This window comes from Rhinopithecus roxellana, chromosome 11 (genome assembly GCF_007565055.1).
Source record: "Rhinopithecus roxellana isolate Shanxi Qingling chromosome 11, ASM756505v1, whole genome shotgun sequence".
In the NCBI taxonomy this organism is placed as follows: Eukaryota; Metazoa; Chordata; class Mammalia; order Primates; family Cercopithecidae; genus Rhinopithecus; species Rhinopithecus roxellana.
In genome coordinates this window covers 22,833,902-23,398,322 of record NC_044559.1, presented here as the reverse complement: position 1 = coordinate 23,398,322, position 564,421 = coordinate 22,833,902, and the positions used below count along the sequence as shown (strand labels likewise).

General features: G+C 48.4%; 15 protein-coding genes, 1 long non-coding RNA gene, 1 other non-coding gene and 1 pseudogene across 40 annotated transcripts in view; 12 read left to right on the top strand and 6 right to left on the bottom strand.

Moving 5' to 3' along the window:
• The window catches only part of PPRC1 (PPARG related coactivator 1), a 17,554-nt gene extending 1,595 nt beyond the window's left edge, over window positions 1-15,959 (top strand). Inside the window, exons 2-14 of one of the 4 annotated variants that reach the window (XM_030940445.1) lie at window positions 3,235-3,423; window positions 4,005-4,151; window positions 4,264-4,365; window positions 4,482-7,380; window positions 8,435-8,488; window positions 9,575-9,632; window positions 10,350-10,417; window positions 12,298-13,021; window positions 14,014-14,163; window positions 14,271-14,337; window positions 14,460-14,581; window positions 14,805-14,956; window positions 15,553-15,959. In XM_030940445.1, the coding sequence (XP_030796305.1) occupies window positions 3,235-3,423; window positions 4,005-4,151; window positions 4,264-4,365; window positions 4,482-7,380; window positions 8,435-8,488; window positions 9,575-9,632; window positions 10,350-10,417; window positions 12,298-13,021; window positions 14,014-14,163; window positions 14,271-14,337; window positions 14,460-14,581; window positions 14,805-14,956; window positions 15,553-15,656 (4,836 nt within the window). In that variant the 3' untranslated portion in view covers window positions 15,657-15,959. Of the gene's footprint in view, window positions 1-3,234; window positions 3,424-4,004; window positions 4,152-4,263; window positions 4,366-4,481; window positions 7,381-8,434; window positions 8,489-9,574; window positions 9,633-10,346; window positions 10,418-12,297; window positions 13,022-14,013; window positions 14,164-14,270; window positions 14,338-14,459; window positions 14,582-14,804; window positions 14,957-15,552 lie in introns of all 4 variants that reach the window. The other 3 variants (XM_010356148.2, XM_030940446.1, XM_010356149.2) reach the window with 3 other exon arrangements.
• A 2,370-nt stretch (window positions 15,960-18,329) lies between these two features.
• On the top strand, window positions 18,330-30,194 carry NOLC1 (nucleolar and coiled-body phosphoprotein 1). 2 transcript variants are annotated; one of them, XM_010356152.2, is made up of 13 exons: window positions 18,330-18,510; window positions 22,778-22,833; window positions 22,944-23,089; window positions 23,192-23,316; window positions 24,121-24,286; window positions 25,226-25,332; window positions 25,455-25,590; window positions 26,232-26,360; window positions 26,569-26,679; window positions 26,783-27,433; window positions 27,898-28,004; window positions 28,167-28,259; window positions 28,443-30,194. In XM_010356152.2, exons 1-13 carry the CDS (start codon window positions 18,391-18,393, stop codon window positions 28,599-28,601), a joined length of 2,106 nt encoding a protein of 701 aa, XP_010354454.2. In that variant the 5' UTR covers window positions 18,330-18,390; the 3' UTR covers window positions 28,602-30,194. The 2 variants fall into 2 exon arrangements, with proteins under 2 accessions (XP_010354454.2, XP_010354455.2); XM_010356153.2 differs by having other exon boundaries at window positions 18,343-18,510; window positions 22,947-23,089.
• A 75,557-nt stretch (window positions 30,195-105,751) lies between these two features.
• On the top strand, window positions 105,752-109,056 carry ELOVL3 (ELOVL fatty acid elongase 3). The gene is made up of 4 exons (XM_010356154.1): window positions 105,752-106,124; window positions 107,104-107,235; window positions 107,893-108,044; window positions 108,300-109,056. Exons 1-4 carry the CDS (start codon window positions 106,024-106,026, stop codon window positions 108,725-108,727), a joined length of 813 nt encoding a protein of 270 aa, XP_010354456.1. The 5' UTR covers window positions 105,752-106,023; the 3' UTR covers window positions 108,728-109,056.
• Window positions 109,057-109,651: 595 nt separating this feature from the next.
• On the bottom strand, window positions 109,652-121,584 carry PITX3 (paired like homeodomain 3). The gene is made up of 4 exons (XM_010356155.2): window positions 121,286-121,584; window positions 111,418-111,547; window positions 111,042-111,244; window positions 109,652-110,565 (listed from the first exon to the last, which is right to left on the bottom strand). Exons 2-4 carry the CDS (start codon window positions 111,533-111,535, stop codon window positions 109,978-109,980), a joined length of 909 nt encoding a protein of 302 aa, XP_010354457.1. The 5' UTR covers window positions 111,536-111,547; window positions 121,286-121,584; the 3' UTR covers window positions 109,652-109,977.
• Window positions 121,585-125,172: 3,588 nt separating this feature from the next.
• Window positions 125,173-267,505, top strand: GBF1 (golgi brefeldin A resistant guanine nucleotide exchange factor 1). 5 transcript variants are annotated; one of them, XM_010356163.2, is made up of 40 exons: window positions 125,173-125,451; window positions 139,733-139,838; window positions 140,881-140,947; window positions 228,747-228,878; window positions 235,340-235,458; window positions 235,927-236,035; window positions 236,543-236,603; window positions 237,681-237,735; window positions 242,184-242,331; window positions 242,651-242,874; window positions 243,416-243,581; window positions 244,325-244,536; window positions 245,177-245,275; window positions 245,875-246,069; window positions 246,308-246,497; window positions 247,082-247,222; window positions 247,536-247,624; window positions 249,546-249,748; window positions 250,490-250,613; window positions 251,262-251,387; window positions 251,649-251,731; window positions 252,389-252,625; window positions 252,910-253,003; window positions 253,383-253,559; window positions 253,886-253,950; window positions 254,036-254,159; window positions 254,352-254,423; window positions 254,562-254,656; window positions 254,885-255,038; window positions 260,012-260,237; window positions 260,912-261,072; window positions 261,200-261,440; window positions 261,575-261,768; window positions 263,896-264,046; window positions 264,133-264,263; window positions 264,465-264,566; window positions 264,860-264,973; window positions 265,116-265,296; window positions 265,738-265,866; window positions 266,665-267,505. In XM_010356163.2, the coding sequence occupies exons 2-40, from the start codon at window positions 139,743-139,745 to the stop codon at window positions 266,943-266,945; spliced, it is 5,568 nt and encodes a 1,855-aa protein (XP_010354465.2). In that variant the 5' UTR covers window positions 125,173-125,451; window positions 139,733-139,742; the 3' UTR covers window positions 266,946-267,505. The 5 variants fall into 5 exon arrangements, with proteins under 5 accessions (XP_010354465.2, XP_010354464.2, XP_030796282.1 ...); XM_010356162.2 differs by having other exon boundaries at window positions 261,575-261,780; XM_030940422.1 differs by having other exon boundaries at window positions 243,413-243,581; window positions 261,200-261,437; window positions 261,575-261,780.
• Window positions 171,117-171,879, top strand: LOC104656514. Its single transcript, XR_747141.2, has 2 exons — window positions 171,117-171,330; window positions 171,645-171,879. It is a non-coding gene; the product is annotated as an uncharacterized LOC104656514 (long non-coding RNA).
• On the top strand, window positions 230,396-230,941 carry LOC115900349 (guanine nucleotide-binding protein G(I)/G(S)/G(O) subunit gamma-5). The gene has a single exon (XM_030940425.1). The coding sequence runs from the start codon at window positions 230,490-230,492 to the stop codon at window positions 230,694-230,696; it is 207 nt and encodes a 68-aa protein (XP_030796285.1). The 5' UTR covers window positions 230,396-230,489; the 3' UTR covers window positions 230,697-230,941.
• A 10,263-nt stretch (window positions 267,506-277,768) lies between the features above and the next one.
• Window positions 277,769-286,139, top strand: NFKB2 (nuclear factor kappa B subunit 2). Of its 8 annotated transcripts, none has more exons than XM_010356167.2 (23): window positions 277,769-278,254; window positions 279,527-279,619; window positions 279,891-279,972; window positions 280,088-280,128; window positions 280,368-280,466; window positions 280,543-280,694; window positions 280,950-281,056; window positions 281,150-281,308; window positions 281,606-281,710; window positions 281,839-281,924; window positions 282,006-282,144; window positions 282,355-282,480; window positions 282,915-283,124; window positions 283,204-283,345; window positions 283,708-283,822; window positions 283,906-284,119; window positions 284,282-284,451; window positions 284,573-284,675; window positions 284,805-284,956; window positions 285,074-285,143; window positions 285,358-285,530; window positions 285,663-285,774; window positions 285,870-286,139. In XM_010356167.2, the coding sequence occupies exons 2-23, from the start codon at window positions 279,599-279,601 to the stop codon at window positions 285,989-285,991; spliced, it is 2,700 nt and encodes an 899-aa protein (XP_010354469.1). In that variant the 5' UTR covers window positions 277,769-278,254; window positions 279,527-279,598; the 3' UTR covers window positions 285,992-286,139. The 8 variants fall into 8 exon arrangements, with proteins under 8 accessions (XP_010354469.1, XP_010354467.1, XP_030797061.1 ...); XM_010356165.2 differs by having other exon boundaries at window positions 277,774-278,254; window positions 285,867-286,139; XM_030941201.1 differs by having other exon boundaries at window positions 278,232-278,428; window positions 285,867-286,139.
• A 93-nt stretch (window positions 286,140-286,232) lies between these two features.
• On the bottom strand, window positions 286,233-303,156 carry PSD (pleckstrin and Sec7 domain containing). The gene is made up of 18 exons (XM_010356169.2): window positions 303,102-303,156; window positions 301,938-301,996; window positions 299,665-300,401; window positions 299,297-299,399; window positions 298,137-298,503; window positions 297,073-297,501; window positions 295,675-295,869; window positions 295,441-295,521; window positions 295,001-295,113; window positions 294,346-294,404; window positions 294,145-294,234; window positions 290,508-290,551; window positions 288,631-288,821; window positions 288,468-288,538; window positions 288,197-288,354; window positions 287,885-288,029; window positions 287,456-287,599; window positions 286,233-287,044 (listed from the first exon to the last, which is right to left on the bottom strand). Exons 3-18 carry the CDS (start codon window positions 300,316-300,318, stop codon window positions 286,814-286,816), a joined length of 3,075 nt encoding a protein of 1,024 aa, XP_010354471.1. The 5' UTR covers window positions 300,319-300,401; window positions 301,938-301,996; window positions 303,102-303,156; the 3' UTR covers window positions 286,233-286,813.
• Window positions 303,043-306,373, top strand: FBXL15 (F-box and leucine rich repeat protein 15). Of its 2 annotated transcripts, XM_030941036.1 has the most exons (5): window positions 304,024-304,189; window positions 304,284-304,414; window positions 304,588-304,741; window positions 305,030-305,535; window positions 306,046-306,373. In XM_030941036.1, exons 2-5 carry the CDS (start codon window positions 304,362-304,364, stop codon window positions 306,233-306,235), a joined length of 903 nt encoding a protein of 300 aa, XP_030796896.1. In that variant the 5' UTR covers window positions 304,024-304,189; window positions 304,284-304,361; the 3' UTR covers window positions 306,236-306,373. The 2 variants fall into 2 exon arrangements, with proteins under 2 accessions (XP_030796895.1, XP_030796896.1); XM_030941035.1 differs by having other exon boundaries at window positions 303,043-304,414.
• A 106-nt stretch (window positions 306,374-306,479) lies between these two features.
• Window positions 306,480-317,070, bottom strand: CUEDC2 (CUE domain containing 2). Its single transcript, XM_010356170.2, has 9 exons — window positions 316,928-317,070; window positions 308,365-308,448; window positions 307,899-308,042; window positions 307,749-307,810; window positions 307,505-307,635; window positions 307,237-307,419; window positions 307,039-307,100; window positions 306,893-306,953; window positions 306,480-306,807 (listed from the first exon to the last, which is right to left on the bottom strand). Exons 2-9 carry the CDS (start codon window positions 308,436-308,438, stop codon window positions 306,661-306,663), a joined length of 864 nt encoding a protein of 287 aa, XP_010354472.1. The 5' UTR covers window positions 308,439-308,448; window positions 316,928-317,070; the 3' UTR covers window positions 306,480-306,660.
• Window positions 317,071-320,225: 3,155 nt separating this feature from the next.
• On the top strand, window positions 320,226-360,342 carry MFSD13A (major facilitator superfamily domain containing 13A). Of its 7 annotated transcripts, none has more exons than XM_030940078.1 (9): window positions 320,226-320,284; window positions 351,483-351,746; window positions 352,602-352,684; window positions 353,265-353,720; window positions 353,876-353,999; window positions 356,085-356,181; window positions 356,798-356,969; window positions 357,047-357,240; window positions 358,987-359,383. In XM_030940078.1, the coding sequence occupies exons 2-9, from the start codon at window positions 351,579-351,581 to the stop codon at window positions 359,247-359,249; spliced, it is 1,557 nt and encodes a 518-aa protein (XP_030795938.1). In that variant the 5' UTR covers window positions 320,226-320,284; window positions 351,483-351,578; the 3' UTR covers window positions 359,250-359,383. The 7 variants fall into 7 exon arrangements, with proteins under 7 accessions (XP_030795938.1, XP_030795942.1, XP_010354475.1 ...); XM_030940082.1 differs by lacking the exons at window positions 320,226-320,284; window positions 358,987-359,383 and adding exons at window positions 343,884-343,972; window positions 359,992-360,342; XM_010356173.2 differs by lacking the exon at window positions 320,226-320,284 and adding an exon at window positions 343,884-343,972 and having other exon boundaries at window positions 353,268-353,720.
• Window positions 332,371-333,609, bottom strand: C11H10orf95 (chromosome 11 C10orf95 homolog). Its single transcript, XM_030940083.1, is given in 2 exon segments — window positions 332,371-333,366; window positions 333,368-333,609. Coding segments are annotated over 2 exon segments (636 nt in total). The 3' UTR covers window positions 332,371-332,972.
• Window positions 360,343-362,541: 2,199 nt separating the features above from the next.
• ACTR1A (actin related protein 1A) lies at window positions 362,542-387,332 on the bottom strand. Its single transcript, XM_010356172.1, has 11 exons — window positions 387,104-387,332; window positions 374,181-374,245; window positions 372,385-372,460; window positions 371,484-371,609; window positions 369,249-369,373; window positions 367,803-368,019; window positions 366,674-366,766; window positions 365,660-365,834; window positions 365,496-365,557; window positions 364,469-364,509; window positions 362,542-364,296 (listed from the first exon to the last, which is right to left on the bottom strand). Exons 1-11 carry the CDS (start codon window positions 387,149-387,151, stop codon window positions 364,194-364,196), a joined length of 1,131 nt encoding a protein of 376 aa, XP_010354474.1. The 5' UTR covers window positions 387,152-387,332; the 3' UTR covers window positions 362,542-364,193.
• A 1,136-nt stretch (window positions 387,333-388,468) lies between these two features.
• Window positions 388,469-522,191, top strand: SUFU (SUFU negative regulator of hedgehog signaling). 2 transcript variants are annotated; one of them, XM_010356175.2, is made up of 12 exons: window positions 388,469-388,854; window positions 393,704-393,838; window positions 435,282-435,418; window positions 480,387-480,529; window positions 481,444-481,529; window positions 481,805-481,877; window positions 485,202-485,355; window positions 487,483-487,594; window positions 503,971-504,105; window positions 506,010-506,148; window positions 515,983-516,051; window positions 518,817-522,191. In XM_010356175.2, the coding sequence occupies exons 1-12, from the start codon at window positions 388,673-388,675 to the stop codon at window positions 518,904-518,906; spliced, it is 1,455 nt and encodes a 484-aa protein (XP_010354477.1). In that variant the 5' UTR covers window positions 388,469-388,672; the 3' UTR covers window positions 518,907-522,191. The 2 variants fall into 2 exon arrangements, with proteins under 2 accessions (XP_010354477.1, XP_010354476.1); XM_010356174.2 differs by having other exon boundaries at window positions 485,199-485,355.
• LOC115900364 lies at window positions 459,852-460,618 on the bottom strand (annotated as a pseudogene).
• On the top strand, window positions 479,332-479,435 carry LOC115900499. Its single transcript, XR_004060183.1, has one exon. It is a non-coding gene; the product is annotated as a U6 spliceosomal RNA (small nuclear RNA).
• Window positions 522,192-533,772: 11,581 nt separating the features above from the next.
• Window positions 533,773-547,702, top strand: TRIM8 (tripartite motif containing 8). Its single transcript, XM_010356176.2, has 6 exons — window positions 533,773-534,543; window positions 544,040-544,135; window positions 544,465-544,698; window positions 545,502-545,533; window positions 545,666-545,781; window positions 546,143-547,702. Exons 1-6 carry the CDS (start codon window positions 533,974-533,976, stop codon window positions 546,748-546,750), a joined length of 1,656 nt encoding a protein of 551 aa, XP_010354478.1. The 5' UTR covers window positions 533,773-533,973; the 3' UTR covers window positions 546,751-547,702.
• The last annotated feature ends 16,719 nt before the right edge of the window (window positions 547,703-564,421 follow it).

The window sequence follows — 564,421 nt, the reverse complement described above, 5'->3', positions numbered from 1 at the left end:
AATCCAGGCCCTTGCCCAGGGGAGAATGGTTTCTGGGACAAGAATTTGGGAGCGCTAATCCCTTCTCCCCTACTTTTTCAGAGGTCACATCTTTTGGGGCTGGTGCTGCCTACCTACCAGAGCCCCAGGGACTAGGCTGGAATCTCAAGACAATGCCTAGCTCTTTATGAACCACTCATCTTCACCTCCATCAGGTGTCCAGTCAGAGAGACACCCTCACACCTCACCTCACCCATCACTCAATTCCTAAATAGCACAGGGAGAGGCAGGAAGGATCCAAGGTCCAGCTCTAATAGGCATTAACTGGTAATTTGGGATTGGAGAAGATCTCATGGAGAGATTGTCATTCCCTTCCCCCCAAAACCAAAGATGGGTATATGTGAGCTGGTCAGTCAACCAGTTATTGATTGAAATACCATTATGTTTAGGCACAGGGGATACACAGGTAAACCACACAAACATGGTCTCTATCCCTCAGGATCTATGTTTGAATTAGGGTAGATGATAAATAATAGTGAATGAGACAAAAGTGCAAGATATTTGGGTTTATGTAATTGGCAGTAGTGATCTACTTTGCACAGTCTGGGAAGGGACATTTAAAGCTGAGATGTTAAGACTGGAAAACATTTAATCAGGGAATAGTGAAGGCCTCAAGGAGGAAGAGAGCATGGCTTATTGGAGAAACCGAGACTGTACTGCAGAGTAGTGGGAGAGGACACGCTGGAACAGAAGTCTGGTGGGGAAGACTTTGTAAGCTATATTAAAGAGTTTAAACCTGCCGGGCGCGGTGGCTCAAGCCTGTAATCCCAGCACTTTGGGAGGCCGAGGCAGGTGGATCACGAGGTCAGGAGATCGAGACCATCCTGGCTAACATGGTGAAACCCCGTCTCTACTAAAAATACAAAAAAACTAGCCGGGCGTGGTGGTGGGCGCCTGTAGTCCCAGCTACTCTGGAGGCTGAGGCAGGAGAATGGCATGAACCCGGGAGGCGGAGCTTGCAGTGAGCTGAGATCGCCCCACTGCACTCCAGCCTGGGCGACACAGCGAGACTCCGTCTCAAAAAAAAAAAAAAAAAGTTTAAACCTAATCCTAAGAGCAGTAAAATGCCATTGAAGCGATTTAGGGAGGGTCTCAGGCAGTGATCAGATATGCATTTAAAAAGCTTCTGGCTGTTTTTGAACCCTGGAGGGAGAAGGTTTGGTGGGGGAAAGCTAGTTGGGAGGTTTTTGAAGTTAGAGGTGCTGATGGCTGGCTCACTTTTAGCCTGAGCTTAGCACTTGGATGATCTTGATACTCTGGGAGCTGTGCAAATAGCTTTGGAATTGAGTGATGGGTGAGGTCAGGTGTGAGGGTGTGTCTGACTGGACACCTGATGGAGGTGAAGATGAGTGGTTCATAGAGAGCTGGGCATTGTCTTGAGATTCCAGCCTAGTCGCTGGCGCTCTGGTAGGTAGGTGGTGGCAGAGGAAGTGGAGTTGCAGCCTCTTGGCTCATCCTGGAGTGTTTGCTGAGCCAGGTGCTATTCAGGTGCTGGTTTGTAATTATAGGATTGTGAAGGCCTGGGAGGAGTTAGTGCCTAAAACCTACCACCTTTCACTTATTCTCTGTGCCTGGCCTCCTAACGTGTCCTTAACCAACCTTTCCTTTCCCTGGGCATTGGTACCCAGCTCTGTTAGGAGGGTATATATTGTGGGGGCGGGGAGGGGGGAGATACCTGTTGCTTTTTTCTTTTGGAAGTGGTGCAGAATTTCACTTTGTTGCAGAAGGGGAAAGGGAAAGTCTTGCCTGTCTGTATGTGATCCTGTTCTCAGGCCTTTTTACTTCACGTTTCCTATACGGTAGTTTCCCCTTATCCACAGTTTCTGTTAACCTGCCGTCAACTGGGGTCTAAAAATACGTGAGTACAGTACAGTGAGATATTCTGAGAGCCAGGGAGAGACCACATTCACGTAACTTTCATTATAGTATATTGTTTTAATTGTTCTATTTTGTTATTTCTTATTGTGCCTAATTTATAACTTAAACTTCGTCGTTGGTAGGTATTGTATGTATCAATACATACCAATGTATTGGTAGTATCTGTGGTTTCAGGCATCTACTGGGGTCTTGGAACTTATCCCTCTAGGATAAGCGGGGGACTACTGTAGCGGAGATCCCTGTGGCTCTGGCCTCACCACTACCATTCTAGTCCCTTCTGGCCCTGCCAACACCCACACTCTTGACAGGTCTGGGCGGGCTGCTTGATGCGTGACACAAGAGACCATAAATGCTGCTAGTTCTTAGAGGAGTGTTGGGCAGGGCCTTTCCATCTAGGGAATCAAGCTTTCTCTTCACTTGCTCTCACCTGGTAGGAGTGGGGAAGTGGCCTTTTGCTTGGAATTACCATTGAGAGGAGGTTGAGTGTCTCACTGTTGAGCTTTCAAAATAAGTATCTGCCAGGCATGGTGGCTCATGCCTGTAATCCCAGCACTTCCGGAGGCCGAGTCGGGTGGATCACTTGAGGTTAGAAATTTGAGACCAGCCTGGCCAATATGGTGAAACCCTGTCTCTACTAAAAATACAAAAATTAGCCGGGCATGGTGGTGGGCGCCTATAATCCCAGCTGCTCCGGAGGCTGAGGCAGGAGAATCGCTTGAACCCAGGAGTCCGAACCCGGGAGTTTCATGGGGCTGGAGGTAGTGGGGTGGGGTGTGATTGCCAGAAAACTTAATGGTACAGAAAAGTCTATGATTTTAGAGTTGTGGGGAGAGATCACCGTGGGCTGGAAGCTGGGGTGTCTTCTTGAAGAAGATAGGATTTGCACTAAGCAGAGGGCAGAGACCTAAATGGGGTTTGAGGTAGGTGAGGTTGTTGCAGCTGAAGCTGTCTCCTTGCTGACCTTTTTTGCTTTGGTGAGCCCCTCAGACTGTTAACTTCACTGCTGCCAGTAGATGATTCTGAACAATCTTGATTTTTCTGATGTTTTTACTCCCGGGTTTTAATCTCCTGTGACTTTAGCTGTTTCTGGTTAGAGCCGAAATGTTTTTCTGCCCCAGAAGGTCCTTGAAAACTATCATCCTGGCTGGGGCTTTTGCTCATAGGTTGTACTTCTCTGCCCTGCTAGCCCAGAAGTTTGGCAACAGTGGGGCAGCTGCTGAGTTTGGGCCCAGCAGTGGAGGGTACCTGATTTATGGAGCATACCAATCAGCTGCTGCCAGAGGGCTCTTACCCTTCTCATCTTCTTCTCTGCTCCAGGTGCTGCTGCATGAGGAAGGGGGTGATTCTGGCTTTGTCAGTCTATCTCGGCTAGGCCCATCTCTGAGGGACAAAGACTTGGAAATGGAGGAGCTAATGCTGCAGGATGAGACGCTGCTGGGGACCATGCAGAGCTACATGGATGCCTCCCTCATCTCCCTCATCGAGGATTTTGGGAGCCTTGGAGAGGTGAGCTGAGGCTGGGCTTGGATATCTTCAAACAGGAGCTTTACATGGGAGGCTCTAGCTAAAATTCTTGGCATGGCTCTGCTCTCCCAGCACCTTAACTTCTTCCTGGGTGCCCAACCTGAACCCTTCAAGTGTATTTTTTGTCTCTAAGAGGGAACTAGGCTGCAGGCTGCCAGATTATGTCCCATATAAGAATTCCTTGCCTAACTTGGACTGTAGTCCAAGGCCTTTCCCACTGTCTAGGCCTCTGAACTACATGTCCAGAGGGTTCTGATCTCTGTTTTTGAGCTCATTTCTAGCCTGGCCGATGGTTGTCTGCTGAGCGTCCCACGTCTTATTTGAGGGTAGGGGAATGTGTGAAACCCAAGCTTGAGTCAAGTCTGACAGGTCTCTGTTGACACCAGAGAGCTGGTGGATGGTAACTGAGATTGGAATCTATGCCTTCTGGTATTCAGATCCCTCTTGCCCCATTAGCTGAGTTGAACCTGGGAGACTGATTCTTTCAATATCCAGTCCTTAGTAGGTCCATAGTAGGTCATTAGGGATGTTGGTGGGACCTTATGGTTGTTTTTCTGGAGCAGAGCAGGTTATCTCTGGAGGACCAGAATGAAGTGTCGCTGCTCACAGCTCTGACGGAGATCTTGGACAATGCAGATTCTGAGAACCTTTCTCCATTTGACAGCATTCCTGATTCGGAGCTGCTTGTGTCACCCCGGGAGGGCTCCTCTGTGAGTGTGGGACCAGGGGAACGGGATTGGTATGAAGTTTAGACCTGTGCCTGTGGACCTACTCATATAGCTCTGAAGCATAGACTGATCTCAGGTCTTTCTTTCCTCTTAGCTGCACAAGCTGCTTACTCTCTCTCGGACACCCCCAGAACGTGACCTCATCACCCCAGTTGACCCATTGGGGCCCAGTACAGGCAGCAGTAGAGGGAGTGGGGTAAGCCTGACCTAGGGGGCTTCAGAAACTCCCAGGTGGGAGGAATGTGTGGGGACAGGTCTGGAAAATACTTTTGCAAAGAAAACTCCTCCTGAGACTTCTCTTCTCTCCTGCAGGTTGAAATGTCTCTTCCAGATCCCCCTTGGGACTTCTCCCCTCCTTCTTTCTTAGAGACTTCTTCCCCCAAGCTTCCCAGCTGGAGGCCCCCAAGATCAAGACCACGCTGGGGCCAATCCCCACCTCCCCAGCAGCGCAGTGATGGAGAAGAAGAAGAGGAGGTGGCCAGCTTCAGTGGCCAGATTCTTGCTGGGGAGCTTGACAACTGTGTGAGCAGTACCCCGGACTTCCCCATGCATTTGGCCTGCCCTGAGGAGGAAGATAAAGCAACAGCAGCAGAGATGGCAGTGCCAGCAGCTGGTGATGAGAGCATCTCCTCCCTGAGTGAGCTGGTGCGGGCCATGCACCCATACTGCCTGCCCAACCTCACCCAACTGGCATCACTTGAGACTGAGCTTCAGGAGCAGCCAGATGATCTGGCGCTGCCTGAGGGCTGTGTAGTGCTGGAGATTGTGGGCCAGGCAGCCACAGCTGGCGATGACCTGGAGATACCAGTTGTGGTGCGACAGGTCTCTCCTGGACCCCAGCCTGTGCTCCTGGATGACTCACTAGAGACTAGTTCTGCCTTGCAGCTGCTGATGCCTACACTGGAGTCAGAGACGGAGGCTGCTGTGCCCAAGGTAACCCTCTGCTCTGAGAAGAAGGGGTTGTCATTGAACTCAGAGGAGAAGCTGGACTCAGCCTGCTTATTGAAGCCCAGGGAGGTCATGGAGCCAGTGGTGCCCAAGGAGCCTCAGAACCCACCTGCCAATGCAGCACCGGGTTCCCAGAGAGCTCGAAAGGGCAGGAAGAAGAAGAGCAAGGAACAGCCAGCAGCCTGTGTGGAAGGCTATGCCAGGAGGCTGAGGTCATCTTCTCGCGGGCAGTCTGCCATAGGTACAGAAGTGACCGCTCAGGTAGACAACTTGCAGAAACAGCCTCAGGAAGAACTTCAAAGAGAGTCTGGGCCTCTCCAGGGTAAGGGGAAGCCTCGGGCTTGGGCTCGGGCCTGGGCAGCTGCCTTGGAAAATTCTAGCCCTAAGGACTTGGAGAGAAGTGCTGGACAATGTAGTCCTGCTAAAGAAGGCCCTCTAGACCTCTACCCCAAGTTGACTGACACTATCCAAGCCAACCCTGTACCAACCCATCTCTCATTGGTCAACTCTGCCCAAGCCAGCCCCATGCCAGTTGACTCTGTTGAAGCTGATCCCACTGCAGTTGGCCCTGTTCTAGCTGGCCCTGTACCTGTTGACCCTGGGTTGGTTGACCTTGCTTCAACCAGTTCAGAACTGGTTGAGCCTCCCCCAGCTGAGCCAGTGCTGATCAACCCAGTCCTGGCTGACTCAGCAGCAGTTGACCCTGCAGTGGTTCCCATCTCAGATAACTTGCCACCAGTTGATGCCGTCCCGTCTGGCCCAGCACCAGTTGATCTAGCACTAGTTGACCCTGTTCCTAATGACCTGACTCCAGTTGACCCAGTGCTAGTTAAGTCCAGACCAACTGATCCCAGACGTGGTGCAGTGTCATCAGCCCTGGGGGGTCCAGCCCCCCAGCTCCTCCTGGAGTCAGAGTCCTTGGACCCACCAAAGACCATCATTCCTGAAGTCAAAGAGGTTGTGGATTCTCTGAAAATTGAAAGTGGTACCAGTGCTACAACCCATGAAGCCAGACCTCGGCCTCTCAGCTTATCTGAATACCGGCGACGAAGGCAGCAACGCCAAGCAGAAACAGAAGAGAGAAGTCCCCAGCCCCCAACTGGGAAGTGGCCTAGCCTTCCAGAGACTCCCACAGGGCTGGCAGACATCCCTTGTCTTGTCATCCCACCAGCCCCAGCCAAGAAGACAGCTCTGCAGAGAAGCCCTGAAGCGCCCCCTGAGACTTGCCTTGTGCCTGTAGGTCCCAGCCCTGCTTCTCCTGGTCCTGAGCCACCTGTAAGCAAACCTGTGGCCTCAGCTCTCACTGAGCAGGTGCCATCCCAGGAGATGCCATTATTGGCGAGACCTTCCCCTCCTGTGCAGTCTGTGTCCCCTGTTGTGCCCACACCTCCCGCAATGTCTGCTGCCCTGTCTTTCTCTGCAGGTGGGCTGGGCATACCCCCCAGTCTGCCGTCATCTCCCTTGCAGCCTCCTAGTCTTCCAGTGTCTGTGGGGCCAGTCCTGCCTGATCCATTTACTCACTATGCCCCCTTGCCACCCTGGCCTTGTTATCCTTCTGTGTCCCCTTCTGGCTATCCTTGCCTGCCCCCCCCACCAACAGTGCCCCTAGTGTCTGGTACTCCTGGCACCTATGCCATGCCTCCCACTTGCAATGTGCCTTGGGCACCCCCTCCTGCCCCAGTCTCACCTTACAGTTCCACCTGTACCTATGGGTCCTTGGGATGGGGCCCAGGGCCTCAACATGCTCCATTCTGGTCTACTGTTCCCCCGCCTCCTTTGCCTCCAGCCTCCGTTGGGAGAGCTGTTCCCCAAGCTAAGATGGAGTCTAGGGGCACTCCAGGCCCTCCTGAAAATATACTTCCCGTGTCGATGACTCCTCCCCTCAGTGGGCTACCTGGCCATGGAGCTCCACAGATAGAGCCTACCAAGGTGGAGGTCAAGCCAGTGCTTGCATCTCCCCATCCAAAACACAAGGTGTCTGCCCTGGTGCAAAGTCCCCGGCTGAAGGCTCCAGCATGTGTGTCTGCTGAAGGTGTGACTGTTGAGGAGCCTGCTTCAGAGGGGCTAAAGCCTGAGACCCAAGAGACCAGGCCCAGGGAGAAGCCCCCCTTGCCTGCTACCAAGGCTGTTCCAACACCAAGGCAGAGCACTGTCTCCAAGCTGCCTGCTGTGCACCCAGCCCGTCTAAGGAAGCTGTCCTTCCTGCCTACCCCACATACTCAGAGTTCTGAAGATGTGGTACAGGCTTTCATCAGTGAGATTGGTGAGTGCCACACAGTTCCCCTACATAGTCCCCAAGTTGGCTGGGGGACTCTTCTCTGTAGAACAGGATAAGCCACCCTGATGAGGCTGGCCTTTGTTGTATTTGTTTGGGGGAGTTTTTTGTTTTCATTGTTTTGTTTTGAGACGGAGTCTGACTGTGTCACCAGGCTGGAGTGCAGTGGCGCAATCTCGGCTCACTGCAACCTCCACCTCCCGGGTTCATGCTATTCTCCTGCCTCAGCCTCTCAAGTAGCTGGGACTACAGGTGCCCACCACCATGTCCAGCTAATTTTTGTATTTTTAGTAGAGACAAGGTTTCACCATGTTAGGCTGGTTGGTCTTGATCTCCTGATCTCGTGATTCACCCGCCTCAACCTTCCAAAGTGCTGAGATTACAGGCGTGAGCTGCCGCGCCGGGCCTTTTTTTTTTTTTTTTTTTTTTTTGAGATGGAGTCTCCCTCTGTCGCCCAGGCTGGAGTGCAGTGGCACGATCTTGACTCACTGCAACCTCCGCCTCCTGGGTTCAAGCAATTCTCCTGCCTCCGCCTCCCCAGTAGCTGGGATTACAGGTGCTCACATCCACGCCTGGCTAATTTTTGTATTTTTAATGGAGGTGAGGTTTCACCATGTTGGCCAGGTTGGTCTCAATCTCTTGACCTCATGATCCCCCTACCTCAGCCTCCCAAAGTGCTGGGATTACAGGTGTGAGCCACCATGCCTGGCCTGTTTTTGTTTTTAAGAGATGAGATCTCACTGTGTTGCCCAGGCTGGACTTGAACTCCTGGGCTCAAGTGGTCCTCCCACCTCAGCCTTCCAAGTAGCTTGGATTTATAGGCACAGGTGTGTGCCACCATGCCTGGCTGTGGAGGGTTCTTCAGAGGCAGAGCTCTGGGTTGGTTTGAATCCTTCATGCTTTGTGCTGCTACCTTGGTTCACTTAGTACAGAGGGCAGGGGGAGTGGAAAGGGAGAAGTGAGATGATTCGGGGGCTTCCTGGGACCTGTGTACTCAGTTGATAGGGGCTCGTTTTCAATCCTGTGTTGTGTGCCTCCACAGGAATTGAGGCATCGGACCTGTCCAGTCTGCTGGAGCAGTTTGAGAAATCAGAAGGTGAGGGAACATGGGTAGTTTTGCTCCAACTCTTTTTTTGGTGATACTTCTTTTGGGCCTAGCCCTGTAGTTGCTTTAACTAGGGTGAGAGGGGACAGCCTTAGCCACTAAAGCAGCTCCCTAATTGGAAGATGGAGACAAGATTGAACTGTGATGGTAATCTAAGCCAGGGACGGCAGTGATACAGCAAGGAAGGTATTAAAATGAGTAGACTGAGAATCCAGGCCGGGCGTAGTGGCTCATGACTGTAATCCCAGCACTTTGGGAAGCTGAGGCGGGCGGATCACAACGTCAGGAATTTGAGACCAGCCTGGCCAACATGGTGAAACCCCATCTCTACTAAAAATACAAAAATTAGCTGGGCGAGGTGGCGGGTGCCTGTAATCCGAGCTACTGGGGAGGCTGAGGCAGGAGAATTGTTTGCACCCAGCAGGCAGAGATTGCAGTGAGCCGAGATCGTGCTGTTGCATTCTAGCCTGGGTGACAGAGTGAGACTCCGTCTCAAAAAAAAAAAAAGGGAATCCAAGCAGGTTGGGGTTGTTTAGAGACATTTTTATAGAGAGAAGTAGCTTTCAGGCTGGACATTGAAAGACAGGTAGGAATTCACAGAGAGAATATGTGTGGCAACTAAAGGCAAAGGGTAGGTATAGGAAGAATAGCATATGGCCATTCGAAAGGCAATGAATAGCTGGCTTTCTCAGTATAAAGCATGGATGTAGGTGCTATGGGGGACACTGAGTTGGTAACAAGGCAAAATAGAAAATGTGATTTGTAGAACGAGAGTAGGCTGTGAGGCCAGGAAGCTAGTTAGTCAGATCGTAGATCATCTTGAACACTAGGCTTATACATTTGGACTTTATCTCACATTCAGTGGAGGAATGTGGGTGTTTCTGAGCAGAAAAGAGACATGATTAAAAATAGTACTTGGTAATCCACTGGAGGAGACTGGATCTCTTCGAGGAGATCCCAACAGGGAATATGTAGGCAAAGTGGATTCTCCTCCTTTGGGTCTCAAAGCAAGCCCTTCTGTGCCACCTCAGTCTAGAACATCTGGTTGGGCTTTTAACTAGTATGGTTTCTTTGCAGCCAAAAAGGAGTGTCCTCCTCCGGCTCCTGCTGACAGCTTGGCTGTAGGAAACTCAGGGTAAGTATGGAGATGTGAGCGAGTTACCCTACAGCTGTTGGTCAGCAGCCGGCTGACACTCCAGGACCATCAACTGGATGCCTCTGTTGCAGGGACGTTGTAGACAGCTCTAGAGTCTTTCCCTGTTTCCCCACCCCTAACTCTGCCCGTCACTACTGGGCAGTATCTTGGGTGGTGAGGTGAGGATGGGCATGTTCACTGCCCTCCAACTGATTCCAATCAGGGGTTCCAAATGTCCTGGAGGTGCCTTTTATCTCCTGGCAAGTCATGCCTTTGGGGATTTCTTTCCTTCATTTAATAACACTTCAAGTTCACTCAGTGCTGGTAATGGTGTAACTTAAAGTGGAGGAAGATATTAATGGCTAGGAATCATTTTTCATGTTCATGGTCCTCCATCCTGTTCTGCCAAGCATGTTCCCCTCCACATTGATTTCAGGTTGGTTTGAGCTGGGCAGGTGAGATTCCTGATGTGAAGGAGGTGGCGGGTATTCAAGGTCATGGCCAACCTGCCTCTTGGAATTGGGCAGGGCTGAGTTGAGACCTAATCTGTAGTTCAGTCAATAAGACCCTTTTGTGCAGGAAGAAGATGATGGGGGCAATTTGTGCATCCCATTCTTCTCTGCACCCACCCCCTCCCATTGATTTGTGAGAAAGGCAAATGTACAAGATGTTGAGGAGGCAATGAATCAGGCTTTCCCTTTTCCCCCCCGCCAGCAGCGTTGACATTCCCCAGGAGAAGAGGCCCCTAGACCGGTTACAAGCCCCAGAACTGGCCAACGTGGCAGGTGGGTTCAGGGTGGGGAATTCTGCCTGTGATTAGTCTATGCAGCAACATTTGCTGAGCCTACTCCAAATCAATTGTGTGTAGGCATTAAGGATATAGAGATCTGATCTCCAGCCTTGAGGTACTCACAGTCTAGAGGGCAGATGTGTAAACAAATGAGCATGTTGAGTATCAGGTGCTATGTTACAGCCTATGGGCCGGGCGCGGTGGCTCGCGCCCGTAATCCCAGCACTTTGGGAGGCTGAGGCAGGTGGATCACTTGGAGGTCAGGAGTTTGAGACCAGCCTGGCCCACACAGTGAAACCCTATCTTTATTTAAAAAATAAAAAAATTAGTTGGGCGTGGTAGTACATGCCTATAGTCCCAGCTACTTGGGAGGCTGAGGCAGGAGAATTGCTTAAATCTAGGAGGCGGAGTTTGCAGTGAGCTGAGATTGTGCCGCTGCACTCCAGCCTGGGCGACAGAGCAAGACTCCATCTCAAAAAAAAAAAGAAAGAAAGGCTGGGCGTGGTGGCTTCACGCCTGTAATCCCAGCACTTTGGGAGGCTGAGGCGGGCGGATCACGTGGTCAGGAGATTGAGACCATCCTGGCTAACAGTGAAACACCATCTCTACTAAAAATACAAAAAAATTAGCTGGGCGTGATGGTGGGCGCCTGTAGTCCCAGCTACTTGGAAGGCTGAGGCAGGAGAATGGCGTGAACCTGGGAGGCGGAGCTTGCAGTGAGCCAAGTTCGTACCAGTGCCCTCCAGCCTGGGCGACAGAGCGAGACTCTGTCTTGGAAGAAAAATAAAAGGCCGGGTGTGGTGGCTCACACCTTTAATCCCAGCAGTTTGGGAGGCTGAGGCAGGTGGATCATGAGATCAGGAGATTGAGACCATCCTGGCTAACACAGTGAAACCCGGTCTCTGCTAAAAATACAAAAAATTAGCTGGGTGTGGTGGCGGGTGCCTGTAGTCCCAGCTACTTGGGAGGCTGAGGCAGGAGAATGGCATGAACCCAGGAGGCGGAGCTTGCAGTGAGCCAAGATCGCGCCACTGCACTCCAGCCTGGGTGACAGAGCAAGACTCCATCCCACCAAAAAAAAGAAAAAACCCTATGGATTACAGTGAGATGTGAAGAGGGACAGTCAGGGTAGGGTTATATAGAAACTAATACCCTAAGCTGAAACTTGAGAAACTATCAATCAGGTGGTAGATTTATGGGAGAGGACATTCTAGGAAGATGGAGCAGCTTGAATGAACTGAAGAAACAAAACCAGCCAGGTATGTTTTGGGGAATTGAGAGTGGCTTGGTTTAGCTGGAGTGTAGTAGCTGATCAGGGCAGTGGGCAGAGGTAAAGCAAGAGACAAAATTGGAGTGGTAAATAGAAGGTCAGATTATAGGGACCTCAAGTGCCATATTAAGCTCTTTGGACTTTATCCTATGCATTGAAGAAACTTTGGCAGATTGGTTTTTGGGTGCTCCATCTAGCAGGAATATAGAAGACAGGTGGATGACTCTGAAACTGGAAGTGGGGAGACCATCAGAATATGACTACATGAGTAGGCAAGATGCAGCCTAGAAGTCAGGCAGTACTGGGTGGAGGGGGCGGATCTGAGAATGGAGAGCTAGACTCTAGGACCTGCCTGCCAGCTAGGTTTGGGTAGTGAGAGGATGAGGGCTTCAGGAAGACCCTAGCTGGCTGGATTTCTCTTGCTGGTCCCCAAGTTGGGGAACATGGGGAAGGAACAGTTGAAGCAGTGGGAGAAGTTGGGCTGCTTACCTTGCTTGGTGTACTTTGTGAGATGAGGTGGGGGTTTCTGGAGGCTATATACACAGTATTTGGAAGCGTAGAATCGGATCTCACCCTGCTATCTCCATCCTCCCTCCCTACCACAGGGCTCACCCCTCCAGCTACCCCTCCCCACCAGTTATGGAAGCCCCTGGCTGCTGTCTCACTGCTGGCCAAAGCCAAATCTCCTAAGTCCACCGCCCAGGAGGGAACCCTGAAGCCTGAAGGAGTTACGGAGGCCAAACATCCAGCTGCAGTTCGCCTCCAAGAAGGGGTCCATGGCCCTAGTCGAGTCCATGTGGGCTCTGGGGACCATGACTATTGTGTCCGGAGCAGGACTCCCCCAAAAAAGATGCCTGCCCTAGTCATTCCAGAGGTGGGCTCCCGATGGAATGTCAAGCGCCATCAGGACATCACCATCAAACCTGTCTTGTCCTTGGGCCCAGCTGCCCCTCCGCCCCCATGCATAGCTGCCTCCCGGGAGCCACTTGATCACAGGACTAGCAGTGAGCAGGCAGATCCCTCAGTGCCCTGCCTTGCCCCATCCAGCTTGCTGTCCCCTGAGGCCTCACCCTGCCGGAATGACATGAACACTAGGACTCCCCTTGAACCCTCAGCCAAGCAGCGGTCAATGCGCTGTTACCGAAAAGCCTGCAGGTCAGCCAGCCCTTCAAGCCAGGGCTGGCAGGGCCGCCGAGGCCGCAACAGTCGTTCTGTCAGCTCTGGGTCCAACCGGACCAGCGAAGCATCTTCCTCCTCATCCTCATCGTCGTCTTCCTCATCCCGATCTCGGTCCAGGTCCCTCTCCCCCCCACACAAGAGGTGGCGAAGGTGAGCTTTGATGGCCCTGTAGGTTCTCTCCATTTAGGAAGTTGACGTACTTCTGTGGTTTACTTTGAAAGCTTTTACACATTGACTTTGGTACTTTCAGGCGCTAAGTCTTCTATTTCTGTCTTTGGCTTTTGTGTTTTCCCTTTTCCTGGATTGTTGAAGGAGGCAAGCTGTGAGACGATTGCTTCTGTCCCCTGTTGGAGTTTGGGGTATCAGTGAGGTCTCCTGCTTCCTTGAGACCTGCCGTGGGGAGACTTTCAGGGTTTGAGTTTGACCATGTTGATTTTTTTCACATACTGTATCAGCCTTCATTTTTGGTATTCTGGGTGCTATGTGAGGTAGTGGGTTACCTGTTAATAGAAAATAGTTCTTCCCTTAATCATCTGCTGAGGAAGGTGCCTGGGGCAGTTCCTTTGGATGTCGCTATGGCCTCATCTATTTCCTGGCAATATCTTTTTTTCTCAGTAACCAAGTTTTCCCACTTAATGAATAATTCTTGGGTTTTGGAGATGATAAATATCTTCAGAACTGGCCCATACTACAAGTCTAGCAGTTACCTCTCTCTTTACCATGGTCACAGTATTTCCATGAGACCTGGTAGGGGAGCAATAGTAACCCAAAAGACCCAGCATTGGCCCCAGCACCACAGATAGCTGGGTGTGAGACCTAGGGCTCAGCCCTCTCCCTGAGTCTCCATTTATTGTTCTTCCTCTTTCTGATTTGTTAAGTATTTTTCAGTTTTTAATTGCACGATTGAAAATAAATGTGATCTCTTCCAAAACACTCCACAACATTCCAGGTACACCTAAAGTTCCACGAAGGGCTTCAGTTTGTTCATCTGTGAAGGAAAATTGTTCTTCTAGACCTCTTCTACTCTGCTTTGTCTTTGGTCCTGAGCTTCCTGAAAGAAAGATAGGACTGGGGCCTGGGTGAGATAAGCAGAGTATACTTGAACCACTCCCAGCATTCCTGCATGCCCTCTTTTTCTTCAGGTCCAGCTGTAGTTCCTCTGGACGTTCTCGAAGATGCTCTTCCTCTTCTTCGTCATCATCTTCCTCTTCGTCTTCCTCATCCTCATCATCCAGTTCCCGAAGCCGCTCACGCTCCCCATCCCCCCGCCGGAGAAGTGACAGGAGGCGGCGGTGAGCACGTGTTTAGGGAGCACCATGCACCTGGGATGCAGGTGCCTAAGAGTTCTGAGTCTTGAATTGTCTTATGTTGGGGGGCTGACAACACCTTCTCTTGTCAGGTACAGCTCTTATCGTTCACATGACCATTACCAAAGGCAAAGAGTGCTGCAAAAGGAGCGTGCAATAGTGAGTAGAGGAACAGGTCATGGGAGGAGGGCACTTACCTGCTGAACCTTGAGCTCAGAGAGCTGCCTGCAGCTGTAGCCCTGGCTCATGGTGTGCTGATTTTTTTTCGTTTCCAAACAAAGGAAGAAAGAAGGGTGGTCTTCATTGGAAAGATACCTGGCCGCATGACTCGATCAGAGCTGAAACAGAGGTTCTCCGTTTTTGGAGAGATTGAGGAGTGCACCATCCACTTCCGTGTCCAAGGGTAAGCTTGAGCCCCAAGGTCAGGATGTTCTTTCTATCCCATTCATCTACCTTGATGTTTCTTTGTCTTGCCTCCTTGCTCTGGTGTGCTGAGCAATATGGGGCACCTTCATTTCTGCAGTCAGAAGGTTGGCCACTGGGAATGAGAAGAACCACCCCTGTACCCTGGGGTGCTGTGTCTCCTCCATGGCACTCCAGCCCCTGCCTTACCCTCCTCCTACCAGGGACAACTACGGCTTCGTCACTTATCGCTATGCTGAGGAGGCATTTGCAGCCATCGAGAGTGGCCACAAGCTGCGGCAGGCAGATGAGCAGCCCTTTGATCTCTGCTTTGGGGGCCGAAGGCAGTTCTGCAAGAGGAGTTATTCTGATCTTGGTGAGTGGAGGGAGGGCCTAAAGCTTTGGAATACTTCATCCCCTCCCCAGAAGGGTTCCTAACCCTTTGTGAGTGGGGCTAGGCAGACTCATCTTAGTTTGACATACAAAGAACCCCAGGGGGCTGGGTGCAGTGGCTCACGCCTGTAATCCCAGCACTTTGGGAGGCCGAGGTGGGCAGATCACGAGGTCAGGAGTTCAAGACCAGCCTGGCCAACATGATGAAGCCCCGTCTCTACCAAAAATAGAAAAAATTAGCTGGAGGTGGTGGCACGCACCTGTAATCCCAGCTACTCGGGAGGCTGAGGCAGGAGAATTGCTTGAACCCGGGAGGCAGAGATTGCAGTGAGCCGAGATCACAACACTGCACTCCAGCCTGGGCAACAGAGCGAGACTCTGTCTGAAAAAAACAAAAAAAGACCCAAGGGGTGAAAAAACAAAAAAAGACCCAAATGGGGACTGGGGACTCTCCTATCTCTGACTTAAAGTTAGAGCAGTTTTCACTCCATCCGTTTTTGGGATGGGAGATAGCCATTTTTAGACCCTGTGGTTGGGAAGTGTGGTCAGAGACCTTGAAGTTTGTCTTTACCTTTATAGACTCCAACCGGGAAGACTTTGACCCTGCACCTGTAAAGAGCAAATTTGATTCTCTTGACTTTGACACATTGTTGAAACAGGCCCAGAAGAACCTCAGGAGGTAACCTTGGGCCCTTCCCTGCTACCCTTTTTCTCCTTTGGAGGTGCCCAACCTCCTCCACCCCTTCCCCTACTCTAGGGGAGAGAGCTGCTAGTGAGATGACTGTTTTATAAAGAAATGGAAAAAAGTGAAATAAAAAATGTGTTGAATCAGATTTTTTAAAAAGGGTATTTGTTTTTTTATAACAGGTGTTGAAACAAGTTAACTTGCATTCCTATGTAAGATAGGTGGGGCTGAGGGGATCCCCAGTGTTTGGAATATAAGTCACTATGCAGACTAATAAACATCAACTAGAGAGAACTCCCAACTGCTGTTGTGCTTCTTTGTATGGTGCTAATGCCAAATGTATTCACTTTTCCTATCTGAACATGGTCCAGGGACATGCCTCTCCCTGGTCAGGTGCAAAAATCCCACTGGATTTGAAACTTGGTTCCTCAGATGTATTATCTGAAATGAGTCATTTAGGACAGTACTTCTCAACTTTAAAGGGAATTTGAATCATCTAGTGATCTTTCTAGAATGTAGATTCTGACAATGGGATGATGACACCGTCCAGGAAGGGTTTTTGATAACAAGGACCTAGAGAAGCTCACACTTGTTCCAAAGAAAGGTTTTCTAAACTGGGACTGGTGTATACATTCATCATGTCAGTTATGTTCATCATGTTATAATAGTTTGAGCACACTGCATGGCACAACAGGTGCTCAAATGTTTTAAATAATGCATGTCAGGCGCAGTGGCTCACGCCTGTAATCCCAGCACTTTGGGAGGCAGAGGCGGGTGAATCACGAGGTCAGGAGATCGAGACCATCCTGGCCAACATGGTGAAACCTTATCTCTACTGAAAGTACAAAAAATTGGCCAGGTGTGGTGGCGGGTGCCTGTAGTCCTAGCTACTCAGGAGGCTGAGGCAAGAGAATGGCATGAACCCAGGAGGCGGAGCTTGCAGTGAGCCCAGATTGTGCCACTGCACTCCAGCCTGGGTGACAGAGCGAGACTCCGTCTCAAAAAAAAAGAAATAATAATAATGCATGCATGTGGGTAGAATAGGAAGCATGGGGAAGAGGGAACTGTGGAGTTTTTTGTTTTTTTTTGCCTTTTTTTTTTGTTTTTGAAATGGAGTCTTGTTCTGTCTCCCAGGCTGGTGTGCAGTGGCACAATTTTGGCTCACTGCAGCCTCTGCCTTGTGGGTTCAAATGATTATCCTGTCTCAGCTTCCTGAGTAGCTGGGATTACAGGCACCTGTCACCATGCCTGGCTAATTTTTTTGTATTTTTAGTAGAGAAAGGGTTTCACCATGTTGGCCAGAGCTGTTCTTGAACTCCTGACCTCAGGTGATCCACCCACCTTGGCCTCCCAAAGTGCTGAGATTACAGGCGTGAACCACCGTGCCTGGCTTTGTTTTTGATTTTTGAGATAGGATCTCACTCTGTGACCCAGGCTGGATTGCAGTGGCAGGATCATGGCTCATTGCAGCTGTGACCTCCCTGGCTCAGTTGATCCTCCCGCCCCAGCCTCCCAAGTAGGTGAGACACAGGTGCATGCCACTACACTTGGCTAGTCTTTAAAATTTGTAGAGGGGGGGTTTCACTGTGTTGTCTAGGCTGACCTCTAACTCCTGGGCTCAAGGGATCCTCCCATCTCGGCCTTCCAAAGTGTTGAGATAACAGGTGTGAGCCACTGTGTCTGGCCAGTTTTATACAGGACAGGGGAGTGTCTGGAGAAAGGCAAAGGAGAGGTGTGTTCCATGAGAATCCTTATCCTTCTTGAGCGGCATTAGTGGGAGGTAGCCAAGGGGTAGTGGGTAGGATTGAAGCGATTGCTAACTGCTAATATGATCTGAAATGTGGCAGAACTTGGAATTAACTTGGTAGATGTGAGCATTGATATTGGAGTTACTCATGACAAAGGGAGAGTGTGAACTCTGACCCCGGAGAAAGAAGGGTTATTTTCAACAATCTCTTCAGCTTGAAGAGATTGTTGGTGTGTGTGATTCAGGTTTGGTGCATGACATCTTTCCTCTTCATGGAGCTGACCTAAGGCGGAATATAAAGGGAATGGGAGGGGCGGCTTGGAAATCAACACTTGCCACCCTCACGACCGATAACCTGAAGGATCCTCTGAACAACACCTCCCACCCTCACGACGGATAACTTGAAGGAGCCTCTGCAGCAGAGGCAGGAATCTGGAGGCTGGGATGGTATCAGAAAGGGCCTCCCTGGGTGTTGGAGGCAATGAAGATGAAGGGCGAGAATCCATTGGCCGCGCCAGTGCGCTAGTGGGGGCGGTTAGGAGATCTTGTAGACCAAGTCTAGAACGGGGAAGGACTGTTCGAGCGCGCTTGCCCACTCATTACTCTGGAATCCGAATCCCAGCAGGGGCGCGGGAAACCGCTGCTCTGAGAAAAGGTACCTCCCCCAGAAAGACAGCGCGGGAAGTCCCGAGTTTCCCGCCATGCCGAGGGCGTGACCCTTGACGTCAGAGCTCCACCTCCACAAACTGGCGGACAGTGGGCTCCGCCCTTAACCAAGATGGCGATACGCGTGGGACCGGAAAGAGTTTATAGATTTCCCGTCTACCCTACCCCCTGAAGTGGAGGTGGGACTGTCCTGTGGAGCCCCGCCCTTTCCGCTATGCGCCCGCGCGGCGCAATGATGTACATGGGCCCGCCCACTGCCCCTGTTGGGTTCCTGAGTCGTGCTGCGTCCACGACGGTAGTGACGCGTATTGCCGGCAGGATGGCGGACGCCGGCTTGCGCCGCGTGGTTCCCAGCGACCTGTATCCTCTCGTGCTCGGCTTCCTGCGCGATAACCAACTCTCGGAGGTGGCCAATAAGTTCGCCAAAGCGACAGGAGCTGTGAGTTCCGGGCTTGGGGTGGGGACCGGGCTGAGATGACCACAAAGCTTCAGGCCCTGACGTGCTTAGGTTTCCCGGTGGGGAAGTCTATGGGGTCCGTCAATCCAGTGTCTGCAAGGCCTTTACGCCGACCCCTGGGCAGTGCCCAGAGAAAGCCTGCGGCCTTGGTCGCTCCTCTTCCCCCAGTCCTGACTAGATATCGCTGAGTTTTGTTGCTTTTTTTCTTGTGGAGCCGTGCAGCGTCGGCAGCGTGGGAGCCTCGTGGCCCGAAGTCACATGGCTGGCAGAGTGCAGCGGGGAGCTAGAGCCTTGTCCCACTGAGGACATTGGTTCTTCGGCATCTGGTTCTTCTGGGGTGCATTTCGTTGGGTGAGGCAAACCGCGATTTGACCTTACCCTCAGTCACATTTACTGGGCTTCAAAAGCAAGTGAAATTGCTTTAGAATGAAGGCCGGGATTTTCGTTAGTAAAGAAGAAAATGAATGAAAGTAGAAGCAGAGTTTTGTTTTGAGTTACACCGATGAGAATTGAGCATCATAAACAGCCCTACCAAGCAGGCATAGTAGTGGGCTTGGAGCTTTGGCTAATGGAATCAAACAAACCTAGGTTTGGGACCAGGCTCTGTCACTTTTTAGATACGTGACCCGGGCAGTTTATTTAACCTCTCTGAGTCTTTCTACAGGGATGTCATCATCCACTTTATAGGATTTTTGTGAATTTCAGTAAGATGATGTGTAAGAGTAGCAATCTCAGTGCTGGTGCAGAGGAATCTTGTAGAAGTTAAAGCTGTACCATAATTATTGCAATTTAGGATGCTCCAAACACATGTGAGAGTAAGAGAACCAGGAATGTGAAAGGTTTGTAATCTTTCACATCAACAGACGTCCCTGCATGGGAAGCGACCTTGAGGGAGGAGAGGGAGAAGGTCTTCTGCGGGGATGATAGCATGACTAGAAAGGATGGCTTGCACTTTTAGCAGAATCAGGCTGCAAAAGCAAAGAATCAGATCAGCTTCAGAACTTCCTTAAGCTGGGACATGCTGCCATGTGATCTAACTGCTTTCTTAATGAAACTGTTTAGAGTTGACTGTTAAGGAGACTGCAGAGAGTACTTTCACAGTGGACTGAATTAGGATTCATTTTTTTTTTTTTTTTTTTTTTTTTTTTGAGACAGAGTCTCTGTTGCCCAGTCTGGAGTGCAGTTGCCCAAGCTGGAGTGCAATGGTGCGATCTCGGCTCATTGTAACCTCCGCCTCCCAAATTCAAGTGATTCTCCTGCCTCAGCCTCCCGAGTAGCTGGGATTACAGGCGCGCACTGCCACGCCCGGCTAATTTTTGTATTTTTAGTAGAGACAGGGTTTCACCATGTTGACCAGCTGGCCTTGAACTCCTGACCTCAAGAAATCCACCCGCCTCGGCCTCCCAAAGTGCTGGGATTACAGGCGTGAGACACCATGCCTGGCCTCAGAATTAGGATTCTGAAATGGTTTTATGTGAGAAAAGCTAATTTTTGTGAAGAGTTTACTAAGGGTCAGGAGCTAAGCCCTTTACATGCATTTAATTTTTTTTTTCTTTTTGAGGTGGAGTCTGGCTCTGTTGCCAGGCTGGAGTGCAGTGGTATGATCTCAGCTCGCTGCAACCTCTGCTGAAGTGATTCTCCTGCCTCAGCTTCCCAAGTAGCTGGGCCTACAGGTGTGCCCCACCAAGCCCAGCTAATTTTTTTTTTGTATTTTTAATAGAGACGGGGTTTCACCGTGTTGGCCAGGCTGCTTTTGAACTCCTGACCTCAAGAAATCCACCACCTGGGCCTCCCAAAGTGCTGGGATTACAGGTGTGAGCCACTGCACCCGGCCAATATGCATTATGTCTTATCCTCTCAATAACTTAATGAGATGTGTAGTATTATCTCCATTTTATAGAGAATAAAATAATCTCAGGGAGACTAAGTAATTTGTCCAAAGGTGAGTTCTCATGTGTCCTGACTCTGGTCCTTTACTCTTTTTTGTACCCCAGAGTCTCACTCTATTGCCCAGGCGGCAGTGCAGTGGTGCAATTTCGGCTCACTGCAACCTTCGCCTCTCAGGTTCAAGCGATTCTTATGCCTCAGCCTCCCAAATAGCTGGGATTACAGGCGCCCACCACCATGCCCAGCTAATGTTTGTATCTTTAGTAGAAATGGGGTTTCATCATACTGGCCAGGCTGGTCTCAAATTCCTGATCAGGTGATCTGCCCATCTTGGCCTCCCAAAGTGTTGGGATTACAGGCGTGAGCCACTGCGCCTGGCCTGATACTGTACTCTTACGTGTATTGTTTTGTGTGTGTTTGTTTCTTTTAGAGGGTCTCTGTTACCCAGGCTGGAGTACAGTAATGCAATCATCGTTCACTGTAGCCTTGAACTCCTGGGCTCAGGCAATCCTCCTGCCTCAGTCACTGAAGTAGCTAGGACTACAGACATGTGCCACCACACCTGGCTAATTTTTTTTTTTTTTTTTTTTTCGAGACAGAGTTTCGCTCTTGTTGCCCAGGCTGGAGTGCAGTGGCGCAATCTCAACTCACCACAACCTCCACCTCCCGGGTTCAAGCGATTCTCCTGCATTGGCCTCCCAAGTAGCTGGGATTATTACAAGCATGTGCCACCCCGCTTGGCTAATTTTGTATTTTTAGTAGAGACGGGGTTTCTCCATGTTGGTCAGGCTGGTCTCCAACTGCCGATCTCAGGTGATCCACCTGCCTCAGCCTCACAAAGTGTTGGGATTACAGACGTTTAGCCACCACAGGCCGCGCCACTGCAGTGCCATTGCACTCCAGCTTGGGCGACCAAGAGCGGAACTCAGTCTCAAAAAAAAAAAAAAAGAGAGAGAGAGAGATGGAGGTCTCACTGTTTTGCCCAGTGGTCTTGAACTCCTGTCTTTAAGTGATCCTCCTGCCTCAGCCTGCCAAAGTTTTAGATTATAGGTGTGAACCACTGCGCCTGGCCTAAATGCAGTTCTTTTTTTTTTTTTTTTTGACACTTGCTCTGTCGCCCAGGCTGGAGTATAATGGTGTGATTTCAGCTCACTGGAACCTCAGCCTCCTGGGTTAAAGTGATTCTCCTGCCTCAGCCTCCTAAGTAGCTGGGATTATAGGTGTGCACCACCACGCCCAGCTAAGTTTTTGTGTTTTTGGTAGACAGGGTTTTACCATGTTGGTCAGGCTGGTCTCGAACTCCTGCTCTCATGATTTGCCTACCTCAGCCTCCCAAAGTGCTGGGGTTACAGGCCTGAGCCACCGTGCCTGGCCCCTAAATGCAGTTCTTTACATTCAATACAGTACTCACCAGTCTTGTTTGTTTCTTTCTTTCTTTTTTTTTTTTTTTTGAGACAGGGTCTTGGTCTGTCACCCTAGCTGGAGTGCAGTGGCGCGATCTCAGCTCACTACAGCCTCCGCCTCCGGGGTTCAAGCGATTATCCTGCCTCAGCCTCCTGAGTACCAGGGATTACAGGCATCTGCCACCACACCCAGCTAGGAGACGGGGTTTCTCCATAGATAGTACATTGCTAAAGTAAAGAGAGTGAGCTTTTTTTTTGGCATATGGAGGTCTTGCTGTGTTGCTCAGGCTGATCGTGAACTCCTGGCATCCAGTGATCCTCCTGTCTCAGCCTCCCAAAGTGCTGAGATAACAGGCATGAGCCACTGTGCCCAGTCAAAAGTGATTTTTTTTTTTTTTTTTTTTTTGAGATAGAGTTTTATTCTTGTTGCCCAGGCTGGAGTGCAGTGGCGCGATCTCGGCTCACTGCAACCTCCGCCTCCTTGGTTCAAGCGATTCTCCTGCTTCAGCCTCCCAAGTAGTTAGGATTACAGACGTGTGCCATCACGCTGGGCTAATTTTTGTTTTAGTAGAGAGGGGGTTTCACTGTTTTGGCCAGGCTGGTCTCGAACTCCTGACCTCTTGATCCGCCTGTCTCAGCCTCCCAAAATGCTGGGATTACAAGCATGAGCCACTGTGACTGGCTGATTTTTTTTTTTTTTTTTTAGGACTTTGGTCAATATAGATTGGCGAGCAGGGGGTTAGATGGTGCCACAAACATGGGAATAGCCCAAGTTTTTTAGATCAGAAATTGGGAAATCCACAAACAATATTTTTTTCCTGATTTATGCACGTAGCAAAAGTTTTATGAAGATGTAACATTTATACCAAATTTAGTAATTATGTATATAACGGGCCACATTTAATGAAAGCATAAGCAGGATAAAATAATTTCCTTACCCAGCTCTTTTTCTTCTACAGACACAGCAGGATGCCAATGCCTCTTCCCTCTTAGACATCTATAGCTTCTGGCTCAAGTAAGCCTTTCCTGTTCCATTTTGGCTATTTCTTCTCCAAGGTGGGCTGGGCTATGTTTCTTGGTGTGGGAAAATTCCAGTCTCCTAGAAATTGGTCTAATCTACCTTAGCAGGTCTGCCAAGGCCCCAGAGCGAAAGTTACAGGCAAATGGACCAGTGACTAAGAAGGCTAAGAAGAAGGCTTCATCCAGTGACAGTAGTGAGGACAGCAGCGAGGAGGAGGAGGAAGTTCAAGGGCCTCCAGCAAAGAAGGCTGGTAAGGCAAAGTAGCGGGTGGGCTCGGTGGTGCCAGGAAAAGAATTTACAGCCTGCTTGTTTCACATGGGTGGTTCTTACTGGGACCTGTGTTTTTGTTCAGCTGTACCTGCCAAGCGAGTCGGTCTGCCTCCTGGGAAGGCTGCAGCCAAAGCATCAGAGAGCAGCAGCAGTGAAGAGTCCAGTGATGATGATGAGGAGGAGGACCAAAAGAAACAGCCTGTCCAGGTTTGCAGCTCTGGGAAGAAAAGGGGGTTTAAGGATTGGAAAGGAAGAAACCAAAATCTTGGCCTCTAACTTGTAACCAAGGAGTGATGCCGGCAATACAATAGGTGATTATGAGGAAGAAAATCTGGGGATTTTCAGGGAGCTGATAAAAATATGAGGTCCAGGCCGAGCGCGGTGGCTCAAGCCTGTAATCCCAGCACTTTGGGAGGCCGAGACGGGCGGATCACGAGGTCAGGAGATCGAGACCATCCTGGCTAACACGGTGAAACCCCGTCTCTACTAAAAAATACAAAAAACTAGCCGGGCGTGGTGGCGGGCGCCTGTAGTCCCAGCTACTCCGGAGGCTGAGGCAGGAGAATGGCGTAAACCCGGGAGGCGGAGCTTGCAGTGAGCTGAGATCCGGCCACTGCACTCCAGCCCGGGCAACAGAGTGAGACTCCGTCTCAAAAAAAAAAAAAAAAAATATGAGGTCTGGAAGGGATTTGTGAAGTTGAGGTCAGGATCGGAAGCTAGAGGAAATTAAACCCATTCTGCTTGAGGAGTTTGGGTTCTTCTGGGACACTATTCAGGGCTCCAAGAATAAGAGAGTGTGTTTTCTTGGGAGCTTTGGCAGGAACAGGGCCAGTGTATCAAGTGGCTGAACTTTGTTGTTTCTTAAGAGTTTTTTGCCCTTTCTATATCCTGTCCTTAGCTTTCTCTTGCTCTTACTGCTGCATTAAGCCCCTAAAAATAAAAGGAACATAGGATGCCCTTTGGGTACCTGGAAGCTTTTGTTGATTTCTCTCCTTGTGTCTTTTCTAACAGAAGGGAGTTAAGCCCCAAGCCAAGGCAGCCAAAGCTCCTCCTAAGAAGGCCAAGAGCTCTGATTCTGATTCTGACTCAAGCTCGGAGGATGAGCCACCAAAGAACCAGAAGCCAAAGATAACACCTGTGGCAGCTAAAGCTCAGGCTAAAGCCCCTCCCAAACCAGGTACTGTTTCCGTTCCCAAGAGGCTGGGCTGGGGACCAGATTGCTCTGGGGACTGGTGTTAAAACTGCTGATTTGGTACTGTTTATTGAACTGGAGGTATTGATTACTGGTCTTTTAATTTTAAAGATTTTACTAATAACAAGATTTCATAGGAGCTGCTAAATAAACAGTTATTGCAGCAAGGAAAAATGTGTATTTTTAAAAATGATGTCCATTTGGTATTTTTTTGTGACATTTCATAGACATTTTATGTTCTCACACATCCCATTCCACTGTAACCACTTAAATATCTATTTGTTGTGCTTTTCACTGCCTTTTTTATTCTTGTACGTCATTCTATGAGACAAATGAGAATTTTTCTTTTTTTCTGTAACTTGAGGGTTAGGTTATTTCTCTGAATGGAGGTTGAAGTGAAAGATTTTAGAGGGCATATTGAGATTATTTATGTCATCTTTTCTTAGTTTTATTCCTGCCATGGGATAGGAAAGGCATCCTTTGATGTGGTAAACCATGGCATTCTCCTTGATGGCTGCTCTAAAGTTGAAAGAATTGGTGGACTCCTGGCCAGGCACAGTGGCTCACGCCTATAATCCCAGCACTTTGGGAGGCTGAGGCAGGCTGATTGCTTGAGGTCAGGAGTTCAAGACCAGCCTGACCAACATGGCGAAACCTTGTTTCTACCAAAAATAAAAAAACTAGCTGGGCATGGTGGTGGGCACCTATAATCCCGGCTACTCCAGAGGCTGAGGCAGGAGAGCTGCTTGAACCACTGCACACTGCTCTGTGCGACAGAGTCAGAGCCAGACTCCATCTCAAAAAAATAAAATAAAATAAAGGGAATTCGTGGACTCCTAAGTTGTCTGCTCATAGGAAGGAGGTTTTTCATGGTCCTGACTTGCCCTAATACTCCTTACTCTTTCTTTTTCTTGGGTATTCCAGCTCGAGCAGCACCTAAAGTAGCCAATGGTAAAGCAGCCAGTAGCAGCAGCAGCAGCAGCAGCAGTGATGACTCAGAGGAGGAAAAGGCAGCAGCCACCCCCAAAAAGGTCTGGGCCATAACTTGGGTCAGGGAAGAGGTGACTAGGGTGGGATGTGTGTGTCTCCATTCCCTGGCAGGATTGGTTGGATCAGCATTTTCCTATGGTAATCAGTTTTCTTTCCAATGCAGACTGTACCTAAAAAGCAAGTTGTGGCCAAGGCCCCAGTGAAAGCAGTTGCCACCCCTACCCAGAAGAGTTCCAGCAGTGAGGATTCCTCCAGTGAGGAGGAAGAGGAGCAAAAAAAAACCCTGAAAAATAAACCAGGTGACTGGACATGGAGAGTGAAGCTGGATGACTGCGGTCAGGGCCCAGCTTCAGTAATCACATGGACCTCTCCATAGAGCTGCTTGAGCGTCCTCATGACATGACAGCTAGCTTCTCCCAGTACTAGTGATCTGGGAAAGCAAGGAGGAATCTCCAGTGCTTTGTAAAACTTAGAACTCAGTAGTGACACCGTCTTCTGTTAGAACTGAGTCATTGATTCTGGCCCATACTCAAGGGGAATTAAGCTTAATTTCTAGAAGAAAGTAGTATCAAAAAAATTTGTAGACCTATCTTAAAACCATCACACTAGGCCGGGCGCGGTGGCTCAAGCCTGTAATCCCAGCACTTTGGGAGGCCGAGACGGGCGGATCACGAGGTCAGGAGATCGAGACCATCCTGGCTAACATGGTGAAACCCCGTCTCCACTAAAAATACAAAAAACTAGCCGGGCGACCTGGCGGGCGCCTGTAGTCCCAGCTACTCGGGAGGCTGAGGCAGGAGAATGGCGCGAACCCGGGAGGCGGAGCTTGCAGTGAGCTGAGATCCGGCCACTGCACTCCAGCCTGGGCGGCAGAGCGAGACTCCATCTCAAAAAAAAAAAAAACAAAAAAAAAAACCATCACACTATCCTTTTTAAACAGGTCCCTACAGTTCAGTCCCCCCACCTTCTGCTCCCCCACCAAAGAAGTCTGTGGGAACCCAGCCTCCCAAGAAAGCTGTGGAAAAGCAGCAGCCTGTGGAAAGCAGTGAAGACAGCAGTGATGAGTCTGGTGAGTCAGAGGGATGCAGTCTCCCCTCAGTGTGGGTCTGAAGGAGGGGATGAGGAATAAGGGAGAGAGAAAGCCTTCCATTCCTCCATTGCATTTTGCTTAAAGCAAGACAGAGCTAAGGCTCTGTGTGTGTCTTCGCATTCTTTTTATTGCTGTCCTGGTTGGGTTGGGACTCTGGACCCAGCATAATGCTACAGGTTCTCCTCAGATTCAAGTTCTGAAGAAGAGAAGAAACCCCCAACTAAGGCAGTCATCTCTAAAGCAACCACTAAACCACCTCCAGCAAAGAAAGCAGCAGAGAGCTCTTCAGACAGCTCAGGTAAGGCATATGGAGGCCCTCAGTTCAGCTGCTCTCAGGCAGCTGCTAAGGGCTCCCCTGAATCTGAATCGGGGAGCTGTTGATTCCATCCCTCTGTATCTAGACTCTGACAGCTCTGAGGATGATGAAGCTCCTTCCAAGCCAGCTGGTACCACCAAGAATTCTTCAAATAAGCCTGCTGTCACCATCAAGTCACCTGCAGCAAAGCCAGCTGCAACCCTCAAGCAACCTGTGGGCGGTGGCCAGAAGCCTCCGATGAGAAAGGCTGACAGCAGCTCCAGTGAGGAAGAGAGCAGCTCCAGTGAGGAGGAGAAGACAAAGAAGACGGTGGCCACCAATAAGCCCAAGGTGACTGCCAAAGCAGCTCCACCTCTGCCTGCCAAGCAGGCTCCTCAGGGTAGTAGGGACAGCAGCTCTGATTCAGACAGCTCCAGCAGTGAGGAGGAGGAGGAAGAAGAGAAGACATCTAAGTCTGCAGTTAAGAAGAAGCCACAGAAGGTAGCAGGAGGTGCAGCCCCTTCCAAGCCAGCCTCTGCAAAGAAAGGAAAGACTGAGAGCAGCAGCAGTTCTTCCTCTGATGACTCCAGTGAGGAGGAGGAGGAAGAGAAGCCCAAGGGCAAGGGCTCTCCCAGACCACAAGCCCCCAAGGCCAATGGCACCTCTGCACTGACTGCCCAGAATGGAAAAGAAGCTAAGAACAGCGAGGAAGAGGAAGAAGAAAAGAAAAAGGCAGCAGTGGCAGTTTCCAAATCAGGTCAGTACCCAGTAAAAATGCCCTCTGGGTTTTGTCCCCCCAAATCAGGATGGGATATACTCTTTGAGAGTAGGGTAGTGAGAGGAGGCCCACGACTGGGCTTCCAGTTGTGGAAACTGGGAGGAAGAACAGGAAACTGGTCTCCTTTTTTTTTTTTTTTTAATAGAATCTTACTCTGTCACCCAGGCTGGGGTGCAGTGGCATGATCACGGCTTGTGCAGCCTTAACTTCATGGGCTCAGGTGATCTTTCCACCTTAGCCTCCTGAGTTGCAGGGACGACAAGCATGCACCACCATGTCTGGCTCATTTTTTAACTTTTTATAGAGACAGAATCTCACTATATTGCCCTGGCTGATCTCAATTTCCTGGGCTCAAGCAATCCTCCTACCTTGGCCTCCCAAAATGCTGGGGTTACAGTTGTGAGCCACTGTACTTGGCCTGAGTCTGGCTTTCTGTTTTGTAGGTTCATTAAAGAAGCGGAAGCAGATTGAGGCTGCCAAGGAGGCAGAGACTCCTCAGGCCAAGAAGATAAAGCTTCAGACCCCTAACACATTTCCAAAAAGGAAGAAAGTAAGTTGTCTCACTTTCCTCTCAGGAACCAGCTCTTTAAAAGTAGAAAAATCTAGGATCATCTTGACAGCTCTGCCTGGCATGACCTGGCACATGTGTCCATGTGTATCACTCAGAAGAGCTGTTACATGACCACTCTGTCTTTCGTTTCCTCCTTTTTAGGGAGAAAAAAGGGCATCATCCCCATTCCGAAGGGTCAGGGAGGAGGAAATTGAGGTGGATTCACGAGTTGCAGACAATTCCTTTGATGCCAAGGTGAGAGAGAGATCTGTGCCATTCTTGAGAGGGAGGATAGGTAGTGTCAGAGGGGATAGCTCTTGGTTCAGGTTGGTGGGAATCTTCTCTGGGTTCAGGTTGCCTTGAGCAGGGAGTAGAAAGAATAAAGGGACGGCCCTGGCATGGTCTTCCTCTGTGTTAATCCCCCTCTCTACTTACCAGCGAGGTGCAGCTGGAGACTGGGGAGAGCGAGCCAATCAAGTTTTGAAGTTCACCAAAGGCAAGTCCTTCCGGCATGAGAAAACCAAGAAGAAGCGGGGCAGCTACCGGGGAGGCTCAATCTCTGTCCAGGTCAATTCCATTAAGTTTGACAGTGAGTGACCTGAGGCCATCTTTAGTGAAGCAAGGGTTATGATCGGAGACTACTCACTTTCTCCAGTGGACCTGGGAACCTATCTCTCTAGGTGAGGGTCTCAATGAGGACAGAAGTTTAGGGTAGGTCCTAAGACTTTACAATGTAACATCCTCTCTGGTCCTTTTCTCTGTTCCTAGTTTTGTACAGACTTGTTTTTGAGTGTTGAGTAGCAGGGACAAAATAAGGGAATGTTATTTTTAAAGAAAATTCATTTTCATTGTTGTCTCCTTTTCTGTGAAAGTCCTCATACTGAGAAATTTGTATATTTTATATTAAATCATTTCCTATTGATTTTTGTTGTGATTTTCAAAGGTGGATTCCCACAGATAAAATCTTGGCTGTTGCCCAAAACATAGTAAAGGGTCAGGTGTGACTTTTTATAATTGGAAGAAAATTCTGCCTTTGTGAGTGCACATGTCCACATTTCATCCCTCCTTCCCTCAAAACCCTAGAGAGGGGCATTAAAGAATTATTGATGTATATGCAGTGTCTGTTAAGCATGCAGTATGTATTTCATCTTCATTTATTGGGTCTGGGACTGAAGTTTTTAGCCAGCATGGACCTGACCTACTTTTTGGGATAAAATTCACTGTTTTGTTACAGGCAGAATTCTGGTGTGGCATGTGCCATGGGTCATACTGAATAAATTTTTTTCTGTAATTTTATCATTACGTGATGTTTGCAAAACATGCCTTGTTTTTTAATTTGAAAGCAAACTTTTCTACTGTTGAAAGACATTTTTTGACAACTTCACCCTCCCTAGTATTGAGTACTAAGTTGAGGACTGCATCTTCTCGTTTTTTACAGTATAGAGAACAAAATGACATTAGTTTGAAAAATACATATTACTTGGTATCGCTATCTTGGTTGCAGTGGTGATACAGAATTGGTTTCATTAATTCCTACATGGTTTGAAATCACTGATCAAGAAAGTGGGGAAAAAAAAAGTTAAAACCTCAATCCTCAGTAGGAAGGTAGATTACATTAGGTGAAATTATAGGTAATCTATGTATGTGCTAATGGGGTTGGAAAGAACCTTACAGAGCATATTTACCTGATAAACTTGAGTGGAGTGGGTTTGGGAGAACAAACTAATAGGATTATTGTGTCTCGTAGTTGGTACCTGGGAGCAGTTGACATGCCCCCTTCAGAACCTTAACTGTTAATAACAGTGGCTGTAACAACACAAACCAGTGACCAGAGATACAGCTCTTAGGCCAAGCTGGCCTGACGGTATGGCTGAAGGAAGTGACTGAGCAGTGGTGGTACTCAGTGAGACCAAGATGGAGAGGCAAGAGTCCACAGCTTTCTGGAGGCTAAGGCATTCCGGTGGTAGGAAAGTATGCCCCAAGCCTTCATGGATGAGTTACAGGTCTTAAAATCAGTCTCCTCTTATTTGGATTCTATACTTGCTAAATAACCTGATAATAACCTGGTTTTCCATGTTAACTGCCTCTAGGAAGACAATGTACTGTTCATGCTGACACAGATATTTCAGTCTGCATGGTAAAAGTTCTACATCTTACTACAAAATAATAAACTGGCTGGTTTATAACGTGTCTTGGGAGTTTTATTATTGTGAGTCTAAACCCCTTCCACCCCCTACTCAAACCAGAAAAACTTTGGTGCCAGTTATAGGAGTCTGGACCTGTGATTTCACTGCAGAGGCTTTTTGGCAGCAGCTTGCAGGGTTTTCTTGGCCACAGCTTGTCTCACGGTGCCTTTTCCAGGCTATATTCTAGCCTGTGCATAGTCCAAATTGGGGGTTGGCAAAATGGCCTATGGGTCAAATCCAGCCCATGGCTTGTTTTTATATTACTTAGGAACTAAGAATGGTTTTTACATTTGTAAAGGTCTTTTAAAAAGAGAGAGAATATGTGACAGATCTTATCAATGGCCCACAAAGCCTACGATATTTAGGATGTGGCCCTTTACAGAAGAAGTTTGCCAATTCCTGGTCTAAATCAGTAATTCCTAAGACATCAGCTGAAAATCAGAATCATCTGGGGAACTTAGAAACATGGATACTCGCAAATCAAAACCACAAAGAGATACCATCTCACACCAGTTAGAATGGCAATCATTAAAAAGGAAACAACAGGTGCTAGAGAGGATGTGGAGAAATAGGAACACTTTTACACTGTTGGTGGGACTGTAAACTAGTTCAACCATTGTGGAAGAAGTATGGTGCCTCCTCAAGGATCTAGAACTAGAAATACCATTTGACCCAGCCATCCCATTACTTGGTATATACCCAAAGGATTAGAAATCATGCTGCTATATAAAGACACATGAACACGTATGTTTATTGTGGCACTATTCACAATAGCAAAGACTTGGGGCCGGGCGCGGTGGCTCAAGCCTGTAATCCCAGCACTTTGGGAGGCCGAGACAGGCAGATCACAAGGTCAGGAGATCGAGACCATCCTGGCTAATACGGTGAAACCCCGTCTCTAATAAAGAATACAAAAAACTAGCCGGGCGACGAGACAGGCGCCTCTAGTCCCAGCTACTTGGGAGGCGGAGGCAGGAGAATGGCGTGAACCTGGGAGGCGGAGCTTGCAGTGAGCTGAGATCCGGCCACTGCACTCCAGCCTGGGCGACCACTGCACTCCAGCCTGGGCGACCGAGCCAGACTCCGTCTCAAAAAAAAAAAAAAAAAAAAAAAAAAAAAAAGACTTGGAACCAACCCAAATGTCCATCAATGGATAGACTGGATTAAGAAAATGTGGCTCATATACACCATGGGATACTATGCAGCCATAAAAAAGGATGAGTTCGTGTCCTTTGTAGGGACATGGATGAAGCTCGAAACCATTATTCTTAGCAAACTATCGCGGGACAGAAAACCAAACTGCATGCTGTCCCTCACAGGTAGGAACTGAACAGTGAGAACACTTGTACACAGAGTGGGGAACATCACACACCAGGGCCTGTCGTGCGGTGGGGGGAGGGGGGAGGGAGAGCATTAGGAGATACACCTAATGTAAATGATGAGTTAGTGGGTGCAGCACACCAACATGGCACATGTATACATATGTAACAAACCTGCACATTGTGCACATGTACCCTGGAACTTAAAGTATAATAAACAAGAATCACGGATACTTGGGCTCATCCTGAGACCTATTGAGTCAGACCCTGGTGCTCTCTGGTGAGGCCCAGGAACTAGGATATTTTAAAGCTCCCAGGTGATTCTAGTGAACAGCCGGAGTTGAAAACCGCTTATCTAAAGAGTATTTGAAAAGAAGTGAATTGGTATTTCCCACCTTCATGCTTCCATTTTCAAATATAGTTGTTAAAAATAATAGACCGGGCGCGGTGGCTCAAGCCTGTAATCCCAGCACTTTGGGAGGCCGAGACGGGCGGATCACGAGGTCAGGAAATCGAGACTATCCTGGCTAACATGGTGAAACCCCGTCTCTACTAAAAAATACAAAAAAACTAGCCGGGCGAGGTGGCGGGCGCCTGTAGTCCCAGCTACTCGGAAGGCTGAGGCAGGAGAATGGCGTAAACCCGAGTGGCGGAGCCTGCAGTGAGCTGAGATCCGTCCACTGCACTCCAGTCCGGGCAACAGAGCGAGACTCTGCCTCAAAAAAAAAAAAATAATAATAATAGTATAGGCCGGCCGCGGTGGCTGACGGCTGTAATTGAAGCACTTTGGGAGGCCGAGGTGGGCAGATCACAAGGTCAGGAGATCGAGACCATCCTGGCTAACACGGTGAAACCCCGTCTCTACTAAAAAATACAAAAATTAGCTAGGCGTGGTGGTGGGCGCCTGTAATCCCAGCTATTCCAGAGGCTGAGGCAGGAGAATGGCGGGTGAACCCAGGAGGCGGAGGCTGCAGTGAGCCGAGATCGCACTCCAGCCTGGGTGACTAAAAATACAGAAAATACAAAAGTTACCTGGGCGTGGTGGCGCGTGCCTGTAATCCCAGCTACTTGGGAGGCTGAGGCAGGAGAATTGCTTGACGCCGGGAGGCGGAGGTTGCAGTGAGCTGAGATCGTGCCACTGCACTCCAGCCTGGCGACAGAGCAAGATTCTGTCTCAAAAATTAAAAAAAAAAAAAAATTAATCTCAGCCCTGTTTCCTGGAACCTGCTTCTGTGTCTCCTTCCAGACAGTTTCTGCGTATGCTGCTATATGCGTCCTCCCCTCCTTTTTTTCCTGGTACAAATGGGGCAGTTCGTCACGTGCAATGTTTTGCAATTTCAGAGCGCATTTCATAGAACACAGCAGCTCATTTTTAATGGCTGCATGGTACTCCATTTTAAGTTATTTAAATTAGTACTTTAGGGGCAGAAGTTTACGTTAAGTATTTTGCTTTTACAAATAGTGTTACACTGGATAGTCTTATACATGAGACTGAGTATCTGTATGTTTTTATGTAGGAAATATTCCTAAAAGTGATTGCTGGATATTTGCATTTATTAATAACATTTTGATCATTATTGCCTTCCAAAATCGTTGTACTAATCGTATAGTTCCAGCAACATTTTATCAAAGTGCCTCTTTGCCCTCTTGCTAACGCTAATTACCAAATTGATCTTTACTACTTGGATAAATGAAAATGCTCTCTCAGTTTTGTTTGTTTTTGTTTTATAGTGGTAAAGCACAACATTAAATTTGCCTTTTTAATTGTATGGTTTAGTAGTGCTAAGTATATTCACATTGTGTAACAGATACCTAGGACGTTTTCGTCTTGTAAAATTGAAACTATATTCATTAAACACTAATATCCCCTCTTCCCCAGCCCTTGGCCACCATCTTTCTACTTTGTTTTTATGATTTTGACTACTTTAGATACAACCTCATGAGTGGAATAGTAGTAATTATCCTTTTGTGGCTGGCTTATTTTACTTAGCCAAATGTCCTCAAGGTTCATCCATGTTATAGCAGGTGACAGGATTCCCTTCCTTTTTAAGACTGCATGATATTCCATTGTATGTCTATACCACTTTGGCCCAGACTGGAGTGCAGTGGCGCGATCTCAGCTTACTGCAACCTCCACCTCCCGGGTTCAAGCAATTCTCTGCCTCAGCCTCCCAAGTAGCTGGGATTACAGGCACCCGCCACCATGCCTGGCTAATTTTTGTATTTTTAGTAGAGATGACATTTCACCATCTTGGCCAGGCAGGTCTTGAACTCCTGACCTCGTGATCTGCCCGCCTCGGCCTCCCAAAGTGCTGGGATTACAAGTGTGAGCCACCACGCCTGGCCTTGGCATTTTTATTTATTTTGAGACAGGGTCTTGCTCTCTCACCCAGGCTGAAGTGCAGTGGTGCAAACTTGGCTCACTACAACCTCCACCTCCCAGGCTCAAGCAATCCTCCCACCTTAGCCTTCCGAGTAGCTGGGACCACAGGTATGTGCCACCACATTTGGCTAATTTTTGCATTTTTTGTAGAGACAGGGTTTCGTCATGTTGCCCAGACTGGTCTCGAACTGAGCTCAAGCTATCTGCCTGCCTTGGCCTCCCACAAGTGTTGGGATTACAGACGGGAAGCCACCTTGCCCAGCCCATTTTCATTTTCAAGTTGAATATGACATACATCCATTAATTTATTCTCCTTGAAACAGATAAATAATTTGTGAGGTTGCTGTTTATTGTTTAAAGCTATGGCTTTTCTTTTGCATTTTACAACCCTTCCCAGAGCCGGGCGCGGTGGCTCACGCCTGTAATCCCAGCACTTTGGGAGGCCAAGGCGGGCAGATCACGAGGTCAGGAGATCGAGACCATCCTGGCTAACATGGTGAAACCCTGTCTCTACTAAAAATACGAAAAATTAGCCGGACGTGGTGGCAGGCGCCTGTAGTCCCAGCTACTGGGGAGGCTAAGGCAGGACAATGGAATGAACCTGGGAGGCGGAGCTTGCATTGAGCCGAGATCGCCACTGCACTCCAGCCTGGGTGACAGAGCAACACTCCGGCTCAAAATAATAATAATACAATAAAAACTCTTCCGAGTCTTGTTTGCTTTTTTCTGACAGAACTCATTTCCTCTTAGGCCTTGCAAAGCTGAGCGTGCTATGTTTTGCAGCTAGAGTGTTACACAAATGAGGCGGTTTAGCAAATTGCCTAACAGTATTAGGAAGGTTAACCTAAGTCTACCTTTGTTTGTTTTTGAGACAGGGTCTTGCTCTGTTGTGCAGGCTGGAGTAGAGTGGTGTGATTACGATCACGGCTCACTGCAGTCTCAGCCTCTGGGGCTCAAGCAGATACTTTGACCTCAGTCTCCTGAGTAACTGAGATCCTCCCACCTCAGCCTCCTGAGTAGCTGGGACTACAGTAGTCACTACGCTTGGCTAGTTGTTTTTTGTTTGTTTGTTTGTTTGTTTTGAGACGGAGTCTCGCTCTGTCGCCCAGGCTGGAGTGCAGTGGTCGGATCTCAGCTCACTGCAAGCTCTGCCTTCCGGGTTTACGCCGTTTTCCTGCCTCAGCCTCCTGAGTAGCTGGGATTACAGGCGCCCGCCACCTCGCCTGGCTAGTTTTTTGTATTTTTTAGTAGAGACGGGGTTTCACCATGTTAGCCAGGATGGTCTCGATCTCCTGACCTCATGATCTGCCCGTCTCGGCCACCCAAAGTGCTAGGATTACAGGCTTGAGCCACCGCGCCCGGCCCTGTTTTTTTTTTTTTTTTTTTTTTTTTTTTTTTTGAGACAGAGTCTCGCTCTGTCGCCCAGGCTGGAGTGCAGTGGCCGGATCTCAGCTCACTGCAAGCTCCGCCTGCCGGGTTCGCGCCATTCTCCTGCCTCAGCCTCCAGAGTAGCTGGGACCACAGGCGCCCGCCACCTCGCCCAGCTAATTTTTTGTATTTTCAGTAGAGACGGGGTTTCACCGTGGTAGCCAGGATGGTCTCGATCTCCTGACCTCTTGATCCGCCCGTCTCGGCCTCCCAAAGTGCTGGGATTACAGGCTTGAGCCACCGCGCCCGGCCCTGTTTTTGTTTTTAATTTTGTTTTGTAGAGACAGGGTCTCCCTGTGTTGCCCAGGCTACTCTCAAACAATTCTCCCACCTCAGCTTCCCAAAGTGCTGGTATTACAGGTGTGCATCACTGTGCCCAGCCCAGAGTGTACCTTCTCATGTAAAATGAAAATACGGCCGGGCCTGTAATCCTAGCACTTTGGGAGTCCGAGGAGGGCAGATCACGAGGTCAGGAGATCGAGACCATCCTGGCTAACACGGTGAAATCCCGTCTCTACTAAAAATACAAAAAAATTAGTCCGGCATGGTGGCGGGCGCCTGTAGTCCCAGCTACTTGGGAGGCTGAGGCAGGAGAATGGCATGAACTGAGGAGGCAGAGCTTGCAGTGAGCTGAGATTGTGCCATTGCACTCCAGCCTGGGTGACAAAGCAAGGCTCTGTCTCAAAAAAAAAAAAAAAAAAAAAAAAGAGAATACTATCTTTTGACTCTCTCAGAGGCTTGTTGTAAGGACTGAGAATTTGAAGCACTTAGCACAGTCCCTGGCATATTATAAAGCACTCCATAACTGCCTCTTGCTCAATAAAAAAAGCTTTGGAAATGATGTTCCTTGGTTTCCTTGTGATGTGCAACATGCCGTTTCGGCAAAGGCATCAAGCATATGTTAATGATTATTTCCCTGCAATGGTTTTTTGTTGTTTCACGTTTATCATCTTCATTCCTGGTACAAAAATGGATATGCAGCATTGGTCCTATTAGAAACTTTTTAGTTTTGTGAAGGATCCGGAATTCCCACCTCTTGCTGACAGGCTCTGGCACTGAAATCCGCAAATTCAGTCAACCAGACACATTGCTCATGCCCGTCTGCATCATGCTTCATGGACACAGGCAGGAGACTTCCTAATTTCCTGTTGGGGACTTGCCCTTCTCCTGGTGTAGCCTCACTGCAACCCTGTTAGGTGGGTATCGAGTAGATCATTCCATTTGGGGACAGGTGAGTCTTTGCTTTTGAGGACTGCCCTGTGTGTTGTAGGATGTGTGGCAGTGTCCCTGGCCTCTAACACTGCATGCCAATAGTTTCCCCTAGTTGTGACAATCAAAAACGGCTCCAGGCATTGCCAAATATTTCCTGGGAAGGAAAACTGCCACTAGTTGGAAACCACTGTGGAAACAGCCCAGAGTATCAAATGATTTACTTAGGGTTGATGAAACTGCAACTTAGTGGCACATTGAGACAAGAGCCCAGGTCTCTGTATGTCCAAACATGGAGCTACCTGTATCCAATAGTCTTTGTGAACCTGCTATGTACTCGTCATAGAACTCCCAGAGAGTTCAGTGTCTAATGGGGGAAGTCAGGCATGGGAGTGGTTTCTGTGCACTGAGCTGAGTTCTGTCCCAAACTGAAGGTCAGAGTAGCACCTGTAAAGGTACAAGCAAGAAAAGACTTGGCTTGGCTCGGCGCGGTGGCTCACGCCTGTAATCCCAGCACTTTGGGAGGCCGAGGCAGGCAGATCACGAAGTCAGGAGTTTGAGACCATCCTGGCCAATGTGGTGAAATCCCGTCTCCACTAAACATACAAAAAAATCAGCCAGGCGTGGTGGCGGGCGCCTGTAATCCCTGCTACTCGGGAGACTGAGACGGGAGAATCGCTTGAAACCGGAAGGCGGAGGTTGCAGTGAGCCGAGATCGTGCCACTGCACTCCAGCCTGGGCAACAAGAGCGAAACTCCGTCTCAAAAAAGAAGGAGAAGGAGAAGAAGAGACTTGGCTGATGTTGACCTAGGATTCTGAAGACAGCAGCAGTTTGCCAGGTGTGAGAAAGGTGCATACCGTGTAAGGAAGAGTGCCTTTTCCAGTGGGAGAAGAGGGCTGTTAGAATGGGTCAAGGAGAGGTGTGCGGGAGGTGGGGGCGAGATACTGCGAAATTTTACTGAGGGTTCAATATCAATGGCCTTTTGTACCTAAGTTAGGAGTTAGTACTTTATTTTGGCCACCTGAGTATGTTAGGAGATTTGATAGTCTAATACAATACTCCTGGCACTAATCTGGTCGTGGTGAAAGCAGTATTTCTGCCGGACCACCAAGTTCTCAAATCGGTGGTGCAGAGCCTGTCTGCAGTTACTGATGTAGCCAGTAGGTGGCGATCTTGTCCCCCGTTCAGGGAGCTGGGCTAGACAAACAGAAGCTTAACTCCTTACTCCAGTTCTATTCAACAAACTTTGCTGGGCGCGATGGCTCACGCCTGTAATCCCAGCGCTTTGGGATGCTGAGGCGGGCGGATCACGAGGTCAGCAGATCGAGACCACGGTGAAACTCTGTCTCTACTAAAAATACAGGGTGTGGTGCCAGGGCATGGTGGCTGGCGCCTGTAGTCCCAGCTACTCCGGAGGCTGAGGCAGGAGAATGGCGAACCCGGGAGGGGGAGCTTGCAGTGAGCCGAGATTGCACCACTGCACTCCAGCCTGGGTGACAGAGTGAGACTCCGTCTCAAAAAAACAAAAAAACTTGAAGAGCCTGCCGTGACAGCCTTTGGATACACAGATGAGTAAGACACAGGCCCTCATTTGAGGCCCTTTAGTTTTGGAAATTAGAGAAGGGAAGCTTTTCTGATCTCTGGTCTGTACTGGTTATCTATGAGAGGTTACCTGATACCTGAAAGCCAGTGGCAGGCAACATGGCTTGTAGAAGATTCATGTTCCCCGTGGAACCCCAACCCTACCCCCAGGTCCTGGCAGGGTCTTGGGGCTCCTGCAACGGTGACTGACTGCAGATCCCACTGCTGATGGAAACTACGGGCCTGTGTTGTTCCTAAGTCTGGGAGCTCAGAGGCTCTCCTCTCTCGTCTGTCTTCCCTCCTCTCCCAGCATAATCTCAAGGAGCTCAGGATTGAGGAGAACAAATGCCAGGCTTCCGCTTTGGAAGTGGATACTTCCAAGTGGCAGAGGGAGTACAGAGTAGTTCCAGAAATTAGCCTGCCAAACAGAAATTTATCCATTCAGCAAAAATTCTTCGATTCAGAAAATATGAGTGGCTGCCATGTGCCAGGTGCATAACATGTGATCCTATGTGGTAGCTGTTGAGGATACAATCCTGAACGAACAAAAAACACAGTCCCAGCAATCAAAGTTTACTCAGACTAGTGAGGGACAAAAATATTAATCCACACAAATAAATGTGTAAATACAAACTTCAGTGTGTGAAGGCAGGTTGTACAGAGCTATGAGAGCATGTAACAGGGGCAGCTGACCCATGTGGTGGTGGGACTTCCTCATGGATAACATGACCATGTAACTTTAAAAAATTTTTTTTTTTTGAGACAGAGTCTCACTCTTGTCGCCCAGGCTGGAGTGCAGTGGCGCGATCTCCACTCATTGCAAGCTCCGCCTCCCGGGTTCACGCCATTCTCTTGCCTCAGCCTCCCAAGTAGCTGTGACTATAGGCGCCCACCACCACGCCTGTTTAATTTTTTGTATTTTCAGTAGAGACGGGTTTTCACCATGTTAGCCAGGATGGTCTCAATCTCCTGACCTCGTGATCCACCCGCCTCGGCCTCCCAAAGTATTGGGATTACAGGCGTGAGCCACCACGCCCGGCATGACCATGTAACTTATTGTCTGAACTGAGATGCTTTTGAGAGGGAGAGGGAGGGAAATTAGGCTGAGATGAATAGGTGTAAAGTGAGGCTATGCTAGTCATGCCAGGACATATGGTCACTCTAGTAATAGAAATCTAAGAATAGGAAGTGATGTTTCAGCTGAAACCTGAAGGTAAGAGTTAATTAGGTGAAGGTAGGGGGTTGGAAGTGCAAGATGTGTGAGTTTTCCAGTTAGAGGGAATTGCATGTGCAAAGGCCTTTTGGTGCCTTGGGAGGATGATGGAGACCCCCACACTGAAAGAAGGTCTATGCAGCTGGAATGCAGAGTGAGGAGAGAGAGCAGTGTGACATGAAGCTAGAGAGGTAGGCAGGGGCAGAGCAGGCAGAGGCTTTGTAAGGCATATTTAAAATGTTGGTCTTTAATAAGGTAATAGGGGCCGGGCTTGATGGCTCATGCCTGTAATCCCAGCACTTTGGGAGGCTGAGGCGGGCGGATCCCCTGAGGCCAGGAGTTTGAGACCAGTCTGGCCAACATGGCGAAACCTTGTGTCTTCTAAAAATACAAAAATTTAGCCGGGTGTGGTGGTGGGCGCCTGTAGTCCCAGCTACTCGGAAAGCTGAGGTAGGAGAATTGCTTGAACCCAGGAGGTGGAAGCTGCAGTGAGCTGAGATTACACCATTGCACTCCAGCCTGGTCGACAAGAGTGAAACTCTGTCTCAAAAAAAAAAAAAGGGCAATAAGAAGCCATTAAAGGTGTGCGTGTCTTAGCTTGGGCTGTGATAACTAAATACCAGACTGGGTAGCTTAAACAACAGAAATTGATTTCTTTTTTTTTGTTTGTTTTGAGACGGAGTCTCGCTCTGTCGCCCAGGCTGGAGTGCAGTGGCCGGATCTCAGCTCACTGCAAGCTCCGCCTCCCGGGTTTACGCCATTCTCCTGCCTCAGCCTCCCGAGTAGCTGGGACTACAGGCGACCGCCACCTCGCCCGGCTAGTTTTTTGTATTTTTTTAGTAGAGACGGGGTTTCACTGTGTTAGCCAGGATGGTCTCGATCTCCTGACCTCGTGATCTGCCCGTCTCGGCCTCCCAAAGTGCTGGGATTACAGGCTTGAGCCACCGCACCCGGCCTAGAAATTGATTTCTTACATTCTAGACTCTGGGAAGTCCAGCATCAAGGGGCCAGCCAATTTACTTCCTGGTGAGGGCTGTCTTCCTGGCTTGCAGATGCCTATCTTGCTGTGGCCTCACATCATGGGGGCAGAATGGGGTGAGCACATTCTTTGGTGTCTCTCTTTTTTCTTTTGTGTTTGTTTTAGACAGGGTCTTCCTATGTTGTCCAGGCCAGAGTGCAGTGGCTATTCACAAGTGCAATCGCAGCGCACTACAGCCTCAAACTCCTGGGCTCAAGTGATCCTCCCACTTCAGCCTCCTGAGTAGCTGGGACTACAGACACGTGCCACTGCACCTGGATCTTTTGTCTCTCTCTCTCTCTTTTTTTTTTTGAAATGGAGTCTTGCTCTGTTGCCCAAGCTGGAGTGCAATGGCACGATCTCGGCTCACTGCAACCTCCACCTCCTGGGTTCAAGTGATTCTCCTGCCTCAGCCTCCCAAGTAGCTGGGATTACAGGCACGTGCCACCACGCCCAGCTAATTTTTGTACTTTTAGTAGATATGGGGTTTCCCCATGTTGGCCAGGCTGGTCTCAAACTCCTGACCTCGTGATCCGCCCGCCTCAGCCTCCTGAAGTGTTGGGATTACAGGCGTGAGCCACCGCGCCTGGCCCATGGTCTCTTCTTTTTTTTTTTTTTTTTTTTTTGAGACGGAGTCTGGCTCTGTCTCCCAGGCTGGAGTGCAGTGGCCGGATCTCAGCTCACTGCAAGCTCCGCCTCCCGGGTTTTACGCCATTCTCCTGCCTCAGCCTCCGAGTAGCTGGGACTACAGGCGCCCGCCACCTCGCCCGGCTAGTTTTTTGTATTTTTTTAGTAGAGACAGGGTTTCACCGTGTTAGCCAGGATGGTCTCGATCTCCTGACCTCGTGATCCGCCCGTCTCAGCCTCCCAAAGTGCTGGGATTACAGGCTTGAGCCACCGCGCCCGGTTTGGTCTCTTCTTATGAAGTCACTGATCTCATCTGACTCTGCACCATCATGAACTCATCTCAACCTAATTAGGTGGTGATTAAAGGCCCCATCTTCCAACATTCCACACTGGGGATTAGGGAATCAATATATGAACTTGAAGACTTCACAGACATTCCGTCCGTAACAGTTAATGTGTATGCGTGTGTGGGTTTTTCTTTGTTTTTTGTTTTTTTGTTTTTGTTTTTGTTTTCAGACGGAGTCTCGCTCTGTCACCCAGGCTGGAGTGCACTGGTGCGATCTCGGCTCAGTGCAAGCTCCGCCTCTTGGGTCCACGCCATCCTCCTGCCTCAGCCTCTTGAGTAGCTGGGACTACAGGTGCCCACCACCATACCTGGTTAATTTTTTTGTATTTTTAGTAGAGACGGGGTTTCACTGTGTTAGCCAGGATGGTCTCGATCTCCTGACCTCGTGATCCGCCCTCCTCAGTCTCCCAAAGTGCTGGTATTACAGGCGTGAGCCACCGCGCCTGGCATTGTTTTTTTTTTTTTTTTCTTCTAGAAACAAGGTCTCACTATGTTGCCCAGGCTGATCTGAAACTCCTGGCCTCAAGTGATTCTCCTGTCTTGGCATTCCAAAGTGCTGGGGTTACAGGCATGAGCTACTGTGTCCAGTTATGTATGTATGTTTTTAAAAAGGATTTTATTAGGGAAATTTTCACATATATATCAAACTAGGAAGAGCAGTATAATAAAGCCCCATCTGGCCGGGCGCGGTGGCTCAAGCCTGTAATCCCAGCACTTTGGGAGGCCGAGACGGGCGGATCACGAGGTCAGGAGATCGAGACCATCCTGGCTAACACGGTGAAACCCCGTCTCTACTAAAAATACAAAAACTAGCCGGGCGAGGTGGCGGGCGCCTGTAGTCCCAGCTACTCGGGAGGCTGAGGCAGGAGAATGGCGTAAACCCGGGAGGCGGAGCTTGCAGTGAGCTGAGATCTGGCCACTGCACTCCAGTCCGGGCGACAGAGCCCTCAAAAAAAAAAAAAAAAAAAAAAAAAAAAAAAAAAAAAAAAAAAAAAAAAAAAAAAAAAAAAAATAAAGCCCCATCTTCCCATCCAGCTCTTAACAATACACAGTCCATCTTATTTCATCTCTATTAGCCCAACTCATAGCTTCCCCTTCCTACTTCCCACTGGATAATTTAGAAGCAAAAACAAGACTTTTTTTTTTTTTTTTTTTTTCTAAACAGTCTTACTCTGTTCCCCACACTGGAGTGCAGTGGTGCAATCTTGGGTCACCGCAACCCTGTAACCTCCAGCCAGGCTCAAGTGATCCTCCCATCTCAGCCTCCCGAGTAGCTGAGACTACAGGTGTGCACCACCACGCCCAGCTAATTTTTCATCCCACCAGAATATGTAATACATCAGAATACGGCTCTTGTGGGTACTGTCTCCCTCATGGTGAACAAGCCTCCTGGTGTTTCATCCAAGAAAAGGAAGGGTGTCAGCGGAACCACAGTCCTTCTTCATTTATAAACTGCCTCTTCATGTTATCTGCTCAAGTTTCCACCTAGAATTGCTATCACTGTGGCTCTTTCTAAAAATCCTTCTATTTAACTGGCTCACTGAAATTAGCCATAGGAAACTTGTGATTTGGTGAAGAATCATTCCTTGTAATAACCAAATGATGGGATGGTTTGAATAGCAACAGTGTAACACTTATGGGGGCCAACTCTAGAATCCAGGAAGTCTCTGCGTCTGAAGGATGGACAGTTCTTCCTGCTATGAATAAGAGTGAACTCTTCCCCTCACCCCCAACTGAAACCACAAATACCCGAAATCTTCTGGGATTCTGACTTAAGAGTCCTTGTTATAGAAGACCTGGTTGCTATGGAATATGAAACTGTGTGTGTCAGATGGAGAGATCCCCTTGAGCCTTAAATAGCCCTGAGAGTACACTGGGACAGTTTGCAATGGAATTAAAATTGGAAGTGAATATTTTTAGGTGCCCTTGAAGCTTTCTGGGGACTCAAAATTATCAAGAGTCAGGGACAGTCCGGAGGAAGAACATCTGCAAAACTGGGTTCCTGGAAGTACGGATGGATTGGTTTTTTGTAGACTTGGTGAGGAGCAGTGCCTCGTGAGAGCAGAATGTCCTGGCATAGCCAGTGCTTCCCGGCAACACGCTGCTCTGCCAGCCTCCAGAATTCCCCCGTTCTGAGTTTGATACCCTTAGCCTGTCCCCCACCTACTTCCTCCCCTCCCCTCCAGCCCTCTCACACGGGTGATTGCTACCTCTCTTTTCTTGGGCCTAGGAGTTCCCAAGCATTGTCACATGCCAGTGTGTTCTCTGGGCTGAATGGCCTGAGCTTGTGTGTGGTGTGAGGGCTCTCCTGGGGCCTTCCCTTTTCTCAGTCACCGTCCAAGCCACAGGAGCAGTGCACTCACTGGATGTCTGTTCTTAACATAGCTCAACCGCTTCTCTTTCTATGTTAAAAAAAATCATTGCATTTTGGAAAGCAGTGCTCATCAAAAGCAACTTTTTTTTTTTTTTTTTTTTTTTTTTGAGATGGACTCTAGATCTGTCGCCCAGGATGGAGTGCAGTGCCCCACCCGGCCCAAAAGCAACTTTTAAAACCTATTTCATTGTTCCTTTAAATGTTCTCTCCCACTGAAACTGCCCTGGGGAAGCTAGCTACTGCTCTTCCATTTCCCCACATCAGGGTATTCTCCATGTCACTGAGTGGAGATGACTCCAGATATGTTTAAAGACTGAACAATTCACCTATACTGTGTAGGAAATTACCTCCTTAATTACCTGGTAGAATTGTCAGCCGACATGTTTATCCGATGATAGTAGTGTAGTTTTCTATTAATAATTTGCTGACTTTATCTAACCTGCACTCATGTACAGATTATTAGAAGTTTTAAAATGTAACTGATCAGTATTGATCAATCATTGTCTTGATTTTTTTTTTACAGTGTATATTTCTTTTTTCTTTTTCTTTTTTTTTTTGGGACGGAGTCTTGCTCTGTTGCCCAGGCTGGAGTGCATTGGTGCCATCTCGGCTCACTTCAAGCTCCACCTCCCAGGTTCATGCCATTCTCCTGCCTCAGCCTCCCGAGTATCTAGGACTACAGGTGTTCGCCACCGGGCCCGGCTACTTTTTTGTATTTTTTTTAGTAAAGACGGAGTTTCCCCATGTTGGCCAGGATGGTCTTGATCTCCTGACTTCATGATCCGCCCACCTCGGCCTCCCAAAGTGCTGGGATTGCAGGCGTGAACCACCAGGCCCGGCCTACAGTGTATATTTCTAATCATGTTTTTTAAAGCCAAGAGAACTGGTTACATGAATGTTTATTTTCCTGAATATATTTTTAAAATAAAGCTTCCTAATGGCCTGTAAACTTTGCGTATATATAGTTTGATACATAGTGTCACATTTGAAAATCTTGTGAGTTGTAACTCGTTGTATACAAAATATCGAATAGTGGGCCGGGCGCGGTGGCTCAAGCCTGTAATCCCAGCACTTTGGGAGGCCGAGACGGGCGGATCACGAGGTCAGGAGATGGAGACCATCCTGGCTAACACGGTGAAACCCCGTCTCTACTAAAAAGTACAAAAAAATTAGCCGGGCGAGGTGGCGGTCGCCTGTAGTCCCAGCTACTCGGGAGGCTGAGGCAGGAGAATGGCGTGAACCTGGGAGGCGGAGCTTGCAGTGAGCTGAGATCCGGCCACAGCACTCCAGCCTGGGTAGCAGTGCGAGACTCCGTCTCAAAAAAAAAAAAAAAAAAAAAAAATCGAATAGTGGAAATTGTATAATTACAATCATGTAATTTAAAAACCCCCCAAAAATACCAAAATTAGTCGGGCGTGGTGGCATGTGCCTATAATCCCAGCTACTCGGGAGGCTGAAGCAGGAGAACCGCCTGAACCTGGGAGGTGGAGGTTGCAGTTAGCTGAGCTCTCACCACTGCAAGCCAAGGTGGGCAACAAGAGGGAGACCCCATCTCAAAAAAATTTAAAAAGTTAAAGCCTTCAAGGAAAAAGGCTTTACTTTTCACACTTAAAAGAATTATCAGGCCGGGCATGGTGGTGGGCACCTGTAGTCCCAGCTACTCGGCAGGAGAATCACTTGAGCCCGGTAGGCGGAGGTTGCAGTGAGCTGAGATTGCGCCACTGCACTCCCACCTGGCGACAGAACGAGACTCCGCCTCAAAAAAAAAAAAAAAAAAATTATCAGTATAGTAATTAGTTGGTATCATTAAACATCCAGTCAGTACCAACATCCAGTCAGTAGAGATGGGATTTCACCATGTTGCCCAAGCTGGTCTCAAACTCCTGGGCCCAAGAGATCTGCACACCTCCGCCTCCCAAAGTGCTGGGATTATAGACATGAGCCACCACACTGGGACTTAAAAAAACTTTTTTTCTTGAATTGAGTAGTGCTTTAGAATTATCCATTAAGCTTCATGTTTATGCTTGCTGTATTTCACACACACACACACATACAAAGTGCTGTTGTTTTAAAGAAGAATGCTGTGTTTCCTTGGGACAGGTGAAGTGGGAGAAGAAATGTAGAAGGAGAAAAGCAGAGAGATGGAGCAAAAAGGGCTCTGAGGAATACGAGACCTGCAAGACAAAAGGGAAAAGAATGGCTATGGGGGCCGTGGGCCCTGAGAAGGTGTTTCCAGGTTCTCCACAGAGGGACCCCAGACCTTGCATCTGCAAGCCCACTCAGGAGCTCCAGGCTTCTGGAGAGGTCTCCAGAGAGTGGGACTAGAAAGGCAGCCCCAGGAGCAATGATGGTGAGCCTGCCTGGGCCAGGGCAAATCCAGGACAAAAAGCAAAGGGGCCTGGGAAGTTAGAGAAAGTTTCTTTTCATTTTCTCTTTTTCATTTGAGGAAGGCAGCAGAGAGCAGTAGAAAGGACCAAAAGGCCCCATGTCTGAATTGTAGCACTAGTAGTTGTGTGATACTGGGTTATGATATTCCGTTAAATTTTTTTCTTTTCTTTTTTAATCTCTTCAAATGTATTTTACCAGACTCCATTAATTTTTTTCTCACCTTCATTATACAGGTTGAGTATCCCTTATCCAGAAGGGCTTCAGATTTTGTGTTTTTGTTTGTTTGTTTTTGGACTTTGGAATATTTGCATGTACATAATGAAATATCTTGGGGATGGGACCAAAGTCTAAACAAGAAATTCATTTACGTTTCATATTCATTTTATGCACGTAGTCTGAAGATAACTTTATTATATATTTATGTATATAAACATTATGAAAATATGTGTATATGTATATATTTTTGAGATGGAATCTCACTCTGTTGCCAGGCTGGAGTGCAGTGGCATAATCTTGGCTCACTGCAACCTTTGCCTCCCAGGTTCAAGCGATTCTCCTGCCTTAGCCTCCCAAGTAGCTGGGACTACGGGCGTGTGCCACCACACCCGGCTAATTTTTGCATTTTTAAATAAAAACAGGGTTTTGCCATGTTGGCCGGGTTGATCTCGAACTCCTGACCTCAGGTGATCCACCCACCTTGGCTTCCCAGAGTTCTGGCATTATAGGTGTGAGCCACTGCACCTGGCCAATTTTACATTATATTTTAAAACAATTTTGTGGCTGGGCAGGGTGGCTCACACATGTAATTCCAGCACTTTGGGAGGCTGAGGTGGACAGAGTGCTTGAGCCCAGGGGTTTGAGACCAGCCTGGCCAACATGTTGAAACCCCGTCTCTACTAAAAATACAAAAATTAGCTATCAGTGGTAGCCGGCGCCTGTAATCCCAGTTACTCGGGAAACTGAGGGAGGAGAATCTCTTGAGCTTGGCAGGTGGAGTTTGCAGTGAGCCCAGATTGCGACACTACACTCCAGCTTGGGTGACAGAGTGAGACCCCATCTCCAAAAATTAAAAAAAAAAAAAAGAAGCTGAGGTGGGCGGATCACTTGAGCCCAGGAGGTCGAGGCCCCTGTGAGCTGAGATACACCACGGCACTCCAGCCTGGGTGACAGAGCAAGACCCTGTCTCAAAAAATAAAATAGTTTCGGGAGGCTGAGGCAGGAGAATGGCGTAAACCCGGGAGGCGGAGCTTGCAGTGAGCTGAGATCCGGCCACTGCACTCCAGCCCGGGTGACAGAGCGAGACTCCGTCTCAAAAAAAAATAATAATAAATAAATAAATAAATAAATAAATAAAATAGTTTTGTGCATGAAACAGAATTTTGACTTCATTTGACTGAGACCTATCACATGAGGTCAGGTGTGGAATTTTTCACTTGTGGCATCATGTTGGCACTTTAAAAGTATCAAATTTTGGAGTATTTTGGATTTCAGGTTTTGGATTAGAGATGCTCAGCTCAGCTTGCATGTAAATAATAACAACAGCCACGCTTTATTATATGCTTACGATAAGGCAGGCCCTGTAAAGCTTGTAAATATGTCTCATTTGACCAGGCGCGGTGGCTCACGCCTGTAATCCCAGCGCTTTGGGAAGCTGAGGCAGGCAGATCACAAGGTCAGGAGATCAAGACCATCCTGGCTAACACGGTGAAAACCCGTCTCTACTAAAAAAAAAAAAAAAAAAAAAAAAAAGCCGGGAATGGCGGCGGGCGCCTGTAGTCCCAGCTACCTGAGAGGCTGAGGCAGGAGAGAATTGCTTGAATCTGCAAGGCGGAGCTTGCAGTGAGCTGAGATCGTGCCACTGCACTCCAGCCTGGGTGACACAGACAGACTCAGTCTCAAAAAAAAAAAACTTTTGGAGAAAGCATTTTAGAAGAAAATGAGTCTCTGGTCTCAGGTTTCATCTGATCTCTTATGGCTATTTTAGGACACTTTATTCCTAGATGGGTAGGTCCCGGAAGCTCATTTTTAGCAGGTTGTGAAGTCTCATGTCCTATGAAGAGAAAATGCAGGGAGGAAGAAAGAAAAAAAAACAACAAACAAAAGAATAATCTTGGAAAAATTGATGTAGGCCACTTACTCTGAAGTCCATACATTAGTAGGCAAGTATGAAAGTGGCTTATGTATATAAATAGGTTGCTGCTATTTTCTTCTGACATTTAAATTGTCTAGCTTCAGTTCACAGGGTATTAAGAAAGCACAGGCTGGGCGCGGTGGCTCAAGCCTGTAATCCCAGCACTTTTGGAGGCCGAGACGGGCGGATCACGAGGTCAGCAGATCGAGACCATCCTGGCTAACGGGGTGAAACCCCGTCTCTACTAAAAAATACCAAAAAAAACTACCTGGGCGAGGTGGCGGGCGCCTGTAGTCCCAGCTACTCGGGAGGCTGAGGCAGGAGAATGGCGTATACCCGGGAGGCGGAGCTTGTAGTGAGCTGAGATCCGGCTACTGCACTCCAGTCCAGGCGACAGAGCGAGACTCCGCCTCAAAAAAAAAAAAAAAAAAAAAACAAACAAACAATAAAAAACATTATTTTGAAGACTTGTAGCTAAAAAAAATTAGAATTCGGTTCAAACTGTAAAAAACAATAAAAATTGAAAAAATATTAGGCAAGACTAGAATCTAACAACAGGTGTACTATAGTTTTAAAACGTAATTTTTCTCTCTCCAGTTTCCCATTTTTACTAAAGACAAATCATGGTAGGACTGGTTTCCTTTATTACACTTGGCATAATTATTTGTATACAGTGCATAAAGAATAATCTTTTTTTAACATAGGCTTTTAAATTGGCTTTGATGGAACTTGTTCCATAGGAGGAATCTCAGATAAGACTTTTTAAAGCTAAGCCCAGCCATGGATTACAGGCATGAGCCACCGCACTCGGCTGCTTTCTGAGAAACTTTTACTATAATGGATTATAAAAATAACCACTTTAAGGACAGTATCAATAATTTAATTTTATTATTATTATTATTTTTCCCCAACCCCCTCTGCCTCTTAATTATTTATGTATGTATTTATTTATTTTTTGAGATGGAATCTTGCTTTGTTGCCAGGCTGGAGTTCAGTAGCGCAATCTCGGCTCACTGCAAGCTCTTTCTCACAGGTTCAAGCGATCCTCCTGCCTCAGCCTTCTGAGTAGCTGGGACTATAGGTTCACACCACAATGCCCAGCTAATTTTTGTATTTTTAGTAGGGATGGGGTTTCACCATGTTGGCCAGGCTGGTCTCAAACTCCTGACATCAAATGGATCTGCCTTCCTTGGCCTCCCAAAGTGCTGGGATTACAGGTATGAGTCACTGAGCCTGGCCAATTTATTTTTTTTCTCCTCTTAATTTTAAATGCTACAGAATGAAAGAACATATTTGTTTGTTTATTTATTTATTTATTTATTGAGATGGAGTGTCGCTCTGTTGCCCAGGCTGGAGTGCAGTGGTGCGATCTTGGCTCACTGCAACCTCCGCCTCCTGGGTTCAAGCAATTCTCTGCCTCAGCCTCCCGAGTAGCTGGGATTACAGGCATCTGCCACCATGCCCAGCTAGTTTTTGTATTTTTAGTAGAGACGGGGTTTCACCATCTTGGCCAGGCTGGTCTTGAACTCCTGACCTTGTGATCCACCCACCTTGGCCTTCCAAAGTGCTGGGATTGCAGACATGAGCCACCGCACCCAGCTCATATTTGTTTATTTTTATTATTTTTAATTTATTTTTGAGATGGAGTCTTGCTCTGTCGCCCAGGCTGAAGTGCAGTGGCGTGATCTGGGCTCACTGCAAGTTCCACCTCCCAGGTTCATGCCATTCTCCTGCCTTAGCCTCCCAAGTAGCTGGGACTACAGCCGCCCGCCACCACACCCAGCATATTTTTCTATTTTTAGTAGAGATGGGGTCTCACTGTGTTAGCCAGGATGGTCTTGATCTCCTGACCTTGTGATCCACCCACCTCGGCCTCCCAAAGTGCTGGGATTACAGGCACGAGGCACCGCGCCTGGCCTTGTTTATTTTTTATTTTTATTTTTTTAAATTGAGACACAGCCAGGCTGGAGTGGTGAGATCTCGGCTCACTGCAACCTTCACTTACAGGGTTTAAGTGATTCTCCTGCCTCAGCTCCCAAGTAGCTGGGATTACAGGCACTCAGTCCCTAGGCTGCAAACAGCACAGGGACCCTTGGCCCAGCCCACAAAACCAATTTTTCCTCCTAGGCCTCTGGGCCTGTGATGGGAAGGGCTGCTGTGAAGACCTCTGACATGCACTGGAGACATTTTCCCCATTGTCTTGGGGATTAACATTCGGATCCTCATTACTCATGCCAATTTCTGTAGCCAGCTTGAATTTCTCCTCAGAAAATTGAATTTTCTTTTCTATTGCATTGTCAAGCTGCACATTTTCCAAACTTTTATGCCCTGTTTCCCTTTTAAAACTGAATGCCTTTAACAGCACCCAAGTCACCTCTTGAATGCTTTGCTACTTAGAAATTTCTTCCACCAGATACCCTAAATCATCTCTCTCAAGTTCAAAGTTCCACAAATCTCTAGGGCAGGGGCAAAATGCTGCCAGTCTCTTTGCTAAAACATAACAAGAGTCACCTTTGCTTCAGTTCCCAACAAGTTCCTCATCTCCATCTGAGACCACGTCAGTCTGGACCTTATTGTTCATATCACTATCAACATTTATTTTTTTTTTGAGATGGAGTTTCATTCTTTTTGCCCATGCTGGAGTGCAATGGCATGATCTTGGTTCACCACAACCTCCACCTCCTGGGTTCAAGTGATTCTCCTGCCTCAGCCTCCTGAGTAGCTGGGATTACAGGCATGTGCCACCATGCCAGGCTAATTCTGTATTTTTAGTAGAGATGGGATTTCTCCATGCTGGTCAGGCTGGTCTTGAACTCCGGACATCAGGTGATCTGCCTGCCTTGGCCTCCCAAAGTGTTGAGATTACAGATGTGAGCCACCACGCCCAGCCCATTATCAACATTTTTGTCAAAGCCATTCAACAAGTCTCTAGGAAGTTCCAGTCTTTCCCACATTTTTCTCTCTTTTTCTGAGCCCTCTAAATAGTTTCAGTCTCTCTCTTTTATCCAGTTCTGAAGCTGCTTCCACATTTTCAGGTATCTTTTCAGCAACATTCCACTCCTGGTACTAATTTACTGTATTAGTCCATTTTAATGCTGCTGATAAAGACATACCTGAGACTGGGCAATTTACAAAAGAAAGAAGTTTAATGGGCTTACAGTTCCACATGACTGGGAGGCCACACAATCATGGTAGGACAAGGAGGAGCAAGTTACAATTTACGTGGATGGCAGTAGGAGTAGGCAAAAAGAGAACTTGTGCTGAGAAACTCCCATTTTTAAAACCATCAGATCTTTTGAGACCCATTCACTATCATGAGAACAGCACGGGAAAGATCCACCCCCATGATTCAACAATCATCTCCTACTGGGTCCCTCCCACATCTCATTGGAGCTACAAGATGAGATCTGGGTGGGGACACAGAGCCAAACCATGTGACTGCATGTTCTCACAAGTGGGAGGTAAATGATGAGAACACATTGGCACAAAGAGGAGAACAACAGACACTGGAGCCTACTGGAGTGTGGAAGGTGGGAGGAGGGAGAGGATCAGAAAAAATAACTAATGAATACTAGACTTTATACCTGCACGAAGAAATAATCTGTACAACAAACCCCTGTGACAAGTACGAATTTGCTTATGTAATAAACCTGCACATGTACCCCTGAACTTAAAAGGTAAAAAACAAATGAAATCAACCCAATAGTTCCAGAGACTATTATTTTGGATAAACATAAAAATTGACCTTTCCGGTCTTAAAGCTTGAAACTTATATTTGTTTTATTTGAGTTCCTTCCTCAGGAAATGACCTTCAGGCCTCTCCCCCCAAAAAGAAAAGTATCAATGAACTGAAACTCACCAGATCACTACATCCAGACAACGAGACTTTGGATCCCTCATTCATCATGATTACTTCCTTGGCCCTCCCTACTTCCTGTTTTCTTACACGCTACATTTCTTCCCTGCTGTATAAAACCCTTGTTTCAGTTGGACAGGGAGATGGATTTGAGGTTTTGAGCTCCCATTTCCTTAGCTGCAGCACCCAATTAAAGCCTTCTTCCTTGGCAATACTTGTCATCTCAGTCATTGGCTTTCTGTACGGCAAGTTGTAGGACCTAGACCGAACCCCGATGTTTCAGTAATGTATTTTGGTTCCCTAACTGGGAACGTGTTGCTTGTAGCTCGGCTGCCATGGGTAGAGTCTCAGAAGCCCTCCTACGCAGCTGCCTGACAAATTTTATTTCATTTTATTATTTTATTTCTTTTGAGATGGAGTCTCACACTGTCACCCAGGCTGTAGTGCAGTGGTGCAATCTTGGCTTACTGCAACCTCTGCCTCCCAGTGGTGATATAGGAGTTAGAAGAAATCACTTAGGCAGATAGCAAGGGTATGGGAGTTCTTGGTAAGGCTTTTTTTTTTTTTTTTTTTTTTTTTGAAAAGCAGCCCCTAGATCATTTTCTAACAAAGAACAGCCTGAAAGCTGGGAGTTTACAAGGGTGAATGCCAGCAGGAACTAAGGAGTAGACATGTTCAAGATAGCGACTTCATCTTCCCTTCTCTGCCAGTTATGTGTACTCTAAGGAGCAGACCACATGGTGTGGATCACCTCGCCTCTACTAAAAATATATAAAAATTAGCTGCATGTGGTGGTGGGCGCCTGTAGTCCCAGCTACTCAGGAGGCTGAGGCAGGAGAATCGCTTGAACCCGGAAGGCAGAGGTTGCGGCGAGCTGAAATCGTGTCATTGCACTCCAGCCTGGGTAACAAGAGCAAAACTCCTTCTTGAAGAAGAAAAAAAAAAAGATGATATCGATCAACTGGAAAGCCTATTTGCATAAGAAGATTAGGGTGGGGGCAATCAGCCTTCCCTGAGCATTATGTAAACATCATACCTGGTCAAATCAACCTGTGAGCCCTATGTAAATCAGACACACTAGAACAGTCCACACTAAATCAGACACTGCCTCCTCAAACTGGACTATGAAACTTGGTGCCTTCACTACCAGCCGGTCCTTTCCATTCAGAGACCCCTTCTCTATAGAGGAAGCTGTTTCTCTTCTCTTCTACCGATTAAACCTCTGCTCCTAAACTCCTTGTGTGTGTCCGTGTCCTAAATTTTCTTGGCCCACGACAATGACATATATATACCCGAGGGCATATACCCCTGACAATGTAGCCACTTCACCAGGTTCAAGTGATTCTCCTGCCTCAGCCTCCTGAGTAGCTGGACTACAGGAATGTACCATGCCCAGCTATAGACCAATTGTAGCTGGAAGTGAGTTTCAGTTTCTCTCTGGCCCCACCATGGTCAGCCCCAACTGTGCTCCTGATTGCCTTGGAAGAATAGCCTTTGAAATTGGACATCTGCATCCGGATAGGTGAGTATCCTTTGTGGGTCCAGACAGCAGGATATACTCCTCTCAATTTGGGAAATTTTTAAAAGAATTTTCATTTGCAGGTTGAACAAGCCCAACTGACTGAGGGAGGGAAACACCCTGACTGTTTTAGTGTGGACACTCTTGGGGGCTTGTTTATAACTGTATGTTGTGTCTGGGCAAGTGAGTGTCTTGTGTGTGTACCGGACAGTGGGATCAGTTCCTCTCAATTTGGGAAATTCTTAAGGAATTTTTTTTTGCATTTGATCAAGCCCAACCAATGGAGAGAGGAAGCATCCTGACTGTTTCAGTTTGGACACTTCTTGGGGCTTGTTTTTTGCTGCAGCAGTTGGATTGTGTTTGGTGATTGTGTGTGTTTTATATAGTCATGAGAAGTTAGAATTTGGTAAACTGATATTCATTTGCAATACTGTTTGGCCCCAGTGTTGTTTGGAATCTGGAGTTTGCTGTTTGGAATCTGGAGTTTGCTGCTGAATGGGAAAGTGGGATGGAGTTGTATGTATCCAGGCTTTTGTGCTGCTGTTCTAAGCAGGGTTGGGCCCGGCAGGTGTGTGACGTTCTCCTTTTTTGGTGTTTGACCGCAGTGTTCTTTGGAGTCTGAGGAGGTTTGGCCTTTAAAAATTAAACTGCCATGGAAACTTCTGTACCCAAAATTTTGGTTCACAGCCTTCACTGGATTACCCATTTGGGGCAAAGTGTAACCAAGTGAAACCAGTAAGCCTGTAGTGCTATCTCATAGCTATAGTTCCAGGGTAAAAGCTATTGGATCTCTGTTTATGTGTGTGTATACACGTTTACATGTGTTTATTTGTATGTACACTTAGTGGTATATGTTGTGTCTACCAAATTGCCTTATAAGTAAAAGAGCACTCATAAATTAAATAAGTCAAAGCAATTTTCAAGTTCATGTGAGTTAAGTACATTTTTACTAAACCAACTGGCTTTAAAATTATTGGTAAAATGAAAATAGAAATGTCTTCAAAATTGTGAGCATACATTTTTGTCTGGATTTTATATTTGTCTCTGGTAGATATTTTGAGGTTTCAGGGTTTGGCATAGAAGGTTATAAAATTATAAACTAGCCAAAACAAATGCTATTCATGCACATTTTTTGAAGAGTAGTATTATGGGATCACTGGATGTCAATTTTTCTGGCCAGAAACCTCTGTGGCTGGTAGCGCTTTTGCCTGAGTTCTTGCCCTGCATTCAGGAAGAATGAAGAACACAGACAAAGAGAAGCTTTATTTAGTATTGGAGCAGCTCAGGGGAGACCCACAGTGGGTAGTTCCTCTCTGTTACTGGTTGTTCCAACGTCTGCTGCTCTCAGCAGAGAGGAGGCCCTGGGGAGGGTGGCTCCTCTCTGCAGCTAGTCCACGCAGTGTCTCTTCTGGTCTCTGAAGGTCTTAGCAGAGAGGGTAGCTTCTCTCTGCCAGCTGGTCATTCCATTGTCTCTAGCTATCAGCAGGGAGAATAGCTCCTCACTGCAGCTGGTCTTCTTGTTGTCTCCCAATCCTCTGCCCTGCTATGGCTGAGCCCAGAGCTTTTATGGGGCTCGGGGGAAGGGAGTGTGTGTTGATTGGTCCACAGGAAAAAGCACCATGAGTTCCTCCTCCAATCAGCAGGAATGGCAGCCTGGCCCCCCACACTTCAGGCCTGTCCTGGCATGAAAATGGGGCTTCACTGGGGACTTGCCCCCTTCCACCCAGGAGCCTGTCTGCCTCCCACAGCCATCCATAGTGCCCAGGCTGCTGGCACCAAGGGTCACCCGCAGGTCAGCACCAATCACTCTCAGCACCTCTCAACTTCACCTCCTGCACTCCTCAGTGCCCAAGGGGGGCAAGGCAGCAGGGTACTGGCATGTCAACACTGCCCTGAGCTTGCACACACCTGGCAGCACTGTGACAGCCCCCGGACTTGGGCCCAAGCCTCCTCCAAGATCGGAGTGGGCACCAGGAGCAGGGAGAGGCCAAGCAGCAAGAGCAGGCACCTCTGAGCCTTCAAGGGCAAAGAGGGGGCCTTCTCAGGTCCCCCAAGAGTGCAGGGATGCCTGGGACTGCAGCCCCAGTTTGGGCAGCTGCAGCACCCCACAGCGGGGTGGGATTCCTGCCTGCTCTGTGGAACTGGAGGCCTGTATCTGCAGCTGTGGACCAAGTTGCTGCAGCTGCACCCAGGAAGGGAGGGATCCTGCCTGCTCCCAACCCCAACAAGAGCACAGGGAGGCTCAGATCTGCAGCGAACACCTGTAGTCCCAGGTACTTGAGAGACTGAGGCAGGAGAATTGCTTGAACCTAGGAGGCAGAGGTTGCAGTGAGCTGAGATTGTGCTACTGCGCTCTAGCCTGGGTAACAGCAAGACTCTGTCTCAAAAAAAATAAAAGACTTTTGTCAGCCACAATCGATGTTTTGCTTTGATTCTTCTCAAAAAGTGACTTATAATCAGCTACAGTTGAGGGCTTTCTTCTTTGGAGGAGTTCATGAAAAGGACTCTTGATTGGCAGGTTTCTGATAACTTTGGAGTTTGTGCCACTGAATTAGAGAGAAAACTTCCAGGACTGTAATTGAAAAGCTGGTGTGTTCATAAAGATTGCTAACTCAATATGAAACAGAGCAAGAGTTGATTGCATGAATTGAAACTGAAATAGTTGTTATGGCTTTGTGTTTGAAATATTGCTGATTCTTTTTTTTTTTTTTTTTTTTGAGTCGGAGTTTCCCTCTTGTTGCCCAGGCTGGAGTGCAGTGGCGGATCTTGGCTCACCGCAACCTCCGCCTCCCAGGTTCAAGTGACTCTCCTGCCTTAGCCTCCCGAGTAGCTGGGATATCAGGCATGCATCACCACACCCAGTTAATTTTGTATTTTTAGTAGAGACAAGGTTTCTCTATTTGGTCAGGCTGGTCTCGAACTCTCGACCTCAAGTGGTCCACCCGCCTGAGCCTCCCAAAGTGCTGGGATTACAGGTGTGAGCCACCACACCCAGCTATATTGCTGATTCTTTTTGTTTTTTCAGAGTCTGAATAATTTTTCTTTTTGAGCTATTTATAGTCTTTAAGCATACTTTAAGTATATTAAGTGGAGTATACTTTTTTTTTTGAGATGGAGTCTCGCTCTGTTGCTCAGGCTGGAGTGCAGTGGTATGATCTTGGCTCACTGCAACCTCTACCTCCTGGGTTCAAGCAATTCTCCTGCCTCAGCCTCCTGAGTAGCTGGGATTACAGGTGTGCACCACCACACCCAGATAATTTTTGTATTTTTAGTAGAGATGGAGTTTTGCCATGTTGGCCAGGCTGGTCTTGAACTCCTGACCTCAGGTGATCTGCCTGCCTCAGCCTCCCAAAGTGCTAGCCACTGTACCCAGTGAAAGTGCAGTGTGCTTTTCATTTTTTTGAGATGGAGTCTCACTCTTGCCCAGGCTGGAATGCAGTGGTGTGATCTTGGCTCACTACAGCCTCTGCCTCCTGAACCCAAGTGATTCTCCCACCCCAGCCTCCCAAGTAGCTGGGATTACAGGCGTGCACCACCACGTCTGGCTAATTTTTGTATTTTTGCTGGAGATGGGGCTTCACCACGTTGGCCAGGCTGGTCCTGAACTCCTGACCTCAAGTGATTCACCAGCCTCAGCCTCCCAAAGTGCTGGGATTACAGATGTGAGCCATCGTGCCTGGCTGAGTATACTTTTGTAAACAGAATTTGAGTCACATATCTCTCTGCCTAATTTCTCCAGAATTTGTAAACTATTTGTGAATATTTTTAATTCATGGCAATGTGTATGTTTGCATATACTTAACAACATATTTTCTTTTGTAATGGCGCACAATTGAAGGAACTGGTTATTTTCTCAGGGCTTTGACTGAAATGGTCTTGTGAGATGTTCCAGCAAAGCTGATTTGGGAGAGTCTATATGGACAATGATTCTTGCTGCACTTTGTGTGGGTAATCAGGCCGAGTATATGGGACTGCAGCTTATTTTGCAGGTAGATTGGTCCTGCTGTGATTTGTCTTTGGTGGAAATAATGGCCTGTAAGAGAAATATATGTCAGAAGAAACTCTATATTAGATTAACCTTTGATCCCTCGATGACTACATGGTCACCCATGGTAATGGAGCTTATGGAGGTTATGAAGCAGCCAGAAAGACAACCAGATTCCTCATGATTGAGGAACTGATCAATAGAAAGGGGACACTGAAACCAACCCAATAGTCCCATAGACTGTTCTTTTGGCTAAACATAGAAATTGACCTTTCTGAACTTAAAGCTTGAACCTTGTATTTGTTCTACTTGAGTTCCTTCCTCAGGAAAGGACCCTTAGGCCTCTCAAAAAAAAAAAAAAAAAAAAAAAAAGTATCAATAAACTGAAACTCATCCGATTATTACATTATAATGAGACTTTGGACCCCTCATTCATCAGGATTGCTTTCTTACCCCTCTCTAGTTCCTGTTTGCTTACACATTGTTACATTTCTTCCCACTATATAAAACCTCTTGTTTTAGTCAGGCAGATGGATTTGAGGCTGAGCTCCCATCTCCTGAGCTGCAGCACTTGATGTAGCCTTTTTCCTTGGCAATACTTGTCATTTCAGTCATTGGCTTTCTGTGTGGCGAGCAGCAGGACCTGGACCAAACCCTTGGTGTTTTGGTAACACAAAAAGAAGATGGCTGACTGAAGGCATCTTGCACTTGCCTCCTCCACAAAGAAGAACCAAAATAGCAAGTAGATAATCATACTTTGAATCAAGCATCTAAGGGAGTCCACTGGAGCTCAACAGGCAAGTGACAGGAAACACCTGAGGCACAGGAGGAGAGGGAAGCGAGACAGCCAGCTCTGCAGGCCAGGATTGGCTGGGAGGCCAGAGAGTTTCCCCAGTGTGGGAAAGTGTAAATGAGAGATCCCTCGTGATCCACATTCCCACCTGAAACCCAAGATATGGGAAAACCTCATGACCCTTGCAGTCCCTGAGAATAGCATAGGAGCTGCCTGGAGACTGCGTGAAGTCAGTGCTCTAGAGAGGGAGTTCACACCGGGTCCCATACCCCTCCTCCCCGAGTCCTAAGCAGCTGCAGCATGGGGCCATTTTGAGAGCTAAGCATCTATCAGACTGCATTCTGTCCTGGAGCCCAGCAGCCCTTGCATCTCCACATCCCTAGAGCCCCACTGGCATCCACCTGTGTCCACCTGGAGGGTTGAAGCAGCAGACACGGTTGGACCCAGTGGAGGTTCCCTCCAATGTGGTTGCTCTAGCACACACTATCCTGCACCCTAGGGAACAGGTAGTACAGCACACCAGGGAAGCTGCCCCTGGGGCAAACAGCCAAAGCCCAAGGTCCCTAGAGCCTGAAGGAGATTGGTTAATGGACACAAACATAAAATTAAATAGAAGGAATAAGTTCCAATATTCCACAGCAGAGTAGGGTGACTATAATTTGCAACAGTGTATTGTGTATTTCAAAATAGCTATTAGAGAGGACTTTAAAGGTTCCCAACACATAGAAATGATAAATACTTGAAGTGATTGTGAGAAACCCTCACCTGTCCAAAATCAAAGAATGGACTCAGAGACCCGAAATGCAGCAGAACGAGACTTAATTGTGGTCTTGGAAGATCAGGTGTCTGGTAGGCAGGCACACCTGGGGCAGTTACAGCAGGTAATTTACCTCCCAGCACGCAAGGCCCTCCCCCAGCTCTTCACTGGTCCAGTACTATGGGGTTACAATCTTCCCAGATGTCGCCTAAGTTTCATTATTCCCATATAAGGTTATACCCCAGACCCCTTTCTCACTTAAGTTTCAATTTCCCAATAATGAAACTTTCTTCCCTTTTATGGGCTGACCCCTCCTCTACATTCTGTTCTCTCATCATGACTTTCTAGGTGCATGAGCCGTTTGGTTTGTCACATCTGCAGGCTGGCTGCTAGTACACAGATTTATCATGCCTTGAAAATAGACCATTTAAAATATTTTCTCACAAATTCCCTCTTTTCTATTTACTTTCCTCGGTCTCATTTTTATCTAAACCTTTTGGTCCTCAAATTGCCCTAGAAGTCATTTACTTTCTTCCTCATAGGAGAGTGAGTTTAATTTCGTTTCTTTTCTTTTCTTTTTCTTTTTTTTTTTTTTTGAGACGGAGTCTCGCTCTGTCGCCCAGGCTGGAGTGCAGTGGCGCGATCTCGGCTCACTGCAAGCTCCGCCTCCCGGGTTCACGCCATTCTCCTGCCTCAGCCTCCTGAGTAGCTGGGACTACAAGCGCCCGCCACCGCGCCCGGCTACTTTTTTTTTTTTTTGTATTTTTAGTAGACACAGGGTTTCCCCGTGGTCTCGATCTCCTGACCTTGTGATCCGCCCGCCTCGGCCTCCCAAAGTGCTGGGATTACAGGCGTGAGCCACTGCGCCCGGACTTTTTTTTTTTTTTTTTTTTTTTTGAGACAGAGTCTCGGTCTGTCGCCCAGACTGGAGTGCAGTGGCGCAATCTCGGGTCACTGCAAGCTCTGCCTCCCAGGTTCACGCCATTCTCCTGCCTCAGCCTCCCGAGTAGCTGGGACTACAGGCGCCTGCCACCACGCCTGGCTAATTTTTTGTATTTTTGGTAGAGACGGGGTTTCACTGTGTTAGCCAGGATGGTCTCAATCTGCTGACCTCGTGATCCGCCCGCCTTAGCCTCCCAAAGTGCTGGGATTACAGGCCTGAGCCATTGCGCCCGGCCTTTTTTGTTTGTTTGTTTGTTTTTTGTTTTTGAGACGGAGTCTTGCTCTGTCGCCCAGGCTGGAGTGCAGTGGCCGGATCTCAGCTCACTGCAAGCTCCGCCTCCCGGGTTTATGCCATTCTCCTGCCTCAGCCTCCCGAGTAGCTGGGACTACAGGCGCCCGCCGCCTCACCTGGCTAGATTTTTGTATTTTTTAGTAGAGACGGGGCTTCACCAGATTAGCCAGGATGGTCTCGATCTCCTGACCTCGTGATCCGCCCGTCTCGGTCTCCCAAAGTGCTGGGATTACAGGCTTGAGCCACCGCCCCCAGCCTGCATTTGTTTTTTAACAGCTGTTTCAGGTCAGGCACGGTGGCTCATGCCTGTAATCCCAGCACTTTGGGAGGCCGAGGCGGGACAGATCACTTGAGGTCAGAAGTTCGAGACCAGCCTGGCCAACATGACAGCACCCCATCTCTACTAAAAATATAAAAATCAGCCTGTCGTGATGGTGCACGCCTGTAATCCTAGCTACTCCAGAGGCTGAGGTAGGAGAATTGCTTGAATCTAGGAGGCAGAGGTTGCAGTGAGCTGAGATCATGCTACTGCACTCCAGCCTGGGCGATAGAGGAAGACTCCAGAAAAAAAAAAAGAAAGAAAAGAAAAAATAGATGTTTCAATTAATCTCTGTGTTAGTCCCCTCACACAAAGGATAATACAACATCCCACTGCTGTTAAGACTCTTGGTACAATTATGAGAGATGTAAGGATTGAAGCTACCATGCCTTTCCTTTTTTTTTTTTTTTTTTTTTTTTGAGATGGATTCTGTCGCCCAGGCTGGAGTGCAGTGGTGCAATCTCAGCTCACTGCAATCTCTGCCTCCTGGGTTCAAGCGATTCTCCTGCCTCAGTCTTCCAAGTACCTGGGACTACAGGCACCCACCACCACGCTCCGCCAGTTTTTGTATTTTTAATAGAGACGGAGTTTCATCATAGTGGCCAGGCTGGTTTCGAACTTCTGAACTTATGATTTGCCCCATTTGGCCTCCCAAAGTGCTGGGATTATAGGCGTGAGCCACTGTGCCTGGTCACCTTTCCATGTTTTAAATCGTCTTTCTAGCCAGCCTGTAAACGGGTCATCAATCCCGGCCAGTTCGTTGGCTAGGCTTGTTAGCCCTTGTAATGCCTTTGCGATAGTTCTATGTGGGGCAGTATTACTGGGAACTAAAGTCCAACATTTTCCACCCAGCATAACATATACATCTCTTTTTTCTGCTAATATCATGTCTAATGCAAACCTGTTTTCCTAGGCCATTAGGCTGGTGGCATCTAACTGGCTAGCCACCCCCTTGAGGGCATCTTGAGTATAATTAATGAAAGTCTGCTGATTATAATAGATATAATTAATCCAATCTACTTTTTTGCTAATAGTTGACCAGCAGAAGAGTGCTGACTCAAACCCCACAGCTATTAGGTTTTGGGCCTTGAATTAATTAGGCACCCCCCTGGGGACTCACTGAGTCAATGTAGATATTGGGATTAAAGGAATTTGTTAAATGTCTCCGGTTTTGGTGGCCATGTGAATTTTCAGGTATCTTATGGAATGCCAGGGTAAAGGGAATAGCCAACTGGACTAAAGCACAAGTCCTGGTCCAGGTGGACCATAACAGGTTATGGAGGTTCCTCTTCCCACAATACCACCAGATATCAGCCCAGGGTATATGGAGAACTGAGTAATTGCCATTGCCTGACTCACCAGTGATGTTTAGGATGTGGGTACAAGTCGAGAGTTCTCCCATGGACTTATTGAACTTAGCCCCCTACCTAGAGAGTCAAGAGGAGTGGTTCATACTTCCTATAGGGAATGAGGGGATTGCTGTGGGATCCAACCTCTGCAATGCAGGAAAGAGCAATGACAGACTCTTACAAGTCTCACCTCCCATGCATTCTTGTCCTGCTATAGAGCCAACATGCAACGCATTCCTTCAGGATCGGTATCCCATCCTAGGGGAAACAGAACCACCTGTGTTTGAGGTCATCCTGCAGCACACATGTGGCAGTTACTCTTGTTGAGGGCTTATACCGAAAATTTGACCTATTTAATGCAGGCATTCACATCTCCGTACCTTGTCTCAATTTCTCTCTTTCTTTCTCTCTTTCTCTCTCTCTCTCTTTTTTGGAGTCTCGCTCTGTTGCCCAGGCTGGAGTGTAGTGGCACGATCTCGGCTCACTGCAACCTCTGCCTCCCAAATTCAAGCTGTCCTGCCTCAGCCCCACTAGTAGCTGGGATTACAGGCACGCACCACCATGCCCAGCTAATTTTTGTATTTTTGTATTTTTTTTTTTTTTGAGACGGAGTCTTGGTCTGTCACCCAGGCTGGAGTGCAGTGGCCAGATCTCAGCTCACTGCAAGCTCCGCCTCCCGGGTTTACACCATTCTCCTGCCTCAGCCTCCCGAGTAGCTCGGACTACAGGCGCCCGCCACCTTACCTGGCTAGATTTTTGTATTTTTTAGTAGAGACGGGGTTTCACCGGATTAGCCAGGATGGTTTCGATCTACTGACCTCGTAATCCACCCGTCTCGGCCTCCCAAAGTGCTGTGATTACAGGCGTGAGCCACTGTACCCGGCCCCCGTCTCAATTTCTAAGGTTTGCCTTAAATCCTTCCATTATTTCTACTCTTTTAAGATCATTGTTGGGTGAACTAGAGTGTTTTTTGGGGTCTGGAGGTGGAGTGGTCCTAGGCGAATGAGAGGCTGAGGTCTTGACTAACTTGAGGATAAATCAATCTAGGGGCCGGGTGCGGTGGCTCAAGCCTGTAATCCCAGCACTTTGGGAGGCCGAGGCGGGCGGATCACGAGGTCAGGAGATCAAGACCATCCTGGCTAACATGGTGAAACCCCGTCTCTATTAAAAAATACAAAAAACTAGCCGGGCGAGGTGGCGGGCGCCTGTAGTCCTAGCTACTCGGGAGGCTGAGGCAGGAGAATGGTGTGAACCCGGGAGGCGGAGCTTGCAGTGAGCTGAGATCCGGCCACTGCACTCCAGCCTGGGCCACAGAGTGAGACTCCGTCTCAAAAAAAAAAAAAAAAAAAAAAAAAAAAAAAAATCAATCTAAAGGATCCCTCCCTGTAATATCTGCCCCTAACCCATATACCCAAGATGCTACCTCTGGCTTTTGGTTTAAAATAGCTGGATTGTCAATAGTGATGAGTATAGGGTTACACTGTAGATTCTGACAATTATTTGGTGGGGAGCCCTTGGACAGATGTATTTTGTTATTTAGGGCCCTCCAAGATGGGCTACCCACCCCATATTGACAGTCCAACCCTAGTATTGGGTGGTCCAGCAAACATCATCCCAGCTAGGTCAGGGACTTGCCCTACTGTAGCCTGTGTCTGGTTCAGGGCAGAGATACACTTATCTGCCTGTGAAAGCTGCTTCTGGTTTTCTAAACTCCTGCAGGATAAAATCTGGCAGGCATCAAACTTTATAGTTTGGGGTGCTATTGTTCTAGTCACATTAATCACCAATTTGATCAGGTAGGAAGGGGTCCCCTGCCAGTTTCCATTTAGACCTTCCACCCTTTGTATAGTAAGCCATCCCAACCATATTAATTTCCAAAGTAGGGCCTTCCCATGGTCTTCTTTTTAAGTTTTTTTCAGAGTCAACTTTAAAGATTTCTCGGGTAACTGATACACTTTCCACTGGTCTGTCTTCATCCCTTCTGGGGTTTCTTTTACCAGTCTTTTAACTCGTGTATAGTGAGTCCACCCCCGTTCAGCTGTTCATACAGCTGTCTTGGTGGTCAGGAGCACTTAATAGTGACCGTCCCAGCTGGATTGGAGCATATCTTCTTTCCAAGTCTTAATCAGCACCAAGTCACTGGGTTGGAAGTGGTGAACTGTGAACTCAAGAAGCGGGGTTTGAGTTAGAAATCCTTTTAACCTAAGGGATGACAAGGTAGAGGATATGGCCAGTATATAATTTATTAAGAATTGGTCCTTGGTTTCCATAGTAGGAAGATCTGTAGCCCTGCCCAAATGTTGGAATCCGTATAGTAACTCATATGGGGACAGTCCCAAGTCTGTTTTGGGGCTGTCCTTTACCCTAAGGAGTGCTATTGGAAGATATTTGGTCCAAGGAATTTTAGTTTTTTGTTTGTTTGTTTTGTTTTGTTTTTTTGAGACGGAGTCTTGCTCTGTCGCCCAGGCTGGAGTGCTGTGGCCAGATCTCAGCTCACTGCAAGCTCCACCTCCCGGGTTTACACCATTCACCTGCCTCAGCCTCCCGAATAGCTGGGACTACAGGCGCCCGCCACCTCGCCCAGCTAGTTTTTTGTGTTTTTTTAGTAGAGACAGGGTTTCACCGTGTTAGCCAGGATGGTCTTGATCTCCTGACCTCGTGATCCACCCATCTCAGCCTCCCAAAGTGCTGGGATTATAGGCTTGAGCCACTACGCCTGGCCAGGAATTTTAGTTTTAAGATTAGTTTGGTAATATGCTTTTTGAGAGTTTGATTCATTCTTTCTACCTTTCCAGAGGAAGGGGGATGCCAAGGGGTGTGATAATCCCATGTAATTTGTAAACTTTCCATAATTCCCCTTAACACCCTTGAGGTAAAATGGCTCCCATTGTCTGAATCAGTATTTTCTACCAAGCCAAATCTGGGTGTAAGATTATTTTGATCACATTGCCGGCAGTGGCTGTTGGAAGGGGAAAGGCTTCCACCCTGCTGAAAAGGTAATCTACGATCACCAGCAAATACTTTAGTTTTCCTACTTCAGTCATTTCTGTGAAATCTATTTGAATGCTATGGAATGGTCTCAGTCCGGGAGGTCTTCCTCCTGTGGCCTGTTTTCTAATTAACTTTTTGTTTGTCCCTTGACAAGTTACACGACTTCCGCATATTTGTTTAGTGAGGATGTGGATCCCTATACACCCATTATTCCTAAGTATTCCATCACACAGAGCCTGGGGTTCCCAATGACTCCCTTTGTGTAATACAGACATCAGTTCTCTCATCAGGAGTTTACTTATCATTTCTCTCTCATCAGGAATTACCCATTTCCCAGCTTTAGCTTGAGTGACCCCCTATCCTGTCTATTTCTTCTTTCTCCTCTCTGATAAACTGGGGCCTTAATACTACCTTAGGGATGTCTGGGATCAGGCTAAATAGTCTAATTTATTTCTCCTGGGAGGCTTGCTTAGCAGTTTCATCTGCAAGTCCGTTTTCTGCAGCTTCTATAGTGTTTCCTTTCTGATGACCATTCATTTTTATTTTTATTTATTTATTTATTTATTGAGATGGAGTCTCTCTCGTCTCCCAGGCTGAAGTACAATGGCATGATCTCAGCTCACTGCAACCTCCACCACCTGAGTTCACATGATTCTCCTGCCTCAGACTCCCAAGTAGCTGGGATTACAGACCCCTGCCACCACGCCTGGCTAATTTTTGTATTTTTAGTAGAGACAGGGTTTTGCCATGTTGGCCAGGCTGGTCTCGAACTCCTGACCTCAGGTGATCCACCCACCTTGGCCTCCCAAAGTACTGGGATTACAGGCATGAGCCATCATGCCCAGCCTGTCTGATGACCATTTATATGAACTATGGTTACTTCTGCTGGAAGGAGGCTTTCTAAAACCCATCTAACCAGTTCCCCATGTACCAATTTTTCCCCCCTGCTATTTATTAGGTCCTGCTCTGTCCAGATTTTTCCAAAACTGTGTACTACCCCATAGACATATTTAGAATCAGTATATACAGTGCCTTCTTGGCCTTCAAGGAGCTTTACGGCCTGGTTAAGAGCATATAATTCACAAGTTTGGGCTGACCAGCCATTAGGTAATCTGCCTTCCTCACATAAGGAGTGTTTATTTTTATTTATTTATTTATTTATTTATTTATTTATTTATTTATTATTTATTTGAGTCTCACTCTGTCGCCCAGGCTGGAGTGCAGTGGTGCAATCTCGGCTCACTGCAAGCTCTGCCTCCTGGGTTCACACCATTCTCTTGCCTCAGCCTCCCGAGTAGCTGGGACTACAGGTGCCCGCCACCACGCCCAGCTAATTTTTTGTGTTTTCGGTAGAGACGGGGTTTTGCTGTGTTAGTCAGGATGATCTTGATCTCCTGATGTCGTGATCCTCCCGCCTCGGCCTCCCAAAGTGGTGGGATTACAGGCGTGAGCCACCGCGCCCGGCCAGGAGTGTTTATTTTTATTAATGACAGCATGACCATTATGTGTCTTGGCATCTATCACTTTGGACAACTCATCCACAAGCAGGCTAATCCTACCATGTAGTAGAGCTTCTCTAAGCTCTGGTGTAACTTTGATTTGGTATTCTGTGATATCTAAGCAGTTATGGACTGATGCTGCTTTGTTCTTCTCGCTTTTCCATAGGAAACTGGCTGGATTCAGGCAAGTATCTGTTGTTATGACCAAATCTTTTTCTAGTAACATGGCTTCATATTTTAGAATCCGAGAATCCATTAACCATCTCTCAGCTTTTTAATATATTCCTGACCTGATGTGGGGTGCTCACTGTTAGGGCCCCAGCAGAGGTTAGCTTTTGACTCTCCTCTACCAGCAGGGCTGTGGAAGCTACTGCTTGCACACATTTGGGCCACCCTCAAGAGAGAGGATTGAGAAGCTTGGAGACAAAAGCAACAGGTTGCCTCTTCCCTCCCCAGGTTTGAGTGAGCATCCCAAGAGCCACACCCTGGTCTACTGTTACAAATAGATGGAATGGTTTCTCTAAAGATGGGAGGGCCAGGACCAGGGCTGTAAGAAGGGCCTGCTTTAGCTCTTTCACTGCCTGAATTGCCTCTGGGGACTATTGCAAGGGATCAGGTTCCTATTCTAGTAACTTGAGATTACAAGTTACTAGAAAAAAAATACAGGATCTTTTGTCTTTTGAGCACGAGTCAATCCATAACCTACAGTAGCCAGTTAACCCTAAAAATTTTCAGAGTTCTTTCTTTGTCTTAGGCAAAGGCCCACTATTCCTGGTATTCTTTCTGGGTTTATTCTCCACCTCCCTTCACTAATCAGGTGTCCTAAACATTTAACTTATTTTTCTACAAACTGCAATTTGTTCTTAGAGACATGCAACTCCGTTTCTCCTAGGAAATTAAGCAAGCTTATGGTGGTTTCTGATACTTCAGTCTTCCTCTCCGTAGAAATTAAAGGATCATCTACATATTGTAATAACTGGGTTCCCCTGGAAGGTTGGAAATCCTTCAGGACTGTTTCTAAGATTTGACCAAATAAGTTTGAGGCTTCTGCGAAACCTTCTGGCAGCACAGTCTAGTAGGACTGTTGTTTTCTCCCAGTTATAGGATTTTCCCATTCAAAGGCAAAGAGATCCCTACTCCTAAAGTCTAGGGGACATCTTTTCTTTCCTCCTCCTCTGTTAGGAGGCCCATCATTACTTTTATTTATCCCTCCTCTATTCCTAGTCCTAAACCCAATCTCACAATCAGGTCTTGACCCAGGAGGTTAATGCCTGCTTCAGGAACATATAAGAGTGATCCCTCAATTTGTTCTGGTCCTAATCTAATTAACATTTTCTTGAATATCAGAACCTGGAATCCCTCCCCTTTTACCCCTGATACTGTCAATTTTTCCTTAGAGTTCTGTACCCCTTGGTTGATTAATTAGGGAGGAGAGAGCCAGCCTAGTATCAATCAAAAATGTTACTTCTTCCACATCAGGTCCCACCCTCAAATTTATCAAGAGTTCCTGGTGAGACCTACTTAGAAGGAACCCCTGACCCCCCTAATCTTCATCAAAAGTCATAAAGGGGATTACTTCTCTTCCTTTTTCCATTCTGGACATTCTCTTTTAAAATGTCCTGGTTTTCCACACTTGTAACAAACATCCACTTACAATCTTAGGAGTTTTTCCTTGTATTTCTCTTCTGTCTTTTTTGCTGAAACCTAGTATTTCCTTGTTTCCTCTAAGAGGGGTCTTGATCTGACTTCTTCCTGACTGCCTCCTCTACAGTAGAAACCATTATTTTCACTTTTTGTTTCTCCCCCTCTCTTCTGACAAAGACCTTTTTGAGCTTCCCTCAGTAATTCCTCAATTGATTTTTCATTCCAACCATCAATCTTTCGTAATTTTTTGGTAATGTCAGGCTAGCTCTTAGTTACAAAGTTAACCTTCAAAAGGCCTTGCCCTACTGGGTCCTCCGGATCTAATCCAGAGTATTTTCTCATCTGATCTCTGAGCATTTGCAGGAATGCAGAGGGAGTTTCCTCTTTTTCTTGAATCTTTGAGACAGTTGAGACATTCTGTGTCCTAGAAAGGAACTCTTTGATCCCTTTAATTATTAGTTCTCTGAGGTCCTGCATTTGGACTTGGTCCCTGGGATCATTATTATCCCATTCAGGATTGACATTTGGAAATTTTTTCTTTGGCTGACAAGACTCGCTGCCCAGCAGGGTGTTGCCTCTCCCAGATGGTCATTGCCGCCCTCTTAATCATTCCTCTTTCTTCTCCTGTGAATAGGATATTCATGATAGGCATTATTTCAGCCCAGGTACAAAAGCTGGGTCCTAGGAATTGGTACAGCTGATCTGCTAAATCAAGGGGATCCTCCAGGAGTGGTTTCATTACCTTCTTGAAATTCCTAATTTCAGTACTTGTAAGAGGAGTGTTTACAAAGCCAATCTCTTTTTGTCCTATGGGAACTTCCCTAAGAGGAAACATGCTAGATGTTTGCTGTTTGGAGGGGATAGGGAAGTTTTCAATATCTCTTTTACATTATTCTAATTCTTTTCTTAAATTTGGATAAGGTTCTAAAGGAGCAGTTGGTTCAGCTCCCCCATGATCTCCAGGTCTTTCTTTCTCTAACTCTCCTGCTGCCCCTTGATCTTCCTGTCCCCTATTTTGTGAGACATATGGAGAGGGCACCCATGATAGCGGGTCCTTTTCACTCGCAAGGGCTTTGTACTAGGCTCTTTTTCTTCTTCTTTGATGGGGGACCATGGGGGTTAATTCCTTGATCCCGCAGACAGCATAACCTATCTTCTACTGTGAGGATAGGGTTTTATCATTCACATAGAGAATTAATGTTTGGCACGCCCAATCCTCATCTGAGCCAAACTTAGGCCAAAAGACTGAAGGGTTATGAATGGGGTCTTCGGGTCAGATAAAACAGCAGTACTTTATCAACTTTTGCTTTTCCTTGTCCCTGGCTCTAGGGTTGTCCCTCCAAACCTGCAACATTCATTCACCCCAAAGGACTTTCTGGGGGAATGTCAGAGGGAGTCTCTTTGGCTCCCTCTTTCCTTTGACCCTAGGCCTAGAATTTTTGTTTCCCATTTTTGGCCAGTCTGTGTGTCTGAGTCTTTCCCTATGTACTCAGCCCCCCTACTGGAGGTTTCTTGCACACCCTGAGAATTGCTTCATCTGTCTCCTGCCACTTCCCTTGCAGGAGAATGGAACTGTGGATTGGGACTCCACGCTTGCTTCATATCTAGGATATGTCTCAGTCACACACACTTGACCTCCAAAAATGCCCAACCACCAAGGTGGTACTTATAGTCTGGTTTTCCTACCTTGGTTCATGCACAAGTTTGCCTGGTTGTTGTGGTGTCTGCTTTTCTCCCTGTGTCACCTCCGCTGCCTCCTGAATAACAGTCTCAGGTTTGTCTATAGCCTATGTGGGGAGCTGGGACATCCAGACAGAGCAGGCCACCTAAAATTGGGTGAGATGTGTCTCCCCTCTTGGCTGGAGTCCCATTCCATGCAGGCATAGAGATCCTAGATGAGCCCCCAAGTTTGTGAGAAACCCCCACCTGACCAAAATCAAATAATAGACTCAGAGACAGGAAGTACAGCAGAAGCAAGGCTTTCAATGGCAGTCTTGCAAGATCAGGTGTCTGGTAGGCAGGCACACCTGGGGCAGTTACAGCAGGTAATTTATTTCCTAGCATGCAAGTCTTTCCCCCAGTTCCTTATTGATCGAGTACTATGGGGTTACAATCTTCCCAGATGTCGCCTAAGTTTCATTATGCCCTTATAAGGTTATACTCTGGTCCCCTTCCCTGCTTATGTTTCAACTTCCCAATAATGAAACTTTCTCCCTTTTTATGGGCTGACCCCTCCTCTATATCTTGTTCTCTTATGATGACTTTCTAGGTGCATGAGCCACTCAGTTTGTCACATCTGCAGCGTGGCTGTTAGTACACAGATTTATCATGCTTTGAAAATGAACCATTTAAAATGTTTTCTCACAATGATGTATACCCTAAATGCCCTGACTTGATCATTACATATTCTATGCATAAAGCAAAATACCACATGCACCCCATAAAAATATACAAATATTACACATCAATAAAAATAAAAAAAAAGAAAAAACAAGAAAGATGTCAAATCTACAACCACACTTTACAATCTAAGGAAGTAGAAAAAGAAAAACAAATCATTGCAGAAAGAAATAAAGACTAGAGCAGAGATAAATGAAATAAGAAATAGAGAAAGCAATAGAGAAAATTAATAAACCCAAAAGTTGTTTCTTTGAAAAAATCAACAAAAGGTCGGGCTGGATGGCTCACACCTGTAATCCCAGCACTTTGGGAGGCTGAGGTGGGCAGATCACAAGGTCAAGAGATTGACATCATCCTGGCCAATATGGTGAAACCCTGTCTCTACGAAAAATACAAAAATTAGCTGGGCATGGTGATGTGTGCCTGTAGTCCCAGCTACTTGGGAGGCTGAGGCAGGAGAATCACTTGAACCCGGGAGGTGGAGGTTGCAGTGAGCCAAGATTGTGCCACTGCACTCCAGCCTGGCGACAGAGCGAGATTCTGTCTAAAAAAAAAAAGAAAGAAAGAAAAAAGATCAACAAAAATAACAAACTTTAGGCCAGATGCAGTGGCTAACAAAATCCCAGCACTTTGGGAGGCTGAGGCAGGCAGACAACCTGAGCTCAGGAGTTCGATGATAACAGCCTGATCAACATGGTGAAACCCTGTCTCTACTGAAAATATAAAAATTAGCCAGGCATGGTGGTGCATGCTTGTAATCTCAGCTACTCAGGAGGCTGAGGCAGAAGAATCACTTGAACCTGGGAGGTGGAGGTTACAGTGAGCTAAGATTTCGCTATTGCACTCCACCCTGGGTAACAAGAATGAAACTCTTCAAAAAAAAAAAAAAAAATGGTCGGGCGCAGTGGCTCCAGCCTGCAATCCCAGCACTCTGAGAGGCCGAGACGGGCGGATCACGAGGTCAGGAAATCGAGACCATCCTGGCTAACACGGTGAAACCCCGTCTCTACTAAAAAATACAAAAAAACTAGCCGGTCGAGGTGGCGGGTGCCTGTAGTCCCAGCTACTCGGGAGGCTGAGGCAGGAGAATGGCGTGAACCCGGGAGGCAGAGCTTGCAGTGAGCCGAGATCGTGCCACTGCACTCCAGCCTGGGTGACAAAGCAAGACTCCATCTCAAAAAAAAAAAAAAAAAAAAAGAAACAAGACTATAGGTTAAGGTTACTGAAGTAATCCAGGCTAAAGATCATCTTCTGTTTGTCCTTCCAGGTGCACACTGCCCTCTTCCCTGCTTTGTGCTCCAGGATGCTGACCTGTGTTGACTGACTAGCAGATTCTTAGGCCCTCTGGCTTCTGGTTGAATTTGACCAATGTGGAGCACTGGCAAGTGATCCAAGAGTGAGAGGAAAGTGACAGTAGAGTAGTTCCCTGGCTCCCAGTCTTCACATTGCTGTGGGCTGCTGTATCCCTTGACCAAAGCTCACAGCTCTTGTCAGGTAGCCTTCTCCACAAAGCTCTGTCTCTGTATTATATTAATAGTAATGGCTCGGCTGGGTTCGGTGGCTCATGCCTGTAATCGCTGCACTTTGGGAAGCCGAGGTGGGTGGATCACCTGAAGTCAGGAGTTTGAGACCAGCTGGCCAACATGATTAAACTCCATCTCTACTAAAAATACAAAAAAATTATCCAGGCCTGGTGGCCAGCACCTGTAATCCCAGCTACTTGGGAGGCTGAGGCAGAAGAGTCACTTGAACCTGGGAGGTGGAGGTTGCAGTGAGCCGAGATCGTGCCACTGCACTCCAGCCTGGGCAACAAGAGCGAAAATCTGTCTCAGAAAAAAAAAAATAATAATAATAATAAAATAGTAATGGCTCCCTCCTCCGTTTCTCCTAGGGGAAAAATGGCCCTAACTAGTCTAAGGCAGGAAATGGACAGCACGGTCCGTTTGTGTGTTTTCCTTTATGTGTTTTCCTACATGAGTTTATTAGTTTAATAATTCCTTTATTAAACTTTCATCAAATTACCCACTTTGACCATGCTGTCTATTTCCTGCCTTAGACTAGGATGGAGAGAGAGCACTAAATCTATGTGGAGGTAGAGCCTTGAGGTTTTGATAGGTTGGATGGTTTGGCAAACTTGGCCCCTGGCTCTCAGAAAAGTTCTCATAAATTGGGGGAGACAAGACACATAGCTTAGAAAAAACACAAGATTCACACTCATAGCAAGTAATCATAGTGAAGTCCAGTATAGGCTCAATTTGCAAAGTGGTTGATAGGAGGTACTTAATGCACTAATTCATCTATTTTCCTATGTTGGGGACAGAATTGACTCTTCTTCAAGTAGGAGAGAGGTTAGAAGGGTTTGGCTAGCTTCCACAGAAGACTCGGCAAACTGAGGTTTCCCAAGAAGCAATGGAAATATAGGTTCTTGGAAACGATCCCAGAAAATAGGTCTAATCATTTGGGTGAAGTGTCAGAATCCAGCCAATGACTTACAATGGCTCAGCCTCCAAACCAGTGATCCTGAGATAAATGGGAACAACACCTGAACTGTGCAGGTGCACCGGCCTCAGGGTTTTTGAAACAATACCCTGTTACATCCATTAGCTGTCCTTCTGAGCCTGTTCCCTCCCTGAAGCCATATATGGAGCAAAAAGGGTATATTTCTCTGTTGCAGGCCCTGCCTCACTTATCTCCCCCATACTACTTCCCCACTTTCCTCCTTTTCCCCAAAGGCCTCTCTACCACTCTGGCTCTTCCAGCTGCACACATCAAACCTACATCTCTGCTAGGAGACAGGGTGTCTATGGTAGAGGAGTGACCCACACATTTGAGATTTTCCTGGGTCACACTGGAAACCCTGGATTCCTGCCTGGTTTATTTCCCTTTGATTCAATCCAGAAAACCCTGATTGGTGTGTAACTCCCATAACATGATCCTTAGCTCTTGGGCCCAGGACCCGTCATCTGGGGCCTGCCAGCTGTTTCAGCCCAGGCTTTCATGCCAAGCTCTCGAGTAGATGTGGCCAGTAGAATACAGTCTCCTTTTTTTTTTTTTTTTTAATTGAAAGGCAAAACTCAATAAATGTTAGCTATTATTATCATTACTAGATTTTAAAAATACCAATATGCTCATATAATAAATATGAGCCGGGCATGGTGGCTCGTGCCTGTAATCCCAGCACTTTGGGAGGCCGAGGCGGGCGGATCACCTGGTTGGGAGTTTAAGACCAGCCTGACCAACGTGGAGAAACCCCATCTCTACTAAAAATAGAAAATTAGCCGGGCATGGTGGCACATGCATGTAGTCCCAGCTACTCAGGAGGCTCAGACAGGAGAATCGCTTGAACCTGGGAGGCGGAGGTTGCAGTGAGCCGAGATCGCACCATTGCACTCCAGCCTGGGCAAAAAGAGTGAAACTCTGTCTCAAAAATAAATAAGTATGACCCACTTCACCAAATTTGAGTCTAAAAGAATGGTCACATTTCTCCTCTCTCTTTTTTGTGCGACGGAGTCTCACTGTGTCACCCAGGCTGGAATACAGTGGTGCAGTCTCGGCTCACTGTAATCTCTGCCTCTTGGGTTCAAGCGATTCTCTTGCCTCAGCCTCCTGAGTAGCTGGGATTACAGGCATGCACCACCACACCCAGCTAATTTTTTTTGTATTTTTAGTAGATACGGGTTTTCACCATGTTGGTCAAGCTGGTCTTGAACTCCTGACCTGATGATCTGCCCGCCTTGGCCTCCCAAAGTGCTGGGATTATGGGCGTGAGCCATTGCGCCTGACCTCTCCTCTCTCTTTTTTAAAAATTCAAAGTTCAGTTTATTTTTATACCTGTTTTACTTTGTTTTATTTATTTCTGACATAAGTAATATGTGCACCCAGAAAAATTCTAAGAAAGTCAAAGGCCTGCCACTTTTCCCAACTCCCAAGTTTCCCTCTCCACAGATGCCAGTCTTACCAATTTCTTCCATGGACTTCAAGAGAGTCGATGCAATTACAGACACTGATATGTTTTTCCTTGTACACAAGTTATATATTTTGGAGAGTGTCAATTCTTATTGAGTTGCCTAATTCTTCCCTTAAATTACTCCCAAACCTTTTGAGGTATGTATGTACTTTCCTTTTATTCTTTTCCTTCTTTTTGTTCTTTTTTCGAGACAGAGTGTCATTGTGTCACCCAGGCTGGAGTGCAGTGGCATGATCTTGGCTCATTGCAGCCTCGACCTCCTGGACTCAAGCATTCCACCTGCGTTGGCCTCCCAACAGGCATTAGCCGCCACACCTGATGAGGTATAGTTTTCTTTCCTCTCCTCTCCTCTCCTCTCCTCTCCTCTCCTCCTCCTCTCCTCTCCTCCTCCTCTCCTCTCCTCCTCCTCTCCTCTCCTCCTCCTCTCCTCTCCTCCTCCTCTCCTCTCCTCTCCTCTTTTCTTACGGAGTTTCGCTCTTGTTGCCCAGGCAGGAGTGCAATGGCATGATCTTGGCTCACCACAACCTCCATCTCCCAGGTTCAAGTGATTCTTCTGCCTCAGCCACTCTAGTAGCTGGGATTACAGGCACCTGCCACCATTCCCGGATAATTTTTGTATTTTTGGTAGAGACAGGGTTTCTCCATGTTGGTCAAGCTGGTCTTGAACTCCCGACCTCAGGTGACCCACCCACCTTGGCCTTCCAAAGTGCTGGGATTACAGGCGTGAGCCACCGTGCCTGGTGAAGTATAGTTTCATTAAATAAAATCCATCCATTTTAACTGTACACAGTTTGATAGATTTTGGCAGTTGTGTACTATCGTGCAACCATCACCACAATTAAGATATAAAATGTTTCCATCACCCTAAAAAGTTAGCTCCTGCCCTATTACAATTCAATCTCCTCACATAACAGCTGTAGGCAACCAATGACCTGCTTTCTAACACTGTAGTTTTGCTTTTCCTAGGATTTCTTTTTTTTTTTTTTTTTTTTTTTGAGATGGAGTCTTGCTCTGTCGCCCAGGCTGGAGTGCAGTGGCGTGATCTTGGCTCACTGCAAGCTCTGCCTCCTGGGTTCATGCCATTCTGCTGCCTCAGCCTCCCGAGTAGCTGGGACTACAGGTGCTCACCACCACGCCCGGCAAATTTTTTGTATTTTTAGTAGAGACGGGGTTTCGCTGTGTTATCCAGGATGGTCTCGATCTCCTGACCTCATGATCCACCTGCCTCGCCTTGTTAGCATTGGCAGATGCTAACAATTGGTGAATATAGATAGAGTATGTGGATGTTTGTTTTATTATCAATCCCATTTATTTTTTGAGACAAGTTCTCATTTTGTTGCCTAGGCTGGAGTTCAGTCGTGCGGTCATGGTCCCTGAAGCCTCAACTTCCCAGGCTCAGAGGATACTCCTCCCTCAGCCTCTGAAGTAGCTGGGACTATTGATGCATACCACCATGCCTGGCTAATTTTTTTGTACTTTTAGTAGAGATGGGGTTTCACCATGTTGGCCAGGTTGGTCTCAAACTCCTCATCTCAGGTGATCGGCCCGCCTTGGCCTCCCAAACTGCTGAGATTACAAGTGTGAACCACTGCACCTGGCCTACATTATTAATTTAAAAATTATGGCAAAATATATATAAAACATAAAATTTATCATTTTAAGTGTACAATTCAGTGCATCAGTTATATTCACAATGTTGTACAATCATCACCACTGTCTAGTTTCAAAACTTTTAATTACCTCAAACAGAAACTCTGTACTTATTAGGCAATAACTCTCCATTGATCCCTCACACTAACCACTTGCAAGTTGTAGTCTACTTTTGGTATCTGCGAATTTGCCTAGTCTAGATATTTCATGTAACTGGAATCATACAATATTTGTCCTTTTGTGTTTGACTTCTTTCACTTGGCATAATGTTTTCAAGGTTTATCCATGTTGTAACATGTATCAGAACTTCATCCCTTTGTATGGCTGAGTAATATTCCGTTGTGAGTATACACCACATTTGGTTTATCCAGTCATCTGGTGATAGTGATTTGTGTTGTTTCCACTTTTTGGCTATTGTGAGCAAAGATGCTATGAATATTCACATACAAGTATCTGACTGAATCTTTGTTTTTAATTCTTTTCGGTATATACATAGGAGTAAAGTTGCTGGGTCATAAGGTTTAGCTCTTTGGGGAACCATCAGACTGTTTTCGATAGCAGTTGCACCATTTACATTTCCACCAACAATGCAGAAGGGCTCCAATTTCTCCATATCCTTGCGAACATTTGTCGTTTTCCTTTAAGAAAAAAATAGCTATCCTAGTAGGCATAAAATGACCTCTCACTGTATTTTTGATTTGCATTTCCCTAGTCTAAGGATGTTAAGCACATTGTGCTTATTGGCCAGTTGTATATCTTCTTTGAAACAATGTTTATTCAAGTCATTTGCCCCCCGTTTTTTTTTTTTTTTTTTGAGACGGAGTCTCGCTCTGTCGCCCAGGCTGGAGCGCAGTGGCACAATCTCCGCTTACTGCAAGCTCCGCCTCCCGGGTTCACGCCATTCTCTTGCCTCAGCCTCCCGAGTAGCTGGGACTACAGGCATCCACCACCATGCCCGGCTAATTTTTTGTATTTTTAGTAGAGACGGGGTTTCACCGTGTTTGCCAGGACGGTCTGGATCTCCTGACCTTGTGATCCGCCCATCTCGGCCTCCCAAAGTGCTGGGATTACAGGAGTGAGCCACCACACCCGGCCTGCCCTTTTTTTTTTTTTTTTGAGATGGAGTCTTGTTCTGTTACCCAGGCTGGAGTGCAGTGGTGAGATCTCGGCTCATTGCAAGCTCCGCCTCCCGGGTTCACGCCATTCTCCTGCCTCAGCCTCCCAAGTAGCTGGGACTACAGGTGCCCACCACCACGCCCGGCTAATTTTTTGTATTTTTAGTAGAGATGGGGTTTTACTGTGTTAGCCAGGATTGTCTCGATCTCCTGACCTTGTAATCCTCCTGCTTCGGCCTCCCAAAGTGCTGGGATTACAGGCGTGAGCCACTGCACCAGGCCTGTCATTTGCCCATTTTTAAATTGGCTTGTTTGACCCAATTATCCCTTTAATCTATCTGGTTTTTTGTTTGCTTGCTTTTGTTTTTTTGAGACAGAATCTCACTCTGTCACCCAGGCTGGAACAGGCTGGAACAATCTCCGCTTACTGCAACCTCTGCCTCCCGGGTTCAAGTGATTCTCGTGCGTCAGCCTCCAAATACCTGGAATTACAGCCACCCGCCACCACACCTGGTTCATTTTTTTGTATTTTTAGTAGAGATGGAGTTTCACTATGTTGCCCAGGCTGGTCTCAAACTCCTGAGCTGAGGCAATCTGCCTGCCTTGGCCTCCCAAAGTGCTGGAATTACAGGTGTGAGCCACCATGCCTGGTCTACTCTGTTTTTTTTTTTTTGACATGGAACCTTACTCTGTCACCCAGAGTGGAGTGCAGTGGCGCAACCTCGGCTCACTGCAAGCTCCGCCTCATGGGCTCAAGCTATTCTCCTGTCTCAGCCTCCCCTGTAGCTGGGATTACAGGCACATGCCATCATGTGCCCAGCCCGGGTCTCAGGGTTTTTATAGGCACAGGATGGGGGCATGGCAGGCCAGGGGAGATCTTGGGAAATGCAACATTTGGGCAGGAAAACAAAAAAGCCTGTCCATCCACACTTAGGTCTCTGGGTACAGGACGTAAGGGCGGAGCCTTAGCCAGGGACCACGCCCTTTCCTTCCCCCTCTTTCTTATCATTTAAAGGGACCATGCCCTTCCCTTCCCAGCACTTCCCTTTCTCCCTCCTGTATCACAGTGAGCCTTGGTCATGCCACTGCACTCCAGCCTGGGGGACACAGTAAAACCCTGTCTCAAAAAATAAAAAGAGATCAGAGACCTTAATAGACACCTTAACAAAGAAGACAGAGAGCAAAGAAGCATATGAAAAGATGCATCCCATGATATGTCAGGGAAATGCAAATTAAAACAATAGGATACCACTACACACCTATTAGAATGGTTAGATCTGAAACACCAACAAACACAAGATGCTGGTGAGGGTATGAGCCATAGAAACTAACATTCGTGGCCGGGCGCGGTGGCTCAAGCCTGTAATCCCAGCACTTTGGGAGGCCGAGGCGGGCGGATCACGAGGTCAGGAGATCGAGACCATCCTGGCTAACACGGTGAAACCCCGTCTCTACTAAAAAAATACAAAAAACTAGCCGGGCGAGGTGGCGGGCGCCTGTAGTCCCAGCTACTCGGGAGGCTGAGGCAGGAGAATGGCGTAAACCCGGGAGGCGGAGTTTGCAGTGAGCTGAGATCTGGCCACTGCACTCCAGCCTGGGTGACAGAGCGAGACTCCTTCTCAAAAAAAAAAAAAAGAAACTAACATTCGTTATTGGTGGGAATACAAAATAGCACAGCTACTTTAGAAGACACTTTGGCAGTTTTTTACAAAGCTAGACATAGTCTTACCATAAGATCCAGCAATCACACTCCTCGGTATTTACCCAAATGAGTTGAAAACTATGTCCACACAAAAACCTGCACACAGATGTTTATAGCAGCTTTATTCATAATTGCCAAAAACTAGAAGTAACCAAGATGTCCTTCACTAGATGAATAAACTCTAGTACATCCATACAATGCAATATTGATCAACAATAAAAAGACATGAGCTATTAAACAATGAGGAAATGAGAGATCTTAAATGCATATTATTAAGTGACAGAAACCAATCTGAAAACAGTTGTGTGAATCCAACTATATAACATTCTGGGAAAGGCAAAACCATGGAAACAGTAAAAAGATCAGTGGTTGTCAGAGGTTTGCAGAAAGGAAGAAATAAATAAGTGGAGCCCAGAGCACTTTTAGGGCAGTGAAAATATTCTGTATGATACTATAATGGTAGATACATGTCATTATACACTTGTCCAAATCCATAAAATGTACACCAAGAGTGAATCCTAAAGCCAAGGGTGGTGGTGCACACCTTTAGTCCCAGCCACTCAAGAGACTGAGGCAGGAAGATCGCTGGAGCTCAGGAGTTCGAGACTGCAGTGTGCTATGATCACACCTGTGAATAGCCATTGCACTCCAGCCTGGGCAACACAGTAAGACCTCATCTCTGGAAAAAAAAAAAAAGGAGTGAACCTTAACGTAAACTATGGACTTTGGCCAAGCGCAGTCACTCAAACCTGTAATCCTAGCACTTTGAGAGGCTGAGGTGAGAGGATTGCTTTGAGGCCAGGAATTAAAGACAAACCTGGCCAGCATAGTGAGAACCTCATCTCTGTTTTTATTTGTTTGTATGTATGTATGTATGTATGTATGTATGTATGTATGTATGTATGTATTTTTTGAGGCAGAGTCTTGTTCTGTTGGCTAGGCAGGAGTGCAGTACGATCTCGGCTCACTGCAACCTCCGCTTCCCGGGCTCAAGCAATTCTCCTGCCTCAGCCTCCCGAGTAGCAGGGATTATAGGCGTGTGCCAAGCCCAGCTAATTTTTGTATTTTCAGTAGAGACAGGGTTTCACCATGTTGGCCAAGCTGGTCTCAAACTCCTGACCTCAGGTAATCCGCCCACCTCAGCCTCCCAAAGTGCTGGGATTACAGGCGTGAGCTACTGTGACCGGCCTGTATTTTTAAAAACTATAAAAAGAAATTAAAAACCTGTGAGCTTTGGGTGACCATGAGGTGTTAACAAATATACCACCAGCTGGAGATGTGGTGAATGGAGGAGGCTGTACACGTGTTGGGGCACGGGGCATATGGGACAACTCTGTACCTTTCTCCCAATTATGCTGTGACCCTAAAAACGCTCTAAAAACTAAAGTCGGCCGGGCGCGGTGGCTCAAGCCTGTAATCCCAGCACTTTGGGAGGCCCAGACGGGCGGATCACGAGGTCAGGAGATCGAGACCCTCCTGGCTAACACGGTGAAACCCCGTCTCTACTAAAAATACAAAAAACTAGCCGGGTGCGGTGGCGGGCGCCTGTAGTCCCAGCTACTCGGAGGCTGAGGCGGGAGAATGGCGGGAACCCGGGAGGCGGAGCTTGCAGTGAGCCGAGATCGCGCCACTGCACTCCAGCCTGGGCGACACAGCAAGACTCCGTCTCAAAAAAAAAAAAAAAAAAAACTAAAGTCTAAAAAATAAAAAGCAGAGAAGGCAGGAAAAAAAAGAACAACTGTGATGAATAGAAAACAGTTATAAATATGGTAGCTGTTAATCCAACTTTATCAATAATCATTTAAAATATGAATGGTCTAGGCCAGGTGCAGTGGCTCACGCTTGTAATCTCAGCACTTTGGGAGGCGAGGCAGGCACATCACAAGGTCAGGAGATTGAGACCATCATGGCTAATACGGTGAAACCTCGTCTCTACTAAAAACACAAAAAAAATTAGCCAGGCGTGGTGGTGGGTGCCTGTAGTCCCAGCTACTTGGGAGGCTGAGGCAGGAGAATGGTGTGAACCCGGGAAGTGGAGTTTGCAGTGAGCTGAGATTGTGCCACTGCACTCCAGCCTGGGTGACAGAGCAAGACTCCATCTCAAAACAAAAACAAAAATAAAAAACCCAAGACCCTATCAGGCAGACACACAAGCTGCTGGACGTGGAGAAGAGCAGATCTGTGGTCTACAAGCGGCTGGATGTTAAGAGGACGTCGAGGAGAGCGCTGCTGGAAGAGCACAGGATAGATGTCGGCACACCCGCAGGCCACCGACCAGGCGGAATCAGGCGGAGTTTGGCCGGGGCAGTCGGAGGAGAGCCCAGGCGGCTGAGCGGCAGACCCCAGGGGAAAACTTTACCACTACACCTCCCTCCTGGCGCCCCCATTTGCTGAGAGCTACCTCTGCTCAATAAAACCTTGCACTCATTCTCCAAGCCCAGGTGTGATCCGATTCTTTCAGTGCACCAAGGCAAGAACCTGTGATACAGAAAGCCCTCTGTCCTCGCGACAAGGTAGAGGGTCTAACTGAATTGGTTAATACAAGACGCCTATAGACCGCAAAACTGAAAGAGCACACAGTAGCACATGCCCACTGGGGCTTCAGGGGGTGTAAACATCCACCCCTAGACACTGCGACGGGTCGGAGCCCCGCAGCCTGCCCCTTTGTTTCCCCTAGAGGCTTAAGCTGCAGGGCACTGAAGAAACGAGCCACTCCCCCGCCACACGCCCTGGGAGTGGGACCAGGGAACCTTTCCCGTTTCAACGGCAGCCTCAACCTCCTGAGCTCAAGTGATCCTCCCCACTCAGCCTCCAGAGTAGCTGGGACTACAGGCCCACACCACCATGTCCAGCTAATTTTTTGTAGAGACGAGGTCTTACTTCATTCCTCAGGCTGGTCTCGAACTCCTGGGCTCAAGTGTTCCTCCCGCTTCGGCCTCCCAAAGTGCTGGGATTACAGGAATGAGCCACCAAACCTGGCCCCTCTATTTTTTTGAAAGAAAAAATTATTTAATGATTGATGAATACAAAACTATATACGAATTTGACCAAGTATTTCCCATAACATCTAAGATCTCATGATGTGTCAGTTTCCGAGGGCTGTTGTAACAAGGAACCACAAACCAGTGGCTTAGGACAACAGCAATTTGTTCTCTCTCTGTTCTGGAGGCCGGTAATCTGAACTCAAAGTGTCAGCTGGGCTATGCTGTCCTTGAAGCCTCTAGAAGAGGACGTTTCGTTGACTCTCTCTAGCTTCTGGTTCCAGGCATTGCTGGGTTTGTGGCAGCACAAGTCCAATCTCTGTCTCCATCTTCACATTGAATTATCCTAGTGTCTCGATGACTTCACGTATCTGACCCAATTTCTAATGAGTTGTTTGTGTTCTTATTGTTGAGTTTAAGCGTTTTTTTTTTTTTTTTTTTTTTTTTTTTTTTTTGGCGGGGGGGCGGGATGGAGTTTTGCCCTTGTTGCCCAGGCTGGAGTGCAGTGTCACTGTCTCGGCTCACTGCAACCTCCACCTCCAGGTTGAAGCGATTCTCCTGCCTCAGCCTCCTGAGTAGCTGGGATTACAGGCATGCACCACCACGCCCAGCCAATTTTGTATTTTTAGTAGAGACCCACCTCAGCCTCCCAAGTGCTGGGATTACAGGCATGAGCCACTGTGTCCAACCAAGAGTTCTTTATAGGCCGTGCTCACACCTGTAATCCCAGTACTGTGGGAGGCCAAGACGGGCGGATTGCTTGAGCCCAGGAGTTGGAGACCAGCCTGGGCAACGTGGTGAAACCCCATTTCTACTAAAAATGCAAAATATCAGCCCAGCATGGTGGCTTTATGCCTGTAATCCCAGCACTTTGGGAGGCCGAGGTGGGTGGATCACGAGGTCAGGCGATGGAGACTATCCTGGCTAACACGGTGAAATCCCGTTTCTACTAAAAAAATACAAAAAAGCCAGGCGTGGTGGCGGGCACCTGTAATCCCAGCTACTCAGGAGGCTGAGGCAGGAGAATGGGGTGAACCCAGGAGGCGGAGCTTGCAGTGAGCCGAGATCATGCCACTGCACTGCAGCCTGGGAGACGAGCAAGACTCCATCTCAAAATAATTACATAAATTTTTAAAAAACTCATCACCAAACCCAAGGTCATCTAGATTTTCTCTTGTTATCTTCTAGTTTTATAGTTTTGCATTTCACATTTGTGCCTATGATCCATTGTGATTTTGAGTAAATGTTTGTGAAAGATATAAGATGTTTGTCTACATTTTTTTTTAAGCAAGCAGAAAACATATTTATTCTTTTCCATTGATAACTCTTTGAATCCTTTCTGCTAAATCGTTCTTCCTTTCCCTTGGGTGAAATTTCAGGCAGACTCCATAGCTTTTCAGGCCATGTCATATTCAGTATTATTTCCAGGTAATAAAACAGTTTAATTCAGTTCAATATATAAGCTTTAATCTCAGTCCGTTCATCCCATCTCAGTTCTGGCTAAAACTCTGTAATGGGAAGGAGTATGGTGGTTTCTTTGACTCTTTTACCCTCCTTCCTCATTATCTTTGGATTCTCTGAGAATGGGGATAAGAAGGATGAATGGGAGAAATACAGACACGGAAGAGGTCTTCCCTGGCTCTCTCGGCTCCCCACCCCACCAAGGCAGACATTCCAATACTGATTCATGCTGAGACTTTATGAGTGATTAGAAAAGCCCCACAGATGTGGCTTTTCCACCTGCAGGTCCCTGACACAGGTGACACCTCCTGCAATTGGTCATTTACAATTTCCTTCTTGGCCTCTGACTTCTAGTGGCTCATGTTTCTCAGATTCTGTGGGTGTTGCTTCATCCTTCCAGGTGGGCTTCTTATTCCACATCCTTGAATTCTGAAGCTCCCACAAAGAGACTTATGACTGTGGATGGATGTAGAATTCTTGTTGTTGTGGGATGATAGGAGTAGGTTATCTTTTCTTCCACCACTGTGGTCCTATTTTCTTCATTTCTTTTCTTTTTTTTTTTAGATGGAGTTTCGCTCTTGTTGCCCAGGCTGGAGTGCAATGGCCCAATCTCGGCTCACTACAACCTCCGCCTCCTGGGTTCAAGCGATTCTCCTGTCTCAGCCTCCCAAGTAGCTGGGATTACAGGCATGTGCCACCAATGCCCGGCTAATTTTTGTATGTTTAGTAAAGATGAGGTTTCTCCATGTTGGTCAGGCTGGTCTGGAACTCCCAACCTCAGATGATCTGTCCGCCTCGGCCTCCCAAAGTGCTGGGATTACAAGTGTGAGCCACCGCGCCCGGCCAGGAGTTTATTTATTTTTTTTTAACCCTCTCTTAGTAAAGAAAGAAGAGTAGAGGGAGCTAGGGTTGTCCAACTACCCTTCCCTTATCTCAGATATGGCTCCAGTAAATTACACTAGTTTTCCTTGAGGGCAGGTCTTTGTTACGCAGAATAGAAGGCTCTGGGCCTATTTCACAAGGGTTATTTCTTCTCTGGGTGTATTTCAGAGTAGTTAGCTTTCTCTTCTCCCTGCCAAAAGTATGGGAGATGTTTCTCAAACCTTCACCATGAGAACATAGTGGGTCTCTTGGAGGTAAAACACGAAAAGTGTTGGCCAGGAACAGTGACTCACACCTGTAATCCCAGCACTTTGGTAGGCTGAGGCAGGAGGATCACTTGAGGCCAGGAGTTTAAGAGAAGACTGGGCAACAAAGTGAGACCGTATCTCTTTTAAAAATTTCTAGGCTGGGCGCGGTGGCTCACACCTGTAATCCCAGCACTTTGGGAGGCCAAGACGGGCGGATCACGAGGTCAGGAGATCGAGACCATCCTGGCTAACACGGTGAAACCCCGTCTCTACTAAAAACACAAAAAACTAGCCGGGCGACGAGGCGGGCGCCTGTAGTCCCAGCTACTCGGGAGGCTGAGGCAGGAGAATGGCGTAAACCCAGGAGGCGGAGCTTGCAGTGAGCTGAGATCCGGCCACTGTACTCCAGCCTGGGTGGCAGAGCGAGACTCCGTCTCAAAAAAAAAAAAAAAAAAGAAAACATTGGGAAAAATCTCCAGGACATTGAACTGGGCAAAGATTTATTGAATAACAACCCCAGAAGCACAGGCAACCAAAGCAAAAATGGACAAATGGGATAATGTCAAGTTAAAAGGCTTTTGCACAGCAAAGGATACGATCAACCAAGTGAAGAGACAACTTACAGAATGGGATAAAATATTTTCGAACTACCCAGGTGACAAGGGAATAATAACCAGAATATATACGAAGCTCCAACAACTCTATAGGGAAAAAAATCTAATAATCTGATCAAAAAAATGGCAAAAGATTTGAATACACACTCATCAAATGAAGACATACAAATGGCAGACAGCCACATGAAAAGGTGCTCAACATCACTGATCATCAGAGAAATGCAAATCAAAACTACAATGAGATATAATCTCACCCCAGTTAAAATGGCTTGTATCAATAAGGCCATAACAAATACAGGCAGTAACAAATGCTGGTGAGGATGTGGAGAAAAGGGAACCACTTTACCACTGTTGGTGGGAATGTAAATTAGTACAACCACTATGGGGAATAATTTGAAGGTTCCTCAAAACACTAAAAATTGAGCTACCATATGACCCAGCAGTCCCACTGCTGGGTACTTGAAGGAAAGGAAATCAGTGTATTAAAGATACCTGCATCAGGCTCGATGGCTCATGCCTATAATCCTAGCACTTTGGGAGGCCAAGACAGGTGGATCACCTGAGGTCAGGAGTTTGAGACCAGCCTGGCCAACATGGTGAAACCCTGTCTCTACTAAAAATACAAAAATTAGCCGGGCGTGGTGGTGGGTGCCTGTAATCCCCGCTACTTGGGAGGCTGAGGCAGGGAGAATTGCTTGAACCTGGGAGGTGGAGGTTGCAGTGAGCTGAGATCGCGCCACTGCACTCCAGCCTGGGAGACAGTGAGACTCCGTCTCAAAAAAAAAAAAAAAAAAAGTGGTATCTGCACTCCTGTGTTTGTTGCAGCACTCTTTATAATAGCCAAGGTTTGGAAGCAACCTAAGTATCCATCAAAAGATGAGTGAATAAAGATAATGTGGTGCTTATATACACAATGGAGTACTATTCAGTCATAAAAAAGAATAAGGTCCTATCATTTGCAACAATATAAATGGAATGGGAGATCATTATGTTAAGTGAAATAAGCCATGCACAGAAAGACAAACATCACATGTTCTCACTTATTTGTGGTATAAGTGAGAACAAAACAATTGAACTCATGGACACAGAGAGTAGAAGGATGGTTACCAGAGGCTGGGAAGGGTAGTGAGGGGCTGGTTGGGGGAGGTGGTGATGGTTAATCCGTACAAAAAAATAGAAAGAATGAATAAGATCTATTATTTGATAGCCCAACAGGGTGACTATAGTCAATAATAACTTAATTGTATATTTTAAAATAATGTAATGAGAGTAATCAGATTGTTAGTAACTCAAAGGATAAATGCTTGAGGGGTTGAATACCCATGTTCCATGATGTGCTTATTTCACATTGCAGGCTTGTATTGAAATATCTCATGTACCTCATAAAAATATATGCTTACTTTGTACTGACAAAAATTAAAAATCAAATTTAAAAAAATTTTCTTTTTTCTTTTTTCGAGACAAGGTCTCACTCTGTCACCCAAGCTGGAGTACAATGGTGTGATCTTGGCTCACTGCCACCTCTACATCCTGGACTCAGATGATCCTCCTGCCTCAGCCTCCCAACTAGCTGAGACTACAGGCAAGCACCACCATGCTTGGCTAATTTTTATATTTTTGTAGAGACAGGTTTTGCCATGTTGGCCAGGCTGGTCTTGAACTCCTGGACTTAAGTAATCTGTCTGCCTCAGGCTCCCAAAGTGCTGGGATTACAGGCGTGAGCCACCATGCCCAGCCCCCCAAAATTTTTTCATTAAAGAAAATATAGAAACCTGCTACCCCTTAAGTTATATACAAACATACCCTTTCTTTTTTTTTTTTTTTTTTTGAGACGGAGTCTCGCTCTGCCGCCCAGGCTGGAGTGCAATGGCCGGATCTCAGCTCATGCAAGCCCCGCCTCCTGGGTTTACGCCTTTCTCCTGCCTCAGCCTCCCAAGTAGCTGGGACTACAGGCGCCCGCCTCGTCGCCCGGCTAGTTTTTTGTATTTTTTAGTAGAGGCGGGGTTTCACCGTGTTAGCCAGGATGGTCTCGATCTCCTGACCTCGTGATCAGTCCGTCTCGGCCTCCCAAAGTGCTGGGATTACAGGCTTGAGCCACCGCGCCCGGCCCAAACATACCCTTTCATGCATAGATGATATTGGAAAGGGTACACAGGCCTATTCTTTTTAAGCATTTTTACCATTCACTTCAATTTCATGTGTATGCGTGTGTGTGTGCACATACATGTTAGTAATGGAAAAAACACCATTTTTCCTTTCTTCTGATTAATTTCAGAAGACTTTCTGGATAAGGAAAGGATAATTCTAAAGTATTCAGAAGAGACAGGTTTTTCCTAGCCATGGGAGAGGGGAGAGGCTTAGGACAGGGCTTCAGAATAAGTTTTGAGGGTCATCAAAAATGGTAGAACAGGCCGGGCGCAGTGGCTCACGCCTGTAATCCCAGCACTTTGGGAGGCCGAGGCGGGTGGATCACCTGAGGTTGGGAGTTTGAGACCAGCCTGAGCAACATGGAGAAACCCTGTCTCTACTAAAAATGCAAAATTAGCTGGGTGTGTGGCGCATGCCTGTAATCCCAGCTACTCGGGAGGCTGAGGCAGAAGAATAGCTTGAACCTGGGAGGCGGAAGTTGCGGTGAGCTGAGATCGCGCCATTGCACTCCAGTCTGGGCAACAAGAGTGAAACTCGGTCTCAAAAACCAAAACAAAACAAAACAAAACAAAAGTAGAACAGGCAGCTTCAAAACCCCATCCCTCCATTAGAGCAATGATTAAGCTGCAAAAACTGTCAGAATCTACTTTTTTGGAGTTCCGGAATCTAATAATAAAAAACCTGACAACCACCAGAGGAATTCTTTTCTTTTCTTTCTTTCTTTTTTCTTTTTTTTTTTTTTTGAGGCAGAGTTTTGCTCTTTTTGCCCAGGCTGGAGTGCAATGGCGTGATCTCAGCTCACTGTAACCTCCATCTCCTGGATTCAAGCTATTCTCCTGCCTCAGCCTCCCGAGTAGCTGGGATTACAGGCAGGCACCACCACGCCAGGCTAATTTTGTATTTTCAGTAGAGATGGGGTTTCTCCATGTTTTTCAGGCTGGTCTCGAACTCCCAACCTCAGGCGATTCTCCCGCCTTGGCTTCCCAAAGTGCTAGGATTACAGGCCAGGTGCGGTGGCTCACGCCTGTAATCCCAGCATTTTGGGAGGCTAAGGCAGGTGGATCACAAAGTCAGGAGATCGAGACTATCCTGACTAACGTGGTGAAACCCCGTCTCTACTAAAAATACAAAAAAAAATTAGCCAGGCGTGGTGGTGGGCACCTGTAGTCCCTGCTACTTGGAAGGCTGAGGCAGGAGAATGGCATGAACCCGGGAGGCGGAGCTCGCGGTGAGCTGAGATCATGCCACTGCACTCCAGTCTGGGCGACAGAGCAAGACTCTGTCTAAAAAAAAAAAAAAGTGGTGCGATTATAGGCATGAGCCACAGCGCCTGGCTCAACCAGAGGAATTATTAATGACAAAAGAAGCTGCTAGATTTTGGTAGAAGAGCATTGTGGGCCAGGCTCAGTGGCTCACACCTGTAGTCCCAGCACTTTGGGAGGCTTAGGTGGGAGGGTCACTTGAGGCCAGGAGTTCAAGACCAGCTTGGAAACATAGCAAGATCCTGTCTCTTTAAAAAAAAAAAGAAAAGAAAAGAAAAGAAAAGAAAATTAGCTGGGTATAGTGGTGCATGCCTGTAGTTCCAGCTACTCAGGATGCTGAGGCAGGAGGACCACTGGAGCTGAGGAGATGGAGAGGCTGCCGTAAGGCACGATCAAGCCACTGCACTCCAGCCTGGGCAACAAAGTAAGAACCTTTCTCTAAAACAAACAAACAAAAAAGAACATCGTGACATTTTAAACTTACTTGCCTACCATCCTTCACTGCCCATCTTGGTGTCAGTGGGAATAGTGGCCCACGTTTGTGTGTGACTTGCTGGTGCCAGAGGAACAATATGGACCTTATTCTCAAATAATTGTTCTATGTTTCAACCTGTGTAGTGGTTTTCTGTAGGACTGGCTTTGGGGCTTGTCTTTGTTTTGGAACTTTCTCAGGTCTGTAGTGGCCTCCCAGGCAATATTTGTTGAAAACGTTTAGAAGAAAATGTATTAGCCACAGTGGCCTTGGAAAAGGATAAAAGACAAGGCAAGCAACAGGCAGACCAAAAAGGCTGGCAAAGGAGATACACAGAAGAATAAGAGTTTTAGAAAGCTCCTCTGTATATTGCGGAATCTACAAGGCCTTACGCATGCCCAGACTTGGACACATGCTAGAAAAACCCACAGAAGACCCTGAGTTTTCACCTCTGGCTGACCTTTAGATTCCACTCAAGCAGGAAGTTAAAGGTAAGACAGAATTATAAATGGCCTGGCAAAGTGTTGGCACTTACATACAGCCGATCTGCAAAGAGCAGGAGAGTATTTTCTTTCTTTTTCGTTTTTTTTTTGAGACAGAGTTGCACTCCTGTTGCCCAGGCTGGAGTGCAATGGTGCAATCTTGGCTCACTGCAACCTCCGCCTCCTGGGTTCAAGGCATTCTTCTGCCTCAGCCTACCAAGTAGCTGGGATTACAGGTGTGTGTCACCATGCCTGGCTGATTTTTTATATGTTTAGCAGAGATGGGTTTCACCATGTTGGCCAGGCTGGTCTCAGACTCCTGACCTCAGGTGATCCAGCCATCTCGGCCTCCCAAAGTGCTGGGATTACAGACATGAGCCACCATGCCTGACCTCAGGAGAGTAGTTTTCTTCTTCTCTTTTTGCTTTCTCCTTTCTCCAATTCCACCCATTTTTTGGCTCTAGATGAGACTAACAGCTGATTTCTCAATAGAAGCCATGGAGGCCATAAGGTTGTGAGATGACATATTTAAAGTGCAAAATGAAAAAAATAAAGCTGTCAACCCAGAATTCTATTTTCAGCAAAACTATCCTTAAAAAATGAAGGAGGATAACAAAAACAAACAAACAGAAAAAGGCTGGGCTCAGTGTTTCACGCCTGTAATCCCAGCACTTTAGGAGGCTGAGGTGGGCGGATCACGAGGTCAGGAGATTGAGACCATCCTGGCTAACACAGTGAAACCCTGTCTCTAGTAAAAATACAAAAAAAAAAAGTAGCCAGGCGTGGTGGCGGGCATCTGTAGTCCCAGCTACTTGGAAGGCTGAGGCAGGAGAATGGCGTGAACGTGGGAGGCAGAGCTTGCAGTGAGCCGAGATCGCGCCACTGCACTCCAGCCTGAGTGACAGAGTGAGACTCCATCTCAAAAAAAAAAGGAGGAATTGAGGTAACCCAGATAAACAAAAGCTGGAGGATTTCATTTCTAATAAATGGTAAAGGGAATCCTTCAGGTTGCAATGAAAGGACATTAGGTATAAACTAGAAGCCATACCAAAAACAAAACAAAAACAAAGAACAGTAGTAAAAAGGTAATTACAAAGGTAAATATAAATCCAGTATTATTATATTTTTGTGTTGACACTTCTCTTTTTTTCCTATACTATTAAAAGACAGATGCATAATACCATAATTATAAATCTATGTTAATGAGCACGCAATGCATAAAGATGTAATTTGTGGCCGGGCGCGGTGGCTCAAGCCTGTAATCCCAGCACTTTGGGAGGCCGAGACGGGCGGATCACGAGGTCAGGAGATCGAGACCATCCTGGCTAACACGGTGAAACCCCGTCTCTACTAAAAATACAAAAAACTAGCCGGGCGTGGTGGCGGGCGCCTGTAGTCCCAGCTACTCGGGAGGCTGAGGCAGGAGAATGGCGGGAACCCGGGAGATGGAGCTTGCAGTGAGCCGAGATTGCGCCACTGCACTCCAGCCTGGGCAACAGAGCGAGACTCCGTCTCAAAAAAAAAAAAAAAAAAAAAAAGATGTAATTTGTTACAAACAATAACAACATAGAACTGCATAGGAGTAGAGTTTGTATACTATGAAAGCTAAGTCGGTATTAATTCAAACTAAGTTATTATAAATTTAAGGTATTATTCATAATGCCCAGGGTTACCACTAAGAAAATAACTCTAAAAAATACAGAAAAGAAGCTGGGAGCAGTGACTCACACCTGTCATCTCAGCACTTTGGGAGACTGAGGCAGGTGATCACCTGAGGTCAGGCGTTCAAGACCAGGCTGATCAAAATGGTGAAACCCCCGTCTCTACTAAACATACAAAAAATTAGCCGGGCGTGGTGGCGGGCGCCTGTAATCCCGGCTACTCAGGAGGCTGAGGCAGGAGAATCCCTTGAACCCAGGAGGCGGACCTTGCAGTGAGCCGAGGTTGCACCATTGCACTCCAGCCTAGGCAACAAAAGTGAAACTCCGTTTCAAAAAAAAAAAAATTACAGAAAAGGATATGAGAAGGCAATCAAAACAGAATATTAATTACATCCGATAAGACATAAAAGACAGCAGTAATGGAGGAATTGAGGAACAAAAAATAGACGTATAAAAAACAGTAACAAAATGACAGAAGTAAGTCCTTTTTCATCAGTAATTACTTTATATGGATTCAACTTCTACAATTAAAAGGCAAGGATTGGCATAATGTAGTTCAAAAATGAACCAACTTCATACTATCTACAAGACATTCACTTTAGATTCAAAGACACAAAAAGGTCAAAAGTGAAAGGATACAAAAGACAGCCCATGCAAATAGTGAACCTGGGGATATTATGCTAATATACGAAACAGATTTTGAGTCAAAAAGTGTTACCACATGGCCAAGCGTAGTGGCTCATGCCTGTAATCCTAGCACTTTGGGAGACCGAGGTGGGCAGATAACTTGAGGTCAGGGGTTCAAGACCAGCCTGGCCAACATAGTGAAACCCCGTCTCTACTAAAAATATAAAACGTAGCCCAGCATAGTGGTGCATGACTGTAATCCCAGCTACTCGAGAGGCTGAGGCGCGAGAATCACTTGAATCCTGGAGGAGGAGGTTGCAATGAGCCGAGATCGTGCCACTACACTTCAGGCTGGGTGATAAAGCGAGACTCTGTCTCAAAAAAAAAAAAAAATTTGTTACCACAGACAAAGAAGGACATTATGTATTGATATGGGTCTATCCATTGAGAAGATATAACAATTATAAACATACATTCCCCTAACAACAGAACTCTAAAATATATGAAGCAAAAATGAACAAAATTAAAGAGCAAAAAAGACAGTTTGACAATTATAGTTGAAGACTTCAATACCTCACTTTCAAAAATGGATTGAACAACTAATCAGAAGATCAATAAGGAAATAGAAGACTGGAAGAATTTCATAAACAAACTAGAATAACAGACACCTACAGAACGCTCCACCCAACAACAACAACAGAATACATATTCTCAAGTGCACATGGAACGTTCTCCAAGACAGACCATATATTGGGCCAGAAAGCAAGTCTTAATAAATTTTTAAAGATTTAAAGAGACAAATTATCTTCTCTGGTCACAGTGGGATGAAAGTAGAAATCAGTAACAGAAGAAAAACTGGAAAATGCATAAATATGTAGAAATTAAACAACATGCTTTTTTTTTTTTTTTGAGCCTCATTCTCGCACTGTTGCCCAGGCTGGAGTGCAGTGGTGAAGAAGCAATTATCCTGCCTCAGTTTCCTGAGTAGGTAGGATTACAAGTGCATGCCACCACGCCCAGCTAAGTTTTCTATTTTTAGTAGAAATGGGGTTTCACCATGTTGGTCAGGCTGGTCTTGAACTCCCGACCTCGTGATCCTCCCGCCTCGGCCTCCCAAAGTGCTGGGATTACAGGCATCAGCCACCATACCCGGCTGGGCTACTTTTTTGTTTTTCAGGCTCAACTCAATTTCTTGGACTCCTAATGAAAAAGGGTGACCATATTGACAGTAACTGGATGGGAGACAGGCTGGGGACAGGCAGGCCTTTTTAAGAGGTGGGCAGGACAGAGAGAACCCAAGCAGGACTGATTAGCAACTGCCAAAGGCGAAGACAGAGCAGCATCTCTCCAGACACTTCCAATGTCCCTTTTAGTGCCTACATTGAACAGTGCTGCCCATCTGCCAGAGCCTTTTTGTGGCCCGGCTGGTGGCATGGGCAGAGGAGGTCGCTGTGCACTCGTGGCAGAGCAATGGCTTTCATGCATTCATTCATCCGGACACAGTTCTTACATGTGAAATACTGAGTGAACTTTGAAGATGACTCAGATGCAGGCTTGCTCTCAAAAGCTTTGAAATGTGGTAATTTAGACTCTGAATAGCCTGATGGAGAGTTTACATTTTCTTTTTCCTGTCTCCGGACCACATGGTCTCTCTCTGACAACTCCTTAAAACACTGTTTTCAAATTACAAGGATAGGCCGGGTGCGGTGGCTCACGCCTGTAATCCCAGTACTTGGGAAGCTAAGGCGGGCTGATTACCTGAGGTCAGGAGTTCGAGACCAGCCTGGCCAACGTGGTGAAATCCCATCTCTAGTAAAAATACAAAAAAATTAGCTGGGCGTGGTGGCAGGTGCCTGTAATCCCAGCTAATCGGGAGACTGAGGCAGGAGAATCACTTGAAGCTGGGACCCACTTTGGAAAGTCCTGCTGCTTGACAGTCTCTCCCTGGCCAATTTCACCTACAGTCAGCAATTCAACAATACCCTCTACCCTGAGTATTGGACCCCAGACTGACAGCCTGGATTCTATGTACATAACTGTATAATGGATAATTTTACCTGGATGTTCCATTGGCACTCAGTATTCACAGGGCCCAAACTGAACTCATTACACCCCCTCTCATCCCACTAGTCAAATGTATTCCTCTTCCATTATTTCTCATCTTTGTGAGTGGACGCACTGTCTACCGTGTTAACTAAAGATTAAAGGTGAGAGAGGGAGCCAGGTGAGGTGGCTCATGCCTGTAATCCCAGCACTTTGGGAGGCTGAGGTGGGCGGATCATTTGTAGTCATTTGTGGTCAGGAGTTCGAGACCAACCTGGCCAACATGGCGAAACCCCGTCTAAAAATAAAAAAATTAGCCAGGCGTGGTGGCAGGTGCCTATAATCCCAGCTACTTGGGAGGCTGAGGTAGGAGAATCTCTTGAACCCAGGAGGCAGAGGTTGCAGTGAGCCGAGATTGTGCCACTGCACTCCAGCCTGGGCAACAGAGCCTGTCTCAAAAGAAAAAGGAGAGAGAGGAGTCAAAGGTCAAAGATGAACCCCAGGGCCAGGTGCAGTGGCTCACACCTGTAATCCCAGCACTTTGGGAGGCCGAGACGGGCAGATCACGAGGTCAGGAGATCGAGACCATCCTGGCTAACACGGTGAAACCCCATCTCTACTAAAAATACAAAAAATTAGCCCGGCGTAGTGGTGGGCGCCTGTAGGCCCAGCTGCTTGGGAGGCAGAGCTTGCAGTGAGCCGAGATCGTGCCACTGCACTCTAGGCTGGGTGACAGAGTGAGACTCCGTCTCAAAAAAAAAAAAGATGAACCCCAGTCATGGAAGTACAGTCTATGCAGTTACACAGGGCTCCGCAGTTAGCACCCTGCACTTGGTTTGATGCTCTGCTGTTGCTATCTTGAAATTATTAATAATTTTTTAAGAGACAGGGTCTTGCTCTGTTCCCTAGGCTAAAGTGCAGTGGTGAGATAATAACTCACTGTAGCCTCTATCTCTAAGGCTCAAGTGAGCCTCTCACCTCGGCCTCCCGAGTAGCTGGGAGTACAAGCACATGCTGCTGTGGCCCTGCTTATTTTTCATTTTTGTTTTTTTGTAAAGATAACTGTCTCACTCTGTTGCCCAGGCTGGTCCCAAACTCCTAGTATTAAATGATCCTCCCATCTGAGCCTCCCATAGTGCTGGGATTACAGGTAGGAGCCACCATACCAGGCAAATTCTTCATAATTTTTGAGCAAGAGGCCTTACATTTTAATTTTGCACTAGGTACCACAAACTTTTAGCCAGTCCTGCCTAGGAATCTGATGGTGACTTTAATATAAACAAGGAATTCCGCAAAAGAACAGGTCGGGGAAGAAGGTAAACTGGATTTCTCCACACTGAGCTGTCAGGTCACCCAGGTGGAAAAGCCCAGTGGGCAACTGGAACATGACCAAGCAGATAGAGGAGAGGTCAAGATAGAAGATAGGCTGGGCACAGTGGCTCACGCCTACGATCCCAGCCCTTGGGAGGCCAAGGCAGGAGGATTGCTTGAGCCCAGGAGTTTGAGACCAGCCTGGGCAACAAAATGAGACCCCATCTCTTCAAAGAATAAAAGATTACCTGGGCTTGGTGGCTCATGTTTGTTGTCCCAGTTACTCAGGAGGCTGAGGTTAGAGGATTGCTTGAGCCTAGGGGATTGAGGCTGCAGTGAGTCACGATCATACCACTGCCCTCCAGCTTGGGCAACCCAAAAAGACCCTGTCTCTAAAACAATTAATTGCTTAATAAAAATTTTTAAAAACAAGATAAATCATTTGAAGTGATAGGTAAAGTCATGAAAATGGGTTAAATAGGAAAGAGAGCACAGTGTGAGAACGAGGAAGTCTCAGGGACAGGACTTTAAAACCAAGCATTGGACTGGGCGCAGTGGCTCACGCCTGTAATCCAAGCACTTTGGGAGGCCGAGGTGGGTGAATCACTTGAGGTCAGGAGTTCGAGACCAGCCTGGCCAACATAGTGAAACCCCACCTCTACTAAAAATACAAAAAATGAGCCAGGCATGGTGGTGGGCTCCTATAATCCCAGTTAATCGGGAGGCTGAGGCAGGGGAATCACTTGAACCCAGGAGGTGAAGGTTGCAGTGAGCCGAGATTCCACCACTGCACTCCAGCCTGGGCAGCAGAACGAGATTCTGTCTCAAAAAAAAAAAGAGAAGAAGAAGAACCAGCATTAAAGAAGCGGAAAGAAGGGGAAGAAAATCTCACAAAGGCACAGCCAGAAATATCAAGAAAAAAACAAGACAGTAAAATACTGGGTAAACTATGAGTTTAGGAGGGAATGCAGGATACCAGGGTGGGGAACTGGAAGCAGAGAAGTCAATTAGTGACAGAGCACATGTCAAAAAAAAAAAAAAAAAGACTTAAATCCAAGAAATTTCAATATATTTATTATTACTTTTGAACATTTACTCATTATAAGAATAATTTTAAAATTCTGCCATTCAGAGACAAATTCCATTAGCATCTTGGTATATTTCCTTCCAATCTTCTTTCTCTACATGGTTTTCTTGCATATTTTTTCCTTACAAAAATTTTACAAACATTCTTCCCATCTGAATTGCCTCCACATTTTTAGTCAACAGATTTGAGACCATACTATACATATCGTCTCATATCCTACATTTTGAAACTTAACATAATATTCTGCACATTTCTTTTTTGTTGTTGTTTTTTGTTTTTTGTTTTTCGAGACGGAGTCTCGCTCTGTCGCCCAGGCTGGAGCGCAGTGGCCGGATCTCAGCTCACTGCAAGCTCCGCCTCCCGGGTTCACGCCATTCTCCTGCCTCAGCCTCCCAAGTAGCTGGGACTACAGGCGCCCGCCACCTCGCCAGGCTAGTTTTTTGTATTTTTTTTAGTAGAGACCGGGTTTCACCGTGTTAGCCAGCATGGTCTCGATTTCTTGACCTCGCGATCCACCCGTCTCAGCCTCCCAAAGTGCTAGGATTACAGGCTTGAGCCACCGCGCCCGGCCTATTCTGCACATTTCTTATGCCATTAAAAAGCATTATTTCTTGGATGCAAAGCATTCCAAAATGTATATCAGTTTTAAAACAACATGAAAGAAAATTTAAAATACTTCTAAGTTTATGCCTATAATCTCACCCACACCATCAACTGATTTCACATTTTAGTGCTTCTTTTCAACTTCAGTCTTTAGGAACATTATTGCTTTTAGATAATTGAGGTAATAGGATAGGTACGGTTTTGAATATTTTTTTTTTTCACATTATTTTATAAACATAGTTTCGGCCGGGCGCGGTGGCTCAAGCCTGTAATCCCAGCACTTTGGGAGGCCGAGACGGGCGAATCACGAGGTCAGGAGATCGAGACCATCCTGGCTAACACGGTGAAACCCCGTCTCTACTAAAAATACAAAAACTAGCTGGGCGAGGTGGCGGGCGCCTGTAGTCCCAGCTACTCGGGAGGCTGAGGCAGGAGAATGGCGTAAACCCGGGAGGCGGAGCTTGCAGTGAGCTGAGATCTGGCCACTGCACTCCAGTCCGGGCGACAGAGCGAGACTTCGCCTCAAAAAAAAATAAAAATAAAAAAAAAAAAATAAATAAACATAGTTTCATGTTTCTCCATATTCTGATAGATGCAAGCTGTTCTGTGATGTTAGTTCAATGTTTATTGTGATGCTAAATTCAATAATTTAATTATTCATCGGTGGGTTGTTTCTAGCTGTCTTTTTTTTTTTTTTTTTTTGAGACAGAGCCTCACTGTCACCCAGTGACAGAGTGGGTTGGAGTGCAGTGGCTCAACCTCCACTCACTGCAACCTCCGCCTCCTGGGTTCAAGCGATTCTCCTACCTCAGCCTCCTGAGTAGCTAGGACTACAGGCACGCACCACCACGCCCAGCTAATTTTTGTATTTTTAGTAGAGACGGGGTCTCAACATGTTGGCCAAGCTGGTCTCAAACTCCTGACCTCAAGTGAGCCACCTGCTTCGGCCTCCCAAAGTGCTGGGATTACAGGTATGAGCCACCGCACCTAGCCTTCCAGCTTTCTATTATTTTAAGTCCCACTGACTTAATATGTGACTTAAAATATGACTTTCATATATATATATAGTTTGTTTGTTTTGTTTTGTTTTTTTCAGATGGAGTGTCACTCTGTTCCCCAGGCTGGAGTGCAATGGTGCTATCTTGGCTCACTACAACATCTGCCTCCCAGGTTCAAGCGATTCTCCTGCCTCAGCCTCCTTAGTAGCTGGGACCGCAGGAGTGGGCCACCACGTTCAGCTGATTTTTGTATTTTTAGTAGAGATGAGGTTTCACCATGTTGGCCAGGCTGGTCTTGAACTCCTGACCTCAAGTGATCCACCCACCTCAGCCTCCCAAAGTATTGGGAATACAGGTGTGAGCCACCTCACCTGGCCTAAAATATACATTTTAATAATGGTGAACTAATTTGGTAGTCAAAGAAACTCCTTTGAGGCCGGGCGCGGTGGCTCAAGCCTGTAATCCCAGCGCTTTGGGAGGCCGAGACGGGCGGATCACGAGGTCAGAAGATCGAGACCATCCTGGCTAACATGGTGAAACCCCGTCTCTACTAAAAAAAATACAAAAAACTAGCCGGGTGAGGTGGCGGGCGCCTGTAGTCCCAGCTACTCGGGAGGCTGAGGCAGGAGAATGGCGTAAACCCGGGAGGCGGAGCTTGCAGTGAGCTGAGATCCGGCCACTGCACTCCAGCCCGGGCGACAGAGCGAGACTCCGTCTCAAAAAAAAAAAAAGAAACTCCTTTGAATGTTCCAGGCTATTGGGCCATTGATGGGGAATTGAAGTAGGTTGAAATTTAATCAGTTGGTATTACTTTGTAAAGGTAATTTTTTTCCTTTTTGAAATGATTTCATTAATAGCTAACATTTATTTTGCAACAATCTACTTACAGTAAAGGAATAATAGTCTATTTATGCATTACTTATGATTGACCGTTCACTACAAATCAAATCACAAATGCCACTAAATGAAAGCATTTACAAAAGGTTTACAATCCAGTCTACAATCATCAGAAACCTGCTCTACAAATCATTACTTTTTAAAAAAGTATTTAATCGTTTTTTTAATTGACAAGTAAAATTGTAGATGTTCATGGGGGCAAATAGTGATGTTTTGATACATATAATGTATACTAATCAGATTGGGGCAATTAACATCCATCATCTGGAACATTTATCATTTCTTTGCATTTGGAGCATTCAATTTTTTAAACAAGTTGGTTTTCAAGGGGAAGAAAACCACACTTATTAATATTTTCTGTGGCTAGTCAAGTACTCTTTATATATAATCAACAGTCTCAGCTGGGTGCAGTGGCTCATGCCTATAACCCTAGCACTTTGGGAGGCCAAGGCGGGAGGATTATTTGAGCCAGGAGTTCAAGACCAGCCTTGGCAACATAGCGAGAACCTGTCTCAAACAAAAAAAAAGCTGATGTGGTGGCATATGCCTGTCATCCTAATTATTCGAGTGAGTGGATTGCTTGAGCCCAGGAGGTCGAAGTTGCAGTGAGCCATGATTGCACCACTGTACTCCAGCCTAGGCAACAAAGCAAGACCTGCCTCTAAGACAAAAAAAAAAAAAGGTCTCATGTTATCTTTTTTTTGAGACAGAGTCTTGCTCTGTCGGGATCTTGGCTGACTGCAGCCTCCACCTCCTGGGTTCAAGTGATTCTCTTGCCACAGCCTCCAGAGTAGCTGGGATTCCAGGTATGTGCCACCACACCCAGCTGATTTTTGTATTTTTAGTAGAGATGGGGTTTCACCACATTGCCCAGTTGGTCTTGAACTCCTGACCTCAGGTGATCCACCTGCCTCAGCCTCCCAAAGTGCTAGGATTACAGGCGTGAGCCACCTCACATGGCCTTTTTTTTTTTTTCTTTTAATCTTCCCAGACACTGATAATAGGCATCTTTCAAGCTGATACTCACTCGAGTTTATAGGTGGTTTGACAGCTGCTTCTCCTCAACATTGCATCTGTTATGATGGTTTAATTATTGAGTCAGAGCCAGTGAACATTTATATTTCCTACCAACCACCTTGAAGTAAATATCTTGGGAGCTGCTGACCTGGAATGGTTGTAAGAAGGCTCCTGGCTGCTTCTTTGTCTCACTTAACATTTATTTTAAGGTCAAAGCAATATCTGCACACTACTTTCTCTTTGGTCCCCCAGATACAGTGAGCCCCTTGGTCCAGTCGTCCTTTCCACGTCTTATATGTAGTTTCACCCTAGATCAGATTTTGTGTCTTGGTTCTCAGACCAAAACAGGAGCACTGCATGATTGTTTTCTGGAGCCCATCCATTGTGGATGCCAGCCTTGTCTCCACATAGGAGTCGAAGCTCCTTTTGTATTGTATTTCCTGAATCACCAGTAAGAGAATACAGTCTTTTCTCTTGTAGGCTGGGGATGTTGAAAATGCTCAGCCTTCTATAGAAATTCTTAAGTTCCCATTAAACACATTTCACAAAAGTAAATGAATATTATCTGACATGGTTCAGATGGTGTTTTAATGGTCAGCATTTGAATAAATAACTTGCATTATAATTTGTCCCTTTAAAAAGTTGTAGCTGACTGTAACTTATTAAATGTTCAGTGGAATGTAAAATATATATATATTTTAATACATACAGTTTTTTTTCTTTTGGATTATTTCACTGAGTTGAATTCCTAGGTGAGACACTGGGTCAAAGCATGCCAGCGACTCTTGCTAAGTGTTGCTTAAGTGTGTTTCTACAAGGATTATATCAATTTACTTGGCCACTAGCCAGGTGTGAATGCACCTGTTTCCCAAAGCTTTGGCTGGCATTAGGTATTTAATTTCTGCTTGGCTATTAATTGGAACCACATTATACACACAGTCTTTAATTTGCATTTCCTTAATTACTAAGAAAGTTGAGTCTTTTAAAAAAATGTTTATTGTTTGTATTTCCTCTTAGGTGCCTACTCAATTCCAAGCAATAGACGTATTTTGAGTGTCCACCATGTGCCAGGTAGTATGTGCTACCCTCAAGGATGAGTGACCTAGTGAAAATGACCATTTGGCATAGGGTGAGGGAACCAGAATAGTATCGAAAATATATGACTGACTGTACTCCACAGGTAGAAGCACAATACTGGCAGGCAGTTTGGGCAAAGGTTTTTGAATGAAAGACAAAGAAAGAAGGGCCTGACTCTGAAATATATTAGGTTTTTGCAGGGCAAGTGACTTTAGAGCTAGAGCTAGAGTTAAGATTTGTCCAGGTGAGAAAATGATGTTTGGGAAGAGGGAAAAATGCGTAGAGAGGTAAAGGGGTAGGTATGTAGAGTTGTCCATTATGGCTACAATGTGGAATGCTGGGGCTGAGGGATGGTGGGATTTTGGCTGGAAATGAATGGTCAGGGCTGAACTAAGGAATCGGATCTTTGTCCTGAGGATTATTTTTGTTCTTAATGAGGAATGACATGAGTTCATGTGTTTTAGAAAGGCTTTCCGGCAGCAAATGAGAGGCAGATTTGGAGACACTGGAGTCTATGAAATGAGCTTGTCTGTATCCTTAGCCATTTACCAAGGGTTGAAGATAAGACTATGAATAAGCTTTTTATGTAGTATGCACATTAACCCTTTATCTGACCTACTTAAAACAACATTTCAGGCCGGGCGCGGTGGCTCATGCCTATAATCTCAGCACTTTAGGAGGCCAAGGCATGTGGATCACCTGAGGTCAGGAGTTCAAGACCAGCCTGGCCAACATGGCGAAACCCTGTCTCTACTAAAAATACAAAAATTAGCCAAGTGTGGTGTTGCACGCCTGTAATCCCAGCTACTCTGGAGGCTGAGGAAGGAGAATTGCTTGAAGCCGGGAGGTGGAGATTGCAGTGAGCTGAGATTGTGCCATTGCACTCCAGCCTATGCAACAGGAGCAAGATTCCATCTCAAAAAAAAAGGAAGGTGAAATTTGTACAAAGTCACTTTTTTTTTTTTGGTAAATAATTACTGATGCTTACTTAACACTTTACATTTTATAATGCTATTTGTTTATTTATTTATTTATTTATTTATTTATTTTAATTGAGACAGAGTGTCACTCTGTTGCCCAGACTGGTCTTGAACTCCTGGCCTCAAGTGATCCTCCTGCCTTGGCCTCCCAAAGTGCTAGGATTACAGGCATGAGCCACTATGTCCCGCCAATGCTCTTTAACATATATTATTTCATTTGATCCTCATAAACATCCTTCTGAGGTAGTTATCTCCATTCTACAGATGAGAAAGCTGAGGCCATGAGGCCATGAGATGTTTGATGATGTCTTCACCAAGGTTACCTAGGCAGTAAGTGGCAGAGATAAAATCTGAATAGAGGCATTCTGATGACCATGCCACCTCCAGAAGAAATTACAGCACCGTGTGTCCTATAGAAGAATGTAACATGACCTCACAATTTCTAGCCTGAGAAATTATATAAATGGTGGCTGGTAAAAACAGTCTATTTTGGAGGTAGATAACAAATTCTATTTGGGGTGTGTATTTCTAAGGATGCTAGCAGAACATGCTGGTAGAGCTGCCCAACAGGCAGTTGGAAATAGGGAGAGAAGTTGGGCTGAGAACTCATAGATACAGCAGGCAGCTACTTGGCACCAGGTAATACAAGTGATTGGTGTTCTATAAACTTCCAAAGCCTGCTCAGTTATTCATCTGCTCACACCACCCCATGCTTACCACATCTTCCTCTAGGCTGAGGCTTTCAGGAGGGCTACTGGGGGGGAAAAAAACAAAAACAAAAACAAACAAACAAAAACCAGTGACATCACAAAAGATAGGCTTGAAGTATTTATCCTGGAGAGCAAAGAATGTCACTCAGGTTGATATGCCAAGGATTTCCTCCATTTAATCACTTGCACAACAAATATTACCTGGGTTATGCTCAGGGTTAGGAGAATGATGAAAAAAACAGACATATTTCAGCTGGATGCAGTGGTTCACACCTGTAATCTCAGCACTTTGGAAGGCCGAGGTGGGCAGATCACTTGAGGTCAGGGGTTCAAGACTAGCCTGGCCAATATGGCGAAACCCTGTCTCTACTGAAAACACAAAAATTAGCAAGGTGTGGTGGCACACACCTGTAGTCCCAGCTACTCAGGAGACTGAGGTACGAGAATCGCTGGAACCCAGGAGGCGCAGTGGTTGTGGTAAGCGAAGATCAGGCCACTGCATTCCAGACTGGGCGACAGAGCAAGACCCTGTCTCAAAATAAAAAATTTTAAAAAAATAGACATAGTCCCTGCATTCACGGAGCTCAAGGACTAGTAGGAAAAATGGGGATTGATCAATAAATCACAAAACTAACTGATTATAAACTCTTATTGAAGAAAAGAAATACCATGCTCTGAGAACAGTTTGTATAAAATAAGGTACCAGACCAAGTCCAAGGGTCAAGGAACATTTCCTCTAGAATATAATTTCTAAAGATTTTTCTTCTTCTTTTTTCTTTTTTTCTTTTTTCTTTTTTTTTTTTCTTGAGATGGAGTCTCGCTCTGTTGCCCAGGCTGGAGTGCAGTGATGCAATCTCCATTCAGTGCAACCCACGCCTGCCAGATTCAAGCAATTCTCCTTGCCTCAGCCTCCCGAGTAGCTGCAATTACAGGCATCTGCCACTACACCTGGCTAATTTTTGTATTTTTAGTAGAGATGGGGTTTCACCACGTGGGCCAGGCTGGTCTTGAACTCCTGACCTCAGGTGATCTGCCCGCTCAGCCTCCCAAAGTGCTGAGATTACAGGCATGAGTCACTGTGCCCAGCCCGATTGTTCTTCTTTCCCTTTTCCACATACACCTCCTCCAAGCCTCACCATTAAACCTCACAGGGAAAGACAATGTAAAATATCTTTATAGAGAAATCCAGGATTGAGTATATATTCTCCACATGCATTTGTAAACCTCCTGTAATGATTCACCTTGCCATTGCCATGTGTCTAGTCCATAGTATCATTTCACCTACATTATCTGGCTTGCATACTAATCACAGCCTTGTGAGATAAGCAGGCAAGTATGACTATATGCATTTTTTTCTGAAGTAGAATGTGAGTCTCACAGAGGTTAGGTAACTTGCCTAAAATCACATGGCTCATTAATGGGGGTGCTGGGACTTGAACTTGGGTCTTGTAACACCTAGATGGCATTATTCTTGTAATATTCATTTTTAAATTTACTCATTCATCCATCAGACATGTGTTGATCACCTTCTGATTAGATGTCAGGCTATATATGGAGCCATCAGGAACAACGGAAGGTTTTCTCTCTTTTTTTTTCTTTTTTTTGAGATGGAGTCTCGAGTAAGGGGGTGCTATCTCAGCTCACTGCAAACTCCGTCTCCCGGGTTCACGCCATTCTCCTACCTCAGCCTCCCGAGTAGCTGGGATTACTGGCGCCCGCCACCACGCCCAGCTAATTTTTTGTATTTTTTAGTAGAGACGGAGTTTCACCGTGTTAGCCAGGATGGTCTCGATCTCCTGACCTCGTGATCTGCCCGCCTCAGTCTCCCAAAGTGCTGGGATTACAGGTGTAAGCCACTGCGCCTGGCCGAACCACTGAAGGTTTTTAAGCAGGAAAGCAGAACTGTTTTTTGGATGAGCAAACAAAGTGGTGGTTTTCCAAGTACAGTCTGAGACAACCTATAGGACCAGAATCTCTGCAGCTGAGGCTCAGGGATCTGGTAATCAGCCAGGTACAGGAACTCTTTTCTGATTGCAATTCAGTGAAGAGCAGGAGCACTGTATTAGAGAAGGAGGCAGTGCGACCAGGTAACGTGATCAGGTGAGAGGTGATGAGGTACACAGACAAAGGGATGCACTTTTGAGTCACTTAGATGGCACTGATAGGACTTTCACTACATCCTCCCATAGACAGTGGCTGAGGTTCAGGAAGTAGAGCTGGGGTTCCTACCTGGATCCTCTGGCCTAGAGCTTTACTGCACGTAGCCATTTATACCCACATCTTGATTTCAATTACTTTGTATCTATGTTTCTTAGAACTTTTTGCAAATCTCCACCTTATCTGAAACTGCCCTCAAGCCTTGTATTTCTCCTTCGCTTTCACAAAACCTAGGAAAGAAATAAGGGACGGTCAAGTAAAACTTTAAAAGTTTTAGAACATTTATTTCTTTGGGGCTGGTTACACAGGCGAAAAAGAAGTAGATTTGGTTAGGGAGAGAAAGCAGCAGGCCTTGGGGAGATACAGTGGCTCTCCCCCTCCCTAAACCCTAAGAGGCCTCCAGGAAACCTGAAGACAATAATTCCAGAAGCCCAGAGGGTGACCCCATTTCCTCTCTCCATGGTTATTACTGTCAGTCTGGAGCAGTTCAGGAATTCAGGAAACTATAAAGAAACCACAGTAGCCTTCACAACCCAAACATCAACATCAACAACCTCAACAATAAAATTTATTAAAATTCATCTCCTTCCACCCACTCACAATTGCAGACTCGAAGCTAGGAGGTGGAAGGGACTACAGGAGAAGCTCTGCGTTGCCCAGGTTAGTGTTTCTTCATCACAGGCCTGGGTTTCCCAGGATCTCAGGGAGCCTGGAAACTGACGCCTCCATTTCTGGGTGGGAGCATCAAAGCCTAAGCACACCTTCCCTCTCTCCTCACTGCTAAGCAGGTTAAGATTAAAGCAAACGGAGGCAAAGGCCACGGTTGACAGTGCCAAGGGAAGACTGGCCTGTCCAGGTACACACACAAGGCCACACAGGATTGGGGAGACGTGTTAAGGGAGAAAAGGCTGGGGAAGCGAGCGGGCGATGGCCTAAGATGGGACTTGGGGCGGGGCGTGCGAAACGCCTGGCAGGCGGGCCCATGAGGATGACCAATCAGAATGCGGACTGCGTCCCAGGGGCGGAGCAGAGGCTTATCTTGGTCGAGATTGGATAGCGGCGCGGCGCAGGGAGGGGGCCGCGCGCCGTCCAGGCCGGCAGCTTTGCAAGTCCGGGTTATATATCGCAGTGGCTGCGCTCGGGAGAGCTGGCAGCGCCGCCGCGCACGTGCCTAGGTCCGACGTCCTCCTCGCTTTGCCCAGGGGTTCCTTCTGTGCCGGCTCTGTTCCATCTCGCCCCGAGGTTCACGACATCCTCAGAGCCCCAGGCTTTCGCCCAGCGCCTCGAAGCTTTGGACCTCGACGTCTGCAAAACTAGATGGTCACAGCCATGAATGTCTCACATCAAGTAAATCAGCTGTTCCAGCCCTGTAACTTCGAGCTGTTCAAGGACATGAGGCCCTTTTTCGAGGAGTATTGGTGAGACTTGGGAAGAGGGAAAGGCCATGTCAGGGCCCCGGGGCCAGGGTGCGAGGGGGTGGCATTGAATGCCCGCAATGATTTTCTTACAGAGCAGAGTTACGGGACTCCCTCGTACTGGTTTCACGCTACCTTTGTCCGAGGTGCAGGTAGTATGTGGCACCTCAAAGACATTAGAGCTGAAAGCAAGGAAGCAGAAATAAGATGATGAGGGAGAACGTGGAAACATACAGAAGCCAAAGACAGCGTGTAGTGAGAACTGGTCTTGGAGGCGTGAGGTTGATCTGAAGCCTTACTAGATGACTTCCACGTCCCCTATGGCTGTGGGTGTAAGGGTGTGTGCACAGTGCAGGGCCCGGGGACAGCCTACCCTTTACAATTATCCCATCGTTCCCCAGATGCTCCACCGTTCCTGCTGCGGAGAAGGAGGCAAAGTCAGAGAGCTCTTCCAAGCTTTCCCCTGGAGGAGCTCTCTAGCTTTGCCCTAAAGCTCCCCAGAGGTTTTTGGGTCTGACTTTATGCTCCAACCAATTTGCCATGACCCAACCAGAGAGAAGTTATTGCCACATTCTTCTTACACCACAGCCCTGGGCTGCTTCTAGGCGCCCCAACCAGGGAGAAGCTATTGCCACACTCTTTTTACACCATAGCCCTGGACTGCTTCTAGGCGTGGGCCAGACAGCTGTCACCCACCTCTAACCCCACTGAGAGAGCAATAATCACAGAAACCTTGGACATAGCCCCTGCCCCGTGCTAGGTCCTTTGTATACATTAATACTCCCAGGAGAGATGTAGTATTCCCCCTTTACAAATTAGGAAGCCAAGGCTCAGAGAGTTAAGTTGTTTTTTCCAATGTCACACAGCTAGTAAGTGGCAGAACTGGGACTCCAACCCAGAGCACTCACCTGGAGAGATGAGTGGGCATTTCTCTAATCAGCACCCACCCATGAGCCCATCCCCTCTGCCTTCTGCTTGCCAGGGCAACCTCTTTCCCCATAGCCCTGATCTACCTGCTTCTCATCGCTGTGGGGCAGAACTACATGAAGGAACGCAAGGGCTTCAACCTGCAGGGGCCCCTCATCCTCTGGTCCTTCTGCCTTGCAATCTTCAGGTAAGACCCCATCCCACTCACTCCTTGCCTCTTCTCTAGACGTTAGACCTCCATTCTATGCCTTAAAGCTTTCCCGATTGCATCAACCTCCATCCTGTCCCCAAGTTGCCCTGTAACACTCTCCCCATCTCATTCTCAGCTTTAGTTCCCCTCCCAGCCTTCACCCTCTTCTATTATATTATCCTGTTTTCCTTCTTTTTTAGACCCCTACCTGGTGGTCTCTGCTTTTTCCCTCTTGCCTTCATAGTCTGTACTCGTAAAACATTTCTCCAGCCTCTAATGCTCTCAGCTCCTAACACCCTCTCTCAGGACCCTCCAATAACTTCCCCATATTTTCTCCCCCAAACTCCTTCAGTCTTCCCCTATCCCTCCACACATCTCCTCCTAGGCTCCTAACCCCTCCCAAGAACCCCATTCCTTAACTCAACTTTCAATCCCATCCCCCTGCATTCCCTGATCTTTCTCCAGCCCTCATCTCCTCTAGACTACTGGTTGGATCTACCAGATTGGCCTCAGGCTCTCAGGAGCTTTGACCCCGCCCCATGGACAGGTGGGGAGGTGGTAGAGCTTGGAACACAGTAACCTGGCCAAGCCGAGGGAAGGGTGGATTGGTGCCTGGGGATGACACTTACACCATCTTCCTTTGTCCCATTTCAGTATCCTGGGGGCAGTGAGGATGTGGGGCATTATGGGGACTGTGATACTTACCGGGGGCCTAAAGCAAACCGTGTGCTTTGTCAACTTCGTTGGTAATTCTACAGTCAAATTCTGGTCCTGGGTCTTTCTTCTCAGCAAGGTCGTAGAACTCGGTGAGTGGCAAGGCTTTGTCTCTCTGGTGCCTTGTGAACTGCATCCCTCCACAGGGCCCTCCCTTCACCCACACCCTTGAGAGTCCCTTTCCTACCCTGGGTCCCAATAATACCTCTCACCCAAGCCCCTCTACAGATTCTCTGCCACAAAGACCCCCTTCCCTCCCCTGAGAATTTCTCCGGTGGCCCTACACCAGGTACAGAGGGTGGTCCCAGCACTGGGTGGTGTGCCAACTATGATTCTCCATCTCCCAGGAGACACAGCCTTCATCATCCTGCGTAAGCGGCCACTCATCTTTATTCACTGGTACCACCACAGCACAGTGCTGGTGTACACAAGCTTTGGATACAAGAACAAAGTGCCTGCAGGAGGCTGGTTCGTCACCATGAACTTCGGTGTGCATGCCTTCATGTACACCTACTACACTCTGAAGGCTGCCAACGTGAAGCCCCCCAAGATGCTGCCCATGCTCATCACCAGCCTGCAGATCCTGCAGATGTTTGTAGGAGCCATCATCAGCATCCTCGCATACATCTGGAGGCAGGAACAGGGATGCCACACCACGATGGAACACTTATTCTGGTCCTTCATCTTGTATATGACCTATTTCATCCTCTTTGCCCACTTCTTCCGCCAGACCTACATCAAGCCCGAGGTCAAAGCCAAGACCAAGAGCCAGTGAAGGGTTGGAGAGAACAGTGAAGCTCCAGGCTTTCTCTTCTCCAGGGCACCAAGAGGCTGGGCTTAGTTTTGGGAGAATGATTAGGTTGCCTTACCTGCATGGTTTCCCCAGAGGATGTGTGCCCCAAGGTGGCTGGAATTTTTGAGACAAGAAGGGTGACCCTGGGATGGGGGTGTGGTCTGTTACTTTGATGTTTCTATTTTTAATGTGAAGGCCAAGAAGGCCCTGGGATGGAGGTGGGATGGAGGAGGGTCCCAAGAGCTGAGTTGTTTAATTTCTATCCAGTCTTCTTCTTTCTCTATTTTTTAAAATTAAAGATTTCAACAAAATTTTGAGAGTTTGGGGATTTGGGGGGAAAGAGCGCTGCTGTGATGGCAAGAGGCTGCTACTAAGGGGATGATCGGCAGGTGGGACGCCTGAGGGTGTGTGGAAGGGTGAGAGGCACACACACAGACACTGAAAGAATCCTAGGCCTGGTAGGCACTTAATAAATGTTGTTACAGACCAGAATTTTATTGCTGTTAGAGGACCAAGGCCCTCATAGGAACAGTGAGAAACAGGCTCAGAAAGGCGGAGTAACTTTATCTAAAGTTATAGGCTCCCTGAATAGCAGAGCTGACACCTACAAGCGTTGGAGACCAGATCTACCAGCTAGCCTCCCTGAGACCACGAGGTGGCGCTGCAGCACCGGCTGTGGCCGATGCCAGCCAGGTAGCTGGTTTCCCACGTCCCGCGCACTCACGCACCTCTTTGCTGCAAGAATCCCGGGCTGCCCCGACCTGGAGTGGGGGCAGGTGGTGAGTGGGACTGAATCCCTAGAAGCCTGGACCCTCACTTCGTTCCTGTACATCCAGCTCGCCTGTAGACAGTGGGGGAGGATGAAGGGAAGAGGACTCAACCGCGACTCTGAATCATCACGCCTTCGACAGTCCGCGCACGTTTATTTCATTTATCTTTGAAAACGAGGGAGGGGAAGCCTGGAGAAGGCGGGATGGGCCAAGGGTGAGTTGGCCCCCGGGAAGCTGGTCCCTGTTCCTGGCTTTAGTCCCAGGGGCGCGGTCTGTGTGTAGGGCCCAGTCCACCCCTCAGGGCTGGGAGGGGAAGGGCCCTCTCCTGAGCCGGCGCCCCCCAGCTGACCAAACACCCCTTTTAGACCCTGGGGCGGGCGCAAGCCAGTCAAAACGACCCCAGTCCGAGGAGGCTGTGAATCGTCGCCCCCGCCCTGGGGGATGATCTACGGGCGGGGCCGCTCATACGGGCCTTTCCACGGCGTACTGGCACGGACTGAGGTTGGCTGCTGGGGGCGGCCCGTGCACGGTAGGGTAGCTGAAGGAAGCGTGCTGTTTGGCTTTGAGCCGCAGGCTAGCCAGGCTCGAGTTACACGGGTCCCGATAGACGTAGGGGGAGGAGGCGGCAGCCGCGGCGGCGGCGGCGGCCGAGGCGTAAGGGCAGGACACGGCCCCGGAGGACACGGCTGCCGGAGCCAGCCCGGGGGGGCCCCCGCCCAGGCCCTGCAGGGCCCCAGGCCCTGGCACGGTGCCCGGGGCAGCCGCGGCGGAGGGCACCATGGAGGCGGCGATGGAGCTGGGTGGCGAGAAGACGGGCTGCGAAGCCAGAGGCCCCACGTTGACCGAGTTGAAGGCGAATGGGAAGGTCTTGGCGGCGAGTGGCGGGGCAAGCGCCTTGGGCGGCCAGTTGCCGTACGAGTAGCCGGGGTACACCTCCTCGTAGGGCGGCACAAGCCCCCCGAGCGGTGCCGCGAAGCTGCCCTTGCACAGCTCGGCCTGCTGGCTGCGCTCGCGCTTCCGCCATTTGGCGCGCCGGTTCTTGAACCACACCTGCGGGCACGGGAGAAAGGCGGTCAGGGCTCTGGGCCAGGTCCCAGCGGCTGGAGGGCGGGCCACCCCGACGGGGCTACCAGCCGGGGCCCTGCGGTCAATAAACGAGATGAGGTGGCTGGAGACGGGGTGGGAGGGAAGGAGTGCACGGAGTCCGGGGTCGGAGAACAAGGCGCGGGCGGCAGGACCGAGTCATCGGCGCCAGAGTCTGGGGGGACAGTAGGATGAGGTCGAGGAGGGGTGAAGAGGGGAAGGAGAGACGGTGTCAGGGCCAAAGAAGCGCGCGGTCCGGGTAGTAGGGAGCAGTGGGAGCAGAGGCTGGAGGTTGGCGGGCAAGAGGCCGCGTGGGGCTGCGGCCGGGAGCCAGGGTCCGGGGTCCGGGGGAGGGGAAGGTGGGGTGGAACCGCTGGCCGCCGGGTCGCAGGCTGAGTGCAAAGGGCCCGCGCGGGTGCGAGTTGCGGTTCTGGAGAGCATACCCGCACGCGGGCCTCGGTGAGGTTGGTCCACACGGCGATCTCCTCGCGCGTGCTCATGTCGGGGTAGCGGTTCCTCTGGAAGGTCGCCTCCAGCTCCTGCAGCTGCTGGCTGGTGAAATGCGTGCGCTGCCGCCGCTGCTTCTTCTTCAGTGAGCCGTCCTCGGGGGAGGCGCCAGGCAGCGAAGCCGAGGCCTTCTCTGAGTCTAGGGGGCCAGGGTGGGGGCAGGTCACAGGGCGCCCAAGCCTGCGCGGATTCTCCGGCTCCGGGACCTCCTAAGCCACCCGCTGGCTCCCACCTGAGCTGCCCAGCCGGGGTCCCACCCGCACTGGGGATGAAGCTGTTATCTCCTGCACTCCCGGAAGGGGGCGCGCTTACCGCTGTGCTCCTGACCCTTGCAGCCGTGCTCTGGGAGCTGGGGGTGCGGAGTGCCCGCGTCTGACAGCGACAGGGCAGGGCTCCGGGCCTCTGCCTCGCTGAGCAGGCCGAACTCCATGGAGGGAGGTCTCTGGAGGCGAGAGAAGACAGAGACCAGGGTAACGGGGGTAAAATCTCTGGCTTTGCTGGGTCCCAGCAGCGCTTCCCCGTAAATTCCCTGCCGCCTTTCTCAGCCCCAGCCATAAAGCTGGGGCTGCGTGGGGCTCCTTAGGATAGAATGGGGAAATAGCAGCCTAAGGGCACAGAGGTGCATGCTGACAGGTTCTCTGCATAGATATATAAACTAGACTTTGTTTTGTTTACTGCTGGGAACTAGAACCGTGCCAGGTATACAGTGGGGTTCAATATTTATTGAATTAATAAAAATGTAGACTACAGGCCGGGCGCGGTGGCTCACACCTGTAATCCCAGCACTTTGGGAGGCCGAGGTGGGTGGATCACCTGAGGTCAGGAGTTCGAGACCAGCCTGGCCAGCATGGCAAAACCCCGTGCCTACTAAAAATACAAATTTGCTGGGCGGGGTGGCACGCACTTGTAATCTCAGCTACTCGGGAGGCTGAGGCAGGAGAATCGCTTGAACCTGGGAGGTGGAGGTTGCAGTGAACCGAGATGGCGCTACTGCACTCCAGCCTGGGTGACAGAACAAGACACTGTCTCAAAAAACAACAACAAAGAAATCTACACTATAGCACACTACATACCCTATACTATATCTGCAAAACTTTAAAATCCTTCTCACCTGAATGCTCAGTATCCCCTCATACTCATACATGGTCCTCAGCCAATCATACCTGAGACAGACCGGATGTCTGTTATCCTTTCTCCTTGGGACAGATTGTATTTTGAACCAGACCTGATATTTCTCCTTTAAGAATAATGGCTGCTATCATTTATGTGTACTTACTGTGAGCCTTTACCTCATTCTCTCTCCCCTCACAAGAATATGTCAAGCATGATCATCCTTTTTCTGCTGAGGAAACTGAGACTTGAAGGAACTTGATGAGGCTCACAGAGCTTGTAAGCAGTGGGATTGAGATCTGAACTAGGTCTGTGAGACTCCTAATGCTTTTTCTTTGTTTGCTTTTTATTTTTCTTTTATTATTATTTTATTTTTCTGATTCAGTCAACTCAGAACGCTTGTTTTCTCACACTGTGCTCTTTGGGGCCTTCCCTCGAGTTTCCCTCAGGGACTCAGCTACAGTTCTAACCTGGCCTTGCTTGGGTCTGCTTCAGCTAGGGCAGCTCTGCTTTGGTCTGTTCGTTTATGATTTCTTTCTTTCTTTTTATTTTCTTTGTTTTTGAAATGGAGTCTCGCTTTGTCACCCAGGCTGGAGTGCAGTGGCATAATCTCGGCTCACTGCAACCTCCACCTCCAGGGTTCAAGCTATTCAAGCTATTCTCCTGCCTCAGCCTCCCGAGTAGCTGGAACTACAGGCACATGCCACCACTCCTGGCTAATTTTTGTATTTTTAGTAGAGATGGGGTTTCACCATGTTGGCCAGGCTGGTCTCGAACTCCTGATCTCAGGTGATCCACCTGCCTCGGCCTCCCAAAGTGCTGGAATTAGGCGTGAGCCACCATGCCCAGCCTGTTTTGTTTATTATTTCTGAAGAGGTTTCATTTGAAAGAAGGTAACAAGATCAAACACAAGTGTGAAAACCACTGGGTGCTTGGGCCGGGCCTGGTCTCCTGCCTGTACCAATATACACTGCATCCCACCCATGGACGGCCTCTATCAAGCCTGCTCCAGGCCGTAGGCAGAAGCTTCATAAGACCAGCTTCCTACTCATAACTTCCTATCCCAAAACCTAGCCTCACATTGCCCAGGAGCCTCCCTGGGTCCCTCTCCAAGTTTCCCCCACAGAGTCCCCTTTTCTGCCTGCTCTCCCAGGACCCCTCTGCTGGGAGGAAGGGAAATGGGCAATACTGGGGTTCAAGACTCTGGGTGCCTTTTGGTTGGAGGAGAACAGAGGCGGCTAGGGACAGAGGGAAGGGGTAGAGAGCTGAGTGGGAGGGGCCTCTCTGCCTCTGTCACCCCTTCCCCATTAACAGGGGCTTAATGCAGGCTACACGGGGTGGCATTAATGTAGTGGATTAGCCTAGATTGAGATGTGTGTCACTTGGCTGCTCTGGATTTATTAGGAGCCTTTCTCAGGGAGGTGCAGATGGGCAGCGGCCTGTATTTGCACATGGTAACGCCCCCTTCAACCAGCTCAGAGATCACAGCTGTGCCCCCACTCCCCACCCCACCTCTCAAGCCAGGTTGGAAGTGGAACCGAGGTCAAGGCAGGAGGTTGAGAAAGAGTCCCTGCTCTTTCTACAGGCAGAGGGGTCTAGATCTTGGACCTTTTACTGGATGTGAAGAGACAGGGCTGGAGGGAACCCAGGACAGGAGAAAAGTCAGGCCAGAACTGGAGGTGTGCTCAGCTTACTTCCCCTTCCAGGTCAGGTCAGGGGGTTTGGAGCTGGAAAACTTTGGCCAACAATGCTCTGATGGAAGGGAAATGTCCCTGAGAAGGAACTATGGTAGCCTTGGCTGGGAAGATGAGGGAGGAAGGGTTAGAACTGAGAGCTGGAAAAAGGGGTGCTCTGAAGTCTCCCTTTACTTCATACCCAAGATGCCCTTGAAATGCAAATCATCCCCCTGACTTTTCCAGAGGCCATGGGAGCAACACGAAGCTGGCAAAAAACACAGAGAGGGGTTTACCTGTGGGAAAAGCAGTCCCACCCTTGCCACCTAGCCTTCCAGTCAGCTTTGGCTCCAGACTTGCAGTTTTCCAAATTACCCTGCCCCCGGCATTCCATACCTGCATCTTACTTTCACTCTATTTCAGCAGAGGGAGACAGGGTAAGAAGGGATATGGGCGAGGAAAAGACGAGGCCAGAAAGCCGAGTTCAGGCTGCGTGTTCCCAGAGATAGACGGACACGTGCAGACACACACAGGCCCCCACTCAGACATAATAAGCACTTGGACTTGGAGCTAGGGGCACACAAACACACACTCTCCCACACATGTGCTGCCACATCCAGGCAGACAGATACGTACCGTCACACAGTCTCCTTTCTGTGACAGGGACAGCTGCTGGGGCTGTTTTGGAGCTAGCCATTATTACCCTCCCCCCACGCCCCCACCACCTCCCTGGCCCCTCTGAACCTCAGCTCTCCGTCCCAGGAGCTAAGGACTCTGTGTGGGGGAGGAGCAGGCCAAGGGGCCAGGGGAGTGTTCTGCACTGGATGCTGCTGAGTGAGGAGAAGACAGGAGCATGCTGGAGCTAGAGGATGGGGTGGGGAGGAGGGGCAGAAAGTGCCCAGGCCCTCTGGGGAAAGTCATCTGGTATAGCCCAAAGAAATTAGGTTTGGAGTCAACAGATCTAGGTTCACGGTCCTGGCTCTACAACTTACTAGCTGTGTGTCCTCGGCAAGTAACTTTACCTTTCTGGGCATATTTCTTCATCTCCGAAAGGAAGTTCATGATCCCTTCCCTACTTGCCTTCAGTATTGTTACAAGGTTTAGATAAAAACAAACATGTAAATATGAGTAGGGATAAAACTCTACCTGAGTAGTTTTTTTTCCCCTCAATCATTAAACAAATGCTATTTAGCACATTCTATGAGCTGGGCATTGAGTTATGCCCTGAGGGTGGAGTAGTGACTAAGATCTCATCCCTGTGTCTGCCCTTCCTCGAGTGGGTCATCTCCCCAGACTCTGTATCCTGCAGTGAACTGTTTCCCTGGTGAATGAAGGTGAGTACACTGCATTGCTGAGAGATAGGCAGCACATGCTGTGAACACTCGGTCCTGAGCATAGACAACCCAGTCAACAAGGCAACAGCAAAACAGGCAGAGTAACCCAAGCTGGGAGCCACTTTGGGGACGAGGGACTGGTAAAGGAAAGAATGAAGCCTTTAGGCTCTTGCATGGGCTAGTAACAGCAGAGAGAGGAGCCATGGCTGAGAAGGGACCTGACTGTGAAACTGAAGAGAGAAGGAAAGAACAGTAAAGCCAGGCAGGCAATAAGAGAGATGGAAGGGTGGGGGCATAGACCTCTAGCCGACTCACGTCCGGGTGGGCTGGTCAGGCAAAGGCTGGGGGCGCCAAGCTGTTGTCTGAGCTGGAGACAGGCTGGCTGAAGATTAAGCTCCCCCAAACTGCTGGAGGTCAGGAAGCTAGGGAGTTGGGACTGAGGCCAGGGACTTCGCCTCACTCAGTGGATAGGGAAGAACAAGCAGTAGGTCTGGAAGCTGCAGGATTAGTTGATGCTAGTAAAAAATGCCCAGGCAGGGACAGAGAGAGTCAGGAGATAACAATGATGGTGAGTCCAGCTCTGGGAGGGGGCTGTTGGCCCCACCCCTAGCCTTTTTGCCACACCCTGCTAGGGATGTATGGCCCAGTCCCACTGGTGTCAGGGTGGCAATCCCAGGCCCAGGGAGTACAGAGGGCCTACAGATATGCTCTGATTCTGCAGTACAGGCTGGAATTAGAGGAAGCCTGGTCATGGACTGCAACAAGAATGAAATATCCAGGACATATGAAGGTGGAGAGCAGATCTCAGGCCAGGGAGGCCACAGTGGGGAGGTCATGGTTTCCAAGAGACACAACCCCATGGCAATAAGTCAGCTGTCATGTGGACCCACTTAAGTCCTGAAGCCAGAGGGGTAGACCAGGGACATAGTGAGAGCCCACAATCGGTTGCACTAATAATGCTTGAGGCTGGAGGCATAACCTGGAACTCAAATAGGAGAAAACCTTTCTCTTTCAGGGGCTAAATGGCGAGGAGATGAGAGGAGCTGGAGTTATGATGTTTTCATCTTATAAACGTGAAACAGAAGTGAGGCCCTTAAGTGGACATGGCCGCATGTTCATTTGGGACGCTGAGCACCCAGACTGTATGGTCTGCTGAACTGCAGTGTGCAAATGCGAGCAAATCGAGACACATTTGCAGCAAAGATTTGAAGCATTCAAGTTATCAAGGGACAAATCGGGGATCAGAGAAATGATTCCACAGTCTTCCTGCTCTTCCTTGCTTCCTTCCTGGGGATCCCAAGAACAGTAAGGCACATTCCCTAACTTGTAGGAGTCTGCAGTGTAGGGAGGCAAACAGAGCACAGGATGGAAAGATGGGATGCATGGGTCTGACTCCCAGACTGGGAGATCAGAGAGAGGGAAACCCATGGAAGGTGGTACCAAGTGTTGGGGGCTCAGAGAAGATAGGCACGCAACTGAACTGGGAGTTCAAGAGGCAGAGAAGGTGTATGGCATTCTAAATAATCAGCAGTGTTGGGAATAAGCTGGCAGGCTGGGAGGGCAGTGGTGAGCCTAGGTTAGTCGGAGTCTCAGTGTAGGCCACGGGAGATCTGCAGAGAGAAACAAGTCAAACCGAGGGGGGCCTCCAATCGGGGACAAGGGTTAGTGATTCAGATTTGACAAAGTCTAGGCTAGAGTATGTCCAGCTTTTTCATCAAAAACCCCTAAGGTTCACACTGAACAACAGCCCTGAATAAAGAAAAAAAACCCCTAAGAACAGTCAAAAACAGTATCTACTAGAAAACTAGAGGCATGACCTGAAACAGCTGCCACTAGTATGAAATTGTTTAGAGTTCGCCAGCTTTATGTTTAAAATGCAAGCAAATTTTTCATTCTATTCCATACTTTAGTCATGGAATATAAAATATTTTAATATACAAATAAATATTATTTTAATATAAAAATAAACCTCCCAATCTTCAAGTGATATCACCCACCAGGAAGATGGGCCCTGTTTAGACTGTGTGTCATGCCTCCCCCACCCCTGTTCTGCCCTCCTCCCACCCCACCCCACTATGAGAAGCAATGCACCAAAGAGTGGGGGTCACTGGAGGCTTGTAGCCAGGGGTGTGACAAAAGACAGCATCTTTGTGGCCTTTATTTGACCATGGTGAGCAGAATGGGTTGGGCAGGGAAGAAATAGGAAAGGAGAAACTATTAACTGAAAGGTGCAAAAAAGGCCCCGGGGCAGGACAATGGGAAAGGAGAGACAGAGTTTTGAAAGTTATTCCTCTCTGTCTTCCCCCAACTCTTACCCAACTGATGATCTTTTCCTTTTCCGCCCCCTCATTCTTTTCATGAGACCCTGGCAGTGGCCATGGACACCCTAGACACCCCAAAGCTCAGGACCTAATGGATCCTTCATGTTAGTCTAGGAGGCATCATTTAGTGTGAGTGGAGAAGAAAAGATTCCACTGGTCCCATGCTTCTGTCACCACAAGTCAGCTTTAGCCTGCTGCGTTTGCCCTCCCTTCCTGAACCCGAGTCTGGGCCAATGTTCCCATCCCTGAGCAGAAGGCAGGCAGAGATATTTGGCCTGGCAGGCAGGCTAAGCATTTGGGGAGCTCCCCAGAGTTCTTGGATAGGGACAGGGGTAGTGGCCAGCATCTGAAGCCTGCGATAGCGTGGCCCATCTATCATTAAGATCCCTCCTATGGCTGCATCAGGAAGGTGGTTAGGCTGCTCTAAGGCTCAGCCCCACTTTTCCAAACAAAGATTCTGCAGTTTGGGCATAATAATAGTGCTTATTTCTATGGTGCTCCTTCATTTGCAGAGGGCTTTCACAGACATGATTTCATTTAGCTTGCACAACTGCCCTGCATGGCAGGAGTGCCTATCCCCATTATACCTCTAAGAAGGCAGGATGCAAGGTTACACAGTTTGAAGAGATTCAAACCACCTAGTTCTGCTCTTTCCATGCCTCACTCCCTCTACCCTGCAGCCATTTGTGACTCTCACATGTGCTGATCCTTCCAAGCCCTGAAGGATTCCATTTCTACTTCCTGCCTCTACCATCTCTCTGGAAATGAGCTCTGGAAGTATGCTGCCCACTGTGTGCCAAAGAACATTTTTCTATTCATCCTGAGCTTGCATCACTGCAGTTCTAAAAGGCCCCCTCATCTCCAGTTTCAAGATTTGGGGAGCAAGCAATTCTTCTGCATATCTAGGCTTTTTATTATGCTGTAGATTTCCATCTTGTCTCACCTTCCAGAGGACTAAACTTTGACATTTGCTCTCGCCAGCAACCCCTGGCTCCCCATTCTGCCAACCATTCTCTGACCCTACTCTAGGCCCATGACATTCTTCCTAAGAGCCAGTGACCAGGCATGCATTCAGCTACATGGCTTTATGCAAGGTTGGGAAAAGGTTCTGTTTTTTGTTTCCAGTCATCTTCATTATGATACCATCTCTTTGGCCTTTTTGACAAAAGCCAACTTTGAGCTAAAGTCTTCAGGGAGCCATCTGTAATGCTTTCCCTATTCCTTTCCTGACACAGAGCCCTTCATTTCACCTATAATTTCAGTGATTTTTATGGGAGCACAAGCCCCTGAAAAGTGTATCAGAATGTGATGGGGATAATTGTGGTGTGTCTTTATATTGCTCAAAATAGAGCAAATGAAAAAAAAAAAAAAGTTGCGAATCCTAGCCAGTAATAAGCAAACTTTAGAACTGAGAAATGGACATGGGAGTGTAGAGAATACCTAGTGTATGTCACTCATAGGTGAAGGGTGAGAAAGGTTGAAACCACTGTTTAGATTGCTCATTGCTAAATACAGTGGCCTTGCGCTTGTCCTTGTGAAAACTCAGTCCCCAGCTGGGCTATCTTGCTCACTTATATGGACTCATTCTCCCTGCTCTGTCCTCTTCATAATTGAGCTCTGTTTAGAATTGGGGTCAGGATGGGCCGGGCGCAGTGGCTCACGCCTGTAATCCCAGCACTTTGGGAGGCCGAGGCGGGTGGATCACGAGGTCAGCAGATCGAGACCATCCTGGCTAACACGGTGAAACCCCGTCTCTACTAAAAATACAAAAAATTAGCCGGGCATGGTGGCGGGCGCCTGTAGTCCCAGCTACTTGGCAGGCTGAGGCAGGAGAATGGCCTGAACCTGGGAGGCGGAGCTTGCAGTGAGCAGAGATAGCGCACTCCAGCCTCCGGGACAGAGCGAGACTCTGTCTCAAAAAAAAAAAAAAAAAAAAAAAAGAATTGGGGTCAGGGTGGATGGTCACTGTAGGAGCCCAGCAGAGTCAGGCTGTATCTCAGCTGCAGGGAAAGTAAACCCGGCTGTTAGGTAGGGCCAAGACATCCTTCCCAACCAGACTGAGAGGGCGAGGTAGTCCCCTATTGGACTCCAGAGTCTGGATTCCATGAGCCTCCTTCCCACCTCTGCTCAGCCACCAGGGTGGTGCTGGGATTGGTAGGGCTGAGAAAGCAAAAGGGAAATAGGACCACAGGGTTTGCTTTGCTAATGGGGCTGTAGTTTTCTCTTCTGGCCTGGGCTCCTGCCCATTGTAGGGAAGGAGCCATTGGTCGGCTGATACTCCAGCAAGGAGTCTGGGGGGGGGGTGTCTGGTTAATTGTATTGGAATTAGGAGGCAACTGAGGCTGCCAGGGGTTTGTGCCCAGCTCCTTCCTGTTTTCCCATTGCCTTTTGTCACCTATTCCTTCCTTTCCTGTGTGTTTTTTTTTTTTTTTTTTTTTTTTTTTTTGCTTGTTTTTGTTTTTGTTTTGAGATAGAGTCTAGCTCTGTCGCCCAGGCTGGAGTGCAGTGGCGCGATCTCGGTTCACTGCAAGCTCCGCCTCCCGGGTTCACACCATTCTCTTGCCTCAGCCTCCCGAGTAGCTGGGACTACAGGCGCCTGCCACCACACCCGGCTAATTTTTTGTATTTGAAGTAGAGACAGGGTTTCACCGTGTTAGCCAGGATGGTCCTTTCCTGGTCTTGATTCCCACTAGCAGGCTCCTCACTGGCCTTCTGTCCTCAAATTTGGATTCTGGAAGTACAGAGTGATGCTCTGATCTATTCTGAATTGAAGGGGGCATGTGTCCCAGCCCACCTCACCCCAAGTTCAGGCTGCAGTCTTTACTCTAGCTCCCTGCTCGCAGCTTCGCAGCCCGAAGGAGCTGAAACAAGTTTGCAAAGTGTGAGCTGGGATTTGAGGTGACCCACCGCAGCCGACCCCATCGCACACGCAGCAGCTGGGCAGGTGCTGCTGGGTAGATGGACATGCCACCTAGCCAGGGACATTCTGTCCGCCACTGCCCGACACAACGCCCGCTCCGGAGAGACCCACTTCGCTACCCTGGACATTCTGTCCACTCCGAGCCCCATGCGCCGCGGACATTCTGTCCGATTCTGAGGCGGCCTCAAGTGAGGACCCAGCTGGGCTCAGACACCCCAAGCCAGATCCACCATACCCGCCGCCTGGTCACTCTGATCTGCACAGCGGCCATCTGACTCAGTCGCGGCCGGGCTCTCACAACACGGCTCCTATTCCAACTGCGGAGCAGCTGGGAAGAGAAGCTTGTGTGACCAGGGGCACCCCGGCTCCCAGCCCCTAGAGTCTGAGCCTGGGCCGAAGGGCGTCGGGCGCCGCCAACTGCCCCCACACTGGGGGCCGCCGCCGGCTCCCCAGCTGGCCAGGGCCTCTGCAACCCCTTTCGCTCCCTGACCGCCTGCCCTGTGCCCTGGGATTCCAGGGCGCTTTCTGGTAATGGTTTCCAGACTCCCTACTCCCTGCCTCGCGAAGCCCCTATCCTGGCTTCAAGTCTCCGGCTTCGTTCCGGATCCTCTGAGTCTCCCTCTTCCCTATCCCCTGGTTCTTACCCTGAGTTTCCCTTTTCCCAAGTCCTGGCCCCAGGTCTGCAGTCCGCCCTCCCTGTTCTCGACCTGTTCCCCAGGCACCAGAGTTCAGCTGCCCCAGGTCCCGTTTTAGGGATTCCAAGGTCCAGCAATAGCTCCTCGGCCCCATGAGCCCCTGTCCTTAGAATGGTCAAACACTCACAGTGCGTCCCGCAACAGGCAGGCAGACTCCCAGCGGCGGCGGCGGCGGCGGCGGCGGCGGCGGCGATCTAGAGGGCAGGCAGGGGCCAGGGGCCGGGCACCCGGCCGGAGTGGGGGCCGCCCCCCTGCTCCCGGGCCGCCTCTCCGCTCCGACTCTCTCGGACTGGAGGAAGGAGTGAGCCTCACCGCGTACTGCCACCCCCAGCCGGCGCCCATTCACTTTATGGCAGACCAGTGCGCCCCCAGCCCGCCGCAGCCAGCCGCGCGCGTCAGGCCCCGCCCCTTTCCAGCTGCGCTGTCGGGGCTCCGCCCTTTCCAGCTGTGGATCTCCAAGCCCCGCCTATGAGGGAGGGATCTGGCCGGCGAGACGCCAAGAACCCCGCCCTCTGGCCAATCAGAAGCGCTCCTCAGCAACTGGGCCGCGCCCCTCCCCACGTGGCAGACAGCGCGCTCCGGCTAGGACGCTTAGGCAGAGCCAAGCGGGAGAGAGTAGAGTGGTCCCGGTAGTCCTGGGTAAAAGGGATCGACTGGCAGCGAAGTGGGGCTGGGCCGCTACCCGGAGCAAAGTGGATCGGCGCCAGCTGGGAAGGCGCACGGGGCCGCCGGGTCTCAGCGCTCAGACTTCTCTGCCGCTCAAGTTTCGCCGATTTTCTCCACTTGTCGCTGTCCGTCTCTCCTCTCCCTTTTGTCTCTGTTCCAATCCTCCCACGTCTCGCCTTTCTTTCCTCTTCTTTCTCCTCAGCCGCTTCGCTCCTGCTGTTTACCGTTCTCCTTCCTCCAATGCCACTTTAAAAGACTCATTTCTCTTTCTCTCTGCTCCTCTTTTTCCTCATATCTTTCCTCCTCTTCATTTCCCCCTTCTTCTCCAAGGAAGGTGACTTCGTGGAGACAGCAGGGTTTGGAATGAGACAAACCAAAGTGGTATTCCAACGCCGCCACGAACTGCATCATCACTGAGTGAACTTGGACAAGTAACTATCATTTCCCTCCCCACACAAAACAATTAAGAGGAGGTTCCTGCTGGATCTCAGGGCTTGGGCTGGGCACTCCAAAGGCATGGACCGATTGCCTTTCAGTCTGTACCCTTGTCTTGCTTGGGCTGTGCTCTCCCTCCTTCAGCAGGGCTGGTTTCCCGCTGGTGGTACCAGGTTAAGTACTGTGGGCAAGGTGTAGCCTTGGTGCCTGCTGGTTAGGAATTTGCAAGGGACAGGACAGATGACCAAGTCGCAGATGACCAAGACTCCTGGCAGACTGTGACTTCGGCTCTCCCTGACTTAGGCCTCAATTTCCAGGAAACAGGCTCCTTCTCTTCTTTCAGTTAGGCTGTGTTGCTTGGATGCTCCTAAGAGCCTCAGCCCAGTCACACAATATGCCCCTAAGGCAAATCTGAACAGTCATGTCTTTACTGTTCAGTGACTCCTATTGCCCTTAGGATAAAGGTCAAGCTCCCTAGTCTGGCATACAAGACCTTTTGGATCTTGTCTTCATCTCCAATTTCCTAGTAGTTTCCTGCACACCTTTGGCCCTTCCTGTGAAAGTAACCCATCTTTGTATTGTCAATTCCTACTCCTCCAATGTTCCACTCAGGCCTTGTTTTCTCTGGGAAGCCTTTTCTGAACTCTCAGGTTAGCCTCTTGCTCCTGTGACCCTCTGTGTATACCCTCTATTACACCACCCACCATATTTAAGGGATCAGCTTATGTGTTGTCTGCTATGAGAATAAAATTTAGGAGGGTAAGGACCATGTCTATTATTCCCAGGTATAATGTAGAATCTCAATAAATATGTCACACTGAAATCTATGAGGAAGATGTTCTGCCTGGTAAGATGATGATTAGTGGTTAGGAGGGACTAGGGAATTGTCTTCTCTCTCCTCCCCATCTCTATTGCACAATCACATACTTTTAGAATGATAAATTTCTGGAGATAGGTAGAAGTAGATATTGGCGAGCAGGAAGTTTTGGCCCACTTAGAGGATTTTCCAATTGGCTTTCCAGGACCTCTCAATCTGAGACAGGCCCAGGACACCAACTCTCAGTTTTCAAATGAAGAAGAAAATGGCTCTGAGATAATGTGGAAAGAAGTGCTATGATGGTATATCCTCTTTCCCTGACTCTCTTTAGGTGAGAGAGGCTAAATCCTTAGCTGGACCCACTGACCAGAAGCCCAATGTGCAGGTGAAGGGAGTTAATAAGGGGTTCTTCAGGTCTGATGTCTGATGGGTATTTTACACTACAGCATCGTGGCCAGGCATGGTGGCTCATGCCTGTAATCTCAATACTTTGGGAGGCCAAGGCAGGCGGATCACCTGAGGTCAGGAGTTCGAGACCAGCCTGTCCAACATGGTGAAACCCCGTCTCTACTAAAAATACAAAAATTAGCTGGGCGTGATGGCAGATGCGTGTACTCCCAGCTACTTGGGAGGCTGAGGCAGGAGAATCACTTGAACCCAGGAGGTGGAGGTTGCAGTGAGCCAAGATCACACCACTGCACTCCATCCTGGACGACAGAGCAAGACTCTGTCTCAAAACAAACAAACAAAAAACAAACAAAAACTAGAGCATCGTAGCACATGGATAGTCTTTGGATGTCTGGGTTTGAGACTACATTCCTATGTGGTTAGTTATGGAGCTTCCCTGGACTTGGGTCATCCATAATTGGGAGGAAGTATGGAGAGAATTGTTTTTTTTTTTTTTTTTTTTTTTCCCCCATTGCCTCCCAGCAGCTTCTCCAGGTCTGCAGGGACACTGGGGCTCTAGTGTCCCAAATAGGCTGGAAATTTCATGATTCAGTCTGCTAGAGAAAACCCATCCTCTTGTCCTCTTCCCACATATTCTCACTTTCAGGTAATACAGGTAATTCTAAATAGTTTAGTAACCTCTATAATCTCTTGCAAGGGGAGGAGGCAGCTGGGGGCAAGACAGTGAAAACAGGTGGGCATCCAACCCTCAGGCCCCTTAGCGTTTCTAAGGCAAACAAGACTTCTGATTCCTATCACTGATGAGGTGGGCTAAGCTGTGTATTTAGCCTGGTGGATAAGGCCTGTCCAAGGCTTGGTATGAAAGGCAGACCAGGAGTCAAAGCCCGATATACTAAGGCATAAGAGGTGACAAAAGGCGATGAAAAGAGTTGGCCTGGGGGTGAGGAGACCCAGGGGTTCGTCTCTCTGCTCTATTTACTAGTTATGTGAACATGGGCCCAGCCTTCCACTCCTGGGCTGTTTCCTATAATGTAAAATGAAGAGACTTAAATTAGATATCCAGGGCTTCTGCTACGTCCCATTTTCTCTATTTCTGGATGTTGGGGATGGTGCAGAAGACGCTGAAACAGAGCTGGGACGTGACAGACACAACTGTGAGAAGCCACAACAGGGAAGGTGGACGAGAGGGCGAGGAGAGCAGGGTGTGGAATAAATCGCTGGACTTGTTTTTAGAATGAAGGGAGCCCAGAGCTGCCTCGAAAAGGAGTGATTCCTCAAGGGGCATGGTCTTGGCCCAGATAACTTTGATAATACGTGGACAGGGGAGTAGGAATGCCCGCTCAAGTTCTCAAAACGGACCCCGCCCCTTTCCAGCCAATTGTAGCCTTCCTCCCCATAATGCCCAGCAGCCACTGCCAAACCGCGCACTGCAACCGAACTCTACCTAACTCCACCTCTCTAGCCGCCCAGCACAGTTCCTCATTTTTTATTGGTTTTCTAAACTGTCACTCAGAGAGTACTCGTATGCGTTGGTTGTCCCCTAACCTACCCTTTCTTTCCCTAGTAATCTCGCCTCTTGAGGCACTACCCGCCTCCTGAAGCCAATTTCCTTTATTCGATTGGATAGTCGGAATGCTACTTTTCATGGAGCAAAGCTATGATTGGCTGCATGCGGCAAGGCTCGCACAGTTACCAGGCAGCGGGCTAGACTGAGGCTAGTTACCACGTCAGTGAGCTGACAGGGAAGGTAGCCGGCTCCGCTGCCTGTCCCGGCCGACTCATCCTGGCGGACTGTGCAGTCCCACCCTGACTTCGGCCATAATTTCCAGGAAACAGGCTCCTTCTCTTCTCCCATCTGCTACCAGAGCTGGGAGAGCTGCTCGGAGACGCCTCCAGGGTGCGGGCTGGACATGAGCAGCGGCTGCCGGTCCTGGGACTAGGCCCCGCCATTTTGGATCCGCTGACAGGTCAGCGAAGTCTCTTCTTAGAGTTCCGGTGTGGTGAAGGCCGCCCTGACTTCGCAATAGGGAATTAGAAGGAAGGGCCCTTAAATTGGGCGAGCCAGGGTGGGCTAAGGACGCAGCGAACAGGAATAAGACGCGAGAAGGGTTGTTGTGGGAGGGAACAGGAAGGTAGCAGGGGCAAAGGTCAGGCCCCTGCCGCAGGAGGGGCGATTTCTGCCCTCTTTACTGATCCTTTGCAGGTGTCCAAATCTATTTTCCCAGGCTTGACCTAGTCTTTAGCTTCTCTTTTCCAGCGCTTTCTGCATCCTAAAGAGCCCAGTACTCAAAAGCTGAAAGCAAACCTAAGGAGCATTGTGTCTACTTTTATGGGTTTTCAGACTTTAGATATGAAAGTCTCTCTCTAGATTCTGTACAGCGTCTACTTCTTTGTGACTACCTCACTAATACAAAGAAACTGCTTCATTTATACTGAATGATGAACTAGTGCACCCTAGAATCAGGTTGTCACCAGACGGACGTGTGGAAGGCTTGAGGTTATAGCAGCACAGGGAACTGGGCTATGAGAAGGCTTTCCTCTTACAGGACAGCTCAACTGCCAGTCTGGATCTGTATGTAAACACTAGACCTATCTTCTGGGCCTATTTGTTCCTTTATACAATCTTTCACAGACATTCTTTTCTGGTGTATGTTTTTGTTGACATTTCTCTCCCAGATCTTCTCTTCTCCAAGGAGATAAGGCTTAATCATAAGGAAACCACTCTGTTAATGACATATTTGACTGAGAGCAGAGAGATATTTGAGTACTGGCAAAGTTTGGTATTGTTGGCCTGTTATTTTTAGTGGGCAAAAAGAGTCATGAGAGATTTTCAGCCAGTTGTAGGGTCAGAGCCCCAGAGTGAGTGATGGAACATAACCCTGGAGAGTGTAGTTTATGGCACTGTGATGACCTTTGATAAACTGCTGTGTTGTAAAGCTGTAAAAGTCCACCAAGGGTAAAGAATGCTTTTAGAAATAAGGAATAGTGTAGATGGTGTTTTTTAATGCACAATGTGGAAACTTGTATGCCTTTAATTCAGGTATACAAGGCACTCTAGGCCCTGTGGAGGATACAAATGGAAAGGTCTGCTTTGGGATTGCTCAGTTAATGCACTTCTTAAAAGTAGCAGCGTATATGTGCAGTGGCCTAGCTAGAGCAAGCAGTAGGTTAAGAGCAGGATCAACCTAATGCCTTTTGGTATGTAGTGGGCACTCAATAAATGTTATCTCTATCTGGGATTAGTTTCAATATGTGATCAGGACTTGTGGCCTGCTTTTGGTCCTGGCAGTCAGGAACACTTTGCACTTTTGCATGATGAGGTAGTAACAAGGAGGATCAAAACGTCATAGTGTTAGAAGAGAAAACTATTTAGGATCTTGGAATGACTCAACTCAGTTTTTCCTACCTTTGTCCTTAATTAAATTGAAATTTCATAATTTCCCTTTTCCCTTCCTATGTTTATCCTTATGAAATTGAAATTTTTGTATGTGTTGGGAGGAGGGGGATGGCATTATTTATGCTTCACATGTGTTGATTTAGAATTAGTGGGATGGAAATGGTACAGGAAACTATTTGCACTTTAACTTGCTGATCTAAGTGTAGAATTCCTCCCCTCTCCCCACCCCCAAAAAAGTAGTTGAACGCAGCAAATGAAATGACATAGCTCAGGGGGTACCCAGGTTTGATGATCCTGCCTTGCTCACTTGGGCCATTGCCCTGTTGAGTTGATATGCTTTGCATAACAGGCAGTCTAGCCTCTGGTTAGGCAGTGGGATCAATCCAGGATCCAGTCATCCCCACTTGAGCCTGAGGGTGACTGTAGAGGCATCAAAACGTTTTCTCTTTCTCTCTCTCTCTCTTTTTTAATCCTAAATGTCATTTCTAGATAGGAATAATTTTCTAGATAGGAATAATTCCCACTCCTACCCACAAATCAGAAAATTCATCCTTCAAATACAAGTTCTAAACTTGTATTTGAGCTTCTTTTTAATGGTGTTTATAGACAGTGTGTTCCAGTCTTGACAGTGATGCTCGTTGGCACAGTGGGAACTCAGGTTATAGACATATCTCCTCAGTAGCCGGGCACCAATCCCAGTTTCAGCTCAGAGTTCTCAAAGTTCCACTACTATTTTATTTCCCTGTGTTCCAGAAGTCAGGATGACTGCCACTTTTACATAATAACCTCATTGATAGGGTACTTAGGCTGGCTACTGTGGGCAGCTAGAGAGGAAGAAGACACAGCTCTTGCTTTTGAGGAGACTCTATTTATAGAGTACTCACTGCAAGGATCACCCTAATCTTTGTGTGACACTTCTCATTGGTTGATCACACTCCATATCCCTGTGGCTCTGTGTGACTGATTAGAATGATTCTGTTGTTGGGTTAATGGTGGGATTGAATTTAAGGGTGTATGTTTTTATTGACATTTTATCCTCAGGCTGGAAGAGCTATGGGCTACTGTTTAGCTGTTACTCTTTTTTTTTAATATTTCAGTATGTTCAACTGCAGTTGTTTAACTAAATGAAAATATAATAAAGCAATGTGCTGATTTGGAACCCCAGTAATAATAGAAGTGATCATAGAAGTGATTATTTGTTCTAGTAGTAGTGGAAATTATCATAGATGCAATAGTCGTATGGAAGTATGATGGCAAAGTAATGGTTTGCCAGTCATATAAACCAGGGGCTACAAGCTCACATGCCTAAATGCCGGTAATGTAAATGAGTGAATTGAGTCCCATGGGAATGTATTTGGATTAGTGGGGACTCTGGTATACTGGAGAACCCATGCCTTTTTTTTTAATCTTTCATTTTAATTTCTTTTTATTGAGACAGGGTCTTGCTCTGTCACCCTGGCTGGAGTGCAGAGGAGCAATCACAGCTCACTGCAGCCTTGACCTCTGGGCTCAAGTGATCTTCCCACCTCAGCCTCCCAAGTAGTTGGGACTACAGATGTGCACCATCATGCCCAGCTAATTTTTTAATATTTTGTAGAGACAAGGTCTCACAGTGTTGCTCAGGCTGGTTTCAAACTCCTAGACTCAAACAATCCTACCACCTTGGCCTCCCAAAGTGCTGGGATTATAGGAGTGAACCACCATGCTCAACCCATTCCCTTATTTAAAAGAGCCAACTGTTCCTTTTTCAACAGATTGTTACTGTTTTAGAATGCGGGCACAGAATGACCACTCTATTTTTCAGGAGAAACTGGAAATTTAAATCATTGTGTTTTCTAATTGTTGGAAACTAGTGAAAAATATTTTTAAGCCTTTTTCAGGCCAAACAAAATCCAGTCTGTGGACTGGATTCTGCCCAATGGCTACTGGTTGATGACCCTCAATAAACAAAATGGGCAGGCCTTATGAGACTTAATCACTGCAGTTCTCTATGCATAATCACATAGACTTTTTTTCTTTGTCCTACTCTGCCAGCTGTCACCTTTATACCTTGGGTGCCCCGAGTGGCTAAAAGATGGAGTGAGATAGAGAAACTTTGTTTCATTTTTCATCTCATTTTTCATCTCTAAGCTGGAGTAGCTTGATTAGTACATGATTCTTGACATACTCTCAGAATCTCCACAGTGGGAGGAGATGGCATGCCAGAGCTGAGGTACACTGTTCACCTGATTAGCAGGTCTAGGAGGATTTTCCAGTGATGCCTTGTCAGGGCACCAGCTTTTTTCCCAGTTTAACCTTCTTTTACTTCCACCCTTTGAGTAAATTTCTTGAGCTCAGTAAGTTGTTTCCTAGTTTAGTAACTTTGGTTATTCTCAGTAAAGCACAGAACTATGGTGTGTTCCTAGGCCAGCTCTGGAAATGTTAAAAGATCTGCATCTTTAGTGTTTCTCTGGCTTTTTTTATTTTTTAGATGGAGTCTCGCTGTGTCATCCAGGCTAGAGTGCAGTGGCGTGATCTCGGCTCACTGCAACCTCCGCCTCCCGGGTTCAAGCAATTCTCCTGCCTTAACCTCCTGAGTAGTTGGGACTACAGGTGTGCGCCACCACACCCAGCTAATTTTTGTATTTTTAGTAGAGATGGGATTTCACCATATTGGCCAGGCTGGTCTTGAGCTCTTGACCTCGTGATCCGCCCGCCGTGGCCTCCCAAAGTGCTGGGTTTACAGGCGTGAGCCACCGTGCCCTGCCTTCTCTGGCTTTTAAATGGATCGAGTGAACATAAACCTTAGAAGGGCCTATTGCTGGTCCTTTAGCTCCCTACTACCATCTACCTTTTCGGAAGGTCTGTCGGTTTTCTTGATTTGCGCAGCTCTGTATTAGACACAAAGGCATCATGAAAAAGGAAAACAAACTTGCACTTTTGCCTCTGGAGAATTTATTTGCTAGTTGGATAAGGGTCTCTCTCTGCCACCCAAGCTGGAATACAGTGGTGTGAGATCTCGGCTCACTGCAACCTTTGCCTCTCAGGCTGAAGTGATCTTCCCATCTCAGCCTCCTGAGGCTTGCCACCAAGCCTGCCTGATTTTTGTATTTTTTGTAGAGGCAGGGTTTTACCATATTGCCCAGAGTGCAGTGGTGTCATCATAGCTCATTACAGCCTTGATTTTTTGGGCTCAAGTGATCCTCCTGCTTTAGCCTTCCTAGTGGCTCGGACTATAGGCATGTACCACTATGTCCCACTACTTTTTTTTTTTTTTTTTTTAATTTATGTTGCCTAGGCTGGTCTCTGACGCCTGAGCTCAAGCATTCCTCCTGCTTTGGCCTCCTACAGTGCTGGGATTACAGATGAGAACTACTGCACCTGGCCAAGGACAGTGTTTAAAAGTGATTAAGAGGCCAGGCGCGGTAGCTCATGCCTGTAATCCCAGCACTTTGGGAAGTCAAGGCAGGCAGATCACCTGAGGTCAGGAGTTCAAGGCCAGCCTGGCCAACAAGGTGAAACCCTGTCTTTACTAAAAAAATTAAAATTAGCTAGGTGTGGTGGTGGGCGCCTGTAATCCCAGCTACTCGGGAGGCTGAGGCAGGAGAATCACTTGAACCCTGGAGGTGGAGATTGCAATGAGCCAAGATCACGCCACTGCACTCCAGTCTGGATGACAAGAGCAAAACTCCGTCTCAAAACAAACAAACAAAAACCAAACCAAACAAAAAAACCATAAAAGCAATTAAAAAAAAAAAACTTAAACACTAATGTACTAAAAACAGCTATTTACAGCCAAAGAAAATAAGACATATATGAAGAATTGACAGTTACATTAAAAATTATATATTTCACAAAAATATGAATGTGTGAATAACACTTGAGGAGATGTCAGGAAGATAGATGTGAAGAAAGAAGCATTATGATTTAGCTGGTAGGTAAATGTGGGTTCTTTTTACCTGTATGGAAGGTTTGTAACTTCTGGTAGAGAAGCAAATACAGAACACCAAAAAAAGGTTTGCCAGTGTGGCTCAGAGTCATTGTCTTCTACGAAGTCATTTTTATCGTGAGGTGGATGTGTGCTGTACCACTCTTTTTTTTTTTTTTTTTTGAGACGGAGTCTCGCTCTGTCACCCAGGCTGGAGTGCTGTGGCCGGATCTCAGCTCACTGCAAGCTCCGCCTCCCGGGTTCACGCCATTCTCCTGTCTCAGCCTCCCAAGTAGCTGGGACTACAGGCACCCGCCACCTCGCCCGGCTAGTTTTTTGTAGTTTTTAGTAGAGACGGGGTTTCACCGTGTTAGCCAAGATGGTCTCAATCTCCTGACCTCGTGATCCGCCAGTCTTGATGTTAGTTAATTCATTTGTTCATCCAGTATTTATTTACCATTTTTCTTACTATGTGTCAGGCTTTGGAGATAAAAAGGTAAATAAATCATGGTCTTTCCCCCTGAGATAGAGCCTGATAGTCCCATGGTGGAGGTATACTAAATAAATAATTATAAATTGGTATGAGATGTGTTTATTTTTATTTTCATTTATTTATTTGAGGCAGCGTCTCTGTCACCCAGGCTGGAGTGCAGTGGCACGGTCATAGCTCAGGGCAACCTGGAACTCCTCGGCTCAAGTGATCCTCCTGCCTTAGTCTCCCAAGTAGCTGCGACAACAGGTGTGCGCCGCCGCACCTGGCCAGTTTTTCTTTATGTTTTGTAGAGGCAGAGTCTCGCCATGTTGCCTAGGCTGGTCTTGAACTTCTAGGCTCAACTGATGCTCCTGCCTTGGCCTCCCAAAGTGCTGGGATCACAGACATCAGCCACTGTGCCTGGCCAAGATATGTTTAAATAGAGATAGGTACAAAGTACTGTGGGTGGCCGGGTGTGGTGGCTCATGCCTGTAATCCCAGCACTTTGAGAGGCTGAGGCAGGCAGATCACTTGAGATCAGGAGTTTGAGACCAGCCTGGCCAACATGGCCCAACTCTACTGAAAATACTAAAAAAGTGGAAAAATGGGCTGGGCACAGTGGCTCACGCCTGTAATCCCAGCACTTTGGGAGGCCGAGACAGGCAGATCACCTGAGGCTGGGAGTTTGAGACCAGCCTGACTAACATGGAGAAACCTCGTCTCTACTAAAAATACAAAATCGGCCGGGCATGGTGGTGCATGAATGTAATCCCAGCTACTCAGGAGGTTGAGGTAGGAGAATTGCTTGAACCTGGAAGGCAGAGGTTACAGTGAGCTGAGACTGTGCCATTGGACTCCAGCCTGGGCAACAAGGGGGAAACGCTGTCTCAAAAAAAAAAAAAAAAAAAAAAGTGGAAAATAAATAAATAAGTGGTTATAAGCTTGTTCTTAGAACCACTGTGATGTTCTGACTCCCTTGTTGACTTTTGGATGGAATGAGTAAGAGTTTATCAGGTAGACAAGAGTGAGAAAAAACATTCAGAATAGAAAGGGAACTTCATATTGAAGCAAAGGCAAAGAGGCAGCAAAGACCATGACTTTAAAAAGTAGGAATGACGGGGCACGGTGGCTCACACCTATAATCCCAGCATTTTGGGAGTCTGAGGCAGGCAGATTGCTTTGAGCTCTGGAGTTTGAGACCAGCCTGGGCAACATGGCAAAATGTTGTCTCTACAAAAAATACAAAAAAATTAGCCAGGCTTGGTAGCTTGTGCCTGTATTTCTAGCTACTTGGGAGGCTGAGGTGGGAGGATCACTTGAGCCTGGGAAGCAGATGTTGCAGTGAGCCAAAATTGTACCACTGCACTCCAGCCTGGGCGACAGAATGAGACCCTGTCTCAAAAAAAAAAAAAAAACAAAAAAAAAAAAGAACTTTTTAGGGTCTTTTATTTTATTTTATTATTTTTTAAGCCGGTGTCTTGCTGTGCTGCCCAGGCTGTAGTGGTGCAATCTTGGCTTACTGCAACCTCCACTTCCTGGATTCAAGCAATCCTCCTGCCTCAGCCTCCTGAATAGCTGGGGTTACAGGCCCCTGCCATCATGCCCTGCTAATTTTTGTATTTTTAGTAGAGTAGGGATTTCACCATGCTGTCCAGGCTGGTCTCAAACTCCTGACCTCAGTTGATCTGCCCGCCTTAGCCTCCCAAAGTGCTGGGATTACAGGCATGAGCCACTGCCCCCAGCCGAGGGTCTATTTTATACAAAGAATAAATATGTGTAGCATATATGGGGCACCAATGGCTGCCACCCAGCTTGAAAAACAACATTACCAAAACTGAGGCTGCATGTATGCCCTTCCCTGTTAGTTCCCCGAAACTCCCTGCCCCTTGCCACTATTCTCAGTTTTTTTTGTGAGCTTCTCTGGGGTATAGTCCTAGAAGTGGAATTGCTGAAATACGGGGTATGAAGTGCTTTAGCTTTGTAAGATAATGCCAAATTGTTATACAAATTCATATTAATTTAGATACATAACAGCCATTTGGTCTGCATTTTTTTACCAACTTAAAAATAATTTTTTTTTTTTTTTTTTGAGACAGGGTCTTACTCTGTTGCCCAGGCTGGAGTACAGTGGTGTGATCATGGCTCACCGCAGCCTTGACGTCCTAGGCTCAAGTGATCCTCCCACTTCAGCCTGGCAAGTAGCTGGGACTGCAGGCACGTGCCACCATGCCCTACTAATTTTTAAATTTTTTGTAGAGATGGAGTTTTGCCATGTTGCCCAGGCTGTTCTCAAACTCCTGGGCTCAAGTGATTCTCCTGCATCGGTCTCCTGAAATGCTGGATTACAGGCGTGAGCATCTGGCCTTTTAAGTATTATCAGATTTAAAGTGTTTTGCTATTTCAGGAATATAAAGTGGTATATCATTATAATCTTATTTTGTAATTTTCCTGATTATTAATGAAGCTAATAATCTTTTCATGTATTTATTTGCTATTTATGTTTCCTATTCTATGAAACGCCTATGCATGTCTGTTACCAATTTTGGGGAGGGGTTATATGTCTCATTCTTATAGTTTTGCAGCAGTTATTGTATGCTCTGTTTATTATTCCTTTATTAGTTATATGTGCTACAAATATTTTCTTCCGGTTTGTGCCTTATCTTTTCCCTCTTTTTTATGGTATCTTTTGAACAGACATTTTTAATTTTTAACATGGTTGAATCCACCGATTTTTTAAAGAGGTTTTACTTTTTGTTTCCTGTTTAGGTACTTCTCCCTTATGCTGAGTTTATTAAAATACTGTCCTGTAGCCAGGTACTGTGGCACACACCTGTTGTCTCAGCTATCCAGGAGGCTGACGTGGAAGGATTGCTTGAGCCTAGGAGTTTGAGTCCAGGTTCGGCAACATAGCAAGACCCTATCTCTAAAAAAAAAAATCGAAAAGAAAATATTCTCATATATAAGCTTCTAAGAGATTTCAGGTTTTGGTTTTCGTATTTAAATAACCTGAGATATATTTTTGGTATTCCATTAAATAAGAATCCAACTTATTGTTTCTGTTTCTCCTGCTTTTGTTTGGATATAGACAGAGTTGCCAAGTGATACAGTGACTCCTCTTTGGATCCTGTTGAGGTAACTGGGATGCCACAGAGCACTAGGGGAATGTTCTAGACCCAGCTTTAAATGGACAGTGCTTTCGGCCGGACGCGGTGGCTCAAGCCTGTAATCCTAGCACTTTGGGAGGCCGAGACGAGCGGATCACGAGGTCAGGAGATCGAGACCATCCTGGCGAACACGGTGAAGCCTTGTCTCTACTAAAAAATACAAAAAAACTAGCCGGGCGAGGTGGCGGGCGCCTGTAGTCCCAGCTATTCGGGAGGCTGAGGCAGGAGAATGGCGTAAACCCAGGAGGCGGAGCTTGCAGTGAGCTGAGATCCGGCCACTGCACTCCAGCCTGGGTGACAGAGCGAGACCCCGTCTCAAAAAAAAAAAAAAAAAAAAAAAAAAACCAAAAAAATAAATGGACAGTGCTTTCAAGGGTACATGTTACTCAGAGTCTCTGGACCAGTGGCTTATCTGGCTAAGGGTATTAGTTGGTATTTATTTAGTTGTTCCCTCTCATTTATTTTTTTCTATTAATTTTTCATTTGTGTGAGTATATAATGGATGTATTTCTCTTGTTATCTCTGACACAAGATAAATCTTAAGTTTGTTTCTACTATACTTTTATGAGGTTTCTGCAGGCCTTTATGACCTTGTGACAAGAGATTTCTCGGCCATTGGCTACCAGACAGCAAGTGGTTCATCAATTTCCCATCTGAAGCTGAAGGGCACAACTGTTTGGAGATTCCCTGAGTGAGGAGACATACACTCAGAGACCTAGAAGGAGATTAGGCAGCTCAGCATAATACTTGAAAATAATTCCTCTTCATTCCCTAGATGTTTCTTTTTTTTATGAGACAGAGTCTCACTCTGTTGCCCAGGCTGGAATGCAGTGGTGTGATCTTGGCTCACTACAACCTCTGCCTCCTGGGTTCAAGTGATTCTCCTGCCTCAGCCTCCCAAGCAGCTGGGATTACAGGTGCGTGTCACCACACCTGGCTAATTTTTGTATTTTTAGTTGAGGCAGGGTTTTACCATGTTGGCCAGGCTGGTCTTGAACTCCCAACCTCAGGTGATCTGCCCACCTCAGCCTCCCAAAGTGCTGGGATTATAGGCGTGAGCCACTGCGCCCAGCCCTGGATGTTTCTTTTTTACAATGATTTTTTGCTTAGACCTTTGCTATCTTAGAAAGTGGTTAGTTCTTTCCTAAAGAGCTTATTCATTTTTAGTAAATTCGTTGATTAAAATGTAAAAGTAGTTAATAGGTAATATATGTTTGTGACACAAAATTCAAAAGGTAAAAAAGAATATACAGAGAAAAGTTAGTCTTCCTTTCACTCCTCCACCACTCAGTTCCCTAGTCATCTGGTTTCTTTCTCTGGAGGCAGCAACCTCTTAGCAGTTTCCTACAAGTCCTTCCAGAGACCTAGAGCATATTCATCTTGCCTACATAATTTAAGGAAGGGAAAATACCAGGAGAGATTTAATATTTTCTCTTTTGATTCTTCAAATCATTTTTGAATTTGTCTTTCCTTTATTTCTAAGTTCTCCTCCTCCTCCTCCTCCTCATAAGAGAGGATGGTTGTACATTCATATCATTGAACCTTCTCAGAAGAGAACATTGTTGTATTCCTAGAGCATGTGGAAAGCAGATAGTCTTCTGAGACTAACCTAGTTCTTTAAATTGTCATTAATATAAATCTTGTGTTGGATTACCTTGTGGACTGGGGACGTGTTGTGGGCATGGACACATTATTATTATTATTATTTTATTTTATTTATTTATTTTTTTGAGACGGAGTCTCACTCTGTCGCCCAGGCTGGAGTGCAGTGGCACAATCTCGGCTCACCGCAAACTCTGCCTCCCTGGTTCATGCCATTCTCCTGCCTCAGCCTCCCAAGTAGCTGGGACTACAGGCGCCCGCCACCATGCCCGGTTAATTTTTTTGTATTTTTAGTAGAGATGGGGTTTCACTGTGTTAGTTAGGATGGTCTCGATCTTCTGACCTCATGATCCGCCCACCTCAGCCTCACAAAGTGCTGGGATTACAGGCGTGAGCCACCGCGTCCAGCCTATTATTATTTTTTTAAGACAGAGTCTCGCTCTGTTGCCCAGGCTGGAGTGCAATGGCACAAACGCAGCTCACTGCAGCTTCGATCTACCGGACTCAAGCAATCCTCCCACCTCAGCCGCCCTACCAGCTGGGACTACTGGTGTGTACCACCACACCTGGCTAATTTTTGTATTTTTTGTAGAGACAGGGTTCACCATGTTGCCGAGGCTGGTCCCGAACTCTTGGACTCAAACAATCTGCCCACCTCAGCCTTCCAAAGTGTTGGGGTTTAAAAGTGTGAGCTACTGCGCCTGACCCCTGGACAAAATTTGTACCAGTTTCTTTTTTCTTTATCATGGTGGTTTTCATGCTTTTCACTTTCTGGGGGGCCTCATGTTATGCAAAATATGCTGATCGAGCTACTTGCTGGGTACATTTCTTTCCTATATCTCTGGCTGTGTCTCAGTTTTCGTATCTATTCCACTAAACTGTGTAAATGCCTCAAGGGCAGAAATTGTATACCTCTTATCATTGTTAATGTTTAATTATATTGATAGTATGGTAATACTTTGTGAAAAAAGAGAAAGTATTTTTTTTCTCTTTTTGAGATGGAGTCTGGCTCCATTGCCCAGGCTGGAGTACAGTGGTGTAATCTCGGCTCACTTTAATCTCTGCCTCCCAGGTTCAAGCAATTCTTCTGCCTCGGCCACCCGAGTAAACTGGGATTACAGGCGCTCTCCACCATGCCTGGCCAGTTTTTGTATTTTAAGTGGAGATAGGTTTCACTATGTTGACCATGCTGGTCTGGAGCTCAGGTGATCTACCCGCCTTGGCACTCCTGAAGTGCTGGGATTACAGGCGTGAGCCACAGTGCCTGACCTTTTTGTAAAAAATTGAAACATTACAGATCCATCCTGGGCAACAAAGTGAGACCCCATCTCTACAAAAAATACAAAAATTAGTTGGGTGTGGTGGTGTGCGCCTGAAGTCCCTGCTACTCAGGAGGCTAAGGCAGGAGGATTGCTTGAACCCAAGAGTTCAGGTCTGCGGTGAGGCATGACAGTGCCACAGGACTCCAACCTGGGTGACAGAGTGAGACCCTGTCTCAAAAAAACCCCAAAAGACAAAAACATTACAGGTAGGGCTCAAGTATCCTCTGATTGCACCCTGATTTCATAGCACCTTCTTTAGGGATAATTATGGTTATAAGTTCGGGTATATTAGCACAGACCTTTTATTTTATATTTACATATCATATTAATGCTTTCTTGCTGTAAGTTAATAGGAGTTTTCAGAACTTTTCAAAGGTCTTGTGACTGTCACTGTCCAGTTTTCTGGAACTGACTGGGACAGTTGGATGCAGTCACTTATTTATATTTTATGTTTATATTTATATTTATATATTTTTAGAGATAGTGTCTTGCTCTGTGACCCAGACTGGAGTGCAGTTGCGGGATCATAGCTCTCTGCAGCCTCGAACTCCTGAGCTCAAGTGATCATCCCGCCTCAGCCTCCCCAGTAACTAGGACTACAGGTGTATGCCACTATGCCTAGATAATTTTTTAGTTTTGTTTTTTTGGTAGAGACTGGGTCTCACTGTTTGCCCAGGCTGGTCTCAACTCTTGGGCTCAACTGATTCTCCTGCCTTGGATTCCCGAAGTGCTGAGATTGCATGTGTGAGCCACTTCACCTGGCCTGGATGCAGCCTTTAGGGTGACATTGCAATTGTGGTTCTAAACCAACGCTATGCTTCCAACAACCTTTACTCTATTCTTTAACTTGAATCTTCACTGTTACTTTATTGAGTAGATAAAAAAGAACAAAGGGAAGGCTATGTATTTAGGAGAGAGCGAGAGAGAGTATCTTGTTATGTTGCCCAGGCTGGTCTCAAATTCCTGTACTCAAGCAATCCTCCCGCCTCGTCCTCCCGAAATGCTAGGATTATAGGCATGGGCTACCACGTTTGGCCAGAAATACTGTTTTTAACAGGCTGACATTATAGTTGTATCTGTGTACTTAAAGGCATCATAGGACTTTGGGAACAGTTGACTTTGAAGAATTTGACATGCTTCCTGAGGACTGTTGAGGTGCTTTTGAAAAGTTTTCTGGATTGATTTGCTTTGAGTTGTATCTTGAACTGCCTTGAACTTCTAAAGACCCCCTAGGAGAGCCAGATAGTTGGATTCATAACATAAGATGGACTTCATCTCATTTTAGTATTACAGATTTTTTTTTTTTTTGAAATGGAGTTTCACTCTTGTTGCCCAGGCTGGAGTGCAATGGTGTGATCTTGGCTCACCACAACCTCTGTCTCCCGGGTTCAAGCAATTCTCCTACCTCAGCCTCCCGAGTAGCTGAGATTACAAGCATGCGTCACCTTGCCTGGCTAATTTTTTGTGTTTTTAGTGGATAGGGGGTTTCTCCATGTTGGTCAGGCTGACCTTGAACTCCCGACCTCAGGTGATCCACCAGCCTCGGCCTCCCAAAGTGCTGGGATTACAGACCTGAGCCACCGCACCTGGCTAACAGATTTTATGAGTATAGAAAATCTTGGTACTGGCTAGGCGCCTGTGCTGGCCCACGTCTGTAATCCAAGCACTTTGGGAGGCCCAGCCGGGCAGATTACCTGAGGTCTGGAGTTCGATACCAGCCTGACCAACACGGAGAAACCCTGTCTCTACTAAAAAAACTACAAAATTAGCTGGATATGGTGGCGCATGCCTGTAATCCCAGCTACTCGGGAGGCTGAAGCAGGAGAATTGCTTGAACCTGGGAGGCAGAGGTTGTGGTAAGCTGAAATTGTGCCATTGCACTCCAGCCTGGGCAATAAGAGTGAAACTCCGCCTCAAAAAAGAACAAAAACATGGGCCGGGCGCGGTGGCTCAAGCCTGTAATCCCAGCACTTTGGGAGGCCGAGACGGGTGGATCACGAGGTCAGGAGATCAAGACCATCCTGGCTAACATGGTGAAACCCCGTCTCTACTAAAAAAAAAAAAATACAAAAAACTAGCCGGGAGAGGTGGCGGGCGCCTGTAGTCCCAGCTACTTGGGAGGCTGAGGCAGGAGAGTGGCGTAAACCGGGGAGGCGGAGCTTGCAGTGTGCTGAGATTCAGCCACTGCACTCCAGCCTGGGTAACAAAGTGAGACTCCATCTCAAAAAAAAAAAAAAAAAAAAGAAAGAAAATCTTAGTACTGAAAATCTTAGTACTGAAAAGTTAAGTCACAATTCTAACCTTATCAGGTACTGATTTTTAAGCTTTGGTATGCTTTGGGTAACCAAATATTAACCAGACTATTATCTTAACTGTTTTGGTAGGTTTGCCAAGATGGTGGATAAGAATATTTACATCATTCAAGGGGAGATTAACATTGTGGTTGGGGCCATCAAACGAAATGCCCGATGGAGCACCCATACACCACTGGTAAGTAGGAAATGGATAAATAGCCTGGTCACCAAGTTTTTGTAGGGGATCTGTTGGCGTGGTTAAAAGAGTAATCAAATTCCTAGTAATGAGAATAGTAGGAATTCAGAGTTGTTCTTGATATCTTGTTTTTTGTATCCCAACTAGCATCAGATATATAGGCTGTCTTTTTTTTTCTCTGGGACCCAAAAGATCACACATTCTTCTTCTAAATATTTTTGTAAACAGCTTAAGCTAGTCCTGTGCTTGGGACCTCTTTAGTATGCCTAAAAGTGTCGGAAAGATTCCTTATTTTCTAATTCTTTAGGACTATAATTAGCTATCAAATTTATTTAAATCAGGGTAGTTACTGATACATAGAACATGACTTAGTGATGGTTCTCCTTCTTGGGGGTTCAGCAAACTTCCATGTATAGAGTAGGCCATATCTTACCAATCAGATGAGTAAGAAACTTACCTGTTATACAGTTGGCTTTCTTTGTTATATGTGTTTGAGGATTTTTTTTGTAGAATTGTATAAAACAATTTTTGGCACAGTTGTAAAAACAAGTTTAGAAATTGCCATCTTGGGAGTTTATATGAACATAACTGGTAAGTGCATTTGGAAATTTCTCAGATTTTTTCATAAAAATATATTGATTTAGAGGTGAGAATGGCATCAGGAGTATCTTTGAAATGAATATGTATGATGACATAATGGTTGAAATGAATATGTATGATGACATACTGGGTATGAAAAAGGAGAGAAGACAGAATAATACACATAGAAAGGACCTGGCAATCTGTAGTAGCTTGAGTGCTATGGTGATGATATAGATTAGCACTTAAGGATTCGCTATTTTGGATAAGCCCAGAGTATCTCTATGAAGTAAGAGATTAGGGAACAGAAAAATATGAACTATGGCTAATTTTCTTTTCCTCAGAAGGAAAACTTACAGGATTTTCTGATTGGATTCAGAGAAAGAGCCCTTGATCTGTCCTTTATTTTCCTTTTCTTCTTTTGGCCCAATAATGACTTACTTTTAATCTATGTGTCCTACAGGATGAAGAACGGGATCCTCTGCTGCATAGTTTCGGTCATCTAAAAGAGGTTTTAAACAATATAACTGGTAAGTCTCCATATGTATGTGAATTACTAATTTTGGTAAAAAATATGTGTTTGATTTATTGAAAGGATGGAAAAACTTTTTCTATAAAGGACTTTATAGTAAATAATATAGGCTTTGTGGGCCATGCACAACTGCACAACTACTTAATTCTGCCTTTGTAGCTCAAAAGCAGCTGTAGATAATACATAAATGAATGAGCAATATATTTTTTCTTTTTTGTTTATTTTATAGAGACAGGGTCTTGCTATGTTGCCCAGGCTGGTTTCAAATGCCTGAGCTCAAGGAATCCTCCTGTCTTGGCCTCTCAAAGTGTTGGGATTCCAGGCTTAAGCCACTGTGCCTGGCCTATATTTTCTTTTTTCTTTTTTTTTTCTGAGGAAGAGCCTCGCTCTGTTGCCCAGGCTGGAATGCAGTGTCGTTAACTCAGCTCACTGCAACCTCTGCCTCCTGGGTTTAAGCAAGTCTCCTGTCTCAGCCTCCTAAGTAGCTGGGATTATAGGCGCATGCCACCACACCCACCTAATTTTTGTATTTTTAGTAGAGACGGGGTTTCACCATGTTGGCCAGGCTGGTCTCAAGCTCCTGGCCTCAGGTGATCCACTACCTCGGCCTCTCAAAGTGCTGGGATTACAGGAGTGAGCCACTGCACCTGGCCTATATTTTCTTTAAAAAAAGAATCTGCAAGCCAGATTTGGCCCATGGGTGCAGTTTTCCAATCCCTGGTTTATTGCATTGGTTTCAGTCTTCATGATCTTTCAATTTTCATGTGTTCCAGAATCATTTGTCCCTTTGTTTGCCCCTTATTTTCCTAAGCATGATAACCTTATATAATATATTCATATGTTTAAACTTTTCAAAGCCATTTTCAAATTTATTACCTAATTGAACTTTTATACAACCCCATGAGGGAGGCATGGCAGCTATTGTCCCCTTTTTGTGAAAGAAGTTGAAGCCCAGAGGGGTTTAAAGTGATTTAGCTGAGGTCACACTAATCCTGGGAGGTGGAGTCAAAACTAGAAATCAGGCCTCTGATGCCTGGTTTAGAGTTCTTTGCTCTATATTGCTTCTGTACATGTGACTAGAGGAGAATATACACATTAAATGCCTTATATTTGTGTGTGTGTGTTTATTTTGCATATATACATATACATACACACACACACACACTGGCAGGGAAGGAGGAAAGTGTCAAAACCAAGGGGATGTAGATACAGGCTGAAAGGGAAAGCTTCAGAGCTGTGTTCCTTTGTTGACCATAAAGGGCTCCTGCAGTGTATAACCCTGGGGTGCTTTTTGCTAGTGACATATGTCAGACTGTAATTGGATAGTGTTTAGGCTTCTGCAAATTAAACAAACAATAAATAAGAAAATTTCTTCTTTTCATTAGAAATATGGGAGAATATCTGGAGAAAAATTTTTTTTACTTTCCTAAACATGGGCTAAAGTTGAGACAGAGTCTCGCTCTGTCACCCAGGCTGGAGTGTGCAGTGGCACAGTCTCGGCTCACTGCAAGCTCTGCCTCCTGGGTTCACACCATTCTCCTGCCTCAGCCTCCCGAGTAGCTGGGACTACAGGTGCCCGCCACCTCGCCTGGCTAATTTTATGTATTTTTAGTAGAGACGGGATTTCACCATGTTAGCCAGGATGATCTCGATCTCCTGACCTTGTGATCCACCCGCCTTAGCCTCCTAAAGTGCTGGGATTACAGGCGTGAGCCACCGCGCCTGGCCTTTTTTTTTTTTTTTTTGTTTTGAAATAGTGTGTCTCTCTGTTGCCCAGGCTGGAGTGCAGTGGTGTGATCTCGGCTCACTGCAAGCTCCATCTCCTAGATTCAAGCGAGTTTTATGCTGCAGCCTCCCAAGTATCTGGGATTACAGACATGCACCACCACACCTCTCTGATTTTTGTGTTTTTACTAGAGACGGAGTTTCACCATGTTGGCCAGGCTGGTCTCAGACTCTTGGCCTCAGATGATCCACTTGCCTTGGCGTCCTAAAGTGCTGGGATTACAGATGTGAGCCACCGCGCCCAGCCCATATTTTCTTTTTGTGCAGTGGCGCCATCTCGGCTCACTGCAGCTTCTGCCTCTTGGGTTCAAGCAAGTCTTCTGCCTCAGCCTCCTAACTGGGACTATAGGCATGTGCCACCATGCCTGGCTAATTTTTGTATTTTTAGTAGAGATCATGTTTCACCGTGTTGGCCAGTCTGGTCTCGAACTTCTGACCTCAAGTGATCCTCCCACCTTGGCCTCCCAACCATATTTTCTTCAAAGGAGCAAATTTCACTCAATTGAAACAGCTTTGGAAATATTAGCCAAGAAGGATCAAGTATAGAGGAGGCAATTGTTAACTAGTTAGCAGGGCAAATACTGCTACTAGGTGGCATGTTCTTATTTTATGGCCTGTACCGACTGGTACTTGACTGCTTTAGAATGTTGGCTACTTGCACAGATTTTTTTTTTTGATTTTACAGATAAAGCTTACATATCCCAATTAGAAAAGAAATATAATGAATGGAGATTTATAGTTCTTTTTGTTTGGTTTTGAATTCAGAGTACTATCTTCTTAAGAGATATTAAGAGGATCAAACAAGTTAATATAATTGGAAACACTTGGTAAATATCTTATACACAGTGAAGGATTGTTGTTATAAGTGGCTGGCAATACCCTAAAATGACTGAGATCACTCTGGAGTAGCCTTGTAGGCCTTTTGGGCACTCTGCAAACCTTGAGGAGCTGAGGTGGTGCTGCTATCCTGACAGAGCCACATTTCCTGCCTGCCATCAAATCCAGATCCCATGCTTATTTTCTTCATGCTAACATGTCCCAAGATTTTACCTCAGAGACCATACCTGCGGCGAGTGATGCAGTCTAGGAATTATAGACTATTTAAGAGCTATTGAAGTTGAGTCTGCCGCCTGATTTTCTTATGTTGTTGGGTTAGAAATCCAGCCAGATTATCTGCTCTTGGAACTAGTAAAACCAGAGTGTGTTCAAGAGCCAGTTCTCTCATTGGTAGCAGGAATATCTCTGGGTGTTGCTAAGCTTTCCCCTAGAGTGAGAAGGAAGGTAGTAGTGTTTTCCAAGGCCGACAGCTGTGGCATATATTGAAATGATGCCTGCCAAAGTTGCTACATTGTTCTTGGTTTTTAGCATATTACCTGCCTGAGAAAATGACAGAGTAGACCTAAAATAGAGCATTTCATGATCTTCATATTGCTTCTGACCCCACACACAGTGCTGGCTCCCGGGAACAGGTTTATGGGTCAGCTGTCCCTGTGGTCCTGGACTCTACAACCCATGACTAATTTCTTGTTTCTTTTACGGAAACAAACAGATTTTTCTGATTGGCAGTGTCAGGAGGACTGCTTTCCTGGAAGCTTATTAATGGTAGGAGGCTGGGAAAGGGTTTTGAACTTGGAGAGAAAACTGAAGGAAATGTGCTTGTGTTATATGACCAGTTAAGGTGTACCCTTAGATTGGAGGAGGGATGGCAGGAATTCTAGGACTTCTACCCAGTTTCTCATGAACCTGACTTGGACGTGGTTCTTTTTTGCAAAGGCTTTCTGTTTGCATTTTTCTAGGCTTTCTGCTGGCTTGATTGGTAAGACTATCACTGTTGGAAATGGGTGGTTCACTGGACATTGTCAGTAAACCAAAATGATTTTTTTCTTTTCTTGTAGAAGGAATCTTTAAAGTATAGGCTGGGCGCGGTGGCTCAAGCCTGTAATCCTAGCACTTTGGGGGGCCGAGATGGGTGGATCACGAGGCCAGGAGATCGAGACCATCCTGGCTAACGCGGTGAAACCCCGTCTGTACTAAAAAATACAAAAAACTAGCTGGGCGAGGTGGCGGGCGCCTGTAGTCCCAGCTACTTGGGAGGCTGAGGCAGGAGAATGGCGTAAACTTGGGAGGTGGAGCTTGCAGTGAGCTGAGATCCGGCCACTGCCCTCCAGCCTGGGTGACAGAGTGAGACTCCGTCTCAAAAAAAAAAAAAGTGTGTAAGCACTACCTACACTACTTTTCCAGGAATATCATCTGATTATTGTGAAGGAAATAAGTCCTTTTCTCCAGTAAGGTTGGCTAAGTCCATACTAGTTATTCTCACAGATGTATGTTGTTGGACCACATTTACGGTCAGTAGTTGCCCAAACTTCATGATGACTACAAGGTCTATAGCATTTAGAGTAATAAGATATGCTAATAATACCAGATTTGAAAAGAGGATTGCTCTTGGAAGTAAAAGGGTGTCCAAGAGCAAAGTTTGCATACTGTTACTTTGGATAAAGCCTTAGCTTACCACCAGTGAGAGAGACTTGACTGCTCGCCCTCATTTGGTCTTGAAGTCCTCTCAGGACTCCTTTTAGATTATTCTGAAGGAGTTAAAACAGATGTGTGGTTACCAGGGGCTGGGAGGGGTATGGAGAGTGACTGCTAATGGCTACAGGGTTTCTTTTTGGGGTGATGAAAATGTTCTAGAATTAGATAGTAGTGATGGTTGCACAACTTTGTGAATATACAAGAAATCACTGAGTTGTATACTTGAAAAGGGTAATTTTATAGTATGTGAATCATATCTCAGTTTATAAAGGAAGCAAAGGTAGGCTGCAGAAGTTGTGAATTTGCCAGTTTTTTCTCAGGTCTCAGAGCTGTGGAGGGAAGTCTCTGTAGTCATTGCTGTGCTTTGGACCCATTACCCAGCAAAGGCAGCATAAGGCTCTGTTCAGCTTCTGGCCCAGTTTGTCCTTTTATGTCTCTCTCATTAACTCAAGGAAGCACATGGCTTTTATATTTAAATTTATTCAAACTGTAATCTTTGACATTTGAGTTAGCTTTTAGTACAGTTTTGCATTTATAGTAATATATATTATGTATTTTCTCTATCCCCAAAGAATCCGTTTTAATCTTTTCCGGATGCAAATTTCAGGCTGTCTTGTCCTATCTCCCCTCTCTTGCTCTCTTTCCCCTCCCCCCACGGAGTGTGTTTGATCAGGTGTGGCAGGAATATCCACTGTCAAGCTGCGCCCTTTATATTAGTCAATATTATCCTTCTCCCCCCTCCCTGTCTGTCTGCCCCTTTGGGCTTTCCCAGTTGATTTATAATTTTGGAATTCTCATCGGAGTCTGTAATACAGTTTGTTCATTATTTAACCAAAACCTGTTTAATGAGCAGAGAGAGGCAATGTAAATGTTAGGCATGTTGCAGTGATGTACCTTTGTGCTTCTCAAAGCGGGTGGGTAGTTAACTCTGTGCTGCCTGCAGGACTGGGGTGTCCTGGCCTTAGGGGCAGAAGGGCCACTGCCTCTCTCTTACATCTGACCAAGCCCTGCCATTAGATTCCAGAGACACATTTCCTTTTATCCTTCTAGGAATCTTTTCGGGCTCTTGCATGTGGGAGTTATCTCAGTCTCGCAGCTAGACCTTGTGGTAGGATCTGTGGCATGGGATGGGGCATGGAAGGGAAAGTGACATATCAGGATACTTGATATTGCTCTTGGTTTTTAGATCTGACAAGATTAGACAGTTTATAGGAATGCTTCTAGCCCATATGGTCTGTGGTCTTTGATCTCTTTGTTCCCAGACTAGATAAGCCCTTGCAAGCCTTAGTTCCCTCTATCCAGTATAGCTTTATGGGAAGGGCTATAGTCAGTTTTGAATTGTGGTGTTTGGTTGTGGTTATTACCTCCAGATATAGTCCGTCTTTGTCCTTGGTCTTTAAACTTAGATCATTACAAAGAGATTCTTTTCCAGGAGATTTTTGGTTTAAAGCAGGAGAGGAACAGTCTAAAAGTATCACAACCAGGCTAGATACAGTGACCCACATCTGTAATCTAGCACTTTGGGCGGCCAAGACAGCAGGATTGCTTGAGGCCGGGAGTTCAAGACCAGCCTGGGCAACATACCAAGATTCCCCCCATCTCTACAAAAATAAAAATAAAAAAATTAGTTGGGCATGGTGGCGCACAACTGTAGTTCCAGCTACTTAGGCTGAGGTGGGAGGATCACTTGAGCCCAGGAGTTCAAGGTTACGGTGAGCCATGATTACACCACTGTGCTCCAGCCTGAGTGACAGAGTAAGACCCTATTTCAGTGAGTGAATGAATGAATGAATGAATGAAAGTACTACAACCAAAATCTTCTCTTATGGGATCATCTTTTAATGACTTACTTTAAAGCCTTCAGGGTCAGGGCTTGAGGAGGACTTCTTAGGGTATGCATGTGTCTATGTGCGTATGGGGGTGTGTGGTGAGGAGTTTGCCTTTAGAGATTTAGTCCCAGGTCTTTTTAGCTCTGAGGACCTAATGTCCAGTTTTGGTTATCAGGACTGGGGGTTCTCAGTGTAAGACTAAGGTGGTCTTGAGGCCTAGTATAGGTACCTGTATTAACTGTAACATTGTTCTAGTTTCTTAGACCTTTTCTTTTGGGGATTCCCCAAGATTTGAATTCTTTCAGGACCTAGCTTATTGAGTTGCTTCTAACCGATATTTATTGACTATCTGGTATGTGCCAGGCATTTTTCTTAGGTACTTAGGAAGTGGGTCTATAATGGTAAACAATCAGTCAGACTTCCTGCCCTCATAGCCACTGGTTTGACAGTACTAATGACTCTAGCTGATCATTCCAAAGCTAACGTTTTGTAGCCTCTACTTTATGCTGTCAGGCATGGAATGGATGACCGTGAGTGAGAGCAATCTGCTGCCATCTTTTCTTATTCCTGCTCTTTCCTTAAGAAACAAGCCAAAGAAATAAGCAAAAACAATAGCTTGTAGCTTATTATTTGCTTGTTTGGCTTTCACATGTAAAGCTGTTATGGCCAGAGTTTAGCTATTCTCAAAGACATTGGTGGGTTGCATAGCATAATTCTGGGGGATAGGATATTTTTTTACAGAGCTTACTGGGACAGCAAGTTACGGTGTGCTTGAGTTTTAAGAGGGAGAAGCAGGTGCCAGGAGAAAGTGGATGTGTCAGGAGTTTATTTAAATATAGTTTATCCTGGACAAACACACCTGTAGGGTACTGTCTGTCTCCAGCTTTGTGAATTCAGAGTCTGAGCTAGGACGTTTGAGTCCATCTAACCTCCAGAGGTTTGCAGAGAACATTTAAACAGAGTCTGGAAGCCAACCTGGGAGGAATTATGACTTAACACCTGTCTGGCCTGGGTCTCTTAGCAGTAGCCACTTAGGTAGAAAAGAAACTGTTTGAGAATGCCTGATACCTCAAGTTTAATCTGTTTCATTTGGAAAATGGGGAGGTGTAGAGAAAAGAGATTTTAGCAGTCATTGTCAGGAAAAAGATTGAATAAGAGTATATTATATGGGCCAGGCATGGTGACTCACATCTGTAATCTCAGCACTTTGGGAGGCTGAGGCAGGTGGATGACTTGAGGTCAGGAGTTCAAGACGAGCCTGGCCAACATGGTGAAACCCTGTCTCTACTAAAAATACAAAAATTAGCCAGGTGCAGTGGTGCACGCCGGTAGTCCCAGCTACTCAGGAGGCTGAAGCAGGAGAATTGCTTGAACCCAGGAGGTGGAGATTGCCGTGAGCTGAGATCATGCCATTGCACTCCAGCCTGGGTGGCAGATCAAGACTCCATCTCAACAACAACAACAACAACAACAACAAAAGCGAGTATATTGCCGGGCGCGGTGGCTCAAGCCTGTAATCCCAGCACTTTGGGAGGCCGAGACGGGCGGATCACGAGGTCAGGAGATCGAGACCATCCTGGCTAACACAGTGAAACCCTGTCTCTACTAAAAAATACAAAAAACTAGCCGGGCGAGGTGGCGGGCGCCTGTAGTCCCAGCTACTTGGAGGCTGAGGCAGGAGAATGGCATAAACCCGGGAGGCGGAGCTTGCAGTGAGCTGAGAACCGGCCACTGCACTCCAGCCCGGGCGACAGAGCAAGACTCTGTATCAAAAAAAAAAAAAAAAAAAAAAAAAAAAAAAAGCGAGTATATTATATGAAAAAAATTTGCTGGAGTCCTATTGATTAAGTGCGTACTCTTATTTTTTCCTACAGGGTCTATAGTTTAGGGAGTAAGTAATATATCATTATTAATCAACATGAGAAGAAAGTTGAATGAGTCATTAGCTTTTGTCCCACTTGGAATTGAGCTTGTAAATTGTTCAAAGCCTAAGTAGAAACTAAAAGAACCAAATGTGATAAAATTTGGCAGACAAATTTTGTGAAGGACTGAGTGTTAGGAAAGGCAATGGGCACACTTAAAAGTATCCATTTCCTGTGCCATGTTTTACTTTCTTGGTTTATAATAAAATATAAAACTGTAATTGAGTAATGCATTAGAATGTAACTTGAATTTGAGTCAGACTGACTTTGGCACCTTAGAATCTCAGTAACTTGAGTGGCCACAGGCTTGTAGACATTTCAGCACAGTTACAGTAAATAAAGGTACTGTGATTCTTTTTTTCCCTAGGGACTATTCATATTAATAGGGTGGCTCCAAGAGGCCTATATTTTGATGACTTGACTTTGCCATTTCTTTTTACTGAGGCCGTCCCCAAATGATTTATGAATGCTCTTCACTTGACACTTCTAAACCAAGAAGTTCTTCCAAACATTTGTTTGTGCTCAAGGTTAGAAAATGAAGACTCATGAGAAGAAACAGCTCGGCATAGTCTGGCTTCTCATGGGTTCAGCTCTCTCTTTTTCTCTTCCTCATACCCAGGCACACTTAGCCATCGGAACTAGTTTGCTGGCTGGTGGGAGGGCACATTTTCTATTGCATGTATCAGAAAAGGAGTTGTGAAAAAAAGAGGAAAGAGCACTCTTAATAGTTTAGCTCTCAAAAACAGGAAAACCTAATTTCTTTGTAGCAAAGGTTAGGGGGCAGTGTAACAGTGTGGTTTGTGGTGGGTATCAAAGTTGCTGGTGGTGTTACTGCTTTTGTCCTCTTTAGCACAGCTACCTCTTGAGGCCTGAAACTTCTGAGTATATACCCAACTTATAATGACAGCAGTCAGATGAGTAAAAAGAGAGAAAGCCAGCTGCTGTTTTTTTCTAACAAGGAGGCAGGCAGAGTCCCTTCCTGCTTTTCCACCCATTCAAACTCAGGACAAGTGCCAAAAGGGTTTCAGAAGAAGCCAAATGCTTGAAATTCAATGTGTTGTTTTGATCAGGAGAGATAGTGAAGAGTTTGTCTTAGCCTTGTCCCTCTCTGACTTCCTCTCTATGTTCATAGATACTTAGTTGATACCCCAGTTTCTGAAGTGATAGTAGATATGTTTATGGAAAGGGTGAGTACATTTGTCTTTTCTCTCCTGGCATCAGTTAGAAGATAGAGTCGGCTATAGAGCAAAATGGAGATAAGATCATTTCAGCTCAGATCACTTCATTAAGAAAGGGTGATAGATGGAGAGCAATGACTACTTTAGGCTCTCAGTTTTACTCTAGGAAACCAGGAGATAATTTGCACCTCACCAGTTTAGGGGCCTTTATTCCTTTCCTTTATACTTTGAAGATCCTAAAGAACTTAGATGGACAAGCACTTCTGGCTCTCTGTTGGCTGGGTTCTCATGACATGTCTCTTCTGTAACATCAGCATTCTGTTACCACTGTTACCACTGTAGGTTGAGTTGTGAAGGGCTGCCACATGTGCACAGATCACAACTGACCTTTCCTTGTTCCACGCTTATTGAGCAATTACTTGCCCGTTTGTGGAGCTCACATTATTGTCTTGCATTTCTGGCCCAGTGTGAAGTGGGGGCATCCAGGAAGTGGCCTAATGGACTGTACATCAGAGGGCAATAAATTGGCATATGATTTGGTGGAAAGGCAGGGCCAGATGTAGTGTGGGAGCTAAGGTTTTTCTGCATTCAGCCATGCAGCTTGCTTCCAGGTGTCCTGGAAAGCAGCTTGGGAACTAGAGGGTAAGGGTAGTTGAGGACATTCATTGGGGAAGAAAAGGATCAAAAGCACTTCAGTTTTATCTGGGATTGGCCCTGAATTGAAAAAAAATCCTCTAAAAGTAGAGGGACAAATGAAATTTCCCTGACACTGACAGGGACTTTTCCACTGATTATTTTTTGTTTTCAAGTAAAGTGAGTTATTGTAAGAAAAAAAATCTACAACTTGAGAGACCCTTGACAAGAGGATGTAGAATGAGAAAGCCTCATTCCAAATGAGTTTTTGCATTTAAGAAAACTGGTACCAAATTGATTAAATGAAGTGAGAGCTGATATGCTATTACAGCTGCCCTGGGCTAGAGTGGTGTTTTTCAGACTGTAGGTTGCTTTCCATTAGTGAATTATAGCACTGTAATGGGTTGCATGGCATTCTCTCCATTTTTTTTTTTTTGAGATGGAGCCTCGCTCTGTCACCCCGCCTGGAGTGCAGTGGCGTGATCTCGACTCACTGCCAGCTCTGCCTCCCTTCTTGGTTCATGCCATTCTCCTGCCTCAGCCTCCCGAGTAGCTGGGACTACAGGCGCCCACCACGCCTGGCTAATTTTTTGTATTTTTAGTAGAGATGGGGTTTCACCATGTTGACCAGGATGGTCTCAATCTCCTGACCTCATGATCCGCCCGACTTGGCCTCCCAAAGTGCTGGGATTGCAGGAGTGAGCCACCACGCCTGGCCTTTTTTTTTTTTTTTTTGAACTAGAGTCTAGCTCCGTCACCCAGGCTGGAGTGTAGTGGTGCAATCTTGGCTCATTGCAACCTCCGCCTCCCAGGTTTAAGCGATTCTCCTGTCTCAGCCTCCCAAGTAGCTGGGATTAAAGGTGCATGCCATCGTGCCCAGCCAATTTTTTGTATTCTTTGTAGAGATGGAGTCTTGCCATGTTGCCCAGGCCTGTCTTGAACTCTTGGGCTCAAGTGATCCACTTACCTCAGCCTCCCAAAGTACAGGGATTACAGGTGTGAGCCATTGCGCCCAGCCTTATTTCATATTATATCACCACAGGAAGCACATCCTGTCAGGTTGTCCTGCAATTATTGATTTTTTTTTTTTTTTTTAGTCAGAGTCTTGCTCTGTCACCCAAGCTGGAGTGCAATGGTGTGATCTCAACTCACTGCAACCTCCGTCTCCCAGGGTCAAGTGATTCTCCTGCCTCAGCCTCCCCGGTAGCTGGGATTACAGGCCCCCACCACTGCACATGGCTAATTTTTGTATTTTTAGTAGAGACGGAGTTTCACCATGTTGGCCAGGCTGGTTTCGAACTCCTGACCTCAGGTGATCCACCTGCCTTGGCCTTCCAAAGTGCTGAGATTACAGGTATGAGCCACTGCACCCAGCCGCAATTGTTGATTTTAACAGTTTTGTTACTCGCTTCTGATGGTGACTTCCATATCTCCTCATTTTGAAATATGTTAATTTTTCTTTTTGTACTTTTAAGTAATCTGTGAAGTAATATTTTCGCACCTTGTAAATATCCTGTCCTCTAATATCCTTTTACTTAATGGTCATCCACTGATTACTGTTTGACTGAATCTTTTATTTTACTGGTCAGAGAATGATTTTTCTAATTCTGTCTTTTTTTTCTACATTTATTAGCTAGCATTCTCTGTAAAGAGTTTCTTTCCCTCATCAACCGGAGGATGAACCAGTTTCTTCTAAAAAGGCAGGGTAAATGCTTAATTCATTCCCTTTAATTGTCAGTTTTCAGTTTCAGAAGTGAGTATTGATAATGATCACTAGTGGTGGCAAATGTCGGTCTGCCTCCTCCTAGGGGCTTGTGAGTATTATTCAGTGTTTTACAATTAATTACAAATATGTTTTTTTCCCATTGTTATTTTTGGTGCTCACATTGTTTCAAGTTTGGCCAGTGAGTGTCCCCTTCAAACTGGTTCCTTTGTCTTTTGACATGACATCTTTGAACACTTCTTTGCTTTCTGGTACAATTAACCAGCACTAAAAGGGAAAACAGAATAGAATAGAAATTATCAGTGTATCTGGCCAGGCGTGGTGGCTCACGTCTGTAATCCCAGCACTTTGGGAGTCTGAGGTGAGCAGATCACGAGGTCAGGAGTTTAAGACCAGCCTGGCCAACATGGTGAAACCCTGCCTCTACTAAAAATACGAAACTTACCCAGGCATAGTGGCGCACGTACCAACTACTCAGGAGGCTGAGGCAGGAGAATTGCTTGAACCTGGGAGGCAGAGGTTGCAGTGAGCTGAGGTCGCGCCACAGCACTGCCGCCTGGGCGACAGGGCAAGACTCCACCTCGAAAAAAATTAAACAATAAATAAATAAATAAAATAAAAAAAGAAATTATCAGTGTATCATACTTAAGAAGGATAAATATTGTTTTTTGCAACTTGTTTCAGTTAGAAACCTGTATTTTCTGGGTTGCAGCATAAGCTGTATCTTTTTCTGTCCATCATGGTCAAAAAAGTTTGAAAGCCCTGGTAGAAAGTTTGTTATTTACTCCTGTTCTAGCACTGGTCTGAATTTGTCTGTCTGCAATGTTATTTCATGGGCAAGGAGTCAAGGAGGGTATTGAGTCAGGGTGCCCTTCTCACCATTTTCTTGATGTTCTGTGAAGGACTCTGTGAGGCACCTTAGCCCCCTTGACTTTTGGGAATGAGTGGATTCTTCATCCCTATCACTTTTGATTTCAGTAAGACAGTTCTATTTAGATGGTTGTTTCTGAATAAATCAGCTTTTGCTAGGCAGAGATTAATTTGAGCCTATTTGAGTCGTTTTAATCCTGGAAAATATTAGAGCAAGTATTCTTCCCCCAAGGAAATAAGAATTGTGAAAGTAATTATGACTGATGAGTCACTTTGCACCTTATCCCTTTTATGTGATGCTATACAGATTGTTTAGACATATCATGTTAGACGTGGCCACCCTTTTGAATCATTTCGGTGGGCTGAGGGAATCATTTGTCCTCGAAAGACTCCAAAAGAGCATCTTCTCTGGGAACTTTCCTGTTAGTGGAAGTTCAACAAATATTTCTTGATTACGTACTATGTGCCAGAAACGGAACTAGGTTCTAGGGACCTAGTTTTCAAGGAGACTGACACAGTTCCTGTTCTCATAGTTTATGGTCTAGTGGGCTGGTGATTTGAGAAGCTCTGGAATTTGAGCAGACAACTGGGCACTAGTTTGAAGTCTGCCAGTTTCCACATGTGACCTCAGGAAATTGTTGTGTGCTTTGGTTTGCTGAAAGAGGTTCTAGGATGGTCAAAAGAATAGCATTGGTGTTGTCCATATTGTCTGTCCCACCCCCTCCTTCTGCCCTAGCCCTGCCTGCCTGGCAGTGACCCTGGAAATTCTGTGCATGGCAGTTTCATTAGCTGCTTTTAGGGCCTTGAATGTCTTATAGTTGATTAGTCTGTTAAAAAAAATTTATTTCACCTATAATGTGTTGTATGATATGATTAGTCTCTTTATATTGGCCTTTGATTAATCAGTCTGTGCAACACAGAACTGAACTGACCACAGTTGTACCATAGGATACGTTATCAATGACTGATTGTTTTTTCTTTTTTTTTTTTCTTTTTTTTTTTTTGAGACGGAGTCTTGCTCTCTCGCCCAGGCTAGAGTGCAGTGGCGCAATCTCAGCTCACTGCAAGCTCCACCTCCCGGGTTCATGCCATTCTTCTGCCTCAGCTTCCCAAGTAACTGGGACTACAGGCGCATGCTGCCACACCCAGCTAATTTTTTGTAGAGAGATGGGGTTTCACCGTGTTAACCAGGATGGTCTTGATCTCCTGACCTTGTGATCCGCCTGCCTCGTCCTCCCAAAGTGCTGGAATTACAGATGTGAGCCACCACGCCCGGCCGCTGATTGTTTTTTCTAATAAAATTCAGCTTTGCATTTTAGTCCTCTTTGACTTGGGCTTCTGACACAGTTTTTAGGATATTGAAGTCTAGAGGTGCAAAACAATTTTTTTTTTTTTTGATAGGGAGTCTCACTTTGTCGCCTAGGCTGGAGTGCGGTGGCACAATCTTTGCTCACTGCAACCTCCGCCTCCTGGGCTCAAGTAATTATCCTGCCTCAGCTTCCCAAGTAGCTGGGATTATAGGTGCCCACCACCACGCCCAGCTAATTTTTTTATTTTTAGTAGAGACGGGGTTTCACCGTGTTGGCCAGGCTGGCCTTGAACTCCCGACCTCAGGTGATCTGCCCACCTTGGCCTCCCAAAGTGCTGGGATTACAGGCATGATCCACCGTGCTGAAACTTTTTTTTTGGAGACAGAATCTTGCTCTGTTGCCCAGGCTGGAGTGCAGTGGTGAGACCTCCTGGCCTCAAGTGATCAGACCTCCTGGCCTCAAGTGATCCACTGGCCTCAGCCTTCCAAAGTGCTGGGATTACAGGCATGAGCCACTGCGCCCAGCCAAAAACAGATTTTAGTAGCTGTTTACCTTAAGGTGCTAAGAGAATGAGGAAAGCTCTTTTCTCCAGCCAGGGTCTAATAGTCCCAGTTCACAAATAACAGAAGTGTTTTTTAGTAGCAGCCTATACTACCTTTAGCCCAAGGGTCTCGTGAGGAAAGTAGTACCAGAACCCTTGTAACTTTGGACAGGATTTAGCTTCATAATTGATAGAACATTTCATCATATATTTGTTTTTTGAATCTCAGAGAAAGCACCTGGAAGAAGCCCTTGGGAGCATTGGGACCTCAGACTGTCCCCTTGTTTAGGAATAGTATTCCTAGAATTTTCAAGGGTAGAAAGAGGTGGTGAGGCAGTGAAGCAGTTACAGTGGTTAAGAACTTTCTTTTTTTTTTTTTTTTGAGGCGGAGTCTCGCTCTGTCGCCCGGACTGGAGTGCAGTGGCCAGATCTCAGCTCACTGCAAGCTCCGCCTCCTGGGTTTACGCCATTCTCCTGCCTCAGCCTCCTGAGTAGCTGGGACTACAGGCGCCTGCCACCTCGCCCGGCTAGTTTTTGTATTTTTAGTAGAGACGGGGTTTCACCGTGTTAGCCAGGATGGTCTCGATCTCCTGACCTCGTGATCCGCCCGTCTCGGCCTCCCAAAGTGCTGGGATTACAGGCTTGAGCCACCGCACCCGGCCTCAAGAACTTTCTAAAAGAGAAAATTGGAGTGGATGTTGGAGTAGAAATGTAGTCCACAAAAGGACCTGTGACCTATCATTTGCTTGAATGGCTTATCGTGTTCTGAATTTAAAGTGCAGTTCTTTCTCCTTTGCCTCTTTTTTTCTGGGATGAATCTATATCCAAGTTACATTATTTAATATCTACTATAGCTAAATGCTTTTTGTGACCAGAATCTATTGACTCTGACAGGGTGCTGGTTCCCTCTGGCCTGGGAAAAGAAGTTCTTGGTTCAGCCCACCTGGACAGAAGCATTGTAGGGAAAATAGTCAAAGGAGAATGGACTTTGGTTCTCAGAATCCAAATAGGTCTCATTAATCTTCCCAAGTGAGCCAAGACTACAGCTTAATCAGTTTCATTTCAGGGGTTTTAAAGAATGTTTCTGGGCTGGGCGTGGTGGCTCACGCCTATAATCCCAGCACTTTGGGAGGCCGAGGCAGGTGGATCACTTGAGGTCAGGAGTTCTAGACCAGCCTGGCCAACATGGTGAAACCTCGTCTCTACTAAAAATACAAAAATTAGCTGGGCATGGGTGCGAGCTCCTGTAATCCCAGCTACCAGGGAGGCTTAGGCAGGAGAATTGCTTGAACCCAGGAGGCAGAGGTTGCGGTGAGCTGAGATCGCACCACTGTACTCCAGCCTCGGCAACAGAGGGAGACTCCATCTCCAAAAAAAGGCCAGGCGCGGTGGTTCATGCCTGTAATCCCAGCACTTTGGGAGGCTGAGGTGGGCGGATCGTGATTTCAGGAGATCGAGACCATCCTGGCTAACACAGTGAAACCCCATCTCTACTAAAAATACAAAAAATTAGCTGGGCTTGGTGGCACACGCCTGTAGTCCCAGCTACTCAGGAGGCTGAGGCAGAAGAATCGCTTGAACCTGGGAGGTGGAGGTTGCAGTGAGCTGAGATTGCACCACTGCACTCCAGCCTGGGCGACAGAGCGAGACTCTACCTCAAAAAAAAAAAAAAAAAAAAAAAAAAAAGTATCTGTTGCCAGGGTTCTATAAGGAAGAAAATGAGCAGTGTTTGCCTTTAGTAGAACTGCTTTTTATTAAGTGAATGGGAGATGGCGCCAGGGTCCTAAGTAATCCTGGGTAGGCGTAGGCTCAATAGTCAACAAAATGGGTTGTGTGCATGTAGTAAAGGAAGGTAGAGAATGGGAAATATTTGGGTTGGTAATAGTCTAACAAAAGCTCCAAAGGGAAGGAAAAAGTTGGCTACCAGAGGTTTTACTTCTATTTAGAATGCGAGTTCATCCCATTTCCCTTTTACCTAATTGGTATCAGGACATTTAATCAAATGAACAGATGGTGAATTTTCTTGAAATAATTTCAAAATTAAAAAAAGGTGCAAGAATAATACAGAGGTCTCCCGTATGTCCTTTTGCTATTTACACACACACACACACACACACACACACACACATATGTTAAGTATAGACATAAAATTATTTTTTGACTGGGCACAGTGACTCACATATATAATTCCAGCACTTTGGAAGACCAGGATGAGAGGATCACTTGAGCTCAGGAATTTGAGATTAGCCTGGGCAACCATAGGTAGACTCCATCTCTACAAAAAATTAAAAAAAACAGGTGTAGTGGTGTGTGCCTGTGGTTCCAGCTACTTGGGAGGTTGAGGTAAGAGGTTCACTTAAATCTGGGAGGTCAAGGCTGCAGTGAGCTGTGATCATGCCACTGCATTCCACCGTGGGTGACAGAGTTAGACCCTGTCTCAAAAAAAGAAAAATACATAAATAAATAAATTTTTCTAAATCATTTGAGAGTAGGTTGTATACATCGTGACTTTTTTTTTTTTTTTTTTTTTTTTTTAGACAGTCTCGCTCTGTCACCCAAGCTGGAGTGTAATGGCATGATCTTGGCTCACCTCGCCTCCTGGGTTCAACCCTTTCTCCCTGCCTCAGCCTCCTAAGTAGCTGGGATTACGGGTACCTGCCACCACACCTGGCTAATTTTTGTATTTTTAGTAGAGACAGGGTTTTGCTATGATGGCCAGGCTGGTCTCGAACTCATGACCGCAGGTGATCCACCCACCTCGGCCTCCCAAAGTGCTGGGATTACAGGCATGAGCCACCATGTCCGGCCTATCATGATCTTTTATCCCTTAATACTTCAGTGCATATTTCCTAAGAACAAGGTATTCTCTTACTAGTTTAAGTACAGTTATCAAATTCAAGAAATTTAACATTGATACAATAATTTACTATTCATATTCCAATTTTGTCAATAAACTTTTATTGTTTTTCCCCCCTTCAGCCGAGGATCACAAAATTACATTTAGTTGTCACGTTTCTTTAGTCTTCTTTAATCTGGGACAGTTCTTTAGCTTCTCTTTATGCTTCATGACATTAGCATTAAAAAATTTTTTTTTTAAATTTTATCAGCCAGTGGTTTGTGCCTGTAATTCTAGCACTTTGGGAGGCCAAGCAGAAGGGTCGCTTGAGGCCAGGAGTTTGAGACCAGCTTTGGCAACATAGTGAGAACTCATTGCTTCAAAAAATAAAAAAAAACTAGCTGGGTATGGTGGTATGTGCCTGTAGTCAGGAGGCTGAGGTGGGAGGATTGGTTGAGCCCAGGAGTTCAAGGCTGCAGTGAGCTATGATCATGCCATTGCACTCCAGCCTGGGTGATTAAGAAAACAAACAAACAAAAATTAAACAAAAACACTTTTTTTTTAGAGTTATGGAGTTACCTGTAACTCCATAACTGTTCACGGATTCTGGTGGTGGGATCGTAGCTTACTTCAACTGGTCCTCCTGCCTTGGTCTTCCAAAGTGATGGAATTACAGGCATGAGCCACCACAGTCAGCTGACATTGACATTTTTTATAACTACAGACCAGTTCATGTCTGTGTTCTTTCTTTTTAAAAAATTGATCCATAATAATTATACTTATTTATTGGTTACATGTGATATTTTGATACATGCGTACAATGTGTAATGATCACATCAAAGTATTTAGGATATCCATCACCTCAAACATTTGTCATTTCTTTGTGTTGGGAACATTTCACATCTTCTCTTATAGCTATTTGGAAATATACAGCAAATTATTGTTAACTAAAATCACCCTAATTTATTTATTTATTTCAAGAATATTTCTCATTTTGGGTTTGTCTGATGTTTTCTCATGATTAGATTCAGGTGGTGTGTGTCTATCGTGAATCTGTAATACATACCACTACTGATACAGTGTCCTTCTCAGGGTATGACAACTGCAGTTGCTATTCATTGGTGATACTAGTTTTGATCATTTGGTCAGATGTTAATCTGATTTATTTACTATATAGATGTTATTTCCCCTTGCAACTAATAAGCAGTCTGTAGGGAAACACTTGAAGATCATACTCCTCTTTAAACTTTCCCTCTGATACCTAACATACATTGATAATTCTTGCCTGAACCAATTCATGGTGAAATTTGAGTGGTTGCTTAAAATACTTGTTCTTAGGTGGACATAAACTGTCTTTCTAGCTTGCTTCTGTTTGTTTCTCTTCCTATAAGAAACACAATTGCATACCCTAAAGATCTATATTTTTTGTCTAAATCTAATAACTAAAAAGAGTTGAAAATTGGAAAAAGCTTTGGCTGAACGAGGCTTGACTTGGAGCTTGGTAATTTCCTAGAATGTGGCCACATCACCCAGTGAATTTTGTTCTCCACTCAACCGACAGCATAAGTGCTTTTTCTCTAAGCTGGACTGACAACAGCCATGTGAAGTGGATTTTTTCTTTAAATTTACTCCCTCTTTTAATAAGTGGGATTTGCTATGAATTCATCATTATATTTAGCTTTTGTTCTCAAATCTTTTTTTTTTTTTTTTTTTTGAGGCAGAGTCTCGCTCTGTCGCCCAGGCTGGAGTGCAGTGGCCGGATCTCGGCACACTGCGAATTCCACCTCCTGGGTTCACGCCATTCTCCTGCCTCAGCCTCCCGAGTAGCTGGGACTACAGGCGCCCGCCACCTCATCCGGCTAGTTTTTTGTATTTTTTTAGTAGAGACGGGGTTTCACTGTGTTAGCCAGGATGGTCTCGATCTCCTGACCTCGTGATCCGCCCGTCTCGGCCTCCCAAAGTGCTGGGATTACAGGCTTGAGCCACCGCGCCTGGCCTCAAATCTATTTTAATAGCGTGATTCACCTTATTAAGAACTTCTACTTAAGCTTTAACAAAATCCATAAAGTTTGGAAATGCCCATTGTCCAGGAGCTTTAAGAGAGAAAAGGTTAGGAGAAACGTTTTCCTATTCTCCTTTTCTATCATATTTTTCTTTCCTTCCCTCTTATTTTTCTGCATTTTTCCTTGTGCCTTTCCTTTCATTCCTTTGAAGCATGATTAGGATGCATGACTGAGCCTCCAAAAGCAGAGAGAAAAAGAAGTATTGCGTCTTGAGACTCAGGTTTTTTATTGTTACTACTGCGGAGAATAGACTAATGATATGATAATTATGACCACTGCTAATGAATGCCTTATCAGCTATCAGTTATGTTTCTTTGAGGGAACCTTGTCCTCAAAAAAAGTGGCTTATGCCTGTAATGACCAGCACTTTGGGAGGGTGAGGCGAGAGGATTGCTTGAGCTGAGGAGTTTGAAACCAGCCTGAGTAACTAGTGAGACCTCATCTCTACTAATATATATATATATATATATATTTTTTTTTTTTTTTAAATTAGCCAGACATGGTGGCACACACCAGTAGTCCCAGCTACTTGAGAGACTGAGGCAGGAGGATCTCTTGAACCCCAGAAATCAAGGCTGCACTGAGTAATAATGGCACTACTGCATTCTAGTCTGGGTGACAGAGGAGTCCTTGTCTTAAAAAAAAAAAAAAGAAAGAAAGAAAGAAATAAGTAGAGACAAAAGGAAACAACTAGAGAGTCAGAAAGAGGAAAGAGGCAGAAGTAAAGAACTTGGGGATGGGGAAGCAAGGGTAGGAGAGAAGTACCGAGAATACAGAACTACTAAAATAGGAAAATGGGAGTCAGCTCTAACATTTACCTTTACCCAGTCCAGTGTGTGGGTTTTCGCCTTTCAGTAGAATACACTATGAGATAGGATGAGATGGGGTGAATGAAATTGTCCCATCCTTGACTCCTTGGATCTGTCTACCTAGAACTGAAGGTTTTACCCTGTAATGTGACTTGATAGCCTGATCCTAGTGGGTTGGGTTGGAAGAGGCTATTAAGTGATGTTTTTTGGATTGCTAGCATTAACAGAGTTATTTTTAACCTCCCGTTTCAATCTCTTCATTGTTCAGGTTCCACTGCTGGCTACCATGAGAGCAGTCAAAATTAGCAACTATATAAAATGAAGTACCTCTTGTCTCCCCAGTCACTTCCAAAATAAACAGGGAGTAATACTGTCCATATTTTGTCTCACTTTACTCTGAAGGCTAGCAATAGAGGAAGCATGGATTAGTGTGTAGTGATTTCTAGGCTCTGTCCTCTGGACAGATTCCCCTCTGAGTGCTCCAGTTGAGTGACAGGACCATGTGGCAGGAGTGCAGCTGGAAGTATATCATCGGCAGATTTGGGTTGGGTAAATATAGCAGGAGCAGGATGTCAGTGTGGGAGATGGATTGTTCTGGGAAAGGAAGTGTTGTCTTTCGTCTGAGAAACAATTTCCTGCACTTCTGGGACTTTTGCTTTCTTCTTTTTCTTTTTTTTCCAGGGCAGAGCAGGAGTTGGCAGGGGATGGGTACACTTGCTGAATTCTATCTCTGGATGTCTGCATGTTTCTACATTTGAAGTTGGGAATAGTAGAGATCAGTTAGTTCAGCCAGTTAGGGAATTGACCTAATAAATTATCATACCCATGCCTTATATTTCGCTTTTTGAAGTTTTAAATTAAAGCAGCTGTCTGCTTAGAGCCTCTTTTTAAAAAGTTACTGTTGTTTTAGTGAAATAGACAGGTTGAGAGGCAAAAATAATTACATGAAGAGAATCAACTCTATTGCAAGTCAGACATGAGGCACCAGCTGGCAGGAAACAGCTGGGATATTTCTGGGGGCTAGACTCTTCCACACCAGGACTTAACTCTTCAAGTGATCTCTGTTATCTGAGCTACTTAAGATAGCTACCTACCTACCAACAATCTGCATAAAAAACTAAATTACTAAATTATATGATATTTTACAATTGACTAAACTTTATAATTTATAAAGTGGTTTTTCATTATAGCCTTTCAATTTTATAATCTATAAAGCACCTAAATTATAATCTATAAATTATATTTATATAAATTATTATACTATAATTTAGACTCTAAAATATATAATCTATAATAGATTATCTCTATAAACATATTTATAGGAAAGTTGTAAAGAAGTTCCCATCTATCCAATGTCCAGTTTCCCCTATATTAACATCTTACATTAATATGACACATTTGTCACAATTAATGAACAAATATTGATTCATCATTATTAATTAAAGTTCATACTTTATTCAGATTTCATTAGGTTTTTACTTAATGACCTTTTTCTGTTCAAGGATTCCATCTAGGATACCACATTACATTCAGTCATCACATCTCATTACGTTCCAGTTGGCTATAACAGTTTGCCTGTATTCTTTTCAAGTTTCACAAAAACTCACAAAATAGACTGTGCCTTTATTAGTATCCCCTTTTACAGATAAAACTCAGGTTCCAGAAAAACTAAGTAATATTTTCAAGGTTACACAGTAAAAGCTTCTTTTAAAGTGTGATTATGATTTGGAAAAAGGCGATGAGGTTATTTATTTGCTTTTCATGTGAATAAGGGCAGACTTATAGCTAACCTTCAGGTGGGCCATTTACTGAAGAGGAACAAGAGATAGAGGTGAATCTAGCTTGTTCCTGGACTCTTTCTTCTGTCTTACTGGAGACACATTAACATTATTATTTTAATCACAATTATTTGGAGAAAACCCCTTTCTCTTTGATTCTGCTGTGTCTACCAAAGGAACTGATGGCAGAAATCCTGAGTTAGCCTTGTTCCCTGGCAACAGACTTCAGGCTGCTTACTGGTCCCTGTTGTTGGATACCAGGTTCAGTAGGAAAGTCTGCTGAGAGTATAACATGAACACTAACCCAACCAGCCTATTTCCAGCACATGTGGTGGTAACTATCTGGGAATAGGGGCAAGAGTTTTTAAATTCCAGTGTCTAATTGGGTAGGCTGAAGTTCTGGCTTGAAGTTAGGAGATTAACAGAACTGTAGTGCTAAGAGATAGTAGAAAAATTTAAAAATTCAATAAGACATGGCACTTACTGACTCTGAATGCTCTGTCCAGAGGGATGAGTAAAGGGGAGAGGTGAGAGGAAGTAAAGTAGCATGTTACTAATGATCCTAGATACTATTAAAAGATTATCACAAGGTAGTGGAAACTATTGAGGTACAAACCATCAGATCTTAAGGGAAGGAGTCACTCATCTTGCCCAGAGAAGTAGTAGTGAAGATTGAACCTGGATCCTAAAAGGTAACTTTTAAAGTACTTCAACTTAAGCTGACAGAGGATAAGCAGTTTATTGATACCCTTAACAACCACTTGTTAGTAGAGCCATTTTAATTAATAGGAAAGGGGATCATTCTCTGTTTATGCTTTTATTATATGTAGCTATGAGCATAGAAGCTGGTTTGGGACCCTCTGGTGACTGTTGCCCTCTTTGGTAAACTCTTGAGGCCAGGAAGGGCCTGGCTTCATCTCCAAAAGGAAGCTGTGGAAATATCAATGAGCAAAACAATGAGAAAGAGCTTTAGAAAACTTGCAAATATTGTGTATCTTAATGACATGATGGAGTGGGATTAGGACAGGGGAGAAAGTATAAACCACCAGTTATAGGAGTCTTTAAGGGCTTGGGTGACTGAGGTCTTCTGCTAGGAGGCTGGGAGGTTGTTGATGAAGGAAATATGTAACAGTACTGAATACTAGAGGATAGACCTTGTACTCTGAAAATGCTTTTGCCTCAACAATTTGAAAGAGAAATGTGAAAGACAAAGTGACAATATGAAGAATGACTGACTATTCAAAGTGCTTCTACTAGTAAATCTTGTCTGTTGGCAAGTTTTAACCTGTAGGTAGGGAAAAAACGTGGGAGGATCTCTTATTCAGAATACAAAACAGGAGACAGTGAAGTACCTGTGTTTCCAAAGAACTCTGAATTGAGCTGTGGTGGAAGAGGAGGAAATTGCTTACTGTGGTCTTGTATAATGTGAAATCTTTGTAAAGTCTCAATAGATATAAGTCTCCAAGGAGAGGAGACTTTGTAGCAGCTAAAGAAGCTTAGGTTCAGTGAGCCTCCCATGGAAATACAGACAGAGATGCCCACTGACATTTCTGCAACCAGTTTTGGTGAGTGGAAAACAACCAGGTATATTTCACTTTTGCAAGAATCCCAAGTGACCCTTTTGTACTATGGACTGAGGTGCCTGCTTGTCTCTACAAAAACTATAGAGGAGACATGACAGGCTTTTAACTGGAAATTGTTCATGGTTTCTTAGAAGGGAAGCTCATATCCTATTAAAGCACTTTAGAAAAATAAAGTCAAATTAGAGATACGAGGATCTTTTTTTTTCTTTTTCTTTTTTTTTTTTTTTTTGAGACGGAGTCTCGCTCTGTCGCCCAGGCTGGAGTGCAGTGGCCGGATCTCAGCTCACTGCAAGCTCCGCCCGCCTCCTGGGTTTACGCCATTCTCCTGCCTCAGCCTCACCTGGGACTACAGGTGCCCGCCAGCTCGCCCGGCTAGTTTTTTGTATTTTTTAGTAGAGACGGGGTTTCACCATGTTAGCCAGGATAGTCTCGGAGATACGAGGATCTTTACTTGCATTTTCAAGAACTTTTTTAAAAAATTGAAGTGAAATGCATATAACATAAAATTAACCATTTTAAAGTGAACAATATGGTGGCATTTAGTACAATCACAATGTACTCTATTTAATTCCAAAACATTTTCATCACCCCAAAAGGAAATCCTGTACCCATTAAGCAGTTGCTCCACACTTTCCCTTCCCCTCCAGCCCCTGGTAACCATCCATCTGCATTCTGTCTCTGTAAATTTACCTATTCTGGATATTTCATATAAATGGAATCATATAATATGTGACCTTTTATGTCTGGCTTCTTTCTCTTAACATAATGTTTTTGAGGGTCATCCATGCTGTAGCATGAATCAGCACTTCATTTCTTTTTAGGACTGAATAATATTCCATTGTGTGTGTATACCACAACTTGTTCATCCATTCATTCACTGATGGACCTTTGGACCATTTCTGCCTTTTGGAAATTATGAATAGTGCTGCTAGGGACATGTGTGTACATGTATTTGAGTACCTGATTTCAATTCCTTTGGATATATACCCTGGACTGGAATTGCTGGGTTATATGATAATTCTATGTTTAACTTTTTGAGTAACTGCCAAATATTTTTCTTTTTCTTTTTCTTTTTTTTTTTTTTTGAGACGCAGTCTTGCTCTGTCGCCCAGGCTGGAATGCAGTGGCCGGATCTCGGCTCACTGCAAGCTCCGCCTTCCGGGTTTACGCCATTCTCCTGCCTCAGCCTCCCAAGTAGCTGGGACTACAGGCGCCCGCCACCTCGCCAGGCTAGTTTTTTGTATTTTTTAGTAGTGACGGGGTTTCACTGGGTTAGCCAGGATGGTCTCCATCTCCTGACCTCGTGATCCGCCCGTCTCGGCCTCCCAAAGTGCTGGGATTACAGGCTTGAGCTACCGCACCTGGCCTCTTTTTTTTTTTTTTTGAGATGGAGTCTGGCTCTGTTGCCCAGGCTAGAGTGCAGTGGCGCGATCTCGGCTCACTGCAACCTCTGACTCCCGGGTTCACGTCATTCTCCTGCCTCAGCCTCCCAAGTAGCTGGGACTACAGGTGCCTGCCACCACGCCCGGCTAATTTTTTGTATTTTTAGTGGAGACGGGGTTTCACCGTGTTAGCCAGGATGGCCTCGATCTCCTGACCTAGTGATCTGCCGGCCTCGGCCTCCCAAAGTGCTGGGATTACAGGCGTGAGCCACCGTGTCCAGCCATGCCCGTTTTCTGTAGCAGCTGAACCATATTACATTCCCACCAAGAATGCATGAGGGTTCCAGCTTTTCCACAACCTTACCAACACTTGTTATTCGTGTTTGTTTGTTTGTTTTACTATAGCTTCAAAAGCTTTTGAAACTGGATAGGACTTTGATGGTAAAGCTCCTTTCAGTTCTTATGGATCTTCTGACATGCTTCTCTCCTGAAATAACTGGATGGCTCTTCTGGGCCAAATAAGGTTTTGAGGTTTTAGCTTTTATACTAAAGGATTACTTTCTTCCAAAATTTGCAATAAACAGCCATCACAGTTTTTACAGATTTTACAGGTTGCCTAGACAGGGTCAAATTCTGACTTGCCAAAAGAAGAGTGACAGTTACACTCTGGGTCTTGGAAGTAGATGGTGGTATTTCTGGTTTCATTTGCCATCAGAATCCTGGACCAGGCAATAGACTATATAGTCAGTTCAGTTTGCTTACAGATTACCAGCTCATCTTCCGGCTTACAGAATAACCTTCTGGGGAGGGAGGTAACGCTAATTCCTGATCAATGACTGGATGTTACTTCACCACTACTTATAATGATATTATATACAGATATTAAAACTCTAATGTTCCCATCTCCTTACTGTGTGGCTGGGTGGTTTCTTATTTTGATGTCTTCTACATCAAACTATTGAGTTCCTAAGCGTTCTCTTCTTACCCCTCTCTTTTTTAGTCTCTCAATTTCTGCTTCTTGCATCTATATAGTTTGTGATTTGTCTAATAGTAGTCATTGTGATTAATGTTTTCATTTGTTTTTCTTTTGTGAAAATTATTTTCTTCTTGTGAAAGGTGAAAATTATTTTCTTCTTGTGAAAGGTGAAAATTAATTTCTTCTTGTGAAAGGAGAAAACTGTTGCAGAAATCTAGGACACTGGAACTTCCAGCTCTCTCAGTTTTTTCTAGAATTGTAGCTTTCCTTCCTTTTTTTCTTGACTGTTTTCTCCAGTTTATATGGTGAGTGGTAGGTTTTTCTAACTTTTAGAAAAAAAATTATTTTGCTATTTAATGTGTTTGCTGTATTTCCTTGAAATATTGTAAATCAGAATACATTTTAGTGTTTATTGCTGCCATTGGTTGCTTTAAAAAAAGAGGTTGAACCTGTTTTCAAAGTAAACAGAAAATTGTAGCCTCTGCTTACCTTCCACCTTTCCTCACCACAATACACAGTGGTGTTGGGTTTGCAAATTCATCCTAACCATTTGATCAAAGTCAGGCTTTGAACAAGGCTTTATAGTGAGGTGTGGTGAATGACAGGTATGTCTGGATTTGGCCTTGAGAGATTTGGGGATGTAAAAGCATGAGGGTTTTTTTTTTTCTTTCTTTCTTTCTCTTCTCCTAATGTACTGTGGTCTATAATAGGTTGAGTTGTAACATTCATTAAACCACTCCTCGCATTCCCTGTTTTCAAAGCTTATCAGGATAACTTTGATTTAGTTATTTGGAACCAAAAAGGCAGTTTGTGGAGCCTGGTCTGGAGCTGTGTAGCAGTAATATATCAGAGATCAGACTTAGGTCCCAGTGGGATTATTCCTCGGGATTTATTTGCCTGGAAGTACACACAGGAGCCAAATGGTATGTATGGAAAGCTTTGCTGGAATGCAAATTGGACACATTTTGTTGGGACCTGCAGGGGATTTTCACTGCTTCATAATTTTTCAAAGGTTTGTTATACATCAGACAGCCACTGCCTCTTCTTTAAATCTTTAAATCCCCCCTCTTTTTCCTGTTGTAAAGGTCAGATTTTTTTTGACAACTGTGTGCAGGAACAAGATTTGCTAAATCCCTTCATTTTTATTCATACAAATATCGGAATTCAGTGAGCATCAGTTATTCCAGCATTTAGAGGTGAGGAAAACTCAGGGAGAAGCTTGTGAATCTCAGCTTTGTGCTAGGCATATATCTCTGGGGATAAATTTGCTGCCTCAACTTTAACCCCTTGACTGCTCTGATGTGAGACAACACCCTTACAATGGCTGCCTTTTATGTGAAACCTACCCTTAACTAACCCCCATTTATGGCTGTAGGAGATGTAATATAATTACTGGGAGGGGACTGTGTTGGACTCTTCTGATGGGGCCTTTTTGGCTGTGACAAGCCTTAGATTAGTGTCGGAAGAGAAGGACAATTCATTCCCTCCATTGGAGCCCCTTCTTTAGGCGTATTTAGCTTTTAATCGTTATCATAAGCAATAACCACTTTTAATTTGCAGATGATTCTTTCTCAACCAATAGATGAAATCATGATATCAAATGGTACATTTCCCCATCAAACTTGCTTAGTTTGATGTTATGTTATTATGTTATCTATTGCTGGGTAACAAATTACCCCAACAAATTACCTCTCCTACCCATCTATTGCTGGGTAGCAAATTACTCCCCAAAATGTGGCAGCTTAAATTAAAAAAAAAAAAATTAAAATATTTCACAGAGTTTCTTTTCTTTTCTTTTTTTTTTTTTTTTTTTTTTGAGATGAGGTCTCACTATGTTGCCCAGGCTACTCTCAAACTCTGGGGTTCAAGTGATCCTCCCACCTTGGCCTCCCAAAGTGCTGGGATTACAGGCATGAGCCACTGTACCTGGCCTATTTCACAGTTTTTAAGGGTCAGGAATCTGGGAGCTGCTTAGCTAGTGGTTCTGACTGAGGGTATCTCAAGATGTCAGCCAGGGCAGCAGTCATTTGAAGGGCTGGGCTGGAAGATCCATTTCCAAGTTCATTCATGTGGTTGTTGGCCAGAGGCCTCAGTTCCTCATAATGTGGGCCTCTCAATAGGACTGCTCACAGCATGGAAACTAGCTTCTCCATAGGTGAATGATCCAAGAGAGAGAGAGCAGAAGCCACACTTCCTTTTCTGACCCAACCTCAGAAGTAAACCTCAGGAGTAACCATCACTCCTGCTATATTAGTCACACAGACCAACCTAGATACGTAAAGATGTAATCTTTGGGGACATCACTGAGAGTCATCTTCGAGGCTGGCCTTGCAGGAAGTTAAATGGAAATTTTTAGATGTTCACTGGGACTGAAAGATTTATTTTTTTTAATCTGAAAAATTCTGTTCTCCCCAGTCAGCCCTGTTTCCCTGTCTTCTCCCAAACCTTTATGTCTCTGAAATTGCCCAATATGTATATGGCAAATATGTATGTGAATACTGCTGTAACATGTTATTCTCTTTCTCTTCCATTGTTATCCCAGCCATAAGCGCTAGTAAAAACTTTCCGTTTTTCTAAAGCAAGCCAGTAAGCATGATCAATCTACCTCCTCTACCCCTGTTCCTCTGGGACATCCATGGCAGCTGGTCAAAGGAGCCTTCTGCTCATGAGAGCACTTCAACTGGATTCAGATAATCCTTTGTGGTTCCCCCACCTGTTTACCACCGATCCTCTAAAATTTGGTGCAAATGAACTAGACTGACTAGAGTTACAGTGTTACCATGTTTTTTTTTTTTTTTTTTAATTAAGTTCTAGGGTACATGTGCACAACGTGCAGGTTTGTTACATATGTATACATGTGCCATGTTGGTGTGCTGCACTCATTTACATTAGGTATATCTCCTAATGCTATCCCTCCCTCCTTCCCCCTCCCCACAATAGGCCCCGTTGTGTGATGTTCCCCTGCCTGTGTCCAAGTGATCTCATTGTTCAGTTCCCACCTATGAGTGAGAACATGCGGTGTTTGGTTTTCTGTTCCTGTGAAAGTTTGCTGAGAATGATGGTTTCCAGCTGCGTCCATGTCCCTACAAAGGACACGAACTCATCTTTTTTTATGGCTGCATAGTATTCCATGGTGTATATGTGCCACATTTTCTTAATCCATTCTGTCACTGATGGACATTTGGGTTGATTCCAAGTCTTTGCTATTGTGAATAGTGCTGCAATAAACATACGTGTGCATGTGTCTTTATAGCAGCATGATTTATAATCCTTTGGGTATATACCCGGTAATGGGATGGCTGGGTCAAAAGGTATTTCTAGTTCTAGATCCTTGAGGAATCGCCACACTGTTTTCCACAATGGTTGAACTAGTTTACAGTCCCACCAACAGTGTAAAAGTGTTCCTATTTCTTCACATCCTCTCTAGCACCTGTTGTTTCTTGACTTTTTAATGATTGCCATTCTAACTGGTGTGAGATGATATCTCATTGTGGTTTTGATTTGCATTTCTCTGATGGCGAGTGATGATGAGCATTTTTTCACGTCCATGTTTTTTTCAGACTGAGATACATAATGATATGAGCTCTTTTTGGATTCTATCCAGGATCTCCAAAATGAAGATAAAGACCTAATGCTTGGGAGTGATTTAAAAACGAAATTACTTGTTTGTCACTAGATAGATTCATCTGGTCCTTTGTATACCAGTCAGATAAGAGTCTTAGGAGTTGGCTGCATGTGGTGGCTCAAGCCTATAATTGCAGTATTTTGAGACGCTGAGGCAGGCGGATTACTTGTGGCCAGGAGTTCGAGACCAGCCTGGATAACACAGTGAAACCCCATCTCAACAGAAAATACAAAAAAATTATCTGGGTGTGGTGATGCATGCTTGTAATCCCAGCTACTTGGAAGGCTGAGGCATGAGAATCACTTCAACCCAGGAAACGGAAGTTATAGTGAGCCAAGATCACGCCACTGCACTCCAGTCTGGGTGACAGAGTGAGACTCTGTCTCAGAAAGAAAAAAAAAAAGCCTTAGGAGTTATGTACTATTCTTCACCTTTCTAGTACAAGCAAGTCGATAGCCACAGTGATGAGGAATGCACAGGTAGACCCTAAAGCTAACCAGGGACACTGTCCTGCCTCTGTGTTTGGTAATCATTTCAGCTATGCAGTTTCATTGATGTCTTTCCCTCCTTGGTACATACCTTACTCTATACCTGATAATAGAAATCCTTGTGAGAATATACTTACTGAGCTCTTGGTGACAGGAGGTGGGTGGAAGTGTGGGGCAGGGAACAGGGGTGTGGTTGTTAAAATGGAGAATCAGTTTACTTTTTCAAAAATTCTGGAAGCCAGACATGGTGGCATGTCCATGGTGCAGTAGCATGGTGGCATCCCAGCTACTTGGGAGGCTAAGGCAAGAGGATCATTTGAGCCCGGGTGTTTGAGACTAGCCTGAGCAACACAGTGAGACCCTGTCTCAAAACAAACAAAAATTCCAGAGCATCTTTGGCTTCCTAGGAAATAGCCTAAGGCTATAAATAAACCCTGGCCTCATATTCCTGTTGTCATTTATTGGCCTAGTAGACAATTCATAACTGGGAAAATCCTTTGGGTATTTTTTTGATTTAGGTTTTTTTTTTTTTTTTTTGAGACGAAGTCTCGCTCTGTAGTCTGGGCTGGAGTGCGGTGGCCGGATCTCAGCTCACTGCAAGCTCCGCCTCCCGGGTTTACGCCATTCTCCCGCCTCAGCCTCCCGAGTAACTGGGACTACAGGCGCCCGCCACATCGCCCAGCTAGTTTTTTTTTTGTATTTTTTTAGTAGAGACGGGGTTTCACCGTGTTAGCCAGGATGGTCTCGATCTCCTGACCTCGTGATCCACCCGTCTCGACCTCCCAAAGTGCTGGGATTACAGGCTTGAGCCACCGCGCCTGGCCTGATTTAGGTTTTATAGAATCAGAGAGTTTCCAAAATTGTGTTTAACTTTCTGTAGAAGACTATAAATAAAAGTAACAAAGCAGGCAAACAAGAACAAAAACCTTTGTACCATCAAATCACTAGGCCAGGTGTGGTGGCTCATGTCTATAATTCCAGCACTTTGAGAGAGGCCTAGGCAGGAGGATTGCTTGAGCACAGGAGTTCAAGACCAGCCTGGGCAACATAGTGGGACCCCGTCTGTAAAAAAAAAATTTAAATTAGCTGGGCGTGGTGGCAAGTGCCTGTAGTCCCAGTTACTCAGGAGGCTGTGACAGGAGGATTGCTTGAGCCCAGGAGGTCAAGACTTCAGGTGAGCCATAATCATGCCACTTTCCAGCCTGGGCAACAGAGTGAGACACAAAATCACAAAAACACAAAAATCACTATTTATCTTCTCTAACCGTTACCATTATGTAAACATAATTTAGTAGTTTAATCAGTATGCCATATTATTTTTTATTCCTTTTATTCATTTAGTATCTTCTTTTTTTTGAGACAGAATCTTGCTCTGTTGCCCCTGCTGGAGTGCAGTGGTGCGATCTTGGCTCACTGCAGGCTCCACCTCCCAGGTTCACACCATTCTCCTGCCTCAGCCTCCTGAGTACCTGGGACTACAGGCACCCGCCACCAGCCCCGGCTACTTTATTTTTGTATTTTTAGTAGAGACGGGGTTTCACCGTATTAGCCAGGATGATCTCAATCTCCTGACCTCGTGATCCACCAACCTCGGCCTCCCAAAGTGCTGGGATTACAGGCATGAGCCACTGCGCCTGGCCTAGTATCATTTTTTAAAGTATATTTTTATAGGCACTCTAGAACCTTGCTGAAATTGGCTCAGGATACTCTTCAGTGGGGCCAGAAGTTCTTAGCATAATTTCATACAGAATTTTTCATGCATTTACCTATGTATTTATCATCTTTAATGACAATATAAAAATACATTGAACCAGAATGCCGTAGATTAACTATCCTTTTTAAATTTTGATTCGTTATATGTAGTACAACCTTATCTCTGTATTGATAATACTGTTTTTCTTTTTCTTTTTTATATTTTTAATTTTTAATTTAATTTAAATTTTCAGACAGGATCTCTGTTGCCCAGGCTGGAATGCAGTAGTGCAATCACGGCTCACTGCGGCCTTGACCTCCTGGGCTTAGATGATCCTCCATCTCAGCCTCCCTGAGTAGCTGGGACTACAGGTGTGTGCCACCACTCCTGGCTAATTTTTATATATTAATATTTTGTAGAGATGGGTTTTTGCCATGTTGCCCAGGCTAGTCTCGAACTCCTGGGCAAAAGCAATCCACCCACCTGAGCTTCCCAAAGTGTTGGGATTACAGGCGTGAGCCACCACACCCAGCCTGCTTTTTTTTAAAATTATTTTCTTGAAGTAATAGTCCTATTAGTAGAGTGGATTTTGTAGCTATGCTGCATCCTATATGGAGTTTTTTAACTTCTCTTTAATTTTGCTAATTTAATAAACAAGATGATGCTTTTATAATTTGTTTCACATTTCTTTAATTACTAACATTTTCTCAAGTGTTTTACTGTTTGAGGTTTTTCTTATTGAATTATCTGTTCTTATCTCTTGACCACTTATTGGACAGAAGTTGGATAGGAACCTTTTGGATTTGTATTACATGTATCAAGTTCTTTCATATCTGGATAGTGTGTTTTTTATTGCCAAGTCTCTCTTTTTTTGTTTTTCCATTTCTATGAACTATTCACCGCTTGTTTGTTTGTTTTAAATAATACCCAGACTGTTCTGAGACTATAGGCTATTTCAAACTTAGGTAGTAGTGGTATTTTTTATCTTTAACAGAGAAGTGCATATGTATCAACTAGTTTATTTGCATTTGAACTGTAGAAATGAGAGGTCCTGGCTGAACTTTTGGCATGGGAGTGTACATGGGAGCAGTGTATGTGGAGAGCAGGCTATCCATGATAGAAGGAGGGGAGTTGAGGACAAGGCTGACACCAGGCCTATAAATACCCTAAGGTTTAGCTTTGTACTTTGAAATAGGAATTAGGTCACTTTTATTGTCTTCTGCATACTTTTTACTGGTTGGCCATGGAGAAAAGGCATTAGGACTTTTAGAGGAAGTGTTACTGTTTCCAGCTCTCAGAAAAGTGGAAAGTGCTGATACTGGTCAGCTCTTCCTCTTGTTTTCTCATTTCTGTTAGACTGAGGTGACCAAATGGAAAGTGTGGGAGTAGAGACTTGATATTCGGCTTCCTAAGTAAGAAGTGGATTTCTGAATGGTGGAAGGCCTTGCCTGTATCCCTTTGCCATGGCACCATGCCTTGGACAGATGGATGGGGAGCTGGTTACCCAGCATCTGTTATTCTCCTTACCATTGACAAAGGTTCTCTTTTACCTTTATCATAGGCTGCTGTGTCCAGTCATTCTAACTGGGCTCTCTGCGGAGGGACCCAGACCCCTAGAACTTTTTTTTTTTTTTTTTTTTTTTTTTTTGAGATGGAATCTTGCTGTCACCCAGGCTGGAGTACAGTGGCGCGATCTCACCTCACCGCAAGCTCTACCTCCTGGGCTCACGCCATTCTCCTGCCTCAGCCTCCCAAGTAGCTGGGACTACAGGCGCCCGCCACCACGCCCGGCTAATTTTTTGTATTTTTAGTAGAGACAGGGTTTCACTGTGTTAACCAGGATGGTCTCGATCTCCTGACCTCGTGATCCGCCCGCTTCAGCCTCCCAAAGTGCTGGAATTACAGGAATGAGCCCCCATGCCCGGCCCCTAGAACTTTTTCTAAGGTCCTAGTTTCTAGTATTCTTTTTGGCCTTTCCATTTTCTTCTCTAAAATAAGAAAATTCTGAAATCTCTGGGACAAACAGAAAAGAAAAAGTAATTTAAATAATAAAAAAATAAGAAAATTGGACCAAACGATCTCTTAAGTATGATGTATATATGTACTTGTTAATTAAAGACAGGGCCTTGCTCTGACACCCAGGCTGGAGTGAGTGGTACAATCATGCAATACTTCACCAGAGCCTTGAACTCCTGGGTTCAAGCAGTCCTCAGCCTCTCCAGTAGCTGGGGCTACAGATGTGTGCCACCATTCTCGGCTACTTTATTTTTTCATATTTTTAGAGATAGGGGTCTCGCTGTGTAGCCCAGGCTGGCCTTGAACTCCTGCCTCAAGTATTCTTCTCACCTTGGTCTCCCAAAGTGCTGGGATTGCAGGCATGAGCCACTATGCCTGGCTGAAATGATCTCTGAAGTCCCCAAAGTCCTAAGATTTTTTGGAGTTTGATGTCTTCCCACACAAGTTTGGAAATACTTTCAGAGGGATTCTATTCCATATGAATGTCATTGCAATTTTAATGAAAATTTTGATGTAGCAATATTATATATTTTAAAGAGGTAAATATAACACAGTCTTCTGTGCATTTTGAGGTAGTCTAACTGTATAATTTTCCTTTGTCTTTCCGTTGTCCAGTTGTCAGTTTTCAGATAAATTCTGCTTCAAACTTGCTATGTAAGCTTCTGTTGGACATTTAGTTTCAAATTATTGTTTCCAAAATCTTTGTATTTCTTTAAATTTTCAGTCATTCTTAAAAATAGATTAATATAAGGCCGGGCGCGGTGGCTCAAGCCTGTAATCCCAGCACTTTGGGAGGCCGAGACGGGCAGATCATGAGGTCAGGAGATCAAGACCATCCTGCCTAACCTGGTGAAACCCCGTCTCTACTAAAAAATACAAAAAACTAGCCGGGCGAGGTGGCGAGCGCCTGTAGTCCCAGCTACTGGGGAGGCTGAGGCAGGAGAATGGCGTGAACCCGGGAGGCGGAGCTTGCAGTGAGCTGAGATCCGGCCACTGCACTCCAGGCTGGGCGACAGATTGAGACTCTGTCTCAAAAAAAAAAAAAAAAAATAGATTAATATTGCATGAATGTCAAGAGAACCTCTTGTATTTTCATTAAAAAATTTTAATCATTAAACTGTACTGCATTGTCTCTATATTAATTTATCTGAAGATGCATCAGTGTACAGTCGTATGCTGCATAACAACATTTCAGTCAACAGTGGACCCCATGCATGATAGTGGGCCCATAAGATTATAATGAAGGTAAAAAATTCCTATCACTTAGTGATGTTGTAGCCATCATAATGTCATAGAATAACATACCACTCGTGTGTTTGTGGTGATGCTGTTGTAAACAAACCTGTGCTGCCAGTCGTATAAAACCATAGCATATAAATTATATACAGTATATAATACTTGATAATAAATGACCGTTACTGGTTTATATATTTAATATATATCATTGTTTTAGAATGTACTCTTTCTACTTATCAAGAAAAAGAGTTAACTGTTAAATAGCTTTAGGCAGGTCTTTCAGGAGGTATTCCAGAAAGCATTATCTTCATAGGAGATGACAGCTTCATAGGTGTTATTGCCCTGAAGACCTTCCAGTGGGACAAGCTGTGGAGGTGGAAACAAGTGATATTGATGATCCTGACACTCTCTAGGCCTAGGCCAATGTGAGTGTTTGTGGCTTAGTTTTTAACAAAAAAGTTTAAAAAGTAAAAAATAAAAAATTTAAAAACAGAAGAAACATCATATAATAAAGATACAAGAAAATACTTTGTACAACTGTAGTTTTTTTTTTTTTTTTGAGATGGAGTCTCACTCTGTCGCTCAGGCTGGAGTGCAGTGGTGCGATCTTGGCTCACTGCAAGCTCCACCTCCTGGGTTCACGCCATTCTCCTGCCTCAGCCTCCCAAATAGCTGGGACTACAGGCGCCTGCCACCACACCAGGCTAATTTTTTGTATATTTAGTAGAGACGGGGTTTCACTGTGTTAGCCAGGATGGTCTCGATCTCCTGACCTCGTGATCCACCCAACTCGGCCTCCCAAAGTGCTGGGATTACCGTCATAAGCCACCGTGCTCAGCTGTAGTATGTGTGTTTTAAGCTAAGTATTATTATAAAAGTCCAAAAGCTTAAAAAAATTTAAAAGTTATAAGGTAAATTATGGTAAGCTAAAGTTAATTAATGAAGAAAGAAAAATCTTTTTTCAAAATAAATTTAGTGTCGCCTAAGCATAGTGTTTATAAAGTTTGCAGCAGCATACAGCAATGTCCTAGGGCTTCACATTCACTCACTGTTCACTCATTGACTTATCCAGAGCAACTTGCAGTCCTGCAGGCTCCATTCATTGTAAGTACCCTGCACAGGTTTGCCATTTTCTATCTTTTTTTCGTTTTGTTTTTTGTTTTTTGAGACCGAGTCTTGCTCCGTTGTCCAGGCTGGAGTGCAGTGGCACAATCTTGGCTCACTGCAACCTCTGCCTCCCAAGTTCAAGCGATTCTCCTGCCTCAGCCTCCCGAGTAGTTGGGACTACAGGCGCCTGTCACCATGCCTGGCTAATTTTTTATATTTTTAGTAGAAACGGGGTTTCACCATGTTAACCAGGATTGTCTCAATCTCCTGACCATCCACCCACCTCAGCCTCCCAAAGTGCTGGGATTACAGGCGTGAGCCACTGTTCCTGGCCCATTTTGTATCTTTTATGCAGTATTTTTACTGTACTTTTTCTGTGTTTAGATATACAAATCCTTACCATTGTGTTAAAATTGCTTACAGTGTATAGTATTCAGTACTGTAACAGGCTGTACAGTTTTGTAGCCTAGAAGCAATAGGCTATACCATATAGCCTAGATAAGTAATAGGCTATACCATGTAGGTTTGTATAAGCATACTCTATGATTTTTGCACAACAATGAAATCACCTAAGAATGCATTTCTAGCCGGGCGCGGTGGCTCACGCCTGTAATCCCAGCACTTTGGGAGGCCGAGGCGGGCGGATCACAAGGTCAGGAGATCGAGACCATCCTGGCTAACATGGTGAAACCCTGTCTCTACTAAAAATACAAAAAATTAGCCGGGCGTGGTGGTGGGCGCCTGTAGTCCCAGCTACTCAGGAGGCTGAGGCAGGAGAATGGCATGAACCCGGGAGGCGGAGCTTGCAGTGAGGTGAGATCGCGCCACTGCACTCCAGCCTGGGGGACAGAGCAAGACTCCGTCTCAAAAAAAAAAGAAAAAGAATGCATTTCTTAGAATGTGTCTCTGTCCTTAAGCAATGAATGCATATTAGTTAAGCCTGTGAGGTAGGCCTGAGGATGTGGAATAGCAGACACCAATATATCCTAATCCCAAGAGGGAACTTCTTTCATCTCTTTTAGTAGATTCTTTTGGAATTTACTTCCATATTTCTAATTAACAAGTGTGTATTGCTGCTTCTTAGTTTTTCGGATTAAAGGATAGAGCTCTACTCATTTGTTTTGTTTCTTTGTCAATATTTACAAAAGTGAAGTTATCTTAGAACTGGAAGAGACTTCAGATCCTCCAGAGAACCAAACTCAAAAAATGTCAAGGGCTTGGCAGATAACTGAAATGAAAAGAATAGGGAGTAGTATGGACTGTGGCAGACTAGAATTCTATGCCATCTAAGGACATTCAGTTTTAACTCTGCACATATCAAACAGTTGCAATATATGGACCTTGTTTGGATAGCAATTTATACAACAAACTATCTTTAAAAGTTTATGGCAGTTATAGAAGTTGAATAATTGCAAATTGAGCACTAACTAAAATTTGTATATTAAAGTAATATTACTCTTTTAGATGTGATGATAATATTAAAGTTAAAGATGTATGAAATGATATGATAGGCAAGATTTGCTTCAAAACAATATGGGAATAGAAGGGAGTAATGAAAAAGCAAGATAAGCCCTAAGTTGCTAATTATTGAGGCTGAGTTTGAGGTATGTAGAAGTTTGTTAGTCTATTTACATAATTTATATTTAAATAATTTTGAAAATTTTCATAAGCGTTTTTTTTTAAAGACTTATGTGGGTAAAACCTTGTCTCCTGTGAAGAGGAATATTAGAATGAGGAGAAAAGGAGTCCAGATTAAGCAACAATAGAGTTAGTTCTGTTAGCTATACTGATTAAGGGTTGTCACCAGAACCTTACTAGTATATTCCATTGAATACATATGTATTTGTTATTATACATATTTATTTGTTTGGCATATTCTGTTAAGTTTATTTGTATACTCAAATAAATACTTATGTCTTAAGTAGTGGACAATAACATTCATTCCAAAATGTGGTTTCACTTACTCTCAATAAACTCATTTATTGCTATTAAAAAAAATAAAACACAACGTAATACTAAGCAAAATACATCTATGGACCAGCCCAAATTTGTAAGCTGGCCTTCAGTTTGTGATTTCTGAGTCTAGTCTCACCAGCTTGTTTTATAGAAGAAACTGAAACATAAACCAAGGTTACATATTTTATCAGGGGGAAAGCTAGAACTCAGGTCTCCTGATTCCCCATTCATTGCTGCTGCTTATGAAAAAAACTGCCCAACTGACTTAAATAAGAAAGGGTTATGGTTTTGCCTGGCAATTATCTCCTGTTTCCTAACCTTGACTATTTGTTTTTAGAATATAGGCTTGAGATTTGTTTTTTCTTTTTGTAAGATGATAGGGATAAGAGATTCAGCCTTAAAGTTCTGGTAGAAATCCAGGTCTAAGGATAGTTATATTTCTTTGAATAATAAAGAATTGTAGGCCGGACGCAGTGGCTCACGCCTGTAATCCCAGCACTTTGGGAGGCCGAGGCGGGTGGATCATGAGGTCAGGAGTTCAAGACCAGCCTGGCCAAGATGGTGAAACTCCGTCTCTACTAAAAAGACAAAATTAGCCAGGCCTGGTGGCGGGAGCCTGTAATCCCAGCTACTCAGGAGGCTGAGGCAGAGAATTGCCTGAACCCAGGAGGCGGAGGTTGCAATGAGCTGAGATCACGCCACTGCACTCCAGCCTGGGCAACAGAGTGAGACTGGTCTCAAAAAAAAAAAAAAAGAATCATAGGCTGTGCACAGTGGCTCACTCCTGTAATTCCAGCACTTTGGGCAACCAAGGCGGGCAGATCACTTGAGGCTAGAAGTTCGAGATCAGCCTGGCCAACTTAGTGAAATCCCGTCTCTACTAAAAATACAAAAATTAGCTGAACCTGGTGGCGCGTGCCTATAATCCCAGCTACTTGGGAGGCTGAGGCACAAGAATTGTTTGAACCCGGGAGGCAGAGGTCACAGTGAGCCTACATTGCACTATTGTACTCCAGCCTGAGCAACAGAGCGAGACTATCTCAAAAAAAAAAAAAAAAAGTAATTGTAGCATTTAGGCAAGTTATAAGCATAAAACTTAAGATGAGGCAGGACTGGAAAAATGAACCCCTTGGTTCTGTTTGGTCCCCAAGTGACATTTCACTGCCACTAAATATTGCTGCTTTTTGTGGGCTTTACATTTATTTTTAAAATTTAACTCTTTTCTCTAAGTCCAGAGCACTAAACAAGCAGCATAGATATACAGACTTGCCAGCTATTGGGGATGTGTTGCTAAGTAGCTGTGACAGAGCCTTTGTAAGATGCTTTGCTATAGAATTATTACTAGATTTTGCTTCCAGGTCAAACTGGGAAATAAGGATTCGAGCAGTCTTGTTTTATGTATGTTTGGTTAGCATGCTTAATTTAAAAGCCCAATAAACCTGAGCTGACTTTTGAAAAACCATTTCTGTACTAGCAAAGATTCACTTAGCAAACATCAGTTGAGGAGAGATTTCTAGAAAGCACCAGAAGAAATTTGAATGACTCTTGTAGATAGATTTGAATAGTCTTTCTACTATTCCAGTTTATTCTCTTCTTTTTTACCTTCTTACACTACTCTTGTTTGTTTATATAGTTTTCCACTCAGACCAAATGGAAGCAGAAGGGAAAGAAATGATCTTACCGAATTCCTTTGAACATAGAATTTGAGGCCAGGCGCGGTGGCTCAAGCCTGTAATCCCAGCACTTTGGGAGGCCGAGACGGGCGGATCACAAGGTCAGGAGATCGAGACCATCCTGGCTAACCCGGTGAAACCCCGTCTCTACTAAAAAAAAATACAAAAAACTAGCCGGGCGAGGTGGCGGGCGCCTGTGGTCCCAGCTACTCGGGAGGCTGAGGCAGGAGAATGGCGGGAACCCAGGAGGCAGAGCTTGCAGTGAGCCGAGATCGAGCCACTGCACTCCAGCCTGGGGGACAGAGCGAGACTCCATCTCAAAAAAAAAAAAAAAAAAAAAGAATTTGAGTACTTTTGGACCTTTTCATAACCCCTTTGAAGCATACTGTTTTCCTAAAGAACTTGAAAATTTTATAAACCAGTCACTCATCAAGTAGTGCAAAACTCAGGCCTTTTATATAATTTTTTTCCTTTCATAGGTGAAAAGTTGTTAGAACAAATACCACTTTGAAATTGATGCAGGTACCTGGAATGAAAGAGTTGCAACTAGTAGTTTTGTTTTTTGGTTTTGGTTTTGGTTTTTTTGAGACAGAGTCTAGCTCTGTCGCCCAGGCTGGAGTGCAGTGGTGTAATCTCATCTCACTGCAACCTCCGCCTCCTGGGTTCAAGCGATTCTCCTGCCTCAGCCTCCCAAGTAGCTGGGATTACAGGTGCCCACCACCACGCCCAGCTAATTTTTGTGTTTTTAGTAGAGACGGGGTTTCACTGTGTTAGCCAGGCTAGTCTTGAGCTAGTGATCCCCCCGCCTCAGTCTCCCAAAGTGCTGGGATTACAAGCATGAACCACCATGCCCGGCCGAAACTAATAGTTTTAAAAATGTATTCTAGATATTGACTAGTAAAGGCTTTGCTGTTATCTATACCTAGGTAATGTTCTAGACTAGATGACAATTCGAGTCCACACCTGAGTGTTGATTTTGACTTTAAAAAATTAAATAGAAAGTTAAAGCTATTGGCTAAAATTAATTGTGAGTTTATCTCTATAGATCCAGTCACACAATTTAGCATCATATTATGTCATGATATTGGTTCTACTTTTAGAAAAGTGTGTCTTTTAGCTAAAATATGTGTTCTTTGTAGTCAGGGACCATGCCTTCTAAATCTTTCAGAGATTAATAAATACTCACTTGTATATTTAGTCAGCATTTTGACCTCCCTTTATGGTCTCTATTCAATATAGGTAGTAATAATACTCTGTATCAGGATCTTTGTATGTATCATCTCATTTAGTTCCCCCAAGGATATTTCAAGGTAATATTATCCCCATTGTGTAGAAGAGGAAACAGAGGTTCCAAAAAGTGAAGAACTTGTGTAAGGTCACATGCTTAGTAAGTCACAGAACTCGGACTGTAAACCTAGGCTTGTTTCACTGATTATACCTCCTACTCTTACCTCTACATCAAGATCCCTTGAGAGCTTTGGAATTGTCGCTAGAAGTCTTGACTAGTCTCATCCTCATTTTTGGTAAATATGAAACTCATTTGTTCTGTTGTTCCAGAAAAGCTCTTAATGTTTAAATCAGGTTAATAGACTGCTATCCGCCTCTTCTGAGAGCTTAGATTAATAGGGGCAGTATAACATAGTGGTTAAGAGTGTATATAGGTTCTAAAAAGCCATGCAGACTGGCTTTGAATACTGCCCTCACCTTGATGACCTTGGGCAAGTTGCATAACCTTGCTGCACTTCAAGTGCCTTATCTGTAAAATGAGGATGGTATGGAATACTACTCAGCAATAAGAAAGAACTAATGATACATTTAATAACCTGAGTGGATCTCAAAGTCATTCTGCTGAGTGAATGATTATTCCAGTTACGTAGCATTCTGGAAAAGGCAAAACTGTGGCGACCAGGAACAAGCATGATTGCCAGGGGTTGGAGGTGGGGAAAGGGTGTGACTACCATGGGGTAGTATGAGGTGATTTTGGAGGAGATGAAACTGTTCTGTATCCTCGTTGTGGTAGTGGTTACATAAGTCAGGACATGTGTTAAAACTCATAGATAATACACTTCCCCAAGGAATCCATTTACTATACTTTAATCTTTTAAAAATAAATGTAAAAAGGGCAGTAGCTCATGCCTGTAATCCCAGCACTTTGGGATGCAGAGGCAGGTGGATCACCTGAGGTCGGGAGTTCGAGACCAGCCTGACCAACATGGAGAAACTCCGTCTCTACTAAAAATACAAAATTAGCAGGGCATAGTGGCTCATGCCTGTAATCCCAGCTACTTGGGAGGCTGAGACAGGAGAATCGCTTGAACCCGGGAGGCAGAGGGGTTGCGGTGAGCCAAGATCACACTGTTGCACTCCAGCCTGCGCAACAAAAGCGAAACTCTGTCCAAAAAAAATAAAAATTAAAAAAAATGTAAAAAATGGGGCGGTAACAAAACCCACACATAACTGTGTACTACCTACTATATAGTACATAATGACTAAATGATTTTTATTATTGTTATTTTATCATTATTATTAAAAGTATGATATTAAATATGGTGACATTCATTTAAAGTAAGAGTAAACTCTCACACTGTCTGCATGGGGGTTATGGTCAGTAAACGTGAGAAAAATGAGTAACTGTGAGTCAGATGGAGTATGTTTTCACGTGATTTGGCAAGGGATCTGAGGTTTTCTGGACGGTGGAGAAGGATTAGGCCTAGTATTTCTGGAGTATCTTGCAACTGGCTTCTTGTCTGGCTGCATATACAGTTCCCTTAATAGTATTCTTCAACAAAATAGCTTTGGTCTTGGAAGCAGCAGCTCCTTTCATTGGCTTCAGATTAGATCTGAAATTTGGACTGAGCAAACTGGTCAAAGAAGGAACTGGAAGTGGTTCTCATACTTGGAAGATGGTAGCTGTTCCATATAACAGCTGTGGCTTCCAGAGCCATTTCTTCCTGCCAGCCACAGTCTCTGGATTAGACAGTGGTAGCAGTAGGGCAAGCATTATTCAAGAGCTAAAAAAAAAAAAGTTAAGGTCACAGTGGCATTGTAGTTACACTAGCAGTGAAAAAAGAGGTTCTAAAGTGAAACCATGACCTTTCCATCAAGTGGGGTGGTGGTTTTGTGTAGGAACTCTCAACCTGAATCAAAACAAGTTAAATAAATGGTAAAAAGGATTCTGACCTTAGAATGCCTGCTGTGTTAGTTGGCACTTACTGGTCTGTGTATTCATTTTTATCTAATGACACCAGAATTCAAGAAGCAGGGGGGAAAGGGGAATGTTTGTGGTTCCTGGTACCGGGCATTGGTTTAGCAGTGACTTAATTTTTCCTAATTTCTTTACAGCAGTGACACTAAATTTCAAGCAAAGCTCTGCCATTCAGTTTGCTTCTTTTATAGCTTGTTGTGTTGTACATATGTGACTAAGTTATTGATTGCTGTGAGGAACATCACTCTTTTGTGGCTTTCAGGAGACAATGCCAGATTGACTAGCTTATTGTTTTATTTTGGTTTTGTGTTTTAGTTCTCATTAATTATGCTAAGAGTAATTTGTTAGGACAGTGGTTTAAAATGTATAAGAGGGGCCGGGCGCGGTGGCTCAAACCTGTAATCCCAGCACTTTGGGAGGCCGAGACGGGCGGATCACGAGACGAGGATCACAAGGAGATTGAGACCATCCTGGCTAACACGGTGAAACCCCATCTCTACTAAAAAATACAAAAAGCTAGCCAGGCGAGGTGGCGGGCGCCTGTAGTCCCAGCTACTCGGGAAGCTGTGGCAGGAGAATGGCGTAAACCCGGGAGGCGGAGCTTGCAGTGAGCTGAGATCCAGCCACTGCACTCCAGCCTGGGCGACAGAGTGAGACTCTGTCTCAAAAATAAAAAATAAAAAATAAAATAAAAAAATATATAAGAGGATCAGTATTTTCAAAAATCATATAGTACATGGTTACACAATTCTGAATATACTAAAACACATTGAATTGTATACTTTAATGGGGTGAATTGTATCTCAATGAAGGGGCGAGTTATATCTCAATAAAGCTGTTACCAACAAAACAAAAATGCTATACCAAAAAAAAAAAAAATCATCATACTGATCTGTGACCTTCCAATGGAAGGAATTAAACTAAACTTTTCAAAATGGGGCTATTGGCAGTTAGGCAAGGTCCTGAGATTATCCCAAAATTATGGATTTAGAGTATTTAATGACTTTTCTGAAGAGTTCTTAGAATTCATCTACTAACCATTCATGTAGTTATGATGTAGTCATTGTCAGTTTTTACAAGGGAAGAGGATAAGGATCATCACTAAGACTAAAACAATGATTCTGAACTGGGTGATTTTGCCCCCCAGAGGGAATCTGGCAATATCTGGAGACATTTTTGATTGTCATAGCTCAGGCATGCTACTGGTATCTAGTGGATCAAAGCCAGGAGGGATGCTGCTAAACATCCTACAATGCATAGGACAGCCCCCATGATGAAGAATTAGGTGGCCCAAACTGTCATTAGTGCCAAGGTTGAGAAACTCTGGTACAAAATGTACATCTATGTTTTCTTTCAAGAGTTTTAGCTTTTACATTTAGATCTTTGATCCATTTTGAGCTTTTTTTTTTTTTTTTTTTTTTTTTGAGACAGAGTCTCACTCTGTTGCCCAGGCTGAAGTGCAGTGGTGCAATCTCAGCTCACTGCAACCTCCGCCTCCTGGGTTCAAGTGATTCTCCTGCCTCCACCTCCCAAGTAGCTGGGATTACAGGTGCATGCCACCATACTTGGCTAAATTTTGTATTTTAGGTAGAGATGGGGTTTCACCATGTTGGTTGGCCAGGCTGATCTCGAACTCCTGACCTCAAGTGATCCACATGCCTTGGCCTCCCAAAGCACTGGGATCACAGGCATGAGCCACCATGACCAGCCTTAATTTTTGTATATGATATGAGGTAGGGGTCCAGTTCATTGTTTTTACATGTGGATATCTAGTTGTCCCAGCAACGTTTGTTGAAAAGGCTATTCCCCATTGCATGGTCTTGGCACCCTTGTCAAAATCAATTGATCGTAAATGGCCCTGGTATAAAATGGCTAATGTCTATACAGATTTCTCCTAGAAAAAGCCTTACACAGCCTCCCTGAGGTCTTACAAAATCTTGATTACTTTCTACTGCTATGGCTACCTTAAGAATAATTCAAGTTGTTTCCATATGAATACTGCTACACCTGAGTGAGAACAGGTTAAGGATTATGGTGTCTCTAAGCCTTCTCCTGTCATATATTCAGGCAGCTCACACCGCACAGCTTCAGTTCTCCAGGCTAAGACATGGCATTAAAATTGTGAAGGACTCCAAAAATCTAATCCAACTTTCTACCAAGTACTCTAAATTATCTCAAATATTGTTGCTGTTTTATGATAAATCTCAATATGCAAAGCAGGCACCCTCTCGGTACTTACTTTTTCAAAAATTTCCTTAGCTATTCTTATCTGAATGTTTTATATACATTATTTTGTTTAATTATCAAGCTGAGGAGGTAGGGTTGGGCTATTTTCTTTGTCATTTTACAGATGCAGAAACTGAGACTTAGAGAAGTTTATTTGCTGTGGCCATACCAGGACTGGAATTTGAATCTTAATTTTTTTTTTACTCCAAAGGCATTGCCTTTAGAGAGCACATCATAAATTATATGTGAAGTCTCCATCTTCACATATAATTAAGTTCTTCTAATAGGAATAAAATAACTGCAAAAATATATCCAAACAAAAAAATGGTACATAAGATTTAAGTTTAAGCCAATATATACTTAAGGTGAAAGTCTAAACTATATTTAAGATTCATTGGCCTTTTATAATCTGTATTCTGACTTAGAAAGGGGATGCGAACCATTCTTTGAATACTTATTTGCTTTATAGCTAAAGAGGTCCTCACTGTCATGGGCTGCATCCTATAGAATTTTGAAAACAACATTACAACATGCAAAGATCTTGAATGCTGTATGTGGTTCTGCTTGCAGCATCTAAGAAAGATATATATTTTTTAAATCTGAGAAAATTTCAGAGTGGTAAAATAAAATACTTTCCAGTCTTGGAACATTAAGATTTAGGAACATAATCTTCAAGGTGAAATTAGGTAAAAGGGGCTGGGCACGGTGGCTCATGCCTGTAATCCTAGCACTTTGGGAGTCTAGGGTAGGTGGATCACTGAGGTCAGAGGTTAAAGATCAGCCTGGCCAACATGGTGAAACCCCATCTCTACTAAAAATACAAAAAAAACCCAGCCAGGTGCGGTGGCACGTGCCAGTATATCCCAGCTACTCGGGAGGCTGAGGCAGGAGAATTGCTTGAACCTGGGAGGTGCAGGTTGCAGTGAGCCGAGATTGTGCCACTGCACTCCAGCCTGAGCGGTAGAGTGAGACTTCATCTCAAAAAAATAGGAAAAAAGAAAAAGAAAAAGGAAAGAAATTAGGTAAAAGAAAAAGTTCTTCTTTATGTAGTAGTGCAAGCCTGTAGTGCCAGCTACTCGGAAGCCTGAGACAGGAGGATTACTTCAGCTCAGGAGTTCAAGACCAGTCTGGGCAACATAGCAAGACCCCCATCTCTTAAAAAAAAAAAAAAAAAAAAGAATAAAAAATTAGCTGGATGTGGTGGTTCATTCCAAAATAAAAATTTTAAGTAAAACATTGGTTCAAGAAGGATTGAGATCAGGCATTCTGATCTGGGATCCAGGAATGGGCTTTAGGAGATTAATGAACCTGCTGAAATTATATGCAGATTTGTGTGTGTGTGTGTGTGTGTGTGTGTGTGTGTGTGTATGTGTGTGTGTGTGTGTGTGTGTGTGTGTGTGCGTACTTGGTCACCTCAGTGAAATAATATTAAGAGGTGAAATAATACTAAGAGGTACGACTGTACTTCTAAGTCTAGGCAAATCTTTCTCCTAGCTATAGAAATGGGAGTCCTGGCTAGGCGCAGTGGCTCATCCCTGTGATCCCAGCACTTTGGGAGGCCAAGGCAGGCAGATCACCTGAGGTCAGGAGTTCGAGACTAACCTGGCCAACATAGTGAAACCCCATAGTGAAAAATACAAAGATTAGCTGGGCGTGATGGCACGTGCCTGTAATCCTAGCTACTTGGGAGGCTGAGGCAGGAGAATCACTTGAACCCGGGAGGCGGAGGTTGCAGTGAGCCAAGATCATGCCACTGCCCTCCAGCCCAGGCAACAGAGCAAGATTCCATCTCCAAAAAAAAGAAAAAAAAATGGAGTCCTTTGGCTGGGTGCGGTGGCTCACGCCTGTAATCCCAGCACTTTGGGAGGCCAAGGCAGGTGGATCACGAGGTGAGGAGATTGAGACCATCCTGGCTAACATGATGAAACCCCATCTCTACTTTCAGTGAGCCAAGATCATGCTACTGCACTCCAGTCTGGGCAACAGAGGGAGACTCAGTCTCAAAAAAAAAAAAAAAAAAAAAAAAAAGGAGTCCTTTCACTGTGTTTCTTTTGAGACGGAGTTCTGCTCTTGTCGCCCAGGCTGGAGTGCAATGGTGCAAGACTCTGTCTCCAAAAAAAAAAAAAAAGAAAGAAATTTGAGTCCTTTCATTGTGTTTCTCTCCTAAAGAGTCATTTCAATAAATTTGTATTGAATGTCTTTTGTATGCCAGATACTTGTGGGTGCTTTGTGTAATACAAACATAATCACTTTAAATGAGTGGAGGTACTGTTCTGGACAGGTGAAGGGTAAAATGAGAGCATCCCTCTCAAAATGATGGAGATAGGATGATAGGTTTGGGGGAGAGCAAGGATCTCCAGTGGGAGAGAATGATGAATAGGTAGGTTAGATTCATGCTGTGGATGCCTTTAAATACCAACTGAACAGGGTTACTATATATATACAGTTAAAAGATACCTAAGAAGAAGTCTGAAGACTTGAGATACAGACTTATAGACTGGGCTTTGTCATAATTAGGTGTGTTACCTTTAGGTAAGTGATTTTACCTCTGTTGACCTCAGCTGCATTGCATACACACACACATAAACACAAATGAGATGGGAAATGATCTGGGTGTCTGTTTCCTTATAGCTCTAAATTCTGTTATTCCCCTTAATTCAGTTTTAATAGAAGTGGGAAATCATTCATTGAAGGTTTCTGAGCATGGGAGTTCTCGTCAACAGAATTACTGCTGTTTCACTGCTTGGTTGCTCTATTTATTAATGCTCTTTCTTCCACCCTTATGTGATTGCTCTGGGAGGGACTGTCTCTTTATTTGTTTTTTTTGTTTTTTTGAGATGGAGTTCTGCTCTTGTCGCCCAGGCTGGAATGCAATGGCGCAATCTTGGATCACTGCAACCTCTGCCTCCCAGGTTCAAGCGATTCTTCGGCCTCAGCCTCCTGAGTAGCTGGGATTACAAGCGCCTGCCACCACACCCGGCTAATTTTTGTATTTTTAGTAGAAACGGGGTTTTGCCATGTTGGCCAGGTTGGTCTCGAACTCCTGACTGCAGGTGCTCTGCCCACCTGTGCCTCCCAAAGTGCTAGGATTACAGGCGTGACCCACCGCACCCAGCCGGGGCTGTCTCTTTAGATAGTTACTGATGTGGCCAAGGAATTGGCCATTATTATTAGTTTATATTATTGAGAACATGGGGATGGTCAGGTATCTATTCTTGAATTAGATCTGAAGCTGGTCTTGTTTCCTCATGTTATCAGTCACTGACCTGTGAACTGGACCATGTGTCCAGAGTGTGGGCAGCAGGTAAGTGCTGACATTTTGATGGCCACATCATATTTCAGGGATCTATGAGAAGGTCTGTAATGACCATGGAAAGCCAGCCAAGAATCTCCTTGCCATAGACAAATGGGAGAAGTTACTAAATTTAGCTGACATTAAGCTGTAAATTATTTGAAAGGTGGAAAAGGATTCTATTCAGAGACTATCTAGAATTTCCATTTACTAATCAGGCCTTGTGCTGTAGAGGCTTTTGTCCCAGGAAAAGTATTGCTTTCTCTCTTCCTTTTTCCCCACACTTTTGTTCCTGTTATAGTGGGACAATGATTTTCAGCTCTTATTGCAACATGGACTTCAGTGCATGCTGCTATTAGATGCCAAGAGCCTCAGGATGATAAAATCAGAGGATTCTGATTCTGGTATTTAAAAATTAGAATATGAGCATAGTTTGAATTTTTTAACTAGAGAATGATAGAGATATCTATGAAATACAGTAAACTTTTGCTTTTTGAAAGGAATTATTATGGTGATATTCACAAATCACAAACCTTGGCAAAAAAAAAAAAAAAAAAAAAAAAAAAAAGTTTCCTGTGAGAACCAGTATAAATCAATAAGAAAAAAGCAGATTTCCCAGTAGGAAAATGGGAGAAAGACTTGAACAGACATTCACAGTAGAGGAAACCTAAATAATCAGTAAACATAAGAAAAGGTGTTCAACTTCATTAGTCATTAGGGAACTTCAAAACCACAATAGAATACTGCTACACATAGAGCAGAATGGTAAATGAAAAAGACACACAATATCAAGTGATAGCAAGGATGTGGAGTAACTCAGACGTTCATACCCTAAGGGTAAATAGGGTAAATTGGAAAGCTGGCTGCATCTACAAGAGCTGATTTGCCAGCAATTACATTTCTAGGGATATGCCCAGCAGGTAATCATATATATGTTCATCAAAAGATGTTTATGAGAATGGTTATAGCAATGATGTTCATAGAAGCCAAAAAGAAAGGAAACTGCCCAAATCTCCATCAGAAATAAAATGGATGAGTAAAATGTGGTATATTCTTATAGTGGAATACTGTACATAAATGAGAATTAGTGAACTACAATATCTTACAACACAGGTGAATTTCTCCAACATAATAATGAGTGAAGGAAGCCAAACCAAAGGAGCTTCTACTTCATGATGCCATTTATATAAAGTTCAGGCAGAGAAAATCAGTGGTTTAAGAAGTTAGAATAATGATTATCTTTGGAGGGATTGCAACTGGAAGAAGTCATGATTGGGATTTCTGGGTCCTAATAGTGCTCTGTGTCTTGATCTGGGTGCCGACTACATGAGTGGTTAAGTTTGCAAAATTCATTGAGTTATGCACTTAATGGTTTTATGTACTTTTTTAAAAAGGAGGAGGGAGGGCTTAAATTTGCACAACTGAGTAATCAGCTAGGCCCAGTCACTAGGTGAACAACTTACTGCTACCAGTCAGCCTTAGAGCAGGAATCAAACTCATGTCTCAGAAAAGTTATTAATTACAGCTTGTCCCTTCAGAGTCACTCTTGAATAGCTGAGATAGTAAATGTTAAATTTGTGGATGCAAGGATGTAAATTATTTTAGTCATCAGCTCTAATAAGATGACCTTTGGGGAAATGAGTATAAAATCACAAAAATGAAATGGCAAGAAGGAGGTCCACTATTTCCCGTGTAATACTGATTTTTACCCTTTCAGGGTCAGTCCCCAGAGGTTGTAAATGTGAAGCTTGTTCTTTTTCTTTAGTAAGCTGAGTTTGTGGCTTTTTAAAGCTTTGCTTCACCGTTCTCATTTGTAAGTAAGATATTGCATGTTCACCACCCATAGCTGATGAGGAGATTCTTGTGCACTATATTTGTTCAGATAAGGCTGGTTTGGGGTTTTGTTTTCATTTTTGTTTTTTAGAATATTTGGTCTTCCTAGTTATGATTTTTGTGTGTCCTTGTTTATGGATCTGGAATTTAATTCATTATTAGTTGTAGAATGAAAGATAAAATTTTGTTTACTGTTCTCCTGAATTTTCTCCCCATTCTAGATCTGTTGGCATAAAATTTTAACCAGAAGCTAATTTAGTGATGCTGAGTTAGTCCTAGAAATTACTTTCAATTCCAGTGTTAATATAGTCTGTATTTCTAAGTTATAGAAAAATCTCATTTTTTGGTTCTTGGTTTTCATGTGTATAATTTAGGGAAAATACAACCAACTGTACTTTAAACATACATAGGCCTCATCTTTTCTGTTGGGCTTGAAGAGTTGTACTGGGTATTATGGCACTGGAAAGAAGCCATGTGGATAGTTATGGGATTTAGGTGGATTTGTAGTTGGTAGAATTGGTGAATCGGATAAGTGATAGGGTACATGTGTTTCTCATTCAAAGCAAGTCTATTCTTACTGTTTGATGTTAGAGTAAAAAGTGTCAGTAGCTGAAAAAGACAAAAGAATCTTGACAGAGTGGGAAAAGTTGTGCCTCATGTTGTGTTGACCAAAGAAGGTTATATTTTCAAACTAGCTTCCTAAGATGAAATTGAAGCTGTACATATGCCCTACTTATCCTTGTTTGTCCTGATTTTGGTTTTTCAGATTATTCCTATTAAACATGATATACTGTATTAGCACTGAATATTTTAGGTCTGCTATGCCTATATTGGTTGAGATTCCTATTAATTTGTATTAGATCTCTGTTAGGCCATTTCTACTACTGGCGTTTCCTAGAATAGAGGCCTGCAGGCACATTTGTTTTCCAATGAGTATAAGCACTAGGGGTTTTTCTTGGCACTAAGAAAACCTTGCAGCAGCATTAACCTAGGAGAGATTTGGGGTTTACACGTAACTATGGGAGGTTGATCAGTTTGTGGCCTATACACCAAGACTGTTCTTTATCACCCCCAAGCCACATTTGAGCAGGGAATGAGGAAGGGGTTGATTTTTCTATTTATTAGAGGTGACATGAGCAGTGGGGCAGCGGCAAAGAGGCCATGTTGCTCTTGCTAAATATACATCCCTGACAGTTGGATAATAGGTTCCAGGAAGTTCAGTGGAAAATTAAAACAAAGCAACATTTATAGCTGATTGAACTTGAAAAGCCGTTTTGGTGTTGAATGGCAAATATGTGGACTTCAGCATTCCTGGAGCCTGATGCATCCCGCTGGATGGCCCTGTTCCTGTGTACATGATGGCCTGGGGACTCAGCAATGTTCAGGGTACTCTCCATTAGAGGGTGCTTTGAGGAAAGGAAGTTTGCTGCCACTTACAGAAGTCCCCTTCCCATAGAGTGATATAACACAAGTACCCCATGTCCAGGGAGCATCTTTCTTCTGATGGCTTGAGGACTTATTTATTAAAAGGACAGGAGGAATGTCTGGCAAGAAACAGAGGAGATCCTAAGTACTGTAAATACTCCTAGTCACTCTGCATTGGGGCTGCAAGTTTAAGCAGATTGCTGTGGTGTAAACACATGGTAACACTTCTGCTTAATTTCCTTAGTTGTTCTGGGGCTACCACTGGTGTGAGCCTTAAGAAAGGCTAACATGGCTGTGAAGAAAGGGCTTTAGAGTCTATATGTGGAGTGGCTAATTTTCTTAGAACTAAGAGAGAAGCTGCAGGGGATAGGAAGGGAAAGTGAGGTAATGGTACAGGAAATATAAGTGAAGAGAGAATTGAGCCATTTGCAAGTATCAAGAAAAGTTGCTACACATTCCCATCTTTTTCTCCAGGATGATCTTATGCTATTGCTTCTCTGTGTTTGTCTTTTGAGAAGCAAGGCCAGGGTGTCTGATGATAACTTACGAACCTTGGTTTGGTAAGGGTGATGAGAAAACCTCTGTCATTTGACCCTATCAGTCCCTTGGTGACTTCATCCAAACCAGCTTGGCTGTCAGGAAAACATGAATTGTGGCTATGGGCCTAATTTCTTCTGTTCCCACTCAAGTGAACTGCCTTTGCTAGCTGTAGAATCAACTATTCCTGTACCCCATGAATTTCCCCAGAGTTGAACTACTCCAGTGGAACTGAGGGTTTATTGATTCCCTACCATCTCAGGGCATTTCCCCAGCAATTAAGAATTTTTCATCCTTTGCGTCTTAACTGAAAAAGAGACCCAGCCGTGACAATTCCCTCAACTCCTCCTTTAATGAAAAGCTTGAGTGGGCCCCACTTTTAAATATCTCTTCTATAAGTATGGTGCCCTGTTCACAAACTTAGAAAATGTTAAATCTTTTTTTTTTTTTTTTTTTTTTTTTTTTTTTTTTTTTTTTTTGAGGCGGAGTCTTGCTCTGTCGCCCAGGCTGGAGTGCAGTGGCGCGATCTCCGCTCACTGCAAGCTCCGCCTCCTGGGTTCACGCCATTCTCCTGCCTCAGCCTCCCAAGTAGCTGGGACTACAGGCGCCCGCCACCTCGCCCGGCTAGTTTTTTGTATTTTTAGTAGAGACGGGGTTTCACTGTGTTCGCCAGGATGGTCTCGATCTCCTGACCTTGTGATCCGCCCGTCTCGGCCTCCCAAAGTGCTGGGATTACAGGCTTGAGCCACCGCGCCCGGCCAGAAAATGTTAAATCTTGCCAGGCGTGGTGGCTCACGCCTGTAATCCCAACACTTTGGGAGGCCAAGGCGGGAGGATCAACTGAGGTCAGGAGTTCGAGACCAGCCTGAAAAATGTGGAGAAACCCTGTCTCTACTAAAAATACAAAATTAGTTGGGTGTGGTGGCGCATGCCTGTAATCCCAGCTACTCGGGAGGCTGAAGCAGGAGAATCGCTTGAACCTAGGAGGTGGAGGTTGCGGTGAGCTGAGATCTCACCATTGCACTCCAACCTGGGCAACAAGAGCAAAACTCTGTCTCAAAAAAAAAAAGAAAGAAGAAAATGTTAAAAATCTCTCTCTGCCCTACTCTGCTGTGGGGTTGAGGGGTAATCCATGTAATGGATCTCTTCGCTTTTGCTTAGCTGTAGCCAGGCAGCTCTATGTGTAGGTTGGTTGGCAAGCATTTATAAACTTTGGACAACCTGGCACCCAGCCCTTGGTTCACTTGTTTTCTTGCTACTAAAGTTTAGTTTCAATTCAATAATCTTTGTTGGTAGGACCTAACTATTCTAGTTAGCGGTTCCATCCATTGCAAGGGAATGCTGACGGCTGACCTGCTGTTGTCTATGCAGGTTAAAAGATCTTAGTTGGAGTAAACCTATACTTTTGGTGTTCCCAGACTATGAAACTGCTGCAGGTAGAAACAACTGTTTGTTTTGGTTTCTCCAGCAGATACAGCTTTGCGCATGAGACACTGCTCCTGGTGTTTGCCTCAGGTACCTGTAAAGTCACTGAGGAAGAAACAGGTCTCCAGTGAATTGAGTTTAATAGTGGCCTACTGCTTTCTCTGTCTGTGTCTCATACTGGCATCATGAGTTTCCTTTCTGAGCCAGTTAAATCTGAACTAGTTAAATTTCCTTGTCCTGTTAAAATCTGAGACTTGACTAGGCTCATCTTGATGGTCTCCAAATGGTGAAATTGGGGCTAAGGTGTGTGGAAATGCTGGTTCCTGTGGTATCTTATAGATACAGTACTTTCTAGTGAGTGCTCACTTGGGCAGGGCCAAGAAAGTAGTTCTGAATGGGAACTCCAGAGGCCTAATCCAGATATAGCATATTATAGGTGCTAATGAAGAGGAATTATGCTGCTGAGCAAAGGAAAGCTTTTGTGACTTGAAAGCACGTTCTGTGTATCATGGAGGCTGGGTTATTTTCCCAGCTTTAGGCAAGTGGCACTAACTGCAAGTTTCATGTTCTTCTGAGTACACATGAGTTGATACTGCAGTCAGTATACTTCTTTTTCTGAAATAAGAAAGTGATTTACGAGGTGTGGGCCCTTACGTGAAAGAAAACAAAACCGGCCTGTAAAATTCCTGTGCCATCTCAGTGGTGTGGGTTACAGGAGGAGAAGATGGAGAGGGCTAGCTGGCCCTCCCTTGCTGGGGCTCAGCTGCCCCAAATACTTGTGATATTGCAGGTTATTTATGAGCTCGTCTGGACTGGGATTCACTGCCCCACACCCTGGTAGGTGAAGATTTGCAGGCAGAATGTAGAAGCCCTCATTAATCTTCCTGGTCTTGTTGAGGATTTCTTGCCGGCCTGAGCTCCTGTTGGAGAATGAACTGGCTTTTCCACTGAACTGCAATGGCTCAGATTAATATTAATCCCCTTAATGCTGCAGTTCATGATATAGTCATTAGGTGACTTGGAACTAATCCTGTCCACCTAACTAGTGTGATTTATTAAATACACATGGAGATCGAGTCTGAATACAGCTAGGCAGAATCAGCAGCAAATAAATACCTCTGTGTATCTGTATTAATGCTGGTTGATTGGGACACAATTGCAGGCTGGGCTGGGGAGAAACAAGGGCAAAAGGAGGCTGAGCTCTCTTAATCAACAGTATTTGCCCACCTCTACCCTTTAATTTAGATAGCAGAAACTATTAAACTCTTGGTAACAGTTTTAGGAGCAATGATGAGAGTATATGTCAGGAACAGGGATTATAAGTAATCCAGTTCTGTGCATGTAAAGTCAAAGAAGAGAAAAAAGGAAACCATATATGCATTTGAAAAAATGTAAAGACATAGGCTCAAACTAAGGAAGAAGAAATCCTTTAAACATATCTTTTTTTTTTTTTTTTTTTTTTGGATTCAGGGTTATGCTCTTTTGCCCAGGCTGGAGTCAGTGGTGTGAACATGGCTTACTGCAGCCTCAACCTCCTGAGCTCAAGTGATCCTCCTGCCTGAGCCTCCCAACTAGTGGGACCATAGGTGCACAACACCACACCTGGCTAATTTTTAAATTTTTTTGTAGAGACAGGGTTCTTCCTATGTTGCTCAGGCTGGTCTTGAACTCCTGGGCTCAAGCAGTCCTCCCGCCTAGGCCTCCTAAGGTGCTGGGATTATAGGTATGAGCCACTGCACCCAGCAACCTGTCAATTATTTGAATGACTTTTCCTCCTATACTTTCTTCCTTTAAGTTTTAAGAATAACTGTTCAAATGGAACTTTCTCTATGACTTAACTTCCTTAGCTTCCTTTAAATTCTTAATCAGTAGACACCCTAGGCCAGGCACTGATCTCACTGTTCTATTACTTCTCCTGGCCTCAAGGCTCGAATTTTTCTTTTTGAAATGGGTAAGGAGATGGAGTAGCCATGCCGGCCGTGTAACAGTTCTCTTCTCTGGTATCCTTGCCCAAGTTAGCAGAAGCATAATTTCTTTGGTAAATAATTGAGGTTTATCATTTCCCTTTCTCAAACCTCCTTTTCTTCCCCTTCTTTGCTCTTTCAGCAGAGATGGCATTAATATGGAAAACATCTACCTAGCTGGCTTCATTTAATCAGGCAAGTCTGACATTTGTGAAACCTCTCATTAACATTTTCCCCAAAGAGCACAAAATGGCCTCCCCTCCAAATACAGCCACCTCAAAGTTTAGGCTGCTTTCCATCACCATTGGCAGGCTGTTCTCAGAGATGTTACTTCTCTAAACTCACACTCATGGCCAACAGCCACTGGTCACATATGGGGGGACCTTCTGTTCAGGTGCTGCCCTATTCCTTGTAAACATTGCTTATTACCAGTTTTCCTGGAAATGACAAGAAATCTTTGATAGGAACACTGGAGTATAGGTTTCTTCAGTACTTGCGTAGGACCTTTCTCCACCAATTCAGAATCATCAGTTGAAGACTACTATGTTCATGGTCCTCTACTTCAGGGGTCCCCAACCCCCTAGCCACAGACCCATTAGGAACTGGACCGTACAGCAGGAGGTAAGTGGTGGGCGAGCAAGCATTACTGCCTGAGCTCTGCCTTCTGTCAGTTAAACTGCAGCATTAGATTATCATAGGAGCGTGAACCCTATTGTGAGCTGCACACGTGAGGGATCTAGGTTGCATGCTCCTTATGAGAATCTGACTAACACTGTAGAACATCGGTTCCCCAACCTTTTCAGCACCAGGGACTGGTTTCATGGAAGACAATTTTTCCACAGATAGTGGGGCTAGGGGGCGAGGGAAGTGTTTTGGGATGAAACTGTTTGACCTCAGATCATCAGGCATTAGATTCCCTTAAGGAGCACCAACCTAGATCCCTCGCATCCCTCACATGCGCAGTTCACAATAGGGTTTGTGCTCCTATGAGAATCCAGTGCCGTCGCTAATCTGACAGGAGGCAGAGTTTAGGTGGTAATGCTCGCTCGCCCGCTGCTCACCTCCTTCTGTGTGGCCTGGTTCCTAATGGGCCACCGATTGGTAGTGGTCCATGGCCTGGGGGTTGGGGACCCCTGCTGTAAGTAACAGAAAAGCAAAGAAGCCTTGTCCCTTTCTGCTTTCCAGGAGCTTGCAGACTACAATTTAGCAATTCCATAAACCAGAATATGCTCTACTAAAACAACAGAACTCTACAGAAGTTCTAAGAAGAAAGAAATTAATTCTGATAGCAGACTATATAATACTAATACTAATACTAGTAATAGTACTAATATAGTACTATTAGTACTATATCCTCTTACCAATTCATATCAGGATGAGGACAGTAGTCTCTGTCATTTACCTTTCTGTTTTTCTTCCCTCCACTTTTTTTTTTTTTTGAGACGGAGTCTTACTCTGTCACCCAAGCTGGAGTGCAGTGGTACAATCTCAGCTCACTGCAACCTCTGCCTCCCGGGTTCAAGCGATTCTCCTGCCTCAGCCTCCCATGTAGCTGGGATTACAAGTGTGTGCCACCACACTTGGCTAATTTTTGTATTTTTAGTAGAGATGGGATTTCACCGTCTTGGCCAGGCTGGTCTTGAACTTCTGACCTCAAATGATCCACCCGCCTCAGCCTCCCAAAGTGCTGGGATTTACAGGCATGAGCCACCGTGCCCGGCCTTCCCTCTACTTTTTGACCTCTCTAGTTTTTGACTGAGTACAGTTTGAGTAAGGACATGGATTGTTTATACTTCTTAGTAATTTCAGTAGTCCTCTTACCCTTACCTGTTCTCCATGTCATCACAATATTAGTGGCTATTCAACAAGCATTAGGAACAGAACCACCATTTAGGTCTTCAGTGAGTCACAGATACAAAACTGTGCCACAGTTAATGAGTAGAATACTTGGCATGCCTGACAATCAGAAATCATAGTCATTGAATTTCTGAGCCATATAGCCATTTCCAATCCTATCCTTTTAGATAGATAGACAGATAGGTCAACTAATAAATTAAGACCTAGAACATTTGAAGTTTGGCCATGGTCATAAAAGCTAGTGTAGTCTGTAGTCTGTAAGCAAGATTTTGGATTATTTTTCTTTGTATATCCAATGGCTAGCGTAGTGCCAGGCCCACAGAAGGTACAAAATAATATTAATTGAAGGAGAGGACGAGGGATTTGAATCCAGGAAGGCCAGTATTGTTTCAGTAATCCTATAAATGCCATTTTTAATGATTATTTTAAATTCCCTAATAATGGGAGATTATGCTAAACAATCATTCTTAGCTACTTATGAACAACAAAGCAGTGCTCATATTAAGTTTTGGGAAGTGAGTTTTCTTTTTTTTTTTTTTTGAGATGGAGTCTTGCTCTGTCGCCCAGGCTGGAGTGCAGTGGCTGGATCCCAGCTCACTGCAAGCTCCGCCTCCTGGGTTTACGCCATTCTCCTGCCTCAGCCTCCCGAGTAGCTGGGACTACAGGCGCCGGCCACCTCGCCTGGCTAGTTTTTTGTATTTTTTAGTAGAGACGGGATTTCACCGTGTTAGCCAGGATGGTCTCGATCTCCTGACGTTGTGATCCGCCCGTCTTGGCCTCCCAAAGTGCTGGGATTACAGGCTTGAGCCACTGCGCCCGGCCGGGAAGTGAGTTTTACTAAAATTTAGTAATAATAGTCTTCAGACTCTGTGATTTAGGCTGCCCGGTGTCCCCTTGTTTTTTCTAACTAACTTTTAAAAAATAACATTTAGTAGTAATATAAGCCAGGCACAGTGGCATGTGTCGGTAGTCCCAGCTACTCGAGCCTGAGGTGGGAGAATCGCTTGAGCCCAGGAGTCCAAGTCTAGCCTGGGCAACATAGTGAGACCCTGTATCTAAAAAATAATAATAACCCATGTCTACATAGACTATTATATAAATTTAGGAAGATACAAAAAAGTTTAAAGATGCTGAGCATGGTGGCTCATGCCTGTAATCCCAGCAGTTTGGGAGGCCAAGGCAGGTGGATCACCTGAGGTCAGGAGTTCGAGACCAACCTGGCCAACATAGAGAAACCCCATCTTTACTAAAAATACAAAATTAGCCAGGCGTGGTGGCGCATACCTGTAATCCTAGCTACTTGAGAGGCTAAGGCAAGAAAATCACTTGAACCCAGGAGGCGGAGGTTGCCGTGGCCAAAATAATGCCGTTGCACTCCAGCCTGGGCGGAGCAGACTCCATCTTTAAAAAAATAAAAAAGTTTAAAGAGATGGAAACAAAAACCTCTATAGTCCAATCACCTAGAGATAACTATTATTTTATCTTTTTTTTTTGAGACGGAGTCTTGCTCTGTCACCCAGGCTGCAGTGCAATGGCACGATCTCCGCTCACTGCAAGCTCCGCCTCCCGGGTTCACGCCATTCTCCTGCCTCAGCCTCCCGAGTAGCTGGGACTACAGGTGCCAGCCACCACGCCCGGCTAATTTTTTGTATTTTTAGTAGAGACGGGGTTTCACCGTGTTAGCCAGGATGATCTCGATCTCCTGACCTCGTGATCTGCCCGCCTCAGCCTCCCAAAGTGCTGGGATTACAGGCGTGAGCCACTGCTTCTGGCCTATTTTATCTTTTTTTAATGCACGCAAACACAATATCACCCTTAGCAAAATAGGAATCATATTCTATACATTCTTGCCTCTTCTTTTATCATGTTATGGGCATTGTCCCACATCATTACACATTAGAAAATAAGATCTAATGATATTATTCATTGTATGAATGTTACAGAATTTAAAGAGCTTCCTGTTGTTGGTTATTTATTTTCAGATAGTGTCTCACTTTGTTGCCTATGATAGAAGGCAGTGGCGTGGCTCACTGCACCCTCAGCCTTCTGAGCTCAAGTGATTCTCCTGCCTTAGCCCCCCAAGTAGCTGGGACTACAGGTGTGCATCATCACACCCAGCTAATTTTTGTATTTTTTTGTAGAGATGGGGTTTTGCCATGTTGATGAGGCTGGCCTTGAACTCTTGGGCTCAAGTGATCCACCTACCTCAGCCTCCCAAAGTGCTGGGATTACGGGCATGAGCCACTGCACCCAGTGGTTATTTAGATTATTCCCATTTTTCAATATTATAAGCAATGTAGTATAAAAATCTTGGTATGTAATTTTTTGCTTATCACTCTTAAGGATTCTTTTTTTTTTTTTTGAGACGGAGTCTCGCTCTATCATCCAGGCTGGAGTGCGGTGGCCAGATCTCAGCTCACTGCAAGCTCCGCCTCACGGGTTTACGCCATTCTCCTGCCTCAGCCTCCCGAGTAGCTGGGACTACAGGCGCCCGCCACCGCGCCCCGCTAGTTTTTTGTATTTTTTAGTAGAGACGGGGTTTCACCGTGTTAGCCAGGATGGGTCGATCTCCTGACCTCGTGATCCACCCGTCTCGGCCTCCCAAAGTGCTGGGATTACGGGCTTGAGCCACCGCGCCCGGCCAAGGATTCTTATAATAAATTCCTTCTATTTTTATTTCTCTTTAGGTAATACATGTACATAGTTTTAAAAAGTCAAATTGTGCTGCAAAGTCCAACATCCCCCCCTTTCAAGTTTCCTCTCCCTAAACTCTTTTAGCTGTTTATTCAGTTGTTTTCTTTTCTATTTCTTTTTTTTGAGGTGGAGTCTCACTCTATCGCCCAGCCTGGAGTGCAGTGGCACAATCTTGGCTCACTGCAAGCTCCATCTCCGGGATTCGTGCCATTCTCCTGCCACAGCCTCCCGAGTAGCTGGGACTACAGGCGCCCGCCACCACACCTGGCTAATTTTTTTGTATTTTTAGTAGAGACGGAGTTTCACCGTGTTAGTTAAAGTGCTCCAAAGTCTCCCAAGGTGCTCGGATTACAGGCATGAGCCATCGCTCCAGGCCTTTCTTTTCTGTTTCTAAATAATATGTTGTTGCCACATTTTTAAATAGGATTTTTACATTTTAAGCATATTCTGTTGACTTCCTACTCCAACCTGTAGATATAGCACATTTGCAATATCCGCCATCCCTATTCTCCTTTCCTCCATCCTCCCAATATAATTATCACCCCATTTGGTTAAACCAGTACTCATTCTTCACCTTATTACAACCTTATAGCTGGGCACAGTGGCTCATGCCTGTAATCCCAGCATTTTGGGAAGCCAAGACAGGTGGATCTCTTGAGGCCAGAAGTTCAAGACTAGCCTGGGTAACATAGCAGGACCCCGTCTCTAAAATATTATTCATTTGAATTCATTATTCAAGTTTTCCCCTCCTTTTGAAAATATGCTTAATCTGGCCGGGCGCGGTGGCTCAAGCCTGTAATCCCAGCACTTTGGGAGGCCAAGACGGGCGGATCACGAGGTCAGGAGATCGAGACCATCCTGGCTAACACGGTGAAACCCCGTCTCTACTAAAAAAAAATACAAAAAACTAGCCGGGCGAGGTGGCCGGCGCCTGTAGTCCCAGCTACTCGGGAGGCTGAGGCAGGAGAATGGCGTGAACCCAGGAGGTGGAGCTTGCAGTGAGCTGAGATCCGGCCACTGCACTCTAGCCTGGGCGACAGAGCGAGACTCCATCTCAAAAAAAAAAAAAAGAAAGAAAGAAAATATGCTTAATCTTCTGTTACTATTACTGTTTCTTCTCAAATTCTACAAGTTTTAACAACTGAATATTGTTTTTCTGTGTGGTCAAACACACAGCTCTTCTCTTCCATTTTTATCTCTTCCTGGAAACTCCTTCTCCGAGCTTCCCATCCTCTTCTTCCTTTCTGTATTAGTTACTGTCTAGAACTCAGGCACAGCTGTCCTTCTGGAACTTCTCTTCACTTTTCTCTAGATCTCCTTTTTCTTGCTTAGGCTATGTCCATTTCTTTCTTAAGTTTCGCTCATGTCGCCCAGGCTGGAGTGCAGTGACATGATGGTGGCTCACTGCAACCTCCGCCTCCCAAGTTCAAGCAATTTTCCTGCCTCTGCCTCCTGAGTAGCTGGGATTACAGGTGCCTGCCACCATGCCCAGCTAATTTTTATATTTTTACTAGAGACAGAGTTTCACCGTGTTGGCCAAGCTGGTCTCGAACTCCTGACCTCGGGTGATCTGCCTGCTTCTGCCTCCCAAAGTCAGGCGTGAACCACTGCGCCTGGCCAATTTCTTTCTTGATTTACTGTTTCATGTTGGTTTTTTATTTTTTTTTATTTTTTATTTTTTTTTTTTTTTTTGAGGCGGAGTCTCGCTCTGTCGCCCGGACTGGAGTGCAGTGGCCGGATCTCAGCTCACTGCAAGCTCCGCCTCCCGGGTTTACGCCATTCTCCTGCCTCAGCCTCCCGAGTAGCTGGGACTACAGGCGCCCGCCACCTAGCCCGGCTAGTTTTTGTATTTTTAGTAGAGACGGGGTTTCACCGTGTTAGCCAGGATGGTCTCGATCTCCTGACCTCGTGATCCGCCCGTCTCGGCCTCCCAAAGTGCTGGGATTACAGGCTTGAGCCACCGCGCCCGGCCGGTTTTTTATTATTTTTTTAAGTCATCTAGTAGCTTCCAGGAAAGGACACCTGGGATGTATGGTTGTTTTAGACATTGTTTATCTGAAGCTATCTTTTTATTCTATACTGACACTAATTGAAGGTTTTACCGGGTATAGAATTCTAGTTTGGAAGTAGTTTTCCTTTAAAACTTGATGGCTCTGCTGCTTTTTCTTCTCGTTTCCAGTATTGATCTTGAGTAGTCTGATGGCATATTGAATCTCAGTCCTTTATATTTAAACTGGAGTTTTTATAATTTCTTTATTCCCATTATTCTGAAACACTTGGTGTGGGTCTCTTTTAGTTATTCTGCTAGGATCTTAGTAAGGGTCCTTTTGATCTGCCAAATTATATCATTTGATTTTAGGAGATGATCTTAGTTCCTCAATAATTTCTCCCTTCTCCATTTTTTCTGTTTTCTCAATTAGTCCCATTTTCTGTTCCATGTCTCATCTTCTACCTGGTGCCTCCTTCCAGAGCTTGTTTCTTATTGGTACTTCCTTCTAAAGGGACTTGCTATTCAGCCTTTTCCACTCTGCTTATATTTCCTTTTCTTCTGCTAAGATTCTGTTAATGAATCTATGCTTGATCTTAGCCAAAAGGCTGAGAAGCAGTCTGTTAATGAATCTCACTTTTCTTTTTACCTCAAGGTCATTTTATTCTACTTATCATATATTTTAGTTTTTATATTTAATTCTTTTTTTTTTTTTTTTTTGAGATGGAGTCTGGCTCTGCTGCCCAGACTGGAGTGTAGTGGTAAAGTCTCGGCTCACTACAACCTCCACCTCCTGGGTTCAAGTGATTCTCAAGCGTCAGCCTCCTAAGTAGTTGGGATTACAGGTGCGCACCACCACACCCGGCTAGTTTTTGTATTTTTAGTAGAGATGGGGTTTCACCATGTTGGTCAAGCTGGTCTCAAACTCTTGACCTCAAGTGATCCACCCACCTTGGCCTCCCACAGTGCTGGGATTACAGGCATGAGCCACCGTGTCCAGCCTATATTTAATTTTTAAACACTGAGCACCTTGTGCTTCTCCTTCATAACACTTATAATTAGTGTTAAAATCATAACTTACAGTTAGTCACAATTATAATTAGTTAATTGTGTGATCCCTTGCCTAATGTCTTTCCCACTACACAGGAAACTCCATGAGGACAAAGATTGTGTTGCGTTGTTCACCATCATATATCTATTATCTAGCCTGGTATACTGGCACAAAGTTGGTACTCATAAATATTTAATAAGTGTATTAGTTAGCATCTTTCTTTAGTCAATATAATTTATTCTATCAAGTGGACTGAAATAGGAATTTAACTTTTCTCATCTAATATCCCATTTATTGAATACTCTTTATCATATATCATATCCTGCATATTGTCCTACCTATTCTTTTGCTAGTAGTATACTTATTTATTTGTTATAGGATTATAAGACATTTTAAAATGATACTGCAGATTTCCTGAAATTAGTTTCTTGTTTGTTTTTGTTTTGAGACAGAGTCTTGCTCTACTACCCAGGCTGGAGTGTAATGGCACGATCTCAGCTCACTGCAACCTCCGCCTCCTGGGCTCAACCAATACTCCTGTGTCAGCCTCCCGAGTGACTGAGGCCACAGGGGTGTGCCACCACACCTGGCTAATTTTTTGTAGAGACGGGGTTTCACCCCATTGCCTAAGCTGGCCTTCAACTCCTGAACTCAAGTGTTCCTCCCACCTTGGCCTCCTAAAGTGCCAGGATTACAGGTGTGAGTGAGCCACTGCACCCAGCCTGTTTGTTTTTGAGACAGGGTCTTGCTCTGTCACCCAGGCTGGAGTACAGTGGTGCAGTCACAGCTCACGGCAGCCTCAACCTCCTGGGCTCAAGCAATCCTCCCAGCTCAGCCTCCAGAGTAGCTAGGACTACAGGCCCGCAATACCATGCCCAGGTAATTTTTTGTATTTTTTGTAGAGACAGGGTTTCACCATGTTGGCCAAGCTGGTCTTGAACTCCTGGCCTTAAACAATTCACCCATCTCGGCTTCCCAAAGTGCTGGGATTATAGGCGCAAGCCACTGTGCCTGGCCTCATTAGTTGTTTGAAAAAATATTCTGACTGTCCTCATCTGGTTCTTCTTTCACATGAAATACAGAGTTACTTATTCAAGTTATTTTTGAAAGTCCCATTGGGATTTTGATTGAAAAACATAAATTAATATGGAAAGAATTGACATCTTTATAATATATTTGACCTCCCTAACCAGGAACATGTTATGGCTTCTCCATTTAGTCAAGACTTCTCTGGTGACCTTAATAAAGTTTGTAGATTCTTCTTTCCCAGTTTATGTCCATTTCTTGTTAGATTTATTCCTAAATATGTGTATGTTCAATTGCTAAAGGAAATGGGATTTCTCCCCACTATAAATTCCTTTTATCTCACCTAAAACTGGGTAAGTTTTCCTGTATTCCTACAATACAGTTTACATTACATGCCCATGACAAAATACTAGTGTTAGTGGTTCTCATTACATGTGGTGGCTCATGCTTGTAATTCTAGCACTTTGGGAGGCTGAGGCAGGAGGATCTCTTGAATCCAGGAGTTTGAGACCAACCTGGGCAATATAGTGGGACCTCATCTCTGAAAAAAAAAAAAAAAAGCTGGGCATGGTGGTGCATGCCTATAGGCCCAGCTTCCCAAGTTAGCTTCATTTTTAGTAAGAGCCAGCTATTTCAATGAGAATTGCTTGAACCCAGGAAGCAGAGGTTGCAGTGAGCCGAGATCACACCACTGTAGTCCAGCCTGGGTGACAGAGCAAGACTCTGTCTCAAAGTAATAATAATAATAATAATAATAATAATAATAATAATAATAATAGGCCGGGCGCGGTGGCTTAAGCCTGTAATCCCAGCACTTTGGGAGGCCGAGACGGGCGGATCACGAGGTCAGGAGTTTGAGACCATCCTGGCTAACATGGTGAAACCCCGTCTCTACTGAAAAATACAAAAAGCTAGCCGGGCGAGGTGGCTGGCGCCTGTAGTCCCAGCTACTCGGGAGGCTGAGGCAGGAGAATGGCGTAAACCCGGGAGGCGGAGCTTGCAGTGAGCTGAGATCCGGCCACTGCACTCCAGCCCGGGCGACAGAGCAAGACTCCGTCTCAAAAAAAAAAAAATAATAATAATAATAATAATGAGGAGGAGGAGGAGAAGGAGAAGGAGGAGGAGAAGAAGAGCCAGCCATTTCAATGATCTATTACTACGTAACAAACCACTTCCAAACTTTTTGACTTAAAACAACCACCATTTTATTATATCTCACAATTTTGTGGTTGTCCAGGGCCCAGCTGAACGCCTCTGCTCAGTCTCTCCTGTGGTTGCAGTCAGCTGTGGCTTTGGTTTGGATGTCTGGCACTATGTGGCTTCCTTTGACATGATACCTCAGTCTCCAGGGGTTTTCCTCATGACCTTGCTCTCCTTCAGGGTAGCTTAGACTGTGTACATGGCAGTTTAGATCTCCAAAATTGAAAAAAAAAAAGAAGAATAAGCTTCAAAGCCTTTTCAGTGCCTGGGCACGGAAGTCCCAGATTGTCATTTTCTCTGCATTCCATATGTCAAAGCAGTCACAGATTCAAGGGGAGCAGACACAAGCTCCACCTCTTGATTGAAGGAGGAACATGTGAGGGGTGGCATTGTAAGGGACTACCTTTGGAGATTAACTGCCATAATGGCATTTGTTCATTGGTCCTTGTCTTCTTCCTTTTCTTCTTTTATTCCAGGTAGCTACCCTAGACGTTAGTGTAGACTAAGTTCTTATAAGCATGTTTGCACTTTTTTTTTGTCTTTTTTTTTTTTTTTCCTTTTTGTGGACAATGGATCCTCGCTATATTGCCCAACTCCTGGGCTCAAGCTATCCTCCCATCTCTGCCTCCCTAAAAGCTGGGATTACAGGCGTGAGCCACCACGCCCAGCCATAGGCATGTTTAATCCAGTCAAATTTCAGTACCAAATAACTATCATCATCATAAACAGGAATCTGGTTGAAGAGGGTAGCAAGGGAAGCCTTTCTTTTAATGTTTCCATCTTCACGTTTGTTTTCCTGGATGAGGTTTAACTCTTATGGACAGAAATACAGAGTTCACTTGAGCATGAAATACCAGACAAGGAGACAGGTATAAATTGGCCCTGTTCTCCTGAATCCTGCCTGCCTACTTTCCAGGAAGGCCAACCTCCCCCTGTTTTTCCCCAGCATAAGTCCAACCCCTTCCCTCATTATGGTTTGTCATAAGAACTCTGTCTTATACTGGTGCAAGTAGAAAAAAAGAGAGTATTATTCCTTTTCTTTTTTTCACATAATACTTCTTCCTACCCTGGGTTTGCTAACCTCTGGCTTAAATACGCACCAAGCGAAGATGTATAGTCTTACTCCCTTCCTCTCCCTCCCCTTAATCTGAAGGAAAGCAGCAGGTGATGGAATGCATAAAAGATGGGGGCAGGGCTGGAGTCTTTTCTCACACACTATGGATGTTGCTCAACAAAATGGGTGTGAAATTTAGTCAGAGCCACAGCATGTGTTTCAATTTTCCAGGGAATTTCCTCTTCCTAACTGTAGGTTTAACCCTTTTTCTGTGTAGTGAATGCCAGAGGCTACCCAAGAAATATGAAATGAGTTATTTGTAAGAAGGAGAAAATGCCAGGCTTTTACCAGGCTCCTGTGGGATCTAGGATCTCCAGCTTATTTCTTGCTAAATGATTGTGGAAAAAGACATAGACTTTGGAGTTGGATAGACCTGGCTTCAGATATCCCTTCTCTCTCTACCATTGAGTGGTCTTGGCAGTTACTTGATCTTTTTTTTTTTTTTTTTTTTTTGAGATGGAGTTTCACTCTGTCGCCCAGGCTGGAGTGCAGTGGCACAATCTTGACTCACTGCAACCTCCACCTCCCAGGTTCAAGCGATTCTCCTGCCTCAGCCTCCTGAGTAGCTGGGATTACAGGTGCCCGCGAGCATGCCTGGCTAATTTTTGTATTTTTTTTTTTTGAGACGGAGTCTCGCTCTGTCGCCTAGGCTGGAGTGCAGTGGCGCGATCTCCGCTCACTGCAAGCTCCGCCTCCTGGGTTCACGCCATTCTCCTGCCTCAGCCTCCCCAGTAGCTGGTACTACAGGCGCCCACCACCACGCCAGGCTAATTTTCTTGTATTTTTTAGTGGAGACGGGGTTTCACCGTGTTAGCCAGAATGGTCTCAATCTCCTGACCTTGTGATCCACCCGCCTCGGCCTCTCAAAAGTGTTGGGATTACAGGCGTGAGCCACCGCGCCCGGCCTAATTTTTGTATTTTTTTTTTAGTAAAGATAGGGTTTTGGGCTGGGCATGGTGGCTCACGCCTGTAATCCCAGCACTTTGGGAGGCCAAGGTGGGTGGATCACAAGGTCAGGAGATGGAAACCATCCTGGCTAACACAGTGAAACCCCATCTCCACTAAAAATACAAAAAATTTGCCAGGCATGGTGGTGGGCACCTGTGGTCCCAGCTACTTGGGAGGCTGAGGCAGGAGAATGGCATGAGCCTGGGAGGCGGAGCTTGCAGTGAGCTGAGATCGCGCCACTGCACTCCAGCCTGGGTGACAGAGCAAGACTCCATCTCAAAAAAAAAAAAAAAAAAAAAAAAAAAAAAAGACAGGGTTTCACCATGTTGGCCAGGCTGGTCTCAAACTCTTGACCTCAGGTGATCTGCCTACCTCTGCCTCCCAAAGTGCTGGGATTACAGGCGTGAGCCACTGCACCTGGCTGATCTTTTTGAATCTCCATTTTTTCATCTGCAAAATAATATAAAAACTTGCCTTACAGTATTCTTGTGAGAATTACATGAGCTGATGTGTACGAGGTGCCTAGTACAATGCATAACCTCTCCACAGTATGCACTCAGCATATGATTATTTTCTTCTCCAGTCTTCACCTCTGGATTCTGAGGCTATCTACTCTTCTTTTGTGCCATGCCATGTTAGGTGTTTACCATGGTATCAGCTTTTCACTAAAATTTGTTGCTTTTCTCTCTGAATCTAATTCCCTAAGTGCGTTAGGGGGAGGAGCTATTTCACATGATATGCAGAATCCCTCTTGGGGTCCTCATTAAGCTAAAGGACAAGTCTCTATAAGAATGCTGAGAAGGGCTGGGCACGGTGGCTCATGCCTGTAATCCCAGCACTTTGGGAAGCCGAGGTGGGCGGATCACCTGAGGTCAGGAGTTCAAGACCAGCCTGGCCAACAATGGTGAAACCCCGTCTCTACTAAAAATGCAAAAATTAGCTGGGCGTGGTGGTGGTCGCCTGTAATGCCAGCTCCTTGGGAGGCTGAGGCAGGAGAATTGCTTGAACCCAGGAGACAGAGGTTGCAGTGAGCTGAGATTGTACCACTGCACTCCACCCTGGGTGACAGAGCAAGACTGTCTCAAAAAAAAAAAAAAAAAAATTGCTGAGAAGGACTTACAGAGCTTTCCTTTCCCATGTCATACTGGAAGCCATATGAACTTATAAGAGTTCCTTTTTTTTTTTTTTTAAAGACACAATCTCACTCTGTCACCCAGGCTGGAGTGCAATGGCACAGTCTCGGCTCGCTACACCCTCCACCTCCCAGGTTCAAGCGATTCTCGTGCCTCAACCTCCCGAGTAGGTGGGATTACAGGCACATGCCACCACACCTGGCTAATTTTTGTATTTTTAGTAGAGATGGGGTTTCGTCATGTTGACAAGGCTGGTCTTGAACTCCTGACCTCAAGTGATCCACCTGTCTTGGCCTCCCAAAGTGCTGGGATTATAGGTGTGAGCCACCATGCCTGGCCTGCACTTTATAAGAGTTCTAAAATCATACAGTGTTAGAGCTAAAATGAAGTATAGAGGTCACCTAGTCTATTTTATAGGGAAAGAACTGTGGCTCAGAAAAGGTCATGTCATGCAGGGCCTCATAACGGAGTAGTGGGAGCTCTGGAACTAAAGGTCTCCCTTACTTGTCTATTACTATGGTTATAATTTAATTTTTTTGAAGACTATCTGAGTTCCAAGTGGTCAGGGCCTATTATGCAAGTTTACGCTAAGTATATAAACTTGCTTCTAAATTGTAATGCTGATCATACTTTTAGCAATGGGGAAGTAAACACTGTTGAAGACGTTTCAATACCATTCCCTTTGGGAGTAACAGGGCTTCATTGAGAATATTATAAGCTACCACCTGAAAACCTCATTTTTCTACAAAGGTTGCCCAAGGGGCACTGTGGTGGCAGTTCAGCTGGCTGTTGAGTCTCTCCTCCCAGACTGGTGAATTGGGAAGCAAACTTGTTTCTTCTTTCTTCATTCTCCCAAATAATACCAAGTAGGGGAAACTCACCCCAAGCCCCCGTCTGGCTTTCCTTTTTTTTTTAATTTATGGTATAATTAACATACAATAAAATATGCAGATGTTAGGTGTTCGGTTGCTACGTTTTGATAATTGTATAAACCATGTAACCAGCATGAATAAAGAATACACAGAACATTTCATCTCCCCAGAAATATCCCCTGTGCCTCTTTGAGTCCCCCAACCCCACACGTATACACAAAACCATTTTCTATCATTATGGATTAGTTTTGTTTTTGAATTTTATATAAATGGAATCACACGGGATATACTCTTTCATAGCTAGCTTCTTTTAGCTTAGCATGTTTTTGGAATTTATCCATGTTGCATATATCAGTAGTTTTTTCTGTTTTGCTTTTCCAAGTGGTAGTCAATTGTGTAGATATATAAGGAGAAAAGGTCGAGGTTGGTGAAGGGCTTTCATCTGGCACGTAGCCTGACTACCCTTTGCTCAAGAGCATTTGGGCCACCAGAGGCCCCCCTCCTTAAGATGAAGATGTTCACTTACCTGCTTTAAATGTACCAGGCCACAGCATATACACTATTGTGTAGCTATGTCTTGTAAAAGTCTCTAATTGGCATCCATTAGATGAGTCAAATTCTGCTGGCCAAGCCTTAGCCTATCAGGGGACTGGCACCAAATATGGAGGCTGGAGTAGGGTTTCAAACACCTGTTTCAGCTTTTTAAGTGTCCAATTCAGGCCACTGTGCTCTGGCAGCAGGGATCATCATGATGTGGCTTCTTCTCTCTTGCCAGATCCTCAACTTAAAGAACCTAGGCCCTTAGGGGAGGAAAATATAGAGCTGGTGGAGAGGGGAGGGGTGTGCAGCAACACTGAAGAACTGTTTCTTTTAAAGTTAAAGACATGTCTACCCTGTGGCTGAGCACTTTCGCTCTTAGGTATTTAGTCGAGAGAAACAAACATTCACAAAAAGACTTGTGTAGGAAAGTATACAGCAGTAATAGTGAAAAACTAGAAACAACTCAAATATCCTTCAGTAAGAGCATGGATAAATTCTTTGGGAATGGAGGACTTACAGAGGATTCTCTTGTGGACCTCCTGTCTTTCTAGGAATCATTCTTGTTTCTATCCTTATTTCTTTCTGGATTTTTCTGAATGTGGTTATGTTTTAAATGCCATATAATGGAATACTCATTGTTTGTAAGTTGATTGAGCATAAAGTATTTCATTATAAAGTGGTCATCCATCACAAGGAGGCATGTGGCTGTAAAAAACATTAACTCTGCACTCTGGGCTGGAATGCAACTTTACCAGAATAATGGAGCTTTTGTATTAAGTGTGCAGTTGGGATAAAACGAGAGATAGACAGACAGACAGACAGTGTTGGGGAAACAGGTGTTGGCTGGGCCCAGCTTCCATCCCATGTTTTGTGAAGTTGTTTTCCAGCCCTTTCAAGATTGCTCCTCCAGATTTAGCTGTCTTAAAGGTTCTATCAGCACCTTTTGAGCAAATAAGGTGTGACTTTTCAGGGTACTGCTGCTTCCATAAACTTTATCTGTTTACTGTCCAGCTCACAGACATGTCTAGAGACAGCAGTGGCAAGTGATTAGTGTACTTGTCCTAGCTCCATCTATTTTTGATGCCTTTGTTTCCCCATCAGTGAAATGGGAACTATCCCTTATCATAAAGTTCTTGAGCCTTAGGCATGAGGGTGACTGAAACAGCATAAAGACTTCTTAATCTGGCTGGCCACAGTGGCTCATGCCTATAATCCCAGCACTTTGGGAGGCCAAGGCAGGAGGATCACTTGAGCCCAGGAGTTCAAAACCAGCCTGGGAAATATAGCAAGACCTCATCTCTACAAAGAAAAATTGTTTTTAATTAGCCAAGCGTGGTGGCATATGCCTGTAGTCCCAGCTACTCGGAAGGCTGAGGTGGAAGGATCACTTGAGAAGTTGCAGTGAGCCAAGATTGTGCCACTGCACTCCAGCCAGGGTGACAGAGTGAAACCCTCTCTCAAAAAAATAAAAAGACCCCTTAGTCTTGGTGTCACTAAGAATTTATGGTATGCTGCTGTACTAACTATTTCCAGCTCTTGGGAAAACATTAACTCTGTACTCTGCGAGTGCAATAAGTGAGAATGAATAAGTTAGGTCCTATACACTGAAGGGATAGGGAAAGGTTACTTAGCAGTCCTGTAATTGCAACTGGGGATTGTCTGATTCTTCTCCAGGAGGTTTGACTATTATCTCTTCAGGCTTTTTCATCATCTGCAAACTTTACTAATGTTAGTTCAGAATTTAGTTCTTTTTAATTTCCTCTTTGTCTCTTTCAGGGCTGGTAGAAAAGACCTGACAGTGATAATTGATAATAAACCTATAATGCTGCTATTGAACAATGAAATTTTTTACTAGACTCTGAATGGAATTTGGATTGAAAAAGCTGCTCCAAGTGTAATGACTGCATAAAGCTGGGGTGAATTGTTCTGTTGTCAAGTGTACCAACAGAAGTTTTTAATTTCTCCTGGGCTTTCAAATTGCCTGCTTAAGTCGGGGCTTGGTCTTATACAGTGCATGTAGAAAACAACAAGGCAGAGTGAAGGGCCACAGTAGCTCTGGTTTGTCTGTGTGTTATAACTGAATTGCTTTCCTTTCAATATGTGCCAATTTCTTCTAGAAAGAAGAGAACTAGTATTTAGGGTTGGTATGTATCAAACTTGTGCTTTCAGTAAGACAGATGGATCAATCTGTCCTTGGGCCTCTGAAATATGATTGAGACCAGTCCCTGTGGGCCTCATTTATCCCTGCCAGCCTTGTTAAAGGGGCCTCACTCTCCCGCTTTGGATTAGGAGGGAACCTAGGTAAACCTGACAATTTGTATGGCAGTACTACAATCAATAACTAACAATGTTTAGTCACTGGTTAGAAGAAGGAGAGGTGCAGAAGAAACTTCAATTCTAGGATGGTTGAGTTTTAAAATTTTTTGTTGGCCGGGCGCAGTGGCTCAAGCCTGTAATCCCAGCACTTTGGGAGGCCGAGACGGGCAGATGACGAGGTCAGATCGAGACCATCCTGACTAACACAGTGAAACCCCATCTCTACTAAAAAATACAAAAACCTAGCCGGGCGAGGTAGCGGGCGCCTGTAGTCCCAGTTACTCAGGAGGCTGAGGCAGGAGAATGGCGTGAACCTGGGAGGCTGAGCTTGCAGTGAGCTGAGATCGGCCACTGCACTCCAGCCTGGGCGACAGAGCGAGACTCCGTCTCAAAAAAAAAAAAAAAAAAAAAAAAAAAGCGCCCACCACCACACCCGGCTAATTTTTTGTATTTTTAGTAGAGACAGGGTTTCACTGTGTTAGCCAGGATGGTCTCAATCTCCTGACCTTGTGATCCACCCGCCTTGGACTCCCAAAGTGCTGGGATTCCAAGCGTGAGCCACTGCGCCCAGCTGAGTTTTACATTTTTGTCATCCAAGTCATGCAGTTAATGTATCTAGTAGTAAACTTATACAATAGGCCAGGCACAGTGGCTTATGCCTGTAATCCCAGCACTTTGAGAGGCTGAGGCAGGAGGATCATTTGAGGCCAGGAGTTCAAGACCAGCCTGGGCAACATAGCAAGACCCCATATCTACAAAAATTAAAAAAATTAGCCGGGCATGGTGGCACATGCTGGTAGTCTTAGCCACTCAGGAGTCTGAGGCAGAAGGATTGCTTTTGAGCCTAGGACTCTGAGTTTGTAGTGAGCTATACTTGTACCATTGTACTCCAGCCTGAGCAACAGAGCAAGACTATCTCAAAAAGACAAACAAAAAGCCCCCTGTACCATAGCATAGTATAATATTGAAGAGTATAACACAGTGGCTTTGGAGTCACAATAGACATGGATTCAAATTTTATCTCTTCCACTTACTGTGTGACCTTGGGGAGGTCACTTAACCTCTTAGAGCCTTTGTGTCCTTATCTGTAAAGTGAGGACAGTAACACTGTTTCCCTGAGTTATTGGAAGGATAAAATAAAATTATATATGGTAATTATGTTTAATAATATAATGGAGCTGGCTGGGCATGGTGGCTCACACCTATAATCCCAGCACTTTGGGAGACTAAGGCAGGCAGATCACCTCAGGTTAGGAGTTCAAGACCAGCCTGGCCAACACGGCGAAACACCATCTCTACTAAAAATACAAAAATTAGCCAGTGTGGTGGCATGTGCCTGTAATCCCAGCTACACTCAGGAGGCTGAGGCAGGAGAATCGCTTGAACTCGGGGGGCGGAGATTGCAATGAGCTGAAATCATGCCATTGTACTCCAGCCTAGGCAACAAGAGTGAAACTCCACCTCAAAAAAAAAAATAAATAAAAATAATATAATGTAGCTGTTGCTGATGTCTGAGGCGAGTTAAGGTTGTAGTTCTGGCAATGAAATGTTATTCTTGTGAGGGTGGTAGATAGCAGCTCCTAGCAGTAAGTTAACCTGGCTATTTAGCAGGAATGCCCAAGGTAGGAAACTCATTCCTCTTCTAATCAGGATTCATACATCATATTGGACAAAAGCATACAATAAACTATTTTCCCATGTGTATGCTGCCTTTTAGTGCCTATCTTATCTTTTGAAAGTGGAGGCTAAGAAAATATCTGACCCTCAGGCAGACCAGGATAGCCTTACTCAGCAAGGAGACGATGACAAAAATGATGATTTCAGGAGCAGAGATTTACCGAAAGCAGCCTGCTCTGGGATACACATGCTGTTAGGGATTTTGACCCTGAAAAAATATATCCTCTTCCTATCCTCTCTCTAAGGAGAGGTCAAACTGCTGTAGGAATGGAAACGGGGGCAAGGCCCTGACAAAGGTGTTCAAGCCAGACAGCATGTATAGATGGCAAAAATAGTTTTCTGTCTTGGTCATCTTGAACCTTTTTGCACCAGATATCTAGGGAGGAGAGTTTTTATATAATCTCTGGGTTAGGTTGGGGCCTCATGAACATGACATTCCACAAAGTACTTATCAGTGGCAGTTTAGGAGAAAACATAAAATTATGATTTCGAATCCCTTGGATTTTCAGGCTTTAAATGTAACCTCAAGGTGTATACATCCAGGAATTCCTCGTGTTTAATCAAAGTTAAGGTTTGGGGTTTTGATTCATGAAAAAACAGATGGGGGCTGGGTCTCAAGCCTATAGTCCCATCACTTTCCAAAGGGTTTGTTTTTGTTGTTGTTGTCTTTTGAGACAGGGCCTCACTGTCGCCCAGGCTGGAATGCAGTGGTGCCATCACTGCTCACTCCAGCCATGACATCCCTGGGCTCAAGTGATCCACCCCCCACGTCAGCCTCCTTGGTAGTTGGGACTACAGGCGCATGCCACCACACCTGGCTAATTTTTTTGTTTTTTGTTTTTTGTTTTGAAACAGAGTCTCGCTCTGTCGCCCAGGCTGGAGTGCAATCTTGGCTCACTGCAGCCTCTGCCTCCTGGGTTCAAGTGATTCTCCTGCCTCAGCCTCCCGAATAGCTGGGATTACAGGTGTCTGCCATCACACCCAGCTAATTTTTGTATTTTTAGTAGAGACAGGGTTTTGCCATGTTGGCCAGGCTGGTTTCCAACTCCTGACCTCAGGTGATCTACCCTCCTCAGCCTCCCAAAGTGCTGAGATTACAGGCGTGAGCCATTACACCCAGCTTTCCCATATACTTTAAATCATCTCTAGATTACTTGTAATGCCTAACTCAATATAAATACTATGTAAATAGTTATACCATATTTAGGGAATAATGACAAGGGAAAAAATTTGTAGATGTTCAGTACAGATGCAACCATCCACTTATTTTTTTCTGAGTATTTTTGATCCGTGGTTGATCGTGATCATGTACACTAATGTTGGATCCACAGACACAGAGGGTCGACCGTAATTTACCTTTTTTTTTTTTTTTGAGACAGGGTCTTGCTCTGTCGCCCAGACTGGAGTACACATGATACAATCTTGGCTCACTGCAACCTCTGCCTTCCCGGCTCAAGCGGTTCTCATGCCTCAGCTAACAGAGTAGCTGGGATTACAGGTGCGCACCACCATGCCCAACTGATTTTTGTATTTTTTGTAGAGACAGTGTTTCACTATGTTGGCCAGGCTGATATCTAACTGCTGACCTCAAGTGATCTGCCCGCCTTTGCTTACCAAAGTGCTGGGATGACAAGCGTGAGCCACTAAGCCCAGCCTAATTTGCCTTTTTTCGTGTAAGTGGTTGGTACCATTGTCTTCTACTGCTGGCCCTAAGTGGACCTATGGATCCTCCTTTTACCTGCATGCAGCAATGATTGAGCCAAAATCATACTTTGTATCTTAAAAATCGTAATGTCAAAGTTAATAGCCCCCTAAGTCTAGAAGCATCCTGAGAAGCTAAGAATTTGTTTGATAAAAAGAAGCAGAACTGAGAAACTGTTGTGTGATAGCTGAGAAAAGAGCCACTGTCAAGAGCTTCCCTCCAGGCTAGACTGTCTGCATTTGTGTGCATTTACTCCCAAATGGTACTTTGCGTTTAGAATCACAAGTTTTAGGGACCTAAAGGGGCCCTAAAGAATCTAGTTAAATTACTATCACCACCAGCACCTTCCCCAGGAAATCCCAATGGATGAGGAAACTATGACCCAGAGAAATGAGGTGTTTTTGCCCAAGGTCACACAGTTAATGACAGAACCAGAACTGGGCCTAGTGCATTTCTTTATTGCGTATCTCCTGTTGTATAGGGCAGGGCTGCAAAGGCCTGTCTGGGTTTGACCCTTAAGTCCAGGCTAGGAATTACAGCTATGGGACCTGCCCGTTGACAGTGTTCTCTGGAATCTGTTCCTGAAACGAAGCCTAAATTCACACCTGTCCATTCATAGGTCTGGAAAACTTTGAAACTGATAAACAAAGGTATGGGAGGTGTGGCAGTTATTCCAGAGGCTTCTGGCTTTGCCAAAGTTTAGCTTTGATCATTCTTTGGACCACTACCCCTCCCTTTTTTTTTTTTTTTTTTTCTTTTTGAAACAGGGTTCAACTCTGTTGCTCAGGGTGGAGTGCAGTGGTATGATCAGGGCTCACCTCAGCTTCCCTAGTAGCCAGGACCACAGGTGCACACCACCATGCCTGGCTAATTTTTTCATATTTTGTACAGATTAAGTCTCACTATGTTGCCCAGGCTGGTCTCGAACTGCTGGGCTCAAGTGATTCTCCAACCTCTGCCTCCCAAAGTGCTGGGATTACAGTTTTAAGCCACCACACCTGGCCTGGACCACTACTCTTGATGTCCTCTAGTGACCAAAAAGAACACAGCTTCTTCCTGCTGAGCTTACTGTACATCAGAAATTTTTGTAGATCACTATCAATCTTGACTTTTGCAAGAAATATATTCCTGGGGTATACAGCATAGTCAGAAAAGTAGCATATGAGACCTAACACTTTCTCCTAAAATGGAATGTACAGATATAGACAGAAAAGCCTAAAACCAAAAAGCTTTTATCATCTGTCTCTGGATACAGAAATGTTAGAGGGGTAAATGAACTAATTTCTTTTTTTATCATGCTATGATTTATTAGTCTGTTATACATGATCCATCTTGTGAATGGTGGCATTCTGTCTCCAGGAACGTGGGCCAATATTTGCAGGGTAAAGAACAAGCATGGGAGCAGGCTGGTGACCCTCTAGAAAGCAAGAAGAGAGAAGTAGACTCTGAGAGCAAAAAGGTCGAGACAGGCATTTCTGAAGCCAAATGGTGTTGAAATAACATACCGCAGGCCTTTTTCCTTGTCAGCGTAATCCAATTGAGAATGCCCAACTGCCCCTGATAAAAGTCACTCAGGAGTGAAGAGCTTCGCAACCAGGGAAAGCAGCTTATGTGTGCATTTCAGCTCAGGAATGTGCCAGCCCAATGCTGGCCAAATGAGAAAAGGCTGCTGTGGCCTAGAGAACACAGCCTCCTGGGAGGATGCTGGCTGTTGCCTTGTCACTTAGGAGAGTGTTCTGTTTTGTCCAAGAGCAGCGCTTGAGGCCACATGTTGAGGCCTTTGACATAGATTATCAGAGATGGTAGCAGCTCTGACATGAGAAGAGAAAATAATGTCAAGATTCAGCCGGGCGCAGTGGTTCACGCCTGTAATCCCAGCACTTTGGGAGGCCGAGGCGGGCAGATCACGAGGTCAGGAAATCGAGACCATCCTGTCTAACACAGTGAAACCCCATCCCTACTAAAAATACAAAAAATTAGCTGGGCGTGGTGGCAGGCACCTGTAGTCCCAGCTACTCGGGAGGCTGTGGCAGGAGACTTGCTTGAACCAGAGAGGCGGAGGTTGCAGTGAGCCGAAATTGTGCCATTGTGCTCCAGGCTGGGCGACAGAGCGAGACTTCGTCTCAAAAAAAAAAAAAAAAAAAAAGTCAAGATTCATCCCCGTTTTGGACAGGTCACCTCATCATATGAGAAGACAAGAGAAATGGGGGACATCTGCAGATTCTCAGACATTGGGCCAAATTGACACTTCTGTTTTAATGTCATAATTGGGGTGTGAAGCACCCTACCCAGTCGTATTGAGTACAGTATGAACAGAACACCACCAAGACATCTCCAAAGGGCTTCACTTTGCTTTGGGTTGAAGTGACTCATGAGCCTCTCCAGAAATAATTTAATAATTCTTGTTGTAATTTGTCACTGACTGTCCAGAAATTGGACCTGGATTTGATTCTAGAAGGATCCCAAGTGTTTTCTCTAATGGGGGGTTAGATTTCCCCTCCTTGTACCCTTTTTCCCCCAGATGACTGGTTCATCTTAGAACATGGACCAGTCACCTTCAGAGCACCCTTCTACCTAATCTGCACCCTGTGTTTACTGGACTGTTTGTGCCTTGAGGTTGACAGCCTTCCAGGGCGGGAATTTTGGCTGCTTGGCTGGAGTGTCAGATGTCTCCTTGGTTGTGAAATTATTCAGCCTGCTTACTATGAGCAGAATCATGGCACTTTTCTCCTGAAGAACTCAGGCAGTTCTCACTTTTCTGGAGAAGATCCAGACAATTGAATCTCAGTCCCCAGCCAGGCTGAACTGTGAGATAGGACACCAGAAACCTTTCTGTTCTAGCCTCATAGGAAGCAGTAAAGTCGGATGGCTACGAGCAGAGCTTTTAGAGTCGGATGGACCTGAATTTGATTCCCATTTCTACTACTAGCTAGTTGTATGATCTTAGCTGGTGAGGACATCTCCTTATCCTTTCTAAGCCTCGTTTTCATCTTCAAAATGGGGTTAATTATGAAGAGTGAAGGTGTGTAAAGCGCATAGCACATGGCATGGCACAGGTAATAAATGTTAGCTGCTGCTGTTACTGTTAACTTCTAAAATGAGGATGAGGATGAGTACTTTAATAATTCATTTTTAAAAGGAAGCCTGTTCTTTCTCTGATACCTCGGAGAAAGCTGAAGCCCTCAGAAATTGAAACTGCTATCCCAAATTGTACGGTAAATAACAACTACCCGTTATCTCAGTATTTATCCTTAACTTGTATTCCTTTTATGGTTTAGGAGTCAAAGGTAAAATTTTTTTATATATATTTACTTTTAAGAAATGAACTGTTGGCCAGGTGCAATGTCTCACGCCTGTAATCCCAGCACTTTGGGAGGCCAAGGCGGGCAGATCACGAGGTCAGGAGATCAAAACCATCCTGGCCAACATGGTGAAACCCCATCTCTACTAAAAATACAAAAATTATCTGGGTGTGGTGGCGTGTGCCTGTAGTCCCAGCTACTCGGGAAGCTGAGCCAGGAGAATTGCTTGAACCTGGGAGGTGGAGGTTGCAGTGAGCCAAGATTGTGCCACTGCACTGCACTCCAGCCTGGTGATAGAGCGAGACTTCATCTCAAAAATAAAAAAGAAATGAACCGGTATACAATATAGAAAACACTGGACTGCTGTGACTCTAGAGCTAAAAACCAGAACAATATCTTAGTTATATTTATTATACACTTTATTCCATGCATTGTTCCAAGTGTTTTTACATGCATCAAATGAGATAATATGTATAAATTGCTTAATACCATGCCTAGCGCATAGTATATGCTCAATGAACGTTTGTTGCTATTATTTATTTTAAATGTAATTTATTTAAATTCTCTAATATACATTTACAAGTAATACATTTAGAGACCCAGAACACTTAAGTAATTAAAGTCACATAGCTAAGTTGCAGAACTGGGATTTGAATCGTCCACGAAAGCCCATGATTCTACCTAGTGCCCTCAGCTTCTAGTCCTGGTTCCAATACTAAGTGGCCTTGTACAAATTACTTAACTTCCCTAAATCTCAGTTACCTCATTATAAGTTATTTTCAGGCCCTATTGTAGCTGTAATATCCTAGGATTTGGAGGATTTTCCTGAATGATCAGTCAAAAAGTATGACTTATTTTTCTAGGATACTCTTTAATCTCTGAGTAACCGTTCCCTAGAAAACTGATGCAGTCTATAAACTGCTGCTTAGTACACAAAGAGATATATACGGAGGTTGAAAGTATTTAAAATTTTTTATAACAATGTGACAGTAGTTACATGTATGTTGATTCTAGCAATAAAAAGTTGGACTTTATGTTTTTTAAATTTTTCTAGTAATTCACTGTATTTTATAAAACTATGGGTCTGCGGTGGATTGACATAAAGGAAAAAAAAACTGACTCTTCACCACAGATAGTTTGACAAGCACTATTCTAGACGACCATCTGAACATCTCACCAGGATTATAAATTCAAATTTGTTTGTTTTTAAATTACATGTTTACGAAAAGGTACCCCTTAAATTAGAAATACCCTTACTAATGACTGGACATAGTGGCTCATGACTGTAATCACAGCACTTTGGGAGGCTGAGGCAGGTGGACCACCTGAGGTCAGGAGTGGAGTTTGAGACCAACCTGGCCAACATGAAGAAACCCCGTCTCTACTAAAAATATAAAAATTAGCTGGGCGGGGCCGGGCGCGGTGGCTCAAGCTTGTAATCCCAGCACTTTGGGAGGCTGAGACGGGCGGATCACGAGGTCAGGAGATCGAGACCATTCTGGCTAACATGGTGAAACCCCATCTCTACTAAAAATACAAAAAATGAGCCGGGTGAGGTGGCGGGCACCTGTAGTCCCAGCTACTCGGGAGGCTGAGGCAGGAGAATGGCGTAAACCCGGGAGGCGGAGCTTACAGTGAGCTGAGATCCAGCCACTGCACTCCAGCCTGGGCGACAGAGCGAGACTCCATCTCAAAAAAAAAAAAAAAAAAAAAAAAATTAGCTGGGCATGGTGGTACACGGCTGTAGTCCCAACTACCTGGGAGACTGAGGCAGGAGAATCACTTGAACGCGGGAGGCAGAGGTTGCAGTGAGCCAAGATCACACCACTGCACTCCAGCCTGGGTAACAGAGCAAGACTCTGTCTCAAAAAAAGAAAAAGGAAAAAAAAAAGAAATATCCTTACTAGTGATGCCTTGCTAGGAGTTCAACTTTCCCCCAACCCCATGTGCTGCAGAGCTGCTCCTGTTAAAGCTTCTCTTATGCTCCTGGCAATCATCAGTTGAACCTAGAGAGCAAAACTCTTGGCCGGGCGTGGTGGCTCAAGCCTGTAATCCCAGCACTTTGGGAGGCCGAGACGGGCGGATCACGAGGTCAGAAGATCGAGACCATCCTGGCTAACACGGTGAAACCCCGTCTCTACTAAAAATACAAAAACTAGCCGGGCTAGGTGGCGGGCGCCTGTAGTCCCAGCTACTCGGGAGGCTGAGGCAGGAGAATGGCGTAAACCCGGGAGGCGGAGCTTGCAGTGAGCTGAGATCCGGCCACTGCACTCCAGTCCCGGCGACAGAGCGAGACTCCGCCTCAAAAAAAAAAAAAAAGAGAGCGAAACTCTTGTTCTCCCTAGACAAAACTCTTTGAGGAAAGTTAACTTTATATATCATGATTCTCTTTTTGGGAAGAGGTAGGGAAGTGACATGATAATGAAGGTTCCTGGTGGGCTCATTAAAAAGTTTAGCACTTCTAGTTTTTCATCAGTAGGTTTCTATAAAGCACTGACTTACAAAATGAAAGTGCTGGAATGAACATATCTTAGCAGTCATAGATTCTAATAATCCTTTTTTTTAAAAAAAAAACAGAGTCTCCCTCTGGTCACCCAGGCTGGAGTGCAGTGGTGCAATCTCAGCTCATTGTAGCCTCCGCCTCCCAGGTTCAAGCAATTCTCATGCCTCAGCCTCCAAAGTAGCTGAGGTTATAGGCAAATGCCACCACACCAGGCTAATTTTTTTTGTATTTTAGTAGAGACATGGTATCACTCTGTTGGCCAGGCTGGTCTCGAACTCCTGACCTCAAGTGATCCACTTGCCTCGGCCTCCCAAAATGCTGGGATTACAGGTGTGAGCCACTGCACCCAGCTGATTTCAACTATCTAATTTGACAGATGAAGGTCTTGGGTATCATATGTCTGGCTATTGATAGGAGTGAGACTACTGATCCCTAGTCCATTGACTGAATTGTATGCTGTGTGAGGGTTACACACAGAGACTTGGCCGGGTGCGGTGGTTTACGCCTGTAATCCCAGCACTTTGGGAGGCCAAGGCAGGCGGATCACCTGAGGTCGGGAGTTTTGAGACCAGCCTGACAAACATGGAGAAACCCGGTCTTTACTAAAAATACAAAATTAGCTGGGCATGGTGGTGCTCATCAATACAGTGATGAGAGAAACCAAGAAGATCTGAACAGTGGAGAGAAATACCATGTTCATGAATTGGTAGGCACAACATAGCAAAGATATCATGTCTCCCCAAATTGATCTATAGACTCAGTGCAATTCCTTTCAAACTTCCAACAAGGCAAGTTTATCTTAAATTGAAATGGAAAGGCAAAGGAATTGGAACACAGAATGATATTGGAAAAAAAAAACGAAGTTGGAGGAATCACACTACTGTTATTAAGACTTAGTATAAGCCAGGTGCAGTGGCTCACACCCATAATCCCAACACTTTGGGAGGCCGAGGCGAGTGGATCACCTGAGGTCAGGAGTTCGAGACCAGCCTGGCCAACATGATGAAATCCCGTCTCTACTAAAAATAGAAAAATTAGTCAGGTAAGGTGGTGTGTGCCTGTAATCCCAGCTACGCGGGAGGCCGAGGCATGCGAATTGCTTGAACCCGGGAGGTGGAGGTTGCAGTGAGCCAAGATCATGCCACTGGCCTCCAGCCTGGGCGACAGAGTGAGACTCTGTTTAAATAAAACACTTAGTATATGTCGGCCCAGCACAGTGGCTCACGCCTGTAATGCCAGCACTTTGGGAGGCCGAGCAGGTGGATCACAAGGTCAAGAGATGGAGACCATCCTGGCCAACATGGTGAAACCCCGTTGCTACTAAAAATACAAAAACTGGCCAGGTGCAGTGGCTCACGCCTGTAATCCCAGCACTTTGGGAAGCCGAGGTGGGCGGATCACAAGCTCAGGAGATTGAGACCATCTTGGCTAACACGGTGAAACCCTGTCTCTACTGAAAATATAAAAAATTAGCCAGGTGTGGTGGCGGGCACCTGTAGTCCCAGCTACTCGGGAGGCTGAGGCAGGAGAATCGCTTGAACCCAGGAGGCGAGGTTGCAGTAAGCCAAGATCGAGCCACGCACTCCAGCCTGGGCAACAGAGCAAGACTCCATCTCAGAAAAAAAAAAAAAAAGACTTAGTATATAGTTATAATAATTAACACAGTGTACTGTTGTCACACTTAAACACATACATCAGTGAAACAGAACAGAGAACCCGGAAGAGACTCACACAAATATGGCCAATTTAATTTTAATTTTTATTTTTTAGAATAGGGTCTCACTCTGCACCCCAGGCTGGAGTGCAGTGGTATAATCACAGCTCACTGCAGGCTCAAGCTCCCAGGCTCAATCAATCCTCCCACCTCAGTCTCCTGAGTAGCTGGAACTACAAGCACGTGCCATCATGCCTGGTTAATTTTTTTTTTTTTTTTGAGACAGGATCTCATTCTGTCACCAAGGCTGGAGTGCAGTGGTGTGATCTCGCAGCTCACTACAACCTCTACCTCCTGGGTTCAAGATAGTCTTTCACCTCAGCCTCCCCAGTAGCTGGGACTACAGGTGTGTGCCACCATGCCCCACTAATTTTTGTATTTTTTGGTAGAGATGGGGTTTCACCATGTTTGCCAGTCCGGTCTTGAACTCCTGACCTCAGGTGATCCACCCACCTCAGCCTCCCAAAGTGCCGGGATTATAGGCATGAGCCACTGCTCCTGGTCCATGCCTGTTTTTGTTTTTTTGTTTTTTTGTTTTAATTTTTTTTTTTTTTTGAGACAGAGTCTTGCTCTGTTGCCCAGGCTGGAGTGCAGTGGTGTGATCTCAGCTCACTGTAAGCTCCACCTCCTGGGTTCACACCATTCTTCTGCCTCAGCCTCCTGAGTAGCTGGGACTACAGACGCCCGCCACCACGCCCGGCTAATTTTTTGTATTTTTAGTAGAGACGGGGTTTCACCATGTTAGCCAGGATGGTCTCGAACTCCTGACCTCATGATCTGCCTGCCTCCACGTCCCAAAGTGCTGGGATTACAGGTGTGAGCCACCGCACCCGCCTTTTTTTAAAAACTATTTTCTATAGAGACGGTCTCACTGTATTCCCCAGGCTGGTCTTGAACTCCTACACTCAAGGGATACACCCATCTCAGCCGTCCAAAGTGCTGGGACCAGTGCCCAGCCTGGTCAATTTATTTCAGACAGAGGTGCAAAGACAACTTAATGAGACATGTTGGAAACAGTAGGAAATTCTTAGGCAAAGAAAAAAAAGGAGCCTCAATCTAAACCTCACACCTTATACAAAAATTAACTCAAAATAGATCATAGGTGAAAAACATAATTCTGTAAACTTTTTAGGAGACAATGGGGGGGAAATCTTTGTGACTTGCAATTAGGCAGAGTCAATTTAGACATTAAACCAAAACACAATCCATAAAATATTAGTAAATTGGACTTCATCAAGAGTAAAAATGTCTGTTCTATGAAAGATGTTAAGGGAATGAAAAAAATAAGCTTAAGACTGGGAGAAAATACAAATAATTGTATCACTACTGAAAGACTTGAATTCAGAATAAAGAAGTCTCCAAACTCAATAGTAAGAAAACAATTTAGTTTAATAATGGATAAAGGACTTGATCAGTCATGTCACCCAAAAGGATATACAGATGGCAAATAAACACATGAAAAGATGTTCAACATAATTAGTCATTAGAGAAATGCAAATTTAAACCACATGGAGATACTATTACCTACATACTTGAATGGCTTAAGTAAAAACACTGAAATACCAAGGATGTGAACACTGAAAAGGATGTGGAGAAACTAGAATTCCTATTGCTAGTGGGAATACAAAGTGATAAAATTACATTGGAAAAGAGTTTGACAGTAAAGCTAAACACACCTTTGCCCTTTGACCCAGGAATCCTACCCCTGGGTACTTAGCCTAAAGAAGTGGAAACCTGTGTTCACACAAACACTGGTACACGGATGTTTATAGCAGCTGCATTCAAAATTACCCCAAACTGGAGATCCCACACGTCCTTCAACCAGTGAACGGGTAAAGAAACTGTGGTACATACGGGTAATGAATACTACTCAGCAGTAAAAAGAAACAAGCTACTGATATATGCAATATATATATCAATATATATGCAATATATCAATATTTCCAGCCTGCAATAGCTTGGAAAAATTTCAAAGGCATCATGTTGAATGAAGGAAGCCAATCTGAAAATTGGTTGTAAAATTATATGCTGTATAAATCAGTCATTTAAAGAAAAGAATTGATTTTACCAAATTAACAAAAAGAGACTGAATGCCCATCACTCTAGAAGTGTGGACCCCAGACGTAAAACTGCCCTATTCTTTCACCATGAAGGAAGACATGAAGCAAGTATATAGTTGTAGCAACTAAATGAAATCACAGAAAATCTGTACCTGTCCCAATTCACAAAGACTTTTTTCCTCTAGACTTTTATATGTCAAATATACCACATGACCACTTTTAAGATTACAGACCAAATTGTACATAATTCATGTGCCTAAAGCAGCAAGACTAGATTACTTTACATTTTTTGTGTGCTTTTTTTTTTTTTTTTTTTTTTTTTTAAGACGTACTCTTGCTCTGTCACCCAGGCTGGAGTGCAATGGTGCAAGCTCAGCTCACTGCAAACTCCATCTACTGGGTTCACATCATTCTCCTGCCTCAGCCTCCCGAGTAGCTGGGACTAAGCGCCCGCCACCACACCCAGCTAATTTTTTTGTATTTTTAGTAGAGACTAAAAGTACAAAATACTAAATATGTTAGCCAGGATGGTCTCCATCTCCTGACCTCGTGATCCTCCCACCTCGGCCTCCCAAAGTGCTGGGATTACAGGTGTGAGCCACTGCGCCCGGCCCTTTTATGTGCTTTTTAAAAGTATGTTATGTATTTCAGTTTTTCCAAATATTTTAAATTCCTTCTATCTCAACCCCACCACCATCACCGCTACACACACACACACACACACACACACACACACACACACACACACACACGTTCTTCTCTAGGTTTTTTCTGTAAATTTTACATCTCTAGGTGGGGGTAGTGGGAGAAGAGAAGCAGGTTTTTTACAGCTGATGTGATCACTGTACAGATAAGCTTGGAAAATGCTACCCAATCTGCCAATTAATTAAAGCATTAATCTGAGGAGCAGCCGGGCCCAGGGAATGTTTACCCAGGGAGGAGGGGGGATGATAGGAATTGAGTAGGCAGCTCCCTATATTTGCATGAAAATGAAAGTGCTTAGGAAACCCTGCTTTTGTCTCTAAAGGTGGGACAGCCTAGATCACATCCCTAAACATTTTTGGTCTCTTTAGGAAACCTTTTAGGGAGCTGGTCTCTGAAAGATGAAAGCACAGCACAATCTAGAAAAACAAATTTAAATGCTGGGCAGAGTAGGGTAGAACAAGTACAGTGTAGTATTCTTTGACCTGGAATGGAATCTTCTAAATTCAGGAGTAAAATTTCATCTATTCAGGTAGAATAGATGAAGGGGTTTTACAAGTTTTGGAACCATATAGGCTGGTTCAAATCCCAGCTCTGCATATTAGTTGTATGATTTGGAACCAAGCATGTATTTGATCTGAGCCTTTTCTCATCTGTGCAATAAAGATTATCAATTGCCCCTTCATCTCAGAGCAGTTAGTTCTCTGCTTACTCTAGGAAGGAAACAAGCTGGAGAGTGGTTATGAACTTCCAAGATTACAGACTGCCTCCATGACTGAGAGAGTGCCCAGCCTTTTGTTCTTGTTAAACTTATTTTTCAGCAAGGGACTGTAAACTTCAAAGTTTCCTCTCACCCTCCTGGAATATGCTGCACTCTTCTCTAAGAGAAGTGACCCTGACCATAACAGCAAAGGACATAAAGACAGGAACCCACCTTGGGACCTAAGGGTCACATTGGCTCTACCCAAGATGACGTTACCTATTTATATCATGGGAGGGTGGTGAAATGGGCATGGAAAATTGACTCACAATATTTGATCATACTGAAGAATTATTGTTAATTTTTTTAAATTGTGATAAAATACATATAATGCAAAATTTACCATTTTAACCATCTGTTAACTCTTTAAGCACAATATTATGGGCCAGGCATGGTGGCTCATGCCTATAATCCTAGTTCTTTGGGAGGCCAAGGCGGGCACATTGCTTGAGCTCAGGAGTTCGAGACCAACCTGGGCAACATGGCATAACCCCATCTCTAGTAAAAATACAAAATTAGTGGCTCACGCCTATAATCCCAGTGCTTTGGGAGGCCGAGGCGGGCGGATCACAAGGTCAGGAGATCAAGACCATCCTGGCTAACACGGTGAAACCCTGTCTCTACTAAAAAATACAAAAAATTAGCTGGGCGTGGTGGCGGGCGCTTGTAGTCCCAGCTACTCGGGAGGCTGAGGCAGGAGAATGGCGTGAACCCGGAAGGCAGAGCGTGCCGTGAGCCAAGATCGAGCCACTGCACTCCAGCCTGGGCGACAGAGCTAGACTCCGTCCCAAAAAAAAAAAAAAAAAAATTACCTGGGCGTGGTGACATATGCCTGTAGTCCCAGCTACTGAGGAGGCTGAGGGGCTTGAGCCCTGGTGGACGTGGAGGTTTGCAGTGAGCTGAGATCATGCCACTGTACTCCAGAGCAGGACTCTGTCTCACCAAAAAAAAAAAAAAAGATAACATTGTGTGTTTGTTTTTTTAAGATTCCTAATCTTTTAGATCTATATACTGAAAATGTTACAGATAAAATGATAGAGTGTCTGGGATTTGATTCAAGGTAATCCAGAGGGAAGAAGATTGACCCAACAACAAAGACCTCTAGCCTCATGGCACAAACAAGAACCTTTTTCCAGGGTTTCGCTTCTCTTAGATGGTACCTCTTCATTTTTGTTTATTTTCTTGCAGAACTCTCAGAGATTGAGCCCAATGTATTCCTTCGTCCTTTTCTGGAAGTGATTCGCTCTGAAGATACCACTGGCCCTATCACTGGACTGGCACTCACCTCTGTCAACAAGTTCCTGTCCTATGCACTCATAGGTAAGAGCTCAGGCTTTGTTGCATGACCACAGCACTTCATTTACCACCTTTCCTGGGGTGCCTAGGCCTTAGGCAATGAGCTGGTGATAGTGGGAAATTTTTTCCAGTCATTTCTTTTCTTGTAGAAGAGAAACAGGATTGTTACTGGTTATTCATCATGCTAGCTGACTCAAGTTGTACAGGGTGGGAAGGGCAGGAGAAGAGGTTTCCTTGGTACTCTGGCTTCTCTATGCTTTGGAAAGAGTTAAGGGTATGGTACCTTACTCTTGGAAGTTTGGTTAGGTTTGTTTGTTTGTTTGTTTGTTTGTTTATTTTTTGAGACAGAGTCTCACTCTGTCACCCAGGCTGGAGTGCAGTGGCATGATCTCGGCTCACTGCAAGCTTCGCCTTCCGGGTTCACGCCATTCTCCTGCCTCAGCCTCCCGAGTAGCTGGGACTACAGGCGCCCGCCACCACGCCCGGCTAATTTTTTATATTTTTAGTAGAGACGGGGTTTCACCGTGTTAGCCAGGATGGTCTCGATCTCCTGACCTCGTGATCTGCCCGTCTCGGCCTCCCAAAGTGCTGGGATTACAGGCCTGAGCCACCACACACGGCCTGGATAGGTTTATTTTTAAAGTTATTTTTTCAGACATAATGCATGTACATTATAAGAAGACAAACAATAAAGAGATATTGAAAAGCAAAGTTAATTGTCCTTCCTGTATCTTTCTCAATGTTCCTCCTCCTCCTTTAGGCAAATAGTGTTAACAGCCTGGTTTGAATCTTTATGTTTTTCTATGTCTTTGTAAATGAAGTACCATCCCTTTTTAAAATGAAATAAAGCCGGGTGTGGTGGCTCATGCCTGTAAGCCTAGCACTTTGGGATGCTGAGGCGGGTGGATCATGAGGTCAGGAGTTTGAGACCAGCCTGGCCAACATGGTGAAACCTTGTCTCTACTAAAAATACAAAAATTAGCCGGGCGCAATGGCGGGCTTCTGTAATCCCAGCTACTTGGGAGGCTAAGGCAGGTGAATCGCTTGAACCTGAGAGGCGGAGTTTGCAGTGAGCAGAGATCGCACCACTGTACTCTAACCTGAGCAACAGAGCGAGACTGTCTCAAAAAAAAAAAAAAATAGAATAAAATGAAATAAAAATAGGATTATGTGCTGCATATTTTCTTTTTTCATTTAATAATATTAACTTGCTGGGGCACAGTGGCACATGTCTATAATCCCAGCACTTTGGGAGGCTGAGGTGGGCGGATCACGAGGTCAGGAGTTCGAGACCAGCCTGACTAATATGGTGAAACCCCATCTCTACTAAAACTACAAAAATTAGCCAGGTGTGGTGGTGTGTGCCTGTAATCCCAGCTATTCGGGAGGCTGAAGCAGGAGAATCACTTGGACCCGGGAGGCAGAGGTTGCAGTGAGCTGAGATCACACCATTGCGCTCCAGCCTGGGCGACAGAGCGAGACTCCGTCTCAAAAAAAAAAAACCCTAGATGGTATTAACTTAAATGTACATGATATGAGCCCCGACCCCACCGCACGCTGCTTAGTTGTCTGGCCCCGCCGACCCACGGCCCACGACCCACCGACCCACGAATTGGCCCGTCCGTCGTGTGCAGCATGTCTGGCTCCTCCAGCGTTGCCGCTATGAAGAAAGTGGTTCAACAGCTCCGGCTGGAGGCCGGGCTCAACCGCGTCAAAGTTTCCCAGGCAGCTGCAGACTTGAAACAATTCTGTCTGCAGAATGCTCAACATGACCCTCTGCTGACTGGAGTATCTTCAAGTACAAATCCCTTCAGGCCTCAGAAAGTCTGTTCCTTTTTGTAGTAAAATGAATCTTTCAAAGGTTTCCCAAACCACTCCTTATGATCCAGTGAATATTCAAGAGAGCTACATTTGAAGCCTGTACAAAAGCTTATCCCTGTAACACATGTGCCATAATATACAAACTTCTACTTTTGTCAGTCCTTAACATCTGCCTCTCTGAATTTTCATGAATTTCTGTTTCACAAGGGTAATTGTTTTATATACACTGGCGGCAGCATACAATAAAACTTAGTATGAAAAAAAAATGTACATGATATAACTATTCATCTGATTTATTCTTTTATATTGTAGAAAATATATATAAAACTTGCCATTTCCATCAGTTTCAGCTTACAATTAATTGGCATTAATTACATTCACAATGTTGTGCAGCCATCACCACCATCTATTTCCCAAACGTTTTTATTACCCCAAATAGAAACCTAACATAATGGGGAGTTAACAGTAACCAATAACTCCCCATTTCTCTCTCCCGTTGCCCCTTGTATGATTTTTTTTTAGTAACTCTATAATTTCCATAGTGTAATATAGATATAACACAATTCATGTGCTCATTCTTAATATTTAAGATTGTTTCCTAGTGAAGTCATAAATAATGCTAATATAAGCATCCTTGATCACATGTCCTTATTAATAATTTTTTTTTTTTTTGAGATGGGGTTTCACCATATTGGCCAGGCTGGTCTCGAACTCCTGACCTCATGATCCACCCGCCTCGGCCTCCCACAGTGCTGGGATTACAGGCGTGAGCCACCATGCCCGGCCCCTTATTACTAATTTTACTCTTGTATGAAAGATTTCTGAACTTGGGATTTCTGGATTAAAGACCATGTGCATATTACATTTTTATAGCTATTACCAGGTTGCTTCCCCAAAAGGTTACATCATTTACACTTCCACCAGCAGTGACTGAGAATTTCTACTTCCCTACCCTGTCATCAGCACTGAATATTATTAGTTTTATTTGTGCCAACTTGGTAGGTAAAAAGTGGTATTTTCTTTTTATTTTTTGAGACAAGGTCTTGCTCTGTCACCCATGCTGGAGTGCAGTGGCACAATCACGGCTCACTGCAGCCTTGACCATCGGGCTCAGGTGATCCTCCCAACTCCGCCTCCCAAGTAGCTCGGACTATAGGCACACGCCACCACACTCAGCTAGTTTTTGTACTTTTAGTAGAAATGGAGTTTCTCCATGTTGCCCAGGCTGGTCTTGAGCTCCTGAGCTCAAGAAATCCATCACCTTGGCTTCCCAAAGTGCTGGGATTACAGACATGAGCCATTGTACCCAGCCTTTTGTTGTTTTTATTTCCTGGAGGCTGAACATTTGAATTTCCTGTCTTCACTTCTTTTTTAAATTGAGTTGTGTTTGTTTTTCATGTCAATTTGTAGGAGTTCTTTGTATGGTATGAATATTAACCCATTGCCTATCATAGCATTACAAATATTTGCTCCTAATCTAGGCCAAATATTTCCCCTAATCTATAGTTTATCTCTAAATTTGTTCATGGTGTCTTTCTTTGGATTTCTTTTTTAGTTGGTCTTGACACTCAATTCGGGAATTCATTTTCCCTGATTGGCAGCCCATGTACAAGGATGAAGAACATACAAAACAGGCAGCTGTCTTTGTTTCTTAAGTAGGGAGACAAAATATAAGGCTCAGGCTTTAGCTAGCCAGAAAAGAAAATAGTCTTCAGTTCAGGGCAAGAAAACCCTTTTTCTATTCTAGAAATGTTGGATTTGCTTAGCTGATGCATTCAGGATCCTGAGCCGGAATCCTGGGTACCAGCTAGCTTCTGAACAGGTGCCTCAGCCTCTCTGACATCCTAGTCCCAGGTTCATCCTTTTCCTAAACAAAATCAGGCCCAGCCACTTCCAGCCTTGCCCTGAGCACCACCTGCAGGTCATCTCTCTTCACAGCCTCCCGTGACTGCCGCTGCTGTGCCTTTTCTCTCTGCTGTCTTGTTGGTGTTACTCTCTCCCCTTCCTGGACTTGGCAGACAGGCTAGTCATTGGAGACCTCAGGCCAGCTGGTCATTGGAGTTTCCTGTGGTGGGAAAGGAGAATGCTGGAGGTGGTGATTGCAATGGGCATGAAAAAAAGAGCAGGAAGGAGTGTCTGAAAGCCAAAAAAGCAAAGGAGATGGGATTGGCAGATTTCCCTGAAGTTGGTTCCAGAGTAGCCAGAAGAGGAGGACATTTTAAAGAAGGGTTTAGGCTGCTCTTCTAGAAGAAAACTCCTACCTCTTGCTCGTATGATCCAAGGTTTCAGGGATTATTTTAGATCCTCTTTCAAGGACTGACCTTTTGTTTGGCCCCATACAACTGCCAGACCAGAATTTTTGTGCCACTGATTTTATGGGTTGCTAGCAAGCCTTGCCTATGGTTCTTGTCAAAGACCTGTCACTCTAGTCTGCCTTTTTATTTTTTATGGGTTTTTGTTGAGACAGAGTTCACTCTGTTGCCCAGGTTGGAGTGCAGTGGTGCGATCATGGCTCACTGCTGCCTTGACCTCTGGGGCTCAAGTGATCCTTCTACCTCAGCCTCCTCAGTAGCTAGGACTGCAGACATGTTTGGGTTCTCAGCCATCCCCTGAGCTTTAGACTCAGGAACTCCCTGATTTCAGGTACCAAGAAAGAGAAAATGGGCTGGGCACAGTGGCCCACACCTGTAATCCCAATACTTTGGGAGGCCAGGGTGGGTGGATCACCTGAGGTCAGGAGTTCAAGACCAGCCTGGCCAATATGGTGAAACCCTGTCCCTACTAAAAATACCAAAATTGCTCGGTGTTGGTGGGCACCTGTAATCCAGCTACTCGGGAGGTTGAGGCAGGAGAATTGCTTGAATCCAGGAAGCAGAGGTTGCAGTGATCTGAGATCACGCCACTGGACTCCATCCAGCCTGGGTGACAGAGCGGACTCTGTCTCAATTAAAAAAAAAAAAGAAAGAGAGAAAGAAAATAACAATAATGTCTTATAATTCCTGTGACTAAAATTAGGACGTGTTCCTGCATTACACCGTGCCATCTCTGGAGCAACTTTCTCTGTCACTCGCAAAGCTTTTTCATATGCCTGCCCTTTCCCCCTACTTAGGCTTCCCTTTTAGAACTAAACAACCTGGAAAGGATCCTTCAGAGCAGACCTAGGGCAGGGGCTAGGCAAGACCCTTGATGGTGACAACTTATTTGGCTATTTCTCGTGGCTATTTAATACATGAATGAAATGGGAGCTGAGTTCCCTGCTTGATAGTATTTGTGTTCATTTCCAGCATGGTGCTGGTTGTCTGACCTCTAGCTTCTCCCCTCTTATTCTGTACAGCTGAAATCCTCCCTGCCGCCTGCCCCCTAGCTAGTCAACCTCCAGTCCTGTTTAGTTTATCTTTTTTCTCTCCTAATGCCTGTTAATCTGGAAATAGGATTCTTGCTCATCGTCATACTGTTTTAAATAAGAATGAAACTAAAAGAAGAGGTCTTTGGGCCGGGCATCACGCCTATAATCCCAGTACTTTGGGAGGCTGAGGCTGGCGGATTACCTGAGGTCGGGAGTTCGAGATCAGCCTGACCAACATGGAGAAACCCCGTCTCTACTAAAAATACAAAATTAGCCAGGCATGGTGGTGCATGCCTGTAATCCCAGCTACTCGGGAAGCCTGAGGCAGGAGAATAGCTTGACCCAGGAGACGGAGGTTGCAGTGAGCCAAGATTGCGCCATAGCACTCCAGCCTGCCAACAAGAGTGAAACTCTGTCTCAAAAAAAGGTCTTTGATCTGCTGTCACGTGGCACCCGGATATGAGTATTGGCGGCAGTGAGTGTTCATTTCCTCCTCCTGCTCCCCTAATTCAGTTGCGTCTGAACACAAAACTCCAAAAGCAACCAGAGAGAGAAGCTGTGTTGAAAGATGAAAGGAGAAGAGGCCACAGCCTTGGCATTAAAAGCTTTGACCCTACTTAGTTCTTGTTCTGAGTCAAAAACTCTTATTTCCAGGCCCCTCCTCTATGAAATTAGTAGACTTATACTAGTGATTCCCAGAGTATGGTCCCCTGCTCGGCGGTGTTTAACTTCAACTGGGGTCTTGTTAGAAATACAAATTCTCAGGCCCCACTCTGGGCATACAAAATCAAAACATTTTGGTGTGGGCCCAGCAATTGAGAACCAGTTTTACCCAGTAGATTTTGTGTTGAGGAGCTTGTTAAAACCAGTTATGGGGCCGGGCACAGTGGCTCACACCTGTAATCCCAGCACTTTGGGAGACCTAGGCGGGTGGATCACCTGAGGTCATGAGTTTGAGACCAGCCTGGCCAACATGGCAAAACCCCATCTCTACTAAAAGTACAAAAAAATTAGCTGGGTATGGTGACGGGCACCTGTAACACCAGCTACTCGAGAGGCTAAGGCAGGAAAATCGCTTGAACCCAAGATGCAGAAGTTGCAGTGAGCTGAGATCACGTCATTGCACTCCAGCCTGGTCGACAAAGCGAGACTGTCTCAAAAAAAAAAAAAATTCAGTTGTGGGCAATTCTCATGTAGCTCAAGGAGTCGTGGGTTAGGGAACTGGAGAGGAAAAACTCTCTCAAAGCTAGACAGGCTGCCTTACCTTTTCTCTCTCTCCTCTCCACATCACTTAATCTTTCCTTTTTTGCTGGAGCAGATCCCACCCATGAGGGCACAGCAGAGGGCATGGAGAACATGGCAGATGCTGTCACCCATGCTCGTTTTGTGGGCACAGATCCTGCCAGTGATGAAGTTGTCCTGATGAAAATCCTTCAGGTAAGGGAGAGGGAAATAGCAATTAGACTAATGGCCAGGGGCTGGTGCCGCGGACTCTACTTACTCTGCCCACAGCATGAAGCTGTGTTTTGACTTCACTGGGGCTTAAGGGAGCTACTTTGTTTCCAAACAAGCAGCTGGGGTACCCAAAGTAAAAGCTTTTTCCTAGGAAAATCAGTAAAAGCTTTATATGAAGTGATATCAAATACCAGAAGCCTTAAATACACTTGTACCTCTGGCAGACTGTATTTGTGCCATCCATCTCTTGGGCTCACGGGCTAGGGCTGGAATGAGTTCTGAAATATGTCAGGGTCATAAAAAGTGAAGAAACAATTCCCAGGACGAGCTCCTTGGAGACCTCTCTACCAAGCTGAGGTGAGGTCAGCATTCTTGCTAACCACTCTCTCTTACCCTCGAGTACCTCTCAGTACCTTGTTTATCACAGTAATTCCTTTTTCTTCCTGATAGGTTCTACGGACTCTGCTGCTAACCCCAGTGGGTGCCCACCTAACAAATGAATCTGTGTGTGAGATTATGCAGTCTTGCTTCCGGATCTGCTTTGAAATGAGGCTCAGTGGTAGGTGCTTGGATATTAGCCCCTTCACCATTTCTGGGGCCAGTGTCTGAGTATGAATACAGGAGGCTATCTTCCCAGAGAGATGGAAAATTCAGGACTTCTCCATCATCTATCTCATGCAATCATAGGGGTCTAGAAGAAATCTCTGTACTTGAATATTATGAAGCTAGAGTAGAGACCTCAGCCCATTATGCCAGGGCAGGAGTTGGGATGGATCCCAGATTGACTTAGCCCAGGCACCAAATCACCCTCTCTTGGGGTTTCTGGGATTGACACCAACCTACAAACCCCCCAGAACACATCTATCCCTCCCCTTTTTTCCCTGACTCAGTAGTGCCACCTAGTGGGCCAGTAAAGTTATGGCTGCCAGGCTGAGCTGGAGCTGGTTTTAATAAGTTTGGCATAATCCTTGGTAAACAGGGTTTGGAGGGGAGTCTGCTCTGAGAACCCTCTTGATAATAGCACAGCAAGTAATGACACCTGTGTTATTTGTTTTTGCCTGTGCAGAGTTATTGAGAAAATCCGCAGAGCACACTCTCGTAGACATGGTGCAGCTGCTCTTCACAAGGTAAACCTGCTGCTGTTTGCTTCAGCCCGGCTGCCCAGGCCTCTTGAGTCTGCCTGCTTCCACACAGCCACGTCAGGGACCTGGCCAAACCCACAGCCACATCAGAGGCCACTGGGATTATGGATTGGGGGTAGTTCTCTGGGCCCAGGGTTACTGAGCAAGGGAGAAGGAGGAGGGAGCTGATTTGGCCTCAGGTGGAGGCAGAGGGTTATTTAGTATAGGCCAGCAGACCTCATTATGCTTCCCAAATTTGTGTTTGTTTCTGTGGAGGTAGCAGCTGGGAAAGGGAACCCAGAGAGGAAGCCAAACTCAAGGGATCCTGATTTCTGTGGGAGAGGGCCAAGGTTAGGGTGACCAGCAATTGTGATTTGCCCGGGACTGTCCTGATTTCAGCACTAAAAGTTCTGCGTCCTGGCAAACCCCTCTCAGACCCAGGCAAACCAAGATGGTTGGTTACCCTTAGGTAAGGCCCTTAGCCTAGGGCCTAGGAGGCCTTTTCATACTAGGCCTGTTTCCTGCACCTCCTTTCAACAGACAGAAGAGCTGAGGCAATGGCTTCAAACCTTCCTCTGGGATTTCTTTTTGCTCTCAGATCTATAGATAATAATCCTTATTATCTACAGACTAGACTGCCCTTGGACCCTGCTACAAAGAATTTTTTACTCCTCAGGCTCAAATTTACTGGTTTCAAAACTTCAACCTGCCTGTTAATTCTTCCCTTTTGCCTGCTCTCCTAGGGTTTTGATAGACTGCCCTCCCCCCATCTCTTGGCAGCAGTATTTGCGAAGTGAATATAAGCAGGAAGGAATCAGTCTCAGGATAAAAAGAGCCTCCACACTCCAAGGGCACTTACCTTGCTCTCACGACTACCTCCTTTTGTCCATGTCACACATTCCCCAATTCCTGTGGCTCTTTGATGAAGCTCTGAAAAGGATGAAATTAGTCTGCTTCTCTTTTGTAGCCTTTTCTAAGACACAGGGCATGCTCTGGCTCAGAGCACCTTTGGTTTATGGCTGGCATGGAGGGGGACATTTGTCATTATCCCTAATGACAGTTGATGGATTCTCTATCTTATAGGTTACCTCAGTTTAAAGAAGAACCCAAGAACTATGTGGGGACCAACATGAAGAAGGTATGACCTGAGAGCTGATCTGCTGTCCCTCATCCAAACCTTAATCTCCCAACTTCAATGCCTTGGGGTAACCTTGCTTTGCAAAGATATGCTTTGCTTGGAATCTAGAAGTAGCTCTCACTCCTTTAGTGAGAAATATATTATCTCCCAGATATATCCCTTCCCCAGCTTTTCCACTCTGGCCTGTCTTTGAACCACCGTGTCAGCTGGTGAGCCAGTTCTTCATGGAGACTGCATGGTACCCATCAGTCTTGGCTAAAAATGTCTGTTGACAAAGATGAAAGTCCTGCATCCCCTCAAGATTTAGCCTTATCCGCAGGTAGAAGGCCTAGAGAGGCTGTGTCCCAAATCCTACCTCAATGCTGAATTAGACTGGGCTCTTGATTGTGCTAGTCTGTATTGAAGAAATTGGTCAAGCTTGACTCCAGACATTTAAGAACCGAAGGGTTCTTAAACTGCTAGGAGAAGAATGGTGGTCAAAAGAATGGCTTCTTTCTACCTTGAACTGAAGCCCTGGACTTCACAGGCCTCTGATGAGGATTCTGCTTGCAGCCCTAAGAGGTCTTACCTATGGAGATGACCCTTAGTTGTGTGGTGCATGTACCTGCCCTTCTCCTCTCCCCTGCCATCCATCCCCATTCCTGCCCTGTGCCCTGTTGGTGTGTGTCTGAGTTTATTTCACTCTGTTTAAATCGTGCGTTTGCCTGTCTTTCGCAGATATCTCCATGTCTCCTCAACAAACTGGAGCTAAGTAGTGGGGAGCAGACCAAAGCCCTGAACCAGTTAGAGAGGGTACTACTCTTTAAGAACCTCAAGGTCTCTCTCCCTCTCTCTCCCTTCCCCTTTTTATTTCTTTAAATGTTTATTTTGTATATGTAACACCTGGGTCTCATTTCCATTGTATAGAGCACAATTTACCCTTCCCTAGTAACACAGCACGGCTTTGGAAGAATTGCATGTGATTGTAGCTTTGCAGTGTTGGGAATTCTCCTGGGCATCTGGTTGCCTGGAGACAGGAGAAGGAAGACTTGAACATCACATAGTTAGCCTAGAAAGCTTGGGGTCTGCTGTTACCTTGTGGGGAGGCTTAAGATCTACCATTTCTGGGGAAACTGTGAGGGACCTTCAAGCAAGACCCTTCCCCCTTCTCCTTCTCGTTGTCTCAGAGCTGGCATAGAGAGCTTAAGCACAGTCCTCAGCTCTATCTGGACACCTGGACTGGGTTTGGAGGGAAAGAGTAGTCCATCCAGTTGGGATCTTTTTTTTTTTTTTCTTGGTTATCATTAAAGAGGTCATTCCAAGGATTAGAACTCTAGATTGATGGAAAGAAGCCAGGTGCCAGGATAGCCCAGGACACTGGGAATACTTTGGGATCTGCGAAGATCCCTCTGTCCTCTAAAAGTCAAGGTGTAGGGTAGCTTAGGGGAGGGATCCAAGCTAAAGATTACCCTAATCTGCATATACCTGCCTTAGGAAGAAAGGAGAGAGAAGGAGGTGTGAACTGTCTGGGCTATCCATCACAAGAGTGTGCATGCTGAAGGTGTGGTTGTGGACATACGGGTCACTGAAAATAAAAAACTCTGTGTATGTACACCTAGCTAGATAGTCCATTGGCCCATGTTCTCTTTGAATGCGTTGTGTCATTTCATTTGTGTGCTTGCATAGTCTCAAGCTGCAGCTCTCATTAGTGGCTATCCAGCATGTTGCCATGATTATTAACCTGGGACCTGCTCCTTTTTTGTAAAGCTTACACTGTCCTTTGGAATACAGAGTCATACAGTTAAGGTGGTGTAGAGTTCCATGAATACCTACTGCCCACCCCACACCTTCAGACCTTAGGAAAAGGAGAACAACTATACCTTACAAGGGGTGAGGCATTTGTGAGAACTGGCAGCCTCTTGGCCCCTACTCCAGCTAGGAGGCTGAGAACACTAGAACACTCATTGAAATAATCAGGTTGGAGCAAGCTTTGCAGAAGATAGAGAAGGAAATGTGAAAAACTGATCCTCATATGGGGACGAATCTCAATGACTGACTGGCTTCTCAGCGAAAGTAGGATTGCCTGGAGTCCCTGAAATGGGGCAGCCTCCTGGAGAGAAAGTCTACCTCATAAAAGTAGATCCAGTCCTTAGTTCTTTTGGGAGCTCAATGATAACTGCCAATAGAGCCAGGAGGTCCCTCATTGATCTCTTGGCCTCTTGCCCTTTTGCATATTTGGCGGGCTCTTCTCCCATAACATTTTTTACTATGAACTTGATCCAGTTGAGCTCCAGTGGTTCCTGGGGAGAGGATCCTTTTGCTTCCTGCTTAGCTATAGTGCTCAGTATGCCTGAAGCTCAATTCTAGGCCTATGACTGCAGGCATTTTGGAGATGGATTATCTAGAAGTATAAATCCAATATGAGGCTGTTGCTATGTTACTAAGAGCTGGGGGAAGGAAGGGCTCAGCTCTTCAGCCTCTTCTTTATTGGAAGGAGCTATGGGTAGGAATGGAAGAAGTATGTGTTTTCTAAGCAAGGAATCAAAGATTACCCAGGTTCTGAGAGCTTGGGGGGCTTGAGGAATGGAGTCTATCCCTAACAAAAGCAATTGAACAGGCCATGGATAATAGGACATATTCAGCCTTTAGGAAGAGGCAGAGAGAAAAAGTGCTTCTACTCTCTTTAGAGTCATTCTAATGGTTTCTGGAATAGCGTTGCCATTGCCATTGTCGTTGGAATGGTCCAATCCAGGAATGGTCTATCAGTCTAGGAATAGTTTAGAATGATTCTGTAGAGGGACTGAGTTCACACCCAACTGAGAAAACATCAAGACTTAAAAAACAAAATGGGGCCGGGCACGGTGACTCACGCCTGTAATCCCAGCACTTTGGGAGGCCGAGGCGGGCGGATCACGAGGTCAGGAGATCGAGACCATCCTGGCTAACACAGTGAAACCCCGTCTCTACTAAAAATACAAAAAAAATTAGCGAGGCTTGGTGGCAGGCGCCTGTAGTCCCAGCTACTCGGGAGGCTGAGGCAGGAGGATGGTGTGAACCCGGGAGGCGGAGCTTGCAGTGAGCCGAGATTGTGCCACTGCACTCCAGCCAGGACCACAGAGTGAGACTCCATCTCAAAACAACAACAACAACAACAACAAAAAAAAATGGGCCTAAACAAAGTAACTTTGAACTTAGAATGGAGGAAATACATAAAAACACAGATCCTAGGGAGTAGTCAACAGGTGACAGAGATTGTCCCTTGCCACTAAAAGGAAGCTATAGGAAGAACAGAAATACAGCAAGAGGGTAGTGGAACAGAACAAGGAGTCAACGAATCAGTGGCCTTACCATCTGACAACATAAAACTGCATCTGGAAAGACCAATAGTGAGAGGGACAGGTGGTCTCATTGATATAACAAATTGGGAGCAGCAGAGAGCACAGCAGCAGCATTACATGACCTTCTATCTTGAACTCCACAAATAAACTGGGAGGCCATTCCTTCCTTAACTCCAAGGAATGAGCTTTTGACCAGTCTGATACAGAAATTCCAGAGAGTAAGAGGTATGTTCGCTGGGTGCGGTGGCTCACACCTGTAATCCCAGCACTTTGGGAGGCCAGGGCAGGCAGATCACCTAAGGTCAGGAGTTAGAGACCAGCCTGGCCAACATGGTGAAACCCTGACTCTACTGAAAATACAAAAATTATCCAGGCGTGGTGGTCCACACCTGTAATCCCATTTACTCGGGAGGCTGAGGCAGGAGAATCACTTGAACCCAGGAGGCAGAGGTTGCAGTGAGCTGAGATTGTGCCACTACACTCCAGCCTGGGTGACAAAGTTAGACTCCGTCTCAAAAAAAAAAAAAAAAAAAAAAAAAAAATATATATATATATATATATATATATATATATATATATATATGTTTATGGTTTAGGCCCAGTTCATAAGCAATAAGAAAGCTGGGACAGGAAGGAATAGGCTCTCATAGTTGGATAAAACTACGAGTAGAAGGCTGCTTTACAAGCTAGCTGAGGAGGAAAGCCAGGAGACCATGCACCTGTAGATCTGAGTGTCGGGGCAAAGGAGACCCTGCCCTTACACTTTCTGCAAGAGGGTCGTGCATCATCCATAGGATTCAGGATTTCCTGCTTAATGTAATACTCAGGACCCAGAGAAGCAGAGTGATAAGTGTGAGGGCTGACCCTACCAATGACCAGCCCAGAAACAGAATGTCACCTTTTACATGGAGGCTGCCATGCCAACCTATGAAGTGGTAAATGTAGAAGCCAAGTTAGAAGAGTGGGAATGTGAACTGATGGTCTAGAGTCTTACTTTAGCACAGATATTTCTGTATCTAGAAAACAAGATATAGCTTGTTTTCTAGAGATCAGTAGGACTAAATGAAGGGAGATTAATAGGGATAGTGTCTTAGTTTGAATACCAGTGCTAATGGGGTATGATATTCCCAGCTGAAAATGAGAGCAGGAGGCATGAGTGATTCATCCAAGTGGAAGAAACAGAAGAGATCCCCTCGGCCCCCACGCCATATGACCAAAGTCACACCAGGTTCAGAGCTGCCAACTTCCAATGGAACCACCTTATCATCTAACCTCACTGGTGAGTGCCCTGGACTGCTTCCTCTGATTAGAGAGAAGAAGAGCTCCTTTCTCTCTTAGGGATTTTGAAATTGAAGACTAAGCAACTGAGGGGCTTTGGTTTTGGTGCTGAGAACAAAAAGGGAAACTCCGGGTCAAATCAGACTGTGACCATTCAGCAACTCTGCAGCGACTTAAGGTTGTTCTCTGACAACTTTAGAGACCAATATATGCAAAGATAAGCATGTAGTCCGGGAAACAGAGACCCTAGTACCATGGAGGGTTTGTTTTGCCCACAGCCTCTTTCTTCTCCTACAAGTATCACGTACTTTTCTTGGCAGGCGGTATGCCCTTCATTGATGTGCCCACTCCCATCTCCTCTGCAAGTTCAGAAGCTGCCTCAGCAGTGGTCAGTCCCTCTACAGACAGTGGCCTGGAATTCTCCTCCCAAACCACTTCCAAGGAAGACCTTACTGATCTAGAGCAACCTGGCTCTCCAGGGTACAGCACAGCTACAGAGCCTGGGAGCAGTGAGCTAGGTGTTCCCGAGCAATCTGACCTCCAGGTATGACTTTGATTTTTAAATGTCCCTCTTCAGTATTCCACTGTGGGAACTGGCTTGGTCCTTTGGATCCTTTATGCAGGACTTGGCTCAAAAGAAGCTTGGGGTAGCTTCAAAAGAAGCTCTGATCTTTCCTGCTTCTCAGAATTGGTTGTGCTGCCTAGAAAACCCACAGCATGACTCACTGTGAGAGGTAGCTCATGAGATTTATCAAGTTATACATACAGGTAGTACTTGACAAAAGGGAAGGAGCTGGCCATAGCTTTTTCTGGAAGGTAATGATCGAAATTCTAAGCCTGTGAGAGCCTCTGTGTCTCTAAGGTTCTAGTTACTATAGGTCAATGAAGCCTCAGGAGATGTTTTTCTGAGTCCTTCATCATACTCCTGCCTGAGCCATCTTGCAGTGATTCATAAACCACTGAGCTGGCCCTACATCTGTAGCCCATTAGAGACAGCTTGGAAGACAGGTACTTCAGGGGAGTAAGTTCCAAATTGCCCTTGCTTCATCCCTCTTCCCATATCTCCCTGCTACTGGTCATAGCAGGAAGGGACCCATGTGGAAAAGTCCCAGTCAGCATCTGTGGAGTCCATCCCTGAAGTGTTAGAGGAGTGCACATCCCCTGCTGACCACTCTGACTCTGCCTCTGTCCATGACATGGATTACGTCAATCCCCGGGGCGTGCGCTTTACACAGTCCTCCCAGAAAGAAGGTGGGTACTCTGGCAGGCTCTGCCAATTCACCTCCCCAATCCTACCTACTAATCTGCCTAGACCATCTTAGACCAAGATATTGGACTACTGCCTGTTGCTGCAAGTTCTAGGCTATTTTCTAGTCAGGAAATGGAGTTAAGCCATAAGACTGTTGGCATGGATGGAGCCCTTCCCTAACTTATACTATAGGAAGGAAGTTTGAGGGGCGATAGAAAGCAAGAAGGAAGAATAAAAAGTTTAGGACTTTTAACAGAAAGGTAGGATCATCAATTCTGATTTGCTCCAGAAGTAGACTAGTTCCCTCACCTCCCCAGGGGGAAAAAAAAAATCCTTTTCCTTTTTTTTTCCCCCCTGTTGCCCAGGCTGGAGTGCTGCAGTGGCACAATCACAGCTCACTGTAGCCTCAACTTCCTGAGTTCAAGCAATCCTCCTACCTCAGCCTCCCAAGTATTTGAGACTACAGGCGTGTACCACTGCACTTGACTCCTTTTAAAAAATCTTTTGTAGAGATGGGGTCTCTCTATGTTGCCTGGGCTGGTCTCAAACTCCTGGTCTCAAACAATCCTCCCATCTTAGCCTACCAAAACACTAGGATTACAGGCATGAGCCATCATGCCCAGCCCTTTTTCTCAAAGAGAATCACTTACCTTTTAAATTGCCTTGTGTAATGCAGAGCAGGCTAGGCAAAGCTAGTGGACTAGTTGTTTTATAGCAGTCTCACTCTCCTCCTGGCCTTCCCCAGGCACAGCTTTGGTCCCCTATGGTCTTCCCTGCATCCGCGAGCTCTTCCGATTCCTCATCTCCCTCACCAATCCACACGACCGCCATAACTCAGAGGTTATGATTCACATGGGACTGCATTTGCTGACAGTGGCCCTTGAGTCAGCCCCTGTAGCCCAGTGCCAGACCCTCTTGGGCCTCATCAAGGATGAGATGTGCCGTCATTTATTCCAGGTAAGACAAGATTGCTAGAGGGTCTCAGAGCCTCTTTCAAGGGCCAGGGGAACACAGAGAGGTCTGGCTGATTACGCAAAGATTATAGGACCTAGGAAAGCATCTCCCTCCCAGTTGGCCTGTAGGTTTAGTAAGAGGGTTTCAGTAGTTCCTCAGGGACTCTGGCAGCCAGAGAGAAATATAGGAATGGCTAGATGTAGAGTTCCCTGGAAGCACTGGACCTCAGTGACACCTACACTCAGTTTGCCTCTCCTGCCTCTCTTGGTTGAGCCATAGTCAGCTTCAGAAACCTCACAGCCGGGCTGGGCACAGTGGCTCACATTTGTAATCCCAGCACTTTGGAAGCAAAGGCAGGCAGATCACGAGGTCAGGAGATCAAGACCAGCCTGACCAAAGTGGTAAAACCCAGTCTCTACTAAAAATACCAAATTAGCTGGGCGTGGTGACGTGTGCCTGTAATCCCAGCTACTCGGGAGACTGAGGAAGGAGAATATCTTGAACCCAGGAGGCAGAGGTTGCAGTGAGCTGAGATCACGCTACCACACTCCAGCGTGGGCGACAGAGTGAAACTCCGCCTCAAAAACAAAACAAAACAAAATAAAAAAAAACAACTCATGGCCTACCCTACTCTGATCTCCAGCTACTCAGCATAGAGCGACTGAACCTTTATGCTGCTTCCCTGCGAGTATGCTTCCTACTGTTTGAGAGCATGCGGGAACACCTCAAGTTCCAAATGGAGGTGAGTTTCTTGACGTGGGAAGAAAAGGGGAAAAAAAATAGGGAAATATATGGCATCTTCAGTGGGACCAGCTCTATCATGCTACAGAGGTAGGATTTAGGGAATTCCTATAGGAGAGTGCTTTTAGCCTCTGGAGTTAGGTTCAATCAGCTGGCCTCTTTTGCGGAAAAGTTAAAAGGAGACTAAAGGAAACTGGCTGACCCCAAATATGAGAACTGCCAGATAACCTCACCATGAGTGGGAACAGCTCTTCTGCCCAGCAGTTACTCTGCAACACAGGCAGGTAAGTCAAGCCAGCATTGTCACTAAATTGCTAAAAGGAACTCTAAATAGGACCAGGTCATGTTCACATAGAGAGCACAAAGGGCAAGAGGCAACTTTTCTGGAACCAGGTATGTGGTAGAGAGCCAGGCCTTATCCCCCAACATGGAGGCCAAAGAAGAGATATATTTAGGGGATAGAATACCTTTGGGTGTCTCTTAATACATGCCTCTCGGCCAGGCTTCTGCATCCTGTTTAATGTTTTTCCTGTCTAATTTTTTCTCTTCCTATCTTGAATCCTTTCCCCACCCAAATGGCAATTACTGGATTATTGCCAGATGTACATTAAAAAGCTTATGGAGATCATCACTGTGGAGAACCCCAAGATGCCTTACGAGATGAAGGAGATGGCACTGGAGGCCATTGTGCAGCTCTGGCGCATCCCCAGCTTTGTCACAGAGCTCTACATCAACTATGATTGTGACTACTACTGTTCCAACCTCTTTGAGGACCTCACAAAGCTGCTGTCCAAGGTGCTGAACACTATTAACTGGCCTCTAGAAAAAAGGCATTATAAAGGAAATCTCCCTGGTGGTAGTGAGGATGCTACATACAGAGAGGGGAACACTTGAGAGCTGGGAAACAGAAAGAAGAAAGGTGTTTTCTAAAGGCAATGTACAAGTTAGAAGAGGTTTTGGAAATTTTTAGAAAATGATCAAAGTGTAAAGTGTTCTCCTAACTATGAGTCTAATGGATCTGTTTACCTTCCAGAATGCCTTCCCTGTGTCTGGTCAACTCTATACAACACACCTACTATCTCTTGATGCCCTATTGACAGTGATTGACAGCACCGAGGCCCACTGCCAGGCCAAAGTCCTCAACAGCCTCACCCAGCAAGAGAAGAAGGAGACAGCCAGACCAAGCTGTGAGATAGTAGATGGCACCCGAGAAGCTAGCAATAGTGAGAGGCATTTTTTTCTTTGATGAACCCAGGGTTCTATGCTTATCCCTTCTCTACTCTGAGTCCTTTCTGCTGTCCTTAGATCACTTCCCCTGGGATGCTCCCAATTCTGTTTCTGGGCTTTGGCGGTTTAAATCACAGGCCAGTCAGGCAGATTAGCAGAACTCATAGCCTTCTCCCTTTTTCCTCCTCCCCACTTTGGCTTTTTACAGAACTATTTTTCTTTATGGCAAGAGAACAGAGTTTAAAGAATATGGGATTTCTGTCTCTGAAAGCTCCAGGCCCCACCATCCCTCATCCCCAATACCTGCCTCCACTCTAATTAGTCTTCTCTAGCTCCCCCCTTGAAATTTGAGGTTACAGAAGATCAGGGAAAATGAGTAGGTAATCTCTTCATTAAATTAGAGAATCTAATCCTTGGCTGGGACAGGGACTACTTGTTTTGGCTTGGGTTTGTCCTGGTCAGGGCTGGCGCCCTGTGCGGGAACCATGCAGGTCTTCTGGGCTTTGGATTTGACCTCTCCTGCAGCTCTGCTTGGCTTCATACCCTGTAAGTCTTCGCGTATCTTCTTCTCTCTTACCAGCTGAGAGAGCAGCCAGCGATGGGAAAGCTGTAGGTATGGCCTCAGACATCCCAGGCCTGCATCTGCCAGGTGGAGGGCGGCTGCCACCAGAACATGGGAGACCAGGATGCAGTGATCTGGAGGAAGCTGGTGACTCTGGGGGTGGGTACTGGGTGTCCATGACCCTAAGCTCCTCACCTGGAGGGCCTGGTGGAGAGCAGAGGGAGGGAGCAGACACCTAGGATAGTAACTAAGCAAGCCTTGGTAGCTCGCCTTGCCTTCCGACTGAGAGAGAGGGAAGCAAACATATGGACCCTCAGTTGATAGGACTTCCAGGGAAGTGGAAGACTGGTGATGATAAGATTTCTGAGGCTCCTCCTTGAAACTAGGGAGTATATTGGTGACCTTCCAAAAGTCCTTATCTGGGTAAAAAAAGATCTTACAGATTTTTCCCCTCTCTTCTTCCTACTCCTAGCTGACAAAAAGTTTGCCCGGAAGCCACCTCGATTTTCCTGTCTCCTGCCAGATCCACGGGAACTAATTGAAATTAAAAACAAAAAGAAGGTACATACATATATTCCCCAACCTCTGTCCACCTCTTTCTGGGTGTCCATTGTTGTAGGATTTCCATCTCAGAGGGTTAAGATGAAGGAGAGTCTAGCACCTCATTGTACAGCTTCCTGAGGCCAGCCTTTGGGCTTGTTGGGACTTCAGCAACTCCCATTTGAAGCCCTTCCCTTAATCCTAAGCTATGTAGTTGAGCATACCCTGTGTATGCCCCTGGGCAAATGCTATACCAATTGAGAACCAAGTGTCACTAGTGGCAGTGACAGGAGCCTTGAGAGTTGGTGTCCTGTGAGTCATTGAAGGTTACTGGTCATCTCCAGCCCTAGCATGATGGTTGGCAATAAAGGGGAATTGATATTTATTCTGGTGCTTTAGTAAGGTTCGAATAGCAATGTTCAAATCACTGTTTGTACTTTGGGTTTCCTGTTTTTTTTTTGTTTTTGTTTTTGTTTTTGTTTTTCCAGATGGAGTCTCTGTTGTCCAGGCTGGAGTGCAGTGGTGCGATCTCAGCTCACTGCAACTTCCACCTCCCAGGTTCAAGCAATTCTCCTTCCTCAGCCTCCCAAGTAGCTAGGACTACAAGTGCGTGCCACCACACCCAGCTAATTTTTTGTATTTTTAGTAGAGACAGGGTTTCACCGTATTAGCCAGGATGGTCTCCATCTCCTGACCTCATGATCCACCCGCCTCGGCATTCCAAAGTGCTGGGATTACAGGCGTGAGCCACCGTACCTGGCCTGTACTTTGGGTTTCTTAACACAAAGAAAACCTAACCCTTTCTGGCCGGGCACAGTAGCTCGCGCCTGTAATCCCAGCACTTTGGGAGATCGAGGCAGGCGGATCACCTGAGGTCAGGAGTTTGAGTCCAGCCTGGCCAACATGGTGAAACCCCATCTCTACTAAAAATACAAAAATTAGCCGGGCATGGTGGTGCAAGCCTGTAATCCCAGCTACTTGGGAGACTGAGGCAGGAGAATCAGTTGAACCTGGAAGGCGGAGGTTGCAGTGAGCTGAGATTGTGCCACTGCACTCCAGCCTGGGCAACAGAGTGAAACTCCATCTCGGAAAAAGGAAAAAAAACCTAACCCTTTCTTTATTGCCAGCTTAAATGACTTTGGTTCATGTGTGCCCTTGAGTGCATGGCCATGACTGGACTTACGTACAGATGAGTTGCCTCCACAGTTAGTCCACTTTGTCCTTCAAACCCAGGGCATTAAGCTAGGCAACCAGGCCGGGCGCGGTGGCTCAAGCCTGTAATCCCAGCACTTTGGGAGGCCGAGACGGGCGGATCACAAGGTCGAGACCATCCTGGCTAACATGGTGAAACCCCGTCTCTACTAAAAAATACAAAAAACTAGCCGGGCGAGGTGGTGGGCGCCTATAGTCCCAGCTACTTGGGAGGCTGAGGCAGGAGAATGGCGTAAACCCGGGAGGCGGAGCTTGCAGTGAGCGGAGATCCAGCCACTGCACTCCAGCCTGGGTGACAGAGCAAGACTCCGTCTCAAAAAAAAAAAAAAAAAAAAAAAAAAGCTAGGCAACCAAAGAAGCAAAGCCAGGCTAAAAACAAGAGGCTGGCTGTCAACAAATGTAAGGGATGGATATAAAACTGGAGAGAAGAATTATCTAGTTTCTTTCTTCTGCTTTTTCCCCTATCCTAAGATAGAGGAGAGGAACTGTTTTATGTTTCTTGAGCACTCAGGAAAGGAGTAAAAAAGAGCTCTTAAGCCAATTCACTTAGACATGAAGATGGGGGGAAGCTAAGGCCACTGTGATCTAGCCTTAGTTCTGCAGTCACGAAGAACCACATCCTAGGAGCTTTTTAGCTGACCAACTGTGGGTGGGCTATGGTGGACTCCAGGCTGGCCTTGTCTAATTTAGAGGCAAAGTAGCTTCTATACCTCTAGTTTTTCTCACGCAGCTGCTAATCACTGGCACAGAGCAGTTCAATCAGAAACCAAAGAAGGGGATTCAGTTTCTGCAAGAAAAAGGCCTCCTCACCATCCCAATGGACAACACAGAGGTTGCTCAGTGGCTCCGAGAGAACCCTCGGTTGGACAAGAAAATGATTGGAGAGTTTGTGAGTGACCGCAAAAACATTGACCTGTTGGAGAGCTTTGTGAGGTGAGGAAGCTATAAGAAATGTGGGATATAGCCAGGTACGGTGGCTCACCCCTGTAATCCTGACACTTTGGAAGACTAAGGCAGGCAGATCACTCGAGCTCAGGAGTTCAAGACCAGCCTGGGCAACATGGTGAAACCCTGTCTCTACAAAAAATACAAAAATTAGCCGGGCATGGTGGCACACGCCTGTAGTCTCAGCTGTTCAGGAGGCTGAGGCAGGAAGATTACTTGAGTCTGGGAGTTCCAGGCTGCAGTGAGCTGTGATCATGCCACTGCACTCCAGTCTGGGTTATAGAGTGAGACCTTGGCTCAAAAAAAAAAAAGGTGGGACAAGGTTAGTGATCGGATTAAAGGGACAGAACATCCCTACCTCAAAGCAGTCTCCAAAAATTTCTTCTGGAGACCCTGGCCAATGTTCTTCGTCTTCCCATCATTTATATCTGTTGGACCTGAAAGGGACTCCAATGAGATAGTTTGGGGAGCCCTTCCATTCTGCATGGAGTCCATTGCAAAGGGGTAGAGCAGGGTTCCAGGGGGTGAGGGTTCTAGGCAAGAGTCTGTGGATGTGAAAAGTATTAAGGCTAGGGGTTGTGTTAAGGATGAACAGGAGATACTGCCCCTTTGCTAGACACCTCAGCCTCCTCTCTTCGAGTAAGAGTAGGTTAGGAGGACAGTGACTAAAAGAGCCTGACATGTGCAGCTTACACATTTTCAGCCTCTTCTTCCTTTCTTTCCCTATAGTACCTTCAGTTTTCAGGGTCTGCGACTGGACGAAGCTCTCCGCCTCTACCTAGAAGCCTTCCGTTTGCCTGGGGAAGCACCAGTCATCCAGAGGTTGCTGGAGGCATTCACGGAGCGTTGGATGGTGAGTTTGAGTGTCAGGGGCTGAGCCCAGGATGAGAGGTCAGTTTGACTGAGGGCTGAAGAATCCAGCTGCTATCTGTTTTTTTTTTGGAGACAGAGTCTTGCTCTGTCACCCAGGCTGGAGTGTAGTAGTGCAGTCTTAGCTCACTGCAGTCTCTTTGTTTTTGGAGACAGAGTCTTGCTCTGTCACCCAGGCTGGAGTGTGGTAGCGTAGTCTCAGCTCACTGCAACCTCTGTCCCCCGGGTTCAAGCAATTCTCCTGCCTCAGCCTCCCGAGTAGCTGGGATTTCAGGCACCTGCCACCAAGCCTGGCTAATTTTTGTATTTTTAGTACAGATGGGGTTTTGCCATGTTGGTCAGACTGGTCTCAAACTCCTGACTGCGCATGATCCGCCCGCCTTGGCCTCCCAGAGTGCTGGGATTACAGGCATAAACCACCACACCCAGCCTGCTGTCTCTTAAAAAAGGCAGAGAGCAAAATTAGTGACCTTTCCACGAGGAGATCAGCTTCTGTTAAGGAGTTGGCAAGAGGCTGGCTACTTTCTGGACGGTACCTCCCCTCTGTACTAGCACTGACCAGTGGATTGGTAGTGAGGGTTTAATTGGCCAGAGAAGGGCATTGACACAGGCGGGATCTTTGCTTTTTCAGAATTGTAATGGCTCCCCATTTGCCAATAGCGATGCCTGCTTTTCCCTGGCCTATGCTGTCATCATGCTTAATACTGACCAGCACAACCACAATGTTCGTAAACAGAATGCACCCATGACCCTGGAGGTAAGCTTGGGTCCTAGTTAAGGCAAAGAAGACCCAGCACAGCTTTGGAAGTAGCAGGAATGACATAGGATTTCCAGTGGGCATGATGGATGGGGTTCTGTTCAAGGAATCAGGAAGGACTGGCCAACCTAGAAAAGAGACTGGGGTGGGGAAGTGGGTTTTTTCACTTACTTTTTCCTGAGTCCTATTTACTAAAAACCCAGTAGTCCCTTGAGTGGGTTCAGTATTGACACGGGAAAAAACTTACTGGCCTGTCTCTAGGAGTTTCGCAAAAATCTAAAAGGTGTGAATGGAGGCAAAGACTTTGAGCAAGACATCCTGGAGGACATGTACCATGCCATCAAGTGAGTATACATAGAGAATAGTGCAGTATCTCTGTTAAGAAGAAGCACGTTTCTTCCTTTCCCAGTTTTTACAGTCATGTCAGACTACAGTGACTCACGTGCCCTGGATTTAGCCTCAGGACCTAGTTGGGTAGCCCCCTCTCTGCCAATTTGTTTCTTCCTTAAAGAAGCCCGAATGGTACTGGGACTCTAGTACTCTAAGCCAGGGTCCAAAATGCTGCTCTTAAGTAGGATATCATGGCCCCATTTTCTGAACTTTAAACAGCTACATTTTCCTCTCTAGCTTACAAGATGCATTTTCTGGCTGGTAGAGAACCCAAGATGGGCACTGGAGTGTTAGGCCCAGGTTACAGGTCAGAAATGGGCCACTTAGTTCTTTACTGTAAATCAGAAAAGATAGAATTGTTCATTTTGTCACACCCAGTAAGAATGTGTGATCTTACTACAGAACTGAAGGCCTCACTTCCAGATAGGGCTTTGAGATTATAGGACACTTCCTTTCTTTCTCCCTCCTTCCACTGGTGGGTGGAAAGCAGACCACTGAGCTGCAGTTCTGATGACCAGTGGAGAGTGCTAGTATGGATGAACTCCTAGTCTTGGTTTGGAACCAGTCAGGTTCAAAGCAGTGCAACTGCTCCTTCCCTTACCTCCTGACAGGAATGAGGAAATTGTAATGCCTGAGGAGCAGACGGGCTTGGTTCGGGAGAACTATGTGTGGAATGTGCTGCTTCATCGAGGTGCCACCCCTGAGGGCATATTCCTGCGTGTGCCTACTGCCAGCTATGATCTTGACCTCTTCACCATGACCTGGGGCCCCACTATTGCTGCTCTCTCTTATGTCTTTGACAAAAGCCTTGAGGAGACAATCATCCAGAAAGCCATCTCAGGCTTCAGGTAGCCCAGCTTTGGCCTTGGTCTTCACCTCCCGCAAGCTCACCTCTGTGAGCTAACATGGTTTTCTCCATGCCTTTCTGACTCCTACTCTTCGTTAGAATGGGGATCCCCCTGAGTTTTTGGAGGGAGGCTGAAGCTTGGGTAAGCTCAGTCTTAAACAGAAACAAGATTAAAAGGTTTCTTCCTGAGACTGACTGGGGAAGAGCCCCATGCAAGCTCAGGGACTTGGAAGGGCTGCTTGGCCTTCCAGTGACTCTGTTTCTGGGATGGGGGTAACATTACAGGAAGTGCGCCATGATCTCCGCCCACTATGGCCTCAGCGATGTGTTTGACAATCTCATCATCTCTCTATGCAAATTCACAGCTCTCAGCAGTGAGGTGAGCAGGTGCAGGAACTTTGTACTTGGAGCTCCAAAGGAGGACCTCTCTTTTAGCCATGGATCTACCCTTATCAACAGACCTGGTTGCCCTCAGCATCTTCCCTCACTGCCCCTACTTGAATATACCAGAGCTTAGGCCATTTCTGTCTTGCACACTCTGGGATAAAACTAGTGTTACTTCATGTAATGGGGATGGGAAAGGAGATATAGGAGTGGGGAAGGCCTTAACTAGGTTAACCCACTCCCACCAGTATTATGGGGAATTGAAGCAGAGCCAATAAAAGGACCCTGAGGGAACCATCATAGGCAGAGACCTAAGAGATTTTCCTTTCTAGACATTAGCTCAGCCTTAAGTCTCTTCTCATCCTCTTTTCCAGTCTATTGAAAACCTGCCCAGTGTATTTGGAAGCAACCCTAAAGCCCATATTGCAGCCAAGACAGTATTCCATTTGGCCCATCGTCATGGTGATATCCTGCGGGAGGGCTGGAAGAATATCATGGAGGCCATGCTGCAGCTCTTCCGAGCCCAACTACTGCCCAAGGCTATGGTGGAGGTAATTCTTAGTAGGAGACTACTCAGCAATAACAAGGCAAGAGCTGCAACATTGTATGCTATCTGTATGTAGAAGTAAGTAGTTGAGAGTAATGCTGGGCCTGATGCCTGCCGCAGCTCACCAGGAATGCCTCAAACACGTAAGAACACAGATCTTAGGGGATAGCTGTAAAAGAAGGCTGGTAGATGCCATTGCCAATCACCAATTGGAACAATAGTATAGGGGCAGAAGCCTACAGGAGGAAATCCAGAGTACTTTGGTGGGTGGAGGCAGGGGCAAAATACAAAGGACATATGGAAAGAAATTATTTTGACTTACTTTTCCAGGTGGAAGATTTTGTGGATCCCAATGGCAAGATCTCTCTACAGCGGGAAGAGACACCATCAAACCGGTAGGAGCAGACCAGAGGCTCAGGGGCTTGGGGAGGGAGAGTCAGAACTTTGGGGCTTACCAGGTCATGTGCCCTTTTTCTACAGAGGAGAGTCAACAGTGCTGAGCTTTGTGAGCTGGCTAACACTGAGTGGTCCTGAGCAGTCTAGTGTGCGGGGCCCATCCACTGAAAACCAAGAGGCCAAGAGAATGGCCTTAGAGTGTATAAAGGTAACTGCCCATCCACCCCTGGTGAGAAAGCCTAGACACCTTCCTATTAGACAGATGCTACCCAGTGAACTGAAGAATAAATCATCCAGATTTGTAACCAGGGCTGACTCTGCCCTCTCTCCCTGGCTCTTGGGGACATTATTTTCCCTTCAGCCCTTGTCAAAGACCCCCTCTCTCTTTTGCCCTCTCTAGCAATGTGACCCAGAAAAAATGATCACAGAAAGCAAGTTCCTCCAGCTGGAGTCACTACAGGAGCTCATGAAGGTAAAGGATGAAGAAAGGAAACATGGAACAACTGGCTGAATCTGGGAAGGGTGATAGGGACAGTATTATTTCTGTCAGGACAGGGCCAGTGGTTGGCTTCTTTTCCATGCCTACTTTTCTGCTGCTGTTCCCCTTCAGGCTCTGGTCTCAGTGACACCAGATGAAGAGACATATGATGAGGAAGATGCTGCTTTCTGCCTAGAGATGCTACTAAGGATTGTGTTGGAGAACAGGTAAGATGAGCGTAGTCTTTAGGCAGACCCCAAGCTGAGCTTGTGCCAAAGGGATGGAAGCCATCTGGCTGAGTGGGCTCTGGGGAACTGTAGGCAGCAGGGGAAAAGCTTACTCATCATTCCTGTCTACTTAGGGTATAATATCAATGAGCCCTGAAAGCCCTAGGGGACCTAATGCCCAGTGGCCTCTCTGGCTGAGACTATCTTCATTCCTTTATATCTACACAGGGATCGTGTGGGCTGTGTGTGGCAGACTGTTCGAGACCATCTATACCACCTCTGTGTTCAGGCACAAGATTTCTGCTTCCTTGTGGAGCGGGCAGTGGTGGGGTTGCTACGCCTGGCCATTCGGCTGCTCCGGAGAGAAGAGATCAGTGGTCAGGTAAGCAGAATGCATCTTGGAGAGTGGGCAGGTATGCAAGGGATTAAGGCCACAGTTGTCAATTATGAATATAGCCTGAGACAGAGAGTACATTTAGTGCCCCATAGCATGAGCCCAGTGACCAACCACAGGGCTGGTGCAGTCTAGCAGGGGGCATTGTGAGTGAGCCTGAAATGGCCTCAGGCATGGAGCCTGTGCTCTGCACCTCAGCCTCCTAAGAATCTGCTTTGTAGGACTGGCCTGCTACTGCCTTATAATAGTCCCAGCTCTATACCTGGTTTCCTGTCATGCTTATGACCCACCTGAGATCTCTTTGCTTAACTACAGAAAACAACAAGCATAGAACTAATAAGTGGGTTCAGCAAGGTCACAGGATGTGATATCAATACACAAAAAGTAATTATATCTCTACATGCTAACAGTGAACAATATGGAAACTGAAATTTAAAATACAATGCCATTTACAAGTGTTCCAAATAAAGTGAAGTAATATATAGCTGACAAAACATGTATAAGATTTGTATGCTGAAAACTACAAAATAAGTTGAAGAAGATGTAAATAATTGAAGAGGCATACTATGTTCGTGGATTGGAAGGCTCAACATAGTAAAGTTGTCACTTCTCCCCAAATTGTTCTGTAAATCCAACATAACTCCTATAAAAATCCCAGAAAGGTTCTTGTAGACATAGGCAAGCTTATTCTAAAATTTAGATGGAAAGGCACAAGCTCTAGAATAGCTAGAAAGAATAAAGTGGAAAGAATCATTTTCTCTGGGCTGGGTGCAGTGCTTCATGCCTGTAATCTCAGCACTGTGGGAGGCCAAGGCAGGCAGATCACTTGAGGTCAGGAGTTCGAGACCAGCCTGGCTAACATGGTGAAACCCCATCTCTACTAAAAACACAAAAATTAGCAGGGTGTGGTGGTGCACACCTGTAATCCCAGCTACTTGGGAGGCTGAGGCAGGAGAATCACTTGAACTCCAGAGGCGGAGGTTGCGGTGAGCTGAGATCATGCCACTGCACTCCAGCTGGGCGACAGAGCGAGATTCTGTCTCAAAAAAAAAAAAAAAAAAGAATCACTCTGGTATTAAGACTTACTGTCGGCCGGGCGCGGTGGCTCAAGCCTGTAATCCCAGCACTTTGGGAGGCCGAGACGGGCGGATCACGAGGTCAGGAGATTGAGACCATCCTGGCTAACATGGCGAAACCCCGTCTCTACTAAAAATACAAAAAACTAGCCGGGCGACCTGGCAGGCGCCTGTAGTCCCAGCTACTTGGGAGGCTGAGGCAGGAGAATGGCGTGAACCCGGGAGGCGGAGCTTGCAGTGAGCTGAGATCCGGCCACTGCACTCCAGCCTGGGCGACAGAGCGAGACTCCGTCTCAAAAAAAAAAAAAAAAAAAAAAAAAAAGACTTACTGTCTACTTTGGGAGGCCGAGGTGGGTGGATCACAAGGTCAGGAGATCAAGACCAGCCTGACCAACATGGTGAAACCCCATCTCTACTAAAACTACAAAAATTAGCCCGGCGTGGTGATGCAAGCCTGTAATCCCAGCTACTCGGGAGGCTGAGGCAAGAGAATCGCTTTTACCTGGGAGGCGGAGGTTGCAGTGAGCTGAGATTGTGCCACTACACTCCAGCCCGGGCGACAGAGCGAGACTGCATCTCAAAAAGAAAAAAAAAGACTTACTGTCGGCTGGACGCTGTGGCTCACGCCTGTAATCCCAACACTTTGGGAGGCCAAGGCAGGCGATCACCTGAGGTTGGGAGTTCCAGACCAGCCTGGCCAACATGGAGAAACCCCGTCTCTACTAAAAATACAAAATTAGCCAGGCATGGTGGGGCATGCCTGTAATCCCAGCTACTCAGGAGGCTGAGGCAGGAGAATCGCTTGAACCCAGGAGGCAGAGGTTGTAGTGAGCCAAGATCACGCCATTGCACTTCAGCCCGGGCAACAAGAGTGAAACTCTGTCTCAAAAAAAAAAAAAGACTTCCTGTATAGCTACCGTAGTCAAGATGATGTGGTGTCGATGGAGGGACAGACACGTAGATCAATGGAAGAGAGTAGAGAGTCCAGAAATAAGCTCAACACAAATATGTTCAGTGGATTTTTTGATCAAGATATAAAAACAATTCAGTGGAGGAGGAACAGCCTGTTCAATAAGTGGTGGAGTGATTGAAATACATAGGAGGAAAAAGCAAATGAACCTTGACCTAAAACTCATACCTTACAGGAAAATTAACTCCAATGGATCATAGATTTAAATATAAAGCTATAAAAACTTCAGAAACAGGAGAAAATCTTCAGGATCCAGAGCTAAGCAAATAATTTTTAGCACGTTTGGCAATCCCGTGGATCTGTCTCCTGCCTCAACACTGTCTGGATGGAACAGATCCAGGGGGGCACTCTCTTTCAAAAAAAATAATAATTTTTAGAGCTGACATTAAAAGCACAATCTAGAAAAGAAAAAATTGATAAGTTGGACTACATTAATATATTTTAAAGTTTTGTTCTATGAAAGCCTATGTGAAGAGGATGAAAAGACAAGCTATAGACGAGGAGCAAATATTTGCAAATCACATATTTGAAAAATGGTATCTATAATATAGAAACTCTCAAAACACAACAGTGAAAAACCAATCAAATTATTAATAGAAAATGGACAAAACATAGGAACAGATGTTTCGCCAAAGAAGACATACAGAGGGCAAATAGGCACATGAAATGAAGATAGCATCATTAACCATCAGAGTACTGCAAACTAAAACCACAATGAGCCTGGGCGCAGTGGCTCCTGCCTATAATCCCAGCACTTCAGGAGGCTGAGGTGGGCGGATCACCTCCCAAAGTAGACAGTAAGTCTTAATCCCAGAGTGATTCTTTTTTTTTTTTTTTTTTTTTTTTTTGAGACAGAATCTCGCTCTGTCGCCCAGCTGGAGTGCAGTGGCGTGATCTCAGCTCACTGCAACCTCCGCCTCCGGAGTTCCAAGTTTGAGACCAGCCTGGCCAACATGGTGAAACCATGTCTCTGCCAATAAATACAAAAATTAGCTGGGCGTGGTCACGCACTCCTGTAGTCCCACCTACTGAGGAGGCTGAGGTGGGAGGATCACTTGAACCCAGGAGGCAGAGGTTGCAGTGAGCTGAGATCATGCCACTTCATTCCAGCCTGAGTGACAAAGCAAGACTCCATCTGAAAAAAATAAAACCACAATGAGACATCACTACCCATTTTTCAGAATGGCTGAAATAAAAAGTAGTGACAATACCAAATGCTGAAAGGCTGTGGAGAAATTGGAACATTCAAAAATTGCTGCTTGGGAATGTAAAATGGTACAGCTACTCTGCTGGCAGTTTCTTATAAAATGAAACATAATTACCATACAACCCAGTAATTGCAGCCTTGGGCATTTATCCCAGAAAAGTGAAATTTTACTTTCTCATAAAAACCTGTACATGAATGTTTATAGAAGCTTTAGTTGTAATAGCCAAAAACTGGAATCGGCCCAGATGACTTTCAATAGGTGAATAAACTGTGGTACATACATACCATGGAATACTATTCAGCGATTTAAAGCAACAGACATCTCCTGGGAACTATGCTGAGTGAAAGAAGAGCCAATCTAAAAAGGTTATAGAATATATAATTCCACTTATATAACATTTTTGAAATGACAGAACTTTAGAATTTGAAGACAGGCCGGGTGCAGTGGCTCACACTTGTAATCCCAGCACTTTGGGAAACTGAGGCTGGTGAATCACTTGAGGTCATGAGTTCGAGACCAGCCTAGCCAACATCTCTACTAAAAATACAAAAATTAGCCAGGTGTGGTGGCTCGCACCTGTAATCCCATCTACTTGAGAGGCTGAAGCAGGAGAATCATTTGAACACGAGAAGCAGAGGTTGCAGTGAGCCGAGATCCTGCCTGCACTCTAGCCTGGGTGACAGAGTTAAGACTCCACCTCAAAAAAAAAAAAGAAAAGAAAAAAGAATTTGAATACAGATTGCTAAGGGTTAGGGGTGGGGACAGGAAGGAAGAAGTGGGTGTGGTTATAAAAGGGCAACATGAGTTGGCCATGGTGGTGCATGCCTGTAGTTCCAGCTACTCAGGAAGCTGACACAGGAGGATCACTTGTGCCCGGGAGTTTGAGGCTGCTGTGAGCTATGATCATACCACTGCACTCCAGCCTGGGTGACAGAGCAAAACCTGTCTATAAAAAAAGAAAAAGGCAACATGAGGGATACTGTTGTGGTGGAACTGTTCAGTATGTTGTTTTGTGGTGGATACACAAACCTACACAGGTAATAAAATTGTATAGAAATTAATACACACAAAAATGCAAGTAAAACAGGAAATCTGAGTAAGATCAGATAGTATCTTGATTATGATATTATACTATAGTTTTACATAATGTTACCATTGGGATAAACTGGGCAAGTATGTAAGGGACCTTTTTGTATTATTTCTTTACAACTGCATATTAACCTATAATTTTCTCAATAAAAATTTCTATTTGAGACTGGGTACAGTGGCTTATGCCTATAATCCCAGCACTTCAGGAAGCCAAGACAGGAAGATCACTTGAGCCTGGGAGTTCAAGGCCAGCCTGGGCAACATAGCGAGACCCCATCTCTCCAAAAAGGAAAAAATAATTAGCCAGGTGTGGTCACACGCACCTGTAGTCCCAGCTACTCTAGAGACTGAGGCAAGAGGATCACTTGAGCCCAGGAGTTTCAGGTTGTAGTGAGGTGTGATTGTGCTACTGTGCTCCAGCCTGGGAGATAGACCAAGACCCTGTCTCAAATAATATAATTAATGTATTTCTATTTGAAAAAAAGAAAAGACCAGAGCAGTATCCTAAATTGGGTCCTAGCCAAACTGTCTTCACTGACCTAAGGAGACTGGTGGGGAAGAAAACTAGACAGGAAGCTGTGTGCCCACTCCCCACTTCCTACCCTAACCCCACTCCAGGTACTGCTCTCCCTGCGCATTTTGCTACTGATGAAGCCCAGTGTGCTATCCCGAGTCAGCCACCAGGTTGCGTATGGGCTCCATGAACTCCTGAAGACCAACGCAGCCAACATTCACTCAGGTGATGACTGGGCCACACTCTTCACGCTGCTGGAGTGCATCGGCTCAGGGGTGAAACCTCCAGCTGCTCTGCAGGCCACAGCCAGGGCAGATGCACCTGATGCTGGTAAGCCCTTTCCCAGGGAGACTCAGGCTGGCAGATAAACAGTTACACCCCAGGAGTTGGGACAGGAAAACAAAACACAGGTTACTACGTTCAGCAGATTAAACAGCCCTGGCTTCTGCCATTGCTTCCAGAGCTTCCAATGCCTGCTGGCCAGTACCCATAAGTTAAATAGCATGAGGGCAAATAAGCAATGCAGACGGCTATGAAGCCAGGCTTTCTACTGTCCTGAGGACTGAGTTGTCCCGAGGACTGTTTCCCAGTTTCTGTTTCTGAGCTGTCCTGAGGACTGTTTTCCCAGAATTCTGAGCAGACTTTATATCACTAAATCGATAAATCACTAAATCCCAGAAACTGGGAAAACAGTCCTCAGGACAGTAGAAAGCCTGGCTTCACAGCCTTCTGCATTGCCTATTTGTCCTTGCCACCACTCCCTAGAGTGGTACTATAGCTGCCACTAGATGCCATCAGGAGCCCAGATTAGCCTGCCACCTTATTTGGTCAACAGAGAAGCTGTTCTGGCCATCCTTTGGCCCTTTGGTGACAGAAATTAAAGTAAACCATGCCAGAGAGAAGGGAGGCCAGGCCTCAGCATCTTTTTTCTGAGAGCCTGATTTTTCCCTCATCCCAGTGCCCCATCCCTACCCTGACTCTGCCCTTCTCCCTGCCTACTGTAGGGGCCCAGTCAGACAGTGAGCTCCCATCCTACCATCAAAATGATGTGAGCCTGGATCGCGGGTACACTTCTGACTCAGAGGTCTACACTGACCATGGCAGGCCGGGCAAGATACACCGATCAGCCACAGATGCCGATGTGGTCAACAGTGGTTGGTTAGTGGTGAGTGACAATACGGGCAGCAATTGAGTCTCCCCTGCTTGACCTGTGGGAAGAATTCCTGGTCCTCTGCAAGGACATTCACATAGGGGCCAAGCCTGGGTCCCCAGCTCCTCTGTGTACTTTACAGGTCGGGAAGGATGACATTGATAACTCCAAGCCAGGGCCCAGCCGCCCAGGCCCTTCACCCCTGATCAATCAATACAGCCTAACAGTGGGACTGGATTTGGGGCCGCACGACACTAAGTCTCTGCTTAAGTGTGTGGAATCGCTGTCCTTCATCGTCCGTGATGCTGCCCACATCACACCTGACAACTTTGAGCTGTGTGTCAAGACTCTCCGGATCTTTGTGGAGGCCAGTCTGAATGGCGGTGGGTCAGCTGATGAGGGGGCAGCTGGGGAATAGCCATGCGATTATGCAGGGGAGAGGCCGAGAGGGGAGAAAAGGCAGGGTATCTATGCCTATATAGACACGGAAATGTGACCTGAGTCTGGCTCTGCTCAGGATGCAAGTCCCAGGAGAAACGTGGCAAGAGTCACAAATATGACAGCAAAGGGAACCGCTTCAAGAAGAAATCCAAAGAGGGATCAATGCTTCGTCGGCCTCGAACCTCCAGCCAACATGCCTCTCGGGGCGGGCAGAGTGATGATGATGAGGATGAAGGCGTGCCTGCCAGCTACCATACGGTGTCTTTACAGGTCAGTCAGGACGTAAGTATGGCACCCTTTACTTCCTCTCCTCCCCTGCACCTGATACTGGGAGACTGGGGCAGCCAGGGAAAGCCAGGGCTGAGGGGAAGGGCCCATGTGTGCCAGCCCAGGCCCTGGGCCACCATCTTAACAATATTCCCTTACCCAAAACCTTACCTGTAAGTCTTTATTTGCTTAAATTTATTTATTTATTTGTTTTTATTTTATTTTATTTATTTTATGATGGCGTCTCGCTCTATCACCCAGGCTGTAGTGCAGTGGTGTGATCTTGGCTCACTGCGACCTCTGCCTCCCGGGTTCAAGCGATTCTCCTGCCTCAGCCTCCCGAGTAGCTGGGACTATAGGCGTGTGCCACCATGCCTGGCTAATTTTTTGTATTTTTAGTAGAAATGGGGTTTCACCATGTTGGCCAGGATGGTCTTGATCTCCTGACCTCACTATCCACCCACCTTGCCCTCCCAAAGTGCTGGGATTACAGGTGTGAGCCACCGCACCTGGCCTTTAAATTTATTTTTAAACTAAGGTTTACTTATTTGGTAAGTAGGTTCAAAATGTACAAAAGGGTAAACTGGTAAAAGTAAGTTTCCAATCCATTATTGTCCCCAGCTGCTGAGTTCCCCTCACTAGAAGCAACCACTGTCACCAGTTTCTTGTCTGTCCTTCCAGAGTTACCCTGTATCTATTCAAAGGCATGTAAAATTAATTCTGTGAGCAGAGTATATATCACTAAATTGATGGAGAACCAGTTGCCTTAAATAGAATAACCATAAAAACATGACAAAAGTGGCTGGGCAGTGGCTCATGCCTGTAATCCCAGCACTTTGGGAGGCCGAGGTGGGCAGATCATGAGGTCAGGAGATCGACACCATCCTGGCTAACACGGTGAAATGCCGTCTCTACTAAAAATACAAAACAATTAACCAGGCGTGGTGGCGGGCGCCTATAGTCCCAGCTACTCGGGAGGCCGAGGCAGGAGAATGGCGTGAACCCGGGAGGCGGAGCTTTCAGTGAGCCAAGATTGCACCACTGCACTCCAGCCTGGGCAACGGAGCAAGACTCCGTCTCAAAAAAAAGAAAAGAAAAGAAAAATGATAAAAGTAAAAATGTATTAAATCTGGCCAGACACTATTGCCCATCAAAGCCTCTGAGCCTGAGGTTTTCTGTTTTAAAAATGAAATTAACAGCCAGGTACAGTGGCTCACACCTGTAATTCCAGCACTTTGGGAGGCTGAGGCAGGAGGATCAGTTGAGGCCAGGAGTTCAAGACCAGCCTGGGAAAAATTGTGAGACCCTGTCTCTACAAAAATAAAAATGCAAAAATTATCTGGGCATGGTGGCACACATTGTAGTCTCAGCTACTGGGGAGGCTGAGTAGCTGAGTAGGTGGGAGGATTTCTTGAGCCTAGGAGATCTAGGAGGCAGTGAACCATGACAGTGTCATGCACTCCAGCCTTGCACAGAGCAAGACCCTGTCTCAAAAAATAAGAAATAAAATTGGGCCGGGCATGGTATAATCATACCTGTAATCCCAAAACTTTGGGAGGACTATTGCTTGAGCCCAGGAGTTCAAGATCAGCCTGGGCAACATGGCAAAACCCCATCTCTACAAAAATATAAAAAATTAGCTGGCCGTGGCAGCGCACAGCTGTAGTTCCAGCTACTGGCAAGGCTGAGGTGGGAGGATCACCTGAGCCCGGGGGTTCGAGGCTGCAGTGAGCCATGATTGTGCCACTGCACTCCAGCCTGGGTGACAGAGTGAGACCCTGCCTCAAAAAATAAATTAACAACGTGAGGCTGTCTCTGTCATCAGCAGGTGTGAAATAGAATTGAAAAGAAAGTATCTTTCTCACTGTGAATCAGGATTATGAAATACTCAGTCCACACACCTCCTAAGTCTTTCTCTCTCATGAGTAATCTCTGACTTGGAGAGTCCTTTGCAAGGACTGGAACAACCAGGAAGTCAAGTCAAGGGAAAGAATAGCAAGAAGGTGAGGTCATGGCATGACTGGTGCTAGGGACACCTTGAGGACTCAGTCAGGGTCAGTGAGTGGGAAGGGAGAAAGGGATCCACCAGACCTAACCCCACTCATGTCCTGCCCCCTCCTGTGATCCTAGTTGCTAGACCTGATGCACACCCTGCACACGCGGGCAGCCTCTATCTACAGCTCATGGGCAGAGGAGCAACGCCACCTGGAGACAGATGGCCAGAAGATTGAAGCTGATTCTCGCACCCTCTGGGCCCACTGCTGGTGCCCTTTACTGCAGGGTAAACCAGGAGGGGCAGAGGTAGGGAGTTTGGGGAGCATCAGGATCAAGATGCCTGAAGGATCCTGACCCTGCTCTTGCTCTCAGGTATTGCCTGCCTGTGCTGCGATGCCCGGCGCCAGGTACGGATGCAGGCACTGACCTATCTGCAGCGAGCACTACTTGTACATGATCTGCAAAAGCTAGATGCCCTGGAATGGGAGTCCTGTTTTAACAAGGTGGGACTTCCTACTGGTCTTAAGATAAAGTTCAAATCCTAAGAAAAGGAAAGCCAGGCAGCCTGAAGAGCCCCTAATGTGAGTCTTCAGCCTGCATCATACCTTCCCTTCTGCTCTGTGCCCATCCAGTTCCTGGCTTCCTTGGGGCAAGGCTGCCTAGCTGACCCTCATAGGGAGACGTTGCACATTTACCCCCACCAGGTGCTGTTTCCTCTACTTACCAAGCTCTTGGAGAACATCAGCCCTGCAGATGTGGGCGGGATGGAGGAGACCCGGATGAGGGCTTCCACACTGCTCTCTAAGGTACTGCTCACCACCCTACACCCACCCTCTCTCCCATACCTGCCTTTTCGCAAGGAGGGAAACCAGGGCTTCTGGCAGGACCTAAGATTCATTGTAGGTGCTCACAACCCCCCAGCTATGGACACTAAGCCGGACCTGGGGACCCGAGAGGATTCTGAATCTTAGATCAGAGATTCCTCTATCTCTGATCTAAGATTCTCATACAAGATAGGACAGGCTTAGCCACCCAGCCTCAGAGAGGGGTCCAGAGGCTCCTACAGTCCCCTCAGCTGAAGGGGGCTGGTGGGCCGTAGGTCTTCCTGCAGCATCTGTCTCCACTGCTGTCGCTCTCTACCTTTGCGGCCCTCTGGCTCACCATCTTGGACTTCATGGACAAGTACATGCACGCAGGCTCCAGCGACTTACTGGTATGTTCCACCTCAGCTCGGCTGCCTGCCTCCTGTCCCACCTGCTGGAAGGACTTGCCCTTTCCCCCTTGGTAGCTACCTCCCTTTACCATACTCCCCCATGCCCTCTTTCCTATTCTCATGGTCCCACTGCCACCTGCAGTCAGAGGCGATCCCTGAGTCTCTGAAGAACATGCTTCTGGTGATGGACACAGCGGAGATTTTCCACAGTGCAGATGCACGGGGAGGCGGCCCCTCTGCCCTCTGGGAGATCACCTGGGAGCGCATTGACTGTTTTCTGCCTCACCTACGAGATGAACTCTTCAAGCAGACCGTCATCCAGGGTAGGGGGCTCAGCCCAGCTTTATCAAAAAGAGTCCCCTGCCTGGGCACAATAGCTCACACCTGTAATCCCAGCACTTTGGGAGGCCGAGGTGGGTGGATCACCTGAGGGCAGGAATTTGAGACCAGCCTGACCAACATAGTGAAACCCCATGTCTATGAAAAATACAAAAATTAGCCAGGTGTGATGGTGGGTGACTGTAGTCCCAGCTACTCAGGAAGCTGAAACAGGAGAATCGCTTGGACCCAGGAAGTGGAGGTTTCAGTGAGCTGAGATCACAGCCTGAGTGACAGAACAAGATTCCGTTTCAAAAAAAACAAAGAGTCCCCAAAGCTGAATTTATTGTCTGTGCCCTGGGTGGGTAGAAAGGCTATTGGGTAGCCAGGGCTCTGCTGGAAAGAAAGCACTAAGAAATGCCATTTCGATTCTCTACCATCTCCAGACCCCATGCCCATGGAGCCTCATGGCCCAAAGCCTCTTGCCTCAGCCCACCTGACTTCTGCTGCTGGTGACACCAGGACACCTGGACATCCACCTCCCCCAGAGATTCCATCTGAGCTGGGGGCCTGTGGTGAGTCTCTCTGGGCTAGCCTGATAGGCACTGAGTAGCAAGCAGGGGGCCTAAGAGGAGGCCCAAGGGGGCATGGGAATGCTGCTGAGCAGGGGCTGTGAGCCAAGGGAAGGAGGCCACTAGAGAGTCCTGTTGCCGCTCTTCCCATGACAAATGGCAGGACCATAAGCTATGAGAACTATGCAGTCTTCAGGCTTGGGAAGAGAAAGCTGGATCAGGGACTTGGAATGAATTTTCAGAGGTTTCCTTTCAGGGATTCTAACAGAGAGTAACCTGGTGGCCAGGCACAGCGGCTCATACCTGTAATCCCAACACTTTGGGAGGCTGAGGAGGGCAGATCACCTGAGGTCAGGAGTTTGAAACCAGCCTGGCCAACATGGTGAAACCCCGCCTGTACCAAAAAAATACAAAACTTAGTTGGGCCTGGTGGTGCACACCTATAATCCCAGCTACTGGGGAGGCTGAGGTGGAAGGATCGCTTGAACCTGGGAGGCAGAGGTTGCAGTGAGCTGAGATCGTGCCACTGCACTCCAGCCTGGGTGACAGAGTGAGACCCTGTTGCACAAAAAAAAAAAAAAAGTAGCCTGGCAAAGGTGGTAGAAGGTAGATATAAGGTAGCTGAACATTGAAATGTGTTTTGAGGGGAGACTCCCAACTTTTTAGGCTGGTGGAGGGCGGGGCGTGTTGCTTACAGGAACAAGGAGGAACAAAGATTCTATAAGCAGCCAGCTGGGCAATGTGAGAGTTGTCTTGTGCCAACAAGGGAATCTGACTGTAGCCACCTTGCTTTCCCTACAGACTTTGAGAAGCCCGAGGGCCCCCGAGCCGCCAGCAGCAGCTCCCCAGGATCACCAGTGGCCTCAAGCCCCAGCAGGCTGAGCCCCACCCCCGATGGGCCTCCACCCCTGGCTCAGCCCCCACTGATCCTGCAGCCCCTGGCCTCCCCACTGCAGGTGGGCGTGCCACCCATGACTCTGCCCATCATCCTCAACCCTGCGCTCATCGAGGCCACTTCACCAGTGCCCCTCCTGGCCACACCCCGCCCCACAGATCCCATACCCACCTCTGAGGTCAACTAAGGCAGGTCACTCAGAGATCAGGACCAGTGCTTCCCACCAGGCTTTCCTTGACCCCACTTCTGGCTGTCCTGCGGGCCACGAGCTCTTCAGGCCAAGTCAGAGCTGCTGTTGCTGCCACTTGGATGGGGACCTGAAAAAGAGAATGTTGATAGCCCCAGCTAAGACCCCCAATCAGCTGTGGGACCTTTTTCCTCCTCTGTGCTCCATTCCTAGGGGTTCAGCCTGGGAGTGCACTCAGCTGTCATCTGCAGCCTCTGCCTCCAGCCTGGCAGCTCTGGGGAGGCATCTGTGTGCCGGCCCTGCAGTGCCTGCCCACGGTCAGGCATTGAGAACTAAGCCCAACCACTCTGCACTTTGTTTTCCACTCCCATTAGCCCTGGGCCACCTCCTCCAGTGCTTCCTCTTTTACTAATTAGTTGGTCAGTTTGGAGAGTTGACTGGCACCATGGAGGGTAGGCAGGTAGGGGCTGGGTGGGGGACTGCCCACAGGAGCATGTACATATGGAAAAACAGAACAATGGACTTTTTATGATATAATAAATGTCTTAGTACCAGCATCATTGTCTCTCCCTCCGGTTTCCTTCTTGAGCTCGTGGGTCAGGGCACTATGTTCTCAGGTGTGCAGGGCTTGGTGTGAGCAGAGGCTGAGCCTACCTACCACCACCACCCCCCTCCCCCACCCCGCCAGATGCTAGGCCTGGGGTCAGGATTCCTTCACCGCTGCTGACCCCTGCCCTGCCACAGGGTGCACCCTTGTCATCACAGGTGTGCCTAGGGGCTTGGGCAGTGGCTCGGACAATTGTCATCTTCCCTAACTGTTCCAAGGGAGACACATGAGACAACCTGTCCTGGGTGAGAGGGAAGAGGAGTGAGGGCTGAGTTGTAGTTATTCATAAGTCTTCTCTCAGACGCGTCTCACCATCCAAGAGTGCAAAACAGCCCTTGGGGTTTCAGATGAGCCCAAGAGTTCGAGGCTGCAGTGAGATTGTGCCACTGTACTTGAACCCCTCTCTGTCATCCAGGCTGGAATGCAGTGGCACAATCATAGCTCACTGCAGCCTCAAACTCTTGGGTTCAAGCAATCCTCTCACATCAGCCTCCCAAGTATCTGAGACTAAGGTGTGCACCCCTACACTTGGCTAGTTTTTTGTGTATTTTTTGTAAAGACGGGGTCTCACCATGTTGCCCAGACTGGTCTTAAACTCCTGGGCTGAAATGATCTTCTTGCCTCGGCCTTCCAAAGAGCTGGGATTACAGACATGAGCCACTGCACCCGGCCCTGGGAAGGATATCTTGCCCACAGCTGCAGTCATGGGTTTGGGGCCCAGGGCATTCATTTTGACCCCAAACTGAAGAGGGGTAACTTTTCCTGGCCCCACAAACCTCAAACCTCACTCACTGCAGCATGATTACAGGATCCCTTCTCCTCCTTTCCCTTGGCATCAGGGTAATACAGGTGCGAGTGTATACGGGCAGGCTGTGTGGCCCCTGCAGGGTGGAGGTGCTATGGGTGTGTGATACTGTGAAATAGATATTTGGTCTTCACCCCATTTCCTGGCATAACTCTTAAAATCCTTAAAATCTCCAAAGTGATGTCCTTTGATATATGATTGACTGACAGCTGGCAGCCCCTATGTAGCTTCTGGATGGGGGCTGGTCACCAAAGCAGAATTAAAGGGTTGGAACTTTCAGCCTCAGCCCCCAACCTCCAGGGAGGGAAGAGGTACTGAAGGTTAAGTTGATCACCAGTGTCCAGTGGTTTAATGAACCGTGCCTATGTAATGAAGCTTCCCTAAAAACCCAAAAGGGCAGGGTTTGGAGAGCTTCCAGATAGCTGAATATGTGGAGGCTTACAGGAAGGTAAACAAGAGTGCATCCTGTGCCCAGAGGGTGGCGCACCACAGCTCCATGTGGACATCACTCCCAGGCTCTGGACCTTTTCAGACCTCACCCTATGTATGTCTTCATGGCTGGTTATTTGTATCCTTTATAATATTCCCTGTAGTAAACTGGTAAGTGTGTTTCCTTGAGTTCTGTGAGCTGCTCTAGCAAACTAGTTGAACCCAAACACAAGAAGAGGGTCATGCGGAGCCCAATTTATAGCTGGTCAGTAAGAAACACAGGAAAAACCACCTGGGACTTAACAATTGGCATCAGAAGTGGAAGCAATGACCAGGCACCATGGCACATGCCTGTAATCCCAGCACTTTCAGAGGCGAGGCAGAAGGATCCCTTGAGACCAAGAGTTCAAGACCAGCCTGTGCAACATAGCCAGACCCTGTCTCTATTTAAAAAAAAAAAAAAAAAAAAAAAATGGCATTTTTTTAAAGAAGTAGAGTACAGTCTTGGGGAATGAGCCCTCAACCTATGGGACCTGGCACTATTACCAGTTAGCGTCAGAATTGAATTGGAGGCCACCCAGCTGGTGTCCACTATAGAGCTGATTGCTCGCCTGGTGTGTGGGGGTTTTCCCACACACACACGTTTGGTCACAGAAGTCTTCTGTGGTGATTGTTTTTGAGTGAGAAAATAGAAACACTTTGAATGTGTTTTCCCCTCCCATGGTGGGAAACAAAATTCTGGGTATTAAGCTTTCCCAATGAAGCATCCACATCATCTTGGCTTCTTCCTCCACAATGGTGCCTTCCCTTCCCTGGGGCACAGAGAAGAGTGTGGCCCTGTTGTACTTCCAGCTGGCCTCCATTACAGAGAGTTAAGGGCACTCACCCCCTGCACTGGGGCCCAGCGGGCAGTATGATTCTCCAGCACCAGGCTTCCCTTTGCTCAGCACATCCACATGGCTGGGCATTTGGACCTGTGCAGCGCCTCCCTCAGTGTAGAAAAAGGCACCTCAGAAGTGGGAACAACCTGATGTGGAAAAATACTGATATGAAACCGGAAGCTCTTAGGCTAATTTCTCCCTCTTCCTTCTTCCTCAAGTCCAGGCCATGCCTGATTTGCATACTAACCAGAAGACTTGCCCAACCCTGCCCCTGGAAAAATTAGGAGGGGCAGAAAGCCCTGTGTGTGTGCAGAAAAGCCTGCATCTACAGCCAGCTAGATGCTGGGGCATTTGGCTTCAAGTATGGTGTCTCTGTTCTCCCATCTGAGCCCCACGAGCTCTGCCTTTAGAAGCTTCCATGTGTTTCCCTATGGGAGAAATAGTGTTGACTGCTGCAAATAAGTCTGAAGGCCACCCTATGAACAAAGAAACAGGACAGCTCTAATGTCCCTTATAAAACCAATCTCAAAAATTAGGAAAGAAGTGGGAATAGGAGTAGAGCGGGGTGCGGTGGCTCATGCCTGTAATCCTAGCACTTTGGGAGGCTGAGGCAGGAGGATTGCTTGCCCAGGAGTTCAAGACCATGCACCTGTGGCCCAGCTACTCGGGAGGCTGAGGCAGGAGGGCTGCTTGAGCCTGGGAGGTCAAAGCTGCAGTGAGCTATGATGGTGCCACTGTACTCCAGCCTGGCAACCGAGCAAGACTCTGTCTCAAAAAAAAAAAAAAAAAAAAAAAAAAAAAAAAAAAAGCTGGAGCAATTGCAAACTGGCCCTCTCCCTGCTGGGAAGCAAAGAAAAACATTTGCTGGAAGTTGCATTCTGTTATTAAAAAGTAGCTGAGGCCAGGTGTGGTGGCTCACACCTGTAATCCCAGTACTTTGGGAGGCTAGAGCAGGAGGATCACTTGAAGCCAGGAGTTTGAGATCAGCCTGGGCAACATAGTGAGACCCCGTCTCTATTTTTTAAAAGATTTCAAAAATATATTTAAAAAACAGAAGACCAGCTCATATGCGTGATTTGTATTGTGGACAATATTGTCTCTCAGAAAGCAAAGGAAGCTGCAAGAGGAACTAATAAGTAAGCCTTAATTCTGACAAACAAACAAGAATGGCTTGGTGATGTGGAAGTAACCAAACCTTGGGGAAAAGTAATAGCATAGTCTGGAGGGAAATGCTGGTCTTAATGGACATCTCCCATCAGAAATCCAGGATGGCAGATAAAGCCAGGAGGAAAGGCAGAGACGGTTCCATGACCTAAGACCCTAACATAGAGAACTGGCATTGCTAGAGCACCTGTATGTGTCAGTATTGAGTGCCTTGCTCAAACATTTTATTTTTATTTAATGTGAGGAGGGGGATTTTGTGTTTTTTGTGTTTTGTTTTGTTTTTCTGAGACAGAGTCTCACTCTGTCACTCAGGCTAGAGTGCAGTGGTGTAATCTTGTCTCACTGCAACCCCTGCCTCTTGGGTTCAAGCAATTTTTGTGCTTCAGCCTCCCAAGAAGCTGGGATTACAGGCGTGTACCACCACAACTGGCTAATGTTTTTGTTTGTTTGTTTGTTTTTAGACGGAGTCTCTTTCTGTCACCAGGCTGGAGTGCAGTGGCATGATCTCAGCTCACTGCAACCTCCGCCTCTGGGTTCAAGCGATTCTCCTGCCCCAGCCTCCTGAGTAGCTGGGATTACAGGCGCGTGCTATCACGCCGGACTAATTTTTGTATTTTTAGTAGAGACGGGGTTTCACCATGTTGATCAGGCTGGTCTCGAACTCCTGACCTCATGATCTGCCCACCTCGGCCTCCCAAAGTGCTAGGATTACAGGCGTGAGCCACTGCACCTAGCACCTGGCTGATGTTTTGTATTTTTAGTAGAGATGGGTTTTCACCATGTTGGCCGGGCTGGTCTCAAACTCCTGGAACTCAGGTAACCCACCCACCTTGGCCTCCCAAAGTGCTGGGATTACAGGTGTGAGCCACTGCACTCGGCTGTTTTTTGTTTTGTTTTTTGAGACAGGGTCTCCCTCTGTTGCCCAGGCTGGAGTGTAGTGGCACAATCACAGCTCACTGCTGCCTTGATGTCCGAAGCTCAAGTGATCCTCCCACCTCAACCTTCAAACAACATTTTAGAGGCATTTTCTGCACTTACAGATGAGACTATATATAGGTTTAGAGGCCAAGTCATGGAATTTAGGGAGCTGGGAATCAAACCCAAGTCAGTGTCACTCTAAACCTCATGTTCTTTGATATGACACTTCTTCCATTCAGAAGTAGTGATGGTGAGGCCAGGTGCAGTGGCTCACACATGTAATCCCAGCACTTTGGGAGGCCGAGGTGGATAGATCACAAGGTAAGGAGATCGAGACCATGCCGGCTAACACGGTGAAACCTGTCTCTACTAAAAATACAAAAAAAATTAGCCAGGCATGGTGGCACACGCCTGTAGTCCCAGCTACTTGGGCGGCTGAGGCAGGAGAATCACTTGAACCCAGGAGGTGGAGTTGCAGTGAGCCAAGACTGTGCCACTGCACTCCAGCCTGGATGATAGTGCGAGCCTCCATCTCAAAAAAAAAAAAAAAAAAATTAGCCAGGCGTGGTGGTGGGCACCTGTAATCTCATCTACTCGGGAGGCTAAGGCAGAAGAATCGCTTGAACCTGGGAGGCACAGGTTTCAGTGAGCCGAGATGGCACCACCACACTCCAGCCTGGGCAAGAGTGCGAGACTGTGTCTCAAAAATAATAAATAAATAAATAAATGTAGTGGTGGTGGTATAGAAACCCTCCAAAGCTAAACACATTTTCTATAGCTTCTCATGTGAAATAAAAGGCTAAGCACCTGAGGAAACAGGTTATTACCTAGTGAGCTCAGAGTTTAGTAGAGTTTATAAAAACTGGAAACAGGCCGGGCGCGGTGGCTCAAGCCTGTAATCCCAGCACTTTGGGAGGCCGAGACGGGCGGATCACGAGGTCAGGAAATCGAGACCATCCTGGCTAACACAGTGAAACCCCGTCTCTACTAAAAAATACGAAAAACTAGCCGGGCGAGGTGGCGGGCGCCTGTAGTCCCAGCTACTCGGGAGGCTGAGGCAGGAGAATGGCGTAAACCCGGGAGGCGGAGCTTGCAGTGAGCTGAGATCTGGCCACTGCACTCCAGCCTGGGTGACAGAGCGAGACTCCATCTCAAAAAAAAAAAAAAAAAATAGAATGAGCTACAATGGGCATTCCTCCCCACCCCGCCACCAAATAGAAAAAAAATACTAGGAACAACAAAAGTTGTGGTTATTGGAGCCATGGGTATTTACCTTTGTTGAGGGCTCACTGGTTGGAAGACAAGTGGCTGTGAATGAGCAGAGCCACTCAGCCCCAGGACTCCCATTGAGAAGGAGCCTGTAATCCCAGCTACTCAGGAGGGTGAGGCAGGAGAATCGCTTGAACCTGGGAGGCAGAGGTTGCAGTGAGCCGAGATTGTGCCACTGCACTCTAGCCTGGGTAACAGAGTGAGACTCTGTCTCAAAAAAAAACAAATAGGCCGGGTACAGTGGCTCATGCCTGTAATCCCAGCACTTTGAGAGGCTGAGGTGGGCAGATCACGAGGTCAGGAGTTCAAGACCAGCCTGACCAACATGGTGAAACCCCGTCTCTACTAAAAATATAAAAATTAGCTGGGCGTGGTGGTGGGCACCTGTAATCCCAGCTACTTGGGAGGCTGAGGCAGGAGAATTGCTTGAAACTGGAAAGCGGAGGTTGCAGTGAGCTGAGATCACGCCACCACACTCCAGCCTGGGCAACAGAGTGAGACTCTGTCTCAAAAAATAATAATAATTAAAAAAAATAAGTAAAAGGAAAAATTATTGATACCCCCTATAAATCTGCTCCTCTCTTGGTGTGCCCCACATCACTAAAGGACAATTCCATTCTTTTTTATGCCAAAACCCCCTCTTTTCTCACATCCTACATCTAATCCTCAGCAAGTCTTGTTAATTCTATCTTTAAACCTATCTAGAATTGCGATTACTTCCCACCACCTTTATCATCCACTAGCACCCAAGCCTCAGCCACTGTCTATTGGACTACTGGTCTCCCTCCTTCCTCCAAGGTCCTTGCATTCGATGGTCTTTACACAGCAGCTAAATGGATCCTTATTTGTTTGTTTGAGACGGTCTCGCTCTGTTGCCCAGGCTGGAGTACAGTGGTGCAATTTAGGCTCACTGCAATCTTCACCTCCTGGGCTCATGTAATTCTCTGACCTCAGACTCCTGAGTAGCTGGGAATACAGATGCATGCCACCACACCCAGCTAATCTTTGCATTTTTTGTAGAGAAGGGATTTTACCATGTTACCCAGGCTGGTCTCAAACTCATGGGCTCAAGCAATCCACCTGCCTCGGCCTCTCAGAGTGCTGGGATTACAGGCATGCAGCCCAAATGGATCCTTTTAAGACACGTTATACCCTAGCCTGGACAACACAGCAAGACCCTGTCTCAAAAAAAAAAATCTAAAAGCTAAAAAAACTAGGCTGGGCAATGGACCTCACATTGAGAGGTCAATGTGGGCAGATCACTTGAGCGCAGGAGTTTGAGACCAGCCTAGGCAAAATGGTGAAACTCGTCTCTACAAAAAAATGCAAAAATTAGCTGGGCCTGGTGGCAGGCACCTGTAGTCCTAGCTACTCAGGAGGCTAAGGTGGGAGGATCGCTTGAGCCCAGGAGTTTGAGGTTGCAGTGAGCTATGACCACGCCACTGCACACCACTCTGAGTAACAGAGTGAGAGCCTCTCTCAAAAAAAAAAAAAAAAAAAAGATACATTATGCAATTTTCACTCCACTGCTCAGAACTCTCTCACAGCTTTCCATCTTGATCAGAACAAAACCCAAAGTTATTACTTTATTCCACCTACTAACCTTCTTGCTGTTCCTCAAATATGCCAAACACTTGTATCAGAGCTTGGCCCTACTGTTCCCTCCACCTGGAACGCTCTTTCTCCAGATATTCCCCATGACTCACTCCCTCACTTTTTTAAGTCATTGTTTAATTGTTACTTCATCAGAGAGTCCTGCTTTGACTGATATCTAGAAAATCCTTGTCACTGTCTAATCCCTTACCTACTTAATTTTTCTCTGTAGCACTTATTACCAACTGATATATATCTGTTGGAGTTTTGTCTGCAAGCAGTGGTGGTGTTTAATGGAGTGGGCTCTCACTATTTATCGGTAAATGAATGGAATAAATTTGTGGTGCATCCGCTCTGGGCTAGGCGTTGTGTTAGGGCTGGGTGTAGAAACAGATGATCATTAGGATGAAAATTAGTGAAACATGCAATGAAGAAGTTTGTTTGTTTGTTTTTTTTTTTTTTTGAGATGGAGTCTCACTCTGTTTTCCAGGCTGGAGCGCAGTGGCATGATCTCAGCTCACTGCAACCTCCACCTCCCAGATTCAAATGATTCTCCTGCCTCAGCCTCCCTAGTAGCTGGGATTACAGTTGCCCACCACCACATCCAGCTAATTTTTATACTTTTAGTAGGAACAGGGTTTCACCATGTTGGCCAGGCTGGTCTCGAACTCCTGACCTCAAGCGATCCACCCGCCTTGGCCTCCCAAAGTGCTGGGATTATAGGTGTGAGTCACTGTGCCCAGCCTAACAAAGAGGTTTCTTAAGCCCAGATAGATGAGGCTCTAGCAAATGACAAGCTATTTTGAGTTAGTTTAAAATCTCCAGGCTAACATGCATTAGGAATTGTTGAATCTGACAGAGGGGCACATGGGAGCTCATTATACTATTCTCTCCACTCTTCTTTTTTTGAGACAGCGTCTGTCTGTCACCCAGCCTGGATGGAGCGCGGTGGCACGAACATGGCTCACAGCAGCCTCAACTTCCTGGGCTCGAGCAATCCTCCCACCTTAGCCTTCCAAGTAGCTAGGACTACAGGCACTCACCATCACATCTGGCTAACTTAAGTAGAGATGAGGTCTCCCTATGTTGCCAGGGTGATCTCAAACTCCTGAGCTCAAGTGATCCGCCTGCCTCGGCCTCCCAAAGTGAAAATCTTTGTATGTTTGAAATGTTCGCTAATAAAGGCCTTCTTTTTTTAATCTTTAGATAAGTTACGGCTTAGACTCTTGCAACTAAAATAGCTCAACCCTTAGGGGTGCTTTTAGAGATGTTGTGGAGACTCAAAGAATCCATGCCAATTTTGGTGGCAATTTGTGAGCACTTTGAAAGGATAGACGTGATCAGTGGTAACCAGCACAGGTTTACTAAGTTAGAGTATACCAAGCTGAATTTCCTCCATTTTAAATTTTATTTTTAAATTTTTATTTATTTATTTAGAGACCTAGTTATGAGACTGGCTAAGTTTTATATTTTTTGAGACGGGGTTTCACCATGTTGCCAAGGCTGGTCTCGGACTCCTGGGCTCAAATGATCCACAAGCCTTGCTTCCCAAAGTGCTGAGATTACAAGTGTGGGCCACCATGTCTGGCCTTAGTCCATTTTAAATAGGGTTAGGAATCTGACTTACCAGAGAAATGTAGTAGACAACATATCTGGATTTCAGCAAATTGTTTGGCAGAATCTTATGATATTTGTTTGAGAGGCCCACAGTAAGGTGGAAAGGGCTGCTTTGTTTTATATAAATTTAGGGGAAAGAGCTTCATCCTGGAGTCAACAGATTGGGTTTGAATCCTGGCTCTGCCCCTTCCTAGCTGTGTGTTTGGTTACTCCACCTCTTGAGCTTTGATTTCTTCATCAGTAAAGGTAATATTCACCTCCTAGGGTTGTTGGGAGGGAGAATGAGAACTTCTAAAGTACTCGAACCTAGTGCCTGGGACACTATATTTGCAGGCAAGATGAAGGGGGGTGCGGAAGTAATAGGAAACAGCCCAAATCAAGAGCCATAATAGTCTCTCTTTACTTAGTGCCAGTGCAGGCCTGTGATTCTGTTCTTAAAAACGTCTGGGGCAAGCTGCAGGAAAGATCCGAGATAGCCTATGTTCTACCATAAGCCTAAGGGAGGAGGACTCCAGGCATGGAGATTACTCATGGCACCTCCTAAGGAGAAACGCTACTGACCAGAGAGAGGTCCAGTCATGTACTCGGTACTTGGTGAATTCCTGTCCTGACCTCACTGCCTCTAGAAGTGTTCAGGTGGAAACTGGAAGGTCTATAAGAGGCAATTTGGCAGGACACAGTGGCTCACGTCTGTAATCCAAGCATTTTGGAAGGCCAAAGTAGGAGGACCACTTAAGCCCAGGAGTTTAAGACTAGCCTAGGAAAAGTAGTGAGATCCATCTCCACTAAAAATTTAAAAATTTGCCAGGTGTGGTGGTGTGTACCTGTAGTCCCAGCTACTCAGGAGAATGAGAGAATCGGTGCACCCCAGAGTTCGAGGTGGCAGTGAGCCATGATCGCGCCACTGTACTCCAGGCCTGGGCGACAGAGCAAGACACTGTCTCAAAAACATAAATAAATAAAATAGGCCGTGTGCGGTGGCTCACGACTGTAATCCTAACGTTTTGGAAGGCGGAGGTCAGCGGATCACCTGAGGTAAGGAGTTCGAGACCAGCCTGACCAACATGGTGAAACCCCCCCCAACTCTACTAAAAATACATAAATTAGCCGGGCTTGGTGGTAGGCACCTGTAATCCCAGATACTCGGGAGGCTGCGGCAGGAGAATGGTTTGAATCCAAGAGGCAGAGGTTGCAGTGAGCCAAAATCGCCTCACTGCATTCCAGTCTGAGACTAAAAAAAAGAGGCGATTTCCCACATCGGTGGAAATTTGAGCTGTTTAAACTCTGGATGCCTTTTTCAGTTCTAATATTCCGGATCTCCGTGGTGGATAAACAATTTCCCTTCTCCTGCGCAGAGCTCCTGAGTCCTGGCCCGCTGGGAACCTGCCACTTCTATAAAAGTCCGAGGTCCGGACTGTTTCTCCCGGAACCCTGAGTATGACGAGACGGAGCGAGAGAGGGGCCCAGGCCGAATGGAGTCTCCTCGCAGCCCCATGAAGGCCGCCAGAGGGCGCCCGGGACCGACCGCAAAAGCAATTTCCTTCCTCTTCCGCTAACTTCCCGGCAGCGCGCAGCTCAGGGTGGGGGCCCCGAGGGCTGGGGCCGCCGGCTTCCCCCTGGGGTTCCCCCGCTTCGGAGAAAGTCAAGCGTTAGGCGCAGCCAAAGCCGAGCTGCAGCGGAAGCTCCCGGCCCAGGGTGGCGCTGGGTCAGCAGGTACCTTCTCGGCGGTCCCCTAGCCGGCCGAACTCGCGCCTGGTGGCCTGTCGCCCCGCTCCCTGCCCTGAGTGAGCCTGTCCCCTCTCAGGGGCGCGCCCGAGTCGCTCCGGGTTGGCTGCGCCAGAGTTAAACTTTCAGCCAATGAAAAAGGGCGCGAGGCGTGACGCACGGAAACGTCATGGGAATTCCCCCCTCCGGGGGGCCGAGAAGGGGCTTTCCCGGCCCCGAGCCCTGCTGGCCCGCGAGGTGTCGCGACCGGTCCCAGGTGGGTCGGGCGCGGAGAGAAGCCGCAACCGGAGCCGCCGCCACGGTGAGTGGCTGGATTCAGACCCCTGGGTGGCCGGGACAAGAGAAGAGCGGGAGGAGGGCCTTTAGCGGACAGCGCCCGGGGCTGGAGAGCAGCAGCTGCACACATCCGGAAAGGGCGCGCAGGCAACGACACTCGGATCCACGTCGACATCCTTGTACAAAGACACACGGACCCGTACGTACACCTGTACCTGTACTGGCGCACACACGGCAGCGTCCGTGCAGTCGCACTCGCACACACATGCACACGGAGACGTGCCCACCGGTGCACTGGTGCCTGCACCCACACCCTTAACGCACAAACTCAAGATACGCTCACCCGTGTCTGTACATCAAGACAGGCGCTGACACACACCCACACTGAGAAGCTCGGGACTCACCTGTCTACACACATGCTCGCTTGCACACTCATGTTGACGCCATGGACTCACAACATGCACCCAAGCACTAGAGCCGAAACACACTTGTGGAGCTGTGATGGAGACACACGCTTGTATTGGGTGGAGAGCGTGCAGAGGTCTCCCTGTCGCCTGCGTGCCCAGAGCCGGTGCGGTGTGGCACCAGCTGCTGTTGCGAGGTTTGGGAGAGAGAGAAAAGAGGAGCCGGAGGAGGAGACACTTTTCCCGCGGCCCCAGAATCGTGTTCTCGGGGCAGAACCCCGGGGCCTCCCACGGGAAAGAGCCCCCGCCTACAGGCTGTTCGAAGGGGAGGCCGTCAGACAGCAGGAATGTCCCCCCAAAAGCCCCCGGGGTTTATCAGCCGTGGCCTCCCTCCTGGCAGAAATTCCCAAGGTTGCTCCAGACCGGGGGAGGGGAGCAGGAGGCGGACTTGGCCCCAGACTGCCAACCTCCCCACGGCCGTGAAGGACTCTCCTGTTCCCTGCCCTGGAGGGAAGAGGGGGCTTAACCCCCACCGCGGCTCCCCTGATTTTCCTCTTCCTCTACCGGCTGAAAAGCAGCGGGAACCCGCAGACTGGCGAGGGCCTCCCGCCCCTCCCGTCGTGAGGGCGGGGCCAGTGGCGTCATTTCCAGGCCCGCCCCCTCCGGCCCCGCCTCCCCTTGGTATTTTCGGGACTTTCCTAAGCTGCTCTAACTTTCCTGCCCCTTCCCCGGCCAAGCCCAACTCCGGATCTCGCTCTCCACCGGATCTCACCCGCCACACCCGGACGGGCGGCTGGAGGAGGTCGGACCCTCCCCCAAATCTGGGCCCCCATCTCCCGCCCACCCCCATTTAGATCTGACCCCCTCCCCCACGCCACTCCTCCCAACTTTAGGCGGGCGCCTAAAATTCTGGGAAGCAGAACCTGGCCGGAGCCACTAGACAGAGCCGGGCCTAGCCCAGAGACATGGAGAGTTGCTACAACCCAGTGAGTCATGCTGCCTGCCCCTGACCCAGCCGGCCGCCCCCCGTGTCTGTCCACCTGTCTGCCCGAGCCCCCTCTGCTGCCTTACACCTGCATGCTCGCAGATGCTCTCAGCCTACCAGTCTGTCCATCTGTCTACAACTCTGCCTCCAAAAGGAGCTTTCTCTTGGGCCTGAGGAGGAGGGGGAGTGACCACTGAGGACTTGGAGATGGGAGGTGGGGCAGTGGGGGGCGCTGAGAGTTGGATGCCACCCCCAGTCTGTCTCCAAACCAGGGTCTGGATGGCATTATTGAATATGATGATTTCAAATTGAACTCCTCCATTATGGAACCCAAGGAGCCAGCCCCAGAGACAGGTCAGTAAGTTCACTAACCTCCTCTAGTCCTAAAGGTAGGGGGAGGGAGAGCATGTGGCTTCTGCCTGGGGGAAGGCTGGGAGAACGTGGCTCAGCAAGGTCTCCCTGTCCCCAGCTGATGGCCCCTACCTGGTGATCGTGGAACAGCCTAAGCAGGTGAGTAAGCAAAAGGGAGGGTGTGGAATGGCTTCAGCTTTGGGGACAAATGGGGTAGTGGTAGCTGGCAGGCCATGGAGGAGCCATTGCCCAAGGAGGCCACAGGGGATTGGATGGTCACTGCTGCTGATCAGAGTGCTGTAGTTGTGGTTCAGAGCAGATACTACCAGGCACTGTGGTCACTGCTGGCTGGGGTGGTCTTCCCTGATCACAATACTACTCTGCCCTTGGACCTTCAGAGAGGCTTCCGATTTCGATATGGCTGTGAAGGCCCCTCCCACGGAGGACTGCCCGGTGCCTCCAGTGAGAAGGGCCGAAAGACCTATCCCACTGTCAAGGTGAGCCAGGATGGTGCTGGAGGGTTGGCTAAGTGGACAGCACGCCCAAGGCCCTGACAGTCCCTGCCTCTCCTAGATTTGTAACTACGAGGGACCAGCCAAGATCGAGGTAGACCTGGTAACACACAGTGACCCACCTCGTGCTCATGCCCACAGTCTGGTGGGCAAGCAATGCTCGGAGCTGGGGATCTGCGCCGTTTCTGTGGGGCCCAAGGACATGACTGCCCAGTAGGTGCCCTCTACCCCTGGCCCCCACTGGTATGCCCCTCACTCTCTGCCAGTCCTAAGCCCCAGCCCACCTCCATGAGCTTAGCATCTGACCAAGGGGAGAGAGGTAGGTTGGCCTCAAACCCAAGGGCCCAAGTAGAAACTCCAATAGCTTCCTTGAGGAAGTAGGGCTGAGCTGAGCCCTGACAATGGGAAAGGCACCTCAGGAAGAAAGAACTGCACAGCCAAAGGCCTCCGATTCTCCCATCTCCTCAGATTTAACAACCTGGGTGTCCTGCACGTGACTAAGAAGAACATGATGGGAACTATGATACAAAAACTTCAGAGGCAGCGGCTCCGCTCTAGGCCCCAGGGCCTTACGGGTATGGGTGCGGTGAGGGGAGGGTCATGGGAGGTGCTCATGGAAGGAGCAGGGAGGGAGAAGCTCAGGGGTCACACATGTACCCACTGCCCAGAGGCCGAGCAGCGGGAGCTGGAGCAGGAGGCCAAAGAACTGAAGAAGGTGATGGATCTGAGTATAGTGCGGCTGCGCTTCTCTGCCTTCCTTAGAGCTAGTGATGGCTCCTTCTCCCTGCCCCTGAAGCCAGTCATCTCCCAGCCCATCCATGACAGCAGTGAGTATCCTGACTGCCTGGGGTGCCAGGCCTGGTGGCAGAGGTGGCAAGAGGGGTGACCTTAAGCTGTGGAATCAAACAGGCCCGGGTTTCAGAACCTGGCCCTGTCACATAGATGCTGAGTGATCCTGAGCAAGTCATTTCCTCCTCCTGAAGCTTCTGTCTTTAGTAAATGCGAATATTGGGTGGTTCCTGCAGCTCCAGGGGTTGCTAAGAAAAGGAATACAGAGCACCCAGCTCCTTAAATGTGGCCATGGCTATTGCTTCATCTCAGCTAATCCATATCCCACCCCATAGAGTCTCCGGGGGCATCAAACCTGAAGATTTCTCGAATGGACAAGACAGCAGGCTCTGTGCGGGGTGGTGATGAAGTTTATCTGCTTTGTGACAAGGTGCAGAAAGGTGAGACTGGAGCCCAGGCTGGGCGCCAAGGACATCGAGTATAAGACTGGGGCCAGAGAAGCTCTAGGGTAAAATTTAGCCCCGGAGATCCCACCGGGGCTGCGGCCAAGCTTCCGTTTTCCTTGTAGATGACATTGAGGTTCGGTTCTATGAGGATGATGAGAATGGATGGCAGGCCTTTGGGGACTTCTCTCCCACAGATGTGCATAAACAGGTACCCAGGGCTAGGGCCCGGGCTGGGGGCTAAATTAGGCTAAGGACTCACTGACACCCTGTGTCTCCCTGCACCCCCCAGTATGCCATTGTGTTCCGGACACCCCCCTATCACAAGATGAAGATTGAGCGGCCCGTAACAGTGTTCCTGCAACTGAAACGCAAGCGAGGAGGGGACGTGTCTGATTCCAAACAGTTCACCTATTACCCTCTGGTGGAAGGTGGAGCTGGGCTGAGGACCCCAGGGGGATGGTGGGGGGCCAGGCTGGGCTAGAAGGTCCCAAGAGCTAGATGTGGGCATGCATGAGCCAAGTCAGGAGTGTGGAGGGTCCGAGGAGGTGCTTTCTAGGAGCCAGCCTGAGGGCTCTTCTGGGAAGGGCCCCTGAGGCATGACAATAATTGGGCTCAATCTCATTTTCCTCTGCCCCCAGACAAGGAAGAGGTGCAGCGGAAGCGGAGGAAGGCCTTGCCCACCTTCTCCCAGCCCTTCGGGGGTGGCTCCCACATGGGTGGAGGCTCTGGAGGTGCAGCTGGGGGCTATGGAGGAACTGGAGGAGGTGAGGGGGTGCTGATGGAGGGAGGGGTAAAGGCAAGAGAAGCTGTGGAGGAAAAAAACCAGGGAGAGGCCGGGCGTGGTGGCTCACACCTGTAATCCCAGAACTTTGGGAGGCCAAGGCAGGCGGATTACCTGAGATCAGGAGTTCGAGACCAGCCTGGCCAACAGGGTGAAACCTCGTCTGTACTAAAAATACAAAAATTAGCTGGGCATGGTGGCAGGTGCCTGTAATCCCAGCTACTCGGGAAGCTGAGGCTGGAGAATCGCTTGAACCCGGGAGACAGAGGTTGCAGTGAGCCGAGATCGCACCGCTGCACTCCAGGCTGGGCAATAAGAGCAAAACTCCATCTCAAAAAAAAAAAAAAAAACAAAAATAAAAAAACTGGGAGAGTCCTGGCTGGTGCCTGCTTCCCACAGCCCTGCCTGTACCCACAGGTGGCAGCCTCGGTTTCTTCCCCTCCTCCCTGGCCTACAGCCCCTACCAGACCGGCACGGGCCCCATGGGCTGCTACCCGGGAGGCGGGGGCGGGGCGCAGATGGCCGCCTCGGTGCCCGGCAGGGACTCCGGGGAGGAAGCCGCGGAGCCGAGCGCCCCCTCCAGGACCCCCCAGTGCGAGCCGCAGGCCCCGGAGATGCTGCAGCGAGGTACGGCCTCCGGGGCACGGACGGTCGGGGCGCTGGGGCTGAGGACCCAGCCCTGACCCACGCCCTCTGTCGCCCCCAGCCCGAGAGTACAACGCGCGACTGTTCTGCCTGGCGCAGCGCAGCGCTCGGGCCCTACTCGATTACGGCGTCACCGCGGACGCGCGCGCGCTGCTGGCGGGACAGCGCCACCTGCTGACGGCGCAGGACGAGAACGGAGACACGTAGGCAACAGAGGGCCTGGCGGACGCGGCGTGGGGGTGGGGGCAGAAAAGGGACCGGCACAGAGTCGGGCCCTGCAGTTTTCGGACACGCCAGGCTTCAAGTCCGGCCTCGCTGTTCACCAGCTCTGTTCAAGATGCTTGGTCTCTCCAAACTTCAGTTTTGTCGACCATGCAAGGGGTACAGTTATAGCACTTACCTACCTCAAAAGGTGCTGGGAAACGTTAAGTGCAGACACAGAGATGCCCTGGGCCACGTGCTGGGTTCCATGGGCCCCAGCGAGGGAGTCTATGAAGGCGGTGGGGCTTTGAGAGCGAAGGATGCTCTGAGTGACTGGGCCAGACTCTCGCTCCCCAACCCCCAGACCGCTGCACTTGGCCATCATCCATGGGCAGACCAGTGTCATTGAGCAGATAGCCTATGTCATCCACCACGCCCAGCACCTTGGCGTCGTCAACCTCACCAACCACCTGCACCAGGTGCGGGGGCGCCTACTGGGGAGGTGGGAGGGGTTGGAAGGCAGGTGGGTCTCGGGCCTGGCTCACCCTGCTTTCATCCCCAGACGCCCCTGCACCTGGCGGTGATCACCAGGCAGACGAGTGTGGTGAGCTTTCTGCTGCGGGTGGGTGCAGACCCAACTCTGCTGGATCGGCATGGAGACTCAGCCATGCATCTGGCGCTGCGGGCAGGCACTGGTGCCCCTGAGCTGCTGCGTGCACTGCTTCAGAGTGGAGCTCCTGCTGTGCCCCAGCTGTTGCATATGCCTGACTTTGAGGGTGAGCTCCCCATCTCACCTGACTAGGGGTCAGGTGGGGACCAGGGAGGGTATCTGGCCAGTGCCCAGAATGGACTATGAGGTGTCAAGGTTGAATGGTCAGGGCTGGCCCAGGAACCGCCTTAAGGGTCATAGCTGCAGATTGAGTATCCTGCATCCTTAGGACTGTATCCAGTACACCTGGCGGTCCGAGCCCGAAGCCCTGAGTGCCTGGATCTGCTGGTGGACAGTGGGGCTGAAGTGGAGGCCACAGAACGGCAGGGGGGGCGAACAGCCTTGCATCTAGCCACCGAGATGGAGGAGCTGGGGTTGGTCACCCATCTGGTCACCAAGGTGGGACTGAGGATTGTGGAAGGAGTGGGACCAAGGGTGGTGGAGGGGCCAAAGATGGTGAAGCAGGGGCTGGCTAGGGGGACCATGCTGTGGTGTCAACCCTTGCTGCTCGCACCCCCAGCTCCGGGCCAACGTGAATGCTCGCACCTTTGCGGGAAACACACCCCTGCACCTGGCAGCTGGACTGGGGTATCCGACCCTCACCCGCCTCCTTCTGAAGGCTGGTCAGTCTCACCCTCAGGGGCACTTGGACAGGGTGAGGGGAAGGGAAAGAGGTGCCTCCTGGTCCTCCCACTTTGCAGTCCTTAATGTGGGCCCCACCAAACCTCCCCATGACGGCCTCCCTCTCCCAGGTGCTGACATCCATGCTGAAAACGAGGAGCCCCTGTGCCCGCTGCCTTCACCCCCTACCTCTGATAGCGACTCGGACACTGAAGGGCCTGAGAAGGACACCCGAAGCAGCTTCCGGGGCCACACGCCTCTTGACCTCACTTGCAGCACCAAGGTGAGGCCAGCCTGGAACTAGAAGTGCTCTGAGTGACGGGGTCCAGAGTATCTGGACTTAAAGACACGGGCTTAAGGACGGGGTGGGAGGTAGTCAGAGCGGCGGCTGTCTCCCCAGGTGAAGACCTTGCTGATAAATGCTGCTCAGAATACCATGGAGCCACCCCTGACCCCGCCCAGCCCTGCAGGTGAGGAGCATCAAGCATCCCCAGCCCAGCTCCTCACACAGGTCTCTTCTCCTTCAGGACCCTCTGAAGGAGGCCTCCCTTTCTCTACCCTCAGCCCCGTCCATCACCCCTCGTGGTCCTGTCTGTCGCTTACCTTGGGAGAAAGGCAGTGTTCAGGTGTCCATGTCCCCACCCAACTCTGGAGGTAAATGACATGTCTATGTGTCCCCCTCAGGGCCGGGACTGTCACTTGGTGACACAGCTCTGCAGAACCTGGAGCAGCTGCTAGATGGGCCAGAAGCCCAGGGCAGCTGGGCAGAGCTGGCAGAGCGTTTGGGGCTGCGCAGCCTGGTGGACACATACCGACAGACGGCCTCGCCCAGCGGCAGCCTCCTGCGCAGCTATGAGGTGGGTTGGCCTTCGCCCTGCCCCCTTCCTATCCTCCTTTCCCGATCTAAGTCCAGGTGCCTCCTTGGCCCCAGGGCTTCCGAGCATACACCCTAACCATGACTCAGACCTCATCCCTCTGTTTTTTTTTAGCTGGCTGGTGGGGACATGGCAGGTCTGCTGGAGGCCCTGTCTGATATGGGCCTAGAGGAGGGAGTGAGGCTGCTGAGGGGTCCAGAGACCCGAGACAAGCTGCCCAGCACAGGTAAAGGGGCCTCCCTGGAAGGGGGATCTGGGCTTGGAGGGTGGGAGGCCTGAGTCCTTGACTCTCCCATTCCTGTCCCCATTTACCCCCAGCAGAGGTGAAGGAAGACAGTGCATACGGGAGCCAGTCAGTGGAGCAGGAGGCAGAGAAGCTGGGCCCACCCCCTGAGCCACCAGGAGGGCTCTGCCACGGGCACCCCCAGCCTCAGGTGCACTGACTTGCTGCCCGCCCCCACCCCCCTTCCTGGACCCCCTGTACAGTGTCCCCACCTATTTCAAATCTTATTTAACACCCCACACCCACCCCTCAGTTGGGACAAATAAAGGATTCTCATGGGAAGGGGAGGACCCCTCCTTCCCAACTTACGGCAGCCCCTGATGTGACTCTTGTCCCTGGAACCAGCTACCCATCCTGCCCACAAGCCAGGCATGGTGAGAAGAGAAGGATGAGGCCCAGCCAGCAAGTCCAGAGCAGTTTTAATGGGGGTGGAGGCTGTACAAAGGGCAAGGCCCACTGAAGCGGGGAAAGCCAGGTCGTGCTGCCCCCGGCCCAGGTATGGGGCCTTGGCATGGACACCCTTCCTCCACCTCCAGCAAGAGAGAGGGTGAGCCCTTGGGGAGGAAGGAGGGGAAACCAGCTCAGCCCCAAATCCTGGTCTCTGTCCAAGCCAGGCCCCAGGACAGAGCGGGGACTGCTGGTGTCAGGGTGGGGTGGTCTCAGCAGAAAGCAGAAATGGCATCAGGCCTCTCCCACACAAAAAAAAAGCATCAAAAGTTCAGGGGCGCTAGCCCTTCCCACCCCCGCCCACCCTGTACGAAAAAGTGCAAAACATTATCACAAAAAGGGGCTCTCGGACGTGCCCCTAGCCTAGGCTCCTGAGGCCCAGGCCCCAGCCCTGCCCTGCCCCGGACACCGCGTCCGGCGCGGTCGGGCCCTAGACCGGGAGGCCCTCGTGGGTGGCCCGAGGCCGGCCCGGGCTCAGGCAGGGCCATGTCATCCTGCAGGTGCCCAGCAGGCACCCCCCACCCCAAACCTCATCTCAGGGCTTCCGCCGCCCACTGCCTGCCCCTGGCCGAGGCTCTGAGCTGTGACGCTGAGCCCGGGGCTGGCTGGAGGGTTTGGACTGCAGGGAGGGACTGGAGTGAGAAGGAGGGAGTCCGTCCTCTGTGCTCCCGGCCTGGGCCAGTGCTGCCTCCACTGCATCCAGCTCCTCGCTGCCTGCCTTCAGCTTGACCCGAAGCAGCGCTGCATAGGTGCTATAGCGGGATTTCTGAGGCAGAGGGGCAGGGGCTGTGAGAGCCTGTTCTCTGTCTTCTGCCCACCCCACCATCTGGACCAGGGAGGGCTGCCAGCAGGGCAGGAGATGGCAGGTGCCTGCCCAGGACTGTGGGATGGTCCCATGCAGGCTGGTACCCTCTCTGGGCTTTCCTGGGACCATCATCTGTAACCTAATGTGTCTTGAGCCTTTACTAGAGCTGGGGAAATGGCACGCTTGACACACGCCTCACCTCGAAACCCCAGTGGGTGTCAAATGTTATCCTTCTTGCACAGAGGAGGAAACTGAGGCTTAGATTAAGCAACCTGCCCAAGGACCTCCAGCTGGTTCCACTCTTAGAGTTCATGCCCTTCACCCTAGTGTGGGCCTGCGTGTGTGGACAGAGGCACAGGCAGGGAGGCTCACCTCAAACTCCAGGTAGGCCTCCTTCTGCCGCTGCTCTTCAGCCTCCTTGCCCCGGCCCTTCTTGCCCAGCTGGGCGGCTCGGTGCTCCCGCAGCTCACTTGCCATGGCCTTCAGCTTGGCCTCATGGGTCCGCACCTGTTCCTCCTAGTGGCCAGGGGGAGGCATGGTCATGGTCACTCTGCCCTATATAGTGCCTCTGTGCAGATTTTTAAAAAGATGCCCCTTCCTTTGGACAAACAAACAGTATGTTTGGGTTCCCAGCTGGCAAGTGGGACCCAGTGGGGGCTGGATTTCAGCCCCTGCTCACCCGTGGCCAGCATCCTGGTGCAGGGGACATCTCCATGATCATACACAGCAGCCTTGAGTGCAGTGGGCCTGAGCCTAACCCCCTCCATCCCACTGGCACCAGGTGGACAGAGCTGGGGCTACCTGGGAGAGGCGGGTGGCAGCGCTGGGCAGGAGAGGGCGGCTGAACTTCTTTTGGGAGCTAACAGCAGCTGGGAAGGGGGGCGCAGAGAACATAGCGGCTACTACATTGATGCGCGTGATCCAGGACTGCATCTGCTCCAGGCTCCTGGGGAGAAAGCACAGCCCCTTGGGACCTGGGCCCAGGGTTTCTGTCCCAGGATGCCAGTCCTGGCTCAAGTGTGGCCTGAGAAGGAATGAAATCCAGAGACAGAGAGGGGAGCAGGATGGGAGGTAGGGGAAGGGGTCCAGGATGGGCAGGAGGAGGGCACTCACGGGGCCTGGAAGAGGAAGACCCGCCAGTCAGCTGTGCGCAGGTAGAAGACGTGGGGCCTCTTGCTGTAATCACTGGCACGAGTGGCCAGGGCATGGTGGATGCTGATGGCATTCTTGAGCTCCGTCTCTGACAGGGCCTTCCCAGGCTTGTACTCCTCCTGCAGGGGTGCCCATCTTGTCCTGGCCCCAAAAGCAGCCTGGCCCAGCCCCACCTATTCCCACCCATCAGCCAACTCAGTCCCAGCCCCAGCCCCCTGGCCTGGCCCCACACCTTCTGCAGGTAGAGGATCATGCCCTTGAGGATCCCGTGGAAGCTCTTCCAGCCCCGCTTGCCCCGAGGTGCTGCAGAGAGAAAAGACAGGTCAGGGGGCCCTGGAACAGGCCCACTCCCATCCATCCCCCAGACGCCACACCCCTGCCACTCGGCCACATACTCTTCCTGCAGTCAGGGTCTGCGTGCACTTTTCGCACCAGGGCCCCGTGCTTGTAGACAGCAGCCCCAGGCTCGGGAGTCAGGTCCAGGAAAGGGCTGGAGCCGCTGCCACTGCCCCCGCTGATCCGCTTGATGACCTTGGGGTTGGGGTCGGCCAACTCAGACAGAGAGCGTCTCAGTTCCTCCTCGTCTCTGCAGGTGTGATCACCTCAGAGGGGGCTGGCCATGGAGCCATGACCCCCGCTTCAGTTCTGGTCTCTGCCTGCCCTGGAAAAGCTCCCCCAGTGTTTGTGGCTTGGGGGGCTCAACCTGAGGGTCCTGCCATGTCTCCAGCCTCAGATCACGCCTCCCCAATGTGTAGTTCTGCCCTGTCAGAGCAGGGCACTTCCCTCAGAGTTCCCCAGCCTAGAGCCACCACTGTCCCTTCCTCCCATCAAGTAGGGCCAGCACTATCCTCTCCATTGCTGCACACCTGCAGCCCTCATGACCTTCTCCACCAGGACATCCCCGGGTCTGCCTCTGCTGGCTCAACCACATCCAGCCCCGGGCTTTGCTCATGGCTTGTGGCTAAATGGTAGCAGATGGAAGAAGTAGCTTCCTAGTGCCGCCCCCTACCCCAACCCCATACATCCTGGTCTACAGGCTCAGTCAAAGAAAAAATCGGATTCTATCTTGTCACTCCCTTGCTCAAGAACCTGCAGTAGCTCCCTGTTGCCTCCCATATGGAGTCTACACTGCATCTCCCCCAACACTGTTTTTCTCCGTCCCAGCCAGGCCTGTCTTCATTGGTTCCCCACCCCATACTCATTTCAGCCACCACACTTTTGCCTCCCAAATTCCAACTTCCCCTTTCCTCTTCCCAAATGCTGCCCCAACTTCATGGCCCCAGTCTCAACCCTCCAAAAGCCTTCCCTGATCACCCCTGCACCCTAATCCTGAGCTGTGCCTCCCCTGAGATCTCCAGTGACTGGGAACTCCCAGCTAACTGGGCAGTGAGGGAGTCTCAGTGGATAAAAGCAAATCTGAGTGATCTATGAACTGTGAAAATAAGACCTCTACCCTCAGACTGGAGACCCCAAGGCCCAAATTGGATTTCTTCCCTCAGACTAGGCTCTTCCAAGACTTACTTATGAGTCTCTATGTTTCTGTTTTCTTTTCTTTTTTTCTTTTTTTTTTTTTTGAGATCGAGTCTCACTCTGTCGCCCAGGCTAGAGTGCAGTGGCGCAATCTCGGCTTACTGCAAGCTCCGCCTCCCGGGTTCACGCCATTCTCCTGCCTCAGCCTCCCAAGTAGCTGGGACTACAGGTGCCCGCCACCACACCCGGCTAATTTTTTGTGTTTTTAGTAGAGACAGGGTTTCATCATGATAGCCAGGATGGTCTCAATCTCCTGACCTCATGATCTGCCCGCTTTGGCCTCCCAAAGTGCTGGGATTACAGGCGTGAGCCACCGTGCCCGGTTGAGTCTCTATGTTTCTACTGGAGGCTGCCAAGAACAGACAGCATGGTTACTTGTTTTGTTCTGTGACATCTGGGCTCCCTAGGACCTGAGAGGGCCTCTTGTGCTGCTGGTCAAGGCCCTGCTTCCAGAGGCTTCTGTTTTTCCACTAGGGTTGCCAGGGGACCTCCCTTTGATGTTTCAGCACCTCTCCTCCCACCCCAACCCACTTGTCATAACAACCCAGCTAGAGACAAGACACAGAACCCCAAATTCAGGCAGACATCTCCAAAGAAGGAAGTGAGGCAGCCTCCCTGCCTCTCATGGCCTCTCACTCTCCTCCCCTGCCCCACCCAGGGCCCACCCCAGCTCTCTCAGCCTCCCCAGGCAGCCCCTTCCCCATGCCCCATCTTAGCCCCACCATGCAGCCCCGGGACTCACATGGCCCACTGCAGCTTCTCATTCTTGATGGAGCTGTACAAGGCCTGGGGGGTGGGGGAAACAAATTAGGGGGTTGTGGGTCAGTACCCCAGTGTCAGAGCTTAGAGCCTTCCCCTCTAACTTGGGAGATGAGCCAGAACTAAGGGGAAAGGGCAGCAGGATATAATGACCAAGAACACAGGCTCCAGAATGGAGACCCAGGCCCGGCTCCACCACCTGAGCTGCATGATTTTGGGCAAGTATCCATGGAGAGAAACAAACGTAGTAACATGTGGGCACAGGCAGTTAGCACAGGGCATCCCGGCACAAGGCTGACGCACAGTAAATGGTTGTTGCTATTATTATCTTTATTGTTGTTAAGGGGCCGTCCTGCTCAGATCCTGGGCTGGAGAAGCAGAGCCCTGGAGGGAATGGGGAAAAGCAGCCCAAGAAATTCCCCTTCCCCCAACCATGCGCTCTGGCCTGTTTCCACAGGATGAGCCCACACATAGCATATGGGGAAACTGCGACCCCAGGATAGAGGACTTGCCCTCTCAGCACCTTTCTTCACTAATAGAGAGCACACTATCATGGCTCCCAACACCAAGACAAGCTGAGGCCTCCCCCTAACCCTGACAGCCCCAACAAGCCAAATGCCAGGGTGGTCCACCGCCCTGCCCATGTGCACACTTTCTCACCAGAGAGCGAACACTCATCTAAAAAGCAGTGGTTTTAGCTTCCAATTCCTGCATAGCCCAAACTGTGTGATGTGAACCAGCCACTTCCCCTCTATCCAGCTGGCCTGGGGACATTTCGGGGTTCCGGGGTGGTCAGAAGAGAGAACAGGCTCCAGGAGTGGCATGGGGTCCCCTCTTCTCCAGAGTGGCCTGGAACATGGGTCCACGCCAGCGCCTCCAACTGTGGGGGTACTTCCGTCAGCCTGTCCGTGAGTGGGTGTGTCCCCAGCATGTGCATGTTGGGCTAAGTGTGTGGCGTGTGATGCTGCCTGCATGTGAGCTGGGTGCAGTGGTGACGTTGGCAACTTCCCTGTGATGGGACACAGCCTCCCCTTCACTCCTCCCAACAAACCAGTCTCTGACTCTCTCACTGCCCACAGCCATGCCCAGCCACACGGCAAACCAGGCATCCCAACTGGGCACACACTGTTCACACCCTTGTCTGGGGATGGGTGTACCCCACAGCCGCCAACCTCCGCTCCACCGCCCCCAGCACAACCAAGGCAAATCAACACATAGACCTTCCAGCACACACCCAGTCAAAACCCAGCATGGCTCAGACCCTTAATCCTCACTCACCAACTCTCTGGCCAGAAAGCGGAAGCGTCCACCAAGATCCAACCTGCAATCCTTGCCTCCAGCCTTCTAGTTCATCCCCTGCCTTGTCTCAGGACCCCTTCGGCCCACCACCACACCTCCTTCGAGGGCCCCGAACCCCATCGGTGGGCCGCAAGTCATATTCAATCTAGAAAACCCTCTTCGGTTTGTGAGGCCCACCTTGGTCCCAGGGTCTGTGCCCTCCCTGCCCCCCAGCCCGTGCCCACCTCTGGCTGCCCCTGACCTCTGTCCCTACCAGCCTACCAGGCTCCGCCCTCGGTTCGCGCCGCCCTCAGTGCCTCCCTCAAGCCGCCCCCTCAGTCGCCCCCCAGCCTGGCGTGGGCCGCGGCTCCAACACTCTCACCGCCTTTTTCTTCTTGCGGCTCTGCAGGCGGCTGACCACCAGGTCGGTGTAGAGCACCGGCTTGAGGCTGCGCGAGCGCTGCGGCCAGCCGTAGCACAGGGTCTCCGCGCCGCGGTGGGTGCGCCCGTAGCGCACGGAGCACAGCGAGCGCGAGCGCAGCCGCCCGGCGCTGCTGTGGATGCTGTTGACGCCGATCATGCTGGCCCGGCCGGCGCGCCGCGGCCCCCGGCCATGCCCCCGCCCGCCCTCGGCCCCCGGGCCGCCCGGACGGCCCGCGGACCGCTCCCCCGACAGCCAGCGCGAGCGGCGCGGCCCGGCCCGAGCCGGCCCGGCTCTCAGGGACGCACGGAGTGCGCGGCGGTGGCGGCGCTGTCTGCTCTGCGGCTGGGCTACAGCGGGAGGGGGGCACCGACGGGAAGGGGAGGGCGAGGGCGGGGGGCGGGGATCGCATGAAATGGAGGCGCCGGATCGCGAAGGGGGCCCTCCCCGCGCGGCCACTGGGAGGAGCCTGGGGAGGCCAGCGTGGGTGGCAGCTCCGGGGAGGCTGGGAGCGCCGCTATGCCTGGGGCTGTGACGCTGGGCGGACCCGGCAGGGTCTGGAACTCCCTTCTGGCTCGTCTGGGTTGGGGTGGTGGGAGGCAAGAGGTCGGACCGCTTCCCTGCGGCCCTTTTCCACTGAGCCAAGAGGGGCCTCGAGGGAGGACGGAGGCAGGGAAGGAACAGCCCCGACTTCATCCAGCTCACCCGCAGATACCCCCCATATATAGATCCCAAGTCACGTAACACACCTCGATTCTGACGTACACCCCAACAAACCAGACGCACCAGTTTACGGTCACCCCAACTCGCAGACACTACCCATTCAGATGGACACTTCAAAACTTACAATCTTTAGCTCACAAACATACACCCCCTACTCAGAGGCATATGGCATACCTCAGACACGGCCAATTCGAAGATATACACCCCACCACACATAAACATCCAGCCTACACCCCAACTCAGACACACACTCTAAATCGTAAGCCCTAAAACACAAACACACCAAGCCATACAAACCCTTGATTCACGACGCCTGGGCACACAGATGCAACTCACACCCCAGCTCACCATGGACTTTCCCTCTCGGATATACCCCAAACTCAGAAGCCCAGCACCCCAAGCTCACAGACACGCCCTGGGACACTCCTGTGCTGTTACATGTATGTAGTGGCGCAGAGACACCTTTGTCCAAGCCTGGGGGTTTCTTCAAGTGAGTCCAGGCCTCCCTGGATAAACTACCACCACATCAGGGAGAAGAGTCAACCCAATGGACAAGCCGTTCCCTTCTCCCACCAGCACCAGCCCCTACGTATCTGACCCCTCAGTTGTGGGTCATGGAGCTGGCGCCTGGGAACGGGGCCTGTTCACAGGGAGCCAGAAAGCAGTTTCTAGCTCCAGCTTTGCGCTAACTCGCTGCCAGACCTTGGAAAAGCTTAGTCCATCTCAGGCCCCTCTCCCTCCGGGTCCCTGCAGCGCAGCAGCACCAGGAGGGTCTTTTTGGCTGTCCACGCGGCGGAGGAGCAGTGTAGAGTGTACCCCCACCCAATCCCGGTCCCGTGCAGGGACCCCCGCAACTCCCGCCTTCCACCCCAGCACACACTGGAGGAGGGGAACTGATGAAGGCAAATGCAGGGGCCTGGGCCGCCTGCTCGCTTGTTTTCCAGAGCCGGGTCCCCTCCCCCGCCGCGCGCAGCCGCGACCGCACGCATGTGCGCCATGTTCCGGGAGAGCCTGCGCGTGGGGCCTGGGGAGGGGGTGGTCCCCAGGCTGAGTCACGAGAGCCCAGGCTCCCGCGGCAGTAGCGGGGGCCGGCAAGCCCCAGCCCTGCCCTCCCTCGGACTCCGGACTCCGGACTCCGTCGCCGACTGGGTCCTCCATCCTTCCCCTCCAGCAACTTCTACCCTGCCCCGCCCCCCACCTTGAGCAGCTCCCTAGGGAAGTCGCCGCCGTCATTGAGGCCCTCCAGGTTCCCGATGAAGTCCCCGCAGGTCATGCGCTTCCCGATGTTCTAAGGGAGGCAACAGAAGCCTGTGAGTTTGGAGGGCCCTTGGCCTCCCAGGTCCTGAATGTCTGGCCAGGGGTTTCTTTTCTGGCTCCTGCCCGCCCGGCCCCCACTCACGTGGCCGTGAAGATCGGTGTTGAGCAGCATGAGCGCACAGGTCAGAGTGTGGGCGCCGTCTAGGGGAGAGCTGATTTTCAGCCTTGGCTGCCTCCCAGGGACCCTTCCCACAGCCATATTCCCCAACCTCCCAGTTCATCTCCACCTGCTTTGGCCAGCAACCTCCTACCTCCTGAACCCCATTAGTGAACTCTCCCTACAAAGAGCTCCTCTTCCAACAGATCCCTCAGCAAGGACCTAGCCCTCTTCTCAGGACCCGTCCCTGGCTCCCTCAGGTACTGAGGGCTGCCCACTAGTTGCCCCAAGGTTCCCTTGCCTCTAAGCCTGGACCACAAGAAAGTGAACTGCAGCACAGTCCTGTAGACCAGGGCAGTCAAACAGAAACCCCACTCCAGCCAAGCACTGGCCTGCACAGGCATGCAAACTCCTGCCTCTTCACAACACACTCAACCCTAGCAATATGCCTGCCCACATGTGTAGTTCCACATACATGCAGCCATGACAGCGCTGTCTGCACACATGCAAGTTCACATGCCTACACGCGTGTCTACCCATTCCCTGCTGTACACACACTCATGCTCTTGTACACACACACAGGGCCCAGCCCATTTTGCCTCTGTGGCCAAAGAACACCCCTGCTCTCGGAACTCCTCACCCTCTGAGGACAGGGCTTCAGGATTGCACTGGAAGTATCGCTGGGAGAAGTGGGCCAGCACGCGCTCTCGTTCCTGGGTCTCACCCATTAAGGCCAGCTCCTTCAGAAACACCCTGGGGAAGGGGCAAGAGAGGGTTGCCTAGCAACCAGGAGTTTCCAGCCTCTGTCTCTGGGGTGACAGGTGGCTTTGAGAGTAGAGCAGCTGGGGTGGGAAGGGGAGGAGAGAAAGGGGATGAGGGTATGCACCCTGACCATTCACCCATCACCCCTACCCAAGGTCCCTTTACCAGGAAGCTCTGGACCTTGGCCATGCCCAGCCAGCATGGGAAGGGTGAGGTCAGGACAGCTTGTGGGGGACAGAGGGGCTCAGAGGAGGCATCCTGGGGCCCTAACATGAAGCCTGGAGAGTGGGGGCTGTCCTCCAGAGGGTCAACACCCACCTGAGAGCTTGGTCCAGAGTCATGCCCGTGAAGACAAAGAACTTGAGGTACTCCCCAGCCACCAGTTTGCTGAAGTCATTGCTGTGGGCAGGGTAGAGAGACAGGTAGGGTCTCAAGGGGAAGTGCAGGGGGTCAGGTGGGGATCACCCAATGACCTGGGGACATTAGATGGAGAGCTGCTTTCAGGATGCACTCCGTCTGCCCCCATCCTCAGTCCCAGCCTAGTGGCTTTACTTCTTGCCAAGGTGCCGGGCCACATCAGCCTTCCTGAAGCCATCTAGTCGGTACAGTCTCTTGGCCAGGCGCTGTGCAGCCTCGAGGTCCGCTTTCTGCCCATTAGACAAGGTGTCTGTACTTCCCAGGGCCAGCCGCTCTGTGCTATCCAGCTCTGAGTCTGAGTCGGACACCAGCTGGCTCAGGGGTGGTTCGCTGCCAGGATAGAACACCAGCTCAGGCTGGAGCAGGGTCCTTAGGAGCCATCCAGACCCTCCTTCTGCCTCCAGGCCCAGAAGGTGGAGAAGGGGAGGGAGTGGAGGGACATGGGAAAGCATTCTTCTTCTTCCCTGGGAAGGAGATTAGATTCTCTCCATCAGCCTACTCTATCATTACCACCTCTCTGTGGAAGTCCTGCCTTAAATCTAACCCACATCCATCTTGCTGCTGTGGGAGTTCTGGTTGCTTCCCCAAGCTCCCAGGGGCCTACATTTGCTATTAGATGTAGATTATCTGTTCCCACCTTGGCCCTACACAGAAAATAGTCCTTTGTCTCTTAGACTATGGACACAGGTGGAATAGATGGGCTACTATGGAGGAACTGTGGAGGGCCAGGGAAAGATTTGAGGGCAGCAGGGATACTGGTCCGAAGGCTTTCCCCCTCCTGCCTTTTAGGGAGAGGAGCCTCTCCTTGGTGCTCCCCCTCTACCCACACAGAAGCAGGCTCTGGAGTTAGGGGGTTAAGGGTCAGGGTGCGCACCCTCATTCCCTTTCTCTCCTCCCCTTCCCACCCCAGCTGCTCTACTCGCAAAGCCACCTGTCACCCTAGAGACAGAGGCCGGAAACTCCTGGTTGCTAGGCAACCCTGTCTCCCTGGCCACCCCCTCCTGTTGCCATGGCTTCCATGACTGAGAGGGTAGCTGGCAGAGGGGAGAGCAGAAAGGTTAGACTGTGAAAGGACTTCCTGGAGCTGGACGAGAGATGCCTGATTGGGCAGGGGCGACATGGGAGGGAGGCAGTGGGAGAGGCTGGTGGCTGCATCTTTGGTGAAACCTCCAGGCTGGGTGGGGGTAAGGTCACAAGAATTCTGAGCAGGCTAAAGACTCTGCCAAGGGAAGAAAGAGCCCTCCAGGAGAGCAAGAAGGGTATTCTCATGGGATCCCTCAGTGCTGAATCATGCTTTCTCAAGCCACTGGACTTGAGACCAAGAGAGGCGCTTAAGAGAGAGCTGAGAGGACTCCCCCTCACAGCTAATGGCAGTAGTCCTCCAAATGGGAAAACAGGATCTGCATCCCCTAACCACCCCTACTCAGGGGTCAGGAATATAAACTAATCCTCACACTCAGGATCTGTCCCTTACAGCAGCTGTTTCTGGAACCCTGGGGGCCTCAAGTCTGAGGGACAAAAGGAATTACTTACCTGCCAAGGGGTGCTGCACCCAGTCCAAGGCTGTCCTCTGAGTGGCAGGGACTAGGGGGCTCCCTCCCTGGGGCCAGCTTGGCTCTGGCCTCTGCCTCCTCCTCCTCCCCTCTCTGTGTCCAAGGACCATCAGCAGCAGAGCTGGTACCAGAATCCGGTTCAAGAGGGGCAAGTGGGGCGGGAGCTGGTGGGTCGGGCCGGGGGGCAGGGGGTTGGGGAGGCAGCTCAAAGGTGAAGAAGGGGCTCTGGGTTGGGCCAGGTGAGGCCAAGGCCTCCAGCGAGGCAAGGCTGGTATAGGAGGTGCCTTTGGCCCGGTGTGACTCCAGGATGGCTTCGAACACACAACTGAAAGAGTCAGGCCCATCAGCCGAGGGGCTGGTCCCAGGTAGAAAGGGCACAGGTGACTTGAGAGGCATCCGGCTCCCTGGCCTGCAGGGGCAGGGAGAATCTCTGATTAGGGGCCCAGATCACAGGGCTCGGGCAGAATTTCACTGAACTCTCACACTGACTCTCCTTAGGGGATTATCATCTCCTTTTCACTGGCTCTTGCCCACTAACAAAAAAGAACCTCCAGGGTAGGGGACCAAGCTATTCAGTGCCCCCTGAGGCACACCAGCCCTACCAGTCCCCAGCACCCAGTCCCCTCCCTCCCTGCTAATCTCCCTTTCTCCTCATTTTCCCTGATCCGCTTCCCTCCTGCCATCCCATTTCTATTTCTGGCAACATCTTAGGAGAAGATGAGGCTCCAAGCGACACTGGGGTGTGAGACGGAAAGGAATGTCCCCACACTCCCCACTCTCCCACCAGGATCCGGACTCATACTCCTGTGATCCTGGGCTTGACTGCGGCCTCTGGCCTCTCACCCTGCCCCCTGTTCTGCTTGAACCCCTGGCCTCTTTGCTTCCCACATCCCCAGTGTTCCGCCAAGCCTCAGGCCTCTGTCTAGAATCTCCTGCTATACACAATGCCCACATCCCTCTCTATCCCAAGCCCTTTGAGCCCTGCTCTGCCTGTATGCCAATGGGAAGGAGCAAGCCACTTCCTTCTCCCACTCCCCCACTCACCGGACCCCTTCAGAGGCCTCAAACACCTCGTCGTCCACATCTTCTTCCCCGCCTGCCTCATCCTCGTCCTCATCCTCATTGCCACTGCCGAGGCTGGGATGAGGGTCAGGGTGTAGGCCGGGCCGTGGGGCAGGTGGGTGGGTAGTGCCTGGTGGACCCTCAGAGCTGGGCTGACTTTCAATGGCTGAGTCAGCCTCCTCCCGCTCAGCCAGCACCTCATCGATGTCAGTCTCGCGGTAGCACCTCAGGGGCACCGTGTCCAGGTCTGTCTCTGAGTACTTGGCCGCTTGCCCCACAGCCACCCCAGAGCCCTGCCTTGAGCCCACCCCAGGTGGAGATGGGGGGGCCTGCTCTGGGGGCTTAGCACCTGTAGTGTGCATAGGCATCCAGGTCAAGAGGTTATCCACGTCAGCTCCCCGTCCTAATTCTGCTGTAGGAGCTCTGCCCACTGCCTCATATTGGCAGGAAGTTCTCTCACTGTCTAGCCACCATTCCTCCTGCTACAAACTTAGCTTGTTCCTGGTGCCAGTGGAGCTTATTTTAAATCAAGTTGTTGTCAAATGGCTTTGAGGAACTGGGGGAAGACCAGTCTTTTTCTTTCTCTCTTTCTCTCTCTCTCTCTTTCTTTCTTTTTTGAGACAGGGTCTCACTGTGTCACGATGAAGTGCAGTGGTGCAATTATAACTCACTGCAGCCTTGATCGCCTGGACTCAAGGGATCCTCCCAACCCAGCATCCCCAGTAGTTGGGACTATAAGTGCACACCACTACATCCAGCTAATTAAATTTTTTGTAGAGACTCGCTATGTTGCCCAGGCTGGTCTTAGATTGCTGGCTTTGAACAGTCCTCCTGCCTTGGCCTCCCAAAATGCTGGGGCCACTGAGCCCTGCTGAGCCTCTTTTCTACTCCATGGAATGCCCCTCAATATCCTGCCGTCCCCTCCCTCCATTACTCAGCTTCCTCCAGGTGTCCCACCCAGTCCCTATCCTCCAGCCTCCCATTATAGCGCAGATGGAAAGATTGAGGCCTGGGGAGACATTGGCTCACTCAAGAGCCAATTCCAAGGATTGGGGGAAGTTTGAAGGAGGGCTCCCTACTGAGTCTCAGTTGCTGTGGGGAAGGTCCTGCCCTGTTCTCCCTGCCTCAGTCCCAGGCCTTACCTGAGCTGGGGGGGTCCAAGGAGCCATAGAAGAATTCCCATTTGGCTCGAGCGATTCTCTGGGCATGAGAGGAAACTTCCCGGGGGGAGGACCAGGTATCCCCCTGAGCCAAGGAGGGAGACACAGGCACCCAGAGATAAAACCAGACATACAAGGACACAAGAATATGGGACAGAAACAGAAATTAAAACATGCAGGGACAGAGATGGAGGTGCAGAGACACAGAGACAAACACAGAGGGCAAGAGAGAGGCAGATTTAGGACAGATTAAAGGATTCAGAGTGAACAGCAGACAAGCCCATGTCTGACAGGAGGTTAAGCCTTGCCCCTACACTGGGGGCCCCGGGAACCCAGGGGAAGTTGCATACCTGGTTCAGGAATCCAGTGTCAGCAGGTCCTCTGAAGAGTGTGGCCAGGCGCTCAGGGGGGCCCCCAAGCCCATTGGGGAGAGAGGAGTAAAGGCCATCTGCTCCAACCTGGGGTGGGGCTGGCGGCCCATGTACAAGGTTCCGGCTGCCAGGTAGGGCTGAGCCGCCTCTGGCGGGGAGTGGGTCTGATGTGGATGCTTCCAGCCGTAACTTCCGGTTGGAGCCAGGCCCAAGGGCTGGGGTGGGCCTGGGAGGAGAAACCCCCCCCAGATCCCAGCTCCGACTCAAGCCCCCGGGAGCAGGTAGCCCATTCAGTGGCCTCACACTGGCCTTCTCCACAAAGCGGAAGATGACCACGGAGCTCTGGGCCCCGGGTGGGGGCTGCCCAGTGGGTGAAGAGGGTGCCCAGGGTGAGGGAGCAACACGGGGTGATGGGGGGCCACGCAGAGGTGTACAGGGTGCTGTCACACGTCCCAGTTCCCGGCCTCGAGGACCTGGACCTGCCACTCGCCGTAGCAAGGAGCCTGTGCTGCCATACATGCTGGCTGGGGGGCTCTGGGGCACTGGGCCTTCGGGGAGCCAGCGGCGTGGGCATCGTGGTGGGGAGATGGCACAGTCGCCTTCAGAGCAGAAGCGCATGGCACCCTGGGCCATGCTGGGGCCGGGGGTCAGGCTGGGGGGGCAGGGATGGCGAGGCCAGGCGGGGAGTAAGGGGGCTGCATGCTCTTCAGACAGGCCTGTAAAAGAGGAAGGGGAGCATGGGGTGAACTGCCAAGGAGTTAGATGGACAGGACAGCAGAGATAGGGAAGGGAAGGTTGGCTGGGGCCTCTGAATACCAGGGGCCTAGCTCATCCTGGTAATATGGGATCATTGATCCCACGCCTGGGGGCTACTTCCATAGAGGCCTGAGGAGAAAAGAGTTATACACCTGGTGGGCCCCTGGCTCCTTTCCTTCTGCCTGGGGCCCTGAGCATCACCCTGGGAGGAGAGAGGAAGCAACTTCAGAAGTTGAGTGAGCCCAGAGTTCTTATGGCACTTTGGAGCTACTTCTGGAATGGGGGAAGTTGGTACTCCACCCTTTGGAGAAGGGGTGTCAGTCAGCTGTCACCATCATACCGCCCTGTGACCCCTATAGTCTCTCTTATGGAGGCTTCTCACTCAGGGAAGGGAAACTCAGGCCTCCTGGAAGGAGAGGGAAGAAGAACAGGGGTTATATAGGGATGCTGAAGGACTGAGAGGCACAGCATGGAAGTGGGGAGAAAAGCCTGAGCAGAGGGTCCTACCCGCAATATATACATACTGAATGGGAAAGGGACATTCTTCTTCTTCTTCTTTTTTTTTTGAGACAGAGTTTCACCCTTGCACCCAGGCTGGAGTGGAATGGTGCTATCTCGGCTCACTGCAACCTCTGCCTCCCAGGTTCAAGTGATTCTCTTGTCTCAGACTCCCGAATAGCTGGGATTACAGGCGCCCACCACTACGCTTGGCTAATTTTTGTATTTTTAGTAGAGACAGAGTTTCACCATGTTGTCCAGGCTGGTTTTGAACTTCTGACCTCAGGGGATCCCCCTGCCTCCGCCTCCCAAAGTGCTGGGATTACAGGTGTGAGCCACTGCACCCGGCCAGGGACATTCTTTTCTTCATACAGGTACAGACAGGCACACACATACACACACACATACATAAGGACAAATATGTCAGTACACAGTTAAACACATTCATAGGCAACACCCTCTGGCACACACAGACACAGACACACACACACTGCTCAAAGACACACCCTCATGCACTCTCATAGTCATAACAAATATGTGTGTAATGAAAAGGCACAAGCTTGTTTTACACACACACCATCATCAAACAGGAAGACACAAAGAGGTACCCAAATATATACACAGGCTGTCATTCTCCAGTGCACACAGAGGTCCAGGTGTATCAGACACAGAGACCTACTGCTCACAGTCACATACACATACAGATGTACACATACAGATGTACACACTCAAGCAGGGACACACACCCTCCCCTCCCCCCACCTCCTAGGGTCTCTTGAGGGGAATCTGCATCATATTCCTCTCCTCTCCCTCTCTCCCCAGGGGTAAGACAGATCCCATCTGGGAGAGACCAGAACCAGGTAAAGGGGCCTCTAGTGGCAATGCAGGGGAGGGGCAGAGGTCAGGAGTAGCAACCCTGCCAGGCAGGTTCCGGAAGCTCAACGGGGTCCCAGCGCATACCCGGCGCAGTCCCAACTCAATGCCACCTCAGTACTCACCGCTGCTCGCCCAGAGCTGGGACCGAGGAGAGACAGAGGAGAGGCTGGGCCCAGCTGAGCTGTGAAGGCAGCGCAGCTCCCGTTTGCTCCAGGCCCGCCCGCCTCTCAGTCCCTCCCCCTACCCCCTACGCGCCGCTCAGGCAACGCTAATCCCCCCCACCCCCCGCCCTCTCCCAGGGCCCGGAGCCCCGGAGGCTGCCAGCCCCCTTGGTCGCTAGGTCCCCGCTGGGCTCTCCCGCCAACCTAAGACCCGCCCCAGACAAGGAGGAGGGCGCATGGAACCCCTGGTTCTATTCCCCAGACCCTGACGTGCCCCACCCCACTTGTGTCCACGTCTCTCTCGCCCACCGCCCCTTGAGCCACACGTAAGGCCCGGCTGCACACGCGTGTCCCGCTCCAGACCCCACGCGTGTCCCTAGGAGGCTGCCACATGACCTGTTACATGCCACACGCGCTCCCGCCCCCACGAGCACGCGGCCGCGCCAAGCACACGGTATGGGTGTAGACTGGACCCGCCCCCTAAATCCAGGAGACCATCAACTATGGAAAGGAGATCTAGGGAACACCGTCTTGAACCCGCCAGGGGTTTTGAGTCTCGGACCCAGGAGACCCAACCCTGACCACCCTCCCAGGATGCAGCAGGGGGATGTTAAATCAGACTTCAGGAAGAACTTCCTTGCTGCCTGAGTTAGGTGTCGTCACGCCTGCCCAGGGGTAAGAGATGACCTAGGGACTGGAAGACGTGGGGGACAAGGCAACCCTTGTGCCCTTGGCCAGGGTAGAAGGGGACCCTGCTATTTTAAGAAAGAGCCGCTCGAGTTACTATGGCAACTACTCTCTTTGGGAGGGCCAGGGAGGGCGGATGGTGACCTCGGAAGGAAGAAGGGGTCTGTTCGGGTAGTCAGGGGGCGCGAGGACGTGCGAGGCGGGGGCGCGCGGGGCTCACCGCGGGGAGGGGCGGCGCGGACTCCGCGTGGTGCTGAAGGGGACAGCGCCAGATTTGTCGCACTGCGCAGGCGCAGAGGCGCGAACAAAGAGGGGAGGGGGACGAGGCGCGCGGCCGGAGGTGGTGCGCGCTCACGTGGCTCTATCTTTGCAGGGGTCAGTCCTCCCAGCTACCCCCTCCCTCAGCAGGCTGAGGAAGAAGAGGTAGCAAGCCCTCACCTAACTTGACCCCTTTCTTGTCCTTCCGCGCCACTGGCTTCTCCCTTCTCGCTGCCTTTCGGGGTGGGGAAACGTGGAAGGAATTCTGGGAAAACCAGATGTCTGGGTTCTCTATTCCCGTCTGGCTTGATTCTGGACAAGGCGCTTCCTCTCCAGGGCCTCAGTTTCCCCATCTTTAAAATGGAGAGATAGCATAGACCTGCCCACCTTTCAGAGGTGCCCGAAGCCCTGACGAGATAACAGATGAGAAGTGGTTTTCGTTGTGATGAGCCAGCTGAAGCGGTTGCACCGAAGGAACGCCAGACCGTCAGCGGTGCAGCGGCCCTCGCGTCCTTCACATCCCCCCACACTCATCCTGTGGATGATGGGGGAAGGCACTACCCCTGGGGTCCCCCGGAGCGGATCCTGGGACTGGGACGTGGGGACGCGGTGAGAGGCAGTCTTGAAGCCGAGTCCAGAGGTCTGGGGCGTCACTGCCCCAGGGCGGACCCAGCCTCAGACACTACAACTAAACCCAAGGCCAGCCGAGAAGCACTACCCCTGGCGGGCTGAGCTGAGCTCTCCTTCTTCTCAGGACTCTGGACCTTTGGAGGAAATGAAAGGGACCCAGTTGGAAACATAGTCTTTATTTGCGCCCCCTACGTCTCCCTTCCTCCGGCGGAAACGCGGCCCAAACTGTTTGGAAGTGGAAGAGGCTGGATAGCTCTTCACAATTAATCAGGAATGGGAGGTTTGAGCAGGTTTACTTGATGAGGGAAAAATTATAGCCTCGCCCATTCATTTATTATTTCAACAATTAATTATTGAACACCTGTTACGTGGCAGACAGTAAGAGCCTGGATAGTTTCTCTCCGTTTTTCAAAGTCGCTAAACGCGATCAGAGGGCAGATGCGAGGCCGGTAACCTAGGAGTCCTGGCTCCGCCCCCTCCGCGTTTGGCCTTGCCTGCTCCTTCCATCATCACTTCACTCAGAGGCGGCTACTGGCCCAAGAGGACGACAGAAACCAGTCTCTGATGCCCACCGCATTCTCCAGCTTCGGGCCTCAAGCTCTGTAGCTGAGAAGGCGAGGCCTAATGTTACACCACCGGTCTGTTCCGCCTGTGTTTCGGGGTCTACCCGAAAAGCTTTCAGATTGGCTCCTCGGTGAGACGGCACTCGATTGAATAGGTCTATCTCTACAGGCCAAGGAGGCGGGTTTGGCACGGCCACTCCAAGGCCAAAGCGAGAAAATCTTACTGCGCACGCGCAATAGAAAGCCGATGGAGCCACCGACGGAGCCGTCCGGAGGGGAGCAAGAGCCCGGAGCCGTCAGGTACCGAGTACCGGAGGGGCCGAGAGAGGGAAGACGAACCTGCGGGAGGGTATCCGAGCCGGGGCTGGGTCTGGGGGCCGCTCTTGGGAGCTGGGGCGTAGGAGCATAACGGAGGCGGACTCGCAGGTAATAGTGGCCTCGGGACGCCGGTGCCAACGCCCCTTTACTCGCAGGCTCCTGGACCTGCCCTGGGAAGATGTGCTGCTCCCACACGTCCTGAACCGGGTCCCGCTGTGCCAGCTGCTCCGGCTGCAGCGCGTTAGCCGGGCCTTCCGGGCGCTGGTGCAGCTTCACCTGGCCGGGCTGCGTCGCTTCGATGCCGCGCAGGTGAGCCGGGGGCTGAAGCCCCGCCCCTGCCTGGGTACCGCCCCGCCTCTAGCCCAGCCCCCAGCCCCGCAGTATACCCTTCTGGACCCCCTTGGGCCGCCGGGGCTGCCCGGGAAGGGATCCACGCAGCAGGGAGTACTCCCAAAGGTCAAGTACTGGGTAGCGACTCAGAGGGAAAGTGAGGTCTCTCCTGGGAGAGCAGGAGGCTGCCAGAAAAGAACTCAGGGGTGCATAGGCGGCTGAGGAGTGCGGGATGGGCTGAGAGTTGGGGTGCCTCCCCGCCCGCAGGTGGGTCTGCAGATCCCGCGGGCCGCATTGGCCCGGCTGCTGCGGGACGCCGAGGGGCTGCAGGAGCTGGCGCTGGCGCCGTGTCACGAATGGTTGTCAGACGAGGACCTGGTGCCGGTGCTGGCGCGTAATCCGCAGCTGCGGAGTGTGGCGCTGGGCGGTTGCGGGCAACTGAGTCGTCGGGCGCTTGGGGCGCTGGCCGAGGGCTGCCCACGCCTGCAGCGCCTGTCGCTCGCGCACTGTGACTGGGTGGACGGGCTGGCGCTGCGCGGCCTCGCTGACCGCTGCCCGGCCCTGGAGGAGCTGGATCTCACAGCCTGCCGCCAGCTCAAGGACGAGGCCATCGTGTACCTGGCGCAGAGGCGCGGCGCTGGCCTCCGCAGCCTCTCTCTGGCGGTCAACGCCAACGTGGGGGATGCCGCGGTTCAGGAGTTGGCTCGGAACTGCCCAGAACTCCAGCACCTTGACCTCACCGGCTGCCTCCGCGTCGGAAGCGACGGTGTCAGGTGCCTGGGCCTGATGGGGCGGGAGGAGGGCAGTCACTTAGCCTCTGCTGGTATGGGGCGGGCTGTAGTTGTTAAAAGCCCGGACTGAGGCTTCTGAATCTTCCTGCAAACCACAGCACCCCCATTCTGAACAGAAAGGGTCTCTAGGGTTGCCTAGGCCGGAGAGCCCATAGTTGAAAAACTTTTGAACCAATATTTACACATTGGGAGATTTCACATAGAAAGTCGACTTCCGGCTTTTCTTCAACAAGGGGGAAACCTTGCAATCCGAGGTGGAGCTGAGGGCCAGGTTCCCCCCCTTAAATGAGACGGGAAGTCTCCAGCTCACTGGAAGCCAATCCAGGTGCCTCCCTTGTGTAGGGACGGAAAAAGTATGCCCCTGCCCCGAGCTGGAGGGAGACCGGGATTTTGCCAGAGCCAGTCCGAGGCTGAGTGAGCCCGGGCTCCCACCTTACCCCACCAAGGGTGTGGTGGCTTCATGCCCCTAGCTTCACCCTGCTCCTCCCTCAGGACATTGGCCGAGTACTGCCCCGCGCTGCGCTCGCTGCGGGTGCGGCACTGCCACCATGTGGCGGAGTCCAGCCTGAGCCGCTTGCGGAAGCGCGGCGTGGACATCGACGTGGAGCCGCCGCTGCACCAGGCCCTGGTGCTGCTGCAGGATATGGCTGGCTTCGCACCTTTTGTCAACTTGCAGGTCTGACGCGCCTGCCAATCGGAGCACAGCTGGACTGTGTGGCTGGGGCCTGACACTGAGCTGTAGGGAACCTGAACCTCTCTGGTGAGAGGCCAGTGCCCTGCCCCAACCTGGAGCTTCAAATAAAGAGCTTTTTACCCCCTCTTGCCTCGTGCTGCCCTGTTGAAGATAGGGGATTCGAAGTTGGGGAGGAAAGGTCAGACAGGCATAGTATCCCAGTCTTGAGGCAGAAATGACCAGAATGCACTCACACCTTCCTTGGGCCACCTTTACTGTGCCCATGGAGGCAGCTCCGAGAGTAGGTTAACACTATGGAGCAAAGAAGTAGAGAAGGGGGACAGGAGTTAGGGGGCCCCTGTGTAGGGGTATAGGGCTCCTGCATCCCTCTGGGATCTGAGCCTAGAAGGCTCGGGCAGAGTCCGGCGAGTGCCTCAATGGAAGCGGTACTTTCTGGCCGGCTTGAGGTTGATGTATGTGGCTTTCATCTCCTCGGCCTCAGGGTTCCGCACGTCTTTGAATCGCTCCCCTTTGGTGCTCACTACCTGGTTGTCGATGTATCGGATCAGCTTCTTGGGGGCCTGTCAGGCAATCAGGCAGTGAGTGGCAGAAGCCAGGAGCCAGTCCCACCCATTCCACATCCCCAGCAACCCTTAACTCTCTCACCTCCTTGGGAGCCATGGGCCGGTGAATCTTCTGATCCTCTGCACTATCCACCATCATATACCTGTCAAAAACTGGCTGGGTGAAGCTCCTGTCACCCTGGGAAGACCCTCTAGGGCCCAGCCCAGCCCAGGCCAGCTCAGACTCACTTCTGCAGGATGAAGGACTTCAGCTCATCCTTTTGGGGGCCTCTGAGGCGTCTGGGCAGGTCCTGCAGAGAGGGGAGGCCTGGTCTAGGCCCAAGGGCACCAGCAGGGGAAACAGATGGGGATAGGCAGGGGTTGGGGCTTAACTCCAAGGTGGAATGTAGCTGAGGCTACATGGTAGAGGGTGCTGGGAGAAGATACCTGGTTGGGGCCCTCCCAGGCTGCAGGCCCCTCTTCCTTCCCCTCTACCAGCATCTGCACAGCTTCTTCCAAGTCCCCCCGAGCTTTGGCCAGCACCCACTGGGCCTGCTCCACCGAACAGGTAGGGAACACCTCTAGGAGTACATCCACCCCTGGCAGTAGCTCTTCCTCAGCTCCAGTTGCCTAAGGGTGCAAAAATTAACAAGAGGCAATACTCCCCCTTTTCCAGCCCCCTGGGTCCCTCATCGGTACCCTTCTCTACCAGTACCTCATCTTGGGTGTCCGCAGCAGCAGCAGCAGAAGACCTAGTCTCTTCTTTGAGCATTTCGGGCCGCTGCAGGGGCTCTGGGGAGATGGGCACCTGACCTTGGACACCAGAGCTCTGCGGTTGCAGGTTCTCTTAAATAGGCAAAGGGAGCATCAGGTTTGCCAAGGCTCTGGGGAGCAGGGAGTTGGGGGGGGATGGGTAGCGGGGTTATGAATCACCCAGGTGCCTAGAGCCCCAGACTCACCTTTGTTCCTGGCATCGCTCAGCTGCCCTGAGAGCTTCTGCATCATGTCCCCTATTGTGCCCCTGAAAAGATGAGGATGGTGAGAGGATGACTCTGCCCACCCCATAATCAGCCAGCCCCTTCCTCCTCCTGGCCCCAGCCAAAACCTACCTGGGGATGTGGGCGAAGCCAGGCACATAGGCCTCCATCATCTCAGTGAAGGCCTCCATATCGAAGTTCTCCTCTGATGGGCCCGAGGGGCCCAGGTCCTCCAGGACTCCAAGTACATAGGAGAAGATGACCTCATCCAAGCCACTGCAGGAAGGGAACAGGACAAGCCCTGGGTAGGATACTGGATGCCTCCACACCCCCACCTGTCCTGAGACTCCAGTCTTCAGCTTCATGAGGTCTATGAGCTAGACCTTCATCCTTGAGGCCAGAGAGTATAACCCCCTCCCTCAGAGCTATGGTTTCCCATCTGCCCAACAAAGGTGACAGGGACGGGATGAGAAGTAAGGCCTTTCAGCAAATCCTAATCAGCCCTCCTGCCATCTTTCCATCGGCCAGGACCTATAGTACTGCCCGGCAGCTCCAGCTCTGGGCACTGACATGAACCTTCTGGGGAAGCTGTCTCTACCTGAGGTCGGCCTCCGGGAGGTGCGTCTGGACAAAGGCAAGGAGCGCTGCACTGACGATCCTCTCCAGCTCCATGCTCTCTCTTCTGTAGGGACACAGACAGACAGGATGGCCAGGCCCTCTTCTGCCTTCCCCTACCCACTGGGCCCGGGGGCAGTGGCTCCTCCCTCCGGGCCTGCCATGGAACCATCTGTGGATGCTGCCCTCTGTTCCCCGAAGCAGAACCATGCCCCCTCCTCCGCCCATCTCACCTCCTCCAGCCTGAGACAGGACAGGGCACTGTGTCTGGAGACAGCCTCTAGAGGAGGTGCCCCCCACCTCTCCCCATCCCCCTACCCCATTCCCCAGCATCAGTCCCAGACCTTCTGGCAAGGTCTTGGGGTCACATGCCTCCTGGCTCAGGAATCCCATCACTGAGGGAGCCCCTTGGCTCCCAAGTCCAACCACAAGGGGCCCCATTGTCCAGCCCCTCAAGGAGCAGCCTCAGGACCAAGCACAGCCCTTCCCCCACCCAGAACAGGCCACCCACCCTCTGCACAAAGGGGCTTTTCTGGCTCTGGGGCCCAGATAGAAGGGGAAGCCTTTCATGGATTCTCTCCTCTCATCCAGTCCCTGCCCTTCCCGCAGCTTGGGGCTATCTGCAGAGCACTTTCCATCCTCCTCCCCAAGGCCTGTGGAGCCCACAGATCTGGCCCTTTCCCAGCTCTCCAGCCTCCCCAGTCCCTCCTCACTAGCTCGCTCCCGCCCCACCTTGCTGTCCCTAAGACTTGCTGAGCTTCCTTCTGTCTGTGTCCTGCAGGATATCCATGGCTCATCCAGTCACTCCTCAGGGCTCCACTCAAATGTTACCTCCTCAGAGAGCCCTTCCCTGTCTAACCTACGGCAAATAAGTCTTCTCCATGCCCCTTAACCCTACATAGCACTTACTACCGTTAACATTATTTTGTGCTTATTTGCCTATTGTCTGTCTGCCCCCATAAAATGGAAGCTCCAAAGCAAGGTGGGGACGAGGGGGACACTCTGTCTTATTCAAGAGTGTAACCCTAGCACCTAGTCAAATGCCCACACTGGCTAGGTGCTGAATACATACTTGTTGACATGCTCCATTCCCATCTACATGCTTTTGACTCCCAAAAGTCTGTTTGGGAGTCAGGAGCATGTGGGTGGTAATGAATGGCTCCAGACCCATAGGTCCAAATGGCAGCTCATCATCCCAGTCAGAAAGTTCAGAGGCACCACCAGTTCCACACACCTCACACTCATGATAGACTACTGATCTGCACACATCCCCCTCCAAACACACATCTGCTTCATCAGCTGGCACCACTCAGCTGCCAAAGCTGAAACCTGGGGATTACCCTTGATTTTGCCTTCTTTCACCCCTACCAGTCAATCACCAAGTCTGTCAATTCTACTTCCTTCTTTCCTTCTCCACATGCTATCCACTTCTCCCTATCTTGAGTCTGGCTTCTGCTCCAAAATCTCCACCAAAATTTTTTCTTTTTCTTTTTCTTTTTTGAGACAGGGTCTGGCTGTCACCCAGTGGAGTGCAGTGGCATGATCTCGGCACACTGCAACCTCTATCTCCCCGGCTCAAGCCATCCTCCTGCCTTAGCTTCTGGAGTAGCTGGGACTACAGGGGTACACCATCTACTAGTTTTTTTTTGTTGTTTGTTTGTTCGTTTTAGTAGAGATGCAGTTTTGCCATGTTTTGAGTCCAGGGTTCAAGACCCAGGCTGGTCTCGAACTCCTGAACTCAAAGTAATTCGCCCACCTTGGCCTCCCAAAGCGCTGGGATTACAGCCATGAGTCACTGTGCCCGGCCTCGAAATTTAGACTGAGGTTGTCAGTTACTTTTTCCAGGTTTTGGTCTAATTAGGTTGAACCATATGAGCTTACCAATTTTGTCTGGTTTTGATCTACTAAAAAAGAGGGGGCAATTTCTCATGGTTTCACCTATTTGCCCTTTCAGCAGCTCCAACTTTGGTTTCTGAGACGCCATTCTTTCCTGGTTTCCTTCTACCTCTCTGGCCATTTCGTGGAAAGCCCTTTCTCTGTCCCCTTCTCTGCTGCCCTCTAAATGTGGGAGTTCCTCACATGCAAAGCTGCGGCTTCTTCTCACTGCAGCACTCTCTCTCTCTCTGGAAGATCTCATCTGGGCCCACATCTTTATGTACCAATGCCATGTCATAAATTCCCAAATGTCCAGTCCTCTAGTCCAGTCTCCTCTGAGCCACAGGCTTGGACATCTACCTCCCTAAGACTGCCACATGTGTTTTACAGGCATCTCACGCTTAGCGTGTCCCAAACAGACGTTCTCTCAAATGCTTTATTCCTCCAAGGCCATCCTCAGTAAATGCATGTCCAGGCACTGGGCTGTTCCTGCCACAAATATGGGAATTATCCTTGACACCATCCTACCCCTTGCTTTCCCTCATCCAATCAGTCGCCAAGCCCTAATCATTATCTCTTGCCACATCTATTTCTCTCCGTCTCTACTCCTTCTCTTCTCCATTTCTTGCCTGCAAGGCCTTCCTAACCCTTCTCCCCACTCCCTTTTTCCCCCAACAACCTATTCTCCACACCACAGCTGTGTGATCTTTACAAAAAAATCATATATTTTTCTGCTTAAAATCTATCAATGCCTTCCTGCTACCCTTCAGGGAAGTCCAGCATCTTTTCATGGCTTTCCACTGCAGGCCTTACCTTGTCTATATCTCTCTCCAGCTTCACCATGCATCATACCTTTCTGGATCATTTCCCTCCCTCCACCCTGGCTTTTCTTTCTTTTTTTTTTTTTTTTTTTTTTTTGAGACAGAGTCTCACTCTGTCACTCAGGCTGGAGTGCAGTGGCGCAATCTCGGCTCACTGCAAGCTTCGCCTCCCGGGTTCACGCCATTCTCCTGCCTCAGCCTCCCGAGTAGCTGGGACTACAGGCGCCCGCCGCCATGCCCGGCTAATTTTTTGTATTTTTAGTAGAGACGGGGTTTCATCATGTTAGCCAGGATAGTCTCGATCTTCTGACCCTGTGATCCACCCGCCTCGGCCTCCCAAAGTGCTGGGATTACAGGTGTGAGCCACCGCGCCCGGCTGCTTTTTTTGTTTTTTGTTTGTTTGTTTGTCTTGTTTTGTTTTTGAGACAATGCCTCACCCTGTCGCCCAGGCTGGAGTGCAGCAGCGCCATCTTGGCTCACTGCAACCTCTACCGCCTGGGTTCAAGCGATTCTCCTGCCTCAGCCTCCCGAGTAACTGGGATTACAGACATATGCCACCACACCTGGCTAATTTTTTAGCCAGGTATTTCTAGTATTTCTAGTAGAGACAGGGTTTCACCATGTTGGCCAGGTAGGTCTCAAACTCCTGACCTGAGGTGATCCACCCGCCTTGGCCTCTCAAAGTGTTGGGATTACAGGTGTGACAAAGCACCCGGGCCCACCCTGGCTTTCTTTCAGTTTGCCTCAAGCTCTTTCATGGCAAGGTAGTGTGCCTTCTGAGCCTTCTGCCCCATCATCTGAGTGAGACAATGAGCTGCCACTTGGACCTATGGGTCTAGAGCCATTCATTACCACCCACTTGCTCCTGACTCCCAAACAGACTTTTGGGAGTCAAAAGCATGTAGATGGGAATGGAACATGTCAACAAGTATGTATTGAGCACCTATCCAGTGCGCGCATTTTTCTAGGTGCTAGGGCTTCACAAACTATTTCCCCTGCCTGGGCATCCTTCTGCCTCCACCTCTTCACTTATTGTCACTCTGTCTGATCTTTTGGGTCTCATTTCAAAAGTCCCTTCCTTGGCTGGACACGGTGCCTCACGCCTGTAATTCCAGCACTTTGGGAGGCTGAGGCAGGAGGATCGTTTGAGCTCAGGAGTTTAAGACTGCCTGGGCAACACAGCAAGACTCCATCTCTCTTTTTGGGGAAAAATATTTTTAGGCTGGGCACGGTGGCTCATGCCTCTAATCCCAGCACTTTGCGAGGCTGAGGGGGTCGGATCATGAGGTCAGATCAAGACCATCTTGGCTAACATGGTGAAACCCCATCTCTACTAAAAATACAAAAATTAGCCAGGCGTGGTGGCATGTGCCTATAGTCCCAGCTACTTGGGAGGCTGAGGCAGGAGAATGGGGTGAACCTGGGGGGCGGAGGTTGCAGTGAGCCGAGATGGCGCCACTGCACTCCAGCCTGGACAATAGAGCAAGACTTTGTCCCCCAACACCCCCCCCAAAAAAAGAAAAATCTTTTTAAATAAAAATAAAATAATTCCCTTCCTCAAGGGACACTACCCCTGACCTAGAACTGGTTTGGTCCCTGCCATATTACACTGTCTATGCAGGCTATGTTTTCTGACTAGCAGCATCTTTCACAGCCATAATTATTATTTGGACAATGTTTAATGTTTCTTCCAGTTATCTCATGAAGCAGGGACTACACACTGGGCTGACATTCACCAATGTATACTCAGCATCTCTCATGAAGTGAGCACTCAATAAACAGTTACACCCCAATTTACCTATGAAGAAATGAAGTTCAGTGTGTTTAATGACTTGCCCAGAGTCACCTGGCTTGACTGCAGTAGACAGATTTAAATCCAGGTCACCTAGTTCAGCATCTATTCTAGGGGCTACTCTGGGGAAGGGAGGATATCAAGACTTTCAAGTGGGTTGCGACAGGGCTATCTTCTATGCTCACAGTTGCCTGGTCCCTTGAGTGGTAACAGAGTTGCTCATAGCACAGGGGTTACTTTGGAAAGCAGGACTGAGAAGCCCCAGCCTACAAGGGGGATGCATGCCACCTGCTCCAGAGCCCTCATGGGCCCTGAGGAAGAGCAGAATGGCTCAGCCCAGGCATACTAGATCCCATTATGCAGCTCCCTCAGGGTAGAGCCGCCTCAAGGGACCTACCTCGACCTGGGTTACATCACCCTTGAATCCTGGGCTGTCAGTTGCATGGTAGCCTCTGCTGGGACAAAGGCCCATGGCTGCTGCATGAAAGCCCAGTTTATTTATTTCTTTTTTTTTTTTTTTTTGAGACAGAGTCTCGCTCTGTCACCCAGGCTGGAGTGCAGTGGCCGGATCTCAGCTCACTGCAAGCTCCGCCTCCCGGGTTTACACCATTCTCCTGCCTCAGCCTCCCGAGTAGCTGGGACTACAGGCGCCCGCCACCTCGCCTGGCTAGTTTTTTGTATTTTTTAGTAGAGACGGGGTTTCACTGTATTAGACAGGATGGTCTCGATCTCCTGACTTCGTGATCTGCCCGTCTCGGCCTCCCAAAGTGCTGGGATTACAGGTTTGAGCCACCGCGCCCGGCCTCAGTTTATTTCTTTCTTTCTTTTCTTTTTTTTTTTTTGAGATGGAGTCTTTCTCTGTCACCCAGGCTGGAGTGCAATGGCGCAATCTCGGGTTCACGCCATTCTCCTGCCTTAGCCTCCTGAGTAGCTGGGACTACAGGCGCCAGCTAATTTTTTGTATTTTTAGTACAGACGGGGTTTCACTGTGTTAGCCAGGATGGTCTCGATCTCCTGACCCTGTGATCTGCCCGCCTCTGCCTCCCAAAGTGCTGGGATTACAGGCGTGAGCCACCACGCCCGGCCTCATTTTTTTTTTTTTTTTTTTTTTTTTTTTTGAGACGCAGGTTCGCTTCTGTTGCCCAGGCTGGAGTGCAATGGTGTGAACCTGGGAGGTTCAAGCAATTCTCCTGCCTCAGCCTCCTGAGTAGCTGGGATTACAGGTGCCCGCCACAACGCCCAGCTAATTTTTTGTATTTTTAGTAGAGATGGGTTTTCACCATGTTGGTCAGGCTGGTCTTGAACTCCTGACCTCAGGTGATCTTCCCACCTCAGCCTCCGAAAGTGCTGGAATTACAGGCGTGAGCCACCACACCGGGCTGAAAGCCCAGTTTCTTTTTTTTCTTTCCTTTTTTTTTTGAGACAGAGAGTTTCACTCTTGTTGCCCAGACTAGAGTGCAATGGCGTGATCTCTGCTTACCGCAACCTACGCCTCCTGGGTTCAAGTGATTTTCCTGCCTCAGCCTCCTGAGTACCTGGGATTACTGGCATGCACCACCATGCTTGGCTAATTTTGTATTTTTAGTAGAGACGTGGTTTCTCCATGTTGGTCAGGCTGGTCTCAAACTCCTGACCTCCAGTGATCTGCCCACCTCGGCCTCCCAAAGTGCTGGGATTACAGGCATGAGCCACCAGGCCCGGCCTGAAAGCCCAGTTTCTAGGGAAGAAGCTTCTCAGGGATGTGTCTCATGCTTCTGGGTTTTTAGCCAAGGCCTGGGGGCCAGGGAATTTTTAGGAAACTCTTCCCTGTCCTCAAATAAAAAGACTTGCTCCCCTAAGCTTTTCTCTAGTTTGTCTTCAAAGGGAACATCCTCCCTCCCTCCTCCTGTTCTTGGTCCACCCAAACTTCACCCAGGCTTCTTTTTTTTTTTTGAGACGGAGTCTCGCTCTGTCGCCCAAGCTGGAGTGCAGTGGCCGGATCTCAGCTCACTGCAAGCTCCGCCTCCCGGGTTCACGCCATTCTCCTGCCTCAGCCTCCCGAGTAGCTGGGACTACAGGCGCCTGCCACCTCGCCCGGCTAGTTTTTTGTGCTTTTTAGTAGAGATGGGGTTTCACCGTGTTAGCCAGGATGGTCTCGATCTCCTGACCTCGTGATCCGCCCACCTCGGCCTCCCAAAGTGCTGGGATTACAGGCTTGAGCCACCGCGCCCGGCCCACCCAGGCTTCTAAGTAAGCTCTTTTACCCTTGCCCATTCCCACTAGCCTTCCTCAGCACATCCTTCCTGCTCAGGGGCTCCTAATACTTCTCTCAGCATAGCCCCTGCGTTGGGGAAGACCTGGTCTGCCAGACTGGTTTCCTAATTAGCACCTAAGCAGCCAGCCTTCTCCAGGGTAAGAACATGATTTCCATGAGACATTTCAAATTCCAGATGTAGCCCACAGAACCCCATTACTTCTAGGGGGCCCCAAATTAGGGATCATAGGTTGATGGTGTCTACTAAATGTGACTGTCATCCTGTCATGAGTCCTGCCTAAATGCCTCTGATGATGGTAATATTAGCATTTATTGCCTCTGCTTACCAGGCATTGTCCTAAGCACTTTTACATGTATTAACTTACCTAATCCTTACAATAACTCTAAACGTAGATACGTTTTATTTTATTTATTTGTTTGTTTGTTTATTTATTTGAGACGGAGTCTCGCTCTGCCATCCAGGCTGGAGTGCAGTGGCGTGATCTTGTCTCACTGCAATCTCCACCTCCCTGGTTCAAGCAATGTCCCTGCCTCAGCCTCCCGAGTAGCTGGGATTACAGTCGCATGCCACCATGCCTGGCTAATTTTTTTTGTATTTTTTGTAGAGACGGGGTTTCACCATGTTGGCCAGACTGGTCTCGACCCCCTGACCTCAGGCAATCCGCCCACCTCGGCCTCCCAAAGTGCTGGGATTACAGGCATGAGCCACCGCGCCCGGCCGTATTATCCCCATTTTACCCGAAAGAAAATGAAGGCACTGTGAGGTTAAGTCACTTGCCCAAGGTCACAGGGCAAGTTAATGGCAGATTTACACCCAGGTTGTCTGGCTCCAGAACCCTCACTGTTAACCACCGCACTACGTCATCTCTCACGATGCAAACTGTGTGGCCCCATCCTATATTCGGAACCTCCTCTCCTGCCTCGCTGGCTATATTGCTTATTTCAGAATCTTTGCTCACACCATTCTCCCAGCTCAGAGCATCTTTGCCTCTGCCTCTCCAAACCTCATTCTGCAGGACTCACTTCCTTTCTGCAGCCAACCCTAACTACCCCATTTTCACTGCTTCCAGCTGACCTGGGAGCTTCCCAAGAGAAGCACAGGCCTGAACCCTCCAGATGCTAGGTAGAGACACTGTGGACAAATGTAAGTGAGACTGGGGTAAGAAGTACTATGCTGCTCCCTTGGGGTGGGGAGGTGCTTAAAGTGGAGGGAGAGCAGGCCATGTGGGAGGAGGAATCCTGGGAGCTAGTGTGAAAGGAGTCCTAGCGAACTTCTCAGGGAGGCACCAAGGGGTCTAGCATGGAGGTCTTCAATGCTTCTCCCAGCCCCTGTGAAGCCCGGTTCTTGAGGCCCTGGACCCATAACGCAGGCCCCAGAGGATATAATTGTCCCCTGATTCCCAAATCAGACCTTAGAGGCACCAAGGACATTGAGGAGAACAAGGGATCCCTACATCCTAAGTCAGGCGGGAACACAAACAGGGAGGGCGAGCACAGGAAGTGGGACCGCGATGACGGACGACCCCTGAAGCAGCAGCTCCCTAAACCCGCTAGCGGGACACCCGTAAGCGTCCAGAATAGTGCGCCCGAGGGCACAGGGATGCGGCTGTGGCCTTGGAGGACACATGACGAGGCAGGCCTGAGGTAACTGGTTGTGCCTTGATACAGGCCACGGCGAGAATCAGAGATGGGGGTCCGGCGGGCCCCGGGGGGGTACCGTGGGGGAACACACCGGACGGGTACCCTGGGTCAGCGCTCTCCGCGACTCTCCTAGCCCTGGGCCGGGGGCAGGAGGGGAAATCACCTGCTCCGTCGGGCGCCGCCGGCGACTTGTCCCGCGCGGTGCAGCTCTCATCCCCCAGCCCCACCAACGAGATCAAAGGCGGGGCCCAGAGCGGTTCCCTTCCAGAGGCGCCGTGGCGGCCATGTTTGAGAAGGGCGTATTGCCCACAACAGGGCGGAGCTTCTGCTCTAATTCTCAAGCGTCCCAGGGCTATCGACGGGCTCCCGCGGCGGCCAGTTTTGTTGCGCGTAGGGAGGCGTTAGAAGTGAAGATCTTGCAAGGGGGTGGAGTCGAAGTGGGTAGGACTGCATCCCCGCCTTGTTCCTTCTCATCCATCAGAGACCTTTCTCTTTCTTTCTCTTTCTCCTCTCTCTCCGCCTTTCTTTTTGTTCTTATTCCTCCTCCTCCTCCTCCTCCTCCTCCTCCTCCTCCTTCTTTCTTCTTCTTTTTCTTCTTCTTTCTTCTTTTTCTTCTTCTTTCTTCTTTCTCCTTTCTTCTTCTTTCTCCTTTCTTCTTTCTTCTTTCTTCTTCTTCTTCGGAGGGAGCCTCGGACCGTCGCCCGGACGAGTGCAGTGGTGCGATCTCGGCTCACTGTAACCTCCGCTTCCCAGGTTCAAGAGATTCTCCTGCCTCAGCCTCCCTAGTAGCTGGGATTACAGGCGCGCGCCACCACGCCCAGATAATTTATTGTATTTTTAGTAGAAACGACGTTTCACCATGTTGGCCAGGCTGGTCTCGAACTCCTGACCTCGTGATTCGCCTGCCTCACCCTCCCAAAGTGCTGAGGATTACAAGCATGAGCCACCCTGCCTGGCCTCTTTTCTTCTTTTCTTTGTTTTCCTTTCTTTCCTTCTATTTCCTTTCCTTCCTTCCTTCTCTTTCTTTTTCTTTTTTTTCTTGCTGTTACAGCCCCAGGCTGGAGTGCAGGTTCAGGAGCGTGAACATGGCTCATTGCAGCCTCGACCTCCTGGGTTCAAGTGATCCTCCCATCTCAGCCTCTGGAGTAGCTGGAACCACAAGAGCGTGCCACCACGCCCAGCTAATTTTTTTTTTTTTTTTAGAAACTGAGTTTTTGCCACGTGGCCCAGGCTGGTCTCTTAGGTGCTGACTTCCCCACCCTGTCTGTACCTTTTGCATTCCCTTAACAGCAGTGTCTCCCCCAGATTGGGGTGGGCTACAGGTCTGGGTCTTCGGAGGGTGGAGTCTGGGATTTTGGATGTGGTCTGGGGGAGTTTGGGTGGTAGCAGGTGCTAGGGTGAGGATCCATCTGAGCCCTGGTCATGGACAGCCTGTAGACCATGCCTATCCCCGGGGCCTTCATCCTGATGTTGGCAGGGCTGCTTGTCTAGAACAGGACAGCTGAACTCCAGGGCCCAACAAGACCTCAGCTTCCTCTTTCTGTTCCTGCTGCCACAGATTCCCGGTGCTGCCCTATGGGGAAGCCCCACAGCCCTCCCCTCTTGGGAGCCCTGAAATGGGTCACAAAGGGAAGATTCCCATTCAAAGATAAACTTTCCCATCCCCCATCAGCAGGAATGAGCCCTTTTTAGTGCTAGTTCCCTTGTAGGGTGCTGGGGACCTGGAAGCTGTCCCTGCTGTCAGGGAGCTCACAGTCCAAGAAAGAAGTCCCATCTTTCCTCTCCCCTAGGGACTGAGGCAGTGCCCAGATACTATGCTGCAGTGGCTCAGACCTGTAATTCTAGCACTTTGCAAGTCTGAGGTGGGAGGATCACTTGAGCCCAGGAATTTGAGACCAGCCTTGAAGAGGTGAAAGCTCGTCTCTACAAAAAAAATTTAAAAATAAAAAATTATCTGGGTCTGGTCATGCATGCCAGTAGTCCCAGCTACTCCAGAGGCTGAGGTGGGAGGATCATTTGAGCCCCAGAGGTCAAGGCTGCAGTAAGCCGTGATCTGCACTCCAGCCTGAGTGACAAAGCAAGACCCTGTCTCAAAAAAAAAAAAAAAAAAAAAAAAAAAGAAGAAGAAGAAGAAGAAGAAGAAACTATGGAGAAAACGGGATGACTGCTTATTGCTTTCTCTTCCACCTCTGGTCCTCACAACAGTCTCTTTCCTCTTCTGGCCTCAGAGACAGCAAGATGCTTGCTGCCTGGGGGAGGTAGCAGGGAAGGGAGGGGCACATTCGGCGTCGCTTTGCCCATAAAAATACTGCCACTCCAGCCTGGTGATACTAGGGTTAATGAGTTGTGGGGTGACAGTGACTTTGAACTCTGGCCGGGCAGGCCCCTAGGAAGGGGGTGATGGGCAGCCCACAGCTCCAGGCCTCTGCCTGTCCTCCAGAGACCAGCCATCCCTTTCCTCCCCCGTCCCCTTTCCTGCTTCCCTCTGTCCGTTGCACAATACTGATGACTCTTCTCTCCCTACCACCCTCCATTCCCGGAACTTTCAAGTTTCCTCAGTAGAGCTGCCCTGAGTTCTGGCCCAAGACCCCTGCAAGCCATCTCTGACTGTGTCCCTTCCCCTCTCCCCTATCCCCTGTTTGTTGGATGGCAGCTGTGTGTGACCAGGTATCAGAAAGAACTTCCTGAGCTTTCAAGGGAGGAGGATGGAAAACACTTCTTAGGGGGAGTCTCTCCTTCCCCAACTCAAACTCTGGGGAGTCCCACTCTGTGCAGCAGGAGTCAAGTTCTAGGGGGCCGAGGACACAAGGTGGGCTGAGGAGAGAGACCCCCACAGACACAAGGACACATACATACTGTAAGGTAGGGGCTCCCGGGATCCCTGCCCTGAGGGCTTCTGAAACTGGCCGGACCTTCAGCCCCTGATTTTCTTTCCCCTCAGGTCTGTCTCTCCCTCCCCAAAATGGGAACAGATTCCCCACTGCCCTTTGGGTGCTGCTTGAAGCCACACAGAGCTAAAGGAGGCAGAAGGATACCTCTTCCCCGCCATTCCTTCCAGTGAATTTTGCAGCTGGTGTTTGGGTGCCTGGATCGCCTTAACTGGTGGGAAAAGCTAGAAACCTACGCTGAAGCTTCCCCTAGCACATCATTCCCCATCATCCTGCTTCAAAATGAGAAACTGGACTTGAATTTGGCATAAAAGGCAGATTTTTCAGGCAGAGTTAGAGAGAACCCAGCGGGCTAGTCTCAAGGGGTGCGAAGAACCCAGTTAGAGACCAAGGTGAGGAAGGGGAGGCTTCAAAGAATGGCGGGGGCGGGGTCCCGCTCTGGCTTGAGGTTAGAAAGGGCTCTCTGGGCAGGGTTCCTGGCCCTCCCACACCTTCCTCCTTTCTCAGAAGAGCCAGCATGGGGCGGGGGCGGGAGGCGGCTGGGGCGGGCGGGGGGGCCTTATTTAAGGAGCACCGGCTGAGAACATCGTTGTAGATCCAGCCCCAGGAGCCAGAGAGAGGAGATTTCGTGGGTAAGTGGCGGTCCCTTTCTCTGGATTCGAGCAGGGGTGGGGATGGGGTGCCCCTGAGGCGCAGGCTTGGCTTTCCCTCTCTGGAATAGGCGGCAGCTTTGCCATGTGAGTGAGGGGAGCACCCAGCCCTCAGCTGAACTCTCCAGAAAATGAAAATGTGCTTCAGGGAACTCTTTCTCCTCTACTCCTCTATCCCAGGTACTTTAAACCTTTATTCAGGGTTTTGGGGAGATTTCTGGGGAGCTAGGACTCCTGAGCTGGGCTTCTATCTTGGGGATCCATATCTTGGGGACTCCCTTTAGCTCAGAAAGCCCCTTGGTTTGCAGAGAGATGCCCTTCTCAGTGTGCGTGTTCTGGCTCTTTCCCCAGCCCCTCACCCCGCCAGCCCCACAGCAGGCCCCACCAGGAACACATCTGGGCAGGAAGCGACAGGACTGAGTATGCAGTACCGAGGTCTGGGGATGGATCCCTGCCATGGCCCTGAGACCCCTCCCCTCATAACCTACTCCAATTCCTGTTGGAATTTATGGAACTCCTGTCCATTTCCTTAGCTGTGGGCCGCCATTTTCAGCTCCAAGCTCAGACCCTCCCTGGAATAGGAAATCTCTTACTATCACAGGTTCCTTATGTGGAACAGGCACATACCACCATGCCCGATCTGGGCCTCAACTTACTCATCCTGGAAACGGGAGACAATTCACAGAAGAGACCATGCAAGGGCAGCATCCAGGCTGAAAGAACTTTGGCCACCTGGCACTGAGAACTGAATTCCATAGGCTGTGAGCTCTAGCAAATGCCCTATGGACTCAGTTCTGGTGCCCGGCAGTGCTACACCATCAGTTCCAAGGCCGTGGAGCAGCAAATGGTTCAGGCTCCCAACTTCCCTGCCAGGTGTTTCTGCAGGCCCACATCTTGCCCACTGGCCAAACTTTTAAATAACTTTGACCCGGGCTACTCTTATGCTCAAAGACATCAGGGGCTCTCCCAAATATCTTTACCCTGCCAGAAAGTCTTCTATAGTATGGCCTTCACTTAACTTTCACACCTGATCTTTCATCGCCTCCTGCTCATAACCTGCCACCAGTGAACTCCTGCTGTTCTGGCTCCACACTTCTCACGCTGGTCCCTCCTCAGTGCTTCTGGGGACACCTCTTGCCCGTCACTGTCTGTTGGAATCCTAGTCATTCTTCAAAACCACTCTCAGATGCCTCTTCTTTTTTCCTTTTTTATTTTTTTGAGATGGAGTCTTGTTCTGTGGCCCAGGTTGCTGGACCACAGCAACCTGGTAGTGGTGCAATATCGGCTCACTGCAACCTCCACCTCCCAGGTTTAAGTGATTCTCCTGCCTCAGCCTCCCCGAGTAGCCGAGATTACAGGCATGTGCCAACACCCTGTCTCTACAAAAAATTGAAAACAAGGCTGGGCACGGTGGCTCACGCCTGTAATCCCTGCACTTTGGGAGGCCAAGGCAGGCCTGACTTGAGGTCAGGAGTTTGAGACCAGCCTGACCAACATGGTGAACCCCGTCACTATTAAAAATACAAAAATTGGCTGGGCACAGTGGCTTACACCTGTAATCCCAGCACTTTGGGAGGCCAAGGCGGGTGGATTACCTGAGGTCAGGAGTTCGAGACCAGCCTGGCCAGCATAGCAAAACCCAGTCTACTAAAAATACAAAAATTAGCCAGGCATGGTGGTGTGGGCCTGTAATCTCAGCTACTGGGGAGGCTGAGGCAGGAGAATTGCTTGAACCTGGGAGGTAGAGGTTGCAGTGAGCCGAGATTGCACCTCCGCACTCCAGCCTGGATGACAGAGACTCTGTCTCAAAAAAAATAGGCTGGACTCAGTGGCTTACGCCTGAATCCCAGCACCTTGAGAAGCCGAGGTGGGCAGATCACTTGAGGTCAGGAGTTCGAGGCCAGCCTGGCCAACATGGTGAAACCCCATGTCTACTGAAAATACAAAAATTAGTTGGGCATGGTGGTAGGCACCTGTAATCCCACCTCAGGAGGCTGAGGTGGGAGAATTTTTTTTTTTTTTTTTTTTTTTTTTGAGATGGAGTCTTGGTCTGTCGCCCAGACTGGAGTGCAGCAGTGCATTCTCAGCTCACTGCAACCTCCGCTTCTGGGGTTCAAGTGATTCTCCTGTCTCAGCCTCCCAAGTAGCTGGGATTATAGGCGTACACCACCACACCCGGCTAATTTTTTATTTTTAGTAGAGATGGAGTTTCATCATGTTGGCCAGGCTGCTCTTGAACTCTTGACCTCAGGTGATCCGCCCGCCTTGGCCTCCCAAAGTGCTGGGATTACAGGCGTAAGCCACCATGCCCAGCCAGAAGCCTTTTCCAAGAAGCCTCTATCAACCCCCCAACAGTGCATATGATCTCTCCACACCCCTCTTCATGAGTCCTATAAGGTCTAGTCCAGTGTCCAGCATATAGTAGCTGTTCAATAAATATTCCTTGCATTTTTGTTGAGTGTGTCTCATGTATGAAGAGGCAGTTTGACCTACAGGTTAAGACTGCAATCAGTTAGCCAGGCATGGTGGTGTGTGCCTGTAGTCTCAGTTACTCGGGAGGCTGTGATGGGAGGATGGCTTGAGCCTGAGAGGCAGAGGTGGCAGTGAGCCAAGATCATACCACTGCACTCCAGCCTGGGCCACAGAGCGAGACCCTGTCTCTCTCTCAAAAAAAAAAAAAAAAAAAGATAAGAAAATTACAATCAGGCCGGGCGCGGTGGCTCAAGCCTGTAATCCCAGCACTTTGGGAGGCCGAGACGGGCAGATCACAAGGTCAGGAGATCAAGACCATCCTGGCTAACACAGTGAAACCCCGTCTCTACTAAAAATACAAAAAACTAGCCGGGCGAGGTGGCGGGCGCCTGTAGTCCCAGCTACTCGGGAGGCTGAGGCAGGAGAATGGTGTAAACCCGGGAGGCGGAGCTTGAAGTGAGCTGAGATCCGGCCACTGCACTCCAGCCTGGGCGACAGAGCGAGACTCCGTCTCAACAAAAAAAAAAAAAAAAAAAAAAGAAAATTACAATCAAATTTCCCAAGGACATTCTTGGGTAGTTGTTAACCTCAATGGCCCTCAGTTTTCTCATCTGCAAATGGGAATGATAATTACATCCATGGAATATAATTATATCCACATCAAGGTTTTGTGAAGATTAAATTAAAAGTGTTGATAGTTTCTGTTCAGGGCTTTAGCGTGGTACCTGGCATAGAGCAAATTCTCTTAAGTGTGGGATGTTGTTATGATTCCTATTTTATTCCCTTGAGTAGAATGTGAGCCAGACAAAGGTAAGGTCATTGCGGGGTGGAGGAGGGCTTGAAATCGGTCAGTCAGGGCTTGTTGACTGAGGGGCTCCTGACAAAACGGATTGGGTGACAGGTAAGGCTGGGGCAGGGCCAGGAGTAGGAGGCCATCAGGTCAGGGCTTGGAGTCCCAGGCCCCGCTGGGAGCTGAGAATCCTGGATTCCTGCCTGCAGTGTGAGCTCGGGTGGAACACTCCTCGATGGCTCTGGTTTCCCAGCATAATGTAAATTGAAGAGATCGAACCAGATGAACAACAAGGTCCCTGGCAGCCCAGATGTTTTATGAGTTCTGGGCTTCTAAGTTAACCTCAAAGAAAAGATAAAATAAGGAAACCTCTGTGCTTCCTCCAGGGCTCACATCCACAGGGCCTGGAGTGAAATGGGATGCTGGACTCAGTGACTGGTAGCACCTCCTTCAAAAAGCCTGCAGTCAGGGGCCCTCCTCCCTCACTGGGGCTGGGGCTAGGGGTAAACTGTGTGCAGTCCAGGGGCACTTCCAGAGAATGCCCCAGGGAGCAATGACTAAGAGAATGCAGATCCTCAGAGATGGGGGACATTGAGAGACTTCAAGACCCAAGAGGACAGACAGGGAAGTGAATACACAACACATCTTATGCTGGAGTGGGACTGATTTATTTGAAGCCTGCATTGTTTCAAAACAGGATTTGAGAATGCTTACCAGCATGCACACAATTCTCCAACATTAAAAAGTAAAATCAGGCTGGGTGCGGTGGCTCATGCCTCTAATCTCAGCAATCTGGGAGGCCAAGGTGGGCGGATGACCTAAAGTCAGGAGTTCGAGACCAGCCTAGCCAACATGGTGAAATCCCAGCTCTACTAAAAATACAGAAACAAAAATTAGCCAGGAGTGGTGGCAGGTGCCTGTAATCCCAGCTACCTGGGAGGCTGAGGCAAGAGAATCATTTGTACCTGGGAGGCAGAGGTTGCAGTGAGCCAAGATCATGCCACTGCACTCCAGCCTGGGCAACAGAATGAGACTACGTCTCAAAAATAATAATAATAAAATAAAAAGTAAAATCAAAGCCAGGTGCATTGGTGAGGGTTTGTATTCCCAGCTATTCAGGAGCCTGAGGCAGAAGGATCACTTGAGCCCAAGAGTGTGAGGCTACAGGGAGCAGTAATTGCATCATTGCACTTGAACCTGGACTACAGAGCAAGACCTGTCTCAAAATAAATAAATAAAAATAAATAAATAATTTTGAAAAAGTAATGTTAGCACTATGTAAAAAAGAGGTTTAAAATGTTAGCACTATGTAAAAAAGAGGTTTAAAAAATAAACTCAGCCAGGCGTGGTGGCTCACGCCTGTAATCCCAGTACTTTGGGAGGCTGAGGCGGGCGGGGCATGAGGTCAGGAGATCAAGACCATCCTGGCCAACAAGGCGAACCCTGTCTCTACTAAAAACACAAAAATGAGCCAGTAGTGCCAGTGCACGCCTGTAGTCCCAGCTACTTGGGAGGCTGAGGCAGCAGGATTGCTTGAACCCAGGAGGCAGAGGTTGCAGTGAACCAAGATCACGCCACTGCACTCCAGCCTGGGCAACAGAGAGAGACTCTGTCTCAAAAACAAAACAAAACAAAACAAAACAAAAAAAAAAACCTCACTGGCCAAGTGCAGTGGCTTACGCCTGTAATCCCAGCACTTTGGGAGTCCAAAGCAAGTGGATCACTTGAGTCAAGGAGTTCCTTTGAGACCAGGCTGGGCAACATGGCGAAACCCTGTCTCTACTAAAAATATAAAAACTTAGCTGGGTGTAGTGGCACACGCCTGTAGTCATAGCTACCAGGGAAGCTGAGGTGAGAGGATCGATTGAGCCCAAAAGGTTGAGGCTGCAGTGAGCCATGATTCTGCCATTGCACTCCAGCCTTGGGCAACAGAGTGAAACCGTCTCAAGGGGATTAAAAAAAAAATAAAGCTCATTGGCTGGGTCCCAGTACGATGACTCATACGTGTTATCACAATGCTTTAGGAGGCTGAAATGGGAGGATCCTTTAAGACCACCCTAGCAACATCTCCTAGACCCTGTCTCTACAAAAAATTAAAAACAAGGCTGGGCACGGTGGCTCTCGCCTGTAATCCCTGCACTTTGGGAGGCCAAGGCAGGCCTGACTTGAGGTCAGGAGTTTGAGACCAGCCTGACCAACATGGTGAAACCCCGTCACTACTAAAAATACAAAAATTGGCTGGGCACAGTGGCTTACGCCTGTAATCCCAGCACTTTGGGAGGCCAAGGCGGGTGGATTACCTGAGGTCAGGAGTTCGAGACCAGCCTGGCCAGCATAGCAAAACCCAGTCTACTAAAAATACAAAAATTAGCCAGGCATGGTGGTGTGGGCCTGTAATCTCAGCTACTGGGGAGGCTGAGGCAGGAGAATTGCTTGAACCTGGGAGGTGGAGGTTGCAGTGAGCCAAGATTGCACCTCCGCACCCCAGCCTGGGTGGCAGAGACTCTGTCTTAAAAAAATAGGCTGGACTTAGTGGTTCACGCCTGAATCCCAGCACCTTGAGAAGCTGAGGTGAGCAGATCACTTGAGGTCAGGAGTTCGAGGCCAGCCTGGCCAACACGGTGAAACCCCGTGTCTACTGAAAATACAAAAATTAGCTGGGCATGGTGGTGGGCACCTGTAATCCCACCTACTCAGGAGGCTGAGGTGGGAGAATTGCTTGAATCCAGGAGATGGAGGTTGCAGCGAGCCGAGATGGCACCACTGCACTCCAGCCTGGGTGACAGAGTGAGACTCTGTCTCAATAAAATAAATAAATAACAAATTAGCTGGGCACGGTGGTACACACCTGTGATCCCAGCAACTCAGGAGTCTGAGGTGGGAGGATCACTTATGCCCAGGAGGTCGAGGCTGCAAAGCTATATCAAATCACTGCAGTCTAGCCTGGGCAACAGATCAAGACCCAGTCTCTAAAAAAAAAAAGGGGGGGCCGGGCATGGTGGCTTACGCCTCTAATCCCAGCACTTTGGGAGGCTGAGGTGGGCAGATCACCTGAGGTCGGGAGTTCGAGACCAGCCTGACCAACATGGAGAAACACCATCTCTACTAAAAATACAAAAAATTAGCCAGGCGTGGTGGCGCATGCCTGTAATCCCAGCTACTCGGGAGGCTGAGGCAGGAGAATTGTTTGAATCTGGGAGGCAGAGGTTGCGGTAAGCCGAGATCACACCATTGCACACCGGCCTAGGCAACAAGAACGAAACTCTGTCTCAAGAAAAAAAAATACTATATATGTATGTCACTGTCACTGACATTATTTATTTCTTTAGAGAGATTTATAGAGTTTTGCTATGTTGCCCCGGCTTGGCCTCCTGGACTCAAGGGGTTCTCCTGCCTCAGCCTCACAGTAGCTGGAGTACATACAAGCACCACAGTGCTTGGTCTCTATTATTTTTACAATGAAAGATAAGAAAGGGCTGGGCATCAGCACTTTGGGAGGCCGAGGTGGGCGGATCATGAGGTCAGGAGATTGAGACCATCCTGGCTAACACGGTGAAACCCTGTCTCTACTAAAATACAAAAAATTAGCCGGGCATGGTGGCAGGCACCTGTAGTCCCAGCTACTCAGGAGGCTGAGGCAGGAGAATGGCGTGAACCCAGGAGGCAGAGCTTGTAGTGAGCCGAGATTGTGCCCCTGGACTCCAGCCTGGGCAACAGAGCTAGACTCCGTATAAAGAAGAAAGAAAGAAAGAAAGGAAAGAAAGGAAAGAAGAAGGAAAGAAAGGAAAGGAAGAAAGAGCTGGTTATGATCTTTTCCCCATGGCTGAGCATAATCTGTAGTTCTTATTCAAATCTTGCTACTTGTCCCAGTAATGTCCTTCGTAACAGGTTTTATTTTGGTTCAGGATCCAATCCAGGATTATGTATTGCATTTAGTTTTCATGCCTTTTTAGCCTCCTTTGGATCTGAGACATTTTCTGAAGTTCACATAGTCTTTTTTTTGAGACAGGGTCTCACTTTGTCACTCAGGCTGGCATGCAGTGGCATGATCACAGCTCACTGCTGCCTGTACCTGCCAGGCTCAAGCAATCCTCCCACCTCAGCCTCACGAGTAGTTGGGACCACAGGTGCACACCACCATGCCCGGCTAATTTTTGTATTGTTTGTAGAGATGAGGGTTTTCTGTTTCCTAGGCTGTCCTCAAACTCTGCGGTTCAAGCGATCCACCCAGGTAGGCCTCCTAAAGTGATGAAATTACAGGTTTGAGCCACTGTGCTGGGCTGGTGTCCATAGTCATTTATGATATTGCTATTTTTGAACAATACAGACAAGTGGGATCATCTCTCCGTTTAGGTTTATCTGAGGTTTCCTCATGACTGCATTACTGCTGAACTGATGTGTTGTTTAACATAGAAAGCTTATGATATTGACTTGTCCCCTTTAATGATAATGCCAACTTGTTTCATCCTGCTGAACCCACAGTTGGAATCACCCCAAAAGCCTTAGCAGGAGAGTTTCCTCATGGGAGTGCCCCAAACCTTTTCCAGATGGGGCCAGTTGGGATTCCAAAGAAAGTAGCACTTAGCATTAAATAAACACCAGGGTGATCAGTCCAAAGCATTTATTTATTTATTTAGACAGGGTCTTGCTCGCTCTGTTGCCCAGGATGGAGTGCAGTGACACAATCATAGTTCACTGCAACCTCAATCTCTTGGGCTCAAGCAATCCTCCCACCTCAGTCTCCCAAGTAGCTGGGACTACAGGGGCACACCCCCACGCCCAGCTAATTTTTTTTTTTTTTTTTTTAGTAGAGATTGGTCTTGCTATGTTGCCCAGGCTGGTCTCGAACTACTGACCTCATGCCATCCTCCTGCCTCAGCCTCCCAAAGAGCTAGGATCACAGATGTGAGCTGCCACGGTCAGCCAGTCCAAAGCATTTATTAGGGAACCTTACATATGGAGTGCTACAGCAATCCTCACGACAGACAGCAAGAGAAAAGGGGTGATCCCCTAGGTATATCCAAGCAAAGTGGTCAGGGGATAGAGTTTATGTGAGTGTTTAAGGCATTTGGCGCAGGGCTGGGGCTTGTTTCTTTCAGTGTTTTGGCAACAACCTAGATACTTTTATCAGTGCCAGGAAATGTTCAAGACCCCAGTGTGGGTTCAAGCCTTCAGGGTAAAACATGTTGGGTCACAGAGGGGTCAAAAGGACTCTGTGATCTTTGGGTTCAAGAAACAGAAATAGGGGACAGACATTGGGGGACCCTAAGCTTTGATAACTTAGTTAAGGCAGTATACACCAGTTTTCCCTATTATACGACTAGCTTACTCTTTTTCGCTTTGTAATTAATAAATATCTTATTGGAACATATTTTGAAACTAAACTAAATATCCTGTTTTTATTCAAATTTGTACTCATTAGTTTTATAATCCATGAGTAACCTGAATCAACTTAGTATCACCTGAATCAATATTTGGAACATATTTTATAACTTTAACTCCTTAGAGCTTTTGCACCCACCATACCCTCTGCCTGGCTTCACCCTCACCCTTCTCTGCATGGCTAACTTTGCATTCTTTAGATCTCAGTTTAAATGTCACCTCCTCAAAGAGGCCATCCCTGATTATCTTATTCTAAAGTAAGTTCTGACACTTAATTATTAAATAAAAAATAAAAATAGAACAGGTGTGATGGCTTACACCTGTAATCCCACCACTTTGGGAGGCCGAGGCAGGTGGATCACCTGAGGTCAGCAGTTTGAGACCAGTCTGGCCAACATGGTGAAACCCTGTCTCTACTAAAAATACAAAAATTAGCTGGGCGTGGTGGCACACACCCATAATCTCAGCTACTTGGGAGGCTGCGGCAGGAGAATCGCTTGAACCGGGGAGGTGGAGGTTGCAGTGAACTGAGATTGCCCCACTGCACTCCCACCTGGGTGACGGAGCGAGACTCTGTCTCAAAAAAAAATAAAATAAAATAAAAAATAAAAATAAAGGCCAGGCGCAGTGGCTCACACCTGTAATCCCAGCACTTTGGGAGGCCAAGTTGGGCAGATCACGAGGTCAGGAGAGTGAGACCATCCTGGCTAACAACGGTGAAACCCCGTTTCTACTAAAAATACAAAAACAAAATTAGCTGGGCATGGTGGTGGGCGCCTGTAGTCCCAGCTACTTGGGAGGCTGAGGCTGGAGAATGGTGTGAACCCGGAAGGCGGAGCTTGCAGTGAGCCTAGATGGCACCACTGCAGTCCAGCCTGGGCGACAGAGCGAGAGAGACTCCATAAATAAATAAATAAATAAATAAATAAATAAATAAATAAAATAAAATGTGACAGGCAAAACAGTGCAACTCTTCTTATATAATTAATACTATGTGCGGCCAGGCATGGTGGCTCACGCCTGTAATCCCAGCACTTTGGGAAGCCGAGGCAGGTGGATCACTTGAGGTCAGCGGTTCAAGACCAGCCTGACCAACATGGTGAAACCCCATCTCCACTAAAAATACAAAAAAATTAGCCAGGCATGGTGGCGTGTGCCTCTAATCCCAGCTACTTAGGAGGCTGAAGCAGGAGAATTGCTTGGACCCAGGAGGCAGAGGTTGCAGTGAGGTGAGATTGCGCCCACTGCACTCCAGCAGCCTGGGTGACAAGAGTGAAACTCTGTCTAAAATACAGATATAACACATATAAAATACATTTTGTGCGTAGAAAAATAGTAGATCGGACCTCGATGATCATTAAGGGGTGTGGGAAATCAGAAAAGACTTTAACTTCCAATATCACATATTTCTGTATTGCAAACTATGTTTAAAACAAACACTGGCCAGGTGTGGTGGCTCACGCCTGTAATCCCAGCACTTTGGGAGGCCGAGGCAGGCAGATCACAAGGTCAGGAGTTCAAGACCAGCCTGGCCAAGATGGTGAAACCCTGTCTATACTAAAAATATAAAAAAATTTGCTGGGCATGGTGGCACGCGCCTGTAATCCCAGCTACTTGGGAGGCTGAGGCAGGAGAATCGCTCGAACCGGGAGGTGGAGGTTGCAGTGAGCTGTGATCATGCCACTGCACTGCAGCCTGGGTGACAGAGTGAGACTCTGTTTCCAAAAAAAAAGAAAAAAAAAAAAAAAAGACACAAAGCAAATTTGACTCTGAGCTCCTTGGAAACCAGGACCAAAAGAAAAGTATGATCAGTAATGAGATCCTTAGTGCTTAAAAGATAAAAGCAAACCACTGATCAGAAGAAACACCTTTCCAAGGTCTGAGGTTTGGGAGAATTTCTCCAAGAAGTTCATAAATACAGCAGTGCCCAATCAGCTGGCCTACAGCTTCAATAACTCACCTGTGTATACCCAGGTAACTATCGGTCAGCTGCAAATGGAAGTTCAGTAAAAGAAATTCCACAGCCGGGCGCGGTGGCTCAAGCCTGTAATCCCAGCACTTTGGGAGGCCGAGACGGGCGGATCACGAGGTCAGGAGATCGAGACCATCCTGGCTAACACGGTGAAACCCCGTCTCTACTAAAAAATACAAAAAACTAGCCGGGTGAGGTGGCGGGCGCCTGTAGTCCCAGCTACTCGGAGGCTGAGGCAGGAGAATGGCATAAACCTGGGAGGCGTAGCTTGCAGTGAGCTGAGAACCGGCCACTGGACTCCAGCCCGGGCGACAGAGCGAGACTCCGTCTCAAAAAAAAAAAAAAAAAAAAAAAAGAAATTCCACAAGGAACCAAATTTCTACAGCTGGGCCTCAGATCTGGCTAGATCCTAGTTAAAATTGGCTATGTGGCCTAACACTCCAGCAAACTCCTAGAATAATGCAAATCTCAGCCTATTAAGAATTAATGATTGCCGGGCGCGGTGGCTCAAGCCTGTAATCCCAGCACTTTGGGAGGCCGAGACGGGCGGATCACGAGGTCAGGAGATCGAGACCATCCTGGCTAACACGGTGAAACCCCGTCTCTACTAAAAATACAAAAAAACTAGCCGGGCGAGGTGGCGGGGCCTGTAGTCCCAGCTACCCGGGAGGCTGAGGCAGGAGAATGCCGTGAACTCGGGAGGCGGAGCTTGCAGTGAGCTGAGATCCGGCCACAGCACTCCCGCCTGGGTGACAGAGCGAGACTCCGTCTCAAAAAAAAAAAAAAAAAAAAAAAAAAGAATTAATGATTATTAGCAAGAATTGGGAGACAAGAAGAGACATTCATCTTAACTTCCAATTAGGCTGGGTTACTTACTTTTACGCCTCTTTTACTGATGAAGAAACTGAGAGAGAGCCTTAAGTTACACAGGTGGAAAATGTCAGAGCCAGCCCTAAACCCAGGTCTTAGACATCCGTTCCCTAGTCATGCCTACCACTCTTCAAAAATAGAGCTTATGCCCTCAGCATCTCGGCGGGTGGTGGGCCAAAGGACTAAGGAGTTAGAAGGTGCTGGCGTGCACACTTGGAGGCAGATGGTGAAGAGGGGAGTTGGGCCCAGAGATCAGGCACATGCTTTCTCCAGAGGGCCAGTTCAACTTCATGCCCCTCCACCCTACCTTCTTGTACCTCAGGGTGGGCGGTAAGACTCCCATTAAACAGATAAACAGATGGAGAAACACCACCCCAAAACATAACAATGATTCCGCAGTGTATACTTGACTTCGCTCATTTATTCACTTTTTTTTTTTTGAGACAGGGTTTCAGTCACCCAGGCTGGAGTGCAGTGGCGCGTTCACGGCTCCTTGCAGCCTCCTGGGCTCAGGTGATCCTCCCATCTCCGCCTCCCGAGTAGGTGGGCGCGTGCCACCACACCCGGCTAATTTTTGTAGAGACAGGGTTTTGCCATGATGCCCAGGCTGGTCTCCAACTCCTGGGCTCAAGCGATCCGCCCACCTCGGCCTTCCACAGTGCTGGGATTCCAGGCGTGAGCCACCGCGCCCGGCCTATTTACTTTTCTACTAAGCTGGGGATCACCGTCGCCCCTCGGCCTGGCAAGAAGGGCGGGGGTAGGGGAGCGGTGGGAAAGGGGGGTGGGCTTTGACTCTGATAGAAGGAAAAGAGGAAGGGAAAGTTGGGGCTTACTGCAGCGCAGGCTCCTTAGGAGAAGGTGGGGAGAAGGAGGGAGGTCCAGGCCCTTCTTCCATCCCACGTCCTCCACTTCCCAAGGTGCAAGAGGGAAAGAGGTACAGAACACCCAGAGGTGTCCTTGATTCCGTCTTGCCCTTGCCCTTCCCCCACAGTCCAGCAATAAGGCGAGAGAAACAAGTGCAGGAAGCGGGCAGGCAGTCATGGGAAAGGCCAAAAAGACAGGTGAGCGACGCGCCCGCCTCCCGCGCGCAGGTGAGCGCTCCTTTCTGCCTGGTGGGAGGGACAGACACACGGAAGAGCCGCGCGCGCGTGCACGCGGGCCGGTCGCAAGGCCTTGCGGCGCCTTCAGCTCAGTCCCTTGCTCTTCCAGGGGCGGCCGCGCTCTGCGGCTTCCTGGGCTGGGCCTCTGTTGCCACTATCGCCGTTGTCGGGCCGGCGCCGCACACGCCACTCCGCGCAGCGGTCGCGCTCGCTCACGCGCGGCGTCGCCTGCAGCAGAAACCGGCCGCGGCGCTGGGTGACGCGCACGTCGGCGCGGGGGTAGGTGCCGTACGCGCGCCGCAGCTCCCGGCGCACGAAGTCCGGAAGCTGTAGAGGCTGACCCTGCGCGCGTTCCACGCGTCCCCAGCGCTGCTCGGCTTGCAGGCTCCCGCCCTCATGCCACGGCTCCCAGCTCTCGGCCGCCGGCGCGGGCGCCTGCAGCGACAGTCCCGAGATGCCGCCGGCGGGGCAGGGCCGCGGTGTAGGCCGGAGGGCAGGCCCACTAGGGCGGCGCGGCCTCGGGTGGCGCGGCCGGGCAGTAGAAAAGGTGGTATTCCCGAGGGGCCGCCCACTCGCCCGCGTGCAGACTCCTTGGCCGGTTGTGGAAGCTGTGGGCCTGGATTGGGGGCAGTAGCAGAGGGGCGGCCAGGTTGGTGCAGGTGAGCGGCTGCGGCGGCGGCCAGACGCCCTGCCTGGGCGGCAGCCAGCTGTACGCATACATAGTCGGCCCCCCAGGCGGCTGCTGTTCTTACTGTGGGGCGGAGGGAGGGGTGTGCGGACAGACTTTCTGCTTAACCGCCTCCTGTCCCTGTGGCCCGGTTCCCCAGGACGCCGGTTCATGGCTTTGGGGGAACTCATCCCAAATCGGACATTCAGCTCCCCACCTCGCCTCTTGTCCCAAGGTCGGGCAGAGCCCCACGCTCCCGGCAGACAATAAGGAGCCTTTTCTTTCTTTTTTTTTTTTGAGACGGAGTCTCGCTGTGTCGCCCAGGCTGGAGTGCAGTGGCGCGATCTCGGCTCACTGCAAGCTCCGCCTCCCGGGTTCCCGCCATTCTCCCGCCTCAGCCTCCGAGTAGCTGGGACTACAGGCGCCCGCCACCACGCCCGGCTAGTTTTTTTTTTTTTGTATTTTTAGTAGAGACGGGGTTTCACCATGTTAGCCAGGAGGGTCTCGATCTCCTGACCTCGTGATCCACCCGTCTCGGCCTCCCAAAGTTCTGGGATTACAGACTTGAGTCACCGCGCCCGGCCAATAAGGAGCCTTTTCAAGCCCTCGGCCCGAATGCTCTTCCCAGTGACTCCCCACTCACTTGTCTCCTTCAGCCTTGGGGAGCCAGCGGGATCCAGAGCGGGGCTCCTCTCCGCACTTTGTAGCTGCGTTGCTCTGCTCCATGCCCTGCCTCAGCCACTCCTGGTTACCAGGCGAAAGCAAACACCTTGGGCTGGCCAGGAGCCACCAGCGTCTGTCTACACCTGGGTGAACCGTACTGGTACTGGTCATAGTGGCCCCAACCTAGAGGCAGAGGCCTGAGGTCAAGGATGCCCTCCCTACAGTATCACTGATGGCTTTCTACAACCTCCTAGCACCTGCAGGTGGATTGGGTTACCCTCACATTTGAGTGACACTCCTGCACACCAGACACTGAATCAAGTTGTCTGGGAGCATCTAACTGCAAGTTATGTCAACTCGGGGAAGGGGGTGCTGATATTATCTCTGCTTTCCATAGCAAAAAAGCTGCTTGCCTCAGAGTTGGTGTCCAGTGTATTCAGTGAGTGGAGCTTATGTAGGTTAAATAACTCATCCCAACTCACACAGCTGGCTATAGTAAGGGCAAAATTCAACCCCGAGTCTCAAGACTCATGCTCACAATGCTGGTCTTATTGCCCACCTATGTTGGGGCTTCTGGCAGACTGTCTCAGAGTCCTCCCACTCTAGAATGTTAGATAGGCACTTCAATTGTTTTTTTTGTTTGTTTTTTTTTTTTTTTTTTTTTTTTTTTTTAGATGGGGTCTTGCTCTGTTGTCTAGGCTGGAGTGCAGTGGCGTGATCTCAGCTCACTGCAGCCACCGTCTACCAGGTTCAAGCTATTCTACCGCCTCAGCCTCCCAATCCCAAGTAGCTGGGATTACAAGTGCACCACCACCCCCCCGCTAATTTTTGTATTTTTAGTAGAGTCAGGTTTTCACCAAGTTGGCCAGGCTGGTCTGAACTGACCTCAGGTAATCCACTCTCCTTGGCCTCCCAAAGTGCTGGGATTACAGGTGTGAGCTATCATGCCCGGCTGCTTTAAATTATTTTCTTTCTTTTTCTTTTTTTTTTTTTTTGAGACAGAATCTTGCTCTGTCGCACAGGCTGGAGTGCAGTGGCACGATCTTGGCTCACTGCAAACTCCGCCTCCCAGGTTCAAGCGATTCTTCTGCCTCAGCCTCCCAAGTAGCTGGGACTACGTGTGTGCGCCACCACACCTGGCTAATTTTTGTATTTTTTAGTAGAGATGGGGTTTCACCATATTGGCCAGGCTGGTCTTGAACTCCCAACTCCATGATCCGCCCACCTTGGCCTTCCAAAGTTTTGGGATTACAGGCATGAGCTATTGTACCTGGCCTACTTTAAATTCTTAATAGCTATGTGAAGTGCATAGTGATGTCATTCTCGTTTAGTAGATAAGGAACCAGAGGCTCAGAGAAGTTTGGCCACTGTCCCAGGTTCATACAGCCTGTAAGTACCACAGTGGCATTTGAACCCATTCCAACTGATGCCAAAGCCCAGAAACCATTTTAATGAAGCCAAGAAGATTGCTTCATCCAGATGGGGTGAGCCCTGTCTGAGTTCCAGTCCCTTCTGGTGTGGGTCACAACCCCTGCACCTCTTCCTTTTCCATTGGGGAGAGTGGTAGTTACGAATGATTAAAACTGAAACCTTCTCCCAGCTGCAGGGCTGCCATGTTGCCACACTTTCCTTCCCCATCTCCTTTCGACTGAAGCAGCATCAGCAGCAGCCCTGACAGAAAGGTTCTTCTGGGTTCTCAGTATCCCTCAAAACTCAGCTACCCTCTGGTGGTAGCCACCCTTTGGTGACTCACCCTGGTGATGTCATGCTATTCGTGACTGAGCCACTGCTCCAAGTCTTAATTTGGGCCAGTCCTTTTGAGGGCAGGTGCTGGAGCTGGGCAGTGGATGGAAAAAGGGGGCCTAGTTAGGGTTTCATTTGGACTCTAACACTGTGATAGAACCCCAGATTCAGGCTGGTGAACCTGATGCACAGCTAAGGCCAAGCAGTGGGAGACAGAGAAAGGTTTATTTGATTTGGCCAAAGTCAGAAGGCGGGAGAGCAAATCTCTCAAATCCCTCTTAACAGAAAGAAGCAGCAGGGTGGCTTACACCTGTAATCCTAGCACTTTTGGAGGATGAGGCAGGCAGATTGCTAGAGCTCAGGAGTTTGAGATCAGCCTGGGCAACATGGTAAAACCCCGGCTCTACAAAAAAAAAAAAAAAATTAAGCAGGAGTGGCATGTGCCTGTAGTTCCAGTTACCTGGGGAGCTGAGGCAGAAGGATCGCTTGAACCCGGGAGGTCAAGCCTGCAGTGAGCTGTGTTCACACCACTGCACACCAGCCTGGGTGACAGACTGAGAGCCTGTCTCAAAAAGCAGCAGGGAGTTTTTATGCGACTAAGGAGTGACGGAGGTGGCATTTCAGGGAACCCAGGGTAAAATTCTGTGTTTCTTCAGTCTCAGATAACCCCTTGAGCCACCAGACTTGTGGGCATCAGCAGCTGGTCACAATGTCCTTCAAGGCATTCATTCCTTCTGCAATTTTTTTTTTTTTTTTTGAGACGGAGTTTTGCTCTTTTTGCCCAGGCTGGAGTGCAATGGTGGGATTTCGGCTCACTGCGACTTCCGCCTCCCGGGTTCAAGACATTCTCTTACCTCAGCCTCCCAAGTAGCTGGGATTACAGGCATGCACCACCACGGCCGGCTAATTTTTTGTATTTTTAGTAGAGACAGGGTTTCACCATATTGGTCAGCTGGTCTTGAACTCCAGACCTTGGGTGATTCACCCCCCTCAGCCTTCCAAAGTGCTGGGATCACAGGTGTGAGCCACTGCGCCCGGCCTGCAATTTTTTTTCATGACTCTGAAGTTATCTCCTGCTTGACCAAGAAACAGCACATCAGCAGTTTATATTGTGGGAACAAGGAATACTGGGCAAAAAGTGAGTGGTTAGCATGTGCAAGCAAGCATGGGCCTGATCAGAATTTTTTTTCTTTTTTTTTTTCTTTTTGACAAGCTCTCATTCTGTCACCCAGGCTGGAGTGCAGTGGCATGACCAGGGCTCACCGCAGCCTTGAGTGGGCTCAAGTGATCCTCCTACCTCAGCCTCCTGAGTAGCTGGGATCACAGGTGTGCACCACCACACTCGACTAATTTTTGTAGAGATGAGATCCCACTATGTTACGCAGGCTGGTCTTGAACTCCTGGGCTCAGGTGATCATCCTGCCTTGGCCTTCCAAAGTACTGGAATTATAGGCTTGAGCCACCATGCCTGGCCTGTGATCAGAATTCTCATTTTGTTAGTCACTAAAAATGCTGGGGGGCATTCCACTCTCCATTATGTGATTAGTTCACATTGCGTGCCTGTATCAAAATATCATATGTACCCCACAAATATATACAAAAAACTTTACTTTTTTTTTTTTTTGAAATGGAGTCTTACTCTGTTGCCAGGCTGAAGTGCAGTGGCGCGATCTCAGCTCACTGCAATCTCCATCTCCAGGGTTCAAGCGATTCTGCTGCCTCAGCCCCCCGAGTAGCTGGGATTACAGGCGCGCGCCACCACGCCCGGCTAATTTTTGTATTTTTATTAGAGACAGGGTTTCCCCATGTCGGCCACGCTGGTCTCGAACTCCTGACCTCAGGTGATCCACCCGCCTCGGCCTTCCAAAGTGCTGGGATTATAGGCATGAGCCACAGCGCCTGGCAAAATTTTAAGTATTGATTGCTCAGGAAAAAAAATTAAAATGCTGGGATGCTGAAATCTCAAGGGCCCCATTACAACACTCCTTAGGAGCCTCACCCTGTCTGCTCTAAGGACTGGTCCCAGAATGAGAGAATTTAAAAGACATCCCCCCACAAAGATGTTCATAATGTCACCCTGGAAACCTGTGAATATGTTATATTATGTGACAAGGGAGAATTAAGGTCACAGATGGCAGTAAGGTTGCAAATGAGCTGACCTTAAGATAAGGAGATGATCCTGGGTTATCTGGGTGGACCCAATGTAATCACAAGGGTCTTTAACTGTGGAATAGTGAGGTGGCAGAATCAGAGTCAGAGTGATACAGTGAGTGAAAGACTTGATCAGCCATCAGTGGCTTTGAATACGGAAGAGGGTCATGAGCCAGGGAATGCAGGCAGCTTCTGGGAGCTGAAAAACAAGAAAGTGGATTCTCCCCTGGAACCTCTAGAAGGAATGTGGTCCTGCCAAGCCCTTGCCTGTGAGCCGTTTCAGACTTCTGACCTCCAGGACTGTAAGAAAATAAACTTGTCTTGTTTTCAGCCACCAAGTTTGTCATGATTTGTTACAGCATCAGTAGGAAACTAATACGTCTCCCTGCTCCTGTTTATAACTTTATCTCTGTCCTAAAATCCCAGCACCCCGGAGTATTCACGGCTATCCATGGACTGGCCACACCCCAGCCTGGAGTTCAGTAGTGGGCCCATGGCACTGGCCAGGTTTTCCATCTCTTCTGGGTGGAGAGTAGGGTGCAAGCAAGACTAAGCTCAAGTGGAGCCTGGGAAGGAAGTTTTCAGGCAAAATGAGAAAAATGATGGCCAAGCTGTGAGTTTCTCAGCATTTGTTCACCCTGATTCCAGTACCAACCCCCAGTATTTTGGAGTCCCACACCTTATCTATTCTCAGTAAAGAAGTTCTGGTAGAGTTGAGTCTATTCTATCCTTAGGTTTGGGTGATTTAGGGCTAAACCTTTCAGCACAGCCATCCATCTGGCCATACTAATTGACTTGGGCTAGCCCTTGACGTGATATGGGCCAGTGCAAGGCAAGCCTAGGACTTTATTTTCTTGTTGGGTGGAGGGAATTTTTCCTTTTCCCAGGACAGAAATCAGAAAGCGTCCTGGACTTAAGTTACAGAGGCCAGTAAATTCCTTCTTTATTTAAACTAGTTCAAATTGTCTATTGCTTGCACTAATGATACACCCCAGGATATTTCCTACCCCTCCTGCCCCCCAGCACTTTGTTATGAAAAAAAAATTTTTTTGAGACAAGAGTCTCACTCTGTCACCCAGGCTGGAGAGCAGTGGTGTGGTCATGGCATACTGCAGCCTCAACCTCCTGGGCTTAAGCAATCCTCCCACCTCAGCCTCCTGAGTAGTTGGAACTACAGGTATGCCTCACCACATTCCACAGATTTTTTAATTTTTATTTTATTTTATTATTATTATGTGAGGCAGAGTCTCGCTCTGTTGCCCAGGCTGGAGTGCAATGGCGCAATCTGGGCTCACTGCAACTTCCGCCTCCTGGGTTCAAGCAATTCTCCTGCCTCAGCCTCCTGAGTAGCGGGGTAAATTACAGGCACCCGCCACCACACCCAGCTAATGTTTTTTGCATTTTTAGTAGAGATGGGGTTTCACCATGTTGGCCAGGCTGGCCTTGAACTCCTGACCTCAGGTGATCCACCCACCTCAGCCTCTCAAAGTGCTGGGATTACAGGTGTGAGCCACTGTGCCTGGTCCTCCCTCACCACACCCGGCCGATTTTTTATTTTTTTATTTTTTATTTTTGAGATGGAGTCTTGCTCTGTCACCAAGCTGGAGTGCAGTGGCACGATCTCGGCTCACTGCAACCCCCGGGGTTCAAGCGATTCTCCTGCCTCAACCTCCCAGGTAGCTGGGACTACAGGCGTGCACCATCATGCCTGGCTAATTTTTTGTATTTTAGTAGAGACGGGGTTTCACCATGTTGGCCAGGATGGTCTTGATCTTCTGACCTTGTGATCTGCCCGCCTTGGCATCCCAAAGTGCTGGGATTACAGTTCTGAGCCACCGTGCCCGGCCGGTTTTTTTATTTTTTAAAATTTTCTGTAGAGATGGAGTCTCACTATGTTGCTCAGGCTGGTCTCCAACTCCTGGGATCAAGCGATCATCCTGCCTCAGACTCCCAAGGTGCTGAGATTACAGGTGTGAGCCACTGCATCTGGCCATGAAAATTTTCAGTATATAGCAACCTGAGAAGCTTTTGCTTGGGGAACCTTATGATCAGAAGCTCACTTGAGGGCAACATGGAGGGCAGATTAGAGAGCGAGGGAGTAGAAGCCAGTCATGGAGGAGGTTCTTGTGTTCGCTTAGGAAAGCTGAGAACCAAACAGGAGCAAGGGATGGAAAAGAGAGATGGGAGTAGGATTCACCTGGGCTTGATTCAAGATTGTTGTTTTGATGAAGCGCGTAGGATGGAGGGTGGATGCACACGTTTCTGGCTTGGCCACCTGGATGGGCAGTTGAGGCAGTCCTGGAGGTAGAAAACGCTGGAGGGAGATTGGAAGTTTAAGGAATGGTGAATTCAGGTGGGCCATGCTGGACATTCTGTTCAGGCTGGACATGGGAGGTGTGGAAGTAGTCATGAAGAAAAAGGTAGCAGGTGAAATTACCGTAACAACTGCCACCCTGGGCTTGTCTCCATCTGGTCCCTATCACACTATTGACATTGTGGCTGCCAGCTTGTTTGGACCCCACTCAATGCCTCTTTCAGGTGGCTATCTTGTTTTTTTATTTTTTATTTTTTGAGACAGAGTCTTGCTGTGTCGACAGGCTGGAGTGCAGTAGCGCGATCTCAGCTCACTGCAACCTCCGCCTCCCAGGTTCAAGCGATTCTCCTGCCTCAGCCTCCCGAGTAGCTGGGATAGCAGGCACCCACCACCGCGCCAGGCTAATTTTTTTTTTGTAGTTTTTAGTAGAGACGGAGTTTCACCATATTGGCCAGGCTAGTTTTGAACTCCTGACCTCAGGTGATCCGCCCACCTCGGCCTCCCAAAGTTCTGGGATTACAGGCATGAGCCACCACGCCCAGCCAGCAATCTTGTTTTTGAAGTCCCCTTTACCTCACAGCCTGTGGCCTGGCATGGATTAAAAGTTTGAGTGAATATATGAGTATAAAAGATGGAAACTTGGGACACCCTCGCCTTTCCTTTAGAGGCCCTGGGAGAAAGTGCCACAGTGAAGGGGACTGAAGAGGAATTATTATGTAGGAAGAGAACATGGCAGAAACTAGATCAGAGAGGTGGGAAGTGAAGGGAGGAGAGAATTTCAAAGACAGTGTATAATCTATCTGTCCCATGGTCCAGGGACTCCAGTATGGCTCAAGGAGTTAGGGAGGTGATATGGCCTCTAGTTCATCGCATGTCCCCTCCTAGTTAGCTCTGTGATTGGCAACCATAAAGAGAAATCAGAGAGAATTACAAGGCCCTGTCCTGGTGCTGACATAAAAGGTAACTGGCTCTGTTGTCTTTATAATCAGAGGGTTGAGGGGCCTCAGAGTGTAACTGTGTGGCATTAAGTGCAACATGAGGGACCAAAGGTCTTTTCTTTTCTTTCTTTTTTTTTTTTTTTTTTTTTGAGCCGGAGTCTCACTCTGTTGCTAGGCTGGAGTGCAGTGATGGATTTGGAGTGAGTGATCTCGGCTCACTGCACATTCCGATTCCCTGGTTCAAACAGTTCTCCTCCCTCAGCCTCCCAAGTAGCTAGTATTACAGGCACACGCCACCACGCCCAGCTAATTTTTGTATTTTAGTTGAGACAGGGTTTCACTATGTTGGCCAGGATGGTCTCTATCTCCTGACCTCGTGATCTGACCACCTCAGCCTCCCAAAGTGCTAGGATTACAGGCGTGAGCCACTGTGCCTGGCCATGAGGGACCAAAGGTCTTTTCTCCTGGGTCACATTCAGCTCTGGCCCCTGCCAGCCCTCTCCATTTCCATTTCCCCACTGGACACCCAGGGAGGGCTAAGTAAGGACTGGGGTTTGCTTTGAAATAAAGGCACATGCTAGCCAGAGATAGAAAGGCGCGGAGACTCCTTTAGCAAATGTATGGAGATCCCCGTGTGCCAGACGTGAATGCTGGGTTTTCTGTTTTCACAGCCAAGAAAGCACAGATGGAGGTAAGAGGTGAAGAGAGGGGCAAAATGATCACCTGTCTTCTACTCATGAGGCTTTCTGGATCAGGAGGGGTTTCAGCAATTGTCTAAGTCTAGAAGAGAGATGGGTGTATGTGTGTGTGTGTCTATGTGTGGCTTGGGGTGACATGGGAAGTGTGAAGGGTATCTGAAAGAGATTGGGAAGGAGGGAAATGAGACAGGTTAGAGGGAAATGGATTCTGGGGGCAAGGTTCATGGCGTCCCTGGGGGCTCCCCAGGAACTGGTTGAATAGGCTCTAGCCTCTGGACACTAGGCATCTACATTGGACCACTTGCTGTGGTTGTTAGGAGGAGGAGGACAATATTCCTGTTGCAGGGAGTTAGCTGACAACCATCATGAAGGTCATAAGGATGAGCAATTCACAAAGCTCCTACACCCTTGTTTCTCATTTAATGCCTGAAAAATCCCTGTAAAGCATAAAACAGGCTCACAAAAGGAGGGTCCCAGCCAGGTGCAGTGACTCACGCTTATCATTCCAGCACTTTGGGAGGCTGAAGCGGGAGGGTCCCTTGAGCCCAGGAACTCAAGACCAGCCTGGGTAACATAGTGAGACTGCATCTCTACAAATGATTTTAGAAATTAGCCAGACATGGTGGAGTGAGCTGGTGGTCCCAGCAACTTAGGAGGCTGAGGTGAGAGGATCATCTGAGCCAGGGAGGTGGAGGTTGCAGTGAGCTGAGATCACGCCACCACTGCACTCTAGCCTGAGCAACAGAGCAAGACCCTGTTTCTAATAATAATAATAATAATAATAATAATAATAATAATAAAGGAGTCCCTTAGCAAGGAAGTGGTGGAGCTAGGGGATGAGTTCCAGGTCCCCCAGAAGCCAAAGGCCATAGGCTCTTTGCCCTGTGTCCCAAGGTAGGGGAACCAGGTAGAGCTGGAATGTGTGCTGTTTGCCCAAAAACCTATCCAGGCTTACAGGCCAGTTGGGAGAAAACATAAAACATCCTCCACAGCCTACATTGAGCAAAACAAAACTTGATTTTGAGGAATTGTGCAGGTGTGGGAAGAGGAAAGACTCCCATTGTGGAGTCAGGATAGCTGGGTTCCACCTCAACTGGGCCCTTGCTGTTTGCATGTCGTTGAATCTCTCTGAACCGCAGTTTCCTCATGTATAAAATGGGGATAAAAGCGCCTACCTCCTGGGAATGATGTGAGGACTCAACAAGAGAATGCACGTGTTGTTCTGAATGTAGTACAGGGCACATAGCAAGCACTCAGTACTTTTTATGTTATATTACCATTATTAATACAAGGAGGTTGGGCTGCGTGGTTGCTCATTCAGGCCCTGGTGGCTGCTCCCCATCTTCAGCCCTGGCTCCTGTGGCTAGAGCCCTGGTGCCCACAGCCAACCTGGACCTTTCCACCCTTGAAGGACTCATGATGCAGCATCAGGGAGTCCCAGATCGAGCTGCTGCCACTTCCAAGTCGGCTGCAGCTGTGCATCCCCTCAGACCACAAGACTCGATGGAGGACGCTGACCTCTCTTTGTTCTCCCAACAAGTACTAGGCAAGGAGGGAAGGAAGGTGAGCGCTTAGAAAAAAACGTGTTGGTTTGCACTGAAATTACATTAAGCTATCGTGGAGGTAAAGGAGAGGGGTTGAGCCGGTCAAGAATCCAGGCAACCTGACCCTATTTGCTAGTGTCCATTTTCTCCTTTTGATCGCTAAGGGCAAGCGCCCGTGACAAACATGGCGGCGGCAGCTTCAGGTGCGGTCACCTGCCGGAGCTGCGGCCCCGGGGCCTCGCGGAGCCAATCGCTGGGCGGGGGCGGAGGGAGAGGCTGGGGAAGCCCTAGAAGCGCGCGCAGGCGCACTGGCTTGCACCTGGCTCCCGCCAGCCGTGGGATTAGGCTTCGCCGGCTACGATTGCGGTGAGAGGCTGGCCAGAGGCCGGGGCTCGCGGGCAGGAGCGGGCTGGGCGGGCTGGGGCCGATCTGGCACAAACGGCAGACCCGAGGGGGAGGGGAATGCTTTGCGCTCTGGGAGTCATGGGGGCTATCTGCGGGGGTCTTTGGGGTGATCATATTGTGGATTGGAAGAGTTCTGTGGTCCGGGAGGAAGAAGCGGGCTTCAAGGGGGCAAGGGTGGAATCCTCGCAGAAGGGCTCTCCGGGGGTCTGGAGGAAAGGGATGCAGTGGGTCAGATAGCTCCCTGGCGGTCTGGGATCGAGGGATGCACTGGTCAGGCCGGGATCCGTTCTATTAGCATAAAGGCATTTAACCCTGGTGGCACTTGGGAAGCTTTAAAAAAACACCGATGCTGGGCCCACCCTGAGAGATTCCGATTTAACTGCGCTAGGTGAGGCCTGGGCCTTGGTGTTATTGCACAGCTCCTCAGGTGATTTTAACGTGCAGGCGGTGGAGAGCAGCCCTACACGTGTTTCAGCACCAGCTATTTAGTGAAGAGCTCCTGGGCTGATCCCAAACTCCTCAGTGGCTTGGGAGGGGTGGGTGGTCCTGAGGTGAAGCTGTGGCCTCTTCAGGGACCTGTGGGGGAGGGGGAGGGTGAAGGTCCCCATCTCAACAAGTTGAAAACTCATTTCCAGCTGGAGGAGGAGGATGGGCCCCCCACCCCCCAACCCTGGTGCTAGACCATGCTGTGGGGAGACTGGGCAGGAAGACATGACACCGGGAGTGAAACAGGAAACACAGCAGACAATTCAGAGGTCAGCTGCCTGTTGACAAAAGGGCACATATTATACCTTTCATGTTCATTTGCTCATTTGGTATTTCTGAGGACAGGCAGAGAATGGAATTGTTTTCTCTGCTTCACAGATGTAGGAATAGACTAAGATAGTAAGTTAAAGATAATGTTCACACCTGACCCAGGGCTCCTGACTCCAAATTATGCCTATTCGTAGCTTTTCCCTCTGCACTAATGCCTCTTGTACAGTCTGATGCCCCTCACTCCAGGGGCCTAGCTCGGCATTCTTGGTTCCCTCCACTAAATTCATCAGCCTCCCCCACCCACCATAGATTGGTTCAGAAATCAGGGAGATGCTGCTGCTTCCATCCCTTTCCAGTCTTTACCTCCCAGGGGCCTGATAGGGTGAAGGAGAAGAGTTTTGACACCTGCCAGAGGGCTCCTTCCAAACAGATCTGATCCTGTCACTTCCCCACCCCCAGCACCCCACCTGTTGTCCTCAGCGTAGAATCTTGTACAAGGTTTACAAAACCTTTCCTGAGTTGGCCCCTTTCTCCCTTGCTGCTCTGAGCTCTCTTCCCAGATTGTTTCTGTGTCTCTTAGCACAGCGCTGTGCACCCGGCGAAAGCTTAATAAATGTTTCTCTGTTATGATCACTATTCTTTGTACCTGTTGCCTTGCTTTAGTATCTTACTCAGAGAGGCACATCAAGCCTCCCAGGCTGCCCCTTCTCTCTGACTCCCACAGTTAAGCAGAACACAGAGCCAGGGGCACAGTGGGGTCTGAGGATGACAGTTTTCCTATGACTGCTGCTGCTGTTGCCTAGGGCTGAGGATGTTCATACTGACCTTTTAGGGGCCAGTCGACCCAGCAGGGATTGACTGAGCACGCTGAGGGAGCCTGGTGCAGGCAAAGGGCAGGGATCAAGGGCAGTACTAACCCAGGCCTGCTTTATTTTTTATTTTTATTTTTAATTTTTTTTTAGAGACAGAGTCTCCTTCTGTCGCCCTGGCTGGAGTGCAGTGGCGCGATCTCGCTCACTGCAAGCTCCGCCTCCCGGTTCACACCATTCTCCTGCCTCAGCTTCCCAAGTAGCTGGGACTGTAGGCGCCTGCCACCATGCCCGGCAAATTTTTGTATTTTTAGTAGAGACGGGGTTTCACCATGTTAGCCAGGATGGTCTCGATCTCCTGACCTCGTGATCCACCCGCATCAGCCTCCCAAAGTGCTGAGATTACAGACATGAGCCACCGCGCCCGGCATCAGCCCTGCTTTTAAGAAGCCTGTGGGCTGGAGGAGGGGAAGGGAGGCATCTGGATGCCTGATAAGGGGGAAAATGGGAGACAACACTTGATTGGGTGTGCTTGAGAAAGCGGTGACACTGGATGAGCAGGATTTGATAAGATTGGGGCAGGGTGTGGGGGGATGATGAAGTGAGAATGCTGTTGTTTTAGTCAAAACCTGTTTTGAATCTTGACTCCAGCACCTACTAGCTCTGTGACTTGGGCCTGTTATTGAATCTTCAGAGCCTTGGTTTCTTCATGTACAAAGCGTGAATGCAGATAGTAATAGAGCTGTAAGAGGTCTGATGATGGATGGAAAAGCCAAGCATACCCTGTATGGCTGAGGAATAGTATATAGTTATCCTAGGGTATCTTAGGTGGCAGGAACAGCATGAAAAAAAGTGTGGAGGTGGCATTTAAAAAAGAATTTGATGAATGGCAGATAAGAGGGGCTAGGATATTCCAGGTAGCAAAAGGCATAAAGTTTGGGTGCTGGAAAGACAATTTCAATCATGGATTTGGCAGAAAGGTCAATGATTTTTATTTTCGGTTGATGTTGCCCCAGCTGGTCTCTAACTCCTGGCCCCAAGTGATCCTTCTGCCTTAGCCTTCCAAAGTGCTAAAATTATAGGCATAAGCCACCACGCTCCACCTAGTGACTGATCTTTAAAGATCATGAAACCACACGGTGGCTCACTCCTGTAATCCCAGCACTTCAGGAGGCCAAGGCGGGCGGATCACTTGAGGTCAGGAGTTCAAGACCAGCCTGGCCAACGTGGTGAAACCCTGTCTGTACAAAAAATACGAAAATTAGTCAGGCATGGTGGCGCACCCCTGTGATCCCAACTACTTGGGAGGCTGAGGCAGGAAAATTTATTGAACCTGGGAGGCGGAGGTTGCAGTGAGTCAAGAACCCACCACTGCATTCTAGCCTGGGCGACAGAGTGAGACCCTGTCTCAAAAAAAATAAAAATAAAAATAAATAAATAAATATCATGAAACCAAACTTCAGAGAAATGGAAAGAAAATGGTTACTGTGGGCCGGGCACAGTGGCTCACGCCTGTAATCCCAGCACTTTGGGAGGCTGAGGCGGGCGGATCACGAGGTCACGAGTTGAAGACCAGCTTGATCAACATGGTGAAACCCCGTCTCTACTAAAAATACAAACATTAGCTGGGCGTAGTGGCACATGCCTGTAATCCCAGCTGCACGGGAGACTGAAGCAGGAGAATTGCTTGAACATGGGAGGCAGAGGTTGCAGTGAGCTGAGATTGTGCCACCGCACTTCAGCCTGTGCAATGGAGGGAGACTCTGTCTCAAAAAAAAAAAAAAAGAAAGAAAAAAGAAAATGGCTACTGTGGGCTGGGCACAGTAGTGGCTCACACCTGTAATCCCGACACTTTGGGAGGCCGAGGCAGGCAGATCACTTGAGGTTAGGAGTTCGAGACCAGCCTGGCCAATATGGTGAAACCCTATCTCTATGAAAAATACAAAAATTAGACTGGGCATAGTGGCTTATGCCTGTAATCCCAGTACTTTGGGAGGCCGAGGCGGGTGGATCACAAGGTCAGGAGTTCGAGACCAACCTGACCAATATGGTGAAACCCCGTCTTTACTACATATACAAAAAAAATTATGGCCGGGTGCGGTGGCTCACGCCTGTAATCCCAACACTTTGGGAGGCCGAGGCGGGTGGATCATGAGGTCAGGAGATTGAGACCATCCTGGCTAACACTGTGAAACCCCGTCTCTACTAAAAATACAAAAAATTAGCCAGGTGCGGTGGCAGGCGCCTGTAGTCCCTGCTACTCGGGAGGCTGAGGCAGGAGAATGGCGTGAACCCGGGAGGTGGAGCTTGAAGTGAGCTGAGATCTCGCCACTGCACTCCAGCCTGGGTGATAGAGTGAGACTCCGTCTCAAAAAAAGAAAAAAAAAAAAAGATTTTGCCGAGTGTGGTCATGTGCACCTGTAATCCCCGCTACTCAGGAGGCTGAGGCAGGAGCATGGCTTGCACCCAGGAGGTGGAGGTTGCAGTGAGCCTAGGTTGTGCCACTGCACTCCAGCTTGGGTGACAGAGGAAGACTCCATCTCTACAAAAAAATTAAAAAATAAAAAATTAGCCGGGTGTGGTGGTGGGTGCCTGTAATCCCAGCTACTCAGGAGACTGAGGAAGGAGAATCGCTTGAACCTGGGAGGTGGAGGTTGCAGTGAGCTGAGATTGCGCCACTGCACTCCAGCCTGGGCGACAGACCAAGACTCCATCTTAAAAAAAAAAAAAAAAATAGCCGGGCGCGGTGGCTCAAGCCTGTAATCCCAGCACTTTGGGAGGCCGAGACGGGCGGATCACGAGGTCAGGAGATCAAGACCATCCTGGCTAACATGGTGAAACCCCGTCTCTACTAAAAATACAAAAAACTAGCCGGGCGACCTGGCGGGCGCCTGTAGTCCCAGCTACTCGGGAGGCTGAGGCAGGAGAATGGCGTGAACCCGGGAGGCGGAGCTTGCAGTGAGCTGAGATCCGGCCACTGCACTCCAGCCCGGGCGACAGAGCAAGACTCCGTCTCAAAAAAAAAAAAAAAAAAAAAAAAAAAATAGCTGTTGTGTGTTTAAGGTCTTCCGTGTAGCAGACACTTGGCTTTATATTCCTTTTGCATTTCAGCCCCCAGCCATCTAAGAGGTTGACATTAACATCCCCACTTTGTGGGCGAGGAGCCTGAGGCTCAGGGAGAGGGAGTGACTGGCTCAAGGCTACAGCTGGGACCATGAAGTTGGGTCTTGGAAGGTGCCAGGAAGGTGGGTGGAGTTGGTTGCAGGTTACAGGATTTCTCACCAGCTTATGCAAGGCTGGTGTGGGCTCCAAGCTGTTCTTCCCTGGGAGAGGTGGGGTTGCTGTTCTCTGCTGGGTGGACTGAGGGTGGGGAGGGCAAGTGGGGGAAGGCTGTTTCCTGATGGAGGAGTGGAATCTGGAAGATAAACCACCAAAAGAGTAACCCTGGCCGGGCCCGGTGGCTCTCGCCTGTAATCCCAGCACTTTGAGGCCGAGGCGGGCGGATCACCAGTCAGGAGATCGAGACCATCCTGGCTAACACGGTGAAACCCCATCTCTACGAAAAATACAAAAAATTAGCTGGGTGTGGTGGCGGGCGCCTGTAGTCCCAGCTACTCAGGAGGCTGAGGCAGGAGAATGGCGTGAACCCGGGAGGCGGAGCGTGCAGTGAGACAAGATGGCACCACTGCAATCTGGCGTGGGCAACAAAGCAAGACTCTGTCTCAAAAAAAAAAAAAAGAAAGAAAAAGATAGGCATTAGTACCCCATTTTATAGATGAGGAAACTCCAGCCCAGAAGGGTTGAATTGCCTGAGGTTACACTCTTAGTAAGAAGTACAGTTGGGATTTGAACCCAGGCCCTGCTGATGGCAAAAGTCATACCTGTTCCATCTCATTAACCTTCTTCTACCCAGTGTGGGTGCAGGGAGGTGGCTGGGGGAGGCTGGGGACCTTGTGTGCAGGGCTCACCTTCACCAGCAACAAGGACAAATCACTGGGCATCTGGGCAGGTGTGGGGAGGCTTCACTCCCTTTTGACAGAGGCAGGAGAGTTCTGAAAGCCCTGGAGGAACTGGAGTAAGTGACCCAGCTAAGGATGGTAACAGAGGTGGACATCATGCTTTACAGCCCCAGGCACCTTTAGAGGGCATCTCATTTAATCTCACCTCATCCCTGTGTGGCGGGCGTGGGGCCTCTCCATTTTACAGAAGGGCTGAGAGGTTGGATAGTAATAAATCTCTAAAGCTTTAGTGCTCACCATTTTAAAAATTTTATTTTTATTTATTTCTTTTTGAGGGAGAGTTTCACTCTGTCGCCCAGGCTGGAGTGCAGTGGCGCGATCTGGGCTCACTATAACCTCCACCTCCAGGGTTCAAACAATTCTCCTGCCTCAGCTCCCGAGTAGCTGGGACTACAAGTGCCTGCCACCACATCGGCTAATTTTTGTATTTTTAGTAGAGACGGGGTTTTGCTCTGCTGGCCAGGCTGGTCTCAAATTCCTGGCCTCAAGTGATCTGCCCACCTTGGCCTTCCAAAGTGCTGGGATTAGAAGTGTGAGCCACTGCGCCTAGCCCCGTATGTCTTTTTTCCATATGTTACTCAGAAAAGCAGTGTCGAGGGAATGTAGGGTGATGGATGTGTTCATTGTCGTTTGTGGTGATGATTTCACAGGTACATGCATATGGTGAAATTTATCAGCCTGCATGCTTTGAAAACTGTGCAGTTTAGTGTTTGTCAATTAGACCTGAATAAAGCTTTGAGGAAAAAAAGAAATGCATTTTCTTCAGGGGGCTCAAGGGCCTCAGGGAAAGGCCATCCTCCTGCCTTGGGACAAGATAGGATCACTGTGGCCCACGGGGGTAGTGGTGGGGACTCGCAGGCTTAGAGTGCTTCTTTCTTTTTTTTTTTTTTTTTTATTTCTTTTTGAGACTGAGTTTCATTCTTGGTGCTGAGGCTAGAGTGCTCGCCTCCCAGGTTCAAGCAATTCTCCTGCCTCAGCCTCCCTAGTAGCTGGGATTACAGGCATGTGCCACCACGCCCGGCTAATTTTTTGTATTTTTAGTAGAGACAGGGTTTCACTGTGTTAGCCAGGCTGGTGTGTTAGCCAGGCTGGTCTCAACTCCTAACCTCAGGTGATCCGCCCACCTTGGCCTCCCAAAGTGCTGGGATTACAGGCATGAGCCACTGCACCCGGCTGGGTGTCAGGGTTTTTATAAGCACCGGATGGGGGCATGGTGGGCCAGGGTGGTCTTGGGAAATGCAACATTTGGGCAGGAAAAAAAAAAAGCCTGTCCTCCTCACCTAGGTCAGGCCCAGGGGTGAAGCCCTAGCTAGAAACCATGCCCTCCTCTATCCAGCACTTCCCTTCCCCACTTCCGTATCATTTAAAGGGACTGCGTCCTTCCGTTTCCGGCACTTCCCTTCCCGTCTTCGTATCAATACCAACAGTGAGTGCCTTCTGTGAGTTATGTCATTTAATCCTTATGATTTGCAAAATAGGCATAACAATCTCCTTTTACCTTTTAGAGAAGAGGAGGCTAAGGCCTGGGTTGGGTAACTGCCTGACGTTTTACTGTAAGTGCATTGTGTGCCCAAGCCCAGGGTTGTCCTGTCTAGACCATTAAAGTCACACAGTGCGATCTAAGAAGACACTGAGCATTCAGCCCTGGCATGTGACCTGGCTCAGCACTTGCTGGGTGTCTGCTGTCTCTTCCCACAGGCTCTCTGTTTCCTCGAGTCACTCCCAGATTAGTGGTGTCTAGCTCTGCACTGTTTCCGTTGTACTTCATTCATAATTCCCAGCACTGTTGTCAGTACAAACTCTCCTGTTGGAAATGAGTTTTTAAATTATTCAGAGGTCTGGGGTTAAGAGCAGAGCTGGCATTGATCCCTGTTCCTTCTTTCCCAGGGACTGGTTCCTTCTTTCCCAGGGACAAGATGGCAAGACCGCCTGTGGCCATGAGCCCTCCCCGGTGCTCCTGGGGTTAAGGCTGGGGCTGCAGCCATGGGGCTGGATCGGCCCCAGGCCTGGTTGCTGGGTCTGCCCACAGCTGCGGTCTATGGCTCTCTGGCTCTCTTCACCACCATCCTGCACAATGTCTTCCTGCTCTACTATGTAGACACCTTTGTATCAGTGTACAAGATCAACAAAATGGCCTTCTGGGTCGGAGAGGTAAGGCCAGCGCTGGGTGGCCAACATGGAGGAGGGTGTGGGGTGGAGACTAGAGGCTGTCCAGGCTGCCGGGCAGATTGCAGGCGCCAGCTCCCACCCAGTCAGAGGCATGGACAGTCCAGGTTGTTCACCAAGACTCAGCAAGAAAAGCTGTGGAGGCCTTGATGACTCCTCCTCGGTGGGAACTAGATCAGCTTTCCTGGCCACTGTCTGACATAGTTGCTGTTCTGTGTATTCATATATATAATATGTTCATATACATGAATTTATGAACATATACATGTTCATAACCATGAAGTTGGTTATGAATTTACCAGCTGCATACATTTACCAGCTGGGCTCTGGATGGGTGCGAGTTTGAGGGGGGCAGTGGTTAAACTGGCAGAGTAGGTTTTTTTGGTTGTTTTTTTTTTTTTTTGAGATGGAGTTTCACTCTTGTTGCACAGGCTGGAGTGCAGTGGCACAATCTCAGCTCACTGCAACCTCTGCCTTCCTGGTTCAAGTGATTCTCCTGTCTCAACCTCCCAAGTAGCTGGGATTACAAGCACCCACCACCATGCCCAGCTAATTTTTGTATTTTTAGTAGAGACGAGGTTTTGCCATGTTGGCCAGGCTGGTCTTGAACTCCTGACCTCAGGTGATCCATCCACCTCGGCCTCCCGAAGTGCTGGGATTACAGGCGTGAGCCACCGCACCTAGCCAGAGTGGGTTTTAGCAGAGGAACTGACAGGAGCAAAGGTTTGCGGGTAGGAAAGCTGGGGCCATCTCTGAGGGGTGGTGAGCAGGCTGGGGTGGGAGAAGCCCTGGAGAGGAGGCTGCCTAGAGCCCACCTGCCTGTCTCCCCTCTGCCTGCAGACGGTGTTTCTCCTCTGGAACAGCCTCAATGACCCCCTCTTCGGCTGGCTCAGTGACCGGCAGTTCCTCAGCTCCCAGCACCGGTTGGTGTATTGGGAACAGCTTGTAATTGGTTCAGTCCCACCCTACTGCTACCCAGGAGGGAGGACCCCTGCCTGTGTTTGGGGTGGAGAAGGAAGGGGAGACTATTTCAGTGTTGCCCATGCCCCTTCCCTTCCTGGAGTCTAGGGTGCTCTGTTTGGGTTGGAGTGTGGCCTTGGACGCACCCTTGCCTGGCTTGGCAGGGGAAGGAGATCTACCCTGGCTTGGCTGGCCCCTCTGGACTGTGGACTGCAAACACCCTCTGCTGCTTCTAGAAGATTCCTTTGCCCCATCCCTTCTTGATCCCATCATCACCCCCAACCTTGAGAAGTGGGCATCCCATACCCTTTGGTCATCAGCCCAACAGGCTAATAATGGGGTAGAAATTGGGGCAGAGGATGGAGTGTACCCACTGCTGAGTTGTGCTTCCTAAATTGCAGACTGGGGACTTGGGGGACAGTGGGACCACCCTGTTGTGAGTCCCACACCCTGGGCCTCCATCCCTCCCCTGGAGCCTGGGCAAGGGGAACTTCGGCCTGCCAAGGCTGACAGGGCATCTCCCAACAACCCTCCTTTCCCCAGCAGGTCAGGCGTTGGGCTCTCCTCAAGGGCCGTGGTGCTGGCCCGGGTGCGGGCCCTGGGCTGGCATGGGCCACTGCTGGCGCTGTCATTCCTGGCATTCTGGGTGCCCTGGGCCCCAGCTGGCCTGCAGTTCTTGCTGTGCCTGTGCCTCTATGATGGCTTCCTGACGCTCGTGGACCTGCACCACCACGCCTTGCTGGCCGACCTGGCACTCTCAGCCCACGACCGCACCCACCTCAACTTCTACTGCTCCCTCTTCAGTGCAGCCGGCTCCCTCTCTGTCTTTGCCTCCTATGCCTTTTGGAACAAGGAGGATTTCTCCTCCTTCCGCGCTTTCTGCGTGACACTGGCTGTCAGCTCTGGGCTGGGCTTTCTGGGGGCCACACAGCTGCTGAGGCAACGGGTTGAGGTCGCCCGAAGGGACCCAGGGTGCTCAGGCCTGGCTGTGGATTGCGGGTGAGTGGCCAGCCCTGGTTCTTCAGGTCCTCACCAGCAACCTTCTAAGTCTGATTTTGGTGCTGTGTCCTTGGCTTATGGGGGCTGCCCTGGGATGTGTTGGGGGATAACTCTGGCCAGCCCCAGGCAGTTCTCCACTCCCTTCTGCCCCACAGCCCGTGTGGAGAGGAGCTGCTTGTGGGCAGTGAGGAGACAGACAGCATCACCTTGGGCCAATATCTCCGGCAGCTGGCACGCCATCGGAACTTCCTGTGGTTTGTGAGCATGGACCTGGTGCAGGTATAGGGGAGCAGCTCCAGGCACCTCTACAGCTGGCCTGGACTTCACTCAAGGGGACAGACTCTTCAAGAGCTGGGAACTCAGCCAGGCACAGTGCCTCATGCCTGTAGTCCCAGCACTTTGGGAGGCTGAGGTGGGTGGATCACTTGAGGACAGGAGTTCGAGACCAACCTGGCTAACATGGCGAAACCCCATAAAAATATAAAAATTAGCTGGGCGTGGTGTAATTCCAGCACATCTGTAATTCCAGCTACTTGGGAGGCTGAGGCAGGAGAATCACTTGAACCCGGAAGGCGGAGGTTGCAGTGAGCTGAGAGGGCACCACTGCCCTCCAGCTGGGTAACAGAGTGAGACTACTTCTCAAAGGAAAAAAAAAAAAAGAGCTGGGAACTGAGTTCTGGGCCACCCAGGAGGTCTGCTGGGCAATTTGATGGCAGGAATGCAGGTTGAGTAGTCAGGAGGCCTGGATTCTAGCGCCCTCTGAGTTTTTCCCTCCCTGTGTGACCTTAGGCAGGTCTCAGGCTCTCTGGGGAGCCCTGTCCTCTCCTGTAAAGTGAGGATATGAGACAGAGATGCCCCCTTTGGGGACCCTTTAACCATTTTTTTAAGACACCAAGCACTGCCAGGTGCAGTGGCTCACGCCTGTAATCCCAGCACTTTGGGATGCCAAGGTGGAAAGACCGCTTGAGCCTAGGAGTTCGAGGCTGCAGTGAGTTACAATTGCACCACTGCACTCCAGCCTGAGCGGCAGAGCAAGGCTCCATCTCCAAAAAACGAAGAGCCAAATGCTGTACTTAAAACATGTAGTGGCCGGGCGCGGTGGCTCAAGCCTGTAATCCCAGCACTTTGGGAGGCCGAGACGGGTGGATCACGAGGTCAGGAGATCGAGACCAACCTAGCTAACACGGCGAAACCCCGTCTCTACTAAAAAATACAAAAAACTAGCCGGGCGAGTTGGCGGGCGCCTGTAGTCCCAGCTACTTGGGAGGCTGAGGCAGGAGAATGGCGTAAACCCGGGAGGCGGAGCTTGCAGTGAGCTGAGATCCAGCCACTGCACTCCAGCCTGGGCAACAGAGCGAGACTCCGTCTCAAAACAAAAAACAAAACAAAAAAAAAAAAAAAATGTAGTATATAAACCAGCTGAGCTTAGAAATAAACTGTTTTCATGTTATGAAATTTGTTTCACTGATGTGTTTTCTTTTTTTTTTTTTCCTTCTCACTTTTTCCCAGGCTGGAGTATAGTGGTGTGATCTGGGTTCAAATGATTCTCCCACCTCAGCCTCCCGGGTAGATGGGATTACAGGCATGCAATACAACACCTGACTAATTTATTGTATTTTTTGTAGAGACGGGGTTTTGCCATGTTGGCCAGGCTGGTCTCAAACTCCTGGCCTTAAGTGATCCGCCTGCCCTGGCCTCCCAAAGTGCTAAGGTGCTAGGATTACAAGTGTGAACCCCCATGCCCAGCCTCCCTAATGTGTTTTCAGTTAAAAAGAAAAAGCGGCCGGGCGCGGTGGCTCAAGCCTGTAATCCCAGCACTTTGGGAGGCCGAGACGGGCGGATCACGAGGTCAGGAGATCGAGACCATCCTGGCTAATACGGTGAAACCCCGTCTCTACTAAAAAAATACAAAAAACTAGCCGGGCGCGGTGGCGGGCGCCTATAGTCCCAGCTACTCGGGAGGCTGAGGCAGGAGAATGGCGGGAACCCGGGAGGCGGAGCTTGCAGTGAGCTGAGATTCGGCCACTGCACTCCAGACTCCAGCCTGGGCGACAGAGCGAGACTCCGTCTCAAAAAAAAAAAAAAAAAAAAAAAAAAAAAAGAAAAAGCTTTTAATTGCTCAAATACTATTTTGCCATGGCTTCTAACTTTTTAGCAAAGTTAGATAACACCAGGAATGTGGTTTTAGGTTGTGTTCTGGCATGTTCTGTGTTTGGGGACACGGGGAAAAAGGCCTGCTCTTACTCTTGCTGCTCTGAGGATGGGGGTGGGGGGGTTGGCAGATGTGTGCTCCCCTGTTGGCTTCCGGCCTTGTCAGCTCCCCTCCCACCTGGAAGCCTCCTCACCATCGCTGTCGGGTTGCAGGTCTTCCATTGCCACTTCAACAGCAACTTCTTCCCTCTCTTCCTGGAGCATCTGTTATCTGACCATATCTCCCTTTCCACGGGCTCCATCCTGTTGGGTGAGTGGGGGCCTTCTGTGCTTCATGCAGGCTGGAAGGAGAGAGACTTTATTTTTAGTAGAGACGGGGTTTCACTGTATTAGTCAGGATGGTCTCCATCTCCTCACCCCGTGATCCACCTGCCTCGGCCTCCCAGAGTACTGGGATTACAGGTGTGAGCCACTGCGCCCAGCCGGGACAATCTTTTTAAGACACCAAGGGCTGCCGGGTACAGTGGGCATGGGGGGCAGGGTGTGCTGGGGGTTGGGGGGGCAGAGGCTGCGCTGGTGTCGGTCCTCTTGGAGATTGTGGAACCCTGAGGGGGTGCAGTGACTGGTTAACACAAAAGAATATCATCTGATGGGCCTGGGTGTGAGTCTTGACTCTGTGCTCATCTAGTGGGCAGCCTTGGGTGGGTTAGTTCATCTTTTTGGGCCTCTCTTTCTCATCTGTAAAATGGGGATGATAATAGTACTCACCTTAAGGGACTGTAAGGATGAACTAAGACAGTGACGCTCTTAGCACAGAGCCCAGTGCATTGCTAGTGTACAGGAATGCAGTTGGCCGTGAAGCTGGTGGCACTCACTGGCACTGCAGCAGTGCCCTTGACAAGGTGGCACCCTGTCTCCCTCCCCAGGCCTCTCCTATGTCGCTCCCCATCTCAACAACCTCTACTTCCTCTCCCTGTGCCGGCGCTGGGGCGTCTACGCAGTGGTGCGGGGGCTCTTTCTGCTCAAGCTGGGCCTTAGCCTGCTCATGTTGTTGGCTGGCCCGGACCACCTCAGCCTGCTGTGCCTCTTCATTGCCAGGTATGCCCCTGCCCATGCTCCCCCCAATACCTTCGTCCCATGCCTTCATTCCTGCCTGCTCTCTCCCTCTACCGCAGCAACCGTGTCTTCACTGAGGGCACCTGTAAGCTGCTGACCTTGGTGGTCACCGACCTGGTAGACGAGGACCTGGTGCTGAACCACCGCAAGCAGGCAGCCTCGGCACTCCTCTTTGGCATGGTTGCCCTGGTGACCAAGCCAGGCCAGACCTTTGCCCCGCTGCTGGGCACCTGGCTGCTCTGTTTCTACACAGGTGAGAGCCTGGCAACAGGCAAGGGCTCTTAAGGCTCCAGGGGGCACAGCTTACCTGGCACACTGGCAAGCCTGGGCTCTGGGTCCAGTGAGGGAAGGTAGCAACTGGCGTCCCCCCAACATGGCTAGAGTCGTTGGGTCACAGATTCTGCCATGCTTTCTTAGTTCATTCGTTTATTCATTCATTCAACAAATATGTATGGAATCCCTTCTCTGCAGGCCCTGCTCTGGGTGCCAGGGAGCTAACCATGAATAAGATAGACAAGGTCTTTCCCACCACAGAGCTTGTATTCTAGTCAGGTGTGGGGTGGGGTTGGCAATAAACAGCCAAACAAGACATTATCAGGCAGTGACAGTGTTACAGTGAAATTAGGGTGATATGAGACAGCGTGACCCAGAAGCTATGTAGTGTCATCAGGGAAGGGCTCTCCGAGAAGGTGCCCCTCAGGATGTGAGCTGAATGGCAAGGATTTGTCTAGAAAAGGTCTCAGTGAATCGCAGGCAGAGGTAACAGCAGGAGCAAAGGCCCAGGTGTCAGGGGTGATTAGAAGATGTGGCTGGAAAAGTGAAGAGGGCTTTGCTGACCAGGGCAGTATTGGAAGCAAGCAGGGCAGTATTGGAAGCAAGCTGTTGGGAGGGTTATTTATTTATTTATTTATTTATTTATTTATTTATTTATTGAGATAGGGTCTCCCTGTCACCCAGGCTGGAGTGCAGTGGCACAATCTTGGCTAACTACAGCCTCGACCTCCCAGGTTCAAGTGAGCCTGCTACCTCAGCCTCCCAAGTAGTTGGGACCACAGGCGTATGCCACCATGCCGGCTTTTTGTATTTTATGTAGAGATGGGGTTTTGCCAGGTTGCCCAGGCTGGTCTCAAACTCCTGAGCTCAGGTGATCCACCCACCTTGGTCTCCCAAAGTGCTGGGATTACAGGCATGAGCCACCACTCCCGGCCAGGGAGGGTTTTAAACAGGGAAGTGACATGGTGTGATTTGACTTTTTAACAAAGTTCACTCTGGGCTGGGTGACGTGGCTCACACCTGTAATCCCAGCACTTTGGGAGGCTGAGGAGGGAGATCACCTGAGGTAAGGAGTTTGAGACCAGCTAGGTCAACGTATAGTGAAACCCCTGTCTCTACTAAAAAATACAAAAATTAGCTGGGTGTGGTGGTGCATGCCTGTAGTCCCAGCTATTTGGGAAGCTGAGGCAGGAGGATCGCTTGAACCTGGGAGGCAGAGGTTGCAGTGAGCAGAGATCGTGCCACTGCACTCCAGCTTGGGAGACAGAGCGAGACTCCATCTCTCACAAAAAAAAAAAAAAAAGAAAAAAAAGTTCACTCTGGCTGCCGTATGGACAGCAGATCATAGGGAGGCCAGAATGGGGACAACAGGGAGATCTTTGGGAGACTGTGGCAGAGGCCATGGAGACTTTGGTCAGGGTGGTGGCAGGTGGGATACGTTTTGGAGTTGGGGGGAGATGAAGGATTGGGTGTTGGGGGAGTGATGGCGTGAAATGAACCAGGGAACTGAGGAGGACTTTGAGGTTTTAGGCCTGAGTTATTGGGTAGATGGTGGTGCCCGTCACTGAGATGGGAAGAGTAGGAGAGGAACGGATTTGGAGGACTCAGGAGTTGTGGTCTGCACATGTCCATGTGGTGTCTGAGATGTCACACCATGGACTTGGAGGGCACCAAGGCTTGGAGGGCAGTGGGCTCACCATAGTCTTTCTGTGCTCTCTTGTCCTAGGTCATGACCTCTTCCAGCAGTCCCTGATAACCCCTGTGGGGAGTGCTCATCCTTGGCCAGAGCCCCCAGCCCCAGCCCCTGCACAGGTCCCGATGCTCCGCCAGGGCTGCTTCTACCTGCTGGTGCTGGTACCCATCACCTGTGCTCTGCTGCAGCTCTTCACCTGGTCCCAGTTCACGCTGCATGGGAGACGCCTGCACATGGTCAAGGCCCAGCGCCAGAACTTGTCACAGGCCCAAACCCTGGATGTTAAGATGGTGTGAGAGCTGTGGCAAGGCCACACTGCTGAGGACACTGCCAGCAGCCTGGTGGAGGAGCCAGTTTTTTTTTTCTTTTTTTTTTTTTTTAAGGATTTCATAGCTGTTTTTTTTCGTTTTTGTTTTTTTCTGGAGATGTTGCCCCCAAAAATTGATCTGCTGCCCAGGCTGGAGTGCAGTGTTGCAATCTGGGCTCACTGAAACCTCCACCACCCAGGTTCAAGCGATTCTCCTGCCTCAGCCTCCTGAGTAGCTGGGATTACAGGAGCGTGCCACCACGCCTGGCTACTTTTTGTAATTTTAGTAGAGACAGGGTTTCATCACGTTGGCCAGGCTAGTCTCGAACCCTGACCTCAGGTGATCAGCCTGTCTCGGCCTCCCAAAGTACTGGGATTACAGGCGTGAACCACTGTGGCCGACCTAATTTTTGTATTATTTAGTAGAGACGAAGTTTCACCACGTTGGCCAGGCTGGTCTCGAACTCCTGACCTCAAGTGATCTGCCTGCTTTGGTCTCCCAAAGTGCTGGGAATATAGGCGTGAGCCATCGCACCCGGCCAGGAGCCAGTTTTACCAGCATTCTGCTCCACCACCTTCCTCCAGTGCAGCCTGAAAGACATGGCAGCGGGGAGCTCCTGGGGCTGAGCCAGGAGCATCACTGCAGTCAAAGTCTCTGCTTAGCTGTCTGGCTCAGCTTGGGCAAGGGCTGGGCCGTATGTGCTCAGGGATGTGCTTCTCTTGTGGAGCAGGAGGACAGAAGAGGACCAAGAAGGGAGGAGGCTGCCCTGTGATGCACACGGGCCTGCCATGGGGCGTGGGAGCCTGTCCCGCTGCCTGGCCGGAGCTGGCCGCTGTGGTGGACTCAGGAACCACTTTTGATACTGCAACTCCTCTCTTTTTCCCAGTCAGGGAAAGCTGACTCCAAGTCCCACCACCCCCTCAGTCTACCCTTCTAGTAGTCTCTCTCAGAGGGTTCTCTGCTTCAGCTGTGCTTGAAGTGGCATGCCTCCTCTGCTGCAGGGCTCCCCTACCCCCACACAGCCTCTAAAGATGTTTATTTCCTTACAGACTGATTAAAGTTGGCCATTCTTTTTCCTCAAGTCTGTGCTGTATGAGTGAATGGTGGGTTGCTGGGGCTGAGAACCAGGATTCCTTACTGACTAGAAAAAGCCCCCAAAAGCATTTTCCTGAATAAGAGTGATAGGCAGGCCGGGCACAGTGGCTCATGCCTGTGATCTCAGCACTTTGGGAGGCCAAGGTGGGTGGATCACCTGAGGTCAGGAGTTTGAGACCAGCCTGAGCCAACATGGCGAAACCTCATCTCTACTAAAAATACAAAAATTAGCCGGATGTGGTGGTGCGCACCTGTAATCCCAGCTACTCAGGAGGCTTGGGCAGGAGAATCGCTTGAACCCGGGAGGAGGAGGTTGCATTGATTGTGCCACTGCATGTACTCCAACCTGGGCGACAGAGCAAGACTCCATCTCAAAAAGAAAAAAAAAAAAAAGTGGTGGGTTACCAAGGTGCCAGGGAGAAAAACATAGATTGGTAACTGCATAGGCACTGGGGCCCAAAATGACCATCAGGCCTCAATGCATTTCCCATGTATCACTGTTGGACGTGGTAGTCAAAGAGAGAGGAGCCTCTTTTAGGCCCGAGGTTCTCAGCCTTGGGGTCACCTGGGGAACTTAAAAAATACTGACATCTGAATTCTATTCCTTGGGATTCTGACTTAACGGGTCTGGGGTATGGCCTGGGCAGTAGGATTTTGAACATCTCTGTAGGTGATTTTATCATGCAGCTGGCACTGAAAACCATGGGTCTCAGCCACCATTTCTCAACCTTGGCACTAGAGATATTTGGGGCCAGATAGTTCTCTGTTGTAGACGTTTAGCACCTCCCACCCCACCCTCCACACACACCAGTTGTGACAAACAAATATATCTCCAGGCATTGCCAGATGTGTCCTAGGAGGCAAAATTGGTTCTAACTGGGAACCACTGCTCTAGGCCAATGGTTTTTTACAGGCTGCATGGTAATTAAAAATGTAGGCTGTAGGTTCTATGGCCTGGGTTTACATTCTAGATTAAGAAAGGCCAGCGCTGGGCATGGTGGCTCATACCTGTAATCTCAGCACTTTGGGAGGCCGAGGCAGGCGGATCACCTGAGGTCAGAAGTTTGAGACCAGCCTGGCCAACATGGTGAAACCCCATCTCTATTAAAAATACGAAAATTAGAAAAAAAAAAAAAAAGAAAATTAGGTGGACACAGTGGCAGGCACCTATAATCCCAGCTACTTGGGAGGCTGAGGCAGGAGAATTGCTTGAACCCAGGAGGCAGAGGTTGCAGTGAGTGGAGATTGAGATCGTGCCACAGTACTCTGGACTGGGAGACAAAGTAAGACTTCGTCTCAAGAAAAAAAAAAAAAAAAAAAAAAAGGCAGAGCTTTGGGACATTGCTTAATCTTTCCGTAGCTTGAAATCCTTATCTGTAAAATGGACAATAAAAGCACATATACTTTGTAAGGTCATTGGGAAGATTAAATAGGTTATCATTTGTCAAAGACCTGGCAATTTTCCTCCCAAGTGAAGGTTTTAAATGGAGAAGTGATTAATCAGGATATCTGAGCATGGGTCCTGGAAACTGCATTGTAATAAGCTCCCGGCCTTTTTTTTTTTTGGACAGAGTCTTACTCTGTCACCCAGGCTGGAGTGCAGTGGTGCAATCTCGGCTCACTGCAACCTCCACCGCCCGGGTTCAAGTGATTCTGCTGCCTCAGCCTCCTGAGTAGCTGGGATTACAGGCGCCTGCCACTGTGCCCAGCTAATTTTTGTAGTTTTTAGTAAAGACGGGGTTTTACCATCTTAGCCAGGCTGGTCTTGAACTCCTGACCTCGTGATCCACCTGCCTTGGCCTCCCAAAGTGCTGGGATTACAGGTGTGGTGTGAGCCACCACGCCCGGCCAAGTCCCTGGCCTTCTTATTCATGTGACAGTTTTGAGAATCTTTGATTTCAGGGATGTTGAGAGCCACTCCTGTCATCTGGAGTTGAGTCTCACCCATGGGCTAGAGTGTACACAGGAGTGGGACCTTCTGTTCTTGAACTTAGGCTGTGGTGTGATCACCCTTTGCTCGGCATCCACCTTACAGGCTGTGACTTGGGCTATGTCCTGGACAAGGCTGGCTGGTGCAACGATGCCCTCTAGAGGATGGATCAAGCCCAGTCACCACCTCAGATTCAGGGCCTGCTACTCTTCGTCTTCCCACTTGGCCCTGGTGACAGACAGATACAGGCCCAGCTGATGTGTCTATCGGAACGACTTTATTTCAGTACACTGGGCCCCACCAGGCAATGTAGTTTGTGCGAGGCTGTGCGAGGGACAGGCTTGGGCTAAGAGAAGGGAGGTGAGTTGGTTAAGCGCACTGCAGTCCGCGGGGCGCTACATTGCTTTCACACATACCTGCTGCTGCGGCCCACACCTGGCGGGGGCCTTTGGTCATAGGACGGCGTGGGGGAGAATACTGTGTGAAGTCTGGGATTGGGGTGGGTCTTGGTGTCACAGGTGAGGGTGCCGGTGAAGACAGGCTGGCACCAGCTTTGCACCATCTAGGCTGAAGGCCTTTGGACCACTTCTAGGAGTCAGGCCTGGCTCCATTAGCTCCTGGCACTCTGGTCTGGCCCTCTCCCTCCTTAACCAAGCAGGTCCACGGTCAAGAATGGCACAAGATCAGCCCAGAGGGGGCCTTCCCACCTCTACAACCTAGTCCCCTGGTCAGCTACAGTGGCAAAAGGCAACTTGGTAAATTGCAGCTTTCTCCAGTCTTAAGGGCACTGGCTCTCCAACACCCCTCCCTTGCTTAGGGGCCTCTGCCAAATAAAAATTTTACCTCCTGTTTCAGAAAATCTAACCAGTAACCAGCCTGTTGATTCCAGGGCAGTGAGCAAGAGGAAAGGGGAGAAAGAGCCTGGTGGGAGTGTCTTTGAGAGTAGCTTCCAATCTCAAATGGTCCTGCAACCTGTGGACACTGTCAGCTCACCATCAGCTGGGAGAGGTGGGACCCTGGAGGCTAAGCTTAGGTGCTGTAAACATTAGTGTAGCAAGGCAGGAGGCAGCGAGCTCCCTCTCTCCAGCCCCTAACTGAACAAACACTTCAATAAATAAAACTGTTTGAAGATGGCATTGCAACAAGAACGGATGGAAAGTGAGGACCTGGAACCAGCAGGTGCCTTAAACTCTCCCAAGGTCCCCAAAAGGGGACTGGGCTGGGAACATAAACTCTGCAGCCATTCAGAGGGAGGACTGCTCCTGCCCTCCTCCAGTGGCCGGTGTGGTCCTGTTCCCTGGTGAACACGAGGGCCTCCTGCTCTCTCCTAGATCCAGTCTCCATAATAGCTCTTGGGGTGCTTTTCTAGCCTCCCAAACCAAAATGGCAACAAAACCAGACAGAACTCAACCCCAGCCCCAGTCCTCAGTGTGCAGTCAGGAGGCATCCATAGTGGAGTGACCAGCAAGGGGAGGCAGCAACTGCCTGGGGCCTCAGGGCACCCTGGGGGTGGGCGTGAGGGTGGGGCCAGCCCAACCAAGGATGGGCAGCAGCAAGGTCTCCCAGGGGATGAGTTACCTCCCTCTGTCTCCCTGTGGTAGTAAACAGAGTCCCCCACAGCCAGCCAGAGGCCACCTGAGGAGGGAGCACAGCCTCTGCCAGCGCTCTTCCCTGTCAGGAGCCAGTTAGCGGTCAACCCCAGGCCTCAGGCTGTCACCATTGCGGGTAGTTCATCGTCCTTTCTGGGCCTGGGGTCCCTGGGCCACACGGCACTCGCATGTGCGCACACATTCATATCCACACACGCACTCACACACACAGGCAGTTCCTCGCAAACACTCCGACTCAAGAAAGCGAGTTTTAAAGTGGAGTTAACTTCAGAGAGAGGTGAAGATGATGTCCCAACATTAGAAGGTTTTTCTGTGGATGGATCGGGCACCGTCTTCCTCATATTCCTTCTTGGAGACCCACATCTTCTTAAAGGTGTCCAGGGAGGCAAGGATGGAGCCCCTGGAGGGAGGAAACCCAGAGGAACCGTGTGAGAGAGAAGTGGGTGTGTGTGGAGCCTACCTGTCCCCTGCAGCCAAACCAAATCAGGCTTTTCTTTAGAGGGATGGGGTGCTGAGGGATTATCGGTGCCATCACTTCCTGTTCCGTTCTTACTCCCAGAAGAGCTACTCACCCAATCCACGTGGAATACAGTCTCTCCTGAGGTGCAGATATCTGCAAAGGTAGGGGAAAGAGAAATCTGAGACTTCCAATCCTCCCACTCCCTTTCCCTACAACGCTTCTCTTTCTGCCCATGGCAGGGGATACATTTCACACAAGCCTGAAGCTCTGGCCTCTCTGGAGGGCACTGTGGCCAGCCTCCCACTCATCTGGGGAAGCAGGTTTCCAGTCCCCATAGGTCCCAGGGAAGCTGGGGCTATTGGGCGGCCAGGGAGAAGCAGACTCCGTGGCAGGAACAGTACTCCTTCCTTTAGGATCCCTACTCTCCTCAGACAGCCAACCCCCTTCACCTGTCACTAAGGTGTCAGACTGTGTGACAGGGGAGCCACCTGGGCAGGCAGCACAGCAACAGTCAGTCTCCTCTTAAGATTATAGTTTCCGGCCGGGCGCGGTGGCTCAAGCCTGTAATCCCAGCACTTTGGGAGGCCGAGATGGGCGGATCACGAGGTCAGGAGATCGAGACCATCCTGGCTAACACGGTGAAACCCCGTCTCTACTAAAAATACAAAAACTAGCTGGGCGAGGTGGCGGGCGCCTGTAGTCCCAGCTACTCGGGAGGCTGAGGCGGGAGAATGGCGTAAACCCGGGGAGGCGGAGCTTGCAGTGAGCTGAGATCCGGCCACTGCACTCCAGTCCGGGCGACAGAGCGAGACTCCGCCTCAAAAAAAAAAAAAAAAAAAAAAAAAAAAAAAAAGATTATAGTTTCCCTGAAAGATCATGCAGGGGGCGCTCTACCTAGTACCCTGCCTCATCTGGGTATTAGAACTGCCTTCCTTTGACATGAAGAGGGAGAATGAGAACCCAGCCTCCCTGTGGCTGACCTAGACCTCAGGGTCAGTGTACAGGCTGGGAACCTGGTGCTGCTTGTAGAGCCACGGCTGCCTGAAGAGCTTGGGCAAAGCTAGAGGGAAGCTACACCAGGTGGGACTCTGTCCATGGAAGCCCAATTCCACCCAGGCCAGGCCCCACCATGCTCCTACCCTGATCTTCACATCTTTTGGAGCTAGTTTCTTCACTTCACTCAGTAGCCTGTCACCAAAACCTGAACGGGCAAAGAGGAGAACTTCAAGTCAATTCTCGGGGTGCCTGGAGCCAGCAGGAGCCGAACACTTCCAGGGCAAGGGCTCCAAGAGAAAAGACCAACCTTTGAACAGGGTAGAGCCTCCTGAGAGGACGATGTTGGAGAAAAGCGTGCGTCGCAGGTCCATGTCTGACTTCTGGATGGCAAACACCAGGACCTCGTGGATGCCTTCACTCTCCTCTCCAATTAAATCTGGCCTGAAGAGCAGCTCAGGGGCCCGGAATCGGGAAGGACCAATCTGCAGGTAGGAGGACCAGCTGAAGATGTCGGAGCTGGGACCAAGGTCCCTTTGGGAGTGGGAATGGAAGAGGCCCCTCTGCACGTCACTTAGTAACTTAGGTGGCTATGAAGGCCAGGCTCAAGACAGACTCTACATGTCAAGGGCTTAAAGAAACAAAGATAGGGCTCCTGGAAACTAGTGAGGGGAGGCTCCTATATTTCATTCTTGCTCTGGCATTTTCCAGCCAAGAGGTCTTTGACATCAATACATGGATTTATTTACTCATGGAAACGTCTTCCTAGCAATGGGGGTTCAAAGGAGTGGTAACTCACCCTACACTGCGCCCAGGTGTGGTGAAGGATGGCACTAACCATCCCACTTCCTAATCTCATACTGATGTGGGACAATCCCTTAGCAGCTTCCTCCCCTCTAGCGGCAGGGAGCAAGGTTCCTGCTGCCTCCTCTGCAGGAGACAGGGCCATTCATGCTTAGGAGCTCTGCTGCTCCAGACAGAGGGTGTAAAGCTGGGGTGTCCAATCTTTTGGCTTCCCTGGGCCACAATGGAAGAAGAATTGTCTTGGGTCACACATAAAATACACTAACACTAATGATAGCTGCTGAGCTAAAAAAAAAAAAATTGCAAAAAAAATCTCATAATGTTTTAAGAAAGTTTACCCATTTGTGTTGGGCCTTACTGAAAGCCATCCTGGGACACATGCAGCCCATGGGCTAGGGGCTGGACAAGCTTGGTGTAAAGGGACTGGCCTGCCAGACTCCAGACCTTCATGGGGAATTCTGTTTGGGCCCAGAGCTTCTGCGGACCTAAGGGGACCGAAGAAAGATGGCAGGCCACCTACCTCAATGGTGCTGCCATCAGGCAGGTAGTACTGAGCCTTCTCTGTCTCTAGCGTCTCATCCTTCTGGGGGTTTATGGATAGGTAGCAGGCTCTCTGCAGAACCAAGCAAGACAGTCAGGCTGGCAGGAAACCTGGGGCACACCCGGTCAAAGGCCCAGGGGAGGAATGTGCTGCTGCACAAACCTGTCTAAACACTGTGATGGCCCCAGTGGTCACTATAGCTGCTGCCCAGAAGCAGGGGCAGGGAGGTCTCTGTTGGCCTTCACTGGGTGGCATTTAGCATATGAGTTCTTATCTGCTCCACCTTCCTGGTGGACAAGCTTGGAAACTTGGCCTCTGGATCCTAGGTCTGAGACCACAACCTAAGTTCAGACCAGGCCCAGGCATCTTTCTCCTTCTACCACTCATATGGTTCTGGTCCTCCTCAGCTCAGAGGTTTCCCTATAGCCACAGGTGGCAGGAGGGTTCTTTTTACTTACAAAGACAAATGTTTTAAATGTATTATGACTTCTTCAAGAATGTTAAAAAGTGAAAATAAAAAAACCAGGACTGGGCGCAGTAGCTCATGCCTGTAATTTCAGTACTTCGGGAGGCTGAGGCGGGCAGATCACTTGTGGTCAGGAGTTTGAGACCAGCCTGATCAACATGGTGAAACCTCGTCTCTGCTAAAAATACAAAACTTAGTGGGGTGTGGTGGCAGGCACCTGTAATCCCAGCTACTCGGGAGGCTGAGGAAGGAGAATTGCTTGAACCTGGGAGGCGGAGGTTACAGTGAGCCAAGATCGCACCATTGCACTGCAGCCTGGGTGACAGAGTGAGACTCCATTTCAGAAACAAAACAAAACCCTATGTAATTTGCATATAAGGTATAAAAAACATGCTGAGCCTCTATGTAGCCATCACCCAATTAAAGAAATGGAAGCAGCTCTCTTTCCCCCAATAAGACAGCAGCACGTCAGCAAGGCGAATCTGTCAGTGTGAAGTTGGGGAGACCTGGCTGGAAAGAACAGGGCCTCACCAGGGACCCTCAGGTAGGTGCTTCGCCTGGCTTTACTGGCAGGTCACCAAGGTCCTGGATGCTATGCTCCAAACCCCCACTCCATCCCTAGGCCCAGGGGGCAGCACTTACTTCTTTTATGGCCTTGACAATCTCAAACTCAGAGGATGAGTGGAAGTCGTAGCCCTCCTTACGCAGGTAGAGGCGCAGGAAGCGAGAGACGTCCCGGCCCGCAATGTCGATGCGCATGATGGAGTGGGGCATGGCAAAGCCCTCATAGATGGGCACAGCATGGGTGACACCATCCCCAGAATCCAGCACCACCCCTGTAGTCCTGCCTGTGGCATAACTGAAGCAAAGGGGCAAATCATCACTCAGCACTGCTTCCTCACGCTGGGAAGAAATACACTTCTTTTTAGAGTTCAATGTCAGCTAAACTAAAGCTTGGGCCTGCCTCTCTCCAGGGGCTGTAGAATGGACTGGGTACTAAGGAAGCCCGGGTGTTGGAGCAAGCCATGAAATACCTGAACGGAAGGAGCTGAGCTTCTCCAAGTTCCCTCCAAGCACCCAGAAGAGCAAGCCTTCCTGTCTGAGATGGCCTGGCCTTCAGCTGCTTCAGAGACTCAGCCTAGGGCCAGTTTTAACTCTCTAGACAAAAAGCAAAAACCCTCAAATGCCAACAGGGGCCAGGCAGGAAAAGTAAGAGTAAAGAAAAATAAGAATATTTTTCACTTCCATAAAAAATGAAGGCAGGAGAAGACCCTGCCTTACTGGTTTGAGAGCCCGGGGACCTTTGTCAGCCTCCCTCCAAAAAAAGGCAAGTGAGGCAACTGACCCCCTGCTCAGTGCGGGGAGGCCAACAGAGCATGGGCACACTGTGGGGAGGGTGGGCTTGCCAGCCCCATCTCAAGTGGCAGCCGCTCTTTAGCTCTAGCTGATTTTTGCCCTGTGGGAATGTGTGCCTGGCATTCCCAGATCTTCCCATTTTTTCAGAGAAGCCAAAAATTTGGATTTTGATGGGACAGCTCTTGATTTTTAAATGCTGGCTCACGATTTGTTAATGGGGTCAAATAAATCCCATGTGTAGGTCACTCGTGGATTATCTCTGCCGTAGACCTCATCCTGGTGTGAGGTGGGGTAGGAGTGTGACAGGAGCCATGGGGAATGGGAACAAGGACTGTGATGGCATTCAGATCATGGTTGTCTCAGCAGCCTGGCGGAGCAGCCGGCCACAGTAAGTACTGGATAATAAGCGGACACATTACAGGGGCCTCCGGGAAGAGCTGCTGCAGCATGTGGCTGCCTCGGCAGGCCCAGCCAAAGCCTTGGGGACCAAACCTACTAGGAGTCCTAACACTGGGATATGGTTAATAGCAGCCACATGTCCTCCTTTGCTTTCAACTACGAAGCCTAAGTGCTCAATTTCAGCAAAAGCCTCTCTCTCTTTCCTACCATCTTTAACCTTTCCCTAGCAGAGGGGGCTCAAGTTACTCTGAACTATCCCAGAGGGGAGTCAGCCTCAGCTGTGCCAAGGGACTGCTTTCCCCGCAGGGGCCAGGATAGCCAGCTGCTACTCACAGGCTAAGTACAGCTTGCATGGAGATGAAAAGAGCGGGCACATTGAAGGTCTCGAAGAAAACTTCGGCAGCTCGTTCCCGGTTTTTTCGCGGGTTTAAAGGCGCCTCAGTCAGGAGCACAGGATGCTGGTGAAAGGAGCCCGGGAGACAATGAGGCCAAGGCCAGATTTCCATCTTCATTAGTCTTGGGGGAGAAGACCCTGCCTTGCTGGTTTGAGAGTCCGGGGACTTCTGTCAGCCTCCCTCCAAAAAAAGGCAAGCTGTGCCTGTCACCTATCCCTACCCAAGTAGGTTTCTCAACTTTTCAAGTTAATGCCCCCTTTAAAATTTCATTCTGTCCTCAGCTGTGCCCCCCAACTCCCCTCTTTGTCCTCCAAGATTGTTATACAGGCCCCTGTGTCTACTGCATATCTCCAACTGTCAAGAAGATTTTGTGAAACTCTAAATTCCTGCCGCAGACCAGTACCAGTCTGTGACCTGTTAGGAACCAGGCCACACAGCAGGAGGTGAGCGGCAGGTAAGCAAGCACTGCTGTCTGAGCTCCACCTCCTGTCAGGTCATCAGAGGCACTAGATTCTCATAGGAGTGTGAACCCTGCTGTGAACTGAGCATGTGAGGGATCTAGGTTGGGCACTCCTTATGAGAATCGAATGCCTGATGATCAGAGGTGGAACAGTTTCATCCCGAAACCATCTGGCCACCCCAAACCCCCAACCCCATGGAAAAATTGTGTTCCAAGAAACTAGTCCTTGGTGCCAAAAAGGTTGGGGACCACTGCTTTAAAAAAACTGACTGAAAACAGCCAGGCACGGTGGCTCACGTCTGTAATCCCAGCACTTTGGGAGGCCGAGGCGGGCAGATCATCTGAGGTCGGGAGTTCGAGAGAGACCAGCTTGACCAACATGGAGAAACCCCGTCTCTACTAAAAATACAAAATTAGCCAGGCATGGTGGTGCATGCCTGTAATCCCAGCTACTCAGGAAGGCTGAGGCAGGAGAATCGCTTGAACCCAGGAGGCGGATGTTGCGGTGAGCCAAGATCGTGCCATTTTACTCTAGCCTGGGTAATAAGAGTGAAACTCCATCTCAAAAAAGCAAGCAAACAAACAAACAAACAAAAAACAAAACTGAAAACATCCCACCTGCACCTGGAAATTGATACACCTAGTCTGCACCTCTCTGCTTTTTTTTTTTTTTTTTTTTTTTGAGACAGGGTCTCACTCTGTAACCAGGCTGGGAATTCAGTGGTGTGATCTTGGCTTACTGCAAACTCGGCAGCCCCAGGATCAAGCAGTCCTCCCACCTCAGCATTCCAAGTAGTTGGGACTACAGGCATGCACGATTACACCCGGCTATTATTTTTTCGTATTTTTAGTACAGATGGTGTTTCGCCACGCTGCCCAAGTTTGTCTCGAACTCCTGAGCTCGAGATCCACCCAAAGTGCTGGGATTATAGGTGTGAGCCACAGCGACCGGCCTCCCTTTGCATTTTTGAATGGAGAGTTACTTCCTCACAAGTTAATAAGCACAGGCTGCACACAGTGGCTCACGCCTGTAATCCCAGCATTTTGAGAGGTGGAGGCGGACAGATTGCCTGAACCCAGGAGTTCGAGACCAGCCTGGGCAACATGGCAAAACTTTGTCTCTACAAAAATTACAAAATTGGCCAGGTGCCATGGCTTATGCTGTAATCCCAGCTACTTGGGCGGCTGAAGCAGGAGAATCATTTGAATCCGGGAGGCGGAGGTTGCAGTGAGCCTAGATCATGCCGTTGCACTCCAGCCTGGGCAACAAGAGCAAAACCCCACCACACACACAAACACACAAAAATTAGCTGGGCATGGTGCGGGGGGTGGGGCTGAGATGGGAGGATTACTTGAGCCCAGGAGGTCGAGGCTACAGTGAGCTATTGCACTCCAGTCTGGGCAAAAGAAGTTAATGAGCACAGGCTCTGAATTCTAAAAGACATAGGTTTGAATCCCATCTCTACCTTTGTTCACTAGGTGACCTTGGAAATACAACTTGGCTCTTCTGAATTTGTTCCCTTGTTTGTAAAATGAGATAATACTACCTATATCTCATAGGAATGGTGTTAAGATTAAATCTGAATATGCCTGAAAAGCAAATGGCTCCAGCACTCTTGGCAGTGATCATCATCCTCCTCATCATCTCTTAGGGTAGGAGTTTCACACAGCTTTGCATACCCTACAGGAGTGCCCTACACACAGGATCCTCACCTCCTCTGAGAAAGTCTGCAGCTGGTCCTTAGAATAGACATATTGCCAGATGCGTTCCATGTCGTTCCAGTCCTTGACAATGCCATGCTCCATGGGATAGCGGATTGAGAGCAGCCCTCGGTGCTCCTGGGAAAAGAGAACAGGACTTGCAGCTGCCGTCAGGCTCTGCCCAGGACCCTGCTCTCCCAAGACTGAGCAGTGCAAGCTGAATCCCTCGCAAAGAAGCCTTAGCTTCCTGAGCTCCCACCCTGCTGTCCTTGCCCAGGGCTAAGGGTAGGCACTCATTCTCCAGGTCTATATACTGTTTGCTGCAAACTGCCCTCATTCCTGAGGAGCTGGCAAAGCAGGGGGCTTCTGCATGGCCCCTCAGGTGCCTCTAGGGTAAGTGGCAGAAGGCACCTTCCTCAGTGCCTGGTTCCAGGACACAACCTCCTGGCTCCCACCTCTGGGCCTCAGCACTTGAAGCCAAGAATGGCAACAGCGATTCTGCTGTTCTGCTTACGAGAGGCTGCATGAGGGCTCTGCCAAAGCTGTATGAATTAACTCATCCCTAGGGTACCCCAGCCAGGATCTCCCCACTGAATATTGTTTGTGAAAAAAATAACTAACAATTTGATCACTGACAAGGCAGTGACAGAATGCAGAAGACAACAGCCCTGTTTTCTAGACTGGTCTCAGTGTTTCCCAAAGTGAGGTCCCAGGTATTTCTTCTCCAAGACCACAGGCTATTCCTGGGAAAAATAAACCACTAGACCTAGGATGAGAGAATCAAAAGGGAGATTTTCAGAGAAAGTTGCCCCTTTTACTTCTGGGTGTGTCCAAATGTTGGGACACGTTCCATGTGGTGAATAATGAAGGTCCTCTGCTGGCTTGAGGCTTGTTCTGTAGGCCTGGGAATTACCTCGGCTTTGGGGCCAATGAAGATGTCGCCTTCAAGGGCTCCTGCCATGACACGAACGTGCTTGGGTCGGCCCACACTAGGAAAGACAGTGAAGAGGACCATCATTTTTCATTTCATGACAGAATACAGGAAGGATGTATAGATGTACACACACACTCAAATTCTACTGAGATGATCTTCCAGGAGTGAGATCACAGTTGATTTTGATTTTCTTCTTTATATTTTTCTGTATTTTCCACAATTTCTAAAATGAACATGTATTATATTATTTATATATTATTTCATATTTTATTTCTTATAAATTATGAAAACACATTTTTAGAGTATTTAATACCTTTAGTTCTTCTCTTTCTCCAGTGTATGTACAGACCAAGAAAGATGAGAAAATGAGAATTTCTAAAGGAGTGATTAACTCAAAACATTTTAGTGTCCTTAGTCCCCTTCCCAGGATCTCTATGTAAAACTGTGATGCTGGGCTGGGCTCGGTGGCTCACACCTACAATCCCAGCACTTTGGGAGGCCAAGGCAGGTGGATCATTTGAGGTCAAGAGTTTGAGACCGGCCGGGTGCGGTGGCTCACGCCTGTAATCCCAGCACTTTGGGAGGCCAAGGCGGGCGGATCACGAGGTCAGGAGATCGAGACCATCCTGGTTAACACGGTGAAACCCTGTCTCAACTAAAAATACAAAAAATTAGCAGGGTGCGGTGGCGGGAGTCCTGTAGTACCAGCTACTCAGGAGGTTGAGGCAGGAGAATGGCATGAACCCAGGAGTCGGAGCTTGCAGTGAGCCAAGATTGTGCCACTGCACTTCAGCCTGGGCGACAGAGTGAGACTCCGTCTCCAAAAAGAAAAAAAAAAAAAGAGTTTGAGACCAGCCTGGGCAACATGGTGAAACCCCATCTCTACTAAAAATACAAAATTAGCTGGGCATGATGGCACATGCCTATAATCCCAGCTACTTGGGAGGCTGAGGCACGAGAATCACTTGAACCTACAAGGCAGAAGTTGCAGTGAGCCGAGATCGCGCCACTGCACTCCAGCCTGGGCTACAGAATGAGACTGTCTCAAAAAACAAAAAAAAAAAAACTGTGATGCTACAGATTGGACAGATAGCCTCTTCCTTTCCCTCCCCCTTTAAGCGCTTCCTGTAAGCCTCTGTGTTCTTCTCCTGCCTGCAGTCTCTCTCCCTTAGGAGGAAAGTTCTGAGAAACTCCTCATTAAGATGGTAGAAGGGCTGTAATCCCAGCACTTTGGGAGGCTGAGGTAGGCAGATCACAAGGTCAGGAGATTAAGACCATCCTGGCTAACATGGTGAAATCCCATCTCTACTAAAAATACAAAAAAATTAGCCAGGCATAGTGGTGGGCACCTGCAGTCCCAGCTACTCGGGAAGCTGAGGCAGGAGAACGGCGTGAACCCAGGAGGCGGAGCTTGCAGTGAGCCGAGACTGCGCGACTGCACTCCAGCCTGGGCAACAGAGTGAGACTCCGTCTCAAAAAAAAGATGGTAGATGGGTTAAATGTTAATTCCCAGCCTGGGTGATAGGAGAATTTTAAAAAGAGGGCTCCACCAAGAGGCAATCATCCAAAGCGATGAGTTACCAATGATAAAATTTTTTAGCAACAGATAAAATTGGATTTTTAAAAAGAGGCCTCTGATCTGTGCCTCTCAAATTGTACCATGTAGACAACTGTTTTCCTTTATTGACTCCAAACCCAGCTCCTGTCCCTTATAAGGCTGGACCTATAACAAAGCTGATGAACCTCCAAAACGTCTAAGCTACAGAATGACTTACTAGTTTGGAAAGCAGTATTTGGGGATCTGATCACCAGCAAAACCAGCTTTAATCACACCGGATCCCTGAGGAAAGAGGAGAGAGAATGAGGAGTCAGAACTATCACAAATACAAGAGGAAAAATACATTATATGGTACCATTTTTATTTAAGAAAAGAAAGTGGCCAGGCGCAGTGGTTCACAGTTGTAATCTCAACACTTTGGGAGGCAGAGGTAGGCGGATCACTCGAGGTCAGGAGTTTGAGACCAGCCTAGCCACCATGGTGAAACCCTGTCTCTAGTAAAAACACAAAAATTAGCCGGGTGTGTTGGCATGCACCTGTAGTTCCAGCTACTTGGGAGGCTCAAGTGGGAGAATCACTTGAACCTGGGAGGCAGAGGTTCCAGTGAGCCAAGATTGTGCCACTGCACTCCAGCCTGGGTGACAGAGTGAGACTCTATCTCACAGGAAAAAAAAACCCCAAAAACAAAAAACCTAGTATTTGTATATAATATATACATTTATTTGAACCTAGAAAAAAGTGAATGCGGCCGGGCGCGTGGCTCAAGCCTGTAATCCCAGCACTTTGGGAAGCCGAGACGGGCGGATCACGAGGTTAGGAGATCGAGACCATCCTGGCTAACACGGTGAAACCCCGTCTCTACTAAAAAATACAAAAAACTAGCCGGGCGACGTGGCGGCGCCTGTAGTCCCAGCTACCCGGGAGGCTGAGACAGGAGAAAGGCGTGAACCCGGGAGGCAGAGCTTGCAGTGAGCTGAGATCCGGCCATAGCACTCCAGCCTGGGTGACAGAGCGAGACTCCGTCTCAGGAAAAAAAAAAAAAAAAGAAAAAAGTGAATGCACACCAAAAAAAGGGAAGTGGAAATAGGATAGTGAGGAGGATTCTCACTGTATACTAAACCATATTGTGTGATTTTTCTGTAGTCTCTGACTTTTCTACATTGAACATGTTTTGCTTTGGGAATTAAAAATACTAGTAATGGGCCGGGCGCGGTGGCTCAAGCCTGTAATCCCAGCACTTTGGGAGGCCGAGACGGGCGGATCACGAGGTCAGGAAATCGAGACCATCCTGGCTAACACGGTGAAACCCCGTCTCTACTAAAAAATACAAAAAACAAGCCGGGCGAGGTGGCGGGCGCCTGTAGTCCCAGCTACTCGGGAGGCTGAGGCAGGAGAATGGCATGAACCCGGGAGGCGGAGCTTGCAGTGAGCTGAGATCCGGCCACTGCACTCCAGCCTGGGCAACAGAGCAAGACTCCGTCTCAAAAAAAAAAAAAAAAAAAAAAAAAAAAAAAAAATACTAGTAATGGCCGGGTGCGGTGGTTCAAGCCTGTAATCCCAGCACTTTGGGAGGCTGAGACGGGCGGATCACGAGGTCAGGAGATCAAGACCATCCTGGCTAACACTGTGAAACCCCGTCTCTACTAAAAACTACAAAAAACTAGCCGGGCGAGGTGGCGGCGCCTGTAGTCCCAGCTACCAGTGAGGCTGAGGCAGGAGAATGGCGTAAACCCGGGAGGCGGAGCTTGCAGTGAGCTGAGATCCGGCCACAGCACTCCAGCCTGGGTGACAGAGCAAGACTCCGTCTCAAAAAAAAAATAAATAAATAAATAAATAAAAAATAAAAATACTAGTAATAAAGGGAAGAAAAAGACAGAAAACCTGGGGAAAGAAGAAAGTACCTAGAAGCATCAAAGGAGCCAAGTTCAGGAACATAAGGTGGGAAAAGCACGTTGATTCCTTGTTACACCACCGAGGGGCGCTTTTAACCTACATTCCCGGCTCAGGCCTGAACTCTCCCAGCTTCCAGGGCCTCTGTGACAGACACCACCATAAGCACTGTCATGCTTGAAACGGACGCCCATGGAACACGTGCTGTCTGGTTCTTATTGCAGGCGCAGAGCACTATGCTTTGGGAGATTTTTGTTGTTGTTTTGTTTTTAACTATGCTTTCCTTTTACTCCTTGGTCTCCTGATGGTAAAGAAAAGCAAAGACCTAAAGCCTCGTCTGAGAAAAGAAGAGAACCACAGTCCTGCTGCTCCAATACTTGGTATGTTGAGTGAGCTGTCCAGAAAAGAATCTAAGTTCTCCCAGCATCTCAGGTACCACCCAGGGCCCAATCAATGTAAACATTGACTATAGACACAGAGACCAACCCTGTGCAGGACAGATGTCAAGGCTTAATATTGCTTGTAGATACACCCTGTCCTCTTCCGTGTTTTTTCTTTTTCTTTTTTTTTTTTTTTTGAGACGGAGTCTGGCTCTGTCGCCCAGGCTGGAGTGTGGTGGCCGGATCTCAGCTCACTGCAAGCTCCGCCTCCCAGGTTCACGCCATCCGCCTCCCAGGTTCACGCCATTCTCCTGCCTCCGCCTCCCAAGTAGCTGGGACTACAGGCGCCCGCCTTGTCGCCCGGCTAGTTTTTTGTATTCTTTAGTAGAGACGGGGTTTCACCGTATTAGCCAGGATGGTATCGATCTCCTGACCTTGTGATCTGCCCGTCTCGGCCTCCCAAAGTGCTGGGATTACAGGCTTGAGCCACCGCGCCCGGCCGTTTTTTTCTTTTTTGAGACAGAGTCTCGGTCTGTCACCCAGGCTGGAGTGCGGTGGCACAATCTCAGCTCACTGCAACCTCTGCCAGCTGGGTTCAAGTGTTTCTCCTGCCTCAGCCTCCTGAGTAGCTGGGATTACAGGTGCATACAAAAAAATGCCTGGCTAATTTTTGTATTTTTAGTGGAGACGGGGTTTCACCATGTTGGTTAGGCTGGTCTTGAACTCCTGACCTTGTGATCCACCTGCCTCAGCCTCCCAAAGTGCTGGGATTACAGGCATGAACCACCACACCTGGCCTCCTCTTCTTAACTCTTCTACCACCACACCTGATATCCTCGCCTTTCTAACCCAACATGGTTTGCAGCTGTACCTGTAGCTGGGGCAAGCCTTTTCCTGCTGCCTGTTGACCACTCTCCTGGGGTGGAATGTGGTATTTCCTGACCCCACTCTGCAAGCATTGAACACACCAGGAGACGCTAAGTAGCCAAGGTTATCTGCACCAAAGGCTTCCCAGCAACATGCCTGCTTCCCTCCTTGTTTCTCTTATTCCCCCTCTTCTGCAGGCAGAGGGGGAATGAGACTGGCCATCTGGTGCCTGCCTCTGGCAAGACAGAGGTTGGTGGAGGAAGCAAGTGGTTGAAGGCAGCCGGGTGTGGTGGCTCACGCCTGTAATCCCAGCACTGTGGGAGGCCGAAGTGGGGCAGATCACATGAGGCCAGGGAGTTCAAGACCAGCCTGGACAACGTGGTGAAACACTTTCTCTACTACAAATACAAAAATTAGCGGAGTGTGGTGCTACACATCTGTAATCGCAGCTACTCAGGGAGGCTGAGGCAGGAAAATCACTTGAACCTGGGAGGTGGAGGTTGCAGTGAGCCAAGATCACACCACTGCACTCCAGCCAGGGAGACAGAGTGAGACTCCATGTCAAAAAAAAAAAAAGAAAAAAAGAAGTGGTTGACGGGCAGAGAAAGTGCTATGAGAGGAGAGCAGGGCAGCCAGTACTCTAAGGGAGCAGGAACCTTTGCCAACAGAAGAGAGTGAAAACAGAAGACAATGTGCAAACTCATTGGTCTGGGCAGTACAACAAGGAGCCTGGAAAAGGTGCAGCTGTCAAGTGAGCTGAAAGACTGGGAAGGAGGGGGAACTTGCCTACAAACCCAAGGGCTCTGAGAGCAAGGCACGGACAAGCAAGAAGGGAACTCCTAGAACTTGTTTGCTCAGGCTTCCAATGATTGCTCACTGCCTTCATCTGGGTGTGGTGATGCCAACAGACTAATTGGGTCTCCTGGCAGAGGTTAAAAACAAGAGAGGATGAGAATCTGTCCTTCAGACCCTAGATATTTTTGAGATGATTTTCCTGGGTATTTGATTTTTAGTTTACTAGCAAAAGGACTAGAGTCTGGGTAAACAGGCAGATTATGAAGTCAGATTCATTTTTTCTTCTCTGTCCTTCCTAGCACAGAGTATAAAAGGCCCAGTTCAAATATCACCGCCTTCCTCCTGAAGAAAAATCTCCAATTGGAATGACTCTTCCTATTATCTCACAGCAAATTGCCATTACCTGCACCATGAGGTGGCATGCACTTCATTCTGCTTTCTATTACAATGTAAGGTTTCCACTTTCGTCTCTTTTCAGTCGAAGTTCCTTAAGGGTAAAGTACATTTCGGCAGTATCTGGCATTTGCTGGGTACTCAACAGATGCTGGCTGAGTAAAATTAAAATCAAGTGCAAATGACTGGCGGATAGAACCTAAAGTATGGAACCTGAATGACGAGCTGAAATGACAGAAGCCCCAGGCAGAGGTGGTTCAGGAAAGGGGAAAGCAGCACTGGGAGTGATGCACAAGATGGAACCAGACCCAGCGTGTCCTTGCAGCCCCAAAGCAGGCCTGCCAGGTCAGTCATAGGGTGAAGAATCAGTGGAGAATGAGGAGCAGCTGAGCTGCCTCGATTCTGCTCAAGACATACAAATTCTGCTCAAGAGCATACAAAAGGGTTATGTCCATTTCTTTAAGAGTATTTACAACTAGGAACTGTGTACCTGGCAAATAAGCTGCCATTGTCTTTGTTATTCACTCTGGCAAGGCCAAATGAACATGCCTGGTAGAGGCTCCTTGAGTAGTCTCGGCTGGGTGCGGTGACTCATGCCTATAATCCAAGCACTTAGGAAGGCTGAGGCGGGCAGATCACTTTGAGGTCAGGAGTTTGAGAGCAGCCTGGCCAAAATGGAGAAACCCCATCACTACAAAAAATACCAAAAGGCCAGGCATGGTGATTTTGCCTAGGAAGACTGCCTGAGCCCGTGAGGTCAAGACCAGCCTGCACAACATGGCGAAACCCTGTCTCTACAAAAAATACAAAAATTAGCTGGGCATGGTGGTTACGTGCCTGTGGTCCCAGCTACTCAGGAGGCTGAGGTCGGAGGATCACTTGAGTCTGGGAGGTCAGGGCTGCAGCAAGCTGTAATTGCACTGCTGCACTCCAGCCTGGATGACAGAGTAAGACCCCGTATCAAAACCAACCAACCAACCAACCAAACAAACAAACAAAAAGTATGGCTGGGTGCAGTGGCTCACATCTGTCACCCCATCACTTTGGAAGGCAGATGCGGGAGGACTGCTTGAGGCCAAGAGTTCGAGAGACCAGCCTGGGCAACATGGCAAAACCCCATTTCTACAAAATATTTATTTTAATTTAATTTTTTGTTTTGAGATGGAGTCTGGCTCTGTCACCCAGGCTAGAGTGCAGTGGCACAATCTCGGCTCACTGCAACCTCCGCCTCCTGGATTCAAGCGATTCTCCTGTCTCAGCCTCCCAAGTAGCTGGGATTACAGGCATGTGCCCCCAAGCCCGGCTGAGTTTTGTATTTTTAGTGTAGATGGGGTTTCACCATGTTGGCCAGGCTGGTCTCTAACTCCTGATCTCAAGTGATCCACCCGCCTTGGCCTCCTAAAGTTCTAGGATTACAGGCATGTGCCACCATACCTGGCCTACAAAATATTTAAAAATTACTTGGGCGTGGTGGTGCGGGTCCATGGTCCCTGCTACTTGGGAGGCTGAGCCCAAGAGGTCAAGGCTGCAGTGAGCCATGATCTCGCCACTGCACTCCAGACTGGGCGATAGCGTGAGCCTCTGCCTCAAAAAATATATATAAAAAAATTAAAATAAGGCCAGGCGCAGTGGCTCACACCTGTAATCCCAGCACTTTGGAAGGCCGAGGCGGGCGGATCACGAGGTCAGGAGATTGAGACCATCTTGGCTAATACAGTGAAACCCCGTCTCCACTAAAAAACACAAAAAATTAGCCAGTTAAGGTGGTGGGCGCCTGTAGTCCCAGCTACTCGCGAGGCTGAGGCAGGAGAACGGCGTGAACCCGGGAGGCGGAGCTTGCAGTGAGCCAAGATTGCGCCACTGCACTCCAGCCTGGGCGACAGTGAGAGACTCCCTCTGGAAAAATTAGCTGGGCGTGGTGGCATGCGCCTGTCGTCCCAGCTACTCCGAGGCTGAGGCAGGAGAATCTCTTGAACCCACGTGGGGGAGGTTGTAGTCAGCCGAGATTGTGCCACTGCAATTTAGCCTGGGTGACAGAGAGAACCTCCATCTCAAAAAATAAAATAAAAATAAAAATAATAAAAAAATAATAAATACAATTTATGTATTTATTTATTTGAGACAGAGTCTCGCTCTGTCACCCAGGCTGGAGTGCAGTGGAGCGATCTTGGCTCACTGCAAGCTCCGCCTCCCCAGTTCATGCCATTCTCCTGCCTCAGCCTCCCGAGTAGCTAGGACTGCAGGCACCCACCACCACGCCTGGCTAATTTTTTTCGTATTTTTAGTAGAGACGGGGTTTCACCATGTTAGCCAGGATGGTCTCGATCTCCTGACTTCGATAAATACACATATTTTTACAAATCAGACTATCTGGCAACCCTAAGTCCATATTCCTGCATGGGGACAATTGGATAGAAATCAGAAGCAGTTAACACTTTGGTCAGGCGATGCTCAATTCAATGCACCTTTCAGATTTCCCAGTCTGGAAGAGGTGCCTTTCAGGCTATTCTCTTCTCTTTTGAGTATATTTCCATTCCTGCTTGGCCTCTGCAGGCATTGAGTTTGAGATCCCTATTCTAGGCATTTCCAGCCACTAATTGGTGACATTTCTTCTTCCACATAGTATCTGATTTCTTTTTTACCCTCAGAGGACTTAGCTCAGTGTGAAACACATCCTTGGCTTGCAAAATACACGTAATTGAACAGTGAAAATATCTTTATAAGTCACCTCTTTTTCACCTTTTCTGTCAAGCTAGGGATGGATTCCTGCTAAAGCTGTACAACCAACAACCTGAATATCACAGTGCAAGTGACAGTGTTAGATAAATACATTGACTTCATTTCCTCAGCTAATTCTAGTGTCCCTAAAAACTTAAGTGAATCAGCATTAGTAGGATCAGAAAAGATGATGACAAATTATTAAAAAAAAAATTTCTTTTGAGACAATTAGTGAAATCTGAACATTGAGTAGATAACTAATAAGATTAAGGGGTTCTTGTTAATCTAATTAGGCATGATAATAGTATACTGATAATGTTTTTAAATGAGTGTGGGGCTGGGCGTGGTGATTCACGCCTATAATCCCAGCACTTTGGGAGGCTGAGGTGGGTGGATCCTTCGAGGCCAGGAGTTCAAGACCAGCCTGGCCAACATGGCAAAACCCCGTCTCTACTACAAATACAAAAATTAGCTGGGCATGATGGTGCATGCTGCTCGGCTACTCAGGAGGCTAAAGCAGGAGAATTACTTGAGCCCGGGAGGTGGAGGTTGTGGTGAGCATCACTGCACTCTAGCCTGGGCGACACAGTGACTTCATCTCAGAAAAAAAAAAAAAAAAAAGAATGTGGGAGAGGGAAATGGGCAGGAATGTAGTTGAAAAGATTGGCCAAGAGTTTGATAACTGTTACAGCTAGGTGATGGGATATATGGATGTTCCTTACACTATTCCTTCTCCTTTTGTATGTTTGAAATTGCTACAATAAAAAGAGATAACAGTAAGATGATAGCACTTAAGTAAACTTTCAAAACACAAACAGCACACTCCCCTACCTAACTTAAATGCATATGTACATAAAAAATTAAAATGGATCTAGGCATGGTGGCTTGCTCCTCCTGTACTCCCAGCTACTTGGGAGGCCGAGGCAGGAAGTTTGCTTGAGCTCAGGAGTTTGAGGCTGCAGTGAGCTAGGACTGCAGCACTGCACTCTAGCCTGGGTGATAGAGTGAGACCTCATTTCTAAAAAAAAATTTTCTCCTGACTTATCTTCCTGAGTATAAAAGGAGGAAAACTTTATGATGATGTTTTGGGGGTTATTTGTAAAATAGAGAGAATGGATAGGGTTGCTAGGCACAGTGGCTTATACCTGTAATCCCAGCACTTTGGGAAGCTGAGGTGGGAGGACTGCTTCAGCCCAGGAGTTCTAGATCATCCTGGGCAACATAGGGAGACCCCATTTCTACAAATTAAAAAAAAAAGGCCGAGCAGGTGGTACATGGCTGTAGTCCCAGCTACTTGGGAGGCTGAGGTGGGAGGATTGCTTAAGTTTGGCAAGTTGAGGCTGCAGTGAGCTTTGATTGTGCCACTGAACTCCAACCTGCGCAACAGAGTGAGACCTTGTCTCAAAAAAAAAAAAAAAAAGATAGGGTTGTGGAAGTGTACAAAGAGTCTTCGATTATATCTGTAATGTTTTATTTCCTTAAAACATGAAGGTGGATGGGAACACTAAAGCAAAAAAAAAAAAAATACTGAAGCAAATATGGCAGCATGTCAATATTTATTAAATCTGGGTAGTAGACACATGCTACCTGGGTGCTTGTTATATACCACACAGAATTTTTCTGTATGTTTAAAGTGTCTCTCTGTTTTTTTTTTTTGTCTTTTTTTTTTTTTAAGGGGGCTGAAGCAGCACAACATCCAAAGCAAAACAAACAAATGCTTAGCTTATTGTTGAACTTCTGAAAATCCTGCATTTAGGTCCATATAGTCACAAAGACAGTTTTAAGTTTGACAAGAATGTTGATCCATTTTAGGTATAGGCAAAACTGTAAACTTAGAGGTTGTTTTTTTAAATAGGCTGGAGTGAGGTGCACGATCTCACTGTGGCCTCAAACTCCTGGGCTCAAGTGATCCTCCCATCTCAGCCTCCTACAAGTGCATGCCACCAAGCAAGCCTGGCTAATTTTTTTTTTTTTTTTTCTAAGTAGAGATGAAGTCTGACTATGTCGCCCAGGCTGGTCTCCAATTCCTGGGCTCAAACGATCTTCCAGCCTTGGCTTTCCAAAATGCTGGAATTACAGGAGTGAGCTACCACATTTGGCCTGGATCTTAGCAAAGATTTGAGTTTCAGAATAAACATGGCATTCTGATCAAAGTGTAGACCTCAAAATGTGGCCTAGGAGCTGCTCTTATCTTACCCTATTCTCTATGGTATGTCTTTGGGAAGAAATGACTTATATTTAGGTTTAAAAAATACCTATCATTGGCCGGGCGCGGTGGCTCAAGCCTGTAATCCCAGCACTTTGGGAGGCCGAGACGGGCGGATCACAAGGTCAGGAGATCGAGACCATCCTGGCTAACCCGGTGAAACCCCGTCTCTACTAAAAAATATAAAAAACTAGCCGGGCGAGGTGGCGGGCGCTTGTAGTCCCAGCTACTCGGGAGGCTGAGGCAGGAGAATGGCGTAAACCCGGGAGGCGGAGCTTGCAGTGAGCTGAGATCCGGCCACTGCACTCCAGCCTGGGCGACAGAGCAAGACTCCGTCTCAAAAAAAATAAAAAATAAAAATAAAAAAATAAAAAAATAAAAAAAACCCTATCATCATAAAGCTTCTTGGGTGATTTAAAAAAAATACCTATCACTTTATTGTTGTCATTAAAGCACACACCTACCTGCCCCTCCATTTTCCTCATTAAATTCTGATGCAGTGATTTGATGCCAGAGTAAGATGAAAGGAGTGGTCACAATTGTCATGATTGGGAAAGGCTGTGAACCTAATGGGGTTCTTTCCCTGCTTTCTCTCTCCTGCATTCTTTTGGTTACACTCTTCTTAGCCCATAAATAAAGTGTAGCAACATGTTAAGCTATGGAGTTAATATGGCTAGTGACACATTATTCTCATTATATATAATAAGTTGTCTCAGATATTTCAAATAATGTGTCCTATACATCTACCATCTTGAAAATAATAAAAACAAAATGACCCCCCAAAATGTCAAACAGCAAGAACTACCCGAGACCCCAAATCTAAAAATGTGGCAGATATTCAGCAAATACTAATAGGAAAATGACTTAAGTTTCTCCTACTTCACCTTTTGGCAGAATTATTGGCATAATAAAGGACATGTTTTCCCAGAGGGGGAAAAAAAAAGACAAGTCAATTCTTTAAATCTTGAAACTAAAAATGCATCACTGCTGTAATGCATTTCCAAACATACTACCAGGAAAGAGAAAGAAAAAAACTAAGAAGCATTAGTGTAAGTGATATTAAAGAAAATGGCTGGAGATGGAACTCCTGCCTAGTAATTCAAGAAGCAAAGGAGCTGGTGGGGTGGACAGGTTGTTCCTTCTGCATTGCTAATGAAAACAGGAAATTGAATTTCTATATATTTTTCCTTTTTACAGCTAAGAAAAAGGCAGAAGAAGCACAAAGAGCCTGGCTAAAGACAGAAATCATAGTGCTCTCTGAAAATCAACATCAAGAACAAAAAGTCCTACGCAATTATCTGCAGTAACTAACTAGAGAAAACTCCCCATCTTTATTTAGGAATATCTTTGTTACTTTGATAGAGATATTAAGTCATTCATCCAATCACCCATCAATTCAATGAAAAAATATTTATTGAGCACACAGAGGTGCCAGACCCTAGGTACTGTGTGTATATGCAGAGAAGTGGGTGAAGTGAGACTAAAGGAATATCATCTTTCTTAAATTTTTTCTTTTCCAACACCACTAAACCTGTGGGGGAATAACATCTTTTTCCACAAGGATTTAATAGTCTAGTGAGGGAGACAAAAAAAATCCTCTAAAAAGTTAGTATCTGGGTTGGGTGCAGTGGCTCATGCCTGTAATACCAGCACTTTGGGAGGCCGAGGCGGGTGGATCATTTGAGGTCAGGAGTTTGGGACAATTCTGGCCAACATGGTGAAACCCCATCTCTACTAAAAATACAAAAATTAGCCAGGCATGGTGGTGCACATTTGTAATCCCAGCTACTTGGGAGTCTAGGCTGGAAAATCTCTTGAAACGGGAGGCGGAGGATGCAGTGAGCTGAGATCGCATCATTGCACTCCAACCTGGGTGACAAAGCGAGATCCTGTTCCTTCCACCCACCCCCCACACCAAAAAAAAGAGGTGTCTCTGCCAGGCACGGTGGCTCAGGCCTGTAATCCCAGCACTTTGGGAGGCCAAGGTGGGAGAATCGCAACAGCCCAGGAATTTGAGACCAGCCTGGCCAACATGGTGAAACCTTTCCTACAAAAAATACAAAAATTAGCCAGGGGTGGTGGCGCGTGCCTGCAGCCCCAGATACTCGGGAGGCTGAAGTGGGAGGATCACTTGATCCCAGGAGGTTGAGGCTGTAGTGAGCTGTGATCGCGCCACTGCATTTCAGACTCAGCAACAGAGCGAGATCCTGTCTCCAAAAAAGAAAGGAAGGAAGGAAGGAAGGAAGGAAGGAAGGAAGGAAGGAAGGAGGGAGGGAGGGAGGGAGGGAGGGAGGGAGGGAGGGAGGGAGGGAGGGAAAGAAAGAAGGAAGGAAGGAAGGAAGGAAGGAAGGAAGGAAGGAAGGAAGGAAGGAAGGAAGGAAGGAAGGAAAGAGGTGTCTCATTGAGCTCAATCCTGACCCTTTCTAGGAGGAATAATAACAAAATAATAAAAACAAAATACCCCTGAAGAGAAGGACAATTTAAAGAAAACAACAAAAATATCTTGGAAAAAGCGAGCAACTTGGAACTGGATCTGTCTGATGACTGGCTCAATTCCTAAGCTGGATGGTTTGAAATCTGTTATTTAACATCCTTGCATACACTGGGGATAGTAATTCCTATCTACCTAACAGAGCTGAAGCTTAAACGAGAACACTGTAATATGCCTAAGGTCCCAAGAGCTGAATCAACAAAGAGAATCTGACAGTCAGCTTACGACAGAGGGAACTGATAGTTCTGCTGCAATGGAGGGACCTACAGGGGCACAGAAAGGTATCAATCTCTGTGGGATCAAAGCTTTGAATCGAAGGCAGAAATGCAGTCGTCTTACAATTTTCTCCTTTCCCCCCAAAATAAGAGCAGTATTTAGATTCTTTCTATTGGTCACTATTGATGCTTCTGCATGGTGGTGCTGGCAAAAGGGATGACGGATAAAGTACTGGATTTAGGGCACCTCTGCTATGTGACCTTGGTCTCACGTTACGTCTTTGCGCTTCACTTTTCTCATCGGTAACACGAGGATCAAAGTTCCTTTTAAACTATGCGTCCAGTTTTTGTGAGGATCCAACTCGAATGTATGTGAAAACGCCCTGAAAGCGCCACAGCGCCAGGCAAATACTAAGTTTGGTAATTTTTTTCCCCTAAGAACTAGGCGTTCCGAAGAGGAAGACAACCTCTCTGCTTGCTTTGTCACTCTCCTTTCTTCTCGACCTTTATCAACTTTGTAATTTATAATCACAGTAATAGCTGACATCCTACAGTAGTTTCTGGCACCAGATTCTCGGGCCCCACCCAGATCCACACTACCAAGCCTCCGCGCCGGCTGAGACCGAAGGAAAACTTAGCCGTTCTCCACCCGCGGGCGGGCCCTCGCCTTTAGGCCCCACCACCCAGAGTTCCGGAAGCCAATCCCCACAGCCCTGGAGCACTGCCCCGCCCCTTCAAGAGGGGAAACAATATGGCGGCCAGGAAGAACGGCAGGGAAGCGAGCCAATCACCGCAGAGGCCTAGCCTCATCCGGCAAGGCCCAGAGGCGGGATCACTGGCCAAGATGGACAGCCAGAGCAGCCAATAGGGCGATCGGAAAAGGGTGCGAGGGCGGGCAACAGGCTCTCACACAGCGGTTAAGGCCCCTAGAGCCAAGGGCCCAAGGACCGGCTTGGACTATAACTCTTTCCTTTATCCACTCCAGAGTTCTCCATCCCACTTTTGCTGGCTGGCCGCCTTGCCTTCGGCTATGTGATAAGGGGAGGAAGGAGGCGGCGGTGGCTGAACGCGCCTGACAGGCCGGGCCAGTGACAAAGAGCCGGCGGCTCAGGCTGAACCCCGGGAAGCGATCCTTTCTAGGAGGAGAGCCCAAGTCCCCTTACAAATGGGAAAGACGCAACTCACGTTGTCGATCACGACAGGCTGGTTGGCGATCACATCGTAGGACTCCATGGCAGAGGAATCTCTCCTTCTGTGGAAGGAACTGCCTAGCCGGGTCCGCCGCTAGCGCCACTGACACGCATGCGCAGTCTAGCCGCCGGCTCAGGGAGGCGAGGGAGCTGCCCTACCTCCCCTCTGAAAAACTACAATCCCCAGCATGCTTTGCGCCTGGGTTAGCGCTCTAGGTTGCTTTGTTGCCCGCCTAGTTTAAGACTGGGAGTCGTATTTCCAATGCACAGTACCCTGGGATTTGTGGTCTCCCTAGATTAAACAGCCAGAGACGCAGGTTGATGGTCTTGTTGCATGCCTGGATCTGTAGTCCCTTTGAAGGAGTTCGCAGTGCATACTGAGGTATGTAGTCTTCTCGAGTACTTGTCTGTAGTTCGGTTTGGATTGGTCGTAATTCATGGATGTTTGGATTTTGCAGATCAGTCCTGCCACTCCCCACAACGTTCCCTTAGACAATATAAGGTTCTCATGCTTTTATTTGGGTCTATAAGACTAATAAACATCTCCCAGCACCTCACACTCTTAACGAAAAGGAAATGTTAACACACGTACGTGACAGGACATATTCCTACAACTTAGGAAAACAATTTAAATTGCATAAAATTAGCTTTAAGGAAAAAACCTGTACATTGTTGTTGCTTTTTGCGTTTTCTTTTTTTTTCTGCATAGGTGTAAACTTTATAACAGGCTAACACTGATCCGAGGATTGGCAATTGGAACTACTGGTACAGGTAATCTTTTGGTCATTAAAACATCATCTAAGGGTTTCAGGAACTGCTCTAGTATCTCTTTGATTTTCATGAGGACCTAGAATTGGCATTGACGGTTGAGAAAATGGAGGTGAAGAGCGGTTATGTGTCACTGCTTTCAAATAAGCCCAGTGCATTTTTTTTCTCTGGATTATGTTCTTCCCCAGCCCCCTTCAAATTGCAGGGACCTTTTTGTCAATAGCCCTAGAAAACATTAGATTTATTATAATCTATTAATACTAACGCCCCATGGATTAATGAATCAATCCATTGTCAGATTTATGTTTAAATCCTAGTTAGCAGCGCGTCAGCAAAACAGTAACAAATCCTTTGTTGGCGCACTTCTTGGTGCTTTCGTGGGACCCTAGCACCTCAGAGGGTGCTCAGCATCTCTAAACTTGGGTTCCTCCTAACACTAGGGGGAGACCAAAAGCCTTGGGACACTCCCAATACAGGGAGGGGAGGAGGGGCCTATTGTCAAGTCACGCCGTCTCTGCCTGTGACTAGCACAGACACTAGCCAATGGGTGCTTGGATAGGGCGCGCCGGCGCCCCGCCTCCCTGAGCGCCCCGCCGCGCCGAGGCACCCTCTGGCAGACTCCGCGGCGGCGACAGCCTGGGCGGCCAGTGCGCCGTGCGCAGGCGCGGAGCTAGACCTCGCTGCAGCCCCCATCGCCGCGGGGAGTCTCACCCACCGAGTCCGCCCGCTAGCCCGTCAGTGCTCGCCTCCTCGTTTGCCCTCTCCGGTTCTCCCAGTGCCTGCCCTACGCGCCCCGATGGCGGAGCTGCGGCCTAGCGGCGCCCCCGGCCCCACCGCACCCCCGGCCCCTGGCCCGACTGCCCCTCCAGCCTTCGCTTCGCTCTTTCCCCCGGGACTGCACGCCATCTACGGAGAGTGCCGCCGCCTTTACCCTGACCAGCCGAACCCGCTCCAGGTTACCGCTATCGTCAAGTACTGGTATGCTCTGGGCCGCGGGGAGACGGACAGGCGCAGGCTGGGAAGGGTTAAAGCGCCGAGGGCGAAGTAATTTGTGGGAGGCTGGGAGGAGGGGTAGAGAACGGTTAAAGCACTTGGAAGGAGGGCTTCCTGCTGCGAGGGAAGGAGTTAAGGCTCAAGTTGGGAATGGGGACAAAGGGGTTAACGGAGCCTGTGGGTAGTGAAGGGTTAACCGGGTTTAGGAGAATAGAGTGAGGACTAGGGGTGTGTGTAGGAGCAGAGGGGGGAACGGCATGAGCGAGGGAACTGTAAACGTGGTGAAAAGAGGGGGCGCCTGTAGGGGGTCATTAGTGGGCGAGGGGAAGCCAAGCGGGGGCGGCAGAAGTGGGATGGGAGAGGCGAGGCGGGGCCTGGGGAGCATTTGAGAGGGTTTTGGAGGAGCCAGGCCGGAGAAGCTCAGAGGGCAAGAGACTGCATAGGATGGCGGGCGGGGGTCGGTTCGGGGGGCCCGGGGCTCTCCTGTTGGAGGGAGGAGGGCCAAAGATGAGGGCCTGGTGCTTGTGGAGAGATGAGGAGGAGGTCTCCTTTTGATACCTTCCCGATGAGCTCAGACGTCGTATCAGGGTAAAGCTTTTGCTTTTGAAGTTTGACGGGGCAGCTCTTCCTGATAAACTTCTTGCTTACTCTGCACTGTTCTCTTTCTCCGTGCAGAGCTTCCTCCTAGCTCTGCAGCGGCCTTGCTTTAGGACATTAGGTAGAGAGAACCATGGTTTGGTTTAGGATTGAAGGGGACCACAGCTTCCCACCTCCAGTTGGAAATAAATGATGGAGACCCTGAGACTCCAGCAGGGAGGAATTGTGCAGTGGGACATTAAGAGGAGTTTCTTGGCCTGCAGTTTCTCCGGGGAGCTGAGAGTAACCCTCAAGTAGCTTTAGGGTAGGAATGGTCTTTTCTAATTTCCCATTCCTGTTTGCAACCTGTTTCTTCCTGCAGCATTTGGGCAAAACAGATGTTCTGGGGACTCTGGAAAATAACCTGTCCTCATGGTCTTGCTGGACCAAAAACAGATAATGGTTGAAACTGTCCAGGACCGCATTCATGCAGGCATTGTGTTAGATGATCTTCAGTGAGTCCTGAAAGATGTTCGGCAGCTGCTTGGGGTGTAGCCAAAGGGTAGACCTGAAGGGGCAAGTGGACATCTTTGCTGGTTACCTCTCCTTTTAGGACTGAGTCTCCCTCTTGGTGAAAACCTGTTACTTCCCCTGGACATGGATTTCAGTAGGCTGTGCAGGGCTGAAGCCAGCTGCCTGCGTCAACGGGAGGATGCCAAGAGGCCAACAGCGTGGAGGGCCTGGGGACCAGCCACCTGCTGTCTAGGAAGGGTTGTAGGGAACAGCCTCCTCTGTTGGAGTAGCCAGGAGGAGGTAGAACTGGTGTCGCAGTCATCTCTGGCTGGCAAACTGTTCTCTGGTTGAGAGGAGTTGTTGAAGAGTGCTTCTGAGTGGAAAGCAGCTCTTGCTAGCTTAATGACCCATTCTCATTGTGCCTTTATATTTAACTATGTGTTGTGATGAACTTGTTGTCATGTGTCATGAGAAAGGTAGGCCTGGGCTGGGCACGGTGGCTCATGCCTATATTCCCACCACTTTGGGAGGCCTTGAGGATCCTTTGAGGCCAGGAGTTCGAGACCAGTGTAGGCAACATAGCCAGACCCTGTCTCTGTTATTTGAAAAACAAAAAAGGAAGTGGGCCTGGCTCTGCCATGCTGTCTGTTCAGGCCTCATTTGAGTGTGAGGAGAAATCCCTACACAGATTTCAGGCAACTATTTTTATGTCACGCAAGTAGCCATAAAGGATAGAATTGCATGTTAAAGGTATGATAGTGTTTGCAAAGGACTAAGGGCAATTTTTTTTTCCCTTCCTGCTGCAAGCTTGTTAACAGCCATATCTTCAGAGATGGGCCAACATGTGATAATGAAGAAAAGGGATTGTACAGCACTTTGTGAAAGCCCTGCCTAGATGCAGAAAAATATAAAGAGAAACAGCACAGTGACTGGTACTTTCTCTTTTTTTTTTTGAGACAGAGTTTTGTTCTGTCACCCAGGCTAGAGTGCAGTAGCATGGTCTTGGCTCACTGCAACCTCTGCCTCCTGGTTTCAAGCGATTCTCATACCTCAGCCTCCCAAGTAGCTGGTATTACAGGCGCACACCACCATGCCCAGCTAATTTTTGTATTTTTAGTACAGGCAGGGTTTCACCATATTGGCCAGGCTGGTCTCGAACTCCTGACCTTGAATGATCCACCCACCTCGGCCTCCCAAAGTGCTGGGATTACAAGTGTGAGCCAGTGTGCCCAGCCATCAGTGACTGGTACTTTCTAAGATGCGGAGGGGTTTGCAAAAATAAGATCCTGAAATTCATTTATATTCCTCACATTTGGGATCCCACGAGGTTTCTAGCAGGATGACTGACCCAGACTGTCTGGGTCTGTCTTTGGCCCAGGGTAGCTTGGGATTCATTTTGCAATAGCAAGGTGGCTCTGTAGCTAGTGGTCCCTGAGTAGTGGGGACTACTAACTGAAAGCTTTCTAACTGAAAGCTGAGACTTTGGTTAGCAAGGATCAAATCAGAACCTGTACTCATGGCCCACTTCAGTCCTGCAACTGCCCTGCCGAGAGAAGTTGGATGTTGAAGGAATTAAGTTGAGGGATGCCCTGGGACCTTGGATAACATCATTTGCTAAGTGTAAAATATGATTTTTTCCCACATACTCATCTGGCCTCTGGGTAGTATAACAGAATACTCTGCTTGGGGACAGGGTTAATTTTGTCTGATTCTTGGTAGTTCCTTGCAGTTGTAGTTTTAAGGTTAAGCTTCTCTCCTTGATGTGACACCTTGTGGGAGACCTGGTGAGAAAGAGGGCTGCAGGGATGCTGCAGATGGAGCAGAGAATGGTGAACGCAGTTTTGCAGCTCGGTGCAGGATGGACCTAGGCTGTAGCAGGGCAGGTTTGGAAATTTACAGCAGGAAACTGGAGCAGGTTTGGGGCCTGTAGTGGCTCCCTTCTGCTCTGGAGTTCTGTAGCTCTAATGGGGTCTTTCCAGGGATCTCTACTCTTTTCTTTCTTCCTTTGCCCCACAAACTTTTCTAAATCCAACCGGTTGTAGAAGTAGTCAAGTGATTTGTTGAAATCAGAGTTAAGGCAGACATGGAGAGTTGTCCCTCTTCCTCAGTTGAGATGCTAAGCTATTTGTAGCAACTTTCTTACAAGTTCTATAAATAACTTAGCATTTTCTAGCAGAGAATAGGGATTTCTACAAAGGCAAATAATATCCTGGTAAAAGAGGATGAAACAAGACCTACTGGTTTTAAATAGTGTTTAAATTGCCTGGTGTTGGCACCATTGACTGGGATCACTTGTAACGTGTCTTTTATTTGGTTGTTAGCTTTCCACCAGCATGCTATCCTGGTTGAAAAGTGTACTCCATTGATGTCCCAGGGGCAGGTGAAGCTTTTGCAGTCTATGGAGTGGTCAGATGTTTGTGGCAGCTCAAGTGCCGTGTTTGTGGGCTAAATGCAGACTTCCTTCCACTGGTTTCTATTTGGTCTATTTCTCTAGCTACCAAAATTTCTTACCCATTCTAAAGGATAACAGGATTTTTTTTTTTTTTTTTTTTTTTTTTTTTTTTTTGACGCAGTCTCTGTCTGTCACCCAGGCTGGAGTGCAGTGGGGTGATCTCGGCTCCCTGCAACCTCTGCCTCTGGTGTTCAAGCGATTCTCCTGCCTCAGCCTCCCAAATAGCTGGGATTATAGGCACCTGCCACCACGCCCGGCTAATTTTTTGTATCTTTAGTAGAGATGGGGTTTCGCCGTGTTGGCCAGGCTGGTCTCAAACTGGTCTCAAACTCCTGACCTCAAGCGATCCACCCACTTCGGCCTCCCAAAGTGCAGAGATTACAGGCGTGAGCCACCGTGCCCAGCCAAAACAGGATTTTTTTTTTTTAAGCACTAATTACTAAAGGCAACTCTTATTGTATTAAATTCTCAGAGTGAGATAATAACTGAATCTCTTCTGCAGCTCCTTCTCAGTTGAATGGTGGGGGAAATTTAATGTGGTCCTGAGAGGCCCCAAGTCATTTACCGTCCCAGCTCTACGTTTGAGGTGGCAGTCTCTCCTGGGATCATTTTCTGGGTGCAGATGCTCACAGGGCGCAGTTTGACTCCTGCTGCAGTTCTCTGTGCAGAACTGAGTTAAGCCTAAGTTTGGCCTTTGTCACTTGCAATGATAAGAGACCAGCTTTGGTCTATGTGGTGCAGGCTGGTGTCTGCACGGACTAGAGGCTTCGGGTTTGTTTAGAACAAACTGTAATTAACAAGGGCACAATATAGTCTTTCAGGAATTAGCTAAGAGGCTGGAGTGGAGCAGAGCCTCTGCTTCCAGGAACAATGCCCACTGGGGATACTCAGGATGGTCTTTCAACAGAGGCCAAATGATTGACTGATACACCTCTTGCCTTGAAGCTTGCATGTATACAAGCACCACAGAAGAGAGATAATCCCTGCCAATCTCACTTGGGATCAGTAATTTGAAACAGGAGAAAGCAAAATGGGCAACCACCCAGTCTGTTTTATTTCTAAAAGAGGCCTAGTCTTTCAGGGGTAGAAGGGAGCCTCTTATGCTTGCAGAGTTGAGCAGCCTTAGCTGTCCATCTCTTGGTCTCATCCTGGAGAGATGTGGCCTCTCTTTAGTTACCTTTCACACAGGTTCCTCCAGGATGGGGCCTTTAGGTTTACAAAGTAGAGCGCCTTAGCTTGACATTGTCTGATTTCCAGGCTCACACTGACACCCCTGTGTTTTGTTTTTTGCAGGTTGGGTGGCCCAGACCCCTTGGACTATGTTAGCATGTACAGGAATGTGGGGAGCCCTTCTGCTAACATCCCTGAGCACTGGCACTACATCAGCTTCGGCCTGAGTGATCTCTATGGCGACAACAGAGTCCATGAGTGAGTGTATGCCACCTGTTCTTTATCTAGAACAGGTGGATAAACCTTATTCCTGAGGTTTTCCTGAGCAGGGGTGACAATGTCATAGTGCTGTGAGCTTGGTACTTGTCAGTGGAACCTCTGCATTTCTGCCCTTTGACTATGTCTACTCATGCCAAGGTGGTCATTGTTAACACCTGATTCCTGCTTATCTGGTTCAGGAAAGTCTTGATGAGCAGGAGTTCCCAAATCAAGTGTTTCTACGCTTGCCCTGGAGTTTGGGCTCATAGGACGGGAAGGGTAGCATGGTTATGACTCAGAACTTGGGCAGATGCTTCTGTGTCTACTTCCTTTTATTCCCCTATCTTATTATGAAACATTTTAAACATAAAGCAAAGTTGAAAGGATTTTATAGTGAACACTCATATACCCACAACCCAGATTCTACTGTTGACTTTATACTTATTTTATCACAAATCTGTCCATCTCTCATCCCTTTATCTATCTTACCTACTTCCTTTTAACCTGTATTTATTTTTTTTTATCCTAGTCTGCTTCCATTTGTTGCTCTGTATGCTTTTTTTTTTTTTTTTTTTGGAGATAAGTCTCACTGTGTCATCCAGGCTGGAGTGCAGTGGTATGATCATGGCTCACTGCAGCCTTGACCTTCCTAGGCTCGGGTAATCCTCCAACCTCAGCCTCCTGAGTAGCTGGGATGACAGGCAAGTACCACCATGCCCAGCTAATTTTTGTAATTTTTTTGTAGAGACAGGGTTTCACCACGTTGCCCAGACTGGTCTCAAGCTCCTGGGCTCAAGCCCAATTCTTTCACTTCCGCCTCTCAAAGTGTCGGAATTATGGGTGTGAGCCACTGTGCCCAACTCAGAGTTCATACTCTTAATGAATGTATTCTCTTGCCTTTTGAGCAATTATATCATGTACTCCAATAAGCTACCATCTATATTTAAAAAAATTTTTTTTGGCTGGGCACAGTGGCTCATGCCTATAATCCCAGCACTTTGGGAGGCTGAGGCAGGTGGCTCACTTGAGGTCAAGAGTTTGAGACCAGCCTGGCCAACATGGTGAAACCCCATCTCTATTAAACATACAAAAAATTAGCCAGGCATGGTGGCATGTGTCTGTAATCCCAAGTACCCCAGAGGCTGCGGCACAAGAATCACTTGAACCTAGGAGGCAGAGGTTGCGGTGAGCTGGGATCGTGCCACTTCACTCCAGCCTGGGCAACAGAGTGAAACTGTGTCTTAAAAAAATAATAATAAGGCTGGGCGTGGTGGCTGACACTTGTAATCATAGCACTTTGGCAGGCCGAGGCAGGCGAGTCACCTGAGGTCGGGAGTTCAAGACCAGCCTGACCAACATAGACAAACCCTGTGTCTACTAAAAATACAAAATTAGCCAGGTGTGGTGGCACATGCCTGTAATCCCAGCTACTAGGGAGGCTGAGGCAGGAGAATTGCTTGAACCTGGGAGGTAGAGGTTGCAGTGAGCCGAGATTGCACCATTGTACTGCAGCCTGGGCAACAAGAGTGAAAATCCATCTCAAAAAATTATAATAATAATAAATAAATAAAATAAAATAAAAAATAAAGTTTTTTTCTGTTTATATTCTTTTGATGGACAGTTTCTTTAAGTGTAATCTTTCTATGTTCATATTCTGTCAATTAAAAATAAAATAAATGTAGTTTTCCCTCCCCCTCATTAGCTTGGTTAATCAAGAGCTGATTTTATTTGTATTGTCATATCCTCTTCTGGTTTTTGCCTTTTGCACTTTCTTGCCCCTTGTACCATGTCTGTTCTATCTTGGTGGTGGCTGCTTAACCTGGGCAGGTTGAAAGAGTAGCAGGACTCCTCCTGTCCTGCCTTTTAGTATAGAGACCAATTCTGGAGATGATGATGGTATCATGAAGATGATGATAGCCTTTTTCCTCTTTGTTTAGTGCTTACTATCTTCCATGTCATTGTGTTAAATGCTTTACAATCTTATCAGGTTCTCATTATTTCTATTTTATAGATAAGAAAAGTGAGTCTCTTGAGGGGTTAAATGAATTGCTCAAAGTTACAGATCTAGGGGTAAAAGAGCTGGGTTTGAATTCGGCTGTTTGAGTACAAAGTTTGAGCTTTTTTGTTTTGTTTTTTGAAACAGGGTCACGCTCTGTCACCCAGGCAGGAGTGTAGTGGCACAATCATGGGTCAGGGCAGCCTCAACCTCCTGGGCTCAAGCAATTCTCCCACCTCAACCTTCCAAGGAGCTGGGACTACAGGCATGTACCACCACACCTGGCTAAGTTTTCAAATTTTCTGTAGAGTTAAGGTTTCACTATGTTGCCCAGGCTGGTCTCAGATGCCTGGGCTAAAGCAATCCTCCTGCCTCAGCCTCCCAAAGTGTTGGGATTACAGGCGTGAACCACTGCATTCAGCCTCAGAGTTTGAGCTTTTAACCACTGGGCTATTCCACCTCTCTGAACACCGGCCTAACCCAACTTCCTCATCTCTCTTGTTAAACTCAGAGGCCCAGGTTTCATCTCCTCACTGGTCACGTGTTGGGAGCAATGTCTGCAGCTGCCTTTATAGCCTTCCAAATGGATTCATTGCAGTGTCAGCAGAAGGCTTTGGGAACAGGGAATTAATCTTGCCTGAATGGGGACCCAGCATTACAGTATTAATAATGGAGATAGAATAGCAAACAGATGTGGGGAGTAAAGGGACTATGCTGGACCTTAATTTATATTTTTAATAAGAACCTGCAGAGAGTATTTAGTGCAGCTAGCCTGTACCTTTTTGTTGACAGATTTATTTTGGTTAAAAGAATACCATTTCCTATGTGGCTTAAGGATTCTTCCAGTCTACCTGCTAGGTATAGGCCCAAGGCCCAAAATAACATGAAGAATGTGATTGAGCAAGCCTCATATTTCAGAAGGGGCAACTTCTTAATTTGAAATAGGACCTTATTCCTTATTGTTTTTTTCTGGTTTAATACTACCCTCTTACATGTGTTTCATTTCTACATGGTACAGCACTTTGTATTCATATGTCATTTATGACAAGAGTGAAACCTCTATTTGGGTTTTCTTTTTTTTTGAGATGGAGTCTTGCTCATTGCCCAGGCTGGAGTGCAGTGGCGCAATCTCGGCTCACTGCAAGCTCTGCCTCCCGGGTGCACGCCATTCTCCTGTCTCAGCCTCCTGAGTAGCTGGGACTACAGGCGCCCGCCACCACGCCCGGCTAATTTTTTTTTTTTTTAGCAGAGACAAGGTTTCATCGTGTTAGCCAGTATGGTATCTATCTCCTGACCTCGTGATCTGCCCACCTCGGCCTCCCAAAGTGCTGGGATTACAGGCATGAGCCACCGTGCCCGGCCTCTATTTGGGTTTTCATGTCACCAATCAAGCCTAGTATTTTCCAGTATTACATCCTGGTACTAGAAGGATATGGAAGAAATGTTCTCAGATATTTACCCAGTTCTGGTCTATGTTGCAAAAGTCAAGAGTACCTCTGTAGGCTGGGCATGGTGCCTCACGCCTATAGTCCTAGCACTTTGGGAGGTCGAGGCAGGAGGATCGCTTGAGCCCAGGAAGTTCGACACCAGCCTGGGCAACATAGTGAGACCCCCCCCCCCCCATCTCTACAGAAAATACAGAAATTAGCCAGACATGGTGGTGTGCATCTGTAGCCTTAGCTACTTGGGAGGCTGAGGTGGGAGGGTCACTGGAGCCTGGGAGTTTGAGGCTGCAGCGAGCCATGATTGCGCTACTGCACTCCAGTTCAGCTGACAGAGTGAGACCTTATCTCAAAAAGTAAATAAAGAAAAATAATAAAACAGAAATAGATACCTTTATAATTGGCCTTGTACTGGGATGACTGGTTTCTTTTTGATCCTGTTAAGTTTTTTGAAGAAAAATGTGATTTTCCACACATTTCATAATGGTGGGACCTCTTTAAAATGACTTAATGAATCCTCGTTTACATTAGTCCTCAAAGCTGAAGTCAGAAAGACAAGTGTTGTGCCATCCAGCTTAAGTGCTAAGAGGTGCTGGGTGGGAATGATGGCAAATGGATCTCTGGCAGCAATGCTTCTTCCACTGTCTGTGTCTTCTCTTCAGCAAGAAAGGAGCAAAAGCATTGGTTCGTTTTTTCAGCACACATTCATCAAGCACCTACTTTGTATCAGACATAGAACATCATAATAGATGTCTTGGGGATAAAATAGCAAGACATAATTCTTGTCTGAAGGAGCTCATGTTCTAGAGGGGAGATAAACATAAAAAGATTGTTATAGTATTGAGTAATAAATGCTACAGTCCATGGGTATAAAATATGATCTGGGAGCAGAGCAGAGGGAGTAACTTCTAATCAGGCTGCTGAATTGCTAGAGGCTGCAGGGAGGAGGTAAAGTTTGAGAGGAACCCTGTAGGAATTGGCCTGGGATGCCATCTGCAGCCTGACGCTATACGGTACCAACAGTGCTTTTAGGAGTTAGAGGGACTTGAAAAACTTCTAGCTCAGTATTTTGAAATCTTCTGGTGCCACATTCATAATTGTCACCACTTGTAGTATTATTTATTTCATGTTCTTTTTAAGTTATCCTCTCCTTTTTAAAACGGATATACATTTATTTTTATTTTTATTTTTGAGACCGTCTCCCTCTGTTGCCCAGGCTGGAGGGCAGTGGCAAGGTCACGGCTCACTGCAGCCTCAATCACCCTGGCTCAAGTGATCCTCCTACCTCAGCCTCCCAGGTAGCTGGGATCACAGGCATGCAGCACCACACCTGGCTAATTTGTTGTTGTTGTTGTTGACATGAGGTCTCACTATGTTGCCCAGGCTGGTCTGGAACTACTAAACTCAAGCAGTCCTCCCTCCTTGGCCTCTCAAAGTGCTGGGATTATAGGCAAGAGCCACTGCTCCTGGCAATAGCGTTTATTAAATGCCTGCTGTGTACCTCCTCCTATTATGATTTGTTCCTTCTCCTTACAACCTGTTGAGGGTAGGGACAGGCAGAAGTGAGGGGTCCTCTGCATTTCTTCTTGCTCCTGGCAGGCATGCTTCAGGGGTAGGAGGGGATGCCCACCCTGGTAACCCTAAAAGGGATGAAGAGTACAATGACTTAATAAGCCTTGGGATGGCCATTTTCATTCAAGTTCTTTCCTTATTCACATTCACTAAAGGAAACCAGGCAATAAAGCACTTGTTTCGATCAAAGATTCTTTTTTTTTTTTTTTTTTTGAGATGGAGTCTTGCTCTGTCGCCCAGGCTGGGGTGCAGTGGCTGGATCTCAGCTCACTGCAAGCTCCGCCTCCCGGGTTTACACCATTCTCCTGCCTCAGCCTCCCGAGTAGCTGGGACTACAGGTGCCCGCCACCTCGCCTGGCTAGTTTTTTGTATTTTTAGTAGAGATGGGGTTTCACCGTGTTCGCCAGGATGGTCTCGATCTCCTGACCTCGTGATCCGCCCGTCTCGGCCTCCCAAAGTGCTGGGATTACAGGCTTGAGCCACCGTGCCCGGCCCAATCAAAAGATTCTTTTTTTTTTTTTTTTTTTTTTTTGAGACGGAGTCTTGCTCTGTCGCCCAGGCTGGAGTGCAGTGGCCGGATCTCAGCTCACTGCAAGCTCTGCCTCCCGGGTTTACGCCATTCTCCTGACAGCCTCCCGAGTAGCTGGGACTGTCTGAAGTTGGAGAGATGGAACAAGTTCCAGGTCCAGGCAGCCACAGGAGAGAACAGAGTGCTTTCCTAGGAACCTCAAGGTTGTTCCCAACTGACCTGAGTGGAGAGACTGTCCTTTGGGACTCTTCCCTGGGACTTGGGAGGTGTCAAACAGCTGAGCCTCAGCTGCCAAGTCCTGTCGGAGCTTGCAGGTCTGGCCTTCCCCTTTATGGCCAGGCAGCTGTGAACTGGAATGTGGGGGGATCTATGTGGCTGTAGAAGTGGTTTCAGCATCACTCTCTGTGAGGATTTCTGGCTGCCCGATAGCACCAACAGCTTTGGCTGGACAGAGCCTACAGGGCCCTAACCGAGGCTGGAAGGCTCGGTAGTTGGAGAGTACATTTGAGAACTCAGGCAGACTTCCCTGGTGGGATTTTTCTCAGGGCAGGTCATCTGCTGTACATGTTGGGCTGGTTCCAGAGACCGCCTTCGTGTGGAGTTAGCCCAAAAGCATAGGTCGTGCCCATGCCTCACCACCATGGGAGATCTAGGCTCTGTCCCACAAATGTGACTTCTTGGCGTTCATGTCCAATGGAGTTGAGCAGTTCTGCACCCCCTTGGGGGCTGGAACTGCTGCTGACTGGCTTTCTGGGGCTGCCTCTACCTGGTTGGTGGAGAGCCTCCCTTTCCCTCATGTTCTTAGCTGGGCTCTGCACTCACATGAGTTATTTATTAAAACACTGGATACAGATTAACTTTTCCACTTGTTGTTTAGTGTGGCCTCGGTCTCCTGCAGTTGAGAAATGCTAATTTTTCCTCCTCAAAGCTTAGTTTGCAGGAATTTCTTTTTTTTTTTTGAGATGGAGTCTTGCTCTGTCACCCAGGCTGGAGTGCAATGGTGTGATCTCAGCTCACTGCAACCTCCATCTCCCAGGTTCAAGCGATTCGCCTGCCTCAGCCTCCCAAGTAGCTGGGACTACAGGCGCGTGCCACCACGCCTGGCTAATTTTTGCATTTATAGTAGAGACGGGGTTTCACCATGTTGGCTGGGCTGGTCTCGAACTCCTGACCTCAGGTGATCCACCCACAGGCGTGAGCCATCCTGCCTGGCCTGCAGGAACTTTTTAACATGTCGCTTCCAAGAAAGGTCCTTTCTTTGCCATACACATCTGTACTGGGAGCTTGGTCCCTCCTCTGGTTGGACCTTTGCTCTCCTCCTAGAGCTCTCATGAGGCTGGCAACCAGAATGCCTCCCTAAGTCACTGGGCCCAGCCCTGGCTAAGTTTAGCAGGCTAGAAGAAATGTTCTGCAGGCTCATTGGGGGGCACACCTCCCCGAAGCCTGGTCCCTCTGCGTTTACTCTCAGGGATATTCAGTGTCAGGATGACTATTTGCATGAGATGGTAGAGTTCCCTGCTAAGAACAGGGGATCAGGGGAGGGGGGAGGGGGGAGGAGGGAGGGATTGCATTGGGGAGTTATACATGATATAAATGATGAATTGATGGGTGCTGACGAGTTGATGGGTGCAGCACCCCAACATGGCATAAGTATACATATGTAACAAACCTGCACGTTATGCACATGTACCCTAGAACTTAAAGTATAATAAAAAAAAAAAAAGGTTAAAAAAAAAAAAAAAAAAAAAAAAAAAAAAAAAAAAAAAAAAAAAAAAAAAAAAAAAAAAAATAAAAAAATAAAATTACATGAAAAAAAAAAATATTCTAAGTAAAACGTAAAAATGAGGACATTATTATAAAAATTAAAGTTAAAGCAAAAGTGCCCTTAAAAAAAAAAAAAAAAAAAAAAAAAAAAAAAGAACAGGGGATCAGGACCACCAAGCAAGAGTAAAGCTCCATTGGTCTTGGCCCAGTGTGGCAGTACCCAACAGGGATCTCTAGAACCCTTTCTGAGGCCAAAGCTGTCACTTAGGGTTGGAGTTCAGGCCCCAAATCTCTGAATTTGTGAATTTTTAAAGTTGAGGAGAATTTCTTTTCTTTTTCTTTCTTTCTCTTTCTTTTTTTTTTTTTCTTTTGAGATAGAGTCTTCCTTTGTTGCCCGGGCTGGAGTGCCGTGACACGACCTCAATTCACTGCAGTCTCTGCTGGGATTATAGGCGGGTGCCACCATGCCCGGCCAATTTTTTATTTTTACTAGAGATGGGATTTTTACCATGTTGGCCAGGGTGGTCTCAAACTCCTGACCTCGGGTGATCTACCCATCTCAGCATCCCAAAGGGCTGGAATTTCTTTTCTTTTGTAGCTACAGAAAGATCTGTATTGTGGGGGTTCCCAGCAGATGCCTGTGGGTGCATGGCTTCGTCCTTTATATTTTTTAGTAGAGACGGGGTTTCACCGTGTTAGCCAGGATGCTCTCGATCTTCTGACCTCGTGATCCACCCATCTCGGCCTCCCAAAGTGCTGGGATTACAGGCTTGAGCCACCGCGTCCGGCCATGGCTTCGTCCTTTATTAAGCATTTCATTTGCAATATGGATTGTTTCTTCCTTCATGGGGTAAGGGTTACAAATTCTCCAATTCAGAGAGTCCCTCAACAGTTGGGAAAAAACTTGTCCAGCTGACCCAGTTAAACTCACTTTTTTTTTTTTTTTTTTTGAGACGGAGGCTTGCTCTGCTGCCCAGGTTGGAGTAGAGTGGCACAATCTTGGCTCACTGCAAGCTCCGCCTCCCAGGTTCGTGCCATTCTCCTGCCTCAGCCTCCCGAGTAACTGGGACTACAGGCGCCTGCCACTATGCCCAGCTAATTTTTTGTATTTTTAGTAGAGACGGGGTTTCACCGTGTTAGCCAGGATGGTCACGATCTCCTGACCTCGTGATCCGACGGAGTCTCGCTCTGTCGCCAGGCTGGAGTGCAGTGGCATGATCTCAGCTCACTGCAACCTCCACCTCCCGGGTTCAACCAATTCTCCTGCCTCAGCCTCCCAAGTAGCTGGGACTACAGGCGCATGCCACCACGCCCAGCTAATTTTTGTATTTTTAGTAGAGATGGAGTTTCACCATGGTGGCCAGGACGGTCTCGATCTCTTGACCTCATGCTGGGATTATAGGTGGTGAGCCTCTGTGCTGGCCTAAACTCACTTTTAAAAAACTGTAGCTGGGCACAGTGGCTCACACCTGTAATCCCAGCATTTTGGGAGGCTGATCACCTGAGGTTAGGAGTTCGAGACCAGCCTGACCAACATGGCGAAACCTGTCTCTACTAAAAATACAAAAATTAGCTGGGCGTGGTAGCTGGCACCTGTAATCCCAGCTACTGGGGAGGCTGAGACAGGAGAATTGCTTGAACCCGGGAGGCAGAGGTTGGAGTGAGCTGTGACTGCACCATTGCACTCTAGCCTGGGCAATAAGAGTGAAACTCCATCTTAAAAAAAAAAAAAATTAGCTGGGCATGGTGGCATACACCTGTAATCCGAGCCACTTGGGAGGCTGAGGCAGGAGAATCACTTGGACCTGGGAGGCAGAGATTGCAGTGAGCCAAGATCTCACCACTGCACTCCAGCCTGGGTTAAGGAGTGAGACGCTGACCCGTCCCTGCAAAAAAAAAAAAGAAAAAAAAAAACGGAGTGGTGTAGTATTGTGACTACCAGGCCGGAGTGGTGCCAGGTAGGTCAGTACTGGGAAAGTTCCTTCTCTTCCTCAAGAGACTTAGAAGCCTTTATGGGTTTGATGCAATCTGGTCTCTCAGTCCCAGGATTTCCCCCTGTTCAGCCCACCCTTTTGGGCTCTCCTCTTCCAGGCTGTGCTATTTTCTATTTCGAATGCTATTCCCCATACCTTTCTTTTTTTTTTTTTTTGAGGTGGAGTCTCACTCTGTCGCCCAGGCTGGAGTGCAATGGCGCGATCTCAGCTCACTGCAAGCTCCGCCTCCCGGGTTTACGCCATTCTCCTGCCTCAGCCTCCCAAGTAGCTGGGACTACAGGCGCCCGCCACCTCGCCCGGCTAGTTTTTTGTATTTTTTAGTAGAGACGGGGTTTCACCGTGTTAGCCAGGATGCTCTCGATCTTCTGACCTCGTGATCCACCCATCTCGGCCTCCCAAAGTGCTGGGTTTACAGGCTTGAGCCACCGCGCCCGGCCCCCCATACCTTTCATGTCCTGGGTCTGGGTTTGCTCTCTCCCTTATCCACCTTTCTGATTCAGGGGTCCCAACTCTGGCCTTTGGCCCTTGACTCCTGAATTCATTCATGTATCTTGCCTCTGAGGTATTCAATGCAGCTCCATTTCTTGTTTCAATAGTTCAGTTCTGATGTTGTTTCTGAGATGTGTCTGCTGGGATCTTATGCTTTATGACCTCAGCCCTGAGGAATGATATCCTCACCCATCCAACTAACTTTGCAACTTGCTGTCCTGCCTACCAAGCTCTCAACACAGAGGACCAGGCTGTGCAGCACACCCACCAGTAGAGCTATGTTGAGACCCCTGTACAGGCAGAACATTGGACAAGATGATGTGTTTGAGTGTGGAGACAATGAAGAATGTGACGAGTGCCTGCCCTTAAAAATGCAGCATGTGCTTGGTAGGAAATGGTGAGGTCCCTGAGAAAGAAGACAGCAGTGAGGATTGGGACTGGGAGCAGCTTCCTGTCTCCCTGTGACTTTGAGGCTCTCTCCCCTCACCCTGTTACCTGGTTCCAAGAAACTTTAAACATATAATAATAATTACAAATAATTATAGCCCTTACTCTGTATAAGGCACTGTTCTAAGTGCTTTATATAAACTCTTTAATCCTCAGAACAACTCTATGGTGTAGGAATTATTATCCTTATTTAACACATAAGGAAACTGAGATGCAGAAATGTTAAGGAATTCATCCACCCAGCCAGTGAATGCTGGAGCTGGGATATAAACCCAGGCAGTCTGGATCCAGTAGTCACCACCTCTTTTTTCTACCTCCTGCAGAGAGCTGGAGAATTCTATTCAAAATTATGCTGCTAAATTCAAAGTTATCTTGGATTAATGGAATGAAATGACCATGACTGAGTAGAGTTAACCAGGAAGTGCTTTGTGGGGGGGAAATGTTGAGCTGGATGTGGAAGCTATCTATCTGCCTGCCTATCTATCTATCTATCTATCTATCTATCTATCTATCTATCTATTTATTTATTTTTGACACAGGGCCTGGCTCTGTCGCCCAGGCTGGAGTGCAGTGGTGCCATCTTAGCTCACTGCAACCTCTGCTTCCCAGGCTCAAGTCATCCTCCCACCTTAGCCTCCTGAGTAGGTGGTACTACAGGCGCGCACCACCATGCCTGGCTAATTTTTATATTTTTTGTAGAGATTGGGTTTTGCCATGTTGTCCAGGCTGGTCTCAAACTCATGAGATCAAGTCATCCCAAAGTGCTCGGATTATAAGCGTGAGTCACTGTGCCCGACCTGGAAGCAGCTTTTAAAGAAAGTTCTTCAGGATAATGGCAGGAGGGTAAAACGGGACAGTAGGTGACAGGTGTCATCTCTCAAGTCAAGACTTTGCCAACCAGGTGGACGTGGTGGCTCACTCCTGTAATCCCAGCACTTTCGGAGGCTGAGGCAGGCAGATCACCTGAGGTCGGGAGTTCAAGATCGGCCTGGCCAACATGGTGAAACCCTGTCTCTACTAAAAAAACACGAAAATTAGCCGGGCGTGGTGGCGGGTGCCTGTAATCTCAGCTACTCAGGAGGCCGAGGCAGGAGAATTGCTTGAACCCAGGAGGCAGAGGTTGCAGTGAGCTGAGATCATGCCATTGCACTCCAGCTTGGACAACAAGAGAGAAGCTCTGTCTCGAAAAAAAAAAAAAAGACTTCTGCAACCTTATCGTAGTCATTTACAGTAAGTTGCCAGGAAAGTCTGCAACTTTTAAAAACATAAAAATTTCTGGCTTAGGTGACAAGTTCCCATGGTCGTGCTGCTGCTACTGTGGTCAGGGATGTGCCCAGCATCTCAGTAGTCTTTATATCAATGCAGATAGTCATTTAAAATTTAAAAAATTCCTTTAATGATTTATTTTTAATCAATAGACTTTATCTTTTTGTGGGTTTTTCTTTGAGCTGGAGTCTCGCCCTTTTCGCTCAGGCTGGAGTGCAGTGGTACAATCTCAGCTCACTGCAACCTCCGTTTCCTGGGTTCAAGTGATTCTCCTGCCTCAGCCTCCCGAGTAGCTGGGATTACAGGTGCCTGCCACCACACCCAGCTATTTTTGTATTTTTAGTAGAGAGGGGGTTTCACCGTGTTAGCCAGGATGGTCTCGATCTCCTGACCTCATGATCCGCCCGTCTCGGCCTCCCAAAGTGCTGGGATTACAGGCTTGAGCCACCGCGCCCGGCCCTTTTTTTTTTTTTTCAGGCAGAGTTTCCTTCTTGTTGCCCAGGCTGGAGCACAATGGTGCGATGTCAGCTCATTGCAACCTCCACCTCCTAGGTTCAAGTGATTCTCCTGCCTCAGCCTCCTGAGTAGCTGGGACTACAGGCGCCTGCCACCACGCCCAGCTAATTTTTTTGTATTTTTAGTAGAGATGGGGTTCTACTATGTTGGCCAGGCCAGTCCCGAACTCCTGACCTCAAGTGACCCGCCTCTCTCGGCCTCCCAAAGTGCTGGGATTACAGGCGTGAGTCACCACGCCTGGCCAGTTCTTGGGTTTTGGCAAATGCATGTCATGTATACACCATCACAGCACCATACAAACTAGTTTCACTGCTCTAAAAATCCTTTGTGCTCCACCTGTTCATTCCTCCCTCCCCCTAAACCCCTGGCAACCACTGTTTGGTTTTTTTACTATCGCTGTAGTTTTTGCCTTTTCTAAAAGGTCATAGAGTTGGAATCAAATAGTATGTAACTTTTGCAGACTAGCTTCTTTCACTGAGTAATATGCAGTTAAGGTTCCGCTGTGCCTTTTGGTGGCTTGATAGATCCTTTCCTTTTATCACTTGATAATATTCCATTGTTTGTTACTTACCACAGTTTTTTCTTTCACCTTTTGAAAAACATATTGATTGCTTCCAGTATTTTTTGGTGATTTTTAATTAAGCTGCTATAAACATTTATATGCAGGTTTTTGTGTGGACATATGTTTTCAATTCATTTGGGTAAATACCACGGAATGTAATTGCTAGATCGTATGTTAAGACTATGTTTAGCTTTATGAGAAGCTGCCAAACCATTTTCCACAGTGGCTGTTCCATTTTTCATTCCCACAAGCAATGAATGAGAGTTCCTATTGTTCTGTGTCCTCACCAGCATTTGTTATTGTCTGTTTTTTGGATTTTAGCCATTCCAATAGGTGTGGAGTGGTATCTAATTGTTTTAATTTGCAGTTCTCTCATGACATATGCTGTTGAGCATCTTTTCATATGCTTGTCTGCCATCTGTGTATCTTCTTTGGTGACATATCTTTGTTTTTCTTCCTAACCTCCAGCCACTCCCCATTCCACCCTTACCCATAACATACCTTTTTCTCACATCATGAGTTCAGACCATGGGGCTAATTATGCTTTCTGGCATAGTTTCCTTTTGGTCACTTCTCAAGCCATTAAATGTGTTAGATCCCGAGTAGGTGCTGGGCCTACCTCCGAATTCCTAAGTCACTGTTGGTTTTAACTGGGACTGGCTCATGAGTTCTCTACCTGATATTCTCCAGTGATGGTGTATTCCATAAAGTATAGCTGGTACTGAGATCTGCCACCTCAATCCCAAGGTTTGAGATTGATTCTGTCCTCCAGTACAGACTATAGAAAGACTGATATGCAGACTTGTCCATTTCATACCCTCTTGGGCTTAACCTTGCCTTTGATGAGAAATGCGTATACCATGCTCCTTTGAAGCCCCAACCAGATCTCAAACTCTGTTAAACCAGCATCAGGAAGACAACGTCTAAAACTTTCCTGGCCTGGCCTTTTGCTGTTAAATTCATTATTGTTATCCAACGTCTTAGTTGTAAATTTGCTTTTTTTTCCCACTTGTAAAGACAGTTGAACCATTTTACTAAAAATGTTGGGAATTAGAAATGTGAGAAAACAATTACTCATAATCCTATCACCTTTTGTTTACAATTCTATGTCTGTTCTTATGATGATTTCTGTAAATAACTCCTAGGGAGTGATGCTGTCCCAGTAGTGTGCAGGGATTTTGCTTTGCATGCATTTCGTCTTCTTAGTGAGGACTTAACATCTTCTGAGGCTTCCCTGCTGCCTACTTAATGCTGTTGTCTGAATTCAGCTTGCCCATTGTTGCCAGGGTTTCTAGATTCTGAAAACAACACATTTGCTTGGGAAGATGGCTCTTATCCACTGCCATGTTACATTAACGATATTCCTGTTTTTCCTCCTTGACGTCTCACAGCAGTGAAGAGTGGTTTAGGTAGTATATGTACTAACTGTGCTGTTTGCCTACTTCTCAGATCACAGCTTTACTATCACACATAGTGGTAGCTGTCCTGAGGGGTTGTGTTGTTCCAGTTGTTGCCTTTATTGTTATTTTCCCCTTAGAACAGTTGAGATTTGGTGATCAATGTCACCTGGAGATAAATACCACGAGCCTCCCCCTTTCTTGGGTGCATGGGTACAGAGGACTGAGATTGGTTTACAGAGGGTCCCAGGGTCCTCGTACTCGAGGGACACAGAGGTTCACAGGCATAAGCACAAATGCCCAGAGCTCCTTTTCAGGTAATTGCCTGAAACAAATGGGCTACCATTTAGGGCTTATGAGAGACCTTCTGTCACACAGGAAGTCAAATAACTTAATAATACTGTATGTTTACAGCAGGACTAGATCTAGAGACCTAGAGAAGGGGTAGTCCACTGTCCTTTCCTAGCACTGGGTTGTAGGTAAGCACACACACTTAGTTCCCATTTATCGTTGATCGCTGGCCTCTCTTTTTCTTTGGAAGGCCAGACATCCATCTGCCACGTAGATTGTCATCGTTGGGACACAGTTCTGGACATGAGGCTTGTAGTAACAAGCAACATAAACCTGGTCCTGGTCCTCATTGGGTTGAAGGGTCCTTGAGCTGGAAGACATTGTGGGGAGGTGGGCCTGATACAGCTTCAGAGCCTTAGGTTATCACCTGGTGCCTCTTTGTCTCCTCTTCTGCAGTCCATGGCTTGAGGCCTAGTGGAGGGCTCTTGGCAAGAAGGAGTCCTGAGGCTCAGAAATGTGACCAGGCCTGAGTTTGAGGCTGAGACAGTTGTCCATTTGTCAGTGAGATATAGCTTCACAGCAGCTTCTCAGAGAGATTTGGTTCACTGGACTCCAGGCCCGCAGCATGTTAGTAAAAGATAGTGGCCCTCAAAGATCCCTTTCCTTCCTACTCCTATGTTACTCAGGCTTTTAGAGTCCCTGGTCATAGAATCAGCTTAGCCACAGGAAGGCCAATCAAAGAGATGTTTTTGTTTTTCTAGTACTAACCCCCATGTGATACCTGGGACCTCTTGGAGCCCTGCCTCCGACCACCAGTTTCCCTTACTCTGACCTCAAGCCTTTCAACATGATGTCAGGCTGCCCAGGGCCATGGCTATGGGGAGGAGTAACAGCTAGAGAATGGGGCTTGGCCCAGGCTCCCAGTCCCAGGGGGTCGAGCTGGCTAGCTGTGCTTTTGGCCTGTGATGGATTTGACTCTTCAAGGCTTCTGACAAAGCTTGGTTGGTTAGAGGAAAAATGTAGTGAAAACCTACAGGCAACACCATGGCTTGCCCTAACCCTCCTGTCTTCCTGTTGTAACTTTTCCCATATATCAGGTTGCAGACATGCTGGATTCCCACCCTCCTTGAGCCAAGCTGGCAATTTCTCATTCCTGTATCAGTGGTTTTGCATAGATAAAAGGCCCAGAAGGAAGATGGTCACTGAGCAGGGAGCCTTCAGAATTAGACCTTCTTCAGCCAGGGCCAGTGGGCAGTCATCTCATGAATCATGCTCAGAACCATCCAGTGGCTTCGTGTCTCACTTGAGTAAAGGCCAAAGGCCATTACCTTTAAGGTCCTTTGTACTCTCTTCAATCGGCCTTATCTCTGGTTGCTCTGCTCTTCCTACTCTGCCCCCCTTGCTTTTCCTCTGAAGTTCCAGGCATTTGTCTACCTCAGGGCCTTTGCACTTAGTCTCCCTATGCCTGCAAAGTTCTGCCTGCAGATAACTTCATACCTTACCTCACCTCCTCAGACCCTACCTCAAATATCTCCTCTCAATCAGGCCTTCCCTGACCTCCTTATTTAAAAAGGAAATCCTGCACCCTCCCCCCAGAAAGCAGTATCCCCCTTTCCTGCCTAATTCTCCTTTTTAAAAATTTATGTGTTTGTATAGTCAGAACTATGTGTTTGTATAGTGAGAACTATGTTACCCAGGCTGGTCTCGGACTCCTGGACTGAAGCGATCCTTCCGTCTTGCCTCCTAAAGTGCTGAGATTACAGACATGAGCCACCGCACCCAGCCTAATTCTTCTTTTGATTTTTTTTTCTTTTTCTTTTTTTAAAGACAGTCTCGTTCTGTCGCCCAGGCTGGAGTGCAGTGGCCAGATCTCGGCTCACTGCAAACTCCACCTCCCGGGTTTACGCCATTCTTCTGCCTCAGCCTCCCGAGTAGCTGGGAATACAGGCACCCGCCACCTCGCCCGGCTAGTTTTTTTGTATTTTTTTAGTAGAGACGGGGTTTCACCGTTTTAGCCAGGATGGACTGGATCTCCTGACCTCGTGATCCGCCTGTCTCGGCCTCCCAAAGTGCTGGGATTACAGGCTTGAGCCACCGCGCCCGGCCCAAGAAATTTTTTTTTTTAAATCACCATCTAACCTCTTTTACTTACGTACTTACTTGTCTTGTTTCTTGTCTGTCCCCCCTCCTTCCCACTAGAACATAAGCTCCCTGAAGATAGGGGTGGAAATCTGCTTTATCCATTAATGTTTCTCCAGTACATCAGCAAATATTTGTTGAACAAATGAATAAAATGGAGGAAGCTCTTGCTTTGGGGTTTTTCCGACTGTTGGAAAAATATTCTCACCACTGGAGACAGAGAATTCTCCTGGCCCAGCACCAAGCCCGAGCTTTTAGCTTGTTCAAGAGCACTTCTTCAGTTTGGACCCTTATTCCCATGGGAGAGGAGACATTCCAAGGGCATTTTCATAGGAGTCAGAGCCTTTCTGTGGGAGGAGGTATGTGATTTTGGAAAAATTGTCTGAACCTTGCTTTATTTTATTTTATTTTATTTTATTTTATTTTATTTTTTATTTTTGAGATGGAGTCTTGCTGTGTCGCTCAGGCTGAAGTGCAGTGGTGTAAGCTCGGCTCACTGCAACCTCTACCTCCTGGGTTCAAGCAATCCTCCTGCCTCAGCCTCCCAAGTAGCTGGGATTACAGAGCACGCCACCACGCCTGGCTAATTTTTGTATTTTTAGTAGAGATGGGGTTTTGCCATGTTGGCCAGGCTGGCCTCAAACTCCCGGCCTTAAGTGATCTGCCTGCATCGGCCTCCCAAAGTGCTGAGATTATAAGCATGAGCCACTGTATCTGGCCTGAACCTTGCTTTATAAGGTGAGGGAGTACCCCCATCCCAGCAGCTGGCACAGTGCTTGGTATGTGGCAAGCACTTAATTTATTTTCTTTGTTTGTTTTGAGATGGACCCTTGCTCTGTCGCCCAGGTTGGAGTGTAGTGGCGCGATCTCGCGATCTCGGTTCACTGCAACCTCCGCCTCCTAGGTTCCAGCGATTCTCCTGCCTCAGTCTCCTGAGTAGCTGGGATTACAGGCACGCACCACCATGCCCAACTAGTTTTTTGTATTTTTAGTAGAGATGGGGTTTTGCCATGTTGGGCAGGCTGGTCTCAAACTCCTGACCTCAGGAGATCCACCTGCCTCAGTGTCCCACAGTGCTGGGATTGCATGCGTGAGCCACTGCGCCTAGCCTGTTTTCGTACATTTTTAGAGCACATTACCTAAATATCCAGTGCTCTCTTAGTGCTGGGGATACCATGGAAAGCAAAGCAGGCAAGGTTTCTGCTCTCATGAATCTTATATTCTTACTGGAGAAACATGTAAAAATTTTATGTAGTTTTAGATAGTACAAGTGCTGTGTTGAAAATAAAGCAGGGTCCCAGCTACTCAGGCGGCTGAGGTGGGAGGATAACTTGAGCTCAGGAGTTCTGGGCTATTATGCAGTATGCCAGTCAGGTCCTGCACTAAGTTCAGCATCAATATGGTGACCTCTCAGGAGCGCGGGACTACCAGGTCGCCTAAGGAGGGGTGAACTGGCCCAGTAGGTCAAAACTCCTGTGCTGATCAGTAGTGGGATTATGCCTGTGAATAGCCACTGCACTCCAGCCTCGCAACATGCGGAGACCCTGTCTTGTAAAAAAATGAAAATAAAGCAGGGCTCCAAGTGTGGTGACATCATGCCTCTAATCCCAGCACTTTGAGGAGACCACGGTGGGTGGATCACTTGAGCCAGGAGTTCGAGACCAGCCTGGGCAATGTGGTGAAACCCCATCTCTACAAAAAATGCAAAATTAGTCAGGCATGGTGGTGCGTGCCTGTAGTCCCAGCTACTCAGGAGGCTGAGGTGGGACGATCGCTTGAGCCCAGGAGGCAGAGGCTGCAGTGAGCCGAGATTGTGCCACTGCACTCCAGCCTAGGTGACAGAGTGAGACCCTGTCTTAAATAAATAAAATTTAAAAAGCAGGGGTGGTACTCGGGAACTTACATAGGTAGAAGTAGAGGTTGAGGTGGGTAGGGAGGATGCTGTTAGCAGTAATCAGTAATGGCTTCCTTGAAGATTTGAACTGAGACCTCAAAGACAGGTGACAGCAAGGGCTGTCACATTGTACAACTCTAGGGCCACTGTTCACATTATTCTGTGCAATTGGTGCTCCCTGGAGTTGTACAATGCTGGGAGTCCCGGTGAAGGTCCTAGGCAGTGAAACAGCTAGTATAAAGGCCCTGAGGGCAGCAGGGACCTTGAGGTGTTTAAGGAAAAGAAGCCCAGTGCGTCTGGGGCTTGGTGAGAGAGGAGAACAGTGGAACAAGATGAGGTTGCAGAGTTTGAAGGCGATATAAAGAATGTGACATTCAATAAATTATTTGTTGACTAATGAGGAAAGAAAAAGCATGATATGATGGAGGCTGGAGTGGGGTTTTAGGAAGCATTCCAGTATGGGACCTCAGCTCTAGTATGAAGACAGGAGAACTAAGTTGAGTGACGGTTTTATTTCCCCAAAAAGGAAATAGTAGCAAAAATGGCTCAAAGGAAATGCCATTAAGATATATATATGTATATTTATAGTACATCATGACATTCAAAGCCATGAAGATATTTGAATCTACTTTGGTAGTGACTAAGAGGGAGGCACATTGCTTTTTATTTATAGTACATCATGACATTCAAAGCCATGAAGATATTTGAATCTACTTTGGTAGCGACTAAGAGGGAGGCACATTGCTTTTTAATACTGTCTTACCTTGTTGAATGTATCGCCTTGATTATCTCTTTGGGTGGCAGTGGGAATATTATTACCATTTAGCATTGCTCAGCCATGACATGATGTATTCATGTACAGAACACACAAAAAGTACAGTCCTTGCCCTTGGGGAACTGAAATGCCAAAAAGATTTGTTTCTTCCCATTGCCCTGTTTCAGGTTTCTTGATCTTCTGGGATGGCTGGGTTCCCAGAGTTCTGGAGGAGAGTGGGTGGACAAAAGGCCCTTGGGCAGATGCCTTGCCTCTTGGGTCAGTAAGAAGTCCCCATGCTGCACACTTAGGCACAGAGGGCACCTCGCTTCCCAAATCAGATTGTGATCTTGTCGCCACTGGCCTAGCCTCTCTTTTTTTATTTTTAAGAAGACCTTTGTAAAGGTGTTGCTTTAAGCCAAAGCCAAGAGTGGGAGCTACCATACCGATGCCAAGAAACCCAAGCACTAGGCTTCTTCCTTGGCCCAGAATTCCTGTAGTGCTCCAGGCTGGCTTAGGATTCCCCTGGGGCTGGCTGACCTTTGAGTTTGGGGGTGGTTGGGAGTAGATGGAAGAAGGTGCAACAGATGTCCAGCAGGGTATGGTTGACTGTGAGCTTTTACCACCCTGCAAGAAAGGGTCTGCTGCCCTTGGCTTGGAATTTCTAAAATTCAGTATCTTGGCTGGTACAGTGGCTCACGCCTGTAATCCTAACACTTTGGGAGGCCGAGGTAGGAGAACTGCTTGAGCCCAGGAGTTCAAGACCAGCCTGGGCAACATAGTGCGGCCTCATCTCTACAAATAATAAAAAAATTTAGCCAGGCATGGTGGCATGTGTCTGTAGTCTCAGCTACTTGGGAGGCTGAGGTGGGAGGATTACTTGAGCCCAGGAAATCAAGGCTGCAGTGAGCTGTGATCACGGTACTACACTCTAGCCTGGGCAACAGAGTGAGACCCTGTCTCAAAAAATAAATAAAAATAAAGTTCAGTGTCTTATTCCAGGAAACCCTTTGCTCACTGAAAGCCCAGGACAGAGTTAAGCTGCCTGAAGTGTTGGGAGCTGGAAAAGTTTGTTTGGCTGGATTCTCAGCCGAATCAGTGCTGGGAGCCACTGTTTTTGAACTTGAGGAATGCTGTGGGAACATGGTCTTTGGCTCCCAGCAAGACATCTCAGGAACCGTCTGCTTGAGTGAGGCAAATGCATTCCATGAATCTGGTTGGATGTTGTATAGCGCAAAGAAAGCACCTTTAACCCAGAGTTGCAACTCAAAGGTGGCTGCTGCACTGTAGCCTTATTGGACTCCCAACTCAGAGTGAGAGTGCAGTCTTGGCTGATGTGGTTTTTTTCCTTTTTTTTTTTTTTTTAAGATTATACAAAATTGATTAAATATAACTGGAGATTTATGTTTTCTTTTTTCTATTATTTTATTTTGTTTTTATAACTGGAGATTTAAAAAAAGCTTAGCTATATCAGAATATTACCATATAAACACATTTCAAAAGTTATTTTTACAAAGTTTTACTACGTACAGTAGTATTTGTGTTGTCACCCAACACCATTTTCAAATGTCTAATAAAGTACCAGTAATTGTGAATTATAAATAAAAAATCTCTGCAGTTGTTTGTTTAGTAGTTGTTGACTAAATTCTGTTGTAATGACTATGACTCAAAGCATCACACAAAGGAACTCTCAGGTCTGGTTAGAAGGTTCTGGGAGGGACCCAAGGTTAGGAAATTGGGCAAAGCTGAAAGACTCGGGCAGCTTTTGAAGCACTGGGGTGATTAAGATCCAGAGCCCAGAAGCTGGGGAAGCTGGAGGCATCTGCTGATACTTTAAAGGATAAACGATGAGCAGAGTTTGCTTTGAGTGAGTACTAAGAAAAGCAAAGTTATAGCCAGGCGCAGTGGCTCATGCCTGTAATCGCAGCACTTTGGGAGGCCTGGGCAGGTGGATCACAAGGTTAGGAGTTTGAGACCAGCCTGGCCAACATGGAAGGCTGAGGCAGCAGTGAGCCATGATCATGCCACTGCACTCCAGCCTGGGCAGCAGAGTGAGACTTTATCTCTACTAAAACCCCATCTCTACTAAAAATACAAATATTAGCCGGGAGGCTAAGGTGGGCAGATCATGAGGTCAAGAGATCAAGACCATCCTGGCCAATATGGTGAAACGTCATCTCTACTAAAAATACAAAAATCAGCTGGGCGTGATGGCGGGCACCTATAGTCCCAGCTACTCGGGAGGCTGAGGCAGGAGAATCACTTGAACCTGGAGGCAGAGGTTGCAATGAGCCGAGATCGCGCCACCACACTCCAGCCTGGCGACAGAGTGAGACTCCATCTCAAAAAAAAAGAAAAAAGAAAAAGAAAAGGAAAGTTGCACACTAGCTGCCATGGAAGGGCACTTGCTAGGTGGCAGACACTGTGCTGTCCCACTAAAGCCTCCCACCCTATGAGATAAGTGTTCTTTTCCCAGTTTTACAGATGAGGAGCCTGGCGCACATGGAAGTTAACTTGCCCACCAGTCAGCTAGAGAAAGGTGGAGCTCGGGTTTGATCGGCTCAGTTGGCTTCCACAGCCTGTATTCTCGTCCACTTCGCTGGGCTCCTCTCTGGCATCTTATTGGGATGCTGGAGTAGTATGTTAATAATTTCATGCAGTTTCCACCCAAGTCCACCCAGAGACCTCCAAAGGGTCCAAGGATCGTGAGACTAAGAACGTTTGACAACTGCCTTCCTCACTTCCCAATTTCCCTGTCTCTCAGCCAGGCTCACCACTCTGCCTAAGTCCTTCAGCCCATAACCTTGGGCTGGCATTTAGTTTCTCCTTACTCTTGTCCACTATTTTAAATCTTTTTTTTTTTTTTTTTTTTTTAATGGAGACAGGGACTCACTCTGTTGCCCAGCCTGAGTGCAGTGGCACAATCATAGCTCACTGCGGCCTCAAACTCCTGGGCTCAAGTGGTTCTCATGCCTCAGCCTCTTGAGTAGATAGGACTTCAGGTTTGTGCCAGCATGCTTGGTTAACTTTTAAAGTTTTTATAGATATGGGGGTCTCACTATGTTGCCCAGGCTGGTTTTGAACTCCTGGACTCAAGCAATCCTTCTGCCTCGGCCTCCCAAAGTGCTGGGATTACAGGTGTGAGCCACTGTGTCCGGCCTTCTGTGACTCTTAATCCCAAGGCAATAACCCAAATATAGGAAGGAAACGAGGTAATATGCACAAAAATATTTTCCAAGGCATAACTTTGGAAGCAACTTTATGTCCAACAAGAAAGCAGCGGTCAAATAAAGGACTATATATGGTTTTCCTGGTTTCGTAATAAATGATAATAGTAATTATCAAGAAAATTGTAGTTTCTTGGCTGGGCATGGTGGTTCATACCTGTAATCCCAGCTCTTTGGGAGGCTGAGTCAGGAGGATTGCTTGAGCCTAGAAGTTTGAGACCAGCCCAGGAAACATAGCAATACCCCATCTCTACCCAAAGAAAAAAAAAAACTTTTTTTTAATCAGGTGTAGTGGTGCACACATGTAGTCCCATCTACTCAGGAGACTGAGGCAGGAGGATCACTTGAGCCTGGAAAGCTGAGGCAGCAGTGAGTCATGATCATGCCACTGCACTCCAGCCTGGGCAACAGTGAGGCTTTATCTCTAAAAGAATAAAAAATAAAAACAATAATTTCTTAATTGTGTAAACTGACAGATCAAAAATTGGAGAGCCTTAGAGTCTGAACCAAGGGGCAGACACCCCCAGAGTCAACGTCAGAAGCTCAAAATTGCAGGACTGGTTCAGGCTCATTACTCCCATCGCCCAGCCTTTGTAGTCCCAACTGGCTTTGCTGGACAGGTCACCTTTCTTGTTGAGCTGATATCCATTCCTTTGTTCAGCTGCTTTCACTAAGCACTCCTGTGCCAGTGAGTGGGGGTATACAAAGGGTAAATCCTTTCCTGATGGGAGAGATAGGCAGCTGCAATACAGCAAGGAGAGTCCTGTGATGGAGGTTTGCATAGCGGTAAGGAAGAAGTGATGAGAGCCCTCTCTTGGTCAGGGTCCCAATAAGGGATTGGTGCCTTCAAAGTAGGATATTGGAGGAAGGTGTATTTATAAAGGAATAGCACCATAGGTGATAGTGATGTAACCCAGGGCTAGTGGTTGGCCTGGCTGCCACTCTCCTAAGGCTGAAGGGACCAGAGGAGGGAGTGTTATCCAGGAACCTAAAGGAGAAAGTTGTGTTGAGTGTTCTTGAGAGTGACTATTAGCAGTGACTGTCAATCAAGGGGCATAGCACCTTAGGCAATCCCAAAGGGAGGGAACTCTAGCCTTGCTCTCCTCCCTTCTGCTGATTTCCTGTCAGAACTTTTTTTTTTTTTTTTTTTTTGAGATGGAGTCTTATGTTGGCCAGGCTGGTCTGGAACTCCTGACCCTCTAGTGATTCTCCCACCTCAGCCTCTCAAAGTGCTGGGATTGCAGGCGTGAGCCACCATGCTCCTGTCAGAACTTTCACTGGCTGAACCCGGTTAGATGCCAGAGGGCCTAGGAACTCCACACAGGCCAGCTCTCCAGGGCAGAGAGCAGGGTAGACATACTGGTTTTCTGTTGCTGCAAATCAGCGGCTTGCAACAACACACATTTGTTTTCTCACATCTCCTTTGCACCAGGAGTCCAGGAATTGCTCATCTGAGTGCTATACTTAGGTCCTCCCAAGGTTGCGGCCAGAGTGTCAGGCGGGCTGCATCCTCATCTGGGGCTCCAGTGGGGAAGGATCTGCTTCCCAGCTCCCTCAGGTTGTGTTGGCAGAATTCCTTTCCTTGGAGCTGTCTGGGATCTGTCTTGCACAGTGGGGAATGGAAGGGCAAACAGAAGATACTCGGAGAAGGTGACACCTGAGCCTTCCTGAAGATGAGCAGAGGGCAAAGAAGAGAACACTTGTGCAGAGTTTCAGAGGCAAGGGAGTCATCAGTGTGTCCACAGATCTGCCAGTCCATTCATTTGGCCTAGAGTATAAGGCAGAGGAGGTGCAGGACCTGGTTCACGGTGGCCTTGTGAGTCTTACTGAGAAGTCTGCACTTTATCCTGCAGATTGGGGATAGGGATGGGCTTTGGAGGATTTTTAAGCAGAAGAAAGGTGTATCATTTCCATTTTGGGAACAACACTGAACAGCGGGAGGAGCAGATTAGTGAGGAAGAGGTTGTTGGTCACCCGAGTGAAGTATGCAGAAGGCTAACCCATGGTGTGGCAGTTGAGATGGAGAGAAGAGACAGATTGAGGGCCACTGAGAAGGGAGGGGGCAGAGTTTCCAGAACTCACTGACTGACCAGCTGCACATGGGGAGAGGGAGGACTGGAGGATAACTCTTGGGATTCTGGCCTGGTGGATTTTTTAGTTCCTATTGCTGCCATAAAAAATTACCACTAACTTAGTGTCTTAGAACAATGTACACTTACGATGTTATAATTCTGGAGGTCAGAAGTCTAACATCGTCTCACTGGGTCAAAATTAAGGTACCAGGCTGGGTGTGGTGGCTCACACCTGTAACCCCAGCACTTTGGGAGGTTGAGGCAGGAGGATGGCTTGAGCCCAGGAGTTCGGGACCAGCCTGGGCAACATGGTGAAACCCCATCTCCACACACACACACACACACACACACACACACAGATTAGCCAAGTGTGGTGGCCTGTGCTTGTGGTCCCAGCTATTTGGGAGGTTGAGGTGAGAGGATCCCGTGAGCCCAAGAGGCTGAAGCAACAGTAAGCCATGATTATGCCACTGCACTGCAGCCTGGGCAACAGAGCAAGACCCTGTCTTAAAAAAAAAAAATCAAAGTGCGTCAGGGAGATTGCATTTCCTTGCTGTTTCCAGCTTCCAGAGGCCATGTGCATTCCTTAGCTCACGGCCACTCCTTCCATCTTCAAAGTGAGCAACAACAGACAAGTTCTGATCTCACATCTCTCTGATCTTTTACCTGTCTCTTTCATTAAGGATTCGTGGATTAGATTGAGCCCACCCAGATAGTTCACTGTAAGATCATCTCCATCTCAAGATCCCTAACTGAATTACATTTGCAAAGTCCCTTTTGCCGTTTAAAGTAGCATATCACAAGTTCCAGGGATTCCAGTGTGGGCATTGGGGAACATTTATTCAGGCTACCACAGTGGTGCTCTTCTTCAAGTTGGGTAAAGATGGAGAAAGACCAGGTTTGGTAAGATACTGAGTTTGGATTTGTGTAGACTGAACTAGAAGTATCTAGGTCTGGTTCTTTGCTTGGGGATAGGTTTGGGAATCCTCAACAGAGGCGTGGTGGCTGAAGCCCTTTCATGAGGTTGCTGAAGGACACTGTGTAGTGAAGAGATGGCAGAGACTGAGTCCTGGAGAAAGTGGAACTTTGTCCCTCTTTCTCCACCTAGGAAGTCCCCTGGGGGACAGGTGGAGGCCACGCAAGGGGAAATGCTCACATTCTGCTTTCCTAGTGAAGAGGTTTCCAATGATGGCCTCCCTTTGCCAGGCTGTCGTTCATTCTTTGCATAGGTGTAAGGGGCAGAGCAGTGGCTAGTCCTGGGGCATCATGGGGGTTGGGCCAACACTGAGGGTCTTAGAGCAGATTGACAGGAAACCGTACAAATAGGAAAGGCAGCTGGCGCTCCAAGCATGTGCTGGAGTTTGGGTGAGTGGTCCTTGGACTTGCTTGGCGTTGCCCTGGGATACAGAGAGATTGTAGAGAAGCTGCAGGCAGCCTCTGTGTAGAGCCCTAGAGCAACTGGAGGTCTGCAGTTTAGGTTTCTCTATAGTCTCTGGGTCCAGCTGGGCCTAAGGCTAGGCTTGTCCCTACACCTTTTGGAGACATGCATGGGAGATGTGTGTGTGTGTGTGTGTGTGTGTGTGTGTGTGTGTGTGTGCACTTAGAGGGAGGCCACCGAAGGAAAAGGTCTATGGGTCTATACCTCCCATGCCTACCTCCACCCCTACCCCCTGCCCAGGATCTAGATCCATTCTTCTGGAGAGAATAGCTAGCCCAGTAAGGCGAGAACTCAGCCTGATTCCCAAGGAGAAGGGCTGGTTGGAAAGGAGGACCAACCCCAGGATAAAGGATGGGTCTGCGCAGTTCTCCATCCAGCCTGGGACCAGGAGGAAAGGGAAGAGGTGGGGGAAAGAAAGAGACAACAGGGCCGGGCGCGGTGGTTCACGCCTGTAATCCTAACACTTTGGGAGGCTGAGGTGGGCGGATCACGAGGTCTGGAGTTCGAGACCATCCTGGCCAACGTGGAGAAACCTTGTCTCTACTAAAAATACAAAAAATGCGCCGGGCATGGTGGCACATGCCTGTAGTTCCAGCTACTCAGGAGGCTGAGGCAGGAGAATCGCTTGAACCCTGGAGGCAGAGGTTGCAGTGAGCCCAAATCGCACCACTGCACTCCAGCCTGGTGACAGAGCGAGACTCTGTCTCAAAAAAAAAAAAAGAGAGAGATAACGAGTTTTTGTAGGGGAAGAAGTGACATCATCCCTGGTTCTGGAGTTGGACTGGGCTGGCCTTCTTTTTTTTTTTTTTTTTTTTTTTTGAGACGGAGTCTCACTCTGTCGCCCGGGCTGAAGTGCAGTGGCCGGATCTCAGCTCACTGAAAGCTCCGCCTCCCGGGTTTACGCCATTCTCCTGCCTCAGCCTCCCAAGTAGCTGGGACTACAGGTGCCAGCCACCTCGCCCGGCTAGCTTTTTTTGTATTTTTTAGTAGAGACAGGGTTTCACCATGTTAGCCAGGATGGTCTCGAACTCCTGACCTCGTGATCCGCCCGTCTCGGCCTCCCAAAGTGCTGGGATTACAGGCTTGAGCCACCGCGCCCGGCCTGGGCTGGCCTTCTATGCCATGTGTTTCCAGAGGCACATGGTCTCCTCTTCAGACACTATCACTGGGCTTGAGACTGAGCCATAATGCCTAAACCTGATACCTTTGCAGGGTCAGTGCCACTGTGACTGGCCTGACATTTGCTTCAAAGACCAATGGAAGCATCCAGGCCACTCCCAGAGGAAGGGGCCTGACCTTGGGCCTCGCTTACCATGTCCTTGGCATATCCATATGAACACTTAGCAACAGACTATGCGAAGCCTTACACGCTAGACCTGCAGATACAGTAGTGGCCAAGATACAACCCTGCCCTTGCAGGGTTTATAGTCTAGGCTAGAGATGAAGATGATGATGATTTTAAGACAGAGTCTTGCTCTGTCTCGCTTAAGCTGGAGTGCAGTGGCACCATCTCAACTCACTAGAGCCTCTTGTTTCCTGGCTTCAAGCGATTCTCCTGTCTCAGCCTCCTGAGTAGCTGGGACTACAGGTGCCCGCCAACACATCCGGCTAATTTTGTATTTTTAGTGGAGACAGGGTTTCACCCTGTTGGCCAGGCTGGTCTCAAACTCCTGCCCTCAGGTGATCCACCCGCCTTGGCCTCCCAAAGTGCTGGGATTACAGGCGTGAGCCACTATGCCCAGCCTGCATTTTCTTTTTCCCATATATATTTTACTCATATTTTAAATTGTGTATATACATAAACATTTTGAATCATACTTTATGTTGAATTTTGTTTTGTATTTTTTCATAACCATTTATTTGTGGCATAATGTACATAATTTATCTTTTTCTTAAATTATTATTATTTTTTTTGAGATGGAGTCTCACTCTGTTGCCCAGGCTAGAGTACAGTGGTGTGATCTCAGCTCACGGCAACCTCTGTTTCCTGGGCTCAACTGATCCTCCAGACTCAGCCACCAGAGTAGCTGAGACTACAGGCATGTGCCACCACACCCAGCTAATTTTTGTATTTTTCATAGAGAGAGGGTTTCACTGTGTTGGCCAGTCTGGTCTTGAATTCCTGACCTCAAGTGATCTGCCTGCCTTGGTCTCCCAAAGTGCTGGAATTATAGGTGTGAGCCACTGTGCCCAACCTACATAATTTAAATTTACCTTTTTTTTTTTTTTTTTTTTTTTGAGTCAAGGTCTTGCTGTGTCACTCAGGCTGGAGTGCAGTGGTGCAGCCACAACTTACTGCAGCCTGGACCTCCCAGGCTCAGTGATCCTACTGCCTCAGACTCCCGAGTAGCTGGGACCACAGGTGCCCACCACCATGCCCAGCTAATTTTTAAATTGCTTGTAGAGACGGGATGTCCTTATGTTGCCCAGGCTGGTCTCAAACTCCTGGACTCAAGCAACCTCCCACCTTGGCCTCCTATAGTGCTGGAATTATAGGCATGATCCACTGCACCCAGCCCAAAATTTACCATTTTAACCATTTTTAGATTTACAGTTCAGTGGGATTAAGTACATTTATGTTGTTGTGCAGCCATAGCCACCTTCCACTTCCAGAAACACTCTGTATCCCTTAAACAGTAACTCCCACTTCTCACTTCCTCCAACCCCTGGCAACCACCATCTTATTTCTGTCTCTATCAATGTGACTGCTCTGGGTACTTCATATAAGTGGAATCATATATTTGTCCCTTTGTGCCTGGCTTATTTCACTTAGCATAATGTCTTCAGCGTTCATCCATGTTGTACCATATGTCAGAATTTTCTCCCTTTTTAAAGGCTAATTTCCATTATATGTATATACCAATTTGGCTTGTCCATCCATTTCTTGACTGACTCTTGGGTTGCTTCTACCTTTTGACTATTGCTAATAATGCTACTGTGAACATCAGTGTACAAATTTCTTTTCAAGACCGTGCTTTCAGTTCTTTTGGATATATACCTGGAAGTAGAATTGCTGGATCATGTGGCAATTCTATGTTTAATTTTTGAGGAACCGCCATACTGTTTCCCATAGCAGCTGTATCATCTTACATTTCTACCAGCAATGTACAAGGGTCCCAATTTCGTGACCATTTTGAAAGGAGCTTATTTTTATGCTATAGTGAATACTAGGTGAACAGAAAACATTAGAGGCTATAGAGTGGGGGTTCTAATGTAAAGTTCCTGTTCCTCTTTACCAGTTAGAGGTGGAAAGAGAACCCCTTGCCTCTCAAAGGTTAGTCCTCCTGCTTTCAGAACCATTGTTTTTAGTGACTTGTAATGTCCTACCACGTGGGTAATGTGCTAGAACTCATAATACCGCTACTTGTAGAACAGTTAGATTGTTTCTAGATTTTTTATTCTTATAAATACTACTGAATATACTTATGCAAGAGGCTTTTTTTTTTTTTTTCCCAAATGTAAGATTATTCTCTTAGGTAAATTAGCAGAACTGGAAACTGCTGCTGTAAGTAACCGCCGACACTAAGAGCTACTGTGTTCCAGGTGCTGTTCTAAGTGTTTTCTATATTATATGTTAATTCATTTTAGTAGCTACCGTATGGAAGCTACTAATATCTTCATTTTTGAAAAAAGACTTTTTTAGAGCAGTTTTAGGTTCTCAGCAAAATTGAGCAAAAAGTACAGAGAGCCGCTACACACCCTCTGCTTACCACACGCATGCATGCACACACATGTGCATGCAGCGTCTCCCACTGTCAACATCATTTCCAGATTGGTACATTTGTTACAGTGAGTGAACCTACATTGACACATCATCATCACCCAAAGTTCATAGTTTATGTTAGAAGTGAGAAGGGGAAGTAAACTCTTCTTATCTACATTTTACAGATGAAGAAACTGAGGCACAGAGAGGCTAAGTGATTTGCCAAGGGTCACACAGCCAGGAAGGGTGGCAGGGCCAGGATTTGGGCATAGGCAGCTTGGCTGCAGAGACTGTGCTCTGGCATTGCTGACGTTTTGGTGGGTCTTGATGCATTTTTGGTGCTTTTTAAGTATGGCAGTGGTTTGCTTTGTGTGGGTCAGACAGTGGACACTTCAGGATCAGTTGACCAACTGTCCCCATTTGCCTGGGCTTTTCCTGGTATGTGGGGCTTTCAGTTCTAAAGCCAGAAAAGTCCTGGGCAAACAAGACAAGTTGGTCACCCTACTTCAGCGACTCTAGTCTTTTTTAGTAACTTAATTGTCACGTCTCTTAGATGCCTTCAAATGGTTCCTCAGTCTTTCTGATTTTCATGACCTTTTGAAGAGTACAGGTCAGTTATTTTATAGAATGTCCTTCAATTTGGATTTGTCTGATGTTTCCTCATGCGTAGGATCAGTGTATGTATTACTCCATAGGAATATCACAGACATGTTGTGCCCTTCTCAGTGATCATATCGGGAGGCACTTGATGTTGATTTGTCTAATTACTGTTGATGATGTCTAATTACTTTGATTGCTTGGTTAAGGTGGTGTCTGCTAGGTTTCTCTTCTGTATAGTTACTGCTTTTCCATTAATAATTAATAAGTAACTTGTGGGGAGGCATTTTGAGGCTACGTCAGTATCTTGTTTCTCATCAGATTTTTTACCCACTATTTTTACCACCCATTGATAATTCTTGCCTGAATTATTATTACAAAAGTTGTCAAATGGTGACTTCTCATTTGATAATTGCTTCAACATTTATTCATTGATATTGAGATTTTACTGTAAGGAAGAGTTTTCTCCATATTTACTTATTTATTCATTTATTTATATCAATGTATTGGGGCTCTCTAGGAAAAACAATTGGAGATTCACATCTACATATTTTTATCTATATTATCTGTACACATAATATAGATACAAATGTATAAAGAGACTTAGTAGAAAGAATTGGCTCGTGTAGTTACAGAGGCTGGCAAGTCCAAAATCTTTAAGCCAGTGTTACTAGGTCCATCATAGTCAGTGTGGACTCATAGGTTTTTATTTTAATTAATAGATTATAATTTGTTAGAATGCTTTAATTTGATGCTCAGATTGTCGTTGATTTGGCCAGTGAGAACCTTGAGTTTGGCTTCTCTCTACTTTTGGCATGTTCCCATCATTCTCTGAACCACTTCCTTACTTTCTGGCACAGTAGGAAGTTCCAGAATCATTTTGTACTTTGCCAGCCCTGAAATCAGCCATTTATCCAGGAAGCCCTGGTTTTATTTAGCGGAGAATGGTATATAGAAGCCATAATCTGGGGGCTAGGTATTATCATTGTTCTTGGAGTGTCTTTGCTTCCAGTGGTGAGAACTAGGAAACATACATGCACATATACACACACCACTCTATTTCTATATTAGTTTCTGTATTAAATACCATGAATTCATACTGATACCTTCAGTTCTAAAACTATACCTATGGGAGCCTGGTGCAGTGGCTCACGCCTGTGCAGAGGCCCAAGTGGGTGGATCACCTGAGGTCGGTAGTTCAAGACCAGCCTGGCCAACGTGGTGAAACCCTGTCTCTACCAAAAATACAAAAATTAGCCAGGTATGTTGGTGCGCACCTGTAGTCCCAGCTGCTTGGGAGGCTGAGGCAGGAGAATCACTTGAACCTGGGAGGCAGAGGTTGCAGTGAGCCGAGATCGCAGCACTGCACTCCAGCCTCGGTGACAGAGCAAGATTCTGTCTCAAAAAATAATAACTAACTTACTAAATAAATACTATACCTATAGGGTTCATTCTTACCTGCCTTTAAAAATATATATATTTCAGGCCAGGCACAGTGGCTCACACCTATAATCCTAGCACTCTGGGAGGCCAGGGTAGGTGATCATTTGAGGTCAGGAGCTCGAGACCAGCCTGGCCAACATGGTGAAACCCCGTCTCTACTAAAAATACAAAAATTAGCTAGGCATAATGGTGTGCGCCTGTAATCCCAGCTAGTCGGGAGGCTGAGGCAGGAGAATCTCCTGAACCCTGGAGGTGAAGGTTGCAGTGATCCACGATCGCGCCATTGCACTCCAGCCTGGGTGACAGAACAAGACTCCATTTCAAAAGAAAAAAAGGTACTTGGGTTATATCTTTTTTTTCCCCCTTTCAGTGTGGTTATATGGTTGATTTGGAATACTGTTAGGTTCATTAACTTCTGTTTGTATTATATTTTAGCATTTTTCTCCCTCCTCATTGATTCTGTTTCATTTATTTCTTGAGTATGTGAAAGCATTATCACGGATCCAAAACCAAAAGTGAGAACTATACAAAAAGGTATATTCAAAGAAATGTTACCTACCCCCGCACGCTGCAGTGCTTTCTACCACCTTCCCACCTACTGCATGTAATAATCCATCTCATTCATTTTTGGTTTTTTCTTCCCATATGGCTTTCTACAGAAATGAGTAGGTAATGCTTATTTTCCTATCTTCCTTCCTTCCTTCCTTTCTTTTTTTTTTTTTTTTTTTTGAGATGGAGTCTTGCTTTGTCACTCAGGCTGGAGTGCAGTGGCACAATATCAGCTCACTGCAACCTCCACCTCTTGGGTTCAAGCGATTCCCCTGCCTCAGCCTCCCTAGTAGATGGAACTACAGGCATGTGTCATCATGCCTGACAAATTTTTGTATTTTTAGTAGAGATGGGGTTTCATCATGTTGGCCAAGCTGGTCTCCAAGATTACAGGCATGAGCCACCGCGCCCGGCCTTTTTTTTTTTTTTTTTTTTTTTTTTGAGACAGTTTTGCTCTTGGTGCCCAAGCTGGAGTGCTGGAGTGCAGTGGTGCGATCTTAGCTCACCGCAACCTCCGCCTCCCGGGTTCAAACAATTTTTGTAGTTTTTCTTTTCTTTTTCTTTTTTGAGACGGAGTTTCGTTCTTGTTGCCTAGGCTGCAGGGCAGTGATGGCGCCGTCTTGGCTCACCGCAACCTCCACCTCCCAGGTTCAAACAATTCTCCTGCCTCAGCCTCCCAAGTAGCTGAGATTACAGGCATGCACCACCATGCCCAACTAATTTTGTATTTTTCGTAGAGATGGGGTTTCTCCATGTTGGTCAGGCTGGACCTGAACTCCCGACCTCAAGTGATCCACCCACCTTGGCCTTTTTTTTTTTTTTTTTTTTTTTAACAGAGTCTCTCTTTGTTGCCCCGGCTGGAGTGCAGGGGCATTATCTCAGCTCACTGCCACCTCTGCCTCCTGGATTCAAGCGATTCTTCTGCCTCAGCCTCCTGAGTAGCTGGGATTACAGGTTGCACGCCACCACTCCCGGCTAATTTTTGTATTTTTAGTAGAGACAGGCTTTCTCCATATTGGTCAGGTGGGTCTCGAACTGCTGACCTCATGATCCGCTCACCTCGGCCTCCCAAAGTGCTGGGATTACAGGCTTGAGCCACCGCGCCCAGCCTGTTTTTTTTTTTTTTTTTTTTTTTTTTTTTTTTTTTTTGTTAAGTAGAGATGGGGTTTCATCATGTTGGCCAGGCTGGTCTCGAACTCCTGACCTTAGGTGATCACCTGCCTTGGCCTCCCAAAGTTCTGGGATTACAGATATGAGCCACCATGCCCAGCTCCTATCTTCCTTTCTTTCTTCCTTAAAAACATACTATAATATCCTTTTGCTCTTTTTTTTTTTTGAGACTGAGTCTCACTCTGTCACCCAGGCTGGAGTGCGGTGGCATAATCACAGCTCACTGAACCTTCTATTTCCTGGATTCAAGCGATCCTCCCCTTAGCCTCATGAGTAGCTGGGACTACAGGCACATGCCACCATGCCCAGCTAATTTTTGTATTTTTTGTGGAGGCAAGGCTTCGCCATGTTGCCCAGCCTGGTGTCGAATTCCTGGGCTCAAGCAATCTGCCTGCTTTGGCCTCCCAAAGTGCTGGAATTACAGGCATGAACCACCGTGCCCAGCCTCTTTTGCTTTTTTCGCCTAACAGTGTTCATACCAATTTGTAGAGTTCTTCATTCTTTCTTACAGCAGCATACTAGCCTTTGAGCATTTAGGCTATGAATGGGCATTTAGGTGGTTTCCAGTATTTTGCAATTACAAATTCTTTGAAGTGGGATTGCTGGATCCAAAGGCATAAACCTATATGTAGTTTTATTTGGTATTGCCTAATTCCCTTGCATAAAAGTTGTACTAATTTATATCCATACCAGCAACATATGAGAGTGTCTCTTCCCCTACAACCTCAGCAACAGAATATGATGTCATACTTACTAATTTTTGCCAATCTGATAGGTGAGAATGGTATCTCATTGTTTCATTTGCATTTCTTTTATTATGTGTGAGGTCAAACATCTTGTCTTATGCTTAAGGGATATCTATATCTATATCTAGTTTGTGAATTTTTTCTATCAGGTTTTTGAGTTTTTTCCAAATTAAAAATTAAATGAATAAAACATTTATTGATATAATTAATGTAGCATACAGTTCACCCATTTAAAGTGTACACTTTTGTGGTTTTTTGCATATTAATGGTTATGTAACCTTCACTACAATCTAATTTTAGAACTTTTTCATTACCCTGAAAAGAAACTCCATCCATATTCATTAGCATTCACTCCCCATTTGTCCCCAGTACCCCGGTCCTAAGCAACCATTAATCCACTTTCCCCATAGATTTGTCCATTCTGGACATTTGATATAAGTGTAATTTATATTATATACTACAAATTATATTATTTTTCCTGTAATATAAATAAAATCTTACAACATATGGTCTTTTGTGACTGGCTTTCTTCACTTAATGTAAGTGATGTAATGCTTATAGTGTTCCAAGTACTGTTTCTAAATGTTTAATCCCCATAACAACTCTATGAAATAGTTACTGTTATTATCCCCATTTTATAGATGAGGAAACTGAGGCACAGAGAGGTTAAATAGCTTGCCTCTGGTCACACAGCATTAAGAAGATGGGCTTAATTAGGCAAAAATAGATTAATTAGGCACACACTTGTAATTTCAGCTACTCGGGAGGCTGAGGTGAGGGGATCTCTTGAATCCAGAAGGTCGTGGCCGCAATGAGCCCTGATTGTGCCGCTATACTCCAGCCTGCGCAACAGAGTGAGATCCTGTCTCACAAAAAAAAAAGTAGATGAGCTTTGGAGTTATACAGACTTCAGGTTCTAGCTCTATCACTTGCTGTGTGATTTATGGACTATTATGTAAACTCCATCAGTGTTTCTCATTTGTTTGTTAAATGAGTATAACAATGGCTGAGTCCTAGAGTTATAGAGAGTTAAATGATATGACATCAGGTGTACCTGAGATGCCAGCTTTTTAAAAATAAATCATATACCATGAAATTCACCCTTTTAAAGTGTGTAATTCAGTGGTTTTAAAGTATATTTATAAGGTTACACAACCATTACATTATCTAATTCCAGAACATTTCCGTTTCCCAGGCCAGGCGCGGTGGCTCACGCCTATAATCCCAGCACTTTGGGAGGCCGAGGCGGGCAGATCACTTGAGGTCAGGAGTTTGAGACCAACCTGGCTAACATGGTGAAACCCTGTTTCTAGTAAAAATACAGGCGTGGTGGCACCCGCCTGTAGTCCCAATTACTTGGGAGGCTGAGGCGGGAGAATCACTTGAACCCGGGAGGCAGAGGCTGCAGTGAGCCGAAATTGTGCCACTGCACTCCAGCCTGGGCAATGGAGTTTCCAAAAAAAAAGAATTTCCATCATCCCAAAAAGAAATTCTGTACCTATCAGCAGTCACTCCTCATTCCCTCTAGTTTCTGGCAACCACCAACCTATTTTCTGTCTCTATAGATTTGTCTATTATGGACATTTCATAAAAATAGAATCATACAATAGGTAGTCTTTTGTATCTGGCTTCTTTCACTGAGCATGATGTTTTCAAGGTCATCCATGTTATAGCGTATCAATACTTCATTGCTTTTTATTGCCAAGTTATATTGTACAGATATACCATATTTTGTTTATCCATTCCTCAACTGATGGACATTTCGGTTGTTTCTACTTTTTGGCTACTATGAATAATGCTACTATGAACATTGGTGTATACAGTTTCGTGTGAACAGATTTTTCTTTTTTTTTTTAGACAGGATCTTACTCCAGTCACCCAGGCTGGAGTGCAGTGGCACCATCAAGGCTCACTGCTGCCTTGACCTCCCTGGGCTCAGGTGATTTTCTTTCTTTTTTTTTTTTTTTTTTTTTGAGACGGAGTCTCGCTCTGTCGCCCAGGCTGGAGTGCAGTGGCCAGATCTCAGCTCACTGCAAGCTCCGCCTCCCGGGTTTACGCCATTCTCCTGCCTCAGCCTCCCACGTAGCTGGGACTACAGGCGCCCGCCACATCGCCCAGCTAGTTTTTGTATTTTTTTTTAGTAGAGACAGGGTTTCACCGTGTTAGCCAGGATGGACTGGATCTCCTGACCTCGTGATCCGCCCGTCTCGGCCTCCCAAAGTGCTGGGATTACAGGCTTGAGCCACCGCGCCCGGCCAGCTCAGGTGATTTTCTCACTGCCTCAGCACCCCCACCCCGAGTAGCTGGGACTACAGGTGTGAGCCATCATACCTGGCTAATTTTTTTTTTTTTTGTAGAGACGGGGTTTGGCCATGTTGCCCAGGGTGGCCTCAAACTCTTTGGCTCAAATGGTCCATCCACCTCGGCCCCACAAAGTGCTGGGATTACAGGCGTGAGCCACCGCATCCAGCCGGGTTTTCAGTTCTCTTGGGCATATACTTAGGAGTGGAACTGCTGGATCATACGGTGACTCTGTTTAACTTTTTTAGGAACTGCCAAACTCTTTTTCCAAAGTAGCTCCATTCTTTTATATATCCCCAATGACGTGCAAGTATTCCTATTTCTCCACATCCTCTCTGACACTTACTATCTGTCTCTTAGTTATGCTAGAGGGTGTGGAGCGGCTGCGGTGGCTCACTGTGGTTTTGATTTGCATTTCCTTAGTAATAAATAATGGGCTGGGCACAGTGGCTCACGCCTGTAATCCCAGCACTTTGGGAGGTAGAAGTGGGCACATCGCCTGAGGTCAGAAGTTCGAGACCAGCCAGGGCAACATAATAAAACCGTGTCTCTACTAAAAATAAAAAATTAGCTGGGTGTGGTGGCACAAACCTGTAATCCCAGCTACTTGGGAGGCTGAGGCAGGAGAATCACTTGAGCCTGGGAGGCAGAGGCTGCAGTGAGCTGTAATCGCACCACTGCACACAGCCTGGGAGACACAGTGAGACTCTGTCTCACAGATAAATAAATAAATAATGGTGATGAGTATGAGATGCTGACTTTTAGGTCAGCTCTTTCTGCTCCCCAAGCTGGGTTTCCTCCAGAAAGTCTCTCCTCAGTTTCTGTTCATCTCTCCTGACTAGACTCAGCAGTCATTTTGGGCTCTTGGATGCTGATTGATACCCTCTTAGTGAGGTACTCTCCGAGAGACCTTTGGGTGAGTTCTGATGGTTGTTGTGTGTTGTGTGTCTAGGATTCAAGGCATGTGTTCCTATCTTCAGGTTTGATGTTATTCTTGAGGCTGGCACAGCCATCAGGCAGACTTGCCAAACTGCTGGGACAAAGCCAGCCTTCCCCCTGGACATCCCCGTGAACAGGATCCAGGGTTCTTGAGCAGGAAACAGTCTTGAGAGTCTTATCCTTCTTTTTGCAATAAGATGGTTAGAACCCTTTACCCCTATTCTGCCAGACTGGGGAGAATCTTTGTTTTCTTTTTTTTTTTTTTTTTAAATTTCTGTAGGAAGAAATTCTACTGGCCCCATTTACCACCAGCCAGTATTTTAGTAGACTTCTGTGTTAGAAGAATGCTTTGCTCTGACCCAGATCCCACCTTCTGCAGCACATGCCAATTTCCCCTTATGCTCTCCTTTCTTGGAAGATGTGAGAGACAGCCGCTCCCTAGGAGGGGCTTCATTCTCTGTTCAGACAAAACCACCTTTGGTTAGAGAAGCCCTCACGTGAGGAAGTCCAGACCAAGCCAGGCCCCTCCAGGAGACTTTAAAGATGGAATGACCTTGTCACTTGGCGATTGCTTGGGCAGTCTGCTTTGAAAAAGAGAACTTCTGACAGGCTTCGGGTCATGTGTTTATCCTGAGGCTGGGCCATTCCAAACTCATGTTTCAAGAGTTTAAAGTTTGCGTCCAGCTAGCCCGTGGGTGGTAATCAAATGCAGGTGGAGACCATCTGGCCGGGCCTGTCCCACCCAGCCAAGTGAGGGCTGGCCTGCCCACCACAGAGCTGGCCCAGAAAGCACCCCGCGTGGAGACAGATGGTGGACACATGCGTGTGCACGCATGCACACCTCTAGGCACGTGTGCAAATGGACCCTCCTTAGTGAAGTGGTGCTGTGTGGATGCATCTGATCCAGTGATTTCTTTCTCTGCCTTTGAGGGTTCTTCCCATTATGCAGCTGAAGAGGAACAAGTTTCTTTTAGTCTGTTTCTCAAGTTTTTGTGGTTAGAAATCATGTACTTTTCTTGGCCCAAGATGAAAGCCCTGGAGTAATAGTCTCATACATTTTACAAAGCTGCCTCTAATTGGTGGCTGCTTAAAATCTTCCCTTTGCCCTACTGACCCATCTCCCTTTACAGAGTTTTAACTCCAGTCAATCTTGCATTACCCCAGGTTTTCACACCCCTCCCAAACCTGCAACTCCAGGGAGGTAGCTCTCCCAACTTCAGTTTGGTAGCTGTTCCCCAGCCTCCCTGCACTGAACTGACCCCAAGCAGGGTAATTCAGCGAGGAAATAAAATAGCTTACATTGTGTTGTCCAAGCATCTTTTGCTGGCCTGGTCTCCAAAATTCCACATGTGTACCCTCAAAATGGATTCTGTTTCCCACATTGCTAGAGATACTTGGGGAAAATGCAAACCGTGGATATTTCTTTTAAATATAGTTGGGCCAGGTGCTGTGGCTCTTGCCTGTGTTCTTAGCACTTCGGGAGGCTGAGGCGGGAGGATTGCTTGAGCCTGGGAGTTCAAGGAGTAGCCTAGGCAATGTGTTGAGACCTATCTCTACAAAAGTTTTAAAAATTAGCTGGACATGTTGGTGTACACCTGTGGTTCCAGCTACTTGGGAGGTTGAGGTGGGAGGATTGCCTGAGCCCGGGAGGTCAAGGCTACGGTGAGCCACATTCACACCACTGTATAGAGCACTGTATCTTGCTCTATACAGTGTCTCAAAAATAAAAAAAGAAGGAAATAAGCTGGGCATGGTGGCTCATATCTGTAATCCCAATACTTTGAGAGGCAGAGGCCAGAGGATTGCTTGAGCCCAAGAATTCGAAACCAGTCTGGGCAACATAGGGAGACCTTATCTCTACTAAAAAAAAAAAAAAAAAAATGAGCCAGGTGCCATGGTGTGCCACCTACTCGGGAGGCTGAGACAAGAGGATCACTTGAGTCCCCAGGAGTTCACAGCTGCAGTGAGCTGAAGATCATGCCACTGCAGTTGCACTGCAGCCTGAGTAACAGAGTGAGACCCTGTCTCAAAAAAATAGATAGATGATAGATAGATAGATAGATACATACATACATACATATATACATACATACATATATACATACATACATACATACATACATACATACATACATACATAGGGCTTGATCATGATAATTTCTAATGATACCTTTTCAGTCCATTACAGAACTTAGCTTCTCAGAGGTGATCTTTCCCTGCAAAGTGCAGGAGGGCTTGGTTCACCCAGGCACAGAAAACTAGGACAGATATCAGCTTCTGAGACTTGGGAATCTCTTTCTATCCCATCTTCTGGCCTTGCCTCTCAGCGGTGATGATGATGAAGGAAAGATGCCACGTGGAATTCTAGGTTTGCGCATTGACTGCATCATCAGCCCTTGAGAATTCTCACCTCTGATTGCCTGTTCCGGGAGCTTGGTTGGCTATCATCTTAGTTTATGGTTTGTGTTTATATGCTGACGAGTTTACATGTGTATAATTATTGTGGCTCGTGTTTGTACAAGATATAATTACTGAAAATTATATCATGAATATTTTAATTTTAACCTTCCCATGCTGGCAAGCCTTATGTAGCTCTCCCTGGATGTTTCCTTTACCTGAGGAGGTGTGGCACCCCGCCAGCCAGGCCCAGCTCTCTGATCCACATCATTGCCCTCTCTGATGGAAGTCCCTTTCAGGGACTTCCCTTAGACTTGGGGCTCCTGAGTGTTTCCTGCAAACAGGGAGGTAGAGATTCTTGCCTTCTCTCATTGTCACTTTAATGAGTTATGGCCACAGAAGAAGTCATCCTCATTATTCTGGGTCACTGAGGGATGGGAAGGGAGGGCAACCCATGCATCTCTAGGGTTCTAGCAACTGAAGAGTACATGTGGAGTGCCAGGTTTCAGGAAGAGCTCGTGCTAATTGAGGAGTATGTGTTGGGTGCTGAATTACAGGAATAATATGGGCCCACCCAGTATTTGGAATCTGCCTTGGGACCTGTCCACAAATGCTGAGTTTGGAGGCCAGCCAGTGCCACCCAAGGTTGTACCCTTGTGGGGCAGAGTGGAGGTGGGAGTGGAGAAAGGATCTCATCCTCACAGAGTGTATTAGTCCATTCTCACACTGACATAAAGACATACCTGAGATTGGGTAATTTATAAAGAAAATAGGTTTAGGCCGGGCGCGGTGGCTCAAGCCTGTAATCCCAGCACTTTGGGAGGCCGAGACGGGCGGATCACGAGGTCAGGAGATTGAGACCCTCCTGGCTAACACGGTGAAACCTCGTCTCTACTAAAAAATACAAAAAAAAAACTAGCCGGGCGAGGTGGCGGGCGCCTGTAGCCCCAGCTACTCGGGAGGCTGAAGCAGGAGAATGGCTTAAACCCGGGAGGCGGAGCTTGCAGTGAGCTGAGATCCGGCCACTGCACTCCAGCCTGGGCGACAGAGCGAGACTCTGTCTCAAAAAAAAAAAAAAAAAAAAAAAAGAAAATAGGTTTAATTGACTCACAGTTCCACATGGCTGGGAAGACCTCAGGAAACTTACAATCTTGGTGGAAGGGGAAGAGGGTGGCAGGCGCAAGAGAGTGGGCAAGAGCAGGGAAAACTGCCTTAGAAACCCGTCAGATCTTGTGAGAACACTATCACAAGAACACCGAGGGAGAAACCACCCCCATGATCCAATCATCTCCCACCTGATTCCTCCCTTGACATGTGGAGACTATGGGGATTACAATTCAAGATGAGATTTGGGTGGGGACACAGAGCCAAACCATACCACAGAGCATATAGCCTTGTGGCTCACAGGACGTGTATCTTTAGCAAACAAAGTAGATGTCTATTAACAGCCTGAAGGAATGAGGAGCATGAACAAGGGAGATTTTCAGCAGTGTTGCCTCAGTCATCCAGGAAGGAATGTTCCACAGCCACAAAATTTGGCACTCATAATTCAGAGTGCCAGCAGTAGAATTTGGCCAGGCCAAGGTCACATCCACATACCCATAGCTGGCAGGAGGACGAGGCAAGAGTTCTGGTTCCTTACGGGCTTCTTGGGTTCCCTCCCAACAAGGCTCACATCATGGGATACTCCTCTGAATGGAGGGTTTGGATACTGGGGCCACCATAAGAAGGGGGAGAACTTTAGACTTTCAAGAGAGTGTTTTTCCTAAGGTAATTGAGCTTAAAACACTTGATTTTTATGTCTTTCAGGTTTACAGGAACAGATGGACCTAGTGGTTTTGGCTTTGAGTTGACCTTTCGTCTGAAGAGAGAAACTGGAGAGTCTGCCCCACCAACATGGCCCGCAGAGTTAATGCAGGGCTTGGCGCGATACGTGTTCCAGTCAGGTAGGAGGCCAGGGCTGGCTGCTGTGCTGGTCCTTTTGCCATGAGCCTGGTTGGCTTTGAGTACTAGCAGGTATATTTTCATGTTTGTGGAGTGGCCTTTCCTGGGAGTACTATGCCCCAATTCTGCCATGAGGGTGGCTTGTTTTGCCTGGTGTTTCCTGGTTGGAAAGCCAACTGGGCCGTGGCAGAGAGGGGTACTCTCCTGTGCCCTCCAGCAGCAAGTTCTGTGTTATGTTGTGCCACCCTACGCCCTTGTCATGTTTCATGGAGGGTTTCTTTCATGTCATCTGATATGATATGTTTCTGTGTGGCTAATTGCTCAGAAGCATTTCCCATCTGACCTCAGATTTTGTTTCTTTGTTTTTGTAAGTAGCCTTCAAATGAAAGCCAAGATATTTTTTTCCCAACTCTTTTGCTCTTGAACTATCACAGACAAAGTGCAGAGCAAGCCATGGTCTCTCAAAGCATGGTTCTTATACCACCTGGCTCTGAACTACCTGGAGAGCTTGTTGCAAACACATATTCCTAGGCCCCATTGCAGATGTCTGACTCAGAATCTTTGGGAGTGATGTTCCTTGGTGCTTCTGGTAGAGACTAAATTTGGAGAACCATAGATCTGGTAGCTTCTCTAGTTACAGTGACTTTTTTTTTTTTTTGAGATGGAGTTTTGCTCTTATTGCCCAGGCTGGAATGCAATGGCACAATCTCGGCTCACTGCAGCCTATGCCTCCCAGGTTCAAGCGATTCTCCTGCCTCAGCTTCCTGTGTAGCTGGGATTATAGGCATGTGCCACCACGCCCAGCTATTTTTTTTTTTCTTTTAGTAGAGACGGGATTTCTCCATGTTGCTCAGGCTGGTATCGAACTCCTGACCTCAGGTGATCCGCCCACCTCGGCCTTCCAAAGTGCTGAGATTACAGGCATGGGCCACCGCCAGGCCAGGGACTTCTTTTTTCAAACCTTGAGTAGGTTATACATTTGGGGTACAATAGACCTGTCTAGGTTGAACCCCTCTGCCCACATTTCACACCTGTGGGAGCCAGTTGTTGGCACAGGAGGCAGATCCATAACTACCACCTACCATTGTATGCCCTGTGAAACAGTCTCCTCATGGAGGCTACAGTGGGTCTTCTCTAAGCAGGAGTTCCTAAATCTGGCTGCCCATCAACCCCTTAGAGGAGCTTGTCAACACACTGATTTCCAAACCTTCCTGTGGGACTCCAGTTGAGTTAGCCAGAAGTGGGACTAGGGCAGGCCGGGCGCAGTGACTCACGCCTGTAATCCCAGCACTTTAGGAGGCCGAGGCGGTTGGATCACTTGAGGTCAGGAGTTCGAGACCAGCCTGGCCAACATGGTGAAACCCCATCTCTACCGAAAATACAAAAATTAGCCGGGCATGGTGGTAGGCACCTGTAATCCCAGCTACTTGGGAGGCTGAGGCAGGAGAATCGCTTGAACCTGGGAGGCAGAGGTTGCTGTGAGCCAAAATTGTGCCACTGCACTCCAGCCTAGGCAACAGAGCAAGATTCCATATCAAAAAAAAAATTAATGGCCGGGCGCGGTGGCTCAAGCCTGTAATCCCAGCACTTTGGGAGGCCGAGACGGGCGGATCACGAGGTCAGGAGATCGAGACCATCCTGGCTAACACGGTGAAACCCCGTCTCTACTAAAAATACAAAAACTAGCCGGGCGAGGTGGCGGGCGCCTGTAGTCCCAGCTACTAGGGAGGCTGAGGCAGGAGAATGGCGTAAACCCAGGAGGCGGAGCTTGCAGTGAGCTGAGATCCGGCCACTGCACTCCAGTCCGGGCGACAGAGCCAGACTCCGCCTCAAAAAAAAAAAAAAAAAAAAAAAAAATTAATAATCACAGTAGTTGTGAAATAGAACAACACTAATAATGGAACAAATTATTATTATGTGCCTTTTTTTTTTTTTTTTGAGATGGAGTGTCGCTCTCTCCCCCGGCTGGAGTGCAGCAGCATGATCTCGGCTCACTGCAAGCTCCGCCTTCTGGGTTGAGGCTATTCTCCTGCCTCAGCCTCCCAAGTAGCTGGGACTGCAGGCACCTGCCACCACGCCTGGCTAACTTTTTGCATATTTTAGTAGAGATGGGGTTTCACCTCGTTAACCAGGACGATCTCAATCTCCTGACCTCACGATCCGCCCGCCTCAGCCTCCCAAAGTGCTGGTATTACAGGCGTGAACCACTGTGCCTGGCTTTATTATGTACCTTCTTATGTGTTGCAGTGTGAGGTATATAACATCAACTATGTAGCATTTTCCCAAAAATATTTAACCTGAATCAAATTATAAACAGACAAATCCAGATTGTGAGACACTTTAAAGACAAATGCCTATATTCTTAAAAAATGTCAGTGCTCTAATCCCAGCACTTTGAGAGGCTGAAGCAGGAGGATCGCTTGAGCTCAAGAGTTTGAGACCAGCCTGGGCAATGAAGCAAAATCCCGTAAATTGAAGATTAGCCAGGTGTGGTGGCATGCCTATAGTCCTAGCTACTTGGGAGGCTGAGGTAGGAGGACCATTTGAGCCCAGGAGGTTGAGGCTGCAGTGAACCATGATTGTGCCACCACATTCCAGGCTGGGCATCACAGTGAGACCCTACCTAAAAAAAAAAAAAAAATACACACACCAATGCTGTGAAAGACATAAAAAGGCAAGGGGCAGGGGCTGTTCTACATTAAAGGAAACATGGCAGTTTAAATGCACTGTTGACCCTTGATTAGATCCTAAATTGGAAAAGAAAAAAAAAAAAGTCATTTTTTAAGAACAGTTGGAAAAATATGAATATACACTGTGTATTAGTTAATAGTATTGTACACAAAATACCCTGGATGTGATTATGGTGTTACGGTTATACAGGATAACGTCCCTGTTGCTAGGAGATAAAGGCTAAAGTATTAATGGATAAAAGGACCTGATGTCTTTAACTTAATTGTCAAATGATTCAAATGATATAACTTAATTGTCAAAAAATAAAACATCTGTGTATGAAGAGAAGCTAAAGCAAATGGGGCAAAATGTTAACAACTGTGAAGCTAGGTGAATAGTATTTGGGTATTCATTGTATCGTTCTTTTAACTTTTCTGTAGGATTGGAAATTTTCAAAATAAAATAAAAGTTGTGACTGTTGAGTATACATTGACTAATATGTGCTCTGCAGGCCCTTTCTGTCCCTGATGGCCCCATTTACGGTGGTTATAATGTGCTTGCTGTAGTTTGTGTCTGCAGATCACTTTAAGCACGTCAGAAGGGAACAGGGTGACTACACTCCTAAAAGTGTAATACTTGACTTTCTGTTTTCCAGATTTTCTGTAACATGATTGTATTATTTAAATAACAGGTAAAACAAATCTTCTTTAAATTAGAACATGGCAGGAGATAATAGTAAATTGTTTAAATAATGGGAAAATGGTAAAGAAAAGTAAATGGTAACTGATTTAAGAGAGGAGACCGACCGGGCGCAGTGGCTCCCGCCTGTAATCCCAGCACTTTGGGAGGCCGAGGCGGGTGGATCACGAAGTCAGGAGATCAAGACCATCCTGGTTAACATGGTGAAACCCCATCTCGGAGGGGCGCGGTGGCTCAAGCCTGTAATTCCAGCACTTTGGGAGGCCGAGACGGGTGGATCACGAGGTCAAGAGATCGAGACCATACTGGCTAATATGGTGAAACCCCATCTCTACTAAAAAATACAAAAAACTAGCCAGGCACAGTGGCGGGTGCCTGTGGTCCCAGCTACTCGGGAGGCTGAGGCAGGAGAATGGCGTAAACCCGGGAGGCAGAGCTTGCAGTGAGCTAGGATCACGCCACTGCACTCCAGCCTGGGCGACAGAGCGAGACTCTGTCTCAAAAAAAAATGAAAAAAAAAAAAAAAACCCATCTCTACTAAAAATACAAAAAAATTAGCCGGGCGTGGTGGCGGGCGCCTGTAGTCCCAGCTACTCGGGAGGCTGAGGCAGGACAATGGCGTGAACCCGGGAGGCGGAGCTTGCAGTGAGCCGAGATTGCGCCAGTGCACTCCAGAATGGCGACAGAGAGAGACTCTGTCTCAAAAAAAGATAGGAGACCATGGCTATGGGCCTAAATGGTGATGGGAATAACTAACATTTAGACTTGTGCTCTGTGTGCCACTTCAGGTGACCATTGAATATGTGGACAAGCTCTGTGAGGTTAGGGACTGTGATATACTAGCTTTTCAGTTGCAGAAAGCAAGACGACACAGGTTGAGCTGCATGTTCAAAGTCACACATCTAGTGAGTACAAAGGCAAATTTTAACCCAGGCAGTGTAGCTCTGAATGGCAGCTCTTGGCCAGACACGGTGGCTCATGCCTGTAATTCCAGCACTTTAGGAGGCCAAGGTGGGAGGTTGGCTTAAGCCCAGGAGTTCAAGACCAGCCTAGGCAACATAAGGATATTCTGTCTCTACTAAAAATTTTAAAAATTTGGCCAGGCACAGTGGCTCAGGCCTGTAATCCCAGCACTTTGGGAGGCCAAGGTAGGCGGATCACAAGGTCAAGAGATCGAGGCCATCCTGGCCAACATGGTGAAACCCTGTCTCTACTAAAAATTCAAAAATTAGCTGGGCATGGTGGCACATGCCTGTAGTCCCAACTACTTGGGAGGCTGAGGCAGAAGAGTCACTTGAACGTGGGAGGCCGAGGTTGCAGTGAGCCGAGATCGCGCCATTGCAGTCCAGCCTGGCAACACAGAGAGAGAGACTCCATCTCAAAAAAAAAAAAAAAAAAAATGCCAGGCGTGGTGACTCAAGCCTGTAATCCCAGCACTTTGGGAGGCCGAGACAGGCGGGTCACGAGGTCAGGAGATTGAGACCATCCTGGCTAACATGGTGAAACCCCGTCTCTACTAAAAAAAAACAAAAACTAGCCGGGCGTGGTGGCGGGCGCCTGTAGTCCCAGCTACGCAGGAGGTTGAGGCAGGAGAATGGCGTAAACCCGGGAGGCGGAGCTTGCAGTGAGCCGAGATCCCACCACTGCACTCCAGCCTGGGTGACAGAGCAAGATTCCGTCTCAAAAAAAAAAAAAAAAAAAAAAATTAGCCATTGTGGTGACACGTGCTTGTGGTCCCAGCTACTCAGGAGGCTGCGGTGGGAGGATTGCACGTAAGCCTGGAAGGTACAGGCAGCAGTGAATGGTGATTGCACCATTGCAGTTCAGCCTGGATGACAGAGTGAAACGCTGTCTCAAAAAAAAAACCAAAAAACAAAAACAGGCCAGGCACAGTGGCTCACGCCTGTAGTCCCAGCACTTTGGGAGGCCGAGGCAGTTGGATCACGTGAGGTCAGGAGTTCGAGACCACCTGACCAACATGGTGAAACCTCGTCTCTACTAAACATACAAAAAGTAGCTGGACATGGTGGTGGGCACCTGTAATCCCAGCTACACGGGAGGCTGAGGCAGGAGAATCACTTGAACCTGGGAGGCAGAGGTTGCAGTGAGCTGAGATCACACCATTGCACTCCAGCCTGGGCAACAAGAGCAAAACTCCGTCTCAAAACAAAACAAAACAAAGAAAGTACACGTAACTGTACAGCTTGATGAGTTTTCACAAACCACATACACCCATGTAACCAGTACCTAAACTGAGAAACAGACCAGTTCTCTAGAAACCTCAGTTATGTCTCCTTTTGGTCAATACTCTTACCCTCTCCTGACTTCCAACAACATCGTTGTTTTTTTTCTTTTGTTTGATTTCACTGCATAGTTAGGTCCTTAGCACTGTGTGCCTGAACTCATTGCTAATAGCTTAAGTAGGTCCCCATCCCCACTCTTCTCACCTGAACTGTTCTCCATCTGCCTGTGACTGCCAGATCAAGGTAGCAGCATGGTGTGGTGGTTTAAGAGTATGGCCTCCTGACCCAGACAGCCTGCATTCATACTGGCTCTGCCAGTTACTGCCTCCTTGGGCTACATATACATCCATTTGCTTAGCTATAAAGCAGGGATAATAGTAACCTCATGAAGTTATCAAGAAGTGAGTTAATATCTGTAAAACACTTAGAATGTGCCTGGTATGCAGTAAGTACTATATGTTTTACCTGCAATCATTATCATTATTCAGTCTTTAAAAACTTTATATGGATCAAGATGGGTACCTTGGTCTTTTTTTGTTTGTTTGTTTGTTTCTCAATGACAGTAAAGACCCTACTTAACAGCAAAACTGTATTAGGAAATGTCTTGCTTGCCCTGAATCAGATGTGCAGCCTCATCTGACATGATGACACTTGGAGGCATTATCTTACACGGAAAATCAGTAATGTTGGTACAAATAAAATTACTTCGTTTTGTACATCATATTATATAGCTGAAAACATTCAGTTCAGGTGTGGCTCTTTGGTTTTTTGTAGTTGATTTATGTAGTTGCCTGTGAAGTCTTATGCAAATCAAACCCTAGTCCAAGTCCAGTAGAGCACATGCAGTTTAGTGGGACCTTGTAGTAAATCCCTTAATAAGGTGAAGAATCTTTTTATAGTGTGATAATTGCCCCTTATTGTAAATATTTTATAAGATTGGGTGTAGGTCTATTAGGTTTTCTCAGAGCAGATCACTCAGCTGCTGCTGCAGAGCACCTCCTTTGTGACTCGTAGGTGTTACTCTACCCCTGTGTGGTTACACGCTACAAGAGTTACATGTATACATACTGTACAGAACGTGTGTTGTTTATGTTTGATGTGTACACAGATATACCTGCCTACATACATAGTGTTGTAATTCTGTTTGATGGTCTTGCCTCACTTGTGCTGTCCACCTTAAACTTAGTGAGTTTATGGGGAGCACTCCACCCACCCATTTGCATGTGAGAACATGCTTAGCCGTGTAATCAAGCAAGTGGACTGTTTAGACCTGCTTTTCCAGATCTAGGTAACATCCACAGCCCTACAACCCAGCCTTGGAAATAGCATCAAGGCAGTGGAAGGCGAATGAAAGGGGAATGATGAGGCTCTGGTGGGTGTGGGGGCGGGGGTGGAGATGCCCACACCCAGCCATGGAGCTGTAGGAGGCAGCCTTGGAAGCCTGCTCTGAAGCATGACTCAGATGGCTTCTATAACAGCGCTGACCTGCTGGCAGACAGCTACCCTCTGGTAGGTTTGCGCAGAGATGGAAGCTGAGCTGGAGAGAAAAAGTAGTAGAAATGGGAGAGATCTGAGAATGAAGAGCACCCAGAGGCAGTGAAGGCTTCCAGATGTGGCTCTATAGATATAGATAGATTAGGGTGATTTAGTTAGGATTCTTCTAGTTATAAGAAAATGGAGGTCGGGCGCGGTGGCTCAAGCCTGTAATCCCAGCACTTTGGGAGGCTGAGACGGGCAGATCACGAGGTCAGGAGATCGAGACCATCCTGGCGAACACGGTGAAACCCCGTCTCTACCAAAAAAATACAAAAAACTAGCCGGGCGAGGTGGCGGGCGCCTGTAGTCCCAGCTACGTGGGAGGCTGAGGCAGGAGAATGGCGTAAACCCGGGAGGCGGAGCTTGCAGTGAGCTGAGATCTGGCCACTGCACTCCAGCCCGGGAGACAGAGCGAGACTCCATCTCAAAAAAAAAAAAAAAAGAAAATGGGCCGGGCACGCTGGCTCATGCCTGTAATCCCAGCACTTTGGGAGGCCGAAGCAGGCGGATCACGAGGTCAGGAGTTTGAGACCAGCCTGACCAACATGGAGAAGCCCTGTCTCTACTAAAAATACAAAAATTAGCCAGGAGTGGTGGCGTGCGCCTGTAATCCCAGCTACTCAGGAGGCTGAGTCAGGAGAATGGAGAATCACTTGAACTCGGGAGGCGGAGGTTGCACTACCGCATTCCAGCTTGAGCAACAGAGCGAGACTCTGTCTCAAAAGAAAAAAAAAAAAATTAGCTGGGTGTGGTGGTATGCACTTGTGGTCTCAGCTACTTGGGGGACTGAGTTGGGATGATCATTTGAGCTCAGGAGGTGAAGGCTGCAGTTAGCTGTGATCATGCCACTGCACTCAGCGTGGGTGATAGAGCAAGACCCTGCCTAAAAAAAAAAAAGAAAAGAAAATGGCAGAAACCCAACTCAAACTACCTTAAACAATGAGAGGGCCAGGCGGGGTGGCTCACACCTGTAATCCCAATACTTTGGGAGGCTGAGGCAGTGAGGCAGACAGATTGCTTGAGCCCAGGAGTTTGAGACCAGCCTGGGCAACATGGCGAAACCACACAGGCGTAGAGTAAAAAAACTGAAAAATTGGCCAGGGATGGTGTCATGTATCTGTAGTCCCAGCTATTCAGGAGGCTGAGGTAGGAGGATTACTTGAGCCAGGGAGGTCGAGGCTGTGGTGAGCCATAATCGCACAACTGCACTCTACCCTGGACGACAGAGCAAGACCCTGTCTCAAAAATAAACGAAAAACAAACAAAAACCAGTAACAGACTTTATTGGCTCAGGTGACTGGGACAACAGGGGTTTCAGGTGTGGCTTTATCTGTATGTTCAAACGGGGTCCTCTGGGCTATGATGATAGCTATGACTCTGTATGTTGATCTTGTTCTGCAGACTCTCCCCATGTGCCACCATTGGGGAGATGAGCACCATCATTCCTAGTTTCAGTTTCTCTCAGTTTGCAGTCCCCGCAGGCACAGGGCTTTGTGCTTTTAACTTTGGTGTTTTTTGTTTTTTCTTTACTGATTTTTTTTTTTTTTTTTTTTTTTTTTTTTTTTTGAGATAGTCTTGTTCTGTTGCCCAGGCATGACACAGTCCCGGCTCACTGCACCTCCACCTCCCGAGTTCAAGCAGTTCTCCTGCCTCAGCCTCCCAAGTAGCTGGGACCACAGGTGTGCACCAACATGCCTGGCTAATTTTTGTAGTTTTAGTAGAGATACTAAAACTTCACCATGTTGGCCAGGCTGGTCTCGAACTCCTGACTTCAGGTGATCCACCCGCCATGGCCTCCCAAAGTGTTGGGATTACAGGTGTGAGCCCCCACAACTGGCCTGTCTTTTTATTGATTTTTTGAGACAGGGTTCTTGCTTTGTCACCCAGGCTAGAGGCTAGAGTACAGTGGCACCTTTTTAGTTCACTGCAGCCTCCAATTTCTGGGCTCAAGTGATCTTCCCATTTCAGCCTCCTGAGTAGCTACGACTATAGGTGCACACCACCACACTCAGCTAATTTTTAAATTTTTGTAGAGACAGGGTCTCACTGTTGCCCAGGTTTTGGTCTTAAACTCCTGGGCTCAAGTGCTCTACCCACTTTGGTCACCCAAAGTGCTAGGATTACACATGTGAGCCACTGCGCCCAACCAAGGCTTTAAACTTTGGACATTTCTACATCAATTCTGGAGTAGGACACAGATTAGTTCTGTCTGGGCCATGTGACCACCTTGGTTGGTGGCAGTGGACCACCAGGATTTACGTTGAAAGTCTTCCCTCTGCTCTTCACTTCCAAGCACATGGAGTGGGAGGGAAGTCCTCTAAAGCAAAGGCTAACCACCAGCAGAATAGCACGGCTTTGCATAGGCAAAATCAGTAGCTGCCACAGAACTGTAGGGACTTCTCTTACCTCAGTAATCATCGTGTGCAGTTAACACTTGGAAGTCAGATTATTAGAGGAGGTGTCGATGGAGCGGGCACCTTCTGTTCTGTCTTGTATGTGTTGGGATAGTTTTGACTGCAAGTAATAGAACACCCTGACTAGAGTGGCCTAACAATAAGGGAACTTACCTTACATGGCAAGCCATCTGGAGGAGGGGCAGTTCCAGGGTTGACTGGCATCTGTTCAGCGATATTGTCAAGGACCTGAGTTGTTCTTAACTTCTCTGCCTTCCTTAGCACTTGGCTTGTCTTTTTAAACTGGTTTCCTCATATTCCAGAGATGGCTGCCATAATCCTAGCATCCTGATCACCCTTGACAGAGTCTACAGGCAGTAAGAGAGACATTTCTGTTCTGTGTCCTTTAAAGATGAACCAAAACCTCCACAGAACCGCCCTCGTTGGTGTCCCCTTTGCATCTCATTGGCTAGTGTTAGGTCAAGGATGATATTGGCTGGGAATGGGCCTGGCTCCCAGAAGGGAATGGCCAGGAAAACGAGAAAAACAAAATTGGGGTTCTGTTAGTAAGGAGGGGAGTGCCCATCGGGTGGGCAAAGCACTCCCACCTAAGAAGCCCCAGCCCTGCCTGGAATCAGAGGAACCTTGCATATTGATCAGGACACTCGGCCTGGGAAAAGAATGTTCCAGTCATGAGGACAGGATGGCTGTCATTTCACCTGCTATGGCAGATTTACAAACAAATCTAGCCTGTGGCATGAGTCGTTTGGAAAGTTTTGCAATAAATGTATCAGTAACTTCACCAGTAGACACTTCCATGTCTGTCTGTCCTACTTTGCAGCCAGTTTTTCTTACTTCCCTGTTCCCCTTTCATTTTACGATCAGCTTATTCTTCTCAGATTGCCAGTGACTGTTCCCCTGCCCCCCATCCTCTGGGTTTCATTAGAAAGAAACCATTCCCCAACTCAACAGGGCTTGATTTCTGAACTGTGCTTTAGAATTCTGCTGGAGAGGCTGTCTGCTCTCAGTTCTACCATTGGTAGGCCTTAACCACAAATTCCAAGGCAATTTCATTTGCGTTTTTAGGAAAAACATATCTCCCCAACCTTGTAACTGACACTGGAAATTGAAGTGCCTTTGCTTGCTGCTGTTTAATGGCAACCTCATGACATGTGCTCAGTTGGCTCAATTTGTGAGTCCATCGAGTTGGCTCGATTTGTGAGTGGCTCGATTGCTGAGTGCTGGGATGGCACTGCATGAGTAGGGATCTCTCCCAGGCCATCAGAGCTCATGGCTGATCCAACCCTGTGGTACTGACGGACTCTAATGCTAACAGAGATTTTTGTTTTCACATTTTCTTTCCTTTCCCCTGTTTATAAAAGAAATACTTGCTCATTATAAAATTGAAACTTAGAAATCTAAAATCTGACACAGCAGGTGAAAGTCCTTCATAATTCATTCCCTCACAGAGAAAACTTTGGTGTTCCTCTTTCCAGGTTTTGTTTGCCATGCATATGTCTGGACAGAATTCGCAGTATTTTGACCAGGCGCAGTGGCTCACACCTGTAATCCCAGCACTTTGGGAGGCTGAGATGGGTGGATCACTTGAGGTCAGGAGTTCGAGACCAACCTGGCCAACGTGATGAAACCCCATCTGTACTAAAAAATACAAAAATTAGCCGGGTATGGTGGCGCATGCCTGTAGTCCCAGCTACTTGGGAGGCTGAGGCACGAGAATTGCTTGAACCTGGGAGGCGGAGGTTGCAGTGAGCTGGGAGCACGCCACTGCATTCCAGCATGGGTGATATAGAGCAAGACTCAGTCTCAAAGAAAAGAACTTGCAGTATTTTGTAAAAATGGACTATGCTTTTCATACTGTATTTCACCTTGCTTTTTTAACTTACTATCATTTGGACATCTTTCCATGTCAGGATGTTCTTTTTAACGCGACTCTTTTTTAATGCCTACGTACACTGTACTTTATTTAACTAGTCTTCTATTGTTAGACATTTGGGTCATTTCTAATTTTTTCCTTTCACAAAGCTGCAGTGAGCATCCTCGTCTATGTCCATCTTTGTATTCTTACCAAAGTATTTCTTCAGGATAAATTCCTTTAAGTGGGATCACTTAGCCAGGTGTGGAGAAATTAACCTTTACATGTTAATAACCATTGCTAAAGGATTTTTAAAGTGAGGAGGAATTAGATGAATGAATATGTTATTAAAATAATACTGTTGGGACCATTCAGTAAATGTTATCGTTATTTTCTTTTTTTTTTTTGAGACGGAGTCTCGCTGTCACCCAGGCTGGAGTACAGTGGCCGGATCTCAGCTCACTGCAAGCTCCGCCTCCCAGGTTCACGCCATTCTCCTGCCTCAGCCTCCCGAGTAGCTGGAACTACAGGCGCCGGCCACCACGCCCGGCTAGTTTTTGTATTTTTTTAGTAGAGACGGGGTTTCACCGTGTTCGCCAGGATGGTCTCGATCTCCTGACCTCATGATCCGCCCATCTCGGCCTCCCAAAGTGCTGGGATTACAGGCTTGAGCCACCGCGCCCGGCCCTGTTATCGTTATTTTCAACAAACAATAGAAGGATCATTATATAAAAGTGGTTGTTTTTGTTTGTGTGTTTTGTTTGAGACAGAGTCTGGCTCTGTCGCCCAGGCTGGAGTGCAGTGGTGTGATCTTGGCTCACTGCAAGCTCCACCTCCTCAGGTTCAAGTGATTCTCCTGCCTCAGCCTCCTGAGTAGCTGAGATTACAGGCGTGAGCCACCGCACTGAGCCTAGTGTTTTTATAGCAACAGAATACTTTACTGAGTCCTTGAGAATAGGTCCCCCTTCTTAGTTAGGTTCCTTGGCCAGAGAGATTGGTTCATACACACTATGTGGCAGACATTTGGGGTTAGGAAAGATCAGCAAGCTTTTTTTTTTTTTTTTTTTTTTTTAAGATGGGATCTCACTCTGTTGCTCAGACCGGAGTCCAGTGGTGTGATCACGGCTCACTGTAGCCTTGACTGGCTGAGCTCAGTTGATCCTCCTACCTCAGCTTCCCAAGTAGCTGGGACTACAGGTGCATGCCACCACACCCAGCTAATTTTTATATTTTTTGTGGAGACAGGATTTCGCCAGGTTGCCCAGGCTGGTCTTGAACTCCTGTGCTCAAGTGATCTGCCTGTGTTGGCCTCCCAAAGTGGAGAGATTATAGGTGTGACCCATTGCGCCCGGCTAGCAAACCTTCCTTATACAGTGTGTTGCACAGTTTAGAGTTCCAGGAATCCATCCATCATGCTCTTCCTGTCTCTGAAGTTGGAAGTGCTGAGGGACACAGCCTGCCTCTGTAAGTCAGAGAGATTTTTCCAGATATTGACAGCAAGTCATGTTTTACATAAGGAACCTCAATGCACTATAGAGTTTTCTTGGGGTTTTCCTCCTCTTGCCTTCCCAAAAGTTAACAGATGTGATTCAGTCTTTTCCTGTTGAGGCCCTTTTTTAAAACTTGCTTTTCTATGCCAGGCGTGGTGGCTCACGCCTGTAATCCCAGCACTTTGGGAGGCCAAGGCGGGTGGATCACGAGGTCAAGAGATTGAGACCATCCTGGCCAACATGGTGAAACCCCATCTCTACTAAAAATATAAAAATTAGCTGGGTGTGGTGGCGTGCACCTGAGTCCCAGCTGTCAGGAGGCTGAGGGAGGAGAATTGCTTGAACCTGGGAGTCAGACGTTGCAGTGAGCCAGGATCATGCCATTACACTCCAGCCTGGGCAACAGAGCGAGACTCCATTTCACACACACACACACACACACACACACACAAACAACAACAACAAAAATTTGCTTTTCTATAGTTAAAAGTAAATGAAACAGTAGGTATTGGCCGGGTGTGGTGGCTCACGCCTATAATCCCAGCACTTTGGGAGGCTGAAGCAGGTGGATCACTTGAAGCCAGGAGTTCAAGACCAGGCTGGGCAACATGGTGAAACCTCATCTCTACTGAAAATACAAAAATTAGCTGAGCATGATGGCGCATATCTGTAATCCCAGCTACTCGGGAAGCTGAGGCATGAGAATTGCTTGAACGTAGGAGGCAGAGGTTGCAGTGAGCTGAGATCGCACCATTGCACTCTAGCCTGGGCGACAGAGTGAGACTCCATTTCAAAAAAACAAAACAGTAGATAATGAGCACCAGACTATCTTCAGTACTTAGCTTCTCTCATTTAACCTATGCGGTGGATAGCCTGGTGAGGAACATACTGGTTGATATTACCCCTTTTCAGATGAGGTGATAGGGAGGTGATGGACCCTGGAGAACTTCCTGCAGCTGCTGAGTGGCAAGAGCAAGCCTTCAGGGACAGCCTAACCAGCCTGCTCTGCGTGCTCCAGCCTCTCAGCCGCCAAGGGTCCATTTTAGATGAAGAGAGAGGATTTGGGGAAAAGGAACTTTTTCATCAGTTATATTTATTTTATTTAAGTGCCTGCTACATACCAGAGGCTCTGTCAAATGCTAGGTAAGCTATGTGGAACAAACTTTCCACTGCCTTTAGCTCGTAGAGACAGACATTGAAAAAATAAGCAAATAAATATTTGATTCCATAAGATCACTAAAAGGGAAAAATGAGGTACTGAAAGAAGGCTTATGTAGCTGGAGGGAGGCAAGGGAGAGGCAAGGGCTCAGGAAAAGCTAGAGGCCTGGCAGGAATAGGAAAGTGCTGGGCTTGAGACAAGTAATGGTGCATTTGCCTCAATAGAGTCTTGATTCTAAGGGTAATGGAAAGCTATGAAAGCATGTTAAGGGCTGGGTGTGGTGGCTTATACGTGTACTCCCAGATACTTGGGAGGCCGAGTGGGGAGGATAGATTGAGTCCAGGAGGTTGAGGCTACAGTGAGCCAGGATCATGCTACTGCACTCCAGCCTAGGCAACACAGCAAGACCCTGCCTCAAAAAACGAATAAAGAAAAAATGAAAGCATGTTAAGGAGGAAGGTGAAATGGCCAGTTTGGGGAGTGAAGTCCTTTTTTTTTCCTTAAATTAAGATGTACTTGGATTTGAAGTATTTGAGACTCTAGCTGCATTTTGACAGTGACTCTTACATGGAAGGGACAGGGGCTGCTGCAGCAGTTGGAGCGCAGGGTCCCTCAGGGTCGTGGATACTTCTCAGCTCTGCCATTCCAGTCCCTGGGTCTTAAACTCAGCAGAATCCTGCCTCAAGCCTGCTGTATCCTGAGGCTCTTCAGCCTAAGAAAGGGACTCTGTGTCTTGGGGGTGTTAGCAGCCTCGGTATTGCTGTGCTCAGCAGCACACCACAGGGCTCTCTTCTCAGATCCAAGAGGAAGATCAGGCTTTGCCTCCTCTTCCCTGCCCTGCAGATGAGTGAAGGAAGTCAGGAAGGTTGAGTGAGGAGCTCACAGTACTTCCCCAGGTAAGATGTTACTAGGCTGCAGGCAGCTTCTCATCTACAGCTCATCTGACTTTCTTCTCTCATGTCCCAAATGTATGTGGTCTTAATATATTTTCCCCAGGTAAAGCTTTCTGGAAAGAGGTGCTCCATCATCACCAATGAGAGTTGTCAAGCTGTCTCTCTCTTTTTTGGAGACAGAGTCTCACTCTGTCACCCAAGCTGTAGTGCAGTGGTGCGATCTCGGCTTACTGCAGCCTCCACCTCCTAGGTTCATACTGTTCTCATGCCTCAGACTCCTGAGTAGCTGGGATTACAGGCGTGCACCACCACACTCGGCTAATTTTTGTATTTTCAGTAGAGATGGGGTTTTGCCATGTTGGCCACGCTGGTCTCCAACTCTTGGGGTCAGTGATCCACCTGCCTTGGCCTTCCAAAGTACTGGGGTTACAAGCATTAGCCATTGCGCCCAGCCTCAAGCTCTCGTTTCCTGGTTTTGCTAAGCTGCCTGTTGCCCCAGTCAGTTAACTAAAGCCAAATGGAGCCGCCTGGTTATATTCATATCATTTTTCTCCCTCATGCTCTTTTTAATTTTCCTCACATTTTCTTTGCCTCAACCTGATTCATCCTCTTCTGGTTGCTGTGGATCTGTGAAATATTTTCATTTTTATCTGTTAGTAATACTGACCAAATATAAGACAAAACAACCCCTGATTTCTCTGCACTTCCCCAAGATTTTAGATTAATAGTTGAAAGATTGTGTTCCTGCTGCACTGAAGAAAAACAGGTCAGTCCTTCAGAAATGAGCGTGTGCCCTAAAATTTAAGTGATTTAGCCAATATATAAATCTGGGTATTTTTAGAGAAAACTTAAACCCTGAAAACAGAGGTTGGCAGGTACATCCTGCAGGCCAAATCCTGATAACCACCTGTTTTTATAAGTAAAATAATATTGGAACATAGCCATACCCATCATGGATTACCTGGGCTTCTTTTGTGCCACAGCAGTGGAGTTGAGTAGTTGTAACAAGAATGATATGGCCCTCAAAGCCTGAAATATTTTATCTCTGGCCGATCACTGCAAAAGTCAGCCAACAACTGACTTAGAGAATGTTTTCCACTTCTGAATAACAACTCAGGTGGAGAGGTAGCCATCTCCGTGAGATTTCAGAGGCCCTGAGAAATGAGTTGCCTTAGCTGGGTCCTGTGCTCTGGCCTATGGTAGAGGAATCAATTACAGTACCTAGAGAGTTTGTTGGGGTTGGGGGGTATGCATTTCCTGCTGTGTTGCTGAAAGATTTTCTTTTGCAAATTCCTTTAGCTTCCATGGGTCTGTATCCATTGGAGAACTACATTAAATGCCGTGAAACTCTTAGTAGAAAGAGTCTATTTATTGTTTTTGAGACGGAGTCTCGCTCTGTTGCCCAGGCTGGAGTGCAGTGGCATGATCTCGGCTCCCTGCAATTCTCCTACCTCAGCCTCCTGAGTAGCTGGGACTACAGGTACCCACCACCTAGCCCGGCTAATTCTTTTTGTATTTTTAGTAGAGACAGGGTTTCACTGTGTTAGCCAGGATGGTCTCAATCTCCTGACCTCATGATCCACCTGCCTTGGCCTCCCGAAGTGCTGGGATTACAGGCGTGAGCCACCGCGCCTGGCCAAAAAAGTCTATTTGATGCAGGTATTCAGCTAGGATAATTCACCCTCAGACTAGGTCTTTCATCTCTGGACCCCTGTGGAGTTTTAATTGGTTGACTCTTTCAGCCGAGTGTGGCCCTTTTGTCGCTAGCACCTGCAATTCAGGGATGCTTTCTGCAGGGGGCAGTGAAGCCTACTGGCAAGCAGACAGATCCGTTGGAGAGTTAGGACAGTAGACCTAGCATCTCTGCAGGAGGTAAAGCATTTTGATGACTGGAAACTGCTCATGATAGAGTGTTCAGTGAAGAGGGCTGGAGAAGAACATGGCTAAGAGCAGGAATCCAAGTGGCAGGTTGCCTGGTTTCAAATCCTAGTTGGGCCATGTGGGACCAAAATTGGACATCTCCAACAGTCGGTTACTTCATCTGTGAAACACAGGTAATAGTAATGTCTACTTCATAATATAGGTAGTGTTCCTAATGCACAGCCTGGCATTATACCTAGAAACAATCAATATTATTTATGGCTGGGTGTAGTGGCTCACGCCTGTAACCCCAGTACTTTGGGAGGCTGAGATGGGTGGATCACCTGAGGTCAGGAGTTTGAGACCAGCTTGAAACCCCGTCTCTAGTAAAAGTACAAAAATTAGGTTGGGCGCAGTGGCTCATGCCTATAATCCCAGCACTTTGGGAGGCCAAGGTGGGCGACTCACAGGGTCAGGAGTTCAAGACCAGCCTGGCCAACATAGTGAAACCCCATCTCTACTAAAAAATACAAAAAATAACCCAGGCATGGTGGCGGGCGCCTGTAGTCCCAGCTACTGGGGAGGCTGAGGCAGGAGGATCACTTGAACCCAGAAGGCGGAGGTTGCAGTGAGCCGAGATTGTGCCACTGCACTCCAGCCTGGGTGACAGAGCAACTTCGTCTCAAAAAAAAAAAAAAAAAATTATGTTGTGATTTAAGAAGCATATTGCAAAAAAAAAAAGGAAACAGGCTTTTTTCTTTCTTTCTTTCTTTTTTTTTTGAGACAGTCTCGCTCTGTCGCCTAGGCTGGAGTGCAGTGGCGTGATCTCGGCACACTGCAACCTCTGCCTCTTGGGTTCATGCCATTCTCCTGCCTCAGCCTCCCTAGTAACTGGGATTAAAGGCTCTCGCCACCACCCCCGGCTAATTTTTTGTATTTTTAGTAGAGACAGGGTTTCTCCGTGTTGGTCAGGATGGTCTCCATCTCCTGACCTTGTGATCCGTCTGCCTCAGCCTCCCAAAGTGCTGGGATTACAGGCGTGAGCCTGGCCAAAACCTGTCAAGAAAAAAAAAGGCCAGGGCAGTGGTTCATGCCTATAATCCCAGCACTTTGGGAGCCCGAGGTGGATGGGTCACTTGAGGTCAGGAGTTCGAGACCAGCCTGGCCAACATGGTGAAACCCTGTCGCTACTAAAAATACAAAAATTAGCTACGCGTGGTGGCAGGCACCTATAATCCCACCCACTCGGGAGGCCGATGTAGGAGAATTGCTTGAACCCGGGAGGCACAGGTTGCAGTGAGCCGAGATGGCATGGGCAACAGAGCAAGACTTCATCTCAAAAAAAAAAAAAAAATTCAGTCATAGTTACCTTTTTTTTTCTTTTCTTTTCTGATAATAAAACCCATGCTCTATGCAAAAACAAATGTCAAAATGGCAAGAAAGTACAAAAAGGAAAATAGGAATGACATATAACTCCATCACCCTAAGATGGCCTTTGATGAATATTTTCACATGTGTCTGCCAGTGATCTATGTGGGCGTGTACATATTGTTAACAGAATTGAAATCCAACTGTATAAAGTGTTGCAATCTGTTTTTTTCTCTTTCTTTCTTTCTTTCTTTTTTGAGACAGGGTCTCACTCTGTCACCTAGGCTGGAGTGTAGTGGCACAATCTTGGTTCTGTAATCTTGGGATTACAGGCTTGAGCCACCATGCCTGGCCACATGACTGAATTTTTAAAAGAACTTCTCAGAAACTGGGGACAGTGAGTCCTGAGAAGCAATCTAGGCCACAAGTGCAGATGTGGTCAGGTTACCACTTTAAGGTATGCTCTCTGGTACTGAGGAGAATGTGTTTATTGGAACAGCTTTGGATGAGATACAGTGATCTGCTTTCTTACTCAGTTTCTTCATAGCTCTCAGTGGAAAATGAATGGCGCCCCTAAGCCAGACACGGTACTGCTTGGACTTCCCTGGGAGTGGGTCTCCACCGCCAGGCCTGTCTTCTTGCCTTGCTGGGGAGACATGAGGACAAGCTTGTTGTTTGGGTTCTTTCTAGGACTCAAGGACCAGGAGAACAGAATGGCCCTGCCTCGAGAGTTCTGATGAGGTTCAAGCAGCATTTCTGACTCCTCACAGAGCCCTCTCTCCGGACAGATGAGAGTTGGAGCTTGAGCCAGGGGAGGAAGAGGAAAGGGAGGGAATTCAAGTGCTTTTAAAGAGGGATTGCAGCACACCCAGGCAGTGGATTGTTGCTTTGCTGACATGCAGCAGGTAGACTCTGAAACAGCAGTGGGAGTCCTTCTCTGCCTTGTCCTGCTTGGCCCAGTGGAAGCTGCATACCTGGGGCACTGTGCCGGGCAGGGAACGCATCTCCAGGAGAGGCTGCAGCCCAGTATCTCCTAGCCCCAGGCCTAGCTCCAGCAGCCTGTGTTTGACTTTGAAGATTTAGGGAGAACAGGACACTGTCAACCTCCTGGGCCAACTGGGCATGTCTAGGGCCTCCTGTATTGAGTACCGTGGTGACCTGAACACAGGAAAACCTTTGTCCTTTGCTTCTCTTCACTGGGTTACTCACATCACACATTCATTGTCTTCTGTCCTTGGCTGGTACACTTTTATTCCCCCAAACAAATATAACGTTATTGTTTTCCTAATTACAAAAAGGACATTAAAAAATTCCAGGCAACACTGAAAACATGAAGAAACCATGTCGCACAACAGAACAATGGGCAGAGTGGAGTTTCATTTTTACTTAAAAAAAAGAAAAAAGTTTGACTTTGATTATACATGCTCAAAAGAAAGTCTTAAAGATTGCATATCAGATGTTCACAGCAAATGTTAATAGCTGAGAAATGAGACTGATGGGAAGAGATTTTCATGTTTTACTTTATACATTTCTTTGTTGACTTTCTTATAATAAGCCTATGTTACTTTGTAACTTAAATATATGTTGAAAACAAAAATAAACATGCTTCTGAGACAGCCATTTTCATTTGGTTATCATCCTTCTAGATATGTCTCTATACATAAAATAGGCATTTTTACTAAGTACTGTATATATTAACATGCTTTCTTCACACAGCATCATGTCATAGAAGTCTTTCTAGCTAAGTAACTATAGCTCAGCTGGGCACAGTGGCTCACGCCTGTAATCCCAGTATTTTGGGAGGCCAAGGCAGGCGGATCACCTGAGGACAGGAGTTCGAGACCAGCCTGGCCAGCGTGGTGAAACCCTGTCTCTACTAAAAATACAAAAATTAGCTGGGTGAGTTGGCGGGCGCCTGTAATCCCAGCTACTCGGAAGACTGAGGCAGGAGAATCACTTGAACCCGGGAGGCGGAGGTTGCAGTGAGCCAAGATTGCACCATTGTACTCCAGCCTGGGCGAGAAGAGTGAAACTGTCTCAAAAAAATATATATATATGTATATATATATGTGTGTGTGTGTGTGTGTGTGTCTCCATAGCAGTGCTTGTAATGGTTGTATGGCATTTCATTGTATGCTACTAACATAACAGGCCCCTCTAGGATAAATAGAGCCCTCTGGATGAACTTGCAGATAGTTTCCAGTTTTCCCTATTTTAAACAACACTATAAGGTGGTTGTCCATATATGAACATCTTGGCAACTGCATCCAGTTATCTCAGGATCAATTTCTAAAGTGGGATTGTGGTCACAAGGTCCACAGATTTTACAGTTTGGCACATATGCCCAGCTGTCCTCCTTAAAGGTGATTCCACTAGGCAGGATGGCCCCTGCCATGGCCGCTACTGTGTTCTCACCTGTAGTCATGGCCATTTGGCAGTACAGGCACTGAAGAAGCACTGTGTAGTCTTTCAGTCCGTAAAACAAGACACAGTACTCTTCCCACTTTTGGTAGCTTTAAGGCAGGCCGTATTCCAACATTAAGGAAGTTCTTTGAGGCTGGAGGCCCATAGGCTACTCAGACTCTGTGGCTCGCGGAAAGCCCTGCAGTACCTGAGTTCACCCTCACAACTCAGTCCCTTCTCCATCTCTCCAAGCAGGAAGAAATGTCCTGGAAGAGTCTGACCTGAACACCAAAAGGGTTCACTAATGATTTATTGCTACCTCTTCCTATAATCAAATCACCCAAAATCGGTTATCTGTAACCCCCTTCCTGTGTCTGATTGGTAGGGAAACTTTGAAATTTGGGCAGGTACATAGACAGCTGAGGGGCTGGTCTTTACACAGATACTCAGAGGTAAGTTCCTGCCTCATGGCCTGTCTCTGACCCAACAGCACCTTTTGGGTGCCACATTCAACAAGGGACTTAAACCAGTCACAGTGTATCCAGAGAATGGTGGCTTTCAAACTGGCAAAACCTTTCAAAACTGTCCATCTGTGAGGAATGGCTATAAAAGTGAGGTAACTGAAAACATTCTAGTTTGAAGACGAAAAGACTTTGAGATGGAATATGTAGGGAGTCGAACTATAACCTACAACAGGAATTCAAAAATAGTTGAGGTCTTACCATATGGAAAAGGGATTTGACTTTTTGTTACTCAGAATAGAGAGCTAGAAAGCTGTTAACTCTTCATTGGGATGTAGAAGAATTTCCTAATGTGGATAGGCGCTGGGAGGCAGTAAACTCACCATCCCTGAAGTTTTTCTAGTAGTCTGGGCAGTTGCTGGCCCAGGCGCTTGTAGAGGGGATTTAAGCGCTGGGTGTGGAATTGGTGATTTGGGAATCTAGACTGCCAAACCCAGAGACCATTTATTTGCTTACTTACTTATCTACTTACTTACTTACTTACTTATTTATTTATTGAGACGAAGTCTTGCTCTGTCGCCCAGGCTGGAGTGCAGTGGCGCAATCTCGACTCACTGCAACCTCCGTCTCCCAGATTCAAGCGATTCTCTTGCCTCAGCCTCCTGAGTAGCTGGGGCTACAGGCACATGCCACCACGCCAGGCTAATTTTTGTATTTTTTAGTAGAGACGGCGTTTCACCATGTTGACCAGGCTGGTCTCGAACTCCTGACTTCGTGATCCGCCTGCCTCAGCCTCCCAAAGGAGACCATTTATTAATGCTGAGTTTTTTTGTTTTTTTTGTTTGTTTGTTTTCTAATTGGTATTTTTGTGACCCTTTCTTCTGTGCTCCAGTCTGGTTTCTTGCTAACAAGTCCTTCCTCCTTCGTCTTCTCTATGCTTCCCAGGTGCTCCACGTCTGACCCAGCTGGGTGACTTCTGAGAACATCCATAAGTACTATAGCTGTGCTTCTTGGTGTAAACTAAGGCAGGAAGAAGGGAGTTGGTTTCCTAAGCTGAAAATTAGAATCATGGCTCCTCGAAGAAATCATCTGCTCTTCTATGTGGGTGGATTCTATGTCTGTGTCTCAGTTCTACTGGATCCTTCTGTCTTCATTCCTTTTTGTGTAAATAGTGGCCGTGTTTTCCAGTGGTCAAATCTTTCAAATGAATAGCAACTGCTTAATTTGTACAGTATTTTCAGTACACAAGGCAATTTTTACATATTTTGTTTTCTTAGATTCTTAAAAAAACCCTTCAAGGTATACAGTAGATCATCACATCATGTTTTGGTAGGTGAAAAAATAGATGCAGAGAAGTCAAGTGGCTTCTTCAAGGTTACACAGTAAGAAAATTGTATCAGAGAGTAAAGCTAAGAGAGGAGACTCTTAACTACAGGATCTGATTTTGTCTTGAACAGGAGGGTATACATAATACATTTTGGGTGACTGTTTGCACCCATGACTTGGTAGAAGAAAAATAGTTAGTGCTGGCCAGGCGCGGTGGCTCAAACCTGTAATCCCAGCACTTTGGGAGGCCGAGACGGGCGGATCACGAGGTCAGGAGATCGAGACCATCCTGGCTAACCCGGTGAAACCCCGTCTCTACTAAAAAAAAAAATACAAAAAACTAGCCGGGCGAGGTGGCGGGCGCCTGTAGTCCCAGCTACTCGGGAGGCTGAGGCAGGAGAATGGCGTAAACCCGGGAGGCGGAGCTTGCAGTGAGCTGAGATCCGGCCACTGCACTCCAGCCTGGGCGACAGAGCTAGACTCCATCTCAAAAAAAAAAAGAAAAATAGTTAGTGCTAATAAGTAACGCTTTCACCTTACACTAAGATGGCCAGTGACTGAGCTAAAGAGAAGTTAGTGTTTCATTAATTTATCTTTTTTTGGGTTGCTGGGGATGAGGCCAATCAAAATTCTCTCTGGGTTAAAAGTTGATGTTTAAGCAGGCCAGGCATGGTGGCTTACGCCTGTAATCCCAGCACTTTGGGAGGCTGAGGTGGGCGGATCACTTGAGCCCAGGATTTCAAGACCAGCTGGGGCAACATGCCAAAACCCGGTCTCTATTTAAAAAAAAAAAAAAAAAAACAAATCCAGCCAACCAACAAACAAAAAAGTAGCGAGGCATGGTAGTGCACACCTGAAATTCTAGCTATTTGGGGACTGAGGCAGGAGAATCATTTGAACCTGTCTCAGAGCTTGCAGTGAGCCAAGACTGCCCCACTGCAGTCTAGCCTGGGTGACAGAGTGAGACTCTGTTTCAAAAAAACAAAAAAACAAAAAAAAAATTGATGGCTTAAAACCCAGTTTCTGTGTGTCTAGAGTTTGGGCACAGCTTATCTCTAGGTCCTTTACTCAGGGCCTTGCAAGGCTACAATTAAGGTGTTTACCAGGCTGCGTTCTTTTATTTTCTTTTTTTCCATGTTCATATTACAGGCTGCATTCTTATTTGAGGCTCCCCTGGGGAAGAATATGCCTCCAAGTTCCCTCAGGTTGTTGACAGAATTCCTTTCCTTGCAACTTTAGGATTCAAGGCAGCTTGCTGCTTCAAAGCAGCAATGGAGGAAGTGTCTGACCTTTGTGTAGAGGCACAGTTCCCTTTTAAAGGGCTTTTACCTGTTTCAGTCAAGTCCACCCAGGAGAATCTCCTTTTTTTTTTTTTTGAGATGGAGTTTCATTCTTGTTGCCCAGGCTGGAGTGCCGTGGCATGATCTTGGCTCTTTGCATCCTCTGCCTCCCAGATTCAAGCCATTCTCCTGCCTCAGCCTCCCGAGTAGCTAGGATTACAGGCACCAGCCACTACGCCCAGATAATTTTTTGTTTGTTTGTTTTTAGTAGAGACAAGGTTTCACATGTTGATCAGGCTGATCTTGAACTCCTGACCTCAGGTGATCCGTCCGCCTCGGCCTCCCAAAGTGCTGGGATTACAGGTGTGAGCTGCGACTGGCCTCTCCCCGTTTTTTTTTTTTTGTTTGTTTGTTTTGTTTTGGTTTGGTTTTGAGACAGAGTCTCACCCCAGTGCCCAGGCCGGAGTGCAGTGGCGCCATCTTGGCTCACTGCAACCTCTGCCACCTGGGTTCAAACAATTCTCCTGCCTCAACTTCCTGAGTAGCTGGGATAACAGGCGCCTGCCACTGCACCCGCTACTTTTTGTGTTTTTAGTACAGATGGGGTTTCACTATCTTGGTCAGGCTGGTCTTGAACTCCTGACCTCCTGATCCACCCTCCTTGGCCTCCCAAAGTGCTGGGATTACAGATGTGAGCCACCATGCCCAGCCTTTTTTTTTTTTTTTTTTTTAGTGGTGAAAAGATATTACATATATTTAGAATTAGCCAGCTAGACTCAGTTTAGATGATCCCAGTTTTGTTGGCAACATCCAAAGCATCGTAATCAGGAACCAGCTGAACATATGCCTTCTTCTCTCCATCAGGCTGAATCAGGATGTTGACCTTAGCCACATCAGGGTCATAGAGCTTCTTCACAGCCTGTTAGAGATGATGCTTGTTGGCTTTAACATCCACAATGAACACAAGTGTGTTGTTGTCTTCTGTCTTCCTCATGGCAGACTCAGTGGTCAGTGGAAACTTGATGATAGCATACTGGTCAAGCTTGTTCTCCGGGGGGTGGTCTTCTGAGGGTACTTGGGCTGCCTTCGGAATCGCAGTGTCTTGCGACACCAGAAGGTAGGTGATGTGAGATCTTCTCTTTTTTTGTGACTGTGGACACCTTTCAACACTGCCTTCTTGGCCTTCAAAGCCTTTGCTTTGGCTTCAGCTTTAGGAGAAGCAGGAGCTTCCTTCTTTGCTTTCGGCGCCATCTTGTGAAAAAGGCCTCCCTTTTAATTAACACAAAATCATTTACTTTGGCCTCACAGCCATTAGAATGGCTAATACCAAAAAAAAAAAAAAAAACACAGAAAATAGTATGTTAGCAAGCATGTGAAGAAATTGGCACCCTTGTACACTGTTGATAGGAATGTAAAATGGTGCAGCTGCTGTGGAAAATGGTCTGGTGGTTCTTCAGAAAGTTCAAAATGGAATTACTGTATGATCCAGCAATCTCACCTCTGGGTATGTATCCAAAAGAATTGAAAGCAGGGACTTGAACAGATATTTGTGCACCAGTTTTCCTAGCATCCAAAAAGTGGAAGTAACTCAAGTGTCCATCGACAGATGAATGGGTAAACAAAGTATGGTATATACATGTAATGGAATATTAGTCAGCCTTAATAAAAGGAAGGAAATTCTGCCACATGCTACATGCTACCAGATGATGGTATGAACCATGGATGAACCCAGAAGACATTATGGCAAGTGAAATAAGCCAGACACAAAACAAATATTGTATGATTCCACTTATATAAGGTACTTAGAGTAGTTAGGTTGATAGAGACGGAAGGCAGAATGGTGGTTTCCAGGGGTTGGATGCAGTGGAATGGGGAGTTACTGTTTACTGGGTATAGAGTTTCAGTTGGGGAAGATGAAAAAAGTCCTGGAAATGGAAGGTTGTTATGGTTGCACAACAATATGAATGTACTTAATGCCACTTAAAAATGGTTAAAATGGCGAATTTTATGTTGATGTATTTTACTACAACTTAAAACTGAAAAAAAAAATTAATAAAGTGATTTGGGACGTTAATTTACATCTTTAAAATATCTTTACTTTTGCCGTATTCTTTTAGCAAGAAGCATGTTATAGGTCTCGCCTACACTTAGGGGAGAGTATTAGACAGGGCTTGAGTACCAAGGGGATGGGGACCATGGGGTCACCTTAGAGTCTGCCTGCCACATTTCCTAAAACTCAGAAACAAAATAAAACAAGTGAAATTCACAGCATACCAAATTGGTGTCATAACAATACACAGATATCTTTTTTTTTTTTTTTTGAGACGGAGTCTCGCTCTGTCGCCCAGGCTGAAGTGTAGTGGCGCGATCTCCGCTCACTGCAAGCTCCGCCGCCTCCCAGGTTCACGCCATTCTCCTGCCTCAGCCTCCTGAGAAGCTGGGACTACAGGCGCCCGCCATCATGCCCGGCTATTTTTTTTTTTTGTATTTTTAGTAGACATGGGGTTTCACTGTGTTTGCCAGGATGGTCTCAATCTCCTGACCTCGTGATCCGCCCACCTCGGCCTCCCAAAGTGCTGGAATTACAGGTGTGAGCCACCGCGCCCAGCCAACAATACACAGATATCTTAAAATACAGTAATTTGGCTGTGTATCCCTAATATATACACAAAGACAGAAAAAACTTTTCAGTAATCATGTTGTTAATAAAAATATTGATATTATTCTGAAACTAGTATATGGATATAATAGGATAAAGCAAATAAGTAATTATGTTAGAAAGCAAGATGTTCAGCATAAGATTAGAAAGATACAAATATATGGCCAGGCGTTGTGGCTCACATCTGTAGTGCCAACTATTTGAGAGGCTAAGACAGGAAGATTGCTTGAGCCCAGGAATTTGAGCTATGATTGTGCCACTACACTGTAGCCTGCATGACACAGTGAGACCTTGTCTCTAAAACAATAATAAAGTAAATAAAAGATACAAATATAAAATCAAATAAGTTAAAATGTTATATTCTTAAATTTGGATTCTAATTAGCAAGATGAACAAAAGATGTTTTCTCTTTCTTTAAAAAAAAAGTATTTTATCTTTGTCACTAAAAAAGCCTTGAAACAGGCTGGGCACAGTGGCTCACACCTGTAATCCCAGCACTTTGGGAGGTCGAGGCGGGCAGATCATGAGGTCAGGAGTTCAAGACCAGCCAGGCCAATATGGTGAAACCCTGTCTGTACTAAAAATACAAAAACTTAGCCAGGCGTGGTGGCATGCGCCTGTAGTCCTAGCTACTCAGAAGGCTGAGGCAGGGGAATTGCTTGAACCTGGGAGGCGGAGGTTGCAGTGAGCTGAGATCATGCCACTGCACTCCAGCCTGGGCAACAAAGCAAGACTCTGTCTCCAAAAAAAAAAAATATATATATATATTAGGCTTGGTGGTGCACCTGTAGTCTTAGCTACTTGCAGTAAGCAATAATGGTGCCACCACGCTCCAGCCTGGGAAACAGAGCAAGACCCTTGTCTCAAATTTTTTTAAAAAGCTAGCTTGGTTGAAAATGCCGGTGGTGCCATTTTAGTTGCCAGCCAAGGATGGCTCCTAATGTTCTAGTCCATTTTCTGCTGCTTATAACAGAATATCTGAAACTGGTAATTTATGAAGAAAAGGAATTTATTTCTTACAGTTATGGAGGCTGAGAAATCCATGGTTAAAGGGCCCCATCTGATGAGGGCCTTCTTGCTGTTGAGGAGTCCCTGCAGAGTCCCAGGGACATCACATGGCAAGGGGGCTGAACTTGCTAACTCAAGTCTTTCTTCTTATAAACCCACCAGTTTCCACCCCCATTGCCCACCTCTGTGATAATCTATTAACTTATTAATCTATATATGAGGGGAGGGCCCTCATGACCCAGTCTCCTCTTAAAGGCCCCACATCTTGATACTGCCAGGTTGAAGATTGAGTTTCAACATGCCTTTTGAGGGAGGCAGACATTCAAATCATACCACCTAGCTTCCTGGAATGTCCAGATTATTGCCACTGCATTTGGAGTGATGCCACATAGTCAGTGTGATGGCTGCTGGTGCCACAGAGCAGAGGGGTCAAGGAGGAGGATCATCTTTCCAACATTAAGTATATAGAGAATACATAAATAAATATCAGATTTTTTTTTTTTTTTTTTTTTTTTTGCAACAGGGTCTCTGTTGGCCAGGCTGGAGTGTAGTGGCGTGATATTGGCTCACTGCAGCCTCAACCTCCCGGGCTCAAGTGATCCTCCCACCTTAGCCTCTGAGTGGCTGGGTCTGCAGGCACATGCCACCACACCCTGCTAATTTTTCTGTGTTTTTTGGTAGAGATGGGGTCTTGCTATGTGCCTCAGGCTGGTCTCGAAGTTCTGGACTGAAGTGGTCCACCCACCTCAGCCTCCCAAAGTGCTGGGATTACAGGCATGAGGTACTGCGCCTGACCTCAGATGTTAAAAACTTAGACTATACAGATAAAGTCAAAGTTCTATGTGACCATCCCACCCAATCTCAGGGCCCTTGCTAAAGGAACCCTCTTTATCCATTTGGTGTGAGTCCTTGCAGCTTGCCAGATTTTTTTTCTATGTATTCACCTTCTTCTAGGTACCTATGAAATGATTTGGGTTTCTATGGGTTTTTTTTTTTCCTTTCTTTCTTTTATTTTTTGGACTTTCCGGAAAATTTTTTTTTCTTTTATTATTATACTTTAAGTTCTAGGGTACATGTGCACAACGTGCAGCTTTGTTATATATGTATACATGTGCCATGTTGGTGTGCTGCACCCATTAACTTGTCATTTACATTAGGTATATCTCCTAATGCTATCCCTCACCCATCACCCCTCCCCACAATAGGCCCCTGTGTGTGATGTTCCCCTTCCTGTGTCCAAGTGATCTCGTTGTTCAATTTCCACCTATGAATGAGAACATGCAGGGTTTGGTTTTCTGTTCTTGCGATAGTTTGCTGAGAATGATGGTTTCCAGCTGCATGCATGTCCCTGCAAAGGACACGAACTCATCCTTTTTTATGGCTGCATAGTATTTAATGTAAATGAAACTGTACTGCCCTTCACAATTGGACTTTTCAGTTGACAGTATGTCTTGAAGATCTTTATTTGATTTTTTTTACTCTTGCCTGTGATTCTATTGTATGAATAAACCATAATTTAACTATTCCCCTGGTGATGCACCTTTAGGTTGTTGCCATTTTTCCAGTATTACAAACAGTGCACAGATGCAGTGACCATCCTTATTCATTCCTCCTTGTGACATGTTTTGCTCTAGGGTAGATATTTATAAGTAGAATGATTGGGTCAAAGGGAAAGTACCTTTTATATTAATAGATTCTGCCATTTGGTCCTTCAAGGTGACCATATTAGTTTATAGGTCCCTGGCAACTAAATATTTTGTTTTGTTTTGCAGTGACAGGGTCTTGTTCTGTTGCCCAGGCTGGAGTGCAATGATACAATTACAGCTCACTGTAACCTCGAACACTTTGGCTCAAATGATCCTCCAGTATCAGTCTGCCAAGTAGTTGTGGGACTGCAAGTGTGCGCCACCATGCCTGGCTAATGTTTAAAATTTTTTTGTAGAGACAGGGTCTCACTGTGTTGCCCAGGCTGGTCTTGAACTACTGGTCCGAAGTGACCTTCCTGCCTCAGCCTCCCAAAGCTGGGAGATTGCAGGTGTGAATCACTGCACCCAGTCTAAATGGGTTTTCATTCTAGATTTAACTGGTCTCTTCAGGAAGAAGATGGGAGGAGTAGAAGCATGTGCTGGATTATTTTTTTTTTTTTTTGAGATGGAATCTCGCCTTGTTGCCCAGTCTGGAGTGCAATGGCACGATCTTGGCTCACTGCAACCTCCGCCTCCCAGGTTCAAACGATTCTCCTGCCTCAGCCTCCTGAGTAACTGGGATTATAGGCACCCACCACCACGCCCAGCTAATTTTTGTGTTTTTAGTGGGTTTCACCATGTTGGCCAGGCTGGTCTTGGATTTTAAAGCTTCAAAGGATTTCCTGGGATTTTTTTTTTCTTTTTTCTTTTTTCTGGAAATGGGGTCTCACGTCTTATTCTGTCACCCAGGAGTACAGTGGTGTGATCATGGGTCACTGCAACCTCCATCTCCCAGGGCTTAGGTGATCCTCCCACTTCAGCCTCCCAGGTAGCTGGGACCACAGGCATATGCCACCACACCTGGCTAAATGTTGTATTTTTTGCAGAGACAAGGGTTTTGCCATGTTGCCAAGGATGGTGTCAAACTCCTGTGCTCAAGTGATCCACCTACCTCAGCCTCCCAAAGTGCTAGGATTACAGGCGTGAGCCACTGCACCCAGCCCTCCTGACATTCTTTGGTTGAAACGTATATAGGACTACGAGTTTAAAACCTCCTTAGTCCCTTTGGCTTTAAGAACAAAGAGGCCGGTGGCTCACGCCTGTAATCCCAGCACTTTGGGAGGCCAAGGCAGGCGGATCACGAGGTCAGGAGATCGAGACATCCTGGCTAACATGGTGAAACCCTGTCTCTACTAAAAATAAAAATAAAAAAATTAGCTGGGCGTGGTGGCAGGCACCTGTAGTCCCAGCTACTCAGGAGGCTGAGGCAGGAGAATGGCGTGAACCCGGGAGGCGGAGCTCACAGTGAGCCGAGATCGTGGCACTGCACTTCAGCCTGGGGAACAGAGCAAGACTCCGTCTCAAAAAAAAAAATACAAATAAAAAAGATAAATAAAGCACGATGGCTCATGCCTGTAATTCCAGCACTTTGGGAGGCCGAGGTGGGAGGATCACTTGAGGTCAGGAGTTCGAGACCAGCCTAGTCAACATGGTGAAACCCCATCTCTATTAAAAATACAAAAATTAGTCAGGGTGCAGTGGCTCACACCTGTAACCCCAGCACTTTGGGAGGCCGAGGCGGGTGGATCACAAGGTCAAGAGATGGAGACCATCCTGGCCAACATGGTGAAACCCTGTCTCTACTAAAAGTATAAACATTAGCTGGGCATGGTGGCACGTGCCTATAGTCCCAGGTACTCGGTAGGCTGAGGCAGGAGAACCGCTTGAACCCATGAGGCAGAGGTTGCCGTGAGCTGAGATCATGTCACTGCACTCCAGCCTGGAGACAGAACAAGACTCCGTCTCAAAAAAACAAAGAAAAATTAGCTGGACGTGGTGGTGCACGCTTGTAATCCAAGCTGCTCGGGAGGCTGAGGCATGAGACTTGCCTGAACCTGGGAGGTAGAGGTTGCAGTGAACTGAGATGGCACCGCTGCACTCCAGTTTGGGCTACAGAGTGAGACATTGTCTCAAAGGAAAAAAAAACAAAGAACAAAGAGGCTTGGGCTCTGCCTTGTGTGTAGGTGGCAGGCCCTCGTGCTGGTGAAGGAGAGAGGAACAAAGGCAGGTCTTGCTCAGTTACAAGCCTGTGGGCAGAATATTCTGCCTTCTCATGCTGACAGGTGTCTAAACAGATGGAGCTGCTTAAAAAGAAAAGTTTAAAGCATCTGCTAGATTAAGACTCCAGGCTCTCTCTAAGGGGTAAACAAGGACCTGTGTTCTTTACAGGTGGGCATAGCATATATGGGTGAGTAAATGAGGTTTGACTAGTGACAGCTACAAGCTGTGGCCAGATGAACCCTCCTGAGCTCTGTGGGCACTCAGGGTCCTTACCCTCACTGTGGGGAGAATGAAGCTGTCTGCTGTGTGCCCTGCCCATGTGGGCACAGGGTGAGTGTCAGGTCCACAGTCTATCTCCAGCGAAGCCGCATCAGTCTAGTTCTGAGTTTGCAGCCCCCTAGACTCGCTTTGGGGTGAAAGTCTGCAGGGCCTCTGGCAGCCCGCCAGCCTCTCATCTCCCCTGCTGTGACCTGTATTCCAGTTTACTGAGCATCTCTGCTTATAAAGAGATTTTCCTTACACTTCACTGTTTGCCTTTATGAGTGCAGCTTTGAGGGAGAGGAAGGAAACTGAAGAGCAGGAGATTCTGGAGAAAATGCATAGGGAAGCAGTTTTGAGTCTCCTTTGGCTAGCTGTGCAATTCCTTTGATTCCAGGCAAAACCTGGAAGGAATAGCCTTTACATTTCCTTTCAGTTTTGCAAGAGCAAATATGTCTTCTCTCAGGCTTCTTTATTTAATCAAGTGGGACTGCGTATTCATTTCCCGTCTCCATGTCTTGCAACCACATTTAGCCAAATTAATATCAGACAGAGCTAGCTGAGGGAAGCTCTCAAACCAAACACTCAAATGAATTTTTCAAGTGATAAAACTGCATCCAGAACTTTGAAAAGGTAGGTGGGTGAGGGTAGGGGTTAATTTTTGCTTCTACCACATGACCAGATTTGGAAACTCTACAACTGGTCACCATCTGCACTATTTGGCCAGTTATGAAGAACTTTACCTTCTAGCCCCAAGAGCTCCTCAGCTGCAGGTGTACGGAGAGTCTGTTTTGGGTCTCCTCTCCCCGCCCACCCCACAGTTTGTTTGCTTTGTTGTTTTTCTTTCTTAAAGAGTTTCTGTCTTGCCCTTTCTTTGGAGTTTGATTGGAAGCCCTGCAGAGGGGTTGTTGGACAGTCAGCCATGTTCCTGGGATTATCCTTCCTTAGGAGCATCTGTCTGCTGTGCACTGTGTGGGGAGAAAGGCAGGGGTGCCAAATTCTGTTGGTTTGTAACAAATTGTAGCTTCTGAGCTGGGGAGTATCCCATCTTTTCCTCTCCTTGCAGGAGGTTCACTGTTAAAGGGGAATTTCCCAGGACATGTTTATTTATTTATTTATTTTTTGCTCCTAGGCTGTTTATACATCATTGCATTCAACTTCTGTCCCAGTTCCTAGTGTGGGCCTTATCTCAAGACTCTGATGCAAGGTTTCTGTCCTAGTTCCTAGTGTGGGGCCTGCGTCACAACTCTACTGTAAGGTTCTTTGGCTTTGGCTTGGGGAGGGGGCGTGGAGCCGGGTAGGCAGGGAAGTGGAGGGAGGTGCTCACTCTCAGCTTTATTTGGATTCCTGGAGGGCGAGAGTTGCTGTTACCAGGAAAAGTCAGTGTTGATCAGCCAAGAAGAGGATCTGCTGCCTTCCTTTGGTGGGTGGGTGCTGTTAGGTTGAGGGAGAATTTGCCTGCAGGAGGCTCTGTGTGTTCGTGAGGGCAGTACCCTCTGTACAGTGCCTGGAGTTACCCCTCCCTAAAATGAGGGTGGCATTGTGCAGGTGTGCTAAGGGCTCCAGAAATGTCATTTGTGGTTGTGCTACACCCCGTGGCCTAAAACTCTGTAGGCTCCTCATTTCTGGAAATAGACTAGGCACACATATCCCTATTCTCCTCCTCTCTGGTCTAGAAATTAGGCTTGGGCTGGGCGTGATGGCTGACACTTGTAATCCCGGCACTTTGGGAGGCCAAGGCAGGTGGATCACTTGAGGTCAGGAGTTCAAGACTAGCCTGGCCAACATGGCAAAACCCCATCTCTACTAAATACAAAAATTAGCTGGGTGTGGTGGCGTGCACCTGTGGTCCCAGCTACTTGGGAGGCTGAGGCACGAGAATCGGTTGAACCCAGGAGGTGGAGGTTGCAGTGAGCCGAGATTGTGTCATTGCATTCTAGCCTGGGCAACAGAGAGAGACTGTGTCTCAAAAAAAAAAAAAAAAAGAAGAAGGAGAAGAAGAAAGAGAAGAAGGGGAAGAAGAAGAAGAAAAGAAAGAAAGAAGAAATTAGGCATGGGTTTTAGAAATTAGGATGAGCTTACGGAGAGATCCAGTGGGGGCAGTGGGCAGACTGAGTGGCCCCCATTAGGAGCACGTGGGCTGGGCAGAAGCCAACAGGATTAACTTTGAACTTTACTTCCTTCACTGCGTCAGCCAGAGATGTTTTGTTCAGCAAAACCTCCAGATTTTCTCCTCCTCTCACTGGGGAGTCATGAAGCTCCCAGACCTGTGTGGACCTGTAGTTCTGCCCCCATAAATATATTTCTGCTCATGGGCCTTCTGTTGACTTGAGAAGGAACTGTCTTCCAATCTCAGAGGAAGCCTTCTCTGGGCCCAGCTCCGCTGCGCAGCCCGCCATGGCCGCAGCAGTAGCAGCTTGAGCCTTCTCAGGAAGGAGGGCGGGTTAGTCAGTTGCCAGAGTCTCCCCACAGGTCTCAGCTTCATCCTGGGACTTCCAGATATGGAGCGTAGGCTAACTGAACCTTTCTTCCTCAGCAGTCAGTGTCACTGGGGACGTGTCTGGCACATCTGATATTTTGGGAAAGAACCGCTAAGCCCCCCTAGGACCAGCTCTGGGTGTTCACAGAAGACACTTAAGCCCTGGTTATCAGAATGATTTGTGAACACCAAAAATGCAAGAGGAGTGGAGATTTTTTCTTGAGAGACTATGATGGCTGTGCCTTTGTCAAATATTTGACCTCCAACTTGACAGACCTGAGTCTGCCAGCCTGCTTTGGGTCACCTCCCATTTTCCTGCTCTCTCAAAAACACCTCTTGCAGACCAGCCACTCCTGTGTCACCTGGCATAGTCCAGCTGCATTTCCTGCCCTTGTTCTTTGTCCCTGGAAAGCATGGAATCATCTCAGAGCACACAGAAAAGGGGCATTTGGCTTCACGGTGCCAAGCTTCACGCTCCTGGGCTCCCAAAGGGGAACATGAGCCTCCTCTCCACAGACCAAGCATGTTAATTCTGACCCTGGGTTGGGGCATTAGTTTTCAGGCTATTATGTAGAACATCACGGGGGCCTGTACTTTTGCACAGAAGGGAGGCAGGCGGGCACTGTCTAGAGTTAGGATGAATTAAGAACTCTTGAAGAATGTATTTGTAAGAACTCAAGGAATGTATTTGCTTCTGTGTTTCAAAGGTAGCACTAACTATTTTACAAACAATAGCTGTTTTCTTCTGCAACCCCTCTCCCTAGATTTTGCTAACTTACTATATCCGGGACAGTCCAACTTCAAACCACCATGACTGAAGCTGGATGTCAGGGAGGTGGGGGTGGGGTGATGGCCAATTGGAGGAGCCAGTTAGATCCTGTGCGCCTGTTCAGCATCTTCCACGTTTTCAGAGTTCTTGCCCAGGAGTTGTTTGTTAATGGGGAATGAGACGTGGAGGAATGAAATCTTTCTCCCAAGTGAGCAAGGTGTAGAACTGTAACTAGCATTTTTAGCGGGGGAGGGGAGAGACTCCTTTTGCTACCCTGGAGTGGTATTTCCCTTCCAGTGAGTTTGCCAAACAGCATAGAAGTCTAGGGTAGCCGAGGGAGGTTTCTCCTGGTACTTGGGGGCAAAGCTCCAAGGAGGGAAGGGAATAGAAAGTGTCTACCCAGCCCTTACCTGGAACGGTGTTCTTTCAGACACCGGGTGGGGGAGCCTCTGCTGTGTAGTTGGGAGGTCTCTGGGATTTTCACCCTGACTTTTCATTGAGGCTACCTTGGGGAGCAAGAGAGAGGAAGCCAGCTCCTGTAACCGCTGGACTGAACAGCTGGGCCTCTAACTGAGGCATTATTAGCATTTGAAAACCCCTCTGAAGGGGCCAAGAGCTTCCCAGGGTGGGCGCTGGGGCCTGAGTGCTGAGACCCCACAGTGGCTCCAACAGAATGGGGCTGAGCATCCAGGGCATAAAGACCAGACTGGACTCAAGAATGAACTCATTGTGGCTTTGTCCCAGGCTTGAAAACTGTGACCAAGGCTCTTTCATTGTGTTACGAAAGACTATTTCTTGGCCACAGAAGAGCTCATAAGTCTAGTTCCTTCATCAAGCAGAGCTGTGGAAGACCTGCCCCTTGCTAGAAGTTTCTGTTAGTGTCCTGCTCTCCAAGCATTTCTGATGGAAGTTGCACTTTCTGCTCCCCGCTTTAACTCAGGAGTACCTTTGGCCAAAGCCCGATCACACATGCTCAGGGTGGAACATGTTGATCCTAGAGCAGCACCTGGGCCCGACTTCCTTTTCTTGCCTTAGAGTCTCCCTCTTGCAGCTGCCTAAATTAAGCCCCTTCCCAAGTTATTAAGCCTGCACAAAGTGCTTTTTGGTCATTCTGGTTCAAACAATTTGGGTTTGCATAGTATTTTAAAATCATGTTAGTTCTGGTTAATAAAAGATCAAAGGTCATGATTCCAAATCTTTCCAGCCTTTTCCCTGTTTCCAGCCTAAATAAATCCCCACCCAGTTTGGGGTATGTTTCTACAGACCAGACATCAGATAGGGATGCAAAGCTCCAGGGAACTGGCCCATCTGTTTCTTAAACCAGGAGCAATAGTGCCACCTACTGGGCACTTGCTGGTAGCTACAAGCTCTGTGGCCAGTCCTGTTTTCTGGTGACGGGTGAGAGTGTACTTACTGTATTCCAGTACACGAGTAATAACATACCACAGTAGAAAGCATACTGAGCATGCACACTATTTCCTGCTAACAGGCTTGTATATTGTGTTTGGGCAAGTTGTACAGGGTCACAACTAGTTAGGGATGGAGGCAAATAGAAACGGCCTTCCCAACTCCAAAGTTCACCACTAAGCCAGGGTTTGCCAAAACCAGCAGGTGATTTCAGCTGGTAACTGGTAGCATAAATAGTGAAGCCACTTTTCTCTCTTTGGTTCTTTTTTCTTTTCTTTTCTTTTTTTTTTAAGATGGGGTCTTACTATGTTGCTCAGGCTGGTTTCAAACTCCTCGGCTCAAGCGATCCTCTCGCTGGGCCTCCCAAAATGGTAGGATTACAGGCATGAGCCACCATGCCTGACCCAGTTTGTTCTCTCTCAGTCTTGGTGATTTTGTCTCAGCTGTATATGACTCTTTAAACCTTGAACAGCTCTTTGACCCTTGTTTATTTCAGTTTTTAAACAATGTTAGGTAGGCAACAATATCAGCTAGAAATTAACAGTTTTGGCCAGGCGCGGTGGCTCAAGCCTGTAATCCCAGCACTTTGGGAGGCCGAGACGGGCGGATCACGAGGTCAGGAGATCGAGACCATCCTGGCTAACACGGTGAAACCCCGTCTCTACTAAAAAATACAAAAAAAAAAAACTAGCCGGGCGAGGTGGCGGGCACCTGTAGTCCCAGCTACTCGGGAGGCTGAGGCAGGAGAATGGCGTAAACCCGAGAGGCGGAGCTTGCAGTGAGCTGAGATCCGGCCACTGAACTCCAGCCTGGGCGACAGAGTGAGACTCCGTCTCAACAAAAAAAAAAAAAAAAAAAAGAAATTAACAGTTTGTTATCATATTATCCAAAAGTTACCACTTGAGGTAAGCAACACTAATTTTCCATTTATTTTCCTTATTTAGTATAGTGATATGAAGTTACCTTTTCAGAGTAAGTTTGTTTAGGTAAAAAAAAACAAAAAACAAAAAACAGACAAGTCAATTTTAGGGGGAAAAATACAGGTAGATAATGGTACAGATGGTACACAGATATAGCAAACATCCTGATGGGTGTTGTGGATGACCCCAAAGTTTGGGAAGTGTTGGGCCATGCCCACCATCACTGACATACTATGAGACCTTGGTCAATCTCAAGCATTCTTTTGTCATTTGTAGAAAAGAATATGTTAGTAGATGATTGTTCAGGTCATGTAGAAACATACAGAGCTGTGATGTCTCAGCATCATGGGTCAGGTTTCTCCCAGGCCAGGCTGCTGTGCCTGGGGTGGTGGAAACAAGAAATTTAGAGGCTTGGCCTTGCTTCCCCTACTTTGCCTGTGCCTCAAGATTCCTTCCTTTTGCCTGCTATATCCTTTCTTTTTTAATAACAGATTTATTGACATACGATTCACATATCATGTAATTCACAGTTGTGAAACCATCACCATGAAAAAAGAACCTCATATTGGTCACTCCCTATTCCTTCCAACCATCACAGCTATAGACAACCACTAATCTACTATCTGTTTCCATAGATTTGCCTATTCTGGACATTCCATATGGATGGAATCATATAAGGTCTTTTATGACTGGCTTTTTTCACTTAGCATAATGTCTTTAAGGTTCATGTTGTAGTATGTATTAGTATTTTATTCCTTTTTATTGCCAGATAATACTTATAATTGCTATCTTTTTAATTTTAAACATTCTAGTGGGTATGAAGTGGTGGTGTCTCATTGTGGGTTTTTTGTTTTGTTTTGTTTTCTTTTGTTTTTTGAGACAGGGTCTCACTCTGTCATCCAGGCTGGAATACTATGGTGCAACCAAAGCTTACTGTAGCCTCCACATCTCATGCTCAAACAGTCCTCCCACTTCAGCCTCCTGAGTAGCTAGGACTACAGGCATGGGCCACCAGACCCAGCTAATTTTTTTGTTTGTTTGTTTGTTTGAGATGGAGTCTCGCTCTGTCACCCAGGCTGGAGTGCAGTGGCACAATCTCGGCTCACTGCCAGCTCCACCTCCTGGGTTCACGCCATTCTCCTGCCTCAGCCTCCCAAGTAGCTGGGACTACAGGCTCATGCCACCACGCCTGGCTAATTTTTGTATTTTTTAGCAGAGACAGGGTTTCACCCGTGTTAGCCAGGATGGTCTCGATCTCCTGACCTCATGATCCGTCTGCCTTGACCTCCCAAAGTGCTGGGATTACAGGCGTGAGCCACCGCACCCGGCCTTGTTTGTATTTTTTTAGAGATGGAGTTTTGCCATGGCTGCCCAGGCTGTCTCAAACTCCTGGCCTCAAACGATCCTCTCACCTTGGCCTCCCAAAGTGTTGGGAGGCCACTGCACTGGCCTCATGGTGGTTTTGATTTGCATTCCCCTGATGGTTAATGACATTGAGGATCTTTTTATGTGCTTATTAGCTATTTGTATATCTTTTTTTTTTTTCTTTTTTTTTTTTCCAACGAAGTCTCACTCTGTTACCCAGGCTAGAGGGAAATGGCACGATCTTGGCTCACTGCAACCTCTGCCTCCTGGGTTCAAGCAATTCTCCTCCCCCAGCCTCCCTATAGCTGGGATTACAGGCTCATGCCACCACGCCTGACTAATTTTTGTATTTTTAGTATAGACAGGGTTTGACCATTTTAGCCAGGTCGGTCTTGAACTCCTGACTTTAGGTGATCCGCCCACCTTGGCCTCCCAACGTGCTGGGATTACAGACATGAGCCACCATGCCCAGCTAGCTATTTGTATATCTTCTTTGGAGAAATATATTCCGATCCTTTACTCATTTTTAAATTGAATTATTTATCTTTTATTATTGAGTTGTAAGAACTCTTTATATGTTCTAGATACAAAATACTTAATAATATATGCTGGATACTTATTAGATATGATTTGCAAACATTTTCTCTCATTCTGTGGGTTTTTTCTTTTCAAAATTGTGATTAAATATGTGTAACATAAAATTTATCATTTTAACATTTCTAAGTGTACAGTTCTGTGACATTATTAAGTATATTCACATGGTTTTGCAGACATTACCACCATCCATTTCTAGAACTTTTTCATCTTCCCCAACTTAAACTCTGTACCCACTAAGCAATAACTCCCCATTCGCTTCTCCCCGAGCTTCTGTCACTATAAATTTGCCTACTCTAGGTGCTTCATGTAAGTGAAATCATGCGGTATTTGTCCTTTTGTGTATATTTATTTCACTTAGTATAATATATCAAGGTTCACCCATGCTGTAGCATTTGCCAGAATTTCCCTTTTTTATGGCTGAATAGTATTCCATTGTGTGTAAATACTGCATTTTGTTAATCGATTCATCTGTTGATGGACATTTGGGTTGTTTCTACTTTTGACAATTGTGAATAATGCTGCTGCGAAGATAGGTATACAAATATCTGTTTGAGACCTTCCTTTCAGTTATTTTGGCTATATACCCAGATGTGAACTTGCTAGATCATATGGTGATTCTGTGTTTAAATTTTTTTGCAGAACCGCTGTACTGTTATGCACAGTGGCTGCTCCATTTTATATTCCACCAGCAGTGCACAAGGATTCCAGATTCTTTGCATCCTCACTAACAGTTGTACACTTGTTATTTTCTCTTTCTTTGTTGTTGTTGTTGTTGTTTTTTGGTTTTTGTTTTTGTTTCTGTTTTTTTGAGATGGAGTCTCGCTCTGTCGCCCAGGTTGGAGTGCAGTGGCGTGATCTCGGCTCACTGCAAGCTCTGCCTCCCACGTTCACACCATTCTCCTGCCTCAGCCTCCCGAGTAGCTGGGACTACAGGCACCGGCCACCATGCCCGGCTAATTTTTTGTATTTTTTTGGTAGAGACGGGGTTTCACCGTGTTAGCCAGGACAGTCTCCTGACCTCATGATCTGCCCACCTCGGCCTCCCAAAGTGCCGGGATTACAGGTGTGAGCCACCATGCCCAGCCCTACTCTGGGTGTCTTGCATTTCCACGTGAAGTTTTGAATCCATTTGTGAATTACTGCAAAGAGGATACCTGTCATTTTCCTTTTTTTTTTTTAATAATGATAAAAGTTTAATTCACCAAAAAGATACAACAATGATAAATACAGGCATATCTCATTTTGTTGCACTTCACAAATACTGAGTTTTCTTTACAAATTGAAGGTTTGTAGCAACCCTGCATGTAGCAATTCTATTGGTACCATTTATCCAACAGCATGTGCTCACTTCATGTCTCTGTGTCACATTTTGGTAATTCTCTATTTCTTTTTTTTTATTATTATACTTTAAGTTCTAGGGTACATGTGCACAACGTGCAGGTTTGTTACATATGTATATTTGTGCCATGTTGGTGTGCTGCACCCATCAACTCATCAGCACCCATCAACTCGTCATTTACATCAGGTATAACTCCCAATGCCATCCATCCCCCCTCCCCCCTCCCCCCAATACCTGTCATTTTCATAGGGATTGCACTGTACCTGTAGATCGAGTAGGGGATACTGCCATCTCAGCAACACTTAGTCTTCTGATCCATGAATGTTGGATGTTTTTCCGTTTATGTAGGTCTTCTCGAATTTCTTTCAACGACGTTTTGTAGTTTTCAGAGTATAAGTTTTCATTTCCTTTGTTAAATGAAGCATTGTATTATATTTGATGTTATTGTGAAATAATTGTTTTTCTTACTTTCATTTTTTATTTTGTTTTGTTTTGTTTTTTATTTTTTTGATACACAGTCTGTCTCTGTTGCCCAGGCTGGAGTGCAGTGGTGTGATCATAGTTTACTGCAACCTTGAACTCCTGGGCTCAAGCCATCCTCATGCTCCAGCCTCCCAGATAGCTGCAGCTACAGGTGTACACTACCATGCCTGGCTAATTTGTGTGTGTATGTATGGAGATGGGGATTCTTGCTATGCTGCCTAGGCTGGTCTCTAACTGCCAGGCTCAAGCAATCCTCCCACCTCGGCCTCTGAAAGTGCTGGGATTAGAGGCACAAGCCACCATGCATGGCCTTAGTTTTATTTTTGGATCGTTCCTTGCTAGTATATACAAATACAAATGATTTTTGCGTATTGCTTTGTACCCTACAACCTTGCTGAACTTGTTTAATAGTTCTAGTAATTTTTAGTACATTCCTTAAGGTTTTCTATATTACAATATCATGCTATCCATGAATAGAGGCAGTTTTACTTCTTCCTTTCCAATCTGGATGTATTTTATTTCTTCTTTTTTTTTTTTTTTTTTTTTTTTGAGATGGTGTCTCACTCTGTTACCCAGGCTGGAGTGCAGTGGTGTGATCTTGGCTCACTGCAACCTCTGCCTCCCAGGTTCAAGCAATTCTCCTGTGTTAGCCTCCTGAGTAGCTGGGACTACAGGAGCACACCACCACGCCTGGCTAATTTTTGTATTTTTAGTAGAGTCAGGGTTTCACCATATTGGTCAGGCTGGTCTTAAACTCTTGACCGCAGGTGATCTACATGCCTCGACCTCCCAAAGTGCAGGGCTTAGAAGTGTGAGCCACCGCACTTGGACTTTTATTTTTTGTTTCTTTTTCTTGCCTAATTGTCCTGGCTTGCACTCTAATACATTGTTGAACAGAAGTGGCGAGAGTAACCCATCTCTGTTGTGTTCCTGATTGTAGAGGGAATTAGTTCAGTTACTTACCATTAATCAAGTATGGTGTCAGCTGTGGGGTTTTTTGTCAGTGCTCTTTATCAAGATGAGGAAGTTGCATCTATTCGAAATCTGAGTATTTTTATTATAAAAAAGGATCTTGTCAAATGCTTTTTCTGTCTGTTGACATGATCATGGAGTGTTTTTTTTTTTATATATAACTTCCATTACGTTGATTTTCTTGTGTATAACTAGCCTTGCATTTCTAGGATAAATTCTACTTGGTCATTGTGTATAACCGACCTTTTTTTTTTTGAGACAGAGTGCAGAGTCTCGCACTGTCGCCCAGGCTGAAGTGCAGTGGCATGATCTCCACTCACTGCAACCTCCACCCTGGGTTCAAGCAATTCTCCTGCCTCAGCCTCCCAAGTAGCGGGGATTACAGGTGCCTTCTACCACGTCCTGCTAATTTTTTGTATTTTTAGTAGAGACGGGGTTTCACTATGTTGGCAAGGTCTTGAACTCCTGACCTTGTGATCCGCCTGCCTTGGCCTCTCAACGTGCTGGGATTACAGACATGAGCCACCACACCCAGCCTGTATAACCATTTTTATATGTTGCTGGATTCTGTTTGCTGGTATTTTCTTTAGGATTTTTGTTTGTATATGCATAAAGTATATTGGTCTATAGGTTTTTTTTACTTGTCTTAAACCTTTAAACCTTTGCTTTTCGTATCAGAGTAATATTGGTTTCATAGAATGAATTAGAAAGTATTTCTTCTTTTATTTTTTGGAAGAGTTTGTGAAAAGTCGCTATTAATTCTTCTCTAAATGTTTGGCAGAATTTACCAGTGGAGTCATCTGATGGGCCTGGATTTTTTTTTTTTTTTTTTTTTTTGAGACGGAGTCTCACTCTGTCGCCTGGGCTGGAGTGCAATGGCCGGATCTCCGCTCACTGCAAGCTCCGCCTCCCGGGTTTACGCCATTCTCCTGCCTCAGCCTCCCGAGTAGCTGGGACTACAGGCGCCCGCCACCTCGCCCGGCTAGCTTTTTGTATTTTTTAGTAGAGACGGGGTTTCACTGTGTTAGCCAGGATGGTCTCGATCTCCTGACCTCGTGATCCGCCCGTCTCGGCCTCCCAAAGTGCTGGGATTACAGGCTTGAGCCACCGCGCCCGGCCAAGGGCCTGGATTGTTTATATGTGTGTATGTTGTTGTTGTTGGGGGGTTAATTACTTATTCATCCTTTTACCTGTTGCATTGTTTCTTTTTCTTTTCTTTTCTTTTTTTTTTTTTTTTTTGGAGACAGAGTCTCACTCTGTTGCCCAGGCTGGAGTCCAGTGGCGTGATCTCGGCTCACTGCAAGCTCCGCCTCCCAGGTTCAAGCCATTCTCCTGTCTCAGCCTCCCGAGTAGCTGGGACTACAGGCTCCCGCCACCACGCCCAGCTAATTTTTTGTATTTTTAGTAGAGACAGGGTTTCACCATATTAGCCAGGATGGTCTTGATCTCCTGACCTCGTGATCCTCCTGCCTTGGCCTCCCAAAGTGCTAGGATTACAGGTGTGAGCCACCGCGCCCAGCCTACATTGTTTCTTACCTGTAGAACATGAAAGCTGCTTGCAGAAACACACTTACATAAAAGGAGAGGGATTCTGGGAAGAGTGGGCCTAGCAGGACTTTGGTAATTTAGGGGTTTCTAGTTGGCTGTACCTGGAGCCGTGCCTTCTCCTCTCCTCTGTATGATTACATCTCAGAGGAAGCAGTCTTCCTTCTCCTGCCTGAATGAGCACCACTGAGGTTAGGACCAATAACTGGAGCCATATCTTGGATGGAAAAGATGGGGGTGTGTGTGTGTATGTGTGTGTTCTGCCTTACCTCAAATATTGATAAAAAGTGAAGGAAGGTACCTCAACTGTTGAGATTCCCAGATCATGAATGACAGACCACAGTGAACTCTGGAACAGCCATTTAAAGAATGAGATAGCTCTCCATGTGCTGAGAAGAAGTGATCTCGGCCGGGTGTGGTGGCCAATGCTTGTCATGCCAGCAATTTGGGAGGCCAAGGCGGGCGGATCATGAGGTCAGGAGATCGAGACCGTCCTGGCTAACACGGTGAAACCCCATCTCTACTGAAAATACAAAAAATTAGCCCGGCGTGGTGGTGCGTGCCAGTAATCCCAGCTACTTAGGAGGCTGAGGCAGGACAATCGCTTGAACTCAGGAGGTGGAGGTTGCAGTGAGCCGAGATCACGCCACTGTACTCCAGCCTGGCAACAGAGGGAGACACCGTCTTAAAAAAAAAAAAAAAAAAAGTGATCTCGTGCTCACTTCAGCACATATACTAAAATTGGAACGATACAGAGGGGATTAGCATGACCCCTACGCAAGGATGACATGCAAATTTGTGAAGTGTTCCGTATTAAAAAAAAAAAAAAAAAGAAGTGCTCTCTAAGATATATAATTAAGTGAAATCTGCAGAATAGTGTGCTTCCATTTGTGTAAGAACAAAACAGGCAAAGGAGCCTGTGGATGCATAGGCTGGTCATACATAGCACCTTGGCACCCATGATGAGAGTCAGAGCTGGTGAGAGACTTAGTACCCTGTGGGGTTGTTTTCCCTTGTGGTTATGTGGCCTTAAACAAAACTCTTTCTGAAGTAATGTGCCTGCTTGAAGTGCAGTGGTGAGCCTGTGTGTGAGGAGGCTGTGCCCTTGGCAGCAACAGCTACCCTTAGCAGAATCTGAACATCTCAGAGACATGGCCTGAGGATCCTCATGAGTTGTCTCTGCCACGGTGCGGGAGGCACTATCTAGACCTCCATTTACTTGAAGCCTAGTGTTCCTCAGGAATTCCTGCATCTACCTGTGGGAAACTGGTGATAGAGCTCAAAGGCCCTCCAAGGTTGGATGTTTCCTTCTGAGCGCCATTTCAGCAACACAGAAATCTCGGTCTGTTTCTCCAAGGTGAAGGGCTTTCGTTGCCCTGTTGCCTCCCTGTGGACTTCTGGCCAGGTGGCCCCACAAAAAAAGCACCTTATTCTTTCTTGGCAGATCCAATCATGGCTCCTGCCTCCCACTATGAGTCGGGATATTGGGGAAATGAAGCAGATGCCAGAAGTCTTTCGGGTTTCCCAGGCCAAAGGAGCTTTCACACTAATAGCCTGTCCTTTTCCATTTAAGTCTGACAGAATTGGCAAGCAGGAACAATGTGGCACAAACTCTTTGCTTCCATCCGGAGTGAATGCTTCTCTTCCTTCACAGGGGCTACCCTAAGAGGCTGGGAAGCCTCCCAGCCTGTGCTAGTGAGATCCCAGCCCAGATTCCAGGCCTGGATCTGAGGCCTTGAACACTGAGGATCCTTGTGTCTCTCCCACAGAGAACACCTTCTGCAGTGGGGACCATGTGTCCTGGCACAGCCCTTTGGATAACAGTGAGTCAAGAATTCAGCACATGCTGCTGACAGAGGACCCACAGATGCAGCCCGTGCAGACACCCTTTGGGGTAGTTACCTTCCTCCAGGTGAGGCACAGGTTGAACGCTGGTTCAAGCCTTCCTGTAGGAAGAATCCTGGGAGGATAGGGAGGCTTGAGGAAGGGGAGTGAAGGGAGTGGGAGGTTTCCTTTGGCCTCCTCCTGATTTCTGTTTCCTCTGATGGTTTGTCAGGTAGATTCAGATGGTCTGATTTAGCCTGCTGAGATGGGAGAAGGGGGAAGGGGAAGGGGCCATTTGGGTGGGAGAGAATGGCTGTAGCTGAGAGGGAGTAATAGGGGTGGCAGGTATTCTGTGAACAGTGAAGACCCAGTCTCAGGAACAGGACTTTCCAGCAGGAAGCCAGCTCTGGGTCATCCTTGCTGTTTCCCAGAAGCTGTGGTAACCTGCCCAGCTTTGACCAGTGTTTGTTTTTGGTCACGATGAAGTCTATGTGAAGGTTCCACTGATTCCTTTAATATTTACACAAAGGCCTATCCCCTAATAAGGAAGGGAGGAGTTTCTCTGCAAGCTGCTAGGACCTATTGGTGGTGGCTCCAAGCCTGATAGGTCTCAAAGTCTCTTGTTTACATTCCCCATGATACCAGACTGGGTAGGAATGGCTCCCTGAACCTCCCCAACTTCCAGAGACATGGCCTGAGGACACATCTTGAGTTGCTCAGGCCTTGGTTTTCTCCTTTGCAGTCAAGAGCTAGACTTGGTGTCATCCAGACACAGCAAGGGCAAGGGTCAGGCCTCAGGGCTCACCAGTGGACCTAGCCATTTACCAGCCAGGCAGCCACTCCCTCCTAAGGGAACCATCCCATCTTGGCTGTACCAGCTCCTAAGCACAGATCCTGCCTGTGGTCTCCCAACTGGAGGTGACTCAGAGAGCCTGAGTAGCTGACCTTCTTGGGGTGGGGAGCTGCCATTAACACACAGTGGCTTTCTATCCTGGGCCTCAGATCGTTGGCGTCTGCACTGAAGAGCTACACTCAGCCCAGCAGTGGAACGGGCAGGGCATCCTGGAGCTGCTGCGGACAGTACCTGTGTGAGTACCCATGCAAGGTGGGAGCCTGGCTCCCTGGGCCTGGGGATGGGAGTCAGTCCCTCCACCACTCTCCATGTGGGGCTCCCTCTTGCATTGTTATTTCAGGCCCTGGTTTTTCACATCAGGGCTTCCTGACAACTCACTCCCTGACAGTCCCTGACCACAAACTACTCCCCTGTGTCCTAGGCCTGGAGCAGCAAACAGGGCAGGCTGTAGGCCCAGCCCATCAGCCCCAGATCCTCAGTTACCATCGTATCCCCTTTCCTTGTCCACAGTGCTGGCGGCCCCTGGCTGATAACTGACATGCGGAGAGGAGAGACCATATTTGAGATCGATCCACACCTGCAAGTATGTCTTGAGTGAGGAAAACCTTTCTAGTAACCTGTGCCTAGGCCTCTTCCAAATAACACTGGCTTTCATCCTGGGAAAATGGAGGAACTTTATGTGTGAGTGAATAGAAATTTGGCATCATTTGGAACTTGTCCCCTAAATTCTGCGGAGCACATAGGGAGCAGAGATTTCAGCCCAGGAAAGCTAGTCCTCAGACATACGTGTTTTGGCATTTTAAAAGGATATTTTTATTGTATGTAAATTACATATTGGTTTAAAAAATTGGCCGGGCGCGGTGGCTTAAGCCTGTAATCCCAGCACTTTGGGAGGCCGAAACAGGCGGATCACGAGGTCAGGAGATTGAGACCATCCTGGCTAACACGGTGAAACCCCATCTCTACTAAAAAATACAAAAAAAACGCCGGGCAAGGTGGCGGGCGTCTGTAGTCCCAGCTACTCGAGAGGCTGAGGCAGGAGAATGGCGTAAACCCGGGAGGCGGAGCTTGCAGTGAGCTGAGATCCGGCCACTGCACTCCAGCCTGGGCGAGAGAGCGAGACTCCGTCTCAAAAAAAAAAAAAAAATAGATCGCCAGCAATAAAAGATAAGTGTAGTGGATATTGCTTTGTTTGCCCAGTATTCATTCTCCTGCCTTCCAGACTTTCTTTTAGGGAGCCCCCATGGCCCTGTACCAGACAGTGGTGTAGGTGATACTGACTCCATGGCCCAGCTTCAGGAGTGAGTGCTGATTGGTCTAATGGTCCCATCCCCGTTTTCGCCACATTTTCTATCTTGGACAGTCAGACGCAGAGCTCCTAGCCTGGAAAGGTTGGCACCTTAGACACACAGGCTGGCAGCTGCCCACTCCCTGTGGCCCACCTGGACAGTGTTTCAGTGTCATCTTTGCTGTTTTAGAAGCATTCCTTTGGCATGCAGCTAAATTTAGAAAGCCACAAGAACGTAACTGCCTTTTTTTTGGGGGGGGGGGGGGGGGGCGGAGTTTCACTCTTGTCACCCAGCCCGGAGTGCAATGGCGCAATCTCGGCTTACTGCAACCTCTGCCTCCCGGGTTCAAGCAATTCTGCCTCAGCCTCCCGAGTAGCTGAGATTACAGACGCCCGCCACCACGCCCAGCTAATTTTTGTATTTTTAATGGAGACAGGGTTTCACCGTGTTGGTCAGGCTGGTCTTGAACTCCTGGCCTCAGATGATCCGCCTGCCTCGGCCTCCCAAAGTGCTGGGATTACAGGTGTGAGCCACCACGCCAGGCCTATAACTGCCTTTCTTATGGGCTTCTCCTGAAGCAGAAGCCACAGACAGCTAATAATGTTACCTGCCACATGTCTGGCTCCTTCTACTCCCCTGACCAAATGCAGGTCATTGCCATCTCTAAGCCTGTCATGCTTCTGTAAAAAATCTGGTAAGCCACAGGCAGTTGCCGCGAGTTCCATGTGTTAGAGAAAGAGAGAGGTGGCAGCTGGACATGTAGCCAGCAGTCCCTGAGTTCTTCACTGTAGACTTGTGAGGTCTTGGGCATAAATCCTATTCATTCACAGATGATGCTCCTCTGTTTTCCTAGTGCCTTTAACACTGAACATTTCAAACTGCTGCCACGATCCTCTGTTCTCTCTGCCTTAAACTTGGTTTCCTTATATCTTCTGCATATGCGAGAACCAGGAACCAGGAAGGCTATATTTCACTAAGCCCTTGTTCTGTAGCCACACTGGGATCCAGCATGGGGCACTGTGGGCCATTGTTTGGCCCCTGTCATAAGTCCCAAATACTAAGAAAGAACCTGGTCCTTTGCACTAGTAGGGTAAACAGCTGTCCTTCCATGCCAAGAGCTATTCTCCTTCCTAGTCTGCAGGCTCCCCTGGACCCAGCGTCCCACAGGGAGAAAGGACAGCTTTCCTTCCTGGTGGCTCTGTGTACCAAGTGTGAACTCCTCTGTATTCACTGTGCCTTTCAGGAGCCTGCTTGCTATCAGTCCATTTAGAGCTGGCGTATATTCCTGTGATCCAAGCTCTAGGCTAACCAGCTGTGTGCCCAAACAAGTCCCTCGCCTTTCTGGGTCTTAACGTTTTATTTTTACTTACAAAGTAAATGGCCCAGACAAGTTAAGCCAAGAATTGTCTGTCTGCAACTCTTTAACTAAGTGAGGGACCCCAGGGCAGCCAGTGGAGAGGAAAAAGCTCAGACTATCCCCTGAGCACACCAGAGTATACACACTCCCCGCCCAGAGTACACAGAGCGCTTCCCTGCTTAGCTTCTTCCTGCTCGGAACCCACAGCTTTGCCCAGGCCAGCATTAGTACTTGAAAGGAGGAGATGACTGATGGGAAGGAGGCATCTGGGGCACAGCCACTTGCTGACTGGTCCCGGGAAATAAGGACAGTACCTGTACTTCTCCCAGATGGGGCTCCCGGGCTGATCGGCAGGCCAGTGTGGCACCCGTGGAGCCAGGAAGCATAGATTCTTGTTGAGGTGCTCAGTCACAAGCTTGATTTGGCCCACATGGGCATAGATGACTTTTAGTTCAAGGTCCAGCATCAATGAAGGGTGTTTTACCAGAAAATCCAGGGGTGTTTTGAGTATAACTCTTCCTTGAGGCCATTTGGAGAGTATTTGGATCCAGCAATACCAAGGCCTGTAGAAAGGTAGGGTCTCGATGGGGAGAGAAGGGTGACTGCAGATAGTCACTGCACTCCAGGCCCCCATCTCAGTCTAAGAAATGGGAAGGAATCTCCATCCAGAGTCCTTTGCCAAACAAGGGAACCAATGCATCTAGGGGAAGTCCAGCCTTCTGCTCTCCTGTGGCTCTTCCCTGTGTGACCACACCCTCTAGCTGTTAGAAGGGGAAACTGCAGGTGCTGCCTGTCGCCTGTGGCAGGCTTCCACCCTGTCTTCTATAGCAGTCACTGAGAAGTTCTGTCTGAAGATCGGGAGGAGAGGAAGGATCACAGCTCTCCTCAGAGAAGTAGGCTCTCTCATGGCCACATCAGCTCCACCAGCCAGCCTGGCAGAGACAGATTTGGGGCTCTGACACAGGTAGAGGCCATTGTACTGGAAGGCTGATGGTAGAAGAGATGCTTCCCTTGGGATCTGCATTCCTCCCGGCTTCCCCTAATCCCTGGTTCCCCTGGAGGACTCCAAGAGCTGGCAGAGACCATCATGCATTGGTAACCAGGGCAGAACAAGGTCAGAGATCCTGCTCTTCCAGCATTTGTCCCATGCTCAGTACCACAAGGGCTCAGTAAATACTGTAAGAGTGGTGGCTGGAAGGGTGGTCACCTTGGGCCACCAGTTCTCTGAAAGAACTCTGGCTCTTTGGTTCTTTTCAAGCAGGAGAGAGTTGACAAAGGCATCGAGACAGATGGCTCCAACCTGAGTGGTGTCAGTGCCAAGTGTGCCTGGGATGACCTGAGCCGGCCCCCCGAGGATGACGAGGACAGCCGGAGCATCTGCATCGGCACACAGCCCCGGCGACTCTCTGGCAAAGGTGGGAGCCAACACCCAGCCTTCCCCCAGCCTTCCTCCTTCCTTTTCCCCAGGGCCTGGTTTCCAGGCTCTCTAGGATGGGTCTCTAACAAAAACAACCCATTCAATAGTTTATTTCCTGGCATGATTTAAACAGCAAGTGAAGTCTTCCAGCAGGGTGGAATTAAGGGAGCTTTATTGGCCCATTTCTAGTTGTGTTTCCTGTGTGTATTTCAAATGCATCACCAGCAGGCACCATTGTGTTTTAGATTTGTCCCTTGCAATCTGAGGTCATGGAGGTGAGTGGAAGCCTTAGAACAGTTACAGGAAAAGTCCATAGTCCACCCAAGTGCAAGAGAAAAGTGTCGGCCACCCACGGAATTGACACAGGGCCCAGGTCTGGCCTGAAGGCCATGCCAGATCCAAGGATCACTCTGGCCTTGGGCCCTCCCAGGCCTTCAACAAGAGAGCCCTGAGTATGAGGCCAGCTTGCACATTGCCCACCTCCTGTCATACAGATACAGGGTTAGGGCTGTGGGCAGGGCCTCTGGACCCACTGCGTTCCGGATGGGGTCTTTGGGAAGGAGGATGTGGCTGTCCTGTTGGAATCTCCCTATGCTGATCTTGGCTACAGAAACAGTTGTGGTTTTTAGTAGAGGGCGTCCCCAGCTAACTGCAAAGGAAAAGCAGCCACTTACATATACATGTGTTGACAGCTTCTTTGTCTACTTCCTTTCTTCATTCTTCCATCTTTTCTTTTTTTGAAGAATAAGATGTCTACAGCCCTGAATAAAATCCTTACATATACGATAACACTTATAAAAGGTTTTTGTTCGTTCTGTAAAGGACAAACTTAAACCCCTAGTGCAAATATTTGAGCCCTTTTTTTTTTTTCTTTGAAACAGGGGTCTCTGTTGCCCAGGCTGGAGTACAGTGGCTTGATCTTGGCTCACTGCAACCTTCGCTTCCCAGACTGAAGTGATTCTCCAGCCTCAGCATCCCAAGTAGCTGGGACTACAGGCATGAGCCACCAATGCCCAGCTAACTTTTGTATTTTTTGTAGTCAGGGCTTCGCCATGTTGCCCAAGCTGGTCTTAAACTCCTGAGCTCAAAACAATCCACCCTCGTCAGCCTCCCAAAGTGCTGGGATTACAGATGTGAGCCACCTTACCCAGCCGAGCCCTTTCTTTCCTTCCTGTTTGTTCTAATGGCATACCAAGTCTGTTGGAGGCTCAAAGACAGGGTATACAGTTATTGGAATCATTTGTTGCTTTTGACAAAAGAGGTGATTTAAGGAGGAAGTCATAGTCTTGTCTAAAATTTCAGTCATTGATGGCTATTTTTAAAATTATAAAAGTAATCCATCCTACTGTAACAAGTCAGATCGTTAGAAAAGTTAGTAATCATCTCCTTTCCACTCTAAGGTCACTCTTTGAGCAACTAACCTTAATTTGCTTTTTTGTATCTGTTTACAGTTTGCAGAGATAAATTTGGATCCAAATCTCAGTACAGGGGGCCAGACTAGTAAGCTTCATCCCAAAGACCAGCAAAGCACCTTACAAAGAAATAATCCCACCAAGGGAACTCTTTCACTTCCTGGCCCTTGCCTCTCCATGGAGAGGCAGAGTTTCCTGGGATAGACCAAGGTGGAGGGATGATCTCGTCTCACTGACTTGAATGCAAGGGGAAGGGGTGGCAAGACCAGATGCTAGTTGATCACCCAGAACCCAGAAAGGTGTGTGAGAGGCATCTGCCCATTCATGGCAGGGCACTTGCAGCCTTCACTCACATCCATTTCAGTGGGCAGAATCCCCAGTAATCAGTCACTGTGTGGAGCCATATTAAGGGTAAACCTCGGGCCTGTGACACAGGAAGGAAAACGATGGTGGAGAGTGCTCTTCTGAACTCTAGAGGCTGCCCCTGGCTTCTACAAGAATGGCACTCTTCCAACCTAGAGCTTCTTAAGAGCACGGTTGTCCCCTCGCAATCTGTACTCACTCAGCGCTCACATCTGGATGCCTAGAGTGGGCTCAGGACTGGCCAGTGTGGTAGTTTTTCTTAGCACCTCTGCTGAGCCAGGTTTTAAGAGCAGGGTGAGAGTTGCTGGGAGCCCACTGGGCCACCGGGCAACTTAGTGGTGTCGTTGCAGACACAGAGCAGATCCGGGAGACCTTGAGGAGAGGACTCGAGATCAACAGCAAACCTGTCCTTCCACCAATCAACCCTCAGCGGCAGAATGGCCTCGCCCACGACCGGGCCCCGTAAGTTCCCCAGTGTCCATGGACTGGAACAAGAGGATGATTTTGTCCTGAAGGGCCTGACCCTGTGGATTGCATGAGAGAGAACAATGCACATAGCCCTTGATGGATGGGCCCGGGATCTCTAGGCTTAAGGGCAGGCATAGTCTGGGGCACACAGATCTATCTGTGGGTCATAGGAGAGGGCCTCAGAGGGGACCCAGCAGACCGTGAATATAAACATCAGTAAATATTTACATGAGCCGTGTGAACAGACAGAAGGCCAGGTTGGGGCGAAATCTGACTTGGGGCCTCCCAGCCTTGTGGGAGCCCATTGTGCTGAGCACGGTTCCCTCCTTATCTCGGTCTCGGCCAGAGTTGCCCTTCCTTCCTTCCTGGAGCCTGGTCTCCGGCTGATAGCTGCAACCCTGGGGGCCTCCCTCTCTGGCCAGCCCCATACTGGATGCCTGTGGCTGAGGCCCTTCTTCCTGCCTGTCTTCCCTGGGGCCCAGGGAAGGGAAAGGAAGTCTTTTGCAGGCCTCTGCTGCCTGTCCAGGGGCCCCTGTAGCCCTCAGGAGAGACTGTGGCCACCCCAGAGGTCAGATCCGCTTCCTGCCGACCTCTCTTCCTCTGATAGAGGGGATGAGTGATGGGCAGGGCTGGAACTGGGCACCCTCCTCTGCCCTTAGTCCCAGGGCAGCTCTAGGGAATAGCTGCTGGCAGGAGATACTAGGGGGCTGGCAGCCCAAAGCCTCCCTTGCCTGCCAGGGAGGAAATTGCTGTGCCTTGGGCTGAAAGGGAGGTCAGTCATCCTGCAAGACCAGGGTGATCTGGCCTTCTTCTGTGAAGTCTTTATTACACATTTGCTGTCTGATAAGCTCGGGCCCAGGGGGCCATCTTGGGTGCACAGGCTCTTCCTTTGGGAGAACATGAGTGAAACAATTACCTTTTAATGGTGTGCGTCTGGCTGTCGATGTGATTTGTTGGAAATGGCTGCTTCTCTGGATTCTAGCTCTAGTTGCTGATCATGGTTCCCAGAAATAGTAACACTTCAGTGCACTACAGAAAAGACAGGTCCACAGGATCTGGGGTGGTTAGGGAGGGCATCTTGGAGGAGGAAGAACATGGCATCGACCTTCAGGGTGCCTTAGAATTTTAATAAGCAGGGGAAGGAACTCAAGAGGATATAGCACAGGGGAGGCCTGGCTGGTTCAAGTTCAGGCTGCCTCCTGGGACCTGACTGGACTAGAGTTACTCTGGGAACAGGGCTATGCTGAGAGTTGAGCTCTTTGGCAAAAGCCTGGAAAAGCCTCTACCGCCACCTCACAGCAGCTTTTAACTCCGGCCTGTGGGTTTCTCCAGCCAGCTGCCCTGAAGTAGCTTGCTTGAGGCATCCTGATCATCCCCTGGCAGCAGCAGATGGTCACACCAGGTCATACGACATATGGAAGCTCTCTACCTGTGAGTCTGGACCCTGTCCCAGGTCTACACTCCTTCCCATTCCCTGAGCTTGGCTTCTCGCTTTGGGCCTCCTTGGCACTGTTGGGAGGCCAGAGGTACTGGAAGGCCTATAACATGGAGATAGTCTCAGTCCAGATGGCTCTCTGCCTCTGGAAGCCTGGGGTTTCTAGGCAGAAGGGCACAAGCTCCTGCAGAGATACAACCTTCTTGCCCATCTTGTGTATCTGGAACAGGCCTGAGATCTCACTCTCTGGCTTGGGGGCACTTCCAGTTACTGCACCCCTGGACATTGCAAGGGGGCACAAGACTCTGGGCTCCTAGATATACACATAAGCCCAGACTCAGCCCACACCCTAACTGGGCAGTAGGGTATTGGTTCTGGTCCAGGGGCTCTCTGTAGACATAAGGCAGAGAGGTTGCAGCTTCTACCCTTTGGCTTGAGTTGGCTGAGATACAGAGAGATGGGTGGGAATAGATTTGAGGTGCCGGGTTTGTCTCCCCTTCCTGAAGGTTTAGTGCCCAGTCAGGTCTCTGAAGCACCAGGATCTGCAGTCTGAGGGAATTAGAATGTTTCCTCTGAGGCTGTCAATGCTGGTTACCAATTTGTTAGCAATTGGTTGAGAAATGGTTTCTCTTCCTCCTTTGCCAAGAACATTCTCCAACACACTCCTCAAGCCTGTCAGACTCAAGCTTCCTGTTATCTCAGGATCGATGATGATGGACTCAGTTCAGTTCAGTGAGCTTGATGTTAATATCTGTGCTGCCCACTCTGGGACCTGACCCCATTTCAGATACACCGCATGGATTGCAACTGAGAAAGCTGACCCAAAATGTGCTGGCACCAGTGTTTGCTCCTCTCCCTGTGCGGGGGCAGCTAGCGTGGGCCATATTTTGTCTGCTGGTCTGATTTCCCCTTAGTCAGGACTTCTGGGCCAGGAAACTCTTATGCATGGGTCTTCCTGGGTTTGTCTGTGGTCTGAGGAAGATACAGAGCTAGATCAGAGGCTCAGAGCAGCTGATCAAGCCTGGGCATTAGCAGCTGGGTGCTGGCCTACTTGGGGGCATCAAGCACTTGCTCTTTTCACACTTCAGCAGCAGCTAAAACGTTATTAGTGCTTATTCTGTGCTAGGTAATGTGCCAGCTACTATCTGCTGCCATTCATTTATCTCATCCTCATAGCCATCCTGTGGTCGATAATCTTACGTATCCCCCTTTAATGGATGAGGTACAGAGAGGCTAATAAGTATCTTGTCCAAGGTTAGAAAGGGGTTGAGCTTACTTACAGCCATCTATCAGCCATTAAAATGGATGTAATCTTCCTTACCCTATTCTCAGGGACCCCATGAGGGACACATCAGACTGTGTTTCCGAGAAAATAATGACCTTTACTGGTAGAATTCATCTAACTAGTTACAGCATGAATCGGGACCTCTCACATGGCACCAAGGACAAAGCCAAAGCCTCATGTTAGAAGCCTACTGGGCTTATTTAACTAAACTGTAGGGGAGTTAAATAACTCCTAGGAGATGCCATGAGCCTCGGTGATTCCAAATCCCAGAAATAACAAGCTATGTCATAATTGGCTCATTTATACCAAAATTATTTTGTGACACAAGGCCTTATTTTCTTCATGTACAGAAACTAAAACAACCCTATCTCTGGCCCCTCTACCACCTCAGGGCAAGGGGATTTCTTTCCATTTTGAGGGTCTATTTCTTCCTTTCCAGAAAGGCAGGCCCCCTGGGTAACCTGCTCCTCTCCTACTCTTCGTTGCCAGCCCTCCTCCCACTGCCTTCCCAGAAGGAGAGTCCTTGGCCCTCTCTAGGGCTTCTTCAGCATTTCACAACCCTTGCATTCCAGCCATGAAATTTGTATCTGGCTTTTCCCAAGATGATCAGTTGAGAAAAGCCTCCTTCAGCTTGCTGGCGCCTCCCTTCCCACTGCCTGCTCGGGTGAGTTTGGGAAGGATGGGAAGCAGCTCCTTTGTGCCGCATGAGGACAGCCTGGCTTAAAGACTGTGCCTGCCAACATCTGTAGGGATTTGAGGAGGGAAAAGTTCCTGGGCATCCTCTCTGAGGCCACCTGGTCAGACGTGAACTAGAGAGTCTGGTCTCTCTACAGTGCACAGTGCGGTCAGGTGAATTGTGTGTAGAGGTTTTCTTGTCTTTCTGTCTTTTTTTTTTTTTGACACAGGATCTCCTTCTGTCACACAGGCTGGAATGTGGTGGCAAGATCATAGCTCACTGCAGCCTTGAGCTCCTGGCCTCAAGTGATCCTCTTCCCACCTTGGCCTCCCAAAATGCTGAGACTACAGGCATGAGCCACCATACCTGGCCTGTATTTCTCTAAACTGTTGCTCAGATGCTGGGAACCTGCATCAGTATTCTAGGACCACCTCCTCCCTCAGCAAATGACTTACCACCTGAGGCTGGGGACCCTTAGGGAGCACTCTGAGTTGTGCCCTCCCAGAGGGCGACAGGGCACATGCATGTGTGCACACTTATGTTAGAGGGGGAAAGTTCCTGACTGTGGGAGAAGCACTTTGTAGTTGAGGCACCTCTAAAAAGCGAACTCACCATCACTGCTGAGATTCTCAGTCTTCTAGAATCACACCAGCAACTTTTAAGACCTTTAAAAAAATTTTTTTTGCCTTAATTTCCTGGACAATTAAGATTCTGTACCACGAATTCCTCTGGTGTAACATTCTCGTTTGCAGCACCTCCCCAACATACACACACACACATATACATAGATTTCTCCCTACTCTTATGAGTGTCTCTGCACCTGTCTGTTTGGCTTTTGATTGGGGTGACTTTGCTGCCTCTAATTCCCATCTTGAATACCTTGTAACCTGGTCAGGGAGTCATCCTTTCGAGAAAATTGTGTTTTGTTTTGCTCAGCCTATGAGGTCCATGAAGATTAATTAGAAGAAGAAAATATCTCGTTTGCATCCAACCTACCAGTGAATTGGGGTGAAGGAAGGTGAGTTTCCATCTGGGGGAAACAGCTGGGCTGTGGCTGGTGCCGCTCGCACGAAGGGCAGTATTGGGTAACCCTGCTTCAAGGGGTCTCTCCTGTCAGCGCAGTGGCCAGCCTGGAGCCCTCTCTGTCACGTTTGCTTCCCTCACACTCCCACGCTGGGGAAGTACAGTTGTTTGCACTGGAAAGAAAGCCCAGAAAGAAACAGCCCTTCTCTTAGGGCCCCAGCCAGACTCTGCAGGGCTGATGAGAGGAACAGCCTAGGCCTCTCTGCTCCCTGCTTCCTGGACAGCAGGCTCCTTTTTGCCTCCCTCACTGTAATCCATGTTGTCATGCCAAGTACCTTTACTGGACTTTCTCAGAAATACACATTTGAAAGGGCAGAGCAAGGGGCTCCACAGCAAGTCTGGCATGGGTAAATTTCTGTTTTAACTCCGTTCTTTGCTCCACTTCCCCAAAGAGATGAAGCCACGGCCATTGTTAACACCCCAACTTCAGAATTCCTCGCTGGTGCTTGAATTCTCAGTCCAAACGCTGCATCCCCCTCCCTCGAGTTGCACAATCAGGAGTATTTTTATCACCCATCCTTGATCCTCGGTGTCACCCAACACTTCAGCAGTGAGTCACTTCTCCAGGGAGGGGAAAAGGAAGGCTCAAAGGTAAGAGCTAGAGAAAGGAAATGACTCAGTGTTTCAGAAAAATGAAAGCTGGGGTTCTGGCTAAAGCAAGCTCATTCAGGAGAGTAGGGGTACTAATCTCCCACCCAAGTCAGAGGGCAGGGCTGGGGATGGCTGCCCCTCATGCCCAGAGGAGTTAATAGTTGACTAGGAAATCCCCTAACCTTGATGCAGATTTTACTCACCCTGACTTCTTTAACCATACTCTGTTGCACCATTTCATGATCAGATTTTACCTTTGGGATATTCCCAATGAAAATATTGCGGCCCCCCCCCCTTTTTTTTTTTTTTTTGAGACGAGGCAAAATCTCACTCTGTCGCTTAGACTGGAGTGCAATGGCACAATCTCAGCTTACTGCAACCCCTGCCTTCCATGTTCGAGCGATTCTCCTGCCTCAGCCTCCTGAGTAGCTGGGATTATAAGCACACACCACCATGCCCAGCTAATTTTTGTATTTTTAGTACAGATGGATTTTCACCATGTTGGTCACGCTGGTCTCGAACTCCTGACCTCGTGATCCGCCCGCCTCGGCCTCCCAAAGTGCTGGAATTACAGGCATGAGCCACTGTGCCCTGCCAAATATTGCATTTTTAAACTGAGTGTGGTGGCTCATACCTGTAATCCCAGCACTCTGGGAGGCTGAGGCAGAAAGATGTCTTGAGTCCAGGAGTTCGAGACCAGCCTGGGCAACATGGCGAAACCCCATCTCTACAAAAAATACAAAAAATTAGCCAGGTGTGGTGGCACGTGCCTGTAGTCCCAGCTACTCAGGAGGCTGAGGTGGGAGGATCACCTGGACCTGGGAGGTTGAGGCTGCAGTGAACCATGATCACACCACTGCACTCCGTCCTAAGACCCTGTCTCAAAACAAAAAAAGAAAATACTGCATTTTATCATTTGGTTATTGGTGTTTACTATTCACCTTTTATGGTCTTTTACTCCTGTATTGTCCTTATGAGAAAATTTGTCAGAATAACCAGGTTATACAGCCTTGTGCTTAACAAGAACTTTAGAGGTGAGCTGGTCCCCTCTCCCTCCATCCCACACCCACACCCTTTTCCAGTCCTGCCTTAAAGGGAGACCTGCAGGTGGTTCTTTCTCTGGAAAGTTCAGAGCTTTCGTCAGCAATCAGAAAGCAAAAGGAAGAATCTCCCAGGCAAGGGGCAAAAGCTAGAGGTTGGGCTGGGCTCAGCAGGCCAAATCCACTTCACTTGTGAATAGTTGCCAAGCTTGATGCCCTGGTTCCTGTTCCTGGGCGTCCCCAAGGAGAAGGCTCCAAGTCGTGTGGCCACTGCAGACGTCATGACTCACAGGACTGGGATTGTGGCTAAAAGGAGTCTCAATAGTTCAGCTCCTCTCCTTTCCACCCCTGCTGCCACTGACTGAATGGGACCAATACCCTTTAGGTGAATGTGGAAAAATTAAGACTTTTCCATTCAGAGAGACCAGGGTGGAGGGGAAGCATGGTTGAGACTCTGTTGGTCTGTTAATGTGTAGGTAGGGTGATCAGGGCATGTACTATCAACTGTACAGTACTAGAAATCCGGAATCTACCTTGACACTGGAAGGAGAGGGTTTATTAGGATCTATAAAAAGTCACCTTGGCCGGGCGTGGTGGCTCAAGCCTGTAATCCCAGCACTTTGGGAGGCCGAGACGGGCGGATCACGAGGTCAGGAGATCGAGACCATCCTGGCTAACACAGTGAAACCCCGTCTCTACTAAAAATACAAAAACTAGCCGGGCGAGGTGGCGGGCGCCTGTAGTCCCAGCTACTCGGGAGGCTGAGGTGGGAGAATGGCGCAAACCCGGGAGGCGGAGCTTGCAGTGAGCGGAGATCCGGCCATTGCACTCCAGCCCGGGCGACAGAGTGAGACTCCGTCTCAAAAAAAAAAAAAAAAAAAAAAAAAAAAAAGTCACCTTATGCAGTGAGAAATACAAATATAGAATGCGTTGTATAGACAGGTGGTAAAGACGAAATAGGTCAATTTAGATCAACTGCACCTCTAAACCATCCCATAAACCACCCCTTGGTGTGGTGCTCTCAATATAGAAGGAATCCTGGGCTGGTCCTCGTGGCTGAGTGGGCAGTTTTTATTGTACATCAACTTGTGCCAGGCCTTGTGTTGTGGAATGCCCTTGTTCCTGTCTTGTGACTTAGAACACTGAGACTTAACCAGGTTATAGAACTTATCTAGCATCAGACTGCAGGGATTAAGTGTCAGCCAGGATTTGAACCTTGGGTGGTGTGACTCTAGATCTGAGCCTCTTCACTGAGTATTGCCTGTAAAAGAGGATAAAGGTGGAGGGATACATGCCAGTTCACCAGAAAACGTAACCGGAAACAGGGTCTTTGACACCTGTATGCCAGTGCACGGAGGAAAGGTGGTATTTTAGTTTGCCTGGAAACCCCTGAAGGTGGCAGTTCAGGAGAGACCATTTAGCTGAGAGAGGCATACTAAAAAATAAAGTGAAATCAGCTAGAGGATACACTCCATCCGAATAAATGAGAAAGACATATGGGGGTAGGAAATGGATCCAACATGAGAAAGAGGCAAGGAGAATCCAGGGTGAAAGGGAGAATGATCCCAGATGACAACAGTATAGCAGGAATGGAAGGCAGCCAACTCAGGTGGGAGCAGGTTGGAAGGATCCTCTGGAGAAATGTCTCCAAGAAAATAAAATTGATAAATACTTGGTGTATTTGAATGGCTTGGGAGGAAGATGTGTGGACCATTGGTAAGAGTAATTTTTTTTTTTTTTTTTTTGAGATGGGGTCTGACTCTGTCACCTTGGCTGGCATGCAGTAGTGTGATCTCAACCTCTGCCTCCTGAGTTCAAGCGATCTTCCCTCCTCAGCCTCCTGAGTAGCTGGGACCACAGGCACACGCCACCATGCCCAGTTAATTTTTTGTACTTTTGGTAGAGATGGGGTTTTACTGCGTTGCCCAGGCTGGCCTTCAACTCCTGAGCTCAGGTGATTTTCCCACCCGGCCTCCCAAAGTGCTAGGATTATGGGCGTGAGCCACCATACCCAGCCAGTAATAGTAATTCTGATTTAATTGGTGATAAGCACATAGAAAACTAAAAGAGGTATTAAATCCAAGGAAAATAGAAAATTATGACAAAAAGGAAAAGTGTATTAATATAATACATGGCTCAGCTGTAAACAGCATTGACATAATTTAAACACTTAATACCAGTCCACACAAACTGACGGTGCAGTTATCCTGGAAAAGTGGGAAGGTGCATGGAAGAGAGCTAAAAGCTCATCTTCCATGGTGGGGAGTCAGTAGGTAAAGCCTGAAAAGGAAATACCAGGCCGGGTGCAGTGACTCATGCCTGTAATCCCAGCACTTTGAGAGGCCGAGGCTTGCAGATCACTTGAGGTCAGGAGTTTGAGACCAGCCTGGCCAACATGGTGAAACCCCGTCTCTACTAAAATACAAAAATTAGCTGGGCACGGTCCTGCGCCTGTAATCCCAGCTACTCAGGAGGCTGAGGCAGGAGAATCGCTTAAACCCAGGAGGTGGAGGTTGCATGAGCCAAGATCTCGCCACTGTACTCCAGCCTGGGCGACAGAGCAAGACTCCGTCTCAAACAAAAAAAAAAGAAAAGAAAGAGAAAAGGAAACACCGGGAATTAAAGTATATTTAAAATATCAAGGATGGGAGGCTGAGGTGGGTGGATCACCTAAGGTCAGGAGTTCAAGACCAGCCTGGCCAACATGGTAAAACCCCATCTCTACAAAAATACAAAAAATTAGCCAGGCATGATGGTGGGTGCCTGTAATCCCAGCTATTTGGGAGGCTGAGGCGGGAGAATCGCTTGAACCCAGGAGGTGGAGGTTGCAGTGAGCCAAGATGGCGCCATTGCACTCCAGCCTGGGCAACAGAGCGAGACTCTGTCTAAAAACAAAAAAATTAAGGAAATACGAAAGAATCATCTACAGAGGTGACAGTTGTCTGAGGAGGGGAGCATAGGAAGACAGTGACTATTGTAACGACCCTCATGAAATCCTTTGACCCTTTAAACGCTAAAAAAGAAAAAAGAGGCCAGGTGCGGTGGCTCAAGCCTCTAATCCCAGCACTTTGGGAGGCCGAGACGGGTAGATCACGAGGTCAGGAGATCAAGACCATCCTGGCTAACACGGTGAAACCCCATCTCTACTAAAAAATACAAAAAACTAGCCCGGCGAGGTGGCGGGCGCCTGTAGTCCCAGCTACTCGGGAGGCTGAGGCAGGAGAATGGCGTGAACCTGGGAGGCGGAGCTTGCAGTGAGCTGAGATCCGGTCATTGTACTCCAGCCTGGGCGATAGAGCGAGACTCCGTCTAAAAAAAAAAAAGAAAAAAGAAAAAGGTATTGTATGAGCTGTTATAGTTTACTCTGCCCTATGAAAAGAAAGGATGATGTATGCCAGGTAAAAAGCACACAGTTAGTGGCAAGGCAAGCCCAGGGGAACTTCAGCTTCCCTAGCCTCAGGCTGAGAGTTGAGGGTGAGCCGTGGAGAATCATCTGACAGCCCCCTGGAAAGCGTCTGTCTCAGGGGCACAGAAGATAATCCGTGGGAACTCGGCTGGGGACCCAATTCTGACCAGCAGGGAGTGTGAGCCCTGTGAGAAAGCAGCTTGGGCAGGCAGAGTTCACGAGGGAAAACCCTGGGCCAGTAGTCCCCAGAGGAGGTCCCCGCAACATTTTAGGGGATTTTCTTGGGTGTTCAGTGAAAAGAGGGTTCTCTGGCTACAGTTGGAAAATGCTGGTTTACACAAAATGAAACCAGTATATTTTCCCTCTATCGTCCTCCTCAGAGTCCAAAATGCCAACATTTTGTAAATCTCTGATCTGAGATGGGGCATATTCCATCTACCCTTTGCCATACCTGTTTTTCTAGAGGCTTCTCTTAATATTCCATCAAATACCCTTTGGGAAGTCCTTCCCTGTCTTCCAGGAAGGCAGTTCTTTTCAGAATTCAAGGAAAAGATAGATGTGTCTTCATAGTCCTGAAACCCTGGAAGAAAAGACCACTCAAAAGAGATGGGAGTTTCTTAAGGAGAAATATTATAATTACTTTTTTGCTGGTATCAAGGAGAACTGGGGTTTTGTCTCAGCTCTTTACTCACTGTTTGATCTTGGGATAGTTATTTAAGTCTCTGAGTTTCAGTGTCTTTATCTGTAAAATGGGGAAAATAATGCCTCTTTATAGAGTTGTGATGGAAATGAAAGGAAGCAAACTATACAAAGGATTTAGCATGGGACCCAGCACCATAGTCTGTGCTCAATAAAAGATGTCTCTTATTATTGTGAATAGTCCCCTGAGAACCAAAAAGAGGTCCAATACCTCCAGGGACCAGCATAGGTCTGTAGAGAATACTTCACACAACTCAATTTGGAAGAATTTGAACAAATGCTGGAAGGAGAGAGATGTTATGTCAGCATAGACTTTAAAGAACAGGGTCAAGAAAAGCTGAAACTCAAGAACTGAGTCTTGCAAAAAAAGTGCAATGAGCAGCAAAAAGGACTTTATTTTTGTACTTCTCTTTGGAGTAAGAAGAAGAAAACCTAGACCTAATTGTTTGGACAGAGTATCGTTTATCAGTGGCAGAGAGAAAGCAAAATTTACTTAAGTTCTGTTATGGTTCCATATTGAAACAAATGGTTATCAGATCAGGAAGGGTCCCACAGGCATTGACAAGAGAGTTGAATCTATTATTTCAGCTCTCCTGGCTCACTTGTATTGTGCCTCCAGAACACCAGGAGAATTGGCAGGCAGGAGTCATGAAGCTGGTGTCAGCAATCTTTGAGGGAATGGGAGAGAGGTGTTGGCAGACTGGAAGTACTCAGAAGTTGCAAGATGCAAAAAGCATCTTGCACTCTCTAGACTAGTGAGCGTGGTGTCACTCTCAGCGAAAATTCTGAACTAGATTATTCAGCAAGTAGGCTGTGAACACTCCAAGGGAAAGAGCGAGTCCTGAGAGTCAGAAAGAGCCAGGCTTGCCAGACCATCCTCATTGGCTTTTTATTTATTTATTTTTAATTTTTTCCGAAGACCCCTAAGTAGACTCAACATTGTCATTGCCTAAAAAGAAATGCTTACCCGGCTGGGTGTATGGTGGCTCACACCTGTAATCCCAGCACTTTGGGAGGCCGAGGCAGGCGGATCACTTGAGGTCAGGAGTTCGAGACCAGCCTGGCCAATATGGTGAAACCCTGTCTCTACTAAAAATACAAAAATTAGCAGGGTGTGGTGGTGGGCGCCTGTAATCCTAGCTGCTTGGGAGGTTGAGGCAGGAGAATTGCTTGAACCTGGGAGGCAGAGGTTGCAGTGAGCCGAGATCGCACCATTGCACTCCAGCCTGGGCGTCACAGCGAGACTCTGTCTCAAAAAAAAAAAAAGAAAGAAAGAAAAAAGAAATGCTTACCTGCCCAAGCAAAGGAAGTGCTGCAGACCATATATAGGTAGGGTTTAGCAAGACGTTTTGAGAACATTCTGACAGCATTATAGGCAAGACAGAAATGTCCGGAGAACATCCAGGAGGGCGAGGACTGTGGTGATGGGAAGGTTGGGTTGATTTATAACTGGTTGGATGGGCATACCCAAAGAGTAATGATGTCAGTCCATCAGCCTGTCTGCCTAGCCCTTTCCTGTTTACTTTTTAATCAAAGCCTGGGATGAGAACATCGATGACAAATTTATCAGTTTTGTCAGTGATCTGAAGTCAGGAAGGAATGCCAATATGAAGAATGCCAGAGTCAGGTTTCAGAAATACCCGAACTGCCAGAACACTAGCCAGATAGTGCAGAGTTCTTCTGCGCCTAGCTCCATGTAATCAGCCGGACATACTAGTTGGGGGACATACTAGACGGGGGACGTACTAGATGGGGGAGAATGGGTCCCAGGGCAGCCCATGGGAGAAAGCCCGAGGAAGATTTCATTGACAGAAGGAATGCAGTGTGAGTTGGTAGTATGGGGAGGTTACAAATAATAGATAATTCAATGACAGTTTCAATAGAAATAAAATGTCCCAAACAAGAGAGATCATAGTCCCTCTGTGATCTGCAGATCTGCACTGGTGAGGTCACATACTATGTTTATTGCCACACATGACACTTCACTTCTGGCTGGGACACTCAAACTTTGACAGGTTAGAATGAGCCCAGGGGAGGTGACTTGAATGGATGGAGAATTTCAGAATCTTATCAAGAATCTAGTTAAAAGTTAGGGCCACAGATAGTAGAAAAAGAAACTTGGTGAGAAGTGAGAGCAGCCTCAGGGGTTGGAAAGGCTGTTACGGGAAGATGGATTCAGCTCGCTTTGGGCAACTTGAAGAACAGTGGTTTGAGAATTGCAGGAAGGCAGTTTGTGCTCTGTAGAAGGAAGAGAGCCCTGGCATCACCTCCCTCAGTAGAGCAAAGGCCTCAGTGGTTTTTCGGACTGTAGTTGGGCCTTTCCAGAGCACCAGTGGTTGACCAAAGCCTGCAGGGTCCACTCAAGGAGTCAGGAGCCCTTTCAAGCCCCATCTCAGAAGTACTCTCTCCCAAGCTCTGGGCAAGAACCTTTGTTTAGCAGGGAACTGGCCTGGCCAGAGGCAGTTGGATTCTGGGCCCAGGATAAAGGCAAACAAGTTTTCGTTAAGCCATTGACATTTTTACAGGAGGAGCAGATAGACTTTTAGAGGCAGCCAGCTAACGTCAACACATTAATACACTTGTCAGATGTATTATGAGCACCTACTACATCCCAGCCACTATTAGATGCTTCATCTGAGTCATCCCATTTATTCATAATGACCTATTGTTATTTATTCTTGTTAAGAGGATACCAAAGCTCAGAGAGAAGTTAAGCCCAATGTGACATAACTGGAACCCAGAACTTAAGCTGTTAGCCACTCTGCCTCCTGGAGCACAGCCTTGGCCCTGTGCCCCTGGCAGTCACCAGCGGGTATGAGCTGTGCCTCCCTGTGAGCCCCTCTCCCTTCCAGCCCCCAAAGCCATGCCTTCCCCTCCACTGGGAACTCAGGGAGAAAACAGCCCAGCTGAAAAACTAGGCCATGCTGCCGAGCACACTACTCATTTTTTTATGACTAAGATGAAGCTGACAACCATGCAAAACATTGCAAACCTGTGTCGGCTGCAGATTTAATACCTAACCCAACCCACACAAATAATTCATGCTTCTGCATCAATGTCCAGAAGAAACAAATCAGCAAAAAGCTGAGTTCTTGTGTGTGTGTGTGTGTGTGTATGTGTGTGCGCGTGTGTGTGTTGCGTTCTTGTGTGTGTGTGTTGTGTGTAGCAGCCGCGTTTCCATCAAAGCAGCATGCCGGAAATACCCAAGCTCCAGGACTGCAGATCTAGCATTTTGCAATTTTTTTTTCTCTTAAAAGATTAAAGTATGGTTTCAAATGATTGAAGGTTGGTGGGAGGTGTAAATGTGGGCACTTGTCACATTAATTCTTCAGATGATTAAGTTCTTTTCCATTTCTTTAAAGCTGTTTGCAGTTGGGTTTGATGTCCTGGTTCTGGGTGAGGGTGTTGTGGCAGTTACCAAGGTGACTTTAGCTGACTTTCAACAATTTATTTTTCCCTCCAGCTTGAGACGTCTGTAGCCCTGTATGCTGTTGATTCTTTTCTGCAAGCCCCCACCCCACCTCCCATTGCTATTCATCAGCATTTTTGCCTGCACCATAGAGGCTGGGATCCTCTAGCAGGCCCCGCCTGGACAAGCTAGGCCTCAGCCCCTTTCAGGAGGACGGTAGTGTGTTTGGAGACAGGAACCGGTGGTAAGAGATGGCACAGGGGAGTGATTGTGAGAGTCACCCCCTGGTTCTTTTGCTTAAACTCACTCTGAGCCCTTCGGCTTGTCACCTCACCTCTGTGAGCCTCAGTTACCTCCACTGTGAAAGAAGGCTTGACAGCGCAGCCTACCTCGTGCTTGCTGGGAGGAATCAGCAAGTGAACCTATGGCCTTAGCTGAGGGTTGGCACAGAGTAAGGGCTCAGGAAACATGGCTCAGGAAACACTGCTTCCTGAGTTCTGCTCTTGTTTGGGCCCTGAGGGCACCCTGTGTCTCCACTGAGTCCTCACCTGTCGCTGCTGCCTCCCTCTGAAGGAAGGGAGGTGCAGTGGCCCTGGTGGAAGGGAAAGAGAGTTGGTCGGAAGTCTGAGGCTTCGATCAGAAGTCTGACGCACGGTGAGCAGGGACGCGTCACCCGCTCTCTTTTGTAAAGGAAAGAGGTAGATTAAACAACCTCAGAGTTTCCTTCCAGTCCTGAATACTGTGACCCTCTTGGCCATAGCATTTTGTCTCCTTCACAGATCTTGTGCAAGGGTGAAGCCAGGGGAAAAGGCAGTTTTAGAGCTGGCTTTAGGAAGGCAGAGGGAGGGACCGCTTTGTGAAGGAACAGTCAGATCCGGGGGTAAGTCCTTACAAAGACAAGGCCAGCAGGCAGGCACGGCCCGTGACCTCAGGGGCATGTCTAACCCACTGCCGCTGCAGGGCCGTCATCTGTCTTTTGCCTGTGGACCCTATACCTTCCCCTGGGGAAGTGCCCCGCCTGTCAGGGTGCCACCCTGGCTGCAGGCCTCAGCACCTAGCCCCGCAGCGTGTAAGGAGGTTGGGCCTGCCTCTCAGTGGCTGTCCAGCTGTCATCCTGGGTGGCTTCTGCCTGCCACTTGAATGATAAATAACTAGAGCTTCTCACCCAGTTTTTGATGGACACTTGGGGAATTGTTCTGAGATTCACAGCCCAAACCAGGATCCGGCCTTTTGAATGGAATCAGTGGGTAACTCTTATTTCTGGCTGAGGCAGATTTGAGAGGTTGTCAGTGGGGGCAGCTGAATTTGAAAGAGCAAATCTTAGAATGCAAAGGGACCCTGTGACCCAGCCGTGGGCCTCACTGTTGGTGGGAAGCAAGCAGGAGGGAGTGTGGGGCAGCAGTGACAGCTCACCATGCCAAGGCCACAGTCAGGAGGAATCTGGTACAGGCTCCTGGGGCCTTAAAGCCCAGCAGGGCGGGAGCCCAGTTCTGCTTTCCAACCAATCCCACTGGTCCGACTCCTAAGAGCCCAGCTTGTACTCAGCAGTACAGATTGTATCACCCTCTGGTTAGATGAAGGGTGTGAATGTCCCTGCAGCTCCTGGCTGTTGGCAGAATGTGCATCCTCAGAGCCTTCAGGGTCAGCTGGACAGAAACTCTTGGAGCTGCGCATCTCATGGTGCTCAGAGTTAGGGCTCGGAGGCTCCAGGGCAGGAGAGGAAGGGCTCCCAGAAGCTCCTGCTGATCACAGGAAAAGACAAGGCACTGTGCCATATACTTTAATACAGAATGTTGGGGCCGGGCACAGTGGCTCACGCCTGTAATCCCAGCACTTTGGGAGGCTGAGGCGGGCGGATCACCTGAGGTCAGGAGTTCGAAACCAGCCTTGCCAGCGTGGTGAAACCCTGTTTCTACTAAAAATACAAAAAAATTAGCCGGACATGATGGCAGGTCCCTGTAATCCCAGCTACTTGGGAAACTGTGGCAGGAGAATAGCTTGAACCTGGGAGGCAGAGGTTACTGTGAGCCAAGATCGTGCCACTGCACTCCAGCCTGGGTGACACAGTGAGACTCCATCTCAAAAAAAAAAAGGCTGGATGCAGTGGCTCACACCTATAATCCCAGCACTTTGGGAGGCCAAGACGGGCGGATCACCTGAGGTCAGGAGTTCGAGACCAGCCTGGCCAACATGGTGAAACCCCATCTCCACTAAAAAAACAAAAATTAGCCGGGCATGGTGGCGGATGCCTATGATCCCAGCTAAGGCAGGGGAATTGCTTGAACCCAGGAGGCGGAGGTTGCAATGAGCCGAGATTGCGCCACTGCGCTCCAGCCTGGATAACAGAGCAAGACACCATCTCAAAAAAAATAGAATGTTGGCCAAAGATGCAGGCTTTATAGAGCCAGACCTACCTGAGACCGGATCTCAACTCTGCCCACTCCCTGGCTGTGCAACCTGTGCAAATTACTTAGCCTCCCTGATCCCCAGTTCCTTCTCTTTAAAAAAAAGAGAGAATGGTGGCAGCCATTTCTTGGGGGCATTGTGAGGAGTAGCCAGTCAGTGAGAAGTGCTTGATGCAGTGGCTGGTGCTCGCCAGGCATATACAGAATGGTGGCTGTCACCATCATTATCATCAGTCACCATTATTGTCTTTATTACTCAGGAGCCCAGCTGGAGACTCCCATCTTGCTCCTCCCTGAGCTTTTCACCTTGGGCTGAACCTTTTCCTGTGCTTGCTTCACAGGAGCCGCAAAGACAGCCTAGAAAGTGACAGCTCCACAGCCATCATTCCCCATGAGCTGATTCGCACGCGGCAGCTCGAGAGCGTACATCTGAAATTCAACCAGGAGTCCGGAGCCCTCATTCCTCTCTGCCTAAGGTGAGTGAAGACAGCCCTACCACACAGTTTATCCCACAGCACCCAGCTCAGCCTCCAGGGGGCACTTCAGAGCCTCCCCAGCCCCCTCCCCCAGCAGGCGTCCTCCAGGGCCTCCAAGGAGCCACCAGGCCTGTCTCCCTGGTGAGGGTGAGGCACCTGTCAGCAGCCTACACACCTAAGCAGGCTGGGGCTCAGGGAGGGAGGAGAGCTACTCCACTTGGGGCCTGTTTAGGAGCCTGGGGACTGTGAACCAACCAGTCGTCCCCACGTCACTGGGCCATGGGGTGTTCTCCTTGCCCAACCCTCTGGCTGGCCTAGGTGGTGAGAAGTCTGCCATCCTTCCTAGAGAAGGGCTCTCTTGTCTGCATCTCGCATCAAGCCCAGAGAGCACAGTCCCCAATGGGCCCAGCATTGTGGCCAGAGAGCCCCATTGGTCTCTGATTGCTTGCTTGACAGACCTTCCTCATTCGCAAGTTCTGGAGTCAGAATCCACAGGGAATAGTTGCTAAAGAACTCTCCTTTATCCAGAGAAGTGTTCCTCAGCCCTGTTCCCCTTAGGAAGACTCTGTGACCCAGGGAGTCTCAGGTGCCCCCAGCCACCCACAAGCCCAAGGCAGGATGGCAGGGTTCCCAGTAGCACTGGTTTGTCAGGGCGGGGTTGGGTGGGTTGGGCTCTATTTTCTCCTGCTTGCTGCTTTTCTCATGCAAAACACTCAGTTCTAAAAACTAGTGGCCAGCCCAGCAAACTCCTTGAGGGACCAGGAAGCCCAGCTGTGTCCCTTCTGCTTCTCTCCACAGTGCCAAAAGCCCAGTCCAATGGCCAGAACTCAGCTCTGTGCTCAGGGCTGCTGCACGGCTGCATCTGCTACAGCTGGCTACCCCACAGCCCTGGGGCTCCACCCACACTTTGAGCAGCAGAGGCACCAAGAGTAACTCTAAACTCACAGAACAGTGACAGGGAGGAAGAAATGGCACAGTTGGGACCCTCCCCACTGTCCCCAGCACCTGGGAGTGAGTTTGAAGGGTAACCGGCCTTGGCCAGCCACCCTGGGCAGCGGACAGACAGCAAGTGGCCAGAATGAACAGGACCTGGCGGGGTCTACCGCCATCCCACCACCACATCCTCCCTAGCCACTTCTCTGGCCAAAGCCCAGGGCCTTTCAACTGGTGAAGGGTTAACTGGAGGCAGCCTGAGAAGGCATGGGGCAGGTTCCACTTCCTTTGCTGATGGGCGGCTCTGCCCATTAGCTGCCCCTGCCTGCCCCTCCCCCAGGTGTATTTCCAGACTAGGGATTAACAGTAACTTTTGTGGCTCCCTGAGTGACCCCACTTGGCTTCAGCTTGCTTGCTTGCTTTTTTTTAAAGATGTGCTGTGGCCTTTGGGCCAGCCACTTAAATGTTATGGGAAAGCCCAGGAGCAGGTGGAAGATTCTGCCCTGGACACTGAAGTGTCCCACTGTGGAGGCACTATCCCATCGTCTCAGGGAAACTTGTCTAGACACTACCTCACCTCCGTCCCCCAAGGAGGGATGTGACCCCCTCTTACCTCTGGGCGTGACCTCAGCAATTGCTACCTTGCCTCTCTGGCCTCAGTTTTCCTAAGGGAGACAAGCTTGAATCTCTGCAGGATCTCTGCAGGGCTTTTGAACTCGGTGTTTTCTGCTAGCTTCGAGCACTTTGGAAGGATAACCTTAGATAATTTGTGAGAGGGGCTTCTCTTTGAAGGTGCTGAAATGAGCGTGTTTAGATACAGTCCCCTGTTGATGGACAGGTAGGGAGCCAGGAGAGCATGTACCTGGCCTGCAGACCATAGTCCCCACTCTCCCAGAGCTTTGGCCAGGCCTGCTGTGCTTGAAACTGTTTCTAGGCCCAGCTCCTCACTGTCTCCATGTTCCCATTCCCAGGGGCAGGCTCCTGCATGGACGGCACTTTACATATAAAAGTATCACAGGTGACATGGCCATCACATTTGTCTCCACGGGAGTGGAAGGCGCCTTTGCCACCGAAGAACATCCTTACGCAGCTCATGGACCCTGGTTACAAGTGAGAAGCCCCTTTTTCTTCTCCCTCCTTCCTTTCGTAGACTCTTCCTTGTCCATCCCTCCTCTTCCCCCTTGGCAGCTCTTGGTGGCACCCCTTCCTGGGAGGCTGGTCAAGAGCGCCTCTTAGATTCAGGGCCTGGGGCCTGTGGGTAGATGTGGAGTGTGGATGCTGCTACCCACTCCAGCAGCTCTAGGAGCACTTCCTGACCTTCTCCCCCGTCACCTGAGACACAAGTGTTAACTTTCCAGGCCCTGGCTCTTGGTAAATCTGTTTCCCATGGAAATCCAGGTTGGAGGGATATAAGACTTTCTGTACCCTGGGTAAACTAAGGTACAAGAACTCGAGGATGAAGCAAGATGGGAGGATGTGTGGAGGCCACTCTCCAATGGCTGCATGGAAATCCCACCACAATTCAGACAGTGGCATGTGTGCCTGGACCAGGGACTAGGCAGGCCTCAGTGGGAAGAGCCTCCCTTTCCCAGCCCACCCCTGATCTGATGGCCCTCCCATTCCTCCTGAGTTTGTGTGACCAGAGATCGGCTGGCTGGTCCAGAGCACTTTGTACTTCCTTTGCTCTTCTGGCTGAAGCGAGCTTCAGAGCTGATGCCAAGCAGGGTACTGGGGCCTCAGAGCCATAGGCCTCCTTCTAGCCCCCACCCTGTCCCGGGTCTCTAATGGGTGCTCAGCCTGCTCCACCACACTCCTGATTATCTTGGAGGAACAGCATCCTTTTTTGGCATTTGTTTGTTTGTTGGGGGTGGAGAGAGGATTGAACACTTTACCTCACCTCACTCATGAGTATCGAGAAAGGGAACCTAACCCTAAACCTAAAGGTGGCCATACCTGGTTTGTGATATATTGGAGAGGCATGTGGCATTACAGTAGAGGAGAAGAGAATGATGCTGGGTTTGTGGGTTTCACCCAGTCTGGGGAGTCTGTAAAGCATATGTACTCAATACAAACACACTTTTTGTCCCTGCATGTCTACAGAATTTCTCCTCCTTCAGGCCAGCCCCCTCTTCTCCCCCCACCACCAAAATACTAACCCTTAATTAAAACAAACAGCAAACAAAGGACACCAACCACACTCCCCAGACTAAGCCGAGATAGAAATGGAAGCTAGTGCTTTAGGGATATTGTGTTCCATAAATTATCTTGCCTTTTTCCACTGTTGTTATTATATCGTTTCATAACAAAATTACTTTGAACCATAAAGTTATAAATACATTTTAAAAGTCCCACTTGGTAACATTAGATTTCTGTCCATGTGGTGTTGGTAGTTACTGTAACAAAAGCTGTGAAGTGTAATATTTGAAATTAGCCCAGCACAAGTGGAAAGGGCCTCCCCTAATTCCCTACCCCCAGCCACGTCCCGGGCTGCTGCCTCTGCCCCTGTGGAGAACAGGGAGGGAGCAGGCCTGTCTCCTGGGCAGAGCTGCTGAGGAGGCTGGAGGTAAGGACAAGCCCCTGAGAGTTCACAGGTCATCATTCCCAAGTGTCCTCAGGTAGTGCGCGCGTGTGTGTGTATGTGTGTGTGTGTGTGTGTGTGTGTGTGTGTGTGTGTGTGTGTAAGGTTCAAGCACGTTTTCCTGGGACAGTTGGGACTGGGGCCTCCCCAAACTGCAGAATACATTCTACCCAGTTATGTTTCACATCCTCAGCTCTGAACCTATCCTCGGAGCTCTGCCCTCCCCTCCTGGAATGTCTTTCTGCCCTCCGATTTTCAGCAGCTCAGGAACCTTGGCCCCAACAGGACTGGGCAGATGTCCCATTGCCCCTCAGTCCTCTGAATGCCCTTTGGACCCAACCCCAATTGCCCAAGCCCCTGACCCCCTAGCTTCTGGGGTTCCCACTCCCAGTGCCACAACCCCCTCACCTCCCTGGCAGCCCCTCAGCGAGCCTGAGGCCCAGCACCCGCTGGCTCCCCAGCACATGGTCCCCTCCCGTGGGCTGTTGCCCAGGGAACCGGGGCGCAGTGGGAACGAGCTGCTGGCCTCGGCATGTTTCAATAAAGTTGCTGTGCTGGGAGCTGCTCAATCAAAGGCCTGTGTTATGGGCTCATTAGTGTGGTCCACCACGGGGCTGGCTCACAGGAGAGCTCCCAGGAAGGCTGGCGGAGGCCCCACACCCCAAGCACCCACCCTTGATCACCGAGGGGTTTCTCAGGCCCTTTCCAAGGAGCCCTGGGAAACCCTCTGACCCTGCCCCCAGCTGGATTCTCAGCGGTGGAGCCAACACCCACACCAGCCCTCCTCCCCCTGCCAGGCAGTCAGCACTTTCTGCCTCTGACTGCCAGCCAGCCGCCCCTGTTAGGGTCTTGCCACTGTGGTCACAGACAGCTCCCTTGCTTGTGGGAACCTGGGCTTGTAATTACTTGTGGGCCTCTAGGTCTCCCTCTGGGGCTGGCTGTCTCCATGGGAGTCTGCAGGACCTCCTAGAGGCCTGGGGTTAGACTTGCAGTCGCCAGTGAGGGCCACTCCCCTCGGCCAAGGAGGGCCATAGGCTCCTCAGGAGGGGACCCCAGCACAGAAAGGCCCACCTTTGCTCCCTGCAAGCATCTCTTGCTCACGTCCCCAGGGTTCCAAGGTGTCTTCTTGGGCCTTGTGTGCCCAGGCCTGTTGGAGGCAGAGGAGTAGGAAGGAGCGAAATCCAATAGACCTAGGACATGAAGAGACCCAGTCTTCTGTTCTTTTAACTGCTGCCGGAACTCTCCCATTGGTCCCAGCTGCAACGGAGGGGCTAGGATGACTTTGTTACAGCAGCCTTGGAAGCCCTCACTCTCAGCCTTGATACCTTGTTCTGGCCACTAGCCCAGGCCTGTTATCTCTTGGGAGAAAGCATGGCAGAGACACCCTGCAGGGGGAAGAGTGACAAAGAGAGGCCGAGAGGAAAAGGTAGAAGGTTTGGGAACCCGAGCCCCTTTCCGGAGCCTGTGGAATGGCCCCAGACAGGCCTCCACACCCACCTGCTCCCTCACTTTCCCCCATCAGTCCAGACCCAGGAAAGTCAGGGCCCCAGCATGTGGCAAAGCAGGGCTGTTTGCAGACCAGGTGGAGCACAGTGGACATTCCCTGCTTTATGGAGGATCTGGGGGTGCAGGAAGCCAGCACCAGTTCCACAGGCTTTCACTTTCCAAGGAACAGCACCTTGACTCCGTCTGCCCTGCCATTTGCTGTTTCTTGCTGAGACTGTAAAGCTTATCAGCCAACTCCAGGGCTGTGTAGGAGGCTTTTCAGACCCTGGGAGGGAGCCTGCCGAAGTCTGCTCCTGCACCTCCTTCCCCCCAGCATTCCTCACCCTGGTGGCTTTAACAAGCCTCTTTCCCTTGAGCCTGTCAACACTGGACTGTTAGTCTTCTGAGCGGGAGCCCGGCCCAGAGCTGAGTCGTTCATCTGTCCCCAGCCAGGGTTGATCTGAAGGGGGATAAGTCTCAGCCCCAGCGGTCACATAGAGGTCACATCACCAAATATGAGAATATTGTTGTAGGCCCCTCAATGCTTTCTCAGCTGTGTGGTATCTGACAGCTCACCCAGGTGGCGCCTCCAGTCCCAGGCATTCTCTGCCAGCCCTGATGGGAAGCCCCAGGCGTGGGAGAAGACGCCCAGCAGCTGTTCCAAGTGGGCTCTGCTGCTCCAGGCCAGGCTTGGGAAGGTGCTGCCGAACTCTCCTCTAGACGAGCCCTGCCTTCTGCCACCCATTTGGATGTTGTGTAGAAGATGACTTGGGAATTCCCAGCCCATGCCCTGGGCACCTCCTCTTTGGTGCCTCTACTGTTCCTCCTTCCATGGGTGAACCCAGCCATACTTATTCTCCCTGGAGACCTTTGCTTGGACTGCCCCAGAGACCTTGTTCAGGGGGACACCCACTAAGATTTAGAGCCCAGCAATCCTCCTGGGGAAGTACCCTTCCTTGTAGGAAAGGACTGTGATGCCCCACTGTGTCCCTGGCATCCCACAGCCAGAGCAGGAGTCTGAGCCTGCTTCTGCCACCAGAGCCAACTTTTCACCGCCCACTAAGAACGGGAAATGAGCAAGACCTGTGCCCGCACTGCAGCCTGCTACCTGCTGCACCACACGCCTCTGCCCCTGACCTGGGAGGAGGGTGTTCTCCAGGCTGTTTTCTGGCTTTTGTCTGACCTGTGGAGTAGCGGTGGGAGGGAAGGGACGCAGACAGGACTGCTTCCCCGTCTCTGCCTCCTCCACTGCCATCGTGGGTGCCAGAGCAGCTCCTTGGCAGGCTCTTCCACTGTAAACAACACATTTCCTTCCCTGAGAGGAGGAAAGGGAGGGAAAAGAAAGCCAAACTTGTTGGGAAGCAAGAACAACGTGTCGACATGAAGAACAAACAAGGCCCTGGACAACGTGTGGATTGTCATACCAAGGGGAAGGAGTGGGCATTGTCAGCCACTCTTTGCAGACTCAGAAATATCATTGACCACAGACATCCGAATCGGCGTCAGATCTGCAGCAGCTGGGCCCCTGCCTGCAGCGCAGCCTGGCTTGCCCAGGGCAGGCACTGACACAAGATCACTTTTCGGGTTCCTTTCTGGAACTTGCTGGGACCTGGGGAACTGGGAGGTTGTTGACAATCCTCCTTCACCATCACCCAGCCAAGCTGGTTAAGGCAGCTGGTGTGAGCCCACTGGAGTAGCTGCTGGCCTAGATTCCAAGCCCCCCTCCCTGGCCAAAGGTGGGAACTGGGGGTAACCGGATCCATTGCTCCCCTCGCAGCTCAACCAGTTTGACGGTGGTGGAGCTATAGCCACCAACTCACCCATATTGGTTAAGCCTGTGCCCAAACCCTCTTTCCCTGTGGGCGTATTTCCCCAGCAGCCCCCCACCATGATCTCCTGGGGCACCACTTAAAAATACAAGTGCCAGTCGGGCACCATGTCTCACACCTGTAATCCCAGTACTTTGGGAGGCCGAGACAGGTGGATCACGAGGTCAGGAGAATGAGACCATCCTGGCTAACACGGTGAAACCCTGTCTCTACTAAAAATACAAAAAAAATTAGCCAAGCGTGGTGGCGGGCGCCTGTAGTCCCAGCTACTCAGGAGGCTGAGGCAGGAGAATGGCGTGAACCCAGAAGGCAGAGCTTGCAGTGAGCCAAGATCACACTACTGCACTCTAGTCTGGGTGACAGAGTGGGACTCCATCTCAAAAAATAAAATAAAATACAAGTGCCCGCCGGGCACGGTGGCTCACGCCTGTAATCCCAACACTTTGGGAGGCCGAGGCAGGCGGATCACGAGGTCAGGAGATCGAGACCATCCTGGCTAACACAAGAAACCCTGTCTCTACTAAAAATGCAAAAAATTAGCTGGGTGTGGTGGCAGGCGCCTGTAGTCCCAGCTTGTTTGTCTGCTGTTAAACAGCAGATAAAACTCCGGTCCCTGGCTGGGCCCAGTGGTTCATGCCTGTAATCCCAACACTTTGGGAGGGTGAGGCAGGAGAATGGCGTGAATCCAGGAGGCGGAGCTTGCAGTGAGCTGAGATCACACTACTGCACTGCAGCCTGGGTGACAGAGCGAGACTCCGTCTCAGAAAAAAAAAAAAAAAAACAAATTTAGCTGGGCATGGTGGCACATGCCTGTAATCCCAGCTACTCGAGAGATTGAGGCAAGAAAATTGCTTGAACCCAGGAGGCAGAGGTTGCGGTGAGCTGAGATCACGCCATTGCACTCCAACCTGGGAAACGAGCAAAACTCCGTCTCAAAAAAAAAAAAAAAAATATGCAAGGGCCTTGACCTTGACCCAGAGTATTCTGATTCAGGAGGTGTGAATGGGGCCTAGCATCCTCTTATTTTCAGAAGCTTCCCAAGGGAGTGTGCTGCTCAGATTGATCGGGGGTCTTCCTCTCTTACTAGAGGGTCTCCTCCCTCTGAAGGCTGTTTGTGTACAAACATAAGTGTTTTCTGCCTGGCTCTTGGTAAGCGCAAATATCAGTGAGTGCTGTTATCAGTATTATTTCTACTGCTACTTTCTGGGCTAGTGAACTGTCAAGATGTATGTATTCACTAGGCTGGCCTGGGAATTTGCCCCACTGCCCCCACTTGGGAACCATCTCTGGGCATGGTTTGCCCTCCTTTTCAGTTGACCAGTCTGATTTTTTAGCAGTGTCTGTGACTCTCATGTTTCCAGCCCTCTTAAGTTGAGCAGGTGGCCAGGAAATGTGTGGCTGGTGGAGGTTGGGACTGCTGATTTTCCAGGTCATTGGTAAAAACCAAAGCTACCTTCATTTCCCTCATCAGAAGACAGAGAAGTCATCCCCATCTATATAGTCTTCTACAGTTGGGGTGTCTTCCCAGACAGGAAAAGAGCATCCTCTACCACCATGAGGTCAGATAGCTATTCCTCTAAAGTCCAGAGCCTTGAGCCAGGTGCGGTGGCTCATGCCTGTAATCCCAGCACTTTGGGAGGCCAAGGTGGATGGATCATTTGTAGTCAGGAGTTCAAGACCGGCCTGGCCAACATGGCGAAACTTCGTCTCTACTGAAAATATAAAAATTAGCCAGACATGGTGATGGTCACCTGTAATCCCAGCTACTCGGGAGGCTGAAGCAGGGGAATAGCTTGAACCCAGGAGGCGGAGGTTGCGGTGAGCCAAGATGGTGCCACTGCCCTCCAGCCTGGGTGACAGAGCAAGAGATTTCATCTAAAAAGTAAAAGTCCAGAGACTTGACTCCTCTGGGTACCTACCCTTGGGCAAAGTGGGGATGATAGTTACCTCCCTAGCAGAACTGCCACAAGGATTCAATGAAATGACACTGATCAAGCTCTTAGCACAGCACCTGGCACCTGGTGGAGGTACTGCTTCTGCTATTGGCCATTTTTACTGTCATTTTTATCATCACCATTCCCATTATTATTTGTGACAGAGCCAAGCAGCTCTGTAGGGACCCAGTGAGCCTCAGGAGTGCCAAGCTCCAGAACTGCACAGGCTTTTCCCACAGTTGCATCACAAGGGCAAGTCTGTTACTCGGGAGAGCTCCCAGGAGCTGCCCCGTCTTAGCTGTCTATCTCCCGTGTCCTGTTGATACGATCTGTTAACATTCTCAGCTCCAGGTCTGAAATATACAAAGAACAGGGCCTGTTTGTTCAATCCAACCTTCTAAGGTTTAACTCCCAAAGGAAATTAAATTAGGTGCCTGGAGCTATGACAGTCTGTCGTGTTTCTTTGCAAAGAATGTCACCCTTAATATCATGCAGATCTCATGTATAATTTTTCCCCTTTAATTATTTTTAAAATAACGTGAAGTTTCCAGCAGGAACCAGCAAATCACCAAAAGCAAAAATGGAGGAGCAACTAGGATTTGTCCTCATTTTTGATCTGGCCATCCCCTCCCTGAACCGAATCCAAAATAAGTCCACACACAGATGGTGCCGCGCATGGGGGTTGCTCTACTAAAAGCCACCATAACTCACCCTCTCCCTAGCACCAGTTCCAGACCTTTGTCAGAGGAACCAGCTTAGAACTGAACTGAATGTTTGTGGCATTATGTTTCCTTGAAGAATAACTCTGGCGTCTCACTGGGTGACCACAGCCCCTGTGAACCATTGCCCCTCTTCCTGTCCTCCCTCCACCCCATCTCACCCCCAGCACTTGTTATAGTTCCATATCTATTTGCTGATCTGACAGAAGGCCCCTCCCTCCAAGTTATTTGTGAGTTAGAAATTAGCCCAGCCCAGACTGGAGCCATTATAATATAATTGGGTTTTAGGTATGCTTGTGTTTGTGCTAGCATTTGCAGAGATGGCAATGAGCCCCGGAAATGCCAAAAATATGAATGTAACTTTTGTACTACTTGAGCAGACTGGTGATAACTGGTGGGGAAACTGAACTTTTTGGGGGGACACCCCTGGGATAAGAGAGTAGGAGGAGCAGGGGCTTAGGCTGTGAGAGAGAGTATGTGTATGACTGGAGTCTGGGCAGAGTCAGCCAGTCCCACTTTGGGGAATTAGGAAGAACTCTAGGGGTGCACCTCCCCGAACTTTGCCAACTTTGCCTCTCCTGCTGTGTCTTGTCTCTGTCCTCGATCGGGGCCCTAGCTCCTAGAACAGAGAGTTTGGTGAGGAGATGTGGACCAGCGGTCAGAGCTATTTTGTTCCTGCTATGGGCGTGGAGCCTGGGAAGGCTGGGTCTTTTGTCTCCCTGCCAACCAAGAGAGAGTGCTTGTCCCCGTGGGAAATGGACTGCCTTCATGCCTGTGTCCCTGGAAGGATGAATAGATGAGTCAGTGTCCTGGGGGTGAGAGTTCAACATTCGGGAGCAGTACTCCAGGCACTAACTTGAGAGTCCAGACATCACCACTATATAGTCTTAACCACTCACAAGCCGTGTGACACTGAGCAAATTACATAACCTGCCTTTGCCTCAGTTTCCTCACTTCCTCAAGAGACAGGGAGTGAGCATGCCCGGTATGATGGTGGCTTTTCTGCTCACTTGGGGGTAGTGTTCTTATTTCTCACTCCCTCCTCCACCCCCATCCACTTCTTGCTTTGGAGACCTCTATCCTGCGAGCTCACCAGCCGTCCTGTGTGCTCGCTTTCCTTGTTATCTCACAGTGTGGAAACTTTTGTTCTTGACAACTGACAATTCCCTGGGGAAACCTGGTGGGTATTTTTTCAAGTTCTCAATTCTCCTCACAGGGAGGGTTTCCCCTCAGAGGAGCCCCTCACCTGGATCTTCACCCCGTTATCTTTCTTCCTTTGTGCCCTGCCTGGGTGCTCAAGGTGTACAGGAGGAGACAGAGTTGTGGCCCGGGGGTACAGAAGGGTCTGCAGTGGAGGGAGGCTGGGAGGCCCTGGGGACAAGGACAGGGAGGGGGAGGGGTGAAGGAAGGGGTCAGAGTTGGAAGAGGAAAGACATCCTCACCCAGGGCGTGGTGGGGTGCAGACCTGGGACCAGCTTGGCCTGGCTCTGCATAGCAGCCTGACTAGAGGGGTGGGTGGGGAAAAATGGCCCAGCAGATTGAGGAAGGCCTGGTTTTAAAGGCCCTGAGAGCCCTTGGATGTTGGTATTGGCTGTGAAAACTTCTTCAGCGATGAAGATGGTGGTTGTGCCAGCCAAATAGTGGGGCCAGACTCAGCATCAAAGTGAGAGGCAATGAGGTGTCAGACTAGAACAGCAACGTGGAACACTGGGAGGTGACCTAGAGAAGAGGAATCTCAAAGAAGTCTGGAGGAACTTAGTGGCTGATCGAGCCCACTTGGGAGCTTCCAGTCTGGGAGGATCTGGCTACTGTGAATGGGAATGGAAGTTGGGAGTCCGTTTGTCATCTGTAAAATGAGAGATGTTGGTCCACAATCTCCAGATTATCCAACTCAGACAATCTTGGATGTACCTTCCAGGGCACTTCCAGATTCCACACAGGGCTTGTATTCCAAATCCAAACAGATTCCTTTTGTCCTGCCATGGTGAGGGGCAGAGAGGGATACGAGAGCCTGACTGGGCAGCAGCTTTAATTTTTTTCCTTTTGATTTTTCTTTTTGTGCCTTTTTTTTTCCCTGAGATTCCTTTTTACCAGCCTCACCAGTCTTCATCTCCCTTCTGGGAGCAGCATTCCCAGCCCTCCCGATGTCCTCCCTCCTCTCCCCATTTTCCCCTGACCCCTTTCCTTCTATGCCCCAGTCTGATATTGCAGGGAGGTGAGGGTGTGGGGGGAAATGACAGTTGGGGACAGGCCTCAAACACTTCCCTCTGTCCCTTGAACAGATCACAGTGAGCTCATTTCTCCTCCATGGTCAGAAGAGAGGTATAAAGCTTGGTGGTTGGCAAAAAGATCATACATTTAAAAAAATAATAATAAAAGCCTGCTTTGTGCCTTCACAGATTCTGTTGACCGAAGAGTTTGTAGAGAAAATGTTGGAGGATTTAGAAGATTTGACTTCTCCAGAGGAAGTAAGCTTGTTTGGCTTTCCTTGACAACGGGTCACGTCTCTGGGACCTTGTGTGTGTGCTTGTGTGTGCGCATCTGTGCATGCTTGTGTGCATGTGTACGTGTGTGCGTGTGTGCTTGCATGTATCTGTGTGGCTACGTCTATGGGCTCCTCCCCAAGGTGCAGGGATAGGCTGGAGAGGAGAATGTAGATTTCTCTTCTGTTTCTATGCACCCTCACCATCCCCTGCCCTACCCCCAGCCCTTGTAAGGACACCCAGCAAATCGTCTGAATTGCCAGCTCCTGAGAGCCTCATTGAAGAGGAAGCCAGGGCCTTCAGGCTAGTACGAGTTCTCCCCAGCCCCTGCTGTTCCCTGGCAGGTTCTGAACAGAACGCCCATGTCTGTTGCCAGAGAACATTCCACTGGGGAGTTCTGGTGGGCAGCAAGGGACTCCTGCCCTCGCCTTGGGCCACCCAGGAGCCACTCTCTCTTCTTCCTTCTCCAGCCATGAGCTGTCCCCTCTTAGTCTCCCTCTTCCAGCCCTGGCACAGAGCCGGAGGAACTGGCAGGCCAGCTGTGGCTATGCCTTCTCTAGCTACTCCTCTGGGGTAGAGGAATGGAGTCCATAATCCCCTTTGTTTTTTCTCCCTTGTTCCTGGCATCCTCATTTGCGGGGACTTACCTCATCCTGGAAAGTCCCTTCCCCTCCCCCTGCTCCTGCCCCCAGCACCCCAGCGGGATGGGAGCCTTCCTGGCCTCAGTGCCCCATGGGTTAGTGAACATTAGCAGGCTGGCCAGGCCTCCGGAGAGCTCTCCTGGGCCCTGCCCTGCCTGTGGCAGAGACAGACCCTTCCCTTGCCCGGTCTGCCGGGAAATGTGCTTGGGGGAGAACTCCTTTGCCTCCTAGGGGCCAGGCTTTCTACCCAGAGGGAGGCCAGGCAGGAGCTACGTTCCAGCCAGGGTTGGAGCTTCCAGATTCCAGGGCTCCCCGGGCTGTACCAGCTAGGACACAGTCCTCTGGTGTTCAGGAAGCTGAGGGGAGTGCACAGGGCAGGACTGTCCAGTCCAGGTCTCCAGGTGGACAGGAACTCCCCAGAGCCAGGGTCACCCCAGTAGAGCAGTGTCTCCTCTGTCCTCTGGAATGCAGCTTTGAGAAATTTGTTCTTTTATATATTCTAAAGCCATCAAGCACCCAGTCCATGCCAGCCAATCAACCCCCACAAGTCTCTGGTCCCTGAGTCCCAGCTCCCCATTCAGTCAGACCAGAGCCAGCTGCCCAGAAGCGCTTCCGGAGAGGCCTTGTCGCACTGGGATGGCACTGTGCCAGGCTGCTGCTTTGAGCTTGGGGGCAGGAGGAGGACAGTCCAGGCAAGAGGGACAGAAGCCAGGGGGAGCAGAGGAAAGTAGGTCACTAAAAATGACTTTCTTCTTTTTTTCCTTTTCGGTCCAGAGGCTGTCCCCACACCCTGCCTCACTTGCCACTTAGGTCCTGGCAGAGACAGTCCCCCAGCAAAGGGAGCGAAGAGGGAGGCAGCCAGGAAGGGTTGGGCTTGTCTGCCTCCAGCCCCAACCCCAGGCAGGCTGAGAACACTGTTCTCTCCTTTCCACCCTGCCCTGACTTCTGGCCTAGCCAAGTTAGAAAAGACAGACCCTGGGCCGGGCGCGGTGCCTCATGTCTGTAATCCCAGCACTTTGGGAGGCCGAGGCAGGTGGATCACCTGAGGTCAGGAGTTGGAGACCAGCCTGACCAACATGGAGAAACCCCGTCTCTACTAATAATACAATAGTTAGCCAGGCGTGGTGGCCCATGCCTGTAATCCCAGCTACTTGGGAGGCTGAGGCACAAGAATCGCTTGAACCCGGGAAGCAAAAGTTGCGGTGGGCTGAGATCGCGCCATTGCACTCCAGCCTGGGCAACAAGAGCGAAACTCTGTCTCAAAAGAAAAAAGACCCTGTGTCTGAGTTCCAGCATCAGTCCCAGGCAGTGAGCATTTATTGAGCACCAGCTGTGTACCAGACTGCATGCAAAATCCTACAGTAAAGAGGGAATAAGAGGCATCAGCCTCTTTCCCTTCCCCTACCAGAAGCTCCCAGGTGAACGGGAGAAACACAACTGTAGGCAAATCAGTGATTCCTGGGGTGGGGTGGGAGACATTTGGCTCTCGTTGGCCACCACTGGGAGCACTCTGAGGCTGGTAACCCTGGGAAGTGGTGCGAATGAACACGGGGAGCAGGGTGGGGATCGGCCCCTCTTGAGGCTGCACCAGACCCAAGGAATCACCTCAAGCCACACTTGTCCCACTCTTCTGCTCCCACCAAGGCCACAAGTGTGTTTCTGACTTTGGGGCTGAACTGGGGTCTCCTTCCCTTGGGAGCCTTTGGCCAAGGCTACAGAGGACAGGTTCCAGGGTTCTTCCTGCACTAGCCTCTGAAAGGCCATGGCAGTGACAGAGTTCAGGCCACTTCCCCACAGCCTCCAGACCCTCCCCCAGCCCCCCATCCTCCAGCCCCAGGGCCTCAGGGAGCAGATTCCTTACATGCCTGTGGCCAGAGGCAGAACCAAGGAAGTGAGCAAGAGGGAGGTCAGCTTAGTGGAGAAAGGAGGAGAAAACGCCCTCCTCCAACCTGGCTCATTATTAGCAGGCCATGGGGAAAGAAGGGGTCACCAACTCCAGCCGTTTGAGCCCAGCCTCCCACCTGGGACAGGCCTGGGCAGTCTCTAGAAAGAGCACAGTGGATTCTGCTAACCACTCACACTCCTGGTCTGTGCTTGCTCCCTCCACAGTTCAAACTTCCCAAAGAGTACAGCTGGCCTGAAAAGAAGCTGAAGGTCTCCATCCTGCCTGACATGGTGTTCGACAGTCCGCTACACTAGCCTGGGCTGGGCCCTGCAGGGGCCAGCGGGGAGCCCAACCGCTCCCCAGTGACTTCCAGTGTAACAGTTGCGTCAATGAGATCCCCACAAATAAAAGGACAAGTGTGAGGAAGACTGCGCAGCACCACCCTGCGGCCCAGTGGGGTGCCGTGCACAGGCCACAGGTCCCCCACCTCACCTCCAGCTCAGGGGCCGCATCCCCCAGCTGCCTAAGCCCTGTGACCCATCAGGCCAGTGAGTGGGCAAATGCGGACCCTCCCTGCCTGCAGCCCGCACAGATTCTGGTTTGAGGTTTGACTCTGGACCCTGGCTGTGCCCCTAGGTGGAGACAGGCCTCATTCTCACCTACTCCCACCGCACAGCCCAGCAGGAGGGAGGCGGACAGCCAGGTGCAGAGCACGTGGAGGTACTTCCCAGCTCAGCTCTGGAAGCCTTTGCTACTCAAGCTCCTCTGGCCATGGAACAATTCCTCTGATCATGTTTGGTTTTCTTCTTCTTCTTCCCTATTTTATTTTGTAGAAACCGGATGGTATTTTATTGCTCTGCAAAGATGTCCAGAAGCCATGTATATAATGTTTTTTAAACAGAACTTTATTCCCCGTCGAACTTTCGTATTCTCTGACAGAGGCCTAGGCTGTATCTCTCCTTGGGCTGCCACCAGAGAAGGTGCTTGGTGTTCGCCTGACAGCCCAGAGCCCTGGAGGAGCCGGCTGCACAGAAAGACTTTTCTTCCCAGCTGGGCCTGGTGGAGCCCGTGGCAGGGGGAGAGTAGAGACACTCCCTTGTGCAGCTTTGAGCCTAGTTTAGCTGGGGCCAGGGAGGGGTGCTACTGTTTTCCGAGTGAATGGGTCTCAAAGACTCGGTGACCCCAGCCTCATCTTCTAAGCCTTTTCCACCCAACCAGGCCTACCTGTGAGAGGGTGAGGTTCAGCACATCACACACCATCCCCACTGTCACTCAGGGCCTGGGTCTCCAGCTCTGTAATCAGTCCTGTCCCATTTCCTCAGTCCCTGGGCCTCCCAGCCTTCAGGCTGCAGGGCTGGCTTACTAAAACTGAAAAATCCACCTCTCAACATCTCTTTCACTTTGGTTTTGCTAACACTGCTGTCTGCCGCCCTCCCATCCTCCCTGTATCCATTCATGCCCTATCTTTTATTCTCCACTCCTCATCCCGTCTCCTTTCTGGCATCCTGGCCTCTCATGGTCTTCAGCCCCTCACCCCCAGTACTGCAGATCTCAGTCTGCCTTCCAGAAGCCAGCCTATCTCTAGCCCATGGTTTTGGAGTTCCTCTCGGGTTATCTCCCACTCCTGACCTGGAACCAGCAAGCCCCTTTCCTGCCTTCTTACCCCAAATTCTAGGGACAGGACTGCTGTTATACTTCAAGATCACTCTTTACACCTCTTCAAAGCAAAGTCATGACCATGCAGGGCTCCTCATTGCTCCCATCTGCCTCGCTGCACATGCAGGCACCACCAGGGATGCCACAGGAGTGCCCACAGGGTGCAGGACTCCGCTGATGAGAGATCCAGTTAAAGAGCTGCCCCCAGGGGTATGAGGGCACGAGCTGGGTTCTCCAGGGAGCAAGAGTTGAACCTCCATGGAGCCACTAGGCCTGGCCTCTTCTACACATCCCCAGGGCTATCTGGTTAACTCCATCAAGCTCAGAGTCACAAGGCACATCAGCCTGGAGTATTTGGGAGAGACTGGCTCCAGGTCCCCACCAGCCAAGATGCAAGCCACTCGGGACCTGATGTCAGCAGCTGTGCCTCTACTGCCCTGAGGACTTCCCAGAGGGAGCCCTACTGGCCATCCCCCACCACAGCAGCCCTGCCTGTGAAGCTCTTGTCTTCTGACATTTCATAGGCAGAGAGGTGCCATCAGTTCACCTCCATTCCTTGCCACGGTGACCAGCCTCTCCCTCAACTCTCTCTTGCTGGGGACCCGCCTGAGGCCCCCCTGCTGCAGTTTGCCCTGCTTCCATCTGCTGGGTGCCTCCATCGTTGGTTGGGTGGGGATGGGGCATTTTCTGAGCTAAGCTTTGTCATTAGTTTGTGAAGCACCTGGTCAGCAACTTGCCCCAGGCCTGGAGGGTCTTTGCGGACTGAAGGTAGACACCAGCCAGCATGGTGACCCTGTTCTGGGGGAGCAGGGTAAGGCAGGAGGAAGTGGGTGAGCTCCAAGATGATGAGCACATGAAGCCTGTGGCCCCTTCGTAACCCCCAATATGTCAGGAGCCTCACGCTCATCCAAGATCCTGCAGGGGCCAGGATCCATCTCACTGACTCTGAGGCAGGACAGGGCATCATGCATCTCTGACCAGGCCTCCTTTCCCATGGGCATTGGTGCCTCCCAGAGGTTTCTCAGGCTGCTGGCTGGTGAGAGAGGACCTTAAAGAAGATCAAGCCAAGCTGACCATGGACCCTGCCCAGCACAGCTGCTGGCACAGAATGCTTGGTGAATGTCCCCTTTCTTTGCCTCCCTGCAGCTCTGTGGGAACCCCTGACCTTGTCGTGGGTGGAGGAGGTAAGGGGCCTCCCTCCCTAAATCTGCCTCTTCTGCAAGCTACTTGGAGACTTGCCTAGTCCTACCCACCCCTCCAGGTCCTGAGAAGGGCCTTTCCCTTTGCTGTTTGCCTGCTATATAAGGCAGGATCCTATGGCTCCGCTGGCTCAGTGTGGGCTGCAGGAGGACCGCAGACTCAGCTGCAATTCTAAGGGGGGTTTGGGAGGCTTGTGCGAGGTCTCAGGCCTGTCTGGGGAGCTGGTGCCTCTTCCTGCCTGTATCTTTCTCTTCCAAGGGCAGTGCTCCAAGGCAGGGACTGGAGACGCCGAGGGGAGAGTCTAAAAGGGCTAGAGCATTTTTAAAAATAGACACAGGGTCTTGGGACTGGGGTATCGGATTGAGTTGCAAGCAGGGAGAAAACCTGAAGGTCGGTGCCCCTATGGGGCTGACCAGTAGAGAATTTCCTTTACTGTATTTTTGTATCTGGTCTTCCCTCTCTGGCTTCTAGGACATCCGTGCCAGGTGAGGTGCCTGGGGCCCTGTTACAAGTCAGGAGCCCTGTAGAGTGACCCCTCCTTTTGTACAAGTACCTGAATGCTGCAACCAGCAGATTTTTGTAAAATTTTATATTAGTTTTTAATGTCAGTGGCGACTCGGTTCCTAGGGCTGCAGCCAGCCTGGGACTTTTGTAAGAATTTTTGGGTGACTCACTTAGATATCGTTTCCTTCTTGCCCCCTCTTCCTCTCTGTAATCTAAGTGCATTAAACATCTTTGCAGAAGTGCCTGGGTTGTGTGCTCATTTCTGGCTGCCGGGAGTAGTGGAGCAGGAAACCCGGGGCCCTGGCAGAGGGAGTGGGTTGTACTTAGCCACTTAGAAGCCAGGATGGAGGGAGGCCCCCAGGATTGTTGTCGAGAGTGGAGGAGGTGCCAGGGAGTTGGGATCACACAGCTGGTGGCTCTTCAGTCATGAAGAAATGACTTTGCAGAGACAGGCTCTTCCTCACTGGTCCTGAATTCCTCTAAGGTCAAGGGAGTAGGAGCGAGGAGCAGTCTGGGGAGATGAGGCGGTGGGAAAAGGCCCTCTCCCTGCCACTTCATCCCTCTTCTACCTTCCTCTCACCAAAAACCCCTTTCGCCTTAGGAAGAGGGGCCCAGACAGGTGAGGAGGGCAGGCCCTCCTCATCTCCTTTGGAGTCCTTGCCCCGGCTTCCAGCTCCTCTCACATGACATCTAAATGCCACCTCCTAATCCAGTGCCCAGGGGCAGGATCCAGATAGAAGGTCAATTCGGAACCCGTGACACCCACTGGGTGACACAGAGGCCAGCCCACCCACCGTAGCAACTCCACTGGGCCTGGCAGCAGAGGGAGGTATCGGGTATATCTTCCTTTCCTGGACTGCCCAGCTCCTGCCTCTCCAGGGCTGGGGGGCAGCAAAACAGCCCAACGCCCAGTGTGGGGAGGCATTGCACTGGGGGAGAAGGCACTAGCCTGGCATTCAGAATGAGGGCTGGCACCCAGAGTTCTTGGAACCTGTGACCACCCGGGCCCTCACATATTCATTCCCTTCTGGTTTTCTATCCTGGACAGTGGCAGGGGATTTGGCTGGGGCTGGGGTGGAGGTCCTAGGACATCATAAGCAAGGGAGAGGGGATGTCAGCTCCTATGAGGGGGCTCTTATGTCCTGTCCCTTCTGTGAGACCTAGCCATGTGGGGGGCCTTTGCTGGGAGGTCCACACTCCTTCCCCTGCAGCCTCTTACTGAACTCTCGAATGGAGCAATGCAGTAGGTCCTGTCTGGGGCCCTCATGCCCTTTCCCTTTTCTCCCTGGAGACTGGGGGCTGGGGAAGGTATCCTCATCCGACTTTAGCCTACAAGGACACAGTATCAGGGTGAAGTTCTTGCCCCAGAGAATGCAGAATAGCAAGATCCTCTGCTTAGGTGGTTCTGCAAGACACCAGGCTGAGGCTGTTTCTGGAAAGAGAAGGACTCCTGGGCCCAGGGTAGAGACCCTAGCCCTAGAATTAAGGAGGAGAGAGATCTACCATGCCATCTGTAATATCTCCTCCAGAAAGTCCTGTGCATTCCTCCCAGGCGTCTGCTTTGCCTCATCTGGGGTGCTGGGTGCCCTGGGGAGGGAGTCCCACAGGCATCAGGGGGGCCGGGGAGCCTGAGAGATTTGCCAAACTGGCCTAACCAGAAGAAGAATGCAAGCTACAAGTGACTCAACCCAGCCAGGCAGGCACTGAGGTGGCGGCAGGCTGCAAGGGGGTAAGTGGTGGGGAGGCCAGGGTGGGGTGATTTGCTGCGCAGGAGAAGGGGGAAGCCTGCAGGGGCAGGTCTGGATGTGGTCTGAGAGGGGCAGCCATCTCCAGGCCCCTTCCAGGGGACATGGTGGGACTGACCCATCCCCTCCTTTCCTTCTTATTGCCAAGAAGTCTGGGAGGTGAGGGCAGCATGGGGGAAGAAGCAACTGACTGCTGGTGGGTGTCCATGGCTTGAATGAGCACAGCTCTCCAAGTAACTTGTAGGACGAGGGAGACTTTGAGGGGGTTATCATGAGAGTAGTGGTCTTACTGGGGCCAGAGAACTGGTCTTACTGGGGCAGAGACCCTCTTCCTTGATTTTCCAATTTCACCCATCCCCACCCCATACATTTCAGTACCATGAGAGCACTGCAAGGACGGAGAATGGAGCTTTTGGGTCTCAACCTTTACAGGACAGATGAAGGCCAACCATGCATTGTCAAGCCTCTACAATAACACTGTGGGAATGAACTAGAAAACATACTGTTGTTCTTTGAACAAGTGTGTGCCAGGCACTCTGTTATATGCTGAGACGCCAGACTCAGGCCCTGCCTTAAGAGGCTCGGAGTGCAGTGAGGGGAAATAGACAAGGAAACACATACTTACGAGGAAGAACCATCAAAGAGGAAGGCAGTAAGCTGCTTCCTGTCCTACCCCAGCTCCACCACTTATCAGGGTGACTTCAGCCAGGTGCCTAACCCAATCTGGGGAGATTCAAAAAAAGACTACCTGAAGAAGTGACATCTAAGTTAAAACCTAAAGCATGCTTAAGGATGAGTTGAGCAAAACAAGAGGAAACTTTACTTTCATAAGCTCTCCAGGCAGTCAAAACAACAAGGGTAGAAGCCTTAAAACTCTGGTTGGGAACTAGAGTGCAATTTGGAGTATATGGTTTAAGGCATCAAGCTTTCATTTTAGGACCATCTCCTTGTCTGCTGGATGGAGAATGTTTTGAAAGGGGGTAAGAATGAAGGAAAAGTGACCAGTGATGCTTGCATTAGGGTAGAAGCATCTACCTAGATGGAGAGAATGGGATTCATTTATTGATTTGACAAATATTTATTAGGCATCTACAATGTGCTAGGTCCCATTCTACGTCTACGCACCATGCGTAGATTTATTAGGCACCTACAATGTGCTAGGTCCCACTCTACGCACAATGCTAAAGGAGGTATTAGCATTAAAGAAAATACCTCCTTTGACAGATCTTACTTTGTTGTTGTTGTTGTTGTTGAGACAGAGTCTCACTCTGTCGCCCAGGCTGGAGTGTGGTGGCGCGATCTCGGCTCACTCTAACCTCCACCTTCCAGGTTCAAGAGATTATCCTGCCTCAGCTTCCCAAGTAGCTGGGACTACAGGCATGTGCCACCATGCCCAGCTAATTTTTTATTTTTAGTAGAGACAGGGTTTCACCATCTTGGCCAGGCTGGTCTCGAACTTCTGACCTCAGGTGATTCACCTGCCTTGGCCTCCCAAAGTGCTGGGATGACAGGCATAAGCCATGCGCCCAGCCTCACAGATCTTACATTTTAATGATGGGCGACAGATAATAATTTCTTTTTCTTTTCTTTTCTTTTCTTTCTTTTTTTTTTTTTTTTTGCGCTGGAGATTTGCTCTTGTTGCCTAGGCTGGAGTGCAGTGGCACGATCTCGGCTTACTGCAAGCTCCGCCTCCCAGGTTCAAGCAATTCTCCCACCTCAGCCTCCCAAGTAGCTGGGATTACAGGTGCCTGCCACTACGCCCGGCTAATTTTTGTACTTTTAGTAGAGATGGGGGTTTCACCATGTTGGCCAAGCTGGTCTTGAACTCCTGACCTCAGGTGATCCACCCGCCTTGGACTACCAAAGTGCTGGGATTACAGGCGTGAGCCACTGTGCCCGGCCAGATAATAATTTTCTTTCTTTCTTTTCTTTTCCTTTTCTCTTTTCTTTTCTTTTTTCTTTTCTTTTCTTTTCTTTCTTTTCTTTTCTTTTCTTTTCTTTCTTTTCTTTCTTTTCTTTCTTTCTTTCTTTTCTTTTTGAGACAGAGTCTTGCTCTGTCACCCAGACTGGAGTGCAGTGGTGCTATCTGGGCTCACTGCAAGCTCCACCTCCCGGGTTCATGCCATTCTCCTGCCTCAACCTCCCGAGTAGCTGGAACTACAAGCGCCCACCACCACACCCGGCTGTTTTTTGTATTTTTTTTAGTAGAGACGGGGGTTTCACCGTGTTAGCCAGGATGGTCTTGATCTCCTGACCTCGTGATCTGCTCACCTGGGCCTCCCAATGTGCTGGGATTACAGGTGTGAGCCACCACGCCCAGCCCAGATAATAATTTTCAAAAGGAGGAAATATCGTACATAGAGACCCATGCTATGGAGAAACAGAGGAGAAGGGAAAGTGGGGCTGGAGGGAGGGATGCATTTTAAACAGAGAGGTCAGGGAAGGCCTCACAGCATAGGTGACATTTGAACAAAGGATAAGGATCTCAATTACTGGAAGGAGTGTGCCATAGGGCTATCTGGGGGCAGATGGGCCAGGGAAACTGAAGAGCATCTGCAAAGGGTGAGGGAGTTAAGGAGAAACACACTGGGTGTCTTTGAGGGCACCAGGGAAGCCAGTGTGAGTGCAACAGAGTGGGAGAAGAGAAGGCTAGAAAATTATACAGAGGCCAGACTGTGCAGGACCTCGGAGGGAATTCTAAAACTTTCACCTTTATTCTGGTTGAATTGAGAAGGCATTGGAAGATTTTGAGCAGAGGAGTGACATTTTCTGATATATAGATATATATGTGTGTATATATATGTGTGTGTGTATACATACATATATATATATATATATATATTTTTTTTTTTTTTGAGATGGAGTTTCACTCTTGTTGCCCAGGCTGGAGTGCAATGGCACGATCTCGCCTCACCGCAATCCCTGCCTGCCGGATTCAAGCAATTCTCCTGCCTCAGCCTCCTGAATAGCTGGGACTACAGGCATGCACCACCGTGCCCAGCTAATTGTATTTTTAGTAGAGACGGCGTTTCACCATGCTGGCCAGGCTGGTCTTGAACTCCCGACCTCAGGTGATCCGCCCACCTCGGCCTCCCAAAGTGCTGGGATTACAGGCATGAGCCACCATGCCTGGCCATTGTGACTTATATTTTTTAAAAAACTGGCTGGGGCCTGGTGTGGTGGCTCACACCTATAATCCCCACACTCTTAGAGTCCAAGGTAGGCAGATCACTTGAGGCCAGGAGTTCAAAAACAGCCTAGCCAACATGGCAAAACCTAGTCTCTACTAAAGATACAGCTGGGTGTGGTGGTGCACACTGTAATCCAGCTACTTGGGAGGCTGAGGCAGGAGAATCGCTTGAATCCAGCAGACAGAGGTTACAATGAGCCAAGATTGTGCCACTTTTTAAAAAAAGATTACCCTGGCTACTACAGTGAGAAGTGACTCCAGGAGTTAAGGGCAGAAGCATGGAAACCAGTTACAATACACTGAAATAATCTAGGCAAGAGATTACGGTGAAGTAATGGAGAGGTTAAGAAGTAGTCAAGATTGGCCGGTTCGACACAGTGGCTCACACCTGTAATCCCAGCACTTTGGGAGGCCAAGGCAGGTGGATCACTTGAGCTCAGTAGTTCAAGACCAGCCTGGGCAACATAGCAAGGCTCCATCTCTACAAAAAGTACAAAAATTGGCTGGGTGTGGTGGCACACACCTGTAGTGCCAGCTACTCTGGAGGCTGAGGCAGGAAGATCACTTGAGGTCGGGGGCAGACACTGCAGTGAGCCATGATTGCACCATTGCACTCCAGCCTGGGCACTACAGAGAGACCTTGTCTCAAAAAAAAAAAGCTCTGCTGAAGGGTTGGTTCACTGAAAAGCAGAATACGGCAGCAGGAACAGGTTTAAGAAGGAGCAGAAATTAGTGTCCTTTTGAACATGTTGAGTTTGAGATGTTTGTTCTAACTCCACATGAGGATGTCATGTGAGCAACAGATTACAAATGGATGATCTGAGAGATTTAAGAGAAGGATCTATAGGACCCAATATCTGATTGAATGGATGAGGGGTCAGGGAGGGCAGTAAGGGACAGACAGCTGTCAAGGTTGTCTACTTCATCCTCAGCTTGGTAATTAGTTGTTTGAGGCCAGGCGCGGTGGCTCACATCTGTAATCCCAGCACTTTGGGAGGCTGAGGCAGGCAGATCACCTGAGGTGAGGAGTTCGACATTAGCCTGGCTAACATGGCAAGACCCTGTCTCTACTAAATACACAAAAATTAGCTGGGCGTGGTGGTGCGCACCTGTATTCCCAGCTACTCAGGAGGCTGAGGCAGAAGAATCGCTTGAACTTGGGAGGCAGAGGTTGCAGTGCACCACTAGCACTCCAGCCTGGGTGACAAAGCAAGACTGTCTCAAAAAAAAACACCAAGTTGTTGATAGGTCCACCGACTGAGATGGGGAATGCAGGAGGAAGAACAGGCTGGAATGTGAAGATAATGAGTTTGGCTTCCAATACATTGAATTCAAGGTGCCTGTGGGACATCTCTGCAGATAGCATAGTGAGTTATACAGATCTGCAACCAGGAGGTGAGGATTTAGCCTGGAGATACTGACTGGGGAGTCATCAGCATGTAGATCGTCATAAAGCTCAGGAGTAAAGGAGATAGGCCCAGGGTGTAGATTGGTAAGAGAAGAGGATGGAAAGCAGAACTCTGAAGACTGCCAACATTTATGAGATGGAAATTGGAGACATCTCTGATTAGAAGATAAGAAGAAAACAAGAAGCATATGATATCTTCTTTTTTTTTTTTTGAGATGGAGTCTCGCTCTGTCACCCAGGCTGGAGTGCAGTGGTGCAATCTCAGCTCACTGCAAGCTCTGCCTCCCGGGTTCACGCCATTCTCCCACCTCAGCCTCCTGAGTAGCTGGGACTACAGGCGCCCGCCACCGCACCTGGCTAATGTTTTTTGTATTTTTAGTAGAGACGGAGTTTCATCATGTTAGCCAGGATGGTCTCGATCTCCTGACCTCGTGATCCGCCCACCTCGGCCTCCCAAAGTGCTGGGATTACAGGCGTGAGCCACCGCGCCCGGCCAAGAAGCAAATGATATCTTACAAGTTAAGGGGAGTGTTCAAAAAAGACAGTACGTGAGGAATTGTTTAGATTGCTTATACTGGAGGTCACTGGCAAGGAGGCCAGAAAGGGACCTCCAACTGCTTCTATGCTAGACCTTCTTTCTTCACACCATCCTTACAGCATGGAATTGAGGATCAGGGCTTATTAGCCACTTTCTCCTTGTTCGTTCATTCATTCATTCATTCATTCATTCATTCATTCATTCATTCACATATTCACTTGCCATGCATACAACCTCCCATGTGAAGAGATGCAAAGTGCTAAAGACAGGCTCTGTCTTCAGAGGATCAGGGACCCAGGGGTCATATAGAACTGGATTTCAATCTCAGTTCTACCATTTAGAACATAATCTTTGATGACTCCAAAATCCCTATCTCCAGGACAAACATCCCCACTGGGTCTGTATACACAATTGTCTCCTCAACATTTCCATTGGGATATGGGCCAACTCAACTTAGAAAGTCCCTTTACTCACCAGTCTGGGCAACATGGTGAAACCCTGACTTTAGAAAAAAAAACAAAAATTTAGCTGGGCTGTGTTGTGTGCTTGTAGTCCTAGCTACTCAGGATGCTGAGGAGGTAGGATCACCTGAGCCTGGGAAGTTGAGGCTGCAGTGAGCCATGATTGCGCCACTGGACTCAAGCCAGGGCAACAGAGTGAAACCCTGTCTCAAAAAAAAAAAAAAAAAAAAAAAAAAAGGAAAGGAAAGAGAAAATAGAAAAGAAAACAGTCTTACTCAAATAATCTAATCCTGTTCAATTTTCCCCTTTTCAGTAAATGGTGCTACCATCAGCCTTTTGTTGAGATCCAAATCCTAGGAATAATTTTTAAAACATTTTTGGAGGAAAGAAGGGAAAAATATAGAGAGAGCATAAATATTATAGTATAGCCAGGCATGAAGGCTCACTCCTGTAATGTTAGCACTGTGGGAGTCCGAGGCGAGTGGATTATCTTAGGTCAGGAGTTTGAGACCAGCCTTACCAATATGGTGAAACCTTGTCTCTATTAAAAATACGAAATTAGCCAAGCGTGGTGTCACGTGCCTGTAATCCCAGCTACTCAGGAGGCTGAGGCAGGAGAATCACCTGAACCCTGGAGGCGGAGGTTGTAGTGAGCTGAGATAGTGCCATTGCACTCCAGCCCGGGCAACAAGAGCAAAACCCCATCTCAAAAAAAAAAAAAAAAAATTAGCTGGGCGTGGTGGCAGGCACCTGTAATCCCAGCTACTCGGGAGGCTGAGGCAGAATTGTTTGAACCCAGGAGGAGGAGGTTGCAGGGAGCCGAGATCACACCATTGCACTCCAGTCTGGGCGACAAGAGTGAAACTTGTCTCAAAAAACAATAATTATAGTATATATAATATATGGCATATTATACTATATAAAATTTATGGTATAGTATATATACTATGTGGCATATTATAGTATATATAGTATCATATATATAATATATGGCATACTATAGTATATATAATATATGGTATAGTATATATAATATATACTATAAATACATATAATACATATAGTATATTTATACTATATACTTATCACCATATACAGTATATCCGATACTAGAGGTAATATATACTATATATAACAGTATACTATACTTATATGGTATACTTATATAGTATCTTATACTACACTTATATAGCACACTTATAGTAAGTGTACTATTATATAATATATAATAGATATACAAGGAAGCCCCTGTGTGTTCTGGCCCTTACCTTTCTTCCTGGACACATGGCCTTCTTTCTGTCCTGGAACCTGCCTGTTCTATTGCTTTTGCATTTGTTTTTTTCTTCTGACTGGATTGCTCTTCCCCCAGGTTTCACCTATCTGACTCTTCGTGTGCATTCCGGTCTCAGCTCAAATGTCACTTTTTCGGAAAGCCTTTGTGTGAGCCTGTTATTCTCTATCACGAAAATTGTTCTACGTATATTTACATTAAATTTTTTTGTACGTTTTTCAGGGAATTCCCAGGGCCTAGAAAAATCTTTTGTTAAAGATTTATTGACTGACCATTGGCCTTGGCAGATTTCTGCAGTGCTTTAAGCCATGGTTTCCTTATTGAGGAATAAATGCCTATCTTGCTAGGTAGTTTAAAGCGCCGGGGATGAAGGTAAAAGTATTAAGGACGTCGGGAAATCTCCCCACACTGAACCTTTGCATTTCCCTACTCAGTTCCACCAGACTGCTGAGCAGACCGACAAAGGCTCCTTTTCCTCTGGGTAAAGAGCTACAGGAGTCTTCACTTCAGGCCCGGGAAGAGGTGGTCCCACTACGCCGTGGCATTATCGCTTTTTTTGTTGTTGTTTTTTGAGACGGAGTCTCGCTCTGTCGCCCAGGCTGGAGTGCGTGGTGCGATGTCAGCTCACTGCCAGCTCCGCCTCCCGGGTTCACGCCATTCTCCTGCCTCAGCCTCCGAGTAGCTGGGACTACAGGCGCACGCCACCACGCCAGGCTAATTTTTTTGTATTTTTAGTGTAGATGGGGTTTCACCGTGTTAGCTAGGATGATCTCGATCTCCTGACCTCGTGATCCGCCCGCCTCGGCCTCCCAAAGTGCTGGGATTACAGGCGTGAGCCACCTCGCCAGGCTATCGCTTTTTTAACAAGCGCGGAAAATCCCCTCCCATCCCAATGTTTAAAGTACCCAAGTTTGTGAGAGTCACGTGAGACTCTCGGGTCTGCCCCGCCTTAGAGAGGTGGAGCCTCAGCTTGTGGACCAATAGCAGGAGCAGTCTCCGGAACAGCCCCAACGCAACAGGGAAAGGGGGAGGAGCCAGGCGCCCGGCAGCTGTAACAGCACTTCCGGAAAGCACGCCCCGCCTCTCCCCCGGCCCCGCGCCCGTTTCTTTAGCCAGTGCCGGGTGGGCAGAACCTGCGGGTGCTGATTAAAGGCGCTGCCTGACGCTTTCTCCTCGCCCCCCCGCCGCGACTCTCCGCCCCCTTCCCGAGTAGCGGGACTGGCCTTGATGTAGGGACACCACCCCCCCGTCTCCTTCCGCCCCAGCCCGGGAGCTCGGCTCGCTGCAGCCTCCAGCTCTCTCGCTTCCCCACCCTGCCTGCCCCGCTGTGCTCCAAACCCATTGTATACGGCCGGCTGCGGACTCCCAGGCCGGGCCGTGGCGGGGGCGCCGGGACCCCCGAGTGCCCCTCCAGCTGGTCCCGCGGGCCGCGGCTTCTCCGCCGTCCGCCTTCTTCTCGGCGGCGGCGGCGAGGGCGCCCTTTCCTCCTGGCGCGGGCGACGGGGACGCACCCCCACCCCGCGGCGCCCCTTCCCGTGGGGAGAGCCGGGCCTGAGCAAGTCGAGGCAGGAAAGGGCCGCCGCGGACTTCCCGGCCAGCCGATCGTTTTTATTATCGCGATTATTATTAAAAGGGGGCGGGGACCCCAGGACGCGGGGGAGGGGCTGGATACGGAGGTATTTTTATTAAACAGATTATTCCTGAAATAATAATAATAAGCGCAAGATGGCTGAAGGTGGCTGTGATGAGAGTGTTGGGGTTGGGATTTTTTCTTCCTCTTTTTTCTTTTTTGATCTGAGGATAAAGCTCTGAGGCTACAGCCGCTGCGGAGACCTTGCCCGAAGCGCCCTCCCCTCTCTTGAGAAGCCGCGGGCAGACAGACGGACCTCGGACCGAGCAACGGGCGCGGGCCCGCCCCGGACGCGTCGCCTGGGCAGCAGCCGGGGACCGCGGGCGGTCGCCTTTCTGCCGACTTCTTCCAATTCTCATCTTTTTTTTTATTTTTTGGACAGGACCGGGGTGGGTGGAGCAGAGGTGGAGAGAAATCGGGACTTCGCGTTTTCTCCCCTCTCTCTCTCCTAATTTGTTGGAGGCCGCCAGCCCTCCCCGTGGAAAAAAAAAAATCTCACCAAAAAAAAAAAAGAAAAAGGAGCTAGAGGACGCCGCGGGCCCCTCAGCGAGTGCGCCCAGACCCCGGCCGCCGCCGCGGAGCCCAAGATGGCTGGGCGCTGAGGGAGGTGGCTCGGCCTGGCCCCGCCGCCGCAGGCTGGCTCCGACCGCAGCCCCGAGCCTTCCAGGCCCGAGCAGAGGCCGAGAAGAAAAGAAAGTGGGGGGGAGGGGGCCGGGGGGGGCGAAGGGGGAGGGCCGGGGGAGGGGAGGGGAGGGCCGGGAGCCGAGCCTCCTGTTCATTAGCAGTTGAGAAAAATTCCTTTCTAGTTTGATCAATCCTTGTTTTCCTCAGCAGAGCCCGGGCGCCCGCCCAGCGCGGAGACGGGCGCGCGGGGTCTCTCCGCGGCGGGGGCTCCGGGCCTCGGGGGAGCGCAGAAGTAGCCGCCCGGGGGTCAGGCCGGAGCTTCTCCCTCCCTCCCTCGCCGGTTGCCTTTTTTTCCACTTCTCTCCCTCCCCCTTCCGTTTCTATTTGTGAAGGGAGGAGGAAGGCAGAGGCGGGCTGGTGTCTCTGGCCGGGGACTGGAATTTCATCTGAATGACTGCCCCTGCGCGCACGCAGCGCCCCGGAGTCGGCCCGCCCGCGCCCCGCAGCCCGCGCCCGGCCAGCCAGCCGGGGGACGCCCGCACCGTGGCCCAGGGACCGCCGGCCCGCCCCTCCCGCCCCGTCCGGATCTAGCAGCCCTCGGCGCGGCCACCCTCGCCTCCTGGCCCCGCGGACCCCAGACCCCGGCCCTCGCGAGGGAGGCGCGGCGCCGACGAGCCAGGCAGGAGCCGCCGCTGCTGCCGCCGCCGGAGGAAGTGTGCTGCTACCAGGCTCCGTCTACTGCGGGGCGCGCCCCAATGTCAGCCGCGGGGCCGAGCGCAGGCCGCGGGCCGCCACTGCCCTAGCCGCGCCGACGGGGAGGCGGCCTCTTATATGGAATTTGGACCCCGGAGCTCCCCTCCAGGGCTGGAGCCCCGGCCGCGGCCCTGGCGCAGTCCGCCGCCTCCCGCTAGGCGCTCGGGAGGAGGAGGAGACGCAGCCGGCTGCGCGCGCGGCGTGAGGACCGCGGCTCCCTCCTCCGGGGGGCGGGCACGCGGAAGGCGCTGCTGACTGAGCGACCGTCGGGGCCAGCTGGGGCCGGAGCTCGGGGCTCGGTGGGCCTACAGCGGCTCCGGACGGACCCCCGGGGCTGGGGAGTCGGGGAGGCCTGCCCCGGCCCCCCTGCCCGCGGCCGCCATGGCGGAGAATTGGAAGAACTGCTTCGAGGAGGAGCTCATCTGCCCCATCTGCCTGCACGTCTTCGTGGAACCAGTGCAGCTGCCGTGCAAACACAACTTCTGCCGGGGCTGCATCGGCGAGGCGTGGGCTAAGGACAGCGGCCTCGTGCGCTGCCCAGAGTGCAACCAGGCCTACAACCAGAAGCCGGGCCTGGAGAAGAACCTGAAGCTCACCAACATCGTGGAGAAGTTCAACGCCCTGCACGTGGAGAAGCCGCCGGCGGCGCTGCACTGCGTGTTCTGCCGCCGCGGCCCCCCGCTGCCCGCCCAGAAGGTCTGCCTGCGCTGCGAGGCGCCCTGCTGCCAGTCCCACGTGCAGACGCACCTGCAGCAGCCCTCCACCGCCCGCGGGCACCTCCTGGTGGAGGCGGACGACGTGCGGGCCTGGAGCTGCCCGCAGCACAACGCCTACCGCCTCTACCACTGCGAGGCCGAGCAGGTGGCCGTGTGCCAGTACTGCTGCTACTACAGCGGCGCGCATCAGGGACACTCGGTGTGCGACGTGGAGATCCGAAGGAATGAAATCCGGGCAAGTACCCTACACGCGCGCGCGCGCACACACACACAGACACACACAGTCCCTTCCTTCCTCCCTCCCTCCCTCCCGGGGACCACCCATCCTGACAGGCTGACTCTTGTGACATCAGGCCAGTAACCCCTGGCCAAACTCTTCTCTGAAAGTTTGGGGACAGGATCCTGGGAAGAAGGGCCCCGGGTCGCTACTTGGTACATTCTCGCACCTGTGCGCACAGGGTCCGTCTTCTGAGTGCTTTATGGGATTGGGGTGTGGGACCGTCAGGGGTAGAGTCTGGGTGTTGCTTTTCTGTGGTGCGCAGCTCCCTCCCCCAGCCTTGTTGCTGTAGGCCCTACGGGAAGTCACCGAGGCAGTGACCCCGGTCCTGCCTCTCCAGCTGCTGTTTATGTAATGAGTGTCCCGGTGCCGCTGCTGTGGCTGACATGATCCATGATGCTGGCATACCAATGAGGAAGTAAACAAAAGCAGCCATGTTAGTTTTCAGCGCTATTGGAAACACGTTGAGGGGGTGGGGGGAGCTTCCGGAGGGAGAGCAGAACTCCGGCCATCTCTCTGGACAGGGCCTGGGCAGCCAGCGAGGCCCAGACAGCGGCTCCGCTATTTGGATTCCTCCCGAGAGCCGGCTCTCCCTGTGTGAGAATCGCTGCCCTTGCCTGTGTGTCGCACGGGCCGCATGAACAAACCTTCAAGTATGTGTCTTCATCATCCTGGCCCTCTCGCCTAGCCCAACCCTCTCGCTGCCCTCCCACAATTGGGGAGGGGAAGTGGAAGACGGAAAAAGAATCCTGTGGGTTTAAGGTTGAGCCGCCTTGAAATCTGGTTTCAGGCAGCTGGCTCCCCTGGGCTGCCGGCTGGGTGATTACAGAACCGCGTCCCCTCCCATTGTATACACCCTGCGGCCGCGGCCAATGTCAAACCGCCTCCCCCCTCAGGCCTCTGGGCCTAGTTTTGGAGCTGGACTGAGGCAATACTTCCGTCCCCTTCAGTGGAGGGGGCTCCTCCTAGGTCCCTCCCCAGTCCTCTGGCTTTCAGGGTTGAGTCATACCGAAAGGAAGGGGTTGGTCTGACACGAGGAGTCCTCTCTGAAGCCCCACCTTGGGGCCTGGGACCTGGGGCCTGGGGCCTGGGTGTGATATCTGGGGGCTAGGCTGCGCTCTGGTGGGACTGGGAGTGTCTCTGGGTGGGGATCCCTGGAGGTTAGTGGAGGCCAGTGGGGAGGCTGGGTATGAGGAAGCTCTGTTCAGGGCATGATTGGAGATGGGGCTGTTTCCTGTGTGGGGGGACCAGTCAGAATGAGTCACTGTTTAGCAATTAAAAAACATACACATACAACCAACAAAAGGCAGGAGGGCCACCACAGGCTGGGGCAGGGACAGCAAATACGATTTACTGTATAATTAGTTTCCAATCGGATGGACTAGCCCTGGGTTTGTGTGCCAGGATAGGCCTCTGGTTTCTTAAAGGAAGGGTGTCCTCCACCCGCTGTGTCCTCCACCCCAGTTCAGGGCAGGCACAGCCCACACTTTCCCCAGTATTGGGAAGCTGCTGCTATTAATAAAGATGGAAGGGCTGGGGGAGGAGGCCGGGAAAAGTGCAGAGGCAGGAGAAAGGAGGGCTGTCCAGTTCTGTCCTGGGATTGGCAGTGGAAAATGAGAGGAGGGGAAAGGAGATGTGGCTGAAAGGAACAGGGGAGGGGCAGTAACCTGGGCGATGTGCAGATGCCTGCTCGCACCCACAGTGCTGCTGTAGCTGGCCTGAACGCTAGGGATGTCTTTAATTGGGGTGGGGGAGAAACAGAATTATACCTGACTTGGTGTAGGAGGATAGCTTTAGGTGTCTGTGTTTTTGAGTGTCTTTGAGACTGTGTGCTTTGCCCTGCAATGCACCTGTCTCCCATCTCTACAGTTTGGGGCGCAGGCAGGGGTGGGTGGGTGGCACGTGCATGCAGAGTATTCCCTGGGGTGCCCCCCAGTAGGCCCCTCATCTCCAGACTTGTGGAATGGATGGAAGCAGGCACTGAACTTTGTCCACAACTCCGCAGGGTGTGTGTACGTGTGTGTGCGTGCGTGCGCGTGCGTGCGTGTGCGTGCGCGTGCGTGTGCTTTCTTGTGCCTGGTGTGGGCAGGCTCAGAAGTAGTGGGTTGCATCAGGGCCAGATGTGCAATTCTGTGTGTTCAGCAGCTGTGCCCTGCAGTGGCAGCCTGAGCCCCATCCTTCTCCAGGTTCCTCCTCCGGAGGCCCCTGATTCTTTCTGGTGCCCCAGGCCACTGGGGTTGGAAACCCTTCAGTAGCCCAGTGTCACTCAAGTGTGAATTTGACTTATTGAATGTGGAGGAATAGGGGCCCTGCCTGCCCTCCCAGGAGGGAGAGGAGGGGGTGAGCCATAGGAACCTGAATGGAAGAACCCTCTGCACTCTCTGTAGGCCAAACAGGGGCAGTGGGTGGAGCTCTTTTCCTTGGCCCCTTTTCCCTTGCTGGAGGGAGTCTGCCTTAAAGGGCCTTTGCTGGTATTGTGGGTGAGGGCCACAGAATTCCCCAGGATACAGGGACAGAAGCACAGAGACCTGGCATTTGCGTTAAAATCTGGGCTCTGCTTCTTGTGCATCCTCTTCTGCCCTCCCAGGGGGATTGCTGACATGCCTGTCAATTGGCTAGAAATAGGAAACCCAGATTAATCCCTCCCTGGTGGCCTCACCATCACATACTCACAGCATCCACAGGTGTACATGGGCCATGCCTTAGAGCAGGGACCCAGCAGGAGGGGCGAGCAGGGCCTCCATCCATCCTGGGGGACTACAAGGGGGACTCTCAGAATCAGGCCCAAGCAGGTTGTTGCCCTAATCTTCCCTTGGGAAGCCAGTGTTTCGGCCACATTGCCTTGAGTCCTGAATACTCACTGGATGGTCCCGAGACCATTCTCTAGGATGTGCCTAGATCCTAAATGTGCTCTCCCATGAGGTTGTGGGGAAGCTAAGGGCCCAAGATTTGGACATCCAGGTGGGCTCAGGCCTGGCAGTCCTGAGTGATCAGACCCCTCCTGGCCCCCAGGTTCAGGAGTTCATCTAAAGCAATGAGGGACTGGTGGGAGCTGGGGGGGGGGTGTCCTTATCTCATGACCCCCCACGACATGGAAAGAAGACCCAAGTGCAGGCCCGGTTGCATGTGTGAGGGGCCTGCAGGTATGTGGTGCATGTGTGTCTATGCAGGTGTATCTGCTTGAGTCTTGTGCAGTTACAGTTGTGTTTCTGCATCGTCCCTGGCGTCCCAGAGCAAGGCTGAACATGTTGCTAGGACCCTGTTCCTTGCATTCTCAGGTTCAGAGTCAAGAAGAGGTATTCTTTGGGGGAGGAGATCCCACTGCTTGGGCCAGTGTGGGATCTGCCCCTGCTTGGAGTGAGGAGATCCTGTGCACATTGCCGGTGGCTGGAGGGGTCACCCTGAGACCCTGGAGGGAATCCTGGGTTTCCTCTCCATTTGTCTGTCTCTGAGTGCGCAGTGAGAGTGAGGGCTGGCTCTACTGGGGCTGGTGCTGAGGCTGGGGCTGCAGCCTGACTCCAGCAGTGCAGACCTCTCTGCTCCATCTCCCCACAGCAGACCATACTCCTGCAGGAGTGTGTGTTTGTGTGCACGCACGTGTGTGTGTGGTGTGAGGATCATGTGGCCCCTTCTCTGGCCACCCCGAGTCTTCGTGGAAGGAGGCCCTGGCTTGGCCTTCCTCCGTTGCCCCTGAAACGGAGCCTCAGGCAGAGGCCCAGCTGCCCACCCCCATCCCAGGATCCTACTGACATGGCCGGGCACCTGTCATGCACACAATATTGATTACTCTGACTCCTGCAGCCCTGGGTGGCCGCACGTCCATGTCTGTCTGCAGGTGTGTGTGTGTGCATGTGTAGCCAGCATATCTGGGTCGTGTATCTTGGATGTGACTGATTTTTTTGCATCTCACATGCGTGTCTCTGAGAAGGCACAGCGTGCCTGACTTCAGTCCCTAGTTGCGCGGCCGTGTCTGCCTACCAGGCCTGCTGAGTGCCTGTGAGTTGAAGTTGAGTGTGCCTTCCTGACAGTTGGCAGCACTACTGTGCTGCTGTGTGAGTGCCTGCTCAGGTGATCCTTGCTTGGTGGCTGTGAGTTTGTCAGGGGTCCTGGGACGTCCCCCTGTGGTGGGGGTGTCGGGGAGAGGAGGGAAAGATGGGCTTCCCCTTGGAGTGAGCCTGTGGCGGGTATTGGAGGTAGGAGCCGAATGGGTCCTGTGCTATTGTATTGGGCACAGTCTGGCAAGGCGGAGCAAGCCCGGCTTGGGCCCCTGCCCCGGGCAGAGCAGGCTGGCCTGGCTGGCCTCCTCCCTGGCTCTGGGAAAGCCTTCCTTCCCGACTGGCCTGGCATTCAAAGCTAGACAAAGGGGGGCTTTCTCTCTCGCCTCTTTGTTCTGCTGCCCCAGAGCGCTGCTCTCTGCATGGCAAAAGCTAATTCCACTCTGCAGCTGGGAAGCCCTCTCTGGGGTCTGCCGGGCTCGCATCTGAGGTGCTGCCTCTCTCCTTGCCCTGGCGCCTGCCCTGGAGCCCCTTCCCTCTGTGGCCTGTGGTTTCCCCAGCCTGGGGTTCACATGATAGCCCAAGGCAGAGGCTTGAGGCATGGAAAGGGGGTTTAGGGCAGGCAGAAGCTTTTCTGAGGAAAGGGGAGAGTGCTATGGGCCCAGAGACCCAGGGAGAGATGGGGACAGGGACCATGGGGAGGAGTAGGGGAGGGTTAGGATGGGGTGGCTCTGAGGAGGGGGCTGGAGCCAGAGCTGGAGCTGGCCGGAGAGTCACTGGGCAGGGACCTGAGCAGGAAGAGGCTGCCCAGCCCCCTCTTCTTGCCCCTCCCTGCTCTGCCTCTCCCACTACCACAGGGGCTTCTGGAGCCAGCGCTGGTCTTGTCTGAAAACCTGGAGACTGCCTTTTTCCCAGTCCCTGGGGCCCTGTTTCCTCCTGACCTTGCTTCTCTTCAAGGTTGACTTGAGGGTTTTATTATTATTATTTATTAACTTTTATACAGCCCAGAGTCCCCAAGCCTCACCCGTCTGCCCAGTCTAGTCTGGCATCAAAAATGGCAGCTGGCGTGGCCAGTCATGCTCCAGAGGGACATGAGGCTTTCCTGGGGCAGGACTGTAGGGACTCAGGGTTCCCTGCTCCAGGCCGGGAGGGGAGTCAGAGGGAGCAATGGTAAAGCTGAGGAATGGTGGCTCCTGATTCTTCATGCTTTTGTCCTCACAGGCTCCGGGCAGATCACCGAAGGCCTGAGGCCCGATAGGCAGGGCTGGGGGTGTGAAGGTCCTCCCTGGGCCCCACCTAGTCCCCGTCTCCCTGGAGGCCTGGGGCCTCCAGAGCTTCTAGCCCAGGCCACGTTCCACTCTGCTCTGCTCTGCTCCTGCGTGCTCCAGTGTGCGCAGTCCAGGCCACGCACCTTGGGGGGTGGGTGTGGGGGGGGGCGGTAGCGTGTGTAAGGTGCCCCCAGCCCCATCTGCCTGCGCGGAGAGTACTTGCTCTGAACTGAGCTGGGAAATCCGGTCCGATCTCAGCTATGGGTTTTTCTCAGGTGGGAAATGGGGCCTTGGCTCTTAGCCATTTCCTGGGGAGGCAGGTGGGGGTTGGGATGGAAAGGAGGCTGCTGGTGGTGGAGGGTCTGGGTCTTGCTTCCTCTGCTCCCTGTCTTCCAGCATCTTCCAGTGTCCTGGCAACCTGATTTGCTCATTTGGTGAACTGGGGTGGGGTCGTGAAGGGGACAGCAGGTGGGTATTTCCCATCTTCCTTCCAATTTCCCAGGCTTGAGGCGGCAGCAGCTCCCACGGTTCTCCAAGGCGCTGTCTGTAGCAGGAACTGGCCCCGAGGGAGAGCAGGCCAGGCCAGTGCAACCCCCTAACTCCTCCCTGACTGGCACCTCCTGGCCAGCCTCCTTCCCCTTCCTGCTCTCACTCCAACCCCTGCAGCAGAGACAGGAGCCCAGTGGCCTCTGCAGCAGGAGGGGGAAATGAAACCCTCCCACCTGCTAGGGACTGTGGCCATGCCTCTGTGTGGCCTGGGCTGGTGTCCCACCCAGAGTGCCTGGGACAGAGAAGCTCGGGAAGACTCTGCTGGCTCCCAGGGTAGAAGTGCTGCCAGGGAAAACTGAGGAAAGCCTGGAAGAAGAGGGAAGGGGCTGAGCCCCACCCCCCCAGGACTGGATAGGAAGGCCATCCCTCTGCTGTGCCCTGAGGGGTCACTCCCTGGGCATCGGCAAGGGATGGGGCAAAGGGGCACCCACCAGCCTGCGGGGTGGTTGTGGACAGCTCTGTTCCTGTCCTTAAGCTGCGCCTGGACCTTGGAGCTGCCTCTTTCCTACCCTTCCCCTGGGACTCACTTGGGTCTGCCCTGAACCAGCTCCTGGTGGGTTTGGTCGTGGAGAAGCAGCCATTCAGGAAGCCCATGGTGAGAGATGTGTGGAGCCAGCAGGGCCTTTCAGATGTCCTGAGCACTGGATGGAGGGAGTGACCTGAACTCTGAGGAGTACCTGAGGGGGACCTTGTCCTCCTGAGGGTAGGCATGGGGCAGCCAGCAGGCAAGAATTTGAGGGCCAATTGTTCCAGGGGAGGTCAGCAGGCCTGATGTTCCTGGAGTGTCCTGGCCTCCTCGCCATCGTGCCAGGCCTCTCGCCATTGTCTGGGGCCTCCAAGGAGGTCCAACCTTCCCTGTGAGGGGGTTGGGTCAAGTGCGTTTGCACCTGTGGCTGTGCCTTCCAGCATACCTGAGGCGGGCTCGGGGCTCAGGTGGCAAGGTATTCTTATGTGCATGTGCAGCTTTGTGCCGGGCGCCCCTGCGCCTGCCCGCCCATGCTGTGTGTGCTGTCGGGCTCTGACCCCTTGGGCTGGCAGCAGATTCCTGTGCCTCTTGGTGCTTCTGGGGGCAGAGCAAGGTCTCCCGGGTCTGGTTCTTTTAGAAGTCCTGTCCTGGGTCACTGAAAGGTTAAGTTGTGTGTGCCCCTTGCACCCAGCTTATGAGGTGAAAGCCTCACCCCCACACTTTCTCCTCCTCCCAGGGTTCTGGTTATTTCCAGAGTAGCCTCCAACACAAAATGGGGTCTGGCTGAAGTCTCTGGTGGGCCTTGGTTTGCCCCTACGTAAAATGGGCTGGTGGGATGAGGAAGGGATTGATGGCAGCTTGTCTTCGGGGAGCCAGCTGGGTGTGACTGGGGTGGGGGTCATGGCGTTGAACTGGAGGGCTACTCTGAGGCCCTCACAGAGGAAGAAAGAGAACCACTCCTTGCGGCATGACAGTTACTGTGAATGTCTGTGGTTACACAGAGCTGCTTTGCGAATTTTATTTTGTATGTGAAACCCGCGGGCTTATTGAGTGAATTTGTTATGCATCTCAAGCCGCCCAGGCCTTTGTGTGGCCGGTCTCTGAAGGGAAGTGGAGAAAGACAGCAGCAAATCCCCGTTCTTAAGAGGCCCTGTTTTGTAGGGAGATGAGACCATGGTTTGTGAGGCAATTAGAAGACTCCAGAATAGTGCTGTCTAATAGAACTTCTGCATGATGGTAACATTTTGTAACTTTAATATCTGAGACTAGTGATACGTAGGTACTGGGCACTTGAAACGGGGCTGGTGCATAAGGAACTGATATTTAACTTTTGTTTTTTTTTTTTTTTTTTTGAGACAGACTTTCGCTCTTGTTGCCCAGGCTGGAGTGCAATGGCGTGATCTTGGCTCACTGCAACCTTCGCCTCTCGGTTTCTTCTGCCTCAGCCTCCTGAGTAGTTGGGATTACAGGCATGCACCACCTCGCCCAGCTGATTTTGTATTTTTAGTAGATACTGGGTTTCTCCATGTTAGTCAAGCTGGTCTCGAACTCCTGACCTCAGGTGATCCGCCCGCCTCGGCCTCCCAAAGTGCTGGGATTATAGGCATGAGCCACAGTGCCCGACCTTATTTTTTATTTTTTGTTAACTTGGATTTAAATAGCTACATATGACTAGTGGCTACCATATTAGACAGCACAACTTGAGAGGGAGGGCAGAATGGGACAGCCCCACCCCGTAGCCAGGACAGGGAGGGACCTGCACAGCCTCAGAGCGGGGGTCATGGAAAGTTTCCTAGAGGAGTAGGGACTTAAGTTGGGCCTTGAAGGATAGACAGGGGAGGGAGGAGACACTGTGGGCTGCAGAAGAATGTACCTAGAGCTGCAGGGAGTTTCCATGTGCGGAGTGTTGGGGACAGGATACCAGCCCAGCTGGCTGGAAGAGTCAGGATGTAAAAGAGTCTTCATTGCCATGCTAAAGTAGTTGATAGCAGGGAGTCACAGAGAGTTTTTGAGCAGGGGAGAGAGCCTGTCTGAAGAGGCATATCTGGTGAGAGGAGGGCAGGAGAGATGAAGTGGCTGGCAGGGAAGGGGTTGTAGGGACAGGAGATTATGAGCTGAGAAGGGCAGCTTGGTCCAGCACCTTCCAGCAGCCTGGCCTCAGGTCTTAGGAGACCCCAAATCTCCTTTCTGCCTGGGTCCCACTGAGGAGCTGAGGGAGCTAGCCAGGACTCCAGAGTCCTAGCTCTTGGTCTTAAGAACAAGGGAGGGGGTGGCAGGCTTGATGCCCCCTAATGTAAGGCGAGTATAAAGTGAGATCTTTGGACTGGGACAGAGGCTCATGTGGCTTTGGAAGGGAATTTGACCCCCTGCATCTTAGGGTACTTATCTCTTAGATGACGCTCCCCAGGGAGAGGCAGCACAGACTGGGTAAGAGTGGACCCTGCTGCCAGATCACCTGGGTTTGTGCCCAAGCTCTGCTATTTACAAGCTGCATGACTATGGGCAAATTACTTAACCTCTCTAGGCCTCAGTTTCCTCTTCTGTGAAATGAGAATAATGATAGTACTTACCTTATGACATTACTGGGATGATAAGATAAATCTGTACAGGAAAAGTGCTTAGAACAGAGGTTGGTGTAGCCCTGCCTCACAAAGTTCAGGGTTTAAATATGCATGGGGGCTGGGCGTGGTGGCTCACACCCATAATCCCTGCACTTTGGGAGGCCAAGGCGGGCAGATCATCTGAGGTCATTAGTTTGAGACGAGCCTGGCCAACATGGTGAAACCCCGTCTCTACTAAAACTACAAAAAAATTAGGTGGGCGTTGTGGAGCACGCCTGTAATCCCAGCTACTCGGGAGGCTAAGGCAGGAGAATCACTTGAACCCGGGAGGCAGATGTTATAGTGAGCCGAGATTGCACCACTGCACTCCAGCCTGGGCAACAGAATGAGACGCCATCTAAAAAAATAATAAATAAATAAATATGCATGGGAAGCTATTCTGGGGAGAGCTGGTAATAGGCCCCTGGGATTGGAGGGGCCCAGAGGGGCTGGGTGGCAGAGGCTTGGTGCCATCGGGTCAAAGGATCCATAGGATGCATGTGTTGTGCAGAGGGAAGCATGGGTCAGGGTTGGAGCCGCAGCCCCTCTGACACCCCCATCCAACTGTCCCTGCAGAAGATGCTCATGAAGCAGCAGGACCGGCTGGAGGAGCGAGAGCAGGACATTGAGGACCAGCTGTACAAACTCGAGTCAGACAAGCGCCTGGTGGAGGTAGCTAAGCCCAAGACCATGCTGAGGGATGGGGGTGGCTTGAGTGCAGGGCTTTGGGTGAGTTCCTTACTAAGGATTGATTGTGTGGCTCTACGCCAGAACCACTCCATCAGTCATTCAGTGAACTGTCCGTGGATACCCACTGGTGCCAAGGGATGCTGGCCCAGAGCCCTGTGCTACCAGTGGGGAACTGGCAGGTCAGACCTTGCCCCTGGGAGCCTGGGGCAGCCTGGTAACTTGGGGTTCTAGGATGTGAGATGGGTAAGAGGGGGAAACCAAAGGTCTCCAGTGCTCACCTGCATGCCCACTCCTACCCCCTGTACTCACAGGAGAAAGTGAGCCAACTGAAGGAGGAAGTTCGGCTGCAGTACGAGAAACTGCACCAACTGCTGGACGAGGATCTGCGGCAGACAGTGGAGGTCCTGGACAAGGCCCAGGCCAAGTTCTGCAGCGAGAACGCAGCGCAGGCGCTGCACCTCGGGGAGCGCATGCAGGAGGCCAAGAAGCTGCTGGGCTCCCTGCAGCTGCTCTTTGATAAGACGGAGGATGTCAGCTTCATGAAGGTGAGCTGGGCCCAGGACCAGGCTGTGGGCACCCAGAGGGCCATTTCCAAATTGGGATCTGCAGTTTCCCTGACCTGTAGCTCACATGCCTTTGCCTTTGGAGCCAGCGTGCATGGGTTCAAATCCACCTGCCTGTTCTTTCTAGCACTGTGACCTTGGGCAAGTCATAGGTACATCCCAGACCTTGTTCCCTCACCTGCAAAGTAGTGTTGATGATACAGGGCTACTATTCTTTATCCACAATTCCATATTTATAAACATCTCTGAAAACTAACAGAAACAAGTTTTGGCATCTAATTTAACAGCACAAATTGACCTGAACTGATGTTAGGCAATTTGTGGTCTTTATCTCACTTGGTATGAAAATTCTAACATTTTGCTGCAGAAATGTTGATGTATTAGATTGTTGTGTCTTGCTAGGGATGATATGTAATATATGATACAGGCACTGTATATTCCTTCTAAAATCAAAAAAAATTTCAAATTCCAAAACACATCTGGCCCCAAAGACTTGAGCTAAAACAGTGTGGGCCTGCAGAGCCCTTCTTCTTGGGTAGCTATCTGGATGAAGTTATAGATGCACAGAAAGCACTTACAATGCCTGGGTCACGTGGCAAGAGCTCCGTAAATGTTAGCTCTTCTTCCGCAAATGGCCACCCCAACCCCTGCCACTTTCTGTCCAGAATGAGAGGATCCACCTGGCCTGAGGGAGACTCTCGGGGGCAGCTTTTGTCTTCCCCTCTCCCCAGGCTCTCCCTGGGCTGCCTTTTACACTGACTTGACCCTTTTCTTTCCCCCAACAGAACACCAAGTCTGTGAAAATCCTGATGGACAGGTGAGCTGATGGCCCCAGCCCTCCCGGGGGCACATCCTAGGGAGGGCAGGGGGACCAGGCCCATGGCGGGGAGGTAGGGCGGGCTCACTGGTGATGCCTCCTCACAGCAGATGCCCCGTCCACTGCCCCCAGGACCCAGACCTGCACAGGCAGCAGCCTTTCCCCCCCTAAGATCGGCCACCTGAACTCCAAGCTCTTCCTGAACGAGGTGGCCAAGAAGGAGAAGCAGCTGCGGAAAATGCTAGAAGGTGAGGGTGGGGTGTTCTGCCGAAGGAAGACAGGGCCCTTTGGGGAGGGGTTCAGTGCCAGAGCCTTCCCTCCAAGAGGCAGTGTGGCCCAGTCTGGGAGACCTGTCCTCATATCCTGGCTTTGCCACTTGTAGCTGTGGGACAGTGCATAAGCAACATGACCTCCCCATCCTCCATTTGTTCAACTTAAAGTGGGGATATAACTATTCTCTACCTCCTAATTGTAGAGGAGCAAGCATCGCCTGAGATGTAACATTCTTGAGCCTCTAAGTGTCAATGGTCCCCAGGTCCAACCCAGGGAGAGGAGGCCTAGGTTGTTTGGGGCGGGAGCTTTGGCGACTTTTGCCCCAACTCTCCACAGGCCCCTTCAGCACGCCGGTGCCCTTCCTGCAGAGTGTCCCCCTGTACCCTTGTGGCATGAGCAGCTCTGGGGCGGAAAAGCGCAAGCACTCAACGGCCTTCCCAGAGGCCAGTTTCCTAGAGACGTCGTCGGGCCCTGTGGGCGGCCAGTACGGGGCGGCGGGCACAGCCAGCGGTGAGGGCCAGTCTGGGCAGCCCCTGGGGCCCTGCAGCTCCACGCAGCACTTGGTGGCCCTGCCGGGCGGCGCCCAGCCAGTGCACTCAAGCCCCGTGTTCCCCCCATCGCAGTATCCCAATGGCTCCGCCGCCCAGCAGCCCATGCTCCCCCAGTATGGCGGCCGCAAGATTCTCGTCTGTTCTGTGGACAACTGTTACTGTTCTTCCGTGGCCAACCATGGTGGCCACCAGCCCTACCCCCGCTCCGGCCACTTTCCCTGGACAGTGCCCTCGCAGGAGTACTCACACCCGCTCCCGCCCACACCCTCCGTCCCCCAGTCCCTTCCCAGCCTGGCGGTCAGAGACTGGCTTGACGCCTCCCAGCAGCCCGGCCACCAGGATTTCTACAGGGTGTATGGGCAGCCGTCCACCAAACACTACGTGACGAGCTAACGCCACGCAGGCGGCGGGGCGCTGGGGAATCTTCCTCCCTGGCCCCCGGGCTCGGGAGTTATGCATCCAGAGACCTGCCCTTCTACCTTCCTCGCCTCCCCTCTTCCTCATTCCATTGCCCCAGGTCTTTTCCTTTTGGATTTGGTTTTGGTTTTGGCTTTGTTTCTGATTTTTTTTTTATTATGAATCTCCTGGACGCAGAGGTGACAGTGGGAGCTGGCCTGGGCTGGGACCGCAGGTGGCCCTGGAGATGGGAAAGTGTCTGTGTCAAGGCGCTGAGCTCTCTTCTGTCTCTCCTTTTTTCCTCCTTCCCCTTCACACCCCCGTGGCTGGAAGGAGCCTTAGCTTCCCTGAAAGCTTGGGGGTCCCACCCTTCTTACCCTGCCAGGGAGGAACGCCCACGTTTGTTTCTCCTCTTGTTTTCCTTTTGGGCAGTTTGATCACTGATGGAGTAAGGAATGACCTTTAGATTGTGGGACTTTTGTTTTTGTTTTTTATTTTTTTAAACCAAGAATGATTTCTCCTGCTTCCTTCTCCTCACCATCTTCCCAGACGGAGTTCAAAGGCCACTTCTCAAGCAGCTTTTGGCACCTTCAGCCTCAGAGTGGAATCTTTTAAAGACAGGAACCCTATGTCCAGGAAAGGGGAAAAGGAACTTTGCCAATGATAGTGACCACATTAAAAGCAAATAATAATAATATTAATAATAATAAAGAGAAATAAAAGAAATAATAAAATAAAATAAATAGCACAGCCCTTGTTGAGGTCAGGAGGGAGGAGGGGCTGCCCGGAGTTGGGTCCCTGCCTGGATTTTGACACAGCAACTTCCTGTAGTGAGCACTTTGTATGAATCGTGGACTTCCTGTTCTCAAGGCGCAGGTATTTATTCTGTAATCTGTCTAGAGCACACACCAAAATCCAACCTTCTAATAAACATGATGGCGCAGTCCCACTCCCTGCCTCGCCTGTTCCCCTGTCCCCCCACCCAGGCCTGGAATCAGTGTGGGGAGGGGCCCCTGCCCTCCTTGCCTTCATTTTGCCCCCTGGGTCCAGCTGGTTCCAGGCCTGTGAATGTCAGTTCGTCAGACACTGACTCCGTCTGCTCTTGGCCTTGGGTTCATTTGACAAATATTTGCCCAGGGCCTCCCAGGCCCAGCCCCATGCCACCTGGGCCCTGGCATCTCTTTGAGGTTCTGCCAATGTGCTCTTAGCTGAGGACAAAAGAGAAACACCTTTCTATGGGTCTTGCAAAGTTTGCCTCCTTCAGGCCACAAATATTTGAGTGCACACTATGTGCCAGGCACTGTGCAGAGCTGCGGGCGTAGAGACAGAATGTAATCTAGCTAGGCCATGGCCCCCATAGGGAGAGGGGACCATTCGGGTCTATGCTTCCTTTGGACTTGGGGCTTTGGCCTTGGGAGGGGTGGAGGTGAGGTGGCAAGATGAAAAAGACATCTTGTCTCCATCCACTTCGGCAGAGCTTCTCCAAGTCTTAAGCATGTCTTGGGAGCTTGTTAAAAGGGCTGATTTCTTGCTGTGGCTCATGCCTGTAATCCTGACACTTTGGGAGGCCAAGGCAGGCAAATTGCTTGAACTCAGGGGTTTGAGACCAGCCTGGGCAACATGTCGAAATCCTGTTTCTACAAAAAATACAAAAATTAGTTGGACTTGGTGGCGCGCACCACACCTGTGGTCCCAGCTACTCTGGGACTGAGGTGGGAGAACTGCTTGAGCCTGGGAGGCAGAGGTTGCAGCAGGCCTAGATCAAGTCACTGCACTCCAGCCTGCGCAACAGAGCAACAGAGCGAGACCCTGTCTCAAAAAAAAAAAAAAAAAAAAAAAAAAGGAGAGAGGGGTAGGGGCGCTGATTCCTGAGGTCCAGCTTAGAATCGTTGGGAATCTCTGAGAGCTGAGGAATTTGCATTTTTAATTCTATTCTGACACATCCTGTGGTTGGAGAAGTGCTGCCATCGGGGTGGCCAGGGTCCTCCCTGCTGCTTGTCACAGAGGCCACTGTGGGGAGAGTAAGCTGGGACACCCCAAGGCCCTTCTCTGGAGAGGGGCCTCATCATCAAAAGGCCCCTGTTGTTGCCTGATGCTCTGCATGGAGCTGTAAGTCCACAGCCCATGTACTTCTGTACTCTGCTGGGTGCCTAGCTGTCTTTCCTCTTGTTTGAGCAGAATCAGGGCCTGAATGCCACCCACCCCAGGAAGCCCAGGACAAGGCAGAGAGCCATGTAAAATCCCATGCTTGCCAGGCGCAGTGGCTCAGGCTTGTAATCCCAACACTTTGGGAGGCCGAGGTGGGCGGATCACCTGAGGTCGGGAGTTCGAGACCAGCCTGGTCAACGTGGTGAAATTTCATCTCTACTAAAAATACAAAAGTTAGCCAGCATGGTGGTGGGCGCCTGTAGTCCCAGCTACTCAGGAGGCTGAGGCAGAAGAATCACTTGAACCCGGGAGGCAGAGGTTGCAGTGAGCCGAGATTGTGCCACTGCACTCCAGCCTGGGTGACAGAGCCAGACTCCATCTCAAAAAAAAAAAGTCCCATGCCAGTGGTCCAAGCCTCACTGACCCCTAGCCACCCCTCCCCTCAGAAAAATAAAGGCTTGCCAAGCATGTTGGCTCACGCCTGTAATCCCAGCACTTTGAGAGACCAAGGTGGGTGATCACTTGAGTCCAGGAGTTCAAAACCAGCCTGGGTCACATGGTGAAACCCCATCTCTACTAAAATGAAAAATTAGCCAGGCGTGGTGCTGCGGGCCTGTGGTCCTAGCTACTCTGGAGACTGAAGTGGGAGGATTGCTTGATTGAGGCTGGGAGGTGGAGGTTGCAGTGAGCTGAGATCTTGCCACTGCACTCCAGCCTGGGCAACAGAGCAAGATCCTGTCTCAAAGCGGAAAAAATAAGAAAAATAAAGACTTGGGCTGGCCAGACCAAACCATAGTCATAGTCTTGCTAACTGCCTCCGCCTTCCTGCCCTGTGCTAGTAGAGGATGACTCGGGTGGGGTGGTGGACCCTTGCTTCATCGTTCCCTTCCCCAGTGTGGCAGGAAGCCAGGAGCTTTATGACAACAGCTGGCCTCCCCCTTCCCTCCCTGTGCACCTGTTTGGGGCTAAAGGGAGTGGGGAGATGGCTGGAGCACAGTGCCCCTCCAGCCCAGGGTGCAGGATGCCTGGGGACAGGTGCGGTGGACAATCACTTCACTCCACTGACATCTGCTTCTGTCTCACTGTCCCTTTCTCCAGTTCCCAGGAACGCTGGGACATCCCCCATGCCAAGAGTTGGGAACCAAGACAGAAAGCTGCCCAATTTCTTTCCCACTTGGCCTAGTTTTGTTTTGACTGAGGGGTGAGGCCCTTTCTCCAGGTGCGTCAGTCCACTGAGATCTGATATCTGGAGGGGACATTCTGGTGGGAATGGGATGGGCTCGAGTCCCTCCATGTCCCAGCTTTGAAGCCCACCCCAGACAAACACACGCTCACGCACACATCTACAGGTGAAGCAGCAGCTGCCCAGAGTTGGCTTGGGGGATCCCTAGGCAGCCAGGGAAGCAGGGAGACGCTAACCCACCCAGCTGTCCCCAGCCACCCAGCTGTCCCTGGCTTTGTAGGAGCAGCTGTCACCCAGCTCCCAAAAGGGTCAGGGGCAGAGGAGGCCCAGAAAGAGCTGGGGCTGCCCCAGGGAACAGGCTTACTCAGAAGTCATCGGAGGGGCCTTCTCTGCCCTGAACTGGTGGCCCCTTGGAGAGCTGGCTGCAGCCACAGGTGCCCCAGCACACGGCCCTCCCCTCCTGCCTTCCCCCAGAGGCCATCACGCCTCCCCTTTCCGGGAAGGGTTGGGGATCCAACCGCGTCTCCCCACCCCACAGACCTGTGGCCCAGATGTGCTGAGCCTGCAGGGAGGCCACCGCGAGGGAGGGGGTGGGGGTGGTTTCCTCTGCTGCCTGCCAGCCCAGCTCTTTCATGTTGCCGCCCTCCCCATCCCAGCCCGGAGCCGAGCAGCTGGGCCACTCCTGCCCCCTCCCTCGGCCTCGCTCCCAGCTGTCTTTGGGGTGGGGCAGGGCAGCTGGGGAACAGCTGCAAGGCGGGAGCCTGGGGGGTGATGGGTTCCCCCTGCAACTGCCGGAAACGGTCTCCAGGCCAAGAAGGGAGTCTGAAGGTGGGGGTGGGGAGGGCGAGGCCTGGGGGATGATCGGCTCCACCCCCTCTCCCAGCGCATCTCATCAGGAGACCCCAGCTCAAAGCCCCCTCCCAGCTTCAAAGGGCACCCTGGGGTGGAAGGCAGGAGACAAGGGTAGGTGCCCTGACCCACTGAGTCAGCACCCCAGGGCCCCCTTCTCCAAGCTGAGACCCCCCACATTCTAACCTCACCTCAGGGTTCTTACAGGCCCTGCTCACACTCTCCCACTCATCCTGTCATTGTCACGATGGCCTTCCTAAGGCACCCTCATCTTCTCCCATCCGAGGGTGGGGGAGAACCAATTCAATTCGCAACTTCAGGACCCAGAACCCATCTAGCCACCTGGTGAGTTCCCTACCCCACCTCTGCAGCCTGTAAATTCTGGGGGAGGAGGCCCTGGAGAGAGGATCAGAGGCATGTCCTTCCCTAACCTCCCACTCCAGCCTGCTAAGAAATGGGAGCAGGGCTGACCCTACGAAAGTGTGGGGGGGGGGGGTGAAGGAGCTAGAGTTGTGATCCCTAGGTATCCCCAGACAGACATCATCACACTACAGCTCCTCTTCTAAAGTGATCCCAGCACTTTGGGAGGCTGAGGCATGAGGATCCCTTAATGAGACCAGCATGAGCAATATAGGGAGATCCTGTCTCTACAAAAAATTAAAATATTAGGCTGGGTGCAGTGGCTCATGCCTGTAATCCCAACACTTTGGGAGGCCAAGGCAGGCAGATCACTTGAGGTCAGGAGTTCGAGACCAGCCTGGCCAACATGGTGAAAGCCCCACTCTACTAAAAATAAAAAAAAAATTATCTGGGCCGGTCATGGTGGCTCACTCCTGTAATCCCAGCACTTTGGGAGGCCGAGGTGGGTGGATCACGAGGTCAGGAGATCGAGACCATCTTGGCCAACATGGTGAAACCCTGTCTCTACTAAAATACAAAAAAATTAGCCGGGCATGGTGGCTCGTGCCTGTAATCCCAACTACTTGGGAGGCTGAGGTAGGGGAATCGCTTAAACCTGGGAGGCGGAGGTTGCAGTGAGCTGAGATCGCACCACTGTACTCCAGCCTGGGGACAGAGCAAGACTTCCGTCTCAAAAAAAAAAAAAAAACAATTATCTAGGTGTGGTGGCGGGTGCCTGTAATCCCAGCTCCTGGGGAGCCTGAGGCAGGAGAATTGCTTGAACCTGAGGCAGGAGAATCGCTTGAACTGGGGAGGTGGAGGTTGCAGTGAGCGAAGATCACGCCATTGCACTCCAACCAGGGTGACAGCACGAGACTCCATATCAAAAAAAAAAAAAAAAAAAAAAAAAAAAAAAAAGCCAGGCTTGGTGGCTCATGCCTGTAATCCCAGCACTTTGGGAGGCCGAGGCGGGCAGATCACGAGGTCAGGAGATTGAGACCATCGTGGCTAGCACAGTGAAACCCCATCTCTACTAAAAATGCAAAAAATTAGCTGGGCGTGGTGGCAGGCACCTATAGTCCCAACTACTTGGGAAGCAGAGGCAGTAGAATGGCGTGAACCCAGGAGGCACAGCTTGCAGTGAGCCGAGATCACGCCACTGCACTCCAGTCTGTGCGACAGAGCGAGATTCCTGTCTCAAACAAACAAACAAAAACACACACACACACACGAACAAAAAATTAAAAATTTTAACCTGACTTGCTGGCATGTGCCTGTGGTCCCAGCTACTCAGGAGGCTGAGGCAAGAGGATCACTTGAGTGCTAGAGGATCCCTTGAGCCTGGGAGGTCAAGGCTGAAGCACCACTGAACTCCAGCCTGGGCGACAGAGCGAGACCCTGTCTCAAGTAAATAAAATAAAATAAAATAAAGTAAAGTAAAATAAAATAAAAGCCTGGCATGGTGTCTTATGCCTGTAATCCCAGCACTTTGTGAGGCCGAGGCGGGCTGATCGGCTGAGGTCAGGAGTTCGAACCAGCCTGGCCAACATGGTGAACCCATCTCTAATAAAAATACAAAAATAGCAGGGCATGGTGGTGGGTGCCTGTAATCCCAGCTACTCGGGAGACTGAGGCAGGAGACTTGTTTGAACCTGGGAGGTAGAGGTTGCAGTGAGCCGAGATTGTGCCACTGCACTGCAGCCTGGGTGACAGAGCAAGACTGCGACTCAAAATAAATAAATAAATAAATAAAATAGCCTCCCTACATGTTTTTGGAAAATTCTTCCTTGGAGGAGCTTTAGAAACAGTGGTCTCCAGAACCCGGATTCTGGTACTGGTTCTAGAATCCTCTGAGTCCTGTTTCTTTTTGTTAAGAGGGCAAGGAATGAAATTGAGAGCACTCTTAGATTGCCGCTGTTTTGTGTGTGTGTGTGTGTGTGGAGACGGAGTCTCACTCTGTCTCCCAGGCTGGAGTGCAGTGACGCAATCTTGGCTCACTGCAAGCTCCGCCTCCCAGGTTCATGCCATTCTCCTGCCTCAGCCTCCTGAGTAGCTGGGACTACAGGCGCCCGCCACCACGCCCGGCTAACTTTTTTGTAGAGACTGGGTTTCACTGTGTTAACCAGGATGGTCTCGATCTCCTGACCTCGTGATCGGCCCGCCTCAGCCTCCCAAAGTGCTGGGATTACAGGCGTGAGCCACCACGCCCGGCCCTAGATTGCCTCTGTCTTATACTCTGTGCAGAAGAGCTGGAGCAGGGCCTGGGGTTCAGGCTCTTCCAGGGCTAAGATTCCAGAATCTTCTTTGGAGGCTGGGGGGAATGGGAAATACTTCACAGTATGGGGCAGAGTCTGCTAGGGTTGAGGGGCTCATGGTGAAAAGGGATCCGCCTGGACCAGGAAGGGGCTGGTCCCGAGAACACGAGCTTCTTCCTTCAGTTTCTGTCTGTCTTTCCCAACTCTCTCTCCTTCCACCTGAATCCCAAAGTCTGTCTTCGCTTCCAGGATAGCATGTGTTCCAACTCTGCTGGAATTCCTGCACAGCCCACAACCTCAGGATGTCACTGTCACAGTGAAAGTCCTTCCACATAACCAATAGAAAGCTGATGGATAGAGCTGTGGTCTCTACCGTATCTATTCTCTCTCTCTCTCTCTCTTTTTTTTTTTTTTTTTTTTTTTTTTGAGATAGTCTTGCTCTGTCATCCAGGCTGGAGTGCAGTGGCCTGGACTTATCCCAGAGCTCTGCACTAGGGGGGTCTTCGAATGTTTCCTTCACGAGAGACCAGTTTTCTTTCATTGTTGTGTGGTTAATGCCTCTCAACTGTAGCAAACTGGGATATTTATGACTTGTCCTTGCACCAGATATTCAATCATTGGCTCTTTCTTGAGGGAGAACCCATCTGCTCTGTGATATAGATTTTTATTATTATTATTATTTACACTGAGGCAAGCAGGGGGTGATATGTGAGGTGGTATGCAGCTTGTAGCATGGGGGCTTAGAGATGGCACAGAATGGCCGGGCGCACTGGCTCATGCCTGTAATTCCAGCACTTTGGGAGGCTGAGGCCGGTGTATCACCTGAGGTCGGGAGTTCAAGACCAGCCTGGCCAACATGGTGAAACCCCGTCTCTAGTAAAAGTACAAAAATTAGCCAGGAGTGGTGGCAGGCACCTGTAATCCCAGCTACTCAAGAGGCTGAGGCAGGAGAATCACTTGAACCTGGGAGGTGGAGGTTGCAGTGAGCCGAGATCACACCACTGCACTCCAGCATGGGCGACAAGAGTGAGACTTTCGTCTCAAAAAAAAGAAATGGCACAGAATTCCATCTCAGAAGTAGAATGCGAGGAGGGGTGTTCTAAGAACTGAGTGTAAGGGTGGTGTGAACTTCTGGTCCACCTGGAAAAAAAACAGCAGTGAATCATTTGACATATAAATGTCCTGGGCTGGGCGTGGTGGTTCACGCCTGTGATCCCAGCACTTTGGGAGGCTGAGGCAGGTGGATCACCTGAGGTCGGGAGTTCGAGACCAGCCTGTCCAACATGGTGAAACCCCATCTCTACTAAAAATACAAAAATTAACTGGGCGTGGTAGTGGGTGTCTGTAATCCCAGTTACTCAGGAGGCTGGGGCAGGAGAATCGCTTGAACCCGGGAGGCAGACGTTGCAGTAAGCCAAGATCGCATCATTGCACTCCAGTCTGCACGACAAGAGTGAAACTCCATCTCAAAAAAATACATAAATAGGGCCAGGCTCTGTGGCTCACGCCTGTAATCACAGCACGTTGGGAGGCTGAGGCGGGTGGATCACGAGGTCAGGAGATCGAGACCATCCTGGCTAACACGGTGAAACCCCGTCTCTACTAAAAAATACAAACAATTAGCTGGGCGTGGTGGCAGGCACCTGTAGTCCCAGCTACTTGGGAGGCTGAGGCAGGAGTATGGTGTGAACCCTGGAGGCAGAGCTTGCAGTGAGTTGAGGTAGCGTCACTGTACTCCAGCCTGGGTGACAGAGCGAGACTCCATCCAAAAACAAAAAAAAACCCATAAATAAAAATGAATGTCCTGGCTGCCTGGTTGTGAATTGGATGTTGCCATCAGACACGATCCATGTGGACGCCTGCTGCAGGGCACTGAGCTGGGAGGGGGCATGAATGCAAATGGGCAGCTTGTGGCCTAAGAGGGACTGACCAGCCACACCAAATGCCAGTCCCGCCCACTGCAGCTCCCCAGTCTCCACCCAGCACATCATTTGCTGGAAGTCAGTCCGCCCACAGCCTGTGTGCTTCCATGCCCCACTGGCTTCAGACTTGCTGACCCCTCTACCTGGACTGACTCTCTAGCCTCAAAGTCTCCCCTCTGTGCAGCCCTCCTGGCCTCCGCCCCCTCTGCAGAGAGTGGCTAAGGGGTAATGAAACGATGCATGTGAGTGCCAGGTCTGGTGCTGGCATAGGCGACTTTCAGGCCACCGCAGCTATCACAATGTTTATGTTCCTTTGGGCCAGCCGTACTCCCATGCACTTCGCTCCCTTACTTTGGATTTTAACTAATTGTGGTTCACAGGTTAGGTTGCAAGCTGCCTGGCTTAATGTCCAACTAGCCTGTGAGTGCCTGGAGGACGTGAATGTGAATCAGCTCTGATTTTTTTTTTTTTTTCAGAGCCTAGCACAGTGCCTGTATGTTTGTTTGATTCATTCATTCATCCATTAAGTCATTATTGAGCTCCTTCTTGTGCCAGGCATTGCTTCAATGTCAGGGATATAGCAGTGAACAAAACAAACTCTGCCCTCTTGGAGGTGATCGTCTGTGGGGAAGAGCTAGACAAGCAACCCTAAAGACGTCACCATGAGAGGCCGGGCATGGTGGCTCATGCCTGTAATCCTAGCATTTTTAGAGGCCGAGGTGGGCAGATTGCCTGAGCTCAGGAGTTTGAGACCAGCCTGGGCAACACGGTGAAACCCTGTCTCTACTAAAAATACAAAAAAACTAGCTAGGCATGGTGGCGCATGCCTGTAATCCCAGCTACTCAGGATGCTGAGGCAGGAGAATTGCTTGAACTCAGGAGGTGGAGGTTGCAGTAAGCTGAGATCACACCACTGCACTCCAGCCTGGGCGACAGAGTGAGACTCCATTTCCAAAAAAAAAAAAAAAGGCCGGGCGCGGTGGCTCAAGCCTGTAATCCCAGCACTTTGGGAGGCCGAGACGGGCGGATCACGAGGTCAGGAGATCGAGACCATCCTGGCTAACACGGTGAAACCCCGTCTCTACTAAAAAATACAAAAACTAGCCGGGCGAGGTGGCGGGCGCCTGTAGTCCCAGCTACTCAGGAGGCTGAGGCAGGAGAATGGCGTAAACCCGGGAGGCGGAGCTTGCAGTGAGCTGAGATCCGGCCTCTGCACTCCAGTCCGGGCGACAGAGCGAGACTCCGCCTCAAAAAAAAAAAAAAAAAAAAAAAAAAAAAAAAGCCAGGTGCGGTGGCTCAAGCCTGTAATCACAGCACTTTGGGAGGCCGAGACGGGCGGATCATGAGGTCAGGAGATCGAGACCATCCTGGCTAACCCGGTGAAACCCCGTCTCTACTAAAAAATACAAAAAACTAGCTGGGCAAGGTGGCCGGCGCCTGTAGTCCCAGCTACTTGGGAGGCTGAGGCAGGAGAATGGCGTAAACCTGGGAGGTGGAGCTTGCAGTGAGCTGAGATCCGGCCACTGCACTCCAGCCTGGGCGACAGAGCGAGACTCCGCCTCAAAAAAAAAAAAAAAAAAAAAAAAGTCACCATGAGGCCGGGCACAGTGGCTAACACCTGTAATCCCAGCACTTTGGGAGGCCAAGGTGGGCAGATCACCTGAGGTCAGGAGTTCGAGACCAGACTGGTCAACATGGCAAAACTCTGTCTCTACTAAAAATACAAAAATTAGCCGGGCGTGGTGATGCATGCCTGTAATCCCAGCTACTTGGGAGGCTGAGGCAAGAGAATCACTTGAACCCAGGAGGCAGAGGTTACAGTGAGCCGAGATTGTGCCACTGCACTCTGGCCTGGGCAACAGAGCAAGACTCTATCTCAAAAAAAAAAAAAAAAAAGGCTGGGCGCGGTGGCTCTCACCTGTAATCCCAGCACTTTGAGAGGCTAAGGCGGGTGGATCACGAGGTCAGGAGATCGAGACCATCCTGGCTAACACGGTGAAACCCCATCTCTACTAAAAATACAAAAAATTAGCCGGGTGAGGTGGCGAGCGCCTGTAGTCCCAGTTACTCGGGAGGCTGAGGCAGGAGAATGGTGTGAACCCGGGAGGCGGATCTTGCAGTGAGCGGAGATCACAACACTGTACTCCAGCCTGGGTGACAGATCAAGACTCCATCTCAAAAAAAAAAAAAAGCCTGTAATCCCAGCAGATCACCTGAGGTCAGGAGTTCGAGACCAGCCTAAACAACATGGTGAACCCGTCTTTACTAAAACACAAAATTAGCCGGGCATGGTGGCGCATGCCTGTAATCCCAACTACCTGGGAGGCTGAGGCAGGAGAATTGCTTGAACCTGGGAGGCGGAGGTTGCAGTGAGCCGAGATCGTGCCACTGAACTCCAGTTTGGGCGGAAGAGCAAAACTCCGTCTCCAAAAAAACAGAAAAGAAAAAGAAACTGAGGCATGGAATGTTCCTTCTGTGTGCTAGGTATGTGAAACTCCATCTCAAAAAACAAACAAAAAAACAAGTCACCATGAGTTGGTGATAAGTACAGTCCAGGAAGGCAAAGCGGGTGGGGACACAGGGGATGCCAGGAGGGGAGGGGGTGTGGAAGTGTTTATAGGGAGGACTGGGCAAAGTCTGGCTGAGGAGATGGGAAACCTCAAGAATGTTGGGGGGCAAGATCTGGGGGATACTTGGAGCAAGAGTGTTTCTGGCAGAGAGAACCAGCACAAAGGCCTCAGGCAGAAAATGTTGTTTCAGGAACAGTCAGGGGGCGAGGGCAGCTGGAAAGAGTTGGAGGTGGGAGAGAGCAGCGAGTGATGAGGTCAGACAGGCAGTGAGGGGACAGGGCTCAGGCCATGGGAGGGGTTTTGCTTCTGCTCAAGAGATATTTGCTGGATGAAGAGTTTCACAGGGAGAGGGTGAGAGGGTACCCGGCTGTCCTCTTAGGGAGGTAGGACTTGAAGCATGCCCTAAAGGAAGGGAAAACTCAAAAGAGGGGCAGACATCCCAGGAAGGAGGTCGCTGTGAACACAGGTGGGAAAATGAAATTGTAGGGATTATGCTTGGGGGAGTAGTGAGGAGAGATCTGGGCACAAAGGCTGTGTGGAGTCCATGGCTGATAAGTCCATTAAAAAGGTTTGGGGTCAGATCAGCAGGGCCTTGAATAACAGGGTAAATGGTTTGGCTTGAGGGACCCACAGCAGCAGGGCCTCTGAAGGCATCTGAGCAGGGGACTGCATTTTAATAATGGCACTAACCCCTCGAAGGAGGAGCAGGCAGGGGAGTCCAGACCAGGCTGGGAGGCAGTGGGAGGGCCAAGGGAGAGACAGGTGGGGTTCAGGGTGCACCCTCAACCCAGTCTAAGGAGCGGGAAGGCGGATGGCTGGGTGTCCAGGTCCTGCTGCTCAGCTAAGGGATGGAAGCCTGGATTAAGCCTTCCCCTTCCCTGCCAGCTAGCCATGGGCCCCCGAGTCAGCAGAAAATCCCGGCTCCAGGGAGGAGGCGGCGTGGAGCCAGAAGCTGCTGAGGGAGCACTGGCAGCAAGATGCCATTGTACATCCGCAATCAAGATGCTTCAGAGGAAATCAAAGCACCAACTGGGGAAATGATGTGTGCACTCTCTTTCTCTCAAACACACATACAAACTTCTGCCTCCAAAATGGGTCAAGTGAAGGCTGTGGGCGTGGGTTGGGGAGGGAGGGCTGGGAGAAGTGAGGGCCTGGGAGCCCGGGAGCAGGCTGGGCCCTGGTGCCCACTCACCCTCCTGGCATAGGGGATGGCAGCAGCTGCAGGGTGGGGCGGGATGTGAGGATAAATATACACCTCCCATGCATATGGATCATGCTCACAGCTGCCCTGCTTGCTTAGTGTTCATTAGGACCAACTGTTTCAGGAGCAGTGGCAGGCGGGTGGGAGAGGGTGATGTACCCATTCACCGACTGGGGGTAGGGGGGCTGCCTGCAGCTGTGCAGATGCCTCCCCCACTGCCTGGATCAGCATCTCAGCCCCTGAATGCCCCTTCCTCCCGCTTTCTCTTCTCCCAACCTGCTGCTATGCCAGATCTGGAGGTCTAAGGGTGGGAAAGGGGCCTGGGGCATGAGTGAGGATGAAATCCAGGCTGCATCCCCATAGGAGCTGGAGAGAGTGAGGGGAGAGTTGGGCTGGATTGGATTCCTTGGTCCAGGATGGGCTGTTGTTTACAAACCAAAGCTTCTTATCCCCTTCTTCCTAGAAGCCATCTGTAGCATTCCAGCAGGAAAATGGCTTTGGCATTGTCCTCTGGAGGCTCAAGGGAAGCCCCATTCCTATGTGACAGCCCTAGACCAGGCTTGCTCTGTGCCTCCAAAGGGAATCCAAGGGGGCTGAGGTTGGTGGACCGGCATCATTCTGCAGGATTCTGATGTCCTGGCAGCAAGGAGGGCTAGGGAAGGAGAATGCTGGGCTCCAACCCGGGAGCAGGTGCTCCAGGTGGGCCTGGGCCTGGGCTCGGGGAGAGTGCTGAAATGCAGGCCCAGGGTGGGGTCTGGCTGGTGTCACAGGCAGGGCCAAATGTAGCTATACAGCTTGTGCCCTACCCAAGGGAACTGGCTGAGGGGTCTGCAGCTGGTGCCACGCCTTGTACTCTGGTGTGGGGCATCATCTCCCACATGGGTCAGTGGTGGTCTGGGTGACAGGCCTCTCTAGTGTTAGGAATATGGCCAAGAGGGCCTGCCTGTGGACAGAGCCCGTGTGTCTCCTATGGTCAGCTCTTTCTCCTCCTGCTCCAGCGGTCTGAGGGGGCTCCTAGGGCTGCACCTCCAACGGGCTGGCACAGGGGCTTCGGAGCCCTGGATGGGAGTGGAGGCAGCTGATCCCAGGCCAGAGCCCCAACTGCAACAGCCTCCCCAGGCCCTTTTCTTGGTTGTAAGGGTGGGGCTGGGCACTTCCTGCCCCCTCTACTGGTGGCATCCAGAGCAGCAGCTGACTCTGGGACCCCAGGGCAGGGTCTTCTGGATCCTAAAAACAGGGTGAGTGGCAAAGAGTGAGGGCCACCTCTCGCCTACCTCCCTGGGGTGGCATCATGGAATAAAATGGGCTTTCAGCAAGTGTGCTGGCAGGAATCGCAGTCAAGCCATTTCCTAGCTGTGTGACTCTGGGCAAGTGACTTAACCTTTGTGAGCCTTGGTTTCGTCATCTGGGAACTAGGGACAGTAAACGGCTATCTGGTAGGGCTAATCAAAGGATGAGACCCACTAATGACTCAAAGGAGAAGCAGTTGGCTTAGCTAAATGGGATTCCGCCTGCAACCCTGTACCTCTCAGCTTCAGGTATCCAAGCAAATTCTCCCTGCCCCCTCCTGGACGCAGCTTGCTCTCTGTAGTTCTGTCATTAATATTTCATTTCTTTTTTTTTTTTTTTTTTTTTTTTTTTTTTTTTTTTGAGACGGAGTCTCGCTCTGTCGCCCGGGCTGGAGTGCAGTGGCCGGATCTCAGCTCACTGCAAGCTCCGCCTCCCGGGTTTACGCCATTCTCCTGCCTCAGCCTCCCGAGTAGCTGGGACTACAGGCGCCCGCCACCTCACCCGGCTAGTTTTTTGTATTTTTTAGTAGAGACGGGGTTTCACCATGTAAGCCAGGATGGTCTCGATCTTCTGACCTCGTGATCCGCCCGTCTCGGCCTCCCAAAGCGCTGGGATTACAGGCTTGAGCCACCGCGCCCGGCCAATATTTCATTTCTTTAGCAAAGGCTTTTTGTCCCTGGGACACTGCTATTCGCTCTGGAGAAGAAACCGCTCCGCGCAGAAGGATTCCTTAGCTCCTTTTCTGACAGCAGAGCATTACGAGCCAAAAGCAAACAGGTATTGTGGTATGAATTTGGGACCCAGCAGTGAAACAAGCCTGGGTTCAAATCCTGACTCTGCCCAGTTCTTCCTGTGGGATCATGGGTGAGTGATTTGAATTCTAGGAGCCCCATCCCCATACTGTGAATGACAATATCTACAGTTAACAGTGTCTTTGCGAGGATTAAATAACTGTGAAGTACCTGGTGCAAGTGGCTACCTCCTTAACTCTTTTCCGCTGGTCTGACACTGCAGGGGCCTGGTTGTTTGCTGCACTTCCACGCCTGTGTGTGGCTGGTTCTGGGGACACACACACACACACACACACACACACACACACACACACACACACACCAGTGCTGGACCAGCAGAATGACTGCAGGGAGCCAGGGCTCTCTTTCTTTCCTTCCTGCCCCTGCTCCTGGTGGCTGCAGCTTCTCTGTGTTCTGCAGTGTTGGAAAAGGAAATTACAGAACAGATTGCAATTAAGGGGGATGAGGGGGAGACAGGGACAGAGGCCCTGAGATGCAGCTTGACTGAGCGCTAAACTGTGTTTGCACCTGGAGCCAATCAGGAGCCTCTGATAAGAGCCTTTCCCACTTACAAATCTAATAGCAGGAGGTGTGGTTGGGGTGGCCCTGGGAGTCCCGAAGGGAGGGGGCTGCTGGCCTTGAAAGTGACAGAGCCACATGAGAGGGAAGGTGGGAGGCAGAGGTCTTGGGGGCCTGGGAAGGTCTGGACTCCAGACTTTCTGCCAGCTGTTATATTTGCTACCACTGATTTAGCACCTACTACTCACTATACGGATATCTCATCTCATCCTCCTGACAACTGCACAACATGATTATTGCCTAATTTTGAAGATAAGAAACTGAGGGCCAGGCACTGTGGCTCACGCTTTATAATCCCAGCACTTTGGGAGGCCAATGCGCGTGGATCACCTGAGGTCAGTAGTTCGAGACCAGCCTAGTCAACATAGTGAAACCCCGTCTCTATTAAAAATACAAAAATTAGCTGGGGATGGTGGTACATGCCAATAATCCCAGCTATTTGGGAGGCTGAGGCAGGAGAATCGCTTGAACCTGGGAGGTGGAGGTTGCAGTGAGCCGAGATTGTGCCACTGAACTCCAGTTTGGGCAGAAGAGCGAAACTCCATCTCCAAAAAAACAGAAAAGAAAAAGAAACTGAGGCATGGTATGTTCCTTCTATGTGCTAGGTATTGTCCTAGATCTAGGCACTTTGTTTACATGACATCTCTTTTAAATCTCCCTATGCTGGCCTAGTCAACATCAAAATGCTAGGATTACAGGCGTAAGCCACGTGCCCAGCTACACTTTTTTTTTTTTTTTTTTTTTTTTGAGACGGAGTCTCGCTCTGTCGCCCAGGCTGGAGTGCAGTGGCCAGATCTCAGCTCACTGCAAGCTCCGCCTCCCGGGTTCACGCCATTCTCCTGCCTCAGCCTCCCGAGTAGCTGGGACTACAGGCGCCCGCCAGGTCGCCCGGCTAGTTTTTTGTATTTTTAGTAGAGACGGGGTTTCACCATGTTAGCCAGGATGGTCTCGATCTCCTGACCTCGTGATCCGCCCGTCTCGGCCTCCCAAAGTGCTGGGATTACAGGCTTGAGCCACCGCGCCCGGCCTACACTTTTTAATTATACTGCACTGTCCCTTTTTTGGGCAGGGAGTGCTGGGAAGGGTTTTGCCAGATTTATCAAAAGAAAACCAAAAAGCTAGGATGACCAGTTAAATTTTAATTTAAGATAATGCATTTTTTGACTGTTATACTGATGTCCCAAATATTGCATGGGATATACTTGAATTAAAAATTATTCATTGTTTATCTGAAATTCAAGTTTAACTGAATGTTCTGTAATGTATCTGGCAACCCTAATTCTTCTTTCTCCTGCTTCCAGCTACCAGCTAGTTCTGCCCACAGCTTGCTCTTTAAAGGCTGGGCGCGGTGGCCCACGCCTGTAATCCCAGCACTTTGGGAGGCCAAGGCAGGCAGATCACGAGGTCAGGAGATCCAGACGATCCTGGCTAACACGGTGAAACTCCATCTCTAGTAAAAATACAAAAAAAACCCAAAAGTTAGCCGGTGAGGTGGCGGGTGCCTGTAGTCCCAGCTACTAGTGAGGCTGAGGCGGGAGAATGGCATGAACCCGGGAGGCAGAGCTTGCAGTGAGCTGAGATTGTGCCACTGCACTGCAGGCTGGGCGACAGAGTGAGACTCTGTCTAAAAAAAAAAAAAAAAAAAATTAGCTAGACATGGTGGTACATGCCTCTAGTCCCAGCTACTTGGGAGGCTGGGTTGGGAGGATGGCTTGAGCCCAGGAGGTTGAGGCTGCAGTGAGTTGTGACTGTGCCACTGCACTCCAGCCTGGGTGACAGAGTGAAATCTCTCTCAAAAACACAAAACATACACACACGCACAAATGGTGAGGCCCTGTGGGACCAGCTGTGCTGCTGTGTCTCTAGCCTGCTGAAGGGACAATGAATTCTTCTGCTCCAGAGGGCAGAGCCCGGGACAGCTGCCAACTCTGTACCTTCCATGTAACACTGGGCAGGTCTGTTCCCTCTCGGAACCCTCTGTAAATGGAAGATCCAGTATTAGGTACTATGTAACTGCAAGTCTCCCTGAAGGCCCTAACTTTGCTAATTATTTCTTCTCCCTTTTTCATGTCTGTCGGGCTGGACCTGGCCAAGGATGAAACCCAGTCTATGGTTGTGCTGTGTGAGCAGAGGACATGCAACACCTGGGGCAGGGAACCCAGGGGAGCAGTGCTTGTCAGAGGCTGAGGGGAGGAGGCTGGGCAGAAGGAGCACTCAGAGGCTAGGGGCTGAGGCCGCTGGGAAATGAGCCACTGACAGATTTTTTTTTTTTTTTGCGATGGAGTTTTGCTCTTGTTGCCCAAGCTGGAGTGCAATGGTGCGACCTCAGCTCACTGCAACCTCCGACTCCTGGGTTCAAACAATTCTTCTGCCTCAGCCTCCCAAGCAGTTGGGATTACAGATGCAAGCCACCATGCCCGGCTAATTTTGTATTTTTAGTAGAGACAGGGTTTCACCATGTTGGTCAGGCTGGTCTTGAAC

What these genes read in the sequence shown, in the direction of transcription:
- NOLC1 (XM_010356152.2), top strand. Translation starts at nt 18,391, where the DNA reads ATGGCGGACGCCGGCTTGCGCCGCGTGGTTCCCAGCGACCTGTATCCT. An exon ending in ATCTATAGCTTCTGGCTCAA is followed by an intron (nt 22,834 to 22,943) that starts GTAAGCCTTTCC and finishes AATCTACCTTAG; the next exon opens with CAGGTCTGCCAAGGCCCCAG. An exon ending in GAGCTCTTCAGACAGCTCAG is followed by an intron (nt 26,680 to 26,782) that starts GTAAGGCATATG and finishes CTCTGTATCTAG; the next exon opens with ACTCTGACAGCTCTGAGGAT.
- ELOVL3 (XM_010356154.1), top strand. Translation starts at nt 106,024, where the DNA reads ATGGTCACAGCCATGAATGTCTCACATCAAGTAAATCAGCTGTTCCAG. An exon ending in CCCTTTTTCGAGGAGTATTG is followed by an intron (nt 106,125 to 107,103) that starts GTGAGACTTGGG and finishes TCTGCTTGCCAG; the next exon opens with GGCAACCTCTTTCCCCATAG. An exon ending in CAGCAAGGTCGTAGAACTCG is followed by an intron (nt 108,045 to 108,299) that starts GTGAGTGGCAAG and finishes TCCATCTCCCAG; the next exon opens with GAGACACAGCCTTCATCATC.
- PITX3 (XM_010356155.2), bottom strand. Translation starts at nt 111,535, where the DNA reads ATGGAGTTCGGCCTGCTCAGCGAGGCAGAGGCCCGGAGCCCTGCCCTG. An exon ending in CAAGGGTCAGGAGCACAGCG is followed by an intron (nt 111,245 to 111,417) that starts GTAAGCGCGCCC and finishes CTGGCCCCCTAG; the next exon opens with ACTCAGAGAAGGCCTCGGCT. An exon ending in TCACCGAGGCCCGCGTGCGG is followed by an intron (nt 110,566 to 111,041) that starts GTATGCTCTCCA and finishes CCGTGCCCGCAG; the next exon opens with GTGTGGTTCAAGAACCGGCG.
- GBF1 (XM_030940421.1), top strand. Translation starts at nt 139,743, where the DNA reads ATGGTGGATAAGAATATTTACATCATTCAAGGGGAGATTAACATTGTG. An exon ending in ACAGTCCTCCCAGAAAGAAG is followed by an intron (nt 243,582 to 244,324) that starts GTGGGTACTCTG and finishes GGCCTTCCCCAG; the next exon opens with GCACAGCTTTGGTCCCCTAT. An exon ending in GACATGTACCATGCCATCAA is followed by an intron (nt 251,732 to 252,388) that starts GTGAGTATACAT and finishes ACCTCCTGACAG; the next exon opens with GAATGAGGAAATTGTAATGC.
- LOC115900349 (XM_030940425.1), top strand. Translation starts at nt 230,490, where the DNA reads ATGTCTGGCTCCTCCAGCGTTGCCGCTATGAAGAAAGTGGTTCAACAG.
- NFKB2 (XM_030941199.1), top strand. Translation starts at nt 280,203, where the DNA reads ATGGAGGAGCCATTGCCCAAGGAGGCCACAGGGGATTGGATGGTCACT. An exon ending in TCACCAACCACCTGCACCAG is followed by an intron (nt 283,823 to 283,905) that starts GTGCGGGGGCGC and finishes TTTCATCCCCAG; the next exon opens with ACGCCCCTGCACCTGGCGGT. An exon ending in GACCCCGCCCAGCCCTGCAG is followed by an intron (nt 285,144 to 285,357) that starts GTGAGGAGCATC and finishes TGTCCCCCTCAG; the next exon opens with GGCCGGGACTGTCACTTGGT.
- PSD (XM_010356169.2), bottom strand. Translation starts at nt 300,318, where the DNA reads ATGGCCCAGGGTGCCATGCGCTTCTGCTCTGAAGGCGACTGTGCCATC. An exon ending in ACTCTGGACCAAGCTCTCAG is followed by an intron (nt 295,114 to 295,440) that starts GTGGGTGTTGAC and finishes CCCCTTCCCCAG; the next exon opens with GGTGTTTCTGAAGGAGCTGG. An exon ending in GTCTTCCTCTTCCAGGCCCC is followed by an intron (nt 288,030 to 288,196) that starts GTGAGTGCCCTC and finishes CTTTCTCCCCAG; the next exon opens with GAGCCTGGAGCAGATGCAGT.
- FBXL15 (XM_030941035.1), top strand. Translation starts at nt 304,362, where the DNA reads ATGGAGCCACCGACGGAGCCGTCCGGAGGGGAGCAAGAGCCCGGAGCC. An exon ending in GTCGCTTCGATGCCGCGCAG is followed by an intron (nt 304,742 to 305,029) that starts GTGAGCCGGGGG and finishes CCCCGCCCGCAG; the next exon opens with GTGGGTCTGCAGATCCCGCG. An exon ending in GTCGGAAGCGACGGTGTCAG is followed by an intron (nt 305,536 to 306,045) that starts GTGCCTGGGCCT and finishes CTCCTCCCTCAG; the next exon opens with GACATTGGCCGAGTACTGCC.
- CUEDC2 (XM_010356170.2), bottom strand. Translation starts at nt 308,438, where the DNA reads ATGGAGCTGGAGAGGATCGTCAGTGCAGCGCTCCTTGCCTTTGTCCAG. An exon ending in CTCCCGGAGGCCGACCTCAG is followed by an intron (nt 308,043 to 308,364) that starts GTAGAGACAGCT and finishes CCCTTCCTGCAG; the next exon opens with TGGCTTGGATGAGGTCATCT. An exon ending in GAGCGATGCCAGGAACAAAG is followed by an intron (nt 307,636 to 307,748) that starts GTGAGTCTGGGG and finishes TGCCTATTTAAG; the next exon opens with AGAACCTGCAACCGCAGAGC.
- MFSD13A (XM_030940078.1), top strand. Translation starts at nt 351,579, where the DNA reads ATGGGGCTGGATCGGCCCCAGGCCTGGTTGCTGGGTCTGCCCACAGCT. An exon ending in TGGCCTTCTGGGTCGGAGAG is followed by an intron (nt 351,747 to 352,601) that starts GTAAGGCCAGCG and finishes CTCTGCCTGCAG; the next exon opens with ACGGTGTTTCTCCTCTGGAA. An exon ending in GGCCTGGCTGTGGATTGCGG is followed by an intron (nt 353,721 to 353,875) that starts GTGAGTGGCCAG and finishes TCTGCCCCACAG; the next exon opens with CCCGTGTGGAGAGGAGCTGC.
- ACTR1A (XM_010356172.1), bottom strand. Translation starts at nt 387,151, where the DNA reads ATGGAGTCCTACGATGTGATCGCCAACCAGCCTGTCGTGATCGACAAC. An exon ending in CAAAAGATGTGAAGATCAGG is followed by an intron (nt 364,510 to 365,495) that starts GTAGGAGCATGG and finishes CTACCTTTGCAG; the next exon opens with ATATCTGCACCTCAGGAGAG. An exon ending in CTGTATTCCACGTGGATTGG is followed by an intron (nt 364,297 to 364,468) that starts GTGAGTAGCTCT and finishes TCCTCCCTCCAG; the next exon opens with GGGCTCCATCCTTGCCTCCC.
- SUFU (XM_010356174.2), top strand. Translation starts at nt 388,673, where the DNA reads ATGGCGGAGCTGCGGCCTAGCGGCGCCCCCGGCCCCACCGCACCCCCG. An exon ending in GGGTAGTTACCTTCCTCCAG is followed by an intron (nt 480,530 to 481,443) that starts GTGAGGCACAGG and finishes CCTGGGCCTCAG; the next exon opens with ATCGTTGGCGTCTGCACTGA. An exon ending in CTCATTCCTCTCTGCCTAAG is followed by an intron (nt 504,106 to 506,009) that starts GTGAGTGAAGAC and finishes TCCCATTCCCAG; the next exon opens with GGGCAGGCTCCTGCATGGAC.
- TRIM8 (XM_010356176.2), top strand. Translation starts at nt 533,974, where the DNA reads ATGGCGGAGAATTGGAAGAACTGCTTCGAGGAGGAGCTCATCTGCCCC. An exon ending in TCCGAAGGAATGAAATCCGG is followed by an intron (nt 534,544 to 544,039) that starts GCAAGTACCCTA and finishes CTGTCCCTGCAG; the next exon opens with AAGATGCTCATGAAGCAGCA. An exon ending in GTGAAAATCCTGATGGACAG is followed by an intron (nt 545,534 to 545,665) that starts GTGAGCTGATGG and finishes CACTGCCCCCAG; the next exon opens with GACCCAGACCTGCACAGGCA.